A 576,716-nucleotide genomic window follows, 5' to 3' on the forward strand; every position below is an offset into this window, starting at 1 on the left:
ATTGGTGAGATGCAGAATTGTCCTATTGTGTGAGACAGGGGACATCATGGGTGGATGCTACGGTGGCCCTGTTGTGGGCTGCTTTAGTCCTGAAATAGGGAACTGCTCTCCGGTAGAGACATAGAGACTTTTCTGACATGTACCTGGTTACCTGATCAGGTCTCCGTGGGCCCGCCATCATGTCTTGGGATTTTGTGCTTTTTGGTTCTAGCTGCAGAATCTAGAAATATAAGCTAGTGGTTAAAACACAAATCCTGGAACCAAAGTGCCAGTGCTCTGTGCTTACCAAATGCCTGTGGTGTCAGAGGTGTACCTTACCTGAAAACATGAGGCTACTAATAAAATCTGTTTCATAAGGTTGTTGTGGGAATTAAATGAGGAATTATTTGCAAAGTGCTTAGAGTTGTGCCTGGGGTGAGGCAGGTGCTCTATCTCAGCCCAGCTCCCGCCAGCCTCTTGCTGCTCCCTGACAATGTTTCAGTTATGATAGTGATGACATCCCTCCTTCCTGTGTCAACTGTAACTCACTGTCCCAGGATCCCCCAGGAAGATGCACAAACCAAGAGGTATTTTGGCTCTTGCAGTTTAATCATGAATCTTTTCATGCTGCAAAGCAACCAGGGTTTATAGGGACACAGTACATTTTAGTTGAGTTTATTTACATTGATGATGTTAAAGCAAAAATGGCGCCCACAAAATTTAAACAGGCAAGAAAGACTTTATTCAAGGCTACTGCAATAGGGGAGAGAGGCCAGAACTTAGTCTGAATTCAACTTCACTGGAAAACAGGGTGTTTTTGAATGCTGGAGTGAGAGGGAGATGTGTGGGCTGTGTTTGCTAATTGGCTTTACCCAAAGGAAAGCAAACTGCTCCTATCTTTATGACAGGTGGTAGTTTTACAACTTGGAGTGAGGCACCCACTGAAGTTAGGCTCCTGTCATTCCGCAGGATATGTTATGAGGCTCGAAGCTATCTTCTTTGATGATTATATTTCAAGGACATTGATCCTAGATCATTGAGAAACACATTTCTGGGTAGTAAAACTGGCAAGGGACATTTTAAAAGATTTACATATATCTCAAAGGAGCAGAGAATAAATTTACAATTAAAAGTTTCCTAAAGAAAATACAGCCTGGGCAACATAGTGAGACTCCATTTAAAAAAAATAAAAAATAAATAGCCAGGCATGCTGGTGCACTCCTGTGGTCCCAGCTACTCCAGAGGCTGAAGTAGGAGGATCACTTGAGCCCAGGAGGTCAAGGCTACAGTGAGTTATGGTAGCACCACTGCACTCCGGCCTGGATGACAAATCAAGACCCTGTCTCAAAACAAAAAAAAGAAAAGAAAAAAAGCTCTAAGAAAAGAGAGGTCAGAGCCTCAAGTCAGGAAGAAGCCTGTCTGAAGTTTAGTTACACTGAGGGAAACATTAAGGCTGTCTGGGTCCTTGGTGTTTTAGAAATTGGGTGGTGATTTGATACAGAATGCCCCTTCCACAGAATTCCTTTTGAAGGTGAACACAAGAAGTGCAGTGCCCCTGCTAGGCCACAATAGGAGCCCAGCTTCTTTCAGTTACCTCAATGTCCAGTCTCAGCCTTTTCCTTTTTCAGAGGGCAGCTAACTCTCACTCACTGAGAAAGGAGATAGCCTCATTCTACTTTCTGTCTTGACCTCTCTGAGTCCAGGTCCACTTGATAAGGTGATGTCCCTCTCCTGAACCAAAGATTGACACTCTGTCCCTTCAGTCCATCCAAGGTCATGTGGTTTGGAAAAACCTATATAGCAGAGGAAAAGTCAAGACCCCTGCTAATTAGGACTTTGATCTGAATGTCAAAGGGGATGCACTTTAAAGATATAAGCCTGCTCACAGGAAGAAGACCCTTTGTGGATTCCTACTCCCAATCTAGGTCACAACTAGCCCATCAACCTTCAGGTACACACACCCACTTCTTTCAGGAAAACTCCACTCCCAAATACCCCTAGTCATTTTGTCTGCAGAAACCATCCGGGACTTCAACCAGATGGTTAGTGATGGCTGTTCCTATTTAAACCTCACGAAACAATAAGGTGTGGGGTGGTCGGGGGGTGGAGGGTACTTCTTGTTGCATGGAGAAGGGTGGGTCTGAAGTCTACTGGTCAGATTCATTTTTCAATATTTCTATCAGGGTGAGTTATAGGCATACTCATCCCTTCACCTCTTATGCTGTGTCTACCAGTCTCATCCAATGGCCACATTCATTTTTAGGGATGATACAGTTTATTATTTATTTATTTATTTTGAGACAAAGTGTCGCTCTGTTGCCCAGGCTAGAGTGCAGTGTCACGATCTCAGCTCACTGCAACCTCTGCTTCGCAGGTTCAAGTGATTCTCCTGCCTCAGCCTCCTGGGTAGCTGGGATCACAGGCACCCACCACCACTCCTGGCTAATTTTTGTATTTTTAGTAGAGACAAGGTTTCACCATGTTGGCCAGGCTGATCTTGAACTCCTGGCCTCAAATGATCCACCCGCCTCGGCCTCCCAAAGTGGTGGGATTACAGGTGTGAGCCACTGTGCCAGGCCCAGAGATGATAGAGTTTAAATTGATATTGAGAAGTATTTCCCAAATTTGTAAGGTACTTTTCCTCTTCTCTCTCTCCTTCTTTCCCCCTTGGGGCATTAGGCCCCATTTTTGTATAGGACAATGTTTCGTTTCTTTCCTGTTCTGCTCTGGGAGGGGAGCAGGCGAGAAGAAAATTATTGCTAGAATATTAAAGGAGCTATATTACCCAAGGGCCATTCTGATCCTCCTTTGGGCCTTTTGTGTATGGGGCTAGAGTAGGGCTCCAGTTCCTGCTGTGTAGCCCATGGGGTTTTGGCTATAGAAATGCTACAGAGCTGTAGTTAAATTGTATTTTACTCATTTAAAGGAGCCACTTTCAAATCTTAAAGCAGACCCTGATCTGCAGAAAATCAAACGTTAAAAATCAACAGATGTTTGAGCAAGAGGAAGTACACCACCAGAGGTCTCTTCATCGTTTGCCACATACAAGGCCTATGAGGGTAAATGTGGCATGCTCAAAGTAGCACAGATTTACACCAATGTTTGCCCAGGCAAAGTTTTCAGAAGAACTCAACTACCTTTAATGTTGATTGTAAAAGGGTGGTGTGTTCTTACAGCACCCGTGGTAAAAAGAGCATGGACATTTGGGGAAGAGACAAAGAACCTGCTGGATTGTCTGTGCAAGACACAGGTGCTGACCTGGAACTTACAAGAGGTGAAAGGACTAATCTGCATGGAAGGGGCCCACACTCTGCACTACAGAACACATGGGAAGACACAGACCCAACTCACAGCAAGCCACATGTTGCCCACAGCAGGCCAACAGGCTAAGCATGTTGAAAGGGTTAATCACAGAGCAGTAATGTAAGAAGTCTATGTAGCAATGTGAACAGCCTCACAAAAAACGCCCAGCCAAGACCAGCTACATAGTTTTCAAAGCCCAGTGCAAAATATAAATGTGAGGTCCCTTGTTCACAAATTATTAAGAATTTCAAAACAGTGACAGCAGAGATTGAACCAAGCAAAAGAGGATCTTCCTATGTGTGGAGCCTTGTGTGACTGCACAGGTCCCACATCCAATGAAGTGGGCCCTGTGTCTCTAATAGAATCAATACAAATGTGTAGGGTATATCATCAAAACACTCTAATGCATTAATTTTACTTAGCAGGAAAGACCTTTGTCCTCTCCACAGAGCAGCTATGTCAACAGAAGGAAAAGAGATGGGGTGGACCTTCCTGGGATCCAGGCTGAACAGGGCTGTCCTCACTCTGAGGTGCAGACTCTGATTCTCTGTCTCTTTCTAAGGTGATGGGGTTCCTATTTTAAGCTATCTGCCAGTATGTGTGTTGGGTCTGAAGTTGCGTTGGTTCTGTGAAAAGGTTTCTCTTATACATGATTTCTTTCCCATCTCCCTCTTTCTTAACAAACACATTGCTCTTTAAGAGATTCAGGAAAAAAAAAATTTTTTTGGCAAGCTTTGTGGGCTTTTATTAGATATACGCTGTAATTTCAAACTGATTACATGATGTCTGGCTTTCCCTGAACCCCAATTCAATATCCTGAAGAAGGGGAAGCTTTATTGCAAGGCTGAGGCACACGCCAGGAGTGGGGTCTGGCGGGGAGCGCTGGCACTCACAGAGCTGCTGATTGCTTTGGCTCCACCCCCTAAAATATCTGGCTGGCTGCGATCCTTCACCTCTGTGTTGCTTTTTACATGGACTTTTTCATCCTTTTGAACTATGTTTATTTTGCATTTATAAACTTTTTTTTAAAAAGACAAATCATTCACAATGCTACCACCTTAATACTCCAACTGTTTTCACTTTTCCACATTCTCTTACTGTCCTGGATTAATGTTTTGATTGTTGCATTCATGCTGGAATTATAAATTTTTGTTCTAGTATAGTCAAATTTTAATGCCTTCTATGTTCATAAAGGTAAAAATCATTTGCAAATTTAAAGAACAGGAAGGAACAATAAAGCCAAGAAGAGGCCTTAGAATTGCCTGCAAAAAAGACGATAAAGATTATGCAATAGTCATAAACTTTTTTCAATAAAAGACAAATCATTCATAATTCTACAACCTTAGTACTCCATCTGCCTCTAAAAGCTAAGTCATTTAGAGGCAGTGAGCCCAGTAGAATAGAACTGAAGTGATTTTAGCGGTTACCTATTTTATAGAAGAGAAAACAGAGTGTCAGAGGTTAAATGACCTGCCCAAAGTTGCACAGCCCTTAGGTGCAGTCAGGACTAAAGCGGGCTGTGAAGGACTTTTTCACATAAGCCGAACAATCCTATTTCCACACTAGTAACTTTCTGTGGGACATAAGTTCTTTGAGTGTCTATACTTTGTGGCATGAGGGAGTTGGAACAGATGCTTTTAAAAATCCTTCCAACTCTAAAATTTTGAATCCAACTCAAAATGAACACCATTGGATCCCAGCCTAGTCAGCCCAGGATTACCACACACATAATGAAAAATGTGGTAATGATCAGAACAGTCACAATTTTAGCAAGATGTTTTTCTGCAGTGGCTAACTGGATTCTTACAAAAGCTGAAGGCTGGATCTCAGACTGCACTGTGACAACACATCCGCTGTCAGACGGATCCACAGGCTGGTGCCGACACTGTAAAATGACTAACTCAGAGTAAAAGGAGGTGGTGTTCAGCAAACAAATGGAGGGGTGATCCTGTTTCCGGCAAATATCCTTGAGCTTCGAGGACTTTCCAAGCAGAATAAGGCCCCCTCTGCTGGTAGGATTTGTCGTTCACCAAAAAGTCAGAACTTGTTAGGTTTGTGAGAAATGGGGGGAAAATCCTAATATCAGAACAGATTAAAGCGGTGAGGAAATGTGAAAAAATATATATGTAGTTTATAAAGTTTCAACTCTTCAGACAAGAAAATACAGTCCTAGAAAGTTTACAATCGTTTTCCCACAAATTTGTTAGGCAACATTCTCCTGAGGAAATTTTCACCATAGGTGGTGAAAATATCTGACTAAAAATATAAAGCTAGCTTTTTGAAAATACTGAATCAATAGTAAATAAAAATTACACTTTTGATCAGTGGAGAGTAGGGTTCTTCCCACACTCTCACGTGAAACTCTTTCATTTGCCTTTACCAAGATTTCTTAAACTTCAGTCATTCAAATATCACTGTCATGCTTCTTGCCATAGCCTAGTACTATGTGTATTATTTAATATTTCTCCTTCAATAAAACCATTTTTATTTTAACTTCATCCTAAGCAATAGAATCCATGAAATTTCAGGTTTGATGCGTTAGGTATATATGTATATGCATATGTGTGTGAACGGGTACATAAACCATACACACGATAAAATAAATACATGACTCTTGAAAAATGTTCATCTGTGTGCCAAATTCTTCTCCATTAATTATTGCATGTGTGTAATGTGCTTTACAAAACACTGAGGTAGCACCTCATGTTTAAGTCATGTAAATACAGTAGTCATAATTTCATCATTCCTTTAAGGGCAAGTTGTTGACCGCTTTTCTTCATCTGGTCTTGCCCTTCTGCCTTATCCTCTTTCTTGAGGCCTTTCTTCATCTCCTTTCCATCCTTTGACAGTCATTTGGTTTAGTATTCATATTTCCTTTCCCCAGTGTGGTGAGGAAAACGTCTTTCTCTACTGCCCACTGGGGACTGTGCCTCATTTGATACTGAACTCAGGGAAACCATATCGAAACAAACTGGCATTTGACGGGATGAATAAAAAGACCTTTGTATCCTTGTCATTTTCTAGGAATTGGGGCTTGAAGAATATTGAAAAGTGATGTTATTTCTATTTCATCCTCATAGTCAGCCTTCTCTGAGGAAATGGCACATAAACACAGAAAGGCCAATGTACAAAACCATGTTTAATAAATTATTTCTTGAGGAACAGAATAGAGTCTGTTTTTGTTCGGGCACTGTGAAGGCTGAAATAGCTGCAGGGAAGAATGGAGATGAGAAAAAGGCTGATCTTCATGAAATCGTTTCCTTTATTAAACATTCCTGTGGAATTAATTCATGCTCTGTTTCTTCAGTAAAAAAAGTGACCATTATGCATTTATGGCTGGATCAATACAATTCCCAGTTAGTCATAACTTGATACTGCTGTGAAACCCCAATTATTTACAGTGAATTATCTGTATTGAAGCTGACCCACAAAAGATCAGTTTTGAAACGTCGTGTCACTGTAATCTGTTTTCTTTTCTCTAACCTATTATATCATCTCTGTTAACTCTTAATAAGAAGTGAATAAATAGGTTGGGCATGGTGGCACGTGCTTGTAATTTCAGCACTTAGAGAGGTTGAGATGGATGTCTCACTTGAGGCCAGGAGTTCAAGACCAGGCTAAGCAACATAGTGAGACCCCATCTGTAAAATTTAAATTTAAATTTTAAAAAGAAGTGAATAAACAGTTTTTCAACACAAAATATTACACTTTTAAGCAACTTTGGACCTAAAGAGCTCAGAAAGATTTGCTTCAAGTGCAAGCCATTTTATAATAAGAAGTGCATTACATAAAGTTACATAGAAAACTCTTCTCCCAAAGGAGAGAATTGCAGTGGCTAAATTTTCATTTTGGTAACATTTGCATAAGAGTTTCAGAATCATATGGAAGATTTTTACCAAGTAGCCTATGATAAACCAAACATGGATGAAAATGAAAGTTACTGCAGAAGTTTAAGCATATTCAATTCTAACAGCAGCTGATCCTGAAGACTGAAAAGCTAATATAAGACTCTGGGACCCATGGGGAGGAATGGGTTCTCCGCATTTACCATGGCTCCCCAAAGAGGTTCTTTCTGATGGCAAACAGATGGAAACCCCATAGAGCGGCAGATTCCTGCTGTGACTATCACAGGGCTACATCGCGCTTTGGAAATGACATCAGCCAGGAAATCAGTGACTGGAGTTTCAGATTTCATAGAAGGATTTTGCTTCGTTTTTTTGTAAGCCCAAAGATGGCAGGAGGAGGCAATAAATTCTGCCTTAGAACTTCTCCTGGTGGATGTTTAAATAGATTATATGAGTAAATCAACTGTCCCAATCCCCTGATGTGATGTGGACCATCCGGTTTGAATTTTAATTTCTAGCGTCCTTCTTTTAGAGAACCAAAATAAGCCAACAACTCAGAATAAGTTGGGCCTGATAAGTAGAATGCAATGCTGAGGGGGATTATCAGGAAGAACTAAAGTATTTACTTTTTATGAAGCTTTTCCTTTAACCAGATTTACAGCTGGAAAGGGCCAAGGTGAAATAGTGCTGTACATAGATTAGCATTTCTCACCAGAGAATAGATTAGGTTGTCTCACTTCAATGCTGAAGTTTACTATACATGAATAAATGCTGCTATTATTTTCATTCTTTCATCATTACTGAGACTTTACTGAAATCACCTTTGCGAATGTGGAGGAAATTCTAAAATTGGGGAATAGGTTTTCTGTGAGTTGCTGTATGCATTGGTATTTACCTTGTGTTTTTGTCAAGAAGCAGTAAGCAAGATTTAGACTTAGTTCTTTGAGTGGAAGAATTTAACTCTCTATTTACTTCTATGTAAGTGGATCCTCCTCCAATGAATTCATATCCAATTTCATGAGTAGCTGTTGCAATTTCAAAAGACTTGATGAGCGGTTAAAACTAATGAAGTCAAGGTTTTGGGTAACATCTTTACGAAGGTCAATTTTGTCCTACTCACCTGAACTTGAGGAGTGATGCTGGGTGTCAAGGAAGACATACTCCCAGAGTGTTTGGGAATATGCATAAAGATTCATCACCCTATGAACAATACTCAAAATGTATGGCCTATATATGGTGCTTAAAAAAAAATTCAATGACACTTTAGATGATGAGGCATCCTTTATTTAAAGTGTGTATGTGGGAACTATCTCCATAGGTATACAGGACCACTCCAGTGGGATTTTGCAGTAGGGAAGAGTGATTGGGCTTAACTCCACATATAGCATGGGCAAGTGGGAATTTATAGCCAAGGAGCAGGGTGGGGGTCAATGGATGGAAAAGTACTAACAGGAAACATTAGGGCTAAGTGGGGATTCTGGCCAAACTGACATAACAGGATTCTTGCTGAAAGCAGGATGGGGTGATCAGACATACCTGAGGAATGGTGAAGAATGAGAGACCCAATAACATCTGGAGGGTAATCAGATATGAAGGAAGAGGGAGTCTACTAAGCCAAGGATACCTGTTAAAATTGGACAGTGCAGGCCGGGCACGGTGGCTCATGCCTGTAATCCTAGCACTTTGGGAGGCCGAGGCAGGTGGATCATGAGGTCAGGAGATTGAGACCCCGTCTCTACTAAAAATACAAAAAATTAGCTGGGTGTGGTGGCAGGCATCTGTATTCCCAGCTACTCGGGAGGCTGAGGCAGGAGAATGGCATGAATCTGGGAAGCAGAGCTTGCAGTGAGCCGAGATGATGCCACTGCACTCCAGCCTGGGTGACTGAGACTCCATCTCAAAAAAAAAAAAAAAAAAAAAAAAAAAAATTGGACAGTGTAGGGACAAATACGGAAGTCCAAAAGTCAAAGCCTACTTGAAAAGTTCAGGGGAACCTGAGTAGAGTTCTGTGAAAGAGAAAATCTTTGTCAATGGTGAGTGTTTTCTGGGTGCTTTTAGAGACAAGAAGCAGAAAAATATGGCTCAAACAAGTTTAAACAATAAGATATTATTTCCATTCTACTGAAGACTCAGGGGTGGGTCAGGCTCCAGGATCATCAAAGACTCAAATTCTTTCTGTTTCTTAGATAATCTTCAAAGTCACCTTCACCCAAAGTCACCATGACCCTCCATCAGGGTCACAAACTGGTGGCACCAGATTCAGATCAACAATGCTAGATGAAGAAGAGGGACTTTTTCTTATATCCTTTTGTTTTTTTAAAGGGGTAAAGAAAGCTTTCCCAGCAGCCCTCCAGGAGACTTCTTGTGTCTTGGTAAGGATTGGGTCACATGCCTATTCCTAAATCAATCACGGAGAGGGAAATTATAGTGATCAGTTAGAAGAGCCCTTCTCAAGCTTGCTGCATTTTGAAAGCTCAGGAAAATACAGATATCTGGGTTCCACCCTCAGAAATTCTTTAGTTGTTTTGGGATGCAGCCTGGGGCATGTGATATGGTTTATATCTGTGTCCCCATGGTTTTTTTTTTACCTGTGTCCCCACCCAAATGTCATGTTCAATTGCAGTCCTCAGAGTTGGAGGTGGGACATGGTGGAAAGTGACTGGATCATGGGGGTGGATCCTTCATGATGGTTAGCACCATCCCTTTGGTGCTGTTCTCGTGATGGTGAGTTCTCACAAGATCTGGTTGATTAAAAGTGAGTAGCACCTCTGCCCTCACGCTCTCTTTTGGTCCTGCTCCTGCCATGTTAGACGCCTGCTCCCACTTTGCCTTCCCCTGCCATGTTAGACGCCTGCTCCCACTTTGCCTTCCACCATGAGTAAAAGCTCCCTGAGCCTCCCCAGAAGCAGATGCTGCCACCCTTCCTGTACAGCCTGCGAAATCATGAGCCAATGAAACCTGGTTTCTTTATAAATTACCCAGTCTCAGTTAATTCTTTATAGCAGTGCAAGAGTGGACTAATACAGCATGAGAGTTTAAAAACTTCTCAGATAATTCTACTGGGCAGTCAAACATTTTGAGAACCATCAGTTTAGACCAAATGTTTGGGGGTGGGGGTAGAGTGAAGCTGGAGAATTCATACTGAATTATCAATATAAGGCTGGGCACAGTGGCTCATGCCTGTAAATCCCAGCACTTTGGGAGGCCAAAGCAGATGGATAGCTTGAGCCCAGGAGTTCGAGACCAGCCTGGCTAACTTGTGAAACCCTGTATCTACACGAAAAGAAAAAAAAAACTAGCCAGGTGTGGTGGTGTGTGCCTGTAGCACCAGCTACTCGGGTGGCTGAAGTGGGAGCATCGCTTGATCCCAGGAGGTCAAGGCTGCAGTGAGCCATGATCACACCACTGTACTACAGCTTGGATGACAGAGTGATACCCTGTCTCAAAATAAATAAACCAACACAACCATTGAGTATTATTAATTTCCAATGTAAATTTTGAAAAACCATATGTGCATCTATAAATGCATACATGGGACTGGAGTTTGGTTTGCAGGAATCCAGATTTATAGGAAGAACAGATGAATATGGCTCAAATATTAGGAGAACAAATTGGGTGCATCCAAAGTCAACCAAAAGCATTTGTAAGCATGGTTATGATAATGCACAGTCACTTTTGACTTTAGCACAGCTAAACTAATAAACTAAGTAGAGGTGACAGTGAAGGAATTCAGGACATGCCACTCCAAAATATGCTGCCTTGGCATATTAATTATTTTGAAATAGAGGCACTTGAGAAACAGCAGGTAGAGGAAGGGCACTCTAATCTCCCCTTTTCTTCCCAAAAGCAGATGAAACTCCCAAGTGAAAGATACCCTCCCTATACCAGTACAAAAGAAACAACATGCTTATCACCAGAGACAGGGAGTTGAGGCTGAGAGAAATCTGTACAAACTTTGTTAAACTAACTTATCTTCCTAGTTACTTTCCCACAGTTTCCACCCTTTGTTCAAACTACTATATACATGCTTAGGCCTAGCCACTTCTTTGGGTCTTCATTGTCCTTGTGGGGGCTCCCACGTTGTGTAAACAAAATTTGTATGCCTTTCTCATGTTTAATCTTTCTTACATCAAACCTAGCTGAAAACCATAAGACGACAGTGGAAGACTTTTCCTCTCCTACAACAGCAAATGACATTTATGAGTCTCTGAAAACAAAAAGAGTATTTTCATGTTCTTAAATTCTGAAAACCCTTCTTAGCTTCCACTATCAAATTGTATAGCTTTTAGCTACTTCAGTATTTTTAAAATTCCTTCTATGAAAGCCAAAGATTTCTTAAGAATTATTGAATGCATGATTTAAAAAAATGTTTTAAAGAAATTGCACTGGTTTAAAAGCTATATTTGAGTGAATCGGAATACCCCAGATTAAGTGGCTCTAAAAAAAATTCAGATCTTTTGATTCGTTCCATTTATTCATTTTTCATTATTTCTTTAGGTTGAGCATAGGGTTATTTTATTCTCAAACATGTTGCACCACAACCTTCACGCCAACATAGAGCAGCCACATGGTCACTACCGTGTGTGTATAGAACAGTGGTTCTCAACCTCGGCTACACATTAGAGTTACCTGGGGCACTTACAAAAAACCTGATCCCTCCTCCCACTCCCATCTCCATAAATAGAAATAGAATCTTTAGGGGTTAGAGCCAAGGCATCTTTACTTTTTAAAAAGTTTACCCACTGATTCTCATGTAGAATGTGGACTAAGAATTATTAGTACAAAAAGAAAAAAGAAGGTAAATAACAGGGACTTAATCGTGGCTCAATTGCTTGCTTTTAATTTTTCCTCCCCAAAACCTAAGCTAAAATGAGCAATCAATCTCCTGGAAGAGGGTGTTTAGGAGTTTAGCTCAAATGGACTTTGCAAGTAAAGGTAAAGCCTTATGGGGCCTCAAAAGTCTCTGGTAACACTTTGTAAATACTTGTGAAATCAGCTGGCTTTATGCTGGGATTTTTGGATGAGTCACAGCTCTTTGCACTTAAGATGTAGACAAGCCTTCTGATGCCATTTTTACATGTTTGGTGTCTGGAAACTATAATGAAGAGAAGAAAATCACTGACTTGAAGAAGGATCATATAAGGTGATTTTTTTCAAAGTGGTGATGAAACAACAGGTGAGTCAATAATCTTTCCACCCAGCCCAGATTGCACTGCAGCTAAATCTGCGCTGCTGCAAACAGCACAGCACACCTGCTCAGGAACCCTCAACATACTTTTGTAAACCATAGCATAATTTAGGCCAGCCCTGGAATGTTCTCACTAAGTGTATTTTGGAAAAAGCCTATTAAATCACCGATTAAATCATCAGCAGGAACTGAAGTGGCAAAAGTCATAGCTCTGGGAAAAGAAATGCCTAGCACTGATAGAAAAAATTTGTAAAGAAAGCAAACAAACAAATAAAAACAAAAAATACCTAAGAGAAGGTGTTCTGGAACTGAACTGGGATTTGCCTTCCTGGCACAATAAGGCCACACATCCACACTGAGGTTTGCAGCAGGAGAGAGGAGGACATTTATTTGCAGAGTGCCAAGCAAGGAGGATCAGGCAGTTCTTGCTTAAGTCCTGACTTCCCTTATGGTTTGCAAGCAAGGGTTTTTTTTAAGGCAGGGGTAAATTTCAGGAAAGCAGATGTTACAGGCAAAATTGTAAATCAATACATGAAGAGTTTACACCCTGGTTTGGCCTAAAAGGGCAGGATATCTTGAAGTGGGGACTTACCAATCACAGATAGACTGAAAGGTTTTCCGATCTGCAATTGGTTAAGGAAAAGAAGGTTTATTTAAAAATTCTGGGGTCAACAGAAAAGAATGTAAGCTCTGGCTCCTGGGTGTGGGTTCTTCCAGGTACCTCAGAAAAAAATTTAGACCATAAAGAATGGCAGTAAGAGTTCAGTCCTCAGTTCCCCCTTATCTGAGATCTATGTGCAGGCAGATCTGTTTGGTGGGGGTCTGGATTTCTGAAAAACAATTCAGGGACATATGTTAAGATGTTATCTCTAGTTCCTATAGGGGAACCAAACATCCTGTGATTCCAATTTCCTTGGCTATCGTCTTAAGTTACTACTACCTTCTTGCTCATCAAGTTGCTTATTTACTTTTCAGGGCTAGCTAGGTGCCTGGAACTTCCCTTGTAGGAACTCAGGATTTTCCTTTATTTCCATACTTGGAGGGCCCTGTAGGCCCCTAAGAGGGGTCCCTGCTCTATCTAAGAGAAATGTGGTAGAGTGGAAAGAGCATGAGAATTGAGCAAGATGCCTTGAATTCTGATCTGGGTTTTGCCTGGATCCTATTTGGCTCTATCATATTATCCTGGGAAGTCATATTAATCTCTCTGAGCCTCAGTTTTATGATTCAAGAGATGAACTGGTCTAAGCCCTCATTGTTCAGACTCTAGCTGCAGATACATTCCAGATGTTTATCTTAATCCTTAATTTGTAATTTAAAAGAAACTATTTAGGTCATACCTACAAATGTAAAAAAATCACATTTATGATTTCCCATTTTATATTTTACATGATTATTTCCAGAATCATTTTATAATTTTACCAATCTTTTCATTAGAAATCTTACATACATTGTCAGAAAAATAGTCTCCTTAGTTTCTGAAACTACTTGCAGTGTCTTAGTCAAATCATGTAAAGCTTTCCTCTGTTCTTTGGCATTTTAGCAGTTTAATGGTAATGAATCAGTACAAGAACAAAAGTTCTAGAAACAAAAATATTGTATTAGCTACAGAAAAAATGTTTGCCTTTTCCAGTAAACATACAAAATAATGGCACTCCCTAGCATATGTGAGTATGTGGTATTGCCTTCTAATTAAATATTTTACAGCAAAGTGTTGCTGTTATGGTTCAATTCCTGAAGCTTTCTTTTGCTTTACAATGTTAGGGAGTGACCATCTCTTCCTATGGTACTTCATGACTTAAAAATGGAACAGACACTTTATATTCACAAAAGTATATATTCTCCTTTCCATATATGAAGTACGTAGACTATAGTGTATGGTTTTGGAAATTTTGGAAGAACTGGGACTAAGAGGTTGAGTTTTCACAGAAGAGACTCTGATCAGAAAAACTAGCCAGTAATTTACTGTTGAGACTTAAGATCTTGAGAGTTTGTGGGTACTCCACGGACACACGTTTTATAGCAGATGCCATGAGTACTGGTGAAACTTTTAGTCATGTGCCCTTTATCTTAAGCATTTGACTCTCCTAATGAAATAGTTGAAAATAAAATAGCAGCAATAAATGCTTTCCCACATACTTTATTAGGGTCCTGTTTGCATAGTACAATTTTAGCCATGTGCTATTTTGACTTAGGGTATTCAGTCATTGATATTGATGTGTTTTATTTCACAAACGTGCAAATTTCACTTTTGAACAAGGACTTGGGCCCATTTTATATGTTCACATGATATTAATATTTGCAATCAAGTTATTGGCAGGTCTCACTTAAACTAATAAATGCTTATTTTTCACATTAGAAATGTACTTATAAGTCTATATTCTAATAATTTTTCCTTATGAAGCAATTCCTTTTCTAATAAATACACATGATGAGTTTATAGAAAGGATTTTAGTATGTGGTGGATCAATCTTGGCCCAAATCCAAAGGAGCTGATTTAATTAAACAACCAAAAGAACCTCAATTAATAGTGGTATCAAGTATAAAGTAATCACCTTGTAAAGACTCACTCCCCAAGAGAATATTAAACACTATACCTATGGCCAATAAATTAATTACCTTCTGGCTAATGTCTAGCCCTATTTTTCAATATAAAATGATTATAAATTACAGTAAGGCAAGTGTCCTCTAAAGTTGAGTACATTTAATTCCCAATGTTACAGAATTCAAAATGATACAAATACTGCATGTCTTTAAAATTTCAGTCTGTTTTTCTATTGAGTTCAAAAAGTTTAAAAGATGGAGGTTACCACAAATACATATATATAAAAAGTTCACTCTATTCTACAAATTACATAGATCTAGTACTTTTGGTGAGTCCTCTTAAATTTTTTTCTGGCATTGCCAATCTGAGAGTCACTTTTTATCAATACATATTATCTCGCTTTGCAAAAATGCATTTTTAAAAGGTTTCAAAAGTCACCTTGATAATCATAGTGCTCACTCACCTGACACTTACTGCTAAAAGGTTGTTATGCATCTTTTATACCTGGTTGAGATTCAAATTCCAGCTAACAGAGAAAAGTTTCCCTATAATTGACAAAAGGGAAAAGATTAAAAAGAGAAAGAGAAGCGAATGGTAAGAAAGATAGATTTTTCATTTCTTATCTTGTGATACATTCTGCAGCAGTAAACACCACTATCTCTTAAGTAGACCCTTTGAAGGCAGGGGGAGAAAACACTCCAAGAGAAAGCTTTAAACTAGAGATTGCTTTCCTATTCTATGTGGCTTTGACCTTTTAGAAAGTGCATGGCCTCTTCTCCTTGAATTAAATAAAACAAGAATATAAGGACTGATGATTTGATTTAGTGAGTTAGTTACGGAAATAGTTTTGGCATCTCTTATTTCCATTCTGTTATCCATTACTTCTGTTCTGTTAATGGCAGCAGACACTTGATTAACTACTGAGATTTGGACATGAAGGGTATCCAAAGTGGATTGTGAAGTATATCATTAGCTAAATCTCCATTACGTCTTCACTTCACCTGTTCCTGTTTCCAGATTTCTGGCAGACTGGCATCTAAAGGGCTTCATGTTAGAAGCAGGAGAGGCTCTAAATATTTCAAGAATAATTGAGGAAAAAATACACATTATAACAGCTTGTCAATTAAACTACTGAATGGAAGGGTCGTTCATCATTTTTGGGAAGGATTAAAAGCAAATTTCCTCTTCCCCAACAAAAACAAACATTCGTACAAAAACTAAAAGAGGAAGTTAAGAGAGTTATATAATTTCTAAATAGCTATAAAAGTATTAATTTATGCACAACCATAACAGAGACTGGGGGACCACTCTATATATATTCATAGCTAGAGTTGTAAGCAACAATTGCAGGTAAAAAGGCAAAAATCCAAATTTCTTATTAATAATCAGTATAACATCCAACAGTAACAATCACTGACTGTAGGGGTTAACATTTACTGTAAGCCAAAATCCTAGAAAACATTAATATAAAATACAATTATATACTTCCTGGCTGATTTGCTTATATATCTAGGTCGTAAAAAAAGAGGAGCAACTTTTTTCTATATGGCTTATACAAAATCAGATGTTACAGCCAAAAGCAATTGTAAAGGCTTCTGATAGTTCAAATGATTGTGAAACCCCAAAGAATAAAGGAATTTCTGAAAGCCTAAAATTAGAAGGTATGGAACTCATACCTTTAGGCTTCTCATTCTCAGTTCAGTGCTTATGTTTTCCTAAAAAATTAAAAAGTAAAAATTAAAAATTTCAGTTTTTTAAAAACTGAAAATATTAATAGGCTTCCACACTTAATATATGTTGTATCCACAAGTGGGCAAAACCATTTCTGTAAAACCAAAAATAGAACATGAAGAAAAACTTTTATTATAAAACTTAAGAAGCAACAAATCAATCAAATTATGAAAAAAAATTACATCACTGACCGAACCTCATCACCTGAAAAGAGCCAAGAAAAGAAATTCCCATTATACTTGAACTTCTAAAACGGCTTAAAGAAGGTCTAAACTAGACTTTGTTGCAATCCAGAAAGTTAAAGGACTAAAAAACTGGAGAAATAGAGTTAAGAATTTGATTTATTAGACAGCACAGTCTATCTTGAGATAGCAAAATAGACATGGCTTTATTTGCTGATTGAGAAGTGGTCCAGCCGTTCGTTGGCTAGCAGTCATTTACATATCAGTGACCAAATGCAAACATACTCATACTAACAGTGCTTTGGTCCATGACATACCCTTTTGACAGCCCAAAGCTGAAATATCAACTCTATCTGGGGTTTCCTTCTTATACAAAGATGTCATCTAGCAATTGTTGCTTGAGGGCAAGACCAGATGATTGTCACTAGTAGGAAGAAAGCAGAAGTGATGCAGCTTACACTGCATAGTCCTTACTCTTCTGTATTAAATGAAAAAGTTGCTCAAACATAAACTTGTTATTATAAAGTGGATAAAATTCAAAATAAGACAAATATAAAGATGCCAAGGCTAAATACAGATAAAAAAAGTGTGAAAGGTAAGAAAGCCATTTTGAAAAAAGCCACTATCAGCCATAACTACTTATTCCATCCTATGATCTCATAAATCAAAGCTTTCAATTGTCTGGACTCATCTGTGACTGTATTCTTCCCAACATGCATTCTTTCTTCTTCCAGGGGTTGTTCAATAACAGCAGGTATGTTTGTGCCATAAAGTTCACAGTGTCCTAGAAACTGGACACATTCTTGAATAACACTGTCATGAATGACTATCATGTGTTTTGACATGTTTTCTAACAAGGACAGGAAGCATCTTTTGGCATAATACCAGGTATCTGTTCCCAGCTTTTTATTATAAGGCTCCAAGCTTTTGATAACTCGAGAAATACCAAACTCATAGTTTCCTTTGGCACAATAAAGAGTTCCTATCACCAAATTCACAATGCAGAGATGGTACATTTTCCTATTTGGGTCATCATAAGAGAGCTGCTCTTCCTCCTTTTCAATCTTCCTCATCAACTCCTCTGCTTCTTCATTTTGACTTGTCATAATATAGGAAACACAGAGATTGGCCAGTACAATAGCACTGACATTCAGGATGTTATCATAATGCTTCTTGACTATGGGTTCATAGAAACCAATGGCTTCTTTGTATTTGTTTTCCTGCATGAACAGAACATGAGCCACATTCAACTTCCACACATCATGGTCGTTACAGAATTCCACAGATTTGCGGAAGATCTTTTCCACCATTGGATAATTTTCAAGGTTCCAGTAGATTTTTGCCTGAGCCATTAGCACGGGAATATACTTCTCCATGGTTTCATCATATTCATTCACTGCCTTTTTGATAGCTTCATCATCTCTATTGTGTCTTGCTTCCTGTACTTGCTTGGTGAGTCTCCGAAGCTGCTCAGTCAACATGCCTGCTAGCCCATCAAGCTTAATGAAAGCCTCTTCAGGAGCTGTCTGGCAAGTGATCACGGCATCCAAGAACTCATAGAGATAGGGTGTGAGGAACTTATAAGTCAAATGGGCATTTTCTGCCAGGACATCTGCTGCCAGGTCAAAATACTCATATTTACAGTAGAGCAGCAACAGGTTGCCAAAAGTCTCTGGAGGAAAGGGATTCTGTTGGAGCAAAAACTGTAGCTTTTCAAACCCTTCTGTAGGCCTGGCATCCATGTTCATTAGTGCCTGGTTGTGTAGGGTCACAGGGTCCAACTCTTCCTCTGCCCTGGGTGGCATGTCAGTGAGGGTTTCTTGGGCTACCTCATAGTTTCTCAGTTGGTATTCTATGGCTGCCTTAAGGTTGAAGGCTTCCACCAGAGCAGTCTGATGCAGGACTAAGGTGTTGCCAACACTGCGAACATCAAAGCCCTCAGTGGTCATGCCCACACCTAGCTCAGGGTGCTGTCGGATGCCACGCTCAATAATCTCAGCGATGTGCTTCAGTGCTGAGGCATACTGTCGGCTACTGTAATAGGCCAAAGCCAGGTTGTAGGAAAGGTCAGGCTGGTAGCCTGAGGCCTGCAGTGCTGCAGAAAACTTGGAGCACGCAGCTTCATACTGTCCCTCCTTGTAGAGCAAACAACCCAGGTTGACCTGGCCATCGGTCTCATTTTCGCCCCCACTTTCTTCTCCCCCTTCCCCACTCAGCAGCTGCTCCACCAGGCTCCTGGACCCCGGCAGATCACCCTCACTGTACTTGATGGCACCTTGCAGGCGGAGGACCCGGCTGTGGTAGGCGGGGTTATCCAGGAGAAGGAAGGCGACCCGGGTGGCCTCCGGATAAAGGCAGGCCTTGTACAGGGCCTGGGCCTGGTACAGGCGGTACTGCTCCAGTTCCGGGTGCAGCTGGCCCAGCTGCTCATAGCACTCCGCCGCCAGCGCAAACTCCTGCAGGCGGTAGTAGCAGTAGCCTAGCAGCGACAGGCCTGCGCGGCTCCTAGGGCTCCGCTGCAGCTCTCGGCCCAGCAGCTGCACCGCCTCGGCGTAGCGGGCATCGCGGATGAGCCGGTACACGACTGCGGTGAACTCCCCGTCGGGAATCTGCGCGCCGCTCAGGCCCGCCATAACCACCACGGCTGTTATGCGTGCGGTTACCACGACAACAGGGCAACCGGAAACGGAAGACGGCCGGTTACTCTGCCACGGAAGGAATCTGTTAGGAATTAAAAAGGGACCATTCTTGTTAGTCTCTCAAGTTCGGTTTGATCTGGCGGACTGCAGAGTGGCGGCAGTCAGACGGGGAAAGACTAATCCAGGCCGTTCAGAGACTGAATCTCCTCGTTCCGGCATGCATCGTTCCTGTGGCGCCGCTGCGCGGGCGTGGCCACACTGCATGCTGGGAGGCGTAGTCCCTGCTGCACCCACCCGACCCGCGGCCCGTGGGGACGAACGGTCACCCGTCTTCCCGTCCCCCTAAAGATGAGGGGCGCTCTCTGTGTCTGTTGTGCCACCTCGGTCTCTATCGCGGCGGTGGAAGATTTCCGGCCCATGTTCCTGGCGATTTTGAGCCTTGTATGCGGTGTGGTCTATACTAATGCTGGCGTTTGGCTTACTTTTAATAGAGATTCGCTAGTAATAAAAGGACCTTTCAATAAAAGGAGCGGGATGGCAAAAGGGAGTTAACTCCTTGAATTCCCTTGGAATTAGAGCAGGTTCTTATTATGCTACCCCGAGGGCACAGTTTGTAAGAACAGAATAGAGCAGCAAACAGAAATCCTTCTTATTTTGGTGGTTCCAGAGGTTAATGAGGAAAAAGTGCTGTGAATCTTATTGGTACTGGGAGAGGATCTATTTTTGATCGCAGTATCTGCCCCTTTCCATGACAAAAAATATTACTGAGTATACGTTGGCGTTTACACTTGGTTGTAACCATTGCTGTGGCCCTCCAACCATCTCTGCCGATAAGAAACCAGTATCTTTTGTCATCTCCCATGATATCCATTGGTCTCTCTGGCACCTAATATAAACCTAATCCAAGTAAAAGTGTGTTGTTTGCTACATAATTACTGCAAATCCTTTGTATGCATCCATAATAGTATTACTGCCCATAAATCTTTTCTATATATAAACTTCACAGCTATCATATGGTTGATATATCAACCATATCACATAGCACCTCTATTATAGACTGTTTACATATAGTATTTCTAATTTTAATAAGCAACCTGCATTCTGCATATTGCATATTAAGTCGGCGGGCTTGAAAGGTTTAAAGATTTAAGTATTATATTATTAATTAAATCAAACTATTAAATTAATAGTTTAAGGCCACACCTAGGTAGGTAGGGGCTGAACCATGATATCCAGTAACCAATTTCAATAGGAAATAGTGACTGATAAATAACCCAATCCATGTATCTCATGTACATGAGTTTGTAAGGGCCCGTTGTTTGGTGCTAAGTGTGTATAAGGAATATTATTGTCTTTGTTTCTCCTTTAAAACAACGAACTAACTTTGTGTAGGTAGTAAACTTTGAACTTCTAGGCCTTGATTCCAGCTGTGAACAGATGTGACTAGTGGAGTCGTGTAGCTCGTATTTACCCAGTATCACTGGAAGGAGATTTTTAACAGGTGTGTGATTGCTCATATCATCATATGGCTGACTTTATGTACTTACTCAGTGTTCTCCCTTGCTAGGAATCGGCAGAGTTGTGTCTTCTTGGCTGGAACTAGACAAGGAGCTTCACAGTGCATCAATTCCAAGAAAGGGAAACTGCATCCATTTCAGATGGATTGAATGGGGCTTTGGCTCACCTAAGATCCCGCAGAAAGCAACTGTAGAATATTACTATAACTCTATTTTGAGACTTCTTTCAATCTGATCTTTTGGTGAGCCCTTTTAGAGTCTTAAGCCCAAGGAGGTACATTGCTAGAGGATACTGCTCAGTAATAAATTGGGGGAAAGGGTGCATAGACTTCGTTACAGCTGGCTGCCTGATGGTTCTCCCTTGGGAATTTAGGCTCAGTATTTTATTTATTTATTTATTTATTTATTTATTTATTTATTTGATACAGGGTTTGTTCTGTTGGTCAGGCTGGCATGCAATAGTTCACTGCAATAGCTGGCATGATCATAGTTCACTGCAGCCTTGATCTCCTAGGCTCACATGATCCTCCTGCTTCAGCGTCCTGAGTAGCTGCGACTGCAGGTACACAACCATGCCTGGCTAATCTTTTTAAAAAAATGTTTTAATAGACATAGGGTCTCACCATGTTGCCCAGGCTCATCTCAAACTCCTGGCATCAAGCAACCCTCCCACTTTTGCCTCCCAAAGTGCTGGGATTACAGGTATGAGCCACTGTGCCTCGCAAGGCTCAGTATTTTAAAATTCTTATGTATGTACTGTTACCTTAGGTAATTTGTTATTAAATTAAGGTGACATGACCACATGGGAATGGGAAATTGCCTTTCATTAGTCTTTCTGTTTTGCAGGGTTGTATTTACATCATCTTCAAATGGCTTCTTGAAAATGTATGAAAAATAAAAGGACTATATTCTCCTCCAAATTTCTGGGATCCCTACCAGGATTCAGTTGGGGTTCTCCTCTTTATGTGGGTACCTGTGAGCGTGGTGGCTGAAGTGGGCAGGAGGGAGGCCATTCTGTGTCTCTTCCTCCTTATTTCATGTGAGGCTGCTCCAGAGGCCTGGCTTGAAAAAAGCAGGACATTCTGCTTAGACAGATGGAGGGCAGGGTCATTTTCAAAATGAATTGAGTGCACAAATCACACTGTGAAATTGGCATGACCATCACTGCTGCTGTGATAGACTGACTTTTATCTGGTCTCTGATAGGCAGTTGGGGAATAGATTAGTTTTGTTGGGGGTGGTGGTGAGAGAAAGCCGTTTAATGATAGAAATTATGGAAAGAAATAAGGTGGAATATTATGAAGTATCATAAAGCATCATTTTGTTTGCAATAGGATCTTGAAAACCTGGAGGATATATCAAAAAGTAAGTGTATCATACCATTTCAAGTAATAGGAAAGCATTTGGTGGTTGCAATAAAGTGATTTGGTGACTTGTAGAAAGGAATTGCAGTTTGATGAAATTTGAGCTGGACTCAGGGTGGATTTTGCTACACAAAGGGAGACATGTTTATCATGTAGAAGAGTTTCATTTAGGCAAAATAGATAGGAAGAAAAAGCATGATGCTTGGTTCTTAGCATACTGATGTTCTGCCTGCCAAAATATGCCATGATCAAATCCCGTATTCTATTTGTGTGTACAATCTATTTGGCATTCTCTTTTAAAACTAGTTGGAAGGTATGTCTTATTTATACTGTATCTGTGGCCCCTTTCTGTTGGTGAACATTGGTAATTTGTGAGTATTTCAACCACAGCGGTGGTCAAACATCTTCCTTTATAAGGGAGGACCTTCTGCAAATCCATTTTCCAGTTGTTATTTCTTTTTTCCTTTGATTTCAGACCATTTTCTTCAGGATGGACAGTTTGGGGGGCTCAGTTATCTTGCATCCCTATTCTCCCACTCCAGTCTTCTACCGTGAACAGAGAAGAAAAGTATAAATTAGTGCCAAATTGGAAATATACTTGACTGACTTTTGGGAGCATCTGTTCCATCTTTTAAGACTTTTGGAAAAAGTGTATGCTAAAATCAACATTTGAGAACATTTGTGCCCAGATGGTGTGACATTTAACCTCATTATGAACTCTCCTTTTGCTGGTAGTTCCAGCTTTATTAATATTTTAATTATATTTCCTTCTTGAATATTCCTTGCTTTTGATCAAGTAGCTTGTATTTTGGGGTTTACAGTATTATTGTCTAAATTAACTTTCCAGGGAGAACACAATAGCATTTTGGTGTATAAAAGGGATTAATAGAGAGTGCAAAACTGTGGATACAGCAGCATTAAAAAAAAAAAAATCAACCATTCAAAGAGCTACTCCAAGCTGCTGTGTTTATGCAGTACTTTGAGTATCAGGCCTGCTTTGCCTAACTTCCCTCATTAATCCTCACAGCCCTTCTGTGAATTAGGTGAGCCTTATCGTTGGCTCCATTTTAAAACTGCAGACTGCAAAGCACAAAGAAGCCAGTGATTGCAGCAGCCAGCAATGGTGATTGCTTACGCTGGCCGGTAGTGGGCCACACTGCACCTCTTCCCTCTCCCTCCCTGGGCACCTCCTCTCCAGTCACTTGAATTGGCTTTGGATCATTTGCTGCAGTTTGTTCTAATAGAACAGGCACAATGGTGTAAGAATTTTAAAGTTTAAGCACCGAAGCCGTTGTGTAATTGTATGGCGTCAGTGTGGCTGGCAGCCCTGCATTGATGCGATCCCCCTGTGTAATTGCCCATGCAAATTTGAGCAATCTGTAACAGACACAGGAACCTAGCATTTGGCCGCAGACTCTCCTACCTCCAGAAAAACTTCGATAATACGAAGAACCATATGTCATCTTTAAAAGCGATATGGACAGGGGTGTCCTAGTGTCCATCTCACACATGAAAACATCACAGATCAACACAAGGTTAATGGACTAAATTAACAGTCGACATTTAAACTGTAGGTATTTGGATCCTTGCTTCCTTCTTTCAGCCCTGAAATCACCCTTCTCAAAAGAAATAAAGATTATTCCAGAGCTTTAATTAAACTCTAAGTATTTTATTAAAAACAAAGATATTCAGGTCTCTTAAAGCGGACTTCCAAAACTATGGATTAATTGCTTGTGAAATGGCCAAGCAGTCTATAATGTAATATTCTTACAATGAAACATCAGTCTGGAAAATTTACACAGAGGGAATGATTTCAAACAACTCAGTTGAAAACATATTTCCTTTCTTTCGTGTAAAACAATAATAATTAGGAAGGAAGTCAGTAGGAGATCCTTTTTAGATTATTGTACATGAAAATAAAATGGCAAAAGCAATTTCCCCCCAAGGGAATGAGACTCAACAAAACTTAGCCTCCTATTTCCAATGCTATTTTTAAAATTTCATCTAAATATGTCTTAATCTAAACTAGAGTAAAAGAAAAATTGAGATTCGAATACACACGCATATACACACAGAAAATGAACACAGATATAAATGGTGGCCACAAATAATACATTTTTTTCACAGCAAATACTTCATTTACTTAATAAAAAAACACATTTCTATACTAGTGTATACATTAAATGACATTGGTGTAGTGATATTATGCAGATAAACAATTTAGCAGTGCAGAGAGATGTACCAAACATGCAAGAACATTCAAAATTAAGTTTAAAAAATGTACAACCCCAAATTACTAGTTGCAGACAAGGTCATGACAAACAGTGTCAGCATGACATTGGGCATTGCTAAATCTAAATGCTCATCATGAAATTCTCCAGATACACCTCATTTTATTTCTGCCCTCTATGTTTTATTCTATTATTCTTCACTTAGGAAGCTGGTGCAATTTTGGCCTTCTTGTAGTCAGACTTAACCTTTACATTTCCTGATACATTTGAGTTTTGGGAGTTCTTTACAGCATGTAGCAGAATAACAATTTCAGAGACTGTTACTCTGAAGCAGATAATGAAACCTCATTACAGTGGCATCGCCAGAATTTTTAGGGTCCCAAATTAGGTTTTGTTCTGTTGCTTTAATGAATCCTTTTTGTGTTTTGGTGTGTTTTGCTTTTTGGTTTTTTTTTTTTTCCAGCCAAAACATTTTTCTTTATATTTAAATCTTTCCCTAATATGTCTAGATTTCTGTCCCACTGGAAGGAAATTGTTTCACACTATTACTGGAGATGAAACTGGTTTTTGTCTTTCTGCAGTTTCTAAGAGTCAGCAGGAAAAATAGATTTTAAAATAATTTTACTGCAGAATAAATTGGGCAGATTCTGTTTAATCACCTAGTGTAAGTGGATAAAGTATGATAAATTTTGATACACAGAAAAAGCAACCGGATTCTGGTAGCATTAATATTAGATAATATTGTTATTACACTAACACAAAATGTTAAAGATGATTTCTAACCCAACGTATTTGCAAATATACAATACCTGGAAATGCAGAGACATCTCAGCTTTTAGAAACAAAATGCATGTGCAATTTTAACTTCTCTTGACTTACTTTATAAATTCACTTTTAAATTAATGACTACCATTTATGGGATATGTATGATATCAGATAATCTAAAATTGTTTTTTATGAAATAAAAGGACATATAAGCTGGGTGTAGTGGCTCACATCTCTAACCCTAACACTTTGGTAGGCCAAGGCAGGAGGATCGCTTGAGCCCAGGAGTTCGAGACCAGCGTGGTCAGCATAGTGAGGCCTCGTCTTTACAAACAATGCAAAATTTAGCTGGGCGTGGTGGTGCACACCTGTGATCCCAGCTACTCATGAGGCTGAGGCAGGATGGATCACTTAAGTTGGAGAGGTCAAGGCTGCAGTGGCTGTGATTGTGCCACTGCCCTCCAGCCTGGGTTACGGAGCAAGACCCTGTCTCAAAAAAAGAAGGACATATTTTTTAAAAAATTGTATTGATGACTACATCTTTCATCATGGTTAGAGACAGACTCAAGACATCTGTAGTATGATTGTGTTTATGTCTACCCCAAATATGTAACTTTTTATTATGTCTTTATTAAGAAGATGACCGCTTTAGGTTTGTTGCTATTTTATTTGAGAAGAATAAAAAAGAAAATTATCTGGAAAATTTCTTTAAAGCTAAACATATCTTGGTCCTTTGGTGTGGGGACTGAATAAAAGTCAGTACTTTTATTTAATAGATGGAGAATCTAAGACTTGGAGAGTCCTAAGATTACAGGTTCAGCTGGTGGCCAAGCTAGGAGGGAGTTCCAGTCTGCTCTGCACTGAATGGCGCCCTTTGCAGTATGTGAAGCTGTCCCTACCCACCAGGATTGCCACTATATTGCAGGTTGCACACATATTAGCTACATACTGATTAGTAAGACTAAATATCATGTCTAAAAAAATACATCTCATCCAAAAAGTAGGATGAATTTATTTCAACAATTAATGCCAAGAGACCTGAGAAAGCAAACATAATCTGGTCAGTTTGAGTTTTTACAAGAAGGCTCACATTTCAAATGTCTTTCTCCAATAGGAAATAAACATTAATAATAAGGACTGGGAAACTTTCTCTTTTTTGGAAAAGCAGAATATATGGATAACTGCATATGCCTCACATTTTAGCAAAATTATAAATTTTTTAGAAAAGGGATTAAAAATGCCTGAAACCCGCAAGAGTTCAACCTCTAACCTCTGGGGTTGTTGGCACCAGGAAGCTGCTACCTTCCTTTCCACTGCTTCATGGTCATGGAGATGCAGACCCATGGCATTAGTCAGCAGTTCCTGAATCTTGACCCACAATAGGAAAGATACCTCAAGACAGGAGAAATAGATGGAGGCAATTACAAACAGCTACTAGATTGATGGTTGACATTGTCAGGGCTCCACTATATGGCAGATTGCAATGGTGTTGAACTCCCCTTGCTACCAGTGGATGTTGCTATTGGCAACCATGCAGTGAAGCCAATAAAAAGGCAAGGAAATGAGAGGAAAACTCAACCTTAGTGGAGGCTGTAGGGTTTGTGCTATAAATTATGTTCCCCTTAGCAATATGTAGCATCAACGTTCAGGATAGCTACAGTGCTCACGGCAGCCTGCAGTCTCTGTCAGACCCTGGGTCCAGTTTTGTCATAAAGCACATGCTTTAAAATGTTGCTGTAGATGGACTGGCATCCGTTTGTCTGGGCTATTTATTTATTTATTGTTGGTGAGGATAACAGATGTGGGCTCATCTCTGCCACACAGACTGATTTTCAATTCCCGTTTGTGATATAAACATGATGTGGCACATTACCCAGAAACACCTGCAGTGCTTCGGAGCTGCAGACACACCATGATCTCGCAGACCAGACTCTGTCTCTGACTCCACCCACCCTTTGTTCCTTACCTGAAGGAGGAGAGACAGCCCTGCAGCAGCTATTTTCCTTTATAGCAGAGTGATGCAGAAAACTGACTTAATAAAATCCATAAATCTGAACAACCTCCTCTTACCTGCTCTGCAGAGGCAGTTTTTTCCTGCACTCATTTCCCCCTGTACTTTCTCCAGTCTTCCCTGCAGAGACAGCTGTAAAGGGCAGCTAGGAACATTATTTTTTAGGGCTCTCACTCCTTCTCCCCTTTCTCAATCCCCTCCCTACTCTAGTGTCTCTCTTTTCTCAGCAATTGATGACAGGGTTCTACATCTTCATGTTTTTGGCTGGAAGTGCCATTTTTCTTTGTTTGGATTGACTTTCACCTTTTTTTTTTTTTTTGGCAGTTCCCTTAACCACCTGCCTCAGTCCCTGTCTTTCCTTTATTGGTGTTCTTATATTTCTTCTTCTTGCTTGCTTTTATTCCCCTCTTAGTCTGGTTTATACATTTCTTTTACTTTGTTTCTTGCCATGAAGAGTGTTTTTCTCTACAATTACCTGCTCTCCCCTCACTTCCATTTTGGTATTTTAATTTTACCCATTTCTTCTGCCAACATTTCCTGAATTGTCTACTGTGTGCCAGGAAAACAATGTCCCTTGTAGAACATGGCCCCTCTTTCTTTCATATTTGTAAAGTTAATGATTGATAATGATTAATAACAATAACAAGGGCCAGGCACGGTGGCTCACGCCTGTAATCCCAGCACTTTGGGAGGCAGAGGTGGGTGGATCACCTGAGGTCAGGAGTTCGAGACCATCCTGGCAAACATGGTGAAATCCTATCTCTACTAAAAATACAAAAATTAGCCAGGCGTGATGGTGCGCACCTGTAATCCCAGCTACTCAGGAGGTTGAGGCTGGAGAATTGCTTAAACCCAGGAAGCCGAGGTTGCAGTGAGCTGAGATTGCGCCATTGCACTCCAGCCTGGGCAATGAGAGTGAAAACTCCATCTCAAAAAACAAAACAAACAAAAACAATAATAAGAAAAATGGTTTGTAAATTTTAGATTTTTTTAAGGACTGGAATGGCCCTCAGGTTTAATCTAGTCCAGGGATGTTCAAACTCCTCAGAGTCCCTGTGGACCCCCATGTATGTAATCCAAGAGATGAAGGTTTGTAGGTGCTCTGGATGTCCAAACCCTGCTTATAATTCACCTAGGAATTCAGCTTTTTGATGTTTTATATGTTGGGGATTCTTTGAAAGATTTATTTGAACAAAGAGTTGTAAGGTTAAAACATGTTCAAGAATCATTTCCTAGTGTAATCTAATTTGACAAATAAGGAAACAAGCTTGGAGAAGTGAAGTGACTTGTTCAAGTCAATCTAGTCAATAATGCCAAAGCTAGGGATAGAAATCTATCTTCTAGCCCAGCGTTCTTTGGATAAGATATACTATGTCCACAATTTCTCAAAACAGGGAGCAAAGCAGCTTTCTAGTCATTACATCTACTTAATACAGTTTATTCTTACCTATTGTAAACTTGGCTTCCTATAGAATATGCGTTCTTTGCCCAGACTGTTATTTCTTAACATTTGAAGCATTATTTCTTACACTTAAAGAAAAATCCAAAATTAGGGACCCCTATAGTTTGCTTTAAGTTGGTTACTGGCAGTAACCTTACATTTTATACCAGAACTCTTCACTAGGAGAACTCAAGGTGGTCAATGCTTAGTCTCCATGGCTCTGCTCTGTCCTGTGAACCATAGTTTCTAGATGTCACCTGTGGTAAATCCAGCTACAGATTTCCTTCCACCCTTACTTTAATCAAAATCTATCAATCTATTCCTTCTGGGAGAAAACTTGGTCTGTAATGAAGGTTGAATTTTAAAACTCTGGAAAAGGGTACCATAGTCCAAGTCTAGAATTACCCATCAAACACATTTGCTATACTCCTACTATAGCAAGTATTCCTTTTTAGGGGGAGAACTGGGATTGACCAGTATTTATAAGGATAGTATAGGTTACTTTTAGGTAGGCAATTCTAAAGGATCCATCAATAAGAAGTTCTAGAATTAAAAATAAAATACCTCTATGGAATACAAATTAGGATTCTTGGGACGGTCTGGCACAAAAAGGCATTCAGGGACAGGAAGAAAAGACAGGCAGTGTTTGGCTTCTAACAAACAGAAAAGCCATATACAAAACGAAGCAGCGCTAATGACGCTTTTACTGTTCAGTGTTCCCTCAGCTCAGAGCGAGTAGGCCGCCTGTCCACAGATCCTTGGATCCAAAACAGTCCCCACCCAGAGCCTTCATTTCAGCCCATGCGTGTTCATTAGGGAAAAAGTGAGGGTCCTGGGGTGTGCTCCCTGCCCCACCTCTTTCTTTGTCCTTCCCGTTGCTCTCTCTGCTGCTGATCACGCTTCAAGGTGAAAGCCCAGGCATGCTTCCCAGTGCATCCTTGAGATGTTAGGTCTTTCTGAACTAAAAGAACAAAAGGATGACATGGCTGGACTGAAAGTGGCCCTTCAGGCTGAGTCACTTTGTAGCTGCAGCTGACCTGGAGGGTTAGTTCCTGTCTTCCGTGGCTACCATAACACTGGCAGGGGAGGATGAGGCAGTTGAGGCCAGCAGCCGTTTTTGGTGCAGCTCTTCCCACTTACTTCTGTTTGCAGCTACTGAATCTAGCATCGGCTTCAGTTTCACATTGACCTTCACCAGTGCCTAAAAGAAAACAAAATACAGGTGGAGGAGAGAGGAAACAGAGTAACTGACATGATTTTCCCCCTTTCATTTATGAGGAGAATGTAAACTGGCTGTAGGAAATGAAAGTGATGATTATTTTTGTAAACAAGAGCTATTTACAGAAGTAAATATGCATTTAACACCAATGTGTTGTATTAATAGAGCCTACTTAGAGAATGAAAAAATAAGACATCACCAGCATGACTGTGTACAACTCTAGGGGACACCAGCCATGTAGACTCGAATCCTGTTTTACAACTACATCAAGTAAGACAGGAAACAAAATATCCAGCTCACATATGCCTACTTATTTGTGTATCTTTGCCTACCATAGAGGGCTCCAGATCTCAATTGACTATGAACTTAAATTTTTACAAAATAATCCTACAATTGCTCTACCGTAGATGACTCTGGGTGGACTTAATTGAACAGGAAAAGCCAGGTAAAATCCTGAAATGAGAAGGTGCTCCTTTTTAAAGCTAAAGATCTGGGAGTTGTGCTAAATATACAAAGCATGGAAACATGCATGGAAATAGACATGGCAGAAAGGGAAGCAGTGTGGAAGAGAGTGACAGAGGGATGAAAGGGGGATGAGGGAAGAGGGAATGTAAGGTGTGGCCAGGGGCAGATGGACCACCAGGCTGATGAAAGTCAGGCTTTAGCATCTTCACTTGTGCCAGACTCTTCTAAGTATATTATTTTGTGCGTAATTGTGTGTGTGTGTGTTTTTGAAAGAGTCCTCCTGTTCCCAAATGGTATAAGCTTGTCTCACCGCTCCTGGTTTGCCCCTGGTAGTGGAATGAGAGCCCTAAAAGTAAGATGGCTTACTTTAATTTAATGCAAATGAGTCCTTCTTCAGCTTTTATATCAGAGGGCTTGGGGCAGGGCTGAGGATTTTGTTTCTGAACTGGGACTAGAACAAATTCAAGGAGCTCAGATTAAAGAGCAATAGGTAAATATTTTACAGATCAGAGGGGCATGGAGTTTACTCTGCCCAACAGGAAAATTCCACTATTCTCTACTTTTCTGATTGTTTTCTTTCTTTTAAATGCACGAATATCTACATTTTACTTATTTTAACTTTTTTTAACTTTTCATAATGAAAGGCTTCTAACATATTCAACCAGTAAAATATGATCAGCAAAAATATCTATTATGTACCTATATGCCAATAAAGATGAATAATAAGTATAAGTAAAGCCACCCCTGTAAAACATATGTAACAGAGTCTAGAAGCCTTTTAATTTTCTGGACAGCTCAATGAAAAGGGAAATAAGATTTTGATGACATTTAACTTTTAGAAACATGGTCTTTGTCCTTTTAAAACATGAGGTTTTGGGGGATTGTTTCAAAAATAATACCTTTTCTTCCCTTCACAGTTATTTTATATATTTTAAGTAACATGTTGGTGTTAGAAAATATAGAAACAATAGGTTTAAAAAGTAAGAAATGGAGATAATTTATAATCTCATAACTTAAGAGATAAACACTACTAACTTTTGGGTTTTGCCTTGAATGAAATCTTTCCATTATGTTTCTAACTGGTTAAATGATCAGAACATCTAAAATATGGCCTGAAGAGGTGGCTCACGCCTGTAATCCCAGCACTTTGAGAGGCTGAGGTGGGTGGATCATTTGAGGTCAGGAGTTTGAGACCAGCCTGGCCAACATGGTGAAACCTCATCTCTACTGAAAATACAGAAAAAAAAAAAGCTAGGTGTGGTGGCACACACCTGTAATCCCAACTGCTTGGGAGGCTGAGGCAGGAGAATCGCTTGAACCAGGAGGCAGAAGTTTCAGTGGGCTGAGATCACACCAGTGCACCCCAGCCTGGGCAGCAGAATGAGACTTCATCTCAAAAAAAAAAAATATATATATATACACACACACACACACACACACGGTATTTTATAATCTGTTTACAAATGGACAGAATCAATGAGAATGTATGGATTTTTAAGCATTCATACTTCTTGGGCCTGTTTTCCATCTCCAGGATCTGAAAGAAGTATAAAAAGCTGGCATCCCACGTGGATGAGGGGGAGCTTCCGTTAACACCTAACACCTCCTATGTGTTAAACACATTGCTGGCTGCTCTACATACTTCATCTCAGCTATTCCTCACAATGACTGTGCATTTTACCAATGATAAAACATATCCCCCACATGTTAGGATCATGAATGATCCTTAGTCCTTCCGCCGCAGAAGGAAGATAAGAATCCATATAGGAAGTTAGGGGTTCCTTTTGTAATCTTTCCATTTGTTTTGGAAGCTATGGAGAAAACCATTGTTTTTCTCAAGTAAAAGTCAGGGATAGGACACTAACCTGGCATATAGAATGAAGATATAGAGAAATCTGCTGAAGATGTAGCATAAATGGGAAGCTCTTAAAGAGTCAAGAAGAAAAACCAAGGAATAATAAGGTACACATCTTGAAATTGTATGGCTTCAACCTTTGTCAATGCACAGTTCCAACCAGCTAGTAATTGTATCATTCCTGTTTTTAGAGACTGTGATGGTGATGAGGAGACTGAAGACATGAACTTCTGAGGACATATTGAATGTGATTGCTGTTGTCATCAATTTGGGGTAAGGGTTGACACCAGGACCTTCCTTCTGACTTACTCATACCCATCTCTCCTTTCTTCTTTCCTCTTATCCATCAATTCTATCACCCATCATCTTGCATATGTATACAACTCTCGTGAATTCGGACATTGTTCTTTGAACGTAATCTTATGTCACTTGAGGTCTCCCCATCCCTTTAGACTTGAGATTAGACCTCAAATCTATTTCATGCTCTGGGGGACCTTTTGGACTCCTTCCAGTTATTTCCAAGTCTTACTTCCTTGTACTCTTTGACATCTTCTTGAGTCTACTTGGCCCTCTCGACTGCATTCTGCACCATTCCTAATGCAGTGTTTCATTTTATTTCCCCTTTTCATAGGAAATCCTATCACCCTCAACATTTTGGATGCCTACTAACTGTACTGACTTTAGAGGTTGTCACAGGGGAAGTGACTTACCCACTGACTTACTCTTACATACTCCTCTTCATCTCAAAGGGCACAGTCTTTTACCCCATGGAGAGTAATCCAGTTTTCTCCCCATCCCTGTCTCACTGCTTTTATACAGATCTGGACTGCCAACCAGCCAGTTTTTTCCCAGGCTCCCCAAAATTCTGAAAAATTAAAGTTTCCCTTTCTTGTTGCACTAAGGCCTATAAGGTAGTTTTTATTTTCCTTATAAAGAAATAAATAAAAGAAGGAACACAGAAGTTGTGAGATTATTAGCCTACGGAAAGGTGATTTCCCCCTTTATGCTTTGGGTCAGTAAGCTATTTTTTGTTCTGTGGACAGGGTTATATCCCTGGTCCCATGTAGACACCTTGTAGGTGCATCCCATTCATCACAAGGGGCACAAAAGGTGAACATATCATTAAGCCACTATGATTTCAGCACACCTTCTGAAAAGCCTTCTCCGAGCATGACTGTGGTTAGGGAGCAGTCAATAGTAAGTCCTCCAACAGGAAGAATAGCTCTTTTTCTGTTAGAATGCCAGAGTATATGGCTCCAAGCACAACTGCAAACCACCTGTTAGTAAACCTAATTTATCTGCTCAGATAATCCTGTGCTCCAGGGAGTTACATGAATATGAGTAAAACGTAACTAGATGTAAGTTAAGGGAGTGGGGTTGGGCATTGAAAGCCTGATGTCCTTAAGACAGAGTATATTCTATCTCTCTCTTAACAGTGATGTTTATCACGCTAAACAGAAACATCTAATTTTAAATCAGATTTACTAGTTATTTCATATGATAATAAAACAAAGCAACATTGTAACTCCAGCAGTGATCAAAATCGCCTTTATTTCCATGAGAAAAATGCAGGTGCTTGTTTTCTGCTCAATGCACAGTGCGTTTATTTAGACAATAGTGTGAGGTAGCCACAACTGCCATGGTTTTATTTAGTATAGCTTGGCACAAGCTTCTCTTTACTCTGATCAAGCCTTTTAATTAAACTGACTACTATAATTCCTATGGAAATTAGTGTTTATGTTATTTTCCTGCTACAAAAGCATTTCTCTAGAACTTTTTTTTTTTTTTAATCCCAGGAGTACAAATAGGAATTTTTTTCTGCTCGATATGTAATTAAAAACTCATTTGATTACAATATTTCTGGCTCTGTTTTACTTATTAAATTCCTGTAATCAGTTTTCTTTTATGAAGCTGCTGGGAAACGATCTCAAAAGCAACACATTTTTTTCTTCCCTGGCAGGTTCCCAAGCATTTACTAAATTACATTCATAGCACCTGCCCATGATTCGAATCATTCCACCAATTTATTCCTTAAGCCATTTAAGTTTATTTGGCGTAGCCCCAAACGGTCTTCTTCCCTTTATCCTTGCTCTTTGTTCTACTTCTTGCTTCCTTTGTGTGGAATAAGGAAATCGGGGAGGGAGGAGGAATACATATTTCTCAATATTCCTCTTTCTTTTTGTTTTATATTCTCCTGAAACACAGAATTGCCATACAGGAGTATCGTTTTCCTGTGGCCAGGTGCTGGTTCTAGGCAAAGGTTACAAAACTCCTATCTTGAAGACTTACTTTTTTTTTTTTTTTGAGACGAGGTCTAGCTCTGTCGCCCAGGCTGGAGTGCAGTGGCGGGATCTCGGCTCTCTGCAAGCTCCGCCTCCTGGATTCAAGTGATTCTCTTGCCTCAGCCTCCTGAGTAGCTGGGACTGCAGGCGCCCGCCACCACGCCCGGCTAAGTTTTTTGTATTTTTAGTAGGGACGGGATTTCACCGTGTTAGCCAGACTGGTCTCCATCTCCTGACCTCGTGATCCCTCCGCCTCGGCCTCCCAAAGTGCTGGGATTACAGGCGTGAGCCACCGCGCCCGGCCGACTTACTCTTACACTCTAAATTTGTTACAGAAAGGCAGTTAGCTGAGAGAATATGGAACTATTAAAATACTAGTAAAGCAAGGGTTTATCCACGAACCTAAATTCCAAGGCTTATGGTGATTATGTGTAGTGAGTCATCATCAAGAGAACTGCTTTTAGTATTTAAAAGTTTCTCATCAAGTGACACGCGATGGGTTCTTTGAGAACGCTATTGTCTAGTTTGCCTCGCTCCTCAGTGAAAGAGAAGAGGCGAAACTTAGCCCATTGAAACGAAACCCATCTGGTCACTCTCCATATACACACGGAGGAATTCTAAAGGTTATGCATGCGGCTGCATCAGCCTCAAGACACCTGACTCTCCTCTGTGGCATCCCTGCTGCGCAACCACGCAGCCACCCTGGAAACCCATTCAGAGCCAGTGCGTGCACCACCTCCCAGGGGAGTCCATTTAGTCTTTGATTGTTCTGTTTTTAAAATGTTGTTCCTTTACGTTGAACTGAAATCTATACCCCTGTAACTTCTACATAATGGTTTTAATCCTCAGGGTGCTCTCTCTTTAAACCAGAATTTTCTTTAGTAGTGTAGGACTGATAACTCAGGCTTTATTTTACGTGTAGGTCAGAGTTGATGCTGACCTAAAAACCCTATTTGGGATGCAGTGCTTCTCCCTTGGGGCAACCTTTTTGACATCACTGGGGCCCCAAGTTCCTTCCAGTTCCCTCTTGGCCCATCGCAGACAGGACCTGGGATACTTGCCCCACTATGGGACACAGTCTGGGCATCTGGTCATCTAGGTGGCTGAGGGACCCCACTTCCTTCCTGATTTCATTCACACTCCATTGTTGAGTTCTCTTGTGACCAGCACATACAGTTTATTCCATATTTTATTTATGTTTTGAATAAGGAACACATTCACATAGTTCCGTGGATAAAAAAGGGTACAAAGGTGCAATATAAAATTTCCCTTCTACTATTTCCCGGCCACTCAGTTTCCTCCCCTAGAGGCAATAGATGTTTTCAGTGTCTTGAGTAGATAATCAAGAAAATTTTTCTGAATATGTAAGCACAAAATATATTTGCCCCTTTTTACAAATGGTAGTACACCATACAGATTGATCGGCATTTTGCCTTTTATTCTTAATATATCTTGGGAAAAATCTCATATCACTACAAAATTAGATTTTCTCATTTTTTGTGGCTAACTAGGATTCCACTGCTGTCAAAATTTGTTTAACCAGTTCCTTTTTGATGGAACCCAAACATTGTTTGCATTTGGCCATTACAAATATTGTTGTAATGGATATCCTTGTACATAGCCTCTATATAGGTATGAAGTTTATCAGAGTCAAATTCTAGAATAGGTATTGTTGGGTCAAAGGGAATGTGTATTTGCATTTTGGTAGATATTACTGAATCAAGGAATATAATTTTACTTAAGATATATAGCAGGATTTTTATATTAGCCATACTAATAAGAGAGAGGGAACAGAAACCATAGCTATTGTTTAGATTAAGGCCTTGGAGAGATAGTGTGAGGGTGGATAGAGCTAAGAAGGATACACAAATCTAGAATTTGATCCCTCTCCTCTCTGTATACTCCAGATGCTAATTTCTACACAGTACACTTGGTATCACTCAAGTATCACAATCATGTTGTCCAGAAGGTTTTGGTTTTACTCCCTCTCTGAAAGAAACTCCCCAAATGGTACTTGAATCTACCAAAATCTCTTACAGCAAATCAATAATCTTTGACCAGTTACAGGTGTTTTCAGTGTGTTTCATTGACTCTTACTGTCATTAGCAAACTTTTACTGCATGTTTGGTGTCAGACTGTAATAAGTGCTTAACACTGTCATATAATTTTCTCAGGAACTTTATGAAATGGATACTATTATTATCCTCTTTTTATATGTATAATTGAGAAAAACCAAGGCCTGGATGATGAACTTACTCGTGGTCAGTCACTTGGTAAGTAAAGAACTCAAACTGCAGGGTTTCTCTACCTCAGCACTATTGATGTTTTCGGTTAGATAATTCTTTATGGTGGGGGCTGTCTTTTGCATTATAGAATGCTCTAGAAGCTAGTAGCATCCCTCCCCAAAGTTGTGACCACCAAAAATGTCTCCAGATATTGCCAAATGTCCTCTGGGGAGCAGCATCTTCCCAGTTAAGAACCACTGCTCTGTTGCCTCTAAGCATTGTCTCGTCTCTATCAGGTCTTCAATGAACTCAGCTTCCCCTCAAATAGAAGGAGGAATAAAAGTAACTAGCTACAGTCTGAACCCCAACAGCATCTCTGGAAGCAGAGAAGGAAAGACTTTTTCTTGAGCCAAATACATACTCTTCTTCACCTCGTTTTTCTGAAGACATTTAGGAAGGAGAAATAAGAGGAGTTTCTATATATTGAACGTTCACTCTGCTGGGCTAGGGCCAGGGCCTAAAGGCCATTATCTCATAAAATCTCCGCAGCAGTCCCATGAAGTAGGTACTTTTTTATAGATAAGGAAATTGAGGTTCACTTAGGTTAAGTGTCTTGTCCATGGTCATATAGTGAGAGATGGAGCGAGGATGTTTACCTAAGTCTTTCTGACTCTAATGCATTGTGCGGAAAATTCCTTCCCTAGAGAACTAATCCTTCACCATTCTGTCTTCTCTGTGAAGTCTTCTCTGGTCTTCTGGTATAGAACCAGAACTCTCCTTCCTTGGGCATGCCTGTAGTATACTCTCCATCTCTCCAATTCTGCCCATCACACTGAAAATGTCTTTGTATTTGTTTGCAGTTCTTCAAAGATCCTGTCTTCTGATTGTATTTTTGTCTCTTTGTACTTGTCTTTTTTCCCCCTTCGGCCTCCTTTTAAGCCAAGTTTTAAAAGTGCTGGTTTTCAGCAATTTGATCGTCATGTACGTTGCTGTAGTGTCCTTCATGTGTTTTCTGCTTGGCTTCATTGAGAATCTTGGTTCTTTAACACTGTCATATAATTTTCTCAGGAAGCTTACAAAATGGATGCTATTATTATCCTCTTTTATATATATAATTGAGAAAAACCAAGGCCTGGATGAAGAACTCACTCGTGGTCATTCACTTGGTAAGTGAAGAACTCAAACTGCAGGGTTCATTTATTTATTTCCACCACCCTGTCTTCAGCTATGTTTTACGTCTATCTTTTCCCTCTGGGACTCTAATCATACATATTTAGCCATTAGTGTTGTCTCACAGCTCAAATGATGCTCTACTCATTTCTCTTCCATCTTTTCTATATTATTTTGGATAGTTTCTGTTGCTGTCACTGAGTTTTTCTTTTGCAGGGCTTAATCTGCTATGGATCTCATCTACTATATTTTTTTACCTCAAAAATTAGAGTTTTCATTTCTAGAAGTTTGATTTGGGTCTTTTAAATATCTTTCATGACCTCTTAATCATGCTTAATCTTTCCTCTACCCTCTGAAATATCTAAGTATAATAACTATCTTAATGTCTTTTTCTACCAAGTCTATGATCTATGTAATCTCTGAATCTGTATCGATTGCTTTTTCTAATTATTATGCGTCAGATGTTTTTGCTTCTTTGAATGTTTGGTAATTCTTGATGAACATCAGACATTGTACAGTTTATATTGTTAGGTGATGGATTTTTTTCCCATTGCTTTAAGCCTTTTTCAGTTTTGTTCTGGAATATTGTTAGGTTATTTGGAAACAATTCAATCCCTTTGGGGCTTGCTCTTCAGCTGCGCAAGCTGGTTCCAAAGCAGCCTTTTTTTGTGGAGGACTAATTTGCTCCCATTACCGATGCAATACCCTTCTGAGAACTGTATCCAATGCCTCATGTATTTCAAGGCTTTTCTTGGGTACTGTGGCTGGCAGGAGCATGGACTACTTTCCCCAGTCTGTGTGACCTCTGTGGATCACTACTCGCTCCTTTTTGCTTCAGCCTCAGTAGTTTCCTCGCATGGATATGATGAACATCACTAACCTGAAGACTCAGAGTGGCCCTCTGCAGATCTCTGGAGCTTTTTCTGTGCAGTCCTCTCTTCTCTCTTACTCTTCCCTGGGAACCGTAACTTCTTTGGCATCCCTAGACTCCTAGCTCTGCCTCCTTAATTCAGCAAGATCACTGGACTTTGCCTGGATTCCCCCTGCCTGTGCCATGGCCTAGACATTCTCTTCTGGCAATAAGCTGGAACAGTTGTAGGACTCACTTCATTTGTTTTCCTTACTCAGGAACCAGTGTATTATGTTGTCTGTTGCCCATTGTCTGAAAAGTGCTGTTTCATATATTTTTCAGGTTTTATTTATTTATTTATTTTTGGTCCCTGTTACTCAATCATGGCTAGTAGTAGAGGTCCCTTATCACTGGTTTTAAAAACTCTGTCTTGCTTAGTATCCCACAAGCTCAGAGAGAGAGAAAGAGTGGTAACAAGGTCTTTTATCTTTGTATCTTCAACATCTGGCACAGTGACCCTAGAAGCAGCAGCCTCTCCTCCATTCCTCCCCATAGAACAGTGGCAGGAAGAAGGGTTAAGGCTAGGACAGCTGCCAGTGGCTGAGAGTGGGGATAGGATGTTCTGACCTGCTACAAAATCCTACTGTAAAAATACACCTAGAATGAACCACTTGGGAAATGGATATATTTTCTCTTACTACCATTATTCCTGGGCCTTTCTTTTTATCAGTTTGCCAACCTGCTAAGAGGCAGATTCTGGCCTTGATGTTTCTCTGCCATTGTGTCCACATCTGTTATTATCTGGCACAGTTTGTGCTTATTAGTTGACCACAGTTACTTCTTGGAACCCAGCTGCTGGATAGACAGGGCAGATGTGGGACAAGAGAGTAGCAGAGAGACGCCATGCTCTTAGAAAAAGTGAGTACTCCTATACTCTGTTGTTGGAAAGGGGCATAGAGGAACCCCATCAAATTAAAACCAGATTAGTGTTTGAACCTGAAAATGTCCAACTGTGTCATTAATATATTTTTTAAAACTTTGAGGAAATTGTCTGACTATTCATTTATTAAGAAAAAAAGACATTTATTAAGAAAAAAAAGGACAGAGAAGATGGTTTTGGCCTCCTATTGTTGAAGTCTATTTCGAGAGTTGCTAGTGACATCACTTATTATTTTTTGCCTTCTCTCACCTCCACCTTACCCAAGAGAAATAATCAGAAACTAAGTGACACAATATACTGTAGAGAAGAAAGAACTTAGAGTATTTTTAAAAATATCTATTTTTAAAAATATAAAGTTAGACTTGGAACTTATCTTATGTGTCTGTTTGAGGCAGCATATTCCTGTTACGAGGTCATGATCACTTTACTACCATGATTATTCCCTTTCTGGATGAAAATGTCAAAAAAATCATTGGAAGTTGGTATTTTGAAATGGAAAATCATTGATGATATGACCAACTGTTATCATCTCTGCTCAGATTCTTCAGCAGGAGGGACAAGAGAACATGCAAGTGGTGGCAGGCCCTGAAATTCTCATGAATTCATGTGCCTGTCCAACAGTTACAGGTGCAAAGAGCATCTTCAAGAAACAGGTTCCTGTTCAAGGTATATGACTTCAGAGACAGGTAGCCAATTGTGGGAGCAGATCCTAAGTTATGAATTAGTGAACTGTTGAACTGCTAATCCCTCTTAGGTCCAAAGGTTATGATTATTCATGATTTAATCTGAGATACTCCCAGATTTTACATGCCACATCTCAGTGCTGCAGTTGGCTGGAAATCACTTTGACTTTCCAGCCTTCTACTTTTGTATGGGTTGTAGAGGCCAGAAACTCAGTGGATGGACTGTTTAGAACTGAACTCCTCACCTTCCCTCAAGCCTTCTTCTTAGGTTTACTCTGTCAGGGAACTGGACATTATCATCTATCCAGCTGTCCTACCCAGATACCCATGGGTCATCCATGACATCTTCCTCTTCCGCTTACATCCAATCTGTCACAAAGTCCTGTCAACCCCACTTCCAAAGTATCTTTGAACATGATTCTGTTGCCATTTCCACAACCCTGGTTTAGGCTACCATAATCCCCCTGACTGTTTTAAACCTACTACAGCCTCCTAACCAGTCTCCCAGCCTTCCTCTTGCCCCTGTCCAATCGACACTCCATATTGAAGCCACCATGGAGCAGTCAATCAGAAACACAAACCTGAGCTTGCCATTCACTTCTCTAAGACTTCAGTGGCTCCTATTTGATATGAATATGCTCATCAACGCAAGTCCAAATCCTTCAATGTGGCCTATAAGACCCTATCAGAAAAAGAGTATTGTGGTAGTAAGAGAGAATGAAATCCAGAAACAAAACAAAACAGAAACAAAACCAGAAAGTCTGATGGAAAACTTGGGTTGTGGTACAAAAACAGAACGTTGAAATGCCAAAATAATCTCACCAAGTTTTCTAGAAATCCTGAAATACACATCTTTATATGCATTTTCACATTTTCCTGAGTCAAAAAAAAAAAAAAATAAGCTAGACTCCACATGATGCATTTGGCAGGAAACAGCTAAAGTGTTAGTTACTATATGTGAGAGCAGATGGAGCTGGCTGTGGAGTCCAGATGGAAGGCAGCAAACAGACTCTTCCTAAACCTCACTCCTTCCCTCCCCAGTTCAATGGCTTTTGAAACTCAAAGTTGTGTAAAAATTAATTTGCATTAAATTGCTTAAGATAATGTATTAACTACCATAGAAGGCTTCCAGCAGTTTTTAAAACTTGCTTTGAAAAACAAATAATCAAGCTATAATGGTGAACACAGACTTCCTTGGATGTTTTTAAGCATTCACGTTAAAGATACCAGCCTTAAAACATATCTTTTTTGTGTTATTTGCGGAGGTTGGAAAATTAATAATAATTATTTATGTAGGTAGCTTACACACGTAACTGTGTAAGACACTGTGGTATATTTATGCTTCATATAGTTTATCTCATTAAATTCTCAAAACTACCAGGTATGTGCATTACCAACCCATTTTAGAGAGGAGAAAATCAGGCTCAGAAAGGCTACATAATTTGTCTGGGGCCACAGAGCCAGGGTTTGGTCTCAGGTCTCTGACTCCAGAGCCCAGGTTGGTAACCACCTACCATATGTGTAATGCTGGCATGTGAGTTTGATTGGGTCAGCCTGCTGGTTAGAATTATGAATGAAAAGTGCATTTCTAGATAGGAATTGCCTGTTTATGTTCAGGAATATCTCATTAGCTAATAAATGTTTTCCTTAACAGACTCAAGTGCTGCTGTGGTCTCAGATGTGTTCATATGACTTAGGTCTGTGGAGATCAAGATTGGTCAGAGGGCAAGTAAGAGGCAGAGTCACCCTGGAAAGGAGTGAACAGGGTTCAAGGTTACCAACATACAAGGCTGAAGTTTGGCAACAAGACCGAGGGTGAAATAATAAAAAAAGACTCAGGCAGAGGCAAGGACTTAAATAGCTGATTCAGTGGGTTTATAATAGTTGAGTTCTTCTCAGACTAGAAAACAATGGCATTTAAAGGGCTCTAACTTTATAATTCCTGCCCTGTTTAAGGACATGATCATTTATTCTGCCAGAACTGTGGTATCCCTACCAAAGTTAGCAGTTGCCTACCCAATACACATTTTAATCTACCTTGAGCTTAGGAGTAGCCAGGGAGATGTAAGCAGAATTCATAAAGGCTCGGAGAAAACTCTTTAAATGGGGCTTATTCAGCTGGGAGGTGCATTCTCTTGCCTTTGTCCCTCTCTCTTTCTTGCCATTGGAATATTGATATGGTTTGGCTGTCTCCCCAACCAAATCTCATCTTGGATTGTAACTCCCACAGTTGTAACCTCTGCCTAGGTTTTAGATGTGACATGTCATGGGAGGAACCCAGTGGGCGGTAATTAAATTATGGGGGCAGGTCTTTCCCATGCTATTCTCATGATAGTGAATAAGTCTCATGAGATCTGATAGTTTTAAAAATGGGAGTTTCCCTGTACAAGCTCTCTCTCTTTGCCTGCTGCGACCCATGTAAGACATGACTTCCTCCTCCTTGCCTTCCACCATGACTGTGAGGCCTCCCCAGCCACATGGAACTGTAAGTCCCTTAAACCTCTCTTTCTTTTGTAAACCACCCAGTCTTCAGTATGTCTTTATCAGCAGTGTGAAAACGGACTAATACAATAAATTGGTACCAGTAGAGTGGAGCATTGCTGAAAAGACACCCAAATATGTGGAAGCAACTTTGGAACTGGGTAACAGGCAGAGTTTGGAACAATTTGGAGGGCTCAGAAGAAGACAGGAAAATGTGGGAAAGTTTGGAACTCCCTAAAGGCTTGTTGAGTGGCTTTGACCAAAATGCTGGTAATTATATGGACAATGAAATCCAGGCTGAGGTGGTCTCAGATGGAGATGAGGAACTTGTTGGGAAGTGGAGCAAAGGTGACTCTTGTTATGTTTTAGCAAAGAGACTGGCAGCATTTTGTCCCTGCCCTAGAGATTTGTGGAACTTTGAACTTGAGAGAGATGATTAAGGGTATCTGGTGGAAGAAATTGCTAAGCAGCAAAGCATTCAAGAGGTGACTTGGGTGCTGTTAAAGGGTATATGAAACACAGCATAAAACTTTGGAAAATTTGCAGGCTGACAATGCAATAGAAAAGAAAATACCATTTTCTGAGGAGAAATTCAAGCCAGCTGCAGAAATTTGCATAAGTAATGAGGAATTGAAAGTTAATCCCCAAGACAATGGGGAAAATGTCTCCAGGCCATGTCAGTGGTCTTCACAGCAGCCCCTCCCATGACAGGCCCAGAGGCCTAGGAAGAAAAAATGGCTTCATGGGCCAAGCCCAGGGTCCCCCTGCTGTGTGCAGTCTAGGGACTTGGTGCCCTGTATCCCAGTCACTCTAGCCATGGCTAAAAGGGGCCAAGGTACAGCTTGGGCAGTGGCTTCAGAGGGTGTAAGTCCCAAGCCTTGGCAGCTTTCACATGGTGTTGAGCTTGCAAGTCTACAGAAGTCAAGAATTGAGGTTTGGGAATCTCTGCCTAGGTTTTAGAGGATGTATGGAAATGCCTGGATGCCCAGGAAGAAGTCTGCTGCAGGGGCGGGGCCCTCATGGAGAAACTCTGCTAGGGCAGTGTGGAAGCGAATGTTGGGGGTGGGGGAGCCCTCACACAGAGTCACCACCTGGGCATTGCCTAGTGGAGCTGTGAGAAGATGGCCACCATCCTCCAGACCCCAGAATGGTAGATCTACTGACAGCTTGCGTTATGCACCTGGAAAAGCCACAGATTCTCAATGCCAGCCCATGAAAATAGCCAGGAGGGAGGCTGTACCCTACAAAGCCACAGGGGCAGAGCTGCCCAAGACCATGGGAACCTACCTCTTGCATCAGCATAACCTGGATGTGAGACATGGAGTCAAAGGAGATCATTTTGGAGCTTGAAGATTTGACTGCCCCACTGGATTTCAGACTTGCATGGGGCCTTTAGCCCCTTTGTTTTGGCCAATTTCTCCCATTTGGAATGTGTGTATTTATCCAATGCCTACACCCCCATTTTATCTAGGAAGTGACTACCTTGCTTTTGATTTTACTGGTTCATAGGCAGAAGGGATTTGCCTTGTCTCAGATGAGACTTTGGACTGTGAACTTTTGAGTTAATGCTGAAATGAGCTAAGACTTTGGGAGACTGTTGGGAAAACATGATTGGTTTTGAAATGTGGGGATATGAGATTTGGGTGGGGCCAGTGGTGGAATGATATGGCTTGGCTGTGTCCCCACCCAAATCTCATCTCGAATTGTAACTCCCACAATTCCCACATGTCATGGGAGGAACCCAGTGGGAGGTAACTGAATTATGTGGGCAGGTCTTTCCCATGCTGTTCTCATAATATTGAATAAGTCTCAAAAAGTCTGATGGTTTTAAAAACGTGAGTTTCCCTGCACAAGCTCTTTCTCTTTGCCTGCTGCCATCCATGTAAAATGTGATGCTTCACCTTGCCTTCCACCATGATTGTGAGGCCTCCTCAGCCACATGGAACTGTATTTTTTCTTTTGTAAATCGACCAGTCTTGAGTATGTCTATCAGCAGTGTGAAAACAGACCTAATACAAATATGCACATTATAGCTGGAGCCAGAGTGGCCATTTTGTGACTATGAGGCAAACTTGACTATGGCAGCCATGTGCTAAGGAAAGATAAAGGAGAACTAGGTTTCTTTACCTTTTTCTTTCTTTTTTTGTTTTCAGAGTCTCACTCTGTCACCCAGGCTGGAGTGCTGTGGTGCAATCTCAGCTCACTGCAACCTCCACCTGGGTTCAAGTGATTCTCTTGCCTCTGCCTCTCTAGTAGCTGGGATTTCAGGTGTGTGCCACCAGGCCTGGTTAGTTGTGTATATATATAATTTCTTTTAGTGAGACGGGGTTTCACCATGTTGGCCAGACTGGTTGTGAACTCCTGACCTCAAGTGATCCACCACTTTGGCCTCCCAAAGTGCTGGGATTACAGGCATGAGCCACCATGCCTGGCTGAGAACTAGGTTTCTGATGGCTATGGAACTGCCATATAATAGCACTACAGCATTGGCTTTTCTAGATTATTTTTATTTTTCACTAGGAGCTGAATATAATTCCTAAATGAGAAAATTGATTTCATATTGTAGGTCTCTGTTTTCTGACTACCTGTGCAGGGCACAGTGTTTTAGGCATCTTGATACTTGGACAAACTGATGCCCTGCATTGGAGGACTGTGTCTCTGCGTGTGTGTGTGTGTGTGTGTGTGTGTGTGTGTGTGTGTATGAGTAGCTTTTTTTTGGCAGTGAGTTGTAAGTGAACTCTAGTAGAAGAGAGGCTGTACATTGTCCCTTTACCCGTCTCCTGGTAACAGAACCCATTCCATGTGCTCTGATTAGTTCAGGCCAGACCAATGGAGAGCCCCAGTGATTGGTTTAGGGATTTTTTTCTGTTTGGTAAGCAATATTTGAGATTTTGAAATCTAAATAATATGAGGCAGTTACCAAAAAAGCAGTAAAGATGATAAAGTCACAAAGATAGTTGCTTAATATGAAGGCATATTAGCGTATTATAATCCAACACAACATTAATTCAGATTTGCAATTGGAATATTAAGGGCATAGTCTACCCAAGTTATACAAAAGATGATGTTTGTAGCATCAATGTCTAATATCCTGTAAGCTAATTATGTACTAGTAATAAGTTAGGAAGAGACCATTTTTTCCCCCAAGATTCGAAGCAGATTAGTCGTGCATGTAAAAGTGAAAATGCAACAATGCTTTATAGCAGTTTTATCTCCATCTTTCTTTTCTCTTTCCAGTTCCTTCCTGACCTCTCAGGTTACTTGTTTTGCTTATTTATATGCACAAGAGACTCTTTTGTGGAAAATAATATTCACAAATGACATTAATATTCTGAATTAATGAGGCAGGGATGTTAGTCTTTTTGGATTAACCGCCTTGTTATTTCCATAATGTAGGGCAAGAGTCTGAAACTAAAATGTTTACAGGGCCAGGTCACTAAAGTTAATGAATGAAGTAGGCTGCATGATAGAGTTGGGTGGTGGGGACTATGGCAAACTGGACATTTTACAATTTTAAAAACTATATTCAACTAAATGAAACATGTCTGTGAGTTGAATCTATTCTGTGGGCCACCTGTTTGCTTGCTGTGATGAAAGTAAAGCACATCTTAATAACATGAATTAACTATTGAGTATTCATGTGCCCTATGTTCCAGAAGCCATACTTGGAGTTCTTCATATGTGAGCTGATTACAACTCAGAATGGTGCTGTGAGATAGCTATTATTGGCTCTGTTTTGACAGATATGGGACCTGGGATTGGAAAAACTAAGTTAAAGAGCCAAAGTTTACATGGTTAAGTACACAGCAGAGCTGAAATGTCAGTCCAGGCTTGGCTGAGTACCAGGCTAATGGTGTCTTTACATCAAGGGTCTCAACTGGAACGCTAGTAACAATGGGTGTCTCACACCTTACTGCAGTGTTGAGGACAATGGTGCAACTTCTTTTATTCTATGTCTCTGATGCTGGTTCAGAACAGATTCACAGGAAAGTGGAGGTCTTGCTGAGTAAAGAAGACACACTACTTCCCAGACGTTAGATGTAGTCTGTGCATCTTTTATCTGTGACATATCTACTTTACCCTGCCCTGGGAAAGTAAAACAAGAGTTTTAAGTTGTAAAGGACAGGCAAGCCTAAAGACAGCTCATGTAAATGGGAGCAAGAAGAACAGTTTCTTGTGTTATAATGAGCCCCTCCAGGATGCTGTCCTTGGTTATCCTGTTGGTTGGATTTTCAGAGCAGACTGGTAGTTAATCAATCATGTTCATTGTGTCGGCAACTTTTGACTTGGAAGGAATGGCTGCTGACCCAGAAGCCACAGGCTTTGATGAATGGGGCTTCATACAAGAGGTGGTTGGAACATGTAACTAAAAAGCAGCCACATGGTAATAATCCACTTTTCCATATACTGGAATGTTTTCTGCTAATACCATGCCACCTGAGATTTTATAGAAATATATAAAACTCTATTATTTTTTCAAAGTTCAATGTGTAAAAAGGATCATTTAAAACTTTTAGTTTGTTGAGCTGCAAACATTCATTCACTGTACATTTTCTGTATATTTCCCATGTGCCTCAAGTTCTAGGATTTCCTAAAATAATGGATAGGGTGTCTGTGTGAGAATGGGTGTACAAATAGAGAATTGCAAATATCTGTCCTTGGTGCAAATGGTGCTCTGTGTAAGTCACTATAGGACCTCAAAGAATGGATTCCAGAATATTCTATTAGCATTGGTTTTAATTTTTTAGCTTATATTTGAGAGTGCCAAAAGAGTCCCAAAAGAGAGTTCTAATTATACACACTAATGAACTGCTTAGTGAGCACCATGCAAATATGATGACTACTGAGCATTTCTTGTGAGAGTTTAAAGGTGGCTCCCTGCCTAGCACCAGACAGTGCTCAGATCTGAGATAGAGAGGAACCATCAAGCCCATGAATCCCAATGTTCCAGATCTACAGAGGACCCAAAGCATCCAGGAGAAATGCTTTGTCTTTAGGTAAAGATCCTTGGGGGATAAAAACCCTTTATTATTTTGGTGGTCTCTCTCCCTATGGCAAAGGAAACTTCTTTTTCTTAATTGTACAGACTAATAAAGACAGTGGGCCAGCCTCAGTAGCTCATGCCTGATCCTTGGGAGGCTGAGGTGGGAGGATCGCTTGAGACCAGGAGTTTGACACCAGCCTGGACAACACAGTGAAACCCTGTCTCTACAGAAAAATTTAAAAATTAGCTCGGTGTAGTGGTGTGCACCTGCAGTCCTAGCTACTCAGGAGGCTGAGGCAGGAGGATTTCTTGAACCCAGGAGTTCAAGGTCACAGTGAGCTATGATAGCACCACTGCACTCTAGCCTGGGTGACAGAGTGAGACCCTGTCTCCAAAAAAGAGTGACAATTTTGGGATAATAAAAATATAGAAAGGGAATATGTTACATTTACTACTAGGTATATGTCTGAGGAAGATACTGTATCATTAGCTGGCCTTCTCTTTGTCCTAGAAAGGGGCCAATCTGTCCACTGGAAGACCTGGTAGAAGGTATGTTATTGTGACTCTTCTTTAATTACATTGCTAACTCCCCAAAAGCCAAAGATATGGGAAAAGTTTGTTTGTGTAGGCACAGAGGGACCAATATTTTCAATAGTTTTATTTCATTTTTACAGTGCAGTTAAAGAGGGAACATAATAATTTTATAAATTAAACTTCCTAATGGGCAACATTTTCTATCTTTTAAATGTTGGAAAGTTTCATATTAATTTAACTCTCAAACATTGACTATGTAAAATTAAATAAGCAGCCAGTAAAAAGACAAACCAGATTTCCTTTTGAACTACATTCTAAAGCTTATATGAAAAAATAAGAATACCTAGAAAATACTGAAAAAGAATAATGAGGAAGGTGAAACTAGGATTATGAGACATTAAAATATATTATAAAGTGATATTAATTAAAATAGTATAACCAGGCAGATAAGTCAATAGAACAGATAGAAAGACTAAAATAGAACCAAAGTTAAGGGAATCAGTATATGATAATAGTGACCATTCAAATCATAAGGAAAGAGTTCAGTCAAAAACTGATATGAAGAAAACTAGGTAAGATAAATAACAAACTTGGAAAAATATTTGTCACTTTTGCAAATAATAAGGGTTTATTTCTTTGATAGTGAGCTCCTATGGATCAGTAAGAAAATAGCACTAGTTCAATAGAAAAATAGGCAAAAATATAAAGCATTTACAGAAGAAACACAAATGGCTTCTAAGTAAATAAATCTATACTAAAAATATGATCATACTTATTTATAATATGAAAAATGCTAATTAAAACTATAATGAGATAAATTTTATACTTATCGTATTGGCAAAATTGAAATTTGGTAATATATTGTGTTGATAAGGGCATAGAGAAATAGACATCTCAGACATTACCGGTAGGAATATAAATTGGTTCAAACTCCACAGAGAGAAATTTGGCGATATCTATCAAAATCTCAAATGCTTATACGCCAAATGCCCAGCTATCCTTCATTTCTGGGTATTTCTCCTACAAATAAAGTATGAAAATTGTGTATTTACAGGAATATTTATTGCACATTGTTTACAACAGCAAACAATTAGACACAACATCAATGTCCATAAATAATTAAATAATTAATTGTTTAAATAATTTATTTTTCATCTTTAAAATCTAATACTATGCAGCCATCAAAAAGAATGAGACATCTTCTGCATGGAGAACGAAAAATGTAAAAAATAAATTAAGTGTAAAGAAGCAAGATATGGAGCAGGATATACACTATGCTCATATATGTTCATATATAAATATGCACTTACACATAGATACATACGTGTGAGCATAGTATAGATACATGCATATGCACTATATTTACATAGAAAACAATGTATAAGCATTATGTATTAAAAACAGTGTAAAAACACACTATATCCATGTATTAACTATCTTTAGAAGCATACACAAGAATTGGTTAACAATGGTTGCCCCAGTGAAAGGAACTGGGTGACTTGCAAAAAGGAGTGTGAGGGAGGATCTCTTTTCTCTGATAATTTGTGCCTTTTGTACTTCGTGAATTGTGTTCACTGAGGGTGTCTAAACTATTTAGCAATAAAAAATTTAAAAGTCTATCATGAACAGATAAAGGAAATAGCAATCTTTGGTCATGTGTAGAAGTATTAAGGCATCTGATTGGTTAATTGTTAAAAAAAGGCTTACAAGTACAGGGGCAAAAAGGAGAAATGCTTATTTCCACAAAGATCAAAAGAATTTAGTGCTTTACCACCATAATTCAAAAATAATTTTAATACCTTAATGTATGTTGCAATAACATTGTATATAAATAAACACCCCCTCCTTCCACTCCCCCATCCACATCACAAATAAAGGCTGACTACCTCATTGCCCCTCAACATTTCCTCTGAAAAGCGATCAATGTCTCCTGCCTGGCCATTAAATAGATTTTGAAAAACTCTTCAATCCGTATCAGTCTCATATCCTTATTTAGTTCCTCCAATTTGCCCTCAGCTGGGAATTCTGCAGGCAACTGTGATTCTGTTGTGTTCACCACTCATTTGAAGGGTCCCATCCATCATCATTTCTAGTCCTTTTCTGATGCAATGTAGCTTGTTCTTTGTCTTTCTTATAAACTGAATGGCTGTTAAATTATCCATTTATCTTCCTTCAGATTTTCTGTTCAGTTTCTCAGGCCCTATCAGGGCTGTCTTTTCTACCTTGTTTGCTGACTTTTCATTCCATTGCCCCTGTTCTTGGAGGCATCTTGGTTCACCATGCTGCCCTTCAAAACAAACTCTCTGGTTCAGTCTGCTTTTCGCTTGTTTGAAAGCAAGCAGAACTTGCTACTCGAGTAGATTTCCTTTAAAAATTCTGTTCCTTTGAATAGTTTTGAAAACTTTGAGGTAATATATTTCAAATTTTATACATAGATAGTAGGATATATTGGAACAAACCTTAAACTAAAAGTCCAAAGTCTTGGGTTCTAAACCCAGCTCTGCCATTATCAAGTCAGGTCACTTAATAGTGACCTTTCAGGGTTTTGCTTTCCCCTCCTACAGATGGTCTGCAGGTACTCACCTAGTTAACTATTCTAGAATAAAAATACCACGTTTCTTCTGTTAAAGGTGACCCAATAAATGATCTCAGGTTTGTATAATACTAACGCCTGCACACATATTATCTCAGGCAGCACTGAGTCGTACTGGTTAGGAGTCACAGATTTGAAAGCAGAAAGAATCTATGCTCTGTCACTTACTATATATTCTTAGGTAAGTTACAGAAGCTCTATAGCTTCAGTTTTCACATCTGAAAAAAAGGATCCTCATAGCATCTAACTTGGTATCGTGAAGAGAATTACATCAGATCATATTTGGAAAGTTAGTCTTGAGCACATACTAAGTGCTCAAAAAATGTTGTTATGGACTCGCTACATCTTTGTGAGGCAGGAAGCTTGGCTATTATATATCCAAATTTACAGCAAAGAGACTGAGGTTGAGCGATGATATTAATGATAACAATAGTGACTCACATGCTGGAGGGCTTGAACTATAATAGGTGTACTCTTTCCAAAGCTTTTCCACATACTTCACCTCCCTTGGTTCAGACTCTTGGAAAGGTTGATATTGTCTATCATCAATTCCATTTGCTCCAAGAAGAAAGTCACTTTGTGAGGCCCAAAACCTTTAAAAAGTAGCAGAGTGAAGCTGCTTTCAGCCAAACCTACAAGCCCGTGGTGATCAGCATAAAAAGAAAGCTGAGGATGGTGAGCCCTCAGTTTATGAGTGTAGAGGGCAGGTTTGAAAGAGGACTCATAAAAACACTCAGCCCTTACTGCCTTCTCTTAGGCCCTCATCTTAAGTCTTTCTTCTCCCTCCTGCTGGCTATCTTTCTGTATGTCTCTGTTTCTCTATTTCTCCTTTCTTCTTTAGATTTTTCAGCTGTTCAGATCACCTGTAATTCGATGATGATATATTAAATCAAAGGCTTGGAGAATAATTTGTCCTTTTTTGTTATTTTATGGTTCTGTAGCTCATCCCTCTGCTTGTAGGAGTTATTGGTTCAGATGCTGAAACTCCCCTAATTCACTGAGGCCATTGTGAGCAGCAAGTATAACCTCCCTAGTTTCTCATCCGTGAAATAAAGGCAGGAATGTTAACACCACCACAGGGCAATTCAAGAGTGATAGGTTATTTCAGGTCATCCTGAAAGCACAAGATGCTGAGGAAATGCAAGCACTTACTAGTAACAATGTGATAACCCAATCTTTCCCGTTCCTGTCACTCTCTTGCACTTGCTGTGTTGCTGAGGCAGCCCTGTGGGGTCTCCCAGTGGCTAGTAACAACACACACACTGCTGCTGCAGCTTGGATGAGGGAGGAGGTTGGTAGATTCAGCTGTGCTGGGCATCCTGCCTGAGTAACAGAGACAGTGAATGTAAACAATTAAGATGTTCTAATGAAGGAACACAAAGAGGATCCCAGAGGCTAGAATATCTACCTCCTGGGGGCAAACAGAGGTTTCCTAAGAGCCTGTCATGTGAGCAGAGTCCTCAAGTAAGACTAGGAGTTGCATGGGGAGAGGAGGGAAGGTAGGCCTGCAGATGGCTGGGTGAGCACAGGCACGGGGTGTGGAACATTAGTGAGGTAGCAATTAGGGAAATGGCAGGTGGCCACTTACGGCAAGAGCAGAGGGTACAAAGGAAGGAGAGAAAGGAGGTGGGATGGGAAGGTCAATTGTGCCAACTGAGATTTTTTTCCTGTAGTAAGGGGAAAGGAGGGCCCGAAGGACTTTAAGCAGGTGAGCCATGCAGTCAGCTGCGCTTTGGGAGGATAGCTGTGGTGGTGATATGGAGCCTGGAGGATGGGACTATATGTATGAGACTGGGGTCGGAGTGGAGGCAGCTGGCAGGGAGGCAGTCAGGAGACCCTACTAATACAGGGGATCCAAATGAAGAAGAAAAATCATGATGGCACAACTAGAAAGTAATAGAGAAGAAAAAATACCCCAGGCATTTTGGTCTTGTTTTATAACATATTTCTTAGCTTTTTGATGGCATTGGAAGTTTTTCTGAAGTTGTCTTTTGTTTCCTGCCTTCACTGTATGCTCTGAATTCCCTGCTCTTTCATGCTTTTTACTTTGCATCTATTCTTTCATATTGAAGTCTTTACTCAAACATTCTGTGGCCCTTATCTGTTTGCATATATTTAAATGCAAGGCATTGAGAAAGACCTGTTCAAGGCAGAGTACAAAGTGGACCAAGGCAGGTAAGTGGGAGAGCCGTGACTGTCAACTGGTGGCTCCATTTTAAGGGCATCCTGCAGGAAATTGGTTCATTGAGAGAATCTGAAGTGCAAGTCCATGCAGATCTTTTCTCTGAGGCTGTTCTGTTTCCCTAGAGAAGAATCCCACTTTTCTGCTTCTGGGGGTATCTGGCTGCTGGCACTCCAGGTGCAGAGTCATAGGGCATCTGAGAGTCCAGCAAATCATTCCACGGGCTTTAGATTTCAGCCACAGATTCTCTTCATGAGTACTCTGAGAGAAGAACTCTCTTCTGACTTGGCAGTGGCTACACAGTCTGTTGACCTGGCTGTGTGATTGTGGGAGATTCCTGAGATCCCATTTACCAACTTCTAACCTTTCTTTCCCTCTTGTTTCCAGGCTGATTCCTCAACCTCCCTGTTGTGAATTGACTTGTGTCCTCCCAAAAGCTATGTTGAAGTTCTAACCCGGGTACCTGTGAATGTGGCCGTGTTTGGAAATAGGGCCTTTGCAGATGTTAGTTATCAAGGTAAGATGAGATCATATTGGATTAGAATGGGCCCTAAATCCAATGGTTTGTGTCTTTATAAGAAGGTCATGTGAAAACACAGACACAAGAAAATGTTATGTGAAGACAGAGGCAGAGGATGTCAAGAACTGCTAGCAGCCATCAGCAATGAGGAGAGACGCATGGAACGGACTCTCCCTCAGAGGCTTCACAAGGAACCAGTCCTGTCGACACATGGAGAGAATTTGTGGCTGAATTCTAGCTTCCAGAACTGTGAGCAAATACTTTTCTGTTATTTTAAGCCACGCAGTTTGCTGTACTTCGTTACAGCAGCCCTCGGAAACTAACATATCCACTCTTGGCTGTTCCTAAGTCCTGAGCCTCTCAGGCATTCCTTCTGAAAGGCAGATGGGCTGGCTCCCTGTTGCTCTCCCCTTGTGCAGACATTCTGGGAGATTACTTCCTTCTTAGCTTCCAATATTTGAGGGTAGTTTATCTCCACTTATTTTCTGTTTCCTTCAGAGTGTATATCTTTCTTCGAAAAAAAGAAATGCAACTTTATTATTTCTAATCATGCTTAATAGTATTAAATAAGTCAATAAAATGAGGTGCCAAAGTGCTCATTTCAGAATTATCTCTATTAGGAAAAAAGTAGGGGATAACTAAATACATTACAACAAGTCAATTGATCAGAATACCAGACTGTCATTTCAAAGGATAATGTGAAAGCTGGATGCGGTGGCTCATGCCTGTAATCCCAGCACTTTGGGAGGCCAAGGCGGGTGGATCACTTTAGCTCAGAGGTTGGAGACCAGCCTGGGCAATGTGGTGAATCCTCGTCTCTACGAAAATACAAAAAATTAGCCGGGTGTGGTGGCATGCGCCTGTAGTCCCAGCTACTCAGGAGGCTGAGGAAGGAATATTGCTTGTGTCTGGGAGGCAGAGGCTGCAGTGAGCCGAGATTGCACCATTGCACTCCAGCCTGGGTAATAGAGTGAGACTCTGTCTCATAAGGAAAGAAAGAAAAAAAAGGACAATGTAAAAATTATGTAGAAACATGGAAACATATTAAGAACTTTATGTTAAGTGACCAAAGCAGATGTATTACCAGAATACACTCATGTACCCTGGTAAAAATGTGTTTGGATGTGGACAGTAGTATGAAGAGGTATCAGATATAAGAGAATGTGAGGTTCTTATTTCTCCCAACAGTCACTCATGACAATTTAGGTATTCTCTAAGGTGATGTATATTTTCTTTACTCTTCTCATTTGCTTTTGATACCTCAACAGCAGAGTTTTTAACATTCACATATATTTCTCCTTCTTTCCTTCCTCCCTCCTTTCCTCCTGCCCTTCCTGCTTCTTTCCTACTTCTGAAGAGAGCCAAAGAAGAGAGGGTCATGAAGAAGAGGTAAAGAAGCTTTTTAAAGTATGCTCTCTAAAAAAACTAGATAGTTACTTAAGGGAAGAGAACATTCCAAGCCTTGTAAGGACTTGGGGTTAAGAGACATTCAGCTTCATGATTCCAAAGCAGAAATCCTTTTAAAAAAGAGTTACATATGTTGGTCAGCTGGATAAGGAGAATTTAAGATAAGAATTAAGATCTTATCTTAAATCTGTCCTCAAAAACCTTATTGGGGGTATATCGTATTTTTTCCACTGGATTCCAGCATTTTAATATGGATTCATGGCACTGTTTGAGCTCATAAAATACATATGAATAGGAATATATTAACACTAACATATTAAGAATGGGTATTTTTTTCAAGGTTGCATGAAATAAAACAAATTATAGTCCATTTTATTTATCAAAAAATATACATAGAGATGGTTGTTTATCAGGTCAAACTCCTTTTTGGAGGTGACAAACATCAAGTATTCTGGAAGAACTTTGAGATGTAGCGAAGGGTATGAGATGCCTTCACCTGCCAATTATCATGCATAATGTTGGAAGGAAGAGGAACTTAATCGCTCTTCTATTAATGAGTCCTCTCTGCTACTCAGAACTTCTTCCCACCCAGCACATGCTTTTTTTACTTTTCCTTTCTTTCTTTTTTTTTTTTTTTAAAGAGATGGGGTCTTGCTCTGTCACCTGGCTAGAGTGCAGTGTTGCAATCATAGCTCACTGCAGCCTCAAACTCCTGGGCTCAGGCAATCCTCCCACCACAGACTCCCAAGTAGCTGAGACTACAAGTACACACCACCATGCCTGGCTAAGAACAGAGCATATTCTTAGTTGATGTTTGCACTGATTACTTTTAGACACTAGAGGATCCTGAAAGTTTTCTAAGTCAAAGAAAGATTAAATTATAATCATGATAAATTTAGTATTTTATTATAATTTCTCAAAATCATATGTATGCAATATACAATATATACTTCTTGAAATCTATCGGTGACATATGCTAGCTCCATCTCTTAACCTGAATATTAAAATAACTAGAGGACTATATTTTCTGGCAATGCTGGATAAAAGAAAATTTAATGTATTTCCTAGATGATAAAGTCAAAGCTCTGAAAAATTCATGGCTATTAACTGGCCCTTTACAGTAGAACTCAACTATGATGAGAACCAAACCACTTTATAAAAAGATATCATAGGCCATATACTCCAGCTTATGGGCAGGAATATAACAGTGCATACTCTGATGAAAGGTTTTATACATAGTCATGTACCTCATAATGGCATTTCAGTCAATGATGGACCATATCTACAACCACGGCCCCATAAGGTTATAATACCATATTTCTACTGTACCTTTTCTATGTTTTAATATGTTTAGATGCACAAATATTTACCATTGTGATACAGTTGCTTACAGTATTCAGTGCAGTAAAATGCTGTACAGGTTTGTAGCCTGGGAGCAATAGGTTATACCATATAGCCTAGGTGTGTAGTAGGCTGTACAATATAGGTTTGTGTAAGTACACTATGATGTTTGCATGATGAAATTGTCAAAGATGCATTTCTCAGAATGTATCCCTGTTGTTGAGCAACACATGACTGTATTTATAGGTGATAACTAAATGACATTATAAGCTTACTTCATACATTCCACTACTTATACTGCATCCTATCATTCACATTTCTGTTTCTTCATTCCTTTGCTCAACAAACATTGGCTGAGCAGCTCTAATGTGCTAGCACTGTGCTAGGTGCCAGGAATATGGTGGCTCCAGGAAACCAGTCTAATGGGGAAGAGACAGAAAGATAATCACACACAGAGTGTGTGGTTATCAGGAGATGGAAACAGTGCTGTGGAATGTTGTGGGGAAGTAGAGGTTTTACAGAAGTGACAGTTTGGGCTGGTGTCTTCCAGGCAGATATGAGAGCGAGCAGGCATAGGAAGAGCCCAGGGAAAATGGACCAAAGGGCTGGTGAGTCCTGTGCTTGGGGCAAAGGGTATCTGGCAAGGAAGTGGGCAGGGTGACAGGAGATGAAGCCAAGGAATAGGTGTGGGCTTCAGAATGAATGAGAGGGTTTCTGAATGCTAAACCAAGGACTCTGGAAAGTACCTTATAGATTGTGATAGTAACCTGAGGTCTTTAAAGCAGGGAGATGCTGTGATCAGACTTTTTTTTTTTTTTAAAAAGATCATTTTGTCAAAAATTTGGAAGATAGACTGTAGTAGAGGGGCCTATAAATTACATAAAACCAACACTTTTGAATATTAATGTTTCTCTTCCATTCATATTTGACTAAAAACACATAGAATATTTTCTGAGATAAACAGACTTTACTATCAGCAGCACTCTGATTTGGGTACATTATTATGTAACAAGGACAATATTTTGAGAATAGTAAGCCAGTGCATTTTCCATTCTGTTTGAATGGTGATGCCTGGGGCTCCTCTCCCATTATCTCAGTAGGCTTCCCTCTTTCAGGCAAATGGCAGTTCCCAGCTAGAAATAAGCTGCCATCATTCAGCTTTGAAAGAGAATAACCCTGCTTGTAGCTTTGCATGGTGAAGTGGCCTTCTCCTTTCTCTATTAAGAACCAAACCTGGCTAAGTTAGATCTTCAAGTTTTACTACAAAACTCTAGCAGGAAGAACACAGAGGAGACCATATAAGGATAGTTCCCATCAGGAAAAGCAAAGCAAATGGAAATATTAGGGGAAGAGGGGAGTAGGGAGAGGGGCAGGGAGAGAGAAAAGAGGAGAAAGAGAGAGAGGAGAGAGAGGCAGAAAGAGGTAGGTGAGAGAGAGGGAGATCAGAAGTGAATAGTCCTGGCTTCACATTCCTTGGGGGTCAAACCTTAAAGGTGAGGGGAGGGCTTATATTTCAAATTTCAGACCCTAATTCAGGAAAATAATAGAATCTTCCTAAAGGCAAGTTGGCACCACCCAGGCAGCATATTAGAAAAGACTTAGAAATTTGTGTGGACAGCAGGGTAACGAGAAAGTAGCTGGGAGTTCATGGGTGCCCCAGGGGGAATGAGGAAATGCCAAGGGAACCAGTCAGTTAGAACTGGCCAGGAAGCTGCTGGGGGTGGTGCAGGGGGCTTGCCAAGAGGCTGCCACAAGGACCACAGACTTAAGCAGCCACAGCTAGTGGCCAGGGCTGGCACAAAGTGCTCATCACACCCACACCATAGTCACACGGGGCTGGCACGGCATCACAGCCAGAGTTGCGACCAGCCACTTCTCAGTTAACCCAGAAAGATCCAACAGGCGAGATGTGCACCAGGCGTCCTTCTCCTGAAGGTCACAAAATCATCACAACCATAGGTGAGTTCCTTGGTACCTAGATGTCAGCTGGGGAGGAGAAAGAGCTCTGACTGGGAGTACTTTAACCCGAAGAGACTGAGATACTTTAATATAGTGAAGTTTAAATAATAGTCCCTGAACACAGCCACCACCCTACTCCCCATCACCAGGAAAAAGTGGAGCCAGATAGATCAGTTATAGAGAATATAGGAAGTTGTTTTCCTTCCTTCCTTCCTTGCTTCTGTCTTTCCCTCTCTCTTCTCCTTCCCTCCTCTCCCCTCTCCTCCCTTCCCCTCCTCCTCCTCTTTTTTTCCTTCCCTCTCTCTCTCCCTCCCTACATTCCTCCCTTCCTCCCTCCTTCTTTCTTTCCATATTTTTTGAGTTACGTATGATGGCATTCCATATATATCCCCCCTTTGTAAGGATAAGTAAGAAACAAAACCCAACTATCTCTTCCTTTCATCCACAAGAATACTAAAAGTCATAGAGAAACACAGGAAACTAACTGATTTGGGTGGTGTCCTTTTTTTTTTTTTAAATATCTGATGAAGTTGTTCTTAGGGAACACTGGATTGCTTTTAAAGTACTTTCATCAGTATCCAGAGAAAGTGTCCTGGAGTGGCACCTTATATCCTCTTTTCTAGTTTATCAATTTCTAACTCCCACTCTACTATTTCAACTATATGTTAAAGTTTTTTTCTCCCTTTTTCCCAGAGAGCCTATTAATATTGCATCATGTGGAATGCATTTTTCAAAATAACCATTAAAAGTGAAGGCAGAGGCTGGGCGTGGAGGCTCATGCCTGTAATCCCAGCACTTTGGGAGGCTGAGGTCTGCAGATCACTTGAGGTCAGGAGTTCAAGACCAGCCTGGCCAACATGGTGAAACCCTGCCTCTACTAAAAATACAAAAAAATTAGCCGGGCGTGGGCATGCCTGTATTCTCAGCTACTCAGGAGGCTGAGGCAGGAGAATCGCTTGAACCCGGGAGATGGAAGTTGCAGTGAGGCGAGATCATGCCATTGCACTCCAGCCTGGGCAATGAGAACAAAATTCTATCTCAGAAAAAAAAGAGTGAAGGCAGAGAAAAAAATCAAAGGTTACTGTAAATCTTAACATTAGAAGCCCTGCCTGTTTCAGAAACATCATGACATTTTAATAAAGAGGTACTACTCTTATCAAAATTTTCCTACTCTTAATGGAAACAGAAAATTATTCTGGCTAGATGCTGGCCAGATTACGTACTTTTGCATTATCTGTGAGAAAATATCCACTCCAAAATCAAAAGCCAGTTTGGGATGAGTTAAAAATTGGATTATATTCATAATAAAAATTAAATCCCTCAGTCCTTAACAAACAAAAGATTTATAATGACTCTGCACCTCTGACATTCTAGGTACACTGAGATTTGGTTAAGTTGAGAATGAAAATAAGGAGCCAGAACTTAGCTTGCTATTGCAGAGAAAAGCTCAAAATGATACTGTGACATGAGGGTTTCTGTTTATCCCTAAGGCTGGTGTGGCAATGACACAAAGTTTGATTGTGTCTTTTTTTCTTCCTTCTTTCTTTTTTTTTTTTTCCTTCAAAGATGTTGAGCAGCAGGGCTAATGGTTCCCCAGCAGGGTGCAAAGACAGCAGAACGCATAGGAATCAGATGTCAATGTATTCCTTCGAGATGCCCTGCTAGGACACAGCTAACTAACCAGGGCTTGAGTCTTCTCTTGGGGAATGTGCTTTGATGGTTCCCTGCCCACTCTTGCCTTCGTGATTAAAAGGCTGTCACCCATAAATCACGACTTCATCCTGTTACAATCATTTTCTTTCTTTCTTTCTTTCTTTCTTTCTTTCTTTCTTTCTTTCTTTCTTTCTTTCTTTCTTTCTTTCTTTTCTTTCTCTTTCTGTCTCTTTCTCTCTTTCTTTCTTTCTTTTCTCTCTCTCTCTCTCTCCTTCTCTCTCTCTCTCTCTCTCTCTTTAAGGAAAAGTCTGAAGATTAAAAAGACAGCAAGTTCCAGCGAACTCTATGCTCACATATAAACATATGGATAGAAGCCTGGCCTACATCCTTATTAGATAACTATCCATCGATCTGGGACTGTTCTGTGTGTGTGTCCTACCCACCTGGCATGTTGGGAGAGCTAAATCAATGCCACAATGACATGTTGTCTTTTTCCACTTGAGATAGAACCAGTCAGCCTCTCTTGTTGACAATACATATGGTAAAGAGGACCTGCACATCGTTTTTTTTTCCTGTTTCATTTATATATTTTTATATATTTTCTGTCTGTCACTTTCTGTCAATCTCAAGATTACTTAGATAACTTCCTAGTGAATAGATTTTGGAGGAGGGGGAGTTCCTCATTGTTTTCCCTCAATGTAGTAAAAAAAATGAGTGGAACTGGAAGCTATCTCAGAGAAAAGAGTTTTGATTTTAAATGCACTGGGCATCCGAAATATACTGGTGTGGGTTGCCAACTAGGCACATAAATAAGTAGCCCTTCAGGCACCTGAGAGTAGTGATAATCTTCACCCTTTGCTTGGAGAAGAGCTAATCTCAGCAAACAGGAGCACAAGCAGAAAGTGCTTTATCTATTTCATATTTGACAAGCAGAACCCTTTTAAAACCACGAAGTAAAACCGAACTACCCAGTGAAAGTCAATGAAGTCAAAAAGCTGTACCCAAACCATATGTGTGTCTACTGTGCAGCTGCATGGCCACCCGCCCCTGCCAAACTCGCTGTTCTGTCCCACTGCTGTTCCCAGGAGCCTCCAGCCGTGGGGTGCTCTGGGTCAACTCCCACCCTCTGTAGACTCCAACTCTCCAAACTTCTCCACCAGCAGGAAGATCCCAGCTCTCTCTATGAGAGTGCTTGCCTTGGGCTCTACATGAAGGTTCTTGCCATCCAACCTTGCCCTACCTTGGGGTCAGGCCTTGGCTGTCAGAGGGGACATGCTTTGTCTCATGTGTACTCCTTGGTATCCTTTTGCAGTATGCCTAGACCAACATGGTAAAGCGAAGCTGAATTCTTATGATGCTGTATGTCAGACCAATCGCATCAGGGATTCCTGCCACCTACACACTTCCCACTTGTCTTTGATCCTCTCAGACTCCTTATTATTGCATTTTTATGTTCAAAACCCCAAACTTGACTTTCACTGAGTTATCTCAGTGAATGGTGTCACATCAGTGACCTTCTTGGCTTGTCACTTCCTCAAGATGTTGTGTCTTCCCACTAATGGTGATTCCTGCCCACTGACTAATTTGATTTCAGTTCAGAAGCACCAACAGTTAATGTGAGATTATCCAGTTAAATAGTGGATGGAAGGGAGAACACTGCCTAAGATGAAATAAAACAGGACCCTCAGAGAGGATACTTAAACTTACCCTACAAAGTTTCAGTTTGACGGCTCTTAAAATGATTGGTTTCAAAGCCTTGTATTTAAAACTTACAAATGAAATAATGAGATTTTTTTTTACTTAGTGATAATAAGGAATTAAAAAGAGCAAGATTTTCATCCCCTGTTAAATGAAAAGATACAGCAGCAAGTATGAATATGAGCTTCTGTAAACAGCTCCTTCCATATTCCCTTTCAGCATGACACATCTCTCCCCAGTTAGTTAAATAATAAAAAATGGGGCAAGAAATTTCCATCAGAGGTGAAGAACGGCAGTAGAAAGGTCACTACACCAAAACAAAGGTCAGGGGTGAGCAGGACACAACTCTCATTTGGTGGGACCATCACTTAATCTTTCTGTATGTTAATTTCCTGCAGCTGAAAATAACAGAGGTATCTAACCCACAGATAAGCAGTAAAGTAAAACAGATGTGAAAAATCAGGATGATATATAATGTGAAGGGATAATATTACTCCCTAAATTCTAGAAATTGCTATTTCCACTTAAATTCAAATAACTTCCTTCGTAACCTAAAGATTTCAAAGCATTTAATAGGAAGCATAAGATAAGCCCTAAAGGATTGTGAATTAGTAATAAAGCAAATTAACATGGAAAACCATATGAGGATCCTTTACAGCCTTTCCTATAACCAATCACATAGGAAGAGTGTGTAGACTTTGAGTTCACTCCAAAATAGCTTTGCAAACTAGTACCAAAACTTAATCAGCTTCCCACCCCAATACATGTCTTCATCCTCCTAAGCTTTACCCAAAGTAAAAGGAATGTAGTAATTGCACGAATAATTTCTTCATCCCATTTATTGCCTAAGTGTGCACACAAAACTGAATAACATTAAAAAGTAATTCAACATGTATAGTCCAGGTCAGTTTCACAAAGCAAGATATAAGTGACCCAAAAGTTGTTGGGCTTTGCATATGGGGGCCTGCTTATTCAGAGACACTGAGGATGGGAGGAGCCAACAGGAAGAAAAGAGAGTTGAGGATCCCCTTAAAATAAAGTATACATCATTTTCTATTTTGTTTGCCCAATCTTTCATTATTAAATAAAAGAACATTATGTTCCTTTTTTAACTAAAATAAGCGATTGTAGATTATTTTAAAACTTTACCTGACTTTATGGTATCATGTATTTAATGACTAATATAAAACAAAAATGAATTTTTGTTTGTTATAGTTATTAAAAATTACATATCCATCTTCAAGACAGTATTCTAAGTTTGTCTGTTTGTTTTCAGGGTTCTGTGATAGGGCTCAGCAGTTCCTAAAAGTGCTGAAAACGAAGTGGTAGATGATCTTGAACTTGATGGTTGTGAGGTCCTTAAAAAACAATACTGTGTTTTTAATAGGGTTACATAGGGTGAGGAACTAAAGAGCTTTTGCTTTCCCTGCATGTTTCTCACTTTGAAGTTAGAAAAGCAGCTCGGTCTGATTGAGCTAGGTTGGGGGTAAAGAACTTGCCAGGTTTTTACAAATGAAAGCAAATGCTTAGAAGTAGAATTAAAAGCCAATGTACACTAAACTGTTAGTGTTAACTGACGCCAGCCCTGATCCGTACTCAAAACATGGAGTGTGAACCATTCAAAGCGACACTTTTCTCCTTTCAGAAGGAGAGGCCTACACACCAAGTAGCAAAGCTGGAGTCATTAGTGCATCTCGCTCAAAATTCACTGGTTAGGATTTGCCGCATGCATCTCAGAGACAGGTGGATTTTGAAGCTGGAAGGTGTGTCACAAAACCCCCCCGCTCAGACCGTGGGGTCAGAGCAGAACACTAAGTTTCCTGGAATCCTTATTCTCACATGATATTAATAAAGAAAATTTGTTAAAAAAAATTCCATGGTCAAATATGTTTGAGAAATTGAGTTGATCAAGTTCAAATATGTTTCTTGGCCCTGTGAGCTTTTGTTGAACAGATAGTTATTAGATGATGGCTGGATGTTCATGTTCTATGGGACACAGTTTGAGAGACAGTAAATAAAATCTTATTATCCCTGGTTTACAGATGAGGGAGTGGAGGCTCATGGAGATTATGTCCTAGAAGGTAGAGAATGCAGGTCTGCAGCCTCTTAGAACCAACTCTTCCCAGACAGGGGACAGTCAGAAGTTCAAAAAAGACAAACTGCAGCCAGAGCTCTCAGCAATGTACATACCCTGGAAATGTCTCCTAAAATGAGTGCTTTTGAGAAGCACACACTTTTCCTTTTCTGATTCACTCAGAACATGTAGGCCCTCCCAAATCAAAGTACCTGATACAAAGGCATGCAGATGCTATCAATCCACTCCAGTTGCAACCGAGGCAGTTCATCTTTCCGGTTCCGATCAAAAATTGCCTAGAATCAGGAGGGCGGGGGAAGAACCTTGCTTTACTACAACAAAGTATTTTACAGGGTGCTTTGTCAAACACTTTGCTACAGTGATCCATTTTTTACAAACTGAACCCTTCACAAATCACAATCAATCTTTACACATACTTTCTTTTCCTTTATCATGATGAGAAATGAAATGTTTTTACCTCTTTTTATGAGATTTGTAAGCAAATTTACTTGAACTTTCTAGCGTGCAACTTCTTGGGGCAAAAACCCATCTTCAAATATAAGCAACTGCTACTAAATCAAGTCATCAGGTCACTGCGAATTGGGTACAGGTCAAGGGGAAAGGAATATGTTTTACTGCCACAAAAATAATGCAGGTTTTTATTTCTATAGTGAGAGGTTGGGATAGAATGGGACAGATTGGAAAATATCCTTAAAAGCAATTTTATTGTAAATAGAAACCATTTATACTACTTTTTCAGGGTGAGGGGTTGATTTGGCAATTACATATGTTTTTCAATAAGGTTCTGTCATTAATAAATTTTTAAATATTTATCTATCATTGTGTGGATGATGATGGATGGTACGCATTATCTCTTCATTTCCAGCCCTTAAGCTTTATGATGTTATAATGTTTGAGATAATTTAGGTATATTTTTGAGAGAAATAAATGACATTTTTCTGTTGGGCAGACTTAAGGGAAACAATCAATTGGAATTTTAGTGTTAAAATTAATTCACTGAACAAACACTGCCAATTCTGTGCCAGTGAGACTGTCTCTCCCTTTGTTCTTAAGGAGTCAGGCCCAGGCCTGAGAAGCTCCCCTGTGCCCTTACTTACCTAGAAGACTGGGCTATCTAGTTATAACTTGCCCTCCCTTAATGTTATACAGTAAGTTTTATCTTTCCTCTACATAAAACATGGCATTCACATCATTTTGGTGTCCTTATAGGCCATGAGGGCAGAGCCAAGCAATCCCCTTGGTCCAGAGGTGTTGGAAAAGTCCTGCATCCTTCAGATGTATGAACAAGAGTGGGAGTGGGTGGGGCAGAAATCACTAGCTGCCAAATCTGAGGAAAATATCTCCAAATTGGGGAGAAGGTCACTGATAACCACAGGCTCTTCTCATCCTTGTCTTGCAATGGGAGATGGGAAATAGCAGGAAAGAAGTCTGGAATTTAGAGAAAATTGTGAAAATGTGCTGGAGAGAGGGATAGCTCTTGTGAATAATATGAGTCTTGGTCCAAAATGTCTCTTTAGAGCTGGGTGCGGTGGCTCATGCATGTAATCCTAGCACTTTGAGAGGTTGAGGTGGGAGGATCACTTGAGCCCAAGCATTCAAGACCAGCCTGGACAACAGAGTGAGGCCCCTGTCCCTACCAAAAAAAAAAAAGTTAGCCAACTGTGGTGGCACACACTTGTAGTCTCAGTGACTCAGGAGGCTGAGGTGAAAGGATTGCTTAAGCCCAAGAGGTTGAGGCTGTATTGAGCTATGATTGTGTCGCTGCATTTCAGCCTGGGTGACAGAGTGAGACTCTGTCTCAAATAAAATAAAATAAAATAAAAATAAATAAATAAATAAATAAATAAATATACAAAATATTTCTTTAAAAAATATTATTCTGGGCTAAGTGTGGTGGTTCATGCCTGTAATTCCAGCACTTTTTCAAGCCAAGGCAGGAGGATCACTTGAGATCAGGAGTTTGAGACCAACCTAGCCAACATGGCGAAACCTTGTTTCTACTAAAAATGCAAAAAATTAGCTGGGCGTGGTGATGGGCGCCTATGATCTCAGCTACCTGGAAGGCTAAGGCAGGAGAATAACTTGAACCCAGGAGGCAGAGGTTGCAGTGAGCCGAAATTGTGCCACTGCACACCAGCCTGAGCAACAGAGCAAGACTCCATCTCAAAAAAAAAAAAAAAAAAAAAAAAAAATTAGGTTTTATTTTCTCTATAGTTCTCTTTGCTATAAAAAATGTTCATATTTATTTAATTATTCAATTTCTAGTGGATATTATAAAGTTACTTTTTAAAAAAAATGCAGTGGTTTTTAGTATATTTACAAAGTTAAGCAACTATCACTACAATTATAGAACATTATTAATCATCCTCAAAGAAACCCCATACCATTAGCAGTCACTCTCGTTTCTTCCCAAACTCCCAGCCTTAGGCAACCACTAATCTATTTTCTCTATTGATGGATTTGCTTATCCTGCACATTTCATATGAATGGAATCTTATGATATGTGGTCTTTTGTGACTTGGCCTCTTTGCACTATTTTCAAGGTTTACCCATGTAGCATGCATCAGCATTTCGTTCATTTTTATTGCCGAATAATATTTCATTGTATAGATGTTTTATTTATTTGTTCATTAGTCGATTGACATTTGAGTTGCTTCCAGGATATTATGAATAATACCTGTGAACATTCACATACAACTTTTTATGTGGATGTATGTTTTCATTTCTCTTGGGGATATACCTAGAGGTAGAATTTCTAAGGCATATGGTAACTCTGTTTAACTTTTTGAGGAATTGACAAACTGTTTTTCAAAGCAGCTGCATCATTTCGCATTCCTGCTAACAATGTATGGGGTTCCAATTTTTCCATGGCCTCACCCAACGCTTGTTATTGTCTGTCTTATTTGCTATAGCCATTTACATATTTTCTTTGGAGCTATGTCTGTTCAGATCCTTTGCCTATCTTTAAATTGAGTTGTCTTTGTATGATTTGCAAATATTTTCCCATAATATGGGAAAATTTACTTTCTTGATAGTGTCCTTTCATCCATGAAAGTTTTTAATTTTGATAAAGTTCAATTTGATTTTTTTTTTTTTTTTTTTTTTGAGACAGAGTCTCACTCTGTCACCCAGGCTGGAGTGCAGTGGTGCAATCTGGGCTCACTGCAACCTCTGCCTCCTAGGTTCAAATGGTTCTCCTGCCTCAGCTTCCTGAGTAGCTGGGATTACAGGTGCTCGCCACCACACCTGGCTAATTTTTGTATTTTTAGTAGAGTCGAAGTTTCACCATGTTGGCCAGGCTGGTCTCGAACTCCTGACCCCAAGTGATCAGCCCACCTCAGCATCCCAAAGCGCTGGCATTAAAGGCGTGAGCCCACTGTGCCTGGCTGTTCAATTTAATTTTAATGAAGTTCAAATCAACATCTCTGGACCAACATCTCTGGGTCATTTTGTCTTTTGTCTCCTGTGCTTTTGGTTTCATATTTAAGACACCATGGTTAACCCCAATCTGGAAGATTTGTACCTATATTTTCTTCTAAGAGTTTTATAGTTTTAGCCCTTACATTTAGATGTATGATCCATTTTGAGTTTATTTCAGGGTATGCTGAGAGGTAGGGAACCAACTTCATTCTTTTGCCTGTGGATATGCAGTTGTCCTTGAACCATTGTTGAAAAGACGTTATCTTGGCACCCATGTTCAAGATCAGTTGACTATAATTTTAAGGGGTTTATTTTTGTACTAGTCACTTCTTAATCAATGCTTGATGAGAAAAAAAACAAAAAACAAAAAAACCAAGTGTGAGGCCCCACACAGTCCTGTGCTTCACAGCATTTTGCATCTCATAAAATTAGTATTAGTAATTATTTCATGTCTATATTTCCCACCAGTTGACAAGATCCTTGAGGGCAGGGAAGATGGTGTCTTCCTCATTGCTGGATACACAGTGCCTTGCTTCATGCCCGACACCTGGAGGCACTCAGGCAGGCTTTCCTAACTGACTCACTGCTTCCAATCCTGACCCTCTGGCTGTGGGCCACATTAGCCTTTGTCTTCATGAAGTGACTCCCATGATGCCTGGGACCATGAAATCTGAGAGGGCTCCAGGACAGTTTTCTTCCTAAATATCAAGGGATAATGGGCACAGGTGTCAGCTCTGGGTGCATGCATTTACAGATATTTCTGGAAAAGAACTGAGGGCTAACCCTGCCACATCAGCCAGGCCTCCCCTGATGACACGGTCATCAGTGGTGCTCCATAGTCTTTGTGAGAAGACAGAAGCATTTAGAGCTATGTTTCTACCACAAAATTAATTTCATTTATGTCTGCACTAAATGCCTTACCTGAGCCTACAGATAAAGGCTCCTTAGTGCTGCACTACTGCACCCGCCAGCTCACCAGTCCTGGCAATTTACTCATATTTTTTCATTTAATTAAAAGACCTGTGGTATTGCTGCATTGTAAACTCTTCAGAGTATGCCTCTAAAACAGTTTTTAAAGGGGGAAAAGCTTTTATTTGAAAGTAGAGATGAGAGAATTTGGGTCATAGTAGGTTTTATACATTAACTGTATGTATCCCAAGCTAATATTTTTATTTTTATAACCAAATTTGGTGACACCACCAAAAAAGGGATGTTTTGACAAACTAAGTCAATGTTGCTTTGAAAACCAAAATAATTGGTGTGTGTTTCAACTTATGTAGCTCCTGACCTTTTGTACATAAGCAACTGATTAAGAATAGTCAAAATTAGCAAGACTGCGTTCTTACTTCAAGCAGGTGAAACTGTTCAAACTAGGAGCTAGTTCTCTTGCTTTTCCTTGTTTTAAATGTCAGCAAAGAAGGATGTCTTAAAACTTGAAGACCTTATAAATACCTCCAAATGTTCAAGTTCAGTTAATTTGGGTTCTCATAAACAGACATTCTTGACAATTGATACATTCCTTGAGTATCATTGAATCTACTGTGCTATGCCAGGCTTTAAAATGCTTTGCACCACTCTCAGAGTCATTGGGTTTTATGTTTTTAGCTAATCATTGGGTAGTAATAAAGAGGCTGCCCCTCTTGAGGTGGTGACTGAGGCAGTTATGTCTTCTGTATCCTTATGTTAAAAACAGCATCACCTTGAGCCTACAGTAAACATTCTTAAGTAATAATTGAGCAGGTGAGTCCAATATAAATAGCGTTCCAATCACCAGAACCTAGTTCCACAGGTGAAACTTTTTCCTTTTGCAGACAAAGAAAAGAAACAGAGATTTGAAATGAGTTGTTTTTGGGATTTTGAAAGTTGGAAATTGGAAAATAAAATCTAGCTTCTGAAAGCTAGACAGCCTGCCTTTAATTTTTGCTGCACAGTGTTTCTATTCTAAAGTAGGCATACATGAAATGCCAGCACTGGGCTTTGAATTATTCAAATTCCACTTTGCTCATCCTCCCTCGTGCCTACTTGTCCCACTGTGGGTGCGCAGGAAATGCTTGTTAAGTAAGTAGCTCACCACTCTTAATCAGAGACTTGGGAATAAGAGTGTTTAGCATTTAAGTTTAATTAATGTTTTAAACTTTCAGGAGTGCTTCCTTAAACCCATTTTCAGTCTTTCCCATTTCCAACTTGTAATTTGGAGTTGTTTTTGAAAATGTCATTCAAAAGGGTAAATATGTGATAATTAAAGGATGAACTCACCGAAGGAGTGAGTTTGAGCTCTAATCTCTCCCGATCTCCTTGTTCAAAGAACTCACTGGTTACAAGTTCTGCCACCTGAAACATATAAATATTTCAATTCATGGTTATGTGTAGTTTATCACAAGACTCGGAAGTTCTTTCTTGCTTATGTATTTGGTGATCCTCATTAACACAGACAATCATTTAAAAAGCTTATGAGGAAATAAGTATATTAACCTTTCATGTTGGAAATCAGTTTCATTCATTTAATCAGGAGAACTTGTGCAATGTAATTTTAGATGCATGCCAACAGGCAATCTCCCACTATACAGCTTCCATATTTGGGTTGAGGCAACAGGTTGCCAGCTTCAAAGCAGGAAAAGTTCTTATACAAAAAAGTGAAGCAAATATTCATTTAATAATAATGTGTAATTATTATTATATTATGTAATGATAGTTTAGCCAACTTTTGATTGTTTCTATGTAGAATCTTTATTTTGTTGCATACTGTTATATTAGCCCAGCTTCATCTTGCCACACGAAAACTCCTCAACTCCCTCCCTACCAATATCTGTATGCACTCTGGGAGGGATAACCCCAGGGCACATCCTCTGCTTCCCACTGTTGCAATCAATCAAGAAGCAGGACTAATGCTAGATTCACTGTTAATAGCAGACTTTTACAGTAGGTCACGGTATAGTTTGAAGAGCGTGACTTGGTCTTCAGGCTGTCTGGATCTACGCACTAAAAGTGTGAATTTATGGTAGGCGCTAGTTGGTACAAGGACAATGGGACGTTTGTTCTACCTTAAACCTTAAACAGAGACTTATATTTTTCTGCTTTTAATCCATTAGCTTGGATGGTCAGCAGCTACTGATTATTGCCAAGCCAAACAGATTTCTTTTTTTTTTTTTTTCTTTTCCACACCTTCACTTCTCAGGATAACTTGTGAGAAGCAAATTGATATAACAGATTAAATGTTGAATGGCTATTTTCAACGCTACTATGGTGTGCATCTAGGAAATTTCTGAGATGAACTAGCTGGATTTAAAAAATATTGGAAGAGTAGAATAAATCCCAGACAACTTCATGGCAAGAGGACATGGATACCAAACAAATTTTTCTCTATTCCAGGTTCTTATGAAGATAAGGTTCTTAAATCTGGCAAAGATGAGACAGTTTAATTTTGGTGAAGTGCATAGTAACAAGATAACTCCGTTGATCTCTCAAAAGATTTGGTCAGTCACAGATTATGGATAAAACTGAAACACAACACTAAACCCACACACACACACACACACACACACACGCACACACATATCTGAGAGTAGCATGTGTGCCGTCACATATAAAGAAATCAAATATCCAGTAACTTCAGATTTCTAATATTTCTATTAAGAAACATGGGCCCTTTTCAAGAATTTAACCACAAAAAAACTAGTTGGAACTGACTGAAAAATCCCCTTCACCCCAATCTCTTGTATATGTGCCTGTTTTCTAGGACTCAATTCACTTGTCTCCTCTCCAGTCTCTCCTGCTACCCTGCATTTCAGCACACCAGGCTTCTCTCTTCTTTCTCTGGCCTTCCTTTGAAGAGGAAATGGTCCCCTAAGGGTATGACCTCATTTATTCAGTTCCCAGAACTCTCCCTCAGATTGCTCTAAGCTAGGTCTTTTGCATTAAAGAATGTAAATGTGCACATCAGGCACCTCAAGGGGGGAGTCCTGCATAGGTCTGTAGCCCCTGAAAAGAAATTAAAACAAAATTCTGTCCTTGCTCTTTCTCAAGTAGTTGTTGGTATCTCCCCTATGCTCCTTTCACAGCTTAACTTGCACAACTGCTTTGTTTGTACTTAAAAACCCAATCAGGAACATTAAGTGGTTCCTGATTGAATTTTTTATTAAAGAAGGAAATTGAGATGCTAATCAGGCCTTGGGGGAATCACTGGGGAAACCCACATGCTTAGTCTTGTTTGCAGGAAGGGAAAGTAGAATAGACCCCAGCAGAAAACATTTTGAAAGGGAATTTTAAAAAATCAACATCCAGGAAGTTAGAGAAATATTTTTTAAAGAAAGGCCTATTGTTTTCTCCAAATGTTTCCTAAAATTTTGAAGTGAGCATTAAAAAAAAAAATTAACCCATCAATTTGGAGACAAACAAGAATGAGATTGCTAGCTTAGAACTGCGACAAGCTTTCTGATAGAAACATTAGGAAATACATGGTTTTGTGTTTTATTTCCCTGAACTCTTACGTTTCTGCACTTTTCAACAGAAGCTCACATCCAGAAAATAAAATAATATTTACACTAGTGACTGAGAAGACCACCTACAAGCAGCTATTGGGCCTCCCAAGTTGGCCTAAAATATCAAGGCAGAAATTTTTTTCCTTGCAAGTACTTTGCCCTGTCACTTTCCTGTCCCCTGGGGCTACTGCTCCTTGAGTTCTTGACATGCTTTTTACTGGGGTTTCTGAAGGTGCTGGCACATCATACCTCACCCCATTCCCTTTCTGGTCTTCTCTAGTTTTCTCTCAGTCCTCCTAACTTCCTCACACTCTCCGCCTCCTTCCATCCCTATTACAGGAGCCTCCCCTAGTACTACACTTTTCCCCAATACCTGGAAGAGCCTCCTACCTCTTCCCTGCAGTCTACTCACCAACTCTCCCAGAAGGGAGACCTTCCCGTATGGGAAAGGGGAGGGGGTAAGATGAACAGTGGGCAGAGATGCGGAAAGAAGCTAGTCAACCACACAAATTCTTCACAATTATCCTGCTTTCTGTGACTTTTTGTAACTTCAAATATGTCACACTGAAATTTAAACCAAAGCACAATTGGTGGAATACTCTATAGGAATACTGCCTGATTTACATTGGACAGTGTGAGCAAGAAATAAGCCTTTATTTGTGTTGAACGACTGAAATTTCAGAATGTATTTGTTACTGAACCAAGGCCTAGCCTATCCTTGACTAATACAAAAATTGGTACGGAAGTGAGGTGTTGCTATTAAAAGAGAAAAGAAGAGAAAGAGAGAAAATGACCCTAAAACATGTGTCATCAGCTTGGGGGCCAGGTATCAAGATAACGAGGAGGCTATAAGGATGAGAATCCATGGCAAAATAATTTGTACAATTATAACTAAAAGCTAACAATGTTCTAAATAAACTTACAGTCTTGGGAGATGAGATTAGAAAACAAAATGTTGGTAAAATGTGATGGTTGCCATTGACTGTTTTGCTAGGAATTACAGGAAGTGAGTTTAGAAAAGGAGGAACAGGCTTATAACCAGGAATGAAAGGGAATAGAAACAGTCACAAATTCAGGGACTTGTAGGGATGGAAGACAAAATTACTTCTCAATTCCAAACTGTGAAAATGAAAATTGTGATACACTTTGACGAAGTTTGATTAAGACTCAGCTTTGTAACAAGAATCAAATCAAAGGTACTGCCAACACACCTAGGGTTAGATTCTGAAGGAATTTATAGTTTGCAGCATATCCTTTTAACTGGACAAAAATGGCACAACGAAATGATTTACCTATACGGTTCTCTCACTGAAGGCTGTTAGGCCCAAGGCACTAGGAATTAAGTCATAAATAAATAAATATATTTGCCATATTTCTTTATTCCTAAATGTAAAGAAGCAAATAAATACAGAAAATCTGGGATATTTGTATGGAATGTGGATGTGGTTATGGGCAAATGGAAAGGACTAGAATCAAAGACATAAAAAGCTGACTAAATGTACAAGAGAGTTTTAGTGCTAAAGAAACGCTAAGCCCATGATTACACAAAACAGGTGTTGGAACTTCAACCTTCTTTAGGTGAGACGAAGGCAGTTTGACCTCCAGATAAAGCTAAGAAGGGTGATGAGAAAGGAATAATTTCCCAGGGAGGATTGAAAGGTCGAGGGAAAAAGGAACTGGAGAGCATCTCCCAGAGGATCAGGGTCCCCTGCATGGTAGGGCACCCTCACAGTGAGTACCCAGCGGAATTCTAGAGTTGCCATGGACCACTCACCACTCCACATTGCTATGAATATCACTCATCTCTTCCCTTTCTGAATGGGAGTGTTATAATGGATATTTTGTCTTTTGTGTATGTTGGATGCTGTATTTTGGGTGTGTGTAGGTCTTTAACCTGCATCCAGATCTGTTGTAGAGACTAGCATGTATCGCCCAGAGATCCTGGACTTAAGAGTTTGATGCCATGACTGATGGGACATTTGGGTTATCTTTCTTGGAGGAAGGAATGGGTATATTTTGTCTGCTGGAGGGAGAATGAATCACATTTTTGGTGATGAGAAGGGCAAACTCTGGTAGTCACACGCTCACTATTTCTGGCTTTCTCCTTTCTGAGCAAATAGAAGGATGGTACTTCCTGGTTGGGTGGGGTCATGTGACAAGTTCTGGCTGATGAATTGTTGCGGGGAGAATTTAATTGCCAGTGCAAGACCTTCCAGGGCCTCTGTCAGAGTGATCTAGGTAGTGGCTGTTCCTTCAGCCCCAGTACAGAATAAGGACAAAGTGGCACCTGCCAACCTTAGGTGCCCATGTTCGTGAGCAATTTGTTGTTTAAAGCCACTGAGATTTTGGGTAAAATGGTAACATAGCCTATTCTGTGGATACACTTGCATCATTTAAAAATGCTGACTGATGCATATGTGAAGGAAACCATAAAACACTGCTAAGAATGAAAGCTTTGGAGCCTAACCTGCTAGAATCTATACCTAGCTCCACCACCTACAAGCTGTATAAACTCAGGCTGCTTATCCTTTCTAAGTCTCATTTTTCCCATTTGTGAAATGGGGATAATAACTATATTAGTTTCCTAAGGCTGCTGTAAATTACCACAAAGTTAGTGGCCAAAACGACAGGAGTGTATTCACTCATAGTTCTGGAGGCCGGGAGTTCTACATCAGTTCACCGGGCAGAAATTGAGGTGTCAGCAGGGATGTGCTCCCTCTGGAGGCTCTTGGAGAGAATCCGTTCCTTGCCTCTTCCAGTTTTCCTTTGCTCATGGCTGCATCACTGCAATCTCTGCCTTGTTTTCACATTGCCTTCTCTTCTGAATGTGTAATTTTCCCCTGCTCCCTCTTATAAGGACACTTGTTATTGGATTTAGGGCACACCTGGATAATCCAAGATCAGTCTGCAGTTGAGATTCTTAATCATATTTGCAAGGATACTCTTTCTTTTGAAGGTAATGTTTACAGGTTCCAGGGATTAGGACCTGATACCTTTGGGTGGCCATTATTCAGCTGAGTACAATTTTAAGGATTAAATGAGATAATATACATAAAACAATCAATAAATATTAGTTATTTATTGATATGGAAATGTATCTTATTTTCCCTAAAATTTCAAGTCTTTAGATGCCAAGTTACTGTTTTCGACCCCACACAGTAAGTGCATAATAAAACGTACATAATGATTAACCTCTAAATACTATCAGCAATCCACGATCTTAAGTTGGGTAGTTACTTAAATTGAAAACTGTTCTCATAGAACTAATGCTTTGTGGCAGATAAATCAGATAGGTGGTAAAAGCATGGTTTGTTTTTTGAAAATTAAATTGGATACTGCATATTTTGACCACAGAGCTTTCTGATATCTAAATAATATTTAAAAAGAAAAACATCATTTCCTTTTTGCCTCCTTTTATTTTCAGTTATAAAAAAACAAGACCTTGTGCTAAGACATGATTATCTTGCCAAAAATCCTGTCTTTGAAACTCTTGCCTTAATGGTCAATGTATTATTCAGATTTAGCACATTAAAAATATCTTAGAGAGTCGGAAATATTATTGCTTAGTGAAAGCACGATTAAAAAAAAAAGGCTGTGCAGTAAACTATGTCGTGCCTAAGCCTCCTGCTATTTTTTACACCATGTTAATACTGATGCAAATTGACTAGGGTTTCAGTGCCTGGTAGTCTGGGCTCTGGGAATATTGTGTCCCCCTTACCCCCCCCAGTCCCTCCTCTGCTGAGCCCTGCCATTAATCACCACTTGCCTGTCTCGAGATCTCCCACGGTTTGGTCACGGCTCCAAGGTCACAGGCTGTCATTAACATTGATCTGAAAAACAGAACCAAACAAAACAGCCTGAATAATCTTTTGTTGCATTCCTAAACAAACCCGTCCTAGATACATAAATAAATAAAATAAAATGGAAACGAGGCCAGCTCACATCTTCCTTTCTTCAACAAGAGGCAGCACTGTTTATAGTCCCTGTGTTCAGCATCTCCATCATGTGGCCACGCTGCTTAGGAAGACAAAGCTCTCACACATCCTCCGGTGGCCCTTTTGTTTTGTCTGCAGCAAATCAAGGAAAGCAAAGCACTACTTTCTCTACACCTGAGCTAAGCAAGCTCTGCTTAAAATAATTTATAATGGACAATGTTGTTCTTTTTTTTAAACTATAAGCAAGAGAATCAGTATATAACACTATATACATGGCTGATGAAACTACTTACCAACTTATCATTGATTGATGGGAACGAAAGAAAACCCACACCAAAGAGGCAAGGCACATGCCACATAAGGGGCTCCTTCATTTTCATCTGCTCTATAGAGCTAAGATTTATGGGCAAGAGCCATATCGTTTCACTCCAGTTTACTACCTGGCTCCAACCATGGTTTACAAGCATTATGAAGAAGAAACATACTCAGCTCCAGCTTTCATTAATTTGGGCACATAAGAAAGCACAGGAATGGTCTGAATCAAAGTTCTGAGGGGCAGGGTTAACTATAATTCACACTGAACCATGGAAACATGGGGAACAATTCAAATTGTAGATAGCTCTGGTGCTTATATATAATTTAATGTGGTGGGAGGAGGAAAACTAAGGCACACTCTGTCCCAAATCTGCTTTCTTTGTGCTAAAAACCAGCAGAATGTGATGAAAAGTAACATAAGATTTGAGCTGGGGAACCACATCTTGGTTAACTGCTTTTGGAAGAAAGGGGTATGCAGCCAAAGGTCAGAGGGCTGTCCTGATGTCGGGTGTTAACATTTCATACCCTGCCAGATCTAATGCCTTGGAAACATGTCTGCTGCCCAGATGGCAGAGCATGCTTAGATGGCAGGGGGATCCCCCCACAGGAAACCCCTCCAGGGAACAAGGCAGGGTCACACATAACAATAGGTCATTCAAGTCACAACCAGGCAGCACCGGCATCAGCAGCCCTCTCGACCCAAGCAGCAATGATGAAACCTCTAATTCCAAACATCCCTGTGTTAAGCACTACGCAAAGGGAGACACATCAGCCTATTCATTTTTGACCTTCTGTATTGGGCATTTCTACACTGCTTACTGTGTGTCTGCCTCTGTACTAAGTGCTTTACTAACCAACTGCTAACTAAACTACTTGTCATCACCACCCCAGAGGTAGTTGCTATTATCCTTATTTTACAGATAAGTAACAGAAGCACGCAGAGATTAAGTCATTTTACCTTCCCAAGGTGAGTAAAGGATTCAGGATTCTGTGCCTATCACAAAGCTACCAGATGCCCTCTTGCTACACATGGATGCTGTCAGTACTGGAGGGGGACAAGACTGGCTAAAGCATTGGCTTTCTCAGCATCTCTCCTGCACAGCAAATAATCTCTGTGAGGTTGCCTATTTGTATCATAATGTGGATAATTACTTAGGTTCTGTCCAATTGATAATTTGAAACTTACTTCTCAAATGCATATCAGTTGATCAACAAGTTTATTGAATATCTGCTAGGTGCTCAGATGATAATTCTAATAACTACCACTTATTGGGAAGCCTCCACAGGGTGATTGACTCAGTCTCTATATGTGGTAGCAATACTATTATCTCTTATTTACAGATTAAAAAAAATAAGGCTCAGAAAGGTTAGGTAACTTGCCCAAAGATGTATAGTTAGGAAGTGTCAAAGCTGGGATTGGAATCCTTTGTCTGACAGAAGAATCTCTACTTCAATGAATACAGGGGAGCAGGTAGTCCACACAGAGAAGGGATACAGGAGAGGCTGAGAGGTAGGACGGGTGGAGTGGCTGTAACCTTTGTCCGTCTGGCACTGGAGAGTCAGCTAAGGCTGGGGACTCACAAGGGACCTGGACAGACCTTTAGGGAGGAAACTTTAGGTGGTGGATGTGAGGATGGTTTGAAGAAGGACAGGGTGGAAGGAGGGAGACTCATTGGAGACATAAATTGACAAAAGCCTAAAACAAGGAAGGGAGAGTGGGAAGGAAGATTGCAGGAGGTACAGGGATGGAAGATTGCAAAGGAAGAACTGAAGAGAACAAATGAGCAGTTCTATCTTATTTTTTAGATTAAGGCTCTTCAAGAAGTGAAGGATCTTTTTGAGAGTAAGAGACCAGGGAGAGAGTTTCTACCAACTGTTTTAGACTGAGGTCCCTATAATTCTAGTTCAATTTACAGTGAGTTAACGTACCTCTCCTCTATATGACAAAATTATTTCAATAATCATCTTGTGACAATCATTATCTTCTTGTTCTGTAGTTGTAAAACAATTTAAAATGAACAAATTTTAATGTTAAAGATGTATTCAAATTGAGTAAAAAGATTTTGTGTACAGACCGAAATTTATACTTGCCAAACAAAAATACGACATTTTGCAGTTTGCACTTTCTTTCACTGTTTTAAATTTTAAACATGAATAAAACCCATGAATGATCACATAAAATGACAGAATGAAAGTATCTCAAGTTATGTGTCTTCATATTTACCATCACTGTGCTATCATTGTTTATTCTGAATATAGTCTTTAAAAGCAGGAATATAGTTCTGCAAGGTTGGAAACACAAACGACAGCCAGAGAGTTTGAGAGGTTCTGAACAGTTAGGAACTTACTATTGAAAGTGTGTAGCTGCATCCACCTACATCAGGAGCCAGCTGTATGCCTGGGCATTCTTAGAATTAACTTATGTTACGTGTGCAAATAAGGGATAAATGATAAATGTACTGATTTGAAACTTTCACATCAATTATTTTTTATCTTAACAGTAACCTCAGCAATTGTTTCGAATTTAAACCAACAAAAGACATTTCTTAGGAGGTATATCTCACCATTGACTATTTAGAATTGCTGGCACATGGTGATAATAAAAAGCAGACTGACTTTTAGTTGGTTTTATTACCATTTTAAAATTCTCTACAGATGGTGCTCCCTTAGAGCACCACCCTTGGTGCAAGGTGGTCAGAGCGTAACCATGAAATGGGGGAGGAGGGCAGATGAGGGGAGAGGGGAGAACCCGGAGCACCTCCATTTTATGTACCGTGCTTCCAAATAAGATATTTCTTCCACATGGGGTTCCTTGTCAAAAAAGTTTGAAAATCTCTGTAGGAAAATATCTAAGTAGAGAAACTGAATGAGAATTGGCATTTCAGGAAAAGAGCTCAGAAGAGAGGCTAAGCCCAAGAAAAGGGCTGGCAGTCATTTGAGAAGAGATAGTAGTGACACTAGAAGGATGCTGAGGAAAAGAGAAGAGAATAAAAAATACATCCCTGGGGGACAGTTCTGTTTAGGGCTAGAAAAAGACTAAGAAGGAAAGAGTCAGAAAGAAAGAGAATCCAGAAGCATATATAGCTTTGCAGAATCCAAGACTGGAGAGGGTTTTAAGAAAAGAGAGACCAACTCAATTAGGGGCTATAAAGAGATCAGGAAGCTGAAGAGAACAAAGATTGCAGCATTTAATACTTGGAAGGTGACTGTGGTTCAACAGAAGCAGAAATCACATAGTACAGACTTAATTCCTCAGTAAGGAATGGGTAAATATTCTGTGTTATATCTGTATTTTGGAATACTGTGCAACGATAAAAGGCGATGAGGTAAAAACATGTAAAGAATTCCAAACCATGTAGTTGAGTGGAAAACCAGGTTCACATTGGTATATAAATATACAATTTATGTTAAAATAGACAATCAAAATACACACTAAACAGTATTTTTCCTAAGGGTACATATGTATGTAAGTGCTTTGGAAATGGCCTGGAAAAACACAATATACTAATGACAAAATACAGCTGTGCAACCAGTATGGGAACTGGGGGTTGAGCTCAAAGGAGATCTGGGGGCTTATTAGCAATATTTTGATTTGTTACAGAAAATATATATTCATATAATTACTCATGGAATTAAAAATTATACAAAAAGAAAGAAATTGCCTTGCAAGAAATTAGGAAGTGTGGAGTGAAGTGTGGGAGTGAAGGGAAGGAGAAAACTATGATGGGACCTGGAGAAAAGGCAGCCTGTAGGGATGACTTTTTGACTGGGGAGGCAGAAGTGTGATTTTAGATTTAGAAAGGTCATGATGAATAAAATAGATTTTGAAAATGGAAGCCAAAGGAGCATGATTGATAGAGCCAGGTTGCGGTGGGGGGTGGGGGATGGGGAGGTGGAGGGAATAGAATTAGGGCACCAGTGGAGGGGCTGGTCTTGAAGATGAAAAATGAAGAAAAAGGTCTGTAAAGATAATACAGAGGAATATTAAAGTATAGAGGAAAAAACTAGAGCCCTCTGGGGAGAGGGCTGCAGGAAGGTGATATGAGGACAGCTACAGAGGGTGGGGCAGGCAGTGGCCTGTGTTCAGAAGATGGTGCCAGAGATTTTATATAGCAGATATGGCAGGACTATGTCAAGGTTTTCGCTTGGGGTAATCCAGTAGTTGCCTGGTTGTGGAGCAGACCCAGTGAGCCCTAACCCTGGCCTCATGAGCTCTCTCAGCAAAACTTAGCAATGTTAGAACAGGAATAAGACAGCAGGAGGTCTGGGGTGGGTGAGGTGGAGACAGTGGAAGAATGGGGTATGAGAGAAAGAGGAATGGTGCCCAGTGTCTGGAGTGGCTGCAAGAGAGGTTAAAATCTGCCCCATACACACAGTGTGTTGCTACTGTCCTTTCTAAACAACTTGGAAGATGTCCCAGGCAAAGGCTAGAACAGACTTCTTATCTCCACCTCCAATATTGTTCTGATTGGTCTATTGTCTCTAAAGAAAAGCAAAAGTTACTCCCCACTTCCTTTGTGCTGTGTAACTCTGATTTCTAGGTTACAAAAATCCCTTCTCCACCCAACTTGCACCCCAGCTTCCCCAGAAAACAGAAGAAATCGTGGCTTGCCAAAACTGAACTAATTTGAACTTCATTTTCTAAATTTGATGGCAGAGTTTTTGGAGAAGAGACAAAAATATAATACATTATAAGATGAAAAGACATTCTCAATAATTTCTCTAGTTATCCAACTGATCTCTGAATGTTTTGAATGTAAGCTTTGTTACTTTAAAAATCACTTCTATGCTCTTAGCACTGTCAGAAAAACATGGCTAAATGTCCAAATAATGAAGAAACACATAAACAAGAGCTTTTTCTTACCGAAATACATCACGATGGTTTTTGATGTTCCAATCGTATTCTCCTTTACTGACAAGTTCAAAGAATTCAGTTCTCCTCCTACAGGAAAATCAAATGAAGAAAGAAAAAAAAAAACTGGAATGAGATTTCCCAGTCTGTGGGGTGACATAAATACATTTATGGGAAAAACATAAGACCACCTGAACCGAGTAACTTAATATTTGAAATCATGAGGCTAAAGCACTATCAAAATAAATCACTTTCTAAAAATGTTGAGGCTTCAAGGAAAAGCCACAATCATTTCTGAATGTATTTACAACAGAGGAGATTATAGAGCCATAAAACAGAAAACAATGTGGTGCGGCATTTAGGATTATGTGCTCTGAAGCCCTTGTGACACTTACTGAAAGTCAGAGAAGGGAAGCAAGGACAAATAAAAAGTGGGAACAACTCTAGAATGTTCTTTTATCATCCAACAAAGAATTGAGCTGTATGATGATCCAAGATAAGATAAACTCCCTGGTAGTAAATTCAAGATAAATATTTTTTTTTTCAGGTTAAAAAATAACTATTTCACCATTTCAGTGCTTAAACGCATAGACTATGAAGTCTGTAACCATGTTTAAACACTCGCTCAGCTCAGCAACTCACTTGCTGTACAACTTTGGAAAGTTAATTAAACCCTCTAACTCTCAATTAACTAATCTCTAACACGGGGATTTTAGTTGCTAACTCACGGAGTTACTGTGAGGATTAAATGAATGACATGTGGAAAGCATGTAGCATAGTGTCTGAACATTTTAAGTGCTTGACCCTGTAAACCGAAAATAAAATTCTAAGCCCCCAACCAAATAAATGGACTTCTCCTCTTTGGTCAAGGGCATTCCTAAATTAACCTGAAACTCTAGTTCAGGCCATGATGGGAAGTGGGAGTTGGACATGCCTCATTATTCCTTCCTCCCTTTTGCAATTCAGATACGGTTGACCAGCATTAACATTAAAACAGAGACCTTAAGACTGACAAAGCAGACTCTTCATAGCAATGAGATACCAACATGACAGATAACAGGCCCTAAAAGAAATCAAAGTATTTTATCCCAGAATAGATTTATTTGACATATTTTGAAATGGCCTTACAAAACTGTCTCTTGTGGAGAAAAATCTACGTTCTGTAGAGAATCCCCTTCCCTTTCCAGGTCTTTTTCCTAATCCAGAAGAGAATTAAGTAAGAGCACCTTTTAAAGTCTGATAAGAAACATTTACAATTTATTCTCTTTGAAGGCTGCTACCTGGAGGCTTCATCTGCATAACAGAAACATTTGTCTCCACAACCCCTTATCTTAACCCAGACACTCCCTTCTATTGATACCAGGTCTTTAGATAAACCCTTTCAACTAACTGCCCATCAGGAAATCTTTGAATCCACCTATGACCCAGAAGCCACTCCCTCCTTCAAGTTGTTCCACCTTTCCTGACTGAACCAACATACATCATACATGTACTGATTGATGTCTTATGTCTTCCTAAAACATATAAAACCAAGCTGTAGTCCAACCACCTTGGGCATATGTTCTCAGGACTTCCTGAGTCTATGTCACGGGCATGTCCTTAACCTTGGCCAAATAAACTTCTAAATTGATTGAGACCTGTCACAGACACTTTTTGGTTTACAACTCACATGTACAGCCATGGAAATTCATTTGGAGATGTATAGATGTGGAAAAGACAAGAAAAGAATATTTTAGTTAGATGATTTTCATATTTAGTGAGAAAAGGAAAAAAAGAGGACATCACCATTTTGATTTAAGAATCACTTCCCAGGTTTTCATCCTCTTGGCACTTGCTAATGAGAGAATATTTAAAAGATCCTAACACACCATTTCCCAAAGTGCATCTCTCAAAATGCTAGTCTTAAGAGGTGCTCCATGTGAAGACCTTCCTGGCCAAGTAGGTTTGAGAAATGCTGCCCTTAATATACCTCTCTTGGAGACCCCATCCATATTAACCTTTGAAGTCTCTGAGAAATATGGAGGTAGAAAAGCCTGTTTAACCTTATTTCACCACAAAATTCCACACAGTACTGATGTTTCAAAAACTACACTTTGGAAAATACCACCATGACATATAATTTATGGTAGAAATCAGACCAGGATCTCAGAAACTTAGTGCTGACCTGCTGTACTGGGGGACAAAGGACAAGAGGTTGAGAACAACTGGCTCCACTGTGTCTGGTCTGGGGTGCTCATCACCAACTGACCAACTGTGTGGATTTCTTGCCAATGGGTCAGACTAACTACTAAAATTACTTGAAAGGAGACAGGTCAGGAAGACAAATGTATAGCTCACTTCTGTATTAGAGACACAAAGACAGGTCCTGGATCTATCCTTTCGAGATGATGCAGGTCAAGGCCATACTAGGCCATACTACATACAGCATGGAAGAATCTCCAAGACAACCTTACAGGAGCTGGCGAGATAGCATAGCCCAATTACATAGAAGGGCTCAGGAACGCCTTCTGCTTTGGGTGGGCAAGTGTATACATTTCTTTTCTTCATATAACTTTCTTATCTTCTTCACTTGACCCCTTCCATTCTTCATGACCAATGGTCGTGCCTTTTTCATATTACTGACACAGCCAAGTAAAAAGGGCTCCCTGGATAATCTCCAACTGGCCTGTGCACTAGGAGGATGGGTGAGGCCTCGGGAAGTTTGTGCTGTTTGCAGTAGGGAGGAGCCTGGCCCCTTCTGTTCCCACGTGGGAACCTGGGATTCAATCTGTGAGATGGGGGCCTGTTAACAGGAACTTCTTTTGCTTTGCTGAGAGTCTTTTTCGTTTTTGCCCAATAAATTCCATAACCTCTCACTCTTCAAAGTGTCTGCTTGCCTAATCTTTCCTGGTCGTGTGACAAGAACCCAGTTTTTTCTACAACATTACCATCACTGACTGTGAAGTGAAATAGAAAGGGAAGTGGTGGAGTGGAAAGAGCCCAGGTTTGGACCTGCACTGACCTGGGCTTAATGCTGACTGTCACTTATTAGCTGTGTGATCTTGGGTGAGTGACTTCACATTGCTGAGCCTCAGTTTCCAGCTTTGTAGTGAGAAATTGAGATAAGGTGCACTAAACATTTGGCCCTGTTAGATACTCAATACCTGAAGCTATGGTTAATTTGTAAACAATATTAATACTATTACTGCCAACAATAATACACAGTGGACTAACTGGACTAATGGAGATCTAACAGTTTGCCCAGTTTTCTCCTCTCACTACATAGAAATTCATCTTTTTTTCAAATTATTATGAAGTCTAATAAGTATTTATTGAGCATCTACTCTGTACCAAGTCTTTATTAGGCTTTACGATCACAAGATAATTGGGGGTTACTTTCAAATGTCTCTGAGTTTAGCCAGGGCTACCAACAAATAAATAGATAATTCCCTCTTTAAATGTAATATTAATGAGAATAATAATACTGGGACTAGAGTGAGCTGAGAGAGGCACTCGCTTGGGGCACAAAATTGAAGTGGGTGCCAAAAAATTTACTTATCAAGATAAATATTTTAATGCGATATTTAACAAAATAAAAATAAATGCAAAAAATCCATAATGAACACAGCAACAAAATTCCAAATAAAGACAAGATCTGAACTTGTACTTGAACCACTCACCTCACTTGCTTCACCCTAGTTCCAGCCCTGATGAGGATGATATTCACTGGGTCTTTACGGTGTTCCTGGCAGACTTGCTGGGGTCTGGCACTCACTACTCACATGACTGATCTTGAGTAGGTTACTTAACCTTGCTGGGCTTCCATTTTCTTATTAGTAAAAGAGCTATAGTAATGGGATCTACATTGTAGGGTTGGTGGGAGGACCAAATGAAATGATTTATGTAAAACACTTTAGCAGATTGCCTGGCAAAATTAGGTTATCAGTAAGGACTCGTTAACTGTGATTAAGCTCAGAAGGGTGAGTACCTGGCTCAAGGTTTCACAGATGGTGAGTGGCAGAGCTGGGATACAAACACAATAGGTTAAAATAACAGCAAAGATACATTCAGGGTGTCCTTGGAGCACAGAGGAAGGCACTTCACTTGGCTGGGAGGATCCTGGAGGATTGTGAAAGACTTCCTGAAAGCTTGTCAGCCATCATCCTTGTCATCACATGCTCCTGGGTGGCCATTTCAATTCTATGAGTTATTCCAAGAAATTGCTAGAATGCAAGCTTCATGAGGACAAAGGCTTGGCCCACTTTTGTTCACTTCTGCCCCTCAATACCTACAACAATGCCTGACATGTAATAGAAGCTCAATAAATATTTGTTGAATTGATGAATGAATGAGAATGATTATCTCAGAAAGCTAATCATTGAACAAACAAACTCTTTAAACACTGGTTTCACCTAGATCCTAATTTTTCTAGGGGCTTCACAGTTGCCATTTGGAGAGATTTAAGTAAGTAAACAACACAAAATCTATTCAAGAAAAGCCCTGTCAGATTCTTGCAGAGTAGATTCTAACTTGAACCAAATGGGCAACATAACAAGTTGTAGGAAGTAGAACACCATTTCCATCCAATATCTGACTCCCTTCCACTAACTATTGTTATATCTGCCCATAGTATGTTCACTATAGGGAACATAACATCTTTGATGCAGAGTGAAAACATGTTCCCTGGGTGCCTAACTCATTGCAGAAAACAAATTCCTTTCTTCCTTTTTTTTTGAGATGGAGTTTCACTCTTGTTGCCCAGGCTGGAGTGCAGTGTCGCGATCTTGGCTCACTGGTTCTGAGGCGTGATCTGCCTCCCAGGTTCAAGCGATTCTCCTGCCTCAGCCTCCCGAGTAGCTGGGATTACAGGCATACACCACCAGGCCTGGCTAATTTTGTATTTTTAGTAGAGATGGGGTTTCTCCATGTTGGTCAGGCCGGTCTCGAACTTCCAACCTCAGGTCATCTGTCCGCCTCAGCTTCCCAAAGTGCTGGGATTCCAGGTGTGAGTCATCGTGCCCGGCCCAAATTCCTTTCTTTAAAAAATACAAATCTGTGATATGACAATCAAACAGCATCATAAGAATAAATTCCCCAATGATAGAAATTTTAACAGTTAGAGTTGCTGGTGTGAAAGTCTTAACAGAATCAAAATCAGTCATAGACTTCACATCACATTAGCAACGCTAGGACAAAAGGAAACATCCACTGTTCCTCGGGAACAGTGAGAGGAGCCTTTTTATCAGATATATCAAAACGTAGCATACCAATTTGATTCTTCCTTCACAGACAAAAGGATGGCTGATTCATGATAGGTTCTATTTACTCTGTCGTCCCAAGGTTCGATTATGTTCTTAGGAGATAATAGGAATCTTTCTGGATAATAGGAATCATGAGGAACTGATCAACTTGTATACTTTTGTCAAGAAAAACATGAGAGGCCAGGCATAGTGGCTCATGCCTGTAATCCCAGCACTTTGGAGGGCCAAGGTAGGAGGATTGCTTGATCCCAGTAGTTTGCTCTTTACTCTGTTCAATCTATATTCTCTGTTTAATAAGCCTTAGAAACAAGGTGGGATTCCATCTCTACAAAAAATATGAAAATTAGCCATGTTTGGTGGCATGCGCCTGTAGTCTCAGCTACTAGGGAGGCTGAGGTGGGAGGATGAATTGGGCCTGAGAAGTCAAGGCTGCAGTGAGCTGTGATCACGCCACTGTACTCCAGCCTGGGCAACAGAGTGAGACTCTGTTTCAAAAAAAAAAAAGAAAAGAAAAGTCTAGTCACTGGTGGAACCATGTATAACACATCTGGTAATGCATTTAGTCACATATTAAATAGCCAAAGAGATATTTTAAAGTTTAAATCAAAGTACATTTAATTTTTTTTTTTTTTTTTTTTTTTTTTTTTTTTTTTTTTTTTTTTGGAGATGGAGTTTTGCTCTTGTTGCCCAGGTTGGAATGTAATGGTGTGATCTTGGCTCACTGCAACCTCTGCCTCCTGGATTCAAGTGATTCCCCTGCCTCAGCCTCCCAAGTAGTTGGGATTACAGGTGGCCACCACCATACCCAGCTAATTTTTTTTTTTAATTTTTAGTAGAGATGGGGTTTTGCTATGTTGGCTAGGCTGGTCTCGAACTCCTGACCTCAGGCGATCCACCCACCTTGGCCTCCTAGAGTGCTGGGATTACAGGCATGAGCCATCACGCCTGGTCACATTTAAATTTTGTTAAAGTTCCTGAAAAAAATCCTTCTTGAAAGATCAGGAGATAGAGTTAGTCATTTTCACAAGGCTACAAAAAGGATTTTGAAGTGATGATATGGCAAGATCATGTAATAAATTTATTGTGCATATTTAATAAATTTAAAAGGTATAAAAACTACACAATGGACACACATAGAGTTTCCATCTACCTCCCTGCCTAGAAATAAAGCCCTGTCAGTCCTGTTGAGGCCCTGTGCACCTCCCAACTGTTGCTTCTGTCTTCTTCCCACCCACCATACAATGACCATTTTCTAAATTTTGTATAAAGCATCATCACATATATCCTTATAATTTTACTAGGCAAATTATATATAATATTGCTCTACATGTTTTAAAAGTTTATACAAATAATGTCATCATAGTGTATGCATTCTCTGGCAACTTGCTTTTTCCATTCAATGCTTGTAAGAGTCACCCATGTTGTTATATATAATTCTAGGCCATTCCTTCACACTGATGTATGCATTTCCATCTATTATTATACCACTGTTTATTTATGCATTTCCTGGATGATGAAAATTTATATTATTTCTAATATTTCTTGCTATTACATACAATGCAGCAATGAACCACCGTGTACATGTTTCCTTGTGAATTTGTGTGAGTTATCTCTCTCTCTATGTATATGAATATGTACACGTATATGTAAAAGTGCTGGGTCATAGAATGACTTATTTTCTATGTTTGAGTTTTCATTATAGTTTTAGACTGGTAGGGCTGTATGGAACTTTTGAGAAAAATCTCCTATTAATTCTCTCATTTTATAGGTGAGGAAACTCAAGGTGAAGGAAGGTGAAGTGACTTGTCCAGGGTTCCAGGGCAGTTACAGGAAGATCTAGGTAGATTACAAGTCTCCAGCCTCCCAGTTCTGCCCTCTGAGATAATCTTTGTAAACTATGTGTAGTATAAGCCTTTGGGCTAGATAGCTTTTCATGTTGTAAGTGTCTGGACAGTGGGGCCTGCAGCCCTCATGTGATGTAACGGCATCACAGGCTGCTGTACCAAGGCAATACCAAGTATCAAGGTAGACACAGACAGGGCTCTTTCCATCATCAATAAGGGAGTGCTCCAAAGAACAACTGCAGATGGCCTGGGCCAGGTTGGTGGTTCACAGCTCCAGGTGATGTATTTCTGACCTTCTCCCTAGTAATACTCATTGCAAAGTAACAATGTGAAATTCACTGTGCTTTTGGGAACAAGTTTGCCCATACAGCTGTTCTGTTAGCATCTAAGTGTATATGTGTATGTAGATTAAACAGAGTAAACAGCATGAACATATGTGAAAGTGTTAGAATCTAAATGTGTATGTGTATATAGATTAAACAGAGTAAACAGCATGAACATATGTGAAACTGTTAGAAACAGGGGCATTTTTAGAAGCATGAGGCTGCTAAAAAGAATATTTGAAAATCCACAAAATTATACAACACTCGCTGGATCCAGACTTCTTTGTCATGAGGAACTGTATCATTAACTTCTCACGCAGATCATGGGGAACCTTGGTTTTCAAGGACAATGGTAAGTACCTCAGCTAGTGAAAGCAACTTACTGGAAAATCTCATTTATAATCAGATATGTTTTTATTAGGCTTTTATCCTGCTCTCCTGACATATGTCCCACTCAGAAAAATAGCAGTCTTTAAAAAAGCATCATTTGAACAGAACTGCTAAAATTACTTTCAAAAATAATTCTAAAGATTGGTTACCAGTCACCCATCACCACATTGAAAATCTTTCTGGTTTGTAATTTATCTGCAAGGCATCTTTTATTTGTAAAATGAGAAATCACCATTTCTGTGTACATTTTAATCATGAACTTTTTTGCAAATTTATGTATCTATACATGTACTTATGTATACATATTCTTTATCTATCTATTCATCTAACTCCTTCGAATCTACCAAAAGTCCATAAACTTTAGGAAGGTTTTACTGCTGAGGTGGCAAATCATCACTGTAACTCTCCTCAATTTCTTTCTTTTTTCTTTAGATGGAGTTTCACTCTTGTTGCCTAGGCTGAAGTGCAATGGCGCAATCTCGGCTCACCACAACCTCTGCCTCCCAGGTTCAAGAGATTCTCCTGCCTCAGCCTGCTGAGTAGCTGGAATTACAGGCATGCACCACCACGCCCAACTAATTTTGTATTTTTAGTAGAGACGAGGTTTCTCCATGTTGGTCAGGCTGGTCTTGAACTCCCGACCTCAGGTGATCTGCCTGCCTTGTTCTCCCAAAGTGCTGGGATTACAGGCATGAGCCACTGTGCCTGGCCTGTAACTCTCCTCAATTTTAACTCTAGACTTGTCAGGCAGGGGTTGCAGGGTGTGCGGATGTGTGGATGGGGTTAGTTGGTGCTTTTGGTCTTCTTACAGCTTGCTCAACAGGCAAATCACACATCTGCAATTAATTGTTACATGCAGATTCTAGAGAGATTTCTGGGCTTTTTTTTGCATACAAACATTGGAGAAGAATAGAAAATTAATATACAGATGTTAACTCCAGTTATTATGACTAAAGAAAAAAAGTGTTCTGTTTAATTTTGAAGTGAATTTTCTCCCTGCTTTAGACTAGCACTGATAATACAAGGGCCCGCCAAGAACCTGAGTGAAATGACCTGTTTGATGCTGTGCTGTTGTTGATGGCGCAAATAAAACTGGCAAAATGCAGGAAGTAGAAACATAAGGATTACTGTAGATGTTGAAAATGGCGGGAGATTAGAGACCACAGGGCCCTAGCAGTCAGTTCAGTCAAACCACAATCACCAGGCAAAGAAACTGTGTAAGCCATGGCTTGACGGGGCGCACTCCAGCTGCTCCTGCATTCACTTTGACACAGCCCTTTGCTGCTGGGTGTTGCTGCCCTCTCTCTTCCCCACTGGGCTCTGAGCGCCTGAAGGTAAGAGCCATGTCCTATCTGCTTGTACAATCCCAGCAACTAGCACAGTGCCTGGCACAGAGAAACCATTAAGAAGTGCTAGTTGGATACATTTCTCATTTTTCAGTCAGTTGTGATATCATGTGGATGGGGATATGGAATGAGTATATGGAAAAATGCCTTGAAATATGTCAAGAAATACCAAAATACTTCCTCCATCAACCTACTACAGAGGCTGCTGTCCTAATGTTATTATAATATATAATTTTAATTAGTTAAGTCATCAGGCTCTGTTAAAATATAATAATGTTTGGGATAGAGTAATGGCTTAAGTTCCATCAGTTATTAACACCTTTTTACTATCAGTTTGCTTTCATCCTTTCCAATATGGGGTTGGTTGACTGCAGGCAACTGTGGAAGTTGAGAACACTGAACACAGTTGGCTTTTAATAAATATTTGTTGAATGATGAATGAATGTCTGCCTAGCAGTAGAAACATTTGTTGAGTTCCCACTGTAATTTTTTAAAATGAATTGTCTAGATATTAATCTAATTTTTAAAAGAATGGCCAAACTATCACATTGAACAATTTAAAATAGTTTAGTGCATTTTTCTGTCATCATGAGATGCTTTTGAGAAATGCTACTCACTGCATCCCTCTGGAAAGACAAATACAAATAAACCATCAGACTGGGCATTTTCCATAATTGCTGATGAGTGCAGATTGCAAAGAGAAGTGGCAAATTTTCAATTTGAAGATAAGTCTGATTAATTTAGGAAACCAATCTTAAAAGCATTGAGCACCCAAGTGGATTTATAATATCTGAATTATTGGAAAATTATTGGCTTAAATCATGGTCTGAGGCATTGTGTCATGGAGAACTGATCACAGACAACTTAGTGACTTTGGACAAATTACTCAACCTCTTTAAGCCCAGTTTTCTCTATTTATCAGATGGGGCTAATAATATCTATCTTGCACATTGATATGATAAGTCAGTATCAAAAAGTTATTTTGAGAACTCATTATGTCAGGCAGTGTGTCAGGTTTTGTGGGTTCCAAGAGTGAGCTAAAGAGTAAGGTGTCTGCATTCATGGAGCTTCCATTCCAGTGCTGATACAGGAAGATACTGTAATGCCTAGAATGGTGCTAGGCATGGAGCAGGCACCTAGAGGATGAGATACAGTGTTATGTAATCACAGCCTGTTGAGGATCAATGCTAAACTGTTTATTGCTACCCAATAGCAACAACCCTTGTGACTGTATTAAAGCTAAAGAATTTTCAACCCCTGGTGCACCAGCTTAGCTCAGCTGCACACAAGAAGCCTCTAATTGCAGTCTTAGCCCCACCAGATTGGGTACTGCGCACCACTGACCTGCAGCCTCCACACCCACCCTGCACTCCCAGTGGTGGGGCCTGGCATTAGTTGAATTGCTAACACTTAGCATGCTGACATGAAGTGTGTTTGTAACTAGCTTTAGACATTTACATCCTCAAATTTCTGCTGTTTCTAATGCCCAAATATTTCCTGGATTGGCCCCAGTTTCCCCTTGAGTACTCTCGGACTATTATATAACTGCAGAGTAAGAACATTTTGGAGTCTAACTACTTGGTTCAAATTCCAGATGTACTATTTAATATTGTGAGCAATTTACTGAATCACTCCACACCTCAGTTTCCTCATGTGTACTGTGGGGTTAATGAGAAAAGAAAAAACAGCTCAGAGCAGTCTGAGCTCCTTGCAGGCCCAGAGAGTCATGAGTATGGGACTTCAGTCACGCTCCCCACTCCCCTACCCCATGCTTGGGGGCCACTGTTGAAAGTCATTTTGTTTCTGACTAGCTGCCTCACCCACTATCTTCATGTTCCTAGAATTTGTGACACAAGAGACAATGTAACAAAGCCAATCAATAGCTTATGTTAAGTTAACGTAAATTCTTGGTAAACAATGCAGGAATTGTCTTTTCTTTCCTTTTGAAAATCCACTTGTAGCTGCTGCTAATTGGACTGTATATTCAGGGCAACTTGAATCCATGCTCCTGGCTTGCAGTCCTCAATCTTGGCCCAAATAAACTCCCTACTTATATTAATTTTGCCACAGCTTCTTTCTTTTAGGTTGACATTAATAATAGTACCTATTTTAATAGGACTGCTTTCACTGTTGAATGGCGTAACGTATATAAAGGTCCTAAGTAAGCACTCAAAAAATATTAGTTGTTGTTTTTATTATTAATAGTGGAAGTTGCATAGGTCATCTTTGTAGATACATATGCAGATAAATAGTACAGGACATTTGTACCATCCCTTTGAAGTTATAACATTTGTAATTTTAGATCTCTCTGCCCACTCCAACAAGCATCATCTTTTATGGTGCATATTTTATTAAGTTTTCTGGCTGAGTGATTCCTTTTTTTATAAGGTACTTTACATTGTCAAAGCTCTTTCATAAAATTAATCTCTTTTCACTGCCACAAGGATCCTAGGAGATTAGAATGGATGATATGCCTATACCCCTGTTGCTGACAAGGAAACTGAGGCAAAGAGAGATCCGACTCTCAAAGCTGGTGAAATTACTACTAACTATCAAAGCCTTATTCACTGCAGGGACTCAGAAACAGGCACAGAAATCGGTTTCAGAAAGTCGCTCAGCAGTTAACTGGAAAGCGTTTTCAGTGAGTTGGAAAATCAGAATGAATCATTAACCTCAGGCTCAGGTTGTGAAACTCAGAAATTCACATTAAGGATTTTGTTTGTTTTTGTATTTTAATCTTGTGAATTCTGCTTTCATATGCCATTTGAATGACACAGACTCCCAAGGACACACAAGGTCTTTAGAAATTAAAGTCATAAGTTTTTGTGGATGCTTGAGAGCCTTTCCACATTTCCATGAATCTTATATATTTTTTTCCTTTTAGAGCATGGCAAGAAACCTTGCCTCTAGGAATGAGTCAGAAACCCGTCTCCAAAAGGCAGGGCTCTACCCTGCCCAGCCTGGCCCTTTCCTAGAGTGACTTTCTCCCTCTAGGAGAGGAAAGCAGTGAGCTTCCTTTTTGGTTTCTTCAACTGTATTATGAATTTTGAGTTGAGTAGTCAGGGCAGAAGAACCAACAATAATCCAGACTTCCAGAAACTAGTTGTATGGGGGGCCTCATATCCTCTTGGCCCACCCACCCCTCTCCTGCCATTGCTGCTACACGCAGTGCCTCAGCGGTCCTGCGGATCACATACTTTCTGTCCTGGAACTGCTCTGACTTCATGTGTGGGACCGGGGATGAGATGGCTGCAGGAATGCCCAGTCATCAGGCACACACAACCTGGAAGTACATGAGAGTTAACATCCCACAGATCGACATTTCATTGATGAGGATGGTGGGTGGTGGACAATTTTGAAGTGCAAAGTATGAGACTTTTCAGATGGTCCCTGCAGGATCAAGACTGGTTGACCATAGTGGTGAACAACAAAGAAATGTGGCCTCCCTTTCACTGACTTCCCTCCTTCCCCATCTCACTGTCCCAGCCCCTCACTCTTATTCTTGGTGTCATTTCCAAAACTAAACTACCTGAATGCAAGCCTTTATCTCCAACTTTGCTTTGGGAGAGGACACGGGGACCCCAAGCTGGTGTTTAAACTGATTACAGAACACCTGGAAAGGGTCAACATTATCACATAATATATCCCTAATTAAAATGACAATTCTTTCTTGATTCTTCCATTAGAGAGGGGACCATGGTGATTGAAGAAAAAGCCCTGAAAGAGGAAGTGTGGGTTCCAGTTTTACCAATAATGAGTTATGTGACCTAAGCTACGCTATTTAACCATTTGGACCTCTGTGCCTGATCAGCAAAACAGGAGATGAATTGGATTGCATCATTTCTATGATCCTTCCGATTCCACAATTGCACATTTATTAAATAAAAACTTCTGGGTGACAGTTTGTAGTAGCTGCTTTCCCCCTCATTATAACCCTAGGGATTGTTCTGGCTAAAAATATGGCAATATTTGAATGCAACTTTAGACAGGCAAGCAAATCAATCCTCTGAAAGTCTAGATTAGAGAATGGGAAGCTATTTAGAACCTCAAAAAACAATAACGCTGACGAAAAGAGAACAAGCCAGCTTCTCTGGGAGTCAGCAAACATTAGCAGGGGCTGCAGCATTAAGATAAGAACAGAGTAATGAGAAAACGAGTTGCAACCAACTTCGTTGACTGCATGCCAGCGGTCACTCAGTGATTCGTCAAATCCCTAACAGGGCTTGATAAATGGGCTCTGAGTGTTGAGGTTTTTTTTTCTCTCTCTTTAGAAGTTACTTGGAAGCATGGCTTGGGAAAATGCTTCTACTTTGAGAAAAATAACACAAGATCCTGCAAGTGTCAGGGACAGGCAATAAAACATTAAAAGGATACAGACTTTCCATAAATCCCAAATCAAGGAGCATTAATCCAGAAAACAGATGAAAGATCATGACATTTAAGTCAACCAAAGGGCCACAAAACATGAAAAATAAATAGGTTATAAAGCAAATGAGGTTGTAGATGTCACCATTTCTAAGACATGACATAGGTACTGTTATCTCTATTTTATACTTGAAAGAAAGGCTCAGATAAATAAATAATTTATCTGGTGACAGGTAATTAGTGGCAGAGCTAGGATTTTAATTTTTAAGTATATATTTTAAACTAATTAAAAATTATATTTATCAAAGTAATACATGAACATAGTTAACAAATCAAATAGTACTAAAATAGATATAATGAAATATAGCAGTGTTTTCCACTTTGCTGGCTTTTGTCCTTGACCTGTGTTTCCTAATGCTTTCATTTCTTTATTTTGGCTATCATGTTCTTAATTTTCATAAGTGCTTTCTTTTTCATAGTTGCTCCTATTGTTATTTTAAAAAAGCATCCTGTTCTTGTTTCATGGATGTAATATCTTAGCTCTCTGAGAATACTAACAACAGTTTTTAGCTTTTTTTATTTTCTTCCTCTCCCTGTTTTCTCTGAATTTCATTTTTTTTTCTGTTTGTTTTGGCCTCTGTCTTTCATATCGGATGCTAATAAAATGTTCTGTGATTCTTGCTTTTCCGCGTGTAATAGTAAGGCATTAAAAAGCTAAATAGGAGTTGTGTGTGGTGGGGAGGGGTACAGTTGCCAGATAAAATAATTTGAGTTTCAGATAAAAAATAATTATTTTTAAAATTTTGTATCAATACATAATATTTATGCATATTTATTGGGTACATATGACATTTTGTTACATGCACAGAATGTGCCATGATCAAGTCAGGGTATTTAGGATATCTATCACTTTGAATATCTATCATTTCTATTTGTTAGGAACATTTCAAGTCCTCTCTTGTAGCTATTCTGAAATATACAAAAAATAAGTTTTAGTATAAATATGTCCCAAATGTTTCATGGGACATCTATCTATTCTAAAAAGCGATTTATTGTTTATCTGAAATTTAAATGTAACTGGACTTTCTGTACTTCTGCTTGCTAAATCTGACAACCCTGGGTGTGTGGCTTATAGACTCCTAGCTTCTAAGTGCTTGGCTATGGACTACAGGTTTTCAATCCAGAGACTGGTTCCATTTAACTTAATCCCTTCTTCTGGGCACTATATCTCATTCCCACCCTGTACTTCTCCTCAGTTCAGAGCTCTTCATTTTATTTCTCCAGAGGATACATTTCTGGCCTTCTAAAGGTAGAATAAAGGGAGTGACCTGGCTGTGTTAGCAGAGGACTTACTGGGTACTGAGCATTCTATAGAGTGACTTCCTAGCAATCTCTTTGAGCTTTTAGTGTCTTAAGCTTTGAACATCCCTTACAATTGAACTTAATTCTAACTGATGCAATGCCGCAGTGCTTTTCAAAGGGAGTCATTTCAAAGCGAGTGACACAAGACTTCCTAGAAGAAGTGATAGAAGAGAGCGATCCTAAAGGATGGTCAGTCAGGAAGATGGGGAGTGGAGGAACAGGATTCCATGTGGGAATGGTGATACAGTGAGGGCACAGGGAACGTTACATACGGTGTTCCACAGGGTGCTGCATAGACTACTCTGGTTGACGTACAACAGTCATGTAGGGGAGAAGTGGAAGGTAAGAATGAAAAAAGGTTGGGGGCAGGTTATAGAGGGTCTTGAAAGTCAAACCAAGTTTAGAACTTACTTTGAAAGCAATGGGGACACTGAAGGTTTTTGAGATGGAAGTTGGAGATACAGGTCTACGGTGTGAGGGAGGGTTACAGTGAAGAATTTCAGAGTCTTCTACACACAGGTCATAACATAAATAGAAGTAACATAGAAATGAGGCCAGGAGAGTGATCTGAGTAGAGAAAGAAGAACATGGTTCAAGAGCTTAAACACAGGAGCAAGGAGAAAAGAAACCTGCCAAGGATCTAGAAAAGAAGAGAGAAAGGCAGCTGGAGATTGGGGAAGCAAGGAGAGTAGAAATTGATAAAACCCATTAAACCTTCAGATATCTCAGAGCAGATGGAAACTATCAGAAATGAGTACAGGCCATTGAATTTGAGGAGAGAAATGTCTTTGGTGACCTCTGAGAGTACAATTTGATAGAGTGCGGAGATGGACTCTGCTCTCCATGGTGTAAATGGGTGTTAGGAAAATAGAGGTACTAAATGTGCTGTGTTTATTTAAAAAGGTAGACAGTAAAAGAAAGGTAAATAGAAAAGCAATTAAAGATCTCCATGGGGTCAAATGAAATAATTTTTTTAAGGGAGTGACATGGTTTAGTCTTTAAGATAAGAGAAAACAGTGCAAATGAGTGGTGGAAGAAACTTCCAGGCTGCTAAAAGAGGTGGCACCTGTTAAAGCACGTCCCACTGAAAATGGGAGGGTGCAATTTCCAGCTCAGAGAAAGGACCGAACGTTGTTGAAAAGGAGAGAAAGCTCTTCTAAGAAAGAGACAGAAAAGAATCAAGGAATGAACTGTTGGATTGCTAGTTAATTTTCCATCACTGAATATTTTTCATCTTCATTATCAATGCCATTATACAGCTGACCAGAAATTAACAGTCTTAAATAGCAATATTAGTTATATCTAAGATAAAAATGGCCATCACTTAGTTTCAGAGTTGTGTGTCAAACAAGGCTCATAAAACAGAAGAAAAATAGAAATTTTGTGAATATAGCCTTCCTTGATTCTCTTGGCTTATATACACCACTTTAATGGACTTCATTTATATGAGAAAGAAACAACAACAACAAAAAATTTAGCTCATTTACACATTGATATCAATGCTAGAATAACCAGGTAAGCTCTAGTGTAGAACTGGAGATTAATTACAGGATGGAACTTTAGATATCCATTTGTCAAACAGATCAAATGCCAATACCTACTCAAAGTACAGCGTGAGGTCTGTTGCCAATATTGACTGCTTCAAAAGCTGCATAAGGTCACTATATTCCTTGGAGGACAGGTTAGCAAAGATATTATGACCCTGTAATGAGAAAGTAAGAAGTCACAAAGGACATTAAATCTGTGGTTGTTGATTACATGTTTTTCCTCTATTAAAAAAAAGTCTGGGAACATTAAAAAATCACTTTTTAAAAAGCGTAGTGAAATTTTGCATAAATATAAACAGATTCCCGGCAAACATAGCTTAGCCAGAATGCACAGTCATTTTTGAGAAAGTCTAACAAGGGACACTTTGTTATGTACTTAGTCTCAAAGGGAAAATCTAAAATTGTTGGAACTTATCTTACTGTGAATATGTTGTGGCCAGAATTCCATCTGACTACCCATTTCCTATGGAATTACTTAGAGGAGAAGTTTGTGAAACATTTGGGAACATTTCTCCCCCTAAAATAAATGCTATTTTTACTACCAGTAAAGGTTTAAGCCGGCATTTTGGGAACATGTGCTATGGTAACAAATGAGTTTAAGAAAAATAAAAAGCCATTAGAACAGTGGTTCTCAACTGGGGGCGATTTCGACAATGGGGAACTTCAGCAAGGTCTAGTGACATGTTTGATTGTCACACTGGCTGGAGTGCCACTGGCATCTAGCAGTAGTGGCCAGGGATGCTGCTACACATCCATGATGCACAGGAGACCCCCACAACAAAGATTTACCTGGCCCAACACATCACTGCTGCAGATGCGGAGGAACCCCGCCTCCCCCCATTAAGGTGCACTTTGATGAAGCGTGTGGCAGGCTAAATTCAGGATGGTGAATATGAATAATTACTGAATAGCTAGGATGTATAAGACATTGTTCTTGGCACAGTGGGACCCTAAAATGACATTTACCTAAGTAAAGTTGGGATGACATCTTTATCTTCATACCTTTGACAGGTACCCTTGTTTTCATCAACACTTGTGTTAGCTACACTTAGGCTAAAACATTTGTCTTTAGTAAAGTGAAAAACCCATACAGACCAACAATTCACTTAGTTTGTTTTTAAAGTCAGGACTTTTCATTTTTCAGGTTTTCTTAGTGTGAAATATGAACTCATGAGCATATGGCCTGGGAACTGGACCAGTTTTAAATCTCGTGTTGAGAGCCAGAAGATGCTGGAGAAGGAAAGTGGTGGAATAACTGCCTGAGAATGAACCATTCTCCAATGAGAGGTAAATTAATTATTTCAGGGAACTGGGATATCAATTAGTAAATTATCTCTTACCAGGCACCAGATGATAATCTGTTTCCCGAGTTAATTTATTTCATTGGGTGAACCCGCCACTCCTTAAAGACTAGAGTATATTGGTTCTACCTGGGACCAGGTCCAATATTAATAATAATTTTCAAATGAGCTCTTCAGACCCTTAATTCAGCCATTAAGAAGAAGACAAATAACAAAAGGAATGCTGCACCATAATTCTGCCCGGGTTTTTTTGCCTGTGCATTACCCAATGATCAATCACAGGCAAGTGTTCTGGGTCCAGGGAAAAAGTGGTAGGAAGCTATGGAAAAGCAGTCACGTGGGTCCAGTCACGCACCCAGAATCTCCCAAAGAAACACAGCCTTTAAGAGCAAGTTACAGTAAAAGTTAACATTGAGATGTGGAGAAATCTGGTCTGAATTTGAGGATGTGGATTATTTTATGAGGATGTGCATTTTATTACAATCATGCATCATGTAACAGTGGGGTACATTCCAAGAAATACATTGTTAGGTGACCGCCTCATTGTGTGAACACCATAGAGTACACTTACACAAAACTAGATGGTACAGCCTATTCCATACCTAGGCCGTATGCAATAGCCTATTGCTCCTAGGCTATTCACCCGTACGTCATGTTACTGCCTGTAATACTGTGGGCAACTGTAACACAATGGTTGGTATTTGTATATCTAAACCTATTTAAACATGAAAAGGTACAGTAAAAATACTGTATTATAATCTCATGGGACCACTGTCATACCAATGTGGTCTCTTGTTGACCAAAACATGTTGCATGTGACTGTACTTTGAAGGATATATAATCACTAACGCCATTTATGGCTAAGAGTGACAGTGCTAGCCAGATCAGCTTTAATTTTTTTAAAAAGTTAATTTGCAATCACTATATTTTTATATGCAAATTAGTCTTCTACAGTGCCTTAACCTTTTGGTCCCTGAAGTAGATTTGAGTCTCCCTGAAATACTGTGTCTACTCTTTGTTTAGGGAGGTGGTGAGTGTGGTGTTAATGGAAAGACATACAGATGTGGAGGAAGAAAGTTCTGGGCAAACTTCCTCAAGCCATCTAACTTCTCTGCACCAGAGCTCATTTGGAAAGTGGAACAATAATAGCACCTGCATTTCTGCCTTTCTGATAGGCAGGACCACAGGGGACTGGAGGCAGTGCTGGGACAGTGCATGGTTCCATCATTGATAGTCTCTGTTCTTCATAGGGAACCCCAGGGTGAAGGACGACCAATGTGTTTTGTTTGCATGAACACAAATTCTGAGTGAAGGGGGTTTGTTTCCCTGAGAAAGCCTGATATCCTGTTTATAATACTTGTTATTACAAAGGTGGTGGTTTGTCAGAGGTGTATACTCACCACCTTTACCAGTACAGAAAAGATAGTTTGAACCAAAGTTCTTCCATAGTTCTCAGCTAAGACATTGCTTTTGGAGGACAATTCCATAGCCACAGAGGCCAGGATGCTGGCTTCTGCCAGTTACTGAGAGCCTAACTCTTGGTGTTTCATTCCCAACTGAAAATACATCATTTCCAGCAGGTTTTCCCTTTTGCAGCCTGCATTCAGGTTCCGGACTGCCGACTCTCCTTTATGGGGTCGAAGGCCTCCATGATATTGCAAAAGACATGCTTTCTCAAGATAGGCTGGAGGAAAAAAACCTCCATATTTAATGATGCCATTCCAGCGAAGCAGGGCCTTAATGATGATAATAATAATAATTAATGGCACAGCTAGAGAACTGACAAATAATGGGGAACAGATGATCCCTTCTTGGCCTCAAAAAAAAAAAAAAAGTCTGTACGCTTGCAGAAAATTAAACAGATCCTTTCCTGGCAATTTAAAACTCAGATGCCGCAGCCAGAGTCAGTTAGTGGTTTCTTTTTCTCTGCGGAGGGCTAAAAGTATAAAATTCCAACTACTTCTAACTCCTGCGTTGCCACATGAAGCAAAATCAGGCATATGGCATTAGCCCTGGGTCTTAAGTTTAGCTGCAGTTCTCACTTCCTAACTGGTCCCACCAGCAATTTTAAGTTCTTTTAAGTTGTATAGTTTCTCAATTGTGCTAATAAAGTGTAACTTTCTCCCCCTGTTTTTGCTTCTACCATCTCTTAAAATGACTGAGAGTTTCGCCAAATGGGAATGTTGGGCCGCTCACTATTTGGATCAAGTTGTCTCCTTAGTGTTCTGTATTCTTTGAGGAAGGTCAGATCATGCTCTGGTGACAAGCAGTCTATATCTGTCACCCTGCCAAGTGAATCTGAAAAGCCTCCTAACCAATAATGAAATCCAAGTGAATCAGCTCAGGAAGACTCTGCAAGGTCCTGCTCAGGCATCTAAAAGAACAGAAAAAGCCACTAAGGTCCATTAAGTTGACTTAGAAATGATTTTCCCACTTCTTTGTATCTACCTGTGGCACCACAAAAAAAGAGAGGGAGGAAACAAAGAGTTGTTTGGTTTCTGTTAAGAAGCAGAACATCAGGCCTGTACCTCACTTTGAAGGATCATCACGGCGTGGTTGAAATGGTGATGCTCCAAGGTAGCAGAGGTTCCATAGAGTTGGGCCAGGGCAGAACCGCTCCTGAAAGAGGACAGAAGGTAAGTGAGCAGGGCCTATCAACGGTTCCCCCACACCAGCTTTTTGGATCAAACTGCTTTTCTTGCTTTTGGCGAAGGACCATGAGCAGACACATTCTCAGGTAACTGCTTTTGTAGTTCATTCATCTATGAAATAAATCATCTGTGAAAGAAAGTTCCTAATACATAGAACTTTCTATGTATCAGGCTAGATGCTGAAAATGATATTTGATGAATTTGACACAGTCTTTGTCCCTAAGAAATTTACAGACTAGTAAGAAAGACGAGATGAGATAATTAGTAAAAATAATGCACATAAAACAATGCAAATACTAATCAGTGTAGAAATGTGCTCCAGGTCCAATCAAAGTGCTATGGATGTTCTGAGGAAAAAAAGACGTAATTTCTGGCTCTGGGGATCAGGGAACGCTTCATGAACTAAACCTTCTGTGACTTCTGAGTGTTCAGAACAACTGTCTTATACAAAGTGTATTTGACCTTCCATAGGAGAAGACCTTGTGAATATTCTGCAGAGTGCATTTTATCTACTCTACGTGAAAGGCTGACGGCCTTCTACTATGGCCTCCCAGTTCACAGTCACGCTATGATATCTCAGTGTGGAACTCCGAAAAGTTCTCTGGATTTGGAGCGAAATCTCAGCTCTTCCTCCAAGTAGTAGCTTCAGACGGTTACTTGGCCTTTTTAAGAGTCAGTTTCTTTGTCTCTAAGATTATATTACCTACCTAACCTGTTATTTATGAGAACAATAAAATATTTGAAAATGCCTATTACAGTTCCCAGCATGTAGTAGATTGTAGTCTATATTAATTATTAATCAATAATTAAAACACATATGACTATTTCCATTTTAAATTAATAAAATACTCATTGATACTTAAAGGGATTACTTTGAATTATCTGTAAATTTCATTTATGTAGAACAACCCATTTCTTAACAATGTCAGTTCTGCAAAGTGTTCATTACTTGGGAGTCTGAGGCAGGAGAAGCACTCAAAACTGGGAAGCAGAGGTTGCAGTGAGCCGAGATCATGCCATTGCACTCCAGCCTGGGGGACAGAGCGAGACTCCATCTCAAAAAAAAGAAAAAAGAAAAAAAGAAAAAAAAAGTTCAAAAACGTTTATTTCCAACTCTGTTTAAGAAATGGGAGTTAGGGCATCTTAAGAATCAAGAGACATCCTAGAGAGGCCCACAGTGTAAAAGGCAGCCGTGGGACTCAGGTTAAAGATCCATCTAGATCATTCCGTTCTTTCTCGCTTATTGCAGGAGGCTTCGACATTGAAAGGGCAATCTGGCCTTAACTTGGAAATGCTGGAGATTGACTGCACACAATCTGTCCTGCTAGTGAGAGAAGCAAGGACTGCATCTAAGTGCAACATGAAGACTTTTGGTCCCAAGCTTTTCTCCAACTTCAGTGGGAGGCAGCCCAAAACCACCATCGGTTCAAGGGTAAAGGGACCTGCAATTCTTGGAAAGACTCTCCCAATTCTTCTCCCAACATGTGGTCAGCTCTTCCAGCAGGATTAAGTTCAGTAGGAATTATTGAATATAATACAGTGTAAAATATCGGAATTATTATTATTCTTAGTAATGTGCTTAGTAAGGAGGGCATTAGATTTTAATCATGTATGTGTTATTTCTTTAAATCTTGCCTTAATTTATATCATTTAATAAGTGAAAATTTGCTAGGTGAATCTTAATGATAAATTAATATTTAATGGTAGTTACTATTTGTCTTACATAGAGTTCATTTCTATGAAGTTACGTGTTTCAAAACGTATGCTATATGCCTTTGTCTTGGCTGTTGAAATTCTGCAATGCTTTATGTGCATATCACATCCTAGAGCCTGGCGTAGAGTAAGTGCTTTAAAAATTACTGGTTGCTTGTCTAATCAGCTTACAGTAGCTACCATGTCGAGAGACTACAGTACAAGTTGGGAGGTTGATAATAAGTGTTTTAGCATATTTTATAACACTAATATGATTATTAATAATAAAAGCCACCATTAGTAAGTATCTACCATGCCCTAGTCGATATATTAACAACTTAATACATTAGAGCATTTATTCCTGACAATGACCATGATATAAGTATTATTTTCTCATCTACACATGAGGAAAACAGGGCTCAGAGAAGTTAAGTAACTTTTCCAAGGTCACACAGCTCGCTTGTACCAGTTCCAGATTTGAATCCAAGTTTTTAAGCTTCTTGTTACATAATGAAAATGATAATTATAACATACATTTCTGATATTTGATTCTCCATTTTTACTAAGCTGGTTGTTACCAATGAAAGAAGATTTCAAAATCTAATTCAGAATTCTATTAGTATCATTGCTAACCACAGGTTGATTCATGTGATCATTCCTATGAATCAGCCATGCTCACATGCACCTCACTTACTAGTGTGAATCTTTTGTACAAGATACAAAATGTTATCTCTTCCCTTATTAGTGTTGGGTTAACAGACTGCACAAAAGTTGCATCAGCTAGATGATCAGAAGTCACTCTGTATCTTCTTTGTTTCCGTGAATAAGGAGATGTTTTCTCCTTTAAGGGGGTGGGGATGGGGAGGACGACAACACTTTTTAACAAGTACACCATGGCTTCTGAAGCACTGCTCCTTTCTGTGCACAGGATGGAGGCCTCTCCCCCATATCCATATGCCTCCGATCTGGTGTGTTCTATCTCCCAGTATTTGTGCAAAGGCAGCCACTGTCTATGGTTTGAGCATCTTCCTCGTCAGATTCCCTCTTTGTTCCCTTCTGTAATTCCATCTTACATTCTGCCCAGCCTCATACGATACTGATTCAATCACAAAAATAGGTAGATTTTGCCACTGAACCAGACTAATGCCATGAAAGTGTGGGGAGGCTTTGTTATTCATTCATTCATCTATCATTCATTCAACCAATAAGCATTGATAACTATTATTATGTCAGGTCGCAGGCATGTGGAATACAAAGGGAAATAAGACATGTCCTGACCTTCAGGAAGCTCACAATCCCCTACAATTGTGTCAGGAATTTTTCTCTGATCAACCTTGCACTAAAAATTCTCACTTTTCTGCAAGCAAGGTGCCATCTTAGCCCTCAGAGAATGGAGCATGTTACTAACTCAACTTTGAGGGGTTTTTTTAAAAGTAAAGTCATCTAAGCAAGAATACTTCCATTTCCAAATGGATCCCTTATTTACACTATCAGATTTGGTCCCTGGCAGGTTTTCTAGACTGCCAAAACCCTCAGTGCCTTTTGTCTCAGGCCAAGGCCTATTAGGAATGCTGCCTATATCTGCTGGTACACACTGGGAACTTCCTGGGACCACCAAGAGCCAAGTCTACAGTCTTGATATAAGTGGCAAAAAAATAAAACATATCTGTGAAGATAAGCTTTATCAAAAAGTATTCTACAGAATACAGTTCTTTTGAATGTTAAATGGCATTAAGAGAAGAAGTAAAAAGGGTTCCATGGCCACATAAGTTTGGAAAATGCTGGCTTTAAAAAGTGGATCTGTTTATTTATGGTAAGGATTTTCTAGAGGCGGCAATATGTGAAAATGCATTGTGATTTTGTGGGAGGGGAACATAATAAGCAGCATTATCTACTTTTGATTGATCGTGAAACCTTTTTTTTTTTTTTTTTTTTTTTTTTTTTTTTTTTTTTTTTTAGATGGAATCTTGCCCTGTCGCTCAGGCTGGAGTACAATGGCATGATCTCGGCTTACTGCAACCTCCACCTCCTGGGCTCAAGTGATTCTCCTACCTCAGCCTCCCAAGTAGCTGGGATTACAGGCATGCACCACCACGCCTGGCTAATTTTTTGTATCTTTAGAAGAGACAAGGTTTCACCATGTTGGCCGGGCTGGTCTCAAACTCCTGACTTAGAGATCCGCCTGCCTTGGCCTCCCAAAATGATGGGATTACAGGTGTGAGCTACCGCGCCCAGCTGATTGTAAAACCATTTTTAAAGAAGTCATGTCTCTCACATAATATACTTCCACTTATAAAGGTATGCTTCTACTTTCTCATATAAAATATGAAAAAAAACCCCTGAGATCAATCGCATATGGAAAAAATTGACTTTAACAGTACACCTCATTTTAATTGTCTGTGCTAAGTTTATCCATCATAGAAGTGTATTTGGGGCACACATTCTTTAGTTGTGAAAATATGATTTTATATATGTAGGGTGTATGGAGAGAGTAAGAGAAGAGAATCCAAATTCCATAAGTGCAAATACCTTTATACATGCAAGTATTCATGATGTGCATTACTGATTAGGTCATCTTAACATACTAAAGTTTTTCATTTTGGATTGGCAGCTGAATGAGGAGAAACTTATTAAAAAGAAAAGTCAAGGTGGAAATTTCCCTACAGGCATTTGGTACTTTGCACAGGCACCAAAAATGTGTGCAAATGTAAATGTACCTTCATAACTTCCCTAGATAGGCATATTCTTTGAAAAAGAGACTGAATGGCAGTGTGCAGCCGTGACTTAAAGGAAACTTGAAAAAGGAAAACTATGAAAGGTAATTAGGAAATTGAGAGTTGTTGGGAGGTGGTGAGGAATGGGATTAGGCTGTCATGGCAGATTAATGTGCCCCAGTATTTCACTTCTGGGACCTGGCCGAAAGCGGCAAGATGGGTTTTCATTCCCAAGAAATGAGTAGAAGAGATTATGCTAGAAATGAATAGAAGAAGTCTCCTAGGAGAATATACTACAAAGCTGCTTGGTACTGATATTTAATCATCAGGGGCAGCTGTAATAGAGAGAAGGATGAGTGGGGAACGCTGTCCCTAGAGAAAACAGGGGAGAGGTGTGAACAGAGCAATTTCAAAGCACTGTGGTATTGCTGCCCTCTCTACCTATTGATCATTCATTGCACACACTCCAATACTTAAAAATTAAGAACAAAATATGAAAATGCGAAGGTTCACTTATCAGAAAGGCTAAGAGAATAAATCAAATTGTGCTCTAACGAAAGCCACACTTTTTATTGTAGAGGCATTTTGCATTTTATATAGTAATTTGTCCCTTGCTAAATGTCTCCTGTTTTTTTTATAGCCTTCTATATGAAAAAAAGGTAGCATATACTTTGCTGCATAATAATTGGTGCATTTAAATCCCATTTTCAAATCACTTGAAAGACTAGAATTAGACTGGGAGCACTTTAAGAGAAGGGATGTTTGTTATATCTCTTTATTTCTCCCACAATGCCTAGTATAGTACCTTGAATATAGAAAGTACTCACTTACTGGGAAATAAAAAGCAAGAAAAGAAGACAGGTTTCTTGCAAGGGATTTTCTAAACAATGGCACCCTCAATGAATAAATCTCATTCTAATCAATAAAAAGGGAGTTCCTTGACCATGATGGTAAAAAGCCTCTTTCAGCATTCATTGTCAAGGGAAATCTTAACGGAGGTTGGGCAATGGTGGCATTAAGTGTCCTAAGTGCAAAATTGACTCCATAAAGTAGGTGCAGTGCTCCTGACATCCCATGAGCTGATAAACTGTGTACAAGTTAATTGTCTTGAGAAAACGCATCACACTACCTTGGAATAGGCAGATTTGATCATGTGATGTGAGGATGCAAAAAACTCTCTGAAATCTAGTACTAGTGACTCATATGTGTGAATGCTGTTCAGTCTTATACAAGCAACCTGAGATTTGGGGACCTCAGTTTTTGTGTTTTTTTGGTAAAATTGAGGTACTGTAAAACATGACTAGTAAGCTTTAGTTTGGTTTTATAATTTTTATGGCTTCATATCTGAACTGTTGGACGTCAAAATATATTTTCGTTCAAGAGCTCACATATTTGGCAAGGTAGCCAATAAACTGGAAGCTCAACAACTCAAAATAGATGTCACAAAGTCATGGACCAGAGTGTGATACAGTGGTTAAAGAATGGCTTCTGAAAACACACAGCCCTGGTCCAGGCTCCACTCTACCACATGAATGGATTTGGGAAAGTTTACTTACCTTCCTGAGGCTCAGTTCCTCCTGTAAAATGGAGACAAAAATATCAACTCTACAGAGTTGATGTCAGTAAGGGCTTAAGACACAGTAAACAATAAAGAAAATGTAGTTCTCATTGTCTCAGGGAGTGGTAGTTGCAAAGAACAGAAATGGAGTACAACCAGCTTCACTGAAAGGAAGGCTGATTGAATGATACCAGGAACTCGAAGAAGCCCAATTATCACAAGCATGGCTGGGTCTCCTAGAAATAGGAACAAGGATGGAGAGAGCCAGGGATAAAGCCTGGCTTTTCTCTGTCTTTCTCTCAGGTTACACAGTCTATCTGTTCTGCTTCTCTTTGAATATCAGCTCCCTCCTTCTCTCCTCTTTGTAGACTGGTTTTCTTGTTTCTTTCATCTGCTTGGTATGTGGTCATCATAGCTTTCCCCAAATGGCAGCCTCAGCTCCCAAATCTACATGAGCCTGCAGCTTGGATCCCTGAAGCTAACTGTCTTAATATTACGGTAATCCAACTCTAAATTCCTGTGAGAGAAAATCTGATTGGTCCACCTTTGATTAGGTGTGCACTCTTGGTCCCAACAGCTAAGGTATCAACTAGCAAGAAGAGCAGCCTCTGTCGGTGCCATACATCAGCTCTCTCTCTGGGGAGGGGCCATTGGTATCTGAGTATAAGTATTGTGCACTTCACTCTTGGAAGGACCCAAAAGGCCCTCACTCTTGTTTTACAGACACAATTCTAATACAATTATCCCATCTTTCTGCATAAGTGGTAGAGTGGTAGCGGGCTGGAGAGAGTGTGCTAGAGGGAGATACACTGACAATGATACCATTGGCCTGTGGGAAAGAGGAATCCTAAAAAAATAATGCAGTGCAGACACAAGAACTCCAAACAAGGAGCAATCAGACCCTACAATGAAAGCATACACAACGTACACTTCAATGGGCTCCAGCTCTTTAGTGCAGCATCAAGACAATGTATAAAACAATGTTTCACTGCAGCACTATTCACAATAGCAAAGACATGGAATCTACCTAAATGCCCATCAATGACAGACTGGATTAAAAAATGTGGTATATATACACCATGGACTACTATGCACCCATAAAAAAGAATGAGATCATGTCTTTTGCAGGAACATGAGTAGAACTGAAGGCTATTATCCTTAGAAAACTAATGTAGGAACAGAAAACCACATACCACATGTTCTCACTTACAAGTGGGAGCTAAATGATGAGAGCTTATGAACACAAAGAAGGAAACAATAGACACTAGGGTCTATTTGAGGCAGGAGGGAGAAGAGCAGAAAAGGTAACTATCAGGTACTGGGCTTAATACCTGGATGATGAAATAATATATATTTAACAAACCCCCCATCACATGTGTTTACCTATATAACAAACCTTCACATGTACCCCCAAACCTAAAATAAAAGTTAAAAACAAACAAGCAATGTTTTATAATAATTTATAAGAGGTTACATCTGTTAAAGAAATCAGGAAACTTTGTTAAAGTGCTGTAGTTAAAACATGTCATCCACTCATGCAGTTATCCTTCATTTGTTCATTCTCAAAACATTTATTGTTTATTATGCTCCCCCAGGTACTGTTCACCCACTGTTGCACATGCCAGAGAAGAAGGAGAGAGACATCTGCAAGTCAGCAATTAAAATGGCATGAAGTGCACACTTTGGAAAAGGCATAACCAGGGCATAGGAAATTGACCATGGGGGTACATTAGGGTGGATAGAAACACGAAGGTGATGCTTTCAGAGGAGTGTTGGGGAAAGAAGGAGAGAAGGGCATGCCAGGCAGCGGAAACAGCATATTGGGCAGCAGAGAGATGTGACTGAGCAGGACCCCACCAGTACTTCTTGGAGTTTCTGTGTCTGGAACATACATGCATGAGTGGGGTGGGCTGGGGTGAGTGGGCACTGGGCCAGGGAAATAGGCAGGAGTCCAAATGAAAAGGGCCCGAAGGGGTTAAGCTAAGGAACTGGAACACTATTCTAAAAGCCGCAGGAGGTGTGGATGGCTTTTAAGCAGGGGAGTGACCTGGTCGCTTTGTGAATTAGCAGGATTATTCTGGAGTGCCAAGCAGCCTTGGGAGGAGAGTCACGCTGTTCATTGTAGCAAACCAGGAGTCATGCCAAGAAGCAGTCCTTGCTGTAAGCATGCAGAGGAGCGCTGGCTTTGAGGGATGTTGCAGGGTAGGTTGGGTGACTGGTGCATTTTTGGTGGGGCCATTCCTTGGGGTAGAGAATACAAGAAAGAGGGACATGCATGGAGGGAAAGACTGAGGTTGAGGGGACGGTAGGACTTCGAAGAGGAGGTGTTCCTCAAGCAATGGAATAAGTGCCTGGAGATAAGCTGAGAATTATGGTTCAAAGAAATGTATTCAGGGCTCATCAGCAGATGGATGGTGGCCCTGCCTGAAGGATCACGAAGAGTGACAGAGGAAGAGGGAGGGCATCGCCAGTGAAGGCTGGGGCAGGGGGACAGAGGCCTGAAGCCAATGGAGATTCAAGGCTCTACAGGTGGATGAAAACCCTTCGTCTGTAAGACAAAGGAAGAGAGAGTTTCAGGAAGGAGGGAGCGACAAAGTATATCTCATGGCAAGAGGTATTATGAAAGAAGGACAACAAAAAGGTCCAACAGCTTTGAGAAAAGGGGGCCACGGGTGTAATTCCTGAGGTGGTTTCTCCAATGAGTGGAACTGGAAGCCATGTGGGAGGACAGGGGTTGGGGGAAGGGAAGGAAGTGAACCCAGACAGCTTTCCATGAAGCTTGACTGGGAAGGAAAGAGGGAAATAGAACTGAAGCTGGAGAGTGAAGTGGGGATTAGGGTAGGCTTTTTTCAAGATGCGGGAGAACTGTTTCTATTAATAGAATGCAGAGAGCTGGCAGAAAGGGACAGTAGATACAGAGGGGAGAGGAAGATTGATGGTGCAAAGTCCCAGAGGAGAAGCAAGGAAGAGTCCACGGCAGAGGTGGAGGGATTAGCCTCGGACGAGGGAAGGACAGCCCTCCTACCAAGATAGGAGGGAAGGAGGGAAGGATGGGGATGGATAGATAAGTTTGTAGGTGGCAGGGGAGGAAATTGAGAGAGTTCTCGATTGATGGCCTCAATTTTCTCTGTGAAGTAGGAGGCAAGGTGATCTGCTGAGTGGCGCAGGGGAGGCGGGGGAGCAGGAGGTGGTTTTGGAAGACACAAGTTTGGTATATGAAACTGCTAAGAGCAATAGTGAATGGGGCTGGCTAGGGACACAGGAAGACTGGCAGTGAGTTCTAGCGTCCAGCCGAGTGGGAGGAATATATATTTGGTATGTCTGTAACTCACAACTGTGACATTTTCTCCTAACACTTTTACAAGTCTAGACAGAGTGGCAAGAGACTGAATTGTTAGATTAAACCAGGACTGAGTTTCTGCAGAGTGGATGTCACAGAGACTTGTCAGGACATGACAGGATATTGAGAAGAGAGCACTGAAGTGATGGGCTATAGGATACAGATTGGACAGAGGGCACAAAATTGAAATTCATCTGCTAGATCAGGAGTAAATACAAGAATCCTAGACTCCCAAAGTCTTAGTGGGTAGATGTTTGGAGGAAAAAAGAGAATGGTGAGCTGAAAAGAACCTGTTGACAAAGAGCAGGCTGTGAAAGTTTCAGATAATAGAGGTTGACTTGTTCTAGAGGTTATGAAATCAGTCATCTGAAGTTAATCTTACCTCTTTGTTGAAGCCTTCTCTACCTTCTCCACCCCAAAACTTTTCTCTCCAGCCTCTGAAAGCCTGTATCTTTTGTTTGCAGGCAGACAGTGAAACGAACATTAGAGGAAGACTCAATATACAAGTCAGGAGACCTGGGTTTTGATCTTATTTCTAGCACCCATAAATTCTGTGGCCTTGGCCACAGTATGAGCCACAAAGCAACAGCTACCTTGACCAGAAAAACCTGCTTAGGGACAGATTGTTCTATCTATACAGATCATGTGTGTGGCAAATAGTTGCCCAGACATCCCTGTATTTCTGTAATTCTTTTGTTGCTTCCACCTTTCTATGGGAGTAGGGATGGGAGGAACAAAAACTATATTCCTTGAATGTGACTTTATTTCACTATAGTTTATACAATACCCAACATCAAAAGAATCCTGGAAGAGACTCTATTGGAGAAGGAAAATTATATTTTGCTTCATCAAATGTCCTAAGACTGCTTTTATTTTAACAGTCTCAAACCAGAGTTTGAGAGTAGCAAGTCCAAGAAGCTTATAATGCCTTAAAGGCAAATATTCTGGGTGAAAAAAGTAGGCCCTTTAAAATCCAAGCTTTGTTATCTGACTAAGATCAACCAAATCAACAAGCATGACACGAAGGGCAAATTTGCAATTAAAAGAAGAATAGGGAATTATAAAGATGGATGGGCCCCATGACATGCACGCCTAAGCCTGCGTGGCCTTGGCCTCGGATGCCAGAAATTAATGCTTTACTCTTTAGCATTCGTCACCTTTGGCTCTGAACAGAAAGGCAAATGCATTAAAATAACAGCAGTTTAGAACACTTACTTAGCTTGGAAGGCATTGTTGGTTCCCCTGTGGTCGAGGTCATGACACAGGCATCCTACAATCACGGCTAAAATTTCCACCTCGGTCAGAATCTCTTGAAACCCAGCAGTCTGGGAAGAAGGGGAAAATGGCAACAGTCACTACTGGGGCACGGAGGATGGATAAGGTTAGGTGCTGAGCAACAATCAACTCTGTTTTCATACCCACATCATTTAAGGAGATGATTAACTGCCACCCCCTCAGACAACAGTAAGTTGGGTGGTCAGTTGCACAGCCTAAGGTCCCCACAGTGATAAATTAGCTTGCTGTCACAGCGGCCCACGCTGCCACACCGGGACATACTTCAGACTATTTTGTTCCCTTTTTAGAGAGAAGGTTGGACTATCCAGAGACAGTGACAGTTTGGCAAAGGCCCAGGGAAAAATGTGTTTTGTTATTATACACTTTAATGATGAGCATAGGGTTTGGAGGTTGGAGGTTGGGGAATAGGAGGAAGCAGTGCCTTTCAAACTGAACACTACACCCACCAGATCCCACCCAAATGAGAGCAGGCAGAAGGAAAACACAACCCTTCTTTTTTTAACATTAAAAGGAGAGACTTTAACATACTCAAATTGTTATACAATGACGTCCTAGAGGTTATCTTGTAAATACCTTAATTCACATTAGGTTGGTAGACAGATGAAATTCATACAGATAATAAGGTAGTGTGTGTCATGGACACCAGAATTTGTCAGAGGATTGTCAACCCAGACTGAGGATCGAGTGGGGTATCTATTACTGGGAATTCTTTTTTTCTTATCTTGTGGTAGCTTGTTGGTGAAATGCACAGCTGTGATGTGATTTCTTTTAGAAGCAGGTTGATATAATTATGCAACCAAGAGCAGCAATGCTTCTTGGGTTCCTGCTGGCCCTTTCATTAGTTTAGAAGAGGAAGTAGACCTCTGGGAAAGAAGGTCTATGCATTTTCTTGATCGAAGGCCTTTATATCTTCCCCTCTTTTACTTTGTAAGTCTCCCATTTCATTACTTATTAAAATCTTTATCAGAGAGTGGGAGGAGGGGGAGGGTTAGGGTACAAATTGCTCTACTTTTCATGTGTGTTTTTTTCCCCCAAATCTAGGATCACTGGCCCACACCTGTAAGACACTTCTCTTAGAGCAATGAAAATTTTGTTTTTAAATTAATTATGTTTGTGTTGCAGAAATAACTGAATAGTAGGTTCCTGTGTTGACAATTTTATTTTATTTAATTTTTTTAGTAGACGGAGTCTCGCTCTGTCACCCAGGCTGGAGTGCAATGGCACCAGCTCAGCTCACTGCAACCTCTACCTCCTGAGTTCAAGTGATTCTCCTGCCTCAGCTTCCCGAGTAGCTGGGATTACAGGCGCACACCACCACGCCCAGCTAATTTTTGCATTTTTAGTAGAGATGGGGTTTCACCATATTAGTCAGGCTGGTCTCGAACTCCCGACATCAGGTGATCCACCCACCTCGGCCTCCCAAAATGCTGGGATTACAGGTGTGAGCCTCCACACCTGGCCAACAATTTTATTTTAAAAAATAGACTTGAGTCCACTGCTACATTTAGAAATACATATAACTTCATTTGTATAGCAAATGGGAATGTTAATAAATTGGGAGTATGAAATAGTCCATGTCAAAGCTTGAGTATGCTGGCCAAGCACGGTGGCTCAAACCTGTAATCCCAGCACTTTGGGAGGCCGAGGTGGGTAGATCACCTGAGGTCAGGGATTTGAGACCAGCCTGACGAACATGGCAAAACCCCGTCTCTACTGAACATACAAAAATTAGCCCGGCTTGGTGGCACATGCCTGTAATCCCAGCTACTCGTGAGGCTGAGGCGGGAGAGTTGCTTGAACCGGGAGGCGGAGGTTGCAGTGAGCCTGTATGGCGCCACTGCACTCCAGCCTGAGTGACAGAGCAAGATTCTATCTCAAACAAACAAATAAACAAACAGGAAAGCTTGTATACATCCTTGATTTTATTTTATTTATTTATTTATTTATTTATTTATTTATTTATTTATTTTTGAGACGGAGTCTCGCTCTGTCGCCCAGGCTGGAGTGCAGTGGCCAGATCTCAGCTCACTGCAAGCTCCGCCTCCCGGGTTTATGCCATTCTCCTGCCTCAGCCTCCTGAGTAGCTGGGACTACAGGTGCCCGCCACCTCGCCCGGCTAGTTTTTAAAATATGTTTAGTAGAGACGGGGTTTCACCGTGTTAGCCAGGATGGTCTCGATCTCCTGACCTCGTGATCCGCCTGTCTCGGCCTCCCAAAGTGCTGGGATTACAGGCTTGAGCCACCGCGCCCGGCCCACATCCTTGATTTTAAAATCTGCTGTTGGCTGTTAGTTTTTCTAAGCTAATTTTATTTTACTTAAATTATTACTTGCAGTAATTTAAAAAATTCAAATTATACTGAGACTTAGAATTAAAAATCAGTAGTCCCTCATTATTCTCCTTTCTTGATTCCCGAAGGCAACTGCTTTCTATTTTCTTTTTTACTTAAATTGGTAGTTTTCCCACCATATTTCTATATAGCATGCACATATTATTAATACTTGGTTATTCACCAAGTATTCATATTGTCCTTTCTATGTACCATACATTGTTCTAAGAGCTTTAACTTATGGAGTTCTCATAACAGTCCTGTTAGGTAGAAACTATTACTGACCCCAGTTATAGATGAGAAAACTGAGTCATAGAGAGGCTAAGTCATATGCCCAGGGTCTCCCAGCTAGTGCATAGCAGAAGAGGGCAAGCTCCCAGCATCCTTTCACCAGAATCTGCCCTTAAACACTGGTGACGTCTAGCAGCAGGTGAGTTTATGGTCACCCTCCCCTCATGCTCCCAATATGATCCACAGAGCTTTCCTATATTACCATCCTATAAATATCATTCATTGCTGAGTCAACCAGTATACAATGATTGTTTCCTTAATCATGTACATTTTCTTGTTTCCTGGAGTTAGGATTTCTGTGAAACATCTAAGTCTTCTCACACCCTACACAACTCTGCAAAATGCTTCTCAAAGCAATTTTGAAGTGGGTCAAAACGGTCACAGCTTGTTTCTAGATCCTTCCTGTCCTGGGAACTCCTTCCTGCAGCCCGACCCTGGGGTCTAGTCTGGATTCTCTCCTCTGTTGCCAGCTGCCCTTGGAGCTTCCTCCACCATCATTCAGGGGGTTCCTCCTTCCCCTCCGGTGTCTGGTCCCCCACCTCCTGCAGCCCATGCCTTTCTTTTTCCTCACTTACTCCCTAATTTTGCAGAAGCACGTCTGCAGGGGCTTCATGAGAAAAGGCCTTACTTTTTTTAAACACTGGGGGAGTTGGTTGTTTTTGAGGCTTTGCATGACTGAAAAAAAAAAAAATCTTTGTTCTATTCTCATACTCAGCGTGCCTCACAATTCTAGGCTGAAACATTTTCACTCAGAATTTTGAAGTCCTGCTCTATTGTGTTCTAGCTTCCAAAGTTGCTTTTGAGAAGAACGTACCATTCTCAATCCTAATACTTTGAATGTTACTTGATTTTCTTTCTTTTAGAATTTCCTCTCTATTTCTGGTGTTCAGCAATTTCACAGAGATATGCTTTGGGTTGGGACTTTTTTTCCCGTTCAATTTGTGTGTTAAGCCTAATCTGGAGAATCCATTTCTTCAGTACAATAAAGAAATTTACTCATCTTTTCTTCTTTTCTTTTTTAAAATAATTTCCTCTTCAGCAGTTTTTTTTCTGCCCTATTTGAATGAAACTCCAGTTAGTCGGATACTGGACTTCTGGTACTGATTTTCTTATTTTCTTATCTCTTCCATGTCCTATATAGGCCTTTCTTCTTACTTTCCAGGCATAGTAATAAGTTTAGTTTATAAGCATTTTCTTGTTTGCTGCTCCTTGTCTTATAATAGCATGCTATTCTTCTCCCATGGATGCATGATCTTTTCTTATCTTTCTGAAGATATTGATTATAATTCTTCTGAAAATTTCTTCTGTTCCCTGTATTGCCTTTTTTCTCTGAACTCCTTCTTTTCTCTGTGTTTGGTGGTTTCTCTCAAGTGTCTGGTAACCTTTGGTGGTCTATTCATTCTTAACAGTAAAGCATCACAAAGCTCACTGTGTACTAGTGTATGTGGGTGGTGCCTGCAGATTGCTGTGTCTTACCATGGGGTGACTGTGTGGCCAGCTGGCTTTTTGCTGGAGATGCCCAAATGTCAACATCTAAACTCATTTTCTCTGGACTTTCCAATCTGTTACCTGGGAATGGTGTAAACACATGTGTTGGCATCCTGAGAAAAGAGAACTGTAGCTGTCCACCTGTGAGGATGTAGGCTTTCACTTAATCTTCTTATTTTGAGTGTGCACCTCATCCTAACTTTGCTTTTGGTTGTGTACCCAACTCTGGGATTCAGTTTCTCTGGCAAATACTCTGGTTATGGCAGAGTCAGGGGGAAGAGTAGCCCTCCAACTACACAGAGAGGGGATGGAGACTTGGGCACTCACTGTTTTCATCACTCCCTCATTCCACATCACCTCATTTTCATGGTATCTGAGGCCTCCAGTTCCTGAGTCTCATTAGGTTCTGGGGGTAGCATTATTTCTTATGGGTACCCCTTCCTCCACACCTTCACCTCTGAACATACTCGGGTTTCTCTTCTCTGCTAAGTTATGAAGTATCCTCCCTTCATTTTCTGCCTTCATGTGTTATGAGTCCATGCAAGGCGGGACTTGTGTACATTTCTTTTTCTCCGTATTATTTTAGGATGATTTTTGAGAAGGGGAGGGGATTAAATGTCTTTTGTGGTGATCTCCATCATCTTAAAACTCAAATTGTTGAGTTTGGTCTTGCTAATACTAGGTAAAACTTGAAAAGTCTATCAAGTATGAAATAATTACCTATGATATGCTGGAAATAAGTGTTGTGCAATGATATTGTGCTAAAATTTAGAGAGATTTTGCCCATGAAAATGCTATTGACTAGAACTAGCTGATGAATCAGAGCAGTAAGATTAGGGATAATGTTAAAATAAGGTAATTTGACTAGAAATTTAATCAGTAGTTGAAATCAAATGCCATCTAATAGATTTAAGATCAAAATCTCCAGCCATTTTTAAACCATCAGTTATCACCCATTTTATAATAAGATGGAACATATTTTGCTAAAAAGTTCTACACAGTCCCCATCCCCTGCTCTGCCCAGAAATCTAGGATCTTGGTCTTAAACTATTGGTATCATGGATACTTTTAAGAACATAACAGAGCCCTAGACTCTCTTCCTAGAAAATTTTCTGTAATTTTATAATATTGAAGACTATGGAGCTATCTCTAGATTCTTGAAGTAGAGAATCCCTGAAGTATAGCACCCACACACAGTCACACAAAACATATTTACCTCTCCCGACTGTGATACCTGAGTTACTGAAGCAGCACCTATCTCTTGACTGTGATTTAAAGCTGCCTGGTAAATGGTTTCTGGGAGTCATCAGGCCTGAAAAATGCCCACCTGCCACTAAGTGTCCTTTTGCCCCTCCCCCGCCCTCATCCATCTTCCTCCCAGGGCTATCCATTCAGGCCTGCATGTACCGATATTGAGTAGAAAAAGTCAACTGCCAGGTGAAGACAATATACTTTCAAAAGAAAACAGAGAGGCAGCAGGAAGTATATTTTAATGCATTCACCCCATTCTCGATTCTGGTTTATTCTTTTATTTTCAAATAAAATTATGTCTTTTCTTTTCCTGACCCAATCATTATGGGTTTTATTGAGCTTTAATGTTAATATATCTTCTCACCTGTATTCCCTCACAGTTTGTATCAGAAATATAAGCAGCAAATACAATATATCTAAGTAAAGAGTCAGCCAGGGCATATAAACCTATTTCCCATGGCACCCCCTCCAGCAAAGCCTTAAGCCTGCCCTCTGAGCAGGCCTCCAGTGATATTCCCTCATTGGGCTGAAATGTATACTGGGATAAGCCTACCCCAGCTACTACAGCATATAATAACTAGAACTCCAAAAAACCCAAGTCAGTAAGACTGACTCTCAGGGTCTCCTAGACTACCCAGTAATTTTTATCATTAGCCAACATAAAATTTAAGTCAGCCAGGATGTACTCTCATTTTAATGCTGATCCTGGATGATACACACGAATAGGGGAATATCATAGCCAGAGAAAAATGACTGTTACTTTGTGACTCTGTTGATTCCGAAAAGGTGTAAAAACACCCATAATGTCAACACTAGATGGTGCTATAGACAATTTACTAATTTAAGAAGTGTTATTAAGTGCCTATGATGTATTGAGCACTGGGTATATTTGAGAAGAGGCCTGGGATAATGTCAACAACAGTTAACTTGTATGGTGCTTAGTATATGCCGGGCATTTTCCTAAATACTTCACATTCATTAGCTCATTTAATCCTTACAAGAACTCTCTGAGGTAGGTAACTGTTCTTATCTTCCCATTTTGTAGATGAAGATATTGAGGCACCAGGTTACGAGACTATACAGTAAGAGAGGTGGGATAAAAGCCCAGGTAGCCTGGCTCCCGAGTCTGTGTTCTTACTCACTGTGCTACACAGCCCCTAAGTCGAGGTGTGGGTTCAGTTGCACAGCTTTTAAATCCTATTGGGATGATACAGTGTTAGACAATAGGGCTGTAAAGAATCCCTTGGTGTGTGCTTTATTTCATGAAGGACGTCATTCTTGAGTAGGAAGAGGTTGATATTGCAGAGCCATTGGACATTTTTAGTTTAAATATGGCTCTGTCACATCAATATGTGCTTGATAACATACAGTGCTTTACAAATGAGGTGTAGAGAGAAAAGAAAGATACAATAGTTTGTAATATCTCAACTTTATAAAATGTTTAAATATATGTGTAGAAAAATACTGTTAAGATATACATCAAGATATTATCAGTAGTGGAATTACAGTTGGCTTAAAATTTTTCCTTTGTGTCTAAAATTTCCATAAAGAAAATTTGTTTATAAGAATATCTATATTTATACACGTGTGTATGTGTATTTGTATATTCTTTTTTGTTTCAAGAATTAACCCACGCTTCATCAAACTGTCCCAGCTTGAAATGAAATACTGATAATCTGAAAAGTGTCCATTCATTCATTGAACAAATATTTATTATTTACTGATTTCCTGGCACTAGGAACAGAGCAGTGAAGAAGACAGCTGGTCCTTGCTGCACATAGAATCTGGTTACCTCTTGAGCCAGCAGAACAGTGCCACAGAGCACTCTTTTCTAAAGAGAAGCTGTCATAACGTTGGTTGTGCTTTGTGGAAGAGAGAACTGGTAGAAATATCCAGCTCCTCCTGCTTGGTTTCTGGAGGAGGTACACCATGGACTGCACGCCCTTGCCATGTGTGCAGTCCTGGCTCAGCAATCGGAGAAAGTGATGCCAGAAATTCTGTTCTCACCTTTCTTTTTGAACCCAACTATCGGAGGTATTGAATGATAAGGGATTTCCTGATGAGTTCATCCTGTTGATTCTGAGATCTAGCAGATTGCAAACTAAGAGAGAGGGAATTTAATGATGTACTAGAAATTCCTAGTTATTGCAGACACCCTAAAGCTGAAGATGGTAGGCTCCATATGCTCCACCATGAATTCTGATGTCCAGGCACTGCAGCAGAGCCCTCAGTGAATTGGGTAAGGTTGAGGGACAATATGATAGGCTTTGGAGTCCTTCTTCCTCTTCTTCATCTTTCTCACTCTTTTGGACAGAAGAGGAAAAAGTACGGCTCAGACAATTCCAAGGGTTTTGAAAGACATGGTTTCTCAAGGAAGTGCCTCCTCTAGAAGAATCTGCACACCATATTCCTAATCTGTGTCATCGTGCCTTCGCTGATCTATAGATGGCTTGAATTTTAAGGCCTTATGAGCTTGGGGAGAAAGGCAGTATTTATAGAAGCAGCATTTAATTTCTGGTATTTTTAAATTTCTGGTACATAGAGTGTTGCAGGGTCACTGTCTGGGGTCTTTGGTACATTATTAAAATCAAATTCATTTCAGCCAAAAAGTGCTCTTTGAAGGTTTCATTGTAAATGTCACAAACAAGATATTCATATCATCTTAAGAAAAAAAAAAAAAAGCCCCAATTTGCAATGCTGATGGCTGGTCCAGCTTTGCTGAGTCATCCTTAACATGAAGAGTCTGCTTGTGAAACTTACATCTCCTAATGGAGGCTGATGGTTCTATAAGAAGGGTGCCTTCAATCACCCCCTAGTTCAGCACATATACCAGTCATGGGTGGATCATGGTGATCAGAGAATTGTTAAGGCAATGTTAGGGCTCCGTGTGCATGGACAGCAAGCACAGTATGCTTCTTTTTGAGACCCTATTTTATTTGCTTTGTGATGGAATGGCAACCACTCAACATATAGATCCTAGGGGCAGCCTGATGGGTATCAAACTGTTCCATATGCTTCAAGGTAATAATACTGAGCAGAGGACTGTCTCAAGCTTTGGAGTGGAAGCAGATTTCAACGCTTACTAGGAGTGCTTATGAGTATTTATACTACTGGCTGTCGCAGCATACCTTCTTTTTAAAAAAGGATCTTACCTTTGCCAATCAGAGACAGTGTGTGATGAAAGCATAAGGGGGAGAACAGGTATGCAACCACAAACTTCAATGGAAGGGAAAAAATCCCTACTGAGCAAACTGCAGCATCTAGATTTAGTGGTCATACTCCCTTGGCATTTACAGTAATGTTTGTCTACCAATATTTGGGTCTGCTGAGCAGAAAAGGGGGCACCTCAGCCCCATTTTGAGGTCCAGAGACCAGAACCTTTCCAGCTGATAGGGAATCACCATCCAGGACCAACACGCTCACATGTCTCCTTTACCAGAGTACACAATGCAACAAGCCAGTTGCAGGTTGTCTAATTATCCATGGGAACGGGATAGTTTTGATTGAATTTGCTTCTCTTTCTTTTCAAGATGAATGCAGCCAAATATTGCTCTGGCATTAACCAAATATTGATTTAGGCCTAAATGATCCTTTCCTTACCAAGCTCAGAGTTGGAAAGACCTTACAGTCTATATATAATTGACTTTCTTTCCCAATCAGAAGCTTCTGAAGGCACTTACTATCAAATCATAAAACCTTAGTCATGTTTTGGGAATATGTTGACCCTTAGCCTCAACTAAGGTTGCAAGTACTTGTCCATGTAAGTCTCAGAAAGGCAACACAGTCTGGTACAATTATATATGTTGCGTAGATGTTTGATGCATACATTTAAAAATTGAATTAATTTATATATAACTTTATTATTATATTCTATTACATTTATAACCACTTCTAAGGCTTAATTTTTAATCTATTTAGCATAATTTTCAAATTCTTTATTTTGGAGAGTTAAAAACATACAAAAAAATAGAATACTATTAATATAATGAACCCAATGCAGTCATAGACTAACTTCAGCAGGAATCCAGGTTTTGTGACTTGTTTCATCTGTCTCTTCACATGCAGCGTGTGTTTGTTTTGTTTGTTTGCTAGAGTATTTCAAAGCAAACCTCTGGTATCCATCAACACTCTTTATTTCATTCTCAAGAAGTCCTAATGTGGTCAAATAAAATTTGCTCAATATATTTCTGCTCTCTTATTTTGATAAAATGTACAAAAAGATATTCAAATAGTATAAAGAAATTTTCAACTAAATAATAAGACTTGAGAAAGTTGAGGTTTCTACATCAAAAGATAATAAATAAACACAGCTGTATGTATATAGCACATATAATGCATTTTAAAAAGAACCAAAAGAAAAAGAGTATCAGATTCTTAAGGACTTAGCTTTCAACCCTAACAATACTTGTGCTTTACGATGTTTTTTTGAGGACAAGGACGGCATGTTTTGTCCATGTTTAGAAATATAATTTATATTTCTGATAAATTACCAGTGAACTGCATATAATATAACATATGGTTTATGACCATAGAAAATGAAGCAGATCACTTGGTGCACATTAATTGTGTAGAAAGACAGATCTCTCAAAATGCCACAGAGCCCAGGTTGGTGAATTTCAAGAATTTGAGGCTTCTTCAAAGCTTACCCCAGTTTTTATTAGCCATAATTGAGCCAAAACTAAACATGAGACCCATGAAAAATTAAAACTTTTTATAGCTCCCAACTTAACACCCTTAGGTGCCAGGTTTCAGTCCCAAGAAAGTGCCACTAGGAAATCATACACCGTGGAAAATGGAGGCTGTGATAAATGACAGTGGCTCTGCTGCTGGGTCTCCCTGACCTGGAGGATTTGGCTGGCATCATAAAACACAAAGCGACAGATTAAGCAGTTTACCAATATCATAAAAATCTCAAGAATAAATTTACTTTAATCAAAAATCCTACATTGTAACTAGGCAGACCCAGCCTCGAAACTACATACATTTACGTATAAGCCTGTGTCCATGAGCAAGAGGTTATACTTTCCCTGTAATGTCGGACATGATTATGTTCATACACTTTTACAATTTACATGTCCTAAGAAAAATACCCAGCTCTGGCTGACGGTGCGGGAGAATTTATTTTCACTAGAAAGGGAATGACCCATAACTCATGAATGGCAGCGCTTAAAGTGAGTTATGGAGGTTACTCTCCTGTGAGAGGAAATGGATTGGATTATCCTTCTGCCCAATTGTATGTTTGGTTATTAGCACACCAGGTTCTTAATTATGTGCAGCTTTGCCTTTTTTCTTTTATAAAATAAATGTGGATAAAGGGAATGTCAGCTGGAAGCATAGAGTGCCTAATTGGGGCTCTGAGATGTAGTCAGAGAGAATAAAAATAGAAACCTTTTTTAAATGATTAAAAGACAGGAGTCTTAAATGTAATTTAAACATAGTATTCAAATTGATTAGCCCCATAGTTAATTTATTGTGTCTGGTGCTGATATTCTGCAAAAACATTTAAAAATTACTCCTTTTCTAAATTAAAAATTTGCCATCTTGTAGGTTACATCTGCCTGAAGATTAAAGAGTTGGTTGTTCTATCATGTAGATTTTATTATATTATTACTATAATGCTGCTATTTATTTTAAAGTAAATATAACAAGTTACTACTTTTATTGATAAGAAAATGCAATGTAAAAATATTTGATGATTACAAATATGATTACTGTTTATTACTTTATTTTAGTCATTTACAGAACAAAACATCTAGATCTCTCTCTTTGTAACTGCCAGTGTTACAATCTACAAAGGAATTCAATTTCTGTTGATAGTAGGATTCTGATTATTGAGTAAAAATATTTTATTTAAAATTTCAATTGGTTCTGTATTTCTTGGACAGGGAAGGAGGAGTTTCAGCTGTGCTTCTAAGATCTTCCAGAAGGAATTTTCTACCTCTAAAATCAAGGACTTTCCTGGAAACTGCAGTCAGAGGACAGAACATTAGCCTCAAGCTGGTGAATAGGATGGATTTTCTCCCTAAACATCCCTTCTGCTCTCTACTTTGAATTATCAATAAAATGGTTTGGCTTATCTCTGAAAATAACCTTGTTGACAACACAAATATGGATTTAAACATGCTACCTCCACATTAAGATTTAAGAAGCCCCCAGTAAATGTCAGGGGGTGTCAATGTGTTTGCTGTGATACTTGGTTATTATTAGTGTTTAACTGCAATTCCCCACCAGCGCCACGCTGCCAGCACCACCATACATTTTAATGTGATCATGTGCTCTTCTCTTTTCATATCCAGTGAATTCTGCAAGATCATAATATTCTATATGAACCCTAGCTGAACCTTAGTGTGATATGAAGAAAGAACAAGATTTCAAGCAATGATAGTTGTTCATCATTTTATAGCTTTTTTTAACTGGACACTGAGCAGCATGGTTCCTTGAATAATATTACCCTAAACTAAATTCACTCATTCAATTAATCTTTATTGATATCCTACAGGATGCAGGGCATGGCCCAAAGTGCTAATGAGTACATTTATGGGATAGTAAAGAATACTGACTCTTAAAGAAATCTTTTTTTTTCCCCTTGGAAAATCTGTCAGAGCTCATACATCATTTATAAAACCGAAAAAAATGTCTCTGCAACCTTGGCACCACTACATGCCTTTTATTTTACAGAACACAAACAAAAGCAGAGTCATTTCCTATATCTAGTCTACATCGTGAATTTAAGAAATATGTCCATCATCTTTCATCATGTATTTATAGTTATAATTTATTTATTACATATGTGCATGATGGAATGAATATTTGTTCTATAAACTCCTATTAGTAAAGACAGTTTATATGATGATCACTGATCTGCAGGTTTTCTTCCTCATTTTAACCACAAATAGTAACTGTTACTAGTACTGTATTTGTCGGAGGAATTCAAAGTATTTGGGAAATTTTAACTACCTAAATATCTCTTTAAAAGCAAAGAATAACATTGAAGCTTTCAAATTTATAAATGTGAAATTTCAGACCAGAGGCATGGAACAAATTAATAAGTTATTAACAAGGTTCCCAGTGAACAAAATGCTCATCATTTTATATCATTTGCCTGTCCTACAGAGTAGTTCTTTTTTTCTTTTAAATATCTAAAGGAACAAAACCGCTTTGTTACCTAGACACGAACCTGAATACTTTCGCAAAACACAATGCTGAGTCAATAGGTTTATTTTCCACCCATGAAGTGATTTTAGGGTTAAAGGTTAGGAAGCTGGGGCATATATTTATAATTTGCTCGTCCTGTTGTACGTGGTGCCAAAATTTGTTCAGCAGTGACACAGAACTATGCATCTCCCCATTCCCAGAGACAATGGGCTTGGAAAAATACACAATCACAGATTTAAGGTCACACGGAGAACACTATGATTCACGTTAACAGCATGGTATGCAAGGTGGCAGTCATAACACAGGCCCATCCTGATGGGAGAGGCTTTTTTCCGACAGACTGGTTTTGTTGCTATCTCTTTTAGGAAAAACATTTATTTTGTGGTGGGGTGTGTACCTCAGTGCTAGAAGAAAAGAAGCACTTTCAAGGAAGGTTGGTAAGGTTTTTTCCCCCTCTTTTCTGAAAACCAGCTGGGAAACTTTGCCTTGGAGCGCCATCTAGAGGAAGCCTCAGCACACACACGCTGTGCTTTCTTAGCTTTATGACATTAACCAGGCTGTATCCAATGGTTGGTATATGGTGAATTTCTTTTCTTTCTTTCTTTTCTTCCCCCCTAGATTAATAGAGAATTTTGGTTCTAACACAGCCCACTGACAGGAAATATGAGATCCCTGGAATGGAAATTTAATCACTGATAAGATCAAAACATTGAAAGGCTTTCAGAATCTTCAGGAGTGCCCAAAACATGAGTGTCCATTGGTGGAAAGAAATGGGGCATCATTTTACCATAGGCCAAGGTCACATTCCAGAGATGAGAATTGATGAGTGAGTTAAATTTATTTTTAGCTACACTGATTGAGTAGTCTTTGTTACTTCTGTAATTATTTTCTTAATTAAAAATTTCTGATTAACCAGATTGACCAAAGTCAAGTTTGGAGAAGATAACTTAAGCTAGAGAAAAACAAATGCTGACACTTTTAACCGACTGTAACCCTTGGTTAAGTTCAACAAAATTTAATGAGCAGAAAATACTATATTTTCCAGATGTGGCTACTCAATACAATGTGAAAGAGACCAAAATAACGTTGTATTCTTTCTGAAGTCATGTTTCTGTTTTGTGAGCTCCTCCACCCCGCCTCCTTAGAGAAATTTAACAATGAAGTCTCCTCTTTCTGTGTTAGCATGAATGCAAAAAAACAAAACCTAAGCCTTCTCCAACAATGCTGCTCTTCAAGATTGCTGATCATACTTGCAAAAACAATTGCACCCTGGAAATAATCTGATGATATGAGCATCCCTATTGTGGTGACATAGTTTAAGAATTCTATTTTCTTCAATTTCTTGGAAAGGATCAAAATTGCCCATATAATGGAAGTACCCACTGCAGAAAACTGGGTATATATTTCCTTTTGCTCCTAAGTGTCCACTGTGACCCTGGTGCTCTTGCCAGTTTCCCCTATTCCAACTATTTTAAGGCTTGTCATAAAAATCTGTCTCTGTCTTTGACATTTCTAACTCAAAAATGTCACAGCCATTTCTTTTCCCTTCACTGAATAGGATTCCTGCTTACTTATTTTGGCAATTCAGCATAAATCCATAGGTTTTCCAAAATAAAGGGGTAAGAAGTTTTTTATTGACTGTCCTCTGTGGGCCAGACACATGAACTCTGTACACAAAAAAATTACACCTTGTTTACTGAGGTATGCTATGGAAAAATAAAATGAAGATTTTTTTTTTCCCCAAGCAATGGTTGTCACTTGAGCCATTAAGCCTCATGGTTCAAAGCATCTTCCTTTCTCACTTGACTGGCTCACTCCTCTGATGGTGGATGTAACAGAAGAATGGAACCAGTCCAGTTTTCCCAGGCCAGTCTGCCTGTTTCTGAAGCAGTCGAGGACCCAAAGCACGAGTCCCTAGTACAAAAGACATTCTGGCCCCATCTTCTTATGCCAGATGCACATTTCAGCTCATCAATTCAACATACATTTTTTGAAAACCCACCAAGTACATGACAGAGTGCAAGGCGCTGGTGCGACCCTCAGTAAATGGTGGTTGAGCAAACAAGTAGATGTTGTTGAAAGAACAAGAAATGATCTCTTCCCTCAGCACCTTACTCTATAGGAGGATGACAGATTTGTAACTTAAAATACACAGTAGCAAGAAAGATGTGTTGTGCTAGATACAGGACAGGGAAAGAAGTAATTATTGATGATTTGGGAGAAAGGGGAAGACTTTTGTAGAAAAACTGGCATTAGATCAATGCCTTAAAGGATGAGTAAAATTTTAATAGGCAGAAAATGAGGCAGAGATTTTTTTTTTTTTTTGTGAGGAAGAATCAGAACAGAATCATCTTTGTTCATGTGGACCAAAGGAAAATGCATTTCATTTGGCGCTCTGATTTTCTGTTTAAATTTTAGTCTGGCTGCACAAATATAAGGTATTTGCTTTATGTTGGAAGAATCCAAGACTCACGTTCTCTTTTTTGGTATGGCAATTTGTTTACACACACCCACAGATATGTACGTACACGTGTGTATATATAACTATGAGACCAAAGAAACCAACATATTTAAGCCAGAAAACATTTTACTTGATAGCGTAACAATGTAGTAGAAATTGTGCCAAAACAAGCCTTATTTCTTGCCAAAAGAAGTAAATAGAGGATTTGTTTCAATCTTTGCCACAAACATTTGCTTTCAGATTAAATTCCAAGGCTTACCTCTGCCCAGCTGTGCTAGGTATCTCCGTGAAACAGACTGGCCACCATCACTGGGTTAAAACCCGGTGGGATGGAGATTTTAAGGCAAGTAAGCCCTAAACCTGGAGAGCGCGCACTCCTACCCCTCTTTTCCCCTTGGCCTTCCTGGGCATTCTCTCAAATAGGCATCCTCTCAGGATTTCCATATTCCTGTGCGTGATGTTCACACCTCCCTACTGGCTTTCCACCAGCCAAGAGTCATATCCAGTGATCTCTTCTGTTACTCATCTACATTTCCTCTACAAAAAGATTACTTCAAAAATCTGAGCATTTCTTTTGTAAAAGAACCAGTTTACCCAGAAAAAATACTGAAGAGAAGCTCAAGTAATCATTCCAAGGCTACACTGGCTTCAAGGGGTCAACGATGTTATAGCTTTCAAGCTCAGAAATTGCTGGCACATATATACTTTCATAACAAGGGCAGGTAAGTTCCAACATAAAATGATCACATGGTAATTTTTCAGAGAAATGGAAACGTAAAGGAGAAGGCCTGCTAGTTCCTGTGAATGAGAAATGATCTTCCACCATTGCTAAGCACACTTACGGTTAACATTGCGAACATCAGCTGACACACGTTGAAGGCATGTCTCCAGTTGTGGTACAGAACCATCCGATAGTTTTTCCTCACTGTTAAAAGCCACCTACACAGTGTCTGAAATGGGAGGGAGAGGGTGCGTCAGGCAGTGGCAAGTGATTCCAGTGGACCCTTATCTCAAAGGTGCCTTATGTCTGAGTAACCCTCAATGATCACAGGCCTTCCACAAACATCTCTTCTGGTTCTTACAGTAATCCCATGAGGTGTGCAGGGCAGGGATTATCATCCCCATTTTGTATTTGGGAAACTGGTGGTTCAGAGTGCCTAACACGTTGTCCCAGGTGAACTGCTTGGATCACCCAAGACAGACATCTTACCTCATAGTCAATTTTAAATTTCTGTACCATCCCCAGCTCCATGAACATCCGGAGAGCAGCTGTGATCATGGCATCAACGTCAAGAGAAAAGTCATCAAAATGAATGTCATCGATGGCAAGTTCTGACACCAGAGGGATGTTGGCTGCCTACAAAAGCAAAAGACATAAGTCAAGCCAAGTTCACCAGCTTTCCTAAACCCCCATCCTGCTCTCCTCCCCTGCTTATCAGAAGTGCCACATAAATCAGGCCTGACCTGCACTTACACCCTGATACAGCTAAACTCTGAGCTGTAAATGTCTTTTGTTTCTGAACTGCAAATGCCCCAAGCAAATGAAGGTGGGGGCAGAGGGGTGGGGGGCAGGGGGCGGGAGGAAAACTAATCTGAAGATAAAATACACACACTGGATCTAGTCTGCAGAATTCAGAATACAGCACTGTCAAGTTTACGGAAACCGTGGTCATACAATATATTCTGATGCATATTACAGAGCACTAAATGCAAGAAACATCTGGGCAGCCAGCAGCTGTGAATTTTAATTGATGCTATTCAGGAGAAGGAGATGGGAATACACCACTTTGCCTTGTTTCTTCTATCCTTATATCCTGTAGCTTGCACGTGTTCTTTGTTACACACGTGTTCTGTATATTCATAATGACTGAAAGGATCAGACAGCACATCTCTGGTGGGAAATATGTTGCCTTAATAAAATAGAGATATCTGGAGGTTTAGCATAAGCATATGTTTCACTGAGGAGATCAATTTCACTGAGGAGATCAATTTTGCTGTCTTGTTTAGCTTCATTCTATATAAACATACAACATAATTATAATACTGGTCATACATATTCAAGGTTTTCAAAACACCCATGTTAGGCAACTGTCAATCAGCTGTCCTACAAACGAGCCTAAAAAGGAGAAAAAGAAAATCTTGGGAAATCATTTGTATGGTGATTTCATTGGCTTTACCATATTCTTTGGATCCACTCTTGGTAAGGGAGTCACTTTTATATTTTCAGGTCATCAGAGACCATTCTGTATTTCTATTCCTATCTATTCACTGAGTTTAAATTACCCTGACAGTAATTTATGCCCTGGAGCTACTTACTTTGGCTAAGAGATTCAGTCCAACTCTGGCTGCTCTAAGCATTCCAGAAAACACATCATTAATCCTTCCTTCCCAACTCTATGCTCCTCCATAGGTGGAGCTTAGTTTTCCATGTACTTGTAATTAATTCAACCCTGAAACTCTCTACCAGTTGTCTAATTCTCCTCTCAAAATGTTCATATGCTTTGGGCATTCCATCAGTTTCACGAATAAATTACTCCTGGAACTTCCTGCATTTCTCGAATCTAGACCAACTATCTTCTATGTCTGATATGTAGTTTTCATCCTAGGATACTCCTTCACAGTAATTATGGGGATGTCTTTCTCTCTCTCTTTTGTTTCTCTAGCCCACATCTTTCTCTTTCTTGGTTTCTCCTCTCATTTTGGTGAGACACATCCTCTAACAGATTCCCAAGAAAAGGTATGAGGTAGATTTGTGAGGCCGTGCAGTCTGAAATGTTTTTGTATTACTGTCACATTTCATTAACAGTTTGTCTAGGTAAGATTTCTAGGTTGGAAATCATTCTATTAGAATGTTAAAGGTATTGCTCTTTGATCTTTTGAGCAGTCAGAAGCTATTCTGGGCTATTATACTTTGAAAATAACTCCCCCTCCTACCCAGTTTGTGTAGAATTTTTTTGCTTCGAGAGTTCTGAAATGTCATGGAAATGTGCCTTGGTGTGAGTTTATTTTCATTTATTATCCTAGGCACTTTGTAAGCCTTTTTCTTTCTTTCTTTCTTTTTTTCCCCCAGTGTATCTATTACAGGTTTTTGCTTTGTAGTTACCATGAGGCTTAGCTTTAGCTGTAGTAAATTATTTTAAAGGCTTATCTTTAGCTATAATAAATTATTAAGATGACATCTTAATTCTGATTGCAAAAAAAGAGAGAAAAAAACAATACTTAATTCCATCCCCCGCTGCATTTTGATTTTTTGTTGTCACTTTAAACCTTACTTTAAAAAAAAAAAATTTATTATACTTTAAGTTCTAGGGTACATGTGCACAACATGTAGGTTTATCACATATGCATACATGTGCCATACTGGTTTGCTGCACTCATTAACTCATCATTTACATTAGGTATATCTCCTAATGCTATCCCTCCCCCCTTCCCCCACCCCACGACAGACCCCGGTGTGTGACGTTCCCCGCCCTGTGACCAACTGTTCTCATTGTTCGATTCCCACCTATGAGTGAGAACATGTGGTGTTTGGTTGTAAGCCCATTTCTTAATTGGAAAATTATGTCTTTTAATTCTAGAAAAACATTTTAAAATAAGCTCTTTGAAGATTTCATCTTCTCTTTTATATTTCTGGAATTCTCTTAACTTGATCTTTGGACTGGTTTGTCTTTCTTTTCTTTTCTCTTCTCTTCTCTTCTTTTCTCTTGTTTCTTCTTTCTTTCTTTCCTTTCTCTTTTCTTTTAGTTTTAATTTTCTTTTTCTTTCATGCTTTTCATTTCTCATATGTTTTATTTCTTTTCCCTTTTGCTCTGTTTTCTAGAAAATTTCTTCTTACTGTTGAGATTTTAATACCACGGTTTTCATTCTAAGAACTCTTCTTTTGTCGTCTGGATATTCCTTTTTATATAATTTTAATAGCACCCTAATTTTATTTCACAGATACAATATTTTCTCTTACATGTCTGAGGATGTGAATGACAATTCTATTTGTCATTTTCTTCTCCTCTTAGAATTTGCTTCACTCTCTGTATTTTGTTTTAGTCTCTTTTTTAAAATTGTGGTACAAATACTGTACTGTGTACAGTATAGTATTGTTAACTATATGCACATTGTCAAACAACAGATCTCTAGAACTTTTTCATCTTGCATGGCTGTAACTCCATACCTATTAAACAACTCCTCATTTCCTCCTCCTCCCAGCTACTGGCAACCACCATTCTTTCTGTTTCTATGAGTTTGATTACTCTACTTCATACAAGTAGAATCATGCAATATTTGTCTTTTTTGTCATTGGCTTATTTGACTTAGCATAATGTCCTCAAAGTTTATCCGTGTTAAAGCATATGACAGGTTTTCTTTTTTTTTTTAACTGAATAATATTCCATTGTATGCATATACCACATCTTTGTTCTATTCATCAATCAATTGTTTCATCTCTTTCTTCATCAGCCAACTTTCAATAAATTATTTTAATACATTAGAGGCTTTAGAAATATTAGAGGTTTTCCTCAGTGGCCTGGTAATCTTTAGTTTTCCACTCCTGTGTAAAAGTGGGGCTCTAAAAGTTTCTATTGGAGCTTCTGGGGGCTTCTCTGTAGGGGGAATGTGTCTGACCTGGGGAAGCCACCAAATGTCAGCGTCTTTGTGTTTTTACTCTTTAGCTACTCAGAATCCCCAGAGAGGAGTCTTCTGGCTGGAGCCTAGTGGGTAAGGTTGGAGGAGGAGTCTCAGCATTGGTCTCCTGTTCATTCAGTCCTCCTGTTTTCACCCTGCACACCCACCCTCATGCTCTGCACTGACAATCCCCTAACCCAAAGACCCACGATTATAGTCTCTCCAGATGACAAGCCTCTAGTCTTTATGGAGTGGGGAGTAGAACAAAGGATCTGGGGCTCTAACTGCTTCTTAAGACTCTCTGTTTTCCTGTTTATAAGCCCATCTTCATTTGCACTTCCAAAGGTACTTAATTAGTCAATTCCTGAGCTATTTGTGGGGAGGAGTCTATGGTATAAATCTGCTTGCCTCTCAGCTTTTCCTATTGCTAGGTTATTTTGGCTGTCTTGAGTTTGCTAAATTACTTCCTATTCATCCATCTGTTTTCCAGCGTCCAAAATTTTGTCACTGTTAAGTCCCTTCCCAATTTCTTTGGCTTTGAGAATTTATGCATTTAAAAAAAAAAAAAAAAAAAAAACCTTTATTTTTGTTTTAGTAGTGCATGGGGAGACAACAAAAGAAAATGGGTGTAGTTGATCTATCATCTTTATCCAAAAATCAATGAAGTTATCTTTAGTAAATAATACCTAGGATGGTCAGCTTGGAGAACTCAGAAGGAAGCCAGCCTTTAGTCTGTAGGCCCTTTGTTTCTATGTACACAGGCCTGGCTGCAGGCATGTAAATCTCTTTCTCTTATTCTGTGCCCCTGTGGGTTTACGTTTGCCAGTGAACTCACTTATTAGGCTGTAACAATCTTAGAGGCAGATGCCATGTTTTTTTGTTTTTTTGTTTTTTTCTTAGAGAAGCTCCAGAACAATTTTTTACTCCTATCACGTGTTTGAGGGTTTGTAAATAGAGAATACCAAGATCTCAGAAATATCTGTGCTTGCTGTAATTTGTTCCAACTCAGAATCAAATGTTAGTGAAAAAACACTTTTCAAGAGATAGAGGTCCCATCCCAAAAGACACAAATCTTTCTGGTCTCAGGAGAGAAGTCTGGTTCTGAATTGGCAAAGGAGGCTGAACCTTGTTACAGTTTGAACCTTGTTTCCAAAGAAGCAGAAATGGTGATAGAGGCAGCACTGCTCCACTCCAGGTGGCCCCTGTCTTGTAGATTATTAATAGTGTATTCCCTGATACCATTATAAATCCTCTACCTCTCAAAGGCACTAAATTCACTTAATTATCTTAAAAATTAAAGAATATAGGAATTTTTTTCATTATGAAATGTTAATGGAAAGGAAATAAGAACATTAGGTTGAAAATGTAAAATGACCTCTGGTTCACCAAGACCCATCCTTATTGACCTTGTCTTTTTTTCCCCTAATAGGTTGATTGATCCGTGGTTAAATCATACCGGTCTGTAGATCACGCTGAGCCCTGCCATAAACCCTTGCTGGCACGTGTAGATGAAAGAAAGTTCCATGCCTTTCAGGAATGATCATTTTCAGCTATTTTGAGAAGTCTGGGTAGTTTTCATCCCCACATTTCTGGGTTCAAGAGCAGGTTCTGGAGAAAACTATGAAGAGTAACAGGCAGTATGTATCTTGAGCAGACAAGCATAGAGCTCTGGTCTGCAAAAGATTTGGGAACAGCCTTCCATTGACAAATTCCTTGTTATAGAGACACAGTGCTCCCTGTTGCTTCCAGTAAACAGAAAATGAGATTGCATCTTCCAAACCTATAATTACTCTAGCCATAAGATATTAACAAAACAAATCAAAGTCAATTTCTCCAAGTGTCAGTCTTCAACTTTTAAATATTTATAAGGTGTCATATCCCTAAATCAAAGAGGAGTGCCACAATCCAAAATAACTACTGAATTAATAGCCAGGAAATAACATTTGGATAAAAGAACCATTTACTTTACTGCAGCAATAAATGAAAACATAGAATTATGAGTCCTGGAGCTAATTTGAATAATGTTCAAGAAGTGAGACTCTAGCTGGCTGGAAGTACCTGATATCCTTTGACCATTCCTCTTCTTTGTTTGGGTCTTAATAGTTAAGTGGTTATCAAAGGGAGTCATAAAACTGCCTCCTCTAAAATTGAAAAGGTAGCTTTACGAAGAGGCCATAAAATCTTAAAATACAATCCTGGATCCCTTGACACATGAATATTACATTTTGTGATGCTCAGAAAATGGGAAGAAACAACAAAGTGGGTGGTAGTCCAGCCCTGGCAATTCAAAGGAAAATTGACTTGTTGCTAATTCCAGCCTACTCACTGTCTTAATCCTCTGGACAAAAGCCCTAGTCAGGGGCTTTACGATTCTGGGATTAATGGAGACAGGAGGTTGAGCTGTGGTGATGTGGAAGGGACAGTAAAGTTCTTTCTTTTGCCAATATAATTATAGCCCTTATTATGTGCCAGATACTGTTTTAGTATTATACTTTGCATATACTCACCCATTTGATGTTCACAAGAACCCTAAAAGCTTGGGAATAGTTTTAATTCTATGTTATGATGAGGCAACTGAAATAGATAATGAATAAGCTGGTCAAATTTGCACAGTGTGATTGGCAGAGGCAGATTTGAACCTGGGGAGCTTTGTGCTAGAGATCCTAACCATCACATTGCCTCTCAAAATGGGCCTATGCCAAGCAAGGGTCCCCCTTTCTGTATTATGCAAACTAACTTGGGTGCACCATGGCTGATGTTTGGGATTTATATCCAGATGACTAGCTTTTCAATCCATTTTTTTATTATGAGCAGACTGGACCCATGTGAGGGACAATGTTTCTGTCTTTACTTATATAAAACTCACTTGGGAAAGTTTCTAAATTCACAACTGACTTTGGAATGAACCCAAATTGTTACTTTGTGTTGATTACAGCTAACCCAGAATCAACTCAAATACTCCCAAGATGATGCTGAAAAAATAACTTGTCTTCTGGGGGAGCAAACAATGAGGAGGTGACAAAGGAGGAGATATATGGTATTAGCAGAGCAGCAATGTTATGAAAAAGTAAGCGTTTTTGTTTGATCCCAGGAGTTTGAGGCTGCAATACACTGTGATCATGCCTGTGAATAGCCACTGCATACACTCCAGCCTGGGCAGCATAGTGAAACCCCGCCTCTTAAAAAAAGTAGGATTTAAATTCTTCTGGCAATTGTTTTCTCTTGATGTCATTCATTAAATTTGCCTTGTAGTTGCCTAGAACACTCTTCATGACAAGTTACGGGCTCTCATCCTACCTTTAACACTTACTTGGCTGAGTGGCAGTGGGCAAGAAACTGAAGTAAGCCTCAGATTGAGCATTCTTTGCACAAACAATCACAAAATTGTGTTGCATGGCTGTTGTGAGGAGTGAATGAAATAATGCACACAGAGCCTAGCCCAGTGCTTGGAAATACTAAATAACGGTGCTGGCATGCTGGCGCTTGACACTGGTGTGTTGTTGTTATGCTCATTATGATTTTATAGCAGCCCCATAGAAGGATAGGGTGAGTGGAGAAGATTTTGGTACCTAGACTCTGAAGAGCCAAGCTCTATCCTCTGCCCCAGGAGACCTCCCAGTGTAATCCATTGTAATTCAGTACACATGTATTGCACACCTAACTGTATGCCAGGTACTGGCATATGCTGTGGTTATGTTTGTAAAATCAGCGTGGTCCCTGTGCTCGCAGCCTGTCAGAGGATACAGAGAAACAAACAGGCAATTACAGAACAGTATGGGTTAAGAGCTGCGATGGGGGAAACACGGGACTCCATAGGAACCCCTGGGAGAGTTTAGCAAAATACATTCGGTTTCACGTTCCTGCCTTAATTCCAAACTGTCAGTAAACCTCAGCTTTATAAAGTACATCTAGTAATTTAAACAGTCAAAAAGTAGTTACTACAATCAAAAATGTTTAAAGGTCATAGAGCATAACCTAAGAAAAGCTGTGGACTCCATTCCTGAGATGCTCACTGCCTACTCAAGAAGAAAGAATAAACAATGATTCGTGGTAAAAAAAAAAAAAAACCAGAGGGATAAAGTTCAGAGGCAACAACAGGAGTGAGCGTATGAGATGCCAAGAAGCACAATGGAGGAGGACCATCTGATGTGGGCATTGGAGGGTGAATACAAGTTCACTAGGAGAATGAGTAAGGAAACATGGTGGAGAACAGCACTGCCGAAAAGAGTTTCAGTCTCCCCTGAAGATGGTGCAATACCAGGAGGCACAGACAGAGGGCCCCATTGTTAACAAAAACAAACAAACAAACAAAAAAAAAACAAAAACAGTGCTTGGTCACAGAGATCCAAGACTTCCTTTAAGAGGCGTGGACCCCTTGGCTGCCTGAACAACTGTAAAACTTGAGTTCATCCAAGTAAAGGGCACCCGCATTGCCAAGCTCCAGTGGCCTCGGACCACAGTGCAGGCTTGCATGTGACTCCAGGACTGACCTCTGTTCACTGTCCATGCCAGGTTGACTCCCTCGACCCCTGGCAGTGACCAGTCTCCATTCTCTATGGTCAAACCTCCCAGAACTTCCCCTTTGAAGCTCTGGTCCCAATTTTAGTTGCGGCAGGTAACAAATGTGTGGGCCCTTTTCGTATGGGAAAGCATTGTCAGTGTTTCCTTTTCCCTTTCTTTGCTGCACTCAACAGCAAACCCTTTCTTTCCTCTACTGGGAAAAACTGAAGACAAGACCAAGCAACTCTCTGTGTCCTCCAGGGAAAAGGAATTTGTTTTCGGTTGAGTGGGATTCTGGGTCTAATGGGTCGTCAGTTATCTGTTTTGAAAGAACCAGGGGAAAAGAGAGAGTACTCTAGAGCCAGAAGGAAGGAAGGACGTGCTCCTGGGGGAGATAAGTAAGAGAGGAAGGGCCAGGCGTGGTGGCTTATGCCTGTAATCCCAGCACTTTGGGAGGCCGAGGCAGGTGGATCACCTGAGGTCAGGAGTTTGAGACCAGCCTGGACAACATGGTGAAACTCCATCTCTGCTGAAAATACAAAATTTAATACAAAAATTAGCTGGGTGTGGTGGTGGGCACCCGTAATCCCAGCTACTCAGGAGGCTGAGGCAGGAGAATTGCTTAAACCCAGGAGGTGGAGTTTGCAGTGAGCACTGCACTCCAGCCAGGGTGACAGAGTGAGACTCCATCTCAAAAAGAAAGAAAGAAAGAGAGAGAGAGAGAAAGAGAGAGAGAGACAGGAATTTCCTCCCTTTCACAGAGATACAGGAATGGAGAAAGAGAGGGAAGGAGAGAGCCCCTGGGAACATGGCTGCTGATCTTCGTGCATTTATCTAGAAAGTGGATGCACCTAGCAAAGGACCCCCATGGAGGCAAAGGACTCCCATGTTGGAGCTCCCATGAGCTAAGTGACAGTTGAATCAGATGGACTGTCCCACGTTTCTTTAAGTTGAAACCTCTCATTATTTGCACTGAAGAGTTCACCAGCTCTTCCTCCCATGGAAGAGTGGTGAGGACTTTAGCTCATCAGTGTCCAGCAGCTCACCCACTGACCACCCAATGGGAATGACACCTGTTTGGGCAATGCACCCTTGCTCAGTCACCAAATGCCCAATACCTACAAGCACCAATAAAGCCAAGAAAGAGGCCGGGCGTGGTGGCTCACACCTGTAATCCCAGCACTTTGGGAGGCCGAGGTGGGTGGATCACTTGAGGTCGGGAGTTTGAGACCAGCCTGACCAACGTGGAAAAACCCTGTCTCTACTAAAAATACAAAAATTAGCTGGGCATGGTGGCACATGCCTGTAATCCCAGGTACTCTGGAGACTGAGGCAGGAGAATCACTTTAACCCAGGAGGCAGAGGTTGCGGTGAGCCGAGATCACGCCATTGCACTCCAGCCCAGGCAACAAGAGTGAAACTCCGCCTCAAAAAAAAAATAAAATAAATAAATAAATAAATAAATAAATAAATAAATAAATAAAATAAAGCACATTATTGGCTGGGTGCGGTGGCTCACACCTGTAATCCCAGCACTGTGGGAGGCCGAGGTGGTCAGATCACGAGGTCAGGAGAGAGAGACCATCCTGGCTAACACGGTGAAACCCTGTCTCTACTAAAAATACAAAAAAAAAAAAAGAAAAAATTAGCTGGGCGTGGTGGTGGGTGCCTGTAGTCCCAGCTACTCGGGAGGCTGAGGCGGGAGAATGGCATGAGCCCAGGAGGCGGCGCTTGCAGTGAGCTGAGATCACACCACTGCACTCTAGCATGGGTGACAGAGCGAGACTCTGTCTCAAAAAAAAAAAAAAAAAAAAAAAAAATTTGCCAAGAAAGACGGGCAGGGTTCTGGATAGCTACAACCTACCGGAATGCTGGGAGGGTGGGAGTGGGAGGGTGGGAGTGGGAGGTGGAGAAGGCTTGCACACTTGAACTAGGTTGGGAAGCTGAAATGAAGAAGCTCAAAACTTCCTGAGAGCCAAGGCAGTGGTTAATGATGTCCCTGCTCCATCATTAATGTGTTGTGTAATTATTGTTGAAAGTCTGATGGACAAGGATAGGATGTGTCTGTCTTGTTTACTTTGTGTCCTAAGTGCTCATCACAGTCTTCACCACAATAGGCAGTACCTGGCACATGGGAGAAACTCATTAAATACTTATCAGATGAATGAATGAAGGCTTGATAATCCTGCTGAAAGTCATCTTACTAGTTTTTCCCAAACCATGCCATGATATCCCCTGGTGAATTTGAGGTTGTGTGAAGTTTTTGCCAACCACCCTGGTGAATAGCTCACACTTAGATACACATGCACATGGAAATCCAAGATCAGGTAATATAGGTGAGTCAAGTTGCCTTCTAAGCTTGTGTGAATCCAATGCTCCATTTTTTATACATCACTGGGGCAGTTTGTAGTAGAAAACACATAGAAGAGTCCCTAACCCTGTGACCCTAATCTTCAAGTTCCAATCTGAGCTCACCAGCTCGGTGACTCTGAGGTTAGCCTGCTTCGTCCCTCCAAGAAAAAGGTGGGTCCTTGCAGGGTGGATGTGTGAGTGCAGCATGGTGGCTCTGTGAGTTTGTCATGAATTTCTTATAGTGTCCTTCTTTCTATGTCTTAGTAGCAGGAAAGTGATGGAAGGAAGGAAGTGCTCTTGGGGGAGATAAGAGGCAGTTAAGCTTGTGTTGACTGCATTACACATCAAGGTTTAGAGATGTGAGATAAGAATTCCCGAAAGATGATGCTGCCAGTCAAGCATGATCTTTCTAGCTCAGAGATTGCCACCTTTTGTCTTGGTCCTGTCCAGAACTACCATGCCCTCCGTATACTGCTTCTTAACTCACATGCTCAGTTGAATCTTAATGGCTTCCTGTCTACCTCAACCTCAACCTGCTGCACTGTGGGTCTTTCTGGAGTCCTCACTGACCCTTCCTGCTGCAGCCTCACCAGAGAGAGGGAAGGCACAACCACTGTTGCTTCTTCCATATTCCATGGTGCTTGGTAGCACACAGGCATGAGACAACAATTCAATGACTGTTTCAGTGACTAGGCAGAAAAAGAAGAAACAAAGAAAATAATGAGAGAAGTTGTTCACCAGTAGGAAATGAGGCTGTCTGGGAACATCGGCCTCTAGAGATGGACCAGGGTTTGTAAACTAATAATAGAGACCACATGAGTTGGTTTAGCACTTTAGTGTCAAACAGCTAAGCCTAATGAACATCATATTCCCTTGTTTCTGTAGTTTAAAATGTCAAGTTTATCAAAGCATTGCCAGTAACAATAAGTCAAAGGAACACGCCAACACTAATATGGAACCAAGCTCTTAACACACAAAAGACAGCAAGGGGCATCAAGCCTCAAGGTCTGTGAAATGGTAGAGAACAATGTTAGAGGGCAAAGGGAACTGGAGGCTCAACTTCCTGTTTCTATCATTTTGTTCAAAGTTAACCTGATCTTGTCCTGCTTGTACAGGGGTGACGAGTGCCAATGGTCCTGTTACAAAGTACTGCATCCCACCGTGGAGCAAAGCCAGTGAAGGGTGAAACCGGAACCTTGGGGTTAGACTTAGTAGCTAATGGCAATAGTGGGCCACCTTGAGGATGAAGAGGACAGTGCAGAGCCACTGCCAGGAGAGGGGTTTTGTTTGAGTTTTCTATTCATATTACTAACTGGATCCCATGCTCTTCCTCAATCTTGTCGTGTACCCCAAGCTCCCATTTTGGCCTGCTATTTGGAGATAGCAGTGTACTCTGTCACCAGTGACACATGAGGCTAGTTACTCAATCATCACCTTCCAGTGAACTGGTCAGAAGAAATGTTTCAAAATCTATGCATTCAATATAAACACTTTCTCATCCTGTGCATCAAAAAGTATCGTAGAGTCTCTTTGTCACTTCCGAAACAAAGCATCTCTTTGCTGTTGTCTCAACATTAAGTGTCTTCTTAGAGAAAAACAGACTCTCGTTTCCACGTTTTTCATTGTCCCTCTATGCAGCAAGATAAATAAGAATTTATATACTTTTACTTATAAATCCAGTAAATATTTATATTGTTTTTTGCCATAAAAGCACGTGAAGCATTATAAGAGAGGTTTCTACTCTTAGGACTGAATAAAGTCACCACTCGCAGTGAAGAAGTAATCTATCAAGCGAGGCAAAGCGGGGTGTGTGTCCTGATTCCTGAGCCACAATTCCCTGTCTTGAATTGTACCTGGATTTATTCTTGGCTGGCTGGTGGTCTTCCTGAACACACACACAAGTACATGCATGCACACAATGTCATGAACACATTTTGTGTTTAATCTGCTCTTTGACTTCTCTCAGATATTTTATTAGTCCATTCTGTCTTCAGTTCTGGTAGACTGTTATTCCACACTGACAAACATTTGAATTTTGCCTGGATTGTGTTGTTGGTGAAATATGTTAGTATCTGATTTAAGCTGAATATGGTGGACAGAGCAAAACTACCTTGGAAATGAAATTATATTTGAATAACCCATACAAAGGTCAGTGAAGATATTCATAAATTTAACAACTCTAATAGCTTTAATTTAAAACATTAAGAACTCAACCATGTTTAGACAGATTGACCAGTTTTGTTAGTGCTGGGTGGAACATGCATTAGAATTTTTTTTCATCATGGTGCATTTATTAAGACATATTGTGTATCAAGCATTGCGCTAAGTGCTTTATAGTATTTCATTTAATCCTGCAACAACCCCATGGGTAAGATTCTATTACGAGTCCCAGTTTAGCCTCCATAGCACAGATGAAGTAACTGAGGTTAAGAAGATAAGCAACTTTCTCAAGGTCACATAACTAGAAAACTGCTGGGACTAGAAATCAAATCCAACGAATCTAGCCCTGCCCTCTGTGTTTGTAACCACTACCCCATATTGTCCACACAATCGTTTGAATGCCTCTTAGCTTAGATCCACTGTGACACAGCATGGAATTATTGCTTCCAGGGATTTTCTTCCATGCAGCCTTAAAAAACTAACTTATTTTTGTGGTCTTTGTGAATCTGTCTCTCATCATTCGTAAGTTCCATAAGGAAAGGGTTAAGATTCTCAAATGTCAGCAATTATCATAGCCTAGTACTTTTCTCATGGCTAGTACTTAATAAATGTGGGTTGGTGGGATGCCAAGTACATAACCTCCCGAGCCAAACAGATGTGCATTTGAATCTGAGTTTGCTGCGTGCTAAAGCCGTGGCCTTGGGCATCAGTGTCCTATTCTGAGACGGGAACACAATGATAACCATCTTACAGTCATTGAAAAACTTACGTGAGACAAAATACTTGGCACAGTGCCAGGTTCATAGGCGGCCCTCAGTACACGACAGTGTGTTAGTCTGCAAAATACCACAAACTGGGTGGCTTAGACAACAGAAATTTATTTTCCCACAGTTCCAAGGAAGCTGGAAGTGCAAAAGCAAGGTATTGGCAGGTTTGGTTTCTCTTGAGGTCTCTCTCCTTGGCTTGTGGATGGCTGTGTGCTCACATGGCCTTCTCTCTGTACATGTGCACCTCTACTGTCTTTTCCTCTTCTTGTAGGACACCAGTCATTGGATTAGGGCTCAACCAAATGACTTCATTTAGCCTTAATGACCTCTTTAAAACCCTTATCTCCAAATACAGTCATATTCTCAGGTACTAGGAATTAGTGCCTCAACATATGAATTTTGGAGTGGGGAATAAACAATTTGGTCCATAACAGACAGTTATCATTATTGCAAATGAATTGAGCACTAACTATCTAGAAATTCAAAATAAATGTTCCATGTCAGACCCAAGAATTGTGGTCCCTTTAAAGTGTCCTGATTGCAATTCTAGTTCTTCCTCTTCTTGGTGCCTTAGAGAGGGCAACCTAGAAAGACTTTTTCTCTTTAGGGAACTGCACCATATTCACTCTTGGAAAGAAATATATTCAATATGGGGTTATCCAAGATACAATGGAGGAAAACATGATACATCAAATCCAAGTTAAAGATAAGAACCGGGTGTGATGGCTCATGCCTGTAATCCTAACCCTTTGGAAGGCCAAGGCAGGAGGTTCACATGAAGCCAGGAGTTGAGAGACTAGCCTGGGCAAGATCCTGTCTGTACAGAAAAAAAGTTAGCCAGTCACAGTGGTGCATGCCTGCAGTCCCAGCTACTTGGGAGGCTGAGGTGGGAGGATTGCTTGAGCCCAGGAGTTCAGGGCTGCAGTGAGCTAGGATCACAACACTGCACTGCAGCAGCCTTGGTAACAGAGTGAGACACTGTCTCTTAAGAAAAAAAAAAAAAAAAAAGATACGGATCAGAGGACTGTAACCTTGTCAAATGTGATTATCAGGCTGCCCAGTCTGCCAGGGAAGGAGTCCCTCTTGTGGAGAGCTGGCAGTGGAGTGCTTCTCCAGTCTAATAATCGTATTGAGTGCACCCTCCCTTACCATGCCTAGGTTCCTATCATTATACTCTCTGTATTTAGAGAAAATTATACATGACTGTCCTGTTGAGAAAACGTCCAGGAAAGATTTTCCCTTCTCAGGGAGCCCTACTGTGACAATCCCAGTTTGTCTCACCCCATCTAGCTCTACAGAACCCCTGGCCTGCAGTTCTAATCCTCTCTATTGCCCCTGACGAAGTCCTTCTTGGTGCCTCTAAGCACAGGCAATGTCTGTCACTTGGATCTTCCCTTACATTTTGTCCTTTTCTCTCCTACAGCATTTACCATAGACTGCTCTCCATCGAAGTTGCTGTGCAGTCAACCACTCACTCAGTTCATTTGACAAATACTTAGTGAGGGCTTGCTATGTGTCAGGTACCTTGCCAGGGGCTGCACAGGTATCTATGCATCCCATGAGACAGGGACTCTCTGAAAGGCAGGACAGAACAGAAACTGTGTTTGCCTCATTTTTGTACCAGCTAGAGAGTCCACCCCTTAGCAAGGCTGTCCCTAAATGTTAGCTAAATTCAACGGACAGATGTGAAAGGGGACTTTCTCTGAGAACACTTTCCTCAGGAGGAAGATGAGGCTAGGAAAGCAAAAGGAGGCAATGTCTTGAGATCTGAAGAAAAGCTCCATTTCTAAAAGGCAGTAGAGGTAATGGAGGTTCCGACTCGTAATCCCCGTCCTGAGAAGGGAGGCCACAGCTAAGAGGAGAGGTGGCAGAGCCAGCAAGAGGAAAGTGTTAGGGACCAGTCCCAGAGCACAAGCGAAACGATCAAGCAGCTAAGTATCAGCTGCTCTTCTTACTCTGATGCTTCTGGAATTCGTGGGTAATGTGTTTCTGAATTCGCCTCCTGCTTCTGCATAAACAACAACATGATTTAATGATGTGGAGAGTCATTTGATAAAGCTGTCGATAATGATTTTTCTTTAGCTCTCCTTTGGGACAAGGAAAGGGAAAGAATCAAAGCTTAATACAGATGCTGATTACAGAAACCAGGGGTGAAACTCAAGTTTTAAATAATTGTACTTATTTTCTGTTAAACTCTCATAGTTTCTGAGAGTTACAGGATCACTGATGGTTAGCACCACACAAAGGTTAAATGTGCAAATACTGATCTCTTTCCTTTGGTTTCAGCTGTGAAAGAAAAGAGATAAGAACAAGGACACATAAAGAGGGCATAAAACTTGCAAGATGAAGGACAGGAAAGTGAAGGGTGAGGGAAAGAAATTGGGTCATCAAGTGCTCACTGAGCACCAACGATATGCCTTGAACTGTGCAAGCACTGGATGACAGGGCACAGAGTAGAAATGCCTGCACAACTCTCAGATAAAAGGGCACAGGGTAGAGATGTCAGGAAAATCAACTTCACTTGGTCTAGGATGGCCAAGAAGTTATACTTCACTCAGATCCCTCGAAGAGAAATTAAAAGGAAGGGAATTAGCATTTTTTAAGTGGCTACCACCTGCAGCTAGTTTCTTGTTGAATTCACACCCTTATAAGGCTTAGAGAGTTAGCTAACTTGCTGGTAAGAAGCTGCAATAAGTTATGACTATAGCACAAACCTAAAGGGAAAAGGTGGGGAGTGGAGTAGAGAAAGAGTTTGGACAGTTTTACAACTCTAACACCCAGAAATCAGGAGGGGTGATTGAATAGGGCTATGCATGAAATTCAAGTTGGAAATGAGAGAATGTGTGAGCAGAAGACCCTAACATCTCTGCCAGCCTTGACTGGATGAGATAACTTTTGCTTTTTAGGTATCTGTATCACTCAGAAAGAAAGATAAGCTAGCTACCACCTGGGGTCCACCTGGGGCTTTCCTCCCCTCCTCTCCTCCTCTGCCCCTGCCCAGCAGTGAAGCCAAACAAGAAAGGGAATAGTAGGGCTGGAGACTGAAAAGTTAAGACCAAATGGGGACTCTGGTTCAGGAAACAGAGGGGAGAAGAAAACCTTGAAGCTATAAAACAGAAAAAGCTGGAGGTATTGGGGGAAGGGAATAAAGGGATGTGTGCAAGAGGAAGAGTTATTAAGTTGGGGGTAGGAGGATGAGAGACATGCTCTAGCTACCTTGCAGGGTGTCTCTGAAGTCTGTCTGTGATGATCTGCCTGTGGGAGACTGTGCCAAGCAGTTGGACCTCTCTGATTGTTTCGTGTCTTTTTTTTTGACCCTACAACTTTAGAGAGATCAGCATGAACTTAAAGTATGTTCAAACTTCCTTCAGATTCCTTTGTGCATGTTTGCTCTGTGGAGGGCAGGAAAAGACAGGACATCTCCCACCTGCCTGAATCACTGATTGCTGAGATACCACCAGCCATGAGGTGTAGGAGGTCAATGGTCCAGTTCACCTTATTCAATCACTGTCTATCAGGTGGTTTTCCCTACTGGGTCTCTTAATGGGGATAATTTCTGAAAGGGATGCTTTCCTGCTCAATGGCTATGATGAATGGCATTATTCCCAGTATCTACTCTTCTACATGTGAGAGGATTCTACATGCACATGCATTACCATGTGACCCAGGGCCTCCCACGGGATGACGACATTTACCTGTTCAATGACTTCAAGCTTGGCCGTGACTTGCTTTGGCCAATAGAATGTGAGTGGGTTTGATATATGCTCTCTCACACGCACACGCATGGGGCAGAAACCATAGGGTTTATCATATGGTTTTGCTAGCTCTCTTGTTTTATTCCTTCTGCCATAAGGATGGCAAGTTTCAGATGGGGCTTCTACTTCAGCCTGAATCCTGGATGAAGGAGCAACACAGCCACAGCCAACCCATCGCTCAAATGTAGTGAGAGCTAGAAACAAACCTTTGCAGTGCTTCTTTCCACAGCATAGCCTAGTGAAAGTTGCTATCATGACAATTTTCTCTGTGTGCCCTCCTCATTTTATATTGCCCCAGCATTTTTAGGTCCAGTGTCTGTAATAAAGGATATTCATTCCTTTTCACAAATACCTTTCCTTCTTATCCCAAGTTATAGAAGACCATGTCACAAAAAAATCATGGCATGAAAGAGAGAGAAACTGGTATATTAAGGAGAAACTGAGTATATCTCAGGTCTTTGGAAGAGTTAGCATTTTGTATATAAAAGCACAGTGACCAGAACTCTTACCAGGGCATATTCTGTTCCAACCACATCTAAAATGGCCTCCTATTCCCCTAGGCAGAAGCATCAGCTTCCAGCCTAAATCAGTGGCTCTGCTACTCAGTCCTGTTTTAGATTCACCTAGAGAATGCATCAACTCAGATTCCCAGGCCCCACTTTGAGAGTCTGATTCAGTAAGTCTAGGATGGGACCTAGAATCCTTATTTCTTCAACATTCCCCAGGTGATGCCAGTGAGATGCCAGGGTGGGAAGCCAGGACTAGCCCCACTCCACTGGCAGGCTTGCTGGGCCTTGGGAGTGCCAGCAAAGCCCAGGCCCTGAAGGGTTCTGTCTGAGGCTGGTGTGAGATGCTGCTCATCTGGGCCAGATGAGAGCCCAGGCCTTGTGCTGGAGAGCCCTAGGAATTCTAGGAACACCCTGCCCCCAGCGGTCCTTCTTGGCAGGAGGACAGCAATAGCATATGTGAGCGTATTTGTTTTCCTAGCCCTCTTGTATATCTTGCCCACTACAACTTGTCAGGTGGGCTGAGTCCTCCTCCACCCCTGAGAGGTGGGGATGGCATGCCAGCTGAGGAGACCAGGGAGCCCAAGAGGCCTTCTGCTGATGTCTCCATAGAGGTTGATAACCACCTGCCTGTGAACTCACTGCTTACCTGTGGGGCCTCAGTGCCTTTCAATAGTCCTTGGACTGCTGCCCTTGAAGTCTCCCAGGAGTGAGACCTGAGCCTCAAGGAACAAAGGAAAATAACAATGCATAGGAAGAACCCAGCCACCAGAGAGACATCGAGCTGCTGGGGGAGACAGAAGACAATTTGCTTGTCATCATAATCATCACATCTAAGGGTTAAAGCAGGACAAATGGGACTAAAAAATGAGACTTTCTAAAAAAAATTAGTGGGTAAATTGAGGAAGATGGTTCTTGTTGAGATCTGAAGTAGTGAGTTGAAAGATTAAGCGGAAGAAATATACTGAAGCATAAGAAGATGTAAAAATTTGGAAATCTGGAGGGAAAATACAAAACACCTAGGGAATAGATCCAGGAGGAAAAGGAACAAACACCAGAAATTCCAGAAGAAAAAAAAAAAGGAACCTACTGAGGAAATAAAATAACTAAACAAACCAAAATAAGCCATTTCCCTAAACCAAGGAAAGACCAGAGTCTGTAGAAACAATGAAAATGACCTATACTCAGGCATATTCTGATATCACATCTAAGGTAGAAGGAAAAAGAATCTACAAGCTGCCAAACGGAGACAATGCATAACTTAAATAGGAAAAAGAATCAGTCTGGTATTTGATCTCTCAAGGCAAACCTCGAAGCTAAAAGATAACATCTATGGACATATGAGACAAAAGAATTGCAACCCTAGATTCCCATGCCCAGCAAAGACAGGCTTCACTTGCCAGTGTGAGAGAAAGAGATTTGTGACTGGGTAAGGCAGAGCTTCTAACCATACAAGTAAGACTGAACAGAGACTCTGAGGGTGAGAGGGGAAAAGCGGAGGAAAAAGGTGGTGAGAATGAAACTTGCAATATAGAGAGCTAAACCTAAATGTGAGGTAATAAAAGATTGACTGGGATTATCTAACATTAGTGTCAAATAAGGATTACTGAAATAAGATAGATATTGACCACCAGGAGAAACTAAGAACTATCTGAAAGTATTAAACAATGACAGAAAAACAGGATAGAGGCAGGGTATGAAGCGGGTAGGCACAGGAGAGGAGGAAAGGAGGAAAAGAAAGCATTCTTTAATGTCAGCTGGATGGAGGCCAGAAGTAGAAATGTTCTAAAGTTTTACTGTGGTGGTGCAAGAGCCCTGGGAAACACTGACCTGTTGTCTCCGTGTAACAGTACTCTGAGGGTAGGATTCTCACTAGCAGAGGAGAAAGTAAAGAACAGCTTGAAAAGCGTCAGTGATTTTGTCAGGGACCTGCTTCATTGCTCCTGAAATAGAGCCAGCGTTCCCTAGACTGTGCCTTGTTTTGACAACTTGGCTCCTGTTTATTCACCCCACCTCTGGGAACCACCCTCTTCTGACCTTGGTGCTCTACTTTGGACACATTTGCTTTTGGCTCTGAACTCCCAGCAGCCTGGTCTCCAGCCTCCATGCACCTCAAGTCACACACTTCACCTCTACATGAGATGGGTGGCACAGGCACTTTGCTGTGGAGCATCTGGGCCAAGTCCAAAATGGCTCTGGGTCTCCTACTCTTGAAGGAAATTAAAGAAGTTAGTTCTGGCGGTGTTCCAAACTGCTCTCTTGGACTTGTTTAAAACCTTAGAGATGCTGGAATCATCCTTTTCACCTTTCTCCTTTCCTCTTCCACTTCCATCCCCACCCAGGATCCAATACTGAAGGTTCCATTTTGAATTTTGGGTTCTCAGGCAACATATGGCCTGCCTTTTATTGTACTGCCTGTAGCATTCGGGGATTTCAGGAAAGCCTTTGAGAGACCTTGGTCTCATCCCCAGCTCAGCTCATGAGAAACAAACAAGAGACTGACTGTGGGCCTCTGAATATCACTCAGAACACCTGAAAATGATAGTAGGCTGACCCCTGCTTGTCTAATGCAGAGAGGTCGAATAACTTGCCCAAGGTGAGAGCACCTGTTGGTGGCAGAGCCAGGATTAGAATCTATCATTTCCAGTCCAGACCCTGCCGATCCTCTAGTCCTTGCCAAGTCCCCTTTCAATCTGAGGCAGAATTTACCAACATTCAGGATGCCCTGCTCAATCTCTCTCTTAGATCGGACTCTAATTGGTAGCACTGTGTACCTTGTGTCTGGAATACGAGGCATTCAGATCATAATGGTCATACTTCTACTTTTACGTCAAGAAAGCTCCAGCACATGGAAACACATTTAATAAATCCAATATACTTTTAAAGTTGGAATTACCATATTTTGCCTCTATGAGGATGATTTGATTAAACAGAAATTCTAGATGGAGTCCATTTTTTGGACTCATACAGGAGTCCTGCATGCTAACCCATCAGATAAAGAGAGTAGACAGATTGTAAATGTATCTTCTGAAAATGAATCAAGTCATATTTCTCTTCATTCCGGTTGCTCTTGTAAAGAGACAGCAGGTGAATAAAGCCCTTTTTCTATCTTACCTATTGTGTATTATTAAACAGTGAGATCGTGCAATGCCTCTGCCTCCTAGCAACAGTGTACTGGTAATTCTTGGAAGAGTCATGAACTACAGGGTGAAAGAAAAAAGCTTCTTGCTCTTATCTAGTGTTGTGGGATATAAACTATAGGCATGAGACAGCAGTTATTTTTTTATTCTTTTAAAGGTCACAAAGGATAAATGATTACAATAACATTTCACCCACTGACTCTAGGTTTTTACTAGTAAATCCTGATATTGATTTCAAAAGCTGCAAATCTTTAATTCAAATATTTCTGATCGGACCATAAATCCTGAAAATCAAATCTTTTTCTGAATGAAGGATCTATGAAAATAGATGATGGATTTCATGGGCTGTCAAAGCAAAAATGTTACATTTCATAGTTTGTCATTGAATATGATATAAAACACCTACAGGTAGGTTATTTATATTGATAAAATTATTATTCTTCAACATTGGAAACTCTTTTCTGGGGAATAAAAATAAAATATAAAAATAGCTTTTGGCACAACTAGAAATTTTGTGCTTTAGAATTAGATAGTGGAAAATAATGTGGATAAATGCCAAAAGCCATTTTCTTTAAGTCAAATACAGTGTGTGCTATTGCAAGGATAGGCCAGGCTGGACTGCATTTCCCATTGGACACTACTCATCAGACACACTAGATGGGTAGACCCATCTACCATTATTTTTGCTGGAAATACAGGAGTTTTTTGCTGTTGTTGTTGTTGTTGTCAGAGAAGGTCTCTCACACTCTGTTGCCCAGGCTGGAGAGTACAGTGGCACAATCATAGTTCACTGTAACCTCAGACTCTTGGGATCAAGCAACTCTCCTGCCTTGGCCTCGTAAAGTGCTGGGATTACAGGCATGAGCCACTGTAGGGGTTCATATTCTAACTCTCCTTTTTGTTGTTGTTGTTATTGTCCTTTTTTATATTTCCTTCCCAGAGGTTAACAAACATTAGATTTATATTTCAGTCAGGTTAAGTATGCCCAAAGTTATTCTTTCCTTTCTGGGTAGTGATTGTGAGATTAAGAAGCTAGTTAGCTTTGCTGTTTTCTACGGCTATTGCAGTGGGCCATACTCCAGTCAGCTTTCTCATCAATAAATGTGTCACAAAGAGGATGATTAAAGAAATGAGACCAGATCAGGCAATTCTAACACCACAGCTCCCCAGACAACTAAGAGTTGTTTTAATGATTAAATTGCGCGGTGGCTCAAGCCTGTAATCCCAGCACTTTGGGAGGCCGAGACGGGTGGATCACGAGGTCAGGAGATCGAGACCATCCTGGCTAACACGGTGAAACCCCGTCTCTACTAAAAAAAAAAAAAATACAAAAAACTAGCCGGGCGAGGTGGCGGGCGCCTGTAGTCCCAGCTACTCGGGAGGCTGAAGCAGGAGAATGGCGTGAACCCGGGAGGCAGAGCTTGCAGTGAGCCGAGATCTGGCCACTGCACTGCAGCCCGGGCGACAGAGCGAGACTCCGTCTCAAAAAAAAAAAAAAAAAAGATAACACATGTAATCTGGCACATAGTAAGTGCTCAACTAATGATAGCAATAATGGTAATGCAAATTATTATTATTATTTTCATTATACCTAATGATTCTGAGGCCCTTGGCATGGAGTATGGTCACTAGTTTAACATGACTTAGAAATTGCTCATGGTTATATATTACCAACTACAAATGGAAAAACGACATTGTTGGAAAGAGAGTAAGTCAGATATTCAGGGAATATGCAGGCTTATATTAGGAAGGGAAGATGCAGGCTCAAAGAGCTCCCTTCTCAGATCCTGAAAACTAGAGTTTGGGTTTCATTTACAACAGTACATAATCTCAGCTGCACATAAGAAACCTTGCCACTTCTGCTCAGTAAAATACAAATCACTGACTACCCGTTTTTATTTTAGGCAGTTAGATAGTTAGTACATCGTTAATTTCTGCACATACTCAAGCTCAATATCACTGTCAGTTCGGTTTTATTTCCACCTCCTTTCAGAGATCCCTGGCTGGAGGTAAAGACTTGCTCTCTGAGTGTCTCTGGGTATACTAAGGCAATATGAATCTTTAAGAGCTCCCCTTCTTTGGGGGCAATTTATAACTCAAAACAGCAACAAATTTTCTTTTCAGGGTGGAAATACTATAAAAAATGAAGCAGCTTTGAAATATACATTACTGTAATGAAAGTAACTTGCTCTTTGGAAATTCCTGAGATAAGTCTTTATTGCAACCATTATTTAATGATGAGCATAATAATTAAAGGCTTGTTCTCAAAATAATATCAGTGCCAGGATCTGGATGGTTCTGCAGCATTTCAGATTACAGAGTATGGCCACTGGTGGATGCCTCGGCTCAAGACTCTCTCTACCTTTCTTTTGACAATGTGAGGCCAAGGCCAAGGCCAAGTCCGAGGCCAGCATGTGCTTAGACTGGTGTTCCCTAGCACACTGTTAGAGAAGCCACCAGCTGATGGGCTTCGTAAAAGGTGTGGTCAAAACTGGTTGGGTAAAGTTAGTACTCTACCATTTGAGGCACAATGCCCACAAGGATCGAAAGTCTCAGAAATTGTACAGTAAACACCTGTTTAACTTTATGTAATATAGCTTTTTAAAATTTTTATTTTAGTACCAAAACACTTTTTGTGCGCATGTGGCACATCTATTAATATTCTGTGGAGCAGTGTTCTATGAGATACCAGTTTGGAAAATATTAGCTAGATCTGTGCTTTTCATTCCTAGCTCTATTATGGAATCACCTTATGGGGCTCCAAAAGTATATCAATTCTGGCCCACTGCCCAACTTATTTTAAATTGGTCTGGGGTGACATCCAGGTATTGGTATTATTTTCAAAGGCTCCCTTCCCTAGGCAAGTCTAATGTCCAGCCGGAGCTGAGAGCCACTGATGGAAGCCTCTCACTTATGCATCCCAATTATCCCCTTTCTAGTGCATAGAGTCATAGTGAGTAAGAAAAAAAAAAAAAAAAAAAAAAAAAAAAAAAAAAAAAAAAAAAAAAGAAAAGCTCTCCAAAGCTCTGATGTGTCTGAGAAAGAAGCTTTTCCTGGGGTCAGATCTGGATCTACTCACTGATCTTGGAGTTTTAGCTGATATGTGGATTTGCCTGTTCATGGACTTACTTCCTATTACACACTTCCTTCTCCTTGGTGGTTGTCATTTTCAGTAGGAAGGGACAGGCTGCCTGCTCCACCCAGAGCCTTTCCTGAAAACCTACACCTGCCAATATACCAACTTTACGTAAATGACTAGTAGCGCTTCCTCACAAAAAACGATGAGAACCTCTGCTGTAGGTAAACATTCCAAGACTTTATCTACAATTTATGAAAGCCTTTCTCCCATTGATCTGGCAGGTCCTGGAAGCCCCAGAAATGTCCATATCATTAGTGCAGTTTCCCTGGGAAATGGGAGCTGGGGAAGAAGCCTGGGAGGTGGAGCCTCAGAAAGCTGTGTCTAATGGCGATTTCTAGCTTTAAATTTGTTCCTCGTGTCTGAGATTTTCTAGAGTTTTACTGGAAGAGAAAACCCATTTCTCCTCTTCTTTAAATAAGAAACAAAAATTTACTGATTAAGCAAGACCAGAGAGAAAAACGAGATGACTTTGTAGACTCATTTTATAATATTCTAAACAAATGAGATTCATCTTATTTAAGAGTACAGGAGAAGCAGGCACTTAATATTTATTGAGCGTCTATGATGTGCTAGGATAAATACAGGTTTTTTCATATTTCCATCTTATTTAATCCTGACACAACCCCTTGAGGTGATTCTTCTGTTCTCACTTTTGTGACTGTGGAAAGGGAGGCCCAAAGAGGTTAAGGTGTTGCCCACAGTAGGACGTGAGACAGAGCTGGGACTTGAGCCCGCATCTAGTGATGGTGATGGTCAAACCAGAGCCAGATGAGTCAGTTCCCCACCTTTGCAGCACTCACCATAAGAAACAGAACATGAAAAACTGCAACCTGAGATCAGTGACCTGTTGAGAGTTCAGGTTTTCCATCCAGCCTGTATCATGACTCTCAGTGTATTTCATATCATCTCCAAAATAGTATCTGAATTTTATAAGCATTTTCTCTTCAATGTTCTACTCTGGGCTTTGAAACAGAAGAAGGGTTAATGCTGTGGTGAAATGTGTCCTGTCCTGCTCCCTGGGTTCTTCTTTCACTACTCAAAAAATACGTAGGTGTCAGGGTAGACTCCTATAATGGTAACAACATGAGCATTGGATTAGACCTGGATTTAAATCTTACACTGTGATCTACTAATTCTGTGACCTTCAGTGACTTATTTTACCTCTTTAGGCTTCAGTCTTTTCATCCATAAAATGAGGTAATAATAACATTTGTCTCATAGCAAGTTGTGAATAAACAAGATTACAACTCAGGTCTCCTGAATTTACTTTCCATTATTCGCATATACCCAAACATGTAAAAGATCTAAATGTTTCACAGCTTTCCAAGGCTTATCATCTGTGAAGCTCAGGTGGATTTGGAAGTTTGGGTTTATTTATCAATTCATTAATTCAGTCATCAATGTATTGCTTTAGTCATTCAACAAATGTTTTATTGAGTGCCTACTATGTGTCAGGCGTTTTGTCAGTCACCAGAGATAATAGCAATTTTCAAGTAGCTTAGAGTCTAACTAAGACAAATCTGACTGTATCATTATTTATACCCATTAGAGGTTCACAGGAATGATATTCACCCACTAATTTGTTAATGCGAGTCTGCCGAATTGCAATCTAAGTTAATATGTTTGCCCATTGTTGATTATCATAACTGTGAGTTATGGTTAATTTCCAATCTGACTAGCTCTCTGGAAAAGCAAAAAGCATTTTCCCTCCATTTTGCTGCTCTGAACTGGGAAAGAGCAGATGCCTGGGTGAACGGCAGTGAAGAATGTATATTCAGTGAACTCTTACAAATCAAACTGTTTGCCCTGAATTAGGCTCAAGTCTGCAACTAATGACAACTAATGGTTGGATTCCTGGCATTGAAGCATTTGGAGTTTAACTGTTTGTTGTCATTGAAAGTGAATGCCTTTCCATCGTGTAGTCGGAAGTGCTGAGAGGGCAGATCCTCAGCTAGGACTGAATGTCAATAATTTAATCATTTGTTTTTTCTTGTCTGTTTTACGGCATGTTCTTTTCAGAGCATTCCCTAGTTGCTTTGATTCACATATACATTCCATCAATATTAATTTTCTGTGTTATAGTAACAATAAAAGAGTAAAACAGAAAGAGGAAAACCTTATCTTTCCCTATGAATAGCCCAGGTCCACATGAAGGAGAAATCAGAGTAGATAGCTGGCACCGTGGCCTGTTATTCAAGGCCCAGGCAACCCTGACTAGTTCCCTGGTTCTCTCCTTTGCTTTTCTCTGAGGAAGAAAAATCAGCTTGAAGAGTCAAGCAGAATGACAAACTTTTTAAGGGCAAGATAATTCACAGGATCAGATTGTGATAGAGTAACTTTGGGAACTTGCTTTGCATTTAGAATACCCACGCTACATGGCATGTTAAGTCCTGGCAGAGAGAAGCTTGCTTCCACACCAAAAGCCCTAATTCACTTTCCACAGAGACCCTTCCTATCCCTCAGCAGCACTTCCCTTTATCAGGCAGATAAGACCGGGCGGGAGGCAACATCTATCTTGTATGCATCCTATGACACTGCAGATGAAAACTACCTGCCCTGGTATGGTGCCACTTTTTTACATTTGATTTTTATGGATGAAAACTTTGCTTCATCTGATACTTATAAAATACCACATTTGCCACTGAGAGGTTTCTGTGTCCAAACATCTGCCCCGCCCCCCCATGTCTCATCTTGATCTTCACAGCTGAGGCCCATCTGGATCATCCTCCTTTCCAGCTGACAGTGAGAGAGCCAATGAAATTCGTTTTCCTGTTGCTGGGTGACTGCGAATATTTTGAAAACAAGTCCCTTAAAGGCAGCAGCTTCAAGGCCTGCCATTGGCTGGCTGGGCATACTGTGCAGTGCTGACACATGAAGGCTGGCAGAGGAGTGACAGTTGGGAATAGCTACGCAAATATATTACTGGCCTGATGGTCCACTGGAGGGAAAGACTATTTCAAGGCTGAGTGACAACTATAACATACCCTGTTAGAAGAAAAATAAATCTCCCTGAGTCTACATTCAGGCATCTGAAGAACATTGCAGAAAATAGTGCAGACAAAAAAAAAGAAAGAAAGAAAGAAACAACAACAACAACTCAAGGTTGTCCTATCCTCAAATCTCCTGCTTTTTATGATCTGATGAGCAGTTCCTCCTGTTCAAGAAATATATGGGTATTTCCACATACTTTGATAGAATTTGTGTTCATACATTTTAAAGCCCAACTTTGTTTATTTGGAAAATAATTTTCAACAAAATCACGGAGGATTTTCTTTGCCTCCTTGTCTCCAGCGTCCCTTCCTTCACCTTCCTCCCCTGACCTTCAAGTCCAAAAATCCAGCAGGCACAGGATGTGGTCAGTGTCAGGGGCAGCATTGGCTGCATTTTATCTCACTCTGTCCACTTAAAATATTTGCCTCCTGGTGGGAGGATAAGCACAGTCCTGTCTAAACAGCTTTGGGATTCATCTTTGCAGCTGGAGAGAGCTGTTTGGATACAAGTAACTGCTTTTGTTAACACCGGGTTAACTGTTCACACACAAATCTGCCAACGAGCCTCTAAGAAGGAATGTCCTTCTACTAATTGAATTCTAATGAGGCCAGGAAGTAGATTAGGAATTGAGCTATTTTACTATGAGTTTCAAATATCAGATCTAGGGATGTTTGGCCTGTCTGATCTCCTTAATTCTCCAGCAGGTCCCAATAAATTCATGAAGAAATGACTAGAAGAAATCTGTGGGTTATTGGTTGATCCAGTTGCAGGGGCTTTTCTATATATCAGAGACTACAGTGTTCAAACACAAGAGAAAGAGGCTGACCTGAGAAGACCTGATGCGCTAGTCATTAGTGAGGAGATCCTGGGCCAATTTAATTGGCATGTCCCTGAAAGTTATATTTATTTGCCTTATAATATTTGGGTAAGTTTGAGAGCCAAATCAGGGTGAGCATCAGTGGGGTCACCCCTGATTTCTATTTAGTTGTGGAAATAGAAATGCTTTAAGGACATAGTAGAACTTTCTTTTCAATGATGCGATATACCCAACATCACTTGTGGAACCACTTCAGCAGACAGAGCGATCACTTATGGGTGTCATCCAGTTTCTAGACATTATGAAGAGGCTCTTGTGAGCATCTCACCTGTATCCCAGGAAATGCCTGCCTGCCATAAAAAAGGGCATGGGGTCATGCAAAAGTTACCTGCATGTACTGTGTAGGACAGCTATGATAATCTCCACCAGGTACCTCTTTCCTTTCTAGAACTGGCCCTCCTTCTGCTGTGACCCCATATTTCCGCCTAGATTTGATTTTTCCAACTGACACACTTTTCTAAGCACACACTCCTCATCACAGTTGACTGGTCCAGGGATGGACATGTGAACCAAGTAGGCCAATCAGAAAATGCCCCTGATATTTTCCAAACTGGAACTTGGGAATATGTAGTTCTCCTCTAGAAGGAGTTGCTGAAAGATGAGAAACCTAGGCTCTGCCAGAGGCCACTTTTACCCCTTTGTAGAGCAAGCCAGTCTGCAGTGAGCACTCAAGAGCTCCATGTGCAATGTGAGGCTTCTCATATTTGGCCCAAGGGGCCACCTGGGTGCTTAGTAGAGAGTCACAGCAGCCAGCCCCAGCAATGGCCAAGTGGCTCTGAGGGTAGCAGATGGTTTTGCAGGAGCCCATTGTGTGGGGCAGGTTTTCCTTTTGGTGTTAACTCTCATTTGTTAACACTTCCTGGGAAGACTCTGGGCTTTTGCATACTATGTAGAGGAAGGAGATTTTACATCTGAGACCCTGGGCCCTTTTCAACCCTGCCTTCCCACAAAAGAATTTACCACACAACAAGAGAAAGAGTTCCTGTGGGGAGAGAAGCTTGCTTGCACCCCAGGGCAGACAGGGCCACTGCTAACACTAGAATAGTGGACCTGTGGTCTTTCAGGGTTATCAAAATAACCGGCTTTTGCCCTCACACACAACTCCTCAGAGAACCGGAGGAAAGCTGTTTTCAAGAAGACCACTGATGGTTTAAAAGATATTTCAGGCAGAAGCATACATTTCTTCATGGTTTTAAAGGGAAAGAAGTTCCCTTTAAATTCACATTGGAGCAATGTCATCACAGAAAACCTCTCACGCTCTTCTCGTTCGTTTCTGAATTCTAAATCTTTTCTGTTGGTGGTCAGGGGAAGAGTAAAAAGTGGTTTTCCTCAAAAGCCAGCTTCAGTGGTTTACAGAGTTGTTTGACACACTTAAGCCCAAGCGTTGAGGACGGCCACCTGTTCCCGCAGAAATCACAAAGCCTGGTTTTCACAGAACTCGTCTCCATCTCCGGGAAGGCCAGAGGTGAATTATAGTATATGTTAGGAAAATGAACCTAGTACCAAGAGGAATGGGATCACTCAGCATGGGAATTGTTTGAAATTTGCCCTTTGGAGAAAATAAGTGCTGTCAGCGCCCACAAACATATTCCTTGAAGTTGATATTCCAGAATGTTGAAGGCTAAGGAATCATACCTGCTCAAGCAATGGGGCTGGATTACTTTTCAAAGTATGTAACCTTAAAACAAACAAACAAACACACAAACAAGCCAAAACATTCTTAGCAAGATCTGCTGAAGCCTGAACTCATCTATCGAGAAAGTAAATCAAGATTATTCAAGGGCTCACAATCAGATGATAAGGAGAGGGTCAAGCCAAGGCCAGAAGAATCTCAAACAAAAAGCATTCCATGTCATTTCAAAAAGGATCTTACAAATCCAGCATGCCCACCCATATCTCAATGTGTGCAGTGTAGTTACCTGGGCGCTTCTCTTTGTACCTCAGTTTTATCATCTGTAAAATAAGAAAAATAATAGTAGGGTTTTTGTGAAGACTAAATGAATTAATACAGGTAAGGCACCAAAAACAAGCCTGGCAGCTGGTAAAATGTTCAGTAAATGTTTATTTTCCAGATGACTGTCACATGGAGTAGACTGAGCATACACTGGGGCCCAAGAAAAGGGCCTCAGCAGCATGAACCAAGGTCTCCAAACTGGCAGCGTAACATCTCTCTTAGCTGCCTGATCCTTAAATGGAATAGAGCCACTGATGCCTCCTTCAGAGGCTTGCTCTTAACATTCAGTGAAATAAGAGCTAGGAAAGCACTTGGAATGAGCAAAAATGCTGTGCTTATCATAGGATTTCTCTTAGTGAACAGTAATATTTGAAAATGTATAATGATTGGTATCATGTTATCCTACAGAAAGCCCAGGAAATGTATTTTAAAGTCCGTCCACCTGTAGATGCTTAATGACAGAACAGTATTAAACCTCTTATCCCTGGATAGGTTGAACACAGCCTCACTGTAAGTTCTTACCAGCGTTTCTCAGACTTTTGCCTTTCATGGGTGTGGATTTAATTATAGTGATTGTAAAGAAGTACCTGTGGATGCTGCTCTGGGAAGGCTTTCAGACCCAGCGTGAGGCCAGATGCTGGGGCCCCCAGCTTGGGGGGATGAGGTGAAATCTGTTTTGAACTTAGATCCCTTCTACCATGTGGTCTTATAGAAACGATTCGAGAGTTTTCTGTTACAGTGGGACTGTAACAGACTTTCAATTTTTATTAAAATTCTGACTTGTTCACAGCCTAATTCCTTTTAGTCTCAACGAAATGCTTTAGTCTCTGGATGGAAACATCATCCTGAATTACAGGACAGTCTTAGAATATTCTCTGTGACTATTCTTGTTCATAATGCTGAGTTTAATTCCTTGGTTGTATATAGATATGGGTATCAAATCCAAAGACAGAAATATCCTGCACAGATGTTGTGTATTGACTGTAGATGTTCTGATATCTGGCTAAGGTGGTGTCTTTGTGAATGTTATGAACTGCTTCTAGGGAAACAAAAAGCACCTCAACAGAGCTACCATTTCACCAACATGCAGCATTCCAGGGAAAGGGAAGAGAAGGAGTGCTTGATGGCTGTATCAGCTCTGGTAAGGAAATGAATGCATTGAAGGGATAGAGTGCAGGCACACAGACAGCGAGGCTCAAGTCTCCTGGCTGCATGCATGCTGCAATTACACACCACAATAAAAACAATTAATGTAGCATCTGACCTGCTGACCTCCAGATGCCTACTGCACCACCTCATCAACAGTCACCAGACCTCCACGGTGCCTCCTTGGCCACCAACTGGCTGCCTCACCGGGATACAGCAAGCACAAGGGCCTTACTCAGGCTTTGTTCTTAAGGCTAAACCAAAGGGGAGACTCCCCCAGTCCCTCCACCTTGTGCCTGGGCAAATGAATAAGCTGTCCATGTCACTAACATATTCCAGGTCATGCATACACACAAACATTATTATATCTCGAAATTATTTTTAAATTACTGTCTTTGGGGTTTTAACCATTTTCCTAGAAATGTGGCACAGCAAATCCTTACGTGGAGCAAGGATGGCACCCAGTGGCCAAAGTGCTTCATCTCAGACCCTGTTTTCTCAGGGCTTTTCCATTTGCTTCTCTCTTTGGAGACAATGAATTGCCATGAGATCCTTTTGTAAAGCCAGAGTTGAAACTCTAAATCATATGACTATCCCATTAAGTTGAAGCGCGCACGCACACACACACACACACACACACACACACACACACACATTGAAACAGTATCAGGAGCTAATTCAGAATAGCTAAAAATTTTGAAAAATCTTTAAAATTTTACCTTGAGAGTTTTATGTTAAAATCATCATATTTCAGATGTGCAGATTACCATCCATGATGCTCCCAATATCAAGTATCACTATAGGAAATATCATAAAAAATGCAAGCCCAGTCTCACATTCTTCACTTCATATCTTCCCCCAAATAGTCTCTAGTTCATAAGTGCTCATGCCTTAAACATAAGACTTTATCACCTGACAAGTGCTTTATCATGAAACTGATGTTTGCAATCTCGTATCCTTGTTATCTTTCGTACAAGGTACTTGGCAGGCCTGGAGAGCACAGGATAATAGAGTGGGACTGCTCTTTTTCCTCTGAGCTTTCCAGATGTCAAGAGATTTCGATACAGCTAGATAGCCAATCAGACTGTAAGGAAGACAGGCGAGATGTCAGAATAATGAATCATATACTCTCTTGCTAAGAATGATGCAATGTCTCCATAATGTTTCTGTTTCCAATTTCCTTAGGTTTCCAAGCAATCTAAACCTCCAGGGCAAAATGTCGCATGGATAGCACAACCACAATGCAAAAAGAAGTTTCTAATAAAACAACATTACCTATTAATTACCCAAAGAGTACCATAAACAGTCTTACTAAAAGTCAATATGTTAAGTTCAGCCAACAATTCTGTCTGCCTTTCTCAGACGTCATTACCATTCATGCTTATTTGACCCCCAACATGTCAAAATGCCACCAAGATTCCAAGAATAATAGCTGAATCAAAATAAATGACTTAAGAATGAAACTCCATGACATTGCTTCCATTTTCCTACTCCACCACTTGAAGAACAGCATTGTCTTCAAGATCACACAAAACATTGCAGAAGAAAAACCAAAACAGAGGGGTTCCATTTTTCTTTCTGGTTCTTTGATCCTTAGTTGCCTTCTACGTAAAATGGAGATATGCTAACCCTGCCCTCACCAAGACTTTGTGAGCCTCAAGTGAGATGATGGACACATACATGTTTTTGTACACTGCTATTTCTTATTATTTAAGACATTTTTATTATTTAAACATTTATAGGTAGCATTAGTGTATAGTTTTGAGACTGATGAGGTTGAGTCTCTTGTTTTACCCAAGTAATCACATATCTTCCTCATGAGTATTATTATATTACCTTGCAAATATAATATAGTCATGAGGGGCTTTGGAAATTACTTATATGTAATTAAATCAAATTGAGCTATCTTGAACAGAGCTTGAATTCAAAAATTTGAGTATTCAAAAATCATAAAAACCCCTAAATGTTTTGTCAACATTTATGTTGTTTTATGTTTTATTTTCCCCTTTTCTCCTAGAGATGAATTTTATAGGTTCATAAAATTATGGCATTTTTTAGCTAGAAATGGTTTTGTTTTGCAGATGAGGAAACCTGAAGCCTAGAAATGGAAATCAACCAAAAGGTCTGGTGGCTGCGTTGTCTTTTTATACATTTGCTTGCTCTTGTCTTACTGTGTCCATGGTCTTACAAAGACTGTTAAAAGGGCAGGTCTGGCTACTGAGACTGCAGAAAACCCTTTGGCCAGACATTGTCTCCTAACTTCCTATTTCACAGGGTGTCTTGAGACCAAAAGAGTTATGATTCACAAACACTTAAAAGATTTTGGATGAATTATTTCCAACTGAGAAAAAATAGGAAGAACAGCCAAACCAGAGCATGATTTCAAAAACAGAAAAGACAGAATATAGAACTATATAAAATAGTAAATACAAATACAAATAATGAAGTATTAGGTGTTCTGAAGGTCAAAAAAATAGGTTTAAAAAATTTAGTCAGCAGGGTGGTGGTAGCAGGATACGTGAATGAAGAAACTTATATAATAGTAAAGAGACTGCTAAATCAACTAAGAGTTAAAGGCACGGGGCTTTTGCCTCCAGCAGGGAAGAGAGACACTATCACTATAGCACACTCCAAAGAGGATAGGGCCAGTGTCTATCCTAAACAAACGAAAGGAATTCCTTTATTTTCATATAGTTTAGGGTACACAGGACAACAACCAGGAACATAAAAACAAGGGGTTTCAAACAGCATAAAGCAAGGGTTGGGACGAAATTGTCAGAAATTTCCATTGTCATAGGTCCCTGTTCAAAATCCCACCCAAGCATTATAATTTCCTTTGCCATAAAAATGGCAAAGATTTCAAGGAATTTGGTCACAAGGTAGAAATTTCTCCAGCACCCAGGTGCAAGGCATATCTTTAGGTGACATAAGGGTTACCCAATGAGTAAGTCTAGGATTCTCTCCTAAAACTGCATCTGCTTTAATCATTTGAGTAGACAGGTGCACCAAGATTTATATTGCAAGGTAGAAAGTGATGAATATGGCAGGAAGAAGGGCAAATGAGAAGGTCACTTTTGACTGAAGGACAGCAGGAATGACTTCATGGAGAAGGGGGCAGTTGATAAGGGTCAGATAGATTGTTAGGGCTTTATATATACAGATAGGGAGAAGGATGGGTGCAAACATATAAGAGGACAGGGAATGGGCAGAAAACACCAAGTAGAACTATTTGATTAAGGATGGCTCAGTGTGAGCATGGGAATCAGGCTGGAAAAGTGAGCTGAAAGTTAGTTTGGAATACTTTTAATGTCCAATTAAATAATTCAAATTGAAAGAATTTAGGGACTTCTAGAAGATACTAAACTTTGTGAGCTGGAACCTACGCCAACAGAAGCGTTCATCTGTTCATCTGTTAGCTCTGCACAGGATGGATTTGGGATAGGGTCAACAGCAGGAGGCGGGAGCCCAGCTAGGAGAGCAGTGTACAATAATGGCCTGCCTGAGGGAGAATGAGGATATGAACTGGTGAAGGCTGTGAGGATGGACAGGAGCAGGAGATGTTTGGAAAGCAGAATGGACAGGACTGCATGTGGGGGCGGGCGGTGATGAGGACCCCATGATGACTGTACAATGATAGCCAAAGTGTGCAACTGGAGATTGAGGGCTACAGAAGCCCAACAGCCAGGAGGTTGTAGCTCTGTGCATACTGAGTGAACAGCAGAGGGAAGGCCACCCATTGTGATGGCTAACCCAAGTCCCTCTCACTGAGGTGAGGGGCTATGTGTTCTTCATTTCCTGACTCCACAGCTAGAGTTATCAATGGATCTAATTAGAGGAAAACCAAAAAGAAAATAAAGTGATATAGTCCCAGATGCCCCAGCGTTCTGGAAGGTTCTGATGACTGTAACCTCTCCAGTTCCCTTCACAGTTCAGGAGTCAGGGATCTCACTGGGCCACACTGTTGCTCTCCATTGGACCTTCAGGACTTGTCGCCACTTTGTTCCTAGCACTCTGAAACAAAAATGAACCCTCCTTTATTTCACTGCCTCAGGTTCAGACTTCCTGCGCTTTCCTGTGTGACACTTAGGGAATGCAGTGAACTCTGCTGTGCTAACATGGGGGAGGGAGAAAATGGGAGAAAACCCTCCAGGCCTACTCATCCTCCCAGGGAAAAGAGATGCTCACAGTGACCTTGTGGGGACAGTGTCCTTGCTTTGTTTTCAAATAGAAGTGACAAACAGTGGCTGCTGAAGTTAATGTGAGGGGAGGTCGGGGTCACCACAGGATGTATTTTGGTCAGGCAGGTCCCTGAAGGGCCCTCAATCCCTAGCCGCTTAGCTCAGCAGGAGGAAAGACCAGCCTGGGCTTGCAGACCTGGTTTCCCTCATGCCCAGCACCCACTCCCCCACCCTCCGCCACTACCTTCAATACTCAAGAGTGACAAAGTACAACCATCCTTTTTCTGATGTGGCATTTGATTAAGACACAATTCATAAAGAGAGCTGGACATTTGAACGCAAAGCACTCCACATATTTATGGATGCGTCCTGATCAGTGCAAGCCACCCGGCTCTGCCGCTGCTTGTGAGCAGGAGATGCCCTTTAGGGTGCTGATGCAGCTGTTTCCTCTGCAGTCAATTACCTGGTGAAGGTTCAATAACTTTCCCTGATGATAAAAAACAAAACAAAACAAAACAAAACAAAACAAAAACTCGGATATTAAACTTGGCATAAATACTATTTAAAGTCAAAACAACTTCCTAAATTCCAAAGGCGGGCACAAAAGAGGAGACAGCATAGGCTAGGTACCGAAATCCTTTTATATGGCTTCGAAGTAATCTTTTAAACAACCTTAGAAATGAGCCGAGATGCACTGGAAAGCCACTGTTGGCATTTCGGAAGGTAGCATTTCAGGAAGGCCGTGAGAACTGAGACTGCAGAGAAACAAGACAAAGCTCCTGCCCTCTTTCTGGTACCCAGAAGTCCTGCTTTATCCCTGGCTGTGGAGGAGCCTCTATGGGTCATTCGCCCTGATGGGGAGGAGTTGGAGGTGCCCCTACCGATGGGGTGGGTAGTAAGCTCCCCAGCCTCTGCCATCCCGCAGCTGTCCATGGGACTTAGGTCTACCCCTCTTCCTCTTTGGCATTCTCTGTGTCACCTGAATTTGGGTAAATGCCATGGTGTTACCCTCTGTCTGCATAGTGCACTCTGCCTCTGCAAGGGGCTGCTGCAAGGATTGGGCTCTTCCAGGGCTTAGAAATTGATTGCACAGGGCGATGGCTAGCATGTGTAGTGCCTTTATGCCAACTGGAGAAAGGAACACCACCTGGCAGATCAACTACTAAAAGGCACCCCATGCATTGGCCAACCAAGGGGAGGGGGGCAGCCCTGCACCTGCCTGCTGTGCAAGGGGCCCTAGTGCAGGGCATATGGCAGACACACCTCCTGGCATAGCTGTAAAGGCAGTCTTGAGGGCTGAAGCTTCTTATTATACATGTTAGACTATTTCATGGATTAAAGTGTCTTCTCAAATCTAATTTATTTTTTAAGCCTAGTAAATCACATCCTATTGCTCAGTCTGCAAAGGAGGCCATAAGATCCTATTTTTGATGCAGTCATTCTTATTTCAGTATATAAATGCCACAAGGAATACCTATTCTTGGTACTTTATTTTATTTTATTTACCAGGATATTAATTTGTGGCCTAGGCATTAACATTGAAAACTTGAAATATGTATGAGGTAGTCCAAACCCAAACCCCAACCTGAGTTACTGGTGCTTAATTACTGAGGCAGTTATAGTGCTGTAAATGAGTTCATCTCTGATTGCAGCCGTAACCCATGCAGTTCTCAATTGAAGGAACGGATGATACAAGGTGGCAATATAACACCACAACGACCATGAGTTGATTTTAATTGGTAAACTAGCAATATGTAGTGATAATTGTTTGGTCTGTCCACCGCATTGGAATCTAAGGAAAGTCCATAAAATTACAGGAGCATATAATTGGGGTACTAAACTCATTTTCTTATGTTATCACAGCTGGCATCTTTAGGTTATTGAAAGCCTTTAAACCAGCCATCTTCAAGGAGATGTAATTGTCAGTATGGTCTTTATACATTATTCCTGTTAGCACAGAGCTGCAGAGATATAAACATTCACTAAAATCTGCACAAATTTTCTGTATATAACTTTCTTATTTCAAGTTCATGGAAGATCAGTAAATGTTAATGAGGATTAAAAACCATTTTTTAGATCCTGGTTTCCCCATTAGACGCACAGGACAATCAACCCATAAAGGATAATTTATTGATACTACAACCAGAATCAGACTTTCAAAATAGTTAATTCATTAGTTCCAGGAAGTTCTGTGATCTTTTTGTGTATAGGTGAACCTACAAGAAAGACTGTTCTTGAAGTATAAATGATATATCAGAATCAGGAAAAATAAACCCGAATTCTGACACTCTTGGATGAGTAATTATACGTTGTTTTATCTATTTATTCTTGCTGGACAGTCCAAGGACACTTCTAGAAAGGTTTTCACACTCTAATCCCATTCTCTCAGCCATCACTACTACACACTCCTCAAGGAAATTTTTCCCAACAGAAGTAATAGGGTTATCAGAATAAAATAGAACAACAACGCTCCCCCTAACAAGGCATTCTAGAATAGGGGGAGAAAATCCCAAAACATAAAGGGGTGTGAAATAGGAAGACCAGATATGAAGAAGGCTAAGATGGCATCAGCCTAGCATTAATGATTATTAAGGATTCACTACAGGTTTGTCTTATGTGAAATCAATCTTCCTGTAGACCCCACAATCTCTGAGTACAAATGGTACCAAACTAAGAGTAATTAATCGTGTATATATCACATTCTCCAACAGTACAGAGTCTCCATCTCTCCTACTTATTTTTGGGAGTACTCAGGGTATACCTTACCTGTCCTTAAAATGTGACCACTGAGCCTGCATTGATTCCATTGATGCCATCAGCTTCTGCTGGTCACACAGGTAGGAAGGGGCCCTGCCACCGGTCCATAGTGATGCTTCCTTCATTAGGCTGCTGCCTTCTGTTGTCTGCTGTTGGCACGCTGACCCTCATTCTATCAGGAGCATTTAATGCACTGAAACTATACCAAAGTCCATGCCTTCTGTATTTACTCACATTCTCAGCTAAGAACATGGATCCATGGGAGGCTGAGGTGAGGGATAAATCCAAGGTAAAAACTTCATGCTGAACTTGGAATCATCTAGACACTGAGGTCTGTGGCCTTAACTTTCATGAGGAAGAGTTCTCGATTCAGAAGGCCTGTTAGTCTCTCATATAAATAACTACAACTCACTTGTCGCCCAGACATTTCTGCATCCCAGATGTGATACAGCTTGGGTTCCAACTGAAGTCTGTCATACGTACGTGTGTAAAATTTTTTTTTTTTAATCATAGAATGTAATTTTTATTAACTTTACATCATAGTATTCAAGTTATGGAATATCAAGAAGAGTATACATCATTAAAGGACTCTGCATCATCTTATTTGGAAACGGTTAGTGCATTTTTGTTGTACTCAGGATAGTTGTACAATGCTAGGTGGAAATATGACCTTGTAATGGTCTTTGGGGACTAAGTATGATTTAAGAAGATGCATATGGGTGCCAAGTAAACAAGGGGAGAGGTTATGTTGGCACTTGCCATGGTACCCACTTATTGGGTCAAACATTCTTCTGGATGTTTCTGTAAAGGTGTTTCTTTTTTTTTTTTTTTTTTTTTAAATTTATTTATTATTATTAAACTTCAAGTTGTAGGGTACATGTGCACAACGTGCAGGTTTGCTACATATGTATACTTGTGCCATGTTGGTGTGCTGCACCCATCAACTCGTCATTTACATCAGGTATAACTCCCAATGCAATCCCTCCCCCCTCCCCCCTCCCCATGATAGGCCCCGGTGTGTGATGTTCCCCTTCCCGAGTCCAAGTGATCTCATTGTTCAGTTCCCACCTACGAGTGAGAACATGCGGTGTTTGATTTTCTGTTCTTGTGATAGTTTGCTAAGAATGATGGATTCCAGCTGCATCATGTCCCTACAAAGGACACAAACTCATCCTTTTTTATGGCTGCATAGTATTCCATGGTGTATATGTGCCACATTTTCTTAATCCAATCTGTCAATGATGGACATTTGGGTTGATTCCAAGTCTTTGCTATTGTGAATAGTGCTGCAATAAACATACGTGTGCATGTGTCCTTATAGCAGCATAATTTATAATCCTTTGGGTATATACCCAGTAATGGGATGGCTGGGTCATATGGTACATCTAGTTCTAGATCCTTGAGGAATCGCCATACTGTTTTCCATAATGGTTGAACTAGTTTACAATCCCACCAACAGTGTAAAAGTGTTCCTATTTCTCCACATCCTCTCCAGCACCTGTTGTTTCCTGACTTTTGAATGATCGCCATTCTAACTGGTGTGAGATGGTATCTCATTGCATTTCTCTGATGGCCAGTGATGATGAGCATTTTTTCATGTGTCTGTTGGCTGTATGAATGTCTTCTTTTGAGAAATGTCTGTTCATATCCTTTGCCCACTTTTGGATGGGGTTGTTTGTTTTTTTCTTGTAAATTTGTTTGAGTTCTTTGTAGGTTCTGGATATTAGCCCTTTGTCAGATGAGTAGATTGCAAAAATTTTCTCCCATTCTGTAGGTTGCCTGCTCACTCTGATGGTAGTTTCTTTTGCTGTGCAGAAGCTCTTTAGTTTGATGAGATCCCATTTGTCAATTTTGGCTTTTGCTGCTGTTGCTTTTGGTGTTTTAGACATGAAGTCTTTGCCCATGCCTATGTCCTGAATGGTACTACCTAGGTTTTCCTCTAGGATTTTTATGGTATTAGGTCTAACATTTAAGTCTCTAATCCATCTTGAATTAATTTTCGTATAAGGAGTAAGGAAAGGATCCAGTTTCAGCTTTCTACTTATGGCTAGCCAGTTTTCCCAGCACCATTTATTAAATAGGGAATCCTTTCCCCATTTCTTGTTTCTCTCAGGTTTGTCAAAGATCAGATGGCTGTAGATGTGTGGTATTATTTCTGAGGACTCTGTTCTGTTCCATTGGTCTATATCTCTGTTTTGGTACCAGTACCATGCTGTTTTGGTTACTGTAGCCTTGTAGTATAGTTTGAAGTCAGGTAGCGTGATGCCTCCAGCTTTGTTCTTTTGACTTAGGATTGTCTTGGAGATGCGGGCTCTTTTTTGGTTCCATATGAACTTTAAAGCAGTTTTTTCCAATTCTGTGAAGAAGCTCATTGGTAGCTTGATGGGGTTGGCATTGAATCTATAAATTACCTTGGGCAGTATGGCCATTTTCACGATATTGATTCTTCCTATCCATGAGCATGGTATGTTCTTCCATTTGTTTGTGTCCTCTTTGATTTCACTGAGCAGTGGTTTGTAGTTCTCCTTGAAGAGGTCCTTTACATCCCTTGTAAGTTGGATTCCTAGGTATTTTATTCTCTTTGAAGCAATTGTGAATGGAAGTTCATTCATGATTTGGCTCTCTGTTTGACTGTTACTGGTGTATAAGAATGCTTGTGATTTTTGCACATTAATTTTGTATCCTGAGACTTTGCTGAAGTTGCTGATCAGCTTAAGGAGATTTTGGGCTGAGACAATGGGGTTTTCTAAATATACAATCATGTCATCTGCAAACAGGGACAATTTGACTTCTTCTTTTCCTAACTGAATCCCCTTGATTTCTTTCTCTTGCCTGATTGCCCTAGCCAGAACTTCCAACACTATGTTGAATAGGAGTGGTGAGAGAGGGCATCCCTGTCTTGTGCCAGTTTTCAAAGGGAATTTTTCCAGTTTTTGCCCATTCAGTATGATATTGGCTGTGGGTTTGTCATAAATAGCTCTTATTATTTTGAGGTACGTTCCGTCAATACCGAATTTATTGAGCGTTTTTAGCATGAAGGGCTGTTGAATTTTGTCAAAAGCCTTTTCTGCATCTATTGAGATAATGATGTGGTTCTTGTCTTTGGTTCTGTTTATATGCTGGATTATGTTTATTGATTTGCGAATGTTGAACCAGCCTTGCATCCCAGGGATGAAGCCCACTTGATCATGGTGGATAAGCTTTTTGATGTGCTGCTGAATCCGGTTTGCCAGTATTTTATTGAGGATTTTTGCATCGATGTTCATCAGGGATATTGGTCTAAAATTCTCTTTTTTTGTTGTGTCTCTGCCAGGCTTTGGTATCAGGATGATGTTGGCCTCATAAAATGAGTTAGGGAGGATTCCCTCTTTTTCTATTGATTGGAATAGTTTCAGAAGGAATGGTACCAGCTCCTCCTTGTACCTCTGGTAGAATTCAGCTGTGAATCCATCTGGTCCTGGACTTTTTTTCGTTGGTAGGCTATTAATTATTGCCTCAATTTCAGAGCCTACTATTGGTCTATTCAGGGATTCAACTTCTTCCTGGTTTAGTCTTGGAAGAGTGTAAGTGTCCAGGAAATTATCCATTTCTTCTAGATTTTCCAGTTTATTTGCGTAGAGGTGTTTATAGTATTCTCTGATGGTAGTTTGTATTTCTGTGGGGTCGGTGGTGATATCCCCTTTATCATTTTTAATTGCGTCGATTTGATTCTTCTCTCTTTTCTTCTTTATTAGTCTTGCTAGTGGTCTGTCAATTTTGTTGATCTTTTCAAAAAACCAACTCCTGGATTCATTGATTTTTTGGAGGGTTTTTTGTGTCTCTATCTCCTTCAGTTCTGCTCTGATCTTAGTTATTTCTTGCCTTCTGCTAGCTTTCGAATGTGTTTGCTCTTGCTTCTCTAGTTCTTTTAATTGCGATGTTAGAGTGTCAATTTTAGATCTTTCCTGCTTTCTCTTGTGGGCATTTAGTGCTATAAATTTCCCTCTACACACTGCTTTAAATGTGTCCCAGAGATTCTGGTATGTTGTATCTTTGTTCTCATTGGTTTCAAAGAACATCTTTATTTCTGCCTTCATTTCGTTATGTACCCAGTAGTCATTCAGGAGCAGGTTGTTCAGTTTCCATGTAGTTGAGCGGTTTTGATTGAGTTTCTTAGTCCTGAGTTCTAATTTGATTGCACTGTGGTCTGAGAGACAGTTTGTTATAATTTCTGTTCTTGTACATTTGCTGAGGAGTGCTTTACTTCCGATTACGTGGTCAATTTTGGAGTAAGTACGATGTGGTGCTGAGAAGAATGTATATTCTGTTGATTTGGGGTGGAGAGTTCTATAGATGTCTATTAGGTCTGCTTGCTGCAGAGATGAGTTCAATTCCTGGATATCCTTGTTAACTTTCTGTCTCGTTGATCTGTCTAATGTTGACAGTGGAGTGTTGAAGTCTCCCATTATTATTGTATGGGAGTCTAAGTCTCTTTGTAAGTCTCTAAGGACTTGCTTTATGAATCTGGGTGCTCCTGTATTGGGTGCATATATATTTAGGATAGTTAGCTCTTCCTGTTGAATTGATCCCTTTACCATTATGTAATGGCCTTCTTTGTCTCTTTTGATCTTTGATGGTTTAAAGTCTGTTTTATCAGAGACTAGTATTGCAACCCCCGCTTTTTTGTGTTCTCCATTTGCTTGGTAAATCTTCCTCCATCCCTTTATTTTGAGCCTATGTATGTCTCTGCGTGTGAGATGGGTCTCCTGAATACAGCAGACTGATGGGTCTTGACTCTTTATCCAGTTTGCCAGTCTGTGTCTTTTAATTGGAGCATTTAGTCCATTTACATTTAAGGTTAAGATTGTTATGTGTGAACTTGATCCTGCCATTATGATATTAACTGGTTATTTTGCTCGTTAGTTGATGCAGTTTCTTCCTAGCCTTGATGGTCTTTACATTTTGGCATGTTTTTGCAATGGCTGGTACTGGTTGTTCCTTTCCATGTTTAGTGCTTCCTTCAGGGTCTCTTGTAAGGCAGGCCTAGTGGTGACAAAATCTCTAAGCATTTGCTTATCTGTAAAGGATTTTATTTCTCCTTCACTTATGAAACTTAGTTTGGCTGGATATAAAATTCTGGGTTTAAAATTCTTTTCTTTAAGAATGTTGAATATTGGCCCCCACTCTCTTCTGGCTTGAAGAGTTTCTGCCGAGAGATCTGCTGTTAGTCTGATGGGCTTCCCTTTGTGGGTAACCCGACCTTTCTCTCTGGCTGCCCTTAAGATTTTTTCCTTCATTTCAACTTTGGTGAATCTGGCAATTATGTGTCTTGGAGTTGCTCTTCTCGAGGAGTATCTTTGTGGCGTTCTCTGTATTTCCTGGATTTGAATGTTGGCCTGCCCTACTAGGTTGGGGAAGTTCTCCTGGACGATATCCTGAAGAGTGTTTTCCAACTTGGTTCCATTTTCCCCCTCACTTTCAGGCACCCCAATCAGACGTAGATTTGGTCTTTTTACATAATCCCATACTTCTTGCAGGCTTTGTTCATTTCTTTTTCTTCTTTTTTCTTTTGGTTTCTCTTCTCGCTTCATTTCATTCATTTGATCCTCCATCGCTGACATTCTTTCTTCCAGTTGATCGAGACGGTTACTGAAGCTTGTGCATTTGTCACGTATTTCTCGTGCCATGGTTTTCGTCTCTTTCATTTCGTTTGTGAGCTTCTCTGCATTAATTACTCTAGCCATCAATTCTTCCACTTTTTTTTTCAAGATTTTTAGTTTCTTTGCGCTGGGTACGTAATTCCTCCTTTAGCTCTGAGAAATTTGATGGACTGAAGCCTTCTTCTCTCATCTCGTCGAAGTCATTCTCCGTCCAGCTTTGATCCGTTGCTGGCGATGAGCTGCGCTCCTTTGCCGGGGGAGATGCGCTCTTATTTTTTGAATTTCCAGCTTTTCTGCCCTGCTTTTTCCCCATCTTTGTGGTTTTATCTGCCTCTGGTCTTTGATGATGGTGATGTACTGATGGGGTTTTGGTGTAGGTGTCCTTCCTGTTTGATAGCTTTCCTTCTAACAGTCAGGATCCTCAGCTGTAGGTTGTAGCTGTAGGAGATTGCTTGAGGTCCACTCCAGACCCTGTTTGCCTGGGTATCAGCAGCAGAGGCTGCAGAAGATAGAATATTTCTGAACAGCGAGTGTACCTGTCTGATTCTTGCTTTGGAAGCTTCCTCTCAGGGGTGTACTCCACCCTGTGAGGTGTGGGGTGTCAGACTGCCCCTAGTGGGGGATGTCTCCCAGTTAGGCTACTCAGGGGTCAGGGACCCACTTGAGCAGGGAGTCTGTCCCTTCTCAGATCTCAACCTCCGTGTTGGGAGATCCACTGCTCTCTTCAAAGCTGTCAGACAGAGTTGTTTGCGTCTGCAGAGCTGCTGCGTTTGTTATTATTTACTGTGCCCTGTCCCCAGAGGTGGAGTCTACAGAGACAGGCAGGTTTCCTTGAGCTGCTGTGAGCTCCACCCAGTTCGAGCTTCCCAGCAGCTTTGTTTACCTACTTAAGCCTCAGCAATGGCGGGCGCCCCTTCCCCAGCTTCGCTGCTGCCTTGCCGGTAGATCACAGACTGCTGTGCTAGCAATGAGGGAGGCTCCGTGGGTGTGGGACACTCCCGGCCAGGTGTGGGATATGATCTCCTGGTGTGCCTGTCTGCTTAAAGCGCAGTATTGGGGTGGGAGTTACCCGATTTTCCAGGTGTTGTGTGTCTCAGTTCCCCTGGCTAGGAAAAGGGATTCCCTTCCCCCTTGCGCTTTCCAGGTGAGGCAATGCCTCGCCCTGCTTCAGCTCTCGCTGGTCGGGCTGCAGCAGCTGACCAGCACTGATCGTCTGGCACTCCCCAGTGAGATGAACCCAGTACCTCAGTTGAAAATGCAGAAATCGCCGGTCTTCTGTGTCGCTCGCGCTGGGAGTTGGAGACTGGAGCTGTTCCTATTTGGCCATCTTGCTCCGCCCCCCTTAAGTCACGTGTGTAAAATTTGACCTCCAGATTTTTGTCAGCACTGGATGAATCAGTTTCTTCCCAAACTCTGGCTTAAGCTCTGAATCACTGATCACTAGTCTGGTTGGGTAGAGTCCAATACATTGGGACTCAGCCATCCTTTAACTCAGTGGTCCTCATCCTATTTGGCACCAGGGACCAGTTTCATGGAAGACAATTTTTCCATGGACCTGGGAGGAGTAGGGGTGTGGGGATGGTTTTGGAATAAAACTGTTCTACCTCTTATCATCAGGCATTAGATTCTCATAAGGAGCACAGAACGTAGATCCCTCACATGCGCAGTTCACAATAGGGTTTGCGCTCCTATGAGAATCTAATGCCATGGCTGATCTGACAGGAGGCAGAGCTCAGCTGGTAATGCTTGCACACCTGCTGCTCACCTCCTTCTGTGTGGCCTAGTACCAGTCCGTGGCCTGGGTTGAGGACCCCTGTTTTAACTCATGAAATCACATGGATAACTCTGATTCCAGACTTCAAATCATTGCACATTAAAAAGAAAATTTTTTACAATCATCTTTGTTAAAAAAGTACTGCAGATAGGAAGAATGACAATATACTTGAATGTAAACATGGTTTGTCATATATATTGGTCAAAACAAAGCACATATTTACTGTTCTTTAGCTACAATGTTAGAAAACTTCCATTGCATGTATTCCAGCCTGGAATCTCAGTACATGCTTTTCACTGTCTATGTGCAAGATTATTTTAAGCCCACTACATTTTAATGTTATTGCTGCAGTTATAACAGACATCAACTACCAATTAGAATAATGTTTTATTTACTGTATATATCAAGAAAACTCCCATTTTAAAATGGCAAAAATGATCTATTATATCTCAATTACATTGTAATAGGATACTAGCTAATATCTTTCATGATAAAATCTAGAGTAAATCAGTTAAATTCTCAATCTTGATAATTTTAAGATGAAATAACCCTTTTTTCTCAAATTTAAATACTTCATATTTAGTATATTTGTGAGCTAACAATAGAAATGCATACCAAATTCCAGGGCAATGTTTTCTTTAAGCAAAAAATTAAGCCTGAATGTTGGCACCTGTAGAAAGTAAACAGCTAGTCCGGGCGCAGTGGCTCACACCTGTAATCCCAGCACTTTGGGAGGCAGATCACAAGGTCAGGAATTCGAGACCAACCTGACCAACATGGTGAAACCCCGTCTCTACTAAAAATACAATAATTAGCAGGGCATGGTGATGTGTGCCTGTAATCCCTGCTACTTGGGAGGCTGCAGCAGGAGAATCACATGAACCCAGGAGGTGGAGGTTGCAGTGAGCCGAGGTTGTGCCACTGTACTCCAGACTGGGTGACAGAGAGCCAGACTCTGTCTCAAAAGAAAAAAAAGTAAATTACTATGGATTTTGGCCTGCTATATCTCTGGGCAGCTCTTGCAGTCACATTTAGTCATATGAGTCAAAGCTCATATTATCACCTTTGCTGTCTTTCTTCTTGCCTACCACTTCCCTCTTTCAGCAATGATGATAATTATAATAATAGCAAAAATATAATATAAACATTATATGAGCATTTTAGCAGGAATTGGATATTTTCATAAATAGGATTTCTGAATAATTGAACTTTATTGGCTAAAATAAAAAAGGCTTAAATATTTTTGATGGAAATATTTATAAAATTTGTATACATTCAGTAAAATTTATATGAAATATAAAAAATAATTATATATTATCACCATGTTAAAATTAATGACTAATTGCTTCGATTACTAGAACCATTGGTACTCTGGATTTATTTATTCATTCACTTATCCATCCATTCATTCATCCATTCAACAAGTATTTATTGAGTATTACTATATCCCAAGGACCATAAAAGGAAGGAGAGATACAGCAGTGAACAAAACATACAATTAGTGCTGTCCTGATGGAGCTTGAGTTCAAGCTGGTATGCAGGATGTTTTCCTCTGCAACAAATGGGCCCTGACTGCTGTGGTTTTAGTTGTTCTGTTTCCTCCCTCTGCTGTCAGCTGTCACCTTATCTCTCCCTTTTTATCTGTGTTACAATTGTAAGTCTTTCCCCAAAGCATCTCTCTAAGTCAATAATAGACCCTATCCTTGGATGGAGCCCAAGTAGTTCCTATGCTCACAGTGTATGTGCTGCCTCTGGCCCTTGCAAGGAGTTCTTTTATCCCTACTCTCAGTGTTTGGCACAAACATCTTCCTTTGCTCCCTTTCATCATTCATGTGCTCAGTTCTAATGATCTGATTCAATTCTTAGGCCCAATGGTCTCTGCGCCATATATATGCAAATGGGACTCTTAGAAAAGTAGCCATCACCAAGTGATATTACATTCTAATATTGCAATACAAAACATGATCTTTCTCATGACTGTGGTAGCTTTTCCTGATAATTTTCTGAACCGCCACCTATATGTAAAAAGACAGGCACCAAAAATTTCAAAAGGAAAGGAAATCAATTTCCCGTTACTCCAGTGTTTTGCTCATTGCTAAACTGCCTGGTAGGAGTGCAGGGACACAAGCAAGAATTCTGAATTGCACTTAAGGAAATGGTAGTAACTAAGGTGATAAGGAATATCTAACACTCATTCATAGACTCATCAGATGTTGGAGTTGAAAGGGGATCACCCTGTGCGGTAGGGAAGCACGGTGGTTAAGAACTCCAGTTCTGGGGCCAGATTGCTACACCTCTTACAATTGTTTGACCGTGGCCTGGCATCTCCGTGCTTCCATTTATTCATCTGTAAAACAGTTTGCTTTTCACAGGGTTGTGAGGATTAAATGAATTAATGCAGGTAAAATGCCTGGTAGTGCGTCTGGCACACAGTGTTAGCTATTATTATCTCAATCTAGTCATATATTTTTACAGATGGAAATACAGTCCTAAGATTTTAACTGAACAGCAAATTAGAAGTAAAACCGATGCCAAAACCAGGTGTCTTGACTCTCACCATATTACAGATTTTTTCCCCTGATATTGTGCTTTCTTAATAAATGGGAAGAAATACTGAATCATGTAAATGGTTATAAAATGACTACTCAGTTATATATAAGTCCCTCTTCCCCTCTAAAACAGAAATATACAAATACACCTTTGCCCATTGCTAGTCCTCCAGCTCCCAATGAGCAGGATTAATTCTCTAGAGGCAAGTGACAGAGCTCAGGAAGCCAAGAGAAGTTTAACTGTATGCACTAATAAGGAAACCATCTTCTTCCTTACCTTAAACTTGTCAACTTCAGCTTTTGAACATGTTGCATGATATGATAGCACCTGATTCAGAAGAAAAAAATAATTTTAATAACTATACATGACTGTATTTTTTGAAATTCTCCTGGCTTAAAAATAAGCTTTGCTCATGTATATCACCTTGATTTAAAGGTGGATTTTAATGTATGGCAAGATACAACCTGTCTAATAACATTCTCTGACATAATTCACATATTAAAGAATATTTTATACTGGAATTTTTCTATAGGTAGTTATTTTATGAAAAGGACAATGGCCAGGTGCAGTGCTTCATGCCTGTAATCCCAGCACTTTGGGAGGGCGAGATGGGCAGATCACTTGAGTCCAGGAGTTTGAGACTAACCTGGGAAACATGGCGAAAGCTTGTCTCTACAAAAAATCCAAAAACTAGCTGGGCATGGTGGTGTGTGCCCATAGTCCCAGTTATTCGTGGAGGCTGAGAGGGGAGGATCACCTGAGCCCAGGGGGTCGAGGCTGCAGTGAGCTAGGATCATGCCACCACACTCCAGCCTGGGCGATAGAGTAAGACCCTATCTAAAAAAAACAAAACAAACAAACAAAACAAACAAACAAACAAAAAACAAGACTTGATGTAGCTCAAAACTATAGTTCCCAAAGGATGTGAATACTTGTCCTGTGAAATGCTCTAAAAGCAAATGAAAAGCTAGAGCATGTGTGTGTGATCTGTAGCAAACAGGTTGATGACTCAACTTCCATTTCCTCACCTATTCTCATTTGCCTGCTTTTATTATATTAGGAAAGATTATATTGATATATACATCTGTGACCCCTTTTGTAAGAGGATTGTGCTTCCTTGCCCTGTTTACATCCACATTGGCATGTGACTTCTTTTGGCCAATGGGATGTGGGGAAAGTAACAAATGCCACTTTTGAGTGTGTCTTCAACAGCAATCACATGGTTCTGCCACCTCCTTTTTCCCTCCGCCATGGGAAGGGCATGGCCTGAGAGGGGCTGATCCTTCAGTCTGAGCCCCCAAATAAAGAAGACATATTGAGCAGAACTGCAGCCAACCTGCAGCTGATGACATATTATGTGAGTGAGAATCAACTTTTGCAATTTATCTGCATCAGAACTCACTGATACAGAGGCTTAAAAGTAAAAACCCTAATTCACAGGCTCCCTGCAGCTGGGGGTGGTCCTACAGGGTTGCCTTTATGCCACTGTGTTGGTCAATGAATTATAAGTGGGAGTGTTGGCACTGCTTCTTTCTTTTTTCTTCCTTTGTGGAATACAGCTGTAAAGCCTGGAGGTGCAGCAAAATCTGGTGTGTATGAGGTGACAAGCATGGTAGTGAATGCCAGCTTGCTGTGAACAGAACAGAAAGGAAAAGAGAAAGGAGCCTGACCCTGGGCTCCCCTGCCCCAGATGTCTTGTTGTGTGAGTCAAATAAATGCGCATTGGTGGTATTTCATAAGGCATATTTACAGACATATGGACACTCATACATAAATAGCATATGTATGTTATATGTTTTATGCTGCCAGACACATTTTTTGTCGTTGTTTTGTTTTAGAGACAGGTCTCACTCTATCGCACATGCTAGAATGCAGTAGTGTGATCATAGCTCACTGAAGCCTTGACCTCCTGGGCTCAAGTGATTCTCTCATCTCAGCATCCCAAGTAGCTGCGACCACAGGCATACACCACTATGCTCAACTAATTTTTGTATTGTTTTGTAGAGACAGGGGTCTCATCATGTTTTCCAGGCTGGTCTGAAACTCCTGGGTTCAAGCGATCCTCTCGCCTCAGCCTCCCAAAGTGCTGGGATTATAGGCATGAGCCTTCGCGTCCAGCCTACATTCTTAATCTATACAAATCTCATACAAATAAGTCTGGGAAATGCTAACGCCTTCTTCATCTATCAACCTTAGAGAATCACAGTGCATATTTGGCTGCAAAAAGTAAAGTAACATGCTTCATTTCATTAAACTTAGTATTTCCCAAATCTAATTAGCCACAGAACTCCCTTTTAGGTAACATCAAACTGGTAACATTCAACCTAATAACCTATTGACCGAGAACTTTGAGAAGCACTGACCTATGGCACATACCGTTTGTGTGATACAAGAAAAGACACAATAGAAGCAGTGTCTCAGGGTGGTTAGAACACAGCCTTCAGAGTCAGGCTGCCACACCTCCACTTCCAAGCCCTGGGAGCTTGGGCAAATGGTTTAATCTCTTTGGGTCTCATATACAAGGTGGTATAGCATAATACTACACAGGCATCTACTGCTTAACGTAGAGGCTCCTCCTGAAAACACTAACAGGGAATCTACTTTTAATTATTTTTAATTGGAAAAAAATTACAGTGCGTTATAAGATCTGCAGCAACTTCTTAAAACTCAACTAAAGCACAGTAAAATTCATAGGTATATATAAAACAAAAAATAGTGTTATGTTATAGTTACTTAAAATGTTACTTTCTGTGGGAGGCTGAGGCGGGTGGATCACCTGAGGTCAGGAGTTCAAGACCAACCTGGCCAACATGGTGAAACCCCATTTCTACAAAAATACAAAAATTAGCTGGGCGTGATGATGGATGCCTGCAATCCCAGCTACTCGGGAGGCTGAGGTGGGAGAATCGCCTGAACCCGGGAGGCGGAGGTTGCAGTGCGCTGAGATTGTGCCATTGCACTCCAGTCTGGGTGACAGAGTGAGACTCTTGTCTCAATAAATAAATAAATAAATAGTATTACTTTCTGATCATAACTAATATAGTTATTAACAAAAAGTTTCTTTCTGTTAAGTAATACTTTCTCTTCCATTGTAAACATTTTTTCTTACTGACTTTACTTGTTTTTCCATAGTTTTCTCAATCCTTTTTCACCTTTGGGAGGGGACTCAGAAAAATGTTGTACTGAGAGATAAATATGTTCTATGAGGTGTGGTTATTAAAAATAAAGATATATTCTACTGGGAAATTTTAACCATGGAAATATTCTATGGAGTGGTCCTGTACTTTACAGAGTTCTTAGGAAGATTAAATGCAATACTACATGTTGAATACATGGCACACAAATAGCCAACTTATATGTATTGTATTAATATTCAATTAAAATTCTACCAAATAAATATTTGGCTGGATATTATATCATTATCTTATAATATCAATAGATATTTCAGTGCATAGATGAATTGACTTTGCTCTTTTGTTTCAGTTTTACTGCGGTAAAATTTAATTTGGCTGTCATTTTATTAGAATTTCTTACTGTTTTCAAGTCTATTTCTGCAGATTCACTCTTCAAACTTTACCTTTAAAAAATATCCCACAAAAACTCAAGCTGCAATTCAAAATCTCTGCCACCAGGTGGTGCTTAGTCAGGTTTGTTTAAATCAACTCTTCCCACTTCATTTAAAAAAAAAAAAAAAAAAGCTATTTACTCCACTAAATTGAAACTATTTGAGTCAGTGAAGCAGACAATTATTACAGATTAAGACTTTTTGCTCATTTAAAATTACAATAGTTTGTTTTGTTTGTTATTGAGTTGTAGGAGTTCTTTGTATATTTTGGATTCAAGTCCTCTGTCAGACATATGTTTCATAAATATTACCTCCAGTCTATGGCTTGTCTATTAATTTTCTTTTAATGTGTATTTTAATAAATAGAAGTTTTAAATTTTGATAAAGGGTAATTTGTCAATTATTTAAATTGCTATTGTTTCACATATTATTTCTTTCTTTTTTTTCCAACAGAGTCTCACTCTATCACCCAGGCTGGAGTACAGTGGCGTGATTTTGGCTCACTGCAGCCTTGACCTCCCTGGCTCAAGTGATCCTCCCACCTCAGACTCCCAAGTAGCTGGTATTACAGGCACACACCACCATGCCCAACTAATTTTATTTTTTATAGAAACAGGGTTTCACTATGTGGCCCAGGCTGGTCTTGAACTCCTGGATTTAAACAATTCTCCCTCCCAAAGTGTTGTGATTACAGGCATGAGCCACTGTGCTCAATCTCACATATCCTTTCTAAAATTTTTTTCCTGCCCCCGAGTTGTGAATATATACGTTATGCTATCTTCTACAAACTTTATAATTTTATCTTTTATGTTTATGTCTATGATACATCTGAAATTAAATTTATGTATAAAGAATAAGACTTATAAATAAAAGCTTTGGTTACTTTTTCATGGTTCTTAAATTTCATGGGCCACATCTTAGAGCTAAAGCTTTTTTGGATTGGTATCCTGAGATTTTAAGCCTCTGCTGGCTAATCTATTAAGTACATAGGAATTTATTTATTCTACCTAATTAGATAAAGTTAATGATAAGGAAGCTTTTGGTTTACCTTCTGAATCTTCTTGTTTCTCAGAGTTCCTGTTTCCTTTTGTAGGACTGTGAGAACCAGTAGAGGTGGGAGAGAAATGCTTAGCTAAAGAATCCTTCAACTACCTTCTCCCAGAAGAATACAGTCCATGTTGGCGAGCAGGAAGGAATAATTGGCTAACAGGAGTACACTGTTTTGAAGGACTGGGCCCTATTGCTAAACCACAGTCCAGGAAGATGGTAGCATTGTTCCCTCTAAGAATCCCTAGAAAGACCAACAAGCCAGAGGAGTGGATTCCTTAAGGTAAGAGACCCTTAAATCTTGCTTAAGAACTCTGATTTTCTCCTTTTCTGTTTGGTCCTATAGGATTTTCTGGGATGCATTCAGCAAGATGGTGGTGTTTCACTTTACCCACAGTGTTTGCAGGTTTTATACACCGGTTACAGCGAGAACCCAGTAATATTTGTACCTCTTTCATGTATTGTATCAATTTAGCCATCATGCAATTCTGACCTGATGTAAATACACAACCAAGCTAGGTTTTTGTTTAGTTCCCAGCTTCTTGTTGAAAAGTCTGTGACCAAATGTAATCACCTTGCTAATTTTAACAAGCATCTACACAGGCTATTGTGGTCACATAGGACTTTTCCCGATCACCTATGGCCACTGGCCATGTCCCATTCACTCCTCAATCTGCTTCAGTTTTGGTTCTGCCCCCACCTCTCCACTGAAACAGCTCATGTCAAGGCTTTCAATTTCTTGCTGACAAGTCCATTGATGAATCTGCAATTACCTTTTGCAATTGCAGGGAGCACTCGCTTCTATTTTTAAAAGTCTCCTCTCTGGGCTTCCATGACACCACATTATTTTGGTTTTCATCCTATTTCTTTAGCTGTTCTTTCTGTTTTCTTTGTTGGCCCCTTCTCCTCTACCTTAACTGTTAATGTGGAAACTCCTAGGCTCAGTCTCTTCTTTGGTGATGCCATACACCCTCAGGGCTTTATACACCATCTCTGTGTTGATAACTTTCAGATCTCTTTGAGTTTTGCACTCACATACTCATCTGCCTGCGTCACTAACTTCCAACTTGGTCAATTCACTGGCTTCTCAAATTTAACACATCTAAATATACATGCAGATTTTCCCATATGTGATAGACAGAATAACACTCCCCCACAAGATGTGCATGTCCTGATCACTGGAATCTGTGAATATGATATGTCACAAGGAGGAACTGAGGTTGCAGATGGAATTAAGGTTGCTAATCTGGTCACCTTGAGATGGATTATCTCAGATTATCTGGCTTTGCTTCATGTAATCACAGGGGTCGTTATAAGTGAAAGAAGGAGGCAGGAGAATCAGTGATGCAATGTAAGAAAGACTTGACTAACTATTGCTAACTTTGAAATGGAAGGGGCCACAAGCCATGGAACGTGGGTAGGTTTTCCATGGAAAAGGCAAGGAAATGGATTGTCCCCTAGGGCCTCCAGAAGAATGTAGCCTTACATACATCTTGAATTTTGCCCAGTAAGATCCATTTCAGACATCTGACCTGCAGGATTGTAAGATAATAAGTATGTGTTGTTTTAATCCACTAAGATCGTGGTAATTAGTTACAGCAGCCACAGGAAATTAATATACCACACAAACCCATTTCTCTCTCCGTCTTCCTCAGCTCTGTAAGTGCCACTCCATCCAATCAATTAGTATCAATTGGATACTAATCCAATCTCCTTGGTACACATCAGTCAGAGTGATCTTAAAAAGCAGAAATCAAATCATGCCATCTCCCAGCTGAAAAGTCACCAGTGGCTTCCCACTGCACTTTTGCTGTATTTCCTTTAATGGTATCCACACATTGGTCACAGATCTCAGGTTCATGAGGTTAGGTCCAAAGCCTGGATGGTGACTGGACAGGTCCTGCACCATCTGGCTGTTGGCACATTCTCAAACTAAACTTCATGCTTCATGTGCTCCGTCTTCTACACACTCAGCCACACTCACCTCATTTTTGTTCATTTACATACCAAGTGCTTTTCTACCTCAGAGCTTCCCTGTCCTCATCACCTCATTGGTATCATCTTCTGAAATTAAGTTAAATGTCACGTCTTCAATGAATTATTCCCTGACCACCATGAGAAATCAACCTTGCCCCTGTTAACTCCATTATTCTCTGAGTTAACAGGCTGTTTCCTTCATGCCACTCTCACAATTGGAGTTACCTGTTATCTTATTCATCACCTGCCTCCCCCACTAGACTGTAAGCATTTTGAAGGCAAGAATTAGTCTAGTTTTGGTCATGAAGGTATATCCTATCCCTGGGAGTATGGTTGATACTTAGTTGGTACTTAGTAAATATTTAATGAATCAAGGAATAAAAAATAAAATGATCTTAAAAGACTGTCTCCATTTCCCATATGTCTCACGGTTTGTATTATTAGTGGCCTGAATTAGTGTATTTTTTTCAATGAAATCATGATATGCCTTATGTATGAGCATAAAGTAAGCAGTGTAGATAGGATCACCAGTTTTAGAAAATAAAAATAGAGGACATCCACAGTTAAACTTGAATTTCAGATCAGCAATAAATATTTTTGCTATTTGTGTCATATGTACACTTAAAATTGTTTTATGGTTTATCTGAAATTCAAATGTACTTCAGTGTCCTGTATTTTATCTGGCAACCTTCCTTCTACATGCTCCAAATTAAGAAGGTTAGAATCAAATCCGGAAAACGCTAAGCTATGTCCCAAAATACTATGTTTCTTCTTTCACCCTCACCTCGCAACATCTCCCAATGACATTTCTTCCACAATATTTTATCTGGCAAGCTTACCAAATGCCTCAAGTCTGAAATATTTTCAAACCTCCCCAATTTATTTATTGAATTTCTAATTCCTAGGACATCAGAATATGAGTGTATTTGGAGACAGGGCCTTTGAAGAGGTACTTAAGGTAAAATGAGGTCATGGGGGTGTGCCCTAATCCAATATGACTGGGGTCCTTATAAGAAGAGGAGTAGGGAATATAAATAACAGAAATAGAAGACCATGTGAGGACACAGAGAGAAGGTGGCCATCTGCAAGCCAGAAAGATAGCCCTCATCAGAACCTGACCATATTGGCACCCTGATATGGTTTGGCTGTGTCCCCAACCAAATCTCATTTTGAATTGTAGTTCCCATAATCTCCACATCTCATGGTAGGAACCTGGTGGGAGGTAATTGAAGCATGGGGGGCAGTTACCCTCATGCTGTTCTCATGATAGTGAGTGAGTCCTCATGAGATCTGATGGTTTTATAAGTGACTTTTCCCCCTTTTGCTCAGCACTTCTCCTTCCTGTACCATGTGAAGGACATGTTTGCTTCCCCTTCTGCTGATTGTAGGTTTCCTGAGGCCTCCCCAGTCATGCTGAACTGTGAGTCAATTAAACCTCTTTCCTTTATAAATTACCCAGTCTTGGGTATGCCTTTATTAGCAGAGTAAGAGGGAACTGATACACAACCTGATTGTGAACTTCTAGTCTCCAGAACTATAAGAAAATAAATATTTGTTGTTTAAGCCACCCAGTCTTTGGTATTTTGTTACGTTATGGCAGCCTGAGCAAGTTTATACAGTCACATAACCACATTAACCTAAGACCTGTCACAAATCTATGGAGGCCATTGAAGGAAATATAAAAAAAGTAATTCCTAATTACTTTTAGCATAGTCAATCTTCAAAAAAGAATTGTTACTGTTTTATATACATAAATAATACTATATGGCACAGATAATGGCTAAAAATTAGGCAAATTTCTATAGTTGAGAATAAATCTTAACAAATTACAGAATTATATTATTTAAAACTACTATTGTACTACTTTTCTGGATAAGTTAGTTTCCTCCACAATTCCAAACTATATATTTCATAGCAAGTATCTAGGTTCATCATACATTTTTGAATAATAATACCTTTGATCAAGTAAAAAAGCTTTAATCGAATGCATTATAATAGTTTTGAAGAAAGAGGCATTTGTAAGACATGGTTTTTTACATATACCATCATTCTTTATGAGAAACTTTGTTAGGTTATGAGAGTATTACTATAATGTACACATTGGTTAATTTTTTTGACAGATAAATAAAATTTGTGTAAAGCATACGTACAAAAGTAAACAGTTAATCCACAGAACACTTGATGAGCATTAAACTTTCACAAGAAAATTTCTGTGATAGATGGATATATTTTTTGTTTTAGTATTAATTGAGAAATATTTTTGACTCAGTTTTGTTGGTGAGCTCTGACTCAAGAAATTTTTATAGTTTCTAAAATAAATCACTGTTTGCAAAACCATACCAACTTTAGTTAACTTTTGGATTGAACTTGCTTCCAGCAAAACAACAACAAAAAAGCAGAGAAGGCAATTATCAGACCCATGAAAGAGAGAGGAAAGAAGTCACATTTTTGTGTTGTGTTTACACAGCAGGAAAAGACAATTAACTAAATTTCAAAAGAAAAACAATGGGCAGAGCTATGAGATAGGACCACTGGATCAAGCCTTGCCATTCTCTACATGCAATTCAGGACCAGAACCAAATGCTTGCCTTGCAACCCCCAGAACTGCCCCTGAGTAGTTGGAGGACAGATCTCTTGCACCAATTGTCTTGAATGTTAATTTGTTGTGGATTTGGGCAGTCATTTGCTCCTGAAATGAGATATGGACCATTATACCAGCAGAGAGGAACACAAATGTAATGAAGCACTTAAGAGCGAGGAGGAACAAAGATCCCACTGAGGATTCAGACTGAGTGTCTCGGGCACAAAAGGGCTGCATGAATACGTTTATTGCTCTGCTGGCAAAGTGGAGCTTGGTGAAGGCTGGATGGCTGACTTAAGCTAAGCTGATTGGACGCAAAATCCCAAATAATTTATATTGATGAGCTCCAAAGAAATAAAGAAGCTTTGCTCTAAGCAGTAGTCCTTAACCTAAGAAAGATGACAAACCACAAGAAATGAAAAGCCAATTTACTTGGAATGACCAGACAGAAGTGTCATCTAACTATGTGAAGAACCATACTCCAGGATTTCTTAACAAGGTGATGACAGTATTCAAAGACATGGCAATGGAATAGATGCATTGAAACTGAGAAATCATCGGTTTTTATTGTCAAATATTTAAGACACTGCCTGCTGTATAACAGAATGAAATGTTCAAAAGGTACTTCAGATAACTGTGTCTGCTGTGTGATCTGTTATCATGTTATCATGACCTTCAGAATCTATCATAAAAATATTTTCAAAACATCTAAGAAAGACTCATACTTTTTGAATTTAAAGTAGAATAAAAGATACCTGCCAAACATGGAGTAATAATAAAATACAGGCATACCTCAGAGACATTGAGTTTGGTTTCAGACCACCTCAATAAGGTGAATCTAGCATTAAAGTGAGTCACACACGTTTTTTGGTTTCCCAGTGCATATAAAAGCTGTGGTTACACTATGCTGTAGCCTATTGAGTGTGTAACAGCATATCAAAAAAAAAAATGCACATACCTTAATTTAAAAATAAATTATTGCTAGAAATGCTAATGATCATTTGAGCCTTCAGCAAGTCATAATATTTTTGCTGCTGGAGGGTCTTGCCTGAATGTTGAGGGCTACTGATTGATCACTGTGGTGGTTGCTGAAGCTATGGCAATTTCATAAAATAAGACAATGAGGTTTGCACATCAATTAACTCTTCATTTCATGAAATATTTCTCTGTAGCACACAATGCTGCTTGATAGCATTTTACCCACAGTGGAACTTCTTTCAGAATTGGAGTCAGTCCTCTCAACTCCTGCCACTATTCTGTCAACTAAATTTATGTAATATTCTAAATCTTTCGTTTTCATTTCAATAATGTTCACAGCATCTTCACCAAGTGTATATTCCATCTCAAGAAACCACTTTCTTTGCTCATCTATGAGAAACAACTCCTCATCTGTTCAAGTTTTATCATGAGACTGCAACAATTAAGTCACATATTCAGGTTCCACTTCTAATTCTAGTTCTCTTGCTATTTCCACCACATCTTCAGTTACTTCCTTCATGAAGTCTTAAACCCTTCAAATTCAGACACGAGGGTTAGAATCAACTTCTTCCAAACTCCTGTTAATGTTGATATTTTGATCTCCTCCAGTGAATCATAAATGTTCTTAATGGCATTGAGAATGGTGAATCCTTTCTAGAAGGTTTTCAACTTATTTTACCCAGATCCATTGTTGGAATTACTATCTATGGCAGCTACAGCCTTACAAAATGTATTTCTTAGATAATAAGAATTGAAAGTAGAACTTACTCTTGATCTATGGGCTGCAGAATGAATGTTGTGTTAGCAGGCATGAAAACAACATTAATATCCTTGTACAGCTCCACCAGAGTGTTTGGGTGACTAGGTGCATTGTCAATCAGCAGTAATATTTTGAAAGGAATCTTTTTTTCTAAGCAGTAGGTCTCAATGGGAGGCTTAATACATTTAGCAAACCATGCTGTTTACTGATATGCTGTCGTCAAGACTTTGCTGTTTCATTTATAGAGTATAGGCAGAGTAGATTTAGCATAATTCTTTTATTTTTTATTTTTTAGAGAGGGAGTCTCACTCTGTCACTCAAGCTGGTCTCGAACTCCTGACCTCAAGTGATCCTCCCACCTCAGCCTCCCAAGTATCTGGGACTACAGGTGTACACCACCACTTCTGGATTGCTTTAGCATAATTCTTAAGGGCCCGAGGATTTTCAAAATGGTGAATAAGCACTGGCTTCAATTTAAAATCACCAGCTACTTACCATAGCCCCTAACAAGAGAGTCAGCCTGTGCTTTGAAGCTTTGAAGACACTAACTTCTTCTCTCTAGTCATGAAATTCCTAGATGGCATCTTCTAATAGAAAGCTGTTTTGTCTGCATTGAAGATCTGTTGTCTAGTGTAACAACCTTTATCAACGGTCTTAGCTAGATGTTCTGGGTAACTTGCTACAGCTTCTACATCAGCACTTGCTGCTTCATCTCACACTTTTATGTTTTGGAGATGGCTTCTTCTCTTAAAGTTCATGAACCTCTGCTAGCTTCAAACTTTTCTTCTGCAATTTCCTTGCCTCTTTCAGTCTTCATAGATTTGAAGAGAATCAGGGCCTTGATCCGGATTAGGCTTCGTCTTAAGAGAATGTTGTGGCTCATTTGATCTTTTCTTCAGACCACTAAAACTTTCTCCATATCAGCAAAAAGGCTGTTTCACTTTCTTACTATTCGTATGTTCACCGGAACAGCATTTTAAATTTCCTTCAAAAACTTTTCCTTTGCATTTACAACTTGGTTGTTTGGCATACGAGGCCTAGCTTTCAGCCTATCTCACCTTTTGACATGCCTTTCTCACTAAGCTTAATCATGTCTAGCTTATGATTAAAAGTGATAGATGTGCAACTCCTCCTTTCACTGCAACACTTAGAGGTCACTGTAGGGTTATTACTTGGCCTAATTTCCATATTGTTTTGTCTTAGAAAATAGAGAGGCCCAAGGAAAGGGAGAGAGATGGGGAAGAGCTGGTCAGCAGAGCAGTCAGAACACAAAACATTTATCGATTAAGTTTGTTGCCTTATGTGGGCACAGTTCATAGTGCCCCAAAGGATTACAATAGTAACATTAAAAATCACAGGTCACAGATCATTGTAACAGATATAATAATAAGTATAAAATATTGTAAGAATTACCAACATGTGACACAAAAACACAAAGTAAACACACACTGTTGCAAAAATGGTGCCAATAGAGTTTGCGGTCAGTTTGAGACCTTGTCCACCTTGACTGAATTCTCTGTTTTTTTTTGTTTTTTTTTTTTTTTTTTGAGATGGGGTGTTGCTCTGTTCCCCAGGCTGGAGTGCAGTGGCTTGATCTCAGCTCACTACAACCTCCATCTCCTGGGTTCAAGAGATTCTCCTGACTCAGCCTCCAAGTAGCTGGGACTACAAGTGTGTGCCACCACACCCAGCTGATTTTTGTATTTTTAGTAGGGAAGGGGTTTCACCATGTTGGCCAGGCTAGTCTTGAACTTCTGACCTCAGGTGATCCGCCTGCCTTGACCTCCCAGAGTGCTGGGAATACAAGTGTGAGCCACCATGCCGGCTGAATTCTCTTTTAATTAAACTTCTTCACCAAAGAGACATGCCATTTTTGCATTTTGTTTTATTCAAAGGTATGGAGTTGACTCTCCAGTGGTTTGAGTGGGTCCTTAACTTTGGATGAGAAATTCATTCATCATTTTTTCACCCAAATCAAAGGTTTAATGTAATCATTCTATGTCATTACCCAGATTAAAATGTTAATTCTAGTAACCACACTTTAAATCTCAATCTAATTTTTAAATGCAAGTCATTAAGATGCATTCATAAGGCTAAATATTCATTAGCTAGTACATAATGACAACACTGATATTCATTTGGCAGCTTCCCAAACTATCTTTCCCTCTAAATATTGGTACCTGTGCCCTTGCCAGAGGATAGCATATCTTGTATTATATAAATCTTGAAATTTAACAGGTACTTTGCAACTACATCCAAATTATTATCTGGTGAATTAAGATGACCACACATTCTTTGACACTATTTCTATGAGAGGTGGGGTCTATGTCCCTTCCCTTTGACTCCATGTGGGGTTTCTGTTTAAACCATTAAGTTGTCAAAAAGTGGTTAAAAAGCAATAAATAAACAAAACATTATCAACATTCAACTGGGACTTGCCACCCTATGCCATCCATAGATTTCTGTAATCAGGTGTCAACTGAAGCTTCCTTGTCTTCCAAAATCTAGATAAAATTGACCTGAACCCCTAAACTCATGAAATACTATGGAAATTCAAAGTCTTTTTCAAAATATCTACAAATTCTTCGCAGGTTTATATTCTCACCTTGGTCTTTGAGTTCTTACATATTCTTGTGCTGTATCTGTTATATAATCATCACACTAAATGTGAAAATCAGCTCCCTCCTCAATTTCCACACCAAAAAAAAATCCACTGCCATCATGCATTCATAAATTCAGTATAGTGTGAAGGTTCTTTCTTTTTTTCTTCCTTCCGTCACTCTTCCCTTCTTCCCTACTTGCTTTTCTCTCTCTCTTTCTTTCTTTTTTCTTCTCTTTCTCTCCATTTCTTTTCTTTCTTTCCCTCCTCCAACCTTCCCTTCCTTATTTCTCTGTCTCTCCCCTCCCCACTTTTTTTCTGAAAAGACAAATTATGAAGTTGCATCAAGACAAACAAACAAACAAACACCCTCTCATGAAGTATCAGCTCCATCATTCTCAAAACAGATTTTGCCCCTGCCACCAATGGGGCATTTCACTGACCATTAATCTTGTACAGTCTCATTTATTATACAGCCTTTATTCATATTTCTGGCTTCTTTCCAATGTAACTTTCTCTTTTTCTCTTTCCCCTCTCCATATTTTCAAATCTATAATAACACAATTCTCTCCATTTCTCATACAGAATAATTTCCCACATCCTCTGATTACTAGAGGCAGTCAATATTCATTCCCTCATAATCTGTACAATATCAAGAGGGCTTGTCAAGGATTTTCCCATAGAACTCCTTCCTTAGTCTTAGCGAGGAATGCTGGGGCCTATGGTTAGATAACATTTCATTCACCTTGTTATACTTCACAAGTTCTCATATGTATCTTAAGTCATTTATTAGCTCAGTGGTTAGATTCTAGTCTTGTCCAGGTTTTTGAGGTGTTTTTTTTCCCTGTAATTTGGACTGATTTCTAAATTCTTTCTGAGCAACAAGTACCCAAACTAACATTTTCACATTTTTCTTTTATTTTTTCTATTAAGTGCATTAAAATTACTACTACCTTTTTTCCTGAGGCCCTGCAAGCTAAAGCTTATTCCCTGCAATAAAGGAAAGAAAAACGAGTAGTCAGATTGCCACTGCCTTCCTCTTCTGTAACTAAAGACGCTTTGAGTCTAACATCTGGATAGATTTTGCCCAAAATTAACCTTTGTTTTTCTTCTGTTTCCACAAAAATGCCTCTTATTGAAAATCTGTTTGGCTTTGTATTTCAGACAATAGGGGACTGGTTTTCCAGCCTATTCACTTAGGTTTCAAATGGCATTGATCTCTTCCTATAAGCGTTGTTATACTGGGGTTAAGCATTTAATTAATTATCACCAGGTGTTATTTCATTAAAAAAATTATTTGTTATATTCAACAGGTATTCAGATGGGTAAAGTTTATATCTTCCAGGCTACCGAAGTTCCAGACAAAAATAATTGACTGAAGGATTCCAGCCTGTGCCACTGCAGGAAGGACTGAGTCCCTACAAATCATTAGATAAGGTAGTGAGAGATTTCTATGCCTCCAGAGCAGATGGAGATGACAGCCCCTGTTCAGGATGAAGCAGTTACAGAAGATGAAACTTTGGCCGGGCGCGGTGGCTCACGCCTGTAATCCCAGCACTTTGGGAGGCCGAGGCGGGCGGATCACAAGGTCAGGAGATCGAGACCATCCTGGCTAACACGGTGAAACCCCGTCTCTACTAAAAATAGAAAAAATTAGCCGGGCGCAGTGGCGGGCGCCTGTAGTCCCAGCTACTCGGGAGGCTGAGGCAGGAGAATGGCGTGAACCCGGGAGGCGGAGCTTGCAGTGAGCCGAGATTGCGCCACTGCACTCCAGCCTGGGCGACAGAGCGAGACTCCGTCTCAAAAAAAAAAAAAAAAAAAAAAAAAAGAAACTTTGGTCCCTCTACAACATTTTAGGATTAAGGAAGAGTGTATAGTCTCTGAGGAGAGATGAAAAAGGAATTCAGGACTTATTTCACAAGATACAGACCACAAAGACTGCTGATAAAACAGAATGTGGTAAAGAAGTCTGCCAAAACCTGCCCAAACCAAGATGGCTATGAAAACACCTCTGGTCATTCTCACTGCTCATTATACACTAATTATAATATATTAGCATACTAATGGAAACTCCACCAACATCATGACAGTTTATAATTATAATTACAGTTACAAATGCCATGGCATTGTCCCAAAGCTACCCTATATGATCTAAACGGGAGAGGAATCCTCAATTCTGGGAACTCTCAGCTGCTTTCCCAGAAAACTCATGAATAATCTACTCCTTGTTTAGCATATAATCAAAAAATAACCATAAGTATAGTCAGCCAAGTAGCCCTTGCTGCTATCTGCCTATGGGGTAGCCACCCTTTTATTCCTTTAGTTAATAAAGTTGCTTTCACTTTACTCTGTCAGCTGGCTCTTGAATTCTTTCCTGCACAAGCCAAGAACCCATGTGACCTCCCAAGCTGAGTTCCAATTTTGAGGTTTGCCCTGTGACATCTTTGGCTTATGAAAGCAATCTGATTAAGATCCAGCTGAAAATTATAATCATGTAAGTCAACTCTACTACACAGTTTTGAGCACAGAAATCAGAATTCATGCTGTGAATTGCCCTAGGCTTGTAGTCTCAGCTTGTTGTCTCCCTATTTGCAGGGGTCAGTGGTAGGACTTAATTTGTTTATATGGATTAACTGCTGTATGGATTACCTACAGCAATTCTTAAGACAGGCCACTTCCTTTGACAAATTAGTAAAATGTCGTTTTCTTAATTTGTCAGTGCTTAGTATGCCAACACTGAGGCGCTAGTATAGTTTGGTCTTTGAGCACAGGTGCTTTGTGTCAGACTGCTGAGCTCACAATCCTGCCTTCACTAGACCTGTAACCTTGGCCTAATTATATAACCTATGTCTCTGTTTCCTCATCAGTAAAAGTTGAAAAATATATGCACTTTTCAATAATATTTCACTGGCCAAAGCAAGTTACAGCACTCCACCTGATTTCAAGGAAGTGAGGCAGTGTAATATGATCATGGGCCCAGACGGAAGAGAACTAGAAAAAACTGGTGATGAGCACTGATGGTTACCACAATGGGTTGGGCAATCAAATAGCAAGTTATGTTAGAATAGTGTTTAAAATCAGAGCAAATGAGTCCAATGTATGAACTCTAGTATATAAAGTTGTGGTCTATTTGACTTTTGCTTACTTCCTGATTCTCTTTTGTGTTTCAGGGTTGTGTTTGATAGATATGATCTCCAAATAAGTGAGATTATAGTATATGTTTATTAAATATTGTTTATATTTAACATACATAGTACATAGAGTATATGATCATTAAATACTATTGCTCTGAGTATATTTTGTTACCTATAGAAGAAAATTATTATAAGTTAAGGAAAATGATTGGCTTATTTTTGTTATATAACTTTTGGGAAATACTTAGTTATTAATTTCAATCATTTCAAAGTCCTTAAGGTGAAAGAAATAGCCGATTTCTTTTGAAAACGTTGCATGTGATAATGAGTCTTCTGATTTTTCTAAGCTTTTAGTATTCTCCTATAAAGGATCTCAGGCATTAACACTTAAATTAAAAAGGTTTTAATGATTAATTCTTAGTGAGATTAAACATGGCTCTATACATATGCATATTGGACTATAATTTATAACTGCTTCAAAATAAGTGTTCCATTCCCACAATTGCATTACTCCTCTCATTCTGTTTTAGTGTGAGGCTGTTTTTCTTAATCATGTAGGTTATTAAATGTATTAATGTTTCACAAATGCTTTCTAATGAACTACTTGCTTACTTGCTTTTCTTGTTAATAAGAACAAAGAAGAACATAGCATTCTTTGGGGATGATTGAACAACTTGGATTGGTTATTGCTGTTCCTGAAACAGCTATAATATGTGCCAAATTGTTTTCAAATCTATAATTTATATAACTAGAACTTTTAGTAGTCTGATTTCACTTAAGATCATACTTCTGAGTAGCATGTTATTAAATATTTATATATACTGATTTTCCATTTCTCTCCTCCTATGGTTTTTGCATAATCAAAGGTTTACCATTATGATTTGAGAGAGAGATACATTGCTTATTTGCATTGGTTATGCAGGAACACCATGGAGCATTTTATGTTGGAAACAGCGTGGCTCCGCTGGGAGTTCCTTCTGAAGTAAAAGGAGGAAGGAGAGACAGGCCTAGTTTGGGCCACTGTCAAAATGACTAGGGCTACAGGAGTGACTGGTCACCATGGATGAAATAAAAATGAAAAGGGCAATTTTCAATCTGTCTGGGCCAAGGTTGGTGGCCATAGAGATCAGATTAGATTCAAGTAAACCAGGGAATCACATCAATGCAGTCTAGGGTGTACTGATGAATGAACCATTCATTCAATCAAGACATAACCATTCAAGACTTAATTTGTGCCCAGAACTGTGCACTCACTAAACAGCCAAACATACAAGTTGAAACAATTGCTACAAAGTCAAGCAGCAAAATGCTGAAAGAAACCATGGAAGGAGGTGGGAAGAATGGTGGCGAGTGGCAGGGAAGTTGGTTAGGGATGACCTCTTTGAGGACATGATATTTAAGCTGAGACCTGAAAAATGATAAAGAACCAGCCAGCCAACGGGTAGGGGAAGAGCTCTGGGCAGAGGGAGCAGTCACCTCTGTGTGGTGTCAGGGCATGTGAGTGGGCAGAGGAGACAGGAGAGCTGGGCACAGGCACAGTCATGCAGGGCCTTTCAAGCAGATAAAGACTTTATTAGGGTCCATGGGAAGCCATCCAGGGTTTTAGGCAAGAGGCTGACATTGTCTCGTTAGTTTTCCAGTCATTATGACCTTGGAAGGCCCTAATGTGCCCCTCCTCAATGATACCCCACGCCAGAAGTGACCACCACTCTGACTTTTGTGGCATTCATTCCCTTGTGTAGTTTTGCCTGTTCTTGAACATGTAAATGGATTCACATTACATGTAGAACATGGCCCTGGTTGTATAGAAGGTGGATTAGAGGTGGGCAAGAGTGGATGTGGGAGAGATAAGAGTGGCTGGATGAGGATGGCAGATGGGAGACCCCGATCTGTGGAGACAATGCACAGGGATCCGCAAAAAAGGAGAGCTCCACTCGGGGAGGAAAGGACCAGAGACACAGAAGCACTTGGTCTCAGGTCCCGGTCCCTGAAGGAGGGATCCATACACCAGAGACCATCAAAAAGGGGGAGGAAAGGGCATGTGAAGCCACATACAAGCAAACTGGACCCCAAAACAAGGAAGGCTGCTTCCCTCTGCTTATGAGTACCTGGGGCTCCATCACTCACACTGCGGCAGTACAGGGATCAGGCATGCTGACTTGCTCTGGCGTCTAGTCAGTAGAAGGATGGGGAGGGACTGGACTACTTTGGTTCACGGCCATCTGAAGCTGCAGATAGTGAATTTCATTATGAATCTGAGGCAGGGATGGGCACCAGTATTGGGAAACGCAATGCCTTTAAAGATTTCTCAGTCAACAAATATTTATTGAGTATCAGCTATGTTTCAGGAACTATTGCAAGTGCTAGGGATACACCAGTCAAAAAAAGAGGCAAAAATCTCTGCCAGTATGGAGCTTATGTTCTAGAGTGGAGAGCGTGGAGTGAAATAAGTAAAAGGTAGTGTGTCAAGCGATGATGAGTGCTATGGAGAAAAACAAGGCAGGGAAGGGAGATTAGCATGTTGGGGGCAGGAAAGGGGGCATGACAGATTTAAGTAAGACTGTCTGGGCAGAGGGAGCACTGAATAGTACGAATAAAACCTGAAGTTGCAGAGAAAGCAGGCCATGTGGGTATCAGGATGAGAGGGTGTAGGGTGCAAGTGCAAAGGTGCTACAGCGCGAATGTGCCTAGCTTGTTTAAGGAAAAGCAAAGAGGCCAGTGGGACAGAGTGAGGAAAGCAAGAATAACAGGAGGTCACAGAGGGACCGGGGATTAGATCACAGAAGTTGGAAACCATAGTAATTTGGCCTTTTGTTAAAACAAGTAAGCGTAGGCACTTGCTGGGGATAAAAACAAATTTCCCAGAGGCAGGCTCATCGAATTGGGCCCAGTATACTTGCTAAATTAAGGAGCCATTTTCCTCCTTTTCAAAGAGGTAAAAGCAGCTTTCCCCTCATCTCTGTCAAGCTCAGGGGCTGCTGTCAGCCTCACAGACCCACATGAGCCAGATCTTTTTCTTTGGGTGAATCTAATTCCTTGGCAATCTGGGTATGATTCCCACCCCTACCCCTACACACACCCCCGCCCACACACACCTCACAAACAAATGTCTGCTGTTTGTTAACTGGTGTCTGGTTTTTGTTTTTTGTTTGTTTGTTTGTTTGTTTTTGAGACAGAGTCTCGCACTGTTGCCCAGGCTGGAGTGCAGTGTCGTGATCTCAGCTCACTGCAACCTCCACTTCCTGGGTTCAAGTGATTCTCCCGCCTCTGTCTCCTGAGTAGCTGGGATTACAGGTGCCTGCCACCACGCCCAGCTGATTTTTTGTGTTTTTAGTAGACATGGGGTTTCACTATGTTGGTCAGGCTGGTCTTGAACTCCTGACCTCGTGATCCGCCTGCCTCGGCCTCCCAAAGTGCTGGGATTACAGGCATGAGCCACTGAGCCTGGCCGGTGTCTGGTTTTTAAAATGGCATTTTAACCTTTATTCTTATTTCATTTTACAGGATGAATTTAATCACTTACAGGGAGTTGAATGTGAGGTTTGGAGATGGGTCTGATGGGGCCAAATTTGGAGTTTCTGGACAATGGGAGGAGTGTTTTAGGGTGGGACACACTTTTGGAAATAGATATATAAAAACAGAGGGTTTGAAACCTTCCTTACATTCATCACCTGGTGACGTCTGATGACAGGAACGGGAAGGGGCTACCACAGGTAAATGTTTCTCCAGTCTCTGCTCTGGGCCCAACATCTGTGCCAATGTTCTGATTGGCTCCTGTTTGCGTCCATTCCAAGAGCAGGTGTTTTGGCTAGAAAGTGTTGATTACCCACTTCAGCTTAACTACCATAGAGTTTATCAGTATATGTGATGTACACATTTAGGGCATGGAGAAGGTGGTGGGGGCTTTTATGCTCTTTGTTTTTAGGTGCTGGCCAAATGCCTTCTGAAATGCCTTCTTGGGTGCCTGAAGTCAGGCCTCTCCTTTTTCCACTGGGCAGGGAATTGAAGATAACCCCAAGCTGGTTTTGTTTTACCCTTTATTGATATATGATAATTTACATATTTATGAGGTACCTGTGTTTGTTACATGCAAAGAATGTGTAATGATCAAATCAGGGAAATTTGGCTATCCACCACCCTCTGTTTATCATTTTTATGTGTTGAGAAATGTGGATCCCACCTCCCTAAGACTCTGCATCATCAAATACTTTCAGGTGGTTAGGGAGGCCCCATGAAATAAAAGTCTCCCAAGTTGTCCCTGGGGATTGTAGATAATTAAAAAGCTTACTATTATTTTATTTAAAAAACCTCACACACCTCTATAAAAATAATTGCTTTAAGATTTTAGCTACAGTAAGTCTTCTTGGAAAGACCTGACTGCGACTTTAAGGCCATAATGGAGGCAGGTGCTGGGATGGAGACACTCAGAGCAGCAGCCTGGTTAGCATCTTTGTGACACTCAGACAACTGACTTGTGAGAGTTGGCCTGGGCCCCAAGCTTTGAAGGGCTCCACTCTGTCTCTTCCATCCCCTGGAAAGAAAAGTCCATGGATTTCTAGAAACATGTCATTCAGATTATATTCCAGGTACCTGGGATCAGCCAAACTAAATTCCACGTATCTCAAATCCCCCCAGGTACCCCAAATGCCCCAAGCCCATTGCCAGGACCTGCATGGGCTTCTCCCTGAGATTTGGGCTCCTCTGGATGCGCCTCTGTAGGGGCTGTGTGTGGGGTTGACCAAGTCTGAAATATGCAGAATATAGGGCTCACAGCTGTTCAAACTCAGCAGTGTGGAGTGGGAGCTAGGTGGAACAGGAGGTGAGTAACTCCAATGTCTTCTAAACGGTTTGTAGGCTTGGTTCCTTCTGGTTGGATTTGGGGTGTGATTTGCCACCTTTTGAAAACAGCATCCTGGTACTGTCCCCTTATGACAGCACTATCAAGATACTGAGCATTGCGCCTAAAGTGAATGTCAGTTTCTTACTTTGCCGACTATAAACACAGCTTTCATAAGCCAGTGTTTTACAAGGGAAGCCAGCAGGCGAAGGCATGGCTGTTCCACTACAGAAAGCTGTTCTCTTTCGCGCACTGTGGGGTAACTGACCTGAGTCAACTAACTTAGACTCAGCAACTGCTCCAGAAAAAAGTGAGCTGCCGGAGCCCAATAGAGACACTGGCTATTACTCCTAGGATCTGCACTGTAAAACCAAAAGCATTAGGGTTGAAAGAAACAGTTTCCTTACTGACAAGTTAGTAATTTTCAGTGAGGTAAAAGAGGAGGAGGAGGACAATACATTTCCAAGGGTACTTTATTCAGTTTGAGCTTTTAAATCAATGGGCAAGTCTTCATTATTTACCCTTAATTACTGTCATCACCATCTCATAAACCAGAAGCATGCCCCCGGTGTAGAAAACAGGCCCTTCACCTCGGCTCTCTTCCCACTTCCGTCAGGGCAGCCAAGGGCTCCAGTGGTAAATGCCCTCCTGCAATTGATAGGACATTCCTCAAAAGAGCCCTTGCAGTACAATTTGTACAACATGGCCATTTGAAACAGATCTGAGCTTGAATCCTGGCTCTACTTCTAGCTGTGAAATGCAAGCCACAAAACTCCTCTCAGCAAGTTTCTAAAACCTTTCTGAGCCTCGATTTGCTCACTTGTCAGATGGGAATAATACTGTGTACCCCATGCTGTTTTAGTGAAGATTCAATAAAATACATATGCAAAACACATAATTAATGCCTGACACATAAGCATTTAATAAATGTCGCATTTCAAAAAGCACCAAAAAAAAACAGAGCAAAAGCAGAAGAAATAAGAAGAGTGTAAGGTAATGAAAGAAAAATTTTAAACAAATAAACCAGGACAAATGCATCCAAATAACAGTTACTTCGTAAGGCCACTGTGGGGACTATGTTAAGTTACTCCAAATGTTCTGCTGTGTTTGGGAACTCTTATCCAGGATCTCAAAGTACGTTCCTTAGACCATAACAGTGGTGGCAAATGATTTGAGAGCAGATTTGATTTTGGAAAAGCACCAAAATCATTTAACAGAAAATAAAATAAAAACATGATCAACATTTTGTTTTAAAAAATATAATTATGAAATAGATAAATTTTCTCTTCACAGCTTCCAGAATGATCTCTCTAAAATGTCAAACTGATCATGTTCCCCTCCTGCTGAAAACTTCAATGATTCTCCACCACTTTTAGAATTAAGTTCAAATTCCTTCATGTAATACAAGCATCCTTTGTGATCTGGCCCCTGGTAGCTCCCCAGTCTCAGGCCCTGCCTCTCCCCTGCTGTGCCCTTTTCCTTAGCTGCACTGAGGTGTTTGAATAGCATGCTACTTCAGTTCTCCCTCCTTTTACTCATGACTTTCCTTCTCCCTGGAGCATTCCTGCTAGTTGTCTTTACAAATTGTATAGCCCACTGTTGTCACTCTGAAATTGCCTTCTCTGCAAAGCAGTTACGTGTGACTTTGAACAAGATGCCCCTCCTCTATGCTTCCCCTAATGTATCTACCTCTTTCCTGGAGCTCATTACACTCTACAGTAATCACACTTTCATTTGTCTCTGTCCTCTATTAGACTGAAATCACATGAGATTGTACTACAGCTTATGAAATTTACATAGTCACAGTCTATGCTGTTTTGGTGAAAATTGTGTTCTTGGCACATAATAGGTGATCCATTCGTAACATTAATGATTATTTATCTTACAAATCTCATGGTTTCCATTAAAGTGTTTCAAACATATTTAAATGATGATATAATTATTAGAAGTAGTACACAGACTCCCCTGCTGACTATTTGCAGAGAAGCACCATTTGTGCATATACATAAGTTCTTTTCTGTTGCTGTTAAAAAATTACCTTACTGGATTCTGGTATAAAATGATATCTGCTGAAGGAAGTAGTAGTGGAATATAACCCTAAGTGTAAAACAAATATTGGTGTATATATATCCTGAGTATATAAATATATTGAGATAAATAGATAGAGAAAAGAGACAAATATCCCATGCAAAAGAATTCTAAATACGTAGATAATTCCTCTTCAAGGAGGTGGAGCATAACTCCCCACTCCTTAGGTGTGAGCTGTGTATAGTGACTTCCTTCTAAAGACTACAGTGTAGAAAGAAGAAAAAAGAGTAACTGTACATTGGGGAAACCTGACAAGCACTACTTCCGCCAGACGATAAAGGTTAATGTCAATCATGGTAAGTCATTTTGATAGTATGTCCCCTTGATGTGATGTGACTAAAATGGCACTTAAACTGTGCCTTCCTCCCCCAAACCCAAACCCAAACCCATAATTTTGGTTTAATCGTGAGGAAAACATTGAATAAATTCTAATAGAGGGAAACTCTACAAAATACCTGACTAGTTTGCTCAAAACTGTCAAGGTCATCAAAAATGAAAAGTGTGAAAAACTATCACAGCTAGGAAGAGCCTCAGGAGACATGATAAATAAGTGTAATAGGGTATCCTGAATGAGATCCTGGTACAAAAAGGGGATATTTGGTTAAGATTAAGGAAATATGAATCAAGTATGGACTTTAGTTGATAATAATATAGCAATATGGTTCATTAATTGTAAACAATGTACCATATCTTAATAGAGGAAACTGGGTATGAGGTATAAGGGAACTCTCTGTACTATCTTCTCAATATTTCTGTAAATCTAAGCTGTTGTAAAATATAAAGTTTATCTCTAAAAAATGATACCTCATGGCTGATTCTCCAGGTAGATTCTCCCACTTTCCACAGAATACCTAAATGAAAACCTAGAAACCATCAATAACTAAAACTGATAACCTACTACTAGAATCTGAGAATGTTCACCAAGTATAAGGCAGATGCAGCTGGATTGAGAAAAATAACTAGTGGCTTAACCATGCTTCATCTCCTCCCCCAAAATAAAGCAGTGCCCCTTGGTCTGAAAGAAGATGGGAAGGCATTGTTCTGAAAGCAGTCTCCAGAGGGCAGTGTTCCTTTCTCTACTGTCTGAGCTCTCACTCAGAGACCCAGGATCTGTTCTAACCAGAAAATTAACCAGTTCACCTTCTACTGAATGATAGCTGTTTTTGAAGTATTGGCTTTCATCTTGTGGGAAAGAGTCACTGCAAATAAAGCACTGTATGATGGTGGCGGTGGGGGATGTTATAAGTAACTACTACTTCTGACATTACATGAGCACAGTGGTAAAGATTTTACTGGCCTTAATTCACTTCATCCTCATAACAATCCCACAAGGCTGGGAAGTGAGAACAATGAAGCACAGAGAAATTGACCTGCCCTGAGATGCACAAGTAAAAAAGTAGCACAGCTGAAATTAAAATCCTAACTGTCTCAGAACAAAAGTTAAAACAACTTAAGAATAATCAGTCTAATAAAAAAAATATTTTTTTTTGAGACAGGGTCTTACTTTGTCGCCCAGGCTGTGGCACTATCATAGTGCAGCCTCGAATTCCAGGGCTCAAGGGATCCTGCCACCTCAGCTTCCTCAGTGGATGGGACTATAGATGCATGCCACCATGCCTGGCTAATTTTTTTTTTTCCTTTTGTAGAGATGAGATCTTGCTATGTTGCCCAGACTGGTCTCAGACTCCTGGCTTCAAGCAATTCTCCCACCTTGACCTCCCAAAGTGCTGGGATTACAGGTGTGGGCCACTATGCCCAGCCTCTAACAGTCTAATTTTAAAGCCTGCCTTTTTAATCACCTAACTGTAGTTTATTCAAAAATCCTAGTAGCAATGTATGCTGAGGATTGAGATTCTTGTACTTTAATTATGATTTTTATTTGTATTTTACTATACTTGATCCACTCAACAAACATTTCTTACATGTCTACTCTGTGCTGCTGGTACTGGGGACATAATGGTGAACCAGACCCATAGACACATCTCTATACATAAGGGATCCAGAAACCACTGAGACCTGATTGGGGGAAGAATATTCCATTCAGCCTAGTAGGAGTCCACTAGATGAATCTCTAGATGCTAGATGCTGAGAATCAGCCTAATAATTAAATATTAATGCATAAGTTTACTCCCCTTTTGTATATCTAACCAAGGAGATTCAACAGGACATAACAAGACTAAAAGAGAGCTTAGGGACAACTCCAAAGTCTTGCGTGTTGGCAAACACTGCAGTCCAAGGGAAGGAGAGAAGCACCCTAAAAACCCAGAGAGAATGTTTTAATACATCTGATAATTGTTTCATGCACGCAACCTTTTAGAAATCTTACGCTTAGTCTCTTCATAAGATACAAGAAGAAAGAGCATCATTGAAACTCGATCAGAAAACCATATAGGCAAAATAGGTTTGAATGAAATTTATAAAACAAAAAGAAGAACGAGTTAACATAGTTCAACTGTCACTTGCTCAGGGTGGTCTCTCCTGAATGTATCCACAGTAGCCCCATATTTTTAGTAACTTTTTATTAAAACATCCTGCTTCATTTTCCTTATGATACAGTACAATATATGTATCTTGCTAATTTGTTGTTTACTTATCTACTGCCTGTCTCACTAGAATATAAGATTCATGACAATATGAATACTGCTTGATTATTGACTGCTGAGTCCTTGGTACCAAGAATGGTGTCTACCGCAAAGTAGAAGCTCAACAAACATTTACTCAGTGAATGACTATATAGACAACAATGGAGATGGTTAACATGTGGAACAGTTTCAAGAGAACTCAAATTATAACAGCAGAATTTAAACTCACATTAGAGTTAATAAAGATTTTTTTAATGCAAGAGCTCAGAATCAACAAATCCATGGAAAAGAACACAGATCAGAAATGGACCAACACTTATTTTTTAAACAATGGTGCCAAAATGATCCCATGGAAAGAGAAGAACTTTTTAATAAATGATAAATATTTTATTTAAAAAATGAACCTCAATCGCTATCAAGATGAATCATAGAGCACAATGTAAAAGCAAAAACCAAAAAGTTTTTAGAGGAGAAAACAATACAATATATTCTTGATTTGTGGGTAGGCAAAGGTTTCTTAGATCACTAATAGCAATAAGCTTTAAATTAAAAAATTGATAAATTAGACTTCATCAAAGCTAAAAACATCTTCTTATCAAAAGACACCATGAAAAAATGAATAAGCAAGCTGCAAATTGGGTGAAAATATTAACAATACATACATCTGACCAGGGACTAGTATCCAGGACATATAAAGAACTCCTTCCACTCAACAATAAAAGGACAAGCAATCCTATTAAAAGTGGGCCAAAATATTGGACAGCTCACAAAAGAAGATATCCAAATGGTAAATAAGCTCATAGAAAAGAGTACAACATTTTTAGTCATAAGGGAAATGAAAATTAAAGCCACAGTGGAATATTACACACTTACCAGAATGACTAAAATTGAAATCAATGATGGCATTAAATACTGGTGAGGCTGTGGAACAACTAAAACTTTCATAGTTACTTGATAGAAATGTACAATGGTATAGCCACTTTGGAAAAATATATACCAGGAAGTTCTTATAAAACTAAACACACACTGACCTTTTGACCAAGCAATACTAGGTATTAGCCCAAGAGAAATCATAGCATATGTTCACAAAAATACTTATAGAAAAATGTTCATAGCAGTTTTATTCATATAGCCCCAAAATGGAAATAGCCAAAGTACTGGTCAAGAGGAGAATGGATAAACTGTGGTATAATCATATAATAAAATGTCACACAGCAATTAAAAACATCAAAGTTATATACCCAACCTGGACAAACTTCAAATGCATTATGGTGGTTGAAAGAAGCCTTACCTAAAAGAGTACATATTGTATAATGGAATTTACATGAAATTCTAGAACAGTTAAAATTATGGTGGAAAAATCAGAACACTGGTTGTGTTGGGTAGCAGTGATATCCTGGGGATGGAGCACAAGGGAACTTTTTGGGGTGATAATATATCAAGACTTTTTTTACTATTGAGAAATAACAAAATGGTTGTTTTAAGCTAATAAATTTTGGGGCATTTTGATATTAGACTACCAAAGATTAGACTAGAGATTAATATCTAGACTAGAGTCTAATATCTAGAGATATTAGACTACCAAGATTAGACTACCAAAACAAAAAGATTATGCCTAATGAAATGTTATGAATACAGCTATATTCATACTGCAAAAGCACTTGTATAAATTTTAAAATTTGCTAATGAAAATGTAACTAAAAATCTACAATACATGAACAAAAACTAGGAAACTACAGGGAAAGTGTATACTCCAATTCTTTTTTATATAGTAAGAAATTAAAAGATACTGGTTCATTTTTGTCTTTATTAACTAGAGAAATATTGATTAAAGAATGCTTTTGTAAAAAAGTGAGAATAAATAATTTTCCCTTCAAGTAAGGACTAAAAGAAACCAAGCAAAATATAGTCCAAATAGTAAATTTCAGAAAAAGCAAAGCATAAGAAAGTAGAAGCTCAGATAGCATAAGATGAAATAATAGATACAAAGTCAAATCCCTCATTAAAAGCAGAATCTCAGATTAGATAAAAAATTATATTCAGAGCAATGAGATTGTATCACTTATTTAAAAAAATCTCCCAACAACAACAACCAAAAAAAAAAAAAAAAAAAAAAAAGAGAGAGAGAGAGAGAGACCAGGAGCAGATGGATTCACAGCTGAATTCTACCAAACACACAAAGAACTAATACCAATCCTCCTGAAACTATTCTAAAAAAATTGAAGAGGGGATTCTCCCTAACACTTTCTACAAGGCCAGTATCACCCTGATATCAAAGCCAGACAAGGACACAACAAAACAAGAAAATTACAGACCAATATCCCTAATGAACACAGACACAAAAATCTTCAACAAAACACTAGCAAATCAAATCCAATAGCACATCAAAAAGATAATATACCATTATCAGGTGGGATTTATTTCAGGGATGTGAGAATAGTTCAACATATGCAAATCAGCAAGTGTAATACATCACACAAACAGAATTAAAAACAAAAACCGTAAGATCATCTCAATACATGCAGAAAAAGCATTCAATAAAATTCAGCTTCCGTTCATGATAAAAATTGTCAACAAATCAGACCTAGAAGGAACATACCTCAACATAATAAAAGCCATATACAACAAATTCACAGCCAACATCATACTTAATGGAGAAAAGTTGAAAACATTCCCTCTAAGAACTGGAACAAGACAAGGATAACCATATGCAGAAGAATGAAACTGGACCCATATTTCTCACCACAGATAAAAATTAACTCAAGATTGATTAAAGACCTACATTTAAGACTTCAAATTCTAAAAATCTCAGACAAAATCCTAGGGAAAACTCTTTGGACATTGGCCTAGGCAAAGAATTTATGACCAAACTCTCAAAAGCAAAGGCAACAAAAACAAAAATAGACAAATGGGAATAAAGCTAAAAACCTTCTGTACGGCAAAAAAAAAAAAAAAAAAAAAAAAAAAAAAAATCAAGAAAGTAAACAACCCACAGAATGTGCAAAAAATTTTCAAATTATGGATCTGACAAAAGGCTAACATCCAGAATCCATAAGGAAGTCAAATAATTCAATAAGAAAAACAAATAACCTCATTAAAAAGTGGGGAAAGGACATGTAAGCGGGCAACAAATACATGAAAAAAATGCTCAACATCACTAATCATCCAAGAAATTCAAATTAAAACCACAATGAGATACCATTTTACACCAGTTAGAATAGCAATTATTAAAAACCAAAAGATATTAGCAAGGAAGCAGAGAAAAGGAAATACTTATATGTTGTTGATGGGAATTAGTAAATCTTTATGAAAAACAGTATGGAGATTTCTCAAAGAACTGAAAACAGAACTACCATTCAATCCAGCAACCCTACTACTGGGTATATCCCCAAAGGGAAATAAATCATTATATCATAAAGATACCTGCACCCATACATTTATCACAGCACTATTCATAATATCAAAGATATGGAATCAACATAAATGTCCATCACTATAGGACTGGGTAAAGAAAATGTTATGTATATCCACATAATGGAATACTATTCTGCCATAAAAAATAATGAAACTTTGTCTTTTGCAGCAACATAGATGGAACTGGAGGCCATTATCCTAACTGAAATAATTCAGAAACAGAAAAGGCAAATACTTCATGTTCTCACTTATAAGTTGGAGCTAAAGAACAGGTACACATGAACATACAGAGTAGATTAATAGACATGGAAGGCTACAAAAGGTAGGAGGTTGGGAGGGAGTGAGAATTGAAAAATTACCTGTTAGATACAATGTTCAGTATTAGGGTGATGGATACACTAAAATCTGACTCACCACTACATCATATATCCATGTAAGAAATATGTACTTCTACTCCCTAAACATATTTTTAAATTTTATATATATATATATATTTAGATGTATGTAGTTTACAAAAATGTGCCTAAAACAAAATGAACCAGAAATAAAAAATAAAAAGATGAGTCGGGAATTATTGGTTTAAATATATATCCTTAAGAAGGGTTTCCCTAAAACCCCAGTAGAGGTTGGGTTCCCTCTCAGATGCTCTTATGGCCTCCTGTATTTTCTTCTTACAAGAATTTATCACAACTGTTACTATATTCTGGTTTGCATGATTTTTTTTTGTTCGCCTCCACATTCTAAGCCCTTTAAGGCAGACACAAGTCTGCCTTTCTCACTGCCTTATTTCCAGTGCCCAGCACAATGCTGGGAAATAGGAAATAGAAATAGGAAATTTTCATTGAATGAATGTATTCCAGAAAATAAGTAAAACAAAAGAGAAAGCATAGATAACAACATTGATTTCAAACTAAGTTGATTCCAAGGTCAAATCAATCAAATAAAAGAGTAATTTTAAATCTATAAAAGAAACACCTCATGGTCTTAAACCTGTTTTTGTAAATAATATGGAATAAAAATGTATAAAACAAGAAATATTAACAATTCAAGGAGAGAGATTGATGATAGACTAAAAATATGTTTAACTTCCTTCCTGACAAAATATCATGAAATTACCAAAAATGCTAATATCTGATACATTCAGATCAGCAGTGGAAAACAGAAAGGATTGGCCAGTGGTTTCAACTTATGGATAGGTAAAGAAGATCTCAAAAGATTATCACTGCCTTCATAACAACAAGAAAAAAGAGATAAACTAAAAATCATGCTTCATTTTAAAGCTGTTAAAGAGTGAGTGTGAGACAAAGAGAAGTCTAAACAAATAACATTCCAGTCAAGAGAAGCCTTTTATAGACCAATAAAGAGCAGTGACTGCTTCCATACCTGGGACCAATTGTTTACATAGTGGAGAGATGAGCCTGCCATCATAGAGCAACTCCTAAAAGGAGAAAAACTAGCAATTTTCAAATGATACTGTGGGTTGGCAAACAGACTTATATCTGGAAGAGCCACAGATGCAAAAGTAAATCTCTTGGCTTGGAAATTCTTTGCCACAGGAATTTTGCTGTGAAATTGATGATGAGTGCAGGGCCAGAAAACTGAAATCTTACATTCTTGCACATGAGTAAGGTTCAAGGCCCTGCTGGAGTTGATGCCAAAGAGAACTGAAACGAACTCTAGCTGCATTTCAAACCCAGCTCAAATCCTGATTGTGACCAGTCACTCAATGCAGCCTGGGTAGTTGAGATTGGGTTGAAGGGCAAAGAGAAATCTTCATAATCTCTTTTTAAAGCAGAAATAAACTGAAACTAATATAAAGCTTCAGCCAATGCCCAGCTAAAGCATTGCAGATGGTAAAATTTTTATGATTAGCCTCTCATTCTAGCTGTCTGAGATTTTTTTAAAAATCACATATCCTCTTTATGAGAAATAGGACAAAACAAAAAATTTTATTTAGTTCAAACAAAGCTAGTAAAAGTATTATCTACTTTTGTCCTTCTATACAAGATGTTTGGTATGCAATAAATACTTATGAATACATGCAAAGAAGCAGAAAAATGTGACCTGTAATCAAGAGAAGAAATAATTGATACAGGCAGACTTCCAGATGCCCTTGATGTTAGAATTAAAGACCAGGAATCCAAAATAACAATTATAAAGAATTATATGTTAAAAATTTATATGAGAAATTTTAGAATATATAGAACAATTTATAGAAGAAAAGGTGGATATAATTAATAACAGTTGGTAAGTTTCTGCAGAGAAATGAAACCTTAAAAAGGAACCAAGTCAAAATTTATAGAACTCAAGAATGTCAGAGTGTCAGAGAACTGTAGGCCAATATCATTTGATTCAACATATATGTAACTGGGTCCAGAAAGAGAGAGAGAATAGGAAAAAATAAACTTCGAAAAGATATTAGCCAAGTTATGTTCTGAAATCAATGAAAGTCATCAACTCTTAGATCCAAGAAACCCAGTGAACCCCAAGCATAAGAAACATAAAGTAAAACACATTTATGTACATTATAGTCAAATGACTGAAAAAGATCTAAAAGGAAAAGCAGTAAGGAAAAAAAATTACATTTAAGGGAACAACAAAAATAATGGCAGATTTTTCACTAGTAACAATGGAAGCCAAAACACAGTGGTATCTTAAAAGGGCTGAAAGAAAGAAAAAATTGTCAATCCGAATGATAAAGTAGTTAGCTTTAAGCAGTAAGTTACCACTGATTTCTATTTCTTCTAAACACTTTCTACATTTTCTATAACAATCGCATTGTTCTTATAATTTAAAAACATTTTTGTTTTTATTATTTTATTTTATTTTTCTGAGACAGGGGCCTCTGTCACCCAGGCTGGAGTACAGTGGCATGATCACAGCTCATTGCAGCCTTGACCTGCTGGGCTCAAGCAATCCTCCCACCTCAACGTCCCAAGTAGCTAGGACTACAAGCGCATGCCACCAAGCCTGGTTAATTTTGTATTTTGTATTTTATAGAGTTGGATTTTGCCATGTTGCCCAGGCTGGTCTTGAACTCCTGGGTTCAAGTGATCCTCCTGCCTTGGCCTCCCAAAGTGCTGGGATTGTAGGCATGAGCCACCATGCCTGGCAAAAACATTTTTAAAAGAACAAGTAAGACAAATATTGTATATAGATTACACTTAATATCCAAGAATCCTCAGAAAAACTATCTAATATTTATCCTCATACCAAATATCTACATGATTACTACTGTTTTCACTAGTCTTTGTAAAATATTTATATACGAAGAATAACCAAAATAACAGTTTTTAATGTGTCAATAGCCCTTTTATAAAGAGATTAAAAGTAAGAAACAATCATCTCTTGGGATAGGTGAGAAAACATTAATAAAAGAGGTGACATTTGAGGTTTGTTAGGAAATACTTTAAGGAAATGGAGAGAAGTTTCAGAATAAAAATTTCAAGATATATTTGAAAAAGACTAATAAATTTAGGTTTTTTCATGGAGCGATGAAGTGAGATATTGATGTCAATAGTAGAGAATCTTGAAAGATCTAATTTGTAGGCAATGGAGAAAGAAATATTTACCCTAGTCTAACATGTTTTCAGTAAAGAAGAATTGACAAATGAGAACAATTCTGTATCTACTGGCATGCTACATTTAGCTTTCTAATGGACAGCTTGGTATTCCTTGTACCTGTGAATTAACATGAGTAGATAGTTATCATTTAGACAATCACTAGATCATTGTCTGACAGTAAATTGGTCTGAAAAAATATTTTGGAGATAAAAGGATGTTTAAGTGGAACTCTTTCTGAGTTTATAACTTAGAACAACAGGTACTATATTCTAAAGGTAGGTGCTAAGCCATTTAGGTAATCTATGCAGGACTTGGAAAGAAAATGCCCCAAACTAGCTCTACCTCCTCCAAGCTGAGCTGCTCACTGTTCATCTCTGAATTGTGTAAGAAAAGGGTAACAGTTTATGAGAGAGCCTTATACGGAAGATTTCTTAGCTAGGGTTTCTTAAAGCTTCCTTCTACAGAACTACTTGGAGAACCTAATATGTATTTCCCCAGAATGTGACATCCTAGCAGACACTGGTAGTTGATTCATACCTAAAAATTGTAAAGGTTAGTGGACAGAGGGAAGACAGTGGAGTGCTACATTAAGGGGACCTGTGTTTGTACAATTTAACAAATAAAGACTCATTAAATTGAGTGAGTTTTCCCCTGACCCCAAAAGACCCATGAAAAATAATCAGACCATGGAAGCAATCCTAGTATCCACTAGTGTATGAGTCGATAAACAAAATGTGGTATATACTTACAATGGAATATTATTCAAGCCTTAAAAATGAAGGAAAGTCTTACACATGCTACATTAATGAGCCTGGAAGACATGCCAAGGGAAATAAGCTAGTCACAAAAGGACAAATATTGTATGATTCTATTTATATGAGGTAGCTAGAGTAGTCAAATTCACAGACATAAAGTAGAATGGCAGTTGCCACAGGCTGAGGAGAGGGGAGTGAAGAGTTAGTGTCTCATGGGTACAGAGTTTCAGTTTGGGAAGATGAAATAGTTCTGGAGATGGATAGCGGTGATGGTTGCACAACAACGTGAATGTACTTAATACTACCTAACTTTGCACTTAAAAACGGTTAAAATGATAAATTTCATGTGTTTATTTTACCACTCTTTTAAAACAACAACAACAACAACAAAAAATAACCTTCACCAAGAGGACTGCCTAGAGAAGTGAGCTGGCCCCCACAGAGGGAGGGTCACGATGGACCAGTGGAAGCCAGGAATGAGAATGGATTATAAGCTGTTAGTCAGGAGAGGCAAACCCACAAGTAATTGCTAACAGGAGATTCCCAGCCACGCAGTTCTCTGAATAATTTATAAAAGCAGCTCATTACAAAAAGAAAATGTTGGTGTCTCTCACAGATGGCCCTGAAATCAGGTTAGGAAATCATAAGACTTTGCCCTTTCATCCTACCTCCCTCTTGAACCCTGTACCTGAATTGGGAGATGAGGTGAAGTGAGGAAGAGTAAAGAAGCTATGACTGTGTCTATCTCCTGACTACAGGCTTCTAAATGAGGGGAAGGGAAGAAGCTCAGAGACAATTTAACATCTGTGTGTGCCAAAAAAAGTAGTGGAATGGTGCTAGAGAGTTTATACAGGAATGGGGATGATTGATTTACCAGAGTAAGTTTAAAGGAAGAGGAGTGAGAAGGAACGAAGTGGCATTCTACTTCTAGCCTCTGAGTCTAGCCCTTTCATCCAGTGAGAGAAAATCTTTCCTCGGAGCTTAGAAGATTCCTGATGAAAGAATTACTGTTTTCACTTCTCTCCTTTTCCCTTACCTTCAGGAAGTCGGATTGGCTTCTTCATCCTCATCTAAGGATATATCCCATGAAAGGTCATATCTAGGAAGAGGTCTACCATCCTCCCCAAATAAAAGCAACTCTGTATTTGTACCCATGGCTTATGGAGGAAGGGAATACAGAGGTGATGTTATGCCAGTCTGTGGTCAGCAAGACTGCCACTAAGAGTGACTGTCAATTCTCCCAACATAGCCCAAGCTTTTCCATTCCAGAATGTTGCCATGGCAGACAAAATGATTATTTGTGGTGGGATGCATTCATTTATTCAATATGCTTTTACTGAGTACCAATTATACATAGAATACTGAAAGGAATAAAAGCAGATAAGACATGATCACACACTTCAAGGCACATAGGTTTTAGCAGAGGTAAACATACAGACTCATAATAAAGGACAATATAGGGCAAACAGAGGAACAAAAAAACTTAGGGATTAGGAGTTTTATAGAGGAGATGACATTTACATTGTGCTTTGAATGATGGGAAAATTTTGAGTGGATATGGCATAATTGGAACAGAGAATGACAAAAGTGGAGGGGAGGTTAGAGTGGAGATCAGATGGCAGTGAAACAGGTAGCTGATCTTCAGACTATGACGTCATTGGGTTTGTAGGTAGCATATAATACTCTTAAGAAGAGAAATGAGAGCCAGGGGTAGGAAAATACCTTGGTATGAGATTTCTGAGGGCCTCAAAGTCCAGGACATTTGTACTTTAATAGGTAATGGGGAAGTAATTTAAGGTCTATGAGTGGGTGAGCGATGAAATCTAAAATATGTTTTAGGAAGAACAAGTAGAAGGTTATTGCAATTGTCCAGTGCAAAGGTAATGGAGTCCTTAAGTAGGATGGTTGCTGTCACAATTGGAAAGGCAGAAATAGATGGGAGAGGCTTTGGGGAGGTAGAATAAATGGGGCTTGGATCCTGATTGCATATGCCTTTTTCTTACTCTCTGTCTGACCCTCATTTCTTCCCTCTTCTGATCCTAAAGCTGTATGCAGTGTCCCTTAGCACACAGACTTATATTTTCTGGCAAATTTCTCTTCAGTATTAGGTAAGGCTTCATTTGCAAAAACTGTGAAAGACACCCCAAAGAACAATTCCTGATGTTCAAAATGAGGAAGTTATATTCTACATCTACATTTGTATTTTAGGTAGGATTGTGGCTTTTAGAAAAAGGTTCCCCCTTTTACCTAAGAATTTCTACTCTCAGAAAATGTGAACATACATTAGCATAGCTCTTCTTTTTTTTTTTTTTTCCCCCAATTATATTTCTTTTTTTTTTTTTTTTTTTTTTTTTTTTTTTTGAGACGGAGTCTTGCTCGGTGCCCCAGGCTGGAGTGCAGTGGCGCGATCTCGGCTCACTGCAAGCTCCGCCTCCCGGGTTCACGCCATTCTCCTGCCTCAGCCTCCCGAGTAGCTGGGACTACAGGCGCCCGCCACCTCGCCCGGCTAATTTTCTTGTATTTTTAGTAGAGACGGGGTTTCACCGTGTTAGCCAGGATGGTCTCGATCTCCTGACCTCGTGATCCGCCCGCCTCGGCCTCCCAAAGTGCTGGGATTACAGGCTTGAGCCACCGCGCCCGGCCATATTTCTATATATTAACAACAAACAATCCAAAAATAAAATTAGGAAAACAATTTCATTTATAATAGCACCAAAAATATATGTAGCAATAAATTTAATAAAAATAAGTAGAAAATGTACACTAAAAACTACAAAACATACATGAGACACATTGAAGAAGATCTAAATAAGTGAAAAGACATTCTATGTTCATATTCAAAGACTCAATATTGTCAAGATGGTAATTTTTCCCAAATTGATTTATAAATTTAATGCATCCCTATCAAAATCATAGCAGCTTTTTTTTTGGTATAATTCACAAATGAATTTTACAATTTATATGAAAATGTAAAAGACCTAGAAAAGTCAAAATAATTTTTAAAAAAGAGAACAAAGGTGGGGGATTTATACTACTAAATATTAAAATTTACTATAAGGCCACAGTAGTCAAGACAGTGTAGTATTAGTGTAAGGATAGGCATATAGATCAATGAAACAGAATTGAGAGTCCAGAAATAAACCTTACATTTATGGTGAATTGATTTTCAACAAAGGTGTCAAAAAATTCAATGAGGAAATTGTAGCCTTTTCAGCAATGGTGCTGGGACAATTATTAATAGATATCCATATACAGAAAAGTGAACTTCCCTCATAAAATACACAGAGATTATCTCATAGACCTAAATGTAGGATCATAGACTTACATGTAATAGCTAAAATGATAAAACTCCTAGAAGAAAATATAGCATAGGCCAGGTGCGGTGGCTCATGCCTGTAATCCCAGCACTTTGGGAGGCTGAGGCATGCAGATCACCTGAGGTCGGGAGTTCGAGACCAGCCTCACCAACATGGAGAAACCTCGTCTCTACCAAAAACACAAAATTAGCCACGCGTGGTGGCGAATGCCTGCAATCCCAGCCACCTGGGAGGCTGAGGCAGGAGAATTGCTTGAACACAGGAGGGAGGGGTTCCAGTGAGCCAAGATCATGCCATTGCACTTCAGTCTGGACAACAAGAACAAAACTCCGTCTCAAAAAAAAAAAAAAAGAAAAAGAAAAAGAAAATATAGCAGAAAATATTTGTGACCTCAGATTAGGCAAAGGTTTCTTAGATTTATCAAAAGTAAACCCATTTTTTTAAAACCTGATAAATTGCATTTTATCAAAATTTAAAACATTGGTACTTCAAAAAATACCACTAATCTGATAAGGCACTTGTATTTAGAATATAAAAGAATTCTTATAACTCAACAATTAAAACAATAATGAATTAGAAAATGGGCAAATGATTCAAATGAACTTTTTCCCAAAGATATACAACTGGTGAATATCCACATAAAAATGTACTCAACATCATTTAGTTATTAGGGAAATGTCAATGAAAACCACAATAAGATACCAATTCACATCTACTAGACTGATTCTCTTCCACTGCTGGCGGGAATGTAAAAGATGTATACACTTTAGAAAACAGTTTGGCAGTCTCTCTCTCTCTCTCTCTCTCTCTCTCTCTTTCTTTCTTTTTTTTTTCTTTTCTTTCTTTTTGAGACGTTGTCTCACTCTATCACCCAGGGTGGAGTGCAGTGGCGTGATCTCAGCTCACTGCAAGCTTCACCTCCTGGGTTCAAGCGATTCTCCTGCCTCAGCCTCCCGAGTAGCTGGGACTACATAGCATAGCTCTTCTGAAGCTCTTGGTCATGCAGAATGGAAATCAGGATCATAAAATTAAAGTTATTAAAAATGATAGCAAATCCCCCTCTTTGTTCCATTATTCAGCTTTAAGAGCATTTCTGCTCTCTAAGAGCCTTAGACTATTAATTTTATGTATTTAGGACAAAGGATTTGAACAATAGAATTGTATAATTAAATTACAAGAAATTAAGAAAATCAGTCATCAGAATAATTGAGTTGATAATTCAATTGTTAAACAAAATCTGGATAATGTATTAGTCACTCCAGTTTTTAAAGGCCAGAACAGTAGAAAATGTTTTATATGCTTACATTCTATTTCTCACCATGTGTGGTTTGTGGATGAAATGAGCTGAAGTTGCCAATACGTGACAACAGGGAAAGGACTGCCTTGCATGGCAAGTCTTTTGGGGAAGCTTTGTCCTTGGAGCCGTCTAGCTTTTAAAGACCTGTTCTGTTTCTGACATGGTAAATTTTGTATTTCTATGGCCTAGACTTTTCTACAGATACATATATAGTAACAATCTCCAGACAATGGGCCTGCATTGAGCCAACACTAGTGCCCTGGAGCAGTTGCACTTGCAATGCTTCTGGGATGTTCAGTGGTGTGACTAAACAGCATGTATCAAAGACCTAGGAAAGAGGCAATCTGTTTTCAGCTCTGACTTTAAGCAGGAAGTGATTTTCCTGATAAAACAGGTGAAAAAAACTATAGCTCCCCAGTCAGCATACTCTTACAAGAAATCTTGGGCTAAGTAGACAAATCTCAGTGAGGATTAAGGACTCCAAATGCACTGGGTGGTAAGAACAACTAACTTTTATTAAGTGCTAATTATAACTAAACACTCTTTCTAAATACTTTCCCTGTATTTTTTTTTGTAACTGTTAAAACAGGCTTGAATTTTTTTTTAATTTTTAATTTTTGTAGGTATATAGTAGATGTATATATATTTATGGGGAAAACAGACTTCTTATACCCATTTAACATGTGAATAAAACAAGATTGAGAGGTTAAGTCGCTTGCCCAAGGTCAATAGCTACTGAGCCAGAATTCAAATCTAACTAACTAATCAGGCTAATACTAAAATCAACACTTTAAATCTTCTCCCTACACTGCCTTTTGCATGGATAAAGTCAGCAACCTCCTTCTGCAGGGGACCGACACAAAGCAAGATCTGCATTAAAAATGTACTTAAAGCAATGAAGTTCTGGTTTAGAAATAGGTAGATCAATGGGACAAAATAACATGTAAATAAATATACTTGAAAAATATATATATATGAATTTATATAATTTAATGTGGTACTTCAACTTGTTTGAGCAGGCGGATAAGCTAGATATGAGAAGGAGGGGGAGTGCCCTGAGAAAAGGGAGGTTTGGAAAAATCTCATAACCCAGAGACCACCCAAAACATGCATCCTAACTATAAGCAGAGAGGAAGGGAAATACCTACGCAGAAAGAGATGCCCCTTAAGACTCCCAGTAATCACTCACTCTGCAATTAACCTGTCAGAATGTAGCTAGCTACATGCTGTTAAGGGGGGAAATAGGGAAAAAGGAGAAATTCCTAAGTGATACACAGGTGGAATAAGTACAGATTTAACCACTTTCCAACCTTCCTCAGGTGGTGATAATGAGTAATGCAGGCATTATATAGAATTCGTATCCAACACTGGCCTGCACATACATGTGAACTAACAGTAAGGGGGAATCCCACAAATCTGGAGTGGAAACTAGGTGGGGGAAAAAGTGGGAACTTAAGGCAGAAGTGGGAACTAGACAAAGACAAAGGTGGAGACTTGAGGCAGAAGCAGAAGCTTGAAGAAACAGTCTGCCATAATAACCACAATGCAGAACTCTTGGGGCTGCTGTTGGCTCATTCCCCTTTAAACAGTCTGCTCTGCCTCATCTTTCAGCATGCACTGTCTCTGCTACTACCTAACCCTTGCTGCTGCTACTCCTGTTTCTCCAGCTGGACCAGCCTGCTCCTCTCTTGGAGTGTCCTTCCCTCAATAAACTCTATACTCTTTATTTTCTTTCAATAGATCTTTTGCTTACAGTACTAATTGGTCTCTTGGCTGAATTCTTTCTCCCAAGTAAGACATGAACTGAGGATTCCTGTACTTCCCGGTAACAAAATCATTAGGAAAAGGAGCCAGTATTAAATAAATATATAGAAATCAGCGACTGTTTGGGAGAAAAAAAGTAAAGGTAAAGCCCTGTCTTTTTTTTTAAGGGTACTTCCAGTGAGCTCTGAGTGTTTTAGAGACTCTGCCCCATTTGTGGGGATTATTAATCTTTCCAGGGAATTTATCTGGAGAATATTTACTTTCAGAGGATGTACCATGGATGGAAGTATTTTTATGAAAAAATGCTTTGGGGGATAGGATTTTTAAAAGACAGAAGAGAACAGTGTGGTGCTGTTTCTTGAGTCTCACGAACAACACAGCAAGACGTGTATTCCCATTAACTCTCTAGGCCATGAACTACTTGTGCTCCCTTTTTAAGGAAGGAAAAGATTCTAGGGTGGTTTTGTCACTGAGTGCTGTGGAATGGATTATTTCCCTCCACTCTTGTTGCTAACTGAAAAAAAAAAAAAAAAAAAAAAAAAAAAAAAAAAAAAAAAAAAAAGACACTGCAATAAGGTTATGGGACTGAAAGAGCTACATTTAGACACAGCTGTTTTGGGGTCAAGGTCAAGGAGAACAATAATGGAAGAGAATAAGCAAAAATGAAACCACACAAGGAGAAGAGGAACCTGGGCACACCTGAGTGGGGAATTTTTCCTTAGCCACAATGGAAAAGGGCAAAGGGCTAGCCCAGGATCTCAGAAAGAAGGGATAGAAACGATGGAAGGATAACATGGCATTTGGTTCTGTTTCTCCTGGCTTTCTCTCTTTCTCAGTTCTGTTATTACTATTTTATTTTTTTAAAAATTTGTTGGATCATTTATATTCTCATAAAGTAGCTCAAATCTTTTATGGGACTAAGCAAGTTATAAATACATACTTTTAACAGAAATATTTAGAAAAATATTACACTTACACATATTCATATATAATATGTATAAATACATACATTTAAAAACATATATTTATTCAGAAGTTGATGTATATTATAATATATGTATATGTCATTCCTGAGTTTGGGTTTAGTGGCTCTCAAAAAATCATTTTTTGTCTTTGTAAAGTCCTCAGGGTAAGAAATCCTTCCAGATACTCTTGTATATGGATTCCCAGGCCAGGGAGTGGGGTGGATGCCACCTGATCACTAGTGTCAAGAATTTCATACTCGGTGGGGTGGAAGTTGGCTGAGAGTGGAAGCGGCGAGAGCAAGATGGCAACGCCATAATTCTGACTGGGAATGCCACTTTCGACACTGGCACAAAATAAAGCATGTGGAACATACAAGTCAACACCTGTAAGTCAACTTCTTGAAAGTTTAAGATTGTGGCAAGGTTAAGAGTTGGGCTGAGATTTGTCAGAGTCGGTAATAATTTTTGTGTCTAAGGATGGAGGGATCTGAGTTATATAAACAAGAGGTGTTCACTATGAACTGAAATAAGCAATTCATGGGTAAGGAGATTGTGGCCAGAAATTCTAGGGTACATGAGTGTTTTCTAGGTAACGGTAAATGTGGTTCATTGGGGTAGGGGTAGTGCCAGTAAGAGTGGTATCTTTTACTGAATCTTCCCATCTGGGGGTAAATGGCTATTCATGCTGGAACCCAGTTATTCTAGCTCCTTCTCAAGAGGATGATGATGTGCCAGAGGTAGGTGAGGAGTGAAAATATGGGCATATGTAGGATGTTTTCTCTTTGTGTGTTAATTATACTGTGACATAATGAAGTAGGATTTAGATGGGACTAGTGTATGGTGTGTCCTTCTTTTTATAGCTGCGGGTACTGAAAAACAATGGGTGAAACAACACTGTGGAGATGAGAATTTGATGATGGTGAAGGAGGTATAACTCAACATTTGCTGTTCTAAATTCCTGTCCTTTGCTATTTCCCCCCAGTCCATGGTGATTTCTCAGTAATAAATATACTACTGCAAATAATAATAGTATTATTGCTATGATTTTGTTGAATGCTTATTAACATCTTCACATGCTTCACCTCATTTAATTCTCACAATTGAGGTGAGTGACAGATCCAGGATTTGAAAATAGTTCTGCACACAACCCTTAATGCTCTACTAATGATTCTCATCGGTTGGTTGCATATTTACAGTTCACTCATTTATTGATTCATCCTATACTGTTTTTAGTCCTTACTATAAAAAGATATTACATATTAAACAAAGCAGGGCTGTCTCAGAAGAACAAAAAGCATCCCTTACCAAGGTAAGGGATTCTTTCCTTCCTCTTTCTTTCCCTCCCACCCTCCATTAAAAAATTATTCAATAAATCCCACCTTTGTGCTAAGCACCCTGCTAGGCATTCCAAATAAAAATCCCCGTGCTTCTAGAATTCATGATTTAGCCATAAAATTAAAAGCATATAGAGAGTAACTATAATTTTACACCTTTTACATCTCAAATCAGAGCAGTGCAGGTAACATCAGTTTGCCTACTTCTTATATCTGGCTTGACAAATAGAATACTTTGAAGATTTCATGTGTATTATATCATACTCTTCTATATACTTTCATCTTGGCACTGACATTTTATCTTGCCTACTTAGTAAGTATTTCATAGATGTAAAGAAAATATTTGGCAAAATCTACAGAGCAGGCCAGGTGTGGTGGCTCATGCCTGTAATCCCAGCACTTTGGGAGGTCAAGGCGGGCAGATCACCTGAGGTCAGGAGGTCGAGACCAGCCTGGACAACATAGTAAAACCCCATCTCTTCTAAAAATACAAAAATCAGCTGGGCATGGTGGTGCATGCCTGTAATCCCAGCTACTTGGGAGGCTGAGGCAGGAGAATTGCTTGAACCCAGGATATGGAGGTTGCAGTGAGCCGAGATGGCACCACCATACTCCAGCCTGGGCAACAGAGTGAGACTCAAAAAAAAAAGTCTATGGAGCAGAAGCTAGATTAAAAATAAGTCTTAAGTCAAAACAAGCGTCTGAGATTCAGGGGTAGATTACAACTGCTCTTTTGGAAGTTAGTGTCTGAGAGGACATGTGTGCAGACATGGGAACAGGTTGAGGTTCTTGATGGGACATGTGTTGGGGGAGGGAGGAAGAAAGGGAATCAGATAATGACAGGAGTAGTTTTCCCCATCTAGGTCATATATCCTCATAGTGAAGTTTTCTCCTATGATAAGAAAAGTTGTGACTTTATAGATTATCTATATATATTCAAACCTAAGTTTAAAATAAATTTGAAATCCTGCCAAATTATCTTTGGATTGTCACTATTTAATAAATGTAATTTTAAAAATCTACATCTAAACATAGTACTTATATGAATGAGCTTCAGGGCATCTGTGAACCCCTGAAATTATACGCAACATTGTGTTTCTCCGGACTTCATGAGATTTAAACCCACAACCTAAAATGATTAAGGCCCAATGAATAGATAATTAAAATTTGAGAGATTAAATCCCATAACCAGGGAAATTTTTTCTCTCATAAAATTAGAGCTGACAGCATACAAACCTGACATAAATACCGTACTTACATCAAGAGCCACAGACTGCTTGGCCCAGGACTTCTTCACTTGATCATACATAATTGTGTTGTTGATGCCAAGTCCACAAAAGATGACAAAAGCCTAGGAAAGAGCGAACCTGCTAATTAAACATTGCAGCAACTCATTGGCAAAATCTAATATGAAAGCAGGCAGTCACCAGGGATGGGTCTGAAAATACAATCTTACTGTACACAGAGGTAGGCCTTGGGAAAATAGGCACATTAAAATTCTTAATTACTATTGTTATATGACAAGTTTATAGCTCACACCGCACATGAGGAAAAATTATGAATTTAATGTTATTGTAGAGAAACTACTTCATATGTTTAAAAACATACTTACAGTCTGTTTAAATGGGTTCTTAATTTATTTAGGTTGTGGACTGATTTTAGTTAATCTATTCTATTTAACCAAAGCAACCTCTTTTAGTTGCTAGGCTATAAAATACTTTGGTAAAGAAACCAAGTTAATGTAACCATAAGGTAAGTGTTAAGGGGAAGGAGGATTGAGTTAGAACCATTAATAAAGAAGCTATGAGGTATTCTTGACTAAAGAAAGATAATCATGGGTCTTCATGTTGGCTACTGGTACAGTCTATGAGGAAGCCCATACAAGACTAACTTCTCCAGCTAGAGTGCCTGGAGTGAATTAATGGAAGCATGTAAACAAGAGAAATGTGAGGACAGTACACCTGGCAGAGCTGGCTCAGGGTTTCATGACTCTGAACACACACAAGCAAGACAAAAATAAGAAAATAACACTTTGAGGGAAAGAGAGGGTAATTCTGTAACAAAATTAGGATAAAAATAATGGATGGTTACAAAATAATCCAGTTTGTAAAACATAGGATCAAATCTCACTTAAGCATTTACATATTCCTTAAATCTTCCTGTAAATTTTGCCCTCCATTTGAGTATAATAATAATTGATTAATAATTGTTTGTCTTTTCGAATTTGGGCAGGCTGCAACCAGGGGACTCTTGATGACTCCATATAAAACTTGGTTTATTAACTTATTTTCTTACCTCAAAAAGTCGTTGATCCGCATCATCAAAAGGTTTCCCATCAAGTCTATTTAACACTTGAGCCACTCCTGTGGGGAAAGAGTGGATTATGTGGTCATTTTTAGTACTGGACATTGTGTTTCTCTAATAGAGTAGCCACAGCTAACTCTATGCCTTCTTTAGGGAACTGCACTCACTTTAAACTCTGGTCTCTCAAGTGCCTGCCGATTTCATGAGAATAAATCTGAGATGTAGGACAATGCAGTCTCTCTTGAAGGCCGATTTATTTAGACTAGATCTCAGTAAAGTTTGGAGTTCTACCAAGGCTTTAATCTGATTTTAGATGACTAGTTACAGTAACTCTAATATATCCCCCATATACAACTGAGTATATATGTAGCTGAATATGTGTGTGTATTCAGTTATATATATATATTTCAACTGAATATATATATATATATATATATATATATATATAAAATTATCTGAAGCACAATACTTGAAAGAGGCAGTATGACATTGTGATTAAGAGCATAAGATTTGGACTTAGACGGTCTGAGTTCAAATTTCAACTCCACCATCAGGTGTGTGACCTTGGGCACATTACCTAAATTTTTTAGCAGTCAATTTCCTCATCTGTAAAATGGGGATTAACATGTTAACTAAGAGGGTTATGAAGATTAAATGAGATGTTAGAATGTTCATTTAGCGCATTGCTTCACTCAGAATAAACATTCAAGAAATGTTAGGAATTACTACAAGCAATGAAAGTTGATATAATACAGTTAACCTTCAAAAGCAAAGTCAGTTCTGTTTCCTGCTACCAGGGGGTACATATAGTTCTAAAAAACTTAATTTATGAGTGATTACTTTTTCCAAAGTTCATTTCTAGTATTATACCAGATGTTTCAGGGCATGACTTTCAAAATACACAGGTTTAACAAGAAAAATCAACTATCTTGAAAACCAGTAGCCTGTGTCCCCATTTAGTACACACACAAAAAAAAACTAGCTGTAATTCTAAAGTATGCTTGTATTTTTAAAAACACCCAACTTTCCACCATGGAGGTAAGTCATCGTATGCAAGAAGACATATATATAAATATTGAAACACAAAACTATTAGCATGTAACCAGGCAAACTACAGTCCTAATTTTGAAGTAATAATGGATGTTTACTTTTAGGATTGAAATGCAGGACTATGAGATTACAGGTAACACATGGTGTTTCCTATGGACTTTCTCTTTAAAAATAAATTTATTTAAAACTCGGTGCATGATGTAGTTTAAGTCTTTGTACTAGAGGCTTAGATCCCAAATCTTAGAATATTCTTTATATTCAGTAACATACTAATATTCTTATGCAGATTAAGCTAATGAAAAAAACTATCTCAGAATTCAGATCTTAAAAACACTCACAGAATACTAAATCCTTTAATAAGCAGCAGTGTTTTAGACTTTAACAGGCAATTTTAGGGGGAAGCAGAGAAAGGCAAATAGATGAATCAGTTACCAAATGAATTAGTGTTCTTACATCTCATAGGGAAAAAAGTCACATTTTTATTGTGTTTCAGTAATTTCAACTAATTCCTCCATCCTTCATGACTTCTCTATTTCAATCATGAATTCTCCTTGCCTGGGCTTCTTTCTTGAATTTGATGCTTTCCTAATTGAGTTTTTTGAGGAGAAGGAAAGGGGAATGGAAGAAGAGAAAAATTGGAAGCTGTTTTTGCCCATGATTCCCTTATTGTGAGGAAAATGTGGCCTATTTCAGAACTGCCCAGGCAGAAAATGCATGCGCAGTATTATGTCCAATAGAGAATGTTCTTTCTTTCTTTTCCTTTACACCATGTATAAAAGCACAGATGTAATCACATTGACATAGTAAGAAAGTCTGTACTAGGAGTTAGGAAACCTGAGTTTTATTCCTGACCTTGCTACTAACTTTGTGGCTTTCTTGAAGTCATTTGTCTCTCTCTCACTCTCTGGCTTTTTTTCCCTCTCTCTCTGCCTCTATTTCCACAGGGTGAGATAAAAGAGTTCTATTGGTTGATAACTCAGATTCTCTCCAACTTTAAAATTTATTGGTTCTTTCAACTTAATATTTGTTCAAGTTGTGGAGAGTGTTGATTCATTAGCAGTCTGCGCTTACGAAATTACACAAGAGTGTGAGACATAGTTTGAAGAGTCCTGGCCATAAAAAGAGGGAACACATAAAAAGGATGTGGGAGTATTTTATTTTTATTTTTATTTTTTTATTTTCCTGTAATTAATCCACATTGTTTGTATAGCAAAAATTTACGCTCATTTTCACTACTGTGTTGGTATTCTATTGAATGACTATATACCTCAATCTATCCATTCTACTATTATGGACATACGGGTTGTTTGCAGTTTTTTGTTATTACAAACAAAAGTACTGATGGGAACTTTCATTAGACTTTGTATTAGCTTGGTGCAAAAGTAATTGCAGTTTTTGCCATTACTTTTTTTTTTTTTTTTTTTGCTCTAGGTGATCTTTATTTTTTTGTTTTTTATTTTTATTATTATACTTAAGTTCTAGGATACATGTGCACAACGTGCAGGTTTGTTACATATGTATACATGTGCCATGTTGGTGTGCTACACCCATTAACTCGTCATTTACATTAGGTATATCTCCTAATGCTATCCCTCCCCTCTCCCCCGTCCCCACAATAGGCCCTGGTGTGTGATGTTCCCCTTCCTGTGTCCAAGTGTTCTCATTGTTCAGTTCCCGCCTATGAGTGAGAACATGCGGTGTTTGGTTTTCTGTTCTTGCGATAGTTTGCTGAGAATGATGGTTTCCAGCTGCATCCATGTCCCTACAAAGGACACAAACTCATCCTTTTTTATAGCTGCATAGTATTCCATGGTGTATATGTGCCGCATTATCTTAATCCAGTCTGTCACTGATGGACATTTGGGTTGATTCCAAGTCTTTGCTATTGTGAATAGTGCCGCAATAAACATACGTGTGCATGTGTCTTTATAGCAGCATGATTTATAATCCTTTGGGTATATCCCCAGTAATGGGATGGCTAGGTCAAATGGTACTTCCAGTTCTAGATCCTTGAGGAATTGCCACACTGTCTTCCACAACGGTTGAACTAGTTTACAGTCCCGCCAACAGTGTAAAAGTGTTCCTATTTCTCCACATCCTCTGCAGCACCTGTTGTTTCCTAACTTTTTAATGATTGCCATTCTAACTGGTGTGAGATGGTATCTCATTGTGGTTTTGATTTGCATTTCTCTGATGGCCAGTGATGATGAGCATTTTTTCATGTGTCTGTTGGCTGTATGAATGTCTGCTTTTGAGAAGCATCTGTCCATATCTTTTGCCCACTTTTTGATGGGGTTGTTTGTTTTTTTCTTGTAAATTTGTTTGAGTTCTCTGTAGGTTCTGGATATTAGCCCTTTGTCAGATGAGTAGATTGCAAAAATTTTCTCCCATTCTGTAGGTTGCCTGTTCACTCCGATGGTAGTTTCTTTTGCTGTGCAGAAGCTCTTTAGTTTAATTAGATCGATATGGGAGTATTTTAAAGCAAATTTCTGTTTCTTTATTCAAACAGTTTAACTATTTAGGTCATCTCTTACCAATTATTTGGTGGTTGCTATTCCAAATAGGGACACAGAGAACAGATCTTATGTGAAAACCAGATATCTGGTCCGCCTAGGAAACAAGAAAGAAGTTAATTAAAATTGAATATTAACTATTCATTTTTGATTTACATTTTTTCCCATTCTTCATAACAGATATTCAAAAATAACTTTTTAAAAGTTATTTTATACACTGTAACCTAATTTTGTAATGCAAAAACTCACTCACCTGCCTCCTTAATCACAATGAACATCCTAAAGAAATCAAACCCAAGCCAAACATGAATCAACCCAAAAAATCCCAAACCAACATGACTTCCTTCAATCCCTGCAGCCATAGAGAGCTGGACATAAAACTATCTTGATCATGACCATACCACCAGACAAGAATTCCAGCAACTGTTTCTCCTCTGGGTATTCAAAGCATTTTAATTAAACCAGTGATCAATTTTTATCTTTGACTGGGTACACTTGTTAGTAAAATGTATTTGTGCCTATAAAGCTGTCATATTTACATTTACTTTTAATACTGTATATTTTTACTGTTACTAAATAATTATGTATGTTGTCAAATCTATATACAAAAATGGTAAGATAGATGTAGAGGTTTGAAGATTTTCCTCTGTACCCCAAAAGATGTCAGGAGGTGACATTTAAAATACAGAGGTACAATTATCAACATCAAACATTGAGTAACAAACTCCATTTAATATTAAAAACAATGGTCCATATGTGAATTGCTAGAGCGAAACCACTGAGAGTGAAAGGGTCTTAGTGAATTAACATGACTTTGATTTTCAGTGAGGAAGGTCAATCTAGTGTTCTGATACAATAGGAGAAAACAATAAGATATGAAGGTTTTGGATCATGGATATTGAGATAAAAATATATTTTAAAATATTCTTTGTTGAAGGCAAGAGCCACATATTTTAAACACTTGAAACTAGAAGTTAATTTACACAGCTAAATTTTATATTTGGATTTTTTTCCTTTCGACATTTCTCTTTGAGAAGTTAATTTTCCAGATATCTTCTATTCATTGTACCAATATGTTAGTTTCTCTTTTTCAATGTCTTTTGAAGATTAACATGCATGTAGAAAGGCCCCAAAATTGTAAGTATGCAGCTTAATGGATTTTTACAAAATGAACAGATCTATGCAATTACCACCAAGATCAACACATAGAATATTATCACCACCCCAGAAGCCACCTTCATGCCCCTAAATTCTTGTATATACTTAGTGCACATATGCATTTCTGATAGGCATATACTTACAATAAAATTGCTGAGTTATTCACAAGTTCAGCTTCAAAATACATATTTTTAAAGTTTTGCAAAGTACTTGTACCAATTTACTTTCTAACCAGAAGTGTATGAGAGTTCCAGTTGATTTGTATCATCACCAACATTTGATGTTGTTAGGCTTCAAAAAAAATTTTTGACAATTCTGATAGATATGTGGTTGCATCTCCTTGTGAAAGTAATTTGATTATCTCTGATGACTAGGGTGACCATAAATCCTGGTTTAAGTCTGTTTTCCTGACATAATTATTTAATAATATGCCTTTCATTCTCAAAAGTGTCCAAATTTGGACAATAAATTTATAATTTTCCTACTTATGATTAATGAGGTTGAACAACTTTTCATATACTTATCATCTATTTCTACTCTCTTCCATGAAGCGCCTGTTCAGAACTTTGGACTTTTTCTTGTTGGGTTGTCTGATTTTTAAAAATTGGCTTGTAAAAGTTTCTTCTGGATAAGAGCCCTCTGCAAGATATATGTATTACAAATATTTGTCTTATTCTATGGCTTGTTTTTCCACTCTTTTAATGGTGTCTTTTTATTCAGAGGTCCCTAATATGATATAGTCAAATATTTCAATAGTTAAATTTATGGTTAGTATTTTTTTGGTTTTATTCAAGAAATCTTTCCGTACTCCAACCTCATGAAGATATTCTTCTATGCTTTTCCTAGAATCTTTATTGTTTTAACTTTCACATTTAAATTTATAATCCAACTGAAAATGATTTTCATGTATAATATGAGCTAGGAGTCAAAATTTCTTTTTTTTTTTGAAATGGATATTCAATTGCTCCAGCACTGTTTTGAGGGAAAAAGCAATACCTCTTCCCAGCACTCTACTGTGCCATCGCTTTCATTAATCAACTGTCCATATATATTTGGATCTGTTTCTGAACTCTCTGTTCTATTCCATTGATCTAGGTATCTGCCCTTATGCCAGTACCATATTGTCTTAAATAACACGGTTGTGTAATAAGGCGCAGTATCTGGTAGTGCAAATCCTCCAACTTTGTACTTTTTCAAGATTGTCTTGACTATTTTTGACCTCTGGCATTTACATGTAAATTTTAGAATCAATTTGCAGTTTATACACATACGTATACATTCCTGGGATTTTTATTGGTATTTTTTGAATCTAACAATTTGGGGGAGAATTGACACCTATACAAAACAGAGTCTTTCAATCCATAAATATCTCTTAATTTTTTTAAGGCTCTTAAAATTTCTCTTAGCAAAGTTTGGTAGTTTCCCACCCAGTGTTCTTACACATAATTTGTTATATTTGTATCTTGACGTTTAAAAACTTCATGTTATTGTAAATGACATCAGTATTTTATTTTCTAATGCTTGTAATTGGTACATAAAAATATAATTGACTTTTTAATATTAAATTTGTTTCCATCAATCTTGCTACATTCAATTATTAACTTTAATATCTTACCTGTAAAGTGTTTTGGATTTTCTTGCCACATGATCACGTCATCTTATTCCTTAATTCTTATACCTTTTAGTTATGTAATTTTAGATTATGTGATTTTTCCTTTTTTAGTTTGTTAACAGAGTGAATTACATCAATTGATATTTGAGAATTCCAGACACAGAAACAAAAACATAAGCATAAATCATTCATCCAGTGTACTCTTCCAAAAAATATTTATTTACCACCTCCTATGCACCAGACACATTGCTTAGTGTTGAGGATAGAAAAATGAATTCAAATAGTCATTACCCTTGAGCTACTCACAGTCTAGGAAAGATAGAAATATTGAGATAAAATAAGTGTCCAAGTAGAGGACGTTCAAACACTATTGGAAAGACAACGAACTCTGTTTAGAGAAATCAGGAGCAGCTTGAGATCCTTTACAGTGAGTCTTCAAAGACAACAATGATGATGATAAGCTCACATTTGTTGGATGTTCACTCTGTATCTGGCACTCTGCTCAGCACTTTCTTATGCATTATTTTATACTTTTTACAACCACCCCATGAAGTAGGTACTGTTATCATCCTCTCTTATCAGATGAGACTTACAGAGATTAACTGCCTTGAATGAGAGAGACTGGCTCAAAGCAGCACAGCCAAAGGCAAACACATCCATCAAAGTTATCTTCCAAAAAAACAAACTGGTTTTCTTCCTCTCCCTAAGGATAAAATCTGAATTAAGGCAATACCAGTAAGCATGAAGAGAAGAAAGCCAATTTTAGAGAGGTATAATCTATAGACTTAGGCTAGCCATAGCAGCACTAAGATGGCTGGGTCTGCTTTGTTTTGCTGAGGGAGGGTCACATATTGTACAGACCACTGGGTCTGAGGCAGCACCAAGTAGTAAACACAATTGTCTCTGCCAACTCTGGGACAACAGTAGCCTCTGTCTAACCTCTCCTACGAAATCTGGGCAGCTGAGGGACAGGTCACAATGGGCAAGAAGAAAAGGAACATGCAGTAAGAAAGACAATTTAGAAGCTGGTGGTGAGAAAAACAAACCTTAGGCTGCTCGCCAGTTAAATACAAGAGAATTTTGTTTACCCATCACTTTTAAAGCACTACAGTTCCCCCAAAGAGTCTTTTTTTTTTTCTGGGAAAGTGGGAGTATGCACTCTCCCATCCCTATGGAGGATAGATAACATTAAGGTTTCTGGCTTGAGTAAACGTGGAAGAGTTCCTTGAAGTGGGGAACACAGGAAATTTGAGGGAAATGATACGAACTCCAAATGGACACACCTTACAAGTGGGAGGGGCTGGAGATACTAATCTTGGAGTCATCAGTCCTCTGTGTGAATTGCATGGGTAAGATTTAAGTTAATTGCATGGTTATTGCAAGAGAGAACTTGTCCAACAAAAAGACTAAAAATTGGATATTGGGGAACACAATATTTAGTGCTAGAAGAAAAAGGTGATATCAGTGACAGGGATGGACAAGAACTCCAAAGCTCATGCTCTTAACCTGAAGGCTTTACTGCATCTATAATGTGTGAACAGATTTCTACAACCTTTCTGGAAATAGGTTTATTGATGTGTATCCAGAGCCTAAAAAGTATAAATACCTACTCTTTGACCTGTCAATTTCATATCTAGGAATTTATCCTGTGATAATTATCAAAGCTATGCACATAGCTTTACATGTAAAAGTGTGAACCATGGCATTATTTATCTTAGTGATTTATTAGAATAACATGAATATTCAACTGGAGGGAGTTGGTTAAGTAAATAATAGTAATTCATACAACAGAATATTATGCATCTAATTAAAATCATGCTATAGAAGAACAGTTACTCATATGGAAAATATTTAATACATTAAATTATAATGGTGTACATGCCTGTGGTTATACAAAAGCATATTATATACATTGAAGGATCCTGAAAAAATTATGACCATAATAGTTTCCTTTGAATTTCTTGGCTATGAGAATTTAAAAATTATTGTTCCTAGTTTGTAAATTTTAGATAATAAACACAGGTAATTTGTCCATAAGGGAAGAAGTTATTTTCTAAGTAGAACTTAGGGGAAGCAACAGTGTCCAATGCCATAGAAAAGTCTAATAAGATAAGGACTGAAAATGGCTTACTGAATTTAGCAACATAGTGGGATAATTGAAGGCAAAAATGGTCAAGGGAAGAAAGGATGTGATCAGGAATAAAATTCAAGTGGTTAGTCCTGGAAGAGAGGAAGGTCACACTGAGAAAGCAGAGCTGCGTCTATTCAGAGCTTGAGTCTTGTATGGGCTGAGCACAGGAGAAGAGGTGAAGCATCAGAGAATGCAGAGGGTGTCTTTAAAGTGTTTCCATCATGGTTGAGGGAAGGAGGAGAGGCTAAGGAATGGTGATGGTCAACATGCTTGATGAGGCCAATTAGGTGGGAGAGGAGAATAAGGAAGGATGGCAGAGTGTGAGGAGAGTGAATTTTTCCATTTTAAAATCATTAATGAAATTCCCTAATGAAATTCAAAAATCATTAATGAAATTCCCTAATTCCCTAAAAATTGCCTAAATTACCTGTGTTTATTATCAAAAATTTACAAACTAGGAACAATAATTGCCTGTTTGAGGTAGCAGCTGTTGTTTCTGGAAAACTGTGCTAATCCAGGTTAGTTCATGTAACCATATGAAAAGGCAAGGCCCAGGAGTTCATTTTATCCTTTGCAAGGGCTGGAAGAAAAGGAGAAGGGAGATGAAAGAAGCACAGGATGTCTAAATAGATTCCAAACAGGGAGAAAGAGTAATAAGCAAGTATAAAGGAAAGAATCATTCCTGTTCACCAGATAACCCCAACTCTCCATATCAAATCAGTCAACGGAGCTAAAAAATGCCCATCAGCCACACCACCCCAACGAAGTCACCCAAAGTTTCAATGCCTCAATTTTATCATTAATATTTATCTCCTGCACACCAAAATGGTAACATTGGTTATCTTCATATTTCGGCCTCACAGCTGATTCTGATCTTTGTGCTTTTTCTTGTTTTCCAAGTTGTTTTATGAAAATTTGTGTGTGAAAGGGTTTCAAAATTTGTAAGGAGTTTTACAAATACAAATATTACTAATATTGAAAGGAACACCTGCCAAAAAAATCTGCTCTATTGTTCCACACGGTGCCGCTTGGTCATTCTTGGTTTAACATTCACACCATTAAAGTCTCAAAAGTTAGACCATGTGAGACAAAGCAGCCTTTCTAGAAGGCAACAGTTAAACTAAATATATTTCTGGGAATGCTTAGTTCTTTCCAATCAAAGGTATGTCTACTTAAAAATGTTACCTAGTTTCTGTCCTCATGGGGCCTTTCCAATTAATGGATCTAATTAAAGATGGTTTAGCTCTTGGAGCCATCAACATGTACTTGTTATATTTTCCAGTCTCTCAAAGGTGGTCAAAGGAAATGTTAAATAAATTGGTGATAATATAATACAATTTATTAATGTTCAGTGTATTTCCTTTCTCTAGAAAGATATGTACAACTTTAACAATAATCTAAAGCAATACTTTCTCCCCAAAGGTAATCTATTGGTGAGAAATTCTAGCAGCCAGACAAGCTGAGGGAGCCAATGTTCCAAGTCAGTCCCTTGATTTCCATGAAATAAGAGAGAGAGAATTGAGTTTGGTCTGTCTTATCTACACATAGGATCAATCCTAATGGCTTGTAGAATAGTGTCTATACATGGTTCTTTAAATTCCTGACAAAATGAATGATCATGCTTGGAGCTGAGGCATTTTCTCCACTGCCCATGCAGCAAGGTCTGTTGGATTCTTAGAACTGTGGGACTTGTATTTGTTTTCACTACCCACTGCTTCCCCATTCTATATTTTATTTAAGTCTTAGTAATCCCCCTAACTTCTAACCTCTAACCTTCCTTCCCCTCCTGCTCATCTGTAATTCTTATGTTCACTGTCCAATCTACCCTTCTTCTCAGGAAAGGTTCTCAAACTGGTTCACACTAAGTAACAGAAACTGAGAGAAGATTGACAAGAGCAAATGAATTTCAGCTGATGCACAGAGCTTTGTCTCTTAATGTTTTCAATTTTGCACATTTCCCTTCGTAACAGAAGCATAACTGATAGACCAGAAGGTGTTACAGAGAATAGAGAATGACCTCTCCTGCCAGGCTAGCTCTCAGCAGCCACTGTGGGGGTGCGGGAGTGCTCCATCACAAAGATCTGCCAGGCAAAATGGGCTTTAACGCTCTCAGTCACAGAATCTCAGAGCCTGGAGCCCCATTATCTTTAAGTGCTACATGACAAGGATAAGTACTATTGAGTTGTCTATAATAGGCTTTAAAAAATCAGAGGAAAACTTTACATGGAAGAACTGCATGGGACTGAAGAGCTACAGAGTTTAGATCACACCACCTTAGTGTTAATTGTGTAACTCTGGGCATTGGTCTTCCATGGCAGAGGAGATCTAGGTGCTGATGGGTTTCCTACCTCTCCTGAATTTGTAACAAATAAATGGACCACCAAATCCATTCATGCATAAGGACTGCCCTACTTTTTAGTTAATTTCTGACATTCCCTTTGCTGAATGAACCTTTCCTATTTAAATGTTGAGTCAAAGTGTTCATTCTTATTGCAGGCAAAAAGCAAATACTGCATGTGATGGCTCTGAAAATTCTCTCCATAACTATACAAATGGAAGGAAATATTGAATTAAACAATAGAATATAATACCTTAGATTGACTAAATAATGGCTTATTTTGCATTAGTGTATTTGTTTTAATGTGTTCTTGGAATCTAATAAGAAGAGAAGGGCAGAAAGTGTCACAGATGATAAACTAAAGTGCAACTAACTAAAGAAAATTGAATTCAGAGGCACAATGCCAGTTGAAAGCAAGGACAGAATGATTGTAATGGTGAAGATATTTGTAAATAGAGTATGCATTCTAAGAAGTCACCTAATACAAGAGCAGGTCATCTGCAAATGCAGTTTATGTACATGCTATTGGGACAATCTCAGACAATGCTCCTAGTTGGAATCAATCCCAAGAAACAAAGGCAAAGGCGAATAGAAAATAATCCATCTGAATTCCTCAAAGATACAGCAAGGCAAGTTGACTTGTTCAGATATTGTATTATTTCAATCATGGTTTTCGATAATTGTTTATAATCTTAAGAAGACTCACAATAACCTGGTAAGACGTAATTTCATATAAGATATAGAGAGTCTAAGATTTTAGAATATCTTAAAATTTTTCATGATTATAGAAATAATATGAACACATGAAAAATTTAAAGCACAAATAACCCTGCCATCTGTAGAGATAGCAATTATTAACAGGTTGGTACAAGTCCTTCCTCACCTTTTCCTATAAATATGTATGAAGTTCATATGTCAATATATAATATATTTAATGACATAAAGCATATACATAAATTATAAATTATACATAGATAATATATTCAACAATATTGAACAATATTCAACAAGAATGTCTATTATGTACTAAACATTGTTTTAGGTGTTGGGAATACATCAGTGGAAAAAAAAAACAACAAAATCTTCACCTTCATAGAGCTTACATTTTAGTGATAGAAGAGAGATGGTAAACAATACAAAGATAAATGAATAAATTATACGTTAGAAGATGGTAAGATGATGGGGAAAAAACAGAGCATGATAAGAGGAGTAAGGAGTACCAAGGGTATCAGGCCTCACTGTCAAGTAACATTTGAACAACGGTACTAAAGGGGAGAGGATATGAGCCATGCAGATATTGGGGGAAGAGTATTTCAGCCGAGGGAGTAGCCAGTGCAAAGCCCCTGAGGTGGGTGTGTAAGTGGCACGTTGTAGGAACAAGGAGACTAGTGTGGCTTGCATAGTATGAGTAAGGGATGGGGGTGGCTGATAGGGTGCCAGATGGTGTATGGCACTGTAGGTCTCTGAAAGAATTGCAAATTTGGCTTTTACTCCAGTGAAACAAGGAGACACTGAAGAGTGTGTGTGCAGAGTTGTAATATAACTTAAAATTTAATAGCCTCTGACTATTGTGTTGAGAAAAGAGTATAGAGGGAAAAAGTGAAAGGAGAGGGACAGTTTAACAGGATTTGTACATGAAATAGTACAGCGATGATGGTAGCTTGGATGTCGGTGGTAGCAGCTGAGTGGTAAGGAGTGGTCAGATGCTGGATAAATTATGCAATTGAACTTCCTGATGAATTCATGTTCAACATGAGAGAAAGGGAGAATCATGCCTATACTTTTTTTGACATAAGCATCCTGAAGGATCGTGTTGCCTCAATAGAGATATGGAAACAGAGAGAGGAGCAGGCTTGGGGGGCAGGAGACTGTGGTCTGTGCTTTAGATATGTTAAGTTTAAAATATCTATTAAAAATATGCATATACTGGCTGGGCGTGGTGGCTTACGCCTGTAATTCCAGCACTTTGGGAAGCCAAGGCAGGTGGATCATGAGGTCAGGAGATCGAAACCATCCTGGCTAACACGGTGAAACCTCGTCTCTACGAAAAATACAAAAAAAAAAAATTAGCCGGGTGTGGTGGCGGGCGCCTGTAGTCCCAAAGTACTGGGATTACAGGCGTGAGCCACCACGCCCGGCCTATGATAGGCAAAATTCTAAGATGGCCTCTAAGAATCCCACCTGCCACCACCCCTAACTCTGGCTTCCTACATATCTTGAATAATCCCTTTCCTCGAGTGTGGACAGGACCTGTGAATATGTTAGGACAGTCACTTCCCTGAGATTGTATAAGCCGCTCTGGACATTATGTAAGCTTATACAATCTCAGGAGTAATTATCCCATCGTCTTTGCCATGTAACATAACATCACCAGGGAAGTGACTGTCCTAACATATTCACAGGTCCTGTCCACACTCGAGGAAAGGAAAGTCCCACCTGCTCGGGAGGCTGAGGCAGGAGAATGGTGTGAACCTGGGAGGTGGAGCTTGCAGTGAGCCAAAGAGAAGTATGTTTAAAATAATGTATAGAAGTGTGTATAGAAAATATGTGAGTGTATATACATAAACAGTATATGCACATTTTCTTTTTTTTTTGAGATGGAGTCTTGCTCTGTCACCCAGGCTGAAGTGCAGCGGCATGATCTTGGCTCACCTGTAATCCCAGTTACTCAGGAGGCTGAGGCAACAGAATTGCTTGAACCCAGGAGGCAGAGGTTGCAGTGAGCTGAGAATGTGCCACTGCACTCCAGCCTGGGTGAAAGAGAAAGACTCCATCTCAAATAATAATAATAATAATAATAATAATAATAATAATAATCAGGTGTTGCTTTCAAGTGCTGAGTTTGTGGTGATCTGTTTTGCTGCAGTAGAAAATCAATATACATAATAATCCTGACAATGTCTTCGGAAACAAATATGGATACCCTGTTCCCATGGAGCAGATGACTGATAAAGCTACAAAATCTAAGAACAGATGACCCATAAACATGAGGGTTTCTCGTACCACTATAAATAAAGAATATTATATTGAGTAGGTCTTTTCTGTCTTACATTCTTTTCATAGAATCTTGTAACAGAATAAACAGTGATTTTCATAAGGTTGCAGAATTTAAAGCTCACAAACTTAATTCTGGCTCTGTGACATCTTATATAATCTTTTGTCATAATTTTTCCACCCATAAGCCAAAGAGTTTGGCCTTAAAACCATGTATGCTATCAAGCCCAGCAGGTGCCACTTTTGAGCGCCAACTCAAACAGGCATTCAGAAGGCAAGTAATCACTATGACTCACCTGCTAAGTCTGCTCTGTTCACCACAAGGAGGGACCTCCATTAAATATTTAAGACAATCACTAAGAGAACACCCAGCAGGTAAACAACTATGATTACTTGCTCCATAGCCCTCTCAGCAGGCATCTGACAGCGCTTGGGATGGGGTTTACATCACATTAAAGACATCCCTTTGTAGCTTCTATCAAAACCAACAGTTTCAAAACTGAGATTTCAAAATAAAGATCATTCTCTTGCTGCATATCTTTGGGCAGAGTTTCTAAGGACTTCCCTGAATTTTATCAAGATAGGAAAACACAGAAATTAGAAAACTAGTTTCCCTTCATATATTAACTGTATACCTAAAGCAAAGCTTGATAGAGTAAATTATCTCTTACTAACAGAAAATAGCCACTGGCATCATGAATTCCCAAACTGGAAAGCTTCCTATGCTAGTCTGAATTGAAGAAGAAACTATCAAATGCACACAAATGGGTGTATTGGGATCAGCACCAGCAGTTATCAATCTGAAGAATTCACAATATGGTTCATGGGGCAAGTCATTCATAAGTTGCTGCTGAAATATTTCATTCACATAATAGGGAGCACCTCCCTATCCCACCAACACTGATAAGGAAAACCCATTTGGGCTTAACATGAACAAAAACTAAACCTCTATTGTATTAAGCCACAGAAATTTTGAAGTTTATCTATTACTTTAACTGATACAGGGATTGTAAATGTAGTCATCAGGGCTATGTTTGAAATATACAAGTGTAACTGGCTTTAGCTATATGTTTTAAGGGTTGGTGGGTTGCATAGGCTTGGACAGTACAGGTATTACAGTAGGTAGCTAGTCAGGCAGGAGCAGAGCAGGAGAGCCCCGTCCCCCCCGACCCCTCCACAAATGTCAGGTGACCATCAGGTGATGGTCAGGTGGTTGTTAAACTGTCTCTCTAAAATAATAATTGGCCACAGCCAGTGCCAACAAAAGGCAGTCTCCCAATAGATAGAAAAACACTGAAACTAGTGACCAGTAGTGTGATGGTTAATACTGAGTGTTAACTTGATTGGATTCTAGGATGCAAAGTATTGATCCTGGGTGTGTCTGTGAGGGTGTTGCCAAAGGAGATTAACATTTGAGTCAGTGGGCTGGGAAAGGCAAACCCACCCTTAATCTGGGTAGGCACCATCTAATCAGCTGCCAGCACAGCTAGACTATAAAGCAGGCCAAAAAACGTGAACAAGTCATACTGGCTTAGCCTTTCAGCCTACATCTTTCTCTTGTGCTGGATGCTTCCTGCCCTCGAACATGGGTCTCCAAGTTCTTCAGCTCTGGGACTAGGACTGGTTTCCTTTCTCCTCAACTTACAGCCTATTGTAGGACCTTGTGATCACATGAGTTAATACTTTTTAATACTCAGATACAAATATATATATATGTGTGTGTGTGTGTGTATATATATATATCTCCTATTAGTTCTGTCTTTCTAGGCAACCCTGACTAATACAAGTAGCTTCCTGATAAGATCTTGGGAGTTGGGCAAGCAGACTCAAGCATGTGCATTAAGAGGCAAAATGGTAGCATTTAACTGGTATATGACCTTCGAGAAACATTCAGCTGGTAAGGGAAGAATGCCTCCAGTAAGCATGCATACAACTCCAGTAAACACACTGTGCGTGCTCCCCTTCCAAGCACTAGCAGGCCACTATGCATGCAGACAGCACACTCCAAGGGAAGAATCAGGGAGAAGGAATGAAAGATCCTGAAGTATGTCAATGTATAAAATTCCAAGTCAAAGATCAAACAGCGCACTTGATTTCTCAAGTCACCTGCTTGGCCCTCCAAGTGTAGTTTACTTCCTTTCATTCCTGCTCTAAAGCTTTTTTTAAAAAAACTTTCAATCCTGCCCTAAAACTTGCCATAGTCTCTCCTTCTGCCTAATGCCCCTCAGTCAAATTCTTTCTTCTGAGGAGGCAAGAATTGAGGTTGCTTCAGACCCACATGGATTTGCCACCACTAACACAGCCAGCCCCCACATTTAATCATCTCCAATGTGCCTAGGAAACCTGGTCCTTGGATGTCTGGCCACTTTTATCATACTGCTGGCTCCTATAAGGGAGGACCTGGTGACTCTATCTGCACAGTTTATAGTTTATAAGGTATTTATGTAGAACTTTACATGTTGCAAACTAAGTGGTATGCCCAAGACTCCTCAGCTCATAAGCAGAGCAGATAGGACAAAAAGGTAGGTATGCTGGCCATGAGTTCATGCACCTGTGAGAAGGGAGAAAGGAAGAATGTGGTGAATCTATTGCCTAGGCAGACCCTCAGCAGCTGATGCTCTCCAAGAGGATGCTAAAGGAAAGAGCATTGAATCAGGAACCAGAAGGCCCAGAGTGTGTTCTGTGCTCTGCCTTAAGAAAACTGCATGGCCTTGGCAGATCACTTCAACTCTCTAAGTCTCCATTTCCTCCCCCGTAAGCTAAAAAATATCCAGTATTTCTATTTACTGAAAGTTGATGTATCCATAGTATGAAATCCCAGAATAGGGCCAATCCATTTTGCGGTATTCTATCCCAATTTCTGATGAATTGGGATCAGTAAAAAGAATTCAGTTTCCAGAATTAGCCACTGAGCTATTGAGAAATTTAGAATACATATTAGTGATAGAGGCAGGAGGCAGACAAAGGCCTAGACAGAGAAGGCTCTCCAAAGAATTTCCAACCTGCCCCACAAGTGTTACACCAGAAGTTTTGTGCATATAAGAGAACGTGCACAGGCGGCTTACTTGGGCATGCCCGCAGCGGACTGGAGGCCCACATGCACTGGGGGAATGCTGTGGAGCCACCAGAAATTCGGGCCTAATGCAGAGGTAGAGCCTGGCCTCTTCAGCTGGTGTGTAGTGGTACTGGTATTCAATATGGGAGATGGAAACCTGCTTGCAGGACCCCCTCTCTTTGCTGAGAGGTTTCTTCTCACTTAATAAATTCTACCCTCCCACCCTTCAATGTGTCTGCCTAATTCTTCCTGGTCATGAGACAAGAACCCAGATTAGCTGACCTAAGGAGCAAAAAAATTCTGCATCATTTTGGTGGCCTCTATGGGGACTTGTCAGAAGGGTGAGTAAAATGTGGACCCAAACATCTCTCTCACTTTTGTTTCTGGGCTTTTTCACCCTTAGACTTTTTCTGAAGGCAGGGGAAACTGCCCCCTTCCCTGCCCCATCATTCTCAGGCATTGGAAATGTCGGCCTCAGTCCAACCCAGTCTTTTCCATGGATTTTCCTTCATTTTGGGGGGAATGTATTGACACCTATCTTTTCTTTTACAATATTAGGGGCGTTTCATCCTCACCCCAATGGTTGCAGGCATGGGCACAGGACAGACGGGTGAGCGGTGGCTCCCTGTCCCACTCCCTCCTGTCTGGGGCACATGGCCTGGGCCTGGGGTGGCTAGCTGACCAGTGTTCCCCTGGCCAAGGGGTCCAGCTTGGTGGGAGCCCCAGGGAGGAGACAGCAATTAAAGGTTTTTCTCCCTGATGGAGAAACCCATTTGCATAAGAATAAGAGGTTTCTCCCTAAGGAATCTTCCCAGGCCTGCACCTAAGCTTTTTTTCCTTCCTTTTCTCCACCCTGTTAGTAGTTAATGAAGCCTTGCAGATATAGGGAGATTTTCTATGCAAGAGTTTTTTTTTCCTTTTGTTAGGCCAGGACCCCAATTCACAAGACACCCTTTTTTTCCTCCCTTGTTTGAGGAGAACCCAGCTTCTCAGCTTTACCTTAGCATTCAGTTTATGATAAGGAGGCGGCATCCAGCTGCTGGCTGCAGTCTGTCAAGGTCTAAGGAACTCAAAGGTTATGACAACAGTGGAGACAGGGCATATGTGGGTGAGTACAGATATTCCCACCTTCTAGGCCCCTCTGTTAACATGGGTGGAAGCTGCGCTGACACTCACGGGTAGCACCCTGTCAAGGTTGCCAGGACTTGAAGATATAAGGACAGAAGAAAGAAAAGAAACACCTCTTCTTTCTTTCCCTCATGTACCCCATATTTGCTGGGAAGACAAAGGAATTAGGGACACCTTATCTCCTCTTCCTAGCTGGTAACCATTCATCTTTAGTCTGTACCTCTCTCAAATGCATCCTGAGGCCTGAGGGCTCCTTTCTTTTTCCTTTTTCCTCCTCTGTCCTCTCTTCACAGAGGGGTAATTGTGTCCCTGTACTGCAGAATACTCCCCTTGGATGCATCTCCAAACTGGGAAAAGTTAATTTCCCAAACTTGGGAGGCAGAGGCAGGAGAATTGCTTGAACCCAGGAGGTGGAGGTTGGAGTGAGCCAAAATCATGCCACTTCACTCGAGCCTGGGCGAGTAAGGCTCCATCTCAAAAGAAAGAAAGAAAGAAAAACAATTCAGGAACAAGATGGTGGTTCTCTGGAGGTTGAGTGTCCTCTGTGGCACCCAAGGAAGTTGGCTTAGAACTGAGCTGAGGGGAAGGGAATCCAGAAGCCTGACACACCAGCAAAAGGGTAAAAGTTTTTTTTTTTTTTTTTTTTTTAAACAGTTGGACTTTTGGCTTCTCCCTCCCTGTGCAAACCAGTAAAAGGAATGGTAACGATCACTGTTTATGTTCTCTGTAAAGTTTTGATTAATGAAAAAGGATTTATGAGTTTGGTCTTAAGCTGTAGCCAATCTTGTATGCTTTACATGTCTTTCTGTATGGTTCTATCAGAAAGAGGGGTACTTTAGGATAGGATGTGGGTGTAGGACCCCATAAGTGCACTTTTCAAGTCAGCCTAACAAACTGGTCAGTAACAAACTTGGCTGCAGGCCTGTATCTTGTTTACGTCCTTGGGAGCATGACCTGTAACCACGTGGGAGTGCTTTTAGTCTTTGACATTTTACAATGGTGGCTCAGGTTCAATCCTGGCTTGAAGAAGGAGTACTTTCAAGTTAATAGCTGTGTGACTTCTACCATTTGCTGATTCTCTTCCCCTCCATGAACAACTTCTAACTTCTCTTCTTAAATCTTCCCTTCTCTGAGCTACCCTTAAAGATTCTAGATGTTGTAAAAACTGCTTACCTCCCTTTTGAAAATACTTCGTGTACTCATAGTTAAGTCATAACCTTAATTGAGGCTTGTTGGTTTCACCTGTGAAGTTATTTTTGGTAAAGTTTGAAAGCCAGAAATATTGGCTACTTGGCATGGCTAAAGGCAGGTACTAAGGGATTTAAAAGGACATTCTTAAGCAGTGTTCAGCTTAATTAAAAGTGGATACCTAAGTATGTTTAAAGGACCTTTATGGTTTTTTTCTCTTCTTGAATTTTGTTTTTCTGGAAAAAAGGTTTCTTCTCAGTTGACTGAATTATTTTTCTCCATTTTGTCTTGCCACTCTTAATGCACACATGAGAGGTCCTAAAATAATTTCTGATGGCCTGCGACTCCTTGGGAAAAACAGAAAAGGCACCACAGATCTCATTTTATGAGAAACCTCTGTTTTCTTCATGGAACCCCAGAAATTAGAGGCAGATAGATCCCTCTCAAAATCTGTTTTTGTCTTCCAGCCATATCCGTTTGTTAGGCCCTAGAAAATACGAGCTTTCCTAGCCTTGCTCTTAAAGGGCTCCACCCAGAGGCCAATAATCAAATTAGACTGGCAAACAAAAAATCTTACAACTACTGGATTTTCTTCTGTCTGTCTATATAATCATATATGTGTTATGTGTGTTATGTTTATAAAGAAAAGAGCTCTAATTAATTGGTTTGAAGAAAAATAAGCACTTAGATGAATTTTTTTTTAAAGAAAGATAAAAGTTGTAATACTTTTTAGTTCATGCGACTTTAATCTTTGAGAAATAAAAACAGTCTTAAAGATTATTGGTTAAATGCAAACGTCATCAAAATGTAAATAGGTGGTCAAAACTATGCAAATCAGATATTAGGTTTGCTAAATGTTTTAAGGTTGTAAACTGCTTCTTTGGTTTTTGAGAACTGTTCAACTTGCCTGCTTTACAACTTAGTAAGACCTGGGGACATATGGAATTAACCAGATTCTTAACTATGCTGGAAGGAGTCAAACTTTATTGGCACCTAGTACATAATTAAAACAACTTACCAGATTTTACATTAACGTTAAAAACTGCTAAGAGTTACCATTATACATGTAATTGAGACCACTGAAAATGAATTTACATGCAAGGTATGTAAGAAATGGTATGTAAAATATGTTTTTAGTAAGAGATTTTAATAATGTGTGGAAATGTAAATTTTTACTTAGGGTTAAAGGATTGTTTTGAATTAGATGAGATAAAGCTTAAGGTTTAAACAAGTTGTGGAAAGATTGTAAAAAATTAATCTTGCAAAAGGAATTCTGTGCATGAACAGACTGACTAAACTCAAAAGAGTACTATACAGGTATTTCTGTAAATTGTGCATTGAAATAAAAGCACAACAACATTCTCTTAAGGCACCAATCTGCTCTTTAGCAAAATCTGTAAAGGGTTATAAAAGGTTTATAGGAATCTTATCTCATGGTCAAACTGGTTAAGATTGGATAGAATTGTCTGTAAGATTTCATTAGAAAACTGAGTTGACATTAATAGTAGACTAATGCAAGGGTAAAATTTGAATTTTACCCTTGAATAAGATTTCCATGTAATAGTAAAGGATAATGAAAGTTTTTTTTACCTTAAAAAATTTTTTTGAGTCATCATTTTGGCTAAATAAATAGCTTATGGTAATCTGGAATTGTATTTCTTAATATCAAGTGTTCTAAATCTCAAACATATTTAACAGGCAAAAATCAAACTGCAGTTCCTGACCCCTAGCTTTTGGATGTTACAGAGAGCCACTGAAGCATCCGAAAGAGAGGTAAACAGGATTATTCGACATGTTTAGGTACATGGGATTGCCAAAATGATGCTTAATTTTCTTCAGGTTATATTTCAGTGAATAACATTAATATATCTTTCAAAATTGTATGGGATTTCTAAAATTCTAATGTCTGAGTATATGCTATCAATCATAATTAATATTGTTATTGTAAACCAGAGATAACCAAATTTCTTTGTCAATTGTGTTTTTAACTGTTAACGACTCTGGATATTTTGCTGTTCACAGACAATTGTTTTCTTGTTTTGATCCTCTTCAAAAGATGGTTTATAGTCAGCTGTAGAACTTTCACAGGTGATCTCAAATGCAGGTTTCTGTTAACTTTGTAGACCATGACATTGGAATAAAGGAAAAATGTACAGGATTCATGAAGAGCTGAAGTTTTCATGAATATCAAGCAGAACAAGAGTTAATTGAATGGACTGAACTAATAGAAAAACTAAGTAATCTTTTTTAACTTTTGCTTAAAACATTGTTCATCCTTGTTTTCCAGAGTCAAGGAAACTTTTGTTTTGAGCTATTTACAGTCTTTAATAATTGAATAGGGTATACTCCTGTAGACAAAAGTTGGAGCATATTTGTTTCTCTCTGCCAGGTTCCTCTAGAGTTTGAAAACTATTTGTGAGTATTATCCTTTTTTTTTTTTTTGAGATGGAGTCTCGCTCTGTTGCCCAGGCTGGAGTGCAGTGGCCAGGTCTCGGCTCACTGCAAGTTCTGCCTCCTGGGTTTATGCCATTCTCCTGCCTCAGCCTCCCGAGTAGCTAGGACTACAGGCACCCGCCACCTCGCCCAGCTAGGTTTTTTGTATTTTTTTAGTAGAGACAGGGTTTCACCGTGTTAGCCAGGATGGTCTCGATCTCCTGACCTCATGATCCACCCGTCTTGGCCTCCCAAAATGCTGGGATTACAGGCTTGAGCCACCACGCCTGGCCTAGTATTCTTAACTCAAGACAATATAGCTATTTACATCAGTGCAATAAGAATCTATTTTCTTTTGCAATAGGATGCAATTGGAGAAACTGTTTTATCAAGCCTTGTTTTATCAAGTCTTTGACTGGAATGGCATGCTGTCCTTTAGGGAATCAAGCTTGCCTGGCAGAGCCAATAAAAGACCCTTGGGAAAACTGTCCTCATACCTTGTCTACACAGTCCCTGTACAGGGTTTCTAACCTGTGGTGAGTAAAGAATGTCACTTTCTAACAGGCACAGGAATCCCATATTCTTGGGACTTAAGAAGACAGGAATTTACCTAACTCATAGATATTTGAGGATACAAACCTATGGCTGGGCTGGGCTTTAAAAGGTCTTATCTGAGATTCTGTGGAACAGAGTTCCATCAATGCCAATTTAAAAGGCCTATGTGAAAATAATTATTCTTGCTGCACTTTATGCAAATAATCAGGCCAAATATAAGACGTTTATTGTGCAAACAACTCAATCCTATCGTGATTTGTTTTTAACAAAAATGAGGGCTGAAGAGAGAAAAATTATGTTCCAGAACTTATCATACATTTGTCATTATATTCTAGTCTCATTAGTTGTTTTTAAGTTGTTGTCTGCATTTTAGATTCACCCTGCTTATTCCTGTGAACCAACCAGTGATCTCTGGCTGCAGCTCAGAAGAAACAAAAGGGATGGGTAATGTAAAAATCTGGATCAAATTCTAGTTCTGGGCAGTTATCCCACAAATCCTGCCAGGTGGTGGGAGTAAATAGGGTGCCTATAACCCAGAGGTTTCCTTTTTTGGGGAAATAAGACCAAGAAAGCTAACCAAAGCCAAGCCCCATGCCCTCAAATCCTAGCAGGCATAACTATAGCCACTAGTTATCTTGGCATGCCAGCAGCCTTGGGATTTTTGAGCTCTCCTTACCCTCCACTTTTGTTTCATTTTGATACATCTTCTAATAACCAAGTTTTTCTTTTCTCCCCTTTAGGTCATCGAACTCCAAACGGTCATGCAACCAGAACCTCAGACGATGGCTCCCTTTTACTGCGGACCCTTAGATAGGCCTCTGAGGGAGATCTGACTGCCATCTTCCCAAAATAGTGCCCCCTGTCAGCAGGAAGCAGTTAAGATCTGTCTTTGTCCCTATTCTAATGGCAGTTAGATGTACCTCTTTGGAGAAGGAATTATGATAGAGGCAAGAGGCAGACAGAGATGGGTCCCTGGAGAATCTCTGACCCGCCCCACAAGTGTTTACACCAGTTGTTTTGTACAGATAAGGGAACCTGCACAGGGGGCTTGCCTGCATGCCTGCAGTGGACTGGAGGCCCACATGCTCTGGGGAAATGGAGTGGAGTCACCAGGAATTAACACCTTATGCAAGGAGGACCCTGGCCTCTTCAACTCATGTGTGGTGGTCCCGGTATTCAATTTGTGAGGTGGAAACCTGCTTGCAGGACCCCCCCTTTCTCTGCTAAGAGCTTTATTTTTGCTTAATAAATTCTGTCCTCCTCACCTTTCAATGTGTCTATGTGCAAGAACCCAGATTAGCTGAGCTAAGGAACAAAAAAAAAAAAAAAAAAAAAAAAAAAAAAAAAAAAAAAAGCTGCATCATTAGTGCTCTGAATAATTGTGTTTCTGGCAAATTTAAATCCATTAGGTACACTTAAGTTGAGAAAATTTGTTGGAAATATAGGAAATGCTCTGAAAAGGATTCCCCATGCTACCTCTTTGCAAATTATCTTTCTTGTTAACCAACCTGAAACTATTCAGAGAAGTCAGTGCAGAGAACAAAAAAGCAAGCACTTTTTTCAGTGGAGAAAATAATCATCAATTAATCCTGGGTTAAAAAAAGTTTTTAATATTATACCACTGACAAATAACTATTCAACTGGGGAAAAATATGGACCCATGTACCAGACTCAACAAGAAAGGACTCAGACCTTTGCAGGAAGGCAACACAATTCCAAAAGGTGCTCTCTGTCTCTAGGATGATTCTAGAATCATTTTTAAGGGTGGTAAAACCACCTTTGCAAAAATTATAACAGTGAGAGAAAATTATGGCAGTGAAGGAGGTCTGATCTGGCCAACCTCCATCTTGCCTTTGTCCTTCAAGCTGCCCTTAATTATTTCTGGGCTTTGCCCAGGCTAACTTTGGGAGACATTTAGTTGATAGTAAATAATAATAGCTTTTCTCTCTCCAAAGCTCAATCATCTTTGTAAAGTTAATGAAAGGGCACCAGGCTAGGAGGAAAGAGAAGCTTGAATTCTGCTAAGGTGTAGACATAAATGATTACCAGCCATTATTCTGGAGGTCACAAGATATGCAACTTCTCCAATTATTCTCGCAGATAACATCACTATTGTAGAACCTAAGATTGGCCTTTGGAGATGTCTTTTCAGGTTTTTTGCGCATCTGAGGAGACCAAAGTCTCCACGGGGACCCATCAACTGCTCCTGTGGCCCCATCCAGAAGCAACTTAGCACACATGAGGACCATTTCCCACAGACCTGTGATTACACCCCCAATCAGTTGGAAGTAAGCACCCACTGCCTAGCTACCCCCACCCCTTCCCACAAATTATTTTTGAAAAACTCTAGCCCCCACATTCTCGGGGAGATTGATTTGAGTAATAACTCAATTTCCCACGTGGTGTGACTGGCCTCATGTCTATTAAACTCTTTCTTTAATGCAATGCCGTGGTCTTGTTTTATCTGTGTAGATGGTTACAACGGGGTGAAAGTATGAAGCAATTTCATTTTGTCATGATTTTTTTTTATCTTGAGGGAAATACTTGATACACTAATGAAAAAATATTACCTGAAATGATTGTCTTTATCTTATGATCTATACTACCTTACATCAGGCATTGTGGGGAAAAGGTTCAGGTCTCTTAGCCTCTTGGGAGAGCCCTGTGACTCAGTCTTGAGTCTGTTTCATTTATTATTAATCAACAGTTGCCACCTGTCCCTGAGGTAAAATATAATTGAGGAGAGAGGAAGCATAAGCAGATAAATAGTTTTGCTTGACCTAGTATGATACATAAGACACACGTACATACACACAACATACATACACAACATATACACACACATTTATAGGACATATCTACTAAATGTCTGTATTTAGACAGAACACAGTCTCTCTCTTCTTTCTTTCTTTTCTTTCTTTCTTTTCTTTTCTTTCTCTTTCACTGTCTCTCTCTCTTCCATCCCCAACCTCTCTATCACCTTTATGTGCATTAATTCCTTTCCAGTTTTTTCTCTCAGAATGAGAAGAGAAATGTAAACTACCTTTGAATTTCAGTACCATGCAAAGAAAATATGTAAAAATCAGCATACAATGCATATCCAGATTCGCAATTAAAATTTAGTATTTGCTGCCACGAAGATTGAAAGCGTTTGGGTGAGGGACTAACAAATAATGATGGTTTAAGTTCATGCTTTATTTTATCATAGAGAAGAAAGTGATTTCATGAAAGAGTCACTGCTTAACCTACCACAGTTTACTGTCTTCAGACATCATTGCTTCTAACCACTAGATAGGGACATGAAATTTTTATGCCCAATCCCACAGAAATAATTGTTGTCTTTTTGCCTTTGGAGACTCCACATTGTTCTTTTTATGGATCAGCAGAACAGACTGCCTTATTGGACTGGACTATGAGCATGGAGGAAAATGTAATATGGCTGTATCACCAATCAGAAAAGGATATGGTAAAAATCTGCCTGTAGTAAAATGATATGGTATATTCAAACTCATTATATTGTAATAGCAAGAAGTATGCTTGAGATATTAATTGTGCTTACTCAATGTGGTATTTTTGATAAGAAAAAAAGAGCAATGATTGGACAAGAATTTTTTATTCCCTGGTAAAGGAAAAGATGCTTGTAGTTTATGATCCAGCATGTCATTCTCCTAGATATGAATTCTAGGAAAACTGTTACACTTCAGCACTTAGAAACATGTACAAGAATGTCCTTGCAATTATATATGTGACAGTAACTCACTGAATCCAAACATTCAGTCACACTATAGTGGATAAACAAAGCGAGGCTTATTCATACAGTAGAATACTTGCAGCAGTGAAAATAAATGAATACATTACATGTTTACATAACCCAGTAACGATGTTGAGAGGAAAAAAAAGTAAGCCACAGACTAATACATATAGTATTTTTCAATTTACGCAATGTTCAGAGACATGAAAAATATAACAATATATTTGGTGGGGATTCAAACGTGCAATGAAACGATATAGAAAAACAAAGAACTGGTGAGTTCAAATTCAAGGAAGACAAAAACACAGCACAAGGCAAAAGTACATAAAATCAGTCCTAACCCAACCACAATGGAAAAGTATATAAATGTTGACATCTGTAAATCACTTTCAGTGTGCCAGTCATATAACCAAATGAGTAGCGTTCTACCTTACCAGAGGAGAACTGAAGGACTTTGAACTGTGAACTTTCCTAAGGAAGGTAACTCGAATTTCAGATTTAATGTATAAAAACTGAGGAGAACTAGAGGGTAGTCAGTGTTAGGATAGCCAAGGGAGCAGCTGGAAAGGCGCCCCACCCAGACTAGGAGTTCATGTAAGGATTTAGGAGCCTCTAACCTCAAGAAGGAATAGAAAATACATGGAAAATGTAGCCTGGGGAAGAGAGTTCTAGGCAGCTACAGGTAGGTGGTAAGTTTGGGAATATAAGGTTTTCCTGCAGAGATCTGCAAAGATGATCTGACTGAAGTTGTAAATTAGACTTGGACCCCAGCCTCCCTGCCATCACCATGTCCTGGCCACAGACAATGGAGACAGCATAGGGCAGGATTTAAGAGTATGGGCTGTGGAGTTTGGGTGGTAGTAGGACTGAATCTTTGTCTGCCTCCAGAGCCATAGAGCAGCTCTCAATTTCTGTAAAATGGGAATGATGACATCTACTTCTCAGGGTTGAAGGTTAACTGTTCAGTTGTTATCATTACTAACCTATCCCCTGCTTTGTAGCCAGTGTGATCATTCTAAAATATAACTCTTGCTTCTCCCCCATTTACAACTCAGTGGTTCCCCATTGCACAGAACAAATACTCCAACTTCTTAACATGCCTTTCAAAGTCTTTTGGTGATCTGATCCCTGCTTCCCTCTCCAGTTTCATGGATCATGGCCCTTCAGCCACATTAGACCATCTCACTTCCCCAACACCCCATGTCTGCTCAGCTTTGCTTGGAACACATGTCTCCTCACCATTCCTTACCAAAAAAATGCCTGCTACTCTTCAGAGCTCAGCTGGGCAATCTTCAATAGGAAGCCTTGCATTTAATCAATATGTATATATGTATGTGTGTGTATATATATATATACTACACATATGTACATAGAGACATTATCAGTTCATGTGAATTTATCTGTATGATACTCTACACTACCTTAGAATGTAAACTTCAAAATTGTTTTAATATATTCTGTATATCAACACAGTGTGCTTAGATAATTATTATTAAACAATAACACCAACTTACTATTTCTTGGGAGCAATTTTTATAAACATGGTAGTTGTTTTAGGGTCTATTGGGAAATAACTTTGTTATATACACTTCTTTATTAAGTAGTTCATAGTTTAATACAAAATATACCCAATCATAAAACAGCATCAGACTAAGGATAACCGTCTTGCTATAAATCAGGGTAGACTCTAAGTTTTGCTATAAATCAGGGTAGACTCTAAGTTTTTCTAACTTAGAGTCAGTAACAGGCAATGCTAAAAATAAGATCACAGGGGAAGGATGCAAAATAATTACCAGTAAACTCAGGAATTGCTGTCGATCTGTATAATGTTCCTTTTTGTGTTTCAACTGTTTTCAACAGTGTGACAACCGAACCTTAGGATTGCAGCCAGAGGGGCTCCTCTTACCTCTGCATCAAAGCGTGGATCCTGGTAGGCATCACTGATGTTCACTGGGAGGCCTGTTGAAGCAACCAGCTCAGCAATGCTATTATTTATTAGCCAGTCGGAGTACGACGATTTCTCCATGCTTTCTTTGAAACTATCAGAGCACCAAGGTAGGCAGGAAGAAAAGAGAGAAACATAAGTTTTCTTGAAGCAAACACTATACACTAATATCAGGATAATCTGTCCTTATTAAGAAGCAGTAAGTGACATTAGTCACAGAACAATAGCAAGGTAATTATCAGTGGCTACTTCGAAATGACTTACCTGCTGTAATGTATAATAATTAAACCCATGGGCAGAAACCATAGATTCCCTATGATTCAGAGAGAAACTCTAGGTTGTATTTAGGTCCCAAAGCTGGCAATCATATGTAAGGACCAAAATTAACAATAAGACACCAACAACTAATAAAATTCCATCAACCTCCCAGCTTGCCCTTTTTAATTGAACAGACTAAATGTTTTGGCACAAGGAAGAATGAAACCCAAATGGGAAAAATTCAGGAAGTAAATTGCGAGTTTAAAAAATTATAAATGCAGCAAAAGAACGTATCTAGACTATGGCCTTTTAATTATTTGAAAAACAATTTTACTATCTTAGTCATTATTTTAATAACAGTAATATTTTAATAACTATTTTAGTATCTTAGTTAACTATTTTGGTAATTTTAGATTATGTTTCTTAACAATAGCACATATCCCACTTACAAAATCTCACTTAAAAGTCTATTTTAATGCAACAGACCCTTAACATTAATAATTAAAACTATTTTCATATTTAATTTGAACAAGGAATTTTATGCTAAGTGATTTTTTGAACTTTCCCCTGTATCACTTTCATGACAGACCCTACATATACAGAAATGCTGTAAGAATTAGTTAATATCCCCCATTCTTCTCCTCCTTTCCATCTTTTCTTCCACAAGTATATATTGAGCACTGCCAGGAGCTGTGGAGATACAAAATTGAGAACTGCTCAAATTAGTATTGGCCAGGAAAATTTTCCTGGATGATGTCTGATCTGTGGCTTGGCAAGTGATAACTGAAATTATGTGAATGGATGCAAGCATACTAGGGCAAGGTTTTCAAGCTGACTTCTGTGGAACCCTGGATTTCATGAGATGTTAAATGAGTATACTACAGCAAGAATAATAATCACTCTATTGACTTTTTAATCTAAACTGCACTATATATAAGAAAACACTAAACATGCACGTTGTCTTTGGTATTATGCAATAATGTCCCTGTGTGAAATTATGCCATGTTGAGAAGGCAGGAAACTGCATGGAAAGGCCACTGAATGCATGAGTGAGTTGGACACATAGACATTATTTAGCATCATTAATATATCTCATCTGTAATGATTGCTGCCCTGTGTCTGATAAATTCAGCATGTATTTGTAATGTTATTCATCCCTTATTGCATGTTAAACATTAATAATACATAAACTTTATTCTCTATGACTCTCTGGCTGAGAAATGGAAGTTTTAATAAAAAGTTGAGTCTTGTAGTTCTTAGATGGCACCTAAATCAAAGAAGTTAAAAGACTGAGTACTTCAAGGAGAAAAGGAAGCTTTATTTTCTAAAACAAAACAACACAGAAGTTTTTATTTTCTCTTTGCTGTTTTATATACATTGCATTTCATGAGATGAAATTTTATGTTGTGCTGCAATGAAAGCAAAATCTAGGAAGAAACAAGATAATGCACCTCACACAAAGATCTAACTTAGTGAAACCATTTATAAGTTTATAAAAGGGTATGGGCTAAATTCTGACCTTTCTTTCAGGGATTAATTGGCTTGCCAGTTCATTCTGCACTGTGTACTTCATTCCACATTTTAATTATTGAGGTGTTCTGTGATCACACCATTTCGAAGCTGCTGACCTAGAGTGTTCTGTGGAGTGTGGGAAGCAGCGCTGCAGCAGGAGCTGGGGAGAAGTCTGGGCACAGAAGTCAAGGGAGGAACTTGAAAAATGGTTGGGTAGGGTGGTGCTCAAGGAAGGAGCCAGTTTTACCAATAAGTGCCAACAACCTTCAAGCTGGGTCTTTCAGGATGAGAAAGAGTTCAGCAAGGAGAGATTGGAGGAGTTAGAAGGAAACAGCAGGAACAAAAGACACAAATGCAGCAGAGTACAAAGTGTGTTCTTGGCACAATGAGCAATCGTATGGTGGGAATAAAACTGAAAAAGAGGTCAAGGCTCAAAGGTGAGACCTTGACCAAGTTGCTGAGACCTTAGTTATAGGCAATGGAGAACTGTTTAAGAATATGGAGCAGGGAAGTGACCTGGTTTAAGATGTGATTTTAGAAAGCTTAATCCAGGTACAATGAGCATCAAGAACTGGGTAAGAGACACTGAAGGTGGGAAGAGGTCCTGTAAACCACAGAAGTCATGCAGGTGGGAGGCAATGGTGTTGGTGACTCAAGAGGTGCTGCAGAAGATTCCATAGGCTCTGTGACCAGATAGCAGCGGCTTACATTTTGCTCCTGAGTGCCTGTGGCCCTATTAGCAGAACACAGTTGTTTTAAGGAGTGGGGAGATAGGGGAAAGATGATAGATATTCTGTAAGCCTGGGACATATTCATTTTTGAAAGTCCAGGAACAAAATCCTATCAGTAACCAGGACTGAAAACTCTAATCCAGAGTTAGGATAATTTTCAGGGGATATAAAATGCATGAGATCACTCAGGGACAGAACACATAGGGAAATCTATATCTAGGGAAGGGAAGGAGAAGAAAAGTAGTAATAAAAGGGGAGGAGAGAAAGAGAAGAAATTTTAAGGAGGAAAAACTTAAACTTATTGCCATCTACTGTGGGCCAACGGTCAGGTTAGATACTTTACCTGACTAATTTGTTTTCTCCTCAGATAAATCCTATGAGACGGATATGCTTCTCTATATTTTATAGATCAGAAAATGGAGACCTAGGATGCTCAATAACTTTCCCAAGTGGAGATAGAAGTTTCACCTAAATCTGACCCCAACATCCTAAATTATAGTATTTTTCCTGTCACCTTTCCGAAGGAGTTAATGGATAGCGTTATAGCAAGAATAGTGGGTTGTCACCTAAGAACAAATAGAGAAGGGCAGTCCACACCAGAGAGAGTTTAAGGAAGCTGCTAAAGATAGTAAACACTTCAGTCTGAGACTTCAGTCACAGGAAGGGGTAGGAAAAACCACTGGAGTTGATAATTGAGAGCTTTAGGTCCCTACTTACAGAATTCCAAAAGAAGATATGATGACAAAAACACTTACTGGACAGGGGTTCCTGAAAAACTCACTCTAAATCTAAAACATGCTTAGAATTTGGCTTGGTTCAGTATGCATACTGAATTGAAATCATTGTAAAATCAGTGAACAGTGCAGAAGGAATATTGACTCTGTGCAAGGCACAGTTGAGGCGGTTTCTAAAGTATAAGCTATGATCTCTGCCCTCAGGGAGGTTGCTACTTGGCTGGGGAGATGAGAAATAAACACACTGACATTTAAACAACACAAAAGTTATATGCCCACTTCAAATTTCAAATGAAAAAATTTTCACATAGCTGTGTTGATAAGTTGCCAAGTCAACTGTACCGATCACAAATGCTGAAGACGTCCATGGAGGGAGAAATGACTTCCGGTGTTGTAATCCAGCTAAGGCTTCAGAGAGGAGGTGAGATTCAAACTGACCTATAGGTCAGTGCAACAGTGCAAACAGATTTTCCAAAAATCATCTCTGCATTTCTTCAGTTCAATGTTGCACAGGGACATAAATTAAGGCCTGAGTGATCAGATCCTCAGAGAGACAGACAGGAAAGTTGATTTGTCACTTGGTATTTACATCACTGTCTTAGTCCATTCAGGCTGATAGAGCAAAATACCGTAAGTTGGGTGACTTATAAACAATAAATATTTATTTCTCACAGCTTTGAGACTGGGAAGACCAAGATCAAGGCACTGGCAGATTCAGTATCTAGTGCCTTCTTGCTTTAGTTCAGTGTCTAGTGCCTTTTTGTCCTCAGATGGTAGAAAGAATGAGGGATCGCTCTGGGGCCTCTTTTATAAGGGCACTGGCTCCATTCATAAGAGCTCCACCCCCATTACCTAATTACCTCCTCAAGGAGCACCCCTTCATACCCTCACATTAGGGACTGGATTTCAACATATGTAGTTTTGGGCAGACACAAACATTCAGACCAGAGTAATCACATTCTGGCTTACGTACCAGCTCAATTTTGGAATTCCTAATGGTCTACTATAATGCAGAATCCTAACACTGAGTTAGAGCTTTCAAAAGCTTGCTTCTCTTCTTCACAAACAAAAGGTAATTTTATGTTATGATTAAGATCATGGGTTTTGGCATACCTCAATCAAATGTCCCCTTTGCTGCTTTCTAGCAAAATGATCTCAGGAAAACTTCATCGGTAAAATGGGTATAATACTACTACTGTGGAGATTACGGTGATAATTCATTCAAAGTGCTCAGCATATTATTTAGCCCATAGCAAACATTTTCTAAAAGCATCACAACTTTTAAAGCAAATTCTGCACATGACATACCCCTTTATACATTTCAGTGATGTGATGTTGTGAGTTTAATCACAAAGGAAAGGGCCCAAATTATTTCCGCTTTTGGAAAGACACATCTAACTTTAAGGGTAAGCTCTTTCAAAAAGTTCCTACAGCTCATCACCTCCCCCTGATTTATGAGGGACCTTTTATTCAGTATGGTTTTCTCTTTTGCAGTTGGTTGCTGTTGGGACAGAACATGGCAAGATCACAGCCACAGCCACATGTAGTTGTGCAGGTTCCGCCTTGGACAGGGATGCCCTATAAAAGGGAGAAGTGGGGGTTGAAATTAGTCTAACTGTGCTTGTTTGCTTGAAGTTGTATCCACCTGGAGAGGGTACCTTTTCCTAATTCTCACAGAGACATTTGTATGGGCTTTCAATGGCCCTCCTTCAAGCTTTTCTTCAACACATCTGAAAATTGGGCATGTAATCTCTTTTTCTTTTTATCATACTTTAAGTTCTAGGGTACATGTGCACGATGTGCAGCTTTGTTACTTATGCATACATGTGCCATGTTGGTGTGCTGCACCCATTAATTCATCATTTACATTAGGTATATCTCCTAATGCTATAGCTTCCCCCTCCCCTCACCACATGACAGGCTCTGGTGTGTGATGTTCTCTTTCCTGTGTCCAAGTGTTTTCATTGTGCAATTCCCACCTATGAGTGAGAACATGCGGTGTTTGGTTTTCTGTTCTTGCGGTTTGCTGAGAATGATGGTTTCCAGCTTCATCCATGTCCCTGCAAAGGACATGAACTCATCCTTTTTTATGGCTGCATAGTATTCCATGGTGTATATATGCCACATTTTCTTAATCCAGTCTATCACTGATGGACATTTGGGTTGGTTCCAAGTCTTTGCTATTGTGAATAGTGCCACAATAAACATACGTGTGCATGTGTCTTTATAGCAGCATGATTTATAATTCTTTGGGTATATATCCAGCAATGGGATGGCTGGGTCAAATGGTATTTCTAGTTCTAGATCCTTGAGGAATCACCACACTGTTTTCCACAATGGTTGAACTATTTACAGTCCCACCAACAGTGTAAAAGTGTTCTTATTTCTCCACATCCTCTCCAGCACCTGTTGTTTCCTGACTTTTTAATGATCGCTATTCTAACTGGTGTGAGATGATATCTCATTGTGGTTTTGATTTGCATTTCTCTGATGGCGAGTGACGATGAGCATTTTTTCATGTGTCTGTTGGCTGCATAAACGTCTTCTTTTGAGAAGTGTCTGTTCATATCCTTTGCCCACTTTTTGATGGGATTGTTGGTTTTTTTCTTGTAAATTTATTTGAGTTCTTTGTAGGTTCTGGATATTAGTCCTTTGTCAGATGAGTAGATTGCAAAAATTTTCTCCCATGCTGTAGGTTGCCTGTTCACTCTGATGGTAGTTTCTTTGGCTGCACAGAAGCTCTTTAGTTTAATTAGATCCCATTTGTCAATTTTGGCTTTTGTTGCCATTGCTTTTGGTGTTTTAGACATGAAGTCCTTGCCCATGCCTATGTCCTGAATGGTACTGCCTAGGTTTTCTTCTAGGGTTTTTATGGTTTTAGGTCTAACATTTAAGTCTTTAATCCATCTTGAATTAATTTTTGTATAAGGTGTAAGGAAGGGATCCAGTTTCAGCTTTCTACATATGGCTAGCCAGTTTTCCCAGCACCATTGATTAAATAGGGAATTTTTTCCCCATTTCTTGTTTTTGTCAGGTTTGCCAAAGATCAGATGGTTGTAGATGTGTGGTATTATTTCTGCAGGCTCTGTTCTGTTCCATTGGTCTATATCTCTTTTTTGGTACCAGTACCATGCTGTTTTGGTTACTGTAGCCTTGTAGTATAGTTTGAAGTCAGGTAGAGTGATGCCTCCATCTTTGTTCTTTTGGCTTAGGATTGTCCTGGCAATGCAGGCTCTTTTTTGTTCCATATGAACTTCAAAGTAGTTTTTTCCAATTCTGTGAAGAAAGTCATTGGTAGCTTGATGGGGATGTCATCAGTGTGCTGTATTCAGGAGACCCATCTCACATGCAGAGACACACATAGGCTCAAAATAAAGGGATAGAGGAAGCTCTACCAAGCAAATGGAAAACAAAAAAAAGGCAGGGGTTGCAATCCTAGTCTCTGATAAAACAGACTTTAAACCAACAAAGATCAAAAAAGACAAAGAAGGCCATTACATAATGGTAAAGGGATCAATTCAACAAGAAGGGCTATCTATGCTAAATATATATGCACCCAATGCTGGAGCACCCAGATTCATAAAGCAAGTCCTTAGAGACTTACAAAGAGACTTACACTCTCACACAACAATAATGGGAGACTTTAGCTCCCCACTGTCAACATTAGACAGATCAACGAGACAGAAAGTTAAAAAGGATATCCAGGAATTGAACTCAGCCCTGCACCAAGTGGACCTAATAGACATCTACAGAAATCTCCACCCCAAATCAACATTCTTCTCATCACCACATTACACTTATTCCAAAATTGATCACATAGTTGGAAGTAAAGCACTCCTCAGCAAATGTAAAAGAACAGAACTTATAACAAACTGTCTCTCAGACCACAGTGCAATCAAACTACAACTCAGGATTAAGAAACTCAATCAAAACCACTCAACTACATGGAAACTGAACAACCTGCTCCTGAATGACCACATAACGAAATGAAGGCAGAAATAAAGATGTTCTTTGAAACCAATGAGAACAAAGATACAACATATGAGAATCTCTGGAACACATTTAAAGCAGGGCGTAGAGGGAAATTTATAGCACTAAATGCCCACAAGAGAAAGCAGGAAAGATCTAAAATTGACACCCTAACACCACAATTAAAAGAACTAGAGAAGCAAGAGCAAACACATTCAAAAGCTAGCAGAAGGCAAGAAATAAGTAAGATCAGAGGAGAACTAAAAGTGATAGAGACACAAAAAACCCTTCAAAAATCAATGAATCCAGGAGTTGATTTTTGAAAAGATCAACAAAATCGAATGACCACTAGCAAGACTAAGAAGAAAAGAGAGAAGAATCAAATAGATGCAATAAAAAATGATAAATGGGCTATCACACTGATCCCACAGAAATGCAAACTACCATCAGAGAATACTAGAAACACCTCTATGCAAATAAACTAGGAAATCTAGAAGACATGGATAAATTCCTGGACACATACACCCTCCAAGACTAAACCAGGAAGAAGTTGAATCCCTGAATAGACCAATAACAGGCTCTGAAATTGAGGCAATAATTAATAGCCTACCAATCAAAAAAAGTCCAGGACCAGACGGATTCACAGCCAAATCTTACCAGACGTACAAGGAGGAGCTGGTATCATTCTTTCTGAAACTATTCCAATCAATAGAAAAAGTGGAAATCCTCCCTAACTCATTTTATGAGGCCAACATTATCCTGATACCAAAGCCTGGCAGAGACACAACAAAAAAGAGAATTTTAGACCAATATCCCTGATGAACATTAATGCAAAAATCCTCAATAAAATACTGGCAAACCGAATCCAGCAGCACATCAAAAAGCTTATCCACCATGATCAAGTGGGCTTCATCCCTGGGATGCAAGGCTGGTTCAACATACACAAATCAATAAACATAATCCAGCATATAAACAGAACCAAAGACAAAAACCACATGATTATCTCAATAGATGCGGAAAAGGCCTTTGACAAAATTCAACAGCCCTTCATGCTAAAAACTCTCAATAAATTCGGTATTGATGGGACGTATCTCAAAATAATAGGAGCTATTTATGACACACCCACAGCCAATATCATACTGAATGGGCAAAAACTGGAAGGATTCCCTTTGAAAACTGGCACAAGACAGGGATGCCCTCTCTCACCACTCCTATTCAACATAGTGTTGGAAGTTCCGGCCAGGGCAATCAGGCAGGAGAAAGAAATAAAGGGTATTCAATTAGGAAAAGAGGAAATCAAATTGTCCCTGTCTGCAGATGACATGATTGTATATTTAGAAAACCCCATTGTCTCAGCCCAAAATCTCCTTAAGTTGATAAGCAACTTCAGCAAAGTCTCAGGATACAAAATCAATGTGCAAAAATCACAAGCATTCTTACACACCAATAACAAACAAACAGCCAAATCATGAATGAACTCCCATTCACAATTGCTTCAAAGAGTACAAAATACCTAGGAATCCAACTTACAAGGGATGTGAAGGACCTCTTCAAGGAGAACTACAAACCACTGCTCAATGAAATAAAAGAGGACACAAACAAATGGAAGAACATTCCATGCTCAAACATAGGAAGAATCAATATTGTGAAAATGGCCATACTGCCTAAGGTAATTTATAGATTCAATGGGCGTATAATCTCACATGGAGCACCATCAGTGACAGGAAACTTACTACCTATCACATATTACATTATATTTTGTGGCAGTTCAGTTTACTTTCTAATAATCATTATCCTTGGTTCCAAGTTCCATGGTTTGTGGTCACAGAGCATGAGCCTCATTATCTGACAGCCCTCAAAATATTTAGCAATAATTAACATGTCTCCCATGATCATCCACTTAACATCATTCTTCTCCCACCTGTCTCCAATTCCTTAGGTTACTCCTCTTGTGGCATGCCTTTCTCATTCATACCATGCTAGTCCTAGATGTAGCCCCCCTTGGTAACAGTCCTTTTGAGTGTGAAAGCCCCCCAGTTCATAGTCCTCTCCATGGGGTCTGAGTAGGATGAAGGGATTAAGATCACCTCCTTCATTCTAGGCCCTGTTTCTACCAACAAAGGTCTGGAGTGATAGTTCCCAATAGGTCTTATTTTTGATAAGTTTTTGGAAGTTTAATATTCAAAGACGAATTAACCAACTTTCTTGAGTCTAGAAACTCCCACCAGAGATATCAAAGGCCAACAAATCCAATACTAAGATTTTCAATTTGGGCCAGAACCAAGATAGAGATTCACTGCTGTTTGGAAACACAACTACATCTTGATTACTCCAAGGTCTCCAAAGCTTATGGGTGCAAATGAGTTCATGTCAACTCAGTAGTTCTTAGCTGCCATGTGCATAACTGTAAGACCACAGACACCTCCAAGTCCTTCCCTGACCTTCAGTTTGGGCCAGAACCAAGATAGAGACTCATTGCTGTTTGGAAACACGACTAAACCTTGATTACTTCCAGGCCTCCAAAGCTTATGGGTGCAAATGAGTTTTGGGGATACTTATTCTTTCATTCAAGGCCCCTTGTTAAAGCCTACTGCTTAGAAATCACTTGACGGAGCCTGACCAGTAGCTCCCAGAGTGCCAAAGCTTCATGGAAGAAGGGAAGAATACATCTGCCAAGCTGTATGCAGCATGTTGGTGCCTGGGCCCTACTGCCATATTGCTTGTGCCCACATTGTCACAAGTTTCCTATTTAAACAGCTCCTTTTGCCTTTGCCCATACTCCTCTCTGTAGACATAGAGGGGAGGGCTGGGATGCCCATTCACATTAGACGAGTACTCATGTACCAACTCATTCTTTCAGCAAAACGACAAAGACTCTTATCACTCTCTTCATGCAAATGAATGTCTGGTGTGAATGTTGGTGTGTGTGTGTGTGTGTAGCCAAGACATTAACTGTACACTAGTGCATAACAAGAAAAAATGGCATAGAATTCTTAGCAACATTCATTTGTTATTGAAGACTAATGGTTGATTGAGAAACCATTCAAATGTTTATAAAGTTTTTTAAAGCAAATCATTTGTCCATGTTTAATTTCATTTGTCCATGTTTAATAGCTTTGTACATTTAAGTCACAGCATTATTTTGATCCCTACAGTGGGGATATTTTTAAAAATTCTGACTTAAAGGAAAAAGCAGCAGAGAGTAAAAATATATTGATATAAGTGTTTGAGAAAAGTAAAATAAATATAGTTAACACCTGAACTTCAGTGAAACTTCCTTAAAAGGTCATAATTAACCACTTAATAGCTTATTTTAACTCTCTACAAAGTAGACCTCCCTAAGCTCAAGATTCATTTTAGAATAACATTCTAATTGTAAAGAAATCCTTTATCTTGTTATTTTGCTAGAAAAGGGGGTATAAGAAAATGTACGTTTTTAAGTGAGTTTCACATAAAGGGCTGTAGTTTACATTCTTCTCAGTGGTATCTTGCTTCCAAATGTGAGACTCAAACTGACTTCAAAGAGAGCTTCATGAGCTCAAATATATTGACTGTGGACGGATAAAAGAGAACTGCCCTATTACAGAAAACACGTAATTCCTGAAATGTGGCTGCCCCTGAAGTGAGGGCCGGTGAGGTACATATAAACCTCAGGGTTGACAAGTTGCAGAGTCGTGTAGGAGGTAAATCAATACAAGCAAAGCAAAACAAGACAAAGTATAAAACCCCGGAATAAGTGACTCAACATCTTTAATTGTCTGAAAATCCTGGCTTAGCTGAAGGTTCAAATACAGAGAACTGTGTAAAAATAAAAAGATTATCTTCAGCATTACTTTAAAAAAAAAAAGAGTCTCTACATTAGAAGACAAAACATCTTAATAAAATATTGCTAATCATTAGACTGTGCTTGTGTTGATGTTTCTCTTGTCAACGTAAGAGTTTACTTAGATGTCTTCACTAGAAACTCCCAGGAATCTTTCAAGAATGACCACTAGTTTGGCCTCTACTAAGTGCTGGACAGGAGTGAGCCAAGTCTTGCATTGAGTGAACAATAAGGATCTTTTCCTTTTTGTCGAAAGAAACTGGCACATGGAAACCCATCCTTAAATAGATGTCAGTCCAGCCTAGCCCCTACTTATACAGAAAGGGGTATGGGCAGAAGCCAAAGGGGTATACTCTCAGGGAGCTCACAATAGTAATACTGAATTGTGACAAATGGCCTAATGGAAGGATGTGAAAGGATGTTGGTCTAAGCTGGTCTTTAGAGGATAAGTAAGAGTTCACCTGGAAGAGAAAGAAGATAAAAACCAATTCAGACAAAACTATAGCATGAGTAAAGCTTTAAGAAGTATGGGGTTTTCTGTATTGGTACAGTAAATACTAGAGCTGACGCCTAGGATACATAGTGGAAGTGATGAATAAGGCTACCGTGGAAGAGGCCAACCAATATACTCTGTGGTTCCATGCACAAGGTTTGTATCCCAAACTACATCCATACGGATGACTCTTTTTGTTTTTTGTTTTTAAAATGTCTTTTTTTTTTTTTTTTTTTTAACTTTTAAATTCAGGGGCACATGTTCAGGGCATGCAGTTTTGTTACACAAGTAAACATGTGTCATGGGGGTTTATTGTATGGATTATTTCATCACCCAGGTATTATGCCCAGTAACCATTAGTTATTCTCCCAATCCTCTCCCTCCTCCCACCCTCCACCCTCCAATAGGCCCCAGTGTGCACTGTTCTCCTCTAAGTGTCCATGTGTTCTCATCATTTAGCTCCTACTTATAAGTGAGATCATGCAATATTTGGTTTCCCACACAGATGACTCTCATCTGTATCAGCAGCCCCTAGAGTCCAGAGTTCCCTATGTATATACCTAAGTACTTTCTGGAGACTTCCTCCTGAGCACCTCAAATTTGCCATTTTCAAGATCGAAATAACACACTGCCCTTGATGCACTAGTGGTGCATCAATGACGAGTGTGTGACCATCAACTAAAAATAGATTATTAGGGTGGGACTGAAAGTTTCAACATAAACACAATCTATTTTCTCATTACCAAGGAATGATTGTCAATTGCCCTTCTGACAGCTTGAGTGTTACCCAGTGAGGGGTAGGAGCCAGAGAGGCAAAGAGTCAGGAACTCAAATAACTATTTGGGACAGATTTCTTTTTAATGCTTTGCAAACCAAATACTGATTTTTGATCTATATGATGGTATTGGACATTTTGTTTTATTGACTAGAGGTCAATCTGAGGTTGGGTTCACAAAAAGAAACTGCATTCCTTACTTTTTTTCCCCCTCAGCTCAGCCTGTCTATCCCTAGAGCCCTTCCTGAAGCCTCCAGCTGTGCAAAGCTTTTTGAAGTTGTCTTTTAATTAGAAGATTAGGGAACTAAGTAAATACCAGTGGGACTCAAAGCTAGGACCTCGGCAGGAGAGTCTCAAACACCTAGGACTTGGGACATTAATAATCTTCTAATGGCTTAAGTATGTCTTTGAAGGTTATCGAACAAGTCTTTTAGTCAAAAAAAGTAATGGGAAAGAGTGTAATTAACAAGCAGAGCCAGCCTGACAGCTCTTACTCTGTGGTAGGAGAAGATGCTCTAAGTTGCAGGAGTTCCTAAATTTATAATGATCTGTTAGTGGACTTGCCTTTAATGTCTTGCCTGAGGACACTTCATCACACTCTTATTCCTCTCATTTTAAGCATTCTGTAATATCAGAAATTAACACATGGTGACCAAAGAACACATTTTCTATATTTTATTTCCTTAACTTCTGCAATTAGAATGATGGGATTTATCACCCCTACAAGTTGGTGTCACTGTGTGGCTGTGACTCTCAGATGGGTGTCAGATGGCATTACTGTAAGTGGTTGGTATCTACCATTTAGCATCATATAATGACAACTGCCTGCTTCTTTCACAGCTGAATAAATCTGGGTGGTTTTTTTTTGGTGGTGGTGTTGTTAATCTTGGTCCAACATTTCCTGTCAGTGAGATTACAGATAATTGTATTATTATCTCTGACTTTTAGTTTCCATAATGGAAAACAGGGGAAATAAAACACATTTTGCAGGGCTGTTTTGAGCATAAAATAATAGAATGTTGAAGGCTGCTTAACGCATAGAAGGCTCTCAATAAATACTGGCTCTTTATATCACAAAGATTTTTCTTTAATTAAAAACACCAAGGTAAGACATACTCTGTTTAACTCCTTAACTCCTAGGACAGTAGAAAAGATGTTAAATGTTTTTGACAGTGGCATCATTATCGGATTTGGAGAAATACTGAGGAGAAAATGTGTCAGCTGGCAAAACTACTGATAATAGAGCAGTCAGGATTCTATCCTACTGGAGGCTTCAAGTAGCCCCACAATATCTCTCTGTGAGGGTGCTGTGGACACCTCCATACATCTGTAGATTGAGGGCACACTTTCCCAACAAGTTCTGCATATATATACATATATATACACACACATACATATATATGTATGTATATGTATATATTTCATATATATACACACACACACCAAGAAAGGAAGCAGATTCAATTTGTTAGACTATTAATTGAAGCATGTTAAATGAGAGACTACTAAAGCAAGAGAGTCAAACATAAAAACCAACTGTTAAGGTTTCTAAATTGCCATAATTCTGTTTATTGCATAGTATTAATCTGAGGGACAGCTGACCTTATAGGCTACTTTAATATGCTTGATCTCAGTACTTATTCATGTGACTTGTTGTTCATGGAACATTTTTATAGCTTTCATTCTCGTCTGTGACAGTTTTACTACAGTGACAAGCTCATTGGTCTGAAATAAATAGGGGTAATGAGAGCATTTGAGTCTTCATATTCAATGCCATGATAAAGAAAAGATGGAAATTACATATGGGTAACAGGTAAAGATTAGACGCTTGAAAAATACATTTCCTTGAGCTTATTAAGATGAATTTGGAAGATACACAACTTCATTACAAAGGCTTCCTTTCCTTCATTGATGTTTAACTCTTATAATTAATATCATGCAAATGGGGCACAGACACATACCTCATTAGTACCAAGGAGTATATTTACAAAATAGGGTTATTTGTGGGGGAAAATATGGAATTCCAGAAGTATCAAAGCCACATGATTCCCTGAGAGACGTCCTTAGGCCAAGCCGATAGTGTTTCAGTGGATCACCCCAACTTCATACACTCTGCATATTTTTTAGTGAAAGGTGGCAGAGAATATCTGGGTGACTCTGTAACAATGAAGCTTCCTGGTAAATGAAGTGGCCTTGATACCAAGAGGAAGCCTCAGAGTTCAACCTCTGGCACCAGTCTTGTTGAATTCACCATTGAGTGAATTCAGACCTGCTCAGCCACCTCCTTGCCAGACAACTGAAAGGGAGTAGAAATGAGCCTCTAAGGTTATCTGGATCACTTGCTCGTCAATTGACAACATTAAATATCGGCAAAATGAGGTTCAGCAACCCTTAATATGCTAGCCAGTAGTCAAAAAGAAAGTCCTTGTTTAAAGGAAGTTACATAGCAACACAAATCTTGCTTACATTCCAAGATGACAGGTCATGGTAGTGATGGTGCTGTTTTAATTTTTTAATGTTATAAAAGTTTTCTTCATTTCCTTGACATTGAAGTATGTAGCATATTTGTATTTATACAAAACACCTATTACATCCTTCCTAGTAGAGGCACAGTAGAAGAAAGAAGATCCATGCAGAAGAAAACAGAACAAATATGAAATATTCATTATATACTGTGGAAATATTTTGTCTCATATCAGTGTGTAAGTTTGACTTACATTCCCTATTACCTTGGGCATAAAGAAATAAAAGAAAAAGTAAAGAGAAGAGGAAAGAAGTTCCAAATTGGCAGAGATCACTGAAAATTTGCACCTCCATAAAAACAGTGAGAATACTAGCAAAAATTGTCAAAATCAACTTTTTCAGAACTCTAGAAATTAACCAAAGGCTTGCAAAAATCCAATGAGTATTTATTAAACTATAGTTGAATCTCAGGAAAAACAGCAAGATCTATGGCTTTTTAATTTACCTTACTTCCTTCTCCCTCTCTCCATCTTTGGGGTAGCTGTGAAAATCAGCAGCCTAGCAGCCACTTGCAGAGGAAGAATGAGTTTGGAGCTCCCCAAAAGCTCTATCCCAAGAGAATTGTCACTATTTGACTTGTTTGGCAATTCCATGGAAACCTCCATTCACAGAACTTGTCTTTATTTGACCTGACTCAGAGCTTGTTTACTAAGAACAGCCTTTACCCCCAGGGATATTTGTGGGGAAAAGTCAGCAGTGATTGCTTAACATGGCAATTGCTTCAGGTGGTGATAACACTTGCAGCTAACAAGAAGCTGAGCAAAAAGCTTAATGAGATAAGCTTGGGAATGAGATGCTCACAGAAGGTTTTGAAAAGCTTGTACATATTTATAGACATCTAGAACGTATGCAACACACACACACACACACACACACACACAATACTGTATGAAAGTCTGGGAAAGAACTGAGAAGGCTCTCACCTCTAGCAGATTTTGAAGCTCTGTGTAAGTAGAAAACGAAAACTAAGTAAAATCCCTGTCAGAGAATTGAAGGCATCCCTCACATGCATATAGAGCTCCTCAGCAAAGGCTGGAAGGCTTATTGGTTCAGGCTTTTAAGGAAATCTCTGTCCAATCATTAGCTGACAACTAAGCTAACTGAGCAGAACCTTCAGTTGCCAAACCCCAAAAAGAATAAAGACTTTAAATAATTAGTTCTACAAAGTCACTGAACAACAAATAGCAGTAACAACAATAATAGCAACAAACAGAAATGACAATAAACATTAGATGGTGGTGTGAGGGGATACACTTGATTTCCAGTGTTTCCACATTATGTTATTTAAAACATTGAGTTTTCAACAAAAATTTATAAGACATGAAAAGATATGGTAAAGGATGCTCCATATATAGAAAAAACAGTCAATTGAAACTGTCTCTGAGTAAGCCAAGATGTTGGACTTACCAGACAAAGTATTTAAATGAACTATTGTACATACATTCAAAATACTAAAGGAAATCACATCTAAAGACTGAAAGGAAAATATGAGAAGACTGTCTCCCAAATAAATAATATCAATAAAGAGAGAGAAATTATTTAAAAGAAACAAATAGAAGTTCAAAAATTGTAAAGTATAGTAACAGAAATAAAAAATTCACTAGGGTACCCAATAGCATGTTTGAAAAGGCAGAAAAAAGCATCACTGAACTTGAAGATAGGTCAATTCAAAACATCTAGTCTGAGGAACAGACAGTAAAAAGAATGAAGAAAAATGAACAAAGTCTCAGTAACATGTGGGATACCATCAAGCATACAAACATATGCATAATGAGGATTCTCAAAAAAAAAAAAAAAAGGAGACAAAGGGTCAGAAAGAATATTTGAAGAAACAATGGTTGAAAACTTCCCATATTTGATTGAAATAAACATTAATCTACACATTCAAGGAGCTCAATAAACTACAAGTAGGATAAACTGAAAGGGATCCACATCTAGACACATTATAATCAAACTGTCCTAAGACAATGACAAGAGAAAATCTTGAAAACAACAGAGATGTAACTCATTATATAAAAGTAACCCTCAATAAGATTAATAGCTCCATGATGAGAAACTATAAGGCTAGAAAACAGCTGAATAATATATCCTCAAGACTATGAACCAAGAATTCTATATCCAGTAAAACTATACTTCAAAAATGAAAAATTAAGACATTCTCGAATAAACAAAAAATGAGAAAATTTGTTGCCAGTAGTCCTATCCTATAATAAATACTAAAGAAAAGCCTTTAGGCTGGAATGAAAGGATACCAGAGAGCAATCTGAATCCACATGAAGAATAAAGAGAACTGATACAGAAAATTTTATATGTAAATATGAAAGATAGTATAAATGTATGTTTGTAACTCTTTTTTCTCCTATCTCATTTAAAGACAATGGCATAACGCAAAAATTATAAAACTGCCTTGATGGGCTTATCATATGAAAAGATGTAATTAGTAGGACAACAATAACACAAATGAGGGGGTAGGGAACAAAGCTATATGGAGCAAAGTTTTTGTATACTGTGGAAATTAAGTTGACAGTAATCCAAACTAGACTGTTACAAATTATTAATTGTGATCCCCAGGGCAACCACTAAGAAAATAACTGAAAAAATTGTGTAGTGAAAGAAATGACAAGATAATTAAAATGGTACATTAGAAAATATTTGTTTAACTTACATCTAAGACCTTGAACTATGAAACTACTACAAGAAAACATTGGGGAAAATACCCAGGACATTGGTCTAGGCAAAGATTTCTTAGCAATACCCCAAAAGCACAAGCAATTGTAGCAAACATGGACAAATGGGATCACATCAAATTAAAAGCTTCTACACAGCAATGGATACAATGAAGTGAAGAGACAAACCACAAAATGGGAGAAAATATTTGCAAACTACCTCTCTGACAAGGGATTAATAATCAGACTATACAAGGAGCTCAAACAACTCTACAGGAAAAAACCTAATAATCTGACCAAAAAGTGGGCAAAAGATCGGAACAGACATTTATCAAAAGAAAACATACTAATAGCAAACAGGCATATGAAAAGGTGCTCAACATCGCTGATCATCAGACAAATTCAAACCAAAACTATAATGAGATACCATCTCATCAGTTAAAATGGCATATATCCAAAAGACAGGCAATAATAAGTGCTGGTGAGGATGTGGAGAAAAGAGAACACTTGTACACAGTTGGTGGGAATTCCAACCAAGAGTGTATAAGTGCAGTATACAAATCCAGCAATCCCACTGCTGAATATATTCCCAAAAGAAAGGAAATTAGTATATTGAAGAGATATCTGCACTCTTATGTTTGTTGTAGCACTGTTTACAATAGTTAAGATTTGAAAGCAACCTAAGTGCCCACAGCAGATGAATGGATTAAAAAATGTGGTACAACCAAAAGCAATGGCAGCAAAAGCCAAAATTGACAAATGGGATCTAATTAAACTAAAGAGCTTCTGCACAGCAAAAGAAACTACCATCAGAGTGAACAGGAAACCTACAGAATGGGAGAAAATTTTTGCAATCTACTCATCTGACAAAGGGCTAATATCCAGAACCTACAAAGAACTTAATCAAATTTACAAGAAAAAAACAAACAGCCCCATCAAAAAGTGGGCAAAGGATATGAACAGACATTTCTCAAAAGAAGACATTCATACAGCCAACAGACACATGAAAAAATGCTCATCATCACTGGCCATCAGAGAAATGCAAATCAAAACCACAATGAGATACCATCTCACACCAGTCAGAATGGCGATCATAAAAAAATCAGGAAACAACAGGTGCTGGAGAGGATGTGGAGAAATAGGAACACTTTTACACTGTTGGTGGGATTGTAAACTAGTTCAACCATTATGGAAAACAGTATGGCGATTCCTCAAGGATCTAGAACTAGATGTACCATATGAACCAGCCATCCCATTACTGGGTATATACCCAAAGGATTATAAATCATGCTGCTATAAAGACACATGCACACATATGTTTATTGTGGCACTATTCACAATAGCAAAGACTTGGAATCAACCCAAATGTCCATCAGTGACAGATTGGATTAAGAAAATGTGGCACATATACACCATGGAATACTATACAGCCATAAAAAAGGATGAGTTTGTGTCCTTTGTAGGGACATGGATGCAGCTGGAAACCATCATTCTTAGCAAACTATCACAAGAACAGAAAACCAAACACTGCATGTTCTCACTCATAGGTGGGAACTGAACAATGAGATCACTTGGACTCGGGAAGGGGGACATCACACACTGGGGCCTATCATGGGGAGGGGGGAGGGGGGAGGGATTGCATTGGGAGTTATACCTGATGTAAATGACGAGTTGATGGGTGCTGACGAGTTGATGGGTGCAGCACACCAACATGGCACAAGTATACATATGTAACAAACCTGCACGTTATGCACATGTACCCTAGAACTTAAAGTATAATAATAAAAATAAATATAAATAAATAAATAAATAAAGTAGAAAAAAAAATGTGGTACATATACACAATGGAGTACTGTTCAACCATAAAAAAGAATGAGATCCAGTCATTTGCAACAACATAGATGGAACTGTACATCATTATGTTAAGGGAAATAAGCCAGGAAGAGAAAGACAAATGTCACATTTTCTCACTTATTTGTGGGATCTAAAAATTAAAATAATTTAACTCATGGTCATAGAGAGTAGAGTGATGGTTACTAAAAGCTAGGAAGGGTAGCAGGGGGTTCAGGGGAAGGTGGGAATAGTTAGTGTTTACAAAAAAATTAGGAAGAATGAATAAGACCTACTATTTGATAGCACAACAGGGTGACTATAGTCAATAAGAACTTAATTGTGGGCACACCCAAGATGGCTGAATAGGTACAGCTCCAGCCTCCAGCTCCCAGCGTGAGCAACACAGAAGATGAGTGATTTCTGCATTTTCAACTGAGGTACCGGGTTCATCTCACTGGGGCATGTCGGACAGTTGGTGCTGGTCCGTGGGTGCAGCCCGACCAGTGAGAGCTGACGCAGGGCGAGGTATCACCTCACCTGGGAAGCACAAGGGGGAAGGGAATTCTTTTTCCTAGCCAAAGGAAATTGAGATACACAACACCTGGAAAATCAGGTAACTCCCACCCTAATACTGCGCTTTACCAAGGGTCTTAGCAAACGGCACACCAGGAGATTATATCCCACACCTGGCCCGGAGGGTCCCATGCCAATGGAGCCTCCCTCATTGCTAGCACAGCAGTCTGAGATCTAACTGCAAGGCAGCAGCGAGGCTGGGGGAGGGGCGCCTGCCATTGCTGAGGCTTAAGTAGGTAAACAAAGCCGCCAGGAAGCTCAAATTGGGTGGAGCCCACCACAGCTCAAGGAGGCCTGCCTGCCTCTGTAGACTCCACCTCTGGGGACAGGACAAAAAGCAGAAACTTCAGCAGAGGTAAATGTCCCTGTCTGACAGCTTTGAAGAGAGCAGTGGATCTCCCAGCATGGAGATTGAGATCTGAGAACAGACAGACTGCCTGCTCAAGTGGGTCCCTGACCCCTGAGTAGCCTAACTGGGAGTCATCGCCCACTAGGTGCAGACTGACACCTCACACCTCACACAGCTGGGTACACCCCTAAGATGAAGCTTCCAGAGCAAGAATCAGACAGCAACACTCGCTGTTCAGCAATATTCTATCTTCTGCAGCCTCCACTGCTGATACCCAGGCAAACAGGGTCTGGAATGGACCTCAAGCAAACTACAACAGACCTGCAGCTGAGGGTCCTGACTGTTAGAAGGAAAACTAACAAACAGAAAGGACACCCACACCAAAACCCCATCAGTACATCACCATCATCAAAGACCAAAGGCAGATAAAAACCACAAAGATGGGGAAAAAGCAGTGCAGAAAAACTGGAAATTCAAAAAATCAGAGAGCATCTCCCCCTCCAAGGAATGCAGCTCATCACCTGCAATGGAACAAAGCTGGATGGAGAATGACTTTGACGAGTTGAGAGAAGGCTTCAGTCAATCAAACTTCTTAGAGCTAAAGGAGGAACTAGGTAACCAGTGCAAAGAAACTAAAAACCTTGAAAAAAGATTTGATGAATGGCTAACTAGAATAACCAATGTAGAGCAGTCCTTAAAAGAACTGATAGAGATGAAAACCATAACACGAGAACTACGTGACAAATGCACAAGCTTCAGTAACCCACATGATCAACTGGAAGAAAGAGTATCAGCGATTGAAGATCAAATGAATGAAATGAAGCAAGAAGAGAAGTGTAGAGAAAAAAGAGTAAAAAGAAATGAACAAAGCCTCCAAGAAATATGGGATTATGTGAAAAGACCAAATCTACATCTGATTCGGGTGCCTGAAAGTGACGGGAAAAATGGAACCAAGTTGGAAAACATTCTGCAGGATATCGTCCAGGAGAACTTCCCCAACCTAGTAAGGCAGGCCAACATTCAAATTCAGGAAATACAGAGAACACCACGAAGACACTCCTTGAGAAGAGCAACTCCAAGACACATAATTGTCAGATTCACCAAAGTTGAAATGAAGGAAAAAATGTTAAGGGCAGCCACAGAGAAAGGTCGGGTTACCCACAAAGGGAGGCCCATCAGACTAACAGCAGGTCTCGGCAGAAACTCTACAAGCCAGAAGAGAGTGGGGGCCAATATTCAACATTCTTAAAGAAAAGAATTTTCAACCCAGAATTTCATATCCAGCCAAACTAAGTTTCATAAGTGAAGGAGAAATAAAATCCTTTACAGACAAGCAAATGCTTAGAGATTTTGTCACCGCTAGGCCTGCCCTACAAGAGATCCTGAAGGAAGTACTAAACATGGAAAGGAACAACAGGTACCAGTCATTGCAAACATGCCAAAATGTAAAGTCCATCAATGCTAGAAAGAAACTGTATCAACTAACGAGCAAAATAACCAGTTAATATCATAATGACAGGATCAGGTTCACACATACCAATATTAACCTTAAATGTAAATGGACTAAATGGTCCAATTAAAAGACACAGACAGGCAAATGGGATAAAGAGTCAAGACCCATCAGTTTGCTGTATTCAGGAGACCCATCTCACATGCAGAGACACACATAGGTTCAAAATAAAGGGATGGAGGAAGATCTACCAAGCAAATGGAAAACAAAACAAAGCAGGGGTTGCAATCCTAGTCTCTGATAAAACATACTTTAAACCATCAAAGATCAAAAGTGACAAGAAGGTCATTACATAATGGTAAAGGGATCAATTCAACAAAAAGAGCTAACTATCCTAAATATATATGCACCCAATACAGGAGCACCCAGATTCATAAAGCATGTCCTTAGAGACTTACACAGAGACTTAGACTCCCATACAATAATAATGGGAGACTTTAACACCCCACTGTCAACATTAGACAGATCAATGAGACAGAAAGTTAACAAGGATATCCAGGAATTGAATTCAACTCTGCACCAAGTGGACCTAATAGACATCCACAGAACTCTCCACCCCAAATCAACAGAATATACATTCTTCTCAGCACCACATCACACTTATTCCAAAATTGACCACATAGTTGGAAGTAAAACACTCCTCAGCAAATGTAAAAGAACAGAACTTATAACAAACTGTCTCTCAGACCACAGTGCAATCAAACTAGAACTCAGGATTAAGAAACTCAATCAAAACCACTCAACTACATGGAAACTGAACAACCTGCTCCTGAATGACTACTGGGTACACAATGAAATGAAGGCAGAAATAAAGATGTTCTTTGAAACCAATGAGAACAAAGATACAACATATGAGAATCTCTGGAACACATTTAAAGCAGTGTGTAGAGGGAAATTTATAGCACTAAATGTCCACAGGAGAAAGCAGGAAAGATCTAAAATTGACACCCTAACATCACAATTAAAAGAACTAGAGAAGCAAGAGCAAACACATTCAAAAGCTATAAGAAATAACTAAGATCAGAGCAGAACTGAAGGAGATAGAGACACAAAAATCCTCCAAAATATCAATGAATCCAGGATCTGATTTTTTGAAAAGATCAACAAAATTGATAGACCGCTAGCAAGACTAATATAGAAGAAAAAGGAGAAGAACTAAATAGACACAATAAAAAATGATAAAGGGGATATCACTACTGACCCCACAGAAATACAAACTACTATCAGAGAATACTATAAACACCTCTATGCCAATAAGCTAGAAAACCTAGAAGAAATGGATAATCTCCTGGACACTTACACTCTCCCAAGATTAAACCAGGAAGAAGTTGAATCCTTGAATAGACCAATAGCAGGCTTTGAAATTGAGGCAATAATTAATAGCCTACCAACCAAAAAAAGTCCAGGACCAGATGGATTCACAGCCAAATTCTACCAGAAGTACAAGGAGGAATTGGTACCATTCCTTCTGAAACTATTCCAATCAACAGAAAAAGAGGGAATCCTCCCTAACTCATTTTACGAGGCCAACATCATCCTGATACCAAACCCTGGAAGAGATACAACAAATAAAGAGAATTTTAGACCAATATCCCTGATGAACATTAATGCAAAAATCCTCAATAAAATACTGACAAACCAAATCCAGCAGCACATCAAAAAGTTTATCCATCATGATCAAGTGGGCTTCATCCCTGGGATGCAAGGCTGGTTCAACATACACAAATCAATAAACGTAATCCAGCATATAAACAGAACCAAAGACAAAAACCACATGATTATCTCAATAGATGCAGACAAGGCCTTTGACAAAATTCAACAGCCCTTCATGCTAAAAACTCTCAATAAATTCGGTATTGATGGGACGTATCTCAAAACAATAAGAGCTATTTATAACAAACCCACAGCCAATATCATACTGAGTGGGCAAACACTGGAAGCATTCCCTTTGAAAACTGGCACAAGACAGGGATGCCCTCTCTCACCACTCCTATTCAACATAGTGTTGGAAGTTCTGGCTAGGGCAATCAGGCAAGAGAAAGATATCAAGGGTATTCAGTTAGGAAAAGAAGAAGTCAAATTGTCCCTGTTTGCAGATGACATGACTGTATATTTAGAAAACCCCACTGTCTCAGCCCAAAATCTCCTTAAACTAATAAGCAACTTCAGCAAAGTCTCAGGATACAAAATCAATGTGCAAAAATCACAAGCATTCTTATACATCAATAACAGACAGAGAGTCAACTCATGAATGAACTCCCATTCACAATAGCTTCAAAGAGAATAAAATACCTAGGAATCCAACTTACAAGGGATGTAAAGGACCTCTTCAAGGAGAACTACAAACCACTGCTCACTGAAATAAAAGAGGACACAAAGAAATGGAAGAACATACCATGCTCATGGATAGGAAGAATCAATATTGTGAAAATGGCCATACTGTCCAAGGTAATTTATAGATTCAATGCCATCCCCATTAAGCTACCAATGACTTTCTTCACAGAATTGGAAAAAACTGCTTTAAAGTTCATATGGAACCAAAAAAGAGCCCACATTGCCAAGACAATCCTAAGCCAAAAGAACAAAGCTGGAGGCATCACTCTACCTGACTTCAAACAATACTACAAGGCTACAGTAACCAAAACAGCATGGTACTGGTACCAAAACAGAGATACAGACCAATGGAACAGAACACAGTCCTCAGAAATAATACCACACATCTACAGACATCTGATCTTTGACAAACCTGACAAAAACAAGAAATGGGGAAAGGATTCCCTATTTAATAAATGGTGCTGGGAAAATTGGCTAGCCATAAGTAGAAAACTGAAAATGGATCATTTCCTTACTCCTTATATGAGAATTAATTCAAGATGGATTAGAGACCTAAATATTAGACCTAAAACCATAAAAACCCTAGAGGAAAACCTAGGTAATACCATTCAGGACATAGGCACGGGCAAGGACTTCGTGTTAAAACACCAAAAGCAATGGCAACAAAAGCCAAAATTGACAAATGGGATCTAATTAAACTAAAGAGCTTCTGCACAGCAAAAGAAACTACCATCAGAGTGAACAGGCAACCTACAGAATGGGAGAAAATTTTTGCAATCTACTCATGACAAAGGGCTAATATCCAGAACCTACAAAGAACTTAATCAAATTTACAAGCAAAAAACAAACAACCCCATCAAAAAGTGGGCAAAGGATATGAACAGACACTTCTCAAAAGAAGACATTTATGCAGCCAACAGACACATGAAAAAATGCTCATCATCACTGGCCATCAGAGAAATGCAAATCAACACCACAATGAGATATCGTCTCACACCAGTTAGAATGGCAATCATTAAAAAGTCAGGAAACAACAGGTGCTGGAGAGGATGTGGAGAAATAGGAACACTTTTACACTGTTGGTGGGACTGTAAACTAGTTCAACCATTGTGGAAGACAGTGTGGCAATTCCTCAAGGATCTAGAACTAGAAATACCATTTGACCTAGCCATCCTAATACTGGGTATATACCCAAAGGATTATAAGTCATGCTGCTATAAAGACACATGCATACGTATGTTTATTGCAGCACTATTCACAATAGCAAAGACTTGGAATCAACCATAATGTTCATCAGTGACAGACTGGATTAAGAAAATGTGGCACATATACACCATGGAATATTCCACAGCCATAAAAAAGGATGAGTTTGTGTCCTTTGTAGGGACATGGATGCAGCTGGAAACCATCATTCTCAGCAAAGTATCACAAGAACAGAAAACCAAATACCGCATGTTCTCACTCATAGGTGGGCATTCAACAATGAGAACACTTGGGCACAGGAAGGGGAACATCACACACCGGGTCCTATTGTAGGGAGGCAGTAGTGGAGAGGGATAGCATTAGGAGATATACCTAATGTAAATGATGAATTAATTGGTGCAGGACACCAACATGACACATGTATACATATGTAACAAACCTGTGCATTGTACACATGTACCCTAGAACTTAAAGTATATATTTAAAAAAACTTAATTGTATATTTTTAAATAACTTAAATAATGTAATTGGATTGTTTGTAACTCAAAGAATAAATGCCTTAGGGGATGGATACTCCATTTTCCATGATATGCTAATTTCATGTTGTATCAAAACATCTCATGTATCCTATAAATATATACATCTACTACGTACCTACAAATATTTTTAAAAAGAAAGAAAATATTTATTTATTTAACACAATAGAAGGCAGTAAAGAAGGAATAGGGGAATACAAAGGACAGAAGGTATATAGAAAACAAATATAGACAAGGCAGCTGTAAATTCTACTTTATCACTAATTACATTAAATGTGAGTGGACTAAACACTCCAATCAAAAGGCAGAGATCAGTAGAATGGATCAAATAACAGGATCCAATTTTACACTGTCTACAAGGGACATAGTTTAGATTCAAAAACAAGATTGGGTTAAAGTCAAAAAATGAAAAAAGTATATATATTATACCACATAAACAGTAGCAAAAGAGAGCTGAAATGGCTATTCATGTCAGACAAAACAGTTTTTTTTTTAAAAAAAAAGGGTTACTAGAGATAAAGAATAATATTTTATAATGGCAAAGGATCAAACCAATAAGAAAATGTAACAAGTATAGATAAGCATACACCTAATAACACATCCCTAAAACATATGAAGCAAACGTTGAGAGAACTGAAAGGAGAAACAAGTAATTCAACAATAATAATAGTGGAGACTTCAACATCTCACTTTCTATAATAGAGCAACTAGACAGAAGATTAACAAGAAAGTAGAAGACTTGAACAACACTATAAACCAACTAGACCTAACAGACATCTATAGAGCACTCCACCTAATGACAGAATATATATATTTTTTCAAGAGCACAAGAAGCATTCTCTAGGATAGCCCAAACGTTAGGTCAAAAAGCAAGCCTCAATAAGTTTAAGAGGACTCATATGATTAAAAAAAAAAAAAAAATTCTCCAAACACAATGGCATAGAATTAGAAAGAATAACCAAAAAAGTTTGGGAAATTCACAAATATTTATTAATAAAGTAATACTTCAAACCAAGAGTTAAAGAAGAAATCAAAGGGAAATTAGAAAATATTTTGAATGAAAACAAAATACAACATACCAAAATACATTGGATGCAGCAAAAGCAGTACTTAGAAAGAAATTTATGGCTATAAATGCTTATGTTAAAAAAGAAAAATAAGGTCTAAAATCAATAACCTCACCATCCACTTTACGACCCTAGAAAAAGGAGAGCAAAATACACCTAAAGCAAACTGAAAGGACATAATAAAGACTAGAGGGAGAATAACAACCTAGAGAACAGAAAGTGATAGAGAAAATCAACAAAACAAAACTTTGTTTCTTGAAAAGGTAAAATTGGTAATCTTTTAGCTAGTTTTGCTAAGAAAAAAAGAGAGAAGTCTCAAATCACTAACATAAGAAATGAAAGAGGGGCTTTACTACCAACTTTGTAGAAATAAGATTATAAAGGAATATTATGAATAATGGTATGCCAACAAATTAGGTAACAATTATAGACCATATGTTAGGTCATAAAACAAGTATCAAAACAACTCAAGGAGAATTTTTAAATTACAATAAACTTATAATAATTAGAGAGGTTAAATTAATAATTAAAAATATTTCCACAAAGAAAAGCTCAGGAAGAGATGGCTTCACTGGTGAAATTCACCAAATGTTTAAAGAAGACTCTTTTTAAAAATGTCAATCCTTAACAAACTCTTAAAAACAAAAAAAAGGGGAGACTGCTTCCCAGCTCATTCTATGAGGGTAGCATTGCCCTGACACCAAAACCAATTATTTCACAAGAAAGCTATAGACCGTTATGAATATAGATGCAAAAATTCTCAAAAAATACTAGTAAATCAAATCCAGCAATATTTAAAAAGGTATGCACACCATGACTGAATGGCATTTATCCCAATAATGTAAGATTGGATTAACATCCAAAAATCAATATACATAATATACTATTTTAATAGAATAAAAGACAAGAATCACACGGTTATCTCAATAGACAAAAAGCATTTGACAAAATCCAACATGCTTTCATGCCACTTAACAAACATTTAACAAACTAGAAATAGAAGCGAACTTCCTCAAACTGATGAAAAGACACTTAACAAAAAATGCACAGCTAACATCATAATGATAAAAGACTGAATGTTTTACTTTTAACATCAGGAATCGGACAAGGATATTGGTTCTCTATTTAACCACTTCTATTTAACAATGTACTGGAGGTCCTAGACATGCAATCAGGCAAAAGAAAGAAATAAAAAGGCATTCAGACTGGAAAGAAAGAAATAAAATTATCTCTATTTGCATGAGATAAAATCCCATATACAGATAATTTTAAGGAATTCATAAAAAAACTATTAGATATAATAAGTTCAACAAGGTTACAGGACATAAGATCAATATAAAAAATTCAGCTGTATTTCCACACACTAACATTGAACAAATAAAAAATTAAGAAAACAGTTTCATTTACAATAATATCAAAAAGAATAAAACAGGAATAAATGTACCAAAATAAGTGTAAGTCTTTTACACTTAAAACTATAAAACATTGCTGAAAGAAATTAAAGAAGATACAAATAAAGGAAAGACAACCTATATACAGGGGTTGGAATATAATCTTGTTACGATGGCAATACTCTCCAAATTGATTGACAAATTCGGTGCAAGCCCTAAAATAAACTCAGCTACTATTTTTGGAGAGATTGACAAGTTGATTCTAAAATTAATATGGACATACAAAAGATATAAAATAGTCAAAATGATCTTCAAGATGAAAAACAAAAAGTCAAAGGACTCATACTTTTAGATTTTAGAACTTACTTCAAAGATACAGTAACCAAGACAAGGTGATGCTGGCATGAAGACATACAGATCAATGGAGTAGAGTTGAGAGTCTCATAAACCTATATATCTACGATCAATTGACTTTCCACATGGGAGGCAAGACAAATAAATTGGGAAGGAATAGTCTTTTCAACAAAAGGTGCTGGAATACTGGATGTCCATGTACAAATGAATGATACTGGACACCTTATCTCACACCATGTACAAAAATTTAACTGAAAGTGGATCAAAGGCCTAGATGCAAACGCTAAAATAATCAAACTCTTAGAAGAACACATGGGCATATATATTCATGCACTTAGATTAAACAATGACGTCTTAGACATAATATCAAAAGCACAAGTAACAAAAGAAAACATTTATTAATTGAACATCATCAAAATCTAAAACTTTTGTGCTTCAATAGACACCATCAAGAAAGTGAGAAGACAACTCAGAATGGAGGCAAATATACACAAATCATAAATCTGATAAGGAAGCTGTATGCAAAGTATACCAAAAACTCTTAGAACTCAGCAATAAAAAGACAATTAACACAATTGGAAATGATAAAGGACTTGAATAGACTTTCCCCAAGTAAGACACACAAATGGCCAATAATCACATGAAAAGATGCATAACATTGTTGCCACTAGGAAAATGCAAATCAAAACTACAATGGACTGCCTCTCCAAGGAATTGTAAAGTATACTTACTGCAAGGAAGAAGTACAATTATCTCTATTTGCAGAAGACATAATTCTGGAATCTCCTAAGATTCCACCAAAAAACTGTTAGACTTAATATATGAATTGAGTAAAATTGCAGGATACAAAATCAACATACAAACACCAGTAGCAATTTTATATACAAATAATGACCTAACTGAAAAAGAAATTCAGCAAACAATCCCATTTACTATAGCATAAAATGATACTGAGAAATAACTTTAACCATGGAGGTGAAAGATCTGTACACTGAAAACTATAAATCACTGATGAAAGAAACTGAAGAAAAGACAAATAAATGGAAAGATATCCTATGCTCCTGGATTGGAAGAATTAATATGGTTAAAATGTTCATACTACCCAAAGCATATCCAGATTCAGTGCAATACCTATCAAAATTCCACTGGCATTCTTCACAGAAATAGAAAAAAGCATCCTAAAATTTGTATAAAACCATAAAAGACCCCAAATAGCCAAAACAATACTGAGAAAGAAAAACAAAATTGGAGGCACCACACTTCCTGATTTCAAATTACATTACAAAGCTATAGTAATAAAACAGTATGATACTGACATAAAAACTGACACACATTCCAGTGGAACAGAATATAGAGCCCAGAAATAAATCCAAATCATGCATGGTCAACTAATTTTTGATGAAAGTACCAACAGGACACGATAGGAAAATGATGGTCTCTTAAATTAATGGTTCTGGGAAAACTGGATTTCCAAATGCAAAAGAAGGAAATTGGACCATTATCTTACACCATACACAAAAATCAACTCAAAATGAAAAAATATCTAAATATAAGACCAAAAACTATAAAATTCCTAGAAGATAACATAGGGGAAAAACTCCTGGACAATGCCTTGGTCATGATTTTTTGAATATCACACCAAAAGCTCAGTCCACAAAAGCAAAAGTAAATAAATGGGACTACATCAAATGAAAAAGCTTCTGTATGCCAAAGGAAACAACCAATAAAATGAAATAGCAAACTATGGATTGGGAACAAATATTTGCAAACTAAATATCTGATAAGGGGTTAACCATTCAAAATTTATAAAGAAGTCATACAACTCAAAAGTGGGAAAACAAATAACCTAATCTAAAAATGGGCAAAAAATCTGAATAGACATTTCTCCAGTGAAGACATTAAAATGGCCAACAGGTACATCAAAAGGTGCTCAACATTATCAACATCATTAATCATCAGGGAAATGCAAATCAAATCCATTGTGAGACACCACCTCATACCCATTAGGGTGGCTATTATCAAAAAGCCAAAAGATGACAAGTGTTGGTGAAGGTGTGGAGAAAAGAGAACCTTTACACTGTTGGTGGGAATGTAGATTGGTACAACTATTATAGAAAACAGTATGGGGTTTCTAAAGCAGTTAAACATACAACTACCATATCACCCAGCAATCCCTCTTCTGGGTACATACTTACAAGAAATGAAATCACCACCTTATAAAGATATCTACTTTCTCATATTCATTGCAGCATTGTTCACAATAGCCAACATATGGAAACAACTACGTGCCCATTGATTAATGGATAAAGAAATTTAATATTATCAAGTGGTACATATATATAATGGAATATTATTCATTCCTAAAAAAGAACGAGATCTTGCCATTTGCCATGACATGGATAAGCCTAGAGGACATTACGCTAGGTGCAACAGGACAGGCACAGAAAGAAAAATATTGCATAATCTCATTTATATGTGGAATCTAAAAATTTCAAATATACAGAGATAGAGAACAAAACAGTAGTTACTAGGGGTAGTGGTCAGTGAGAAGGAAATAGGGAGATGTAGGTCTGAGAATACAAAGTAGCAGATATGTAGGATGAACAAGTCTAGAGAAATAATGTACATGAGGACCCTAGGTAATACAATTGTATAGTATGTGGAATTCATGCTAAAAGAGTAGAATTTAGCTGCTCTTGCAACAAAAACAAAGAAATGGGAAAGTGTGAGATGATGGCTACGTTAATTTGCTTCACTATACTAACATTTTTACTATCTATATGTATCCCATATGTTGTATACCTTAAATGTACATAATAAAAATCATTTTAAAAAAGAATTTAGCAAATAGAAAAAGTGGTAGAGGAGAGAAAAATGATGGTCCAAATATAGAATTATTTGATGTGAATTGTGGCACAGTTTCTAAGAAAATAAAATTACATAATACATGAAAAACGAAGAGACAAATTGCCCAGCAAGGATACGGACTCATCATGTACTTCAGAAATGGCATAAAGGGAGATAATCAATTATGAGATAGCACTCTTCAAAGGATAAATTTTTAGATCCAAAATAATCTTAAGTAACATGAACTATGTTTTGGGGTGACTAATGGACGGGATAACCTATAGTGCTCTTTAATATTATATGCTTGTTTTGTACATATGAGGGATGCCATAAAGAAAATGAGTCCCCTTTTGCATTACTACTTAAAAGTAATCATATGGGTCATCATTTTCCAGTGGTCGTTCACTTCTTGCCACTACATAATGTTTAGGCTTAGAATTCTGAGCCTGAACAGCACCCTAATTGTAAAAATCATGGTCATTAAAAACAAACAAATCAGCCAGGTACAGTGGCTCACACCTGTAATCTCAGCATTTTGTAGGCCCAGGTGGGCAGATCGCTTGAGGTTCGGAGTTCGAGATCAGCCTGGCCAACATGGCGAAACCCAATCTCTACTAAAAGTACAAAAATTAGCCGGACTTGGTGGCACGCACCTGTAATCCCAGCTACTCAGGCGGCTGAGGCAGGAGAACCACTTGAACCCAATAGGCAGAAGTTGCCGTGAGCCGAGATTATGCCACTGTACTCCAGCCTCGGCAACAGAGTGAGACTCCATCCCTTGCACCCCACAAACAAACAAAAATCACAATTAAATGCTATGCCACCTCCACTAAGATGGCTATAACTAGGAGACAGACAGAAAGAAAAATAAGTATTGATGAGCATCAAAATTCTTTGTTGGTGCGAATGTAAAACGGTATAGTCACTGTAGAAAACAGTCTGACAGTCGGTCCGAAAGTTAGACACAGAGTTACTACATGACCTAGCAATTCCACTTCTAGGCCTATACCCAAGAGAATCAAAAATATATGTGCACTCAAAAATTTGTGCATGAATGTTCTTGGCAGCATTATTCTCAATAGCCAAAAAAGTAGAAACAACATCATCAAGTGATGAATAAAGAAAATATGATATATCCAAACAATGGAATGTTATTCATCCATAAAAAAGAATGAAGGAATAAAGTCCATTTACAACATGAATGAATAGTGAAAACATTATGTTAAGTGAAAGAAACCAAACACAAATGGTCACATATTATATAATTCCATTGAAATGAAATGTCCAAAATAGGCAAATCCATTGAGGCAGAAAGTAGATTAGCAGTTGCTACGGCCTGGGAGGAGGGAAGAGAGGGGAGTGGCTGCTAATGGGTAGAGTTTCTTTTTTGGAGTGATGAAAATGTTCTGGAAGCAGACAGTGGTATGGTTGTACAACCTTGTGAATATACTAAAAACCACTAAATTGAACACCTTAAAAGGTTGATTTTGTGGTATGTGAATTACATCTCAAGACAAAAAACTTAAAGATAAGAATAATTAGCATAAAGATGATAATTATGCTGCCAAGTAAGAATAACAAAAATTGTTTTGGATAGTTGAATAAATCAAGTGATACTTATTGAGTAGCCCACCAAGTGCTGTGGCCATGGAGATCCCCACACACATCTCCCTTTTGGAGAACCTCATCAGGAAGTACAGCTGATTGACACCTCTAGGTCTCTAGGCCTCTGGGTCCAAGCTTCCTCTGGAGCTGTTCCCTGCCAATGACTGAGCGTGGTGAGGGCAGGAACTGGGTCACTCCTGTGGAAGCATGATTTCTCCAACTGGCAAATTCTGCTCAGGACTTCCCATTGGCCAGGCAGCGATTTTTTCCAAACCACACCACACTGTGACTAAAGACTCTTCATACTCACTCCTTACTTTTCTCTTTTCTTCTACAGAGCACTGTGGTCAAATGCTCTCCCCATCTACTGCTGCTCCTGCTCTCTTTAGCCTTCACATTTGTTTCTCCTGAAAAACCTTTTGCTCATCTAATATTGGCATATGTTCTTTGGAGAGCAGAAGTGGCTCATGAATGTATGTCTAAGAATGACTACAGTACAAGACTTGAAGAATGTAGCTGAAAGGCCTTGGTAGGACCAAATGTGTCTGCATGTGTCCTTGGGATTCCAGGGATATGTTGTATTCACTTGTACTAAACAGATGTATAAAAGACTTACATAAACAAACTACTCTCCAAGGTGTCTAATTTGAAGGATAATATGTATTTGAGTGAAGTAGTTCTTGGAATGCTTGTGAAATACCAGTTTCATACAATCACGGTATTTAATAATAACCAATATAGGTACTGAGTGAGGCCACAAACACTGCATGGGCAAATCAGACAAGGCCTGTAAGTCTAAAGCAGTGTTTTTCACACTGTGGGTCACTGCAAAGTGTAAATCACGAAATCAGGTTTGTGCCTGCCACCAGTCATGATAGCAGATGTTTTAGTTTTGTTTTTCTTTTCTTAAAAGAATAGATAAGAATATAGATGCATAGTAAAGGTAAGTATAGTTTCATAAAATATTTGTCTTAGATATGTGTGTGTATACTTGCGTGTATATTTATATACACTACCTAGGTTTGGATATTTTTGTCACGGATTTCATTAGAAAAGGTTTGAAAGTCATGATCTAAGGGATACACAATAAAGTCGGCATAGTCAGAATTTACATGAAGACAGTAACATTCTTTAAAGTAGGGACAGAATTTCTGATTCCCAAAAGCTTCACCAGGGTTGCATGCTTTTGAGTGCTAATGTCCAAGTGAGATGAGTCACATAAAACCTGCTGGTGCATGGAGGTGCTCCCCTAGGCCCAGAATCATATTCATAATCTGACGAGGTACTGGAGATCACCTCGTGTAAGCCAGGTACATCTCAGAGTTATAAAGTGTGCAATATGGGCTGGGTGTGGTTGCTCACGCCTGTAATCCCAGCGCTTTGGGAGGCTGAGGCGGGGCGGATCAAGAGGTCAAGAGATTGAGACCATCCTGGCCAAAATGGTGAAACTCCTTCTCTACTAAAAATACAAAAATTAGCTGAGTGTGGTGGCGCGCCTGTAGTCCCAGCTACTCGGGAGGCTGAGGCAGGAGAATCGCTTGAACTCGGGAGGCAGAAGTTGCAGTGAGCCGAGATTGCCCCACTGCACTCCAGTCTGGCGACAGAGTGAGACTCTGTCTCAAAAAAAAAAAAAAAAAAAAAAAAAAAAAAATTGGCAATATGATTGCAGGGTACAATCATAGTACACTCAGGAATAAACAAAATCCTCACTCATCATACTTCATCTCTCCAGGCTAACACAGTCTATTCCAAGTTTATTCCTGAATGTATCATTGCTGCTGGACAGAGACAAAGGATGGTAACCCAGACATCTCTGGGGGTCTTGCTAAGAGATCCTTGGACTAACTATAGAGCTCATCCTGTGGTTTGTCTCACTAGAGCTACATCTCGTGGGAAGTCAATTCTCCTTAAAAGAATGATAGGATTTGAGCCATGGTGGCAGGAAATCTAAAGGAAGAGTTTCAGAGAAGTCAGGAATGGTCGCAAACCATTGCTAGAAGGGGTAATCTGTTTTGCAAAACTAGATTCCACACAGATGTGTAAAGGAAAAGGAAATAAAAATCAATAAGGCATTGAAACAGAAGATTCACTCTTCTAACCTAAAAAATGCAATGCAGAAAACTAATGTTGAGAAAAGTCACAGGGCTTTCTAATCTTAAAATTTAAAGAAACTCTAAACTCTCTCAGGTGCTTCTCAAAGTTGAGGTATATGTACTCTCAGGGGGAGATGTAGATGAGCTAAGGGGTGGAAAAGCCACAGGAAAAAAAAAGCGGTTCTAGGGTCATATTACGTCGTTGAATCTATGATAGCATCGATTGTAAGATGCACTGTTGTTGTTGTCAGCCCACTAAAAGAAAAAAAATGTTATGAGGCAAAGCATTATCACTTAAAATATTTTAATCTTATTTTAAAAGATATTTCATATTCGATATAAATTCTATCATATACTATTCTTGAAGGAAAACGTAAAACTATACAAGTTGATTATACACAAGGGAAAATAAAGAGTGTCACTTCTAAATCAGTTCTGATTTCAGAGTCATCAGTGTTCACAGATCTTATCCTCTAAGCCATCAGGATATTAATGATGTAGCATGTATCTTTAAAAGTGTTCTGCTATCATCTCCAGAAATTTCTTCCAAGCTGCTGACACTCTCTTGTAAGTTTTGATGCCATCACTTACTGAACTTAGTAGAAGATGTCATTGGAGGGTTTTTTTAATAAAACCAAACTCATATTCCTTCCTAAAGTGATCTTTCCTTGGTTTGTTGGCTGCAATTTTAAGGGTTGCTAATGTCCAGTCTTGCCACTAGAAATTCTTTCACTGTGCAGATACATGTCTAAAAATGCACCAACAGCTAACATAACTTGGAAGGTTAAGTAAGACTTCTGGCCATCTTTCCACATGGCTGTACACCACTCACTCATCAGCTCACCTGTCATTCATCTCTATGTGTGTGTATGTGCATGCATGCATGAGTGCACACACATAAGATAACAGCATTGAGTTTCAATTTCATTTTCACATGAGAAGGGGTTCAAACTCACACACTAAAATTGCATTTATTTTCCATTTCTGCATAATAAATTACTATAAATATAGCAGCTTAAAACAGCACCTATTTATTATCTCAGAGGGCTGGAAGTCACAAGTTCATCATGACGTGCTGGATTTGCTGCTCAGGATCTTACAAGACCAAGATCAAGGAACTGACAGAGCTGCATTCCTTTCTGAAGGCTCTGGGGGAAGAATGGAGCTCATTCAGATTGTTGGCAGAATTCAACTCCTTGCAGTTGTATGACTGAGGTCCAGGTTTCCTTGACATTTGGCCCTGTCTATATTTAAACCATCAACATGTGTTGAATCCTGCTCGTACATAACATGTCTCTGATTTTTCCCTTCTGTTGTGCCTCTTCATCTTCCTTTTGTTTCCTCAACTGGGAGAAGGCTCTGTTTTAAGGGTTCACATGATTACCTTAGACTCACTTAGATAATCCAGAATAATCTCCCTATTTTAACATCAATTGATTAGTAATCTTAATTATCTGTGTAATCTCTGTGGCTTGTAATGTAATGTGAATATATGACAAATGGTGAGGATCTTGGGGGCCAACATTCTGCCTCCCACACTTAGTTAGATATTGTTCAAAATGAAATATGGTGAGAAGTTTTGACCATCTGACATCATGCATGACATCACACTGAAATGCTGTATATTTTGTCATCTGTGTTCTCAACGTTAATTGTTTTAGCACTTTTGGCAACTGGCAGGCATGTCAAAGGACACTGAGGTTTTCTCAGCATTTCCTATTTGACTAAAGTCCTAGTTTTTCCTAAATGAATTACATGTCACTGGATGTTAAGCAGTTTCCAATCAGCTGAAAATTTTTGGCAAATTGATATTCCACACCTTAGGAACAGTCCTGCATCATGCATGAGTTTAGTTATATGAGCCTCTTCTTGTTTTGAAATTTCTTTCATTTATTGTGAGAGCTTTGGCGATTTCTCCTGCCTTCAGTTGCATAATTTGACAAGTGTTAGGTGACCCGTGTAGATGTATTTCAGTAACAAAATATAGCAAACACTTCATCTTCTTGGGAGTTTCTTCCTTCATTGTTGCTTTGAAAGAACATACAGAAATGGGACCAGTTTTCCAAAAACAAATAGTTTCATCACTAATATCAGATTTGCACTCCACTTCTTATTTCTGTTTTTCTGCAAGAACAATAACTTTTCATTTCAATGCCAGACCATACTGTAATCTCATTGGACACATGTATTAACCAGCATTTAAGTCCAATCTATGTAGTACCAACAACGTACAATGCACACTTGAAGAGACAACACAAACAGCCCTGACCAAGTTTGCACATGTACAGGCAATAGCTGTGTCACCAACTGCCACTAAGACATCATTGGTAGTAAGATACCATCCTGACTTTCAACATGTTCAGTGTTAGAAAAAGTACCTTCAAATCATTGAGCAACTACTATGTGCCAGGCATTGTGCTCTTTCAGCAGTTCTACTGAATTTTCCTAAGTAATCTACTTGCAATTAATAAATGTAATGACTGAGAGGATTAGTGCCAGGGCCAGGCTAACTGGGTTTCAAATATTGCCTCTGTAACTTACTGTGTTACCTTGGATGTATTTCTTAACTTTTATCTGTAATATAGCAAAAAGCGGGATAATTCATGTACAGTACTTAGCACATAGTAAAACTCAAAAATGGTGTCATGTTGTTTCTGTTGTTATTAACTGAGCTAAGAGCTGGATCCTTTTCTTCCCATATGCTCATGAAGCAAATATCTGTATCTTCCCAGACAGTGAAAAAGTATTCATTCTGGAAATAGAATCTCTTTTAGTTCTAATTCCTTATTGTTCTAAAATATACCAGATTATCTCATCCTGCCTTGAGTGTACTGGTTCACTAAAGGACAGGAACCATCAATACTCATGACCAGGGAACTCAGAGAAAATACGGTGTTTAAAAAAGGAAAAATGTCTTCATAAAAGGTTTAACATTCAGGCTACTCAACACTCTGTCCTCCACTTTATTTATTTATTTATTTTTGTGCATCCCTCTCCCTACATGCACTTGGATGTCTGTGGGTTAACATCTAACAAAAGCTTTAGGAACTAAAAGGTCTGTAAAAATGGGGTACACTCGGGGCTTTTTAGCGGCTAGGCAACAGACTATGACACCTGGGGGAGAAAGTGAGCCTTCTTCCCATTTCTGCGCAAATTACCCAGCCTTCCCCAGGTTCGTGAAGGTCACCGGTGCATCTAAGACGCTGGGGTGCCCAGGGAGCTGTGGCACCGCACTGGTGAGGAGTGCAGTTATGCCCATGGGAATTCTGGAGTGGGCAAGGAAGCCCACATCATAGGACACTGCTGTGTCATGGCCAGAGGGAGAGGATTTATGGGTGGTCACTTGGAAGAAATGATAAGTCAGTAATAAATTAGGGTTTTTTTGGTTTGTTTTTTGTGTTTTGTTTTGTTTTTTAAATCTTAGGCTGGGCATGGTAGCTCACACCAGCACTTTTGGGAGGCCAAAGCAGGAGGATCCCTTGAGGTCAGGAATTTGAGACCAGCTTGGGCAACACAGTGAGACCCCTGTCTCTACAAAATAATTTAAAAATTAGCCAGGTGTGGTGGCATGCACTTGTAGTCCTAGCTAATTGGGAGGTTGAGATGGGAGGATCGCTTAAGACCAGGAGTTCAAGGATTACAGTGAACTATGATTGCACCACTGCACTCTTGCCTGGGCAACAGAGTGAGACCCTGTCTTTAAAAAAAGAAATCTTAGAAACTCCAGGAATACTTCAAGGATGGCTTTTACAAGGGACTAGGGTCCTTATGCTACACTACACAGAAGAAATGTTTAAGCAGCCAAATATATAAATTATAACTATTAATGTGACTCTGTTTATTTAAAGCCATAGTCTGGAGGCCTGGTAAAATCTGGTTATTTTTGTATTATATTCTTAACCCACTCCCACCACTGTTCATTGCCCTTGAGATCCTTGAGGACAGAGACTGCTAATTAAAAAAAATTTCTATAGCCCTATCACCTAGCAGAAGATTCAGCACAGAGTAGGTACTCAATATATGACTGTTAAAGGAAGGAATAACTGCCTCCAAGGAACAAATTTAGAATAAACAGATAGAAGTTATAGGAACATAATTCAACATAAAATGCCTTTCTAACTACTAGAACCCCTTATAAATGCAAGAAGTCTATCATGACATAGTGAGAATCTTGTCACTAGAGATGTTGCCAGTGATACCCTGGAAGAAGAGCACACCTCACGGAGGGAGATAGATCAAATCATTTCCAGCTCTTGAATTGGTTGGTACTTATCGCATGGAGACCAACAGGAGACTAGTTATGACAAAGCTGTGAAAGATACTAAGCAGAAGTGATGAGTCAGCACAACTGGTTTTTATTAAAAAATGGCTTCAAGGACTATCTATACAAATCAGCAAGCCTCAAACCAGAGTTCATCAGAATTGAAATAGTACCCTGAAACATTGTTACAAGGAGCCATAGAAATTGTCTTCTAAAAACTACACTATTATAAGTCTCACTGATGTTCAGAGGACTGAAGTATCTAATAGACATCATCTATAGTGAAGATGCTAAATGATGAAAGGTTAAAGGAAAGATCAGGCTGTGAGATCAGGCTGTGATTTGTAGACTCAGAGCCCATTTCAATGTCCTTTCCATGTCACTGGTGAAGTAAATTCTGGAGTCACTTGTCTTGGATCCTTTAACTTCCAATAAATGACTGAAGGAACTCAGATCTACACAAGGAAAATTACTGGACAATGATGGAAAGGTCTTCTGAGATAAATGAACATTCCACATTAATTTAAAAGCCATAAATAGAATGATGAATAGGACTATCTCATAATGTCAAAGTTCAAAGGCACTTCTCAAATTTCTCTTTAAAGAAAACCTGACCTTTCTTTCTTTCTTTTATTATCAGGAAGTTTGCCAAGGGCAGTCTAGATCTTGGGACATTTCATTTTGACATGGAAGTTCTCTCAGCATTAAAAATAATAAAAAAAACTGAAGTATTTAACTCTGAAGTGACCATGAGAACATGTTCAGCAGTATAAAAAAATAACAATATTGAAGCATTAGGACTTCAAAGTTTGTGTTTCAATAACTCCATAAAACTTTCCCCCTCATATATGAGAGATAGCTAAAGATATCAGCATGAATAGCTGTTTTTCTATTGTATTTCACGTTGTTGTACAACATTCTATTTAGGAAAATTGCTGAGTATACCACTAGTAACTTTCTATGCTTAAATATCTTTGTTGGATATAGATTAGCTGGCATTAAATATAGATGTGAACATAAATACATTTTTATGAATATAAAACATCTTACCAAAGAACTCTTTTTCCCAGTTAAATTTCCATTTTAAAGTATTATTTACAGACAGTAAAATTCACCCTTTTGGGGGTAGATTTCTGCAAGTTTTGACAGATACAGTTGTATAATCACCACTGCAAGCAAGACACAGAGTGTTTCCATCTCAACCCTCTACCCCTTTGAAGTCAACCCCTCTCTTCATCTCCTGCCCTTGGCAATTACTGATTTGCCTTCTCTTCCTATCATTTTGAAGTTTTAAGAATGTCCTGTAAATGGAGTTATATAGTATGTGGCAAAGGCCTTTTTTAAACTTTGTGCCCTTGATAAAAAGTAATTTACTTTTTATTTTTATTTACTAGTTTCTATTTCCTGAATTTAAAGCAATAATAGATACAAAAATCAAATTACTCTTGAGTATTACATCTTGAAATAGGTATTACCCAGAGGGCCTTTAGAACTTATAGACCTTTAGGACTTCACTTCCAAAGTACTGAATCAGAATCTCTCAGTGTGTGTCCTGAGATTTTAGTTTCTACTAAACTTTCTAAGCCTAATTCTGACTGACCCATTAGATTTAGGAAACATTAATCTGACAGGTATTCACTAGATGAGATCAACAACCAGATTTTAAATGACGTGTAGCTATGGAATCAAAGTTCAGAGTTGGGAGAGTCTTATCTAGGTGATCTTGTCCTTGGTGGCTACCACTTACTGGCTGCATGGCTTCAAACAAGTTACTTAAACTTGATGAACCTTGGTTTTCTCTTTTATAACATGGGGAGAATGCCTACTTCAAAAGATTGTTTGGTGGATTAAATGCTTATAAATCATTTAGCATGCTACATGGAACACATAGCAGTCAAAGAATTCAGGTTGCTCATATTTTAGTATCAATATCATCATCATACTGCCCTGAGTGCTTTATGATTCTTTCTCCATGTCTGCATTTTGGTTAATTTCATTATTTTTTAACCCTTCCTCTAGAGGCGACCACAGAGAATTTTTGTAGCAACACAGTTATTATTCAAGGCAGCAAAAAGCTAAGAGAAATTCACTGATTGCTTGCAATCATCATTTCCACCCTGTTATAGCCTCAAAGATGCCAATGAGAACAAGAAGTGAATCACTGGAAACTCTCAGTCTTTTTTCCAAGGGGATGTTATTGGCCAAGTATGGACAAACAAGAGGGAGGAAGAGAAACAAAGAGCCAAAATAAAGCAGAAAATTCGGCTGTCTGTACAGTTAAGATATATCTAAAATTTTACTTGATTTATTAGAAGATTTAGTCAAATATGTGATGTGAAAAGAAACAAACTGAAACTGTTGGCTTAACGAAAACAGGTTTGCTTTAGTACTATTCCATGTTAACTTACCTAAATAACTTGGATTCAAAGTTCAGGAGTCAGCAGAATATCTTAAGATTTATTTCAAAACATTACAAGGTGGCCAGGCACAGTGGCTCACACCTATAATGCCAGCACTTTGGAAGGTCAAGACAGGCGGATCACTTGAGGTCAGGAGTTCGAGACCAGCCTGGCCAACATGGTGAAACCCTGTCTCTACTAAAAGTACAAAAATTAGCCAGGTGTGGTGGCACACCCCGGTAATCCCAGCTACTCAGGAGGCTGAGGCAGGAGAATTGCTTGAACCCCGGAGGCAGAGGCTGCAGTAAGCGAAAATTACGCTGCTGCACTCTAGCCTGGGCAACAGAGTGAGACTCCATCTTAAAAAACAAAACAAAACAACAACAACAACATTTTACAAGGTTCAGGGAAAAGAGGACTAAAAGCTAAAGGCAACATTTTAATCCTATTACAAGTACTAAAATTTGGCCCTAAAAACTGATTGCAAGCTAGATGTATATGTATTTATTGTTAAGCTATAGTTTTAATTTAAGGCCTGAAACACAGAAGAGTCATGTTATTTGGTTGTACTTGCTAATATAAAGAACTACTACTATCTTCTAAGAATTATGCAATGCTGCTAACACCAAGGACCAAAGAACATCAAAAGACACATGAACCCCATAAGCCCTACCTGTTCTCAGCATCAGCACTGCACTTCGGGGACAGCAATTCAAAGGATTTGGTAAATTTCACCACCTGTCACATAGAAAGATAATAAATCCAGGTCAATTAAAGCTTTATTGCAGTTTAAAATAATGTAATAAACATTTTCATCTTTATAATGATTTTAATAGTTGGAGATTAAAGAGAGATTTTAAGTGGAGAAATCCCAAGAGAGAGTAGAAGAGGAGAATCCCATCCTACATTTTGTATTCTATTTCTTACAAAGCATACATTGTCGAAGTTTTAATACATTTCACTAAACATGTACATATTTTTACAATTATGTGTCCAATGAGCTATGGAGGTCAGGTAAAGGAAAATCTCACCTGAATACTTAAAAAGAAAACTGTTCTTTTAACAACCCAATCAACAGCAATAGAGACCCAGGTAGGGACAGAACACCCCTCAAAGAAGATGCCCTCTGCCAACTCCAGGCTCCTGGAATTAGCTCATTAATAAGTGTGGCTCATCACTGTTCTCAGGTGAACTTTGTGGTGCTACCACCTAAAGGAAGAAGAAGAAGCCACCTTCTTCAACAATCATTCTTGTGTGGACACTGCCTTTCTGTCCTCTCCAGTGAAATCAGCATACCAGTGCGAGAGTTGACCAAGACTTATGTTGAGGGGGAATTTATGGGAAAAGAAAATGTCAATGTAGTTTTTCTTCTTATTAGCTAATACTGAGTTTATACTGTAAACCAGGCCCTACAGCAGAAGCTTCTTTGAGTATTTGTTTATTAAAAATCTAAAGTAAAGAATTTTATACTCAGTCTATAGACGAGGAAACTAACTCCTAATTTTTTAAGAGACCTACTCAGTTTCACACAATTAGATAAGGCAACTGGCATGAAAGGAAATCTCTGATGCTAGAGTGCTAGCTCTTTCAACACTACAAATGTTGAGTGAGAAAGGCACTATTTCTGGCCCTTGTAGGGGTGGACAGAAACATTTCCTTCTACCCTCTGAAGGTTTGCTGAAATAAACTGACAATAGACAGATTAACAGGGGAACAAGCATACAAATGTACTAATGTGCAGAAGCACAGAAGCCATATAAAATACGAGACTCAAAGGAGGGCCAGATGGCTGAAGCTTAAATAGCATCCTCTTTATAGGGGAGACGGATGGGGGATGTAGGCAATTTTGAGGGATAGAAAAAATTTTCGGAGGAATTAAACGAGCCCAAAAAACAGACAATGACCAGGGACAAAGTTTCTCTGAGCTCTGGAGGAGGTTTCAAGAAGGTAAGGGGTGGATCTTCACCGTGAACAAAAGTTATCTCTTTTTTTTGGACAGGTTCTCACTCTGTCACACAGGCTGGAGTGCAGTGGCCTGATCTCAGCTCACTGCAGCCTCCGCCTCCTGGGTTCAAGTAATTCTCCCACCTCAGCCTCCCAGGTAGCTGAGATTACAGGGGTGTGCCATCACACCCACCTAATTTTTGCATTTTTAGTAGAGAGAGTTTCACCATGTTGGCCAGGCTAGTCTTGAACTCCTGACCTCAGATGATCCACCAGCCTCGGCCCCCCAAAGTGCTGGGATTATAGGCACGAGCCACCACATCTGGCCAAAGGTTATCTTATTATGCAGATAAAGTCTCTCAGGTAATCTCTCAGAGTGCCCTCAGAAGAACAGATGGAAAGTCTGTCTGGGCATGGGGACATTCCTCAGTCTTCCTTCCTGTGATATGAGAATAATATTCTCTGGTTAATAAAATTTCAGGGAGGGGACGGAAGAGAGTTCCATCTTGTACTTGTGAGGAGGAACAAGAAAGGTTAGAAAGTTCTTGGTTCTGAGGGGACTCAAGTTTAAGGCCTTTTAATTTCCTTTAGATCAATGTGCTCAGTATGCCAAGGCACCATGCTTTGAAGTATCTTTTTCTGAGCCCCAATATCCTCTTTTGGCAAAATATACCACATGATAGAAAAACAAGCCCCTGTAGAGAAAGGAGTCCATCTGAATGTCATAGAATGCTTCCAAGGTTGACATTTAGATTTGCCTTAGCCATATGCAGTCATGCTTCAAAGGCCTTTTAAATTAACCACTTACAAGGAATTGATGGGCACCTGAGAAAATGATTTGGAAACTAGGAATAGATTAAACATTAAAACAGCTTTATCAGTGAGGTAATGAACTCAAGCTAGGCAAGTGCAACATTAGGGAAAAAATAGAAAAGAAAAGAAAGGCTCATCACAAAGAAAATTGTGTGTGACTAGATGAATGTAGGGCAATGACAATAGCTCGACTGCAAGGAAATACCCTTGACAACCACAGAACATATTTCATTTCATATTGTAATATGAATTAAGCCTCTGCAGAATCACTCATTGTAGCAAATTTTATTTTCCAAAGATGGTCACAACAATATCTCCTATCCCATATTCTTCTCTTCCATGTGACCCTGCCACTTTCTTACCAAGTGGTAGGATCTATGTCCCCTCTCCTTAAATCTGGTGGGCTTCTGAAAGCTTCACCAAAGAGAGCATATGGAAGAGATGCTACATGCCTTCCAAGGTTGCTGTAAAATGCAACACAGCTTCTGCCTTGCCTGATGAAATATGTGTGCCTAGAGTCCTCAGTCACCATGCAAGAAGCGCAACTGCCCTGAGGCCACTATGCTGAAAGGGAGCCAAACCACATAGAGAGACCATTTTCCTGCAAATGAGGGATTTTGCACACATTATAAACAATCCTTTATGTATGTATCAATGCTTACAACATCCCAGAAGGTAGATATTACCCTCATTTTATTGATAGCAAGTTAAGGCTTAGGGGGTTAAGTGGTTTGCTGGAAGCCATGCAAGCAGGAAATTGCAGAACTGAGATTTGAACCATGTTGTTCTGAGTCCACAGCTCCAGTGATCCCACTTTTCACTGCTTTAATAAGCAAGAGCAAGTGTTATTGTAGCAGCAAATTATTTGAACATGACTCCTTCAAAACCAGAATACTTAAACTCTACTTTTATTTATTAATTCTACAAATATTTATTGAGTACCTCCTATATGCCCAAATTTGAGTAAACACAGACGAAAAAGTAACTTGAAGTAAAACACTTGGCTTGGTATAAGATTAATCAAATTATCAATAAACTGTTAATTGTTTCTGCATTTGAAAATTGAGCAGGACATATTTTTTAATTCCTGATCTGACAGATGAGATTAAATTCTCCAATATTACTAAGAATGCTTCATTTGGCCTACTTCTTACTATTGATTAGAATAATTTACAACTTGGTAAGAGTAGATGTTAATTTCTGCAAATCTGACAGCAATGCAAATAAATTTTATCCAAGTAAAGATGCAAATGATTTCTGTGCAGGAGAAAAGAAAAGCTCAATGGTTACAATTGTATTATCCTGACTGGTAGTAACCATTTTAAAAAGCTCATCTAGCAATCTTATGCTGGCATTCTTTCAGTGCCTATTTTAGAACCAACTTTGCCACCCTGCTGTTTCTCTTTTTAATGAGTTAAACAAATCTTTGATACATGCTTGCTTTAGATTTCTGCAGGAGTTAAGTTTTTAACTTTTTGAAAATTATCTTTCAATACAACAAATAGGTACTGTCTGTATGTGTCAAGCAGTGTAGTATACGCTGGAGTTACAAATGTGAAAGTAAAAGAAAATAAAATCTCTACAGTTATGGAGCTTACTTTATAGTATGAAGCTTAATTTGCCCTGGCCTCTCAAAACTGGCGCTCCCTAGAAAAAATAAGTGCACTTCTGGTTTCAAATCTTAAGAAAACAGATGTGAGAAATGTCTAGAGAATGAAAGAAAATAAAGATCTTTTAAAAATATTTTTCCATCTGAGCAATAGCAACTGAGGGATATAAGAAATGGAATAGGAAATAATGGCGTTTTAAAGCCATAGAACCTATAGATCTACACAGAATGGATAAGATATAGAAATGTCTCTTAATGAAATGACAGAATGTTTGAACTCTTGAAACATAAAAGAAGTTGGAAAAACTACTAAAAGGAAAAAACACTTTTTTCTAAAATGTTAGAACATTTTACTCCAACATAAATTACAGGCTGAAAAGAAAAACAGGGACAAAACTTGTATTTGTTTTGTTTTCTAAATTCATTTTTAATGTGTAAGGGGAAAGTCAAGGACTATGTATCATTCAACTTCAGCATTCCATAGAATGCATTAGCTGTGTCCCCCAATAAACTGGCTTATAGTGCCATGATCAAAGTCAGACACTGTATTCATGAACCACGATTGACCTTGCATGTAGGAAAGAATTGAACCCTCCCTAAAGAGAAGTCTGGCCTTTGTCTTTGGCTCCTGAGAGGTAATCTCTAAACCCTTGGAATGTCCTGCCTGATTAATGTGCAAAGATTAACAATGTGATTTAGAATGGGGGCTTCAAGCCACACCAACAATATGATTTGGGTGGGAGCTTTGGGTCACATGGTATCAGTTGACCACTGGAGGAATGGAGTCAGAGGGCAGTCGCATGGGCAGCCAACCCCATTTTTGTGATCAAGACCCAATAAAGACTCTAGACATTAAGGCTCAGGCCCTGTTGGCAAAATTTCACGCATCTTGTCACACATGATAGCCAGGAGACATTCACACTATCCATGACTCCATGAGCAGAGTCCACATGTGGAATTTTCCTAGACTCTGCCCCATGCTAATGTTAATCTGTATGATTTCCTGTAGTAAACTGTAACTGTGAGTGTAACAGCTTTCACTGAGTTCTTTGAGCCCTTCTAGCAAATTATTGAAACTGAGCATGGTCTTGGGAACTCCGAAACTCATAACTGGTGTTAGGAGTGAGGGAAGTATTGTAGACTATGTTCCCTAACTTTACACTTATATGAATTCTTAGGTTCTTGTGTCTTTAGAAGAAAAATGAAAATACTCATCTTCATTAGTGTCTATAGAAGAAAAATGAAAATACTAATGTTTACTGATCTCTGGTTAAATATTAATTATCCAGTGTGTATAAAATACTGGATAGTAGAGGGAGATACCAAAGAAATAATAAATAAGGTCTCTAACCTTTTAAGACTTAACATTTGTGATGGTTAATTGGCATGTGTCAACTTGACTGGGCTAAGGGGTGCCCAGATAGCTGGCAAAACATTATTTCTGGGTGGTCTGTAAAGTGTTTCTGGAAGATATTAGCATTCAAATCAATAAATTGAGTAAACAAGACTGTCCTGAGCAATCTGGGTGGGCATCATCCAACCCACTGAGGGCTCAGATAGAAAGGAAGAGGAAGGGCAAATGTGCTCTTTGTTTGAGCTAGGACATCTATTTTCCCCTGCTGTCAGACACTGGGACTCCTGATTGTCTGGTCTTTGAACTCAGACTGAATTACATCACTAGTTTTCCTGGTTCTCCAGCTTGCAGACAGTATACTGTGGGACTTCTTAGCTTCCATAATTATGTGAGCCAATTCCTAGAATAAATCTCTTTATCTCAATCTATCTATCATCTATCATCTATCTATCTATCTATCTATCTATCTATCTATCTATCTATCTATCTCTCTCTCTCTCTCTCTCTCTATCTCTCCTATTGGTTCTGTTTCTCAGGGGAATGACAAATACTGCAATATTTTAAAGAAGAGAAATTTAAAGTGCAAGGTGAGTTGACCTCTGAAGTTAGGTTCACAGCCAAACTGACCCTGAGTCATCAGATTATTTGGCAAGGCAACATACACGTGGCGTTAGTCCATGATGAGGGCAGCAAGATGAACAGTTGAGAAGTAACATAATTCTGGAGATGTAAACTCATCTGCCAACTTCTCAGTCCTCAAAAGCAGGAGTGGGCAAAGGATGGCCCATAGGCCAAATCTGGCCTACCACCTGTTTTTATTAATAAAGTTTCATTGTAATGAAGCCATACTCATTAACTTAAGTAATGTCTGTGTCTGCTTTCTACTATAACAGTAGAGTGAACAGTTGCAACTGAGATCGTACAGGCCACAAAGCCTAAAATATTTAGTAGACAGATCTTTATTTCTAAAAGTTTGCCAACTTATCTGGTGTAGAGCCATTTCCAGGCCAGATCAGTTATTTTTGCTAAATTGTTAATGGCTAATGATAGGTTAATGTATTAATATTCCCATGTAATATAGCTATATTCAGAAAGAGGATTCTTGGAGTCATAATCTTTTAATTTGAAACAGTACTGCAATGATAGAAATTTTAGGCACCAGGGTAAGTAGTAAGAGATATACTTGAGGATATATCCCCAGTTGGCAGAGGACAGTTCCACTCCAATTAAGCCTGTTGTCCAGGGACAATTATTAATAGTGCCCATTTTCACACTCACAAGTGTCTTTAAATAGCAAATTCTAGGCAGGCAGGCCATTGACTGCTCCTCAAAGCATCAGACAACTTATATTTTAAAAAAGAATTGAAAATATAATGCATTCAAATAGAAAATTGTTTACACTCAGATACCTGGGTTAAAAAATAAAACAGCAAAAACAGCTTAAATATTTGGATATAATTTAACGGGATATATAGAGTGACACTGCAGAAATTACGACCAATACCAAATAGGCTAAAGCACAAATGAAATAGAATAGAATTTATGCTTTATTCCTGTCTTGGACCAATTATATAATTCTTAGTTTTATTAATTTTAAAAGTTTACTATCTAAATCCAACTTTGATTTTATTATACATTTACTAAATGAACAGGGATTAAATAAATTAATACACACACAGTAAGTAAAAAAGAGAATCTTATAAGGGAAATATCACAAGTAGTTTCTGGATCAATGATACTAAACAACTGGTTTCAAGCTCCCTTTGCTGTTGATCAGCCCTGATTATTGCACCCTGGGGAAGGGAGTGTACCTGCCAAGTGAAGTAAACAAAACATCTCCCTGCTTGTTCTTTGGAAACGCTCCCTGGACAGAGGCCTTTTTGATTCGGATATTTGTCAAGTGTTAGTTGGTCTGGCTTCTCTCTGCTCTTTTAATTTAAAAACAAGTCAAAAAAATAAAAACTGGGCTCAAATAGATATTCCTGGCACCAAAATAAAAATTATCTACTAAGTAATCATGATTTTTGGTTTTTAATTTTCTGAATCTCTATTTTTCTATAAGAGGACTACTCAAAATGGCAAAAGAATGAATTAAATAGGCTAAGTGTGGTGGCTCACGCCTGTAATGCCAGCACTTTGGGAAGTTGAGGCAGGTAGATAACTGAGATCAGGAGTTCGAGACCAGCATGACCAACATGGTGAAACCCCATCTCTACTAAAAATACAAAAATTAGCCATGCATGGTGGCACACACCTGTAATCACAGGTACTTAGGAGGCTGAGGCAGGAGAATGGTTTGAATCTGGGAAGTGGAGGCTGCAGTGAGCCGAGATGGCACCACTGCACTCCAGCCTAAATGATAGAGCAAGACTCTGTCTCAAAAAAAAAAAAAAAAAAAAAAAAAAAAAGACAAGAAAAGAAAAAGAATGAATTAAATAATCATCTCTTACTATGCTTCTTAATAAATCTCTCACTTATGCCAATTTACTCTAATCATGTATTCATGAAGTCAGCATTTATCAAATACTTAGTGCACCAGGCACTGCTATAGATAGGCTCTGGAAACACCAAGGGGCACAAATCATGTCCTATCCTTGAGAAACTCACAACACATTACAGAGGAGGAAACAGTTCACAAATGTTTCACCACAATGTACGTCCAAAATGCTGCCAGTGCACAGAGGAAGGTGTTAAGGAAGTCTTCATGTGAACTGTGTGATGAGCAGGAATGCTCTAGGCTGACAAGCGGGGGAAGTTTCCCAGGCTAAGGAAATAAATCAATTCGTTTTGGGAGAAAATAGAGAACTCTGAGAGTTTAACTGAACATAACTCAAAAAAGGGGAAAGCTATGGATTTGTGGGTAGGGTGAAAAGAACCCAATAAGGAATGGTGAGGCACCCAGGGACTAGCAACTTTGGAAAGCAGGTCTTGTGTAACCTCCTAGGTCTGAGGTTACACAAGAGGGAGGGAGGGAAGAAAGGAAGTGTGATTTTGAGATCCTGGAGGTGAGTTTGATATCCATGTGAAGAGAGGCCATGGAAGGATCTAGCCACTCCTAGAACTGGTAGAGAAGGAATAAGGAAAATAACTGCACCCAATGTCGTTCACTCCTCTGGCCCTTAAATCTTCTGCTCATACCTTCTATTTGTCAAACCCAACTGGCGGCTAGAGGACAAGAGAGCCCAAGTGGTGTGGTAAGTAAAGATCAGCCTTCAAGGGCACTGAGCTAAAGACAGAAAGACCAACCATAGATAGTTGGAGAGTGGAGGGGTTCCAGAGAATAGCCAGTAGAGTTAACAATGTTGAACTTTACCTGAGCTCTGTGCTCCCTGAAAATAGTAATTATAAAGAAATCTCCCTAACACTGTTCCAGAATTGGCTATCCTCAACAGACCACCCTGCCCTAGCACATTCCAAAATAAGACGTTTCTCCATCCTTCCTCATGACTCCTGTAAGGCTCATGAATGATGTAGGTAACTCCCTTGTCTATACGCTTCTGTGAAACCCCAAGTACCTTTCTTTTTCTTTGAGATGTTTCCCATTAATGAGCATTCTCCCTATTGCAATAGCCAGATGAAATGATCTTCACTGTCTGGTGCATTTTGTCTTTCACTGGGACTATTTGCACAAAGATATGTATCTTTTGTGCTGATAGACTAATATATGCATAGGCTGACCATGGGGAGGTGGGGTAGAGATGAAGAAAAGGATGGAGCAAGGCTGAGGACTAGAGAGGAGAACCACAAGTTAAGTTAGAAGCAGAAGTGATGGGCCTTGAATGTTGGGCAGTGTGAGCTTTATTATACAAGCAATAGACAATTACCAATGTTTTGAATCATATGAGAGGCCAGTGCATGTTTAAAAAGAAGCGGTAATTGATTGAAAAGAAGAGTGCCCTGTTTGCAAGCAAGAAATGAGTCAGAGGAAAAATGTCCTAGTGAGAAATCAGTAAAGACAGAGTGAAGAAGGTGGTAGAAGGAGTGAGAAGGAAGGGCTAGAAATGATGTTTCAAGGTAGAAGCAACAGATCATAGACACAAGTGAATGTAGAATAGTGAGAATGACTAGGAAACTATTCTATGGATTTTAGCTTGAGTTACTTACTACATGGTGATGATTCTATTGTCTAAAATAGGAAATATCAGAGGTGGAGAAGATTTGGGATGGGATGTAATGGAGATAGCCAGTGGGGTTAGGGATTCAGTAGTTGGAGATTTTTATATATATGCATATGTATGTATATTTAACATATAAATGATTAATGATGTGAGTTGATTTACTATATGCAGTTAATAAAATGAGTTAATATGTATGAACACGTAATATGATACATTAATGATGTGTGTGTCTGTGTATATATATATATAGTAGTATATATGCAAATTTTTTCAGTTAATAGAATTGGCCCTCTTTATCCATGGGTTCTGCATCCACAACCAAATGCAGGTCGAAAATACAGCATTCAGGGCAATGTGAAACCCGCAGATACAGAGGGCTGACTTTTCTTATCTGTGGGTTCTGCAGGACTGACTGCTGGACTTGAGTGTGCATAGATTTTGGTATCCATGCACTGTCCTGGAAACAATACCCCACAGATACTGAGGGATGACTGTGTGTATAACAATAATAGTTTGGGTTATCATCAGAGGAGTTTTTTTAATACTCTCCATTTTGCACACTAGAAAAACACTTGGAGCAAAAATCAAACTGAATTTAAGTGGGCTTATTTACAGGGAGAAGGAAAATCAAAGAAGGAAAGGTAGGGAAATGGAAAGTAAGTGATATAAAAAGGAAAGGCTGAAGCAATTTTTACAACTCACTTGAGAAGGAGGGCATTGAATTACAGACTGCCCCCAGAACAATCGGAGGATGCTCACCCCATCTCTTTCCCTTGAGTATAGGATTCAGGAAGACCATCTAGTTCACTGGCTTAATTGTGTGTATATTTATGAAAGGACCAAAGAGCTAAGGAGGATATAAGAAAACAAGTGTGCCTAGCTAGTTTATGCTTCACAGTTTTGTAAAGAAACTCCAGACACTAACCAGGTATTTATAAGCTTAGTTAGAAAGTACTTTGTAGAGTTCTGAACAATGAAATAGCTGCCAGCCATCAGGATGATCGATGAGAAGAGAATACTTGTAAAAACTAGGACTTGAGACAGTGCCTTAGGACATAAGATTAAAATGTCTACATTCACTTTCCTTGACTACACACAAAAAGAAATAGAAATAATAGTAAATGCCTGAGCTGGAAAGAACTACGAGAAGTGACAGGAATTGCTTAGACAGGTTCATAGGATGGAATAACAGTAAGCTGGGAATATTCAGTTCAAGGAGTTAAATAGTTCCTAATGTTAACAGCAGCAGCCAGCTATGGAGCAATCTTTCTTTCTTCCCAGTCTAATGGAAAATACCATTGACAAAGTCACTTAAAATCAATGGACTGAAACACTTAAGAGAAGCAAAAGGGAGCAAAATATTAATTTTGTCAGGAGAAAGGGCTAGAACGGCATTTCTCACTTCTATTTTTGGCATCCATTCAGTAAACTGAACAGTTTACATCTGAGTGCCCAGCTTAAAGACCATGAATGCAGTTTCTAAACACAGAGTTAAGATCTTGGTGAATCAAGGCTTCTACAACCAGAATTAATTTTTTCTCCCTGATTCCCTTCAAATATAGAGGCCATAAAACATAAATTTGCAATAAGCAGTTTTTTTTGAGTATTAGAATCACAAAACACAAATAGAACTTTTGTTTTCAGGAATTATCCTAATAAAATAGAAATAAAACTTATTTTTGGAGGGAGAAACTTTTATTTTCCTGAAATGATATTGTTTTGTTTTCTAACTATAAAAGTATATAGAATGTCAGTAGAGATGGTGCTACAAGTTCATGCTTTTACACATCTGATCTCTTCCAAAAGCAGAGCAAAGACTGATAAAACACAGAGGAAATCAGAAAGACATTTAGAGATTGAAAGGAAGAGGGAAGAAAAGGAGAGGGGTAGGGAGGAGAAGGGAAAGAAGGGAAAAGATCTCTAAAGTCACAACCCTGAAGACATGTAGGCCTGTTGAACTCCAAGTCCAGAAACAGGCTGGCAACGATCGTCGGAATTTCAGTTCCTGCTGGGGCGTGGGGAACAGGTGACCCAGCTTCACCCCAAGAAACTAAACCAAGCTGCCTCCAGCTTGGTGTAATATTACTACATAGCAGGAAATCTGAGCCACCAGAATAGGTCCTGGTTCTTGACTGGGGTCAGGGAGCTGGGCAAACTATTAGACAGGTAGCAAAGAGGGCAAGAGAGAAAGAAAGAAAGCAATGGCACGAGCAAACAAACAAAAACACTCTCCCATCAAAATCAGCTGCAATCCCCAATTCAAAAACACATAATTAATACTAACAACTAAATCAACAACCCACATAATTGGACAAAAAATATTGGGGAATCTGTTAAGCTAAAAATTTGAACACACCTGTCATCAGGGACTGATAGATGAATAATAGAAAAGCATTAAGAATATAGATGACTTGGACGACATTTCATTCTTGATTAACGGGGTCTTAGGAAACATCAGCTGGATAAGCCCTTCAAAAAAAAAAAAAAAAAAAGATTTTCCTCAGCTGGGTGCGGTGGCTCATGCCTGTAATCCCAACACTTTGGGAGGCCAAAGTGGAAGTATTGCTTGAGCACAGTGGTTCAAGACCAGCTTGGGCAACTAGTGGAACCTCATTTCTACAGTCAGGCAGTGGAGGTGACTGGCAAGTCACGCAACTCTCTGAGCCTTATTTCCTCATCTATAAAATTATTATGGGTGATAATAACACCTACCGTATAAGATGAGGATTAAATGAATGCAAATGTTTCACAAAGTTTCCGAAGCACTCCATAAGTATGGGCTATTGGAGTGTGTGTGTGTGCATGTTCTCCCAAGGTTCAGTTGAGATTTATACAGTCACAGGATACTTTCCAGGCTATTGTTTGTGTAAACCACACTGACTGAAACAGAAATAACCCCAATCTCTGCTAAAATCTGGGGAAACACTCCTAAACATTTTAGACGTAGATTTTAAAAGAAACTCATTATTGTGAGTCTTACAATACTTATTATTAAATCTCCAAAATTTACCCTAAGGTTCTTATTCTTTGCGGAAAATAAACCTAAAGGCAAAGGGAATAATCTTTTGTAAGTAAAGTGTGGCAAAATAACATTCTGTCAGGTATTAAAGCAACTCTTAATTGCTAGACAATTCCTGATCTTTGAAGCAAGTTCTCAGCAAAGATATTAAATTGCTGCCAAGGGTTTAGACATTTAGCTTTCAAGAATTTAGATTGATGATGATTATTATTTCAATATTGTTGCTTATCTACCCAGCAGATTTCCCCCTGAAAGCCAAAGGGCTTAATAAAACCAGAAAGCTGGCCACAAATTGCCACGGTGAGGCAGCCCTAAGGCCCTGAATGAGATGCTTCCTTCTGGAGTGGCAGGAACCCCTGCAGGGAAGTGAACAGCGGCCCTCTTCACCTGGTAAGGCTACTCTGTGCCAGAATTCACAGGTTCACAGCAGCTGTGAAAGAACCTGGAAGCCTCCACGGGACAAACCTGCTGCAGGGAACAGCCCAACAACGACTGGTCATTCCATTCTGTTCAAGTCCAGTTTGTCTGGGTTCCAAGAGCTAAGGGTACTGAATCTCCACTCATTTGTTTGCTTCCTCCTTGCCTTACGAAGGCCATGGAGCATTGTCTGGACTGAAATCCACCCCCAGAAATGCTGAAGGCATTACCCTTCATAGGTAAATAAAATGTGAGACAGACACTTGAGTTTATCTTCTAATGGAGCTGTGTGAGGTTGGGCAAATCACTGAACCCCTGAGTTCCTTCATCTGCAATTACAAAGGCCTGGGACAGATCTAGAAAGTCCCTGTCAGCTTAAAGTCTATGTTTCTAAGTTGACTGAAAAATGAGAATGAAATACACATAAAGAAAATAAAAAACTCTTGTTTTATGAAAAGTTGCCTCATGGTTGAAGAGTCAGGAAGAGAGTGATTCAAGTCAATTTCACAAGTTTAAATACAAATAAACTCAACTTTATTCCATTCACACAGTCTTCAACTTTAAAAGATAAAAGATAACTTACTGGTGATTCGATGTCCTCGAGGAGTAAAACAGAACAGCGTTCACATTTCAGCAGAGTTTGGGCCCGATGCATTATTTTCTTGACAATTTTCTCCAGGTCAGTTTGTTCTTCAAAGAGGTCATTAACCACCTCTAGCAAAGCCTAGAAAAGATGAAATAGATGTATTTAGGTGGACGTAAAACTGAAAAAAAGTTGGTTTTTTTTTTCTTAAAATTTAATTTAGTCTTTGCTTTAATAAAATATAATAAATATTTTTGTGTAGCTAATTTTAAAAACTTTTATGATTGTTTTGACGTATTTTTATCACTCAATTTTAGAATACATGCTTAAACTGCAAAATACAACTTGAGAATAGAGCTAGTTCTTGTAACAGGTGTGAAAATAAGTAACTCAAAACCTAAGCTATTGGAACTCTAGATTATTTTGAGTCTTAAAGGATGATGATTATAGGGGTCACTTGAGAGGCAGGTGTAACCAAGGCAACTATAACCCTTGTTTCTCTGACTATAGATTAGCCTTCTTCCTTACCAACATTGTTTTGTAAAATGTTGAAAATTACTAAAGAGCACCAGAGAAGACCCCTTCCCTCTTCACTGCTGATCTTCATTACAGATTAACTTCCCTCTTCTCCTCTCACACAAGGACTCCATGGCCATCACATTGCCTTAAGATGGAATGTTAAATATACTCTTTTAAATTGGAAAGAAAATGAAAACCAGCTATAAAGAAAACAAGTTGTATAGAAAAGAAAACAAACTGTAACTAATTATATTGTTATAACTCATACACCAGCCTTGTATAGAAAATGCTGAAATCCTATTAAATTTCTTTGCTTTGTGCCTGTAGAAGCAAGAGTCTAGCTTTTAACTTTGGAACATTTACCCTATTTCTCTGGAGTCTGCATCTCCTGGATTGGCCATTCCCAGCTTTTCACTTTAATAAACTCTTTAAAACTAAATTCTGATTATTAATATTTCAGTTTGACACAGGGATCATATAACCGTTAGCTATAGGCATTTCTTCTCTCCTATAGTAATTTTTATGCAATACAACTAGGTACAAACCCAGTATTTTGGCTGGGACAGTGGCTCATGCCTGTAATCCCAGCACTTTGGGAGGCTGAGGCAGGTGGATCACCAGGTCAGGAGTTTGAGACCAGGCTGGCTAATATGGTGAAACCCCGTCTCTACTAAAAATACAAAAAAATTAGCCAGGCGTGGCGGCATGTGCCTATGGTCCCAGCTACTCTGGAGGCTGAGGCAGGAGAATCGCTTGAACCCAGGGAGCAGAGGTTGCAGTGAGCCGAGATCACACCACTGCATTCCAGTCTGGACAACAGAGTGAGACCCTTTCTCAAAAACAAACAAACAAACAAAAAACAAAAACAAAAAAACCCAACATTTTATAAATAATGAATACCTCTAAAGCACATTAATTTCCAAAAATTACAAAGCAGCTCTTCCTCACTATCAGGAAGAAACAGATTCTTGGTCAAACTTCAGACTTTTTCACTAATACACATCCCTTATATAACTCTGAAAGAATTAGAGAGGTGAATGCTAATTAAGGTTCAGATTCTTAAAAATATATATATATATAATATATGTAATTTACATTTAGTCTTTGCTAAATATAAATATATAAATTACATATATAATACAAATATATAATATATACACATCCTTCATGTATAAAATATATATACCCTCCATATATATAAATAAATGTATATGTACACACATACATATATACCCTCCTTAATTCCTCTACACAAGAGGACATACTGCTTTATCCCAAACTGTCCAGGAGAACATTTAGATATTTATATATCAGGAAAGAAACACTTTAATTTTTTTTTAAACAGAAGAATGAAAAGTACACGACTTAGAAAAAAATCTGAAGCTCTAACTTGAAAACTGTGTACTTATTTAAAAATTAAATTGTAGTAACCTGTGATTTTCTCCAGCTAAGAAATTAGCTGCAATTTTTTTTTTTTTTTTTTTTTTTTTGCGTTGAAATAATGTTTGTTTGCTCAGGTCGGGTATGCATTTGTGAAAAATAAAAAATAAAAATAAATAATATTTGCTTGGAATTTTTAATGGCATGGATGTTTCCAGAGATTTAAGAATAGAAGGTTATGTACACGTGGTAGATATTATGTTTCTCTCAGAGAGCAGTCAGAAAATTATACAGACAGCGAATTGCCCAGAGGGCACTTGATTCAATAGAATGTAGAAAGAGGTGCAATCTCAAGTCTAATCTCTCACAAAAGGATTTCATGAATTGTCAAATTCACATCTATTCATCATGGCGCTAATCATCATCTCAGGGACATGACTAATTTTCAACTTCAATAATGAATTTGATTTGTCCTGAAACCACTGAAACGTGAAAATTTCTTCTCTGAATCTATTCAGGTAAAAAAGCATTTGAGTAGCTGGGCGTGGAGGCTCATGCCAATAATTCCAGCACTTTGGGAAGCCAAGGCAGGTAGATCACATGAGGCCAGGAGTTCTAGAGCAGACTGGGCAACATGGTGAAACCCCGTCTCTACTAAAAATACAAAAAAATTAGCCAGGTGTGGTAGTGCACACCTGTAGTCCCAGCTACTCAGGAGGTTGAGGCAGGAGAATCACTTGAACCTGGGAGGCAGAAGTTGCAGTGAGCCGAGATCACGCCACTGCACTCCAGCCTGGGTGACAGAGTGAGACTCCACCTCAAAAAAAAAAAAAAAAAGGCATTTGAATGAGTTAGGAAAAACATGAAATAAGTCCAGTTCACTGAGCAACTGAAAGAGGACCAAATATCCTAGGTAGGGTTATTGAAACCACCATTGCAAAATTATCGCTGGGCTGACCTAACCAGCTCCATTTTTCTTCTAATCTCCAAACTGTCCTTGTTTATTTCTGGGCATAGGCTGAATTAACTTTGGGAGGAACAGAGTTTATAGTTTATTGTTTAAAACAAAGATGATAATAGCCCTTTCCCAAAACAAACCTCTTTCTTCTCTGGGGACTAGAATGCCTTTGTAGGACTAACAAATTAGCCACAAAATCAGAAATTATGGCTTAGGAGTCATACAGCTGACTTTTCCTAAACTGCTCCTCAGATCAGTGCTTCAGATATTTTGTAGACCCTGCACCTGATGGATCAGCTGGCACCACCCAGATCGATAAACTGGCTCATCTGATCTTGTGACCTTCCCGACCCAGGAGCTAACTCAGGGCAAGAGGACAGTTTCAATTCTCTATGAGTTCATCTCCAACCCAACCAATCAGCATTCCCTACTCACTGGCCTTCCCCCACCCACCAAATTATCCTTAAAAACTCTGATCTAGGGAGACTGATTTGAGTAATAATAAAACTCTGGTCTCTGACACAGCCAACTCGGTGAATTAACCTTTCTCTATTGCAATTTCCCTGCCTTGAGAAATTGGCTTTGTCTAGGCAGTGGGCAAAGTGAACCCACTGGGTGGTTACATTATCTCTAAAGAAAGACTGAACAGAGCTAAGGACCATATTGCTCCATGATCCCAAAGCAAACAGGAACAACAAAAGGTGAAAAAACTTTTAAGTGAATCTTGCTATTTGGCATTTGGACAGCAAATCTCTGTAAGGGGTCAATGCACAATAATTTCATGTTCAGATATTAAAAATCAGAATTTTCTGAGTAATTACAAGCAAAATGCCCTGTTATTAATGGGGAAAACATTATTTCTTTAATCATCTAGACTATTTCTTCAGATGGATCATATTAACTGAACAATTATTTAACTTTTCAATTTGTTGTGATTGCATGGAGAGAGCCTCTGGGATCCATATACAAGAACATTCACCTCAGAGGAAAAACTAATTGTGCCTTGAGTCTTGCACTCACAAATCACATTATAGTAATTTTATTGTTTCTAATTTAAAATTGCTGCTTTATTAACGAGTGATGAAAGTTTTACAAATAACAATGCAGACTAGCTCCAGGATAGGAGAAAAAGAGAAGAAAATCTGGGATATCTGTCAGGCCTCTTAGCCCAAGCTAAGCCATCATAGCCCCCTGTGACCTGCACGTATACATCCAGATGGCCTGAAGCAACTGAAGATCCACAAAAGAAGTGAAAATAGCCTTAACTGATGACATTCCACCATTGTGATTTGTTCCTGTCCTACCCTAACTGATACGATATAGTCTCCCCCAACCTTAAGAAGGTACTTTGTAATATTCTCCACCACCCTTAAGAATGTACTTTGTACGCCTATCCCAAACTTGTAAGAACTAATGATAATCCCATCACCCTTTCCTGACTCCTTTTTCAGACTCAGCCCGCCTGTACCCAGGTGAAATAAACAGCCTTATTGCTCATACAAAGCCTGTTGGTATACTCTCGTCACATGGACTCACGTGATAATATCCAATTCAACAGATAATGGAAACATTTTACACAGTTGAATAGGTCCTGCTTCTTGATGCCAACTTGCCTTCCAGGAAATGAGTATCTGCTTTTTGTCCTTCCTTCTAGTGACCTTCTTTGGCTCCTGGGCATGTCCTTGGAGCTTTCCATTCTCTCATCTACATATCCATCCCTAAATTAACCCAGCTAGATCTCTGGCTTTAAATAGCCTCTATATGCTGCCGGTTCCCAAATCTCAATCTCCAGTCCTGACATCTCCCCAGAACTTTAGACTCCTGTATCGAACCGTTTACTTGCCAGCTGTGCCAGCCACAAGTCTCTTTCACTCATTTCCCATATCAGTAAGCCCCATAGATTTCACCAATTTTGGAGGAAGTCTGTCACTTCTCACTGCCCTAGTCCCAGCCATATTATTTTTTGACTTCAATACAGTTCTTTCCTAAGTTTTCTCACTGCTTCAGCCTTCTCCCTCCCTCCCCAGCCAGTTTATCGTCTCCAGGGAGGCCAGAGCGAGCTCTACTAAAAGTAAATCAGACTCAGCTCAAAATCGTCTAATGGCTTTCCATTGCACTCAGAATGAAAGCCAAAGCCCTTGCCATGCCCACAGGCTTTTCTACCATCTGGCCTGCCTCCACATCCTCATTTTATTTTTTTTCCCTTTCACTCCCCCCTTTCTCTCAGCTCTCTGAACACACTGACCAAGCTTTCTCCTGACCCAAGTCCTTTGTACTTGGTATTTCCACGGCCAGAAATGCTCTCCCCAGACCTTCATGTGGCTTTGCTCCTTCATTTGATTTAACTTTCTGCTTATAGATCATCTCCTTATAGAGACCTTTTTGATCACCCTCTAAAATAAACGTCCTCCCAACCCAACCTTCCTCAACCCTTTATCCCTTTATCTCACTTTATTTTTCCTTGCAGTATTTATCGCTACCTATACTATGCAATTTTAAAAATGTGTTTTCTTATCTATTATCTATTGTTCTCATGAATAGTAAGTTCCATAAGGGCGGGGATTTGGATAGACAGCCTGTGAAAGGGAACTACACGATCAATACTTGTTGAATGAATAAATTAATTGTGCCATACACAAGAATGTAAAGATTAATCATACATGAAGCTTCCCTTAAGGAGTTCAAAATGTAGTTGGAGAGGTGGGACCTCCTTAAATATATAATACAGTGTGATAAGTATTCATAATAGAATAGTGGTAGTAGATACAAGGCAAAACCATAAGTGTAGAAAGGAAGATTAATCAGAAGGCTGAGCTGGGTCCTGAAGAATGTGTGAGGCAGATGGTGTGGTTGGAAGGAGTGGGATTGACATGAGGCATTGAAGGCAGAGGCACGAATATGGTTAAAGGTATGATCAAATGAAACAGATTGTTTGCTGGAAATTGGGGACTATATTGCTGGAGTGCCAGATGAAAGCAGCAGCATGGTAAGACATGGGGCTAAAGACGAAAAGAAGATTAAATCAGAGAAAAGATGTGGTATGCCATGCTAAGGACCATGGCTGTATTAGTCAACTCTGTTCATCTGTTTACTGATAAAAAAATATCCATAAAGCATAATAATTAGCAAATGAAATTTTAATCAACTTGATGCCCAGATTAATTAAGGGTTTCAAACCCTTTTGAACATCATTTTGTTAAATATATTTCTAAGTTGTTACAGTAATCTTCCTATATTTAAAATTAGAATGAGTATAATATAATTTAATCTCTATTTGATAATTTAGCATTTTTTGAGTACTAGACTTTGCCTTTTTTGCAACTTAAATCTGTAGCTCCTGAAGGTATAAGAGATCTCTCTAAGTGTTTCTTTATAATACTATAAAATAGTCTTTGCATTATTGTTCCAAGTATCTAGTGAGGGGCACTTTCAGAAACCCTTTCAATTCAAAAATTGTTTCAATCCAAAAATTGTTTCAATTCAAAAATAAAATTTGGGAAGTGGGGGTAAGATCATGTTTGTAACATAACTTGCTTCTTAAAGGAACTTAGTTGTAAAAGCATCACCAACTTGTGTTATTGCTTCAAAGCCATAAATAAGCAAGGATTTATCTGCGGCCTTGCAGTATAGATGTGATATTCATTTTCTTTTTTTTTTTTGAGATGGAGTCTCACTCTGTCACCTAGGCTGGAGTGCAGTGGCGCAATCTCCACTCACTGTGACCTCCACCTCCCGGGTTCAAGCGATTATCCTGCCTCAGCCTCCCGAGTAGCTGGGACTACAGGCACCCGCCACCACGCCCGGCTAATTTTTGTATTTTCAGTAGAGACAAGGTTTCACTATGTGGGCTAGGCTGGTCTTGAACTCCCGACCTTGTGATCTGCCCGCCTCAGCCTCCCAAAGTGCTGGGATTACAGGCATAAGCAATTGTGCCCAGCCAATTTCATTTTTTAAAAGAAGCTTGTACCCCTTCCCCCAAATAACAACAGATAATTTGTATCCACTTCCATTCAGGCTTATTGCTTAAAGTGTATCTTCAACCACAGCCTTGCAGAATTATACAAATAAAAAAAGATTCCTGTACTATTCAAAGATGATTCATTGGCTGTTTTTAAAAGACATAATGACTTACAGAAACTAGAAAGAGAGTATTGAGGAGTGTCAACAATGTTTTTATTTACTCACTCTGCTTCTTTCATATTCTTTCCTTGAGGCAGCAAAGAGCTGAGCGTTAGATATGGCGATTCCACAAAACGGAAGATACATCTGCATAACCTGGGACAAAGAGAGCAGTAAGAACATTAAAACATAAAAACACTGCTACATCCTTCGCTAAATTCCACACTTCCTCTATATGCCTGATTATAATACTTTATTTGCATCTACAGAGATTGAGTACAGAGAGTTGTTGATACTAGTATTTTAACTTCAGAATGAATATTTTTCAAAGTTAACTAAAAGATGTTGTAAATCAGTCTTTAACTAGAGAATTCACATCTATGAAGACATAAAGTGAAGCAACAGATTATGAGGGCTGTGACATAGGAACTGTGCCTAAAGCAGCTTGTATTGCTTCTTGGATAAAAGAAGGATAAATAAGTAAACAAACTGTGATACACCTGGAATTTAAGGCATGTGCCCATACTCACATTTGGAGGTAGGCAGGATATAAGTCAATTCTTTTGTTGGCATATGGCATATACCATATGTATATGGCACACAATTCACATCTGTAGCAGGGGTTTCAGCTTGATTCTAGACCTATCCGCTACCAGGTTTAAACATGCCTGTCAGGATGGGCCCAGTGGGGTCAGCAGGCCTGGCAGCCTTCTGTAAAAGAGCTCTAATTGTGTCTGCCACTGGGTAGACATAACTGGACACAAATCATACTGGTGGGATGCTTCCGCAGAAGCCTGATTAGGAAAGGCTGGGAGCCTGTGATGGAGAAGTCCTCCTATGGGCAGAAACACCTAGCCGTGATAGGCCTACTCCTAACAAAGACTTTCTTATCATGGAGGTTTAGGCATAGGGATTTTTACTACTGTATTGCACTCTCAAGAAATTCATCTCCAAAGTCTCTGATTCAAGAGAGATAGAATGCTCCAAGTAAAAACTGAAAGAACTATTTCCATAAATGCTTCACAATGTAGATGAAACAAGTGACATACTTGGGACTTCTCTAAAGCAAGAGGGAAAAAGCATGTTTATATCATAGTCTCTCTATGTCTCTCTTTCTGTCTCTCTCTGTCTCTCTCTCACACACACGCACGCACGCACACACACACAATGGTGCCCTAGGAAAGAGGTACAAAGCCCTGGCAAAATAGAACAATTCCTGCTGTATCCAGCAGAGGGCAGTGCAGTGCCCGCTGTGGGTGAGGGATGACGGCAGCCTCACCAACTCAGGAAGCATTTGTGAAGCACCCGGGACATCCAGAACAGAATCACCTGGAGTGCAAGGTAATTACGCAGAGGACTTGAGGTGCACAAAAGATGAAGGGCAATTCACATTCCCTATCACTGAATGGCCTATTAAAATCTTTCTTTGGTTACCTGGGCATAACCAACTCTGACCTACAGTCCTGGAAAGAATTTCAGAGCCATATAAAAACTAAAGCTATGACTTCATTTTTAAAGAAGATAGAGAAACAATGGGATCAGAATTAAGAAGAGGTACAAAAATAAATGATTTTTGCAGATGTTTTTGGGATAAATTCCTTTTCTGGATTTTCACATATTGCCTTCTGGAACTAGATGTTATTTCTGTTACCCCCTACTTTCCCCTTTCTTGCTACTCCCCCTCATGCCTTAGAAAGTTTGCCCATAAACCAAGATAAAGCTATTGGCATAAAGCTGCCAGATATTCCATTAGAATTTCCCTGCCTCTAGGCAGAATGGGACCACTTTCAATATCACCTACACATACAGCAAGCACTTTCCTTGTAGTTTTCTGGAGGTTTTGTTTTTGGCTCTTTGTTTTTTTCTGCCATGGAGACAGTGACTACAGCGGGGATAAAAGCAAGGAGGAGATGTGGGTTACTTATTTTAACTTTCCACTACTTATTTGTTTTATTTATTTTTGCCTTCAGGGGACAAATTTAAGGTGGTTGGTAAGTCAAGCAAGTAAGAGGGGAGTGACCAAATGAACATGTGAAATGTTTTCTAATATATCACAGGCTTGCTTCACTTCATTTGTAATTCCAATATTTGCTGAGTTCCAGGTATTATGTGAAATTAAAAAGAATCTGAATTTTAAATCAAATAATCTTTGTTATTTTTACAGTTTTGCTGTATGAAATGCAACAAATCACATAAGCTCTTGAACCTTTTTCTTACCTATAAATGCCAGGTTTATGGTCTTTTTTGGTTATAATCTTTGGTGATTCAAATAATGTGAAACATCATTGAGCTGCAATATTCTATTTACTAGAGAAAACAAAGAATTCAGTAAACATACCTGTACCTTATTCAAGAAAAAATAATTTATAATAGTAATTGACATTGGCTAAGCCCTTCTGTCAACATGTCAGGCATGATGCTGTGTCAGGGATGATGTTAAGCATTGTATATGCACTATATCTGTTTTATATTCACTTATGTTTTACCATTAATCCCAGTTTGCAGATGAGAAAACTAAGGCTTTAAGAACTTACCCAAAGTTCTTGGGAGATAATTCTCTATGGATATTTTGTGTTTCTGCACATGTGGCAAAGAGAAGCACTGGCTGTATCTTTTGGGAATGCTTATACAACCAACAGCCTTGGAAGACAGAGATACTGTCTCCTTTCAGAGCAAAGAACAGAAGTGTTTACTATCCAGTATAATAAAGACAATATCTCCCTCTAGACAGAGGTCAGGCAGGCTCACTGTTCATTATAAAAGATTTGGGTTGCTGACATTTGAGGTTCCTCTGCTGTCATGCAATCTACTATATGTGCTATTACTGCGGTCAGGGAACCAGCAAAAATGCTGATGCTCAAACTATTGCTATTGTTGTGAGTAATACACTGATCCAGGAGTCTCATGTCTTCGGTCAGCATCCATAAGACTGTGGCAGACTAACTTGCTAGCCTTCATGTACAGTATAGTAAAATCAGACCCTTTACAAATCTTAATGTTGTCACCTAGATAGTAAATGGTGAAGCTGAATATAGAATCCAAGCGGCCTAACCCTAGGATCTACCTTCTTTTTTTTTTTTTTTTTTTTTTTTTGTTAAAATTATTCTCTTTTATTGGTATTGTTTTTTATATACTTTAAGTTCTAGGGTACATGTGCATAACGTGCAGGTTTGTTACATATGTATACTTGTGCCATGTTGGTGTGCTGCACCCATCAACTCGTCAGCACCCATCAACTCCTCATTTACATCAGGTATAACTCCCAATGTAATGCCTCCCCCCCCCCCCCATAATAGGCCCTGGTGTGTGATGTTCCCCTTCCCGAGTCCAAATGATCTCATTGTCCAGTTCCCACCTTTGAGTGAGAACATGCGGTATTTGGTTTTCTGTTCTTGTGATAGTTTGCTGAGAATGATGGTTTCCAGCTGCATCCATGTCCCTACAAAGGACACAAACTTATCCTTTTTTATGGCTGCATAGTATTCCATGGTGTATATGTGCCACATTTTCTTAATCCAATCTGTCACTGATGGACATTTGGGTTGATTCCAAGTCTTTGCTATCGTGAATAGTGCCGCAATAAACATACGTGTGCATGTGTCTTTATAGCAGCATGATTTATAATCCTTTGGGTATATACCCAGTAATGGGATGGCTGGGTCATATGGTACTTCTAGTTCTAGATCCTTGAGGAATCGCCACACTGTTTTCCATAACAGTTGAACTAGTTTACAATCCCACCAACAGTGTAAAAGTGTTCCTATTTCTCCACATCCTCTCCAGCACCTGTTGCTTCCTGACTTTTTAATGATCGCCATTCTAACTGGTGTGAGATGGTATCTCATTGTGGTTTTGATTTGCGTTTCTCTGATGGCCAGTGATGACAAGCATTTTTTCATGTGTCTGTTGGCCATATGCATGTCTTCTTTTGAGAAATGTCTGTTCATATCCCTTGCCCACTTTTTGATGGGGTTGTTTGTTTTTTTCTTGTAAATTTGTTTGAGTTCTTTGTAGGTTCTGGATATTAGCCCTTTGTCAGATGAGTAGATTGCAAAAATTTTCTCCCACTTTGTAGGTTGCCTGTTCATGCTGATGGTAGTTTCTTTTGCTGTGCAGAAGCTCTTTAGTTTAATTAGATCCCATTTGTCAATTTTGGCTTTTGTTGCCATTGCTTTTGGTGTTTTAGACATGAAGTCCTTGCCCATGTCTATATTACCTAGGTTTTCTTCTAGGGTTTTTATGGTATTAGGTCTAACATTTAAGTCTCTAATCCATCTTGAATTAATTTTCGTATAAGGAGTAAGGAAAGGATCCACTTTCAACTTTCTACTTATGGCTAGCCAATTTTCCCAGCACCATTTATTAAATAGGGAATATTTTCCCCATTTCTTGTTTTTCTCAGGTTTGTCAAAGATCAGATGGCTATAGATGTGTGGTATTATTTCTGAGGACTCTGTTCTGTTCCATTAGTCTATATCTCTGTTTTGGTACCAGTACCATGCTGTTTTGGTTACTGTAGCCTTGTAGTATAGTTTGAAGTCAGGTAGCGTGATGCCTCCAGCTTTGTTCTTTTGACTTAGAATTGTCTTGGCAATGCGGGCTCTTTTTTGGTTCCATATGAACTTTAAAGCAGTTTTTTCTGATTCTGTGAAGAAACTCATTGGTAGCTTGATGGGGATGGCATTGAATCTATAAATTACCTTGGGCAGTATGGCCATTTACATGATATTGATTCTTCCTATCCATGAGCATGGAATGTTCTTCCATTTGTTTGTGTCCTCTTTTATTTCACTGAGCAGTGGTTTGTAGTACTCCTTGAAGAGGTCCTTTACATCCCTTGTAAGTTGGATTCCTAGGTATTTTATTCTCTTTGAAGCAATTGTGAATGGAAGTTCATTCATGATTTGGCTCTCTGTTTGTCTGTTACTGGTGTATAAGAATGCCTGTGATTTTTGCACATTAATTTTGTATCCTGAGACTTTGCTGAAGTTGCTGATCAGCTTAAGGAGATTTTGGGCTGAGACAATGGGGTTTTCTAAATATACAATCATGTCATCTGCAAACAGGGACAATTTGACTTCTTCTTTTCCTAATTGGATATCCTTGATTTCTTTCTCTTGCCTGATTGCCCTGGCCAGAACTTCCAACACTATGTTGAATAGGAGTGGTGAGAGAGGGCATCCCTGTCTTGTGCCAGTTTTCAAAGGGAATGCTTCCAGTGTTTGCACATTCAGTATGATATTGGCTGTGGGTTTGTTATAAATAGCTCTTATTATTTTGAGACACGTTCCATCAATACCGAATTTATTGAGAGTTTTTAGCATGAAGGGCTGATGAATTTTGTCAAAGGCCTTTTCTGCATCTATTGAGATAATCATGTGCTTTTTGTCTTTGGTTCTGTTTATATGCTGGATTAAGTTTATTGATTTGCATATGTTGAACCAGCCTTGCATCCCAGGGATGAAGCCCACTTGATCATGGTGGATGAGCTTTTTGATGTGCTGCTGGATTCAGTTTGCCAATATTTTATTGAGGGTTTTTGCATTGATGTTCATCAGGGATATTGGTCTAAAATTCTCTTTTTTTGTTGTGTCTCTGCCAGGCTTTGGTATCAGGATGATGTTGGCCTCATCAAATGAGTTAGGGAGGATTCCCTCTTTTTCTATTGATTGGAATAGTTTCAGAAGGAATGGTACCAGCTCCTCCTTGTACCTCTGGTAGAATTCGGTTGTGAAACCATCTGGTCCTGGACTTTTTTTGCCTCAATTTCAGAGCCTGCTATTGGTCTATTCAGGGATTCAACTTTTCCTGGTTTAGTCTTGGGAGAGTGTAAGCAGGAAATTATCCATTTCTTCTAGATTTTCTAGTTTATTTGCATAGAGGTGTTTATAGTATTCTCTGATGGTAGTTTGTATTTCTGTGGGGTCAGTGGTGATATTCCCTTTATCATTTTTTATTGCATCTATTTGATTCTTCTCTCTTTTCTCCTTTATTAGTCTTGCTAGCAGTCTATCAATTTTATTGATCTTTTCAAAAAACCAACTCCTGGATTCATTGATTTTTTGGAGGGTTTTTTGTGTCTCTATCTCCTTCAGTTCTGCTCTGATCTTAGTTATTTCTTGCCTTCTGCTAACTTTTGAATGTGTTTGCTCTTGCTTCTCTAGTTCTTTTAATTGTGATGTTAGGGTGTCAATTTTAGATCTTTCCTGCTTTCTCTTGTGGGCATTTAGTGCTATAAATTTCCGTCTACACACTGCTTTAAATGTGTCCCAGAGATTCTGGTATGTTGTATCTTTGTTCTTATTGGTTTCAAAGAACATCTCTATTTCTGCCTTCATTTCGTTATGTACCCAGTAGTCATTCAGGAGCAGGTTGTTCAGTTTCCATGTAGTTGAGCGGTTTTGATTGAGTTTCTTAGTCCTGAGTTCTAGTTTGATTGCACTGTGGTCTGAGAGACAGTTTGTTATAATTTCTATTCTTGTACATTTGCTGAGGAGTGCTTTACTTCCAATTATGTGGTCAATTTTGGAATAAGTGTGATGTGGTGCTGAGAGGAATGTATATTCTGTTGATTTGGGGTGGAGAGTTCTGTAGATGTCTATTAGGTCCACTTGGTGCAGAGATGAGTTCAATTCCTGGATATCCTTGTTAACTTTCTGTCTCGTTGATCTGTCTAATGTTGACAGTCGGGTGTTGAAGTCTCCCATTATTATTGTATGGGAGTCTAAGTCTCTTTGTAAGTCTCTAAGGACTTGCTTTATGAATCTGGGTGCTCCTGTATTGGGTGCATATATATTTAGGATAGTTAGCTCTTCCTGTTGAATTGATCCCTTTACCATTATGTAATGGCCTTCTTTGTCTCTTTTGATCTTTGATGGCTTCAAGTCTGTTTTATCAGAGACTAGGATTGCAACCCCTGCTTTTTTTGGTTCTCCATTTGCTTGGTAGATCTTCCTCCATCCCTTTATTTTGAGTCTATGTGTGTCTCTGCATGTCAGATGGGTCTCCTGAATACAGCAAACTGATGGGTCTTGACTCTTTATCCAATTTGCCAGTCTGTGTCTTTTAATTGGACCATTTAGTCCATTTACATTTAAGGTTAATATTGGTATGTGTGAACTTGATCCTGTCATTATGATATTAACTGGTTATTTTGCTCATTAGTTGATGCAATTTCTTCCTAGCATCGATGGTCTTTACATTTTGGCATGTTTTTGCAATGGCTGGTACCGGTTGTTCCTTTCCATGTTTAGTGCTTCCTTCAGGGTCTCTTGTAAGGCAGGCCTGGTGGTGACAAAATCTCTCAGCGTTTGCTTGTCTGTAAAGGATTTTATTTCTCCTTCACTTATGAAACTTAGTTTGGCTGGATATGAAATTCTGGGTTGAAAATTCTTTTCTTTAAGAATGTTGAATATTGGCCCCCACTCTCTTCTGGCTTGTAGAGTTTCTGCCGAGAGATCTGTGGTTAGTCTGATGGGTAACCTGACCTTTCTCTCTGGCTGCCCTTAACAGGTTTTCCTTCATTTCAACTTTAGTGAATCTGGCAATTTTGTGTCTTGGAGTTGCTCTTCTTGAGGAATATCTTTGTGGCGTTCTCTGTATTTCCTGAATTTGAATGTTGGCCTGCCTTACTAGGTTGGGGAAGTTCTCCTGGATGATATCCCGAAGAGTGTTTTCCAACTTGGTTCCATTTTCCCCCTCACTTTCAGGCACCCCAATCAGATGTAGATTTGGTCTTTTCACATAATCCCATACTTCTTGAAGGCTTTGTTCATTTTTTTTCCCTCTTTTTTCTTTAGACTTCTCTTCTCGCTTCATTTCATTCATTTGATTCTTAATCGCTGATACTCTTTCTTCCAGTTGATCGAGTTGGTTACTGAAGCTTGTGCATTTGTCATGTATTTCTTGTGTCATGGTTTTTATCTCTGTCAGTTCCTTTATGGCCTTCTCTGCATTGATTATTCTAGTTATCCATTCTTCCAATCTTTTTTTAAGATTTTTAGTTTCTTTGCGCTGGGTATGTAATTCCTCCTTTAGCTCTGAGAAGTTTGACGGACTGAAGCCTTCTTCTCTTAACTCGTCAAAGTCATTCTCCATCCAGCTTTGATCCATTGCTGCGTTCAAAGGCGATGAGCTGCATTCCTTTGGAGGGGGAGATGCATTCTTATTTTTTGAATTTCCAGCTTTTCTGCACTGCTTTTTCCCAATTTTTGTGGTTTTATCTGCCATTGGTCTTTGATGATGGTGACGCACTGATGGGGTTTTGGTGTGGGTGTCCTTCCTGTTTGTTAGTTTTCCTTCTAACAGTCAGGATCCTCAGCTGTAGATCTGTTGGAGATTACTTGAGGTCCACTCCAGACCCTGTTTGCCTGGGTATCAGCAGCAGAGGCTGCAGAAGATAGAATATTGCTGAACAGCGAGTGTACTTGTCTGATTCTTGCTTTTGAAGCTTCGTCTCAGGGGTGTACCCCACCATGTGAGGTGTGGGGTGTCGGTCTGCCCCTAGTTTGGGATGTCTCCCAGTTAGGCTACTCAGGGGTCAGGGACCCACTTGAGCAGGCAGTCTGTCCGCTCTCAGATCTCAACCTCTGTGTTGGGAGATCCACCGCTCTCTTCAAAGCTGTCAGACAGAGATGCTTGCAACTGCAGAGGTTTCTGCTGCTTTTTTTTGTTTGTTTTGCTGTGCCCTGTCCCCAGAGGTGGAGTCTTCAGAGACAGGCAGGCCTCCTTGAGCTGCTGTGGGCTCCACCCAGTTGGAGCTTCCCAGAGGCTTTGTTTACCTATTTAAGCCTCAGCAATGGCGGGCACCCCTCCCCCAGCCTTGCTGCTGCCTTGCCCTTAGATCGCAGACTGCTGTGCTAGCAATGAGGGAGGCTCTGCAGGCGTGGGACCCTCCCAGCCAGGTGTGGGATATAATCTCCTGGTGTGCCGTTTGCTAAGACCCCTGGTAAAGCGCAGTAATGGGGTGGGAGTTACCCGATTTTCCAGGTGTTGTGTGTCTCAGTTCCCCTGGCTAGGAAAAGGGATTCCCTTCCCCCTTGTGCCTCCCAGGTGAGGCGATGCCTCGCCCTGCTTCAGCTCTCCCTGGTCGGGCTGCAGCAGCTAACCAGCACCGATTGTCTGGCACTCCCTAGTGAGATGAACCCAGTACCTCAGTTGAAAATGCAGAAATCACCCATCTTCTGTGTCGCTCACGCTGGGAGCTGGAGACTGGAGCTGTTCCTATTTGGCCATCTTGCTCCACCCCCTGGATCTACCTTCTTAACGTCTACATTCTCCTGCTTCCCAAAGTCATACATATCTTTCATACCATTAATATGATAGTCTGGTTAACTGCAATGCAAGATAGATTACTAAGACTAGCAGTACATTACTCCAGCGTATGAGCAGTCATAGGAGACTGCAGAAGCAGAAAGCAGTTCTGATAGAGCAGGCAAAACCCGGTTTCCGGAGATAACAAGGCAACCGTTCTCAGGGGGCAATATATCTAGCAGTTGGTGTAAGGACAATCCTAGGTAGAGCACAAACCACACTGATAGGCATCAGAGTGTGGTTATGAAGGCCACAGTAGAAAGTCTGGGCAGAAAAGAAACTGAGCCTGTCAGCAGGCAGCAGGGCCCTTGCCACCAGGTGGAGCTTTAAGGATCAGCTTATACTCTTGGTAGTGAAAGGGAGGGAAATGGCAGAAGAAAAGAAGGGGCCCATCGGTATGAAATGTGAGGCACAATGTTTTAAGGAGACACAGAACTGCTCATAGATAGGGGCTGTGGCAAAGCTGGGCCCACAGGTGAGGGTCCTGTGGTGTGGATCCAGCTATAGAGTGGAAAATGGATCAGGGACCGGGAACCAGGCTGTGTTCCACACATGGCTAGAGAGGTTCCAGTCTTAGCCCAGTGGGAACACTGTAGTGTCCCCGGGAGCCTAGGAACAGCCTAACATCAAACCGTCAGTCAATTGCAAATCTCTTCATCCTCATCCAATCTTGTTTCCGTTAAACTTAGTTTTTCATCTAAAAATTTAGAATTTGCAAATACTTTTTCCAAACAGTATAAGCTATTCTTCATGAATAGTACAATGTACTATCAAGAAAGCATGCAAATCAGATTGGTATTAGTTCTTTTCATCTACCCCATTGTGTCTGACAAAGCATCCCTCAATTTAGTCCTGACAGATGAATGGTATTTACTTGTCACAACCTCAGGAAAAGCAACTCCACAATCTTCATCCATTTTACACATCTAGCAAATGTCACTTTCATGAAATTTTCTCATACAAATGTAATAAACCCCTCATATCACAATATACCTCCAATTCTTATCCTTTAGTGGAGATGAAAAACAACGAAAGCTCTGCTATTTGAAGCCAATTACAAGGCATTTAACTTGGCATTTTGAATGGCAAAAGAGACTCCTGCTGTCTTGTTTTGTGTACTCCAATTTATCAAGTTAATGCTTCTATAACAGCATCCAAACAAAAGCAAATGGCAAAATGAACACCCTACTCACTGTACTGGGAATGCACAGATCAGCTCAATTTAACAAGAGCCTCCTGACTGCCTTCTCCCATCAGGCCCTCTGTTAACATGCAGCCCGCACACTACATTGCATGACACCATTATTATTTTCAAGTTTACCACTAGTTAACTATATCCCTGAGATGATTACTAGACAGCTCAAACTCCTTCAATATTTTCACGAAAATACAGGCTAAAGTTCAAATTTCAACGCCCTGTTAAGGCCTTCCAAATGTTGGCCCTATTGGACATTATTATTATTGTTATTATTAATGTTTGCTTAGATTTACCCACATGTGTACCAGTTTTTTCCTCCTCATTCCTTCCAACATCTCCTTCATTCTTTCTGTGATATAGTTTTACTCTTATTTTTCCCAAAGACAATCATTTAGAGTATCTTTTAGTGTTGGTGGTAAATGCTTTTAGTTTTGTATGAAAATATGTTTATTTTCTAATCAATCTTAAAAGGTAAGGTAGTTGGGTATTATTCCCCTATCAAGTGCAATTGATGCTGCTAAAAAGCCAGCTGCCAATCAAATTATTGGTAGATTATCTGCCTTTGTCTCTGGTTTCTTTTAGGTCTTCTTTATGTCATTGGTAGCCAATTTGCATTTTTTCAGCCTCAATCAAAGGCTTAATTGAATCATGGTAACCTTCAATGTATATATTGGCCAAACATTACTGTGGATGGAGACAATATTATACCTTCATGACTCATTGCATACTGAGAGAGAATGTTTGTTAACGTAAGAAATGTTCTACCCTGTGTCATTCATTGGCATGACAATTCAGCCCTCTGGGGTCAGACTCAATTGCACAATGTGTATGTGTGTGTATATTACTCTATTCTGCTCTTTCTGAAGTCCCTTATTTCCAAAAAAAAGAAAAACCAACTAATTTGGCCTTCACTATGTAGTTTCAGAATGACAAAGGTCTAAAAAGCCTTAATGACTAAGAAGCTAATGAGTCTGTACACGCTTGTGCAGCACTTTTCGGCTTGAAAGCACTTTATGAACATTGGCTAATTAATCTTTACAACATCCCACTCAGAAACAGAGTTAAACTGAAAATCATTAAACAGTGTAAAAAAGTCACTTTAGCCCTGGGAACTCATTAAAATATCACTAATATGCATAGAATTTGAGCACTGGGCCTTCCATCAATGTACAGAAAAAAAGACAGTAGGAAGCCAGTCTTTTCAAACTTGCAAGCCACAGAGAAAGGCTATTAAAGCCCCATTGTGTGGTCTGGTACAATTATACATCATTAAACAATGCTGGTGGTCTACATTAGAGAATCTTAGTGAAGGGGGCCATCCCGTTTGTGGACCCTACTTGTAGAAGGCAAAACAGCTTGAAGAGCCACATCATTGTCAGCCAAATGAACAGGTGAAAAAAGGTTTTCCCACCTACAGATAACACTTCCTCCCTTTGTGTAGATTCTGAAAACAGGACTCTTAAAGTCACTTCCGCCCTCACGCAGTAACTATATAATAAAGCTTCACTGATTTGGAGCCCAATGATTTGGAACTGGGGATGTTTTAAGATAGTTGTGACTCAAATGCTGAATAAACTCTTCAAGTAGAGTAATTTAGAATGTAACATATCAAAATATGAAAGCAGTCACATTATTTTCATATGATGAAATACTTTCAGAGCATTTTTAGGAATATAATACTAAAAATAATTTTTAAATGAGTTTGGAGTTTTCCAGAGATTCCAGAAGAAAGCCCTGCTTCCAGAGGTGTAGCTTCATTCATTGCAATTTTGTTTCTACACAAATTCAATAAAGATAAAAGATGGAGCTTTTATTTTAGGAATCAGAATCATAAATGACTCTTGTTAGTTCATGCCAAAATATATGCCCTTGGCTAAGGCATGCCTTTTTCTACCAGTGTTGTGCCCTCTTCAAAGGAAACAGACTCCAAAAGATACAAAGAAATATAAAATACAAACTTTGTTTTAAAAATTGTAACGGGGCCAGGCGCGGTGGCTCATGCCTGTAATCCTAGCACTTTGGGAGGCTGAGGCAGGTGGATCACTTAAGGTCAGGAGTTCAAGACTAGCCTGGCCAACATGGTGAAGCCCCGACTCTACCAAAAATTCAAAAATTAGCTGGCCATGGTGGCGCACACCTGTAGTCCCAGCTACTCAGGAGGCTGAGGCAGGAGAATCACTTGAAGCCGGGAGGTAGAGGTTGCAGTGAGCCGAGATTGTGCCACTGCACTCCAGCCTGGGCGACAGAGTGAGACTCCATCTCCAAAAAGAAAAAAAAAAGAAAATATTGTAATGGAATAGATAATCCATGCCTTTTGAAATTGTCCACTATGAGAATCGACATTCTGAAGAATAGGGTGGGAGACTTCATTCACAAAAGACAATGGAGAATAAGAGGGCAAATTAAAAAGGAGGAGAAGCTTTGTTTGTCGGAGACAGAAACAAGGACAAGATAATGAGGCAGAGATATGGGGAAGGAAACAAGGAAAACAAACCCAAGGTGGGCTCCTCACTGGTCCAAATTTGGGGCAGAACACATCCTAAACCATGAGTCTTTACAGGCTCCCCTTCTCCTGTCTAGGCACCCCCATCACTCTTCTTCCATGTTCCCTTCTTAGGACAGGCAGATTGAGGTGCTTCTACTTCTGCACCTGAGTACTAAAGCTGGGATCCCAGGGAGGTTGGAATGAGCCCCTTTGACTACTCTAGCCCCCCTCCTACAAGTTAGTGTTGGCTAAAATATCCCCAGGAGGCTATCCAGGGGCAGAGAGGCTGAATTCAGTTCCTGGCAAGTAGCCTAGTAGCATCAACACCTGTTCTCTTTGAGTTTTTAGAGGCTGTGGTCTACTGAGTGCTTGAATTATGCAGGTGCTACTCATATCACTCAACAACCTTATTTCTATTTGGTCCTATATCCACCCCCCAGAACTTTAGGGAAATAACCTTCTCATGTCTGGGGGCAGTTTTTTATTCCCACCCTCTTATTTTCAGATACTCAGGGAAAACCCTGAAGGAATCTATTGCAGGACCCATGTCTTTTCTAAAATAATTTTTTTTCTGATCATAGATTTCAAGAGAAAAAAAAGTATCCATATTTCTGCCACTCAAGGGTAACCATTGTTAACATTTTGGAATATATCATTCAAGTTTTCTTCTCTTTTTCCTTTCACATAAAGTCAAATAGGCTAATCCTATACATAATATTACCTATTATGACCAGTTTCTATGGATGCAAAATATCCCATTGGATGGTCCAGAAATGTAAAATTTATACAGAAGGAAAGTAGATTAGTGGTTGCCTGCGTTAGCAGCAGTAACAGGATTTGCTGTAAATGGGCATAGGGGATCTTATTGGTAGTGTGTTCTAAAGCTGATTTATGGCGATGGCTGTACCTTACTAAAAGTCATTGAATCGCTCACTTGAAATGCGTGCATTTTATGATATGTAAAATATACCTCAAGAAAGTGTTAAAAATTACCATAAATACTCTGCTCATGGTATGGATTAATGTAGTTTACTTAGTCAATCATACAACATTGGACATTTAGGTTGCTTCCAATTTTAGATTAATAATCCTGGGGTTAAACATCCTTGAAATTAAATCTTTCCAAATCCCATTATTATTTTCTTAGAGTAAAACATTGATATTGGAACTTACTTTTTTCAACACACAACTTACATAGCACTTTTCTGTACCAGGAAATATTCTAAATGCTTTACTAATATTAATTCATTGGAGTGTATGTACCCTTTAAAATAATCCTTAACAATATGAACACATTTACTTTTTGCCAAAAGAAAACAGTACAGAAGTGCACAGAGTAAAGTAATGACAGTTGCCCCTCAATTTCCTGTCCCACTACCCACTCCCCTCCCAAGGTGCAACTCTGCTAGCATTTGTAGTGTATTCTTCTGGATGTTTTATGGCTACAGTCACACAATATCTAGTTTTAGGGTTGTTTGTAAACATAAGTGAGATCACACTATAAGTTATTTTTGATACCTTCTTTTTCTTTTTCTTTTTTTTTTTTTAAATTTATTTATTATTATTAAACTTCAAGTTGTAGGGTACATGTGCACAACGTGCAGGTTTGCTACATATGTATACTTGTACCATGTTGGTGTGCTGCACCCATCAACTCGTCATTTACATCAGATATAACTCCCAATGCAATCGCTCCCCCCTCCCCCCTCCCCATGATAGGCCCCGGTGTGTGATGTTCCCCTTCCCGAGTCCAAGTGATCTCATTGTTCAGTTCCCGCCTATGAGTGAGAACATGCGGTGTTTGGTTTTCTGTTCTTGTGATAGTTTGCTGAGAATGATGGTTTCCAGCTGCATCCATGTCCCTACAAAGGACACAAACTCATCCTTTTTTATGGCTGCATAGTATTCCATGGTGTATATGTGCCACATTTTCTTAATCCAATCTGTCACTGATGGACATTTGGGTTGATTCCAAGTCTTTGCTATTGTGAATAGTGCTGCAATAAACATACGTGTGCATGTGTCTTTATAGCAGCATAATTTATAATCCTTTGGGTATATACCCAGTAATGGGATGGCTGGGTCATATGGTACATCTAGTTCTAGATCCTTGAGGAATCGCCATACTGTTTTCCATAATGGTTGAACTAGTTTACACTCCCACCAACAGTGTAAAAGTGTTCCTATTTCTCCACATCCTCTCCAGCACCTGTTGTTTCCTGACTTTTGAATGATCGCCATTCTAACTGGTGTGAGATGGTATCTCATTGTGGTTTTGATTTGCATTTCTCTGATGGCCAGTGATGATGAGCATTTTTTCATGTGTCTGTTGGCTGTATGAATGTCTTCTTTTGAGAAATGTCTGTTCATATCCTTTGCCCACTTTTGGATGGGGTTGTTTGTTTTTTTCTTGTAAATTTGTTTGAGTTCTTTGTAGGTTCTGGATATTAGCCCTTTGTCAGATGAGTAGATTGCAAAAATTTTCTCCCATTCTGTAGGTTGCCTGTTCACTCTGATGGTAGTTTCTTTTGCTGTGCAGAAGCTCTTTAGTTTAATGAGATCCCATTTGTCAATTTTGGCTTTTGCTGCCGTTGCTTTTGGTGTTTTAGACATGAAGTCTTTGCCCATGCCTATGTCCTGAATGGTACTACCTAGGTTTTCCTCTAGGATTTTTATGGTATTAGGTCTAACATTTAAGTCTCTAATCCATCTTGAATTAATTTTCGTATAAGGAGTAAGGAAAGGATCCAGTTTCAGCTTTCTACTTATGGCTAGCCAATTTTCCCAGCACCATTTATTAAATAGGGAATCCTTTCCCCATTTCTTGTTTCTCTCAGGTTTGTCAAAGATCAGATGGCTGTAGATGTGTGGTATTATTTCTGAGGACTCTGTTCTGTTCCATTGGTCTATATCTCTGTTTTGGTACCAGTACCATGCTGTTTTGGTTACTGTAGCCTTGTAGTATAGTTTGAAGTCAGGTAGCGTGATGCCTCCAGCTTTGTTCTTTTGACTTAGGATTGTCTTGGAGATGCGGGCTCTTTTTTGGTTCCATATGAACTTTAAAGCAGTTTTTTCCAATTCTGTGAAGAAACTCATTGGTAGCTTGATGGGGATGGCATTGAATCTATAAATTACCTTGGGCAGTATGGCCATTTACACGATATTGATTCTTCCTATCCATGAGCATGGTATGTTCTTCCATTTGTTTGTGTCCTCTTTGATTTCACTGAGCAGTGGTTTGTAGTTCTCCTTGAAGAGGTCCTTTACATCCCTTGTAAGTTGGATTCCTAGGTATTTTATTCTCTTTGAAGCAATTGTGAATGGAAGTTCATTCCTGATTTGGCTCTCTGTTTGACTGTCACTGGTGTATAAGAATGCTTGTGATTTTTGCACATTAATTTTGTATCCTGAGACTTTGCTGAAGTTGCTGATCAGCTTAAGGAGATTTTGGGCTGAGACAATGGGGTTTTCTAAATATACAATCATGTCGTCTGCAAACAGGGACAATTTGACTTCTTCTTTTCCTAACTGAATCCCCTTGATTTCTTTCTCTTGCCTGATTGCCCTAGCCAGAACTTCCAACACTATGTTGAATAGGAGTGGTGACAGCGGGCATCCCTGTCTTGTGCCAGTTTTCAAAGGGAATTTTTCCAGTTTTTGCCCATTCAGTATGATATTGGCTGTGGGTTTGTCATAAATAGCTCTTATTATTTTGAGGTACGTTCCATCAATACCGAATTTATTGAGCGTTTTTAGCATGAAGGGCTGTTGAATTTTGTCAAAAGCCTTTTCTGCATCTATTGAGATAATCATGTGGTTCTTGTCTTTGGTTCTGTTTATATGCTGGATTATGTTTATTGATTTGCGAATGTTGAACCAGCCTTGCATCCCAGGGATGAAGCCCACTTGATCATGGTGGATAAGCTTTTTGATGTGCTGCTGAATCCTGTTTGCCAGTATTTTATTGAGGATTTTTGCATCGATGTTCATCAGGGATATTGGTCTAAAATTCTCTTTTTTTGTTGTGTCTCTGCCAGGCTTTGGTATCAGGATGATGTTGGCCTCATCAAATGAGTTAGGGAGGATTCCCTCTTTTTCTATTGATTGGAATAGTTTCAGAAGGAATGGTACCAGCTCCTCCTTGTACCTCTGGTAGAATTCAGCTGTGAATCCATCTGGTCCTGGACTTTTTTTGGTTGGTAGGCTATTAATTATTGCCTCAATTTCAGAGCCTACTATTGGTCTATTCAGGGATTCAACTTCTTCCTGGTTTAGTCTTGGAAGAGTGTAAGTGTCCAGGAAATTATCCATTTCTTCTAGATTTTCCAGTTTATTTGCGTAGAGGTGTTTATAGTATTCTCTGATGGTAGTTTGTATTTCTGTGGGGTCGGTGGTGATATCCCCTTTATCATTTTTAATTGCGTCGATTTGATTCTTCTCTCTTTTCTTCTTTATTAGTCTTGCTAGTGGTCTGTCAATTTTGTTGATCTTTTCAAAAAACCAACTCCTGGATTCATTGATTTTTTGGAGGGTTTTTTGTGTCTCTATCTCCTTCAGTTCTGCTCTGATCTTAGTTATTTCTTGCCTTCTGCTAGCTTTCGAATGTGTTTGCTCTTGCTTCTCTAGTTCTTTTAATTGCGATGTTAGAGTGTCAATTTTAGATCTTTCCTGCTTTCTCTTGTGGGCATTTAGTGCTATAAATTTCCCTCTACACACTGCTTTAAATGTGTCCCAGAGATTCTGGTATGTTGTATCTTTGTTCTCATTGGTTTCAAAGAACATCTTTATTTCTTCCTTCATTTCGTTATGTACCCAGTAGTCATTCAGGAGCAGGTTGTTCAGTTTCCATGTAGTTGAGCGGTTTTGATTGAGTTTCTTAGTCCTGAGTTCTAATTTGATTGCACTGTGGTCTGAGAGACAGTTTGTTATAATTTCTATTCTTGTACATTTGCTGAGGAGTGCTTTACTTCCAATTACGTGGTCAATTTTGGAGTAAGTACGATGTGGTGCTGAGAAGAATGTATATTCTGTTGATTTGGGGTGGAGAGTTCTATAGATGTCTATTAGGTCTGCTTGCTGCAGAGATGAGTTCAATTCCTGGATATCCTTGTTAACTTTCTGTCTCGTTGATCTGTCTAATGTTGACAGTGGAGTGTTGAAGTCTCCCATTATTATTGTATAGGAGTCTAAGTCTCTTTGTAAGTCTCTAAGGACTTGCTTTATGAATCTGGGTGCTCCTGTATTGGGTGCATATATATTTAGGATAGTTAGCTCTTCCTGTTGAATTGATCCCTTTACCATTATGTAATGGCCTTCTTTGTCTCTTTTGATCTTTGATGGTTTAAAGTCTGTTTTATCAGAGACTAGTATTGCAACCCCCGCTTTTTTTTGTTCTCCATTTGCTTGGTAAATCTTCCTCCATCCCTTTATTTTGAGCCTATGTATGTCTCTGCGTGTGAGATGGGTCTCCTGAATACAGCAGACTGATGGGTCTTGACTCTTTATCCAGTTTGCCAGTCTGTGTCTTTTAATTGGAGCATTTAGTCCATTTACATTTAAGGTTAAGATTGTTATGTGTGAACTTGATCCTGCCATTATGATATTAACTGGTTATTTTGCTCGTTAGTTGATGCAGTTTCTTCCTAGCCTTGATGGTCTTTACATTTTGGCATGTTTTTGCAATGGCTGGTACCGGTTGTTCCTTTCCATGTTTAGTGCTTCCTTCAGGATCTCTTGTAGGGCAGGCCTAGCGGTGACAAAATCTCTAAGCATTTGCTTATCTGTAAAGGATTTTATTTCTCCTTCACTTATGAAACTTAGTTTGGCTGGATATAAAATTCTGGTTTTAAAATTCTTTTCTTTAAGAATGTTGAATATTGGCCCCCACTCTCTTCTGGCTTGTAGAGTTTCTGCCGAGAGATCTGCTGTTAGTCTGATGGGCTTCCCTTTGTGGGTAACCCGACCTTTTTCTCTGGCTGCCCTTAAGATTTTTTCCTTCATTTCAACTTTGGTGAATCTGGCAATTATGTGTCTTGGAGTTGCTCTTCTCGAGGAGTATCTTTGTGGCGTTCTCTGTATTTCCTGGATTTGAATGTTGGCCTGCCCTACTAGGTTGGGGAAGTTCTCCTGGATGATATCCTGAAGAGTGTTTTCCAACTTGGTTCCATTTTCCCCCTCACTTTCAGGTACCCCAATCAGACGTAGATTTGGTCTTTTTACATAATCCCATACTTCTTGCAGGCTTTGTTCATTTCTTTTTCTTCTTTTTTCTTTTGGTTTCTCTTCTCGCTTCATTTCATTCATTGGATCCTCAATCGCTGACATTCTTTCTTCCAGTTGATCGAGTCGGTTACTGAAGCTTGTGCATTTGTCACGTATTTCTCGTGTCATGGTTTTCGTCTCTTTCATTTCGTTTGTGAGCTTCTCTGCATTATTACTCTAGCCATCAATTCTTCCACTTTTTTTTCAAAATTTTTAGTTTCTTTGCGCTGGGTACGTAATTCCTCCTTTAGCTCTGAGAAATTTGATGGACTGAAGCCTTCTTCTCTCATCTCGTCGAAGTCATTCTCCGTCCAGCTTTGATCCGTTGCTGGCGATGAGCTGCGCTCCTTTGCCGGGGGAGATGCGCTCTTATTTTTTGAATTTCCAGCTTTTCTGCCCTGCTTTTTCCCCATCTTTGTGGTTTTATCTGCCTCTGGTCTTTGATGATGGTGATGTACTGATGGGGTTTTGGTGTAGGTGTCCTTCCTGTTTGATAGCTTTCCTTCTAACAGTCAGGATCCTCAGCTGTAGGTTGTAGCTGTAGGAGATTGCTTGAGGTCCACTCCAGACCCTGTTTGGCTGGGTATCAGCAGCAGAGGCTGAAGGAGATAGTATATTTCTGAACAGCGAGTGTACCTGTCTGATTCTTGCTTTGGAAGCTTCCTCTCAGGGGTGTACTCCACCCTGTGAGGTGTGGGGTGTCAGACTGCCCCTAGTGGGTGATGTCTCCCAGTTAGGCTACTCAGGGGTCAGGGACCCACTTGAGCAGGGAGTCTGTCCCTTCTCAGATCTCAACCTCCGTGTTGGGAGATCCACTGCTCTCTTCAAAGCTGTCAGACAGAGTCGTTTGCGTCTGCAGAGCTGCTGCGTTTGTTATTGTTTACTGTGCCCTGTCCCCAGAGGTGGAGTCTACAGAGACAGGCAGGTTTCCTTGAGCTGCTGTGAGCTCCACCCAGTTCGAGCTTCCCAGCAGCTTTGTTTACCTACTTAAGCCTCAGCAATGGCGGGCGCCCCTCCCCCAGCCTCGCTGCTGCCTTGCCGGTAGATCACAGACTGCTGTGCTAGCAATGAGCGAGGCTCCGTGGGTGTGGGACCCTCCCGGCCAGGTGTGGGATATGATCTCCTGGTGTGCCTGTCTGCTTAAAGCGCAGTATTGGGGTGGGAGTTACCCAATTTTCCAGGTGTTGTGTGTCTCAGTTCCCCTGGCTAGGAAAAGGGATTCCCTTCCCCCTTGCGCTTTCCAGGTGAGGCAATGCCTCGCCCTGCTTCAGCTCTCGCTGGTCGGGCTGCAGGAGCTGACCAGCACCGATCATCTGGCACTCCCCAGTGAGATGAACCCAGTACCTCAGTTGAAAATGCAGAAATCACCGGTCTTCTGTGTCGCTCGCGCTGGGAGTTGGAGACTGGAGCTGTTCCTATTCGGCCATCTTGCTCCGCCCCCTGATACCTTCTTTTTCACTTGGCAATATATCTTGGAAATCTTTACATGTTATTTCGAAGAGATCTTACTTCATTCATCTTAATGTCTGCAGGATATTCTAGAGGATAGTTGTATCTGTTACCAGACATTGACATTGTTTCTAATTTTTCTTTATTACAAATAATGCTGCTGTCAACTTTCTTACAAATAAATCTTCATGCACCTGGACAACACTTCTGTTTGACAGCTTCCTAAAGGTGGATTTTTAAGGTTGAAGAATATGTGCACAAAAACACTTAATTACTACTGCCAAATCATCCTCCAAAAAGGCTCTACCAATTTATACTCCCACTAACAGTAATCAGAAGATTCATTTACTCCAACTCATAAAACATTGGGTATTATCATTCTTTTAAAATCTTGTCTATCCGATGGATGAAATCAATAATTTTTGTATTAAGTGACATCTGTTTGATTAATAGATTGAACACTTTTCATAATTTGTTGGTTGTCTGTATTTTTAAATATGGCCTCTTTTGCTTATTTTGCTTATCTTTTAGTGGACATTCATCTATTACTTATTGCTCAGTAAGTACCCTTTATGTGCTAAGAATATTAAACATTTTTCATTTTCACAATTCATGAACTTATTTGATAATCTTAATTGATAATCAAACAGTAATTGTCATCTGTTTGATACAATCAATTAGGCCTACAAGCTATGAGTGCTTTGTCTAAGATGAATAAATATTATGGCTCAGTAAACTTGGCCTACTCCCTCTCACAATGTGAGGAACTTTTGCAAAGATATCTGCCTATATAACTCTGCCAAGGTTATTTTTATAAGCAGGTTGACCTACATATATCATCCTGCCCATTTATTCTATCTGCCTTTGCAACTCACAGCTTCTGCAAAAAGTTGGTTTGAGCTACTGTTTGATCCAGGCATTCTTGAGTTTTAGTTATTAAGATTATTATGCTCACGCCTGTAATCCCAGCACTTTGGGAGGCCGAGGCGGGCGGACCACGAGGTCAGCAGATCGAGATCATCCTGGCTAACATGGTGAAAATCCATCTCTACTGAAAATACAAAAAATTAACCAGGCGTGGTGGCACATGCCTGTAGTCCCAGCTACTTGGGAGGCTGAGGCAGGAGAATGGCGTGAACCCGGGAGGTGGAGCTTGCAGTGAGCCAAGATCGCACCACTGCACTCCAGCTTGAGCGACAGAGTGAGACTCCATCTCAAAAAAAAAAAAAAAAAAAAAAAAAGATCATTATGATTCCCACTTATCCAGCACAAATAAATGCAGGAAGTTACACAATAGAGTAACTTAGTCAAGGTGTCAACGTATCAACACCCTGAAATGCCAGAAAAATCTTATTATATCACAATCAACATATGAACATAAAATTTCCTCTTAGACTATTTTCTGATGAGAAATGCCTAAGTTTTTCTTTAAATTTGAAATATATTCACATTATTTCCTCCTATTAGTAGCAAAAGGCTTTCTTTCACTGTCTCGTTTATCAAACTCCTTCCTTTTATAATTCCCGGTTCATAAAGTAGAGGACACTACATAAAGGCGGAATCATACAGCATGTGGCCTTTTGTGTCTGGCTGCTTTTACTTTGTATACTGTTTTAAGGGTCCATTTATATTGAAGATATATCAGTACTTTATTCCTTTTAAAATTTTGTTTTAAAGAAGTAGTTTTTTTTTTTAGGGCAGTTTTAGGTTTACAGAAAAGTTAAGTTGAAAGCACAGGGATTTCCCATGGACCCCGCCCAGCACACAGTTTCCCCTATTATTAACATCCTACATTAGAGTGGTACAGTTGTTACAACTGATGAGTCAATACTGACACATTATTCACTAAAGTGCAGTCTACAAAGTCTACAATAGGTTCACTCTCTGTGTCACACATTCTGCAGATTTTGACAAATGTACATGTTCACCATTACAGTATCATACAGAATAGTTTATTGCCCTAAAAATTCCCTGTGCTTCACCTTCCCTCCTTCTCCCTAAATCTCTGGCAACCACTAATCTTTTTACTGACTCTGTGGCTTTGCCTTTTCCCGAATGTCACATAGTTGGACTCACGCCTTTTCAGATTGGCTTCTTTTACTTAGCAATATCCATTTAAGGTACCTCTACATCGTTTCATGGCTTAATAGTTCATTTCTTTTTATCACTGACTAATATTCCATTAACTGGATATACCCGTGTTTGTTTATCCATTCACCTATTGAAGAGCATCTCAATTGCTTCCAAGATTTGACAATTATGAAAAAAGCTGCTATAAACAAATGTGCCAGTATTTTTGGAGACATAATTTTTTGACTCATTTGTATAAATATCCAGGAACGCAATTGTGGGATTGCATGGTAAGTGTATCGTTAGCTTTGCAAGAAACTGCTAAGCTGTCTTCCAAAGCGGCTGTGCCATTTTGCATTCCCACCCTTTCCTATGTCTGGATCCTTCCTGTCCCTTCAAAGGAGGAGTGTTTCCCTTCATTTGGTATTGCTTCCATCTTCACTGTGTAATCTACATCTGCTTGGCTTCATGTCCTTATTCCCTGTCATTTTGCTTACGGTCTTGCAGTCTTCAGAAATGGCTGGCTTGTGGCCTATGACGTCCCAATTACCCGATCATGAAATACATCAACTATTCTACATTCTTATTTTCTGCAGCCTTTAACACTTGATCACCAACTGTATATGAAACTTTGGTTTCCATGGACTATACACCCCTATTTAATCTTTTTCTACATTTCTGACACTCATGTTCAAGTTATATTCCCAGGTTCAGTCTTTGGTCTTCTAACTACTCCCTTCTACATTCTCCCTCTAAGGATTTATTTATTTCCACAATATTACAAATATTACAAAATAAAGTGGGTTGTCTATGCAAGAATTAACCTTTGAGCAAGAGTCAGAAAAGACAACAAATTCAGTACTGCCATATATTTAAGGCAGCTGAGAAGACTTCCTCCTTCTGCACTTGAACTTTGGTCTGTCACAAATCCCCTCTGCCTCTGATTTCACTTCCCTACATCACTAACCCCACTTTTGATTAGTCACATCTGCTACCTCCCAGATCCACTTTTCAGTCTCTAATCCAGACACAACTTGAGCTCTGAAAACATTTGCTTCCTCTATCTTATAGTCAAATTTTAGTATTCCTGGTCCTAGACTGAAGTGAACTCTGAATTCAACCATAGTAACTGAACCGGCACCAAAGTCCCTTCCTTTTATCTGTGTCTTCAATAGTTACCACTGGGACGATTCTCAAAGTGGGCTCTCTGGTGCTGACATTTTCTCTGTGCTCTGGCTCCACATCACCAGGTGCCTACAGGATATTTCAACTTGAAGGTTCTTTTTATTTTATTTTTAAAAATTATTTATTTATGTATTTATTTATTTATGAGACGGAGTCTCACTCTGTCGCCCAGGCTGGAGTGCAGTGGTGCTATCTCAGCTCACTGCAAGCCCTGCCTCCCGAGTTCACGCCATTCTCCCGCCTCAGCCTCCTGAGTAGCTGGAACTACAGGCACCTGCCACCACTCCCGGCTAATTTTTTTTTTTTTTTTGTATTTTTAGTAGAGACGGGGTTTCACCGTGTTAGCCAGGATGGTCTCGATCTGCTGACCTTGTGATTCGCCCACCTTGGCCTCCCAAAATGCTGGGATTACAGGCGTGAGCCACCGGGCCCGGCCAACCTGAAAGTTCTTATAGTGCCACAAACTCAGCATTCCGAAACCAAGTTTATCATCTCAAATTCTCCTGTTCTTCCAAAAGAAAGTGGGTTTCCTCCTCCATTTGTGCCAAAAAAAAAAAAAAAAAAATCATTAAAGTTCAAATCACCCAGTTCCAAATCCTGGGAGCCATCATTGATTGCTATCCAGATGTAGGCATAAGCAATTCAGGAGCTTTTGAAACTTCTGTTCCCATGGCCTTGATTTTCCCTAGTCCAGCACTGCCATCACTCACCATCTCTGGTAACAGTTCCCAGATCTCTCACCAGTGCTGCAACAGTAGCCAAGATCCTCTCACCCTTGCAATGTGACAAGAACCCAGTAACCTTTGTTTCCCATCCAGAAAAGCTATAAATTTAAACACACTAACTATCCATCCCAACGTGCTCCATTGTCTTAGCTTTTTAAAATGTAAGATATAAATATGTCTTGCACATATAAAATGCTAGTCTTTTTCAAACTACACTAGTGTGAGCATTTTCATACCACATACAGTATTTTTAAAAATCTCATTAGAAGCTCATCAGAAAATACCTCCAATATTTAAGACTGTGGCTTAGCATTTTACAGACACTGTGGAAGATATGTAATAACCTCAGGAAAAATAATAAGGAAATATAAAATTGCTATTTAGAGAAACACATGAGACCCAGAGGGGATTCTTCTACTTACATATCTTTTTTTTAAATTTCCAAAATAATTCATCATCCAAATGCAACACAAATGACATGGATAATAAACCATACTATTTTTTAATTTCCAGTAATATTCTCCAGTGGAGTTTAAACCAGAGAAGGCTCTGAAAAATATGCTTAGAGCATTAATATTTAATTAAGGTAATAGTACCTAAAATGGATGTTATAAGAGTAAAAGCCTTGATAAAATTCATAAACTGTATCTATGCAACTAAAACACAAAAGAGGTACCTAGTAAATTCAGGGCATTCTTAATGGATAGCCTTGAAGACAAAAAGAGCTTTAAAGTTTGGCCTAAAAAACAGAACTTTGTGAAGGGCCAATCAATCATTTATTAACAAACCAGAGTATCAATCCAAAATAGCAGAGAGGAAACTGTCTACATGAGTCATCAGTAATTCAACAAGATTTCTTATTTAGTATCCTAGAACAGTCTAACTTACAAACTAAGACACTAGCTTCGAAGCCAAAATACTTTCTTGCCCCTATTCACGGTTTCTACTTTCCACCCATATTCTGTCTGCAACAGAGTCTCAGCCTTTCCTTTATTGCTTCCTTTCTCTTAATGGTTCGGCTATTTATTTTAAGGGCTCAATTACATACAAAGTAAGCAGAAAGAATAAATGATAAGCCTAAAGACAGCCGAAGGAAAGAATTAATTAAAATAAAAGTAGAAAATAGTAAATGAGAAAACAACAATTAGAATTGATAAATAAATCCAGAAATAGCTCATGTAGGGAAAAGCAATAAGGCAAATAAATCACTAGCTAGTTTAATCAGAGAGGAAAAACCCCGAAAATATACTAAAACAGAAGTGATAAAAGAAATAGAGTCACAGCTACAGAAGACAACTAAAAGAATTATAATAGACATTTTTTGCCATAATCTCAAACTTAAATATTTGCAAATCTGATGTAAACTTGTATATTTTAAGCAAAATATAAATTAACAAAACTGAATCAAGAACTGAATCAAGTTCTTCAAGAAGACCTCAAAATTTCTGAGTAAAATAGTCACCACAGAAATAACAAAGAGACTTGTAAAAGAATCATTCTCAGAAAGGGGGCCAGTCCAAATGGCTTCATAGGCAAATTCTTTCAAACCTTCAAGAACAAGAAAATTCCTATGCTATTCAAACAATTCCAGAATCCAGAGAAGGAAACTCTCAAATATTTTTTGAAGACACATTATTTATTACTGATAGCACATCATGATAAAAATAATAAAAAAAATCAAACCTACAAAATAGATCCCTTATGAAAACAGATAAGGATTCTAAATAAAAATATTAGAAGATTTAACATCTTCTCTTCTTTCCTTCCCTTCCTTCTTTTCCTTCCCTTCCTTCCTTCCCTTCTCTCTCTCTCTTTCTCTCTTTCTTTCTTGTTTTGAAACAGAGTCTCACTTTGTTGCCCAGGCTGGAGGAGGGCAGGATCTTGGCTCACTGCAACCTTCACCTCCCGAGTTCAAGCAACTCTTCTGCCTCAGCCTCTTGAGTAGCTGGGACTATAGGCGCGCGCCACCATGCCTGGCTAATTTTTTGTGTTTTTAGGAGAGGCGGGGTTTCACCATATTGGCCAGGCTGGTCTTGAACTCCTGACCTCATGATCCACCCACCTCGGCCTCCCAAAGTGTTGGGATTACAAGCGTGAGCCACAGCGCCCTGTCAGAATATTTAATATCTATACATATCTATATATTAGAAAGTTGAATTTAAATATAAATATAAATACTAAAAAATGGAACATGACTAAGAATTTATATTTAGAATAAACTGATGGTTCAATGTTTCAAGATCAATTATTCCAAACTTTCATATTAACTTTTAATGGAAAAAATGATCATCTTAATATTCTAAAAGGTCATTTGATAAAATCCAATACCCAATGGCTATAAAATTTTTAATGTTATAATGGGTATTAAAGAATATTTTTAATGGAAAAACATGCCATATTTCTCAGTAAAAAGATATTGAATCAATATTTTAAAAATATCAATTACTTCTCCAAATTAATCTATAAATTTTATTCTAGTGAAACTTAGAATGATACTTTTGGAATTTTATTTTTAAAAAGGTAATTCTAAAATTCAAATAAAATGAAAAACGTTTAACAATAGTCAATATTAAATGAAACAAGAGAAATAAGAGGAACCAATTGTAAGGTTATGATGACCAAAACAGAATAGTACTAAGGAAACAATAATCATGCAACTTAATGGAACAGAAGTCCAGAACCAAATACATAAAATAAGTTCATATGTAAAAAAAGGATGGTTTCGTCAATAAATCGTGTTGGGACATAGTTCGTCATTTGAAAAAAGCCTAAAAATTAGAAAATCCTTTTTGAAAAAGCCCAGGGAAATTAAAGATAGAATAAAAATATATAACTATAAAAGCCATAGGGAAAATGTGGTAAACATTTACATAGATCTTCATTGTGAAAGGCCTTTCCAACCAAACATACTTTGTGCATTTCCAACCCTATATGTGGAAATTATATGAGAGACTTCACACACATTTAAAATTGAAAACATCTATATCTCAATATATATAATAAATTAAAAAGCAAAGGACACTAGGAAATTTTTTTGTGATGTTTATGATAATTATGAACATCCTAAGTAGGAAAAAAATCAGAAAAACAACTCAAAAATGGTCAAAAGACATAAACAGAAAGTTTACCAAAAAGAAACACAAATAGCTAAAAGATTGAAAAATGTTCAGTACACTAATTATCAAAGAAATGTAAATTAAAATAACAATGAGCTACCAGATTTCTCCTACTATATTGACAAATATTATCATCAAAATTAATACCCAGGGCCAATAATAATATGGGAAAACAAGCATTCTCATATAATTCTTGAGGGAGATTCATTGGTGCAACAATTCTGAAGAACAGTTTTGCAAAGTGTATAAAATCCCTTTAAAAAGTACAGGCCCTTTGCCCTTACAATTCTATTATTAGAAATTTATCTTAAGTAAATAAGCAGATGAGTTTATTTAAATGTCTTAACAAGGAGCAAATTCAGGTTTTGTAAGGCCTAAAACTCATACAATTGGGAAGGGATATTATTTATTATCACCATGAGTACTATTTATTATACTTAAAAACAGTGAAGATGGTAAATTATATATGTATATTTTGCTTCAATTAAAAATTGTTTCAAAAATAACTTTTTTTTAGAATTAGAAAAGATCACAATGTACAAGTTTTTTTAAATTGACAATATCCCAAACATCACAAGATCCAGAAATATAGCATATTTGTATTAATTTTTCTAAATTTTTGATAGCATGCTTTTTTATTGCCTCTGCATGTAACTATAATTTTTAATATTATTTTCCTATAGATATACAGAAAATAATTACATTCTCATTAGCATATTGATAAAAATGAGCTTTATGTTATTGATGATGGGATGCATAATACATACAACTTTACCCAGAGACACATTCCTATTTGTACTAATTCTCATCTAAAAGCAAAAAAAAAATAAAATAAAATAAAAAATCATGTTTATCATGGCATATGCTGCATTTTTGAGTATGCTCCTGATAGGAAAGCATAAAATTTCTATTTTGACTAGGCATCTATGAAAAACCACATTTTACAAGTCTGATTGGAAGATTTTTTCCATAGACTAGCTTCTGAATTCATACATTTCAAACCTTGTTTCTCCTTCACTATACATAGACTTCCAGAGCCACATGCTATAGACCACTTTCATATCAAAATACAACCACTGACCTTGTATCTCTGCATCAAGATGCTGAGTGAACTGGGATGGTGAGCAAAAGAGTATTCAGAAAAGCCATTCCTACAGCATAAAGCTAGCAACAGCTTTCCACAAAAGGGATTGGAAATCATAAAAATTATCCTACTAAACTCAAATTTAAGGTATCTGCAGCTGGACTTATCTCTAGTTACAACCCAAAAATATCTGTGGCCTTTCAGCAACAACTGATGAACGGGGAAATCTGACAGACAGGAAGCTGGAAGGGAAAAAGAGTTATCTCAAATGAATATCATTAAAATATCTTACTTTTCCTAACTTTACAAAACTTTCCTCCTCCTCATGTTCTTTTGCAGAGTGATTTTTTTTTCCCATCTGACTTACTTTTTAGCACTCCTCAAGGCTTGATTCTGAGACTTCCTATCTCACTCTCCTCTCTTTCTAAAAAATCTTATCTACAACACTGGATTAAATTGCCTTCTACATGCATATGACTCTCAAGTTTATATTTCTAACCCAGGTTATCCCCCTTGAGCCCAAGATCTGTGCGTATCCAATAGCTTACTCAACATTTTCACTTAGATGTCTCAAAAGCACCTCAAATACTTTATGTCCAAGGCAGAACTCATAATTAAATACCCTCAACCACTTATTTCTCTTCCAAGAGGAGTATATCTTAGTGAAGGCACCATCTTTCCACAAAGGGCCGAACCCAAAAACCTAGAGCCATGTCTCATACCCAACATCACTGAGTCCAGCTAATTTTACCTGTTAGTTCTCTCTCAACATTGTCTGCTTCCTTTAATCATCACTTTCCACTCCCTCACCCCCACCCCAATCCAAGCTACTCTTCTGGCTGTTCCATGGCTTCCTATTGCTTAGAGGGCCTACACTCAAATCCCTTCACAATCTATTCCCAACACACAGTGGACTTTTCTTGACTTATCTTCCAGCACTCTTCTCCCTTTACATTTTTTATATTCTAGTCACAATAGATTATCATGCCTAGGTACAACTAAGTTTTATACCTCTGTCTTTGTCCTTCATTATTCCGTCATTCTAGAACCTTCTTGCCTACTTTGTGCATCTGTCAGACTCTACTTATTTTACAAGGACCAGCTCAAATATCTCAATAAAATCTTTCTGGACTTTTTGATTTGCTCTACCGTTTTCTCTCTGCACTCTCCTCATCCCACCAAAGAAATGGCATTTTATATGCTTTTATAGCTCTAACGGTTTTATAGCTCTTTGTACATACCTCTAATGCAGTACTTTTATATTAAACATTTATTAATTTATTATTTATTTTCATTTAATTTTTAAAAAAAATACAGGGTCTTGTTCTGCTGCCAAGGCTGGAGTGCAGTGGCACAGTCACAGTTCATGGCAAACTGGACGTGAGAGCATCACTTGAGCCTAGGAGTTTGAGGTTGCACTGGGCTATGATTGCACCACTGCACTTTAGCCTGGCTGACAGAGCAAGCCTCTATCTCTCCCCCAACAAAAAAAAATATATATATAGGAGAAAGAAGAGAAAGAAAGTAAGTACAGGGGTAGGGCTAGCTTCAGTAAGAGATGAATAAGATCTTGAATGAGGTCATTGAAATTCTGACCCATCCTCCTTTTATCTCAGCTGTCTGTCACTCTCATTGACCTAAATTAGGTCACATGGTCATTGCTGAACCAATCTCTGAGGCCAAAGAAAACCCATCCTCTAGTAGGCTTAGCCAGAACTTAGCCATATACCCATGATTGAGCTTTGAGTAGAGCCAACAAAGACTAAGAGGTGGGGACAAGATAGTTCTCCAGAGGAAAATCAAGGCCTCCCTCCAAGATGCTGAATGTCCAAGATAATAAACGTACACAAATATAAAGTCCTTTGAGAAAGTTATAACTAACCTTCATTTCTGGCAGAATTCTCAGTGTCACTTCACTTATTTTGATTTCATAAAATTTAAAATCTACTTCTAAAAATATTCTGAAATTCTTAAGAATGTTAGGCTGATGTTTCTGAACATCCAGCGCAATACCTAGCATGGTGTGGTGGCTCGAGCAATGTATATTAAATAAATAAAACAATGAATTAATAAATAACACAGTCTGTCAGAGGTCTAAAGTAATGTGTAGAAAATGTCATATAGAAAGACATACATTCATCAGATCAAGAAATCCAGATATCTGCTTTACTCTAAAGTGTAATTTATCATTCATCAGATCAAGAAATCCAGATATCTGCTTTACTCTAAAGTGTAATTTATTATTTAATGAGCAAGCAAGTCAGACACAGCTTGTGTTGGCTTAAAGAAACATCTGTATATTTTTGTCATCTCCTTTTCTATTTTTCCTTTCAAAGAAATAGTTGAGAATATGAGCCATGGCTTTAAATTCTTGTCTTCACTTACTAAGATAAATGTAACATGATCATATATGAACCCAAATTGTATTTTGGACTTTTGTTGATATATTATAGCATCCATGGCCATGATCAAATCAGAGCCTGACCTAAGCTGACACTACAGAAATGCTGACTACCAAGTAGAGTTTTGCCTGAGCCAAAAGCAATGATGCCTATTTGTATTGGTCTTAAAGGGCAGAAATTTTCCTTATGAATATCTCTGGCAGACTAACTCTTGCAAGTTAGTTTGATTCCATGACTTCCCTAACACTTATTCATGACCATGAGAGTTAGAGAAGGCCATCAACTCAAGGAATTTATAAGATCCAGTGTCAAATCATGAAGAGAAAGTGAACTCCTTGATATCAGAGTCAATATTTTATTTATTTTTCTCTCCTTCTAAAATAGGGCACAATCTCTGGCACAATGTTTCTCAAGAAATAATTCTTGAATTGACACGCACACATACACACAAATATATATCTTTATGGATTTATATGTTGATTCGCATTCTGCCAGCTGTTAAGCTTTCTTTAGGCACAATCACCTACAAAAGGAGAATGTAGGGCAGATCTTCCCATACGCACAGCTACCAAGAAGCTTACAAGGCAGGCGTGGGTTGGGGTAGATAAAGGATCAACTTTTACATTATGCAATATTTTCTTGTATACAATCTTCCCTATTCTTTGAAGAAGAAAACCTTGAAAAACTAAACTGCATTCTTTTAGGTCAACATGGGAGATCAATTAAAAAAATGAAATCTGTTTTCTTCAGGAGACTTGCTGGAGTTTGCAGGGGAACGTGAGTGTTGCAGAGAGGGAGAATCAAGACAAGGCTAGCCAACTTTTCTCTGCAAGTTCTACCAGCCTGGGTTCTCTCACAGTCACCCAAATTTCCTTCCTCCATTTGAAAAAAATAGGGAAGCAGCAAAAATTCTCTCTAAATATATATCAATTTAGAAAGATAATAAAGATGATAGAAACCAAAACAAATAAACAATTCCTATCACTGGAAGTATTTGTGTAAATTATTTGTGTAAATTACATATTACACTCAGCACTAATCTTATTTTGCCAACGTATCATAGATAGCCATTCTTAATATATGCTTTAAGCTAATTTCAGAAATGTTTTTTTCACTTTCTAGGAAAAAAAGATTATTGATTTATCATCTGTACTTCTACCAAATTTTTTTAAGTTAAAAAGGAATTTATGCTTTCCTTCTTGATTTCATGATACTTTAGGGAAAGTTCATAGCAAAATACTAGCTTTAGATGTTCTTGTCTATACTCTTATTGTCTCAGAAACAAATTCTATGCCTAAAAGAATCAGTTTAAGGCATCACTAAGAACATTTTGGTTCACTGATATATAACTCAATATATCCTCAATGTTTATGTTATAATTCAGTAGATAGAACCCAAATAAGCAAGTAAGAAATTAAGGTACTGAGGGAAAACAGCTCTAGGGAGTAAAATATGAAGCTCACAAATAAGAGATGCAGCAAGTTTCAGATTTTAAGGTTTGAAAGCTTTGAAGGAAAGGATTGCTTCTCAGATATGTTCCAAAGGGGAGGTGACAATTTCAACATATTTCGTAACTATTTATTGATTTTGCTTAAGTCCAAAATGTGGTACAGATAAACATTTTATTTATTATTTTCTGTGTTTCCTGGTTTTTTTTCCCTCGACTCAGTCTTCCACTATTCAGATATTTTGGGGCCTATGTACTTAAAATCCTGGTTCATTTTGAGGACCTGAAGGCCTAGATCACTCTGGTAATTTTTTTATCCCACGTCTGCAAATCCTAATTGATGATCACCTGCACCATGAGAAAAATCTCTTCACTGGTCTTTCTGCCTCCAGTGTCTCCCTACTGAGATCTCCTCTTCTCTCTGCCACCATTTACTCCCCAGATCTGATCACGTAGTCTCCGCTTAAATGTCCTCAGCAACTTCCTATTGCCTTCAGGTCAGGGCATTCCTGGACCTTCACGGTCTGACTCCAACATATATTCCACTCTCATTTTCTCCCGGCCCTGGCACAAGTGACCCTGACCCACACCTACGAAGTGAAATATAAAGCCAAACAATAGCTCTCTTCCTTTCCATCATAAATTTTTAAAAATCAATTATTGCCATGACAGCTAGTCAAACTTTTCAGGTCAGCCTTTGCATTTGAAATATTTTCTCTTTCTTGGTTATTTAGCATCATTTTCAAAAAATTTGCCTTAATGTAAACCTGCCACTTGTTGTACTTAAGTCAAATTAGCAAATATTTCCTAAATGTCCAACGTCTAACATGAATATCCAGCACCAATTTTGTTCTATGGAAATGTGAAGAGGATAGACATTCATTTCTTAACTGTTGAGATTATAAAAGAGAACAAAACTCTCATCACACTCCAAAATACCAGACTGTTGCTTCACATTGTCAAAGATGAAACTGTTCCATTAGGTGCTTGGTAATGAAAGAGTTAAGAGTAAAGTGTTTAACAGAGGACTTCCAGAAAAACTTATTTTCCATAAACCTTTGCTGACAATATATGAAATCATTGGTAAAATGGGACAATAAAATAACTACTTTAGTAACCCAATCTTTGCATTAGTTTGTCTACCTTTGAGAAATAAATACCAACATTAACTACTTTCATAAAGCAAAACAGTATCTCAAAGCTCTGAGTTATTATTTAAAATACAATAAAGTCAAGTTCATCATATATTATTACAGTGGATTTTTAAAGAACATAGCCAGGGCATGGTGGCTCATGCCTGTAATCCCAGCACTTTGGGAGGCCAAGACGGGCGGATCACTTGAGGTCGAGAGTTCGAGATCAGCCTGACCAACATGGAGAAACCCCATCTCTACTAAAAATACAAAATTAGCCAGATGTGGTGGTGCATGCCTGTAATCCCAGCTACGCGGGAGGCTGAGACAAGAGAATCGCTTGAACCTGGGAAGTGGAGGTTGTGGTGAGCCGAGATCGTGCCATTGCACTCTAGCCTGGGCAAGAAGAACGAAACTCCATCTCAAAATAATAATAATAATAATAATAATAATAATAATAAAGACAAAAAATCAATTAGTAAATCTCATCTAATGAATACTCACAAAGCTTTATGACAATCACTTGACAGAATGTAAAGATTTTATTTCTGTGATTCTAAAAATAAACTGTACACTTTGGTAGGCTGAGGCAGGAGGATCACTTGAAGCCAGGAGTTTGAGACTAGCCTGGGCCACAAAGTGAGACCCCATCTCTACAAAAAAAGTTAAAGAATTAGTCAGGCATGGTGGTGCACACCTGTAGCCTCAGCTATTCAGGAGTCTGAAGCAGGAGGACCACTTGAGCCCAGGTGTTCAAACCTGCAGTGAACTTGCCACTGCCTTCTAGCCTGGGTAGCAGATGGTGACCTTGTCTCTAAATAAAAGAGAGAGAGAAAGAAAAAAAAAACTGTAGAAAACTAATATAAGTTCAATATCTCCAGTTCCTGTATAAGTTCTGATTCTGACTGAAACTGAAGAATTAACTTTGTTTAAAACAATAGAATAGCCAGGCAAAATGGCTCATGCCTATAATCTCAGCACTTTGGAAAGCTGAGGCAGGAGGACTGCTTAAAAAAATATATTTTTTTAATCATCTTGGTGTGGTGGCACATGCCTGTGGTCCCAGCTACTTGGGAGGCTGAGGTGGGAGGATCGCTTGGGCATGGGAGGTCAAGGCTGCAGTCGGCCATGATTGTGCCACTGCACCATAGCCTGGGTTACAGAGCAAGACCCTGTCTCAAAAAAATAAAAATAAAAATAACAGAATAGTCTAGAAATAATCTTGAAGTTAGGTTTTCAATTTTTATGTTCCTTAAAGTGAAGGTGTTTGAGAACCTTGAAAAAGTAAAGTGTGTTCTTTTAGGTCCACCTGGGTAGATGAATAAAAAAAAAAGAAATATTTTTTCTTCAGGAGACTTGTTGGAGTTTGCAGGGGAACTTGAGTGTTGCAGAGGGGGAAAATCAAGACAAGGCTAGCCAACTTTTCTCTGCAAGTGCTCCCAGCCTGGGTTCTCTCACAGTCATCCAAATCTCCTTGCTCCATTTCGGACGGCTGTTCCCTCCTTCCCACAAAAGCAGTGTGCACCAGCCCACAGGGTGTCAGCTCATACCCTGTTTTGCTCCTGGCACTTCAAGAAGAGTGCACACTCTCTGGGGTTTAGAGACCATATTTGGAGAGACCACTTTTTTGTTAGCTGAGAATCCCCATTTGCTGGGCAAAATGTTCAGGAACACTGGTTCAATGTCTCTAAGATCAGACCTAAATGGGTATTTAGTAACTGCATGAATCCTGAGAAGGCAAGACTACTATACCCTGAGTAACTGTATGCTATAACTGTATTTTAAAGGCTGCATCAGTATTTTAAAGCCTGCTAGGATGAACTTGAAGCGTCATCCGTAAAAGGACAAGGCTCTTGTTTCAGTTCGTAATTCCCATGAGGTGGCTTCTGTGGTTTACCTTCCCCTTCAACATTTGGCATTTTCCTGGGTTTGTTTTACAGTTAATCTCAATTAAATTACTTCAGGAGGCTGTATGTGGGTGAATGTAGGGGTGTGGGAAGAGAGAGTTAATTTTGTAGTTGAATAAATTCCACTTAGAACTTTATAAAGTTTTCCCCCCAAGTCTCACATCAAGCTCACAGTGCAGAAATCATAGCACCCAGTGTTGCTTTTCTTTCAGTCTGCTCCTGTGTGGGACTCTAAAGACAGCAATGGGATCTGTAAATAGGTAACTGCTGTTTGAGCAATAATCCTACCATTGTATAAGCTATTTACTTAACAAACCAGAGTTTCAGGATAAATATGATTATAATAAACAAAATACACTCCCTGCCAAGAAACAGCAGTGAATCACCATTTACAAGTTTGAGAGAATAAGTGTGGGCTGTTCATTTTGTCAGTACCTGTATATGATTTGGCAGTTAGAACTTTAGGTTTCTCATTGCTCAATTTAAAGCTTATTCTTAGATAATTCAATTGATCGATTAATTATGTGACATTCAACAACCTTCTCACAATATCATTATATTTGTGCTGCTATTCATAAAGTGACTAGTGTTTCTGAAGCTAACTTTTCTGACAAATTTGAGAAAACAGATTAGAGGCTGATTTACTCTTGAACAAGTTCCTTCAGTGCATGTAGGAGACAGATTGTGCATGCTCATAATATGAAAAGGCCTGTAGCCAAGCAGGCAAGCAGATATTAGCAGCTGTACAATGGCTACCTTGCAAGTAAGCACCATATTCAATACCTGGGTGAGTTGTAAATGAGCTTAATACAGATCAGAATAGCAAAAAAAAAAAAAAAAAGTCTTGGCATGAGTCCCAGTATGCATCCTAGGGAAGCCCAGTAATCAGACTTAAAAGTAGAATACTGAATAACTACTCTGAATAACAGAAAATACTGAATAGTATAGAAAACTGGAAAACAACCTCCATGGCCCAAGCCTCCTCTATCTGGAAATAAGATTCACAGAAGAGTAGAAAGGATAGGAAATCTCATCCCACAAGTATTCATAGGGAAGCTACCACATGCACTGTGTAGGACAGCCATGGACTTGGACAAACACAGAGAAAGTAGAGACAGGCATTGACTAACACAAGGCCCAGAGTCATTTCGGGAGCCCTGGACAAAATACAAATGCTCATCCTGATTAACACACCCTAAATCCCAGAGAGGATCCATGAACCACCTGGGACCTACTAAGGATCCACAGAGGATTGTAGAATGCTTGGAGCCTCAACTTGTCTCTGAACCTTAAATAGAAAAGCCCCAGAACTTTCACATGGAGGGAGTTTTGCACTGTGGCTCCTTAGCCAGGATCACCTCCCCTTGGGACTCACACTGTCACAGGCTAATCCATAGATCCCACACTTTTTCCCATCAAGAACACCTTTTTGTTATCTTTTTTTTCCTTATGGATAGTATGTTTTAAAATCTCCACCTATCTGGCAGTGAGCCGAGATTGCGCCATAGCACTCCAGCCTGGATGACAAGAACGAAACTCCATCTTAAAAAACAAAACAAAACAAAACAAACAAAAACTCCACCTATCTCTAATTTTGTTTTATTGTCAATGTTCTACTTTATTTATTTATTTATTTATTTATTTATTTATTTATTTTTGAGACGGAGTCTTGCTCTGTCGCCCAGGCTGGAGTGCAGTGGCACGATCTTGGCTCACTGCAGCCTCCACCTCCTGGGTTCACGCCATTCTCCTGCCTCAGCTTCCCAAGTAGCTGAGACTACAGGTGCCCGCCACTACGTCCGGCTAAGTTTTTGTATTTTTTAGCAGAGACGGGGTTTCACTGTGTTAGCCAGGATGGTCTCAATCTTCTGACCTCGTGATCCGCCCGCCTCAGCCTCCCAGAGTGCTGGGATTACAGGCGTGAGCCACTGCGCCCGGCCCTTTATTTACTTTTTAATGGACAAATAAAAAGTGCACATATTTATCATGAACAACATGTTGTTTCAAAATATATATACATTGTAGCATGGCTAAACTGAACTAATTAACATGTGCATTCCCCCACGTATTTATCATTTCTGTGGTGAGAATACTTAAAATCGACTCTCAGCAAGTCTCAATAAATTCAAAAAAGTTGAAATCATGAAAAACCATATTCTTGGACCACAGTGGAATAAAAATAGAAATCAATACCAAGAAGATCTCTCAAAACCACACAATTACATGGAAATTAAACAACTTGCTCCTGAATGACTTTTGGATAAAAGACTAAATCAAGGCAGAAATAAAAATAAATCTTTGAAATTAATGAAAACAGAGACAAAACATACCCAAATCTCTGAGATGCAGCATAAGCACTGTTAAGAGTAAAGTTTATAGCACTAAACGTCTACCTCAAAAAGTTAGAAAGATCTAAAATTAACGATCTGACATCAAGCCTAGAGGAACTAAAAAACAGGAACAAACTAACCCCAAAGCTAGTAGAAGAAAAGAAATAATTGAAATCAGAGCTGAACTGAATAAAATTGAGACCCCAAAAATCCATACAAAGAACCAACAAAACCAAAAGTTGGTTTCTGAAAGGATAAACAAGATCAATAGACCACTAGCTAGATTAACAAACAAACAAAACAAAAAAAAAGAAGAAGAAGAAAGAAAGAGAGGAAGAAAGACAGAAAGAAGACCCAAATAGATCCAAATAAGCAAAATCAGAAATGATAAAGATGGCATTACAACTGATTCCACAGAAATACAAAAGATCCTCAGAGATGATTATTATGCCTCTATGCACACAAACTAGAAAATTGAGAGGAAACAAATATATTCCTGGAAACACACAATCTCTCAAGATTGAATCAGGAAGAAATTGAAACACTAAATGGACCAATATCAAGATCTGAGATAGAATCAGTAATAAAAATCCTACCAACCAAATAAAATCCCTGGACTATATGAATTTACAGCTGAATTCTACCAGATGTACAAAGAAGAGCTGGTACCAATTCTACTGTAATTAGTCTAAAAAATTGAAGAGGAGGGATTCTTCCCTAATTCATTCTATGAAGCCAGCATCACTCTGATACCAAAACCTGGAAAAGACACAATGAAAAAAGAAAACTACAGGTCAATATCTTTGATGAACATAGACATGAAAATCTTCAACAAAATTCAACAATACATAAAAACAAATTCAACAGTACATCAAGAAATTAATTTACCATGGTCAAGTAGGATTTATTCCTGGGATCCAAAATTGGTTCAACATACACAAATTAATAAATGTGATTCACCACATAAATGGACTTAAAAACAAAATCAAAAGATCATCTCAATAGATGAGGAAAAAGCTCTTGATAAAAATCCAACATCCCTTCATGATAAAAACCCTCAAGGAACTAGGCATTAAAGGAATATTCTTCAAAATAATAAGAACCATCTATGACAGACCTACAGCCAACATCATACTGAACAGGCAAAAACTGGAAGCATTCCTCTTGAGGACTGGAATTAGACAAGGATCCCCACTCTCACTGCTCCTATTCAACATAGTACTGGAAGTGCTAGCCAGAGCAACTAGGCAAGAGGTTTAAAAAAAAAAAAAAAAAAAAAAAAAAAAAAAAAAAAGGGCATCTGAACAGGAAAAGAAGAAATCAAACTATCTCTCTTCACTAATGATATGATTCTATATTTAGACAATCCTAAGGACTTTACCAAAAGGCTATTAGAACTGATAATTTTAGCAAGGTTTCAGGATGTAAAATTAATGTACAAATTTCAGTAGCATTTCTATACACCAATAATATACAATCTGAGAGCCAAATCAAGAACATAATCCCATTTACAATAGCCATACACACACACATACAAATAAAGTACCTAGGAATACATCTAATCAAGGAGGTGAAATATCTTTACAAGAAGAACTATAAAACACTGTTTAAAAATCGTAGATGACACAAACAAATGGAAAAATATTCCATGCTCATTGATTGGAAGAATCAATATCATTAAAATAGCCATATTGCTCAAAGCAATCTACAGGTTCAACACTATTTCTATCAAACTACCAACATCATTTTTTACAGAATTGGAAAAAAATATGCTAAAATTCATATGGAACCAAAAAAGAGCGCAAATAGCCAAAGCAATCCTAAGCAAAAAGAACAAAGCCAGGCTGGGCACAGTGGCTCACACCACTAATCCCAGCACTTTGGGAGGCCAAAGTAGGTGGATCACCTGAGGTCAGGAGTTCGAGACCAGCCTGGTCAACATGGTGAAACCCCATTTCTACTAAAATTACACAAATTAGCTGGGCATGGTGGCATGCACCTGTAGTCCCAGCTACTCCAGAGGCTGAGACAGGAGAATTGCTTGAACCAGGGAGATGGAGGTTGCAGTGAGCCAAGACCACACCACTACACTCCAGCCTGGGCGACAGAGTAAGACTCTGTCAAAAAAAAAAAAAAAAAAAGCCAGCGGTATTACATTACTCAACTCAGACTATCAGACTATACTACAAGGCTACAGTAATTAAAACAGCATGTACAAAAACAGGCACATAGACCAATGGAATGGAAAGGAGAATCCAGAAATAAAGCCACACACCTACAGTCACCTGTTCTTCGACAACATCAACAAAAATAAGCAATTGTGAAAGGACTCCTTGTTCAATAAATGGTGCTAGGATAGTTGGCGAGCCATGTGCAGAAGAATGAAACTGGACCCCTACCATTCACCATATTAACTCAAGATGGATTAAAGATTTAAATGTAAGACCTCAAACTATAAGAATCCCAGAAAAAAACCTAGGACACACCATTCTGAACATTGGCCTTGGGAAAGAATTTATGACTAAGTCTTCAAAGCAATTACAACAACAGCAACAACAACAACAAAAATCAACAAATGGGATCTCATTAAACTATAGAGCCTCTGCACAACAAAAGAAACCATCAACAGAGTAAACAGACCCTACACAATGGAAAAAACATTTGCATCAGACAAAGGTCTAATATCCAGAATCTAAGAGGAACATAAACACCTGAACAAGCAAAAAACAAATAACCCTGTTTAAAAATAGGCAAAAGACACAAACGGACACTTCTCAGAAGAAGACATACAAGTGGCCAAGAAACATGTAAAAAATGCTCCACATTACTAATCATCAAAGAAATGCAAATCAAAACCACAATGAGATACCATCTCACAGTAGTCAAAATGACTATTACTAAAAAGTCAAAAAACAACAGATATTGGCCAGGCTGTGGAGAAAGGAGAATGCTGATACACTGCGGGTGGGAATGTAAATTAGTGAAGGCACTGTGGAAAGCAGTTTAGAGATTTCTCAGGGAACGCAGAACTACAATTCAATCCAGCAACCCCATTATTGGGTATATACCCAAAAGAAAATAAATCATTCTACCAAAAAGACACATGCACTTGCATGTTCATCATAGCACTATTCACAATAGCAAAGTATGGAATCAGCCTAGATGCCCATCAACAATGGATTGGATAAAGAAAATGTGATATATATACACCATGGAATACCATGCAGCCATAAAAAAGGGTGAAGGCATGTCCTTTACAGCAACATGGATACAGTTGAAGGCTATTATTCTAAAATAATCTAAAATAAAAATTAAAAAAAAGATATTGATAAAATTCTCACCAAAAGCACACAAAACATCTTGTTTTATTTAATCTACATAGACTTGTTCTGGTTAAGCATGTTGTCTCTCTTAGTTTTTTTGAATTATTTAATTACTCATGGCCCTCCACCTTTTACCAACACCTCAACTCTTACCACCACTACTTACCACCACTTCTCAGACTGCGAGGGGTCAGGAGTTCCTGTGTTGGAAATTGTTGGGTTAAATAGCTACAAATTTGCAAAGGACCAGAAAACAAGAGTAGTTCAGCTTCAGTGAATGTCATTGTGAGATGTCATTTTACCATGTTGATTTATACACAAAATTTTCAGGCTACTGCTTTTGTTTTTAGTGTGAAGACTGCTTTCCTCAAATTGTCATCTTAGTGCAAAGTTGTGTTTGTTCTGAGGCTTGACACAACAAATCACAGGCATTACCCAAGAGACTACACAAACCAACTACCCTCCACACCCTCCACACCCTCCACACTCAAGGTGGGGCCCTTGCCTCAGCCTGCCAGCCTGAGGCCATGTCCTGAGATCCTTGAGGGAAGGAGCAACAAGAGGCAAATCTGTTGGGGCAGACTGCTCAGGGGCATGCCATGGAAGGAGCTTGAGACTTGGAGCCAGAAGACTTAGGTTTGAGGCCCAGCCCTGACTGTAACACCTATCATAAATGCGATGTTGAGAAAAATAATTAACATCAGCCAAAAGGGAGTAATAGGGACCTTAGCCCCAGCTCCCTATCTCCATGAGATGTCAGAAAGACCTGAATACCTAAGGAACTGGCCATTCAACACAGCAACCTGATCAGTTCTCAACCTGCTCCATGGTGTGTCTGGGAACATAAAATCACTCGTCAACATACGTTGTCTCTTCTTTATATAATTTTGCTTTATTTTCTCCTAAAACTCTTTTAGGAAATTCAATGTCTTCTATAGACATCTATGTATATATCTTAACCTACTGTCTTAGGGAACCATAGAAAAAGATGGGTGGAATGCTATTTGAGAGAGTGAGATGTTGACAGAGAGGAAAAAGGAAAGTGTGTGTTTTACTTGGGAGATTGAAGTGTGAAAAACTGAGTATCGAACCATAATAAAGAATGTTCTTTTACATTTTTTTTTCTTGCTCTCCCAGAACATATTGCTAAAGTTTTCCATGCCTGGTCTATTTTGAACTTGGCTGTATTTTGGTATTTGTGTGACAATGTCAGAGTTGCAGCCCGTCATTTCACACTCTGTGAATGACGCCAGATCTATTTTTCATTCAGGTTCTAGAAAAAGCTCATATTACTTTCATTGTTCGGAACCATGGCCAGAAAGCCACCCCTGTGCTCTTGATTTAGTTGAAGCAAAGTGTTTCACTTATCAACTGCACACAGATTTTCCCTAATTGAAAAAATGCTGAGAAGGACAGGTCTCTAAAGATTCCCCATCTCAGACAGTCTACCACAGATAGGTGGCTATTTGAAAAGTGTCTTGGATTAGAAATTTATTAATTTATTCCAGGGCTTTAAAAATTAAAGAATACGGCCAGGTGCAGTGGCTCATGCCTGTAATCCCAGCACTTTGAGAGGCCAAGGCGGGTGGATCACCTGAGGTTAGGAGTTTGAGACCAGCCTGGCCAACATGTTGAAATCCTGTCTCTACTAAAAGTACAAAAATTAGCCGGGTTTGGTGGCCAGCGCCTATAATCCCAGCTACTCAGGAGACTGAGGCAGGAGAATCGCTTGAACCCAAGAGGTAGGAGGTTGCAGTGAGCTGAAATTGCACCATTGCACTCTAGCCTGGGCGACAAGAGAAGGATTCCATCTTAAAAAAAAAAAAAATTAAGGGATACTTTTATGAAGGCTTTATATTTTAGTATCTTTTTGATACTTTTCAGAGCTTCAATTTTCTGAAAGTTTAGGCTGCTGGGGAACAGTGTGGACTAGTTACTAGGCCCCTAAAATATTTGTGAGGCATCTCTTTACACATTTCAACAGAAGAACATTGTAAATGCTTTTACAGCACTTTAATTAGAGTGACCATACATCATAGTTTGGGAGAGACCTGGCTTCTGCCTATTGAACCACCACCTTTCACTCACAGTTGAATGATACATTATACAGTCACTCTACCTGTAATGCACTTAGTTATAAATGTCAACCCTGGGGGAGACATGAAAGACACACAATTGATTAAAAACAGAAATTTAATAATAAATTGAAAGCTTTTTTTTGTTTTTGAAATGGAGTCTTGCACTGTCTCCTGGGCTGGAGTTCAATGGTGTAATCTCAGCTCACTGCAACCCCTGCCTCCCAGGTTCACATGATTCTCCTGCCTCAGCCTCCCAAGTAGCTGGGATTACAGGCACATGCCACCACATCCAGCTGATGTTTTGTATTTTTAGTAGAGACAGGGTATCACTATGTTGGCCAGACTGGTCTCAAACTCCTGACCTCATGATCTGCCAGCCTTGGTCTTTCAAAGTGCTGGAATTACAGGCATGAGCCACTGCGTCCGGGTCTCTTGGCAAGAAAGTATGACTCTTTTCTTGTGAAATCTACTCACTAAGTTGATCTAAATTTACTTTGTCTTTTCTTTCCAAAGGCCTACAATGGGAAGAGCAAGAACACTTTAACTTTGCCTTGATCTCCAAGGTGAAGAGAAGATCCTGTATACCCCAGACAGGATGCAGATTCATCTGTCACCCAATACAAGTGGCATTTCCAGGAAAGTTTCTCTTTTTCCAAGAAATAGAGAAAAAGGCTATAGATTTTATTTTCTGAAGAGGAGCCCCAAGCAGCCAAAAGACACTGCCATAAACACTAGGTGCAATGCAAAAGAAAAAAGGACGTATCATACGAAGACAGGCAGAAATTGGTAACTGTGAGTATTCCCAATATTTTTCTTGGACCTGCAACCTCAGGTATAAATAGATAAGAAGGAGTTACTATGAGAAGCTAAAAATTTTAGAGTGAAAAAGGAAAGAATGACAATTAGGATAAAAGGAAGGATGCTGGAGTGAAAGGGGAGGTTGGAAGGGAGGAGGGAAGGAGCAGCTGGGTTTGGAGTTGTTAAATATGTTTAGGAGAGAGAGTTTAGGGGACATGTTGCTTAGGATGCCTCCAAAAGTAGTGGCAGAAATATGAACTTAGGGTTTCCTAAAAGGGAAAAGACTTATCATCACACATGGAAACTCCACAGTAAGGAGGTAGGGTTAGGTGATTCCAATTCCAAAGGCTCTTCAAGGACGTCCGTCCATCCCTCTGCTTTGCCATGCTTTACCGTCCATCCCTCTGCTTTACTGTCCATCCCTCTGCTTTACCAATCGAAAGATGTGTGGCGCACCAGCAGGCTGGCCTGCTTCCCTCAGCTTCCAGCAGAAGCAGTTCTGATTCTTCTCCTGTGTCTTCTTTCTAATTAGTGAGGACCATCTTCCTCAGAAGCTTCTCGGCAGCCTCCTCACATCCCATTGACCTGGCTGAAACTGCATTTCCTACCTACGCTTACACAATTCCCTGGCAAGGAAAATCAGCCCACCAGATAACCTAGACCCACCATAATTCACCCACCTGGGGCTCAGGATAAGGTTCCCCTACTCGGAAACCCATTGCAGTGAGGTGTAGTGTAGATTCCTATTAAAAAGAAAGAAGACGAATAAAGAGTGTGTGGTTTGTGTGATTGCTGAATTGTTTTGCCCCCCAAAATCAGTATGCTGAAGTTCCTAACCAGTACCCCAGTACCACAGAATGTAATCAGGGCTGGTCTTTAATGTGGTAATTAACATAAAATGAAGTCACATGAGTGAAATCTAATCCAATATGACTGGTGTCCTTAGAAGAAGAGGAGATTGGGACACAGACAGGTACAGAAGGAAAACAACATGAAGACACAGGGATGACATGGCCAGTGGCACACCAAGGAGACAGGCCTCAGAAGCAGCAACCATGCTGACACCTTGATGGTGGACTTCTAGCCTCTAGAACTGTGAGGAAATACATTTCTGTTGTTTAAGCCATTTCAGTCTCTGGTATTTTGTTACTCCAGCCCTAGCAAACTTGCATAACATACAACCAGGAACTTCTGTAACAGGAGAAGAAATCGGAGCTGGGAAAGGATTTTTAAGATGTTTTGCTAATCTAAACATTGTTTATCAACAACTGCTAACATTACAAAAGGAGAGTCAAGCAGACATTATATATCTCCTGGCAGAGGCATACCACACTACAACTAATAAAGCAATATTACCAAAAACAAAAAAGGAAGGAAAAAGGGAAGAAAGGAAGGAAGGAGGGAGGGTGGAAGCAGGGAGACAGGTAGGAAGGAAGAAAGGAGGAAGGGAGGAAGGAAGGAGGGAGAGAGGGAGGGAAGGAGGGAAGGAAGGAGGAAGGGAGGCAGGGAGAGAGGAAGGAAGAAAGGAGGGAGAGAGGAAGGAGGGAAGGAAGAAGGGAGGGAGGGAAGGACGGGAGGGAGGGAGGGAGGGAGGAAGGGAGGGAGGAGGGAAGGAAGGAAGGAAGGAAGGAAGGAAGGAAGGAAGGAAGGAAGGAAGGAAGGAAGGAAGGAAGGAAGGAAGGAAGGAAGACCCTGAATTTAACCAAGACACTAGATCCAACTACCAATTTACAGAAATAGATAGAGACAGAAATAGACAGAGAAAAATGTTAGCTACTGGAATGCAATCAGCAAAATCCATATTGTGGGAAACATTACAGAGCAGACATCCTTGAATTAAGGGACTGTCCAAGACATGAGACTTCCAGTGCTAACACAGGGTAAGTCCTAGGCAAACCAGGACAAGTTGGTCATGTTAGCCTTCTCTTTAACTGACAAATTGCAAGAGAAAGAAAGAGATGACAAAGGAATCTATACTTTAAAAATATTTAACGATGTATCAGCCAATCATAATAAGTGGGCCTTATTCTGAACAAATAAACTGTTATAAAATTTTATGAAGCAATTTTTTATTTATTATTTTTTATTGTTTATTTATTTATTTTTTATTGTTAATTTTTAATGCAAAAATAGTTTTTCAATGCTTTTTAAAAGAGTGAATCCTTCTGTTTTAGAGATCTATAACTTAAATATTTGTGGATAAAGTTGAATGATGTTTGAAATTTGCACAGGAGGAGGAGGAGTGGATAGGAGTGGAGATGAAATACAATGGTCCAGAAGTGAATGGTTGTACAACTGGGGGATGGGTTTACTATACTATTTTATCTAATCTCTACAGGATGAAGCTTTCCATAATTTTTCTTAAAAACAGTATCTTTTAAAGATTTTTTTCCATACATTAAGAATACATTCTCCAATTTGTTTTTTTCTTCAGAGGTTGAGTATCTAAATCAACCTATTTGTTGTTGGGCTATGTTTTTTTGAAGCCATCTGGGCCAAAAGGCAGCCCTGATAATATTTGGAATTATATTTGAAAAAGTACATGAAATGATAATCAGGATTTAATAGAGTCCTGGGAATTGATTCTATTTTATTTATTCCAGAATAGCTGAACTAAGAAGGTGGGATTTCAGCAGCTTCTTGAATGAAGGATGCAAGTCCTATTTATAATAATTTGTCTTCCTATTTGTCCATTGCACTCCTAGCTAATACCATTATCAATTTCATTTAGAAAAACATACATTCTGGTAATTTTTAAAATACAAGCAATTCACTTTGCAAATAATAGGAATCAAGAAATCACCCTGAAGTGTGTTCTCAATGGTATTAATAGCTGTAATGGGATAAGGGTTCTGTCAAATAAATTTAAGAATCACTAAATTAAAAAAAATCTTGGGAAATATTTTTCATTCCCTGCAGGTGAATATACACTGTGAGTCTCTAAGTAGGACATCGTTTACCCACTATCTTGCAGTCTAAAAGAAATGGTGCTTCATGACACACATGCTGGGAAGCACTGACTTGTTTCCACGTTTACATATTTCTTAGTCAAATCAAAGCTTGACATGACCATATTTCAGACCAGATCAATCTGGACTAAATATCAAAAAAAGAGAATACGTAGTAAAAATTAACACCAGTCGGGGGAAGGTTAGGACTCTTAATCTTCTCCACAACTCCCAGCTGAACTCCAGGTAAAGAAAACTCCTTTCTCAGCTTTCCTGCCAGCACTCGTTCAATCCCTGCTGCAAGCTGAAAACTGTGCTAGGTGTTTTGAATACAGTATCTCATTTAATCCTCATGGCAATCTTCTGATTTAGGTATTACCAATTCATTTTGACAGACTAAGAAACTGTGCCTTGAAGACATCAGGCAGCTTGCCCTAAACTTTCCACCTAGTAAGTGGAGAAGCTGAGATTCCACCAAGTTCGATCCCTTGCTTTCTTCTAAGTCTCATGAGGACCCCTTTATCAGTTAAATTCCTCAATCCCCAAAGCCTAACTCCCTCCATCGCTCCACATCCTTCCCACCTATCCTTCTTTTCCTGACGCAAGTGTTTATTTAGCAGCAGCATGGCAAGTTTTCCTGGATTGATTCAGGTGTAGAGATTCAAATTTCTTCCCAAAATACCGAGTACCCTGAATCACTATTATTGCCCTGCCTGACAGGGTTATTTAAAAAGCACCTTAAAGCACATTTAATTCTCCCTACAAAAAGATCTGGAATGCAGAATGCTACACCAGTCCAGCCAAATGGGGTTCTGGAATTACCTTTATTTGATCTGATTACACCAGCTGCCCTCTTCTTCCTCCCCTCTCCCCATGCCGCCATGGTTATTTGGTGCACAGGGATTTGGAGATAGAGAAAAGTAACATGTTCTACTTTAAGGAAACCAATTATTTGCCATAGTCAGGACTCAGAAGACACAGGGACAGAATGTGGAGTGTTTCGGAACCTCCAAACATTTCTCCCTGTGGCAGGAGCCCGGGATAACTTTGCAGCTGCAATTCTAGAGGATATGGCACATGATTTACAGGCTCAGGTAGCATAAATGGACCTTAAATATCATCTAGTCCATCTAGTCCAGATAAGCTCAGGGTATTTCAGTGACAAAAGCAGGGTCACGTTGGCTATGGAGCAGGACTTCATACTCCCATTCCAGTCCTTCTGTAATGAGGGCCTTCCTTTCCCATATTAATTATTTTCTACAAGAAATGCTGTTTTAAACATGTTCATCTACATTAGCCTTATAATATAATAGTTATGAACACAGGCTTTGCAGCTAGACTGCTGAGGATGGGACCCTGGCTTCATCAGTTCCTCATTTTATGACCTTGGACAAACTTCTTAACCTCTCTGAATCTCAGTTCCCTGGTTGTAAAATTGGGGTAATAATAGATTCTACCTAATAAAACTATTGCGAAAATGAAATGAGATTAACCATATAAGTCATTTAGAATAGAAACTGGCACCTAACAAGTGCCCAGCAAACGTTAGCTATTATTCCTTATACCATCCATTGAAGCCATTTTTATTTAATTATTTATTTTTTTTGAGATGAAGTTTTGCTCTTGTTGCCCAGGCTGGAGTGCAATGGCGTGATCTTGGCTCACTGCAACCTCTGCCTCCTGAGTTCAAGCGATTCTCCTGCCTCAGCCTCCCGAGTAGCTGGGATTACAGGCATGTGCCACCATGCCCAGCTAATTTTGTATTTTTAGTAGAGACGGGGTTTCACCATGTTGGTCAGGCTGGTCTCGAACTCCCGATCTCAGGTGATCCACCCATCTCGGCCTCTCAAAATGCTGGGATTACAGGCATGAGCCACTGCGCCCGGCTAAATTTTTTAATTGTTATAAACACACACACACACACACACACACACATAACATAAAATTTACCATCTTAACCATTTTTAAGTCTATAGTTCAGTAGTCTAAGTATATTCACATTGTTGTACAACAGACCTTTAGAACTTTTATCTCTTGCAAAACTTAAACTTTATACCCATTAAACAACTCCCTGTTTCCCCCTCCTCCCAGCCCCTGGCAACCATCCTTTTACTTTCTGTTTCTATGAATTCGACTACTTTAGATACCTCCTATAAATGGAATCATACAGTATGGTTCTTTTGGTGACTGTCTTATTTCACTTAGCATAATGCCCCCAAGGCCATTCATGTCATAGCATGTAACCGGACATTTTCCCTTTTTAAAGCTGAAAAATATTCCATTGTAGGTGTACAACACCACAATATTGTTTTTCCATTTATCCATCAGTGGCCACTTAGATTCCTTCTAGCCTCCTGGCTATTGTGAATAATGCTGCTATAAACATGGGTGTACAAATATCTCTTCAAGACCCTGCATTTCATTCTTTGAATATATATCCAAAAGTGGGATTGCTCGATTATATGGTAGTTCTACTTTCAATTTTTTGAAGAAATGCCATACTGTTTTCCAGAGTAGTTGCACCATTTTACAATCCCACCAGTACTTCACAAGGGTTCCCATTTCTCCATATCCCTACTAACTTTTCTTTTTTCTTTGTTTGTTTTTGATAGTTGCCATCCTCCCGGGTGCAACATGATACCTCATTGTGGTTTGAATTTGCATTTCTTTAATGATTAATGCTGTTGAGCATCTTTTCATACATGCTTCTTAGCCATTTGTATATCATCTTTGGAGAAATGTCATCTAAGTCCTTTGCCCATTTTTAAATCACGTTAGTTTTTGTTATTGTTGGGTTGTGCAAATTCTTTATATAGTCTGTATATTAACTCCTTATCAGATACATAATTTGCAGGTATTTTCTCCTGTTCTATATGTTGCCTTTTCATTCTGTTCATTATGTTCTTTGACACCCAGAAGTTTTTGAGTGTGATATAGACTCAGTCTATTTTTCCCTTCGTTGCCTATGCTTTTGATGTCATATTCAAAAAAACCACTGCCAAAGTCAGTGTAATGAAGCTTTCCCCCTGTGTTTCCTACTAGGTTTTATGGTTTTGGGTCTTACACTTAGGTCTTTAATCCATTTTAAGTTTTGTGTAAGGTGTAAAATTAGGCTTTAGCCTCATTCTTTTGCATGTCAATGTTCAGTTTTCCCAGCACCATTTATTGATGGAGCCACTTTTAAACGTCCTTTACACATTCAGAAGTTAATGTTGAGTTTGTTTGTTTTAATGTGTGGTTACAGTGTGCTGTCAAACGTTCTGAAAAAATGATCAGAGCATGGGACTTTCTTTGTCATTTCTGAGGTTATTTGCATGATTTGTTCTGGAATCTAAAGGAAAGAAGACCATATGGTAATGTGAAAGCAGGCTTCTAGTCTATGAAGGATGAAAATAAAGACCTGGACCCATCTTTTCCTTCCATCCTCTAAAAAGAGACAAGAGGAAAGGTATTTTACCTTAGGGCAGGAGAAATTTTGGATTAGAGGATATGGAAAATATAACCAAAATAACCAAAAACCAAATAACCAATAACGGAAATATAACCAAAAGAAAGTTCTGTCAATGTGTAACTGGTAAAGTGTTCTGAAACAGCCTTCATCATTGATCTTTGCAACAGATAGAGTACCCTCTAACTGAGTTATACAACAAGGTGGAACTACACTAAGGATTTCTGTTGATGTGAATTTACTTTTCAAGGCTCTGCTTAAAAAACTGATGGAAATTTAGGTTGCTTCACAATCTTTTCTATATCCAACAATTAGAAAATGAACAGTTTTATTAGATCTCTGCATTGCTTGATCTGTTACACAATCACTTCTATAAATATATCTCTACTTTAAAATCTTAATTTTAATTTTACATTAAAAAGAAAGGCAACATGTATTCATTACAAATGTGAAAAACACAGAAAAGCATGAAGAAGAAAGTTAAAGTCACCCACCCTTCAGTGATAGCCCTCCATCCAGAGATAGCCTTTCTTAATATTTTATTTTGTTTCCTTCAGATATGTATATAGATCATGATAGATGGTAGGCAGGTAGGTGGGTACTTGTATGTTGTATGTGTGTAAGACCTTTTTTTTGTTGTTGTTTTTTGTTTTTTTTTTTGAGACGGAGTCTTGCTCTGTCACCCAGGCTGGAGTGCAGTGGCGCGATCTCAGCTCACTGCAAGCTTCGCCTCCTGGCTTCACGCCATTCTCCTGCCTCAGCCTCCAGAGTGGCTGGGACTACAGGCGCGCGCCACCATGCCCGGCTAATTTTTTTTTTTTTTTTTTTTGTATTTTTAGTAGAGACGGGGTTTCACCATGTTAGCCAGGATGGTCTTGATCTCCTGACCTCGTGATCCACCTGCCTCGGCCTCCCAAAGTGCTGGGATTACAGGCCTGAGCCACCACGCCTGGCTCCCCCACTTTTTTTTTTTTAACAGAGTCAAAATAACACTATGCACATGTGCGTATATGTAACATGAAAATCCTTTTGTGTTATTATAAATTCTTTGAAAACAAGATCTAATGTCTGAATTAGGATTTATAGTTTAATACTTATTCTCTTACTATTTTCTAGAAAATTTCCAATTTTTTTGATTTTATAAAACACTGTGATACTTGGAACTTAGTATCTGTTTGCATTCATGATTATTGCCTCCAGGCAAAACCTTAGAAGTAGAATTTTTGGATCAGAGATGAAGAAAAGAAAACTTTAAGAATCTTAATATACCTGTCGAATTCTTTTCTAGAAAAATAACACTTGTTCTAGTTCATACTCTCATGTACAATACATAAAAGCTCCATCCCAGCTGGCCCTCTCAAACTCTAGATAGAAAAATGATAGGTTGAAACTAGTATCTGTTTATTTTTCATTAACTTTCACTTCCGAAAGTTAAACTTTTTTCTGATGTATGTTAATCAATTAAATTTATTTGTCAATTTTCTGCTTAATTTTCTACTGATTTAAATTGTTTAAAAAATTAATAACAGGCTGAGTGCAGTGGCTTGTGCCTATAATCTCAACATTTTGGGAGGCTGAAGCAGGAGGATTGCTTGAGTCTAGGAGTTCAGAATCAGCCTGGGCAACACAGTGAGACACTATCTCTACAAAAAATAAAATTCAAAAATTAGCCAAAAGTGGTGGCACATGCCTGTAGTCCTAGCTACTTGGGAGGCTGAGGTGGGGGGATCACTTGAGCCCAGGAGTTCAAGGCTGCAGTGAGCTATGACTGCAACATTGCATTCCAGCCTGGGTGACAGATTGAGACCCTATCTCTTAAAAAAAAATGTAATAATAAAACTTGATTATATATATTACCAAAAGTCCTAATCCTTTTGCATTTAATATGGAGAACTTTCTCTTTTTTTGTATTTAAAATGTTTAATCACAAGATATAAACTGATACAAAACATCTTAAAAAGACAGGAGAAATATTATAGTGCCCATCCTACACACACAGTATTTGACAAGCTGCTGTACTCTTTAAGAATGCCAAATTTCAGACTCATTCCTGCCCCATTCTAGAGCTAAAATCAGTCATCCTAAACAAATTCTGGGATTGCCATTTATACTGGTGAGTAGGCATCTGGGTTAATCAGACCTGTTGAGCCAGATGTGTTCAGAGCTTCTTCAGCCTGCTTCTCCTCTTTTGTAAAATGGAGGTAATCATAATAATAATACTTCTCACATCATGTGTTGTGAGAAATAAATGAGATAAAATATATGATGTGCATAATGTAGTGTGCTTGCCATAGAGTACTTAATTAATACCTAATGACAATGATCCTGTATCTGTAATGACCTGATTAATATGACTCCCACTGAGGGCCTAACCTACCCTCATCACAGCACTCAAAGGAAGGAGCTGTTGGGTAACTGGGAGGTCTGCATTATTCAAAGACAGTAGAGTCATTTTAGATTGACAATGACTCTAGACAATTTAGATTGACAATGAGAGCTTTCACATTGATAGAGAGGTTTTATACTATCATTCTTACAGGGCATGATGCAAATATGAATAAATATCTTAGTTGCCTTTGACAGTGGAATCTAGGTCTCTTTTATTTTATATTCCTCATTTCATATTAATTCTGGAATAGCAGGAAAAGTAAAGATAAAACTCTTCGTTCAGAACATGATATAACAGTTTATGTATAACTTAAACTTAAGTACTGATACTGTAGATACGTGATCTATGTGATTCAAACTTAGGAAAATGTTGCATTCAAAGAATCACATTTCAACAACCACTTTCTTCTGACACTAACTGCAAATTACCAAAGCAATTTTATTTCTTAATGACATATCTTGGGAATCCTAGTAGTAACTCTTAACAATACTTTTCTACTTTCTGTTCTCTCCTCCCCATTTTTTTTGCACCTTTTCCAGACTCTCCAGAGCTCAATTGCTAGAGTTCCCCAGCAAGTTTCCTACTTCTTGTTTTAGTTCTCCTTCTTCTTTACCTTTATAACTCACTTTTGCTTAGTTATTTCTCTCAACTTCTGCTACCTGGGTTCTGCCCATCTCTGTCCATTCTTTAGTCTTCATCCTCAAAGTCTGGTATCTGGTCTAAAAATGGCAAAATCTCCCTGAAGTCACAGGGCAGGGTACATCCAAGTAGGCATGACCAGGCTATTATCCTCAGTATTAATTAGTCTAGCCTAGGAGAGAATGAGGGGCAGAGATTTTCAGGATGGGGAGAAATGGGAAGAAAACGATATGGGGAGTTGTGACATCCATCTCAATACAATGTTAATAATGCTTAGTCCTTCTATTGTTACAAAAATTATTAAGTCTGTAGGGTAGGTATTAACATTCTGTTTTTACAGATGAAGAAACTGTGATGTAGAAAATTAACACATTAATCTATGCAAACACAATTAATATTTTACCAATTCAAGTCTGTTTAACTTTCCTGTTGTGAATCTTCTATGTTAGATAGAAATGTTCCTCTGAGCTAAGTGTAAACAAGTTTTACTTTAAAAAAAAGTATGAACAGAAATAAAATGAGAAGTCTTGTACAATAGTGAAGGAAAACAGAAAGATATTTATAAGGAGCCAGGTGTCCCTATGATCTAACTGAACAACAAATTTCACTTTGGGCAATTTTAGTTGCCTGGCTAAGTACATGAGGCTTTAATAGCTGGATTCTAGTGAAAGTTTATTATGACAGTACCTTCTTGATCACTGAATATGAGAATGTCTTAAATTTAATAAGTGCTTTCCACAATTTATCAATGGAATTCAATGACACAAAATGTTGAGAAAGATAGTTTATATTATTTTTCAGGTATTGTTATTGCCAAGACAGTGAAGAATCTAAAATCCTACTCCACTTGAAATCATCTAGTTAGCTTGTCATAATTTTATGGATGGTGACAGAAGGCATGGATTCCTGGGTCAGAGACAAAGAACTTTACTTCTTAGAGTAATAGTGGTAAGCAGAGTATCAGAATTTGTGAAGGTTTTCTGAGACTCAATCCCAAAAGGCAATGCAAGTGGGATATGTGACACCTGTTCATGCAATGGGCCATGCTATGGGGAAGGAATTCTGAGCGTTATAGAAGAACCCAACTCTATGATAGGCAGTAAGCTTACCTGACAGTGAGCCCCAGAGGAAGATATTATCTTCATTGTCCTTGGCAGAAACAAACTTGCCCTTTCCTCAGAGAGAATTATTATCTTTATCTTCCAAGGCTATTTTCTTTGCAAACATTCTTAGAGGATTGTTTAGGGGGAAAAAAGGACAATTTTTTTTTATACTTTAAGTTCTAGGGTACCTGTGCACACGTGCAGGTTTGTCACATAGGTATACATGTGCCATGTTGGTTTGCTGCATCCATCAACTTGTCATTTACATTACATTAGGTATTTCCATATGGAGATCTTTCTTAACTCACCTCCTGCCACTTCTTGCCACCCAAACTTCCTCATGTATAGTTTGTTCCCTCCATACTAAATGTCTTGCTGTTACACGACAAAGTAGACTCTTTTATGGCTCTTCATTTATTCCATGCCCTCTATTTAGAAGGCCATTTTTCCACTTTCCACCTAAGAGACTCCTACTTACATTCCAAGGATTAAGTATCCCTTCCCGGAACAGACTTCTGTTATTTTTGCTTGATAGCATCCATTCCACTTTCTTCCAGTAATTGCACCTTGATTTCTCTTTGGGAATTACCCTTCCCTCATTGCACACAGTTTTGATTGCACTGTAAATCAAAGTGCCTCCCCTGTCTTATCTAAGCGGTAGGCATGTGGACTTTCTCTTAGGCACTGGACTTTCTCTTAGGAACCTTGAGGGAGGCAACGCAAGGACAGAAAATATTTGGAGTCAATTCATCCTACAGTAACTCTCCCTAGGAACTGTCCTTTAGTTTCTGATACCTAGATGCTCAGAACTCAGCAGTTTAGGTACTTTCTGAGGCCTGGTTCAGCTTTCTTTCTTTTATTCTTTTTCTGTCAGAAATCCATATCCTTCCAGGAAACTGATCCCTCTTTATTTTCTTTCTCTCTTTTGGCTTGTTATCTTGAAGAGGTTGCTGTTACTTGTAACTGAACAGGTGATATTAATAACTTACATTCTTCCTTCTTGCATCCCTTTCCAACTCTCTCAGAGGTCTCTGCCATCTTTCTGTGGTCCACTCCCACTCTGTACATTGCACTTACACTATATTATAGTTATTAGTTTTCTATTTTCCCTCTCATATGTGATTCCCTGACAGGCAAGTACTGCTGTTCCTGGAATGCCTAACACAGAACCTGAGACATTTTAGACAGTCAAAACGTGGGCTTAATTTTAAATGATTATTAAACTTCACTACTCAACAGTCATTTGTCTTCCTAAAAAGTGGGAAAACATTTCAAATTCATCGCCAAACGTCTGTGAGTATTTTAGTTTGGCTTAAATTAAAAGCAAAGTCCATCAAAGCAACTGAAATGAAATAGGCGGGTAACTCATGAACTCAGGTGTAGAACTTTTATAAGACAGAATAATACGAAACAACAGACAAGAGCCTAGCTGCCACAAAACTGTAATCTCCATCAGAAAAACAAAAAACAAAAAACAAACCAAAAAAAAACTTCCAAGAATGATGCTGAAGCACATTAGAAAGAAGGGCAACTTTGTCACAGAGCTTCCTGGTGAGGTTCCTACAATTAAAAAAGCCAATGTAAAGATGAAAGGCACAAACATAACCGGCATGCATCTTCCATTCCAAATAGAAAATCACTTTGATTATAATATACTCACAAGGAAAAGCTGAGAAATCCCTTAGCCAGAAGGAAAGAAAAGTGAATATCCTGTTTTTAAGAAAAGTTAATATCATACAAGTTACATTATATCTTTCTGAAAATTTATTTTCTCCAGACTGAGAAAGCATTATGACTAAAGCATAGATACTAGAAAAATAATCAGTTCCAATTTTTTTCATTAATGTTGGGTACAAGCTGCTACTTCAAAAATATCTTCATCAGATTTAAATTATTGTATAACTCCATTCCCCATTTCCCAATTCCTAAAATGATGTCAATTTATCATTCTCAGGAATGCATTCTCATCATCTTAGAGGAAATTGTAATTAAATAAACCCTTGGTGAGTTCATTCCTGAGGTGAGCACAGATCCTTCTAATTCCCATGAAAATTCCCAAAAGAGTGAGAAGTGCCCGGATTGCCAGAGATCTCCTTTACAAAAGGATAGTTCACAAACTAAGGTTATTTTTTGGAGCACTGCCTGCAAAATCGAATAATGCTAGAAATGCTTGAAGTACCAAATAGAAAAATTTGAATACGTAATTGTGCATCAATTTGTGAATGTGTCTTAGTGGAAAGCTTTACAAATCGAAACTTTATCATGGGATTTCACTTCCTTTACTTGGTCAAAGGCATACCAGTGACTGTAAATTATTTCCCATCTAGAATGCTCTTTCCTGTTCTCTTTGAAATCCTGAATCCTACAGATTCTTATGTGTTCTGGTCTATAATGCTTCCCTGTTCCCTTTGAAATCCTCAATCCTACAGATTTTTATGTGTTCTTAGCCTTGTAAAATGTCAGAAGCTGTTCATTTTATAACTCCACTATCAGCCAAGTACTTCTAATGGGGGGAAAATGTTACTTACAATTAAATTCTTTAGTTATAGCACAATTACTCATTTCCATCATTCTTAGAGCATATCAAGTATCCTCCATAAAAGAGCCCAAGAGAGAGGTCCTTTTCAGGTTTATTGTATTTGAAAAGTCACTGGTAATATAAAAATCAGAAAGGTTTTCTGAGATGGACTGGTAATTAGAGCAGCAGACGAAATGCTGGATTTCTTGAAGTCAGTTCCAGATTTGGACAGCTTCTTTGTACATCAGCCTCCATTTGACATAATGAAGAAAGACAGCACAGTGATGCACATATATAATGCTATTTCAACAGAAAAAGGGATTTCATTGCCCAGGCGGAACAAAATCAAGTGCCCCTTAATTAATGCAAGACACACAATTCCCCAATTAGGCCATTCTGGAATTTATCGAAAACATTTCTCTGTGCAAATGGTTCTTAACGTGGCTACACTTTAAAATTACCCAGGGAGAGTTAAAACAAAATAAAACCCAGTAAACCTGGTCTCCACCCCCAGGGGATCTGAGAATCTGATTCAATTGGTCTGGGATGGGATGAATCTAATATGTAGCCAGGGTTGAGGAGCTCTGTCGTAGGGAATCAAAGTAATCAAAATGATAGTAAAGGCACAAAACTCACATTATGGAGACATTTATCTTTAATTACCCTAAAGCATGCAAGACCTATGAGTACTAAAAAAGCAATACTTTCCTAACCTACCACATCAGGACCAGTGGAGTATAATTCAATTTTTGGGAATTAGAAAGCTGCTTCCAAAAATTACTGGTCTCTGTGATCAGTTCTCTAGTCAATTTGATTCTTTTTATTAAAACAATGGGAAAGGTTTATTGATGTTTTATCTTAGATTTTTCCTGGGTAGGAATAATAATTCTGTAACTACAAGAGTCATCCAGTTCCATGTTTTAATGACAAGCATGGTGGCATTTATGCTTTTATAGCCTGGAATGGCTTTTTTTGTTTGTTTGCTTCCTGAGAATTTAATGAAAGCTGAGTATGTATATACATACATAATTTTATGTAGAATTTCAGTGGGTTCACAAATCACCCACAATTCCCTGAGAGTTCACAGATCCCAGGTTAAGAAGTCCTGCTTTACAGACTTCTCCATAAGTTATTGGTCGTGAGTGATAAAAGATGAAAAGGAGAAAGGGCAATAAATGAAACTAGAGGTGTAGCAGTTAGGACCTGGAAATTCCCAAAGTAGTCTAGGACAGTGCTTCCCAATTAACATGTCTAAGAGACACTGAGGAGCTGGTTAAACAGCCAGTAGGTCTGCAATGGCCTGAGATTCTGCATTTCTAACAACGGGTTGGTCCATTGATCAGACTTGCAGCAGCAAGGTACTTAAAATGATGTCATCAACTGCACTGGCTTCTCCTAGCACAAGAGAACACAAATGTACAAATATTTCCGCCTTTCTTAAAAACTCAGCACTGTATATAATATATGCTATTTCTCCCAACAAAAAAGGATAAAGAAGATGGCAAACTTTAATTCTTTATTTTCAATGGTCTCAGAACTTCCATGGTTAGAACTGTTAAATTCAATAGTGTTTCTTTTCATGGAACCAAACATTATCAATTCAATGGAAGTAATTTTTTAAAACCTAAAAACAACAACACAAAACAAAACAAAAAACTTCCCCTGGGTAATGTTGCTCAGGAAGAAAAGAAATCCCATTATGTAGTACATTGTGATTTTTAAACCACTTTTGTCTGGAAAAGAATTACACTTCAAACCCAGTTGTGAACCTGAAACCAGCTTTTCTAAACCAGAAAATAAAACGGAGCCCATTGAGCTATGTGATTCTCCAGGTTATTAGAGACAAGAGATGCAGGGAGACAAGAGATGCAGAGAGACAAGAGATGCAGGGAGACAAGAGATGCAGAGAGACAAGAGATGCAGGGAGACAAGAGATGCAGAGAGACAAGAGATGCAGGGAGACAAGAGATGCAGGGAGACAAGAGATGCAGGCCCTCTCTTGTCACACACAAAGGTGCCAGAGGGTTGGCTGCTCACAAACACCTTTGGGTTTTAGTTACAATAATTTTCTTTTAAACAGTATTCTTTTTTATGATTAGAAAAGTAGTAAGAATAATAAACAAGAGCAATACATGTTATTGTTTTAAAATCTAGAAAGCCTTCAAAGATAAAAAGAATACAAAAAAACCCATAATTCCAAAACTGTTTGTTGAAAACCTACCTATACATTCCTCTATCCTCTACCTCTGTTTTTCCAATGCCTTTTTTTTTTTTTTTTTTTTTTTTTTTTTGAGACAGAGTCTCGTGCTGTTGCCCAGGCTGGAGTGCAGTGGCACAAACTTGGCTCACTGCAACCTCCCCTCCCGGGTTCAAGCGATTCTCCTGCTTCAGCCTCCCAAGTAGCTGGTGTGCACCACCAGGCCCTGCTAATTTTTGTATTTTTAGTAGACATGGGGTTTTATCATGTTGGCTAGACTGCTCTCGAACACCTAACCTCAGGTGATCCACCTGCCTCAGCCTCCCAAGGTGCTGCAATTACAGGCATGAGCCACCGTGCCCAGCCTCAATGCATTTTAAAAAATAAATAGAATCCTCTAGTACACAAAGTATTGCAGCATGCTTTTTCCTCCTTAGTACATACAAGGATGTAGAAGGATTTGGTAAATGGCCTTGACGGAGGGATGTTTGTGAGCAGCACAAGGTCATCCCAAGAATAGCGCAAGTCCTTTGTGAAACTACTTGCATTTTATCTCTGCTTTAAGTGTTTGTGCAGTTTTATTTAACTGTCGAACAAGTCTGTTTTATTTTGGATGTGGAAAGAAAATTCAGACTAACAAATCTATATCCACAAATGGAAATAAGGTAAGGCTGAGAGGGTTAGTTATACCCTTGTAACCTTAAAGAGACAATCATGGAATATCATTCTTGCGCACACTGGGATTAATTAATCTCCCTCTTTTGGTTTCCACACTGTGAAGGAAGTGCAGAGAATGGCTATCAAAAGAGAAATGCTAAAACTTCAAGGTGAATTTCATCAGAATCAAACCTTAAGGAAAGGACATAATTCCTTAAACTGAGCAACTCTCAGAGATGGATTTAGTAGAGGAAAGTGCTATTTTTTCCTGCCTCTCCACATAATTCCAGAGTTAGAGATTAATATAATAGTAAGAGCAAACTGAAAGAAACTGAGAAAAATAACTAAAGATTTGTCTCCTTAAATTTATGAAATAAAAGGAGAAAAATGCTGAATTAATAGATTGACTAATTGAACAAAATTTATTGAGCCCCTATTACATTCCAGGCACTGTGCTAATTATTGGGAATGAGAAATTCCCATGAAGATAAGGTTGCTGTTCTCTAGTAGCTTACACACCACAGTGGAGGAGGTAGAGATGGGCAATAAACAAGTAAATGAATGAGATAATCGTGCTGCTATAAGAAAAGAGTAACTTGAAGGTCAAGGGACTAACTTGGAAAAGATCTCCCAGGGAAGCGGTATTGAGTGACAAGAAGAAGCTGATCTGGAAACCAGAGCCAAGAAGAGGAATGAAGACGTGTAACAACCTTAAGACTGAAATGAGCTTGGTATGTGTCAGGAACAGAAAAATCCCTATGGCTGGAGAGTGTTGAACATGATGGAAAGACGACGGAAAGGTGTCTCAAAGGAAGACAGGCCTAGATCATGTAGGACCTTGGAAGCCAGGGCTGAGAATTTGGATACAGTGCCAAAAGTGCCTGTGGTAGTTTTTTAATGCGCAAAAGGGCCATGATCTGATCTACAGTTTTAAAGTATCTCTCTGGCTACCCTAAAGAGAATACATGGTTATGGAGCACTAGTGGAATCAGGAGGAGCCAATAGGAGGTTATACCAATAGTCCAGACAAGAAATGAGGGTGGCTTGGATCATGATCAGGATGGTAACTGTATAAACAGAGAGAAAGGAGAGACTGGGATATATTTCAAGCCAACAGGGACTTGCTGATGAATTCATTAATTTGAGTAATAAGAAAAAGATTTGAGGGTTGAACAATTGGGGGAATGGTGTGGTCCTTTATTGGAATAGGAAAGGCTTTGGAGAAAACAGGTTGCAAAGAGGCCTAAAATTTGATATATCAATTGGATATCCAAAACTCAAATCAAGTAGAGTTGGATTTAGATAGGGATGCAAGGAGATACAGGTTTATTAAGTATTGGTGAGAAGATTCTATATTATATTTCTTTAAATTTTACTCCAATTGTAACACCTTCAAAATTTTTGGTATTAGAAATACTGGTTAATGTTTATTATTAGAATAAATAATTATACTATTCTTTTAATAAAGTAACAATAAAATTCACACTCTTTTTTTCCTAAGTAGCTAAGCATTAACCCCAGCTTACACAGTGATGTACTTGCTTATTGATACATAACTAAAGGTTTAGAATTAGCCCAGCACCTCCTGGCAGGGTTGATGAGCAATCACTGTCATTATTTTTTTGATCCCTGGATAACTTAGGAAAGTTCCCCATCGCTTAGAGTTTCCATTATCTTTTTCATCATTATTTTAGACTTTCAAAGTGTCATCAGAGAATAGATATAAAAATAAATTAAAGCGGACTTTAAAACTCTAATTGAAATAGAGATGGGGAACCAAAGTTCTCCTTTTCATCCATCTAGAAGACAGAAGACAATTTGAAAATAGTTCCACTTTGATACCATTGTGTATCAAAGAAGCAACTAAAGGTACCATTTTGAAACTCATTGGGAATGTAAAAAATTTCAACTAAATAGTAGAATTAATAATGGTTTTCATTATGAATATTTTTTGAAATTGAGTTTCATTATAAAACATTAGAGTCATTTCATGTCTACTTTTTTATAGCCAAACTTGTATGTAAACATACTTCAGAATAAACTTAGAAGAACTACTCCCAGGTTACTAAAAATGCCCAGGCTGCCCCCATGAGAGAACTAAAGCAAATTATATAGAAGGGAATTTGAGATTTTCCATATTCATGTATAATTGTCTAAAACAGAAAAGCTGCCAAGTCAAGAAGAAAAAAAATGAAGCACATGAAAACAAATCTAATGTAACACATTAATTACAACTCTTTTGCATGTACAACATAGCTATTTAGAGAAAATAGGTGTGCCCTAAGCAAAACTATGGAAAGTTGTCTTGGGCTGCCCAGCATCTCATATTTAATACTAGTCTAGTCTTGTCCTAGACATGACCCCTTTAAATGGATCCACATACATCCTAATGTTGCCTCCTGACTGGCTTGTCTTTCAGTTCACAAGTTGATGCAGAACCACGGTCAGTGGTAAAGGAGATATCAATACCAGATAGCAAATGCTTCAGTAATTACAATATTGAGAATCTCATGCTAAGAGACATATATGTGATCAAGATGGCTTTTCAGAACCTTCCTGATCATTCCTCCAGGATGCTGCCCCCAAACTGAGTAAAATGCTTCCTCTTACAAACAGCAGGAAGAGTCCAGGTTTCTCAGCCCAACATTCAATGTCCTGTATAATTTTCCTCTCTCCAGTTGATATCTTCAGCCTCTCCTCCCAACCGCTCCTACACAGAACCTCTACTCCAAACTCTTTCTCTGTCCCAGAAGAGAATGTGAATTCTCGCCTCCAGGTTTTTTTCTTTTTAATCAGTGAGAATCTCACGTAAGGCGTGAAGCTCACCCTTCTCTCTGCCCAGTCTCAAGTCTTCATGGAGCCTGGCCTGACATCCCAGCTTGCTGAGACCTTTCCTTCTCTAGTATAGAGGCTGTATCACCGGCAACATGCCTTGTTACAAATAACTGTATGACATTTCTTTCAACAGACTCCCAAATCTCAGTATTCACATACCCTTCACTATTTTTTCCCATATTCACATACTACCTGTTATGTTTTGGTCTTTATTGTTTCTTTGAAACCAATTCTCACATTTTTACTTACATTTAATTTTATAGGAAATTTTAGATCATGACCATAATGGAAAGTCAATAACATTTGACATAAATTGAAGATAATTGTAAATATAACCATTAATATAAACATGTTTGTCTGTGTAAGCCGGGCATAGTGATTCATGCCTGTAATCCCAGCCCTTTGGGAGGCTGAGGTCAGAAGTTCAAGACTAGCCTGGCCAAATGATGAAATCGCATCTCTACTAAAAACACAAAAATTAGTCAAGTGTGGTGGCATGCACCTGTAATCTCAGCTACTTGGGAGGCTGAGGCAGGAGAATTTCTTGATCCCAGGAGGCAGAAGTTGTAGTGAGCCAAGATCACACTATTGCACACCAGCCTGGGTGACACAGTGAGACTCTGTCTCAAAAAAAAAAAAAAAAAAAAAAAAAGTTTGTCTATGCCTACTACCTAAAATTATCTCACATACCTCAGTTTGGGAAATGCTACTTTATGTTGTCATCTCATATTGCAATTTAAGCCTTGCATCATGTAACTTATTATTGTGTATATCTATTTCTCCGAATATATTGTAACTTCCTAAAGAAGGTCATATATTATACTTCACATTCCACCGTGTTTTCAGTCCAGTGTGTTGCACTTGGTAGGCATTAAATAAATATTTGTTCAGTGAATAAATGTCCACAAATGTATCAATATCCCTAGTCACAATTTATAGTTATACAATCAGTAAAATGAAAATACTCAAACTTAATAAGCCCATTTATTTATATAATGAAATTATACAGTACACTATCATGGATATAAAATATATTATAAATAAAGGAAAACTACATCGCTATTAACAGGAACAGTGCTAATCACATAAGATTCTGGATTTTAAAATTTTAAAGTGATAGCTCTAGATTTTATGAGAGTAATAAACAGGAATAGATCCAATAGTTAACTGATATGCCTTGCTTTAGACAAACCAAATAAATCAAAATCCAAGCATACATGAAAGATAAATTAGGGCCAGATAAGTTACATTGCAAAATAAATTCAGAGTAGTGGCCATTTGAACAACAAATCCTAACAACATTTTAAATACAGCTTGACTCCTATTTCAGGAATATATTTATTAGACAAATTAAAGCAGGCTTTATCATAAAAACAAACACAAGTAACACAGGGGGAGATAATAAAAAGCTAAAGAAAAAAATCTCAGAAATTTTCTGATTTGAACTGGAAGTTTGGTTAATACTGTATCCAAATGCCATTTAAAAAAAAAAAAAAAACATTCTGAACTGTTACTTCCCAAAGATCAAAGTTTTAATTTTCAAAAGAAAAGTTGCCAAGAAGAATTTTTAAGACAAAGTAAATAGAGAAACTAGTTGGGATGGTGGGAATTATTCCAGATCCCTGTGCCTTCTGTAGGAAAAATAAATAAAATCTGGCAGTCAATAGGCTTTCTGTTATCTATGTCCTTTAACTATTTCAGAGAAAGAAAAATGAGAAACTAAAATCTACTGCTTCCAAATGATTAAATATCTTCCACTAAATTTATAAAGGTTCCTCCTCAGACAATTTCTTCACTCATTCCCTCAAAACACCAATATTTCTGTATCTTCAGGATGAGCTCTATACAGATTCCAGAGGAAACCTCAACGAGAAACAGACCTGAGTGTGTGCTAGTGTAACTTTGCATTCCACATACCCCCAAATAAGCATTACAATATGGTGACCTACCCTCCTCCATGGAGAATTATGAGATATCAGAGCAGGAGCAGATCTTTAAAGTCTTCTACTATAACTCCTTTGAGTATATGAAAAATGACTCCAAGGAAAAGTTATTTTCCCAACTTACAAAGATAAACTCAAGTCCAGTGAAGTGAATAGGCCCACTCCTTGCCTGCACCTAGCCACAGTTCAGCTACCCAAGTACTACTCTCCCCTGGTCCACTTGCAAGGTAAGAAAGCAGATCCAGAGAAACACCCAACCCATTCTTTCCCTATTCTCTGCTTCTCTCTTGAAATCTGATTGCAGAAATATGATATCTGAAAATAGCTCTTATCCTAGAGCACAAGTATAGGGCAGCTTTCCAGAGAGTATCTAGAAAGCCACAAATAAAACTTGAGGATGGGGTAGGGTGGCTGCTTGAGAACTGGAGCCATTTTGTAACCCAAGCTTGAGATGTTTCCAGTGGCCTCCACCATCCAGCCGCACCCCTTCAGACTGGGTTAGGTGCTGGGGAAGTACTCTGCTTTACTCTACCACAGCATGCCCTTCACTGAACTGTCATTGTGAGTGGATTCAGCAAGGGAGGCCCTGAGTCTTACCCATCTTCTTATCTCCAGTGCCTAGCACAATGCCTGGTATAGAAAAGATCCTCAATAATGGGTGTTTTTTAAAATTACTGTATATTATTTAATTTCTATTATTTTCCAAGTGATACACACAAATAACTTGAAAAAGTCAAATAATCAACGGGATTTATTTTATTTCTGTTTTGTTTGTTTGGTTGGTTTTTTATTGAGACAGGGTCTTGCTCTGTCACAGAGGCTGGAGTGCAGTGGCGCCATCTCAGCTCAGTGCAACCTCAAGATTTATTTTTAAAAGAAGCGTTACCTTCTATCCATCAATCCCCCAAATATATAATACACATATCTATTTCTCCGAGTTAATCATATTAAACTTTTAGCTATTTAGTTGATTGTGTATTTAGTACTTAACTCTATTTTTTCTTTTTTCCAACTTTTATTTTAGGTTCAGGGGATACATGTGCAGGTTTGTTACATGGGTAAATTGCATGTCGCAGGGATTTGTTGTACCGGTTATTTCATCACCCAGGTAATGAGCACACTGCCTGATAGGTAGTTTTTTGATCTTCACCTTTCTCCAACCCTTCACCCTCAAATAGGCTCTAGTGCCTATTGTTCCCTTCTTGTGTCCATGTGTTCTCAATGCTTAGCTTCTACTTAAAAGTGAGAATATGTGGTATTTGGTTTTCTGTTCCTGTGTTAATTTGCTTAGGATAATAGATTCCAGCTCCATCCATGTTGCTGCAAACGACACAATCTCATTTTTTTAAGGCTGCATCGTATTCCATGGTGTATATGAACCACATTTTCTTTATCCAATCCATCACCCATGGACATTTAAGTTGATTCTGTATCTTTGCTATTGTGACTAGTGCTGAGATGAACATGCATGTGTATGTGTCTTTATGGTAAAATGATTTCTATTCCATTGGGTATATACCCAGTAATAGGGTTGCAGGGTCAAATGGTAGTTCTAAGTTCTTTGAGAAATCTCCAAACTGCTTTCCTTAATGGCTGAACTAATTTACATTCCCACCAGCAGTGTATAAGTGTTCCCTTTTCTCTGCAACCTCACCAGCACTCGTTATTTTTTGATGTTTTAATAGGAGCTATTCTGAGTGGTGTGAGATGGTATCACATTGTGGTTTTGATTTGCATTTCTAATGATTAGTGTTGCTGAGCTTTTTTTCATATGCTTGCTGGCCACGTGTATGTCTTCTTTTGAGAAGTGTCTGTTCATGTACTTTGCCCATTTTTTAATGGTATTGTTTGCTTTTTGCTTGCTAATTTGTTTAAGTTCCTTAAAGATTCTGCAAATTAGGTCTTTGTCAGATGCATAGTTTGCAAATATTTTCTCCCATCCTGTAGATTGTCTGTTTACTCTGTTGATAGTTTCTTTTGCTGTGGAGAAGCTCCGTAATTAGTTCCCACTTGTCAATTTTTCTGTTGCAATTGCTTTTGGAGTCTTGGTCATAAAATCTTTGTCAAGATCTATGTCCAGAGTAGTATTTCCTAGGTTTTTTTCTAGGGTTTTATAGTTTTAAGTTTTACATTTAACTTTTTAATCCATCTTGAGTTGATTTTTGTATATGGTGAAATGAAGGGGTCCAGTTTCATTCTTCTGCATATCGTTAACCAGTTATTCCAGCACCATTTATTGAATAGACAGTCCTTTCCCCATTGCCTGTTCTTGACACCTTTGTCAAAGATCAGATAGTTGTAGGTGTGTGGCTTTAATTCTGGGTTCTCTAACCTGTTCCATTGGTTTATTTGTCTCTCTTTGTATCAGAACCACGCTGTTTTGGTTATGTAGCCTTGTCATATAGACTGAAGTCAGGTAGTGTGATGCCTCCAGCTTTGTTCTTTTTGCTTAGTATTGCTTTGGTTATTTGGGGTCATTTTGGTTCCATATGAATTTTAAAATAGTTTTTTCTAATTCTGTGAAAAATGTAATTGGTAGTTTGATAGGAATAGCATTGAATCTTTAAACTGCTTTGAGCAGTATAGCCATTTTAATGATTAATTCTTCCAATCCATAAGCATGGAATGTTTTTCCATTTGTATTTGTTGTTTCTGATTTTTTTCAGCATAGTTTTGAAATTCACATTGCAGAGATCTTTTAACTTCCTAGACAGCTGTATTCCTAGGTGTTTTATTTTCTGTGTGGCTATTGTTAACGAGTTCTTGATTTGGCTCTCAGTTTGGACATTGCTGGTATGTAGAAATGTTATTGATTTTTGTACATTGATTTTGTATTCTGAAACTTGGCTGAGGTTGTTTATCAGACCTAGGAGCTCTGGAGCAGAGAGTATGGGATTTTCTAGGTATAAAATCATATCATCTGGGAAAAGAAATAGTTTGACTTCCTCTCTTCCTATTTGGATGTCTTTTATTTCTTTCTTGTGTCTGATTGCTTTGGCTGAGACTTCCAGTACTATGATGAATAGGAGTAATGAGAGTGGACATTCCTGTCTTATTCTAGTTCTCAAGGGGAATACTTCCAGTTTTTGCTCATTTAGTATGATGTTGGCTGTGGGTTTGTCATAGATGGCTCTTATTATTTTGAAGTATGTTCCTTCAATGCCTAGTTTATAGAGGTTTTTTTTTTTTTTTTTTAACATGAAGGGATGTTCAATTTTATTGGAAGCCTTTTCTGTGTCTGTAAGATGATCTGGTGGTTTTGTTTTTAATTCTGCTGATGTGATGAATCACATTTATTGATGTGCACACGTTGAACCAACCTTGCATTCCAGAAATAAAGCCTACTTGGTCATAGTGGATTAGCTTTTTGATATACTGCTAGATTCAGTTTGCTAGTATTTTGTTGAGAATTTTTGTATTTATGTTCATCAGGGATGTATGCCTGAAGTTTTCTTTTTTTCTTGTGTCTCTGTAAGGTTTTTGTAACAGAATGACACTGACCTCATAGAATGAGTTAGGAAGGAGTCCTTCTTCTCAGTTTTTTGGAATAGTTTCAGTAGAATTGGTACCAGCTCTTCTTTATACATCTGGTAGAATTTGGCTGTGAATCCATCTAATTCAAGGTTTTTTCTGGTTGGTAGGCTTTTATTACTGGTTCAATTTTGGAACACATTATCAGTCTGTTCAGGGTTTCAATTGTTTACTGGTTCATTCCTGTATGTTTCTAGGAATTTATCCATTTCTCCTAGGTTTCTAGTTTGTGTGTCTAGAGATGTTTGTAATAGTCTCTGAGGGTTTTTGTGTTTCTATGGGGTTGGTAGTAATGTCTCCTTTGTCATTTTTTTTTTCTTTTCTTTTTTTGACTCTCCCTGTGTCGCCCAGCCTTGAGTACAGTGGCATGATCTCGGCTCACTGCAACCTTTGCCTCCTGGGTTCAAGAGATTCTCCTGCCTCAACTTCCCAAGTAGTTGGGATTACAAGCATGTAACACCGAACCCAACTAATTTTTTATAGTTTTAGTAGAGACAGGGTTTTGCCATGTTGTCTAGGCTGCTCTTGAACTCCTGTCCTCAGGTGATCCACCCACCTCGGCCTCCCAAAGTGTTGGGATTACAGGTGTGAGTGACCATGCCCAGCCTCCTTTGTCACTTCTGATTGTGTTTATAATAAAGGTTTTTTGATTGAATGAAGGAATGATTGAATAAATGTTAATTTCCAATATCTGCCTCACAGGATTGTTGCAAGCTTAAAGCACCTAGTATAGACTGACAGTAGTAAGTATTGAATAAACCTCAGCCTCTAAAATCTGGCCCTAATCTACTATATCCCCAGGGCCCATTCCCACACAAGCACCTATTCCCACACAAGCACCTCTTCTATATGTGTGTCAAACTATACTAGTCACTTTCTCTAATTTACTAGATGTACTAGGTGCTAGGCATTGTGCTAAGCAGTTTATCTGCATTTATCAGCTAATTCCCACAACAACTGTAGAAGCTAGGTACTGTTATTATTTCCATATTGGATGTAAATTCCATGATGACAAATGTATTTTTGCTTGTTTTATTGAATAATTGAATAAACAAATGAATAAATGAATACCAATTTCATGAATGCAGAAATTGAGTCTGAGAGAGATTCAGCAATTAGCCCAACGTCACACAGATAATAAATTGTAATTCAAGCCACAATCTGATTGATTTCAATATCGATGCTTTTAATCACTTTCTCATACCCTCTCAACTGGGAGAGTGGTGATTAGGTGATTCTCAGATGAGGTGCTAATTCTTATTTATCCCCTACACCTTGGTAACAAGGTAACAAAGACAAAAAAACAAAAAAAACAAAAAAAAAACAAAAAACCAGACTGTATTTATTCTGACTCTAAACTGTAAGATATTATTTTTTCTCCTAATAAATCAAGGTTTATCAATGTAAATATTTATTTTTATGTCAACACCAATTAGTCTTCCCTGTGGTTCTCAAAGCAATAAAATAATTTGTTCAGGCAATGCCAGTTAAAAAGACAAATATTTCTCCTTTTTAGTAGATTTGTATTGATTCCTATTTTATCTAGATCACAGAAATTATGCTAAGGTAGAAATTGTTTTTTCTATAGCAAACTAAAGAAAATGTATAATTCTGATGCTCTCCTAAGTGATGCTCACTAGTTGAGAAGGTAACAAAGAACTACTATATACAATTCTAAATAAACTGAAGCTTAAATAACTATTTTAAAAAGCAAACAATTCAGGTGAAAATACTTGTATGCAGTCAAATAAATTCCTATAGGATGAACCAATTTTTCTGTTATTAAAAACTCTCAACAAACATATGAAAAAAAAAGCTCACCATTACTAGCGAAATGCAAATCAAAACCACAATGAAATACCATCTCACACCAGTTAGAATGGCAGTTATTTAAAAGTCAGAAAACAACAGATGCTGGCGAGGCTGTGGAGAAATAGGAACACTTTTACACTGTTGGTGGGAGTGTGAATTAGTTCAACCATTGCGTAAGACAGTGTGATTCCTCAAAGATCTAGAACCAGAAATATCATTTGACCCAGCAATCCCATTACTGGGTATATGCCCAAAGGATTATAAATCATTCTACTATAAGAACACATGCACCTGCATGTTTATTGCAACACTATTAACAATAGCAAAGACTTGGAACCAACCCAAATCCCCATAAACGATAGACTGGATAAAGAAAATGTGGTACATATACACCATAGAATACTATGCAACCATAAAAAACAATGAGTTCATGTCCTTTGCAGGGACATGAATGAAGCTGGAAGCCATCATTCTCAGCAAACTAACCCAGGAACAGAAAGCCAAACACTGCATGTTCTCACTCTAAGTGGGAGTTGAACAATGAGAACACAGGGACACAAGGAGAGGAATATCACACACTGGTTCCTGTCAGGAGTTCGGAGGCAAGGGGAGGGATAGCATTAGGAGAAATACCTAGGTTTAAGCGAGGCTTAAAACCTAGATGATGGGTTGATGGGTGCAGCAAACCACCATGGCACATGTATACCTATGTAACAAACCTGCACATTCTGCACATGTATCCCAGAACTTAAAGTAAAATAAAATAAAAAAAACCTATCCAGTGTTTGCATTATACCCATAATTTCACTGTTAATGTTGATATAGGTTTAAACACTCAGTGTTTCATGGGCACTATATTGTGAAGCTGTACTAACAGAAATCAAGGAACAGAGATATGCCCTGTAATATATGATACTGAAACCTATGATTCCTATATGCGCAAAATTTTATGTAAAGAAAAAAATGTAAGTAAGCCTCTCCCTATAAATGTTCATTATTATCAACAATCAAATCTTAGTGACTAAAAGAGGGGTTTGCAACTAATTATGTCAGTACTAATCTTGTAAGTAGCCATTCTCCCCCACAAATCATGCCAGTGGATAGTAAAGAATGCTGATTTTATGTTTTTAACTGTATATTTCACTACTTTGTATCTCCTAGGGAATAAATGGGCATTAAAAACGCATATAACCATGCAGACTAGTCATTCTAAAGATTTTATTTCCAAGTAAATATTTTTGAATATCTACTATGCATTTGGCATTCTGCTAATTACTGGAAATACAATGTTGAAAAAAAATCGACCTCTGCTTTCACATTTATGCTCAGAAGGGAAGTTATTAATGACATTTCAATCCAAGAAACATTTATTGAATGGTATTATATGGGGAACTTTAATGAACATTAGTGACTTTCAATGAATTCTGGACTAAAGGAATTGAATAAGCAAAGATAACGAGCCGGGAATATGCATTTCAAGTACCGTAAATGGCAAAAATTCCAATGTAAATCAAGCTTGAAACATATGCGCAATTTGTCTAGAGACTCGAGAAGTAGTTGAGACTCAATCCTGAAACCATTCAAACGCCATGCTAAAAAGTTTTGGTTTTATGCTAGAAGCAATAGAGAGCTGTCAAATATTTAAACTGACACGTTCACATTAGGACTGTAAAAATGTAATTCTAGCAATAGTAGTTCATAGAGAGAGCAAGAATGAAGAATGCAGAAATATAAACTCTCATTTTTAAAGTTTATAGATCCAACAGTCATTTCTAGGTCATATCGATAGACTTTGACTCTATCTGATTAGTTACATATAGGCATGAGATTAGAGGGAGAAGCAGAATCAAGGATGATGCCAATGCCTCTAGCCAAGTAGTTGAAAAACTGACCAACACAGAAAACTCAAGAGGATGATGAAACTCAGGGCACAAGCAGAGGAAGTTAGTGAGTTTGATTCAGGGTATGTAGCATTTGAGAAGCCAGCAGAAGATCCAAACAGAAATGACCTGTGGAGCCTTGGAGCTTCAGAAGTCAAATAAGTCTAGTGACCTAGGTTTAGCATAAAAGTGTTAGCTGAAATCATGCACACTAGTGAGACTCCCAAGGGATAGAGTGTAGAACAGAAGGGAAAGCAGAAGACAGCAACTTCAGAGACACCACCACTTCAAGATAAAAGAAGGTAAAAGAAGTTAACCATGGGAGATACAACAAGGGAAGACTGAGGCAGGCAGTGGACCAGAGTCTTACAGCATGGAGTCATGGCAGTCAGGGGAGGAGTTCCAGGAAGGAGGGCTATCAGCACCGTCAACTGCTTCAGAGAGATTAAAAGGATGACCATGATAACTTGATATCTGGGGATCATTATTTATTGAAGCAAATGTAGTTACCATTGTTTGATTAAAATAGTCATCTGGGGATATCCATTCACACTTGAGTAATAAAGCTGTCAGAGAGATACAAGTCCCTGGATTCTATAGCATTAAGAAGCTGCATAACAACTAAACCCGACCTCTTCATGTTCCAACAAACATTGCTGTATAGAAAAACCACCCATTAGCAAGTCTGTAGGCAACTCACAAGACAGCAGCTATGCATGTGAACCTTGAGCCGGCTATTTCATAACAACACAAAAATAGTTACCAGCCACCTACAGTATATTTACTTTTCCTTTTCTTTCCATATTGATTTTCTCCCATACAAACTGCTCATGAAGTAGGAAGGAGAAGTCAGTGGTTTACATATATGGATATTAGAACTCATGAGGACTAACTGACTTGCTCAGGTCCCCACAGCTAGTTAATGGGCTGTCCTATCAGGCTAGGAAGGCTCAAGAGTCCCTAGCAATTATCCTACCTTCACAGATACTTTCAGTTTTAGGCAGCTTTTCACAAAGCCATGGAACGTCATCCTGCTACCTTAGCTGACTAAACTAATACTAAACTAAACTGAAATAACTGACTAAAACGTAGAGCTGCTCCAAGTTGAAGAATGCCAAATAGGGACATCCTTTATTGACTGGTCATCCACTGTCTAGACAGAGAGAAGGAGATGGGGGAAGGAAGAGGAAGAGAGAGAGGATGGAGGAGGAGGCTGATATTTATAATAAGTCCTGTTATGTAAGGTCACCAGGGTATTTCTCTTCCTGCCCATTAATATAATAGCAGAAAAGGGACAATAATACCAGTCATTCAACGTATTACAGAGCTGGTGGGAACACCTAGACAATTCAAAAAGAAAATTCTAGAAAATAGCAACCTCTAAGTAATTCAGAAAGAAAAAAAAAAAGGCAGTTATAAAAGGCAGAATGTGACAATCCAGTAGTGACTTTCCATTGTGGACTTCTGGGCATAGTAAGAACTAGAAATAGAATCATCTAGACACCAATAGAGTCTCATAAGAAAGTAAGTAATATGTATCACTTTCTTGTTTGTCTTCCTCACTTAGATGAAAGTGATACCAGCAGTAGGATATAAAAGCTAAATCCATCAAGCTAGGTTTGTATAATAGGTGAGCAGAGCTACAAAGAGAGATTTAGAAATGTCAAGGTAAAAGTGGTAGATAATGTCATGAAAAGGAAAAAGACCACTTAAAAAATGCAGACCATTTGTAGAAGAGGATTACATAAAGAACCCTGACACTGAAGGGCATGCAGGAAAGAGGAGCCTGAGAAAGAATGGTCCTAGAGACAGGAAAAGAACAGTGAGAGAAGGCCAGAGAGATTTCAGAGTATCAGTTACTGCTCTAAGACCAAGAGGAGCTAATGACTCAAAATACACCCTGGGATTTGTCTGACAGGTAATACTCAGCCTCAGTGAAGCATCCAGTGAAGTGGTGGAGAGAAAGCCAAATTAAACTAGAGTGAAGAATAAATGAAAATGGATGGAATGGCGACATCAGGTGTAAAATCCTCTCTCAAGATGTTTATCTTTCAAGGAAAGCAAAGAGAAAGAGATGTGAAAAGAATGGTGGAATTGCAAAAAGGATGTTTTATGAAAGGGGAGAGGTTAGCAAGGGGGAATGAGTTAGAGGAGAAGAAAAAGCTGAAAGAAAAAAAAGCTATAAAGAAGATGGGTGGGCAAAGGGTCCTATATATATGAGGAGGAGTTGACCCTAGACAGAAGAAGGGACATCAGTGGGACACAGTCTAAGAAGTTAGGACAAGCATCCCAACCAGTAAGTTCACAGGTAAGGACTCCTACCAGATGCCCTTCTCTGTAACCAATGAGCCAGTTACCAAATGAATGGGACTAGGGTAGAGGTTAGTAGGCACTTACATGGGGAAGAAAAGCTTTGGATCTGCTACTCTGAGAAAAGGGAACGTGTGCCTATTATAACAGCTCTGATGAGAGATGGGGAAAGCTTAATGAGATAGGGCCAGAGTGGAGAAGGCAGCTTGGGGGTTCTGTGGCACAGCAGGCAAGATCTGACAGCCCACTAAATATATGTGGCTGTGACTCACAATACTCAAGGATACCTCTAAGTTCAAATGGGCTATGAAATTAAGTCTTGTACAGTATATTTTTATAAATGAAAGAAAGTAAAAAAATCAGTGTATTGCACTTAGTAAGGATAAGTGTTGTTTTGTGACTATTTTAGTTATATATGTAAATGTGGTCTGATTTTCTGATGACTGACCAGTAAAGAATGTCTCTATTTGGCATTCTTCAACTCAGGACAGATCTGTGTTTTACTCAGTTATTTTAGTTCAGTTTAGTTGAGTATTAGTTTAGTCAGCTAAGGTAGCAGTATGAAGCTCATGGCTTTGTAAAAACTGCCTAAAACTGATTCTTCCAGCTTTAGGCAGGAGAATTGCTGAGGACTTTTGAGCCTTGCTAGCCTGACAGGACAACCATTAACTAGCATGGGGCCCTGAGCAAGTCACTTAACCCTTTTATGTTCTAATCTCCACATATATATGTAGAAATTTTCAATACTAAAATAGAGTCACTTGTGTCAAATCCTAAGAAAACGGAGCCAGGAGGCCATGAGGAAAGAGTCCTCACGCACATATCCCTGTAACAGGACTTATCAAAAGAACTTGCTGCATGTATGCCTATGACAGAAATGATGCCAGCAACTCCTCAAAAGCACAGCATTCCAGATAAGCTTCTTGCACAAGGACATTTGTCCAAAAACAGCTACCTCCACCAATGAGCTAATGCCAACCCCTGCAACAAGTCCCTGTAACCAATGGCCTTTGTTTCAAAATGGCTTACATTAATTTCTCCTTTTTATGTTTAAAAGCTTCCCCCTTTCCCCAGCCCCTCTGGATGTGTCCATGGTTCACCATAGCAGGATTGCAATCCCTTGCTACTCCTGAATAAACTCCTTTTTGGAAAGTCTGTCTCTCTTGTTATTTTAGGTTGACATATAAAACTAGTGACTTCTTCCTACTTTATGAACAATGTGTTGGGAGTGACCAATATAAAAAGAAAATGAAAATGAAATATGCCATAGATGGTTAGTAATTATTTTTGTATTGCTATGAGGTAGCCAACTCAAGGTTCAGGATGCATAGATGCTGTCTTGTGAGTTGCCTAAGGCCTTGGTGGTTTGTCTATACAGCAATGTTTGTTGAAATATAGAACACCTACAAAGAGGTAGGATTTTCCTGCTATGCAGCGACTCAATTCTATGGAATCCAGGGACTTGGATCTCTCCTACAGCTTTATTTCTCAAGTGTGAATGGACATCCCCAGATGATCACTAGTATCTCTCCGACAGCAGTTGACAGTGCTGATAGCTCTCCTTCTTGAAACTCCTCCCCTGACTGCCATGACTATGGGTCACAGTCAAAAAAGTTTCAAACCTACTGCTTTAAGGTGGACCAACGAGTTAAGAATACCAGATATGGAGAAATTTTAGGCATTATAAATCAAGTCTACCCTGATATTCCCAATTCTATCTCTGATGAGTTAATAGAAATCTAATTTGATAGCTTTAGCTTTTATATCCTATGACAAATGTCCAATCAACTGTCTGTATTGTGTAACTATTGGTCTAACTGTAATTCCTTTTTTAACTGCATCGACCTGTGGCATTGTTAGAAATTAAACTTAAATCTGACAAAAACAAGCAATGGGGCAAAGACTCTCTATTCAACAAATGATGCTGGGATAACTGGCTAGCTACACAAAAGATTAAAACTGGACCCCTTCCTTACGCTACATACAAAAATTAACTCAAGATGGACTAAAGACTTAAATATAAAAGTCCTGGAAGACAATACAGGCAATATCATTCAGGGCATAAAGTACAGGCAAAGATTTCATGACAAAGATGCCAAAAGCAATTGCAACAAAGGCCAAAATTGACAAATGGGATCTAATTAAGCTAAAGAGCTTCTGTACAGCAAAGGAAACGATTAGCAGAGTAAACAAACAACTACAGAATGGGAGAAAATTTTTGCGAACTATACGTCTGACAAAGGTCTAATATCTAGCATCTATAAGGAACTTAAATTTACAAGAAAAAGACAAATAACCTCATTAAGAAGTGGGCAAAGGACATTAACAGGCACTTCACAAAAGAAGACATACATGGAGCTAACACACATGAAAAAAAGCTCAACATCACTGATCATTAGACAAATCAAATCAAAACCACAATGAGATACCATCTCACACCATTCAGAATGGCTATTACTAAAATGTCAAAAAATAACAGATGTTGGTGAGGTTGTGAAGAAAAAGGAACGCTTATACACTGTTGGTGGGAATGTAAACTAGTTCAACCATTGTGAAAGATATTGTGGCGATTCCTAAAAGACCTAAAAACAGAAATACCACTTGACCCAGCAATCCATTACTGGGTATATACCCAAGGGAATATAAATTATTCTATCACAAAGACACATGTATGGATATGCTCATTGCATCACTATTCACAATAGCAAAGACATGGAACCAACCTAAATACCCATCAATGATAGACTGGATAAACAAAATGTGGTACATATACACCACGGAATACTACACAGCCATACAAAACAATGACAACATGTCCTTTGTAGGAACATGAGTGGAGCTGGAGGCCATTACGCTTAGCAAACTAACACAGGAACAAAAAATCAAACACCACACATTCTCACTTATAAGTGGGAGATAAATGATGAGAATACATGAACACATAGAAAGAAACAACAGACACTGGGGCCTAGAAAAGGGTGGAGGATGGGAGGAGGGAGAGGATCAGGAAAAATAACTAATGAGTACTAGGCTTAATACCTTGGTGATGAAATAACCTGTACAACAAACCCCCACGACATAAATTTACCTACGTAACAAACCTACACATGTATCCCTGAACTTAAAAGTTAAACTAAAAAATAAATGAAATGTTCCATTCAACTAGTAAAAAAAAAAAAAAAAAGAAAAAAGAAATTAAACTTATTTCTCAGTTTTTTTGATCAGTGAATGGAGTCAAACTGTAACACAGAAATAAGAATTAGTAAAAATATGCCACTTATTCTGACCTTTGGAGGACAGCTGCTTTCAGAATGATGGATTTATTCTCACTGATACAATTTTGGGTTTTAAGTTTTAGCCCAGGTTCAGTATCTCTGACATCTACACAGTTCAATGCAGATTTATTTAGTTTTTCTATGAAGACATTGGTTGGATTTTTTAAAAGAAATTCTTTTGAAGCAGAAAATTGACTCCATGTAGATTTTTCACTCTGTTGCACATATTAAACTACATTGATTTGGATGATGGAAAAAAGCAGAAATAAATTGAGAGGTGTAGGGGAAAAGGCCAATAAGGTTATAAATTTCGAATTATAAAGAGTCAAGAGAATATTTCCAACATTTTATTGTCAGAGAAATGAAGAGTCTTACTTGTGCCCTTGAACATGAAAGGTGGGGTTGTCAGTGAATTTCAAGAGTAATTCTCCTCTAAATAGAAGTGAGTGGTTCTCAATGAGATATGAGGGTGGTGTGAAAGTGGCTGTGACCTTAATCCAGTGAGAACTAGATACACACACACACACAGCAGAAGCTAGAGTTAAACCAATCTCAGTTCAAATCCCAGCTCCTTCACTTAATAGCTATGTGATCTTGGGAAAATTACTTAACCTCAGTAAGCTAGTTATCTTCATCTGTTAGTATCTTGGGAAGATAATAATAGCCTTCCAGAGGTTGGTGCTAGATGTAAATAAGACAATTTTTCTCAAGTACTCATCACAGGGCATGGCAGAAAGTATTAGTCCAATATTTACTGTATTAGTTTCCTAGGGCTGCGATAACAAAGTGCCACAAATTGGATGGCTTAGAACAACTGAAATGTATTGTCTCACAGTTATAGAGGCTAGAAGTCTAAAATCAAGATGTCAGAAGGGTCCTGCTCCCTTTGAGACTGTAAAGGAAAGATCTTTCCTTGCTGTCTTCAGGTTCTGGTATCCCCAGGCATTTTTTGGTTTATGGCAGCATAAATCCAGTCTTCACATGGCATTCTCCCTGCATCTCTTCACAGAGTCTTCCCTCTGTGGATATTGGTCCCTCTGTCCGTATTGACTCCTTTGAAAGGACACCAGTCATATTGGATTAGGGTCTACCCTAATGACCTCATTTTGACTTGATTACCTCTGTAAAGACCCTCTTTCCAAATAAAATCACATTCTGAAGAACTGGGGTTAGTACTTCAACTTATCTTTTGCAGGGGTGTGGGAGGAACACAACTCACCCTATAACAATTATTTATGAAATTATCTTGCTAGAAATATTCTGTAGGAGATACATTAGTACATGAAGTACTTCAAAATTGTAGAATATCCTTCTCTAGTGATTCATTTTCTGTTTATTTTCTTTTTAAAGGAAGGAGTACTCAGTCTTTTCAATGTAATGACATAGGTATGAACTTAATGAGTATCCTTCATGCTCTTAGCTGAATCTGGAATGGCAGGATATTGACTTCTTTGCCATTCTACAGATTCCTGGTCTTGAGACAAAGAAAACTGGCACAGGCCTTTGCAACTAGGCCTGCAAAAGTATATACCACACAGAGAAAGGGCACATATCCTTACTTTGAATGGTGTGTTAATCGTCTAACAACTTGAATTGTACTAATCACGAATGGAAGAGAACACTCTTCAATGGAACTTCAATAAATATAAATTACATACTTACTAATCAAGATGAATTCTTTTCAGCTAATTTCTTTTTTTCTCCTTAAATGTCTTTAGTGAGTAATATAAGCAATTTTTTTTTTTAATTGAGATGGAGTCTCTCTCTATTGCCCAGGCTGAAGTGCAGTGGCCCGATCTCGGCTCACTGCAAGCTCTGCCTCCCAGGCTCATGCCATTTTCCTGCCTCAGCCTCCTGAGTAGCTGGGACTACAGGCGTCCACCACCACGCCCAGCTAATTTTTTGTATTTTTAGTAGAGACAGGGTTTCACCATGTTAGCCAGGATGGTCTCGATCTCCTGACCTCATGATTTGCCTGCCTTGGCCTCCCAAAGTGCTGGAATTATAGGCGTGAGCCACCACACCCGGCCAGCTTTTGTTATTTTTATTGGCCAGTTTTCTCTGCTGTCACCCTGATCGTAACCCCACTCTCACCATGCAAAATAATGCCCAAACACTACACATTAATCTCTATTTCTTCATATGTTTTACAAAATGATATATATTTTGCCCCAAATTGCAACACACTATGAAGGCTTAATATTCTAACATTGCAATCATGGGTACAACCTAAAAAAGACTTCAAATTAGTTAGCAAAGGAAATAAAAATAGGACTTTCTGAGGACAGAATGCAGGCCAGTAGGGGATACAACACCTTGGTGGTTTTAGGTTTTTTAGGGTTTTTAGGGCTATATTGATTCATTCAAATGCCTTAATGACCTCCTATGACAGAACCGTATGGCAGAGAAGAAAGATTCATATGCCAATGTGAAGGCAGAAAAAGAACCAAAATGAGGAGGAATGGATTAAATATTTCACAATTTAACAAGATGACACTTAAGGCACCTAATTTCTTGCCTTCTAAAAACTGCTAGCAAAATGTAGTTTTTTGATAGCCAAAAAAAGAATTCAAATGTACCAGCCTCTTGTTACACTATAAAAACAAGACCAGATGTGGTAGCTCACACCTGTAATTCCAGTACTTTGGGAGGCCAAGGCAGGCAGATGGATCACTTGAGGCCAGGAGTTCGAGACCAGTCTGGTCAACATAGTGAAACCCCATCTCTCTAAAAATACAAAAATTAGCCAGACGGGGTGGCATACACCTGTAATTCCAGTTACTTGGGTGGCTGAGGCACAAGAATCACTTGAACCTGGGGGAGTTTGCAGTGAGCCGAGATGGCGCCATTACACTCCAGCATGGGCTACAGAGTGAGACCCTGTCTCAAGAAAAATATCATGAAAAATTTAACTATAAATCCAGACTTCATAAAGCAAACATATTTTCCCTCTGACAGTATTAAATAATTTAGAGATGGTTAGTTTCTATTTCTAATTTGTCCTCAATAATAGTCATTTCTCACTTTATAATTTGTCTTTACTCTGATTTTCTACAATAGTGGTCTAAAAACAAATAATTACATGTGCTAGGGATGCACTTCTTAAAGAAACTTAATTTTAGATTTGGCCCCACTGAGGACCTGCAGTGCTTGTTAAGTGGGCAGCAGTGATGGATGAAGACCACAAGGTGGCACTATAAACAATGGGCTATTGATGCACATTTTAATCAACATCTACTCTAAAAAGTGAGCCAGTCCAAGTAGCTTTGAGAAAACTGGAGAAGTCTGAGGCTGCAAAGCAGAATAAAGATAAAGAAGGATTACATAAATGAAAAGAAAGCAGCTATAATCAAAAACACACTCTAGGCCATCTACCAAACGTAAGAAGCCACTTACTGTGATAAATTAATTACTCAAAAAATAAACATAAATGCGTGACAGTTTTGCTATTTGGTGGACTAAAGGAAACTTTTTCATATGTTCTGGGTATCTTATTATTTTTTATTTTGAAATACATGGCACTAATGAATTTATCATTGAACTGCAAGATAGACAGAAAACTAAGAATTATTAGTTCACTAGGTATAGCCATAACATAAAAAAGTTTAGTCATCAAGTCTGTGTAATCTGATTGTTTCAGTCAACTAAGCAAGGCAACTGACTTTGACAGCTTAGGAAAGTGACCTTCTAGATAAAGAGTTCTGAAGCTGATTAGAAGCTCTTATCAGAAGTGCATGACAAAACAGACTCCCAGAGTAGCACCAATTAATAAAATAAAATAGCAATATATCTTCTCTTTAATGCACTGGTGCTCATATTTCCTTCTATGAAATTTTTTCTCCTTAGCAGCTATCCATCAATATCAAAATTATTGTCTCTTGGTGTGCAATTGTTGGACAGCTTGGGAAGCGAAGTGGTTTATATAAAAATTTGAAATGTGGCCATGAATGGAAAAGACCACTATAATTTGAAAGCGGCTTAATGCTATCCTGATTTTAGACTGGTGCCTAAGGAAAGAGCTAAAAGTGATGCATAGCAAACTGCACGAAATTGCTTGCTCTTGTAAACAGATTGTAGCAACAGGGTAAATGGAAAACTTAGACCATATACTAAAAACATAGAATGAATAACTTTCTCATGAAACCATACCATATTGCTGAAGATAGGGGTGAATGGCATACATATACTTTTAATTGCATGAAAACAACTCCAGAAAGAAAGAAAACATAGGTTATACAAGTGCCTCCTTGGAGCATTTTCAAATTATGGGATTTTATTCTTTATGTTTTTATTCTCGATTAATTCGCACCTAATTATATGTTTCAGTTCCCAATTAAATCAAGACTTCCTTAGGATACATAATGTATCTGCTAATTTTTAACTTCTCCATGGTTATAAAAATAATATTAATAAAATAAAAGCTACGCATATTAAATTCTCATTAGATGCCAGATATTGTGATAAGTACAGTAGATAGCATTATATACACAAACTTCACCAAGAAAACCCCCATGAGATTAGAACTATTGCTCTCTCTTTTAATAAAGTGAACAGAGGTATAAGTTAATTTACCAAGTTTACACACTACTAAGTAGCAGAGCTAAGTTTTGAATTCAAGAATACCTTCTACCAAAGCTCCCAGCTCGCCTTGTACAGCAGAGATTGAAGCATGGTGGTTAATAGCCACAGTGCCTGAGGTCTACCTGGCTCCAAAGCTGACTGGCTTTATGGTCTTTGGCAAGTTACCTAGACATTCTGTGTCTCTATGTAGTTGCTATTATACCACTCAGCAGTTCATAAAGTAGAAATTCAATAACTCTTACTGAAAACTTTCCAACTTCTCTAAGGTACCTCTGACCTGTACAAATAAACACTTTTCTGAAACAGATTCCAGTTGCTCTAATGGACCAATAAATCAACTGGCATTTGATACAATAGAAATCAGGTACATATTTGATTTTTCCAGTAATGGTCTTCAATTGCTTCTGATAGTCACTGTGCTGTGCCTATTATCACTCCAGGTGATTATAGTTAATACAGTGCTTTTTTTTCTTTAACAACTCTACTAAAATGTCTACACGCCAAATAGAGTTGATAACTGAAATTAATAACGTAGATACATAGTAAAGCTTTCTTGAAAAGTGATCATTTAGAGTTCTGAATTTTAATAGTACTATACCTTATTGAAGGATTGACACAACTTACCTCCAGCTATTTCATTTAATCTGTGCATTGCTGTGATTTGAACTAAAATTACACAAGGCAAGGAACACAGGCATAACAGAGGTTCTTTTCATCTTCAGGGGACTCAATGAAACAACAAAAAAATCAGTAAGGGATAATATTCTCTTCTCACTTGCAATGGCATTTTGGGCATTCAGCCTCTATATTTAGAGAAATTCATTAATCCATTAATCAGTGGCACGGAGGCAATGGAAGAATTCTGAACTCAATGTTAAGAAACACTGATTTTCATCCAAACTTTGCACTGCGTATCTCACTGAACAAGTCTCTTCTATCTGCTTCAGTCTCTTAATCTGTAAAATAAGAGATTTCTGCTGTTGAACTTTAAAGTTTTAAGAATTGATACAGTACAAAGACAAAAAGTGGGATTGCAAGAGTTTTACAAATTGCTACGTGAAGAGCAGAACAATGCACAAGTGCTTGCATTTGCTTCTTTAAAGCTTACACATTATGTTGGAGAAGGGTGGAATTGCCCTAAAAAACATGAGCCAAAGTGATCTTTAACCAAAACCCTTTTATCTAGAATAAGTTCTCTCAAATAGGAAGCTATCAAACTATTTTAAGCAGCAAGGAAACAAGGCAAAAAGGGTCCTTTTGCTCACTTTCTGAGTCCTTTTTTGTCCAAAAGTAGAGTAATATTAACCCCACCCTGGCCGGGCGTGGTGGCTCACGCCTGTAATCCCAGCACTTTGGGAGGCCAAGGTGGGTGGATCACGAGGTCAGGGGATCGAGACCATCTTAGCTAACATGGCGAAACCTCATCTCTACTGAAAATACAAAAACAAAATTAGCGGGGCGTGGTGGCGGGTGCCTGTAGTCCCAGCTACTCAGGAGGCTGAGGCAGGAGAATGGCATGAACCCAGGAGGTGGAGCTTGCAGTGAGCCGAGATCCAGCCACTGCACTCCAGGCTGGGGGAAAGAGTGAGACTCTGTATCAAAAAAAAAAAAAAAAAAAAAGATTAACCCCACCCCATTGTACGCAACTACAAACATGGCAAAGAATAAATGGTGATAACACTAAATTACCATGACCCTGTAAGGTCAGGGGAACACACAGGTAAAACACACCTGTTATCATCTTCTACCTGGAGACCTTCAGGAAAGTGGGGATTCCAGATCCTACCACCAGGCTAATCCATCCTTGAATCCCTTCCCCATTCTCAGTTTTGTCTTCTCTCCTGCCACAGAGTCAGCCTTCAGGAGCCATGAAACTAGAGAGCCGAGGATAAACAGAAGCATCTGCAGCAGCAGGGTCAGAGCCTTTTCACAATCCCTGTGTGCCTGCTCTGCCCACTGTGGACACGTTTCGTGAATGTTGTGTTCTTCCTCTTAGACACAATATCCACACTGATTAAGGAGCTGGTTCCAGTCCATATTCCACCACTTACTACTCATGTGTTTTACCCTCTTGTCCTTGATTTTGTCTCCTTAAGAATGGTGATAATAGGGCTGGGCACGGTGGCTCACACCTATAATCCCAGCACTTTGGGAGGCCGAAGCCGGCAGATCATGAGATCAGGAGTTCGAGACCAGCCTGACCAACATGGTAAAACCTTGTCTCTACTAAAAATACAAAAAATTAGCCGGGTGTTGTGGCATGTACCTGTAATCCCAGCAATTCAGGAGGCTGAGGCAGGAGAATTGCTTGAACACGGGAGGCAGAGATTGTAGTAAGCTGAGATCATGTCACTGCACCTGGGTGACTTAGTGAGACTCCATCTCAAAAAAAAAAAAAAAAAAAAATGGAGATAATAATGGTATAGATCTCACTAGATGATTAAGATTAAATGAGATAGTGCATGTAGAGTGCTTAGAATGGTGTTCAGCACATACAAAAAAGCTACCATAAAATGTTAATATAATACTTAGTGTCCAGTATTTTTCAACAAACTTTGCTGCAACTACATCCTTCAATGTGTTTTTGCAAACAGAGATAGATTAACCAATTGATATCTACTTAAATAGCAAAACTGCAATGATTCCATGAAGACCATGTCTCACAAATATGTCCCCCACCAGCTTGCAGTGCTACAGCCAATACCATTTTCTTTGCTGCTTTCTGAGGGCAGCTTTTCTTACTGTGAGAATCGAGAGCCAGAGGACTTTCTAACCCTTAAGGGAAAGAAGAGGGAAAAGGGTAAAGAACCAAAGGCCTCAATTACATACTCTAAGAATGTCAATTACATATTCCAAGTTTCCTAATCTTCCCTAATGTTTGCTAAAATCAAGTATTTTTCCAACCATTCAATTATCATGAACTATTAATTGATACCTTACACAATTATTAATTGTGTATGATAGTTGTATGATACCATACAACTATTAATTGATACCTTACACAATCACTGTTCTGAGGAATGTTCTTATTGAAATGTTTAACTTTGAACCACATTTTTCTTATCTCAGAGTGGGGATAATGATACGTACCAAATTGGGCAGTTACATACAATAAAGAAGATGATGTAAATGAAAGTCTCCACCACAGTGAGCCACTCCACACTTTCACATCCCTGCAGGAGTATCTTTTCTCATCAGAAGTAAATGTTTTATTAAACTGCAAGATGAGTAGAAAATAGGCTGCTGTCTCTAGAATTATTTTGTTCAGAAACAAATATTCTATGCATGACTATTGCATTAAAAAAACGGGGTCAACTCTCTTCTTAAAGAACTTTAAAGAATGAAGAAATTTCTCAGTTGTGTTTTAATGTTTATCATTTATTATGTTTTTATTTTTTGCTTAATACTTTGTGTTATGATGAAAAAAGAACCAGGCAATATTATTTTATTAGCTTTTCAATGGCTCTAGAACATTCCTTCAAAGAAGTCTTTGTTAAGTCTTTCCTCCCCACTGTCACAGTCTGTGCATTAAAAACTGACCAGCTATGTAAAATTAAAGTCAGAAAGAAGAGAGACTATAAACACAATTTCTAGTGAATTAAGTGTGAGAAGTCACTGAGTACCACCATTGCCACACACCAAATCTTGTGCAGCAGTGTTTTCTCGTCTCTTCTAAGTTTTGTGAGAATCTTCACTCTAAAGCTCTAACTGATGAAACCAACCCAGGCCTGGATCAATACACACAACATTTACTTTGAGCCTTCTACGATTATCCTGAGACCAGGAGTTCAATAATGTCACCCATGCCCAGGCTTGGTCTTCACAGTCACCTCTTGATGCTTCCATGGTTCAACCCAACTCTGTGGCCAATACAAATAAGAAACTCTTCAATCTACCTTGCGTGACTTCTCAAAGAAAGAGTTTGTTCCTGCTATGCTGTAAAGGAGCACATGCTATCACCACCCACCTTGAAACTTCAGTGGTTTCCCTAGCTTTAATATTCTAAGACACTGTAAACAAAATTCATGCATTCTATTACTGCTTTCCAAATTGCATAGATGTAAAGCAAATTCCTCTCTACCTTCATTATTTCCAGACTAAAAAAGCAGGCTTCATAAGCATGCAACCTGTGCAGTCACAAGGGGCCCCATGCTTAGAAGAGTCCTGTGCTTGATTCAAAGCCCTACTGTCCCAGGCTTAAATTCTTAATTTTTGAACAGGGGTCCCAGCCTTTTCGTTTTGCACTGGGCTCTATAAATTATGTAGCCAGTCCTGCCAGAGTGTCTTAATTGTCTAACTCTATTCTCATGTGGCAGTCATCTTCTCTTCACTGTATGTGGCACTGGGAATAAGACATGAATTGATGTTGGAAGTCAAAAGGATGAGCCAAGCTGAGGGCCACTGAGAGCAGCTGTGGAAAGCCTGGTCATATGACAGGTATACAGGCAGCAAGAAATGTGCATTGAAACTGAGTCCTCTGAAACCTTTGTGAGGTCTTCTGTAGTCCCGTTACTTTGACTTTGCTCAAAACTAATCAGGGTTTCTAGATGCATCAAGATATGTGTGTTATCTGTACATAAAAATGTATCACTTCTGTCTACAAAATTTTGGTATTATATCTCAGAGAGGATGGCAAAATAGGCTTGCCTGCTAACTGCATTCAAAGCTCTACATACACACGCTCAACTTTTTGGTGAGATGACTCTGATTCAGTTGTATTACTCAGCATTCTGTTAAGTGGTCTTCAATACCGTCATACAGTCTAAAGCAATTGATAGCCTTAGTCCCCTCATTACATCAGAAAATACACAAGAGTGACAATATGAGCAATCTACTCCTTTTCAAGAAAGATAAGCAATTCACTAGAGATGTGGAATGCTGTTTCCTAAAGCAATACCAATTCTGGATGTGGTTATGATGAAAAGCTATTAATCATAGCACAGTATGAACAAAGTCCAGAAAGAATACTCTGCATAGAGCCAAATCTTTCTATCAGACTCAGAGGCAAGCTACAAATAAGAAAGGAAATGAATGCTCATTTCCCCTGTCAAACAGAGGATATTTTTTCTGTGAATTCCTTTATGCACAAACTAGGGATTGATGCCATTGACACAGTGGGGAAATGACTCCACTCACTACGCACTGGGGATGCAATCCTAATAGTTATACTTATGTGTTAGCAAGGATCTTCACCGCAGTTAATGAATGTCCCAATTTTGAGAGAGAATAGCTTTCCTGGTTGGCAGGAATCAAGAAGTACATGCTCAGTTAGTCACTGCTCCTCATCTGAAATTCCTTCAACCTGAGGTTAGGAGCATTTATCTAAACACCAGGAGTCCACCAGAATCCTCCAACCTCACCTCATGCCAGAAAGAGTGGATCAATGACACATTCTGGTCAAGACAAAAAGTAGTCGGAAATTACCATCACATCCTAGCATTGAAAAAAATAAATAAAAACCAAAAATCAAAAAACTCCTTAAGAATTCCTAGCTTATCACATTATCCGGCCATGAAAGTTTATTAATATTCCAATATTTTCCATCACATGTCTCAAATCCTTTAAGAAACAAGATGGAAATGAAGGGAGAAAAGGGGGAAAGAGAAAGAGAATTGACTATGTGACATTTGAATCCAACCTAAAATTCACACCACTCACTACAGTTTCAATTTCTTTAAATAATAATAATATGCAGAACCAGCATACTTTTTCCTTTGATAAGCCTCGTCCCAGCACCAACGGGGATAGGTAAGGATAGAGGTAGAGTAAGGATTCACCTAGTACAAGTTACATGATTAGTAACCACGTACTCTTTTCAGAAGGAAACATAAATTGTTTCCATCAGATAACTGCCTAGTTGATGAAAATTCACTTGTATATGGAATTTTCTGCATATCAGACTTTGTGGTTCCTGCTTTAATGTTACAATTTTAACACTCACTTATTTTTGCCTTTTAATAATGTGGTTGATCAATAACAGAACTTAACAATTTTTACTTTCAAAATTTATAGCAGTAATTTTTCAGAGTTACAAGTATCTGTGGCAGGGGGTGGGGGGGGTGGGAAAGTTTCAAAAAGTATTTAAGGCAAGGCACGGTGGCTCACACCTGTAATCCCAGTACTTTGGGAGGCTGAGGCAGGCGGATCACAAGGTCTGGAGTTCAAGATCAGCCTGAACAACATGGTGAAACCCCATCTCTACTAAAATTACAAAAATTAGCTGGGTGTGGTGGTGTGAGCCTGTAATCCCAGCTACTTAGGAGGCTGAGCCAAGAGAATTGCTTGAACACAGGAAGCGGAGGTTGCAGTGAGCCGAGATCACAACATTGCACTCCAGCCTGGGCAACAGAGCAACTCTGTCTCAAAAAAAAAAAAAAAAAGAAAGGCGGGTTGTGGTGGCTCACGCCTGTAATCCTAGCACTTTGGGAGGTGGAGGTGGACAGATCACAAGGTCAGGAGTTCGAGACCAGCCTGGCCAACATAGTGAAACCCCGTCTCTACTAAAAATACAAAAATTAGCTGGGCATGGTGGTGCGCACCTGTAGTCCCAGCTACTCAGGAGGCTGAGGCAGGAGAATCGCTTGAACCCAGGAGGCGGAGGTTGTGGTGAGCTGAGATCACGCCACTGCACTCCAGCCAGGGCAACAGAGTGAGACTCCATCTTAAATAAATAAATAAAATAAAGAAAAAGTATTTAAAATATATCTTGGCTGGGCACGGTGACTCATGCCTGTAATCCTAGCACTTTGGGAGGCCAGCATGGGTAGATTACTTAAGATTGGGAGTTTGAGATTAGCCTGGCCAACATGGTAGAACCACCATCTCTACTAAAAATACAAAAATTAGCTGGGTCTGGTGGTGTACACCTGTAATCCCAGCTACTCGGGATTGAGAGGCTGAGGCAGGAGAATCGCTTGAACCTGGAAGGCAGAGGTTGCAGTGAGCCAAGATTGTGCCACTGCACTCCAGCCTGGGCGACAGAGTAAGACTCTTCTCTCAAAAAAGTAAAATATAATATATCGGGCCAGGCACGGTGGCTCATGCCTGTAATCCCAGCACTTTGGGAGGCCGAGGCGGGTGGATAATGAGGTAAGGAGTTTGAGACCAGCCTGGCCAACATGGTGAAACCCCTTCTCTACTAAAAATACACAAACTTAGCCAGGCGTGGTGGCGGGCGCCTGCAATCCCAGCTACTCGGGAGGCTGAGGTAGGAGTATCGCTTAAACCCAGGAGGCAGAGGTTGCAGTAAGTCGAGACCATGCCACTGCACTCCAGCCTGGGCAACAGAGTGAGACTCCATCTCAAAAAATGATGATAACAATAGTAATAATAATAATAACATATCTTACATTTGGAAATGAAAATATATATACTCTTTTCATAAGCAAATTATAGAAAGTCACATCAAACAACTTTTTCATGGCTGGTCAGGATAGAATTTTTCCAGATTTTTATGATGGCATGAGTTTTTAAGTGCTGCAAAACATCTATATAAAGCACATTATCTTCTTCCAATAAGTTTTCTGAGGTTTCTTTTTAATTGGGTACATATTGAGGGGAAGAGATTTGGGCCAGAATACAATCTCTTATTCTCAGCTTCAGTCCTACCAGAGACCCTAATTAAATTTCTAACTGTTCTCTAAATAACACATTTACCCTTATAGTAAAACTCATTTATAATAATGCCTTGGGGGAGTACCTGATACCCCCTTAGAGGTTTCCTAATTATAAAAGACTAAATAATATATTACTGCTTTTTTCCTAATTCTAAAATGATACATCTAATATAATCTTAATAAAGACAATAGAGATAAAAATAGTACCAAAAAATCTACAGATCAATTTCATTATTCATATTAAGTGCTAACTGAACCCAGCATTATATCAAAATAATACATTACCACCAAATAGGATTCACCTCAGAAATAAAAGTAATACAAGACCAAAGTTTAACAAAGCTTTCAAACAGTATATAAATTAATACAGTGGAAAATAAAAAATTGCTCAGAAATCAGATGGTGTTTAAGTGTGGAACAAGATTCCAGGGCGTCCACTTACTTTAACTGTCAAAACACCTGAATCAAAAACACTTGAATCAAAATGTTCTATGTATATAGATAGTAAACAGAAGTTACTAAAATATTTCTACCATTCATGCTATTTGCCTCTTCAGTAAGTATCTGTCTCCTACCTATTCTTAATCCATTTCCACTAATGTTTCTATGTCTGATGGTTAAGAGTACATTCTGCATAAACTTTTATTCCAATGGTTCTCTTTATTCTTAAACCCATTGTGTCAATGATTTGGCCAGAGATCAATGGTCATCAGAAGATAATTAAGTAGCTAAAGCACTCTTTCAAGATACTTCAGCTAAGCATGCTTTTGATTTACATAACAATTTTTAAAGATCCCTCAGTTTGACATAATAGAACATTGATCTATCCAAATATCAGCCTTAACAAAGTCAGAACAATGACTGCCTAAAACCGCACCCCTTAGCACTTTGACTTGATTCCAACATGATCAAGATTGTCAAAGAACATGACAATATATACTTTACTTCAATGATAGTTGGAAAACAGATATTCTTTTTTTTCTCCTTTTTTCTTAATTCTTAACTCTTATGGCTGAAATATATAGATGATTCTCCGCAAGCAGAAACGTGGTACACTCTACTATCTGTGAGAAAACAGGCAAGGAAGCACTTGAGACTTAAGTTACACCACTGACTCTTGTTTCTAGGGGCACTTCTCAACCAGAATTTTCCTCCTCATAAAATGGGGCTACCATTGTGGTTTTGCTCACCAAGGACATACAGAGCTGAGTAGAACCACCACTGTCATCTGGCTCTCTGTCCACAGGCAGCCAAGCATCTGCATGGTAGAGAGTAAGGCTAGGGGACAGTAGCATTTGAAGGCACAGATTCAACTCTCAGCTGTGTGGTTTTCTAATTGTGCAATCTGGAGCAAATAATTTAAAATCTTGAAACCTCTTTATTTTTCTTCTTTTATTTAAAAAAAAAAAGTTTAGCTCTAACATGAGAGTTTGAATAAAGTAATTTTTTAAAATCCCCTTGCTTTCTATGATTTTCGTACATTTGGTGTGCATGGTTCTTAACATTTTTCTGTAAGGATTGATAAAATAAGGCTTGTGCAGCCATTATGTCTTTAACAAACTCAGCGTGCAACCTGATTATCTGTGACTTCATTGATATAATCTTCCAACAGAATTACATTTCCTATTGATTGTCTGTACATTCTGACATATTGAATGACATCATTTTTACAATTCATCAAATGGGGGTACTCTTTACTTTGAGCTCCCGTCTTCCTAAGTAGTAGGAATAGTCAATGCACTGTTTATGAAAAATGACAAGCTAGGAAAAAGGAGAGGAAAGAACAATGACTTTCCAGCTCCACTATTAACTTCTTGCTAGACAAGACAGACTGCAGTTACCTCATCTATAAAGAAAAAAATTAACAATTCTTATCTACCTCATAAGAATATTGAGAGAATTATATGACTTAATATATGTGTGACGATTAGACTCCGCAAATGTAAATTTTTTTTTTTTTGAGGCAGAGTCTCATTCTGTTGCCCAAACTGGAGTGCAGTGGCACAATCTCAGCTCACTGCAACCTCCCCCTCCCTGAGCGATTCTCCTGCCTCAGCCTGCCGAGTAGCTGGGTCTACAGGCACCCACCACCACATCTGACTAATTTTTGTATTTTTAGCAGACATGGGATTTCACTATGTTGGGCGGGCTGGTCTCGAACTCCTGAGCTCAAGTGATCCACTTAACTCTGCCTCCCAAAGTGTTGGGATTACAGGTGTGAGCCACTGCACCTGGCCTGCAAATGTTATAATGATTGATATTTCCACCAGCTTCTAAGAGAGTAAACATAAAAAGCTGTATACATGGCATGTATGCTACCATCTTCCAGTTGACTGTCTTTATAAACACAGCACCAGACCCACAGGTCTGTGTGTTGGATAAGCTCCCTGCCTTTAATGTCCATAATGAGCATGACACAAACATTTTACATCACTGAACCATGAAGAGCACAGAGTATTTTTCCAAGTTTTTTTTCCCAGGGATAATTGTGAAGGATCACCTTCCAGGTGAATGGCTGTGACCTTGTACTTCCAGCACAAATAGAACTGTGTTTTATATACTGATCCTAGTGAAGATGTAATTTCAAGAAGGAGAATGACTTATTACAATGTGCATTGCTGAGGGAACAATAACCCTTACTTGACCCAATGATCTGTGCATAATCTTCCCCTTGGTAACCATTTGAAGACAAGAACATAAGAAGCAGTTTGGTTTCCCATTTTCTTTTACTTAAGAAATCCATGCTGCTGATCAGAAGTTTGCCATCATTTGTATAGTTTTGTTGTTTTAACTGGATGGGTCTTTTTTTAATTACAAAAAGAAATTTATTTCAATAGCATAAGGAGACATTTACATTTAAACAAGGTGATAAACAGGTGTCTTGAAAAAGAAAAAAAAAATCCATGTATTAAGTTTTTCATCCAAATTCAGAAGCAAAAATAACTGAAGTTGTGCACTATTGCCTTAGGAAAGATAAGGGGAAGAGTGAGGGGTAAGGAAACAGTCAACTCAGTATCAGACTTGAGAGAGTAAAGTCACCTCTGCTCAGCTTTGAGTTTACAAATATGCTTATAAAGAAGAAAAGTGGAAAAATTATACTTAATGTTTAAATTTATTTAGCTGTAGTCTCAATACAATTTCTGTACTTGAAATGGGTTTGGGCCACTGGCTGATCTCTCTCTGAGGTCCAGATTAGCAGATCAGTTTTCAAATGGCAATTTTATAGTCCTTTGTCTGTTCGGATTCCAAGTGAGTTTAGGTTCAACTCATAGTCTTTTAGAATGTTTAGAGATTATTGCCACCACTCCATAGCCAAGCTGACCAACTTTTACTCACTTGTTTCATTCTAGCCTTTCAGAACTATTTTCCTCATAAACGTGTGCAGTAAATCTAACAAAGGAGTTTTGCTTCTTCTGCAGTGTAGAGGTAATGGTAATGAAGATACCTGCTTTGGAATCACAAACTATTCCTTAAAAAATACATCAGACTACTAGAAATGTCATTCAAGCATTTGATTTGAATAGAAAACTTGCGGAGGGAAGATTAACTGTAAAACAAAAATATACTAAACATTCAAATGCAGAACAAAGGCTCTATGCTACTAAAAGTGTCTATGACGTTAAACACTTCACAAACCCCCCCATCCACTGTTTTAAGCTGAAAATTATATTGGCTGACTTATACAATAATTTTGACTGATAACCTGGGAAGTTAAAATCTTGAAAATGGCAAAAGCAAACTGAGAGAGCATCCCTTACTTATTGGTACCACGTTATCAAGTCACTTTTTCTGGGTAGCCATGGTTATTAAATCTCCAAATTCTAAATTATACTATCTCTTCCTGTCAAAACCTATATTACATCAGATTCAGTATTTTGGCTGTATTTCACCAATAGCAATCTCCAATTTGTCTTTGAAAATGCAGCCTAGCTGGGCACAGTGGCTCACGCCTGTAATCCCAGCACTTTGGGAGGCTAAAGCGGGTGGATTGCCTGAGGTTAGGTGTTTGAAACCAGCCTGGCCAACATGGTGAAATCCCATCTCTACTAAAAATACAAAAATTAGCTGGGTGTGGTGATGGGTGCCCATAATCCCAGCTACTTGGAAGACAGAGGCAGGAGAATCGCTTGAACCTGGGAGGTGGAGGTCGCAGTGAGCCGAGATCTCGCTATTGCACTCCAGCCCGGGCAACAAGAGTGAAACTCTGTCTGGGAAAAAAAAAAAAAAAAAGAAAATACAGCCTTTATTTTTAGTTTTAAATAACAATAATCACATAAGTGCAACTGACTTAGAATCCTTTGCTACTGGAAGTAAAAGCCTAAATAACAAGTTAATAACAGATTCAGCCTCAAAAAGATAATCACCGTGTCAGACTACCCATTCCTGGAATTTAAAAAAGTGATTCATGTTGTGTAGTCAAGTTTCACAGCATATATATACACACATATGTGTATATATGTATATATGTGTATGTATGTATATATACACATATGTGTATGTATATATATACACATATGTGTATGTATATATACACATGTGTATGTATGTATGTATATATACACATGTGTGTATATATGTATGTATGTATGTATACACACATATGCACACACATATATGCTTATGTATTTATGTATCTTACACATACACATTTCTATTCAAATAGTAAGATTCCATATTCAAAAGTTTGTATCACAATATATGGAAAAGAGTTAAGTAAGCAGTGCAAAGCAACTTTCTCCGAAAAATGTAATGTCATTCCTACATTTTAAGAAAGCTATGTAAATATTGTGCTCTTATGATACTAGGTAGGAATGTTGTACCACTGCCTAGCAGCTTTATTAAACAATAAAAACAAAATGTTAAGATTTACAGTTACTCTTCTCTATATATTGGGCAAAAAACTAAGACAGAGGGAAGACGAAAATCAGTAACTTTTCAAAACCGATAATTTTTATCAGCAGAACTAGACTGAATTTCACTACATTTTAGAATGAACAGCTATCAACAACAAATTATCAAGATGTTTAAAAGTAAGATTCACAATTTGAAGTCTGAATAATGATATTGCAAAAACAAGTCAATATTGCAGACAAAGCATCCAAAAAGATCACTGTGGTTTTGCCTTGGACACAACCATGGTCTGTTACAAAAGTAGATGATACATACAAAGTATAAAGAACATTAAGATTTTAGCTGAAGGCAGCAGTCTGTTTAAGGGGACATCCCTGGCAATCCAATAAATAGTAGGATTCAAGTATATTAAGTTCATGACTACGCTGAAGAATGCTGACGTCTTATTCAGTAGAGTCTTCCATGACTACGATTTCCTCATGTTCCCCAACCGCGGCCACTTCTACTTTCCCTGAAGGCTCCTCTCATAATTAAAGTTGCCCAAATTGCTGCTATATTTCTCACTGGGAGGATTATAAATCTGCCTGGCATCTCTTTTTTGTACTGCTGGAGATTTCTTGGGTGGTGAACCTGAAGTTGCATATCCACTGGCTCTCTTTTGCCCAATCTCAACCCTTCATACAGGTTTCCAGGACAGTGTTACTGTGCTCTTACAAGAAGGAGGAATGTGGAAGAGATCCTTGATTAAAACATTGATATTGTTTGTTGCTTTCAATGCAACAACTTTAATCTAGTTCTCTTCTGTTTTCCGTTCTCTTCTGTTCTCACCCGTTTTACCCTGGAGAGCTAAGCGAAGTTGTCTAATATAAACTTGCAGGCCTTGTGCAAAGTATTGCAGCCTGATTTTGAAATCTTTGGGTTTTTCTGCATTCAGTTTGGCTGTCAAGAAATCTGAAGTTTTCAGCCCAACTGGTGAAAACTGTACAACAAACATTCCACATAACTGAACCGTAGCTTGGGCTCTTCATCACCAGCATTCTCTCCATTTTCTGCTTCTTCTGAAGGGAGGGGCATGTATTCCAATAACTTATCAAATCGTTTCCTTAAATTTGTTTCCAGTTTTTCCATGTCACCACAAAATGAACTCATCTCCACCAACAATTTCAATACCTCCAACTGTATATCAAGACCTTCCACTGGGATAGTTAAGATACCAAGGCTAGGGAGAACCTGCTCACAGAAATATGTCACAAACCTTATGGAATGGACAGTTTTAGAGAAAGGTACTGCCTGCCGAGTGCACTGTGAGAGCCTGTCCACACAGTCAGGATCAGAGGGATTGGAGGTCTGTTCTAGGTTGTCCTGTTCGGCCACCAATTCTATAAGTTGCTGTCTTCCACTTACTGTCTGTAAGCTTTTTAACCCAGGCAGTATTTCATGAATAGAGCAAATTCTTCATCAGTCACATCTTCTAGGACTGGTTTGGATTCAGTTAGTAGAAGCTCTTCCACTTCCTTTGTTATGACTTCATCTGGTAAAGTCTTAAGTTTTGTAGAAAGGAACTTAATTGCTCGTTCTCTAACAATGTCCTCTCCTTGAAGTATTTGGCTGAACAACGAAACTAAAGTCCCTTTTCCATCCATCTTAAATATACTTAACAGGGCATTGTTCACTAGGTTAAATTCTGCAGAGTCATCTGTCTCCAAAAGTTGCATTAGTATATCTGCCACTCAAGGAAGATTTTCTCCAGTGGCAAATTGAGGCAATTCTTTAATTGCTTGACATCGAATAGATACATCTTCATCCTCACAGAAGTCTAACTGTTAGCAGAATCAGCCAATTCTGGAAAATGCTTAAAGAATTTCAGAATAAATTGAGCTGCTAATCGTTTTTCCTTAGTACCACCTTTCACACCATCCAGTATCACTTGATAGGCATCTTTACACTGGCCTACTTGTTCTGTGGCATCAGCCATGATGCCATAGTTGCCATAAAGCTCCTCTACCATCGGCAAGGTGAGCAACAAGCCCAGGGCCTGCTCCCGCTATCCTTGTCCTTGCCGGAGTCACCGCCACCTCGGAACTTCTCCAAGCCCACTACCTGCACTATTACACCCAACTAGATGGCTCTTTAAAGTGTAAAACAATGGAAACATCCATAGCAACAAGCCACAGCATCAGGATCAAATCTTAATAGGCACTCTAGATCTAGTGCAAAATATATTTTCATTCTCATGGAGACAGTAATTCCTGCCACCCTGTTTCAGAGGTTAAAAGAATAAGAACAGCAAAACGCCCACCATGTCCTGTGACTGTTCTAAACATGATGGGAATCATGTCAAAGTGTTAAGCTGAGATTTAAAAATAAATTTAACCTCTGAAAAGAAGCAAGGGGCATTTATAGGTTCATCCAAGGATCATGGTTCTCTGTCTTCACGACAAGGGAGAATAACTGAAGACTTATTCTGATGCCTCACTCCGGGTTTGGAAATAGAAAGTGGAACATCTATAACAAATTTCAGTTACACTACATCACAAGTATCACTGAGACATTAGGACAAACAAAATTGATATCGATATTACAGCTTTCCAAAATTAATCAGAAACTTTTTTAAGAGAAAGAAAGAAGACAGATATGGATAGGTTTTTTTGTAAATGAAGTACACCAAATAACCAAGCACTAGAATGGAGTTGAAACTGCCCAGACACTGTGATGCTACCCAATGCTATTAAACATTGGGAGGCACCTTTAAATAAAAGGTATTGATTTCCCACAGCCACTTATTATATGCTATGGAGAGCAATTCTTCCAAAACACCAAGCACACTTTTTGGATGGTTAAAACCCGTTCCAGCCTTCTGATGGTGTCAATTAATTCTTGTGAGGTATCATTTTAAATTCTCTTCAGTGAGAGAATTTGCTATTATATTTTAGTTTTATTTAAACCCCCTTTCAAGAACTGTGTCTAACAGACCTTCAAAGCATCTCTGGGTAGCTCTAACTTACATAACCTCATTTTTCAAAACCACTCATTACTTTCTCCCCCTCTTAACACACTCTCACTTCAGCTTGAGCCCTCCCTTGGGGGACCTTGCTGCCTGCTTTGGTAATATAGTCTTGCCTACCTTTGAGACCTTTTCTCATTTCTAAGTAGAGTGTGCAGAATATGAAAGCGGTGGGGGAAATGCTCTTCTGTTGATTGGCAGTGGAATCAGAATCTGCCAGTGAAAATAACCTACACTCTTATCCAGCCAGGATATTATCCAGGGCACACGTGGGAGAAATAAAAGGAAATAATGGGAAATAACCAAAAAATGGTTTCATTTCTACCTTCAATTCAGAAAAGAAGAAAGGGAAAAAATAAATATCCAAGTAGATTTTTAAAATCACTACATATTGTTAAAAATAGAAACTACAAAGTATATCACAGTTACATTATATTTGAAATTCTCCAACAAGAAATATGATGTGGCTTCATTTAATCAGCATACTCCATCAATTTTGCTATACACAGAAAAATGCTCTAAGTAGGCTGCAGGGTAATTCACACTGGAACACCTCACTTTATCACTCAGTGCAATTAAATGCTATTTGCAAATTCTGATTTGAGGCACAACTTTTTAAAGCAAGAAAAATGCTAAAATTAGACTAATCCTCACCTTCTTTTCATCCTCAGTTGAGGAAAATATAATAAACAACCATAAATTTTAAAATGTTTTGTCAGGAAAGTACAAAATTGAGGAAAATGAAAATATTAAACTATCTACCACATAGTTGTGTATGTACAGAGCCGTTATTGTTTTTTAATGATTTCTAACTTCAGCAATTTAATAGATCAACCTAATGGCTATTCTAAGACATAGTCTAAGACTTATTTGTAAAGATATTATTTGTAATTATGTAAGAATGTGATTTTTGAAACAACCTAAATGTTAAGAAATAAAATGATTAAATAAACTATTGTATAATTACATGGTGGAAAATAAGGCAAACATGTAAATTATATCTTTGAAGAATTACTGAAAGCATGCTAAAATACTGTGTATACTACTTTATGCAAATTTTTAAAACACATCTTTATTTACAGGTAAAAATAAATAAATATAAGTAAATAAACCAAGAATTTAACAGTATTATCTCTGTAAGTTAGGATTATGGGTGATACTAATTTTTCCTTTTTTTGTATTTTTCAAATTTTCTATAATAAGCTCATATTACTTTTAAAATTAGGAAATAATCTTATCACCAAAGAAAAGGAAAAGAAAATCCAAGAAAGGCAGAGACACCCAATTCAAAGATAGACAAATATACTTAGATTCTATTAAATTTTACTTTTTGTCAGAAAGGAATTTAATTTTTAAAAATTCAGATTCAAGTATTTCAGCATTCTAAGATGAAAAGAAAAGCAACCTTGCTATTTTATTCAAATAACACTAACCTCGTTATTCAAAGAAGACTGTTATCTGTCTTAATTTGAAATCTCCAGTAAACAAGAATTCACCACATCCCATTCTAGTTCTTTAATAAAAATTTTGCCTGCCAACAAATTTACTTCTAATCTACAACTGCAAATCGTTCTCTCCTGTCCGAGTCCTAAACAAATCGAGAAGAGTTTATAAGACAGTTCTTTGTCATTTTGCACTTTTAGAAGTGGCTTAACTAAAATACTGTTTCAAGTCCTGCCAGCATTAAGAGCTATGGATGTATCAGTCCCTGATATCAGAACGCACCGAGCTCTCCTTACCCCCCAAATTTTTCCTCCTAGATGTGCCAGAGTCCTGTCTGCTCAGCACTATGATGCATATCTACAACCTGGCTATGTCAGGTTATTGTCATCCAGTCTCTTAACTTCCCCAGTTCAGGGGATGGCAAACAGAAATTGTGGTTACAACTTAATACTCATAGGAAGATACAAGAAAAAGTGACTTGGGGCGAACATAATAATAAGACAATACTTTCTTGAACTTCAAATTTTAGTGCCTAAGGCAGCCTAGAGGGGTTTCCATATACTCTGCAGGATCTAGGTAAGGTAGTCTGCAGTTATCAGGAACATGAAAAATAAATGAACTCAGTAACTGAGTTGAGTCCCCTTTCCTCCAGGTGTTCGCACTTTACATGAACACCTGGAGTAAAGGGGAAAAAAAGTAAGATTCTGTTGAAGAGTCAGTCACAATTTATCATAGTTATTTGAGCAACAGCTCTGGACCAAATCTTGCTTCCTAGTGAAAGATCCTACTTTACTGCTAGCCCTTTTGATATCACCTAGACTAATTAAGCTCATTCACATAAATAAAAGCTACAGAAAAATTGAATAATCTAAATTATAAAAATTACGTATCCTGGCCAGACATGGTGGCTCATGCCTGTAATCCCAGCACTCTGGGAGGCCGAGGTGGGAGGATTGCTTGAGCCCAAGGGTTCAAGATAAGCGTGGGTACCATAGCAAGCCCCATCTCTTAAAAAAATTATGTATCTAATCACTACTTGAAATTACATTATATACTTATATATTTACTTTGTTTGTTGTCTGTTTTTATCACTAGAATGTAAACTCTGAGAGGGCAAGAATTTTTGTCTGCCTAATTCATCAGTTTAACTTCAGCATTTGGAACCGTGTCTCAAATGTGATACTGTCTACTAAGTAGAAATGCAATAAACAGTGAATGAATGAATAGTTTTTCCGCACAAATGGAACACTATATAGCTATTAAAAATAGTACGCAGATCAATGGTCATGCAAAGTCCTCCACATTCAGCACTGTAACAGTAAGAGCCCTATAACTTACTAAGTTCATTTATTTTTCATGTTCCTGATAACTGCAAACTACCTTACCTAGATCCTGCTGAGTATGTGGAAAGAGATGGAAAGAAGGATGTTGCAATTAAGCATTTATCATTTCCTTGGTAACTCTTAGAAACAAAAAGAAGAGCTAGGGAAGCAGGAAATTACAAATGCCAGTATATTAGCCATCAGGAAGACACTGGAATTTCTGGTGCAAGGGGCCTGTAAATCCACATGCATACCAAGCATTATCTGCATTTGGAATTTTAAAATACACTACGTAGGTATCGTCCTTCATTTTGTTCAATTATTGTTACTGTTTCCTTAAATTCCTTAATATTTGATCATTATATATTTTCTTAATAAATGTTAGTCAAAATTCAACTGCAATCTTTTGGGGACATCTGGAAAAAATGTCAAACTATAAAATATTAGGAAACACTATTAAAGACAAGCAATAATCACTTTTGGAATAGTGCCTACTTAGGTCTGAGATGACAGAATTTGGCTTTAAAAGAAGGGTGGAAATGAGAATTCCATGCAATTAGATAAGAATATAACAAAAAGTATGGGAGTGGGAAGCCCAAGACAAAATCAGTGGCAGGGTAGACCAGTTTTTGTTGAATGTTAACCCCTAAGCTGGACCCTGGCAAGCAGATTTGCCTTTTTACCCCAAAGTTAGACTCTGCCTAAAGAAGAGGAAAAGACCAGAGCCACGACACCATGGCAATATTGCTCCAATAGAAAAAAAAAAAAAAAAAAAAAAAGCCTGAAGTTTAACCTGAGTTCTGGCAGGTACTGTGTTGGTAATAGTTTTCCCACAAATCTTGGTGGTTGTTGTTTTTTTAAGTTTATTTCTAGCCCTGAAAGAACAAAATTATTGAAAAAAGTCATAACATACAGCAGTTAATGTCAGTGTATAACAACTAAATAACTGAATGGGATTAAATTAAAAACAAACAGCATTATAAAATTTGAAGACTACAGAAAAGACTACTTTCACTTAATTCCATTTCTATCAAAACAAGGCGGGGGGAAGTCAATGTGTTCCAACCAAAGATGTTGAATTCCAAACATAACCTGTTTCTCTTAGTAAAGAATGAAAGTATGCTTGACAGTATTATACATTACTTTCTGCCTCTGTCTTGGCAGCATTTTAGAAGAGTGAATGAGAAAGACTTCAGTTCTCTCAAGGCAGGGCCAGTGCTTGCTTCTTCCTTGTAACTCCAACTTCATCTACCACAGCATCTTTGCCAGAGTGTTCCATAAATTTTATTTCAATTATTTTATTCCCACTACATCTATGTTAAGATTCAATTATAAGAAGAGAAGTGAATGCTTTTTATTGATAAGGCAGGAAGGTTTTCAGAAAAATGAGCAAAATAATTAATGAAACATATTTAGAGAACTTAATGGTCTCTGTTTTCAATGTAATTCTTGATTTCATTTTTCTCTGAACTATATTGGCCTTCTAAAGCTATTACTGAATTACAGAAACTGGTTTATTTTTGGTAGAAAACTGTAGTGCCACTTGAGTTCCAGATTTTAACATTCTTTGTAAACAGTTGGATGGATTATGATAAAGAAGAATCTTGGTTGTTTTTGAACCACTCAGTCAGATATAGTCGAGTGAACACATAAAACACAAACAAATTAGTGAACAAATTATAGTTTCACAGTGATCATATGGAGCCTGGGTAATAGCTGTTAAAAGGCAAATAGTGCAGTGAGTAGATCATTTAAATATAGATAAAATATTGGAATTAATGAGTTATGGGATTCAATCCAAATTATTCCAGGACTGCAGTCTTATTGATCAAATATAATGAAATCATGAGCCATCTGCCAGGACTTTTAAAACCTTTTTGCTAACGATTGACTTTTAATCATAGATTTTTTTTTTTTTTTTTTGAGACAGAGTCTCGCCCTGTCACCCAGGCTGGAGTACAATGGCACAATCTTGGCTCACTGCAACCTCTGCCTCCCAGGTTTAAGCAATTCTCCTGCCTCAGCCTCCCAAGTAGCTGGGATTACAGGCGCGCACCACCACACTGGCTACATTTTTTTTGTATCTTTAGTAGAGACAGGGTTTCACCATGTTGGCCAAGCTGGTCTCAAACTCCTGACCTCGTGATCTGCCCGCCTCGGCCTCCCAAAGTGCTGGGATTACAGGTGTGAGCCATCTCACCTGGGCTTAATTATAGTTTTATTTCAACAGATTCAAAAATCTAACTTAGTTGGAACGGAGACAAAAAAGGAAAAAAAAATGAAATGAGAACACAAAGAGTATTTTTAAATAATTAGTTAATTTTTTTTTAGCATTTGTGTATCTTTTATAAAGACAATGGTGAATTGATATGAAACATAAAAAAGTTGCCTGGCAGAGTTGTTGTAATACCACTATTCATGTTCATAACAATATTTTTAAAAAATAACTATTCAAAAAGTACCTTTGAAAAGTACCTTTAGTAGAAACTATTCATAAGATGACAGAAGAAATCTGTCTTTGCTCCCATGAAATTGACTTTATTAAGCTGATTAGTTGTCTGAGGGTTGGCTATTATAGTAGTACTATAGCTTGCAGCCATGTCTAAAGGTAATCTAATTTTTTAAAAAAATCAATTCTATGCCAGTCAAATCCCATGCAAATCATACATGTGTGAACTGCATTCAGTCTTCTGGGGTCATCAATTTGTTGCCCCTTCTCAGCATGACACAGTCAATATCCCCCTCATTACTACAGTAAACTTAAATACGTTGTGTACCTTTGACATCTCATGAATCCTAAACATTCTCCTCACACTATTAGAAATGTGAGGCTAAGAATTTATAAAATTCTCCCTATTCCCTATTATCTGGCTGTGAGTCTCAGGCCTGTTGCTGATAACAAAACTCCTGCTTCTGCAGAGACTCATTAGCATCATTCAGGCACCATCCTCAACACCAGTTGGCAGGGCAGCATCACCAGTAACAAGCTCCTGGAACACAGCCAGCCCCTCAGCAACCAAGCTCAAGTTGGTTGCATCCCAGCTCTATGGGGTGGTGGAACATGTCAGCATGAAGGAGAGCAGCAGGGTAACCAAACATTCCGAATCATGAGCTGAAGAGAGGTGACCAGGGCTAAAAAATATCTATAGAGATTAGCCAAAGAAGAACTTCAAACCACAGCTGCTAATACATTGGCTGTTGGAAAGTACCTGCAATAAATATATCATACTTTATGGAACACTGCAATATGAAATGACACTTTTAGGGCAGAGGTATAGGAACCTGGGAAGGCAGATAAGAGCCCTTGCTCATTTTCATTTCCCAGGTTCATGCTACCGCACCCACACATCTTAATAGATCACAAATGTTTCCTCCTATCCAGGTCTCATTATTTTATTCTCCAAAATAATACCTTCCTTCACTCACCCAGGAATAACAAAGTAATGACTTAATTGAATGCAAAGAGTCTAGTCATACCACCTAATTCAACTAGTTTATACATATTCCTGAAAAATAGGAACATTTGTTTGAAACTCACAAAGTGAACCAGAAAATTCCAATCATCTCTCCTGCATGGTCTGCCTTTGTGTGTACTTTCAACGTGAATTATCAAACTAGTAATTTGTCAGTATGGAACTTAAATTATTAATATGTGAATACAGTAGGCTATATTTCATACAAACTCTCACCACTGCTGATAAATTATTGCTAATTATCCAAGAACTTTAAAGAGCATGAGGATTTTAAAGTCATTAAAAGGGAAGCTTTCAGGCAGAGGCTGGATGACTATCTGTCAGGTAAAGTTTCCTGCCCTGGATGAGGGAAAAGGTGGCAGGGAATGGACCTGGTGATTTTTCCAGTCTCTTCTACTACAGGGTATATGTATTACATGATGTAGCACAGCCACTGAATTATAGGTATAGAATTTTCAAGAAACACAATATGGTGGTCCTATGCACAATTATGTTAGGTACATAAATAGCCCAGAAATGAGTATACCACATTTAATTTTTAATTTATCTCAGTCAAATGATTTACTGATTTCCATATTACAAAATGTTTTGAAATTATACAGAACGTAACTTATGGTCTCTAGACGCTGACATTTTAAGATATCAGGACATACAAATCATATTATGCTAATGTGCAACAAATTTACCACTGCCCATGTGAATGATGACATGGCAGTTATGTGTATAAAGTAAAATTATGAAGAGGGTTCAAATTACTTTAATCTGGCTTTGAAATATATGGTGAACTTTCATCAGGCTCATTTATTGATAATAAGTGCTACCCTAAGCACTTTACATCTATTATCTATTTTACTCCACACAACAACCCTGTGATGGAGGTTCTGAGGCTAGAGAGATGCAGCCACTTGCTGAAGGTCACTCAGTTAATAAACAGCAGAGCAAAGACGTGAACCTGCCTTGGTGACTTTCTGACTCCAGAGCCTCTCATTTAACACTCACGACATGGCTTCCTTTTTGCTTCCTTGTTTTCTTACTTGTAGGCAACACTGAAATTACTTTGGTTGCTGCAGTTTATGCTATTGAACATGGGAGAAGGTTTTCTGAAGTCTGCTTGACTGACCAAGGAAAACTAATTTGAGTTTTAAAATGTGAAGTGAATGAAGTTGGCAGAGCTCTGAGAAATTAGGTACACAAACTGCTACCACTGTAAATGGGCTCAATATTTCAAAAAGCTATCTATAACATGGAATGAGAGCTATAAAACTTTTCTTGCCCTTTGACTCAGTAATTTCAGTCTTTGGAATATACCCTCAAGGAAATAATACAAAAGAGAAAGGTAATTTGTTCAAGATGTTCATTCAGGGGCTATTTGTATTAGTGAAACACAGGGGGGAAAAAATCCAAATTCTCACTAATAGGACAGTGACTAAGCAAACGAGGCTCTGTAGAAAAAGAAAGGAAGAAAATTTTATGATCTCCCAAAATGACAAATGTAGAATATATCCGTATGTGGACACATATGTAAGAAATACCTGGCTTAAAACGTAGAATGCAAATTACTACATATAAGCATAACCTTGTATAACCAAGTAAAACAGTATCTGCATTAATAAGGCAAGAGATTCATGAACTTATAAAGAAATATATCCCCCTTTCAACTGGAGAAATCCCAACATGGGAGGAGCATCTGGCATATAGATTGTGTTTAATAAAAATTTGTCTTTAAATGAGAAAAACAGAGGTTATTTATTCAGATCGTGCTATAACAAGGAAGACAGCCACCATCGCTTGCATTTGGAACACTCAAAGGGGAGTGCACAAGTTTTATGGTGAAAAAAATAGAAGACTTTAGGTATGTTCTGAGTGGAGGTTGTTGGCATGGGGAAGCTGAAGGCAGGTAACCAGAAGCACGACATTTTAGGTAATGAGTTCAGAGAATATATTTGGCTTTTCTCTCAGTGGCTCTGAGTTGTAAGTATGCAGAAGTGGAGGGCATGATGAGAGCAAAAAAATAGGGAAGGTGGCAGTCATTGACCAAATCCTGGCTGTGTTAGGCTGATTGCTACAGAGACTGTGATTTGGCCTTCTAAGCTGCTTGCTGAAGAGAATGTGGGTCTATCGTTATGCATGGACTGGTCATTGTCCATTTGTATATCCAATATCTCATACAGAATACCAGTTTATTGTAAAAGGTTGTAACTCAGAAACAGCCAGATGAAGAGATACATAGGGCGAGGTATAGGGGAAGAGGTGCAGAGCTTCTGATCCTTCTCTGGGTGTGCCACCCTCCCAGCACCACCCTTCAGCAACCTGGGGGGTCCACTTAATATGAATGTATAGACTTAAATTAGACAAAGGTAATTTTTAAACTGAGACCTGACTGAGATACACATGATACCTCACATGTATTCATGTGCTGTCAGGAAAAGCTAAACAATCGCTCATGAGAACTACTAAGTCCTAAGTTTTCTTCCAAGTGCTTTCCCCGGATTCTCTCATTTAATCTCCCTACAGCCCTGTGAGATAAGTGTTACTATCACTCCTCTTCTAAGAGGAGAATATTGTGGCCCAGGGAAGGTAAGTAACTTGCCCCAGGTTACTCAGGCCATGGCAGAGATGTAATTTCAACCCAAATAGACTCACCATATGGCCAGTACAGCCATTATACTTTGCTGTCTTCCCTTATTTGGAAGAAATACTTTCCCGTGAATCACTTCTAGATTTGGTCTTCTGCTTTTCTCCTTCACCTTTTCTGTTTGGTTTACAATATATAGGATCCTTTCAGGAAATAACAATAACCATATCCAGAAGTTGTTGAGATAAAATACTCTCCAGCCGGTGCCACCTGCATGAACACAATCTACCTGCACAAACTCGTAGGACTTCTTACAAGAAGCAAAACTAGAGTAGGGTTTTCAAGTCAGGTGTGGGAATAGTAGAGACTGGAAGATAAAATGCCACTGTGGCACAAGGGATAACTACAGAAGAGAAAAATATATCATTTCAAGCCAGAAAATACTCAGATAAGGTTGAATCTAAGAAAAAAGTTGCTTGGGGATAAGTGACAAATTAAGAAGAATATTTTAAAACTCACAGGGAAAATGTTAGTTTAATTATTTTAAAAAATTGTATTTTACACTTGCCTAGTTTCTTGAGTTTTGCAAAATATTTCTCATTGATGGTCTTATTTAATTCTCTGGCTATAGAGTGGTGAATAGTATAGTTGACAGATGAGAAAACTTCAGGTCAGAGATAAGCGTGAGCTGTGTATCCAAGCAGCTGCCTGTCATTAGCTGAGCTGGGACTCAGTCCCAGGCTCTCATTCTTAATAGAACTAAACATTGATGCTGCTCAAGAAAGGTACAAAGTCCTGTGCAGATCTTCCCTTTAAATTATTCACAGGTCATGAAGCTCTATCTCACAGGTATAAGTCCATCAGGAAAAGTTCAGAAAACAAATCTAACATAAATGGAATCAAAGATAAGAACTAAATATATAATGAGTTCCTTTTAAATGAATGCAGCAGAGCAAAGGCATGACTACCGTCTGTGTAAAAACTAAACTGTTCGGGGGATGGCATGGGTATGTAGTGGTTATGTTTGGAAAGATGCAAAACCCAAATCCTTCTATCTAAATCTGTATAAGAGGCACATCATCTCCGTACTCTGCCATCTATGATGGCACAAAATGAAATTTCTGCTTTATCTTACATTCCATGGAAATATCTTTATTGTGAATTAGGTGGCCTACATTTATATTCACTTCTAAATAACGTCCTCTCCTTCTCATCTGATTCTGTCTGATGGAGGCCTATTTTTGCTTCAGAGGACAGATCAAATACTGCCTCTTCCAGGAAGCCTCTTCAGATCCAAGTGAGAACAAGCCTCTCTTTCCTAGGTGCCCCCAGCCTGTCTGAGAACAACTTGCTGATGATTCTTGTCTCCTGCCTTGTGTAGCTCCTGGATGACATAACATGATTGGGATTTATCTTTGTGCCTCCTATGATCCCAATACAAGTGCCTCGTATGCCATAGCAGTTTACTTCATTGTAAGAAATCTTTTGCGGTCCTATCATGCTCTATGAATTCATAAACCTTTACAGAGAGTTGGGCCATCTCAATTCCACTACAAAAATGACCTAAATCAAGGACTCTCTTCACTTAAAAACCTTCTTGTTTCCTTACAATCATATTTCATGTTGACCTTCTGTGCCAGAACATTTGTATTAATTTAATGCATTTGTAATTAGCATTGGCAAATAACAAACCCACATCCAGAAGGTTAAATTATAAAGTGTTTTTTAATTAAATAGGAATATGAGAGTCATCAAACTTAAACAAACTAATTTGAGATTTGCTTTTATCACAAATTTTATAAATATTCAACCAGATTTTATTCAATATAAAGGCAGAAGCTTCAAAGCCAGAACCTCAGTTCTTTGAGGACTCTCTCTTTTAATATAAGCTGATAAATAAACTACTAGTGAAAGAACTTAAAATTTCAGAGCAAAAAGTACATTACTTCCACCAAGGTCAATTACTCTTCAGGGACAAAAGTAATGTTCTTTTTATTAGCAATTTGGAATAACAATTAAATAACATTCGTTTTTATTGGGATTTTTATATAAGAACTGAGAAAACAATTCTTCACTGTGGTTATAAAAATACAGGAGAAAGTGCTGAGTTTCTGAAACACAGCAATCTTCCTATATTTTCTATCTTCCCTTAGGCCATGTGTGGTGGTGTGATCCTTATCTTACTTATAAGGAAGATAAAGACCAGGGAACAACAACAATACCACCGAGGCTTATAATGAAAAGCGAGCTACAAAAAAGATGAAGTAATTATTTTCAATTTTACCACATTCTATGAAATATCGAAAAACTCCCATTTCATTTTGTATACCATGAGAAAAAGCTCTTTGATCCATGAATGGGCTAATCCAACAGCTATTCACATAATTCCTGTCTTTTAAAGGAGAATAGCAATCAATGACCAAGAAAGAAAGTACAATTCACAAAAGGTATGAAATCTTACTTTTTCATCATCTTCAGTAAATGGAGCTCCTTCAGGAATCTTATTTATCGCTTGGGCCACACCAATAATCTCACCATCACTGCTTCGGATAGGCATGCACAATAATGATTTTGTCTTGTATCCAGTTAGCTTGTCGATTTCATCATTGAATCGTCGATCCTAAAAATAAGACAAAGAAAGCATTAACTGCCTGTGCATTATTGCCAGGGAGAAGGAGAGAGAGGTTTATTTCTGCGTATGATACCTTATCACTGGGAACTTAGCCCCATGGATTTTTAATCACAATAACAGATTTGACTTCATGTTTAATTCACCAAAGGAATATAAATCAAAATAAGTCAACACCATAGTTGTTTGCCATAGTAAATGAAGACAGAGACTTTAAGCCCAACTGCAACGTATCAAAATTGGGGAAAAGTGTTTTTAAGGAAAGCCTATAGTATGCGATTTATGAAAATGTGTTATTTAAAAAAGACAGGATACGAAATGTCATATAAGAAACTTACATGAGAAATATATACTAAACACTGTGAAAAATTGTTCAAAATAGAACTACTTTATTTCTAGTCAAAATGATTCTGTGAAAAAAGAATCTATGAGTACATAATGATATTTCAAAATCCTCCCCAAAAGATATGGGATATGGGGAGATAAAAATTTTCTCTATAGAATGCCAGCTAAAATATATAAAATAAATGATAAAATTATATAGTATGTATTTTGCAACTACCAATATAATTATGTTTACAAGCAAGGGTCATTAAGTATGCTAATACCATTGGGTGAAAAACTGTTTAACAGCAGAGTCATATAGTCTCAAGGTGCCACACCCAAAGATTCCTTATTACAAAGGTAAAAGGTGTCTTTGTAGTGAATAAATCTGGTGAACACCACCTCAAACAAGTAAACTTAGCATCACTGTTAAGAAGAAAAGTTAACACCATGTGCCTCTTGATATAATGCAACAGGAAGGACACAACATCACCAAGAATACAATCAAATGTGTAACGTGAATCTAATTATTCAGGAAATGAAAATTAAGAAAGGTAGAGATCATCAGTCATTCTATCAGAAACCTAACCCTGGATGCTTAAAAAATGTCAAGATCATGAGAGACAAAAAATGTTTTTTAAAAAAATAAATATAAAGTTAAACTATGGGAGCTATACCAGTTTAAAGAAGACTTAAGAGACCTGAAATCCACATAAAATATGTGATCCTTTGCCAGAAATTCCGAAAATTCCACAAAGGACATTTTTGGAGGGACAATTGGAGAAAGTTCAGTCGTATAATGGTATCATTATAAACTTGCTTAGGTATTATACAAGTGTTATAATTATGCAGGAGAATGTCCTTATTCTTAGGATATACATGCTAGAGTATTTGGTTAGTGAAATATCATAATACCTTCAACTAACTTTCAAGGAAGGAAGGAATGGATGGAAGGAGGGAGAGAAAGAAGGGAAGAAGAGAGATAAAGGAGGGTGGAAGGAAAAAAAGAAAAAGATTGGCTCCTGAGAAGGTAACTGTGACTAAAAATGCTCCAAGGTAGATGAAAAACTATCATCCAATCTGATGATAAACTATTTCAAGCCAGGGGTTGGAGTGAGGCTTCTTCCTGTACCTTCTGCACACCCATGTTAAAAGAGGCTTAAAAGCACTGCTGCCTTTGCTATGCTATTCTCGCTCTGTCACCCAGGCTGGAATGCAGTCATTTGATCTCAGCTCACTGCAACCTCCACCTCCCAGGTTCAAGCGATTCTCCTGCCTCAGCCTCCCAAGTAGCTGGGACTACAGATGCAAGCCACCATGCCTGGCAAATTTTTTTTTTTTTTTTTTTGGTATTTTTGTAGAGATGGGGTTTCACCATATTGGCAAGGTGGTCTCGAACTCCTGACTGCAGGTGATCCATTAGCCTTGGCCTCCCAAAGTGTTGGGAGCCACAGTGCCTGGCCAGGAGTCTTTAAATGCCTATGAGGCCTGGTTCTGGTCTGGTGATCCATGAAGGCCACCCTAAACCCCAGAGACAGGAGGGTTCAATTAAAGAGAGGGAAATCAAAACCCAAACAAAACCAAATCTCCTGCTCAAAATAAGTATGTGACCAAACTTTCAGAAAATCAGCAATCTGTATTCATTATTTTTAAATTTCTCTGAGGAACTAATACATGTCAGGCTATGGGCTAGGTGTAAGTTGCAATCAAGTAGGTGAGGCAGACAATGTATAAATGTATATTTATATATTGTGGTAAGTGTTACTGAGAAAAAAGCAAATGCACGAGAGAGACTGAATATGAAGGACCTATTTTTAAGGGGATCAGGGAAGTTCTCTCTGAAAACAGAACAAATAAGCTGAGACTTCAATCACCAGTAAGAATTTTCCAGGCAAAGAGTGGTGGAAAGAACTTTCCAGGAAGATGAATAATACATACAAGGTCCTGAAGCAGGAAAAAGCTTAGTAAGTTCCAAAAAGTCAAAGGTCAATGTGGCTAGAGTATAGGGAGAAAAAGGGAGAGTAAAAGAGGGAGGCAGTGACCAAAGGGTGCCAAGTCTCACAGGCCTAGAAAGAGTTATATTTAATCCCAAATGCAATGGAAAACCTCTGAAGATCTTGAAGCAGAAGAATGGCATTGGCCACTATTTAGCACTTAGATTCTCTGCAATTATCTTACCAGTTTACTTGTTCTCCCCGCAACTAAAATATAAAATCTAAGACAGCAGAGATTTTGTCTCTCTTATTTACTGCGTCATCCTAGCATGCATATTATACATGCTCAATAATATTTTTTAAATAATTTATTCTTTTGAAAAGATTGCACTGCAATTATGCAGAATATAGAAAAGGTCCTAAGGCTCCACATACCACTACTTGGCATATATGTAGAAGCACTTTTCCAAATGTATAGAAGAGAGGTACACAAATGTTCACTGCAACATCAATTATGAAAGTTAAAAATGTGAAGCCATTTGAATGTTGATCAAGAGAAAAATAATTATGATCTTGTGGTTTGGTAGTGTATTATACAACAATTTAAATGAATAAATTAAAGCTGCCTGTATCAACATGAACAAATGTCAGAAACACAATGTTAAGTGAAACAAACAAGCAGCAGTCTGATACCATCTATATAATACCACAATACTTAAAAATAATACTAAATATCATTTATGGATTCAAATATGTAGCAAAAGTATAAAAGCATGCGAGGGAATAATAAACATTACATTTATATTAGTGGTTACCCGCTGAGAGGAAGGAAGGAAGTGGCATCAGGGAGAGGCATAGAGGAGGCTTCAACTAGAACAAGAAAGCTTTACTTCTTTAGAAAAACAATTCAGGGGGTCCAGGCACGGTGGATCACGCCTGTGATCTCAGCATGTTGAGAGGCTGAGGCGAGTGGATCACAAGGTCAGGAGTTCGAGACCAGCCTGGCTAGCATGGTGAAACTCTGTCTCTACTAAAAATACAAAAAATTAGCTAGGCATGGTGCCAGGTGCCTGTAGTTCCAGCTACTCAGGAGGCTGAGGCAGGAGAATTGCTTGAACCCAGGAGCCGGAGGTTGCAGTGAGCCAAGATCACGCCACTTCACTCCAGCATAGGCGAGTGAGACTCCGTCTCAAGAAAAAGAAAGAAAGAAAAACAATTCACGAGCAAGGTGATGGTTCTCTGAAGGTTGAGTGTAATCTGTGGCACACAAGGAAGCTGATCTCTGTTGCTTTGAACCCCACTGGTCAGATCTGCCATGTCTCAGCACATCCCTAAGGCCGACCTACCCCAGGATAGTGTGGAGCACAGCACGTTCACCTGCCACCCAGCCGCCATTCTGTTCTCAAGGCTGCATCTATCCACTGGACTGGTGATGGGGTTGTCAGTGTTTAGCTCCAGTGTTTACCTCCTGCTTCCAGTTGCTGTTTTGAATCCTTGCTCTGCGATGGACTACTCCCTGGCTACAGCCCTCACTCTCCTTAGTCACTGGGACCTTGAACAAGTTGTTTCAGACTATGTCTATGAAGACGCATCAGAGAAAGCTGCCAAGGCAGGCCTTTTGGCACACTTGACTTTAACTTGGCACACTTGACTTTAACCTTTGCCGGGCTTTGTGATTTCAACTATCATGATGGGGGTATCTGCAAAGCTGTTGCCATGCTGTGGAAGCGCTGACCTTTTAGACTTAACACCTTAAAAAGTAATTCTTAACACCTTAAAAAGTACTTCTCTTTGCCTCTGCTCTACCATGCCATTCTACTAACAATAAAAAGGAAGTACGGTGGCTCACGCCAGTAATCCCAGCACTTTGGGAGGCCGAGACGGGCGGATCATGAGGTCAGGAGATCGAGACCATCCTGGCTAACACAGTGAAACCGCGTCTCTACTAAAAATAGAAAAAAATTAGCCAGGCATGTGGTGGGCGCCTGTAATCCCAGCTGCTCAGGAGGCTGAGGCGGGAGAATGGCGTGAACCCAGGAGGCGGAGCTTGCAGTGAGCTGAGACAGCGCCACTGCACTCCAGCCTGGGCGATAGAGCGAGACTCCATTTCAAAAAACAAAAAAAAACAAAAAAAAGGAAGTAACAGATAAGATCATTGTTGAGACAAAACTCTTTGGCGCAATCATAGCTCACCTTCGGCATCCAAAGTCCTGGGCCCGAGCAATCCTCCTGCTTCATCCTCCTAAGTAGCTAGAACTGCAGGTACACAACACCACACCCAGCTATTCTTTTTTATTTTTTGTAGACACAGGGTCTCACTACATTGCCCAGTCTGGTCTCAAATTACTGGCCTCAAGCAATCCTCCCACTTTGGTCTCTCTAAATGCTGGGATCACAGGTGTGAGCCACTGCCCCCAGCCCAGAATTTAATCTTTGAGGAAAAGTTTGAGAGGATTTGTATTCAAGAAACTGTGCAACTGAGTCCCATTTTCTGGTGAGTTAATGAGATTTTTTCCCCAGAATCAGAGTATAACTAAACATTATATATGAGCTTTTGCATCTTCATTTACCAATCTCTTAAAGAGAATTCAGTTTAATTACTAAATCCATGATCAAACATCTCCTGTATTTTTCCTGATAAGGATAGACTAAGAGAAAGACTGTTAATTCATGCATAAAGACTTTGCAGAAAATTAGACAAAATTTAAGTTTTGAAAACTTCCCCCTCTGTTCGGTTGATATCAGCTACTGATGGATCCATGTCCTTGGGAAACATTAAAATTAGAAAAAGCTGATATCTCACACTACTAATTTCTAAATCCTAAGAAGTGGAGCTTGGAAAGCTGCTGAATATAGAGAAGTTCCGTTTAGGGAAGAAGTCTCCTTTGTAATTGTATTAAAATATCAAACATTCTAAATGAAAACTTAATCCTTCAAATACGTTTATTTTACTTGTCCTAAAACAATCTGCCTACAAGTATAAAAGTATAAAAAAATTATTATTTCCCCATTTCAAATTTTCTAATATAAAAATATATTCTATGAAATAAAATTTCTAAAAATAAAAAGCTGTATAACAATACAGGCTCTTTTATGTGAAAAAAGTCCAATGTAGTAAAATATTAAGATTTTATAAACGTAGATGGCTTATTCTTATCTAAAATTAAGAACTTTGTGGAGGATGACACAGGATTGAAATAGACCAGTTGGGAAATTTTGGTGGTCCAGGTAAGGTATGAGGATAGTCTGGGTTTAAGAAAAAGGCAATGAGGGCAAAGACAAGTAGACAAATATGTTGAAAGTTGAGCCTGTAGTACTTCCTGATGGATTAGCTGGGAGGGGAGAATAGACAAAAGACAAAGAGCCTCAGATTTTAACTTGAGAAACTGTGGATGGAAGTATCATTTACTGGAATAGGGGAGATTGAGATAAAGGTGAAAGTCTACATATGAAGAGAGTAGAAGCTGATAAATCAATTTATTAAACAAGGTGAAGTGCACCTTTGACCAAAATCAGTGGTTCTTCCCCCTGACTGCATCTGAAAGTTAACTTGAGAAAGTCATCACAAATTGAATCAATCAATACTAGGCATTGGTATTTTTTTAAATGCTCCTCTGTTATCCTCATATGAGAACCATTGTCCTAAATGATAAAAGTTTCAGTCATTAGTGAGAGCAATCAAATCTATCAATGGGAAATGCCTTAAAATGGGGAGGAACAAAAAGAGTGGTATGTATTCTGGTGGTTGCATAGCAATGGTGGTGTTGGCCATGATGGACTGGACTGAAAATCCACTCTGGAGTAGGCACAGCCTGTTTGCCCTTACCTTTGTGATAAACTGCATCTCTGGAAAAGGGTCTCTTACCGACCAAAACTCAACTCTGAGTCTGAGTAGACCAAGGCTATGGAGTAGGTTGCTACCCCATTGCTAAAGCATACAAAGTCACATAAGAACAATAGACACTGGGATGCTTTAGCATGATAAGGAGTCATAAAAATACTCTAAACTCTCCCCACCATCTCCTCACCTCTCTAAATCCACCTGATAAACTGATAACTTAAAGAGAAAACGTGGCCTGGCTCGGTGCTTCATGCATGTAATGCCAGCACTTTGGGAGGCCAAGGTGAGTGGATCACTTGAGGCCAGGAGTTCAAGACGAGCCTGGCCAACATGGTGAAACCCCATCTCTACTAAAAATACAAAAACTAGCTGGGTGTGTTGGTGGGCGCCTGTAATCCCAGCTACTCCTACTCAGGAGACTGAGTCAGGAAAATCGATTGAACCCGAGAGGCAGAGGTTGCAGGGAGCCAAGATTGCACCACTGCACTCCAGACTGGGTGATAGAGCAAGACTCTGTCTCAAAAACAAAAAGGAGAAAATGTAATTGTATTGATACATGTGGTAAGTATTAATCTTTTAATTTAAAATAAAGCTAAGAAGAAAGATTTATTCTATTAAGTCTTTGTTTGTTTTGTTGTTGTTTGTTTTGAGATGGAGTTTCCCTCTTTTTGCCCAGGCTGGAGTGCAATGGTACAATCTCGGTTCACTGCAACCACCACCTTCCAGGTTCAAGTATTTCTCCTGCCTCAGCCTCCTGAGTAGCTGGGATTACAGGCATGTGCCACCACACCGGCTAATTTTGTGTTTTTAGTAGAGATGGGGGTTTCACCATGTTGGCCAAGCTGGTCTCGAACTCCTGACCTCAAGTGATCCACCCGCCTTGGCCTCCCAAAGTGTTGGGATTACAGGCATGAGCCACCACACTCAGCCTCCATTAAGTCTTAATGGTTTTAAAAAACAATGCATCTTAAGACATGCTTTGTCTGTGTCTTCATTACACTACTTATAATTCTCACAAATTAACTCAAAACTTGATAAAATCAAATTAATCTAATCTAGTGGGAGGTCAGAATTGCTGATACAATTATGCACTTTCCTAATATATATATAAATCTGTAGATTAATCTTCCAATTAGAAGCAATCAAGAAAGCTGAGTCCCAAATTGAAGCATAAATTAATTATAGTAGATGAATAAAATTAGGAAAATAATTAAAGGAACATATTACTCTGATATTATAGAGGAAAAAAAGTTTAATAATAGAAGAAATTAAAACATAGATTTAACTAGCCAAGCAATCACCACAAATGAGTATAATAGTAGAGGAAACACAGAGCATTATGGAACACACAGCAGGGTGCCACATCTAGTCTAAGGCCAGACAATATCTCCCAAAGAAAGTGAAGTCTTTAAGGTTATACCCACAGGATCAATAGGAATTATCCAGAAAAAAAGGAGAGAAGCATTAGGGAGAGGTGGAGGAGAGTGTCCCAGAAGGAGGGAATAGTATGTCTAAAGTCCAGAGGCAATAAACGTTGGTTAATTTGAGGAACAGAAAGAAGCTGAAGATGACTCTTATGGGAAGAGTCAGACATGGGGTAGGAAAGACAGCTGGAGGCTGATGAAAGGGTGCCTAGTAACTAGGTGTAGAACTGTAAATTTATCATAGAGGAAGCAAGGGGTCACTAGAGGATTTTAGGAAGGTGAGTGGGAGTGATATGACTGAGTCTTCATCTTAGAAAGACTGCTATGGCTATATGTAAAGAATGGATTGGAAGCAAGAGGTCCAGGTGAGAGATGAACCATCTCTGGGCTGGGATGGTGGTTAGTGGCAGTAGGAGTGGTGGAAAGTGTACTGAGTTGGGAGATATTTAGGAGGTAGAACGAATAGAACTGATTCTATGCTGATTAATTTGGAAGGTTGTGAAAGTTAGAGAAGTAAAAATGACTCCATATTTCTGGTGCAGGTGCCTGGGTGGGTAGTGGGATGACTCACTGAGTGAGGAACACAGTGAGGAACAGATTCTGGGGAATATGAGTTTCGTTTTGGACATTTGAAGGTTTAGTTGACTGTGGGTCATCAATGTGGTGCAGATGCTCAAAAAGAAGTTTGATAGATTTACATATAGATACAGACATAGACAATTTTTTTTAAATTTCAGCAAAAGGACTTGGAATGGAAAATAAAAATTGTCTAGGTAAGGATGGGAATTTCACCTAACAACTTTTAAGCCCAGGATCTTCAGAAGGTCACCGCGATCACCAGCAGAGCTTCACAGAAGGCCAAGTAAGGAGGAAATAGGACTAGTAAGAAGGCAAAAAATGTGCTTATTTGTTTCTGAAAATGGAAACTTGAATAGGAAACTATCAAATGCCTCAAGGATTATAATGAAATATCATATGGAGAATGGTGCCCACTTTTTATTCATCTCCCTTAGGACAAAAGAACAAGAAATGATCTACAACAGGAGAGATTTCTAATAAATTAAGGTAAAGTAAGGTTGTTAAAATCTGGAATGAGTTGTTATAATTGTAGTAGACTCTTATTGCTTTGAGTATTTTTATGTCATAATATTTTTTCTAGCCTAGATAATTTAAGTACAACTGCTCTTGAGAAGTGCAGAAATCTTTTCCATGCCTTGTATGCAGATCTGTCTTTTGTATATAACATGCAGCTGTGATTTTTAACCTTTAAAAAGACAAAGTCACAAGGCAAAAAGCAATTTTTACTTCTCAGTGAAGGAACCGACCTGTGTCTCCTTCATAGAGAACAGTAATTGGATACATTTCTGACCCCAGATCTTGCACTTGGACCCCGTCTGCAAGTTTCGGAGTTGAATGTAGTGCCACGAAGCACACCCAGAAAAAGGATTCCCACCTTCAAGATCCACAAAGGCTGTAAAAAGCAACCTCTGAACTCAGGTTTCATGTCTTTGAGAATGAATTATATTTAATTTGCTCAAGAATCCCAATCAGCCCTCAAAAAACATGCTTTAGAAGTACCAAAGAAGCCTCGAAGCAAAAGAAAACCATCTTCTCTTTCTACTTTCTCAGAGAAACCACTGGAGGCTCCCTAAGGCAAGATTCAGAGTTGAGAATCTTATCCGGGTCCCACATTCATGGGACGCCTAAGATCTTTTATTCCCTCTGTGTTTAAGGACTCTATCCCCAATACTTTACAGTAAAATTTTCCAGTACTCATGATTAAGCCAAGAACTAATCTTGACCAACGTTTAATCTACAAGGGTGACTTTTAAAAACCAGAATCGCAAATCTACCTTAGGTCCTTCATAGCCAAAATGCTCAAACTGTTCAAGTCTAAGAGTGTCCACATGATGTAATTATGTTTCCAGAACATAGTTATGAGGAAACATGTAACAACAAAAGCCCCTATTAATTCCATAACACTTTCAAATGACCTTGTCTTTGAGTTACAAAATATAGCTCAAAAATTATAAGTTATAATTGTAAATTGTGGAGAAGATTATAGAGAAAAATTATAAAGAAATTAGAGAGAAAAGGTGAAATAAGATATGCATGTATATAAAGTATTCTTCGGCCTACAGACACTTAGACGTACATAGGAATAGAACAGAGGTTGTTAATACTGGAATCACCTGGGACCTTTAGGAAAGTGCTTATGCTTTAGCCCCACCCCAACCAATTAAATCACAATTGGTAGTGGGAGGGGCCCTGGAGGGGATCTGACTTCTGGTTGTTGGTCAGGGTAGGGTTAACAACCACTGAATTAGAGGGTCACTTAATAAATCCAACGCCTCATGAGGTGCTCATGCCTGTAATCCCAGCACTTTGGGAGGCTGAGGCGGGTGAATCACCTGAGGTCAGGAGTTTGAGACTAGCCTGGCTAACATGGTGAAACTCCGTCTCTACTAAAAATACAAAAAATTAGCCAGGCATGGTGGTGCACACCTGTAATCCCAGCTACTCGGGAGGCCGAGGCAGGAGAATTGCTTGGGCCCGGGAGGCAGAGGTTGCAGTGAGCGGAGGTTGTACCACTACATTCCAGCCTGGGCAACAGGGCAAGATTCCATCTCCAAAAAAAAAATCCAAGGCCTCCAGGGTCTGAAGACAATGGATTATAAACCATGCTTTAGAGCTTTAGCTTTTGTTTTATTTTGTCTTTTCCATCCACTTTCCCTGAAGGCTTAATGAACTAGGCCTGCATACCTTTTTCAACATCACATTAGCCCATTGCCCCACCAAAAGATTCAGAGAAAAAGTTCAGTCTCATATTTTGTCTACATCCTCTTTCAAATGCTTTATGGAGTTGTAATATAGAGAAGCTAATGGAAATAAAAAATATAAAATGAATAATCCATTTAAATACAAACCAATAGATTGCCAAACTTTCTGAAGCTCAAAAAATTGCTTTTATTGATATATCATTTAGTAATACTCATTTAATTCTAATTCATAAAATCATCTCCTTACACTTACGACTTATCAGTAGACGTCACTTATTTTCCAGAAAATGGTTGGAAGGCAAAGCTTTCAAAAATTGATTAGTCTTTAATAACTTGAAATATATTATTCTGCCTTTCTTCACAGAAAAAAGAACTAATTGTTCTGAATTGATGGAAGACTTGAGATTACATTGCATGAAAACAAAGACACAGCATGTGGCAACTATATAGCTCATTCTTTAGGCCTCCTAATTTGATATTTGCTGAGAAAAAGTGAAAAATTATCATTGTTGTTCTTAATATGTATTGGCAGAATTTCATTGCTGTATGGTAAACAAAAAGAATCTCCAAATTCTTTCCTAAAGAGTTCTAAATAGTACAAAAGATTATCAAAAGTTGTTTCTGAAGCTTCACTCTTTTATGGACCTGAAGTGATGTAGTTGGAAGTGGAGTATTTTGTACATTCACACAGGTAAGCTCTATTTGCTAAATTTTTAAAGGGCATACCTTTCTTTAAGTCTTTCAAATAGAATTGATGGTTGATAGACACCATCAAATAATGTGATATGAAATTTCAAAACAGTTATTGTGATTACCATGTTGTTTGGGGCATGTGTTTTAGTCATGTTGCTAAAGTAAATGTTGTTTGCTGATCTTACTTCCCTCTGTTCTTCCTTTCTTACTTGGCACTTTTCTTTGGTCCTGTCTTATCATCATGACTACTATTATTTCTCTTCATTACAATAAATACAAATCTCAAGGGAAATTCACAGGAAAATGAAGACCCACACCACACTTGAAACCAAAGTGCAACTGACATAGTAAAAAAGAAAATGATGAATTCTTAAACTGCTTTAATAGACAGCCCAGATATCTATTACAGTAAGTCTGCAAATATATTGTACCTGGAGTTAAAATGCAACGTCATGCTCTATAAGCTTTATTGTGTATAATGAAAATGTCTAAGAAAAGGCCAATACCTGAAGAAAGAGCTATGGGAAGGGTCAGCTAACCAGAAGGCACCTTTCTCCCTGGCACAGTGAGACCATCTAAGAACTGCAATGAATCAGGGAAACCAGGCTCTAAGGTGAAACCAGGAAGGCCAGGGAGTCTGCAAATAAGAGCAAGGGAATTATCAGCACGAAGCTGTGATTCAGACACCAGACAAACAGTCAGAAAGTAGAGAATACAGGGCAAGCCAAGGTCGAGACAGTGATGCATGAAAAGCCAGGTCCAGGTCAGAAGAACAGATGTAACAGTGGGACAATGGAGACCTGGTCTCATCCATTCATCAGAACCTAACATGGACCACCTCCAACAGAGAGCTCTGGAATTCTTTCCACTGAAGACAACTGAGACAACCCGAAAAGTGGCCCAAAAATGTAACTGATATGTAGGCAGCTGTCTCAATCACATGCTGATCCTTCCCACATTTATGGCAAATACCATAATTTATAAAGTCATAGAGATATATTATATTTTAATTACATAAAGGTTTTATTGTTAATATAGGAAGTTACAATTCCTCTTTGACAAAAGTTTAATGTTAAAAAGTAATTTCTGACCAGGCGCGATGGCCAACGCCAGTAATCCCAGCACTTTGGGAGGCCGAGGTGGGCGGATCACTTGAGGTCAGGAGTCAAGACCAGCCTGGCCAACATGGTGAAACCTCGTCTCTACTAAAAGTACAAAAATTAGCTAGGTGTGATGGTGGGAACCTGTAATCCCAGCTACTCAGGAGGTTGAGGCAGGAGAATCACTTGAACCCAGGAGGCGGAGGTTGCAGTGAGCCAAGATTGCACCACTGCACTCTAGCCTATGCAACAGAGTGAGACTCTGTCTCAAAAAAAAAAAAAAAAAAGAAAAGAAAAGAAAAAAAGTAATTTTTTAAAGTCTGCTTTTTAAAGCTTTTTTAGGTTTTGAAATATTTTAAAGTCACATTTTAAAATGTGTTTTAAAAACAGATTTTTAAATAAAATGTGTTTTTAAAATGTTTTTTAAATGTTCAAAATGTTTTAGGTCATACTTTCTTGTGAGAACATGATGATAAAAATACAGTGAGTACCTGATTTTAAAATCTATTTCAAAGCAACAATAATTAAAACTGTTCTAAAAATAGAAAAATTGATGAATGAGAATAGAGAGCCACATATATGCCTATATATGTATATATGCATGTGGAAATAAATGTCTATAGAAATAAGTGTATTTAGTTAATCAAAAGAGTATTATTTCAAATCAGTCAGAAAATTATGGATTATTCAACTAGTGCTATATTTGGGAAAAAGAAGTTAGACCCCTATCTCACATCAGACATCAAAATTAATTTCAAGCAGAATAAAGACTTAAATGTACTCATCTCTTAATAAATTGCAAAAGTAAAACAAAAAATGTACTCAAACCTTGGCAAGACATATTTCCTATTTTAACATGAAATACTATAGTATTAATCATTTAAGAGGCCAATATCTAGCTTTATTGATAGGACCAGTGAAATGTCTACTTTTGTACACACTAATGAGAATATAAATTAGTGCAATAAATATGGAGGGCAATTTGGCAACAAGTAACAAAAGTCTTTAAAAACTTTTTATACTCTTTAATAATTTCATTTCTAGGAATTTATGATAAGGAAAAATTGAAAAATATCTACATATTCAACAGGAAATGGATTATATTATGATATAAACACACTACCACTAAAAAAAAGGTGTTAGAATTTATTTTACATGTTATAAGTGGTTTTATTACGACATGAGGAAGTTACATGAAGAAAAGTGGTTTAGAAATCAGTAAAATTAGCATAATTTCCTAAGGGTGATGAAATTACCATCTAAGACAGCACAATAGTTTCAAAAGTGCCCTCCAAAAGGATAGAAGTCATTATGCTACTGAATTGCCAGTAAAATAGATAGGCAACATACACCAGATGACAGCTGTCAAGCTGGAGGTGGGTCAATATTCATAAATAATTTATGAAAAACCATAGCACTCTATACTTTTAGCAAGATATAAGTGAGTCTAAGCTAGCAATCCAAATGGCCCTGGCTGTTTTTTTAAGTCTCTGTCATCCTAGCTAAAAAAACTCTTCTCATAAAAGGTCCAATTGACCTGCTACCCATAATGCCAAAGGAACTTGATGGTATTGCCTGAAAATCACAAAGAACAAAGAACAGAAAGACTGTCAAGATACTATAATTGGGCAATATTCTGATATGTGAAATGGATGGATTTTTCAACTCAAATTCGGACCCTCTCCACATTTAATGTGAAATATCACAACCTCTTATATGGCATAGCATATATAATATTGGAAAACATCCTGATTTTCCAAAAGAATCAATACCATCAACTAAAAAAAAAAACTCAACGAACTATTAAACCAGTAAATAGAAGTTTGTAAAAGATTGCTGTGAACAAGTCCTCCAGCCACAGCAGTGTGTTCCACCACTGAAAGCCCAGGTTAGAAAAAAGTCAGGCATCTTCCACTGGGAAAAGGACTTGGAAGCAGCTTAACACTACTTCCCACCAACCTTCCAGGTGGATCCCTGGAACTGGTTGGTTCCATACACATTCCCTTCCCCACTATAAGTTCCTGCATCCCTGAAGCCTTTCTTCTCCATTCCCAGGCCAGGCTCTCCATTTCCTTGGTGTTCACCCTAGCTTCAGTTACAAATAAGCAACAGTGCCGAGAGTACCTGGACTCCTTGCAGAAGTTACATGGTCACATGTTCCACTTAAAAAAAAAAAAATGGGGACATGAATGTCTTGCCCTATAATTTGAGAGTAGAAGTGACATACCAAACTGAAGGTGTCAACCTGTGGGGAGGTCATTCAGAGGCTGGATCCCATCAGCAGGAATCATTTGTAAATAATCTGGATGAATACAAGTAAGTGTGCCTTTTCCTTAAATAAAGCACCAAAGTGCTTTCACATAAATGTTTGAGAGTAGGAGCCCTCTAGCCAGACACACTGGAGAAATGAGTCGGCATGTTCATTGGCACTCTCATCTAAGCTATTCCACCTTGGATAGAGTTGACTAGCCCCTCTTAGAACTGTTCTCTTGCCTGCTGCCTTGTAACATGTCATTTTCTTAGCCAGCTAGCAAAATGCTGCAGTGATTGTTTTACGAACTAGTTCAAGCACCTGGAATAACCAGCTAATTAGACCATTCATATTTTTCAGGTTTGGGTTTTGCTGGGCTAGAAAGATCTGATATATCGGCTAGCATTTACTCTCATGCAAATAACAGGATCAGGAACCATTCTATAAATCTCAATTCATTTCTGAGGTGTCCCAGTAAAATGAGCAATCAATTTAACCAACTAGAATTCTTCACTTTAGGATCTGCATAGTACGGAACAACAGAAGCAGTAGAAATTGCAACAAGTCTTAGGCTACCAAAGTCTATAAGACTCCTAGATATTCCTTCAGATGGAGCTGCAAAAACAAATTGAAAAATTTCATAGCTTCCAAGTCCCTCTGCCTTTCTTGAGAAAGGTTATCTTATAGGCATCATTGGATATTGTCTTCCCCACCATAAGCCACCCATCAGCACGCTCACGTACAAGTACATCTGATACATCTAGCTACACTGCACCCTACAACAAGAGATTTCATATAATTAGTTCCATGATTGACTTGAAAAGTTTATGAAAATTCACCAAAAGCTAAGTCATCAAGTTAGCCAATTTGAAATCACCATGTCAAATAACTGATATCATGCAGAAAATATCATTTAACTCCAATGCACTTTAGTTGGGAACAATAATAAAAAGATAATTAGTGAAACCAAATATTTAAACATTTAGAATACATTTCTGAATTACCCATCAATCAAAAAATTAAAATAGAAGTTATAAAATACTTTAAAAATACTAAGAAAAATAATGTCTAACTATAAAAATACCAGGATGATTACACATCATATATGAAAACTGTGGTCCACAGTTAAAGAGTTCTTAAAGGTTCTGTCATAAATACTTATCTCAGGAAAAGAAAAAAAGAAATGTTCAACTTAATAATCATCCAACCATAAGGAGTTAGGGAAAAAGAACAGCAAAATAAATTCCAGAAAACTGAAAAAATAATAAAAATAAGAGCAAAAGTTAAAGAAAATGGCAGGAAATATGTAATGAAGACAATTTTTATAAACGTTTTCCCCCTCAAAACTCATGTTAAAATTTAATTGCCATTGTGACGGTATTAGGAAGTGAGACCTTTCAGAGGTGTTTAGGTCATGAGAGCTCTGCCCTCATGAATACACTCATACCATTATCACTTGAGTGGGTTCATTATTGCAGAGGTGGGTCTGCCTCTCCCCAGCAGTCTTTGCCCTTTCACCATATGCTGCCTTCCACCATGTTATGCCATAGCAAGAAGGCCCTCACCAGATGCAGACACCTTGATCTTGGACTCCCTGGCTTCCAGAACTTCGCACTAATAAATTTCTGTTTATTATAAATTACCTAGTCTATGGTATTCTGTTATAGCAGCACAAAACTGACTTAGAATTAAGTCAAGAATTAACAAAGTTCAAAAGAAGAATAACATATGAAATTCTCTAGAGAGAATAATCAAGAGAGAAAAAAGAGAGAGAGGCCTTATATTTTAAAAAATCAGGAATAAAATGGGGCTAAAACTATAGTTGCTACAAAGATTAAACAAATATAATGGTGCTATGAACAACTTTGTGCCAATAAATTTGAAAAGTTAGATGAAATAAATAGATAAAAACTTACCCAAAAAATCTTTCAAAAAACTAGAGAACACGAAGAGTCCTATAAGCTTTAAAGAAATTGAATCCGTAGTTTAAGATATTCCTATTAACACACACACACACACATCCTCAGATCCAGATAGATTTCTAGGAAACTCTACAAAACATCAGAGCATTGGGCAATTCTAATTTATTACAAACTATTCCATATAATGGAAAAAGAAAGACCATTCTCCCAGTTTATTTGTGATATCACCTTGCTTTCAAAACCAGACAAGAGTATTCTAAGGAAAAAAAAAAAAAAAAAAAAAGGCTGGGCATGGTGGCTCACACCTGTAATCCCAGCACCTTGGGAGGTCAACACAGAAAGATTGCTTGAGCCCAGGAGTTTGAGACTAGAGTGGGCAACATGGTGAAACCCTGTCCCTACAAAAAAATGTTTTAAAATTAGCCAGGCATGGTGGTTTGTGCCTGTAGTCCCAGTTACTTGGGAAGCTGAGGTGCGAGGATCACCTGAGCCCAGAAGGTTGAGGCTGCAGTGAACCTTGTAATTGTGTCACAGAACACCAGCCTGGGTGACAAAAAAAGAAAAAGAGAAGGAAAATATAAAAATATAGACAGTCTTGCTCATGAATAGATACAGATGCAAAAAACCCTAAAAACCAAAAATTTTGTGAAACAAATCAGACAATGTATAAAAAAGGTAACTTTTTATGAACAAGTTGATGTTTCCTAGGAATGCAAGATTGGTTTAATATGAGAGCCATTAAAGTAATTCACCACATTAACAGTGTAAGGTAAAAAAAAATCATATCTTTATAAAGGCAGAAAAAATTAATAAAACTCTGCATTCTCTTGTGATTTTAAAAATAATAACAACTACCTCCTCAGTAAACTGGGAATAGAAGGGAACTTTCTTAACCCAATAAAGGGATCTCAAAAAACCCACAGAAACCTCTTACCTAATGATTAAACTGAAAGCATTTTCTATTAGCTCAGTTTTAAGACAAAGAGATCTGTTATAATCAGTCTTGTTCTACATGATACTGGAGGTTCTTGCACAGTAAGGAGGTAAGAAAAAGAAATAAAAGGTAAGGGATTGTAAAGAAAGAAAACCATCATTATTTGCAGATGATATGATTGCTTACACAGACAATCTTAAACAGCTATGGATAAAAATTTAAATAAGAGTTGTTGGATTCCAAATTGATACACAAAAGTAAACTGCGTTTCTCGATAACCACAACAATTAACTAAAAATATAATTTTTCAAATATACTGTTTAAAACATCAATAAACATTTTTAAATACCTAGGATACAATATAGCAAAGAATGTGTAAGACTTTTATAGTGAAAACTAAAAAAAAAGTCTTAAAAAACATTAAGGAAGATTAAATTGCAAAAAACAATATTGTATTATTGGGAAAACTGACTTCATAAATCTATAATTCCCCCTAAACTGACCTATAACTTCAGTGCAATTCCAATTGAAATCCTATCACAGTGTGTATGTGTGTGTATGTGTGAAACTCAACAGGCTGATTATAAAACTGACATGAAAGAATAAAGGGCCAGCTGAAGCCAAGACCTTCCTGAGGAAGAACAAGGCGTAGGGGTTGGGGAGAAGATTCACCCTGCTAGATATTAATACTTTATATGAGCTACAGAGATTAAGGCAGTGTGATGGTAATACAGGCATAGATAAATAGACCAACGGAATAATAGAGAGCCTAGTAACAAACCCATGCACATACAAAAAATGGATTTATGGCAAAGCAAGCATCACAGATCATAAGAAAAGATGAACTACTCAATAAATGACCCTAGGTCAATTGCTTATTCAAATAGAAAAAAATAAAATTGTATTCATATCCTACACCCTAACACAAAAAAGAGGAATTACAATTAAACTAAATACTTAATATGAAAATAAATTTATAAACATTTCCAAAGTCACTATAGGAGAATATTTTTCTTCATACCCTGTTTCAAGAATAAGAACAAAAATGCAAATTTCTATAAGATCAATAAATCAAGTTGTATTAAAATTAAGAGCTTGGACTGGGCATGGTGGCATGCGCCTGTAGTCCTAGCTACTCAGGAGACTGAGGCAGGAGAACTGTTTGGACGCGGGAGGCAGAGGTAATAGTGAGCCAAGACCTCATCACTGCACTCTAGCCTGGGTGACAGAACGAGACTCGGTCTCAAAAAAAAAAAAAAAAAAAAAAAAAAACCTGGATTTTCCATTACAAATGAAAAGCAACAGTGCACCAGCTCTGCTAAGGGACAGAATGCCTCCTCAAGTGGGTCCCTGACCCCTGTGCCTCCTCACTGGGAGAAACCTCCCAAAAGCGGTTGTCAGACACCTCATACAGGAGAGCTCTGGCTGGCATTAGGCCAGGGCCTCTCTAGAATGAAGCTTCCAGAGGAAGGAGCAGGCAGCAATCTTTGCTGTTCTGCAGCCTCCACTGATGATATCCAGGCAAACATCGTCTAGACTGGACCTCCAGCAAACTGCAGCAGAAATGCAGAAGAGGGACCTGATTGTTAGAAGAAAAATTCACAAACAGAAAGCGATAACATCAATGTCAACATCAACATAAAGGACCCCCAGACAAAAACCCCATCCAAAGACCATCAGCCTTAAAGATCAAAGGTAGATAAATCCATGAAGATGAGGAAAAACCAGTGCAAAAAACAACTGAAATTCAGAAAACCAGAATGCCTCTTCTCCTCCAAATGGTTATAGCCCCTCTCTGGCAAGGGCACAGAATTGGATGGAGAATGAGTTTGACAAACTGACAGAAGTAGGCTGCAGAAAGTGGGTAACAACAAACACTTCTGAGCTAAAGGAGCATGTTTTAACCCAATGCAAGGAAGCTAAGAACCTTGATAAAAGGCTGTTGGAACTGCTGACTAGAATAACCAGTTTAGAGAGGAACATAAATGATCTATTGGAGCTGAAAAACACAGCAGGAGAACTTCCTGTAGCATACACATGTATCAATAGCCAAATTTATCAAGTAGGAGAAAGAATATTAGAGATTGAAGATGAACTTACCGAAATAAGGTGTCAAGATTAGAGAAAAAAGAATGAAAAGGAATGAACAAAGTCTCCAAGAAATAAGGGACTACGTGAAAGGACCAAACCTATGATTGATTACTGTACCTGAAAGTGATAGGGAGAATGGAACCAAGTTGGAAAACACACTTCAGCATATTATCTAGGAGAACTTCCCCAACCTAGCAAGATGGGCCGACATTCAAATTCAGGAAATACAGAGAACACCACTAAGATACTCCTTGAGAAGAGCAACCCCAAGACACATAATCGGCAGATTCTCCAAGGTTGAAACAAAGGAAAAAATGTTAAGGGCAGCCAGAGAGAAAGGTCAGATTACCTACAAAGGGAAGCCCATCAGACTAACAGTGGATCTCTCTGCAGAAACCCTACAAGCCAGAAGAGAGTGGGGGCCAATATTCAACGTTCTTAAAGAAAAATGTTTTCAACCCAGAATTTCATATCCAGACAAACTAAGCTTCATAAGTGAAGGAGAAATAAAATCCTTTACAGACAACCAAATGCTGAGAGATTTTGTCACCACTAGGCCTGCCTTACAAGAGCCCCTGAAGGAAACACTAAATATGGAAAGGAAAAACCAGTACCAGCCACTGCAAAAACACACCAAAATATAAAGACCAATGACACTATGAAGAAACTGCATCAACTAATGTGCAAAATAACCAGCTAACATCATGATGAAAGGATCAAATTCACATGTAACAATATTAAACTCAAATGTAAATAGGCTAAATACCCCAATTAATAGACACAGACTAGAAAATTGGATAAAGAGTCAAGACCCATTGGTGTGCTGTATTTGGGAGACCCATCTCACATGCAAAGATACACATAGGGTCAAAATAAAGGGATGGAGGAATATTTGCCAAGCAAATGGAAAGGAAAAAGAAAGCAGGGGTTGCAATCCTAGTCTCTAATGAAACAGACTTTAAACCAACAAAGATCAAAAAAGACAAAGGGGGCATTACATAATGGTAAAGGGATCAATGCAACAAGAAAAGCTACCTATCCTAAATATGTATACACCCAATACAGGAGCACTCAGATTCATAAAAGAAGTTCTTAGAGACCTACAAAGAGACTTAGATCACCACACAATGATAGTGGGAGACTTTAACACTCCACTGTCAATATTAGACAGATCAATGAGACAGAAAATTAACAAGGATATTCAGGACTTGAACTCAGCTCTGGACCAAGTGGACCTAAGATATCTACAGAACTCTCCACCACAAATCAACAGAATATACATTCTTCTCAGCACCACATAGCATATATTCTAAAATCAACCACATAATTGGAAGTAAAACACCCCTCAGCAAATGCAAACGAATGGAAATAATAACAAACAGTCTCTCAGACCACGGTGCGATCAAGTTAGAACTCAAGATTAAGAAACTCACTCAAAACCGCACAGCTACACGGAAATTGAACAACCTGCTCCTGAATGACTACTGGGAAAATAATGAAATTAAGGCAGAAACAAAGAAGTTCTTTGAAACCAATGAGAACAAAGAGATAACACACCAGAATCTCTGGGACACAGCTAATGCAGTGTTGAGAGGGAAATTTATAGCACTAAATGCCCACAACAGAAAGTTGGAAAGATCTAAAATCGACACCCTAACATCACAATTAAAAGAACTAGAGAAGCAAGGGCAAACAAATTCAAAAGCTCACAGAGGAAAAGAAATAACTAAGACCAGAGCAGAAATGAAGGGGATAGACACATGAACAACCCTTCAAAAAAATCAGTGAATCCAGGAACTGGTTTTTTTTAAAACATTAACAAAATAGATGGACCACTAGTTAGACTAATAAGGAAGAAAAGAGAGAAGAACCAAATAGACACAATAAAAAATGATAAAGGAGGTATCACCACTGATCCCACAGAAATACAAACTACCATCAGAGAATACTAGAAACAGTACTACTCAAATAAACTAGAAAATCTAGAAGACATGATAAATTTCTGGACACATACACCCTCCCAAGACTAAACCAGGAAGAAGTTGAATCCCTGAATAGACCAATAACAGGTTTTGAAATGAAAGCCGTAATTAATAGCCTACCAACCAAAAAAAGTCCAGGACCAGATGGATTCACAGCCGAATTCTACCAGAGGTACAAAAAGGAGCTGTTATCATTCCTTCTGAAACTATTCCAAGCAATAGAAAAAGAGGGACTCCTACCTAACTCATGTTATGAGGCCAGCATCATCCTGATACCAAAACCTGGCAGAGAGAGACACAACAAAAAAAGAAAATTTCAGGCCAATATCCCTGATGACTACTGATGCAAAAATCCTCAATAAAATACTGGCAAACTGAATCCAGCAGCACATCAAAAAAGCTTATCCAACATGATCAAGTCGGCTTCTTTTGTGGGATGCAAAGCTGGTTCAACATATGTAAATCAATAAATGTAATCCATCACATAAACAGAACCAACGACAAAAACCACATGATTATCTCAATAGATGCAGAAAAGGCCTTCAATAAAATTCAACAGCCCTTATGCTAAAAAGTCTCAATAAACTAGGTGTTGATTGAACATATCTCAAAAAAATAAGAGCTGTTTATGACAAACCCATAGCCAACATCATACTGAATGGGCAAAAGCTGGAAGCATTCCCTTTGAAAACCAGCACAAGACAAGGATGTCCTCTCTCACCACTCCTATTCAACATACTATTGGAAGTTCTGGCCAGGGCAATCACACAAGAGAAAGAAATAAAAGGTATTCAAATAGGAAGAATGGAAGTCAAATTGTCTCTGTTTGCAGATGACATGATTGTGTATTTAGAAAACCCCATTGTCTTAGCCCAAAAACTCCTTAAGCTAATAAGCAACTTCAGCAAAATCTCAGGATACAAAATCAATGTGCAAAAATCACAAGCATTCCTATATACCAACAACAGACGAGCAGACAGCCAAGTCATGAGTGAACTCCCATTCACAATTGCTATAAAGATAATAATACACCTACGAATACAACTTACAAGGGATGTGAAGGACTTCTTCAAGGAGAACTACAAACCACTGCTCAGGAAATAAGAGAGGACACAAACAAATGGAAAAAAAAATCCATGCTCATGGATAGGGAGAATCAGTATCATGAAAATGGTCATACTGCCCAAAGTAACTTATAGAGTCAATGCTATTCTCATCAAGCTACCATTGACTTTCTTCACAGAATTAGAAAAAAACCACTTTAAATTTCATATGGAACCAAAAAAGAGCCTGTATAGCCAAGACAATCCTAAGCAAAAAGAACAAAGCTCGACGTGTCATGCTACCTGACTTCAAACTATACTAGAAGTCTACAGTAACCAAAACAGCATGGTACTGGTACCAAAACGGATACATAGACCAATGGAACGAACAGAGACCTCAGAAACCACACATCTACAATCATGTGATTTTCAACAAACCTGACAAAAACAAGCAGTGGGGAAAGGATTCCCTATTTAATAAATGGTGCTGGGAAAACTGGCTAGCCACATGCAGAAAACAGAAACTGGACCCCTTCCTTACACCTTATACAAAACTTAATTCAAGATGGATTAAAGACTTAAATGTAAAACCCAAAACCATAAAAACCCTAGAAGAAAACCTAGGCAATACCATTCAGGATACAGGCATAGGCAAAGACTTCATGACTAAAACACCAAAAGCAATTGCAACAAAAGCCAAAATTGACAAATGAGATCTAATCAAACCAGAGCTTCTGCACAGCAAAAGAAACTATCATCAGAGTGAACAGGCAACCTACAGAATGGGAAAAAATGTTTGCAATCTATCCATCAGACAAAGGTCTAATATCCAGAATCTACCAGGAACTTAAACAAATTTACAAGAATAAAACAAACAACACCATGAAACAGTGGGCAAAGGCTATGAACAGATGCTTCTCAAAAGAAGACATTTATGTGGCCAACAAACATGAAAAAAAGCTAATCATCACTGGTCATTAGAGAAATGCAAATCAAAAGTACAATGAGATACCATCTGATGCCAGTTAGAATGGTGATTATTAAAAAGTCAGGAAACAACAGATGCTGGAGAGGCTGTGGAGAAACAGGAACGCTTTTACACTGTTGGTGGGAGTGTAAATTAGTTCAACCATTGTGGAAGATAATGTGGTGATTCCTCAAGGATCCAGAACCAGAAATATCACTTGACACAGCAATCCCATTACTGGGAATATACCCAAAGGATTATAAAATCATGCTGCTATAAAGACACATGCACACGTATGTTTATTGCAGCACTATTTACAATAGCAAAGACATGGAACCAACCCAAATGCCCATCAATGATAGACTGGATAAAGAAAATGTGGCATATATACACCATGGAATACTATGCAGCCATAAAAAAGAATGAGTTCATGTCCTTTGCAGGGAGATGGATGAAGCTGGAAACCATCATTCTCAGCAAACTAACACATGAACAGAAAACCAAACACCACATGTTCTCACTCATAAGTGGGAGTTCAACAATGAGAACACATGGACACAAGGAGGGGAACATCACACACCAGGACCTGTCGGGGAGTGGAGGGCAAGGGAAGGGAGAGCATTAGGGCAAATACCTAATGCATGGGGGCGCTTAAAAGCTAGATGACAGGTTGAAGGGTGCAGCAAACCACCATGGCACATGTATACCTATGTAACAAACCTGCATGTTTTGCACATGTATCCCAGAACTTAGAGTATACTTTTAAAAAATTGCTAAGGGTTATAGATTAGATACCCTTTAATGTAAATATTCAAATTTATTTTTATAAAAAAGCAGATATATTGAGATATAATTGAAATACAAAAAAACTGTACATGTTTAACATATATGATTTTATTAATCTGCACTTATGGTTACACCCACAAAATGACCACAATCAAGATATGAATACAGCTGTCACCTGCCCCAAAGTTTCTTCATGCCCTTTTTAATCCCACCTTCCATCCCTCCCACCCCACCATACCTCAGATAACACTGACCTGCTTCCTGTCACTAGAGAGTAGTTTGCATTTTCTACAGTTACAGTTTTATCTAAATCAGCCGTGCAGTATGCATTCTTGTCTGACTTCTTTCATTCCACATTATTTTAAAAAAGAATGAAAATCAAGCAATAGAGAAGAAAAATATTTGTAATACACATAACCAATAAGGAGGGTGGTGTTCAGAATACATATATATAACAAGCTCCTACAAATCAATAAGCAAAAAGCAAACTCAATAGGAAAAATGGGCCAATGACATGGACCAGTACTGCACAGTAAGAGAAAACGCAAACATATGAAAAGAGGGTTGAGGGGGAGTCATTTAACTGAGTTCATCCCAAACATCTGCATGACCTATACTTTCATACCCACCATGAGTGGCCTGTTCTTTTATGGCTGGGAGGTAAATGAGGACCCTGTCCATACACCAGGTGGCCATGAGGGGAATGGGCTTGGTAGGGAAAGCTAGAATTTGTGCTCTGGTGACCATGGTGGTCCTGGCCTCATATATATTAACTGTGAAGAGGAAGATGCAGCAGAACAAGAAGAAAAATGAATAACTAAGAAACGAATCCTTGTGCTCACTTCGGCAACACATATACTAAAATTGGCATGATAGAGAGAAGATTAGCATGCCTCCTGCACAAGGATGATGAGCAAATTCATGAGGCATTCATTCATTGCATATTTTTAGCAATCCCACTACTGGCTATATAACCAGAGGAATATAAATCCTTCTACCATAAAGGCATGCACAAGAATGTTCACTGAAGCACTATTAACAACAACAAAGACATGGAATCAATGTCTTTGCAGGACACGCATGGAATCAACCTAAATGCCCACCAATGGGACATATTGGATAGAGAAAATGTGGTACATATACACCATGGGATACTATGCAGCCATAAAAAGAATGAGATCATGTTTTTTGCTGGAACATGGATAGAGCTGGAGGCAATTATTATTAGCAAACTAACACAAAAACAGAAAATCAAATACTGCATGTTCTGACTTATAAGTGGGAGCTAAATGATGAGAACTCATGAACACAAAAAAGGGAACAACAGACATTGGGGCCTACTTGAGGATGGAAGGTGAGAGTAGGGAGAGGAGCAGAAAAAATAAATATTGGGTACTAGGCTTAATACCTGGGTGATGAAATAGTTATACAACGAACCCCCATGACACAAGTTTACCTACATAACAAATCTTTACATGTACCCCCAAACCTAAGAGTTAAAAATAAATAAATAAAAGTTACAAAAATGAATAGTTAAAAGTCTGCGGTCATGTAAATATGATGCCAAGATTCCAGGAGACCTATGCAAAATGCCCATAGCAGCATTATTGATAATAGCAATAAATAAATAAATAAATAAAACTACAAATAACTCAAAAGTCTGTCAATAGTAGGACAGATAAATTTTGATATGTTTATACAAAGGAACATTATATGGCACTGGAAATTATTGCTACACACTTCAACATGAATTAATCTCAAAAATATAATGTTGAGCAGAAAAAGAAACAAAAGGATACATGTAGAATTATTCCATTTATACAAAGTTCAAAAGTTCTTTACAATTCTTTCTACATTGTTTTGTCCAAGTAATTTTTATAACTTTGATACTAGTGTCTGACATGCATGTAATTTAAAGTCAACAAATATAGAATGACAAAAATGAGCCGTCAGAAATTTGTATCTACTTATTTATTTATTCATTTATTGAGACAGGGTCTCACTCTGTTGCCCATGCTAGAGTGTAGTGGCTCAATCATAGCTCACTGCAGACTTGATCTCCCAGGCTCAAGTGATCCTCTCTCCTCAGCCTCCTGAGTAGCTAGAATGACAGGCACAGCCACCATGCCCAGCTAATCTTTTTGAATTTTAGTAGATACAAAGTCTTGCTATGCTGCCCAGCCTGGTCTTGAACTCCTGGGCTCAAGCAATCCTCCTGCCTCAGCCTCCCAAACTGCTGGGATTACAGGTGTGAATCTCCGTGCCAAGCTCAGACCTTTTTTTTTTTGAGACAGAGTCTTGCTTTATCACCCAGGCTGGAGTGCAGTGGCGCAATCTCAGCTCACTGCAACCTCTGCCTCAGCCTCCCGAGTAGCTAGGACTACAGGCGTGCACCTCCACGCCCAGTTAATTTTTGTATTTTTAGTAGAGATGGGGTTTAACCATATTTGGTCAGGCTGGTCTTGAACTCCTGACCTCATGATCTGCCCGCCTCGGCCTCCAAAGCGCTGGGATTACAGGTGTGAGCCATCGCACCCAGCCAGAAAATATTTTAGAGAACCATGTGACTTCTGTAAAGAAGGCATATTCAGTATTAACTTTTAACTAGATAAGACTTACAATGAGCTATTTTCACACACATTTTTTTTTTCAAAAATGGTAGAAACTAATATTTATTTTAAGTCCACATGGCAAGTTTCCAGTTTTTCATAACACTTTGGGTGACAGGTGTCATTGCCAAGGCATCAAAAGCAGTAAATTCCTCTTTGGAAGTGCTGTCTGTCCAGTGTCACACCTGCCCTGTATCCTTTTCTCCTCGAAAAGACAATATTTCAAGCATTATCCCCCAAGATGTTACAAAACAGCTGAACTAGCCTGCAAATTAAAGGACTACCTTGAACATAAATTTCTGATAAGGCCCATATTAATTATATGCCCCAAAGTTTAGATGATCATGCAAAAGTAATTTTCACACATAAAAGGTTTTTGCTTTCTTTTCAAAAAATTGTAAAGGCATGGTGTAAACATTATTATTCCTTTTCTCTGTTTCTAAATGGGTCTAGGTTCTTGTGTGAGGAAAGAGGACAATTAGTAAATGTAATTTTCTTATGCAGCCTCAGTTGGCTTCATATACCTCATAAATAGTTCTTATTCAAGCATTCTAAAGATACATAAAATTAAATAAAATTCATCCTGAGGCTAGGTATGGTAGCTCAAGCCTGTAATCCCAACACTTTGGAAGGCCAAAGTGGGAAGATCACCTGAGGAGTTTGAAACCAGTCTTGTCAACACAGTGAAACCCCATCTCTACAAAAGAAAAAGATTAGCCCGGTGTGGTGGCACACATTTGCAGTCCCAGCTACTTAGGAAGCTGAGGCTGGAAGATGGCTTGAGTCCAGGAGTTTAAGGCTGCAGTGAACCATGATCACATCACTGCTTTCTAGCCTTGGTGACAGAGCAAGACTCTGTCTCTAAATAAATAAATAAATAAATAAATAAATAAATAAATAAATAAATAAATCCATCCATCCTACTGATATATTTGATCTATTTCATATTCTGAAAGATCTAACATGGAACTTTACCCTTACATATACAATTTTAAAGAGTAAATGGCTATTCCAAGTCAATAAACTGGTGGCAAATTGAAAGATGTTAATGTGTAGCTAATCTGTTTTACATGATGGACTTTCCATTCTTCCCACAATGGGCCTCAGTATGTGATTTTGTTAAGTAACATTCAGAATGCTAAACCTGATTTTAAAAACTTGCAGGCATTCAAGACATTCGGCCATGAAGCCTCTAAAATTATAACTATATTACATAGAAGTTAAAAACAAACAAAGAAACAAACAAAAACCTACACTTAGGGGCAAGAGCACTTAACCCAGGCATTGCTTATTGCTGCAAAGCTGCCTGCATTAACCTCATGTTAAATCATTAGAGAGAATGGTGGGAGGTGAGGGACAGCTGGCCCCCTTGGACATGGGGGCTGAGGCATCCATGGCTGCTAAAGATTTTATAGATTTTTTTTCCTTTTACAGGATAAAAACAAATCATTTGCCTTTAGTTACAGTTTCTAACTGATACTATCACAAAGATAATTTCTGGTTGTGGTTTATGCAATGCAGCCTTATACTATTATGTTATATCTGGCTGATATTAGGTACTGGGTGCCCATTTGTGAAATGGAACTGAAGGAAGTGTACTTTTTAAAAATAAGAATCAATGCTATTTCCCTAACAGACAGTATCTGTCATGGGCAGATGATTCACATTGATGGCCTATAAATAGCTTGAATTTCCCAGGAAATTTCTCCATTGGGTCCTCCTTTCACACTAAATTCAAGATATTAGCCAAATCCTGCTAAGGTACACAGATGTGACTATCCAGAAAAGACAGATCAAGGTTCTTCAGACATCAAAACTTGCTTTGAAGAGAGAAAGACAACATAGTCTGGCTTTGCAGTGGCAGATGGCTCATAACTTTGGCTTTGAATATTGATCTTCTAAGCCAGTAGACAAGCGGAGACATAAGAGTCATACCAATTACTCCAGCACCACATATGGTGAGCTAGCATTTAAAACAGGCACTAAATGAGACTCGTGATCAGTTTAAACTGCAAAGAAATTGAGGTAATTACGAGACTTACTGATTCCTCAGATAATAGCAATGATGGCTATCATTTACCAGGAGCCTACCATATAACCTGTGCATTTATGTATGCAAAAATCTGTGCCAGAGTTTTAATACATAGAATAATCACAACCACCATGCAAAGTGGATATTATTGGCCCCACTATACATACGAAGAAACTGAAGCTAAGAGAAGCTAAGTAACTTATCTCATGTTAAGTAATTTACCAATAACTGAGCCGATGCTAACTCAGAGATGCTTGAGTCTAAAGCTTGGGCTCTTTTCACCACACTATGCTACTTTGAAGAGTTAGCAATTTGTCCTCAAGGCCTCTGTGCATGTTGGTGTTTAATATAGCTCAAAAACCATAAAGTAACTTGTCAGTGGTACAAACAGTAGTTTATGTTCAGCCTAATGTGCTAGAACAGAGTGAGAAGTTAATACTGCTTGCCATTCTATTGTGACCAGTTCAACACCAGGTCATTTTATTTTTTCCAGTCTATGATTAAATATATTAGCAAAGATTGACTTCTGCAGAAGGAAAACATAGAAGAAATAAAATATCTCCCCAAAAGCTTGAAGCTCTTGCTTCATGAAGAATAGGCACATCATGAATTGCAAATGTCTTTCAAATATTTTTTCCAGTAATAGGCTGTTTCATAAAAATAATGCAATGACCAAAGAAGTGAAGAATCCGGATTTTGCCATATTTTCCAAAAACAGAAAGTTTATGTGTGTGTGTGTGTGTGTGTGTGTGTGTGTGTGTGTGTATCAGTAAAATATATGGTTTTCTGATATAAACCCTCTCATTATCATGGTCACATAAGAAGTTCTTGGGAGGTATAACAATTACTGCATGTGATGCCACAAATCCTGAATCCCCTGCCCAGCTCCAAAACTGAGCCGTTTAACTTCTCTCAGACTGTTTCTTTACCCTCCAAATGAGGAGAGCAATTCTTACCTTTCATAGCAGCAAGAATGAATTAGATAGTATATGGTGAAGCATTTTATAAATCATAAAGTGCTACACAAGTATATCACCACATTCAGAATACAGAACAGGAATCAGTCTAGAAACATTAGAAACTCTCCATTTCCCAAATTCTGTCCCTAGATGTTTTTTCTCTGGGATGTTATACCCCACTCCACTTATTATGTTTGATTGCTTCAGTAGGTGTCTAGCCCCAGCAATCAAACTAATCCATGACTAAAGCAACGAATGCCCCCAAAGGACATTCCCTGTAGCCAAACAGCAAAAAGCTATTGGACCAATAGATCACTGGTATGGCTGAAACTTCCGTGCCCTACTTACAGGTCGCCTAGAGTTTACAAAAAGTTTCACAATAAAGAGAAATGTGCAGTATTTTTCTAGAATAAGTTGCTTGCTTGTATACACTAGAGCTTCAGGTCTTTTCTCAGAGACAAATTGTACATCTCTTGTTTTATGATGGATATATGCAAGTATAAGACCTGCATAGAGCAACTCAAACTCTGCCTTGAAAATTCTCTAAAATGTTGTAGGAAATCTGTTAACTATATCCTCCAGTTAATTCCTAGTAACATAGACAGATTCCTTCCCTGCAGGTTTGGGTACTGACTAGTTATGATGAAAAATGAAAGTTTTTCATATTTAAAGAAACTATCCATTTTGCACACTCACAACATAGCTTCCAGAAACATTGTTTAGTCCTTGGCAACACTGTCTCACAACTTTAGTAAAGGGCATTGTGAAAAGATGTTGAACAGACTGCCGCTCATTGTTTACATACCACACCAGAGACAGCAATTTGTGGTGGTTAAGAGTACAAACTGTGGCTCCAACAATATGGGTTCAAATCCTGGCTCTTCAACTTAATAGCTGTGTGACCTTGGGGAAATTAAGAAAGCTTCTAATAAGTGTTAACTATCACTACTGTCAGTAGTAGTAGTAGTAGTAGTAGTAGTAATAGTAATAGTGGTAGTAGTATCACCTTCACAGGTATTAATAGATTATATTGCAAACCATGAAGTTTCCTGAGGCTTCTTGTTCCAAACTCTCCAAACCCGACACAATTGTTGGGATCTTTGCACAAAAATAATCATTTACCTGATGTCAATGGATGTGAATGGCTAAAACAGCTTCTGGAATGCATTCTAGCAGATTTTTGAACTACATATTCCATCAAGGAGCCGCCTTCTTTCATGGACAGGAATCCAGCCTTGAACATGTGAACAGAACCTGAATGTAATCCTTAATATTTCCAATAATGGTAAAACTGTAGAATCTAAACAGAGCTGGATAATTTGAGTTTGCATCTGGGCTCTGCCTGTCACCAGCTGTATAAACTTGGGCAAGTTACTAAAACTATTCAAGTCTAGCTTCCTCACATGTAAAACGTAGGAAGTAATGGTGTCTATCTCATAGAACCTTGTGAGGATTAAATAAGATAACTAAATCTTACCATAGTACCTAGTGCATAACATACTCTCAATAAATATTGGCTATTACTATTAATTTTTTTTGGGGGGGGTTGGTTGGTACAGTTGATATGAGCTCTTCACCTGTGTGTTAACTGAAAAATGAATTTTTTGCAGCTGATCCTTTAAGGACTATAAAATGTATGGATGAAGTCTTATCAGCAGAAGTCTTATGTTATTATAATGTTGAATTCAGTTCACTTTTTGGAAGATTTTATAATAAATCTTACAATGTGAAACAATCATGTAGTAGATTGTCTAAGAAATTATAGAAATATAACATTGAGAAAGTAGTTGATCTCTGTATTGTAACCATCAATGTTTTCTTTCTAATTAGGTTTCTTGCTTGTTTGTTTGTTTGTTTTTATAATTGAAGAATTGGGGTCAGAAATTCAGAATAATAAAGTCATAGAGTCAGAAGGCGAGATGATAGACACAAGGTCAAGGACAGCTGTTGATCGACCCTTTCAAGTCAGGCCGGCCTGACTTAAACATGGTTTGCTTTTGGCAAAGCTGAGGTAGTCAGTTCAACTTGAGTTCCCTGGTAGATTCTCTTTACTCTTCTCAGTCAATGAACCTATCTTGGGTCCCATTATTGCTTGTATCAAGTGGTCAATTTATTTCTGTTAGTGTTAATCACTAATTAACTTGTTCACTGCTGATGGGTCCTCAGAGATGTCTGGAGACTCTTACAGTTGTAAAAGCCAGAAATCTTGAGGTGCATAGAACTATAAAAGAATTATAGGTTGTGAAGTTGTTAGTTTGAGGCATATATCTTTTGTCCACTATTCCTATGTCTAGGGCCTATCTCATTCCTGTAGACTTATTATGTGTTCTTAGATGAATAATTATGCAGAAAAAAATTCTGTTATTTTGTTTTTTACTTGGAGACAAAAGGACTCAGATCCTATGACATGATAGTTGTCTATATGCTTTATTGGAGTTGATGGGAAGACCCAGAAACAAACTTGGAACCAGATAATTTCTTTCTTCAAAATATCACCCAAGGCTGGGCATGGTGGCTTATGCCTATAATCCCAACACATTGGGAGGCTGAGGAGGATGGATCACTTGAGGTTAGGAGTTCAAGACCAGCTTGGCCAACACAGTGAAACCCTGTCTCTACTAAAAATACAAAAAATTAGCCAGGTATGGTGGCACATACCTGTAATCCCAGTTACTCGGGAGGCTGAGGCAAGAGAATAGCTTGAACCCAGGAGGCAGAGGGTACAGTGAGCCAAGATCATGCCACTGCACTACAGCCTGGGCCACAGACCAACAGTCTGTCTCAAAATAAAAAAAAAAATCATGAAGTGGCAGTATCAAAGAATGGCTTTTCCCCAGCTACCCTAAAGATATATAAAACAACATGCTGGAGGGAGGTTCCAAGATGGCTGAATAGGAACAGCTCCAGTCTACAGGTCCCAGCATGAGCGATGCGGAAGACGGGTGATTTCTGCATTTCCAACTGAGGTACCAGGTTCATCTCACTGGGGCTTATCGGACAGCGGGTGCAGGACAGGGGGTGCAGTCCACAGAGCGTGAGCCGAAGCAGGGCGAGGCATTGCCTCACCTGGGAAGCACAATGGGTCAGGGAATTCCCTTTCCTAGGCAAGGGAAGCTGTGACAGACATCACCTGGAAAATCGGGTCACTCCCACCCTAATTCTGCACTTTTCCAACAGTCTTAGAAAACGGCACACCAGGAGATTATATCCCATGCCTGGCTTGGAGGGTCCCACGCCCATGGAGCCTCGCTCATTGCTAGCATAGCAGTCTGAGACTGAACTGCAAGGTAGCAAAGAGGCTGGGGGAAGGGCACCCGGCATTGCTGAGGTTTGAGTAGGTAAACACAGAGGCCTGGAAGCTCGAACCGGGTGCAGCCCATGGCAGCTCAAGGAGGCCTGGTTGCCTCTGTAGACTCCACCTCTGGGGGCAGGGCATAGCTGAACGAAAGGCAGCATAAACTTCTGCAGACTTAAATGTCCCAGTCTGACAGCTTTGAAAAGAGCATTGGTTCTCCCAGCACAGAGTTTGAGATCTGAGAACAGACAGACTGCCTCCTCAAGTGGGTCCCTGACCCCCGAGTAGCCTAACTGGGAAGTACCTCCCAGTAGGGGTCAACTGACACCTCACATGGCCGGGTGCCCCTTTGAGACAAAGTTTCCAGAGTAATGATCAGGCAGCAACATTTGCTGTTCTGCAATATTCGCTATTCTGCAGCCTCCGCTGGTGATACCCAGGCAAACATTCTGGAGTGGACCTCCAGCAAACTCCAACAGACTTGCAGCTGAGGGTTCTGACTGTTAGAAAGAAAACTAACAAACAGGAAGGATATCCACACCAAAACGCCATCTGAACGTCACCATCATCAAAGACCAAAGGTCGATAAACCACAAAGATGGGGAGAAACCAGAGCAGAAAAGCTGAAAATTCTAAAAATCAGACCTCCTCTTCTCCTCCAAAGGAATGCAGCTCCTTGCCAGCAATAGAACAAAGCTGGATGGAGAATGACTTGGACGAGTTGAGAGAAGAAGCCTTCAGATGATCAGACTTCTCCAAGCTAAAGGAGAATCTTCAAACCCATCCCAAAGAAGCTAAAAACCTTGAAAAAAGATAAGAAAAATGGCTAACTAGAGTAACCAGTGTAGAGAAGTCCTTAAATGACTTGATGGAGCTGAAAATCATGGCACAAGGACTTCGTGACACATGCACGAGCTTCAGTAGCTTATTCAATCAACTGGAAGAAAGGTATGAGTGATTGAAGATCAAATGAATGAAATGAAGTAAGAAGTTTAGAGAAAAACAAGTAAAAAGAAATGAACAAAGCCTCCAAGAGATATGGGACTATGTGAAAAGACCAAATCTATGTCTGATTGCTGTACCTGAAAGTGACAGGGAGAATGGAATCAAGTTGGAAAACATTCTGCAGGATATTATCCAGGAGAACTTCCCCAACCTAGCAAGGCAGGCCAACATTCAAATTCAGGAAATACAGAGAACGCCACAAAGATACTCCTTGAGAAGAGCAATTCCCAGACACTTAATTGTCAGATTCACCAAAGTTGAAATGAAGGAAAAAATGTTAAGAGCAGCCAGAGAGAAAGGTCAGGCTACCCACAAAGGGAAGCCCGTCAGACTAACAGCAGATCTCTCGGCAGAAACTCTACAAGCCAGAAGAGAGCGGGGGCCAATATTCAACATTCTTAAAGAAAAGAATTTTCAACCCAGAATTTCATATTCAGCCAAACTAAGCTTCATAAGTGAAGGAGAAATAAAATCCTTTACAGACAAGCAAATGCTGAGAGATTTTGTCACCACCAGGCCTGTCTTACAAGAGCTCCTGAAGGAAGCACTAAACATGGAAAGGAACAACTGGTACCAGCCACTGCAAAAACATGCCAAATTGTAAAGACCATCAATGCTAGGAAGAAACAGCATCAACTAATGAGCAAAATAACCAGCTAACATCATAATGACAGGATCAAATTCACACATAACAGTATTAAATTTAAATGTAAATGGGCTAAATGCTCCAATTAAAAGACACAGACTGGCAAATTGGATAAAGAGTCAAGACCCATCAGTGTGCTTTATTCAGGAGACCCATCTCATGTGCAGAGACACACATAGGCTCAAAATAAAGGGATGGAGGAAGATTTACCAAGCAAATGGGAAACAAAACAAAACAAAAAAGCAGGGGTTGCAATCATAGTCTCTGATAAAATAGACTTTAAACCAACAAAGATCAAAAGAGTCAAAGAAGACCATTACATAATGGTAAAAGGATCAATTCAACAAGAAGAGCTAACTATCCTAAATACATATGCACCCAATGCAGGAGCACCCAGATTCATAAAGCAAGTCCTTAGAGACCTACAAAGAGACTTAGACTCCAACACAATAATAATGGGAGACTTTAGCACCCCACTGTCAACATTAGACAGATTAGCATGACAGAAAGTTAACAAGGATATTCAGGAATTGAACTCAGCTCTGCACCAAGCAGACCTAATAGACATCTACAGAACTCTCCACCCCACATCAACAGAGTATACATTCTTCTCAGCACCACATCGCACTTATTCCAAAATTGACCACATAGTTGGAAGTAAAGCCCTCCTCAGCAAATGTAAAAGAACAGAACTTATAACGAACTGTCTCTCAGACCACAGTGTAATCAAACTAGAACTCAGGATTAAGAAACTCACTCAAAACCGCTCAACTACATGGAAACTGAACAACCTGCTCCTAAATGACTACTGGGTACATAACGAAATGAAGGAAGAAATAAAGATGTTCTTTGAAACCAATGGGAACAAAGACACAACGTACCAGAATCTCTGGGACACATTTAAAGCAGTGTGTAGAGGGAAATTTATAGCACTAAATGCCCACAAGAGAAAGCAGGAAAGATCTAAAATTGACACCCTAACATCACAACTAAAGAACCTGAGAAGCAAGAGGAAACAAATTCAAAAGCTAGCAGAAGGCAAGAAATAACTAAGATCAGAGCAGAACTGAAGGAGATAGAGACACAAAAAACCCTTCAAAAAATCAATGAATCCAGGGGCTGATTTTTTGAAAAGATCAACAAAATTGATAGACCACTAGCAAGACTAATAAAGAAGAAAAGAGAGAAGAATCAAATAGACACAATAAAAAATGATGAAGGGGATATTCACCACCAATCCCACAGAAATACAAACTACCATCAGAGAATACTAGAAACACCTCTACGCAAATAAACTAGAAAATCTAGAAGAAATGGATAAATTCCTGGACACATACACCCTCCCAAGACTAAACCAGGAAGAAGTTGAATCCCTGAATAGACCAATAACATGCTCTGAAATGGAGGCAATAATTAATAGCCTACCAACCAAAAAAAGGTCCAGGACCAGATGGATTCACAGCCGAATTCTACCAGAGGTACAAGGAGGAGCTGGTACCATTCCTTCTGAAATTATTCCAATCAATACAAAAAAAGGGAATCCTCCCTAACTCATTTTGTGAGGCCAGCATCATCCTGATACCAAAGCCTGACAGAGACAAAACAAAAAAAAGAGAATTTTAGACCAATATCCCTGATGAACATTGATGCAGAAATCCTCAATAAAATACTGGCAAACCAAATCCAGTAGCACATCAAAAAGCTTACCCACCATGATCAAGTGGGCTTCATCCCTGGGATGCAAGGCTGGTTCAACACACGCAAATCAATAAGCATGATCCAGCATATAAACAGAACCAAAGACAAAAAGCACACGATTATCTCGATAGGTGCAGAAAAGGCCTTTGACAAAATTCATCAGCCCTTCATGCTAAAAACTCTCAGTAAACTAGGGTATTGATGGGACGTATCTCAAAATAACAAAAGATATTTATGACAAACCCACAGCCAATATCATACTGAATGGGCAAAGACTGGAAGCATTTACCTTTGAAAACAGGCACAAGACAGGGATGCCCTCTCTCACCACTCCTATTCAACATAGTGTTGGAAGTTCTGGCCAGGGCAATCAGGCAGGAGAAAGAAATAAAGGGTATTCAATTAGGAAAAGAGGAAGTCAAATTGTCCCTGTTTGCAGATGACATGATTGTATATTTAGAAAACCCCATCGTCTCAGCCCAAACTCTTCTTAAGCTGATAAGCAACTTCAGCAAAGTCTCAAGATACAACATCAATGTGCAAAAATCACAATCATTCTTATAAATCAATAACGGACAAACAGAGAGCCAAATCATGAGTGAACTCCCATTCACAATTGCTTCAAAGAGTATAAAATACCTAGGAATCCAACTTACAAGGGATGTGAAGGACCTTTTCAAGGAGAACTACAAACCACTGCTCAACGAAATAAGAGGACACAAACAAAAGGAAGAACATTGCATGCCCATGGATAGGAAGAATCAATATCGTGAAAATGGCCATACTGCCCAAGGTAATTTATAGATTCAATGCCAACCCCATTAAGCTACCAATGATTTTCTTCACAGAATTGGAAAAAACTACTTTAGAGTTCATATGGAACCAAAGAAGAGCCCACATTGCCAAGACAATCCTAAGCCAAAAGAACAAAGCTGGAGGCATCACACTACCTGACTTCAAACTATACTACAAGGTACAGTAAGCAAAACAGCATGGTACTGGTACCAAAACAGAGATATAGACCAATGGAACAGGACAGAACCCTCAGAAATAATGCCACACATCTGAAACCATCTGATCTTTGACAAACCTGACAAAAACAAGAAATGGGGAAAAGATTCCCTATTTAATAAATGGTGCTGGGAAAACTGGCTAGTCATATGTAGAAAGCCGAAACTGGATCACTTCCTTACACCTTATACAAAAAATAATTCAAGATGGATTAAAGACTTAAATGTTAGACCTAAAACCATAAAAACCCTCGAAGAAAACCTAGGCAATACCATTCAGGACATAGGCATGGTCAAGGACTTCATGTCTAAAACACCAAAAGCAATGGCAACAAAAGCCAAAATTGACAAATGGGATCTAATTAAACTAAAGAGCTTCTGCACAGCAAAAGAAACTACCATCAGAGTGAACAGGCAACTTACAGAATGGGAGAAAATTTTTGCAATCTACTCAACTGACAAAGGGCTAATATCCAGAATCTACAAAGAACTCAAACAAATTTACAAGAAAAAAAACAAACAACCCCATCAAAAAGTGGGCAAAGGATATGAACAGACACTTCTCAAAAGAAGACATTTATGCAGCCAACAGACACATGAAAAAATGCTTATCATCACTGGCCATCAGAGAAATGCAAATCAAAACCACAATGAGATACCATCTCAACCAGTTAGAATGGAGATCATTAAAAAGTCAGGAAGCAACAGTTGCTGGAGAGGATGTGGAGAAATAGGAACACTTTTACACTGTTGGTGGGACTGTAATCTAGTTCAACCATTGTGGAAGACAGTGTGGCGATTCCTCAAGGATCTAGAACTAGAAATACCATTTGACCCAGCCATCCCATTACTGGGTATATACCCAAAGGATTATAAATCATGCTGCTATAAAGACACATGCACATGTATGTTTATTGTGGCACTATTCACAATAGCGAAGACTTGGAACCAACCCAAATGTCCATCAATGACAGACTGGATTAAGAAAATGTGGCACATATACACCACGGAATATTCCACAGCCATAAAAGAGGATGAGTTCATGTCCTTTGCAGGGACATGGATGAAGTTGGAAACCACCATTCTCAGCAAACTATTGCAAGGACAAAAAACCAAACACCGCATGTTCTCACTCATAGGTGGGAACTGAATAATGAGAACACTTGGACACAGGAAGGGAAACATCACACACCGGAGCCTGTTGTGGGGTGGGGGGAGAGGGGAGGGATAGCAGTAGGAGATATACCTAATGTAAATGATGAGTTAATGGGTACAGCACACCAACATGGCACATGTATACATATGTAACAAATCTGCACATTGTGCACGTTTGAACTTAAAGTATAACAAAAATAAATTAAATAAATAAATAAATAAAAACAAAACGTTAAATGTAAAAAAAAAAATTTTTTTAACCCAATATGCTTTTACACAAATAGAGCTTTGTTATAAGTCACCTCATCAGTACTTTCAGTCAGATGACACCCTGAGCCCCTCTGGTAACATGATAGAGTAGCCACTAGTCACACTATCAGCAGATCAGATACGAGCCTCATTCAACACCAAGAATAACTTGCTACAAAGATACTAGCTTGAAATTTGGGGGCAGAATTATTTTGTAAGGTTTCTTCTCTGTGTTTTCATAATTAACATGGAATTTTAGAGCTGGAGAGTCTTAGAAGTCATTTTCCTAACCCTCCCATGTTGTATATGGAGATTCTGAGGGTCAGAGAGAGCAGGTCATCTGCCTGCATTCCCACAGGTGATGAGTGCAGGGAAGCCCAGATCTATGCCCCCTCTTGCTCCCAGGCCTTCCATGGCTCACTGCCTTCAACTGAAGGCAGTTGAATAATCTGGCTCTACCATCCTATCCACTGCCTACCCAGGATGAACTCCTTTTGCTCATGAACATTCTACGTGAGAAATGGTTACAGACAGGAGTAGACAGAACAAATAGGAAGCAGTTTCAATAATCTGAGTGAAAGATAATGGTGACTTGAATCAGAGTTGTGGTAGTAGAGTTGCAGAAAAGTGAACAGATTTGAGATTGTTTTACGGAGTGAATCAGAAGAATCTTCGGATGGATCTAATATATAGATGAATAAAAGGAAAGAATCAAAGGTAACACCTAGGGTTCTGGCTTGGGCAACTGAAGATAAAGAAGATAAGGAAAAGGCAAGAGAGTATTGGGATGGGGTTGGGGACGCGGTGTGAAAGAAAGAGTTCTCTCAATGTTCTGGGTATAACAATCTGTTTGAGAGGTGGTGTGGCATATGTAAGAGGAGGAACAATATTTCCCCCTTTTCTGTTTTTCATGAGAAGACTTCCCTTAACCCCTCCAGACTTTGGATCCATTCCTTGCTCCTCCCTAGAAAGGTGGGGTGAGTTATCTGATGAGGAAATTAGGGAGACTAACAGGGCATGCACAACCTAGCTCCTTCTTCCCTTTAATCCTTGGGAGTCAGGCCACCCCCAAAGAGCAGGCTTTCAGTTCCCTGATGCTGTAATTTCCAAAGGGACAGGCCCCTTGCATGAGGACGACTGTGGGCATCCAGCATTGTCTGTACTTGGGAGGGTAGGTTTATCTAATTCTGGAGCTAAGAATTATACATGCCTAGAAATATAAGCCCATATTCCAATATCTGTTTCATAAGCCATAAATATGATATTTTGATGTCTCATATGCATTTCTTTTTTGTCTTTTTTCTCATCTCAATTTGTTCAGGGTAGGGAAGAAAGAAGGTAGGTATTGGGTCCTCTCAAAATTCAAGAGTGGGAGGAACAGTGGGAGAGGAACACAGAGTTCTTCCTCTAACACTGTGGCCCTGTGACCTCAGGAAGAGGACCTAACTTCTCAGTGTTTATTTCCTAATCTATGAAAGGGAAAGGATAACACCTACTCTGCCTTTCTCAAAATGTTATTATGAAGAGCTTAATAACCAATATTTGAATATCTAAATATTCAACATTTGAACATTTGAATAACCAATATTTGAATGTAATCTTAATATTCCAATATTTGAATATGACTTTGAGCCTGGCACTTAAAGTGCCTGTGGCATATGTAAGAGTTGTGGTAGTAGAGTTGGAGAAAAGTAAACAGATCTGAGATGGTTTTAAGAGTAAATCAAAAGAACCTTCTGATGGACTTAATATGGTAGGTGAATAAAAGAAAGGAATCAAAGACCTAGGTTTTTGTCTTTAAAGTGCCAGGCTGAAAGTCATATTCAAATATTAGAAACATCACTTGTAGTTCCAAATGCATTGACTAAGGAATTTATAGATGGAATTTCTACAAAGAGAAAAACAATAATGGACCAACTAGTATTTCTATTGTAATAATAATTATTATTATCATGATAATTTTACTATATACATCCTTTAGGCAAATAGTGGTTATCAAAGGTGACAGCCCTACAGGAAGAGATAGAAAGAAAAAGTCATCTGATGTTCCTTTATTCACATTTTTCTATTTCAAATATTGAAAAGCTGGCCTTATTATTTAGCTTTGCACATTTACAGAAAATTTGAGAATAAGAAATGCATTCGTAATAAATGGGTTATTTTATCTAGGAAAGAAAAATATCTTTCATAAAACTGGGGTGATATTTTTTTAAATACACTTTCACATGCAGGCCCAGGGATTATGTTCTTCTAAAAATAATGAAGAAAGATGCAGATGTTATGGTTATGTGTAGTTTTTAGTCAAGAAAAAAAAAGCTCTCAGAAACAGCTACACGGTTGATAAAGCGTGGTTGACTTTCCCTTTGATGACTTGTCACAGAAGGGCACCAACAAGTCCTGTGGCTGAATTTTACAAATGACTAAGCAAGTTTTGGAGCGTTAATATATTGAGGGAGAAGAAATATAATAACAAAGGTGATTATCCCACATGCTTCCTGGTGGATTCAGGAAGATGGAAAATATGTCTTTTCTGTATACAAAAGAAAGAAAAATTGTCCTGCAGGGGACACTCACCATCAGGAACTTTAGGTTAACAGAGACAAGATTTCAAACAATCAATGAGCCTGAGAATTGCTGGCATGATAACTCCTGAGTTGCTGTGGCTAAAAGTTCCTGGTAGATACCAGGCTAAGAGATATATCAAAGAGAGAATATTTATTATTGTTCTCATTCTGATAAAAGCCTGGACGTTGCATATCAAGTGTTTAAATACAAATTTCCCTGTGATTTGTTCTACTTAGAATGGAGGGGCAAGGTCCTTTTTACATTGCAAGATATTACAATATAGGAAATAAATTACAACCAAGGGCCACATGGGTAACAATTTAAAATGTAATTAAACTCTGTATATTTAAAAGAAAAACAAACATTCCATGTATCTGATTTTAAAATGGAAAAGAAGGACACACTCACAGGCCACATGGAGGTAAAAAAGAAACAATTGTTTTATGAAAGAGGCCTGTGAGATTTAAAAATTTGATTGTAAATTTAAAAACTGGGAGCAAGTACTTATTTTCATGTTATATCAGTTTGATATTAAGGTCATAGAAGGCAAGAAGAGGATTAGGAAAAGAGAAAAGTGAATGAGGAGAAAGACAGGCAAGATGAAGGATAGGAGGAGGGAGAAGGGGAAAAATGGGGTGGACAAGGAGAAGCCATTACACAAAAGGAACGGCAGGTGTGGGATGTCCAAAAGGAAGAAATTAAGAGGACAAGACAAATAAATGGAAAGAGGAGGGGAAACACAGAAAGACAAAGAGAAAAGAGGAGATGTTGAGATAGCCAGCAGTTCAGGGGACTCTGAAGCATGTAGATAAATGCATTTAACTATTCCTTTGAGCTTTGGAGCATTAACTGTTGTGATCACTGTCTTTGGAAATGTCATTTATCTGTTTAACAAAACTGGTCACAGATGACTTTAGAAGAATTGTGGGGGTTAAGTACTTTCTAGGGTAATGGTAGATAATCCAAATAAAAATACCTTGAATCCAAAAACAAACCTGGCAATCTTGGAGGACACTTCCTGGAAACAAGTAGAGAAGTACAGACTAGAAAAACATAAATATTCTGTGCTCTTGGTTCTTCAGGGGAAAGTAGAAGTGCTGGTGGTGGCAGAGCATTTGCTTTCATCAAAGGCTGAGTTCTAACTCTTTATATATATTAACGTGCTTCAAGTTACCACCCTTACATCAGAGAGTTCCCAGCCTGACCTTTTATATTCTCCCTAGCAAATCATACTGCCTTGCCCAAAAGATATCACCACGGTCATTTAAATAAACATATGAAATGCAGAATACATTTTGTTTCCTCCAACATTGCCATTATTAACTACATCATCACCACTGGAGTCATAGTCTTTCTCTCTTGCTCCATCCTTCCAACCTCGTTCATTCCTCCTCTCTAGTGGTAACAGATGAATTGCTTGGTCCCCTGAACCTTCATCTCTCCAACAGTCACAGCCTGGACCATGATAGCCCCTGATTACTTGACCAGAGAACCTGTCCCACCCTTATGTATGAGAAAATGCAAGGACCCTTAGCCTACAAGTGCCCTAGCTCAGCATTATTTTATTTATTTATTTTGAGATGGAGTCTCACGCTGTTGCCCAGGCTGGAGTGCAGTGGCATGATCTCGGTTCACTGCAACCTCTGCCCTCTGGGTTCAAATGATTCTCCTGCCTCAGCCTCCCTAGTAGCTGGGATTACAAGCACCTGCCACCGTGCCTGGCTAATTTTTCTATTTTTAGTAAAGACAGGGTTTCACCATGTTGGCCAGGCTAGTCTTGAACTCCTGAGCTCATGATCCACCCACCTCTGCCTCCCAACATGCTGGGATTACAGGCGTGAGCCACCCTGCCTGGCCCCTAGCTCAGCATTATTAGCTAAACCCCCTGGTCCTAATCTGACCTGGTAACCCAGTACTGGTATTTAGGTCACTTACCCTATGGCTGAATTTTTCATTATATTCCTGATATGGTTTGGCTGTGTCCCCAGCCAAATCTCATTTCGAATTGTAACTCCCACAATTCCTACATGTTGTGGAAGGAATCCAGTGGGAGGGACTGAATTATGGGGGCAGATCTTTCCTGTGTTTTTCTCATGATAGTGAATGAGTCTCGCAAGATCTGATGGTATTAAAAATAGGAGTTTCCCTGCGCAAGCTCTCACTTTGCCTGCACCATCCACGTAAGATGTGACTTGCTCCTCCTTGCCTTCCAGCAGGATTGTGAGGCCTCCTCAGCCACGTGGAACTGTGAGTCCATTAAGCCTCTTTTTCTTCCCAGTCTTGGGTATGTCTTTATCAGCAGCATGAGAACAGACTAATACATTTCCTTTTTCTCATTTATTCATATAACATATAACATTTTTATTGAGTATCTACCTACTATGTGCTAGGTACCATGCCAAACACAGGGAGTGCTACAAAGCGAAGAAAATCATAGCATCTGCCTTCAAGGAGCTCATAGTCTAATGGAGAGAAAGACAGGTGAGCCAAAATTAAAGCAACCAAAATTGGAAGAAATAGCAAGAGTCATACAGACAAATTACTATGGAAGTTAGTGGAAAACAGAATGAACTTCCATGGAGAGTTTGCCATTCTCATTATTTATCTTGACAAAGTCATAGTCTAGGCCTCACACCAGTCGGGCTCCATGAGCTTGCATCCAGTGCAGCCACCCAGGGTGCTGTGCCAACAAGAGTCCCCACACCCACACTTGAAGTTTAATGCACTACAGTCATTATCTTGAAATTCTTAATAATTTTATTTTGGACTTTGTATTTTGTACATGAGGTCTGATGGAGCATGCCTCAGGGGTTCACATACAGTCCAGCCTTCTGATAGGTTCTCAGCCTCTGCCTCCTGCCCCAGTTCCATGAGCCCTGCCTTGTTCTACTCAGGGCTGCAACAGGGTCAGTGAACAGAGATACCTGTATTCTACTGTTGCCCTCCACCTCTAGCAGGGCCCAGGGTATGGGTATGGAGAGAGTCAGTGTCTCTATGTAGGGCAAAGCCCTGGCCATCCTGGGATGTCCCCACCCCAGGCTGGCAGCACCACAGCATGTTCATTAAGCGACTCGGTGGGGGCCTCCTGCCCACGCCTGATCCAGGTAGCAAGCTTGTTCAGGCACAGAGGTTGTCATCTTTTGGGGCTTGCCCATCTACCATGGGTCAGGCGGCTGCCTGTAGAAGCTGGCCTGGGAAAGGGGAGATTGACTTCCCTGTCCCTAGAAAGACCCCTGTTTTCATTTTTCACTGAGTCCTATAAATTATGTAGCTGGGTCTGGTCCCAGTTCTTGACCTTGTAACCCTCAGAGCTTATAGGCAACAATCTCATAAGCAAATTTCCTACCTCCAATGTCCTATTCCCCAGAGTCCTATTCTCTAATCCATTCTGAACAGCGAAAACTAAAACAGGAAGAATCATTTCCCTTTGCCATTCTGATCCCTTTTCCAAAGCCTAACTGGCTTTCCCTCTCAGATTTTGTTATGGGCAGTTAATCACGCACACAAGCACAGGCCTGTGAAAATCATGACCAGCTGGAGAGGACGCTCACCACTTGAGGGCCCTGGACTTTGACGGCATGCAGTGACTGGATCGGACTGGGGCTGGGACCCACTCTGGGTCAGGGTGAAGCTACCTTTGCCAGCCTCCCTGCAGTTGGCTATGGCCACATCCCTGGGTTCTAGAGTCTAGAAAGACAATGAAATATGAGCAGGAAATGTGTGCCACTTCCTGACAGGACAGGAAAATCTCTCATTTCATTTCCCATTTTTCTCTGTCTCTTCCCTCATCTGCTGATGGGCTGTTAATGCTGACAGCACCCTTCGAACCCCTGTGTTGAGGCTCAGGAAGGAAAGAATCCTCTCTTGGAGGCGAGTCACCTATCAATCAGGAAGACCTGTGCTGAGCCTCAGAGAGTGAGAAGTGAGCTTCCATTGTGTTACTACTGTGTGCCACTGAGCTTTGGAAGGGTATCTGAGAAAGCAAATATGGTTTCTTTAAGTAATGATTAGTATATATAGGGAAAAAAATAAAGGAAAACAAAAAGAGAAGAGAAAAATTAGTCATAAGCCCACCACTCAGAGATTACCTCTATCAGTGTTTTGGCATATTGACCTCCACCCTTTGACCATGCGGTATTCTAATTACTTTTTACTGAGCCCAAACAAAGTGACAAACAGTGTTAAGCACTTTTCAGGTTTAATCTTGACAACCTCTTAAGACAGTAGGTATCATTATCCTCATTTTAGAACTGCAGAAACTAGCAACTAAAGAGGTAAAATATGACACAACCCTTAGATATGATGGAACTGGGAATCGAATTTGGTCTGAGTCTGAAAATGATGCACTCCACCATCTCCCTTATGCTTCTGTTGTTATTGTTAAGAAAACTGAGATTCTGTTGAATATACCTTGTTCAGTTAATATTCTCTGAGCAACTTCCTATGATTAAATATTCCCTTTTATAATATATCATAATTGATTCATCCAATCCTGTAGTTGGATGTTTGGATTGATAATGTATTATTATTATAAATAATACTACAACAAGTATTCGTATAGAAAAATCTTTGCACATACCCGTAAAATTTTTCTTAGCGTGACTGGAATTGTTACATAAGCCATTGTAAATATTCTTTTTTTTTTTTTTTTTTTTGAGGCAGAGTCTCACTCTGTCACCCAGGCTGGAGTGCAATGGTATGATCTTGGTTTACTGCAACCTCTGCCTCCCAGGTTCAAGTGATTCTCCTGCCTCAGCCTCTCAAGTAGCTGGGACTACAGGTGTGTGCCACCACACTCGGGAAATTTTTTGTATTTTTAGTAGAGGCGAAATTTCACCATGTTGGCCAGGCTGGAGAGGTTGTGACTATTCTTAAGGCAGCATACGGTTCTTGCCAAATTATCCTGTATCAGTGGTGGTCAGTGGAGCCAGGCAGTGGGGGCGTGATTTTGTTTCCAGGGATTTGACAATGTCTGGAGACTTTTTAAATTGTCCAGACTAGGCAAGTATCTAGTGAAGAGAGGCCAGGGATGCTACTAAACAACCATCCTACAATGCACAGGTCAGCCTCCCTCTAACAAAGAATTGTCTGTACAAGATGCCAACAATACCCCTGTTGAGAAATCTAACCCACACAATGGACTCATCAGTGTGTGTCAGTCTTGAGACAAAATAAAGGCTGTAACAAAGGCTCTTTCACTTACTCAAACATGATCTTCCAAGCATCTACTCTGTGCCAGATCCTGTGGTAGGTGCTAAGTTAGAATTCAAGCATGAGGGTGAGATCAATAGGGAAGAGTAAAGAGACGAGGTGGCTCAGAAGCAAAGTTTGACTTCACTTGGTAGTAAGAAAGCATACTGATTCCATTTTATACCTTCATATATTTCCACATAATTTTGCATTAAATTATTTCCATGCAATTCTTCATTAAATATATAACCTCACAAGGTAGTCACAAGAAATGATTAATATTGCTACCTACAGGAATTGTTGATCCTGATCCTTTTTAGGCTATTTCTTTTTTTATATACATACTTTAAGTTCTAGGGTACATGTGCACAATGTGCAGGTTTGTTACATATGTATACATGTGCCATGTTGGTGTGCTGCACCCATTAACTCATCATTTACGTTAGGTATATCTCCTAATGCTATCCCTCCCCTTTCCCCCCACCCCATGACAGGCCCTGGTGTGTGATGTTCCCCTTGCTGTGTCCAGGTGTTCTCATTGTTCAATTCCCACCTATGAGTGAGAACATGCAGTGTTTGGTTTTTTGTCCTTGAGATAGTTTGCTGAGAATGATGGTTTCCAGCTTCATCCATGTCCCTACAAAGGACATGAACTCATCCTTTTGTATGGCTGCAGATAATTCCATGGTGTATATGTGCCACATTTTCTTAATCCAGTCTGTCATTGATGGACATTTGAGTTGGTTCCAAGTCTTCGCTATTGTGAATAGTGCCACAATAAACAAACGTGTGCATGTGTCTTTATAGCAGCATGATTTATAATCCTTTGGGTATATACCCAGTAATGGGATGGCTGGGTCAAATGGTATTTCTAGTTCTAGATCCTTGAGGAATCGCCACACTGTCTTCCACAATGGTTGAACTAGTTTATAGTCCCACCAACAGTGTAAAAGTATTCCTATTTCTCCACATCCTCTCCAGCAACTGTTGTTTTCTGACTTTTTAATGATCATCATTCTAACTGATGTGAGATGGTATCTCATTGTGATTTTGATTTGCATTTCTCTGATGGCCAGTAATGATGAGCATTTTTTCATGTGTCTTTTGGCTGCATAATTGTCTTCTTTTGAGAAGTGTCTGTCCATATCCTTTGCCCACTTTTTGATGGGGTTGTTTGCTTTTCTCTTGTCAATCTGTTTGAGTTCTTTGTAGATTCTGGATATTAGCCCTTTGTCAGTTGAGTAGATTGCAAAAATTTTCTCCCATTCTGTAGGTTGCCTGTTCACTCTGATGGTAGTTTCTTTTGCTGTGCAGAAGCTCTTTAGTTTAATTAGATCCCATTTGTCAATTTTGGCTTTTGTTGCCATTGCTTTTGGTGTTTTAGACATGAAGTCCTTGACCATGCCTATGTCCTGAATGGTATTGCCTAGGTTTTCTTCGAGGGTTTTTATGGTTTTCAGTCTAACATTTAAGTCTTTAATCCACCTTGAATTAGTTTTTGTATAAGGTGTAAGGAAGGGATCCAGTTTCAGCTTTCTACATATGGCTAGCCAGTTTTCCCAGCACCATTTATTAAATAGGGAATCCTTTCCCCATGTCTTATTTTTATCAGGTTTGTCAAAGATCAGATGGTTGTAGATGTGTGGTATTATTTCTGAGGGTTCTGTCCTGTTCCATTGGTCTATATCTCTGTTTTGGTACCAGTACCATGCTGTTTTGGTTACTGTAGCCTTGTAGTATGGTTTGAAGTCAGGTAGCCTGATGACTCCAGCTTTTCTTTTGGCTTAGGATTGTCTTCGCAGAGTGAGGTCTTTTTTGGTTCCATATGAACTTTAAAGTAGTTTTTTCCAATTCTGTGAAGAAAATCATTGGTAGCTTAATGGGGTTGGCATTGAATCTATAAATTACCTTGGGCAGTATGGCCATTTTCATGATATTGATTCTTCCTATCCATGGGCATGCAATGTTCTTCCATTTGTTTGTGTCCTCTTATTTCGTTGAGCAGTGGTTTGTAGTTCTCCTTGAAAAGGTCCTTCACATCCCTTGTAAGTTGGATTCCTAGGTATTTTATACTCTTTGAAGCAATTGTGAATGGGAGTTCACTCATGATTTGGCTCTCTGTTTGTCTGTTATTGATGTATAAGAATACTTGTGATTTTTGACATTGATGTTGTATCTTGAGACTTTGCTGAAGTTGCTTATCAGCTTAAGAAGAGTTTCGGCTGAGACGATGGGGTTTTCTAAATATACAATCATGTCATCTGCAAACAGGACAATTTGACTTCTTCTTTTCCTAATTGAATACCCTTTATTTCTTTCTCCTGCCTGATTGCCCTGGCCAGAACTTCTAACACTATGTTGAATAGGAGTGGTGAGAGAGGGCATCCCTGTCTTGTGCCAGTTTTCAAAGGGAATGTTTCCAGTTTTTGCCCATTCAGTATGATATTGGCTGTGGGTTTGTCATAAATATCTTTTGTTATTTTGAGATACGTCCCATCAATACCTAGTTTATTGAGAGTTTTTAGCATGAAGGGCTAATGAATTTTGTCGAAGGCCTTGTCTGCGTCTATCGAGATAATCATGTGCTTTTTGTCTTTGGTTCTGTTTATATGCTGGATTATGCTTATTGATTTGTGTGTGTTGAACCAGCCTTGCATCCCAGGGATGAAGCCCACTTGATCATAGTGGATAAGCTTTTTGATGTGCTGCTGGATTAGGTTTGCCAGTATTTTATTGAAGATTTCTGCATCGATATTCATCAGGGATATTGTTCTAAAATTCTCTTTTTTTTGTTGTGTCTCTGCCAGGCTTTGGTATCAGGATGATGTTGGCCTCATAAAATGAGTTAGGGAGGATTTTCTCTTTTTCTATTGATTGGAATAGTTTCAGAAGGAATGGTACCAGCTCCTCCTTGTACCTCTGGTAGAATTCGGCTGTGAATCCATCTGGTCCTGGACCTTTTTTTGGTTGATAGGCTATTAATTATTGCCTCCATTTCAGAGCATGTTATTGGTCTACTCAGGGATTCAACTTCTTCCTGGTCTAGTCTTGGGTCTTGGGAGGGTGTATGTGTCCAGGAATTTATCCATTTCTTCTAGATTTTCTAGCTTATTTGAGTAGAGGTGTTTCTAGTATTCTGTGATGGTAGTTTGTATTTCCATGGGATCAGTGGTGATATCCCATTTATCATTTCTTAATTGTGTCTATATGAATCTTCTCTCTTCTTTATTAGTCTTGCTAGTGGTCTATCAATTTTGTTGATCTTTTCAAAAAACCAGCTACTGGATTCATTGATTTTTTTTGAAGGGTTTTTTTGTGTCTCTATCTCCTTCAGTTTAGTTATTTCTTGCCTTCTGCTAGCTTTTGAATGTGTTTGCTCTTGCTTCTCAGCTTCTTTTAATTGTGATGTTAAGGTGTCAATTTTAGATCTTTCCTGCTTTCTCTTGTGGGCATTTAGTGCTATAAATTTCCCTCTACACACTGCTTTAAATGTGTCCCAGAGATTCTGGTACGTTGTGTCTTTGTTCCCATTGGTTTCAAAGAACATCTTTATTTCTTCCTTCATTTCGTTATGTACCCAGTAGTCATTTAGGAGCAGGTTGTTCAGTTTCCATGTAGTTGAGCGGTTTTGAGTGAGTTTCTTAATCCTGAGTTCTAGTTTGATTACACTGTGGTGTGTTGCTGAGGAGTGTTTTACTTCTAACTATGTGGAGAATTTTGGAATAAGTATGATGTGGTGCTGAGAAGAATGCATATTCTGTTGATTTGGGGTGGATAGTTCTGTAGATGTCTATTAGGTCTGCTTGGTGCAGAGCTGAGTTCAATTCCTGGATATCCTTTTTAACTTTCTGTCTCATTGATCTCTCTAATGTTGACAGTGGGGTGCTAAAGTCTCCCATTATTATTGTGTGGGAGTCTAAGTCTCTTTGTAGGTTTCTAAGGACTTGCTTTATGAATCTGGGTGCTCCTGCACTGGGTGCATATGTATTTAGGATAGTTAGCTCTTCTTGTTGAATTGATCCTTTTACCATTATGTAATGTCTCTTCTTTGTCTCTTTTGATGTTTGTTGGTTTAAAGTCTGTTTTATCAGAGACTAGGATTGAAACCCCTGCCTTTTTTTGTTTTCCATTTGCTTGGTAGATATTCCTCCATCCCTTTATTTTGAGCCTATGTGTGTCTCTGCCCGTGAGATGGGTCTCCTGAATACAGCAGACTGATGGATCTTGACTCTTTATCCAATTTGCCAGTCTGTGTCTTTTCATTTACCTTTAATTTACATTAAAGGTTAATATTGTTATGTGTGAATTTGATCCTGTCATTATGATGTTAGCTGGTTATTTTGCTCATTAGTTGATGCAGTTTCTTCCTAGCATCGATGGTCTTTACAATTTGGCATGTTTTTGCAGTGGCTGGTACCAGTTGTTCCTTTCCATGTTTAGTGCTTCCTTCAGGAGCTCTTGTAAGGCAGGCCTGGTGGTGACAAAATCTCTCAGCATTTGCTTGTCTGTTAAGGATTTTATTTCTCCTTCACTTATGAGGCTTAGTTTGGCTGGATATGAAATTCTGGGTTGAAAATTCTTTTCTTTAAGAATATTGAATATTGGCCCCTACTCTCTTCTGGCTTGTAGAGTTTCTGCCGAAAGATCTGCTGTTAGTCTGATGGGCTTCCCTTTGTGGGTAACCTGACTTTTCTCTCTGGCTGCCCTTAACTTTTTTTCCTTCATTTCAACTTTGGTGAATCTGACAATTATGTGTCTTGGAGATTATCTTCTCGAGGAGTATCTTGGTGGAGTTCTCTGTATTTCCTGAATTTGAATGTTGGCCTGCCTTGCTAGGTTGGGGAAGTTCTCCTGGATAATATCCTGCAGAGTGTTTTCCAACTTGATTCCATTCTCCCCAACACTTTCAGGTACACCAATCAGACGTAGATTTGATCTTTTTTATACTCCCATATTTCTTGGAGGCTTTGTTTGTTTCTTTTTACTCTAAACTTCTCGCTTCATTTCATTCATTTGATCTATTTCTGAAGAACAAAATTAGTTTTTTCTTCAACAAAAACCCAAAGTCTTAAGTATGAAACATTCTTATAGTGACAGTAGCTCTTCTTTCCCCAGCTGACCTTTTTGTTCTTTAATTTAACATAGCAAATAATCTTAATTTGGTTAAGTCAGAGGTAGAAAAACATTTTCCTGCCCTTTATATTTTAAAGCTCCTTTCTGTCTATTCACAGCAGGCATGAGTAAAGGAAACGACTAAATCAGAGGCTGTTCCTTTTGTTCATTCATTTTAAAAATGAATGGCAAAGGAGAGAGGGGAGAGGTACCTCAGCTTCCAGCTGTTCATCTCCCTGCTTGGTTAATTCATGGCACATTCGCTACCACTGTTTCCTCTCCTCTTTGCTTCTCTGCATGATAATCTTAGGGTTATGATAAAAAGGAGTTGTTATGGCTAGGGCTGCCTTGGGCTTTCAAAGCCAGTGCTCAAAGATGGGGAAGTGAGAGAAGAATCTGACTCCAGTCTCACTTATCTGAAGACAGAAAAAAAAAAAAAAAAAGCAGCAGCAGCAGCTACCTTAGCAGTTGCACAGAGTAACAGTGTGTGCACCCTCTCACTTAGTGGTTTTCTGGAAGCAAAAGGAAGAAGAGGCTAACAGGGAAGTGTGAGTAGCCATAAAGGTGGCTATTAGAGAGAGGGGATTAGAGCTTCACTTTTCCAGAGGACTTTATTCAGAAAAGAACAAAAATCTGGGCTTGTTTCTTTAGCAGCCCTGGATAATCTTTCCCACAGTGTCCCAAGCCTGTAATTCTTAATGCCATTACAGCTGTTATTAAAACTTTAAATATGTAATCATGCATATTAAGTTGCCAAATACCCATAAGAACTGTTAGCTCATTAAACTGTGCACAGCCATTTAAATGAAAAAGGAGTATCATCTAATTTTTTAATTGAAAAATGTAAAGGTTGAAACATTCTGGTAATCTGATAAAGTAGTACATGCAACATAAATGCAAAAAAGATAATGCTAGTGTTAAAAGTATCATCATTTCCAAACACAAAAACATAAAGAAAGTCTATCTGTTGTATAAGGAATCAACACATCTAAAATAAAATTGTCATAGATATACTTGCCTACTTTGATTACAAGCATGAGATTTAGTATTCATTTATTCTTTAATGCCAGCAGCTAGAATTGATTTAGTTTACAAGTGCTTGAGCCAAATATCATCTTTTTAAAAATTTTTTAATATTTTGACAATAAAACAACAAATCATCAACTTGGAGATTTCATATGGGGATTTATTTCACAGAGACCCAATGTATACTTTTGAAATTGCATTTTGTACTAGAAAAATAGGCATGTTGATCAATTGTATCAAGAAATTTAACATATCTGTGTTTATCAAAGGTAGAATATTTATTACGGCCTCTTAATCCTGACAGCATAATATTCATTTAAAGCATTTGATCTCTTTACATTTTAATCATTTCTTGTGTTTAAGGGATTATGTATGTGTGGTACTGTGTTAAAAAGTACCTGGGATTTGTTTTAATGGGGTATGGTAAAGTAAACACAGAAATGACTGTCATGAAGAAAGCTCATACTCACAGACCCTAGAAACAGGAGGCACGGCACACTGTGCAGGGCCACACAGGCAAGGGCCAGGGTCAGTCCGAAGGCAGAAGTTGGGGCAGAGCATGGCACAGAACCTTTACTAGGGTCTTCAGGGAAGGATGGTTGAGACAGGGTATACCTACCCTGAGTATACTAAGTAAGTTTAGGATTGGCTAGTTTGAATAATTTTGGCAAACTATGGGCTATAGGAGTGGTCTTTAGTTGGGTACTTGGCCCTGGGTGATTTAGGGCAAGGAGAATATTGTCTGGGTGTATGAGAGTTTGATAAAGGACATAGTTAGGGGAGTGGGCTCTGGATAGGCTGATTTATATATATCAAAGGTACCCTCAAAAGGGAGTTCTTCACCCTCTATAGAAATTAGCTAGCCCTGGGAGGGGTAGTCTCTCCAGGGTCGTAGGCCTCAAATGCTAGAACATCAAGAATAAAGAAAATTTGGAAATATAGTCAATACAGGTACTACTACATTTTAGATCAAAACTCTCCTATTATGTTCAAAGTCCTTTCCAAAGACAACACTGTGAATAAAGCCTTCTGGACTGTGTATTTTAAAACATTCATAAGGCCTTACATTTCTGACTTTATCCATTTGAAAATGCTATTCCATTATCTCATTGCAATCTAATGATTAGATTTGATGATTAGAGGCTTACAAAATACTATGGGGCAGACATGTCTGAACATATTATCCCTATATTACAGCTAAAAAACTAAGGCAGAAATGGGAATAGAACCACAATTCCTGATTGTAAGTCTAGAGCATATTCTGTCACACTCTGATGCCTTTTACTGTTTAACAATGGTATTAGTAACCTAAGAATTCAATTGTCAGGCAAATGGATTTAACGAGGTTGTACAGAGAGCAAGTTCCACAAACTAGACCAAAGTCACCTCTTCTCTGTCAGTGTGTTTGGCCAAGGTTACCTTTTATGGAGTGTCTTTGGGGATGCAGAATTTCATGAATAAACAGAATAACTTGAAGAGAATAAGCGAGTCAGCTCCCTCACTTACCAATGGAGTCACTTTAAGCAAATTACTTAAACTGTCCAAGCCTCGGTTTCTCCTTTTATAAAATGGGGGTGGTCATAGTCACCTCAGGGGATTTTTGAGAGGATTAAAAGAGACAAAGCTTGCTAATGAGCTGTCTGACTCAGAGTTAGTACTCCATAGATGAAGTTACTATTCATCCACAGTGAAGCTTCCCTCTACCTTCAGTTATTATGTTAAAAAAAAAAAAAAAAGTAGACACCCTGCTGGGCTCAGTGGCACACATTTATAGTCCCAGCTACTCATGTGGCTAAGGTGGGAGGATCACTTGAGCCCAGGAGTTTTAATTCAGCCTGGGCAACATAGTAAGATCGTGTCTCTAAAAAAAAAGAAAAAAATAGACACCCTAAAGAGGTATCTCATAGGTTTCCCCTTTTTTTTCCCTTCAGGTAAAGAAGATTTCTTGTCCTGAATTTGCAACAGCCTTTAAGCTATATTTTACGATAGGAAACATAATTTGTTATTAATATGTGAAACCACTGTTCAGTCAAAACCAACCAATTAATAAAAAAAAAATCCTCAGGAATTATAGAAAGTATATTTTTTAATGCCAGAAAACCTTTACTATTTTAAACCAAATAAATAAATAAATATAGCCTCAATGCCTATAAATGACCAGGAACTGAAACTTCTCCTAAAATATTAGTGACTTAACGCACTCTTTTATGATTAAACTGCCTTTATCTGATTCAAATTTCACTTTCCAAAAGAATGTGGCTATATTGCAAAATACTACCCTTAAAATAAGCAGCAAGCAATGTACCTCAAGGATCTTGTTGACTTTCCTATAAAACAACTCAAAGCTGTTTCAGAGGAAAGTTTGTATGACTCTTCAACGCTGTATTCAACATGAAATCCTAACTTCCCAATTAAGCCAGCATTGTCAATAAACAGGTGACCCAAACCTCATGAACCAAAATAAATTGGTCAGATTAGTAAACATTTAGCTTATGGGTTGGGAAAAAAATTTAGTTAACCTTAAATTACCTTTTCATGATTCTGTAGGAACTGTGCCTTTCTGTAATCAATCCTCATGTACAAAGCGGTAAATGCAATTTGTCCTTGTGTTTATCACAATCATGTGTCTGTCAGGAAGAGAGGCTGAAATAGCAGAGTTTCCTACTTCAAACACAAAATCACCTCTGGTTCAGGGCTAGTGAACATGTTTGTGGACTTGGGGGAATTTTTTTAAACACTGTGCAAAGCTGGAATAAGATTTCATGAAACTCCTTTTTTATATTATCAGTGTTGGAGTAGGATCAACATCTGCCTTTTTAGACAAATCTCAGCAACTCAATCACATGAGTGTAGTCCATATCTATCAGCACTGGCTCATCAGGGAATGAAGCACTCTCATCGCTGAATTTTCTAGACACCTAAAATTAATTCCTTCTGAGGCAAACACTTTCAATGTGATTATTTCAATGGAGATTATTCCAAAAAGAAAACTGAAATTCAATGAAGTATTAAATATCGTTATTCATATTATTAGAAAATACATATAATAAATATATATCAGCATATTACAATGCATTCTTAAATACAACTTTATGTATATTTTTGGGGTTGTTTTCCAACTCCTCTCTTTAAGGATAAGGCACTCAGCTCTCCCTTCTCATATCATGAGAAGGCAAGCAGGTTCTAAATGAGCAAAGATGGAGAAGTAGTAGTCCTGGCAGAAAGTATGCAAAATACAGGAATATAAAAGCACTATCTGGGCATTGAAAACAGCCTGTAGTTTAATTAGGATGGTGCTGAGGCCACATGAAGGGCTGCAGTAGACAAGGCTGGATTAAGATTGAACTTCTCTACCTTTGACTCCATATGACTCAGATTCAGGGCCCGTTTCATGAGCATGTGACCAGTGCAGTGGCTGAAAGACCCCTGCTTGAGGTTTAATGCTATGCTGTGTGAGATTGTTAATACTTTTTATCACTGAATTTGTGCTTTGTAAGCAAAGTCCAACGGAACAATGGAGTATGAGCCCCAGAGTCCAGAACCTTGGTTCACATACAGTCTCCCCTCCCACTGCCTGCCCAGAACTGGTTTTTGGCCACCTGATCCCTGCTCCTTGGTGTCCCAGGCCCCATTCATCCTCCCCAGTCTCATGCCTGCCCTTAGCAACCAGGTCACATGGGTCGAGGAAGAGGCCCACAGCCCATGCCTGCCATTGCACTCTGCTCTTAGATGGGGTGTGGGGAGAGTGCAGAGAAGGGCAGGTGCATGCCCCACACCTTCTCAGGGAAGAGAAAGGATGTGGCCCTCCTCACCCAGAGCTGGCAGCAGCATGGCACCTCTGGCAGGCAATTCAGTGGGGGCCCCTTGCCCACCCTCAATCCAGGTACTGAGAATGCCCCAGCCTGGAGGTTGCAATCCCTTCAGACTCTCAGACAGGAGGTTGCTATGAACGGGGGGACAGACTCTTGGGAAGTGGGGACTGACTTCTTTAACCCCGGCCAGAGTCTTGCTTTATCATCTTGCACTAGGCTCCACAAATTATGTAGCTGGACCTACTGAGAATCTTCCCCTTAACCCAGCTTCTCTCCCTCTTCTGGATAAAGGCATCACACTTCCTCCTATCTCCTGGGTTTAGAATCTGAGTCATCATTGCCCTCCCTCCCTGCTTTCCCAAATCCACACCCGCAGGCCACTTCCCATCTGTCTCCTTCTGCCCATTCCCACTGTTCCTGCTTGAGTTTAATTGTTCATCATGGCTCCACCAGACCATGACAGTAGACTCCTAATTATTTCCACAGCTTTGAGCCTCTCCTTGTTCAATCCCTTCAGCTACTGCCACCAGGTTACCCAAAACACCACTTTGATCATGCTAAGATGTTTTTAATGGCTCCCTGTGGCCTACTCTTGGTGAAGTTTGAACTCTTTAGCTACGTGTTCAAAGCCCTTCCTTCTTTTGTCCTCACCTTACTTTTGCAAATCATTCTATGACAACAGAATGTCATAGATATGCAATATGCAATATTTTGGCCAAATTAAACTACTCACTCTCCCTTATACCTATTTGGTGCTTGGTCATCACTGTGTCTCCGTTGAAGCTATTTTGTTGGACTTGGATCACTTCTCCCTACTCCACAACTATCTCTAACTGGAAAATCTAATCCTATTTATAGCTCAAATGGTGCCTCTTCCAAGAAGTCTTTCATTATGAGCCCAGTCACAAAGTGACTCCATACTCATCCAAGACTAACATCATTTAGTTTGTACAGCTTGGTACCAGTTTTTTGTGGACAGCACATGGCTCTCTACTGTACACCCTTGGAGAGCAGAAGTATATCCTGTCCTTTGTACACCCATAGGTCCTCTACCCAAGGCCTTGGGGATAATGGGCTCTCTCTGTGCATGTTTGTTGGAACTAATGAATAAACAAAGTTGTTGTGTAAACAGATCTTCTGAAAGGCAGGCGCACCTGTAACCCTTCAGTGTCATCCCCTTTCCTCCTCTCAGTTCATCTAACAAAACATCCTGCTGCTTTTCACACTCAAGCCCATCAAACACCTGTATTATCATTATCAACACTGACAAAAATTCACCTCACGATTTTTATGAATGTTTAAAGTGCTATATTCTGAATGCTTAGAATAATCTCAAAGAGAACACCTGTTACTTGAATGCTCTTATTTTCAACCTCTTGAGGGCAATTTTTTCATTACTATATTAATGTGGGCTGTTAAATAACTTATAACTATCTGGGAGAAAGGTAAACTGCAGTCACTATGATCTGGACTGGATACCTAAAAATGAATGGTTTTTTTTCCACTTACAATTTATTTTTTTCCTAATTTCAAGTCTGTCTTTTAGGACTAATTGAGAAGAGTAATGCAAAATAATGAAATAAACTGAAGGATTTTGGGTTGTCAGAATTTCTATTCAATTTTAGCCTTTCATTAAATATTCTACCCTTGACTCCAGAATGCCATGCTTATCATCATAATTTTGTCTCTTCAATGCCTTTCTCTTGCCCATTCTCTTGCCCATATTAGGAACTCCCAAGAGTATCACCAATGTAATTATCAAATGATTAAATTTGGAAACTCTGTGTGATTAAAAAAAAAAAAAAAAATTCTTACCTCCTGAAGAAAAAATACACTGTCTGAAGCTGAGCAAGAAACACCTTAAAAATATAGTAGTTAACAAAGAATCAGGAAGGATGGTTACATATTTAAATAGAAACTTCAAGATGCTTGCATATATGGTACAAATTAAAACATCATGAAAAAAGAACATGTATTTGGAAAGTTGTCAGTTTCATTAAGAGACATCTGTAACACCAGGAAATGGAAAGGATGGAGGAAAATGCTAGAACTGGGGAAGGATGCAACATTCTTCCCTATGACAACCCTATAAAAAGTTTATATTGCATGTCTTACTAAGAGGAACAAAGTGCAGAACTTTTGATAGGCTAGGATATGGTATTACCAACCACATTTAGGGACATTTTAAGTAGAGAATGGAAGGATAGATATTTTCATGTTCCTTGAATGTAAACCTGGTTCTAAAATACTTAATTTAAGGGTGGAGCATGGAAAAGATTAAGCTGGTCAAAACATGCTGACTTCACATCTCAGTTCCAGATAAGGAGAAAAACAATGGAAAATAAGGTAAACAGAAAGAAAAAGAATATTAGCAAACTAGATATCATCGTTATCTTCATAAACTGTTACCATTTCCTGGGTAATTACCATGTACCAGATATTACTTTAAGGGGCTTTGACATAATATCTCATTTTATTGAGATAAACAAAAATAATCTTTGCTAGGTAGATATTATCGTCCCCATTTTATGGATGAGGAAATTGAGGCTGTGAGAGATTAAGAAATTCTCCCAAGGTCACACCATTGATGACTGTAGTGCACCATAATAAAGAAAAAAAAAAGTAGCTTTATCAAAGAGTAGCATAAGTAAAATGAAGAAAACTACACCAAGTTAAAAATACAGAGATACATAAAAAAAGCCAATGGAAAAAGAAAAGAGAAACTTTCTAACCAGTTAGAAATGAAAGCAAGGTAAACCAAGGGTAAATTCCCAACCCATATAGCACCTTTCCCCTATCTGCCTTTCGCCAGGCCTCCCAACATCCCAGTCCCCTTTTGCAGCCATCATTACTATTCTGGGGGGAAAAGAAAAACAAATAAACAAACAAACAAACAAAAAAACTCCTCTTTCCCAATGTCAGCTTCCAAAAATATTAAGACACTCAGCAGAGTAAGGGTAGAGCCCACAGGAAGTAGCAGCTGCTGAAAACCTGCTTTCGCCTGCCTGTGATGACACCTACAGCCACAATTCTAGACAGCAGCAAGACAAGTTAACTGTTGAAGAGACTTGAGAATTATGCTCTTAAAGAAAGGACAGTATGAAATAAAAGTTAGGGCCTGAATGAGGACATTAAGAAACAAAAGCTACAGAAAAGGGGGAAAATCAATTGGGGATGAATTTTAAAAGTAAGGGCAATAAAGAGAAAAGGCTGCAACCTCAGGCTAGAGTAAGTATCATTGAACTAGGAAGGGATTTTTCTTTAGCCCAAGCATAAAATAAGGATGTGGAAAAAAAATTGGAAAGAAGAAAATTTGTGATTGTTTTATTTCTCTAGAAATATAATTTGTGACAAAATGTTTATATATAATCTTCAATATATGAATTATTAAATGCTTGTATTTCTTCTCATAGCTTTCTAGGATTGCAGAGAAATAAACACTTGTTGAAAACCATTCATTGTTGCTTCACCTACACCTTTTAAAGTTTTCAAGAAAGATAAAATGAAAAATGCACTTAGTCTACAATAAAAGGTTAACAAAAATGGTATTTTGACAAACATCCTTTAATATTAAAGTGTTAGGTTGGCAGACATCCCACAAAAATATGAAACTTGGCTTTAGTACAAGTTAGTCAATTTTCTATGTAAAATTGTCAATTTTCAGATGAAATAGATAAAATTTTACCTTTAGTGTCCTTCCCACTCTTTTTGCTATTCTCAGCAACAGCAACTAAACCCCAGAGAAACATGTAGCTCCCTGAGACCACTGAAAGAAGTACTTACTAGATGACTATAAAACTTTCCTAACCAAGGATGAGAACTTTTAATTCTTACGAACCCTGAAGAAGTCTCATAGAAAATAACATCCAGTTTCATCACATTCAGTAAATAAATACTGAAGAAATTAGAACGGACTGGTTTTCAGATCCAGCATCTAATATCAAGTTCAAAATGCTGTGAAAATGAAAGGCTCAGAAAACCCAGATGAGAGCATGTTGGGTTTCCTTTTCCACTTGAAACTAACATGTTTACTCTGCTGATGGCTTTGGAGTTGCTAAACAATTATCAATATTTTTTGTTTGTTTCGTAAATTAAAAACCTACTTGCTCAGTCCTATCAAAGCTGACTACAGAAAATGCTACATTCAAGCCTAAAGATAACTAGCCCCTCTATCTGTCCAATCTTCCTAATCTCAACAACAGAAACAGTTAAAATAGATAATAAGAAGGCACAAATGGGTCACAGGACCATTTTCCCCCTGACATTCCTCTTCTCTTCCTCTTTTCCCTACCTTACAACCTGTGCAACTCTAATCTAAAGAAGGGAACAGGGAAGTAGTTAAGCACTTTGTTGCCTTTCCAATACTGAATTAGAGAATGAAAATGCATTATGGTCTCCAAAAGACATCAAAGACACCAAAATGCCCATCTTAACACTGGAATTCTGGAGCACACATCTTTTTCTAGCAACTCACAAACGCATACTAAAACCACACATTGATATCTTAAAGAGAGGAGGAAGGAGCTGTGGATGCCAGATCAGCCAAAGTGTCAAAGTGTTAAAGACAAAGTGTCTTGACAGAGAAACACGTGGTGTTATTGGGTGATATATGAATTTCCCACAAGCCATTGGGTGTTAAGAAAGGACCAACACATCAAAGATGCTGTAGGAACATTCTAACTACTTTAAACTCAGGAATTTAAATAGCAAGATTTGTATTGTTAAGAGCCTAAATTAATGTGTTCCTGGATGCCAGAGGATAACCGAAAGCTTATCTCCCAAGCCCATGGGGTTCTGGGAGAAGGGGACAATGCAAAGTCCTACCTGGTAGGCATCAGGAATGTTGACCGTTTCTCCATGCTCCCCGACATAGCCAATGATGCCTTTGCCCCAGGGGACCTGCACCTCATTTGAGTTCTCTGTGCTGCTGCAAGGCAGCAGAGGGGTTCCTGCATGCACATCAAAGAATTTGGAGACCAAGCTCTTCTTGCCAGCAGCTGCCCTTTCCACCAGGAAAAGAGAGCAGCGGTCAGCGTCCACCATAAGGCAGACAAAGATGAGAATCTTGTAGCTCAGGCTGGTGAGGTCAAGGTCATTGGAGATATCTTTGACCAATTCCAGAAAGAACTGACGCTCATTATGCTTTTTCAGGTGGCACTTGTAGTCGATGGCTGTAGGAGGATACTGAGGCAGATTCACTCTCGATTCCAGCAGCGCACTGAGAATATGGGCTGTGGTGGGGGGCAGGGAGCTGGCCTTCCGGAGAAGTGCCCTCCGTCGTACACTGCTCAGGGGTTCCTGAGCCCGGGAGGTCGCCTGTTCATCGTAAGTCCTGTTCACGTGGATGGCCTTGGAGCGGGCAAAACTCTTCCTTAGCTCTTTCTGAGAAGCTCTCCGCTGCAGGTTCCCATCGCCCCTGCTGCCACTGGCCCAGCTGGGACTCAAGGGAACCCCACCACAGTCCCCGCCACCGGGAAGAGGCTGGCTATGGGCAGAGCCATTTGGTTCAATGCCACTACCAATGCTGCTGCCACCTTTGCAGGTGCTGTGAGCCAAGCTGCTGGTACCAGCCAAAGAGGGCCTTGGACCTAAAGCCCCCTGACCCTGACTATGCCTCTGCAGCCACTTTTCAACCATCTCCTGCTTCCCCTTCCGCATCAAGTAATCTTCAAACAACTCTGGGTGCCTGTCCAGGAAAGTTTCCACCTCCCCAAAGTCCAGGCGGGAGGCTGCCATGGTCCCAGACAGCTTTCCTTGCCTGTCCACACGTAGACCAAATGTTTTCCCGCCCCGAGGCCTCTAGCTGTTCCTGCACATGTTCACCCCCACCAGTATTCCCAGTTCGGTGCCACCTCCCCTGGAGATTATTCCCAGCAGCGGAATCTGGGAGGTGCCCCTTCCTTCTCTGGCTCAGAGTGGCTGGCACCGACCCCACCCCCTGGTCCTGCTACTCCTGCTCCGCACAGGTGCCCAGCACTGAGCTGCCGCCGCTGCCCCGGCTCCTGTTCTGGAAACCGTAGCTATCGCTGCTCCTGTTCTGGCTGCCGCCGCTGCTGCTGGAACTGCTGCTGTAACCGGATGAGTGGACCACTGTGACAGGGAGGTAGAGCAGGACACGCCCCTGAGTGAGGCACAGAGCCTGGAGGAAGGAGAGAAGAGGAGGGAGCCGCGGAAGCCAGACCAGCCAAAGTCCACGGCCAGGCGGCCGGCGGTTCCTGGAAGAGTCTCTGAACGGCCAGAATCGGCGCCTGGGTACACGACTCCTGATTGGAACACGATTAGAAGAGGGAAACGCACCTTGTTCCTTCCCCGCTTTCTTGCTCCCTTACCTCCCCAAACCTTCCCTACTCACCGCCCCTTAATCCGTTAGCGTTTCGAGGAGGCCCAGCGGGAACCCAGTGGGAGTCCGAGATAGAAGTGTTGATGTTTTGCAGAGATCTGAACACGGACGCGGACTCCGAGGAATCGAGGGTGTCGTTCACCCTCAGAGACAGGCAGGGTTATTTTTCTGGGATGTGACTGTGGATTGTTGGTTCCCAGGATTCCTGGGACTTGCTCACTAACACTGCCCAGCGCCTTGTGGGTGCTCAGTAAATATTAATGGAATTGCATTTCCCTGAAAATAGCAAATAAAGTTTCCTATGTGAGCAATTCATGACTTTAACCAAATTCATGCACCTGGGGCAGGGGTAGATTACATAGAGAAAGGGTGTAAAACAGTACAGAAAAAGAGTTTACCAGGTAGAGGAAGCAAGTGCTAAAGAGTTTGGGGTATTTAATAAACAGCAGGGAGACCAGCTAGGAGACAGTAAACCAAGCATAGAATCCTGGTAATTTGGAGCAGCTGGCTTCCAAGAAGGTGAGTGGTTATCAAGATTTAAAAAGAAAAAAAAAAAAAATGTTTAGCATAGTGCCTGGCACATAAAAAGTGCTCAGTAAATGTTAGCTGTTGTATTACTTTTGTTATTATTATTATTCTAAGGTGACGGTGTATGGAAACTTCACTGCATGTAGCCATGCCTCTGGTCACTTGAGTGATCTATCAGTAAAGACGGTTAGTGATACGTTGAAACTGGCTTGTAAGGACTCACAAGCACCTAGTTTAAAATCTCTTTCCAATTCTGTGTTCAGTCACATCATGGAGCTTGCAATCAGTCACAATGGGAATGTTTACACCATGGAAATCAGCAAATGTTATGTGTCAGGGTTTTTTTTGTTTGTTTTTATGGACTGCTAATTGTTAAACACTTACCGATATGCAGTGGAAATAATCCAAATGTCCATCAGTTGAGGAACAGACAAATAAAATGTGTTATCTCCATACAGTGGAATATTATTCAATCATAAAATGGAATGAAGCACTGATACATGCTACTACTTGAATGAAGCTTAAAAACCTCATGCAAAGTGAAAGAAGCCACTCACAAATGACCACATATTATAAAATTTCATTTATAGGAAATGTCCAGAACAGGCAAATCCATACAGACAGAAAGTAGATTACTTTCTAGATGGAGAGGAAGTAGGTGACTGCTAATGTGTGTGAGTTTTTTTGGGGGGGTTGGGGGTTAATAAAATGTTCTAAATTGATTATGTTAATAGTTGCACAATCTGAATATGCTGAAATTTAATGAACTGTACATTTAATTGAATGAACTGTATGGTACGTAAGTTATATTTCAATAAAACTGTTACAAGACAACAACAAAACACATTTACTACCCTGAGACTGGTTATAATACAGCAGCAGCGTTGTGCATGGAGACAAGAAAAGCACTGAGTAGAGATCTGATGAAAATGAAGCAATGAGCTTCTCAGGGAAGGGAGAGAAGTAGATCAACCCTGGGCTTCCTAGAAACAGAAAGTTTAATAAAGACACTTCCTTAATTCCATCTTCCAGGTATTCATTATACAAGCAGTTGTTTGGCATTTACCATGTTCCAGGCTCTGGGGACAAAAGAAGACCAAGACAAAACCTGTGCTTTTTACTAAAGATCTCCGTCTACAGTACCAAGAGAAGTGAGAGTAGAGAAGAATACTGGGAAGGATGGGGAAAGCAATAGAAGAGAAATCCGAAAAAGTGAATTCAACATTTTGAGCTTGGTTTTGAATCGGCTGTAGCCATGTTCCCTGCTTGGTATGTGAGGTCACTAAAGGAGTTAATGGTTGGGGAAGAAAATGAGAAAGTGACAGACAGCACACAGAAGATAGTCCAGAGGGCTGTAATGGAGGGCTGATAACAAGATTTGTGTTGGTGTGGCCACACTGCCATTGATCTTCACTCTCAATCTGCAGAATAGTATGTGTATTAGTCATACTCCCAACAGGAAACAGAGCACATTCTAATTAAATTCCAAGAAGGTTGATTTACAAAGGAACAAATTACAAAAGTGAAATATAGGTAAACCACAGAAATAGTGAAGAAACCTGGTACTCATAGCAGTAGAGAAGTTACCACCCCTAGACATGAGGGGAAGAGGAGGAAAAAGTTACTAGGACTTGGAAGCAAAGAGGATTGGATAGTTACTACTGCCTTGAGGGGAGCAGTGACAGCCCATCAAAAGGCATCAACAGGTCAGGCACGGTGGCTCATGCCTGTCATCTCAGCATTTTGGGAGGCCGAGGCAGGCGGATCACTTGGGGTCAAGAGTTCGAGACCAGCCTGCCCAACATGGCAAAACCCTGTCTCTACTAAAAATACAAAAATTAACCTGGAATGGTAGCATGCACCTGTAATCCCAGCTACTCAGGAAGCTGAAACAGGAGAATCGCTTGAACCTGGGAGGCAGAGGTTGCAGTGAGCTGAGATGGCACCACTGTACTCCAGCCTGGGCAACAGAGTGAGATTCTGTCTCAAAAAAAAAAAAAAAAAAAAAAAAAAGGCATCAACAGCTCAAGCTAACCTCAAAGGAGGGATATTAGGAACAAATATTAATAATAGTTGGAACTTATTCTTTTCCCTCCCTTCCATCACTGACCAGATATAAGCTAGAAGGTATTGAAGCCTGTTGATACCTCATCCTCATTGGGCAAAGAGTAGGAGTGGACAAAGGAGGATCTATATAAGTTCTGGAGGGGTGAAAGGATGATTCTTGGCCTTATATGGAAACTTGAAGAGGTCCCCTTAGGAAATAATGGAAGAGGTCCCACTAGGAAAGAATGGTCCAATATGGAACCTTGAAGGGGTTCCTTTGGTAAAAGAAATAAAAATATATTTCCCTTTAGGAAATACAGCTCCAAATAATTTTCTGTGTAATTCTGACCTCTTCTGCTTATCTGCTAATTCCATCAAAACTATCTATAACACACTCTATGACAACATTTGCAGTCTATAAAGCCCCTCAGGCACAAACTATCATACCTGAAAAGGTATGATATTGTGAAGATACCATGCAGTCCACAGGATCCCCCGGGGCACTGTCACACATGGAAAGGTATGATACTGTGAAGACAGATCACTCAGAGCAAGGAAGAGGCTCTGCAGGCTCCTCCTCCATCTACCCTGTCCCATCTCTACCAAGCTGTAAATATTGTCCAAGTAGCCTCTCATTAAAGAAGATGAGGGAGTCTTCCTATTTGTATTTTTCAAGAATAAGGGGTTCCTTTTTTATCTAAGTATTTATTTCTTTATCATGGCCAATTAGCATTTGTTGAGTACTTTCAATGTACAAAACATTGGGTGGCAGGCAAGATAACTTTTGTTATTCCAAAGGGGACCTATTACATTTTAGTACTGGATGGAAACTTACAGTTCATCTAGTACTATGCTTTCCACATTTTGCTCATGGTTACATTGAAATCTAGAGCGGACACATAACTGCTCCAAAGTCACCTGCCAGGCCAACCTCTGATCTACTCATAGCTCCATCCCACCCTTACCAACATCTCACAACTTGGTATCAACCTCCTAAAGCCCAAACTCTCCTAAGTTTGCCTCCTAATTATTCATCTCCTAAAACAGACATGACTGATTTTTATTGTGTGACCAGTGAGCATCATCAAATATGTAAACGGAGGATGAAAACGTAGTTACTTAAAATAACATTTTTCCTACTTCTCACAATTCTGTAGGTTAACTAGTGGTTCTTCTCTTTCACTTGGTATTGGCTGAAGTCACTCATGTGGCTGCATTCAACTGGCAGCTGGGATGTGCTGGAAGGTCCAGGAAGGCCTCTCATACATATCTAGGGCCTCAGTGCTGACTTGTGGCTGAGGCTGCCCAGTTTTTCTCCAGGAGGCCTCTTTCTACATTGTATCTCATTTTCCAGGTTTTCTTTACGTGGCTTCTGTCTCCAGTAGGATAACCTGCCCTTCCTTACAATATGGCATCTGGGTTTCAAGAGGGAGTGTTGCAAGAGGGTAAGCCCAATATGCAAGAGCCTATCAAGCCTATATAACAGTTGTTAATGTCCCATTGGTCAAAGCCAATTATATAGCCAAGCACAACCTCAGTTGAGAGAGGGACAAGGACATGAATACTCACAAGTATGGTTCACTGGGAGCCACTCATCTAACAATTCACCACACAAACTCTCTCCTGAACCTCAGAGGCCTATCCTATTTCCCTTTTTTTTTTTTTTTTTTTTTTTTTTTTTGAGACAGAGTCTCACTCCACTGCCCAGATAAGTGCAGTGACATGATCATGGCAAAGCCCCATTTCTAACAACTACAAAATATTTGTTCCTAAATGTTTCACAGGCACCTCAAATTTCTCATCTCCAAGACCACTCTCACTCCCGCCCACATGAAATCACTCAATCCTGTGTATTTTACTGCAGAAATTTCTGTTTAAATCCAGCTGTCAGGCCGGGCGCGGTGGCTCAAGCCTGTAATCCCAGCAGTTTGGGAGGCCAAGACGGGCGGATCACGAGGTCAGGAGATGGAGACCATCCTGGCTAATACGGTGAAACCCCGTCTCTACTAAAAAATACAAAAAACTAGCCGGGCGAGGTGGCGGGCGCCTGTAGTCCCAGCTACTCGGGAGGCTGAGGCAGGAGAATGGCATAAACCCGGGAGGCTGAGCTTGCAGTGAGCTGAGATCCAGCCACCGCACTCCAGCCTGGGCGACAAAGCGAGACTCCGTCTCAAAAAATAAAAAATAAAAAAATAAAAAATAAAAATAAAAATAAACAAAATAAATCCAGCTGCCTTCTCCAAGCCTACTTTCCTTAATTCAAGCCTTCACTATCTGTCCATTCTCTACCAACCAGTATCACCTTCCACATAACAAATGTAAAATTGGCACACTAAGTCCTTGTCAAAAGGCATGTAATGGGTCAAACTGCAGCTCCACAAAACTATGTCCACCAGAATCTGTGAATGTCACCTTGCTGGGAAGAGGGTCTTTGCAGATGTAATTAGGTTAAGGATCTCAAGATAAGATCATCCTGAATTTAGGGTAGGTTCTAAATCCAGTGACACTTTCCTTATAATAGATGCACAAAAAAGAAGACACAGAGACACACAGAGGAGAAGGTGGTATGAAGACTGAGGTACACATGGAGTGATGGGTCTACAAGCCAAGGAATATCCAGGATTACTGGCGGCCACCTCATTCTGGGAGAGAGGCATGAAACAGATTCTCTCAGAGAAAAAAAAAAAAAAAAAAAAATCAATCTTCTCAATGCCTTGATTTTGGAGTTCTGGTCTCCAGAACTGTCAGAGAATAAATTTGTGTTGTTTTAAGTCACCATGTTTGTGGTAATGTGTTACAGCAGCCCTAAGAAACGAATGCAAGAGCTTTCCTCAGTGCACCTTTATTTTCCATCTGTCTTCTCACGTCCTGCCATAACTCTCCAAGCATTCTCCCCTTCTCTCTTCTGGGCTTCTACTTGAAATGCTCTTTTCCCCTTCCCTGCTTCTCAAACTTCTCTTTTCCATTAACATCTATTTCAAATGTCACACATCCTATGGTTCCTGCTTCCCCAATAAAAAGCTGTGCTGTGTCCTATGTGTCCTGCTTCCACACATTTTGGTCATCTACCTGCTATATACCATTGAACATCTGGTATTTATTCAACCCAGCACGATGCATTTAATTCTCCATTTTAAAAATATTTTGCATTAAAACACATCTTACTACTCTTTTGTCTTTTCTTTTATCAATTTAGAAATTGAAAGCACTCTAAGCCAGAAGCCCACCTACATTCATAGTTGTATTAAAGATTAATAAGTATCTAGAAGGTAAGTTTTTAAAATTTCAAAGATATCTTGGTAAACGATAATGACCCATAAACTTACAGAAAAAAATGAGCTTCAATATCACGCCATAAATGTTTTACATATTTTCTTCATCTTAAAATCAATAGAGTATTGAGAAAAACCAGAAAAATCAGCAATAATCAAAGTATCTTGCGGAAAAATAATTTGTTGATAAAAAGTTGGTTGGTTTTTCATTATTGAAAATATTTTCTATATATTTGGAGACTCAAACTTAGTAGAATATGGATAAATTTGATATTTAAAATATTCCTTGAATCCTCATAAAGGTAACTTTGCTAAAATATCTTAAACAATCAACACTGTTGAGTTAAGACATTGACAATATAAAATAGTCTAAGAGTCATCTCTTTCCTCAAGGAACATGTACAGTCTAGCTAGGGAGGTAGAACGTTTACATTAAAGAACAACTGACAATACAAGATACTGTTGATGATGTCTGACAGACAAGAAAATCTATTTTCTAAAAGTCAGACATATCCTTAAATACAATATGATATTATTTATATTCAATAGAATCCATAACTAATCCATAACAATAGTATTAATATTGAGAGTATAGACCTACTACTAATAGAACAAAAGGAGGAAAAAGCTAGAGGGGAAAATTCAACAACAGATTCTTTTTTCCTTCAACTTTTATTTTAAGTCCTGGGGTACATGTGCAGGGTGTGCAAGGGTGTGCAGGTTTGTTACCTAGGTAAAGGTGTGCCATGGTGATCTGCTGCACAGATCGACACATCACCTAGATATTAAGCCCAGCACGCATTAGCTATTTTTCCTGCTGCTCGCCCTCCCCTCATCCCCCCGATGGGCCCTAGTGTATGTTGTTCCCCACCTCCCCATGTCCATGTGTTCTGATTGTTCAGCTCCCACTTATAAGTGAGAACATGTGGTGTTTGGTTTTCTGTTCCTGTGTTAGTTTGCTGAGGATAATGGCCTCCAGTTCCATCGATGTCCCTGCAAAGGACATGATCTTGTTCCTTTTTATGGCTGCACAGTATTTCATGGTGCGTATCTATCAAATTTTCTTTTTCCAGTCTATCATTGACAGGCATTTGGGTTGATTCCATTTCTTTGCTACTGTGAATAGTGCTGCAATGAACATACACATGCATGTATCTTTGTAACAGAATGATTTATATTCCTTTAAGTATATACCCAGTAGTGGAATTACTGGGTCAAATGCTATTTCTGGTTCTAGATCTTTGAGGAATTGTCACACTGTCTTCCACAATGGTTGAACTAATTTACATTCCTACCAACAGTGTAAAAGTATGCCTTTTTCTCCACAAACTCACTAGCGTCTGTTGTTTCTTGGCTTTTTAATAATTGCCATTCTGACTGGCCTGAGATGGTACCTCATTATGGTTTTCATTTGCATTTCTCTCATGATCAGTGATGTTTAGCATTTTTCATACGTTTGTTGGGCACGTGAATGTCTTCTTTTGAGAAGTGTCTGTTCATGTCCTTTGCCCATTTTTTAATGGGGCTGTTTGTTTTTTTTCTTGTAAATTTCTTTAAGTTCCTTGTAGACTCTGGATATTAGACCTTTGTCAGATGGATAGATTGCAAAAATTTTCTTCCATTCTGTAGGTTGTCTGTTCACTCTGGTGATAGTTTCTTTTGTTGCACAGAAGCTCTTTAGTTTAACTAGATCCCATTTGTCAATTTTTGCTTTTGTTGCAATTGCTTTTGGTGTTTTTGTCATGAAATCTTTGCCACAGTGCCTATGTTCTGAATGGTATTGCTTAGATTTTCTTGTAGGGTGTTTATGGTTTTGGGTTTTACATTTAAGTCTTTAAAACATCTTGGGTTAATTTTTGTATAAAATGTAAGGAAGGGGTCCAGTATCAATTTTCTGCATATGGCCAGCCAGTTCTCCCCAGCATCATTTATTAAATAGGGAATCCTTTCCCCGGTGCTTTTTTTTGTCAGGTTTGTCGAAGATCAGATGGTTGTAGGTGTGCAGTCTTATTTCTGAGTTCTCTATTCTGTTACATTGGTCTACGTGTCCAACAACAGATTTTAATTTAGGTTTTAATTCAGGGAGGTTATAGAGAAGAAGAAGGGTAGAAATAAATATTAAGCACTGATGCCTTTCTTCTTAATTGCCATGCCTTCATTCACTAAATCAAAAATAATCATTCCAGCCAGCACTGTTTTGCATGTCTTATAGGAAAAATTTTATAAAAATGGAATATAAATGCCTTATCATTTAAAAGACAATCTCCATTAGTCTCATCAGTTATTTATGGCTTGATTCAAAGATGAAATATTACTCCCAATAGTAACTTCCACAGCAACTAATATATTAAGAAAAAACATGGCAACCCTCAATTATTTATTTTATTTTTTGAGTGATCATGATAAATCACAGACTATAGCAAGGCCAAGCAGCTCTAGTTTCAAATAAGCATTTTTTTAAAATACACTGTACAAGTTATTCATAAAACATTTGCAATGTTTTAATGTCAGAATTTATCTTTCCAAAATAAATACATCAAAATTAAAGAGAGTTTGAACTTTGAGAAACTATGAATCTGTTGTCAAATTAATCTTACTAATATGCAATGTAATGTGAAATAGTACTAACATAATTAGTTATCATTCTGGAAACTCTAATTACATCAGAGCTACATGTTATAAAAACAGCTAATGAATGCACCCTTGTGCACTGAAGAACCAATCAAGACAGAACCTGATGCTAGATACTCCTCCTGAAGTTTAGCCTCTGAAAGAGTTTCTCACTTGTGTATACATACACATTTTTTTGGCACATAACCTGCTTTTTAATGAGATTCTTGTATTTATAGGAAAACTTTTCTACACGCTATTTTACCACCAAGAAATAGACCAATGTAAATGTCTAACCAGTTTATAAGAGTAAAAGAAAATACAGAGAAAAAAATTGAGCAAATTATTCAATTCATGCTATACTATAATAATAAGGTAAAGAATTTGGTTAATTTCAGTCTCTCATCAAATATCCTTTTGAGCACAGTAGAAAGTGTCATTTGTTAACAATGACCAAAATGGCATCTTTCTCAGCCTGGCTACCTTTGCCTGCATTCTTTCACCCATCTCTTCAAACCGGGCCTCACCAAATTTTCCCCTACTAAATGAGCTTAACCCTCCAAGGATATTCTGACACTGACCTTGGAGGGAGTTTTAAGCACTTTGTTTGTTTGTGGTAGTGACTTCACTGTATTGCTTCTAGCCCAGTCTTTTCTGTCTTCAGTTGCAAACAATTCTGGTGATTTTCTTTCAACATTTGTACAAGTAATTTTTTAAAAAATTATTAAAAATTGTCATTTCCACACTTACTGTCAAAGGATTCCTTACAAAAGAACACCAAAGTTGAAATCATTTGCATTTCTGAAATATAACTCATACTTTAAATATGTATCAGAGACTACCCAGTACTTTGTAGGTTGACTTTTGTCATTTAGATTTCCAGTTGAAGTGGGAGCAGTGCTATCTGTCACATAGTCATAGTGAAGGCCATTGTGGGCGGCTTCAGGCACAATGTCATCTCTGTTACCACCTTTAATTATTTTAAGTTGATCTCAATTTCCCTTTTTGCATATTCTTACTAGTATCAATCAATGGTGGAGCAAGATGCCTCAGTTTCTACATCTGCAAAATGTGAATTATTAATAGAATTGTATTAAATGAGTTAATATGAGTACAGCACTTAGAACAGTATCTGTACAAAAGGAGCACGATTGAAAATAAAAGAAACAGAACAGTTTCGGTCACATAGTAAACTCTCAATAAATGTTAGCCATTCTATTATTATTGTTGTTATCATTAATTTAGCCACCAGTCCATATACCTGAAATACAATTTTAAAATACATATACCATTTTTTAATGTAAAACCTTGTTTAAAACCATATGTCAACTAAAAAATGACGGAGTTCACAAATTTCAACCCTTGTAAGTGTTGCAGCCTGCAGGGTGGCCATTCTGACACATTGGGAAGCATAATCTCTAGTCAGAAGCTGGAAACAGACACTTTGAGGGAAGGGCAAAGGGAACAGGAATTTATGCTTAGCAGGGTGGTCAAACATACATATTCAATCAGCTATAGGAGTCATCATCAATATTTATGAAAGAAGAAACAATGTGCATGCACAGTTCAGCTTTATATCCCTTCATGGGGCCCACGTACAAAAAAACAGCAGCATTAGCATGATCCAAGGGTGATGTTTTTGCTCTCTGACATCAAATGTAAAGCAGAGGACACAAAACCCCTCACTGTGCATTCTGGGTGGACTGGCCAGAACCACTCTGTGGTCAGTGGGGCAGCATCAAGTGGCTGGTTGTTGTCAGTGAAAGGGCTAGTTTCTGTTGAACTCTTAGGGATGAGTTAGCCAGGGAAAAAGTATAACAAGCCATATCTGACCTCTCACACAATCATGGCTGAGAACTTAGTTTTCAAGGTTACTCTGATCACCTTGGCCAAGAGATGGTCTGTTCAGTCAGTTGTGGGGCTTAGAATCTTATTTTTACTTCTCACACACTTTCTGCTAGTTAGGGGTAATTGAAAAATCACTGTACAGAAAAACAGAACTCAGTAGAACTAAATTTTTTTTTTTTTTGAGATGGAGTCTTGCTCTGTCACCCAGGCTGGAGTGCAGTGGCACAATCTCAGCTCACTGTAACCTCTGCCTCCTGGGTTCAAGCAATTCTCCTGCCTCAGCCCCCCAAGTAGCTAGGATTACAGGCATCTGCTACCATGCCTGGCTAATTTTTGTATTTTTAGTAGAGACGGGGTTTCACCACGTTGGTCAGGCTGGTCTTGGACTCCTGACCTCAAGTGATCCACCCACCTCGACCTCTCAAAGTGCTGGGATCACAGGCGTGAGCCACCTCGCCCAGCCAGTAGAACTAAATATTTGAAGGAGCACAAAAGTGGTAGGAAATTGAACCAATTTGAGAAGCCATAAAATAAAAACAAAAATTGTTTTAAGTACTGCTCAGAAAAATGACACACTTGTTTTTCCAAAGAACTGGCTATGCTGGTTTCCACAGACTGGTCAATAAAGCACATGTCCAGGGCAGGCATATAGATCCAAAGAGCCCTACCAGAAAGTGTGTGAATCACCTTTTCCTGCTACAGTAGTTCATCATACCTTTGACTGGCTGTACAACTAATAACACCACATTCCCAAAATACATACAAAATAAGTTTCCTAATAACTTGCTATGCAGGAAAATGTTCCTCTTTCTGGATTTTCATAGAATAATATGAAATTTAGTGACAGAAAAAAGTTTTGCAGATTTTGCTTTTGCATTTGACAAAATTTTTTAGTGACTTTGAGCTATACTTTTAGTTTTTCTCCTTTTATGAAAAAGATAATATATGCTTGTAAAAATTTAAACATAAGATTATATAAAGAAAAAATAAGTCTTCCATCTCCATTCCCAAGAAACACATACTTATCAGTGTGGTATGTATCAATAGCCAATAGCTATATAGATACCTTCACACATACACAAACATACATATTCTTGTATGTATAGAAAAAAACTATATATCCATTCTATAAGATCCATCAGAAATTTGCTTTCTTTACTCAATAGTGTATTATAGCTATCCCTCTATGTCAGAATAAATGAAACCTCAAAAGTATAAAAATCCAAAAAGGGCTTTTATTTTCAAGTAAAATTAACACTCCAAGGTAAAAAGACCACGTTTATTCTAACCAGAATTACAAGAGAAATAACTTTCTTTTCTAAATCAGAATTTAATGTCAATGACAAATTATCTCCTTGAGTAGCTCAGAGAGGTTCTTGGATATAATTGTGGAATAGAACCTTCTAGTCCTAGCTATCAAATAATCTGTTATCTAATTTCTTTATGCTTCAAGTAAAATTGCACAATAATTTGATCACTAGCCCATAGTCAATCTAAACTTGGATTTTACAAAGGCTTGCTTTGTTGCTCACATATCAGAATGGGAGAAGTAGTCGAAGAGTAGGAAATGCTGATGGTTTTGCAAGCCAGAATGCAGACACAAGCAAGTCTGACATGGCAGCAGGCAGGCTGCAAGCAACTATACAAACTAGAAAAAAGAACAAAGCAAAGTTGACACATAGGGCATAACTGGTCGGGTTAACAGGTAAGTCAAAGAGCAGTGAGACTGGGTTCAACAGAAAGATTGTATGAAGCAAAAATACAAGCAAAAAGAAATGCATATGCATGTTTATGGTAGATAGCTTTTTTTGTGTGTGTGCAATTAATCACTACCCTCTTCCCTCTAAAAGAATGACAAACTATTGTCTTGTGACTTGCATTCCTCCTTCAGGGAAAGTATACCTTCTCATTTAATTGGCATTGGCCTTGACGACTTAAGTTTTGAACAGTGGAAGGTGAGCACCCATTATGTATGCCACATCTAAGCAGAAGCTTTATGAAACATCAGGAGCTTCTTCTGTGGCTCTTGGACTTTCCTTCTGCCACATGAATGGGAATGTCCATGTAAGTACTTCTTTAACCTGGGTTCTAGAATGAGAAGACACTTGGAGCAAAACCACATCCAACCACAGTCTCTATGCCACGTGAATGAGAAATATTAATAAAGGTATTGTTGTTGCAAGTCCTTGAGATTTTGTTACTATAGCAAGTTGACATACAGAAATTGGGACCTAGAAGTGAGGTGCTGCTATCACCAAAATATATGGCCCTATATTCAATACCTGACAGAGAGTGGCATGGAAACTATTATTGGGAGCTGGAAAAATGGTGACCCATGTTATACAGGTATAAAATATTTGGTGAAACTGTCACCTACAATACCTTAAACAGGTAAGAAATCTAATGAACATGGACATAAATATGGGAACAAAAGACACTGTGGAGGGGGGTGTTTTAAAAACTACCTATCAGATACTATGCTCACTATCTGGGTGATGGCATCTATACTCCAAACCTCAGCATCAAACAATATTCCCATGTAACAAATCTACACATGTACCCCATGCATCTAAAATAAAAGTTGAAATAAAAAAATAAAGTAAACCTAAAGAATATACAGCTTCAGGTGAAGAAACTGAAGAACAAAATGTTACTAGTGTATTTGGTCATTACTAGCTGTGTTTATCAAGACTGTACAAGAAGTGAACTCAGCAAAAGAACTGGCCTATTTATAAGCAGGGATTCAAGGGAAAATAGAGAATCCAGAAATCCCAGAAGTTTCCAACCTGAAAGCTGCAACTATTTCTCATCTCAATTTCAGATGAAATTAAAAATAGTCTTGCAACAAAAGCCAATTAAAACTCAGTACTGGGGCAAATAAATGGCTCAGTAAAAAGAATGTGACTCCACGAAAGCCTGACAAGCACAAAGTATGATAGACAAAAAGAACAAAAATCAAATAGATTTTGGGAGACAATTGTGCTATCAAAAGTACCACTATCCTAGGTTTTTAAAAGACTGTAACTTAATAAAAACAATCTTTGGGCTGAAGTCACCCAGGGACTTGACTGGACTGAATGGATCACTCTGTCTGGGCTCAGCTGGGACTCTGGAACCACTGAATCACTCAACTTCTCTCTCCCCATCTCCTGGCTGAATCAATCTTTCCCCTTTCCCCTCTTCCAATAGCCTCAGGCCTCTCTCTTTACATAAGGTTTCTCCACATGGTCTCTCCAGAAGGACTGCCGACCTTCTTACATGGTGGTGTAGGTCTTCCAAAAAATGCAAAAATGTAAGCTTCCAGGTCTTAATGCTTAGGATCTGAACTAATATAACATCACTTCTATCACATTCTATTGTTAAAGTAATCAAAGTCAACCCAGATTCAGCGTGAGAGAGTTCTACACAAAGGCATGAACAGCTGGAAGCATATGGTTTATCAGGGGCCATCATTAGAGACCATAATGCACAATAAATAAATATTTATTGAGGCCGGGCGCGGTGGCTCAAGCCTCTAATCCCAGCACTTTGGGAGGCCGAGACGGGCGGATCACGAGGTCTGGAGATCGAGACCATCCTGGCTAACACGGTGAAACCCCGTCTCTACTGAAAAATACGAAAAACTAGCTGGGCGAGGTGGCGGGCACCTGTAGTCCCAGCTACTCGGGAGGCTGAGGCAGGAGAATGGCGTGAACCCGGGAGGCGGAGCTTGCAGTGAGCTGAGATCCGGCCACTGCACTCCAGCCTGGGTGACAGAGCGAGACTCCGTCTCAAAAAAAAAAAAAAAAAATTTATTGAATAAGCTAATGAATGATAATCCACTGTAACAGACCACATTCTTATTTATGGCAGAGATGGGCATACGTGGTTTAAAATGACCACTCTATTTTTATGATCAAACAGTAATTTATAGAGCCATGATTTTCACATAATACTATTCCAAATACTTACCAAAAAAGGAAAACAAACCAAAAATAAACCTCTTGGTAAGATTAAAACAGAAAGATTCCATGTAAAAATTTTTATTTTATATGATTGTTGCAGTTTTTATAGAAGGACAGAAAGTTAAACGTGAGGAAGTGGTTGGATAGATGACAGTCATTAAAAGTGTATGAATCTGGCCAGAACCCCACATAAAAGTAGGAAAATCAGATTTAGGGAAACCAGGACTCATGTTCTAGTCCCAGTTTTGAGAACTAACATTAAACTGTTTGATTTTGGAGAAGTTTCTGGGCCTCAGTTTTCTCAACTTTAAAATGAGCAATCCCACTATCTACCCAAAGGAAAAGAAATAATTGCAACAAAAAGAAACCTGCATCTGTATGTTTATCACAGCACTGTTCACAACAGCAAAGATATGGTCAACCTCCATGTCCACCAATGGATGACTGGATAAAGAAAATGTCAGTCGGGCGCTGTGGCTCACACCTGTAATCCCAGCACTTTGGGAGGCCGAGGTGGGCAGATCGCAAGATCAGGAGTTCCAGACCAGCCTGGCCAAAGAGACCAGCCGGACCAACATGGTGAAACCCAGTCTTTACTAAAAATACAAAAATTAGCCGGGTGTGGTGGCAGGTGCCTGTAATCCCAGCTACTCAGGAGGCTGAGGCAGGAGAATTGCTTGAACCCAGGAGGCAGAGGTTGCAGTGAGCCAAGAGCACACCATTGCACTCCAGCCTGAGTGACTAGAGCAAGACTCCAGCTAAGAAAGAAAGAAAGAAAGAAAAGAAAGAAAGAAAAAGAAAGAAAGAAAGAAAGAAAGAAAGAAAGAAAGAAAGAAAGAAAGAAAGAAAGGAAGGAAGGAAGGAAGGAAGGAAGGAAGGAAGGAAGGAAGGAAGGAAGGAAGGAAGGAAGGAAGGAAGGAGAAAATGTCATATATATACACAATTCAATATTATTCAACCATAAAAAATCATATCTCGTTCAGCAACATGGATAAAACTGGAGGCAATTAACTTTAATGAAACAAGTAAGACACAGAAAGACAAATACCTCATGCTGTCACTTAAAAGTAGGAGCTACATAACGCTTTCACATGGGCATAGACTGTGAAATGATAGACAATGGAGACTTGGAAGGGAGAGGGAGAAAAGAAGGTGGATGATGAGAGATTACTTGATGGGTACAGTGTACGTTACTTGGGTGATGGATACCCCAAAACCCTGACTTCACCACTAAGTAATCTATGCATGTAACAAAATTTATACAAATTTTAAAAACCAAAAATAAAATAAAATGAGAGTATGGAAACTGTACGTTTTCAAACATTTCTAACCTCTGTACACTTTATTTGAAAGTAGTTTTATACTTAGGAGTAGGGAGGAAGGATGTGGAGGAGTAGGGAAGGTGTCCCACTCCTCCTCAATCAGAGTGGTTCTGTTTTACACACTGAGTTTTTTGTTTTGTTTTGTTTTGTTTGTTTTTTGGAGGAGGACTGCATTTAAACAAATGAGAGATTTGGCCCAACCCCTCCCATTTTATAGATGAGGAAATACTGTCCTTTTCTGCACTGAAATCCCCCACCTCTGCCTTTCATGCAACCCCTGCCTCACATGATGGTGCCCCACTCTGACTTGCCTTACTCTCATAGTATTATGTGTTTACATGAAGCCCCACTCCTCATTGTGGGGAATGAGGAATTCAAGCTGAGGAAATGCATGAAATTGTGATTTCAAACTCAAGTTAATCATAATGATCACCAAGTGAAAAATGCAAAGACGAAAATTTGATTCTAAATTCTAATCTATGTTAATATTTTAGAAGAATGTGATGAGGAAGAATAAGAAGCAAAACGTAAATGCTCAAAATTATGCTGTATTATACACAACATCTTGTAGGACACAAGAATTCAATTCAAAAACTTATTCTTCTTGAAAAATAAATGGTGGCCGTGTGCGGTGGCTCACGCCTGTAATCCCAACACCTTGGGAGGCCGAGGCGGGTGGATCACGAGGTCAGGAGATCGAGACCATCCTGGCGAGCACGGTGAAACCCCGTCTCTACTAAAAACACAAAAAAATTAGCCAGGCGTGGTGGCGGGCGCCTGTAGTCCCCGCTACTCGGGAGGCTGAGGCAGGAGAATGGCGTGAACCCAGGAGGCGGAGCTTGCAGTGAGCCGAGATCGCACCACTGCACTCCAGCCTGGGCAACAGAGCGAGACTCCGTCTCAAAAAAAAAAAAAAGAAAAAAGAAAAATAAATGGTATGTTATTTCCCACAAGACCTACCGACTAGAGGTTTACATCTGGGAAGTACTTCACTCAGTAGTCTAAAAAAATTTGAAGAATACAGGATCTAACAATGTTCCACTGCTTTCTGAAGAGTCTCTCTGTACCTTCTGTAACACACAAATAATTGCCAAGTTAACTAATCTCACATTTTCACTTCAATTAAATGAAACAACACTTTATCCTTTTAGATCCTTATGAAGATATAAATTAGAATTGCCTATGCTAAAAGTGATCAATGTTCCTATATAATCATCCAATGGTCTACATATTTTTAAATATATTTTTGTTGGTATATTATCATCATAACATTTCCTGGTCACTAAAGTCTCTTGGTTCCTGTTAACGGTACTACAAAACAAAAATACTTACTTTTTCAGATTTCATCATGATAGAAATCTCTTCTCTGATTAATATGAATCCTTTTCCTACTGGATATTTAATTCAAGTGTAGGAGACATTTTCAGACTTTAACAACTTGACAACTGTAAAGGGTTGTAAAAGTTAATTATTATTTCCTCTGCTCTGTCAGGGCACATCTAATTTAGATGGAAGTGCACTCAAAGAGTAATTTCCTTAGAGGTTCTCATCTTTCACAAAGTACGCGTTGCACAGATACGGTGCCCATATCAGTTAGGGTTTGAGCAGATAAGCAGTACCACTATGATTGATGTGAATAAGGAATTTATTATAGGAATTAGGCCTTCCACAATTCAGGGAGAAGTTGAAGAGATAAAGGTCGAGAAAGGGACAGTTAAACTATCAGAGGAAAGTCAATAAGACCACAAAGCAGAACTAGTGAAGAAGACTATGGGAGGTTGTTGGTGTTACAGAAAAAACTTATTCCGACACTGCTTAAAGACAGGAAGAAGAATGTTACTGAAGAAGAGACTACTACGATGAGAGTTTTGCAGTAGGGAGAAAGATTGAGCTCAACTATAAATACAACAAGGTCAAGTGGAGTTTATAGCTAAGAAGCAGGGTGGAAGCTCAGTGGATGAAAAAGCACTAAGAGGAAACGCCAGGTGTAAGAGGCGATTCTGGCCAAACCGACTTAATGGAATACTTGCTGAAGGCAGGCCAGGGGATTAGATAAAAAAGCTGAGGGGTGAGGAATTTTATCAGACACCAAGGGTGGGAGATTTTTGCTAAACTAGTTTAGCACAATTCTTGCTAAAACTGTACTAAGTGCATCAAACACAGAGACGAAGATCAGGGCCTAGTCGAGAAGACAGTTTAGATGAGCCTGACTCAAGTCTGGTCAAAGGATCTTTGTTAATGGCTCTGCATCTAGCAGTGGGCCTAAGGTTGTTGTAGATCAGCAGAGCAAGTACTTGGAAAGAAAGCTGCAAGCCAAACAGAGAGAGCAATGACAAGCCTGTGAGGGTAAACTGGTACCTGTGTTGTCTGTTTCTCCCCATTTCAAATCTGGATGATATGAGTGGCCTGAAAAACCTAGGCCCTTTCCCCTCGAAGCTCCACACAGTCCTGGCCCAAGACTCAAAGAAGCTATAAAAGAATATGCGGCAGGAGTTGGAAGAGCTGTTGTCCTATCACACAAAGGTGAGCCAACAGATTAGTTACAAGTATAATTTGTACCTGGGGCCCTGAACTGACCTTCCAAATGTCAAAGTTTCTGCCTGACCCCTTTTGAATCTCAGACAAATTTCTCTTGTGACTAGCCCTAACTGAGGACAATATAGAGAATAATTTGGAAGATGCAGTTCCAGCTTAGCTAAACTGGCACAGTATAAAATCCCCACCACACCCAAAAGTCCCTTCATGCAAATTCATCCTAAAATGGACTTAAGCCTCTCAGAAATAATATATATTCAATAATAACACCTATCACAATAAAGTATTTTAATTATTGCGTTCATTTGCAAACTTTCTTCCAACTTTTATTTCTTGACAGGAAACATTGCTATCAGCAAAGAGATACTTATTTTGCTCTAAGGTAAACATAAATTCAAAGCAAATTCAACGTATTATTTCTAACTACAATTTTTTAAATGGAAATCTACTTAATATTTCTCCATTCCTACCCACCTGCCTTTTTCATCTCAACTCTTCTCATACCATCTTTCTTCTACTTCCCGTAAGTCAAAAGTATTCAAGCTCCAAACCTGAGGGCCTCTTACCTCCCCCTGCAATACGGCTTTTATCAATGCCACCACGTTCATCTGTCAGGGTTGTATAAACACAAACTGTAATTATAAATGTGGATGGAGTTCAAGTTCTTTCTCAGAGAGCTCTCTGGCCTCATGCCAATTAGGATAGGAGGTACATCACCTAATTCTACATATTTGCACACCTAACTGAGCTCTGAGACTGGCAACATCCTTAGCACACTCTTGGAGTCCCTACAGATGTCTCTGCCCTTATCAGAGAATTCCTTCAGGGAGAGAATAACAAGCTCAGCTTTTTCTGAACCCTCCCTGGGCCCCCACAGGCACTCTTCCTACACAATACTGACACTGGGCTCCATGAGGAGTGCATTCTCCCCGACTTACCAGATGCATTAAGAGTAAGGCTGGGCATTTAGCAGATTTAATGGAACCGTCTGGAAATCACTGTTTGTCAATATGTTCCCCTCACTCTGAGAACTCTGTTAGGATTCTTCACAGGAGGCATATGTTAATATTTTTCTTCATTTTATTTTATTTTGAGACAGGATCTCACTCTGTTGCTCAAGCTGAGTGTAATGGCATAATCACAGATCACTGCGGCCTTGACCTCCCAGGCTCAGGCAATTCTCCTGCCACAGCCTCCCGAGTTGCTAGGACTACAGGCACATACCACCATGGACAGCTAATTTTTGTATTTTTTGTGTTGATAGGGTTTCACCATGTTGACCAGGCTGGCCTCCAATTCCTGGGCTCAAGCGATCTGTGCACCTTGGCCTCCCAAAGTGCTGGGATTACAGGCATGAGCCACTGCACCTAGCCCACTAATATCTTAATTTGCTAAAATATTATCCCTATGATAATGGTGAAAAGCCACAAGCAATTGCAGCAGAAGATCCAAGTCTTGGTTCTGGTGCCAGATCTCTGTAGGTGTCAACACAGAAGGTAAAAAACCCACATCACAGGGGCATTGTTGTGAAGTGTAAATGAGGTAACGCATGTCTTATCGTTACCCATAATGATTCCAGACCTAGTCTGCTACCCATCCCTTTGGTACGGACTCAGCTTCTCCTTCAAGCATTGGGTCATATCATGTCGGTGATACAATACTTGCAGGACTGCATAGCTGCTTCAGGGGCTGCCTCACACTACACAAAATCACTGTTCCCTTCCACCCGGGCCCTGCTGTAGACCTGGCCCACCATGTGTCTCTTACATTTGCTGAAAGGTGGGGGCTCTTTCCATATTTATGATGAAGGTTTTGGGATTTTTTCTTCCCCTCTCTCAGTGTCCCTGCTATCCTTCCCTGCAAATCTAGCTTCATATTACTCAGGATTAGCAGAGTATCTTAATGCAGGAAGATTACATGTTATATGACATAAATATTTAACAACATTGGACTTGCTTTTCTCCTTCTCTCTTTTATGTCAGCCAAAGTCAACAATTTGCTCTTTTTTCCCAAAAATATTCCTAAGGTAAGATCAATTATGTGACCTTATTTTCCCTACTTTTTTAAAAGTTGCTTTAAGTATTGTTTATAATAAAAAGCAAACATGTAACCAAGCACAACTTAATGAAAATTAAAGCTAATGTCTTCTATATTTACATTTAAATTACAGAGAAATAAGTATGTGGAAACCATCATCAATAGTAGTTGTTAGGTTTATAAAATACTTTGTGCACGTAGAGACTACTGAACCACAACAGATTTTAGTTTCCTTCCTTTTCCTCCTCCATCCTGACCTATCCCCATCCTCAGCAAGCCAACAAAAGAGAGTTCAGACTCTGAAGGGCTCCTGATCAGTAGATCACACACAATAAAAAATACCAACCTTTATTTTAAAATGTTAAACTTACTACAGGCTGATCAAAAAAGATCAAATATGACTTCTTTAAACGTGCAATTTTTGAAATTAGAAATTTTGGCTTATAGCGTATTTCTGAAGTGAAGATGTTGCCCATTTCAAATATTGAATAAGATCTTCTCTCTCACTCTTCTTTTTAAGACCAGCAAAGATCATTTTTAGTTCCAGGGATATATTTCTTTCTTTTTTTTTTTTTTTGAGACGGAGTTTTCCTCTTGTTGCTCAAGCTGGAGTGCAATGGCACAATCTTGGCTCACTGCAACCTCCGCCTCCCAGGTTCAAGCCATTCTCCTGCCTCAGCCTCCCAAGTAGCTGGGATTACAGGTGCACACCACCACGCCTAGCAATTTTTTGTATTTTTAGTAGAGACGGGGTTTCACCATGTTAGCCAGGCTGGTCTTTAACACCTAACCTCAAGTGATCTGCCTGCCTTGGCCTTCAAAGTGCTGAGATTACAGGTGTGAGCCACCATGTGCAGTCCCAGGGATATATTTCTTTGGGTTCTCCAAATATTCCATCACAGTCTCTTCTCCCCATACAATACCTACAAAGGTGAAGGTAAGTTTTAAGTTTGTATAGTTACATTTGTAGGGCTTACTTTCTGATGTGACCTACATATGTGAACAAAAGATTAATCTTGGACTCAGTAGGGAGGTTATTTTAACTGAGACTTACAGATTATGACCTGTAAGAAATTTCCAAAATTTGTCTCCACTCCTTGGCTTCTCTGTAGAAATCCTATAGTCGCATACTGTTTAGGGTCTTCTACGGTAAACCAGTGAACTACCACCAAAGACATGTTATGCTTAAGCAGTTCCTCATCCTCCAAGAATCACAGTGAGTTCCTTCTAGAAAAGGTTTTAGAGATCATGTAATCCAATCTCTAATTTTGCAGATTAGTAAACAATGGTCCAAAGCTTGCCCTAAGATTACAAAGCTACCTAGAGTCATGAATTTATGACTACTAACTCATGTTTCCATGTGTTTTCTACCTATCCTACCAAGCTGCCTCTATCCAGATCTCCATCAAAATCCACGATTTCAAAAATCCAGTTTTAAGAAAATAGAGAAAGGTTCCTTTTTTTTCTTTCTAAAACCAGTCAAAAAGATCATGGAGACAGAAAAACAGAAATGCTACCTTCACTTTTGATAAAACTTTTGAGGAAGCACCTATTATAATTGTTATAATTAGAAGCCTGCCAAGGACATGAAACCTGGACCCCAGAGTGGAATGACACCTTTCACTAACCATCTCTCCAAAGTAGGTGACACACTCTGAAAGGCAAAGGCATAAGCCTTTGTTTAGCTCAAAAAGAATAGGACATATCAGCTGGCCATGAAAGTCTTCTTAAATTCAGTTTGACACCATGGAGGACCAGGGGAGCCAGGATGAATGAAGAAAACATAAATATGTCCTCTTTGAAAGAAGGACTCTAACTTACATTATAGGGTACAAGAGAAACTGTAAAGGTAACATAACCCCAGGCCTGCCAGTCTTTGTCAGCTGAAGTAAAGAGCCAAATAACAGCCCCACCAAAACATACACCCATACACGCTCAGGCATATGTTATATCTAACATAACTATGGGTAAGGAAGACGTCAAAACTAACCAGAAAACTCAGCCATCATCCTTATTTTCCTTTGGCAAATAACTAGTCCAAAAAGACTATCTTCATCAGAAGGTGGATAATAATCAAGAAAGTACTGAAAATACACACAATACACACAGTACACACACACACACACACAGACACATATCACATACATACACACAGCAGAAAGGAATATGAAAAACAAAAGTTAGGCCAAGCATGGTGGCTCACACCTATAACCCCAGCACTTAGGGAGGCTGAGGCTGGTGGATCGCTTGAGCTCAGGAGTTCAAGACCAGCTTTGGTGACATGGTGAAATCCCATCTCTACAAAAAATAGAAAAAAAAAAAATGGCCGGGGATGGTGGTGCACATCTGTGGTCCCAGCTACTCGGGAGGCTGAGGTAGGATGATCAATTGAGTCCAGGATGTCAAAGCTGCAATGAGCTGAGATTGCACCACTGCACTCCAGCCTAAGCAACAGAGTGAGACTCTGTTTCGAAAAACAAAATCGAAATGTTAAATGAAAAATACACATCAGAAGTTATGTGTTAATAAACAAGCAGATGAAAATCATAACCACATTTCCATGGATTCAAAAAAGGCCATTATGAATTAAGGGCTCAAAGTAGAGTGTTCTAGTCTATTTTCACACTGCTGTAAAGAAATACCCAAGACTGAGTAATTTATAAAGGAAAGAGGTTTATATGTCTCACAATTCTACATAGCTGAGAAGGCCTCAAGAAACTTACCACCATGGTAGAAGGTGAAGAGGAAGCAAGCACCTTCTTCACAAGGCAGCAGGAGAGAAGCATGAAAAGAAGGAATTTCCAAACACTTATAAAACCATCAGATACTGTGAGAACTCACTATCATGAGAACAGCATGGGGGAAACTGCCCCCATGATCCAATCACCTCCCACCAGGGCCCTCCCTCCACATGTGGAGATTATGGGGATTGCAATTCGAGATGAGATTTGGGTGGGGACACAGAGCCAAACCATGTCATTCCACCCCTGACCCCTTCCAAATCTAACATCATTTTTACATTGCAAAACCAATCATGCCTTCTCAACAATCCCCCAAAGTCTCAACTCATTTCAGCATTAACTCAAAAGTCCATAGTCAAAAGTCTCATCTGAGATAAAGTGACTCCCTTCCTCCTATGAGCCTGTAAAATCAAAAGCAAATTATTTACTTCCTAGATATAATGGGGATACAAGCAATGGGTACATACACCCATTCCAAATGGGAGAAATTGGCCAAAACAAAGGAGCTACAAGTCTGAAATCCAGCCACACAGTCAAATCTTAAAGCGCCAAAATGATCTCCTTTGACTTGATATCTCACATCTGGGTCATGCAAAAGATGAGTTCCCATGGTCTTGGGCAGCTCCACTCCTGTGGCTTTGCAGGGTACAGCCCTGCTCCTGGCTGCTTTCACAGGCTGGCATTGAGTATCTGTGGCAAAACAGTCACACATGCAAGTTGTTGGTGGATCTACCATTCTGGGGTATGGAGAATGGTGGCCCCCTTCTCATAGCTCCATTAGGCAATGCCCCAGTGGGGACTCTGTGAGGGGGCTCCAACCCCACATTTCCCTTTCACACTGCCCTAGCAGAGGTTCTCCATGAAGGCTCTGCCCCTACAGCAGACCTCTGCCTGGACATCCAGGTGTTTCTATACATCCTGTGAAATCTAGGCAGAGGTTCCCAAACCTCAATTCTGGACTTCTCTGTATCTGCAGGCCCCACACCACATGGAAACTTTCAAGGCTTGGGGCTTGCACCCTCTGAAGCAATGGCCTGTGTTGTACCTTGGACCTTTTTAGCCATAGTTGGAACTGGAGTGACTGGGAAGCAGGGCACCAAGTCCAAAGGCTGCACAGAGCACAGAGCAGCAGTGGGGTCCTGGGCCTGGCCCACAAAATCATTTTTCCCTCCTAGGTCTCAGGCCTGTAATTGGAGGGGCTGCCTTGAAGGTTTCTGACATGCCCTGGAGATATTTCCCCCATTGTCTTGGTGTGTAACATTGTCTTGCCAATTAACTCCTTGTTACTTGTAGAAATTTCTGCAGCCAGATTGAATTTCTCCCCAGAAAACAGGTTTTTCTTTCTTTTTTTTTTTTTTTTTTTTTTTTTGAGACAGAGTCTCGTTCTGTCACCCAGGCTGGAGTGCAGTGGTGCAATCTCAGCTCACTGCAAATTCCACCTCCCAGGTTCACGCCATTCTCCTGCCTCAGCCTCCAGAGTAGGGGGGACTACAGGCGCCCGCCACCACGCCCAGCTAATTTTTTTTTGTTTTTTTGTTTTGTATTTTTAGTAGAGATGGGGATTCACCACGTTAGCCAGGATGGTCTCGATCTCCTGACCTCATGATCCACCCGCCTTGGCCTCCCAAAGTGCTGGGATTATAGGCATAAGCCACCATGCCCGGCCCAGGTTTTTCTTTTCTACTACATGCTCTGGCTGTAAATTTTCCAAACTTTTCTGCTCCATCACCTCTTGAACACTTTGCTGCTTGGAAATGTCTTCTACCAGATAACCTAAATCATTTCTCTCTCAAGTTTGAAGTCCCACAGATCTCTAGGGCAGGGGCAAAATGCCGCCAGTCTCTTTGCTAAAGCATAGCAAGAGTGACTTTTACTACAGTTCCCAACAAGTTCCTCATTTACATCTGAGACCACCTCAGCCTGAACTTCATTGTCCACGTCATTGTCAGCATTTTGGTCAAAATCATTCAACAAGTTTCTAGGAAGCTCCCAACTTTCCCACATCTTCCTGTCTTCTGAGCTCTCCAAATTGTTCCAACATCTGCCCATTACCCAATTCCAAAGTCTCTTGCACACATTGTTCTTGTTGTTTTTTTTTTTAAGACAGAGTCTCGCTCTGTCGCCTAGGCTGTGGTGCAGTGACGCGATCTCAACTCATTGCAACCTCCGGCTCCAGGGTTCAAGCAATTCTCCTGCCTCAGCCTCCCAAGTAGCTGGGACTACAGGCGCGTGCCACCACACTCAACTAATTTTTTGTATTTTTAGTAGAGACGGGGTTTCATCGTGTTAGCCAAGATGGTCTCAATCTCCTGACTTCGTGATCCACCTGCCTTGGCCTCCCAAAGTGCTGGGATTACAGGTATGAGCTACCGCACCTGGCCATCTCTTACACATTTTTAAGTATGTTTATAGCAGTGCCCCAAACCCCTGGTACCAATTTACTATACTAGTCCATTCACACTGCTATAAGGAAATACCCGAGACTAGGTAATTTATAAAGGAAAGAGGTTTAATTGACTCACAGTCCCACATGGCTTGGAGGCCTCAGGAAACTTATAATCATGGAGAAAGATGAAGGGGAAGCAAGGTACCTTCTTCACAAGGTGGCAGGAGAGAGAAGTGTGAAGGAGGAGCTTCCAAATACTCATAAAACCATCAGATCTCATGAGAAATCAATGACTATCACAAGAACAGCATGAGGGAAACCATCCCTATGATCCAATCACCTCCCACCAGGTCCCTCCCTTGACATGTGAGGATTATGGGGATTACAATTCAAGACGAGATTTGGATGGGGACACAGAGCCAAACCATATCATAGAGCTACAAAGGCGCGAGTAGAAAATGATAAAACAGAAACACATAAATGACAGCAAAAAGGGACAATGCTACTGCTAGTACAATCAGACTTCAAAATACTGATACAAATGAAATGGAAAAAATAGTTTTAAATGATCACTCTAGCTATCAGCCCTGAGGTCAAATGACAGATACAGAAGATCCTCAGACAAGGAGATACAAGATCTGTACAACTGGTGGCCCAAGTAAGACTTTTATAAAACAAATGAAATAGAGTAAAACTATTACAACATATAATTCAAGAAAACTTTCAAAAATAAAAGCACTGAATCTATCAACTGGAAGAATACAACATGTCCCAGGAGATACTGAAATTGATCAATCAAGGCCTAGATATAGCCTAGCAAATTTGCTAACTCTCAGTAAGACTTTTAGTGAAACATAGAAAAGAATAAGATAAAAACCAAGTAACTCATAATGGAAAGCCATCAGGCTGGTTTCATATTTCTCCAAACAATAATTCAACATAAAGCATATAAAATCCTGAGCAATTAAAATGTCTCCCAATAATTTTATGCCCAAATTATCATTCAAGTGTAATAACAATCCCCAGCTGTTTTTAAACATCCAAAAACTGGGACAATATAGTTCCAGTAATACTTTCTTATTGTTATAACTAATAGAAAAACCATCCACCAACCAAAAGATAGATGAAGATAATATGGTAAAATCTGGGAACACTCACTGGTACAATTTAAATGTGGAACAAATATTAAAAACAACTGTGGTAATTATGGTTACACGGGGTATAAATGATATATGGCATATCAGAGTAGAAATAACAACATACCTTAGTGGTAAGAGTTGCAGACTATGAAAAATGGGAAGTTGTATAAATATTTTGACTTTGTCATCCCTCAGAGTGGAGGATAAGCAGATGTTGCTTAATGTAGATCAATCTAATTATAGAGGCACATAGATATTCTTTAAAATATAAATATGACTATCAAAATTATCAAAAAGAATAATATTGCCAAATAAATGTAGTCAGTAGAGGGACAGGAATAGGAGAAGGTCAGGAAAAGTGAACATACATAATTTCCTTACCACTCATAATGGTAAATATTTCTTTTGAACTATTTGAATTTTTGTATAATGTAAGCATTCCAAAATATTTTTAGTTATTAATACATTTATGATTCAATGTGTTCCTACTGCATCCATTAACAAGATTTGACATGACAATAGGCAAAAGATAAAGACTTAAATCCCTTATAAGATAGTTTAGCTAAATACGCTAATCTCATGATACGATTTCTTTAAAGGCCCAAGAAAAACAGAGTTTGTATCCTAGTTCCACCATTTATTAGCATAGAATCCTGGAAAAATCATGAATTAATTCAAACGACTTGTTTCTAAAACCTCCTTCAATTATCACTGCCCAAAAATGCAAGTGGCACTTCAATGCACTATAAAGACATTATTCTCAAAATAAAACTTTTTTCCATTTACTGATGTTTTTAAAAACACAGTATGGCCAGGCACGGTGGCTCACGCCTGTAATCCCAGCACTTTGGGAAGCCAAGGCGGGCAGATCACTTGAGGCCAGGAGTTCAAGATCAGCCTGGCCAACTTGGTGAAACCCCGTCTCTACTAAAAATACAACAGCAAAAAAAAATTAGCTGCACGTGGTGGTGCATGCCTGTAATCCCAGCTACTCCGGAGGCTGAGGCAAGAAAATAGCTTGAATCTGGGATGCAGAGGTTGTAGTGAGCCGAGATCACAACACTGCACTCCAGCCTGGGTGACAGAGTGAGTGAGACTCTATCTCAAAAAAAAGAAGAAGAAGAAAGAAAAACACAATATATATGGTTCAACATCACCAGTTATTAGGGAAATGAAAACCAAAACCACATGAGATAGCACTTCAAACCCATTAGGACGGCTGTTATCACAAAAACAGAAAATAAGTGTTGGTGAGAAGCTGGAGAAATTAGAACCCTTGTTTATTCTAATTCACAATGGAGTTGTGGAAACATAAAATGATGCAACCACTGTGGAAAAGGATATGGTTGTTCCTCAAAAAATTAGACACAGAATTATCATAGGATTCAGCAATTCCACTTCTGGGTATATACCCAAAGGAATGAAAACAGGGACTCAACAGATATTTGTACACCCATGTGCATAGCAGCATTAGTCACAAGAGTCAAAAGGTGGAAGCAACCCAAGTCTCCATCAATGGATAAATAAACAAAATGCTACCCATATATAACAGAATAGTATTCAGTCTTTAAAAAGATAGAAATTTCGACACATGTTACAACATGGATGAACCTTGAAGACATTATGCTAAGTGAAATAAGCCACTCACAAAAGGACCAATACTGTATGATTTGATTCCACTTATATTAGGTACCTAGGGCAGCCAAATTCACAAAGACACAAAGTAGAATGCCAGTTGCCAGGGGCTATTCAATGGGTACAGAGTTTCAATTTGAGAAAATGAAAATGTTCTGGAAATGGATGGTGGTGATGGTTGCAAAACAATGTGAATGTGCTTAAAATGACACAGAATTTTACAGTTAAGATGGTTAAAATGGTAAATTTTATCTCATATATATTTTGCTACAATTTTAAAAACCACATAATATAAGATTATTGCTATAATCATGAGTTTCATAAAATTATATTCTATACAAGTCATGTGGGATGAAGAATCTGTAAAATTGAGAATTTCTGTAATCTTCTGAAAATAAAAATAGTATAATTATTTGAAACAGAAAGGTCATACACAGAAAATAAAATATGGTTGACAGTGCACCACAATTTTTATTAACACTGAACCACTGACTTCCTGGTTCTTCTTAGTTTTTGAAGTCTGTTTTTAGCTAAGCTGTGCTAATGTATTTTTTAAATCCTTGTTTAGTTTTAAGTCAACTTATTTTAAAATCCTAGCGCAATTAACATAGTAAGCTACTTATTATTCTTATTTCATCGGCAGAACAAACAAATAATAATATTATATCCTCAATTTAGTCACAAATATTACTTAAACCATCTGATTTACGGAAATTTTATTTCTAATTCTTAAATAACTTTAAAACCAAGCCTTATACAACTTTCAACCATTGGCGACAATCTATATAATAAAAGACATATTTGTTATAAGTTTTAATAGTTTTTCAAATCAATGCTATTAAGGAATAAATTCCCCAGATTACTGGCAGTTAGAGGAACAATATTGGCTTAGGACAGCTCTACAAATTAGAAGTTCAAACAATGTGCTTATAACAGGATAATAATAATAAAATGACTCTACAGAGAAATACTACTCTAAAAATTTAAAAAGTCATATAAATGCTAACAATGAAGATGAGTTTAAAACTGATCTATTCAGTAGTCTATCAACTGAGAATCCTACTGCAATAACTGCAATGCAAGTTTAATATTACCTGCCCAGAGTAAGCGCAGACTCCATAGTCCCTTTGCTTCAGACACCAGCTGCAAGCTCAGGGGCCCCCAAGCCACCCAAACTTCCAACTAATTGGCTACAAATTTAGGGGTTCCCACAACGTCATCAACATCAATAATTTATCACTAGAACAACTCACAGAACTCAGGAAAGAACTATACTTGCAATTACAGTTGTATTATAAAGGATACAAATCAGGACTAGTCAGAGGAAGAGACCCATAGGATGACAGCTGGAAGGGTCCCAAATGAAAAGCTTCCATGTCATTTATTTGTGGAATCAGGTCTCATCACTCTCCCAACACATGGATGTGTTCACCAACCAGGAAGCTCAACCAGAGTTCCAGTTGAAAGTGTCTAGAGTTTTTAATCGGGGCTTCATTACACAGGCATGATTGTGTGAATCACTGGCCATGTGACTGAACTCAACCTCCAACCCCCATTCTGTTCCCAGAGGTAAGACTTACTCCATCTAGCTTAAAGCCTTAATTCTGTAATCACCTGCTTAGTCCTTGCAGCTTGGTCAGCATCCATCCTGAAACTATCTGGGAGTTCACCATGATTCATCATATTAACATAAACTCAGGTCTTGGTCCCAGGGGCCAACTATAATAACAAACATACTCCTGTCACTCTAGAAATTGCAAGGTTTTAGAGGTTCCTTGCAGGAACCCAGGAGAAAGACCAAAGTATTACCAGTACCTATCACCAGCATTTTTGCACATCCCAAATACAATGATATTGTGTTAATAATAAATATGCCGATATTTTAAAAGATGATAAAATACTATTGACTTGACAAATATTAAATTTTATTCAATGTACTTATAGTATAAGTACTTTATCAATTATGTATTTATAAATTTATTTACTTAATTCTTTTTTTTTTTTTTTTTTTTTTTTTTGAGACAGAGTCTCACTCTGTCATCCAGGCTGGAGTGCAGCTGTGAGAGCATGGGTTACTGCAGCCTTAACCTCCTTGGCTCAAGGCATCTCCCTGCCTCAGCCTCCTGAGTAACTAGGACTAGAGGAATATACCACCACACCCGGCTATTTTTTTTTTTTTTTTTTCAGACAAAGTCTTGCTCTGTTGCCCCAGCTGGAGTGCAGTGGCGTGATCTCGGCTCATCGCAACCTCCACCTCCCGGATTCAAGCGATTCTCCTGCCACAGCCTACTGAGTAGCTGGGACTGCAAGCGCGCACCACCATGCCTGGCTAATTTTTGTATTTTTAGTGGAGATGTGGCTTCACTATGTTGGCCAGGCTGGTCTGAACTCCTGACCTCGTGATCTGCCCACCTCGGCCTTCCAAAGTGCTGGGATTACAGGCATGAGCCATTACACCTGCCCTAAGTTTTTTTTTTTTTTTTAGGAGGTGGGATTTCACCATATTGGCCAAACTGGTCTTGAACTCCTGACCTCAGGTGATCCACCTGTCTTGGCTTCCCAAAGTGCAGGGATTACAGGCATGAGCTACCATGCCCAGCCATCAGCTAATTTATTTTTTGTAGAGACAGGGTCTTACTACGTTGCCCAGGCTGGTCTTGAACTCCTGGCCTCAAGTAATCCTCCCACCTCAGCCTCCCAAAGTGTTGGGATTACATGTGTGTGCCACCATGTTTGGCCAATTATGTATTTATTTTATATGTAAAAGTAGTCCTTTATTATGAGTCTCCCCCAAATAAAGATATGTTGAGGTCCTATCCCCTGGTAACTCAGAATATGAGTTTGTCTGGAAATAGAGTCATTGCAGATGTGATTAATTGAGATGAGGTCATACTGGTGTAGGATGAGCCCAGAATCCAATACGATTGGTGTCCTTATGAGAAAATGGTCATGTAGAGACAGAGATGCACAGGGGTCATGTAATAACAAAGTCAGAGATTGGAATTATGTAGCTAGAGGCCATAATTAGAACTTTACCCATAAAAAGGAATGAAAAGCATCACGAGAAGTACTGATTGCCATAAAATATTATTAGACTTAGTTTCTCAGTACCACCTGTTGTATTCTGGGTTGTTTGTTGTAATTTTGTTGTTGTTGTTGTTGTTAAATAAACATTTCCAATGGGGGGAAGGAATGAAGTACTGACACGTGCTACAATTTAGATGAGCCTTGAAAACATTATGCTAAGTGAAAGAAGTCAGACACAAAGGGTCACATATTATATGATTCCTTTTATATGATGCAATAGGCAAGTCCAAAGAGACAGAATGCAGATTAGTGGTTGCCAGGGAATAGGGTTAAGAGGGAATGCACAGTGATTACTTAATAGAAGCAGTTATTCTGGAGTGATAAAAAAAGTTTTGAAACTAGGGAAAGGTGGTGATTTTACAGCACTATGAATGCACTAAATGCTACGGAATTGTACACTTTAAAATAGCTAATTATGTTACATAAATTTCACTTCAGTAAAAATAATAAAAATAAAAAATAAAATAAAACCCTTTCCAAATAGTAGTGACTTGAAATGCCAACCTATAAGATATGCTAGGCCCCAAGAAAAGTTTCAAATAGAGTTATACCCTATTTTGAAAAAAGCTGATATCTCTCTCTCTCTCTCAAAAAAGCTGATATATATATATATAACTATATATATATATTTAGCAGGATTATCATATTAAAATCTCCATTCTCGGAGATTTTATATATATATACACATATATATACACACACATATATCTCCATATGATTATAATATCCAGGAATGACAAATTGCTTTGCAAAGATAGAGTAGTCTTTTCCAACCACTTCGATCTTAACCCTAACATACTGTCTCATTTTATCTACCCTCTTTCCACCAACAAAAAACCATGCTGAATATACTCTTCAAACTATATAATATTCCTCCCACTCTGCTAAAATCAATACTGCAAATAGAATCACTACTGCCATTATACCACTAAAATATGATTTTTTAAAAATCTAGCTTATACTTTTTCAAGATAAATGTATTGCCTAAAATCAAATACCCTGTATAGGCAAAAACCTATGACATACAAGATTCTTAATTCTTCTGATTAAAAGGATGATCAGTTATCCAAATGCAGGTCTTACGATATAAATCCATATTTCAGTAATATGTAAAGAGTGGTCCATTTTTAACGCCGCAGATTAGGAAATTATTATAATGCCAAATCATGTGCTTTATTCTTTCCTACAAAGTATCTGGTTCTCTCCCATAACTGCTAGTTTTTACTTTTTTAGTTTAAAAAGTTTAAAAAACTGTTTAGTTTAGTTTTACCTGCTTAGTTTTTGTTTGCCTCTGTATAAGAAAATCCTGGTGTTTGTCCTGTTTTTCAGTCAAAGAGGCCCCAGAGATTTGGACCAGTCTTGTGTTTTTCACCTTTTTCCACTGTGTGGCACTGAGCACATTTTCGAATGAAGATCTTCTTGCCTGCTTCAGCGTCTCCCATGTTGCTCTGCAATGGAACATTAAAACCACAAACCAAAAATATATATCTATTAGATTTTCAAAGCTGGAGAGAAAAAAGAATTCCATCACTTTGGCTGAAGTGAATGCTGATGACGTTAAACAAAAACATATCATTTAAAGCATGCAAGCTTTAATGTCTGAGTGTTCAAAACCACAGATATATTATAGCATCCAATTTCATAAAGACAATCATCTCATTAATTAGGTTTATTTTAAGTTTCTAGCCATAGCTACTTCAGAAACTGCTATTGGTATCAAACAGGTTTTACTTCAGCCTTCAAAGAATTATATTAATTTATCCAGGTCAATCATAATCCTTTTCATTTCTAAAAAGTGCATGTGCAAAAGATGATGTAAAACATATAGGTCTAATTTTGCATCCCCTTATTTAGAAATAAGAATAGAATAGGAAAGCTGTTTAAATGTGATATTACTATGAGTATTTATATATCTACAATAATCAAACTGTAAAAATAAAAATTATACAGAAAAGAATGCAGCCATGGAAACCTATATGCAACATAATTTCTCATTTACTTTATATTCTTAGTTACAGATACCAAATTAGATCAAGCATTATCTGAAAGCAATCAGAAATGACGTTAATGAGTTCAGTCAGCATTAGTATGCATTTAATACTAATGTAGTGGAAAATATACAGTTTTAAGTAGTAAAGACTTTACTGGGCTGGGTGCAGTGGCTCACACCTGTAATCCCAGCACTTTGGGAGGCCAAGGTGGGCAAATCACGAGGTCAGGAGTTCAAAATCAGCCGTGAAACCCCGTCTCCACTAAAAATACAAAAATTAGCCGGGCATGGTGGTGGGCACCTGTAATCTTGGGAGGCTGAGGCAGAGAATTGCTTGAACCCGGAAGGCGGAGTTTGCAGTGAGCTGAGATCTTGTCACTGAACTCCAGCCTGGGTGACAGAGAGAGACTCCCTCTCGAAAAACAAAAACAAAAACAAAAACCTTACTGTATGGTGGTAGATACATAAAATAAATTTTTTACGAAGATATTTTGGTTGAGACTGTTAAAAATTCTGTAACTAAATAAATGCCTCCTCCATCTAAAATGATGTAAAAATTAAAATAATTTCAAACTATCAAAAAATTGTACTTTATCAACGTCTCAGAAGGTTCTCCATGGTGGTACAGGATGACATAATGAAGGCCCTGAATGTGGAACCAGATGGCACAGGCTTCACCTGCAGCCTGGCACCCAATATCATCTCACAGCTCTGAGCCCCTCCCTGGGTCAGATCACTTCCACCACCCCTCCCTATCTCACCTGCCCAGCCAACTGGGAGCTTGGCCAGATTTCTGCAATAAACATTGTGGTTTCTGTCCAAAAACAAAGTGTACTTTGATGTAGTAAGGAATACACTGTCTGGGTTTTATTTTTCTGTTTTTGTGTTCTGTGAAGAATGAGTACAAGGGAGATGGGGTTTGGGATGGATTTGAACACAAAGAATCACTACTACAGACATCATGAAAATACCTAATTCTTTGAGAGTAGAGTCCTAAGCACATACTCATCTATCAATAGAAAAGAAAACGTCTGTATTATTCTTCCAGTATTGAAGAAACATATTGTTTAACTACAAGTCAAACAATGGTTTAACATACTGTAGTTAAACAATCTGTATTTTTCAATATTGGCAGAATAACATAAACACTGTTAGTTACTACTCCAAGAAAGGCCAAAGCTTTATACGCAACAACCTGCAAAACCAATATCTCCCTAACTTCTTTAAATCTATGTGGAAACCCGTAATAGTGCCAATAATCCAGGTAAAGGGAAGACAGTTTTCTTTAGGCAGTATCCAAAAACAACTAAGCTATTAACCAATAGTTCAGGTTTCACGGAAAGCCGGGTAAGAAAACTTTACTTTATCCAAGAGAAGCTTACTTTAAAATTTCACACATCACTCAGAGTACTGCATTCAATTATCAGTTTTATTAATTATCTAAATAGGTTCAGAATTCAGTGAGCCTTTGAGCACAGACCATAAAGGATAAAATTTCAGTCACAAAAACACATTTTTGGCCTTTTCACAAAATACATTCACCATAACCATGAAGTTTGTATCATAAGAAAGTCATCTAAGCACTAACTAGATAATCTTTATTTCCAATTTTTATACAAAGCAGAAAAATCAGATTGAGGCTGGGCATGGTGGCTCACGCCTGTAATCCCAGCACTTTGGGAGGCCCAGGTGGTTGGATCACCTGAGGTCAGGAGTTCGAGACTAGCCTGGCCAACATGGCGAACCCTCGTCTCTACTAAACATACAAAAATTAGCCGGGCATGGTGGCGCACGCCTGTAGTCCCACCTACTCGGAAGGCTGAGGTGAGAGAATCACTTGAACCCGGGAAGCGGAGGTTGCAGTGAGCCGAGATTGTGTCACTGCACTCTACCCTGGGTGACAAAGCAACACTCCCTCAAAAAAAAAAAAAAGAGAAAAAAGAAAAATCATATTGATTTTTGTACCAAGTAAATGTTACTAGTAATTCAGGAAACTAGATATTTAAAAACAAAAAACTGTCCTTACTCATAAACTACAGATTTCACATGAAAGTCACGTGTAACGTATTTCCATTATAACTGTTAAAACTACCAGCATTAATCACAATTACAACGTTTACTGCTGTCCTCTCTAATTATAGACCAATACTGCCCAGGCAAATACCTATGACCCTCTTCCAAGTGCATTAAAACCAATAGATTCAGTAATACCAGGAAGGGAAGAGCAGGATAGCAAGGCATAGAGTATCTTGAGAAGGATAGGAAGAATATGAAGAGAATACATTTTGTCCTATAATCAATTGGCACTCTACCAGCATTTCATATTTCAAAGAAAACTCTCACTGAAACAGGCAAAGATGTGGCATCTAGTATGAAAATGGTCATTCTTCCAAGAATGAAGTAATTTCAACATTAAATAGAGCAAACATTTGTATGTGCTTAGTATGTGACAGGCATATTCTAAGCACTTTAAACATTATTAACTAATTTAGTCCTCACAACAGCCCCTTAAGATGGATACCATTAACATCTCTATTTTTATAGATGTAAAAAATGAGGCAAACAGAGATTAAGTGATTTGTTTACCATCACAGGTTGGTAATCCGTGTAGAAAAATTAATATTAAATCTATAATCTTACAGGTTTAACAATTCCCTTTTTTTTTTTTTTTTTTTGAGACGGAGTCTCACTCTGTCGCCTAGGCTGGAGTGCCATGGTGTTATCTCGGCTCCCTGCAACCTCCGCCTCCCGGGTTCAAGCGATTCTCCTGCCTCAGCCTCCTGAGTAGCTGGGATTACAGGCGTGTGCCACCACGCCTGGATAATTTTTTTATTTTTAGTAGAGACGAGGTTTCACCATGTTGGTCAGGCTGGTCTCGAACTCCTGACCTCGTGATCCGCCTGCCATGGCTTCCCAAAATGCTGGGATTGGAGGCGTGAGCCACCATGACCAGCCAACAATTCCTTTTTAAGGGTGACTTGGCAACCCTGTGTTGAACACGGCACCTGAAACACTGCGGAAGCTTACAACTTTTTTTTACCCAACTGAGAGTGCTTAAAGAGGACTAGGTGGGTACATACCATTGCTATGTCTTACTTTTCATAAAAAGAGAAATGCTAATGAAATACTTTTTAATATTGGCATTAAAAATGGCCAGCGGTTCCGCCCTTCGCCCCCGCTCCCAGCAGTCACCTGGGACAGCCACCCGGCCAGACTCCACGCCTCAACTACGAGGCTGGCGATCCAGAAGCAGAACCTCATGCCCTGGCTGCAGGCGCAGCTGGTCGCGCGCTTCCAGTGGTCGCCAGCCAATGGCAAGCCGGGCCCCGGTCGCACTGCTGATTGGCCCCCAGATCCCGTGGGATCCCACCTCTCGCAGAGGCTTAAAGCCTTGTACCTGCTGTGCAGTCTCTGGCTGTGCGTGCCCGGTGTCCGGTAGCTGTGGGTGTGGATAGCTCTTGCGCTGTCGAAAACTGGCTAATTCAACTGAGGAAATGAATTTTTAATTATTTTCATTATAATTCATTTTAATTTTAGGTAATTTTAAGTAATTTTAATTTAAATAGCCACAGTCACCAGATGCTTGAATGAAACTGTTCTAAGTGGAATCTATGAGTTTTGTTCTGTGATCTACAGATGTATGTCATCAAGTTGAATCAAAAGAAGCAGGTATATGGTGAAAAAAACTCAGGTGTTAGATTTTATTCTCAAACTCAAACAAAGGCATGCAAACTCAAGAAGGAGACTGCCATTTCTTGAGTGCCTGCCACAGGTCAGGCTAAGCCTTACAGATAGGTCAAATGGGAACTCTGGACCATATGCATATATAACAATGTGAAAGCTACTAATTGATCACCAATAAGTCTTAGTTTTAAAACCTATAAAAAATTTGCAAATAGGGCAAAACACTTTTAGTTAATTAAATGTAACATATGAAGACTAATATCACCAACTAAGCAAGTCTCATTGTACTTGAGTTTGGAAAATAATGACAAAAATTTACTATTTGCTCCTGGCAATTCAAAAATTAGTCACAATATCACCTCTCGTTTTAAAAAGAAAAAATTTGAGGGAGAAAAGGTTTCAAAAAAATCTGAATTTCATGCAAAACAAACGTGTGCACATTCCAATAACAGTGCCTTATAGGCTACATGTTCTAAAGCCTTGAAAAAAATTTAATCTGCAAATGCCCAGCACCTGGTTTCTTCTATTAAGCAGACTAACTAAAAATCATTCTTTTAAACCTCAGAGAAGTTTAGGTGTTTTAGTTACATGTAATTCGTGTTCAAAGGTTTTACGATTTGAAGTGTAACAATTTGGTCATTGAGTGATGAAACGTTCTAAAATTGATTGTGATGATGCTTGCACAATGCTGTGAAGGTACTAAAAACGATTTAATTGAATACATCAAATGAGTGAATTGTATGATGTAAGAATTAGATCTCGCTGGATGTGGTGGGTCTCTCCTGTAATCCCAGCTACTTGGGAGGCATAGGCAAGAAAATCATTTAAGGCCAGTTCAAGATTGCCCCAGGCAACATAGTGAGACACCATCCCTTAAAAAAAAGAAAGAAAGAAAGAAAAGATGAGAAGAATAATTATATCTTAATAAATCTGTTTAAAATAAATACATGTCATGAAGAAAATGTACTTACTATATTTTTAAATTTATAAGTAAATTTCTAACTTTCCTTGAATATGTCATATTTCACATAATTGAATAGTAAAGAAATTTTGCTTTCTTGGCATTTTACAATATTTCTGTTCCTGGTTTTGTTTAATGGAATCTTTTATCTTTTTTTGAGAAAAAAATTAACTGTTCTCAATAACAGCCTAAAATTTCCAGTACACCAATCAGTAGTCTTATTTCACAAAGAATAGAGATTGCTCAGTCAGGACAATTTAAGAAAATTACACATTTTCCACTAGATGGCACTGGTTTGCAAATAATATTGCTTTGCACATCCTCTCATCAACAAAATTATTACGCTATCAAATTATTTTCATTTACCTTGATTGTTGTGGGTAGGATAAAAAGAAATGGAAAGTAAGAAAAGATACTTCCTAGAGTTGCTCAGCCTCAGGGTAAACAGAGCCCTCATTACTGATATGGAATGTAATACAAGGAGAAATTATAAAAATCTTGTTAGTGCTAAATCCAGGGTAACAACCTACAATCCCTGACTCTCAGTAGTCATCACACAACTGTACAATATCAGGGGTGGGGGAGTGAATACCATAGTCAAAGGGAACAAGAAAATTAAACTCGATTGTGCCATTATACAAATATTATCTCATTTGATCTCTAAACTATGAACTCTATATATATTATCTCATATGAGCATAACTATACAAGGCTAAATGATTAACTCTGTGGGGGAGAAGAGTAATTATTTTGTTCAATACTACATCCCTTCAGTATAACGCAGTGCCTAATATATATAACATAGTCAAAAATACTTATTGATTAAGTGAATGGGTGAATTAATTAAACTTGATAGTCATGCTCCTGCATGTGATATTAGGTGGCTATCAAGCTTAACTAATCCAACGATAAAATAATATGTATTACCTATTTAGTAGGTAATATTATTCCTACTTTACAATTAAGAAAACTGAAGCTGCAAGTATTAAGTAACTTGTCCAAGCTCACACAATTCAGCAGCAAAACCATGTAACATGATCTGACATTACTTTGCATTATATATTTACATGTCAGATTTCCACAGTGGGGGAAAACAAGCCCTCAGGACATGCCTTTCCTTTTCCTCATTATATATCTAGCTCCTGGCATGGAGCCTGGCACATAGTTGGAGCACAGTAAATATTCATCTGGTTGACTTCATAGCAACCTAGGTCTTAGCATCCAGAACTTGTTCATTTGAAGAACTCTGCCCTCGGTCTACATAGGGGTTTATTCCTTTCACTTCATTCCAATGCCACTGCTAAATCCAGGCCTTGTTTCTGGATTTCTACTGGATTTCTGACCTCTCCTCTAAGGCCTGTTAACAAGAAGGCGTTTCCCACTTTGCTTGCACTCTATGATTTCTCTTAGTTCCACAGCTGAGCAGTCTACCCTCACTGCCCTCCAACCCCAGGGTTGTTTGTAGAAGTTGAGTAAATCAACAAATGGAGTTAGTTCTGGGTTTTTTGTTGTTGATGTTTGAGACAGAGTCTCACTCTATCACCCAGGCTGGAGGGCAGTGCCGCGATCTCTGCCTCCTGAGTTCACACCATTCTCTTGCCTCAGCCTCCCGAGTAGCTGGGACTACAGGTGCCCGACACCATGCCTGGCTAATTCTTTTGTATTTTTCAACACGGGGGTTTCACCGTGTTAGCCAGGATGGTCTTGGTTTCCTGACCTTGTGATCCACCCGCCTTGGCCTCCCAGAGTGCTGGGATCACAGGCATGAGCCACCAGTCCCGGCTGAGTTAGTTCTGGTTTTAGCTATACTTTTATCTCTATTACTTTAGCTATGCTATAGCCTCAGTTTCCTCATCTCTAACAAATGAGGTTGAAATGGAATGATCTCAAATGTTCCTTTTCACTCTAATGCTGTGTAGTTTGAACTCTGTCCTATATTGATCGTCTATTGAGCTTATGACCAAGATGGTGACAAAGGACTCTCCTCTTTGACCAAAACTTACTTAGGCTCCTCTGAGTCCTTTGCTTGACTAGGCTTGATCTTGGGCTGTCTGTCCTTGTGGAATCCAATCTGAGCAAGAATCCTGCTGAATCAGTGTAGTGAAAATCCAGTATCTGACCACCATGGATATCAATCACCCTGGCCTGCCTTCAGCAAGTATCCTGTCAAGTTCATTTAGCCAGAATCCTCCTTAACCCTGATGTACCCTCTTAGTAATTTTCCATCCACTGACCTCCCACTCAGCTTCTTGGTTAGAAATGTGTCCTTATTAGAGTCAAAATTCAGTCCAATCTCTCTCTCCCACTGCAAGACCCCATTGCAGCTGTCCCTGGACCTATCACCATGTCTCCTTTTGTCAAAGTTGGCCTTCCTGTACCATCTCTAATGAGTGTCATGAATAATTGTTTCTTTAACACTGGAAAGAATCCTTGGCCTTAGGGGTGGGGTAAAGCCAAAGCCAGCGTTGGAAAAGCCCGTGCAGTAGGCAGCGCTTTTCTGCCTGCAGGGAACAAGGATTACACAACTGATAACTTGGGCCGAAGCTCAGCTGGATTGGAGACTTAGACTGCGTCAGGGTCCCCCGCGTCGCCAGGGGGCGCTGCAGGCCGCTCTCCGGAAGGCCGCATCCTACGCGGCTGGACAGCGCCTGGCGCCGGACTCCTCTCTCTCCCGGAAGCGGAGCACCGAGCCCGCAAAGGCTGGGTGTGGGACAGCGGCGGTGGCAGACGCCGCAGAAGCAAAGAGCACTGAGGCTCTTGCATTCAGGTGGAGTACCATGGACGAAGCTGGCAGCTCTGCGAGCGGCGGGGGCTTCCGCCCGGGCGTGGACAGCCTGGACGAACCGCCCAACAGCCGCATCTTCCTTGTGATCAGCAAGTACACGCCTGAGTCGGTGCTGAGGGAGCGCTTCTCGCCTTTTGGCGACATCCAGGACATCTGGGTGGTGCGGGACAAGCATACTAAGGAGTCCAAGGGCATTGCTTTCGTCAAATTCGCCCGCAGCTCACAGGCCTGCAGGGCCATGGAGGAGATGCATGGCCAGTGCCTCGGCCCCAACGACACCAAGCCCATCAAGGTGCGGGTACCCGGGTCGGGGTGCCCTCGGGGGAAGGAGTGGGTCTTTCGGACCTCCCTTCACCTGCCGCTCTGCCGGGGTGAGGGAGGAGTGGAACATCCGTTCCCGGCAGCTGACCAGACAGCACCTGGCGTAGGTACAGGGGCTGCTTTGAAGAGAGGCTCCCCTCCCACGAAGCTGCGCTGGGTTGCAGGGAAGGGGCGGGAAGCGGAATGTTTGCCCCCCGAGAGCGGACCAGGCAACCGCGGCCACCCGGTAACAGAACAGCAGTGGCTGGGCCTCCCCTCTCCCTCGCCCTCACTAATCCACCAGCTCTTGAGTTCACTGCCAAACTCGTCCTAGCCTACTTTGAGTACTTTTCTGACCTTCCTCTCTCAGATACCCAGAATTTCCATATATAACAAACGGAAAAACTCTACTTTTCCTCAGGTAGAGATGAGGTGTTAACAACTTGACAAAAGTACTTTAAACTGGGGACCTCTGGTGTTGGACGTTTTCCCAGTACCAGACAAAAGAATACATGTATATAATACTAAGTGCAGGTGTTTAAAACGGTCACTGTTACATATTCATCACATTTTGTTATTTTGGAAAATTATTTTGAATGAGCTCTGTTTCTGAAAGTGTTAATAGCATACATTTAGTTCTTGACCCTTTCTGTTACTGCAAATTTTCTTTGAAAGCAGACCAAAGTAAACTGCCTTAAGAAGAGCCAAATCATTGTGATAATGACACATGTCAGGAAGGATCATTTTGAGGGTTATTTGACAATCTGTGCTTTCAGCACAGTGCCTCGCACAGGGTAAGCCCTCAATATGTCCTTGTTGTTGATCGGTAATAGCCAAGATGTCACTGCTTACTCCCTGTGATCTCAAATCAGGACTCAGTCCTGAGAATCTGACAATTGCTTAAATTGTACCCTTTGTCTGCCCCATGTAAATAGTTGCTATGTATGTTATTCTGTTGGTACTTTGCACAAAAATGTTTTCTCAATTTTTAAAAAAATTGTTTTCCAAATTGAGAATGGTATTATTATGGACTTATGTAAATAAAGGACTCAGAGATATTTCAGTCTCTGGAGGTCTTGCTCCATGCACAAAAGAGAAGGAGCCTGGGAATATACCAGCAACACAGTAAACAGTCCCTTCCTCCCACCTCTCCAACCCTCTGAAGTGTGTCAGAATAGGAGAGCAACAAAATTAATTTAGGGTCACAGCATACAGGATCAGGAGTTGACAAACTTTCTCTATAAAGGGATGGCCAGTAAATATTAAGGGTTTGTGGGCCACATACAGTCTCTGTCACAAATCCTTGTCTGTTTTTACAGTTTTTAAGGACAGTCAGTTTTTACAGACCCCTGTACTAGACTGATGAGTTTCATCGCTGTCCAATTATGACCTTGGTGGAGAGGGTTTTTTTATTTTGAGTGTAACATGGCCACAGAGCCCATCTGGACAACCCAAAAAATTGTGCCATATTTGAAATTGGTGGACCACCTTCCCCTGATAAATTTCTACAAGAGAAATTAAAGGCCCAGCACTGAAATGTACCCTCTCTTTTAGCTGCAGAGAAATTAAAGATCTTGTTCCCAAAAAGAAATAAAGTTTACTATTTTCTTTGTCACATTTTTTACTATTCAGTTTTAGCCAGAAGGTTGTTTCACTGTAGTACCTAGCTAGACAGTCTAGTTTCTTTTCTTTTCTTTCTTTTTTTTTTTTTTTTTTTTTTTTTGAGACAGAATCTCACTCTGTCACCCAGGCTAGAGTGCAGTCGTTTCTTGATCACAGCTCACTGTAGCCTCCACCTCCCAGACTCAAGCAATCCTCTTGCCTCATCCTCCCTCTAGAGTAGCTGGGACTACAGATGTGCACCACCATGCCCAGCTAATTTTTTTATTTTTCATAGAGACAGGGTCTCACTATGTTGCCTAGGCAGGTCTCAAACTCCTGGGCTCAAGTGATCCTCCCATTTCAACCTCCCATTACAGTTGTGAGCCACCACACCCTAACAGCCTAGTTTCATTCAGCAGCTGCAGCTTGAGCCATCTTCGACTGGAACACTCTTGTGTTGTTTTCAGCATTTCCAGTTAAATTAATTCAGCTTCAGTATTTCTATTGTACTTTGCTTTTGCAAAGTTTCAGAGGATCTATAACACAAGAATATCATCATACCAGGCCCCAGCCAGAAAAGATTTTCCAAGTAAAAGTTATTCTGTGACCAACTGTGTTATCTGGCAGAAAGGGGAAAACCTAGAAAACAGAAGAAAAAAATCTTGGCTTTAGTTTTGCAAGAATGCTTCTTATCTAGAGCCTATGAACGCTCATAGTCTTTGAAGGTAAAAATTTATGGGAGAAATCTGCCATCAGGAGGTTAATTATTTTACATACATTCTACATAGACTGTCTCCTTTGTCAGAGATTTGAAACACCTCAGTCCTCTAAAATGTAGAAATCTGTGTTCTGATGGCACTTCCAATTTCATCTTACCTGAGATTCTTGTTTTTTCTCTAGTGTCTTTGCATATACTTAAAACTTCCCTATTTGTATTTCCCTATTTATCATTTATTACTGATATCAGCCGCAAGACTCTAGTGGGCCATTTCTGTGTTACTCAATAGTTGTACTCATATAGTGCTTGACATATAGCATAGATTTACTGTAGGAATAACTAGAAGTAGACTATAAAGGGATATGTCTCTAATACTGTGGTTTTCTTAGTTGCTGCTTCCTACTCTGGAATTTCATAAGTTCCAGTTTTCTCATGCTTGGATGATATAGAGCCCCCTTTACCAGCAGTGGATTAGAGACCAAGATATAGAGACCCCTTTAAAGGAAAAAGAAAGAAACAATGCAAGGACCCTTGTTTATGGTGTTTTAATTAATTATATTACATTTATTCAAATTGCTCTGGCTAAAAACAAATGCAAAAGTAGAAATACATTTGGGAAAAAAACAATGCAGGGATTGGTATTATCTCGTAAAAAAAAAGTCATTGCAGGCCCAGCACGGTGGCTCACACCTGTGATCCTAGCATTTTGGAAGGTCAAAGTGCGAGGATCACTTGAGCCCAGGAATTCGTGACCATCTTGGGCAACATAGCAAGACCTTGTCTCTATAAATGTTAAAAAATTAGCTGGGTGTTGTGGTATGTGTCTGTGGTCCCAGCTACTTGGGAGGCTGAGGTGGGAGGATCACTTGAGCCTAGAATGTTGAAACTGCAGTGAGCCATGATCACACCACTACACTCCAGCTTGGATGACACAGCAAGACCCCATCTCAAAAAAAATAAATAAAAAGTCATTGCAAGAATAATTGCTTTTGAAAAAAATTTAAGAAATGGGAAAATAGTTGACATTATTTTATTTTGGGAGTTTTGTTTGTTTCTTAGGTTTTCATTGCACAGTCCCGATCATCTGGAAGTCACCGAGATGTTGAAGATGAAGAACTTACAAGAATCTTTGTTATGATACCAAAGTCCTACACAGAAGAAGATCTGCGGGAAAAATTTAAGGTACTTATTCTAATCAGCTAGCATATGTGATAACTCATAGTCCTATACAGGTTGAATGGGTACTAAATCTGAAGTGTCGTTGGAATAAGGTCAATAGAGTAGTCGTGGGGAATTATATAACTGTTTTCATCAATTTCAATCTACTTTTTAAATATTAAACCTAGCATAAATTAGTTTTTAAAATTAAAGAATATATAAAAACTGAAAAATAGTAATGGTAGTCTCCCCCTACTTTATTGTGAAAGTAGAGATTCACAGAAATGAAGTATAAAACTCAGAAACTTTTAAGTAAAGTCACACAGTTAGTAGGTCGTAGAGCTATGATTTAAACCCAGGCTATCGGAGTCTGGAGCCTGCTCTTGGTCTTTAAAATTTCAAAGCATGCTCTTTTCACTCCCCTCTGTTGCCTGGCATGTAAAGGCAAATCAGGCAGACCTGAGTGTGTGAACTGTATTATCTAGTATTTAGAAAAGGCCTATGGTATGTTGACATGGTACTCATTCACAGAAAGGCTTATTCTTTGAAGAGTTCTTGTCCTAAAATTGGGCCTTTGAAGGAGTTATATTTAAAGAAGAAAACATAAGTATAGCTCTGACCTATATAAATGAAATTTGAGGATAATTTTGTCTTTTTAGCCATTAACTTATGCAGTGATAAGCTTTCACACAGATTATTAAAAAGCAATTTTTAAATTGTTCTGAGTTATAGTTCTTTATCTTTTTTCTACTAATCCTACCATGATTTGGGTGGCAACAAGCAAGAAAGAAAACAAGCAGTAAAAAGTAATTTTCAAACTTTCGCTCCTACCCCAATTGAAAATTCAATAAAATACTTCAAAAATAGCAAATACCAAAAACATATATTTTATGCCTCCTCCAGTGGTAAGGAAAATGTTTTTTACCTTAAATATTTATAAATTTTTATCTTTTCCTCAATGAACAAATATTACACTTTAATCTAGTGTACGATAATTAAATTGACAATTGATTACATAAGAATTTATAAAATAAATAATATCAATTATATTGCATATTTCTTTGAACATTAAAAGTAAGCACTACTGCATGTTTCTCAGAATAGTAACTTTCTGAGTGAACCAGCATATTTTAGAGATACTCTTTGAAAAGCGCTCCTTCAAAAGAATACACAATCATTTATGTTCCTGTTAGAAGACAGACAAGTAATTACAGCTAATGTTCTTTGAGTGTGTTCCAAGCCCCATGTAAGCACTTTACATGTTTTACTTCAATTAACCCTTAAACAACCCTGTGATGTAGATACTACTGTTAGGCCCATTTAATAAAGAGGTAGGCACAGAGAGAATAAGTAAACTGCCTAATTAATGAGTGGTTGATTCAGGATTTCAATCTAGAAGGTTTAATTCCAGAGCTCTGGCTCTTAACCACTGTTGAGCAAGACTTTGGAGCTATCCAGACCATGTACAAATTCTTACTCCTCTTCTGTGACTTTATCCCTCTTTGGTTTCTCTAAAGCCTAGCTTCCTCGTCTGTGAAATAAGCATATTTGCATATTGCAATATCTGCATAGTTTATACTGTTCATTTCTTTGTTTGCATGCAAGGGTAACATATAAACAACATTTTGGTTCTGAAATACTCTGTTCAATTAATTTTATGTCCCCGGAAATCATGTCTTTTAACTCTTTTAGGTGTATGGAGATATCGAGTATTGCAGCATTATTAAGAATAAAGTCACTGGAGAAAGTAAAGGTTTGGGCTATGTACGATACTTAAAACCATCACAAGCTGCCCAAGCAATAGAAAACTGTGATCGAAGTAAGGATATGTTTGTTTAACTTTGTTAAAAACTTTTGTAAAAAATTCTCATTATTCTAAATAACTGAATTTAATATTGGTTTTTGATAATAACTGTATCTGCTAATGTAATTTTAGCAGTGGCTAAATATTTACAGTCCAAGGAAGAAAAATATTTTGGGGCTATGATTAAACATTCATTGAGGCACTATCTTGAAGAAATAAGAACAACTACATTAACTTAGTAAGTGAAATGCATACCTTGGGTATTATTTGTATAGGTTTTTAGGGTTTTTTAAGTGTATTTTAGAATTTTATGTATTAAAAACTTGACTTACCTTTTTAGGGTTTTTAAAATATTCTTTATATTTGTTTATATTTGATCTACATCCCAAAGAGTATAAAGTATAATTAATAAACCTATAGGTTAAGGATAAGATTTATAAGATGTGCTAACATAGGTAATTGATATAGATAGGGTTAATTTCAAGCTAGAATGACATGAATGTGATCTTCTGATGTTGCTGTATATATAAAGAATAAGAATTTTAAAGATGTCAAGGAGAATATTCTTTGTTGGTATACTTCTAGTTAGGTATATTGATATGTAGAATGATTAAATTACTGGATTTTAGGACATTATAAAAATCTACACATACTGGAAAGAATTACTGTTAATCAGTAGAATTCTTAGATACCCTGAAGGTACATGCGAAAATTTTCTCTTAGATCCTTCTGAATTTCTCATTTAGCCAGCACTAACTGAGTACCTGCAGTATACTGATCAATATGCTAGGTAGAGAGATACAGATGAAGTATATGGCAGCCCTCACATTTAAGGAATTTATAGCTGTATTGGGTAGCCAAGATCTAATAGGCAAAAAAATAAAGAATAATGGAAGAACTTTTTTAAAAGGCTCTTTGAAAGCAAGAAGTATGTCTTATTAGTCTGTCACTCCAGGTATCTAGTACAATAATAGGCCCTCAATAAAGATTTATTAAGCTCTCTATAAAAGTAACTGCCATTTATAGTAGACTCAGTAAGAATTTGCCAAATGAAAAAAAAAATGTTCATAAGTGTATGTTAGAGTCTATCAATGGTGGAAAAAAAGTGTGCTGGATGAGCATGGCAACACATGCCGAGGGGATAGGACTTGTGTCTGGTGTCGAGTAGGCAGGACAGAACGTGAGAGCAGTACTAGCAGAGGCACCATGCCAGGAATAAACATGTCTTTTGCTTAGTGCTGTGAAGGCAGCTGTCTGAGTAAAGCACAGTATTTCTGTTGAGACATTCTGAGACACAGTTAACTAGGTACATTGGAACATGGGAACAATATATGGGAGGTTAGGAAAAGTTCAAGGTTAGTCCGCATTAGAATTCCTTTGTAGATTGTTTAGAAAGACAAAAGTAAGAACAGTTGATCTAACCCCACAGTATTAATGATAGATTTCCAGAGAAGAATTCAAACGAGCTGGTTTTATCCTTTTTTAAGTCACTGAATAATGTGAAGAAAACTGAACCCTTGAAATATGCCCATGTGCACATAAATGCATAATAAGCATTTTATTTAAAGTTTCAGAGGGTTCATGGAGTCTTCCCACCTTTTGAAGCTCATCCTTGGTCCCCTAGTTAAGAACCCTTGATCCAGAAGCAAAAAAAATCCAGTTAAAGGGCTGTTGTAATTAACTGAAGAGAATCTAAATTAAAAACAGAAGCAGGGAAGTTAGGGTAAAAGATAGCATATTCCATTTGTGCGCATTTCAAAGGAAGAACGTTGGTGACAGGTTAAATATGAAGAAGCCCTACAGGATTTTGATGTTGAGGAGCTTAAGTGAATGAATGATGATATTATCTGTAACAGGGGAAGATGGGAAGGAATAGCATAGAATTGCTGATCTTTCATGTCTACATTGACCCATAATTTGGTATACTTGCTGTTTGTCATTTACTCTTTGCCATCTTCCAGAAAGCAAAGAAGTAGGTCTGGAGGAGATGGCCATTGTATAGATTTTCCTTTGTACAATTATATTTATAAAGCTGAGTCAGGCACTAGCAATCAAGTATATTTGCAGGTATGTTAAATTTGCTATGAAACTTGAAATTCATGAGTTTTCTTTTCAGGTTTTAGAGCAATCTTGGCTGAACCTAAAAATAAAGCATCTGAATCCTCTGAACAAGATTATTATAGTAATATGAGGCAAGAGGCTTTGGGACATGAACCTAGAGTAAATATGTTTCCATTTGGTAAGTAGATGACCTTTACTTTTAATAGTATAATGTAGTATATGCGATCTAATTTGGGTTTTAAAAAATACTCTGTTATCGGGCATCTATAAATTTCACCTAGTGATTAAAAATCTTAAATGTAGGTTTTTTTTATTCCTAAAAAGTGGATTATGACTCCTAAAGTTCTTAATATTTAATACTTATTTTGTTTAACTGATTTCTAATTATAGTTTTCTCTGTTTAATTACGCATTCCTCATATTAGAAACTATTGCCACTGCCACATATCACTGCCACTTTTTTGGGTGAGCTTCTGCTGCTATACAGCTGACCAAAAACTTAAAAAGACATATGTAGATATCCTCTCAGTATGAGTCCTAAAATTTTGTCCCAGAACTACTGCTGCTTTAAAATTAGGGCTACAGAAAAGAGAGAAATGGTAAAAGTAGAAGCTCTAATAGAAAAAGGGGAAAATGGGTAATGAAAGTAAGGCCTGTGAATGTTATTTGACATAAACTTTCAGGTAAAATACTTGCCATATTTTTCAGTTTTGCATACTAAACTTATTTCTGTGAAATTAGACTATGCATTTCTTCTTATATTTCTGCATTAAAGGTAAGGGAGTGGGGAGAGTTGTCTGTTTTCTTGTCATTAGTCTCATCAGTAGTTCTGATGACCAGAAGCCTATTACAAAATGCAGTGCTTTTATTCAGTACAATGGACTCTTTGTATTCTAGTATTTAAAATGTTAAATGAATTGTTGGCTGTGTAGAAATCTAAAGATTTACTTTTTTTTATATTGTTGGAGAACAACAATCTGAATTTTCAAGTTTTGACAAGAATGACAGCCGTGGCCAGGAAGCAATCTCCAAACGCTTGTCAGTTGTATCAAGAGTTCCTTTCACTGAAGAACAGCTTTTCAGCATTTTTGATATAGTACCAGGATTGGAATATTGTGAAGTTCAACGAGATCCTTATTCAAATTATGGTAAAATAATATTCACATTAAAATATATATACACACACACACACACACACACACAGAGTTTTGTTAAAATGGCTTTTCTCTAGTGGCACTTTTATGTCAGATACTGCTCATGTGAGAGGAATTTTATCTCTCCTTTTTCTCTACTTTAGACTTCAAAATATGGTGATACCTTAATAAACAAAGCCCTGGAAATATATCTTCTTTTTACAAAATTATTCACTGTAAAATATATTTTAACTCCCACAAAATATAACATTCTGTATTCCAGTTGCACAACCAAAAATGCCTCAGGATAGAGCCTCTGTCTCTGTGTACTCTTTTGGTTAATGCTAGACAAAGTTATGAAACTCACAAAGTTTCCTCCTCATTCATCCCTAGATCTCTTTCTCTTAAATTTATATCCCTCCTTCCGTTCATTCCAAGCATCTAAATGCCCTACTTCTCTCTCTGCTTCTTCCAATTCTCAGTGGAAGCAAGACTCCAACATCAGCCATTTGAACTTATTAATTAGTTAATTGATTACACCCATTATCTAGCATTAGCTAACCCATCTTTGTGTTTTAAGCGTTTGATTTTATTAAGGCTCTTTGTTAATGGAGGCATTGTGGCATAATGGGAAAGTTTGGCATTCCATTTTGCATCAGAATCAAGTACAAATCCCAGCAGTGGCATGTAGCTTTGAGACCTTGGCAATTTGCTTATCCCCTCTGAGCCTCTCTTTGCTCATATGTAAAATGGGATCATTGACACCTTCTTTGCCAGGGTTGGGTAAGAATTAGAGATAATATATGTAAAATAACCTAATGCAAGTTCTGGCATGTAATAGGGCACTCAGTAAATCTAAGGTGTTTTTTTTTCTTTGTTAGTGAGGGGTGGTAGAGAAATCATACTTGGTTGGCATTTCTTCCAGTTTTGTAAGGATACCTGATTTAGTCCTTTTAGAGTGACATGGCTGTTGACATAGAAGTAGTGATGTGAGTTTGGTCATGTGGACCAACAGGACTAAGGTAACTCCACCCTTCATACAGACACCCCTACATACTCACTAGTACCTGACCCAGCACTAGTCTTTTTGTAGAGCTGTCTTTGAGCCATCCCCAACCTTAACCCGATCATATGTTGTCATTCTCCGTTCTAAGACTTCTAGGTACACATTTCTGTGTTCTCTGGCACATTTGTTATACGCATATGAAGTTGTGTTTATTTTGTTTTGTTCCCTCCCTTTTATCTGGTATGTTGAAATGTATTTGTTCCTGTACCTCCTGTTTTGTTTCTCTGGTTGGATGTGTCTGAAACATATGTGTCATTGGAACATCTTTTTATTAACAGAGGTGTCATCATATAGTTCGAATCTCATTTGAATTAACTTTATATGGTCATTTGATTTCTGCATTTTATTTTAATTCCATTAAAATATTGAATGCTTGGGTTTCCAGATGAACATAAATTATAAGTGTTTCCCCAGTGGTCTGTATTATAAATGTGAAAACCTTTTGGTTGTGTCACAAGCTCCTGGGCTCTCTAAGGAGTGCATTATAACATTGTCCCTGCCTTCAGCATCACCCTCCTAAATTGAAATTCATCCCTTTGGCAGAAATCTCTCCAAAGGAATGTAAAATATGTCACTTGTGATCTGAGATCCTCTGTTCCCTATCTTTTTGTTTTTCATTCAAATCACTTTTCCTCTCTCTACTGCTGCAGATAGCCAGGATGAGTATATATTCTTTTCAACTATCACTTCTCATTCCATTTCCTACCCAGTATGGTTGGGAAAATCTTAAAATTTCAAAGTAGATTTCAAAGAATAAAAATTTAGATTTTTAAGTATATTGGTGTCGTATAAGAAGAGCCAGTATCCTAAAATTAAATTTATTAGACAGGGTGTATGTTAATATTCCATTTTCCTTAAAATATCATGTTCATATTTTTCCCTAAGTTATTTCTTCCTTTTGTAGGAATACACTTGTTGCACATATGATAACAGAACTGTGTTTTCTGATACATTTGACTCTGTATTTACTAGTTATGTGATATTAGAGTTCTATATGGTTTCACTTTTGAGATAGATTGTAACATAGGCCTTAGGCACTCAATCTGCTTTCCTTTTTCATTTCTGCATATTCTCTATTTTAGGTCATGGAGTGGTTCAGTATTTTAATGTAGCATCAGCTATTTATGCAAAATACAAATTACATGGATTTCAGTACCCTCCTGGGAATCGAATAGGTGTTTCCTTCATTGATGATGGAAGTAATGCAACAGAGTAAGTACCATTCCAGGAGTGTCTAAAGCCGAGCTTTGAGTGTACATGATTGATAGGACTTGAAGAATAAAAATAGAAAACAGTTGACCTCTCAGGTGAGAAAGTCACACAAAACAAGTTACTGTTAAAAGACTGAATATTTTTAGTTTTCTGTAAATTATCAGTTATTGTCTCCAGTCTCCTTAGAAAAATGGCAACACAGATGGTAGCTGCACAGCTTGCATCAATGGTGTGGAATAACCCAAGTCAGCAACAACTTATGGTAAGTAGGTAAGAATTTAACCTTTATAATATATCAATAGCGTATAAAATAAATGTGAAGAGAAATCATACTTTGTTGATTGTCTATGTAAGAAAATTTTCAGAGCTATAGTGGAAGACCACATAGATGCCATGATACATATCTGTCTTTAGCTCTTGGCCAAAAATCCGTAAAGGGCATTTTTTTCTTTTTCTTGTTTTCTACCTGTTAACAGCAATTTGGAGGAAGCTCTGGATCACAGTTGCCTCAAATCCAGACAGATGTTGTACTTCCATCATGCAAAAAAAAAGCCCCTCCTGAAACTCCTGTGAAAGAAAGACTTTTTATTGTGTTTAATCCTCATCCTTTACCTTTAGACGTATTAGAAGATATATTCTGGTAAGAAAGTTACACTTTTTGTTATATTTTATTTACACTAGTAATTTAATTATTCTCATAATCTAGACACTTCCTTCCTCCAGTACCTATCAGGTAGAGATGATTTGTTCTCTGGTTTTAAAAACTCCTCATTTGTATCACCTTTTTCAATTTCTGATTATTTTCTTCTCTTGTTTATCAGTCACACATCCTAAGGCTCCATACAGAATTTCCTGCTACTTTGTTTTTGAAGACATAAAATGGGCCTGGTGCAGTGGCTCATGCCTGTAATGCCAACACTTTGGGCGGCTGAGGTGGGAGGATCGCTTGAGCTCAGGAGTTCAAGATCAGCCTGGGCAATATGGCAAAACCCCATCTCTACAAAAAAGACAAGAATTAGCCAGGCATGATGGTACATGCCTTTGGTCCCAGCTACTTGGGAGGCTAAGGTGGCAGGATTGCTTTTGCCCAGGAGGTCGAGGTTGCAGTGCGCCAAGACTGTGCTACTGTACTCCAGCCTGGGTGACAGAGTGAGACCCTTTTTGGTTTTAGTGTTTTTTTTACTAAGCATCTTCTGTTTTGTTGGTGCGTTGTTGGATCCTTAAGGGTTATCCAGTCGCATTGTGTAAACAATTACTTGATTGTAGGGAAATATATATAAATGTTTTTTATAATAAAAAAGAGAAGTTTCTTATTTATTTTTGTGTTTTTAACATAACTCCTTTCTTCGATTTTTCTTTTAGGCCTTTTTCCCATTTGCTTTATAAGAATGTTAGTGAATTAGATAGATAGAAAACTTGTTAAAGAACTGCACAAAATATCAGGGACATAATGTGATAGTATATTGAGGCTCAAAAGGAAAAAAAATCAGGACATGGTTCAAGTAGTTTGACCTTTATTTAACTGATATATTTAGTTTTTTTCTTGAACCTCATCTTTGTTCAAGGCAGGAACTGTGCTAAGTACAAGAGACATTATGTAAACAAAATATTAAATGGACAAGACATTATAGTTCTTGTCATCTTAGAGCTGATCTCATGTAGGAAACAGACAGGTAAACAGAAAATTACAACCCGGTGTGATTGTTGCTGTGATAAGGAACGTGTAAGATACATAGGAGGAGCAGTTACCTTAGAAACTCTTGAGAAGCCTTGAAAGAAGGCAGGTGTATGTGGAGACCTGAAGGATAAAAATAATTTCTCCACAGGTGAAAGCTGGGGGTGTGCATGGTTATTTCTGCCATAGAGAATATAAAAGAAGGGCTATTATAGGTAATTTGAGAGATTGTTAGGGAAGATGAAACTAAAGAGTCCAAGGACCATGTCAGAAAGGCTCTCGAGCTATCTTAAGGGATTTGTTGTTACCATGGAGGCAGTGGGGAGCTGCAGAGGGGACTTTTAGGGAGTAAATGATCATATTTATGTTTTAGAAAGATCACTGAAAAGACAGAGTGGAAAATGGATTGAAGAGGGACAAGCCCAGGGGTAAGGAAACTAGTGAAAAAGGAATTAGATTAAGGAAAAGATGATCGTCTGAATGAGAATGAATAGAATTGACTGACTGAGATGTTTAAGATGACATGAGTTGGATGTCAGATGTGGGGAGAAGGGTGAAAAAGGAGTCAAGAATGGACTCCAAATTTTAGACCTGAGAAGCTGTATTTATCAGTTTTCGTTGATTATTTTTTTCACTTTGTTTCAGTCGTTTTGGTAACCTGATCGAAGTTTACCTTGTATCAGGAAAAAATGTGGGGTATGCCAAGTATGCCGATAGAATAAGTGCTAATGATGCTATCGCCACTCTACATGGGAAGATTCTGAATGGGGTGAGACTTAAAGTTATGCTGGCAGATTCGCCAAGAGAAGAGTCTAACAAACGGCAAAGAACTTACTGATTCTTGAGGTAAGCCCTTTTTAATCTGAATTTTAAAACATATTGAGTAAATAGTATATGAGGAATATGTGTAAGTACTTTATGAACTTTTCTTTTTAGTGATTTAGAAGTTGTCAGTTAAAAGAGCTTTGCAACTATTTAAACTTTAAAAATTGTTGACATTTACTGAAGAATGTTTTTGCCCTTCTATAAAATAAAATCACATTTCAGTTTAGAAAGATAATTGTTTTTTGTTTGTGAAATCTTAGATTTTAAGAATTTGACTTTTTATTATGTGCTTATATAAACTTTAAAATTGTCCAGTGCTAGAATAAGGATTGCTTTAAAAAAAAAAAATTGAAATACTTCTAAAGATTTTTAACTTGAAGAATTGGTGTCTTGAGTTATGAATTGAGGTAATTTATAACAGTCGTTTAGAAAGATAATGTTTTGACTTCTCTCTAATGAAATGCCTAAAAAGCAATATCAAATAATATATCATTTTTGGACCTTTTGAACCTAAATATTGGTGTTTTCTGGACTTATATTTGTGAGTTTTTGCATTAAAACAGTACCTTCAGAAAATATTCTCGTGTGCATATATGTATTTTTTAAGAAAACCTAACAATTTACCAAAAACTCTTTATTGTAAATTTTGATACATACAGCCATATGAATTCCATTTCCTATTTTATTTATTAGTTTCCAAAAATCAAACTACAATTTCTTTGACTGTGACAGTTAGTTTTTATCTGTGTGGTTTGGGGAAATATTCCTTTGGCTTTTTTTTTTTATCTTTTTTTCTGAGACGTCTTGGTCTGTCACCCAGACTGGAGTGCGGTGGTGAGATCTCAGCTCACTGCAACCTCCACCTCCTGGATACAAGCGATTCTCCTGCCTCAGCCTCCCCAGTAGCTGGGACTACAGGCATGTACCACCACACCCGGCTAATTTTTCGTGTTTTTAGTAGAGACGGGGTTTCACCGGGTTTCGATCTCCTGACTTCGTGATCTGCCCGCCTCAGCCTCCCAGAGTGCTGGGATTACAGGCGTGAGCCACTGTGCCCAGCCTAAAGTTTGGCTTTTTTTATTCTGTAAAATAATTCTGAATTTCAGGGGAAGCTGTTTTCCTGTTCACACACACCAACTTTCCAAGTCTACTATAGGTCAAATGTAGTAGATGGCAGGCACTTTGAATTCAGTTTGAAGTTACTGGCTTGAAACCTTTATTTTTTTCACTTAAGATTTTCTTTCTGACCAATTGTGTGAGCTAGCACATATGAGAATGAATCCTGCCAGGCCTCACTGCTGATGACCCTTCCTCTCCTAGAACAGATCACATAATTAGTTCCTCCTTCATAGAAGGCATTTGACAAGAGAAAGTGCCCATTGGGCCCATTATGAATAACCCTAATTTTAAAATCTTTTAAAATGTTTTATTAAATGACAAAACCACTCTAATCATACCATACATTGTTAGCAATTTAACCCTGGGTATATTAAATTGGCAGTGAAAAAGAATTAGCAAGCATTTTTTCCTGTTTATGGATAAAATGTTAAGAATGAATTCTGTTTGGACAAGCTATTCTCTAGCATGCAAAAAATGTGTTTTTTCTAGTCTGTGAATATTTCAAGAATAGGAAATAGTTCTTGCTTTTACTCAATAAATCTTTGTCCTTAAAAAGGACAATAATATAGACTTTAGACTTCTCAGTATAGAAAACTATATAAATTACTCTTATGGTTGAACCTTTTCTAATGATTATTTACATGTTAAAGAGAATATTGGGCTTAAAATAAAAAGCCATTTAACTGTGACTGAGCTGGTCTCTACGCCTTTTTTTTTTTTTTTTTTTTTTGAACACAAAATCTCACTCTGTCACCCAGGCTGGAGTGCAGTGGCCTGATCTTGGCTTACTACGAACTCTGCCTCCTGGCTCAAGCAGTCCTTGCAGCTCAGCCTCCCCAGTAGCTGGGACTACAGGCATGTGCCACCATGCCCGGGTAATTTTTTTTTTGTAAGACAGGGTTTTGCCATGTTGCCCAGACTGGCCTTGAACTCCTAAGCTCAAGTCATCTGCCTTCCTCGGCCTCCCAGAGTGCTGGGATTACAGGCGTGAACCACTGCACCTGACCCTCTTTGCCTTTTTGAGCCCCAGTTTTCTCATAGGGCTTTTGAGAGACAATGAGTCAACAAAATTCCTTGTAAAATGAAAAAAAGGCTTTGCAAGTCTAAGCTAAAACTCTTGCATTTGTAGCTTCAGTGAAACCTTTGAGATGTCCTCTTATCTAAAATAATGACATCCAAATGATCAGAAACTAAAAGTATAATGATATAAAACTACCTCATGGCCAGTTGGTACTGTGAGAACTAAGCCTTATAATACCACATTTTTCCCTGAAACTCATCCAATTTCCTACATTAGAGGAATTGCATATTCAGCATGGCTGTTCACAAAAATTTTAATCTATCATTTTTCCCTTTTTTGAACTGTTACACATATTCAGGGCAGAGATAAAATAGGGGTCAGGTTAGTTGAAATGGCTATTTGGATAGGATACGATTAGCTACACGGTTTTGAATTTCTTCTAATTGCAGCATGGCTTTTTTATTTTTGCTGCGGATCTTCTATTTACAATGGACTCCATTATGAGACTCTTCTTCTTTGTTGGTGTATTAAATAAATATATTACCTTATTTTAAGGTTCGATAAAATACTGTGGAAGACTTTCCCAAATTTTATATGATTATGACAAGTTTTGGGGGGTAGGTGCACTTTTTTGTTTGTTTCTTTAATTTTTAAGAGGCTGCAAACACAATTCATGAAGGCTGGTTTATTTTATCTCTGAGGTATGGGCCTGGGATTAAGTGAGTCATGCCCAGGAAATAGAAGCAGCTGATCCAAGGATATAACACTGAAAGTAGTTGAGTTCCATTTTGAGATGGGTCTGATAACTACAATGTAATTCTCTATTTGAGGAAAATAGAAATTTTAGTATTTCAGAGAATCAGATTTTTTCTTAATTCACAACACTTTCCCTCTATAAATTCAGCACCTGCATCGCCCTTCTGAGTAAGTTTGGTTTTATTTGGGGGCAGCTGTGATTAAGCAGATAACATTGGGTATATTGAAATAAAGGAACAATTCCTAACATTTTAGGAATACTACAACAGCTATTTCCTTTCCTTTCAGGTGATGATTTTCATACTTGTGTTGTGTTCTTTCTACAGAACAAAGACTAAATAATGACATAATCCTCAGCTGACTGACTGAAAATGTGACTGGACGCATTCCCTGTGGACAGTTGACAGCTTTTTTTTCATATACCTGATAGTCTGTGTACAGCATTGTTTTGTCTGGGAAGCAGGGATTGCTGACATGTATTTTTGAATCCATACATTAATGCTAAAACGAATATAGTAGTTGTTCCTTAGAGCAATATGTTGTTACGTGTAGCAGAAATAAAGTTTTCTTTGCTTAACTAAATCATGACTTATTTATGTGAAAGACAAGAACGGAAAAATTTAATAGACAGTCTTTAGAATTTGACTAAATGACATATGTCATTGATTTTGAGATGCACATCTTTCTCATTTTAACACCCCTGAAAGTAGAAGCATCTCGATATCAGTTGTATCGCATAATGTAATTAACAACCTTATTTTCCTTCTTAATAAAACATGAAAAGGTGCTTTTTTTCAATCAATTGCATCTTAGAGTCAATAAAATATAGTAATTGCTACTCAATCTATACATGGAGCTTAACTGTTTACACTTAATCTAAGGACAAAAGACAAAATCATTGGAAATATTTTATACGGTATTTTTTTTAGTTATACCAAAATGTGTTGGTAATTTTGTAAAGCTCTTTTAAGATTATAAGGGAACAGTGATCAAAAAAATTAAAACTTGTTGATAATAAATTTAAATAAATGTCAGTGGCTTAGGGGGATGGACATTTTTATCTTTATAGAAATAATAGCCACTCCAAAAATATGAAATGTAAGGAATTTTCAAAACAGACTACAATAGGAGGTATAGTTATTTTGAAATTAAAGATTAAAAATTAAGGCCGGCAGTGGTTGCTCATCACACCTATAATCGTGGCACTTTAGGAGGCCAAGGTGGGAGGATCACTGGAGCCCTAGAGTTCAAGAGGGGACCAGCCTGGGCAACATAGAGGACCTGGTCTCTACAGAAAATTACGAAGTTAGCCAGGCGTGGTGGTGTGTGTCTGTAATCCTAGCTACTCAGAAGGCTGAGGTGGAAGGATTGCTTAAGCCTAGGAGACCGAGGCTACAGTGAGCCACAATAGTACTGCTCCAGCCTGGATGACAGAGCGAGACCCTGTCTCAAAAATAAAAACTAAAACTAAATAAAGATTTAAAATTAGGAATCTATTCTGCTTGTATTTTAAAAACTTTAACAAAAAAATTTTATTAGCTCTGGAGTTGAATTGATATGTATCAAAAAGGTATATCTAAATCAAGCATTTGGCACTTTTTATAAAAAGGTATTATAAATAATATGCATTTGTTAAAACATAATTATCTCCTCATTATACTTCTCACATTCTGACTCAAACTAACGACGAAAGATTAAATTCAGCAATCTTAATAATTGAGTATCTTATACTTGGACATCTCCACTGGAAAACTAAAATCTTTTCTTTTAAAAGTCAGTGATTTTAGCAAATTTAGATAAGAAAATTTAGTCTTATCATCACAGGCAAAACTGCTGACAAGAATTGGGCCAGGTATCTTTCTGTGAGTCAGAGGATGTATTTTAAAGAGAAAGCAAAACTGGGTGCAGTGGCACGTGACTGTGGTCCCAGCTACTTAGGAGGCTGAGGCGATAGGAGTGCCAGAGCCCAGGAGTTCGAGGCTATAGAGTGCTGTTATTATACCTGTGAATAGCCACTGTCCTCCGTTTCTTTGTTTTTAATTTTTTTTTTTAAGTAATGAAAAACCTAAATGAGGGGAGCTGTGGATTAATTACCAAAAAATAGGTGTAGTTATACCAAACTCATTTATGGTACATATAGTTCAGTTTTCACAGATTGGAATTAAATTGTTCTTTACAAGTTATTTGGCTCTGCCATGTAAGTAATGCTCGAATTACCTCAAAAATATTTATTCCAGGTGGTTAATCTAAACAGTGTAAAAGTAACACTTAGTTACAGAAAGGAGCTCTCTACCTCCTACCTGAGTCCATTGCATCTCTGGTTAATCTTCTCAATTGAGATAAGATCCTATTTACTACAGTTTTCCCCTATTAAAGTATTTCACTGGGCTTTCTAGGAGAACTTGAATCTGTCATATGGTAGCCGTCATATACCTGGCCAGCCCTCCACATTCTCTATTCAGATTAAATGATCCCAGTTTCTCCCTTCTACCAGTCAGGCAGCCAGTCCCAGCAAACAGCTGTGGTTAAGAGTAAGGTGCCTTATCTAGATGTATTTCTTTGAATCATAGTATAAATTTTAAAGAGATTGTATGATACCTCTCTACCTACAAAACACTTTGCTTTTTCAGTGCAACCTGTTGTTTTGTTTTCCTTCCCAATTGCATGTCTCAGTAAACAATGCTTACTTCAGCTTCAGAGTGCATTTCATCTTAATCCTCTCAGTTTTTTAGCCTTGGTCCTCTCTTCCTGTCTTTTGAAGTTGATCCCTAAAACTGTATTTTAAAAGCCAGAATTTTAGATTTTTCTTAGAATGAGGAAATTCTAGAACCTAAAAAATAGCATTTAGTAATCTAGTTGTTTATGTCTTCACCTTAATATCTACTTCTTAGATGCACTTTGAGTATGAGAACATAATATATAAATACTTGGATGCCCAGCAAATGTTAGTTATTAAAACTGCCAACATAGTGGAGTTCTATTAGTATATATTTCTTTAAAACTTTTTAAAATAATAAGTAATACATCTCAATAAAGCTCTCAAGTATGTAGTTAAAATAAGAAATAACATTTAAAATAAGCCTGATTAAAGCCTTCTTGTAAATTAATTAACTGAGGTCTTGTATGGTAGGTTGCTGAAAGCAACTGTCAAATTTGCTGCTTCTAAAGCAACATGTTCCAAACTATGTTCCTTGAAATACTAGAAAGAATTCTTCATGGTTAAATACACTTAGAAAATGTTCAGTATTTTTAGTTCCACAGATTTAATCTACCATAGATAAAAAGGTAGTGAAAAATACCCAGGAAATTATTATTCTAAAATTCTAACTTACTCTGAATTTTGTTGTCTCTTAATTGGGATCCTATTCAGTATGAACGAACCCATGGAAAGTAGAAATAAGGGAGTTTACCACTAGGTGGTGATAAACATTGGTGATAAATTGCAGCATTCCAATGTTAATTTAAGGCACTAAGACAGAAATGATGGTGTTTGAAATGCCTAAAACTGTGGCTCTTTTTTTTTTTTTTGAGACAGAGTTTCACCCTTGTTGCCCAGGTTGGAGTGCAATGGTGCGATCTCAGCTCACCACAACCTCCACCTCCCGGGTTCAAGCGATTCTGCTGCCTCAGCCTCCCAAGTAGCTGGGATTACAGGCGTGTGCCACCACACCCAGCTGATTTTGCATTTTTAGTAGAGACAGAGTTTCTCTATGTTGGTCAGGCTGGTCTCAAACTCCCGACCTCAGGTGACCTGCCCGCCTCAGCCTCCCAAAGTGCTGGGATTACAGGCATGACCCACCGCACCCAGCCAAAACTGTAGTTCTTAAACTTTGGTGTCCACAAGAATTACCATAAGTGTTTGTTTAAAATGTAGGTATACTGGTTGTGCAGGTTTGGGGTGAGTTTTTGAACAAGCTGTGGTTATGATGGGGTGGTCAGTGATGTTAACTTTGGAATATACTGGCCCAAGGAGATTTCTTATGTTGGACCTTAGGTTGGACTGTTGTAATAGAAAGGCATAGAGAAGTTGTTTCCTAGTCTTTTTACCTTGGGCATTTTTTAGAATTAAGCATCTGGTTTTTCTTTAGTTTAATATCAGTAAATATGAATTGCATTAAGAAATTGAAAAACACAGTCGCACAAATAACAAATAACAGGCCATCTTTTTTATCTTAGTGAGTATTTTTTGATGTTTGTAAAGGATAGTAATTGTTTAGGCCATTCAAAGCTTTTACCTAATATTTTTATTTACATTTATTTTTAAGTGAATTGTCTGAATAAATTACCAAAGATTGGGATTCTGAAGAAGTACATAGGTACATGTTATGTGTTTTAAATGACAAAGGGGTATGAGGGAGATGTAATTATCATTGTCAAAAAAACTGAAATAGAATAATCAAAAGGGTACAGAAATACTTCTGTATGTATGTGAGTGTTCTTACAATCATAAGATGAATCTTCTTGTAAAATGAATGCTTTTCTGATGTACCCAAAAACCTTTTGATTTATAGGTACATTGTAACTTTCAATAGCTTTAATAAATACTAAAGCTAAAAATCAGTGAGGGCAAGAACAAGTGAAATCTATTGCCTTTTCACCTAGAGGTATAGCCACATGCAGGCTTTGTTCCATATGTGGATGGTAAGCGCTATTAAAAATCAGGGCAGTTATTTTTACATATGATTTCAGTAAAGAGAAAACAAAAATGGTCATCCTTATTAGACAAGAAGTTCCATTTTAATACATGAATTCTAATAAATGGATTGCATTATTTCCTTTTCTAGAAACAGTAGCTCAAGAACACATGGATCCTGGGAACAGAAGGTATGGTATTGGTAGGAGATCAGACAGAAACATTGAGTTAAAATATCAAGTTGTAGTTCATTCATTACAATGGCCATGCTTTGACTTTATTTAAGGTAGAAAAGTCTTGTCCTTAGTAGACAATGCAGCTCCCACTATACTTTGAGAAAGTTACCAGGCTCTGTGAAAATTTATTTGAGTAATTATCAGAGAAAAGGGGAGTTCTGTGACTGTCATATATGAATTGAAGGCAGTATCTGGATGTCACAGTCCCTGTGAGCTAGCTAATGTAGGCTACACCACTGTGGGACTCTTAGAAACTGCCTGTCTGACCAAAATGCTGCAGAAGTGGCAGAAGGAAGGCATCAGGAGACCATTTTTAAACAGTTGTTTGTATATGAGGTACAAAACTCAAGAACTGTGTGAAAAGGCAAGTACCAGTACTGTTTTCTATAGAAATTGGGAGAAATACTGAGCACAGAAGAATAACCTAAGTGCTTCCCACCGATAACTTCTGTGAAACTATGTTCTCTGAATTCTTCTCCAAATTATTTTCTGATTTTGTAAGTAATGATGTTACAACTAATTTTTTTCCTCATATATTATCAATATTTTCTAGCATTAACAAGACATAGGTAACAGCATTCATTAGCTCAGAGTTTTTAAGGGTTTTGTTTGCTTGTTTGCTCTGTTTTTTTTGTTGTTTTTTTAATGCCAGAAAAAAAATTAAAGTCATCTACTTTAAAGTTATATGTTAATTTACTGGAAGTTCTGATATGTAAAAATATATAATTTCCTTGTTTTCCTCTCTTTGTCAACAAAGCCTATCTGGGCCGGGCGCAGTGGCTGATGCCTGTAATCTCAGCACTGTGGGAGGCTGAGGTGGGCGGATCACTTGAGGTCAGGAGTTTGAGACCAGCCTGGCCAACATGGTAAATCCCTATCTCTACTGAAAAAAAAATACAAAAAGATTAGCCAGGCATGCTGGCAGTCACCTGTAATCCCAGCTACTAAGGAGGCTGAGGCAGGAGAATCTCTTGGAGTAATCCCAGCTACGAAGGAGACTGAGGCAGAGGTTGCAGTGAGCCAAGATTTTGCCACTGCACTCCAGCCTGGGCGACACAGCAAGACTCCATCTCAAAAATAAAATTCAAATAAAACAAAGTCTACCCATTGTGTTGGGTTTTGGCCCTAGGAGATACTTTTTACATTCTTATCTCATTGCCCCACTGGCACAAAAGACTTCCTCCCTCTTCTATATTAGTACATTTGTAACTCAATAGAAGTGCCAGCATGACCATTTTGAAGAGGGTAGAGGAGAATATTTTAATCTGTTACTTAAAAGGACTGACTTTAGAAACAATCTGCAATAGTTGCTGAGAGCACTGGACAGGGGGATCTGCTTTGGCAATATCCCAGATTTAGGCTAAAAATAGTAGGAGATGAGTCCTGTTAGGAATATCTGGGAATCACAGGCAATAAGGAGTCTATACCAGGTACTGTAATGTAGTTCCTACAGCCTTATTTTACTATGTTAACTCAAAGGAGGTATTTCACACACACAAAAAAAAATCGGAAGTAAATCTCCCTTACATCATCCTTAAAGATTAGCAATGTGCCTGGCATACCCAGCTTCTACTTAATAGCTTTTAGCTATTTGTAGCGGGAATTTATCATGTCTTCTAGATCTTGTTGATATTATTAGCCTTTAGTTCCCCAAAAGTGAGTTTCATATACCCACATTGCCTTTTTGGGTCTGTTTTCTCATCTAGAAAATAAGAAAGATAAATAATTATTAGTGTAAATGCAAGCCTCTGTAAACCTCTCTCAGGGTTCTACAAAAATATCCTTGAAAACATTAAGTAGGAAGAAAATTTATATCATAGAAGCTTAGGTTAAGATTAGTGGAAACTAGAAAGAATTTCTACTAAACAGAAATTTAGTAGAATCCTAGTAAGGGGTAGGATTTTAAAAAATGACTCACTCCAGTTCTACATCGGAACATCCTGTTAATAAAACAAAATGACGGCCGGGCGCAGTGGCTCACGCCTGTAATCCCAGCACTTCAGGAGGCCAAGATGGGCCGATCACGAGGTCAGGAAATCAAGACCATCCTGGTTAACATGGTGAAACCCCGTCTCCACTAAAAATACAAAAACTGAGCCAGGCGTGGTGGCGGGCGCCTGTAGTCCCAGCTACTCCGGAGGCTGAGGCAGGAGAATGGCGTGAACCCGGGAGGCGGAGCTTGCAGTCAGCCGAGATCGCCCCACTGCACTCCAGCCTGGGCAACAGAGCGAGACTCCGTCTCAAACAAACAAACAAAAACAAATAAAACAAGATGACACCTTAGCCTCCCATCTTCCGACACTCCTTATTATGTATGAGAAGGCTATACTATTAATTTGAGACAGCTATTGAGAGTCTTGTCATAATAGGCTTCTTTCTGCATTCCTTCACTAGTGGCCCTGAAGCTGCACTATGTTGGAGGTTTCCTTGACTAAGAGAACCACACCTGGCATTCACCTCGATAGGGGAGTCATAAAAGATCCTGCCTCTGACCAGAAGAGTATGAATGACAAAGGTGACATAACCAGCACAGAAAGATGTCTTAGCCTCTGCACATCAGCTGATTTAGAATACTTACAGATGGGGGGCGCGGTGGGGGGGGGGGGGGCGCAGAATGTTCTTTTCAGCTTCTTTGCCCTGAGAACTTTGATCTTATTGCAAGGAAGTCCCTTACCCTCTTCTACCCTAGATCTGACGGACCTCCTGGGATTTCCTGGGAAAATGAAATGAGTCTAATACCTTTGACCGCCTTTTGGATATTATATCAGCACTTACTTGAGTAGACTGTGAAAGAGCTGAAAGCAATATTCAGAGTCTGACAGTTCTCTGCAGTTGGCCTAGATAACCTCATTGTGAAATAAGTAACTAAATGGGCAAAAGATTTGAACAAGCACTTCACAAAAGAAGACCAAGAGGAGGGCAGGGTTTTTTGTTTGGGGAGTTTTATTTAGTTTTGTTTTGGGGTTGTTTTGTTTTGGCAGAGGACAGGAGGAGTGGATAGATTCATTTTGTAAAGAAATATTAAAATATTCTTTTTAATTTGATAGTTAATTTAAGCTAAAGAATCTTTTAAAACTCAGAATGTTCAGCCGTATTAGTCGTCAATGAACTGCTCATTACAACTACAATAAGCTACCCCAACAGTGGTATGTACAGCAAGAATTAAAATGTTGACAATACCAAGTACTGGTGACAGTGTGAAATAACAAGAACTGCTGATGCAAATTGGCTCAACCACTTGGGAAAATGTTTGACTGTATCTACTAAAGTTGAATATATGTATGCCCTCAACTCAGCAGTTCCACTTCTAAGCATATATCCAATAAAGATGTGTACATATGTGTACCAAAAGACACATACAAAAACATTCTTGGTATTATTCATAGTAGCCTCAAAGTGGAAAGAACCCCAGTGTCCATGAACAGAATGCATATGACACTGTATAGCAAGGAAATGAGCTAACTCTTGCCACACTTAACGATTTGAAGGAATCTCACAAACATAATGTTGAACAAAAGCAACCAGTCAACAAAAGATGTGCTGTAGGATTCCCACTTACAGAGTTCAGAAACAAGCAAAACATACTGTTGAGCAGACTGGAATGGGGAAGTTCACAAAGGGAGTTATGGTGTGCTGGTGGTCTTGTCTTTCTTGACCAGGATGGGATAACTGATTGTTTTTGAGCTGTACTGTATGGAGTATGCATTTTTTATTTATCTTATACTTCAATTAAAGTTTTTCTTTCTTAGTGAATAAAGCAAAAATCAGCATGAGGCTGGTGAAACAGACAGTTCTGCAGAATGAGAGAAGAGCAATGTCCTGAAGCATTTAGAAAGAAGGACTTTGTTCTTCCAGTGCTTATAGAACAAGAAATATTAGAAAATATCTGCTTTTGCTCCCCCTATGGTGCAGCAGGTTATTATGATGGCAAGAGGGCAGGAGAATAAGAGTGAGAAAAGAAAAGGAGAAGCTAAATTAACATTTGTGTCAGAAATAGTAAATAGTCATAGCACTAAAGAAAACTGAATCCAAGATGAACAGTGAATACTAAACTACTTTTCAGAATCCTGTGGGTTCTCATGAGTCCACAAAGGGAAGATAGAGGGAAGTTCCCCCACTTTCTGTTTATTTTCCAGATCAGAACTGCTTTCATCAATGTTATATATTGTGCTTTAAAAGCTTTCCTTTAAAGGATTCTGCAGCTTAAATAAGTTAGGATGAACAAAAAGCATCAGAGTGAAAGACAAAAAGCACCCTTCGACGTATATAGTGAGAGAAAAGGTACAGATCAAAAAGACTGATTACAGAGATTTATCCATTGCCTAATAGATGTTCCCAATAAACAATAATTCATTTTAATAGAACAAACATCGTTGATCTAAAAAATTTTAAAAGGCACAAGACTGAAGATCCTCTTCTACACATTTTAAATGCCATCTGGAATGGAGCAATGTCTACAGTTTTGTAGCCCAAGATTTCTCTACTCATCCAAATTGTAAAGGTAACAGACATTCTGTGATATACAATGTACTGCTCATTTGCCCTTTCTGGAAAAAAATTAATCACCGCACTCCCAAAATGAATCAAAATTAAGAATAAAAGAATAAGGAAAGAAAGGCCAGTCGGTGAGTATTGAAATCATCATGGAAACTATTAGAATAATGAAAGTAATTGTAAATTTCATTTTTTAAAAAAAGAGGTTTATCATATGACTTATCTATTCTGAAATTTTTCAGTGGGATTTATAGCCCTAGGTTAAGTTAATGAAGGCCAAGAAGGAATGGCAATTTCTTTTTTTGAGGGGACAGAGGCAGGTAAGGGGTAAAATCCTTCTCTTTTGTAAAGAAATATTAAAATTCATTCGTTTTTTACTTTGGTAATTAAATGTAAGGAAGAATCTTTTGAAATCTGTTAAAGTGGTTAATAATAAAATTAATAACAGAATGTCTTCTCTTCAAATTCTTGAACAATGCAAAAGTGAAATTGTGTCTATGAAAAAAGTAAAAAAAAAAAAAAAAAAAAACCGCATAAGACCAAAACTGTTTAAACTGTTTAAATTCTAAAAACAAAATGAAATTGTTTCCTTCATCCAAGAGACTTACCTTCAAATCCAATTCTGTCACACACACTCAACAGAAAAAGTATCTCAGAGTACAATTTAAGGAGAAGTTATAAAGCTAAATAACAGAAGCATAGTCACTGATAAAATTACAATTAGTAGTGAAGAAAACAGACCCTGACACTTATATGCAGGCTCGTATAGGATTAAAATGTGAAATTGCAAGTACTTTATATATATAAAAATATATAATATATATACTTTTATATATTAAAATATGAAAGTACAAAGTATACTTTACAATAGTGTAGGGATTGTGATGGAAACCTTAACATGTTCCGTGAACCGTCACAACACAAATCAAATATGGGGAGAAATTATCTGCAAGAAATGAAAAATAAAGCAAAATTTATATGTATAAAAAAATATAACTTTTCTCAAATGGAATAGTTTACAAATCGATCAGAAAGCAATACCAAATGACAAAAGCAGCATAGAGGACCCAGAAAGATCTCTTAGCTTTCTGCACATCAGCTGATTTAGAGTATTTATAGCAGGATAAAAGAAACACCTCCAACATGTTCTTTCCAGCCTCTCTGTTTGAAATACTTTGGTCTGATTGCAAGGACATCTCTTACTCTCTTCTACCCTAAGCGTAGATCCTGTCAGCCTCCTTGGATTTCTGGAGGAATGAAATGGCTCTGACATTCAGTGCCCACCTGCTGTACATTACTTCAACATCTGAATGGCCTGTAATAGCCGAAAGCAACCTTAGAGCCTGACAATTTCCCTGCAGTGCATTTTAAAAGGCAAAAGTTATACATGGTAATAAAACTAAAAGATTTTAATAATTAAATCACAATCGTGAAAAATAATTTAGAAGCCTCCTAAACAGTTTTTTCAAAAAGATCCAGTAAAATTGAGTGAAAACAAAATGGCAAATAAAAGCTAGAGGATGTGTTTAAAGCTATGCTGAAAGGCAAACTGATAGCCACTATTATTTAGAACATGAAAATGAACTAATAGACATGTAACACAAGGGGAAAAAGAAACAATATGGATAATACTAGGAATAACTCAGAAGAAAGCAAATAGGCAACCTCCTGACAAATGCATTTTTTTAAAAAATCAAAATCAGAAATAATAAAGATAATGAAAAATAGATTATTAAAAATAAATGCAATCCTTAATTATTTTAACTGAAATATTTGCTATGACATATTCAGTACAGAAGTTTAGAAAACCCACTCAAGAATTATAAAATTCAAACAAGTCAATAACCAAAGAAAAAAAATTAATGTAGTAACCAATGAATTGTATCTCCTCAAAAGAGTCCTGATCACGCTATGCATTCTCCCAAACTTTTAAGAGGCACATTATGCCTGTGTTATATAAAGTTTCTCTGGTAGGCAGAAAAAGGTGAGTGTACACCACATTAAATTTTGTGCAGTTACTGTTACCCTGACACCAAAACATTGAAAAGACAAAAATTGTCTTTTCAATTTTTGAAGTTACTGTGACCCTGGCACCAAAACATTGAAAAGACAAAAATTGTCTTTTCAAAGCTATAAATTGTTCTTTTACCTAGGAATATGGATGCAAACAAACTTAAATAAAATATTAGAAGTACAAATCACGTGTTCAAAGAACAACATACCATTGCCAAGTAGGGTTTATCCTTTGATGAAAGAGCAGTTCCCATTGCGGGGAAAAAAACCTGTTAATACACATTTTTTTTTTTCGGGGACAGGGTCTCACTTTGTTGCCCAGGCTGCTCTCGAACTCTAATACGCATCTCAATAGATCCACAATGAGATCTGTTTGCCCAAATTGATTACTTGTCCATTCTTGTGATCATATGAATGTCATGGACTCTTTGGATTATTCATGATTAGTCTGAAGCAATCACTAACTGGAAGGATGGGACTAGTCTGGGTTGTTTAAATGAATCAGTGTCTAGCCTTGTTCCCAACTGCATGACTGCAATATAATGGGGAAGGTATGGAAAGCATGTTGGTAAGGCAAACACAATGTCTAAAACTGCTTCTTAGCTAGATTTATTGCCAGGCACTGGGCGAGTGGCTTTACATATATCTCAAAACTCTATGGTGTAAGTACTATTTTTCCTATTTTATCAACAGGAAGCTGAAGTACATTCCGAGAAATAAAGTAACTTGCTCAAGTAACAGCCAGCAAATGGGGAAGCTGGACTTTAGATACAGGTGACTTAAAATTGATGCCCATTCTCTTAACCACTACACTAAATATCAATGGCCATAATGAAGATTACAGGTGCTACCACATGCACACACTAATCAAAATTATGTAACAACAAATCCTTCCAAAACTTTGGGATAGAATGGAAATCATGCTTACTATTTAGAGAAAGCAAGCAGAATACAAAATTCCATATAATGTAGTTAATGATTTTTTTAAGCTAGAATGAATTTGCTAGAATGAATTTGAAAGAGCCATATGGGTGTATTTGCTTTTCACTATTTTCCATTTTTCCTTAGTGAACATTTGTACTTTAAAAAAAAAAAAAAACTAAAAAGAGCCAGGCATGGTGGCTTATGCGTGTAATCCCAGCACTTTGGGAGGCCAAGGTGGGTGGATCATCTGAGGTCAGGAGTTTGAGACCAGCCTGACCAACATGGTGAAACCCTATCTCTACTAAAAAGACACACACACACACACAAAAAATGAGCCAGGCATGGTGGCACACGCCTGTGTAATCCCAGCTATTCAGGAGGCTGAGGCAGGAGAATCGCTTGAACCCGGGAGGTAGAGGTTACGGTGAGCCAAGATCATGCCATTGCACTCCAGCCTGGGTGACAGAACAAGACTCCATTTTTTAAAAAAAAAAAGGAAAAAAAAAATTAAAAAAATATACTGTATGCCCTACTAGATGGTAGAGTTTTTATGAGCAAAGCCTGTGTTTTATTTTTGTAACCTCAAACACAGCTATGCACCTTACAAATAATAGGCACAATATAAATTTTTATCCATTTGGATTACAGCAGAAAGGATTCCTATGTATGTCTCCTGCAGAGATTCTGTTAACAAGTGTGTATTCTCTATAGATGTTGCAATAATTGTTTAGGTACTATCCTTTCAAACTGAAGTTTTAGGCTTATTTTTAAAGATTATGCTAATTTTTATTTTAATGTTGTGTTTTTGTTGTTTGTACAATTTTACTAGTGCCTGGTTCACAGCCCAAATACAAATCTAGGTGATTTTTGAATAATAGATGATACTTGTTAAACTCTAACTATATCACTACTATTCCAAGCACTGTGAGATATTTTCCCATTTAGCCATCTAACAGTTCTGTGAAATTAATACTGTGAGGCACAGGGAGGTTAAATGACTTCTGACAGGACACATAGCAAATAAGTAATGGAGCTGGGATTCACGCTCAAGAAATATGACTCCATGGCCTCACTTAAGTTCACACACGGTGATACTCTGGTTTCTCTTCAGATCATATAAATCTTTGGCCTTTTACTGAAGATTTCCATGGAGAGGAACAGTTATGAGTCTTTACCCAATTTTTTGAGGCCTCTTGTTTAATGATTTTTTTTTTTTTTTTTTAAGTTTACACGCTGTTTAATTCAACCACTGTTCTGGGTTTTATTTGTTTTTTAAGAAGTATAAAATATTTTATGTTATAAATAGACCGTGTAATTGTGAAAAAATTTTATTCCGTTGTATGACTCCTTGAAAGAATGAGGTGGAAGAATAAAGTAAGAAAAGTATAACTGAGATGAGAAGAAGTGAAAGCAAGAGAAAAGGATTAGAGATGGCAGAATAAAGAGGGTGACTCAGTGACTTCGGGGTCAAAGTGTTGGTTCCTTTTTCACCTTGGTTGTACAAGTTTATTCAACAATAATATATTGAACATGTATGTACTAGGTGCCGAGGACATAATGGTGAAGAGAAAAAAAGATGACTTCTTTGCCCTTATGTATAATAGCTTATATAATTATTATAAGCTTCTATTATATAACGTAGTTTGAAAAAGTAGTTTACAGTGAGTCAGCTGCCAGTAAGGCAGCCTGGCTTCTCCCCAAACTATCAATTTTAGAGGATTCACAAGAACACAGGAATCCCCCTTTACTGTCATCCTTAATTTGGCCACACCTAATTCTGCTTTTGTGTTTGTTTTAAAGGGTTTTATTGTTGTGTTTTGGGGGCTAAAGATTACAGTGTCATCTACACATCTTAAGTGTAAGATTTGAGAATTCTTGATTAATGTATACACTCTTATAACCCACTTTCGGAGACTATTCCCATGGGTCTGTTGTGTTTCTGTTTGTCTTGTAAGCAAAGGCACTATCTTTTTAAAGATGTTTGTATAGTAAACAGAATCAGAAGACAGATAGTGTCTCCCTCTGGTGCAAGAGACAAATTCTGTTTAGTAAAATTAAGATAATGTCTCCTTCCAGGGCAAAGGGTAAGCAGAGTTACAGCTCTTGATTAAAGATTTAGGCTCCTTAAGCTTGTTGTTCCTCAGTTCTAGCACACACTGTGGCATGCACGGCATCCACTCGGGTCACTCTGCATTACCCCTGTAAGACTTGGGGGACAAAAGGAGCCAACGCAGACATGCAGCTCAGGCTGCTTACTGTGTTGCGGATAATGATGTCCGTTGTCTCTGATGCAGGAGATGGTGGCAGGCTTTTTATCTTGCAAGTAGGATAACATCTCAGACCCTTCACAGTTCTTGACAATCCCACCCATTCAAGATAGAGATCATTTTTATTGGGGCAGCAAGTTCCTTCATGCCCCTTTCCCATCAATCTCACAAGAATATCCTTTTTCTGATTTCATTCACACTAGATAGTGTTGCCTTTTCTAGAACATCACATACATGGAATCATACAGTATACAGTTGTCCCTTGGTATCTGAGGAGGAATGTTCTCAGGACCTCCCTGTAGATACCAAAATCCACGGATGCTCAAATTGTTAAGTCTCATTTAAATGATGTAGGCCAGGTGCAGTGACTTATGCCTGTAACTCCAGCATTTTGGGAGGCTGAGGTGAGTGGATCACTGACCTTAGGAGTTTGAGACCAGCCTGGGCAACATGGTGAAACCCCATCTCTCAAAAACAAAAGAAAAATTAGCCTGGCATAGTGGCTACCTGTATTCCCAGCTATTTGTGGTACTGAGGTGGGGAGATCACTGGAGCCCAGGAGGCAGAGGTTGCAGTGAGCCAAGATTGTGCCACTGCACTCCAGCCTGGGTAACAGAGCAAGACCTGTCTCAAAAATAAATAAAAATAAAGTGGTGTAGTATTTGCATATAACCTATGCACATTTTCTTGTTTACTTTATCTGTAGATTACTTATAATATCTAGTACAATGTAAATGCTATGTAAACAGTTGTTATACTGTATTGTTTAGGAAATAACGACAAGAAAAAGATCTGTATGTATTCAATGCAGGCACAACCATCCTTTTTTTTTTTTCACATATTTTCAAACTAGGCTGGTTGAATCCACAGATGTGGAACCAGGGATACACACAGTTGACTGTGTACTCATTTGTATTTATGTGCTTTCACTCAGCATGAAGTCTGTGAAATTCATCCATGCTGTGGTGCGTATCAGTGATTCATTCTTTTTCTTGGCTGAAGAGTAGCCCAATGTAAGAATAACAGTTGTAACGTTAGTAATTCATATGTTTAGCTTTATCATATGTAAGACATTGGGAATCAAACATTGTTTAGACTAGATTCTATTACCTTTAGATGAAGAGCCTTCATTTCTGTTCTAGCAGGCACTTAGCTTATTTGGACCCCCATTTCCACCTCTCCCTCTTTTGCAATGGGCGGCCCCTGGATTTCTGTTGGAGTTTTCAGCCTTTCAGGTGTTGTTTTCCATCACCACCACCTCTGGTAGTCTCCCTTGCATGTGCACAACCAAAGAGTCAGCCAAAAAATTTCCTGAGTGAGGTTTATCATAGATTTTGGGACTCCTTGTTTTTTGGCTCTGTCCTTTTTGGGGGATGCTCCCTTGCTCTCAAATTGCTTAGGCATCCCCATAGTGTGCCCATTGACTCAAGCCAGTAAGACTGCACTTTTCTGCTTGAGTTCTAGCATTGCTGTGCTGAGGTAAAGGTTCATAAACATGAATCTCACCCGGTGTGGTTCTCTTCTTTCAATGTTTACTCCTCTTGGTTTCTGCCTGCTTTTGGTAATTCTCCAAGTACCTTCAATTAGGTCATATATATGTGAACTAATTGAATATATATATATGTTGCCCAGAGTTTATAATTGTTATAGGAGACATAGTCTGATGAAAGCTCCTCTATCATTTTCAGAATCAGTGTAGTGTATTTTTATTCCTGTGTAGTGTATTTTTATTCCTTTTTTTCAAAATTTCTGTGACATTTTACTTTGGATGTGTATCTTATAAGCAACATGTGGCTAAATTTTGTTCTTTGTGGAATCTAATAGTCTGCCATTCATTAGGTCACTTTAACGCATTTACATTCATTGTGATTAATGACATTTAGATTTACTTATTTACTCATTTATTCATTCATTTAGAAGTGTGGTCTTGCTGTGTTGCCCAGGCTGGTCTTAGACTCCAGGGCTCAAGTGATCCTCCTGCTTCATCCTCTCGGATAGCTGGAACTTCTAGTGTGTGCCATCATGCCTAGCTTTTTTTTTTTTTTTTTTTTTTTTTGAGACAGAGTTTTGCTCTTGTTGCCCAGGCTGGAGTGCAATGGTGTGATCTTGGCTCACTGCAACCTCTGCCTCCTGGGTTCAAGCGATTCTCCTGTCTCAGCCTCCCAAGTAGCTGTGATTACAGGCGTGCACCACCACACCGAGCTAATTTTGTATTTTTAGTAGAGACGGAGTTTCACCATGTTGGTCAGGCTGATCTTGAACTCCTGATCTCAAGTGATTCACCCACGTCAGCCTCCCAAAGTGTTGGGATTAAAGGCGTGAGCCACCGCACCCGGCCCATCATGCCTAGCTCTTGCATTTATTTTTTACCACTTTATTTTCTGTGTTTACCATTATTTACATTTGCTTCTTTAGTTCTGGTTGTCTGTCAGGTTGATAAGGTTTTCTATTATCCCCCCACTTTGATGTTCTCCTTACTTGGAAGTTACAGATTACATTTATGTTCCTTAGGGACCACCCTTAAACTTCCTACTAAAGTCTAAAGTTATTTAGTATTTCTACCTTCCTTCCAAACAGGAAAAGGACATTATTTTGTTTACTCATTAACAGATTCCTACCTTTCCTTTTATTGTTGTCTGGAAATTCAGTATCAACATTTTTATCATAAAATACATTTTTTAAAAAATTAATATTCAAACATGACAATTTTGTGCTCATCATTGTTTCTTTTTAAACAAAATAATTTTATTGACATACAATTCACATACCATAAAATCACCGTTGTATTTTGCATCTAACTTCTTTCCCTTACCTTCACTTTTCTTCTTGCAAGCTCTAATGGTTATTTCAGTGAGATGTATTTTGGGGTTTTGTTTCATTTTGTTTCCTTTTTGTCTGAAAATGCCTTTACTTTGCTTTCACTCTTAGATAGTAGCTTTTGGCTTAGTATAGAATTCTACAACCGGAGTTACTTTCCCTTAGCAATTTGAAACATCATTCTGTTGCATCCTGTCACTTATTTTTCTCAATTAGAAATCTGTTATTAGTCTAATTTTTATTCCTTTATGGTTGATTTTGTTCCCTCTTTGATAACTTTAAATTTTTTTTGTATCCTGCAGTTTTACTCTTATGTGTCTATGTAAGAGTTTATATTTTATCCTGCTTGGTACAGAATGTACTTTTACTGTAAGGGATTATTCTTCAATTCTGGAAAGTTATCTGCCCCTATCTCTTCAAATGTTGCTTCTTTGTAATTTTGTCTATTTTCTTCTTTTGAAATTTTATTAGACAGTTGGAGCCTCTCAATCTGGTCTCTGTGTCACTTATTTTCTCACTTATTTTTAAAAATCTCTCTCTGTTGCATTTTTCATTATTTCCTCAGTAATGCCTTAAAATATAGTAATTCTTTCTTAGACTGTGTGCAGTCTAGGATGTCCATTGAGTCTTTAAATTGGTATGTTCTCCTGATTTTTTAAACTCTTTTATTTTATTTATTTATTTCAAAAATATTTACGTTTTTAGAGGCAGGGCCTCACTATGTTGCCCAGGCTGTAGTGCAGTGGCTATTCAGGGGAGCAATCATAGTGCACTGCATCCTTGAACTTCTGGCCTCAGGCCATCCTCCTGCCTCTGCGTCCCAAACAGCTGATACTATAGGCATACGCCACCATGTCCAGCAAATTTTTAAAAAAACTCTTTCTACCCATTCTTGGATCACTTAAGCCTGACTTTGTTTCATAAGTTGTTCTTTGTAAAAATTTATGTGGCCAGACGTGATGGCTCACGCCTGTAATCCCAGCACTTTGGGAGGCAGAGGTGGGCAGATCACCTGAGGTCAAGAGTTCGAGACCAGCCTGGCTAACATAGCGAAACCGTTTCTCCACTGAAAATACAAAAATTAGCCAGGTGTGGTGGCATGTGACTATAATTCCAGCTACTCGGGAGGCTGAGACAGGAGAATCGCTTGAACCCAGGAGGCAGAGGTTGCAGTGAGCCGAGATTGCACCACTGTACTGCAGCTTGGGTGACAAAGCAAGACTCTGTCTCAAAAAAAAAAAAAAAAAAAAAAAAAAAAAACCTACACCCACAATTATTTTTGCTACATGCCTGTCTTTCTAGACTTTATTATGAGGAATTAATGCTCACTCAACTTTTGAGGGACCCTGCCCTTAAGCTTTCTAGAAACCCCTTTTTCCAGGTGAAAGGATCTACCAGGCACTACCTTAATTCTTTCAGATGTCTAAATGAAGGACATAACAGCCTTGCCCTTAGTGTGATGTTTTCAGTTAGCGAAAGTGTTTCAGGATGGTTCTGAAACACTTTCACTAACTGGAGATTAAGAATTTTATTCTTCAACTAAGCAAGTTCTGGGCTCTCTAAACACCTCTTGCAAGTCAGTGGGATTTTTTTCTGAATTTCTCATTTTTCTTGCTGTTTTATCAAATAGGACTTAAAGTTGGGAGCGGTGGCTCATGTCAGTAATCCCAGCACTTTGGGAGCCCGAGGCAGGTGGATCGCTTGAGGCCAGGAGTTTGAGACCAGCCTGGCCAGCATGGCGAAACCCTATCTCTACTAAAAATACAATAAAGCCGGGCGCAGTGGCTCATGCCTGTAATCCCATCACTTTGGGAGGCCAAGGCGGGCAGATCACCTGAGGTCAGGAGTTCGAGACCAGCCTGACCAATATGGAGAAACCCCGTCTCTACTAAAAATATGAAAAATTAGCCAAGTGTGGTAGCGCATGCCTGTAATCCCAGTTACTCAGGAGGCTGAGGCAGGAGAATGCCTTGAACCCAGGAGGCGGAGGTTGCGGTGAGCCAAGATTGCATCATTGCACTCCAGCCTGGGCAACAAGAGCGAAACTCTGTCTCAAAATAAATAAATAAATAAATAAATAAATAAATAAATAAGCTGGATGTTGTGGCGCACACCTGTAATCCCAGCTACTCAGAAGGCTGAGGCAGGAGAATCTCTTGAACCCGGGACACAGAGGTTGCAGTGAGCCAAGATCACACCACTGCACTCCAGCCTGGGCAACAGAGTGAGTGAGACTTGGTCTCAATAATAATAATAATACTTAAAGCACCTAGCCCCATACCTTTGACATATGCCTAGAAACTATCCTAGTATCCTCCACATTACTATGGGCAACCATTGTACAAATACAGATTGCCATTTTTCAGTTTCTCTAATAGTTCCCTCACCATTTCCACCACCCTAAGGTAATACCATACATTTTAGGTTCTGGTTACAGCAGCATCCCAGTATTAGGTGCTGACTTCTAGTTAGCTTACTATTGCTACGGAAGAAACAATCACAAAATCTCAGTGACATGTAAGCTTTTAAGCTTTTCATTTTGTTAATAACCTTTTAATTTTCTCATGGGTCTGCAAGTCATTTAGGGCAACTTCAGGCTGCAGTCGCTGAAGTAGCTTTACTTTACAAAGCAGGTCTCAGGCAGCCAGGACAGTTATGCTCCACATGCTCATTCTGAGGTGCAGGTGGAATCTGGGGCCCTGGGCAGCCTGGGCCTCTCTGAGGAGATGACAATTGTACTGACTTATGGGTGATGAGAAGGGCCCAGCTGGGAAGAATGGAGGAGGGTGTGCCAGTGCAAACACCCTGGGGCAAGTGTTCAAGGGAGAGGGAGGGAGCTGTGGGCCTGGAACAGTGAGAGAGGGAGAGTGGAGGGGACTAGGCCAGGAGGCTGCTGGATCATATCACCTGGGCCACTGTCAGTCACAGAGAGGGTGTGAGGTGAGTGGAGTTGCCAGGTCTGCAAACAGGGAGGGCACTTCTGCTAAGCATGCTTATTCTGGGGCCCAGGGCAGCAGCTACCCTGGGGAAAATTCTCACTGTGATGACAAAAGTACAAGGGGGCAAGCCCCATTAGATAAGCACATTTCTTTTTTTTTTTTTTTTGAGATGGAGTTTCGCTGTGTCGCCCAGGCTGGAGTGTAGTGGTGCGATCTCCACTCACTGCAAGCTCCGCCTCCCGGGTTCACGCCATTCTCTTGCCTCAGCCTCCCGTGTAGCTGGGACTACAGGCGCCCGCCACCTCGCCCGGCTAAATTTTTTTGTATTTTTAGTAGAGACGGGGTTTCACCGTGTTAGCCAGGATGGTCTCGATCTCCTGACCTCGTGATCTGCCCGTCTAGGCCTCCCAAAGTGCTGGGATTAGAGGCTTGAGCCACCGCGCCCGATAAGCACATTTCAAGTCCTTGCTTTCATCATACCTACTAACACCCCATTGGCCAAAGCATGTCCCATGGCTGAGCCCAGAAAAGTATACTGCTTTTTTTTTTTTTTTTTTTTTTGAGACAGAGTCTTGCTCTGTCACCCAGGCTGGAGTGCAGTGGCACAATCTCAGCTCATTGCAGCCTCCACCTGGAGGTTCAAGCAGTTCTCTGCCTCAACCTCCCGAGTAGCTGGGATTACAGGCACCCACCACCATGCCTGGCTAATTTTTGTATTTTTAGTAGAGACGGGATTTCACCATCTTGGCCAGGCTGGTCTTAACTCCTGACTTTGTGATCCACTCGCCTCAGCCTCCCAAAGTGCTGGGATTACAGGCGTGAGCCATTGTGCCGGACCATACTACCTTTTATGGGAAGAACTTCAACGTTACATTGACAAAGGATTTGGGCACAAAAAGGGGTAAATAAATTGGACCTATAAATCATTTTATTTTAAAGATACATGCACACATATGTTTATTGCAGCACTATTCACAATAGGAAAGAAATGGAATCAACCCAAATGCCCATTAGTGATAGACTGGATGAAGAAAATGTGGTACATGTACACCATGGAATACTATGCAGCCATAAAAAGCAACAAGATCATGTCCTTTGCAGGGACATGGGTGGAGCTGGAAGCCATCATCCTCAGCAAACTAACACAGAAACAGGAAAACAAACACCACATGTTCTCACTCTTAAGTGTGAGCTGAACAATGAGAACACATGGACACAGGGAGAGGAACATCACACACTGGGGTCTGTCAGTGGTGATGAGAGCGGGTAGCGGGAGGGAGAGCATCAGCAAAAATAGCTAATGCATGTGGGGCTTAATACCTAGGTGATGGATTGATAGGTGCAGCACACGTTTACCTATGTAACAAACCTTCATGTCCTGCATATGTATCTGGGAACTTAAAATAAAATTTGAAAAAATGATAATGTGGACAAGTCATTGATCACATCCTTCATGATAACATGTAGAATATTGGTTGCCAGCTTGTGTTTCTGTCCTGCCTCCTGAAGCTCACAGCTTCCCCTAAAGCTGTAGTCTCAGGCAGTAGTCAGCAGCTTTTTAAAGCTTCCTTGTGAAAGGGATGGACTAAGTGAGGATCACCAGCCTAGTTCCTGGTTTTAGGCAGTGAACCTGTCTCTGATCTCCCAAAAGGATATGAACTCACAATTGCCTCTATCTGCTTCTTGACCCAGAATTCAGCAGGCTCATGGCTCCCACCTACCTATTTTCTTCATTGCATTTTCTGTTCCTGGCTCACAGAGATTTATCTTACTGAACACAGCTAAGTCCTTTCTTTTTTTTTTTTTTTTAAAAAAAAAAAAAAAAAAAGCTGTCTATTTTTTCCCTTTAATGTATTATGTATCATGGCCATGAGTTTTGAGTAAAGGAATAATGCAAATCATGAACTTTCAAAAGCATTGTAATCCTAAGTCCTAGAATCCTGTATGAAATATATCCTTTATTTCATGTGTTGGTTTTTTAAAAATAAAAGGTTTTAAAATCCCTTGGCACTAAAGTATGTCAAATTTAGTATATTACCAAAAAATAGTTTCATAAATATTCCAATTCAGTACCTTTTTAAAAAAAATGATCAGGCAGATTATATAAAAGGAAAATAGGCCAGGAGTGGTACCTCATGCCTGTAATCCCAACACTTTGGGAGGCTGAAGCAGGAGAACTGCTTGAGCCTAGGAGTTTGAGACAAGTCTGGGCAACAAAATGAGACCCTGTCTCTGCAAAAAATACAAAAATTGTCCTGGTGGGGTGGCATGTACCTATTGTCCCAGCTACATGGGAGGCTGAGGCAGGAGGACCACTTGAGCCTAGGAGGTCAAAGCTGCAGTGAGCCATGATCAAGCCACTGCATTCCAGCCTGGGAGACAGTGAAAGACCCTGTCAAATAAATAAATAAATAAATAAATGGAAAATAGCCAGCAAATTGGACCATTAAACTAGTAAAATGAGTGTATATCAAATATGAAGGTATTTTATCACAGCCTGGTTATCTCATTTTCTTCTCTCTTATCAAAATTTTCTTTCTTCTTTGTTTTTGACTTTTTATTATAGAAAATTTATTATGGAAAATTTTAAATATCTAAACTGTACACAGAATAGTGTAACAACTTTTATGTACCCATCACTGAGCTTTCATAATCATGAATCTCGGCAAATTTAGTTTCATTTGTCCCCAGAGGCTGGAAACTATGACCCACAGACTAAATCCAGCCTGTCGCCTGCTTTTGCAAATAAAATTTTGTTGGAACACAGCCATACACTTTTGTTTACATGCCTGTTTTTGTGCTGCAGTAGTGGAGTTGAATAGTTGCAACAGAAGTTGTATGGCCTGCAAAGTCTAAAATAGTTACTATTTAGCCCTTTACAGAAAAAGTTTGCTGACTCCTGAACTTTCATCCACTCATCTCAGGAAAAATGTCTCTTTCATATTACATTTTTTCATGTTTTAGTATGTCTCTAGAAGCTAATCACTTTTTAAAAAGACAATAACACTCTTACGTACAAAATTAACAGCAATGCACTAGTTTTCTCTTCTTTTCTATAAAACTCCAACAAAATAAGAACAAGTAAGAATTGTTTAATAGTTCATTTTCTTCCTAACTCATTATTCAGGTCCACCCATAGTCTGCAAACCTTTGAAAGAGCTGCAGACTATTCTTTATCAGTGGTTTACTCTCAGTAATTTTAACAATCTAACAAACAATTTATCTGTAGGTGACCCCAAGAATAGCATATCCTGAATTTAACAAAGCATATAAGAAAGTTAAGCAATAATGGCAATCATTAGAGAGATTTCAGCACAATTGCAATTTGAGTTCTATTAAGGTTCTGTGAAAAAATGCAGCCTATAAATACAATCTCAGTTTTAAAAGGCTAATAGTGTTACCGTTTGTTTGTTTGTTTGTTTGTTTGTTTTGCCACATTGGTTTTACTTTGCTTGAGAAAACCAAGTTCATTTTTTGAGGTTTTAATAGTTATGTGAATCTAAACATTTTTAAATAATATTTTATATTAAAATAGTCCTTTACAGTTTACATGGCAGCTTTATGGGAGCTATCTCGTTTAATATTTACACAACCCAGTGAAATAGAGATTATTTTCTTACTAAAGGGTTCTGCTGAGACACAAACCCAAGTTGTCTATTCTGTTCAAAGTCCATCACCCTTATGCTGCTGAACTGGCAATCACAAATCTTACCACAGAGCAGTTTTAAATGAATTTTATCACCTTTTACAGGCCTTGGCTATATAAATTGTACTATGTTATGCAAGCTATTAACTTTACATTACTTCCTAGATATACTAAAGATACACATCTACACAGTAAAGATATTGGAATAAAGCTATGACATCTGTACCTTTGGAGCTTAGAATTTCAAGCACAGAGTGCTGTATCTTTCAAACTCAAAGAGCAAGAAACACTCCATTATATAGTTTTCATAAACTCTTCTTTAGCATACTTTTATATCCTTATGATGGGTGAAGTGCCATAGTGGAGAGGTGACCTTAATAGAGCTCAGAGACATAAGCCAGGTGTGGTGGCTCACCCATGTAATCCCAACACTTTGGGAGGCCAAACCAGGAGGATAGCTTGAGCCCAGGAATTTAAAACCAGCCTGGACAACTATATTAGTCCATTTACACACTGCTGATAAAGACATACCTGAGACTGAAAAGTAAAAGAGGTTTAATGGACTTACAGTTCCACGTGACTTGGAAGGCCTCACAATCATGGCAGAAAGCAAGGAGGAGCAAGTTATGTCTTACGTGGATGGTGGCAGACAAAGACAGCGCTTGTACAGAGAAACTCCTGTTTTTAAAACCATCAGATCTCATGAGACCCATTCACTATCATGAGAATAGCATGGGAAAGACCTGCCCCCATGATTCAATCATCTCCTGCCAGGTGCTTCTGACAACATATGGGAATTATGGGATCTACAAGGCAAGATTTGAGTGGGAACACAGAGCCAAACCATATCATTCTGCCCCTGGTCCCTCCCAAATCTCATATCTTCACATTTCAAAACCAATCATGCCTTCTGAACAGTCCCCAAAAGTCTCAATTCATTTCATCATTAACTCAAAAGTCCATAGTTGAAAGTCTCATCCAACACAAGGCAAGTAAGTCCCTTCCACCTATGAGCCTATAAAATCAAAAGCAAGTTAGTTAATTCCTAGATACAATAGGGGGACAGGCATTGGGTAAATACAGCCAATCCAACTGGGAGAAATTGGCCAAAACAAAGGGACTACAGGCCCCATGCAAGTCCGAAATCCACAGGACAATCAGATCTTAGACCTCAAAAATCATCTCCTTGGACTCCATGTCTCACATCCAGGTCATGCTGATACAAAAGGCAGATTCCCATAGTCTTGGGCAGCCCCACCCCTGTGGCTTTGCAGGGTACAGCCTCCTTCCCAGCTGCCTTCACTGGCTAGCATTGAGTGTCTGTGGCTTTTCCAGGTGCATGGTACAAGCTGTGAGTGGATCTACCATTCTGAGGTCTGGAAGACGGTGACCCTATTCTCACAGATTTACTAGGTGGTGCCCCAGTAGGGACTCTGTGTGGAGGCTCCCACCCCACATTTCCCTTCTGCACTGCCCTAGCAGAGGTTCACCATGAGGACCCCACCCCTACAGCAAACTTCTGCCTGGGCATCCAGGCATTTCCCTACATCTTCTGAAATCTAGATGGAGGTTCCCAAACCTCAATTCTTGACTTTTGTGCACTCACAAGCTCAACACCACATGGAAGCTGCCAGAGCTTGAGGCTTGTATCCTCTGAAGCCACAGTCTGAGCTCTACATCAGCCCATTTCAGCCATGGCTGGAGCAGCTGGGATGCAGGGCACCAAGTCCCTAGACTGCACACAGCATGGGGACCCTGGACCCAGCCCATGAAACCACTTTTTCCTCCTAGGCCTCTGGGCCTGTGATGGGAGGGGCTGCCATGAATGCCTCTCACATGCCCTGGAGACATTTTCCCCATTGTCTTGGGGATTAACATTTGGCTCCTAATTACTTATGCAAATTTCTGAGGCTGGCTTGGATTTCTCCTCAGAAAACGAGATTTTTCTGTTCTGTTGCATTGTCAGGCTGCAAATTTTCTGAACGTTTATGCTCTGCTTCCCTAATAAAACTGAATGCCCTCAACAGCATCCAAGTCACCTCTTGAATGCTTTGGTGTTTAGACATTTCTTCTGCCAGATACCCTAAATCATCTCTTTCAAGTTCAAAGTTCCATAAATCTCTAGGGCAGGGGCAAAATGCTGCCGGTCTTTTTGCTAAAACATAACAAGAGTCACCTTTGCTCTGGTTCCCAACAAGTTCCTCATTTCCATCTGAGACCACCCCAACCTGGATGTTATGGTTCATATCACTATCAGCATTTTTGTCAAAGCTATTCAACAAGTCTCTAGGAAGTTCCAAACTTCCCCACATGTTCCTCTCTTCTTCTGAGCCCTCCAAACTGTTCCAACCTATGCCTGTTACTCAGTTCCAAAGTCAATTCCACATTTTTGGGTATCTTTTCAGTAATGCCCCACTCTACCGGTGCCAATTTACTTTATTAGTCTGTTTTCATACTGCTGATAAAGACATACCCAAGACTGGGAAGAAGAAGTTTAATGGACTTACAGTTCCACATGGCTGGGGAGGCCTCACAATCATGGAGGAAGGCAAGATGTAGCAAATCATGTCTTACATGGATGGCAGCAGGCAAAGAGACAGCTTCTTCAGAGAAACTCCTGTTTTCAAAACCCTCAGATCTCATGAGACCCATTCACTATCATGAGAATAGCACAGGAAAGACCCACCCCCATGATTCAATCATCTCCCACCAGGCCCCTCCCACAACACATGGGAATTATGGGACCTACAAGATGAGATTTGGGTGGGAACACAGAGCCAAATGATATCAACAACATAGCAAGACCCTGTCTCTACAAAAGTAATTTTTTAGAAATTAGACAGGTATGGTAGTGTATACCTGTAGTGCCTGCTACTCAGAAGGCTAAAGTGAGAAGATTGCTTGAACCCAGGAGGTTCAAGGCTGCAGTGAGTTATGCTGGAGCCACTGTACTCCAGCTTAGGTAACAAAGAGTGACTCTGTCTCAAAAAATAAAAAATAAAAAAAGTAGAGCTCAGAGAAATGGCTGATTTCGGGATTAGGGCAGAGGAAATACAAGATTAACCTCGAAAATCTTACTAGGCTAGAAAGTAAGAAGTGCCCCCCAAAATTGTGCAGGCATCAAGTCAAAATGACTCAGAAGTCAGCTTGAAGGGTACACCACTAGATAAATCTGGAACAATTTGAGCATCAAAGTAAATAATAGTAATAAATTGATTAAAGCATAAATCCATGAGTTCATAGTCATATAAATAAATAAATAAATTGATACCTAGTGAAAAATGAGGTATTTACATAGCCTCAAAGTACGTCCTGCAAAATATTTATGAACAAAAAAAGGGAAATTGGGTTAATTTACAATAGAGGAGCCTAGAAGATACCATTTTAATCAAATAATCAAAGTGAACATCTCAGTAATAAAACAAATCAAAAATGTAGACCTTCTGATAGAATGCAATGAGAACACAGCATTGCTTCAGTGAGATTCTTGCCAAAGAAGCATAACCTTATCATAAGGTAATATCAGACAAAGCTAAACTGGGGAACATTCTAAAAATTAATGCCATATAATCTTCTAAAGTGTCAGGGTCCTGAAAGTCAAGGAAAGACAGGAATGGTTCCAGATTGAAGACAACTAGAGAGATTAACTAAATGCAGTACTTGATTTTGGACTGGATTCTTTTATTATAAATTACATTGGAACATTTAGTAAAACTTGAACATGGTCTAAGGATTAGATCATAGCAATGTGCTGATGTTAACTCCCTGATCTTGAGTCGTTGTGTTCTGGTTAAATAGGAGAATATCATTGTCTGTAGGAAAAAACACACTAAAGTATAGGGATAATACAGCATCAGATCAGCAACTTACTCTCAAACTATTCAAATAACAAAAGTGATTTGTCCTCTTTCTGTAAGTTTTCTGTATGTTTAACATGGCTTCAAAATGCAAATTGTTTTTCACAAAAATGCAAAACTAAACGTACATTAAGTTACAGCAGACTGTCACAGATATTTGTCACATAATGCCATTTTCCTTGGCCACAGGTTTAGCTACAGAAGGATATCTTGCCAGTCTTTTACATCAGAAAAACTAGTTATCGAAGACAATTGTCTATAAAAACTTTAATAATACCACATTTATTTTTTTGTTGGGAAATAGGACAATTTGCAAGATAGAACAAGGACATTCATTTATTAAACAAATATTAAACATGCATTAAGCTTTGTGGTAGGTACGAGTTTTCTCTCTGTGGTGGTCACTGTCATGCACTGCTCAGATTCTCCCTTCAGGACTGAAGATTTTATTCCCCTAGCAGCAAGGAATGCTGTGGACAAGGCAGCCCTCAGCTGTCAGTTCCTTTCAGGGATTTCCTTGGTTGAAGCGAGATTCGTTGCCTAAGGTGACAGTCCCTTTCTGGGGTGGTCTACATCCAATCACTGGTCAATGCAGAGGTATAAAGGCCTAGCCCTCTTGCCCCAATTCAAGGCATCTTTGATGGGTCATCCCTGCTTCAGAATATGCCAGAGGGCTAAGGGTTTCATTGAGAATCCATCAATCCATCACAGCTCCACTTCTCCTTCTGCCAGTCCCTTCCCTTTCCCTGCCTTTCCTGTCCTAGGTGATGATCCTTGGAGCATGTCTAATGAACCTCCTGCTTGCTCATCTCTGACTCACAGTCTGCCTCTCGAAAAGCCTACTTGTGCCATCTTGCTCACTGATTTTTCTCTGGAGTTACAAAGGACCATTATTTTTTCAACTTTTTGACTATTAAATAAGGCTATAATTTATAACATTAAAATTTTATGAACTTCTCTTTGCCTGCTCCACTTTCCATCTCTTGATCAAACAGCATGAAGTGGAAAAATATAGACACTGAGAATGGGAACAGAAAAAGCCTAAGTGGAAACCAGAGTCTGTTTTGGGAAGGCAAGTTAAGGTGTAGGACGAGTTTGTCTGGTCCACCACCCTTTTCATTGCTATTTTCTCCCTCTTTCAACCCCTGCCTCCTAGTGATGCCTGTGTTCCATGCATTCATATTGCATGGTTCCTCCCTTCTCAGAAAAGTAACTCATCCTTACTGGAGCTGACTTGCCTTACTTAGTCAATTCCAGCTACTACAACAGACTACAATAAACTGGGTAGCTTGAACAATAGATATTTATTTCTCACAGTTCTGGAGGCTGGGAAGTTCAAGATAAAAGGGCTCGCAGATCTAGTGTCTAGAGAGGACACACTTCCTGGTTTGCAGATGGCCATCTTCTCCACGTATTCTCATGTGGCAGGGAGCAGAGAAAGAGGAAGGGGATGGGGAGACAGAAAAAGAAAAAGCTCTTCTCCTTAAAAAGGCACTAATCTCGCTCCACTCTCATAACCTAATTACTTCCCAAAGACCCCACCTCCAAATACTATAACTTTGGGGGTTAGGATTTCAACATATGAGTTTTTCAAGGGACATAAACATTTAGTTCATAACAGGATTTAAAGTGTCATTCTCCTTCAAGAGTTTGCAGTAGAAATAAACTGTTTGTTGTTGTTGTTGTTGTTTGTTTTTAGGCTTATTCCATTCAAAACATACCCAGAGATTGGTGGAAGGAAGGTAATGAATCTGTTGGCGTTAGTAAGGCAGATGGTTTTGGTACTCTCCTGAATCATCCGTGTAGGCAGTTGTCTTCTCCATTTACACATCAGTTGAAGTTCTCTTGTAATAAGTCCTTGGGGGAAATATCTGGGAAAAGCTAGTATTTGGAACTATTCCTATTTGAAAAATTGCTACAAATTCTTTACCCCAGGCATTAACAGATTAAATCATTTTTTGCAGAAACAGACAGAGATTTAATTCTTATGACACAAATTAGCTCTATTTTGTTTGCTATCATCTATTTTTATCAGACTGTAGGCATTAGAAATCAATATTTAAGTTAAGAAAACTGTATCTTTAGGGATGTCAGATTTAAAATTCTGCCTAATTAGATAGTCTTGAATAATACCAATTTTTTTCACTTTTTCAAGTAATATAAGTGTGATACACTATCAGTATTATGAAACAAACACCCTTTTTCCATTTTTTCTTCTACTGAGAAAAATATTATTTAAATGTTGCAGCTTAATGCTTCAGGATGTTGTCTATACAGAAGCATTAAGCGTGTTGGTTTGAGTTTTCCTAATTATCTCCTTTCTATTTTTAAAGTTGGCCCTTTATCAGCCATTTTTCAGTCTTTCCACACATGCACTTGTTTTTTGACAAGATGTCAAAGTGATAGCAAATGACTCCACCATGGTAAGTAGCTTCCTGTGTGCTGTTGATGAGCTGAGATGGTGCACTGCACTACAGCCTGAATAACAGAGCGAGACTCCATCTCAAAACAACAAAAAACAAACAAACAAACAAACAGAAAGCAATTCATTCAGATAAAGAGACTTAGAAACCACAGATCAATTTTGGCCTGTACAGATGATTAAATTGCCTTTCAGAAAGGTTGTACCAGATTATGTTCCCATAGCAGTGTATAAGAGTAGCTGTTTTCATATCTTTACTAACATGGAATTTTATAATTATTCACAATCTTTGGTGAATGACAAAAAAACCCACAATATTTCATTTTTGCCAGTTAAAAACTATTTATTGCAGTTTCTCATTATGTAACTCAATAATGTTCATTACAGAAAAATAGCAAATCAAAGATTTTAAAAAGTAACCATAACACAAAGGCCAACAGATAATCAACATTAAGACATTCTTTGTATACATAGACATTCTGTTATGATTTTTACTTTTGATGTCATGCTTACATTTGATATATTTTAGCTACATTTTCTTCTAATGATTACAATAATGCATTTAATTTAATTAAAAAATTTTTAACTATAAATCACACTAACATAAAATTCACCATCCTATTTTTAAGTGTGCAGTTCAGTAGTGTTAAGGATATTCACATGGTTGTACAACCAATCTCCACAACCTCTGTCTTACAAAACTGAAACTCTATGTCCGTTAAGCAAAAATTCCCCATTTTCCTCTCCCTCCAGCCCTCAACCACTACCCTTCTACTTTCTGTTTCTATGAACCTGACTACTCTAGATATTTCATATGTAAGTGATGTAAGTGGAATCATACAGTGTATATCTGTTTGTGATTGGCTTATTTCACATAGCATAATATCCTCAAGGGTCATTCTTATTCTAGCATGTGTCATAATGTCCTCAAAGTTCTTTCTTATTCTAGCATGTGTCTTAATTCCTTCGTCTTTAATGCTGAGTAATACTCCATTGTTTGTATATACTACATTTTCTTTATCCATTCATCGATGGACACTTGGGTTGTTTCTCCACTTTGGCTATGGTGAAATAATCCTGCTGATAACATGAGTGTACAACTATTTCTTCAAGACTTTGCTTGCAATTCTTTTGGATATATACCCAGAAGTAGAATTGGTGGATCATATGGTAGCTCTATTTTTAATTTTTTGAGGAATCACCATACTGGTTTCCGCAGTAGCTGCACCATTTTGCATTCCCACCAACAGGGTTTCAATTTCTCTACATCCTCATCAACACTGTTTTTAATATAGTAGCCATCCATCCTGATGGGTGTGAAGTGATAATTTAAATGTCTTCTCCCTCTCTTTCTCTCTCTATGCTTGAATCTGCTTCTCTCTGATTTTTAGCTTTATGATTTTGGGTCTGCCATCTGTGTAAGACTGGAAACATGGCCTGTGATGGATCCAAACTTAGCCTCATAGCTTAGCAACCAAACAGAAAGGAAGTGCTTCCTCCTAGCCCCAGTTTGGAAAATCTCTGGGAAGGAGACTGATTGGCATAGACTAACTCATACATGCACCCCTTGGACCAATCACAATGGCCAAGTGATTAGCCCTTCTTGAGTCATATGCATATCTCTTCAGGGGCTGAGAGTTATATCAGTAACAGGATAGAACCTGCAATTCAGAGCAAGGGGAAGATGAGCATTTTCCCAAACATGGGGTGGAATAAGTAGGAAAAATATAGCCATTTGGAGAAGCATTGTGAACTGAGTGGTCAACCCAATGTATGTCTACTACGCATTTGAAACCTTGATGGTTAGAGTTTGCTTTCTTCATTTTCTCATTGTCTGATTTTCCTCCTCTTTTCCTAAGAGGTGTGAAAGAGAAGCAGAGTACTCCAATGAATGATTTCCTTTATCCCAAGCAAGGCCTAGTATTTGATGAGAGATGTATTCTAAGAGAGCTTTTAACTAGAAATTGTGTATTCACCTGCAGCATTTCAAAATTCATATGTTTGTACTCCTGTTCAAGTATTTTTAAATTCTATTTTCTCTGAGAAGGTCAAATATTACATACCATCTGTTTCTGTGAACAGAAGAGTGCATTTTCTGATTAACAGCTTTTTGCAACTAGGAAAATAAGACTGTTTTTAAGTATCATGATTTAAAGCCCTCGCAGTAGGAAACCAAATTGTGTAGTTTATATTGAAATGAAATGGAGATTCATCCATTGCTATTGCCGTATAAAAATTATATTTAAATGTAATACCTTAATATATTTTACTTCCTTAAAAAAGAAACAAAATTTAATTGTATAACAAGGAAATTTCTATTATCTTTTTCACCATTAACATAATTTTAAAAACAATTTGATGTTAACACTTTTCTATGAATCAGAAACAATAAATTTTGGCCAGGCACAGTGGCTCATGCCTGTAATCCCAGCACTTTCAGAGGCCAAAGTTGGGGGATCACTTGAGGTCAGGAGTTCGAGACCAGCCTGGCCAACATGGCTAAACCCAGTCTCTACTAAAAATACAAAAATTAGCCAGGCATGATGGCACGGGCCTATAATCCTAGCTACTCAGGAGGCTGAGGCAGGAGAATCACTTGAACCCAAGAAGTGGAGACTGCAGTGAGCTGAGATTGCGTCATTTCACTCCAGCCTGGGCAACAGAGCAATACTCTATCTTAAAAAAAAAAAAAGAAAGAAAGAAAAGAAAGAAATAATAAATTTCTTTAAATTTATTTCTTTTCAAATGTATAAAGTTATTTAACCCTTTATTCTGAAACCCTAGATTTTCAAAGTCACAAAATGATGATAGTGATTAATCTAAATTGACTTTTGGAAAAAGAGACACAGGAAAGAACCTCCTCAATGTCTTCCAGAGTGTCCATAATGGAATAAGTTTAGACTTTCTGAATGTCCCCATTCTGTCCTGTATAATTTTGATTGCAGTTTTATTAAGACTTGTACCTCCTTGGCCAGGTGCAGTGGCTCACACCTATAATCCCAGCACTTCAGGAGGCCAAGGCAGGAGGCAGGAGGACCAGGAGCTCACGATCAGCCTGGGCAACACAGCAAGGTCTTATCTCTACAAAATAATCTAAAAATTAACTGGGAATGATGGTAAGTGCCTGTAGCCACAGCTACCTGGGAGGCTGAGGCAGAAGGCAGAAGAATCGCTTGAGCCCAGGAGTTCGAGGCTGCAGTGAGCCATGATCGACTGCACCACTGCTCTCCAGTCTGTGTGATGCAGTGAGACCCTCTCTCAAAAAAAAACAAAAAAACAAAAAAAAACCTTGTGCCTCTTCTAAATAGTAAGCAAAATTAGCATAATTAGCATAAGATTTTAGATGAACAATTTATTAAACTATAAGACAGCATAGTGATATAATAATGCCTTCCTAGATAAAGGAACAATAACTAATTAAATAAACAATCAATATAGTAGTAGATATTTATTATTTAATTATAGACTCAATGTAATGGTCATTGAAATTATAAATTTCATAACTGTTATATAATTTACTTAAGATACTATGTTAATCACAGATCAAACCTCTGGTGAAACCTGATGGAAATGTCTGAAATATTATGTAACAAAAGAGCTATTCATAATAGGGTGAGCTGTGAGCATTTTCTTGTTTAAAATATGTTCCTTATGTTGCTCGTTTATACTTCTATATTTTAAAAACAAATTTTGGCTACTAGAATAAAATATTTCAACATCTACCACAAAGCAAATAATGCACAAATAAAGAATGTTGAGAAATGACTGATTTGCATTTTTCTTTTTGAAGTTATCAGTTCCTCAAGGAACTGTAACTTTTGCATCTTATTCATCTCAGTATGATCAGAACCTAACACATTACCTGGATTATGAAGGTCCTCGGTAAAGGTGTTGAATGGAAGGCAGAAAGAAAAGTACTAAAAAGAAAGGAAGGAAATGGGGAGGAAGGGAAGAAAGTGAAGTGGGGAAAGAAGAAAGGAGGGAGACAAGGAAGAAGGCTCCAAACTCCTCATGAGTTTCACTTTTGTTGTGAGTCATATGTCACTGAACAGAGAAGAGCCTCAGAGTTCCCAAACCCTAGGGGCGAGGGGTGAGGGGAAAGGGGAATTCTAGAGGACCAGGAGGTCAGAAGGCACCATAATTCTGCTTCTGGGAACTTCTATGTGCTGAGTCTCCACTGAAGACAACAGTGTAAGTAACTAGCGACAGAACAATAGGAGGAATCTGAAATCTGTCCACAACTTGGTCTTTCTTCAAAATGATTCCTTCAGTGGTGAATTCCCACCAATCTCCAAAGCCAGAATAGTAAGAGAATGGAGGTCATCATTCCCAACTCCTCCCCCTTCTTCACCTGTAAATCTAATTATTTTATGTTACGTTATTTTATTTTACTTGTATTATGGTAAGAACACTTCATACAAAATCTGTTCTCTTAACAAAATTTTAAGTGCATGATAATTCATCTTGCATAACTGAAATTTTATATTCATTGAACAGACACTCCCTCCCTCCCTCAGCCCCTGGCAACCACTATTCTCTTCTCCGCTTCCACAAGTCAACTATTTTAGGTGCCTCACATAAAAGAAATTATGCAGCATTTGCCTTTTTGTGACTTGCTTATTTCACTTAGTGTAATATCTTGCAGGCCATCTATGTTGTCACAAATGACAGGATTTCCTTCTTTTTTAAGGCTAGTCTTCCATTGTATGTTACATACCACATTTTCTTTATCTACTTTTCCTTCCTTCCTTCCTTCCTTCCTTCCTTCCTTCCTTCCTTCCTTCCTTCCTTCCTTCCTTCCTCTCTCTCTCTCCCTTTTTCTTTCTTTCTTTCTTTCTCTTTCTTTCTTTCTTTCTTTCTTTCTTTCTTTCTTTCTTTCTTTCTTTCTTTCTTTCTTTCTTTCTTTCTTTCTTTCTTTCTTTCTTCTTTCGACAAGATCTTGTTCTGTCACTCAGGCTGGAGTTCAGTGGTGCAATCATGGTTCACTGCAACCTCTGTTCCCTGGGCTAAAGAGATTCTGCCACTTCAGCCTCTCGAGTAGCTGAGACTACAGGCACACACCATCACACCCAGCTAATTTTTCGTGTGTGTGTGGTTTTTTTTTGTTTGTTTTTTGTTTTTGTAGTGGTAAAATCTTGCCATGTTGCCCAGGCTGGTCTTGAACTCCTGAGCTCAAGCAGTCCACCTGCCTCAACCTCCCAACATGCCGGGACTATAGGCTTGAGACACCTTGCCCGGTCCACTCATCTTTCAATGGACATTGAGGTGGTTTCTATCTAATAATTTCTTATTGAATTGATTTTCCAAATGTCTATTAAATCTATCTCCTTTGATTCTGATCTTTCATCTTTGATGTTAAAACAGGGTATATATCCTGAGAATTTTACTGAATTTCCAAATTTGTAAATATTCCCCAAGTATGTGGATTATCCCTTAAAGTATGTTTTAATTCATTCAGGCTATTATAACAAAATACCATAAAGTGGTTAGCTTACAACAACAGAAACTTATCTTTTCCAGTTCTGGAGGCTGGGAGGTCCAAGTTCAAGGCAGATTTGGAGGGATCATCTTCTGGCTCACAGATGCTGCCTTCTTGCTGTGTTCTCAAATGGTTGAAGGGGCAAGGAGTTTCTCTCAGGCTGCTTTTATAAGGGCACTGTATTAGTCCATTCCCAGTTCTCACACTGCTATATAGAAATACTTGAAACTGGGTAATTTATAAAGAAAAGAGGTTTAATTGGCTCACAGTTCTGCGGGCTGTACAAGAAGCACAGTGGCATCGGCTTCTGTGGAGGCCTCAGGGAACTTGCAATCATGGTGAAGGCAAAGTGGGAGCCACAATTCACATGGCCAGAGCAAGAGGAGGACAGAGAGAAGGGGGAGATGCTACACACTTTTAAACAACCGATCTCACTCTAACTCACCTACTCACTGTCACAAGAACAGTACTGAGGAAATGCTGCTAAACCATTAATGAGAAACCACCCCCATGATCTGATGACCTTCCACAAGGCCCCACCTCCAACACTGGGGATTACAGTTAAACATGAGATTTGGTGGGGCCACAGATCCAAACCACACATATCAGGCACTTATCGCATTCTTGAGTGATCCATCTGCATGACCTAATAATCTCTCAAAGGTCCCGCCCCCCAATGCCATCCATCACATGATGTTAGGATTTTAACATATAGTATGAATTTTGGGAGGACCCAAACATTCAGACCAGAGCAAAGTGTAACTGAAAAATGTAAATGCCTGTATCAGATTCTTAATGATAAATAAAGAATTTTGGTTCATTTATAACCTCTTAGCACTCATGTTAATACTAAAATAAATTGAATTCTATATTCCATTACATCATTATTATGATAACACTACTATGTACATCCTGAATCTGCATACGTGATGG

At 38.9% G+C, this 576,716-nt stretch overlaps 3 protein-coding genes, 1 long non-coding RNA gene, 1 other non-coding gene and 2 pseudogenes across 6 annotated transcripts; 4 read left to right on the top strand and 3 right to left on the bottom strand.

The window, feature by feature from the left end:
• Positions 1–14,436: 14,436 nt before the first annotated feature.
• Positions 14,437–20,067, bottom strand: IFT70A (intraflagellar transport 70A). Its single transcript, XM_007965452.3, has one exon. The coding sequence runs from the start codon at positions 19,401–19,403 to the stop codon at positions 17,406–17,408; it is 1,998 nt and encodes a 665-aa protein (XP_007963643.1). The 5' UTR covers positions 19,404–20,067; the 3' UTR covers positions 14,437–17,405.
• A 7,505-nt stretch (positions 20,068–27,572) lies between these two features.
• Positions 27,573–483,066, bottom strand: PDE11A (phosphodiesterase 11A). Its single transcript, XM_073019839.1, has 20 exons — positions 481,542–483,066; positions 420,115–420,273; positions 311,067–311,156; positions 304,025–304,165; positions 290,841–290,905; positions 248,290–248,422; positions 224,062–224,137; positions 220,469–220,536; positions 219,432–219,524; positions 175,892–175,942; positions 128,027–128,173; positions 127,659–127,766; positions 111,762–111,871; positions 101,120–101,210; positions 97,345–97,445; positions 80,886–80,963; positions 75,538–75,601; positions 69,550–69,624; positions 64,065–64,148; positions 27,573–29,938 (listed from the first exon to the last, which is right to left on the bottom strand). Exons 1-20 carry the CDS (start codon positions 482,451–482,453, stop codon positions 29,783–29,785), a joined length of 2,802 nt encoding a protein of 933 aa, XP_072875940.1. The 5' UTR covers positions 482,454–483,066; the 3' UTR covers positions 27,573–29,782.
• Positions 98,440–123,425, top strand: LOC103217401 (uncharacterized). Its single transcript, XR_491002.3, has 4 exons — positions 98,440–98,577; positions 102,492–102,752; positions 104,894–105,232; positions 123,086–123,425. It is a non-coding gene; the product is annotated as an uncharacterized lncRNA (long non-coding RNA).
• Positions 406,490–414,936, bottom strand: LOC103217400 (apoptosis inhibitor 5 pseudogene; annotated as a pseudogene).
• On the top strand, positions 445,189–445,303 carry LOC119625417 (U6 spliceosomal RNA; annotated as a pseudogene).
• A 40,401-nt stretch (positions 483,067–523,467) lies between the features above and the next one.
• RBM45 (RNA binding motif protein 45) lies at positions 523,468–540,638 on the top strand. Of its 2 annotated transcripts, none has more exons than XM_038001898.2 (10): positions 523,468–523,899; positions 527,287–527,409; positions 529,078–529,204; positions 531,306–531,428; positions 532,218–532,397; positions 534,531–534,660; positions 534,838–534,922; positions 535,137–535,300; positions 536,981–537,181; positions 540,345–540,638. In XM_038001898.2, exons 1-9 carry the CDS (start codon positions 523,600–523,602, stop codon positions 537,171–537,173), a joined length of 1,425 nt encoding a protein of 474 aa, XP_037857826.1. In that variant the 5' UTR covers positions 523,468–523,599; the 3' UTR covers positions 537,174–537,181; positions 540,345–540,638. The 2 variants fall into 2 exon arrangements, with proteins under 2 accessions (XP_037857826.1, XP_007963648.1); XM_007965457.3 differs by having other exon boundaries at positions 523,469–523,899; positions 540,383–540,638.
• A 12,809-nt stretch (positions 540,639–553,447) lies between these two features.
• LOC119625391 (U5 spliceosomal RNA) lies at positions 553,448–553,562 on the top strand. Its single transcript, XR_005241599.1, has one exon. It is a non-coding gene; the product is annotated as a U5 spliceosomal RNA (small nuclear RNA).
• The last annotated feature ends 23,154 nt before the right edge of the window (positions 553,563–576,716 follow it).

Source organism: Chlorocebus sabaeus, chromosome 10, assembly GCF_047675955.1.
Source record: "Chlorocebus sabaeus isolate Y175 chromosome 10, mChlSab1.0.hap1, whole genome shotgun sequence".
Classification (NCBI taxonomy): Eukaryota; Metazoa; Chordata; class Mammalia; order Primates; family Cercopithecidae; genus Chlorocebus; species Chlorocebus sabaeus.

Bases quoted from the DNA above. Each gene is read 5' to 3' on its own strand.
- IFT70A (XM_007965452.3), bottom strand. From the start codon at position 19,403: ATGGCGGGCCTGAGCGGCGCGCAGATTCCCGACGGGGAGTTCACCGCA.
- PDE11A (XM_073019839.1), bottom strand. From the start codon at position 482,453: ATGGCAGCCTCCCGCCTGGACTTTGGGGAGGTGGAAACTTTCCTGGAC. The intron at 75,602-80,885 runs GTAAGAAAAAGC...TCTGTTTTTCAG, and splicing joins AACCATCGTGATGTATTTCG to ATCAATGTTAATGACAGCCT. The intron at 69,625-75,537 runs GCAAGTGGTGAT...TATATGTTTCAG, and splicing joins CGTGGGAGATCTCGAGACAG to GTGGCAGAACTTGTAACCAG.
- RBM45 (XM_038001898.2), top strand. From the start codon at position 523,600: ATGGACGAAGCTGGCAGCTCTGCGAGCGGCGGGGGCTTCCGCCCGGGC. The intron at 527,410-529,077 runs GTACTTATTCTA...TAACTCTTTTAG, and splicing joins ATCTGCGGGAAAAATTTAAG to GTGTATGGAGATATCGAGTA. The intron at 535,301-536,980 runs GTAAGAAAGTTA...ACTTTGTTTCAG, and splicing joins GTATTAGAAGATATATTCTG to TCGTTTTGGTAACCTGATCG.